This window comes from Taudactylus pleione, unplaced genomic scaffold (genome assembly GCF_031769625.1).
Source record: "Taudactylus pleione unplaced genomic scaffold, aTauple2 ptg000518l, whole genome shotgun sequence".
NCBI classification, from domain to species: Eukaryota; Metazoa; Chordata; class Amphibia; order Anura; family Myobatrachidae; genus Taudactylus; species Taudactylus pleione.
The window spans coordinates 474,190-961,776 of NW_028284920.1; the positions used below are offsets into that span (position 1 = coordinate 474,190).

At 42.6% G+C, this 487,587-nt stretch overlaps 3 protein-coding genes, 1 long non-coding RNA gene and 1 pseudogene across 8 annotated transcripts; 2 read left to right on the forward strand and 3 right to left on the reverse strand.

Annotated features, from left to right (window-relative positions):
• Positions 1-12,485: 12,485 nt before the first annotated feature.
• Positions 12,486-41,491, reverse strand: DNTTIP2 (deoxynucleotidyltransferase terminal interacting protein 2). 2 transcript variants are annotated; one of them, XM_088450447.1, is made up of 7 exons: positions 41,098-41,491; positions 38,267-40,074; positions 29,778-29,916; positions 26,376-26,471; positions 25,239-25,403; positions 24,523-24,632; positions 12,486-13,059 (listed from the first exon to the last, which is right to left on the reverse strand). In XM_088450447.1, exons 1-7 carry the CDS (start codon positions 41,188-41,190, stop codon positions 12,966-12,968), a joined length of 2,505 nt encoding a protein of 834 aa, XP_088306573.1. In that variant the 5' UTR covers positions 41,191-41,491; the 3' UTR covers positions 12,486-12,965. The 2 variants fall into 2 exon arrangements, with proteins under 2 accessions (XP_088306573.1, XP_088306574.1); XM_088450448.1 differs by having other exon boundaries at positions 41,119-41,490.
• Positions 41,416-60,414, forward strand: TFAM (transcription factor A, mitochondrial). The gene is made up of 7 exons (XM_088450449.1): positions 41,416-41,641; positions 51,302-51,486; positions 52,450-52,520; positions 54,276-54,425; positions 55,585-55,680; positions 57,146-57,202; positions 59,611-60,414. The coding sequence occupies exons 1-7, from the start codon at positions 41,565-41,567 to the stop codon at positions 59,860-59,862; spliced, it is 888 nt and encodes a 295-aa protein (XP_088306575.1). The 5' UTR covers positions 41,416-41,564; the 3' UTR covers positions 59,863-60,414.
• Positions 60,415-81,453: 21,039 nt separating this feature from the next.
• LOC148501421 (uncharacterized) lies at positions 81,454-131,508 on the reverse strand. Its single transcript, XR_015870047.1, has 3 exons — positions 131,259-131,508; positions 83,764-83,809; positions 81,454-82,373 (listed from the first exon to the last, which is right to left on the reverse strand). It is a non-coding gene; the product is annotated as an uncharacterized LOC148501421 (long non-coding RNA).
• A 40,654-nt stretch (positions 131,509-172,162) lies between these two features.
• On the reverse strand, positions 172,163-175,475 carry LOC148501422 (SPOC domain-containing protein 1-like; annotated as a pseudogene).
• Positions 175,476-194,484: 19,009 nt separating this feature from the next.
• Positions 194,485-466,702, forward strand: BICC1 (BicC family RNA binding protein 1). Of its 4 annotated transcripts, none has more exons than XM_088450450.1 (21): positions 194,485-194,848; positions 327,390-327,436; positions 367,824-367,893; positions 419,962-420,041; positions 422,392-422,550; positions 426,152-426,205; positions 428,515-428,709; positions 435,932-436,183; positions 437,899-438,030; positions 440,080-440,254; positions 441,846-442,007; positions 443,681-443,877; positions 444,735-444,873; positions 445,282-445,438; positions 445,531-445,690; positions 446,020-446,059; positions 451,127-451,281; positions 452,995-453,148; positions 458,450-458,610; positions 461,442-461,541; positions 464,421-466,702. In XM_088450450.1, exons 1-21 carry the CDS (start codon positions 194,656-194,658, stop codon positions 464,549-464,551), a joined length of 2,913 nt encoding a protein of 970 aa, XP_088306576.1. In that variant the 5' UTR covers positions 194,485-194,655; the 3' UTR covers positions 464,552-466,702. The 4 variants fall into 4 exon arrangements, with proteins under 4 accessions (XP_088306576.1, XP_088306577.1, XP_088306578.1 ...); XM_088450451.1 differs by having other exon boundaries at positions 458,453-458,610; XM_088450452.1 differs by having other exon boundaries at positions 445,534-445,690.
• Positions 466,703-487,587: the final 20,885 nt, after the last annotated feature.

Below are 487,587 nucleotides of genomic sequence, written 5' to 3' on the forward strand. Positions count from 1 at the left end.
GAGGTGGAACTTCAGGTTGGCATACTTGTTCCCTCCAATTTCCCTCCTCCCAAGAGTTGTCAGAAAATTCAAACAAGAAGGCGGCAGGATGATTCTAATAGCTCCTGCCTGGCCCAGGAGGCATTGGTTCCTGGATCTGATACGTCTATCAATATACAGTCTATTTCCACTGCCCCTGCAGCAGGACCTGTTAATACAGGGTCCCTGCCTATACCGGGATTTACCTCAACTGGCTTTGACGGCTTGGCTCTTGAGTCTTCCGTCTTAAAGGCCAAGGGGTTTTCTCCTTCAGTGATACAGAAAATGCTGAAAGCCAGCTTCGGCTCGCATTTATCACAGTATTTGGTGGTCATATTTTCTGTGGTGTTCTAACAAAAAATATGACCCTGAGATATTCAGGGTATCCAGGATACTTGGTTTTCTCCAGGGATTAGACAGGTCTTCTCGTGGCTACCTTGAGAGTCCAAGTTTCGGCTTTGACTGTTTGGTTCCAGCGCAAGATTGCTCCTCTGCCGGATGTTAGAACATTCATGCAGGGGGTACTGCGGCTGCAACCTCCTTTTCTCTCACCGGTGGCACCGTGGGATTTGTATTTGGTTCTCAGGGCTCTGCAGACGTATCCCTTTGAACCCCTAGATAAGGTGAACTTGAGATGTCGTGCTGCTCTGAACATTTGATGTTCCATCCAATAGAGCTGTCCTCCGTAACAAGGCGGGCTACCTTCCAAAGGTTGTTTCTCATTTTCATATTAATGAGGAAATTGTAGTTCCCGCCTTTAAGTCTTCAGACCTATCTTCAGGTGATGTTTCCCTTGGGGGGCCTGGGCTGAACAGCTCTGCAAGGCAGCCACCTTGTCTTCCTTGAGCACGTTCATAAAGTTTTATGCTTTTGATACGTATGCCTCCCAGGATGCTTCCTTTGGGCGGCGGATTTTCCTATCTGCTTAGTAGCTTCCCCACCCTTAGAGGTACTGCTTTAGGGCGTCCCAAGGTGGTTCCTGTGGACCCTATGGAACCTGAAGAAGAAGTATAGAATTATGGTATTACATACCTTTTGATAATTCTTTTTCTTTGAGGCCCATAGGGTCCACTGGACACTCACCTTGATGCACCTGGCCTCAGATGGACTTGTTCTTAAACTTTGTATCACAGATTCCCTCTTGTTGAGTGTTTTCTGGTGAAATTTTTCTTCCTTCTCCACTCTCTGCCTCTTTCCGCAAGGCTTGGTCAGGAACTGAATGCCTGTGGCTGGGTGCGGGGTATATAGTGAGGAGGACCAGCGCACGCTGGGAGCTTCAAAGCCTTGCTGTTTGGTGCATTGGATGCTATCCAATTATATATGCCATTGTGGTTCCTGTGGACCTCGAAGAAAAATAATTATCAAAAGGTATGTTATACCATAATTCTATATATCATTCATAAGGGTATGCAGTCAGGAAGCCGACGGTCGATATGCCGGCCGCCGGCTTCCCGACTGTCATATCCCGGCAAGGTACTAATGATAGGCATGGAAAGGCACCCCCCCCCCCAGGAGGGTTAGGCTAGGGGAAGGGGGAGGTTAGGTTTAGGCACCCCCCTGGGAGGGTTAGGTTTAGGGTGTGGGGAGGTAGGTTTAGGCACCCCTAAGGGAGGGTTGGAGGGGGGGGGGAAGGTTAGGGATAGATTAGATACTTACCCTGTCGGGATCTGGTCATTTCTAGCTTCCGCCGTCGGAATTACATCCGCCAGGCTGACGTCCGGTGGGATATAATACCGATTCAAGCTAGTGTCTTCATCAGTGTTTTCCACTATTAGATTTCCTAGTGAAAATTTGCACTGACAATTCTGTGGCACCCACATAACATGAATGCTAACAAATATAAGTATAGGATAAACAAAAAATAATTAGATTAGGGCAGAGGCTCCCAAAGTGCAGGTATATCCATGGTTGAACACAAGTGACTTAATTAGTTACTCAGTCAGTTTGATGTAACCACCTGTGCTCAACCATGGATATCTCTAAAACCTGTACTGTTGGGGAGCCTTGAGGACCGCGTTTGGGAACCACTGGATTAGGGGCTGATTAACAATGAGGAAGATGGGACTACAGCCACAAGCCTTTACTTAATAACTGGCCCATCATTATACAGCATTGATGAAGACCAGACGCCCACAAAGATAAATGAAGGAGATGTAACAAAGCTTGGAGAGAGATAAAGCAGAAAGAGATAAGTACCAACCAATCAACTCCTGTCATTTTTCAAACACAGCCTGTAAAATGGCAGTTAGAAGCTGATTGGTGCATGCAGGCCGATGGAGCGACCCCGATGAATGACCCGCAGGAGTGCGCATTGTGGGTACATACTAGACAATGTACCAGATATGTCAGGATTGGACAACATATCGTCGAGTGTGTACCCAGTTTAAAAGTATTAAGTGTATTTCTAGTTTCCTCACAAAATGGAGCAATTTTACTTATTATTGGAGGCATTGGGCATACCTCCCAACTGTCCATATTTCAGCTGGACATTTCCGCTTCTTGGGCACTGCCCCGCTGTCCCACCTGCAGGCTGCGGTGTCCCACAGGTGTGGGGATATGTGGGAGATACTCAGAGCAGCTGTGAATGGATGATGTGCACATGTGCAGGTCATGTACACACACACTGTGCCTACTTTTGGAGAGGCTGGGGGCTGTCCAGTAGCTCCCAAAGCGCTGGGCAAGCCCCCAGCATGACAAAAACAAGGGTGTGGCTCAAGGGTATGGCATTTCCTGTGAGGCCACACCCCCTTGTTCATAAACCACACGCCTTCGGCACGCGCATCAATCCCAACTTCCTCCACACAAATGTTGGAAGGTATGCATTGGGGCTGATAGTGTATACGGTAGTGGGTGTACACACACACACAAACAACACTGGAAACACTACTATTGATCATGGTCAAATTTCCTTCTAAAAGGGGAAAATCCTATAAATGAAAATGCTGGTCTTAATAATTTACAGTAAGAAATTGTGTCTATTATAATTAGCAGAGAATATTAGGTATGCAATCGGGAAGCCGGCTGACATTATACCGACAGTCGGCTTCCCAACTGTCATATCCCGGCGAGGGTGAAATGACCGGCGTCTAGATGTAGACGCCTGTCATTTTACCGACGCCGGGAGACCGGCATCCCGATCGAAGTGATGCCGGGTACCGGTGCGAACAGCCGCGGGGGGGGGGGGGGGGAGGGTTAGGGATCCCGGTGGGGACTTAGGGTTAGGCACCCCCCCCGGGAGGTTAGGGTTAGGCTAGGGGAAGGGGGGTTAGGGTTAGGCACCCCCAGGGGGAGGTTAGGGTCAGGCAACCCCCGGGGGACTTAGGTTTAGGCAGCAGGGATGTGGGGATTAGGTTTAGGCACTTAGAGGGGGGATTAGGGTTTAGGCACTGGGGGGGAAGGTTAGGGTTAGGCACCCTAAAGGAGGGTTAGGGTTAGGGGGTTAGAAGTAGGTTAGTAGATACTTACCTTAGACCATCAGGATTTCCTCCTGTGTCGGGATTTGAAACGCCGGCCAGGGGACCGCCGGTAATTCGTATGTATTCCGAATATTATGCAGTTAATGATGCAATAGATTTATCCTATTAATTTTGCTTATTATTTTTACATTATGTCCTAAGATGTAGTTTCTGGTGCAAAATAGGGCTCATTCACACCAATTCCTTTGTAATGCAGTTTTCAGGTATAGATAACACATGCTTGCCGAATTTATGTTTCTCCTCTCTGGGAGAAGCCCGGAGTGAAGATGCAGTTGACAAGTTCGGGGACATGGCTGGACTCCTCAAGTCATTAGGTATTGGCAAATTGCGGGGACATGGTAAGGGGCAGGGCTAAAACAATGAAAAAATATTTTAGTCCCGCCCCTCCATACAGGCCCACGATTCCCGATATATCTCCACATCATGCCCACTTCACTAGGAGTGGGCAGGATGTGGGAGACCCAACCACTCTTCCAGTGAGTGCACAAAAGTTGGGAGTCTCACACCCTCTGGGAGAGTAGGTAAGTATGGGTAACCACATTCAAAGTAAAATACATTATTCCTCAAAAAGTTTGTATAGAACTATAGCTTGCAGTACAGAAGCCTTTTTATCTGTTTATCCACTTATATAATTGCGAGGTCAACTTAATAAACCAGGATGAGTGCATAGTGCATGGGTCTTTAACCTTTGGCCGTCCATCTGCTGTGGAACTACAGATCCCAGGATGCTCTGCCACAGTTTTAGCATGCTGTTATATCAAAACGGTGGCAGGGCATGCTTGGATGAAGACTCCTGGCATAGTGGAACTCATCCTAAGTACAGCAGGGGAATGAAAATTAGGCAGGTCTAAAAGTATCCACCATTATAATTGCTTTTGCCCAGAGTTTGATGACATCAATGAGTCAAGAATCAATGATGTTATTATGACTCACCATTATGAACCCTGAGACGTAATTCTCTGGTGATTATGTGTGATCGCCAGAAAACACCCTTGCACTGCAGACAGCATTATGAAGTAAGTCCAGGGATGACTGCTTCTAGATGAGTAAAAACACACACATTTAATGAAGTCCACAGCTAGTGAAGGACCAGCAAAGAAAATAGTTATGTTTGTCCAAAGAGGAAGAGCCAACACAGTTTGCACCCAAAATCAACATTTATGAAGCACTGTTGCAAGTACGAAACATGTTGGCGCCTACGTTTCCAATACGACTATTTGTGTTAGTAATTTTTTTTTTTTTAAAATACATGTCCAAATATTTGCTTGAGTAGTTGACACTGCACATAACAAGGTGTGTGGCAGTTACTACATCACCTGACTGTATTATGATAGAACTGTCTAGTGGTCTTGATTTGTTGATTATTTTTAAAACCCTTTAACTTCTGTGGGTTTTTTTCACCACTATACTTTGTATTTTCAGAAGATTCTATTAGTCTTTTTCCTCATTCTAACATCAAATAAACTGTAACCAAATTGGCCAAAAATGGGTTTTCTTTTTAATTGAATTTTCAATAAAGTGAAACAAAAGCTTTTTTTTATTTTATTTTTTTATATATAAACATAAAGAAATACTTTGTTTTTGATTTTCAACATTAATCCGGCTTTCTAAAACAGCAAATATCACACATCTAACAAAAAAACAAGAGATATGGTAATAACTTAACCTTTGTTATCTCTGTTTCTACGAAGTCAATAGGGTCCACAGGGTTGAGCTTGGGGTATAGCTGGATCTGGATCCACGGGCACAACACAGTTAAAGCTTTAGCTCTCAGGATGCACTCGATCCATCCTCCTCTATACCCCGCCCCGAGCCACAGGCACCTCAGTTGGCAATTAGCCAAGGCAGGTGGAGGAAAAATAGAGTAAAGGAAGACTGGAACACACAAGAAAATTACTCACAGAAAGGGAGACGGCAAACCGGTGACCAGCCACATAGCCCATATGAAGCCAGGTGCGTCAGGGCGGGCGCCCTGTGGACCCTATGGACTTCGTAAAAACAGAGATAAAGGTAAGTTCTTACCATATCTCTTGTTTTCTACTTCTTGGTCCATAGGGGGTCCACAGGGTTGACCTTGGGGATGTCCCAATGCAGTTCAACCAAGGGCGGGATGCTCCTGTGCTGAAAGGAGAATCCGGCGCCCGAAGGATGTCAAAAGCATAGAACCTCAGAAAGGTCTGGATGTTAGACCACATGGCCGCCTTATACAGCTGAACAGCTGAGGCGCCACGGCTAGCAGCCCACGAGGGACCCACAGACCTAGTAGAATGAGCCTTAACAGAGGCCGGAACAGGCAAACCCTCCTGTGCATAAGCCTCACAAATAACAAAATGAAGCCAACGGGCCAAAGTCTGTTTGGAGGCAGACCAACCTCTCTTGTGAAAACCAAAGAGGACGAACAAGGAATCAGACTTCCGAATGGAACTAGTCCGGTCCACATAAACTTTGAGAGCACGGACCACCTCTAAGGAAGCCTCACCAGCCGATAAATCAGGTGACTGAAATGCCGGTACAACAATTTCCTGATTAATGTGGAACTTAGAAACCACTTTAGGTAGAAAACCCGAGCAAATGCGAAGTACCACCCTGTCCTGGTGAAAAATCAGAAAAGGAGGACAAAAGGAAAGCACCCCTAATTCTGACACCCTTCTGGCCGAAGCAATGGCCAGGAGAAAAACAGTCTTAACCGTTAACCACTTGAGGTCCACCGACTCAAGAGGTTCAAATGGAGGACCCTGTAAGGCCCGAAGCACCACTGCCAAATCCCAAGGAGCCTCTGGGGGAACAAGTATGCCACACTCTGTGGTAAATCCTGGCGGAAGCAGGCTTGCGCACCTGTAGCATTGTGCTGATGAGTAAGCTGGAAAAACCCCGGGACCTTAAGACGGATGTCTCAAGAACCACGCCGTCAAAGACAGACGACCCAGATCCGGGTAAAGGCAGGGCCCCTGAGAAAACTGGTCCCGACGTTGAGGCAGAAGAAACGGAGCGTCGATGGAGAGGCTCCGAAGATCGGAGTACCAAGGACATCTGGGCCAAGCCGGAGCCACCAGCAGAAACGTGCCGTCGTCCTGTTTGAATTTCTGGAGGACCCGAGGCAGCAGAGATATCGGAGGGAATAGATACGCCAGCTGAAATGTCCATTTCACTGACAGCGCGTCGACCAGGCCTGCGCCAGCGTCTCTTGTCCTGGACCCGTACACAGGCAGCTTGTGACGGGAGGTCATGAGGTCCACCTCCGGCAGTCCCCACCTGTCCACGTGTAGTTGAAATACCTCTAGGTAAAGTGACCATGCCCCGCAATGCACGTCGTGACGGCTGAGGAAGTCCGCCTCCCAATTGAGGACTCCTGGAATGAAGACTGCTGAGATCGCTGGAAGGTGGCACTCCACCCAAGACAGGATGCATGACACCTCTGACACCGCAGCTTGACTGCGAGTCCCCCCTTGACAGTTGATGTACGCCACCATGGTGGCGTTGTCGGATTTAACTTGCACAGCTCTTCCTTGAATAGCGTGACCGACAACTGGAAGGCCCTGTGTACGGCCCGAAGTTCCAGAATGTTGATGGGAAGAACCGCTTCTTCCGCCGTCCAACTGCCCTGAAGTGAAAGTGGACCCGTCACTGCACCCCAACCCCAGAGATTGGCATCTGTCGTTAGCAGAATCCAGTCCGGGATCCAAAAGGGGCGACCCTTGTTGAGATGTGACGTCTGAAGTCACTAAGCAAGCGACAGGCGCACCTCTGGAGACAATACCAGCATCTGAGTTCTGATCCGGTGTGGTAACACATTCCATTTGGATAGAATCAGCCCCTGCAGAGGACTGGAATGAAACTGGGCATACTCCACCATGTCAAATGCAGACACCATGGACCCCAGAACCCTCATTGCCGAGTGCACCGACACCTGGGAACACTTCAGACAAATGTTCACTCATAGTTGTAGGGAGGAAATCTTTTCTGGAGTCAGAAAGATCCATTGCTGACGAGAGTCCAAAAGGGCTCTCAAATGAACCATCTTTTGTGACGGAATCAGGGAGGACTTTTTCCAGTTTATCAGCCACCCGTGCGCTTGCAGACAAGCGATCGTCAGGTGCAGATGTTGTAGAAGTACATCCGGAGAGCCTGTCAGCAATAGGTCGTCCAGATTTGGCAGAAGCCATATACCCTGGCTGCGCAGATGGGCAGCTATGACAGCCATAATTTTGATGAACACCCTTGGAGCTGTGGAAAGGCCAAAGGGCAGAGCCTGAAATTGGAAGCGAAGCGGGCATACAGTAAACCTCAGACACCGCTGGTGTGAAGGTGCTAGAGGAACATGGTGGTAGACGTCCTGGATGTCCAGGGAGACCATATAATCCACCGGTTCCATAGCCAGAATGATGGAACGCAAAGTTTCCATCCTGAATTTGGGCACTCTGAGGAACTTGTTCAGCGACTACAGGTTGAGGATAGGCCGATGAGATCCATTGGGTTTCGGAACCACAAACAGAGAAGAGTAGGCCCTTCTTGGAATCCGCATCCACTCTCCAAGAACGGAGCCACAAAAACCGGCGAGCAGAGACTGCTGCCGCCGAAACTCTGGAAGTCAGAAGACTAGCATCCAAAGACGCTTCTCCAATATAGGAAGCGGCATCCCTCATCTGTCCCACTAAAGCTCTCTGAACCTCCGGAGCTTCCTCAGGAAAAGTATCTGCGAGGACATTGGCCCAGCTCTCAATGGCTTTAGCCACCCAAGAGATGGCCATGGACGGACGGGTCAACGCCCGAGAGAGAATAAATTGATTTGAAGTCTCCACCTTCCTGTCTGGAGGATCCTTTAGGGATGAAATGGAAGGTATAGACAAGGTTGCACTCTTCATTAAACGAGTAACATGAGAATCCATTGCAGGCGGGGTTTCCCACTTTTTGCAATGACTTGTAGGAAACGGCTAACTAGATGCTAAACGTTTCTGCAGCTGGAACCTCTTACTAGGTGACTGCCAGGCCTCCGCCATATGATCAGTCAGCTGGTCAGATAGAGAAAAACAGCCGAAGTCACTTTTGCCTGCTTACAATTTGGATACTTGGACTTAGGGGCTGATGCCTCATCCTCTATATCAAGAATGGACCGCACTGCTCTCACCAATGCAGGCACATTAATGGAAGATTTCGTTTCCACTTCCCGGACATGGGAATCCGAGTCAAGAGTCCTCAGGAAATTCTCCCTCATCCGTGGACGTATCTGAGTCTGATAGTTGCGCAGACTGGGATGACATAACAGGGCGTTTAGACGCCTTCTGAGGCTTGTCACTCCGTAACATAGTTTGAAAGGCATAAAATGAGGCCGCCAAACTCTGGACTGAACTGGAGAACACATCCACCCATGGTGGTTGACCCGCCTGCGGGAGACCCTGGAAGGGAATGACGGACTGCTGCATCAACTGAGACTAAAAATACATAGGTAACCCTGTATATGGATTAACAGTCTATGGTCTGGGGGGGGGGGGGGGCTGCAATAATAGCGGTATACCCTGAGAAGGGGGGATGGCTGTCTGGGGTAACCCCCTATGGGGGAGAGCAGTATGGACCGCCAGACGTTCCGCGATGGAAGCCAGCACCTGAGAAAACACTGCCCAAGGAGGATCCTGTCCCGAATTTGGGGGGTTGGAGGGACCAGGTAACTGACGGCACCTCACACACCGCCCATCCTGTGATAAATCCTCCATATTTACCCCTGCAGTGCAGCGACTGCAGGAAAGCAGAGAGGGAGCCACAGAGCGCTCAACTTCCTCATCAAACATGACAAAATATATATACAGATGTATATCAACACAACAGGAAAGCTCAGTGTTACTCTTGGCGTACCACAAGCATGCAGCACAAAAGCCCACAGATATGTCACCATGTAGCACACAACCGTATGTGACCGACCTCACAAATACATGAATTTATATAAGTGAGATTCAAGAAAAGCCCTTCCCACACACACACACACCTGCAAGGACTGTAGGAGACGAAAAGGGATAGGTATAGACTGACAGAAAGTAGAAATAAAGCACAGTCAGCACTAGCAAAAGTCACATACAATGCATTCAACCTGCCCAGATTCAGTGTCTGGGAGGGCTATAGTGCTGTGTACGCTGTCCTAACAGGGGAGAGGTACACAGGGGGACCGGTCCATGCGCTGCCCGAGAGATCTGCGATGTGCCAGGGAAGATGACCGCCGGAGAACTCACTGGAGGTCTGGCCGTAGGAGAGCAACACAGCGTCGCCAGACCCAAGCGGAAAGGCACTGTGAGCTGAGGAGCCGCTAAACAGAGAAGGCTGCCTCCCCTGGCTGGACATTAACCCCTGGGATGCCGGCTCCCGCTTACCACATTTCCCTGGTGGTCTAGTGGATGTGAGCCATGTCTCTTAAGAGGGGGAGCCGCCGCCACTGCCAGCGCCTCCGGTCTGTCCCCAGAGACAGGAGGCTAAGGACTGCAGACAGTACACGCGGGTCACCGGCAGCGGCGACCCACGCATCTTACCTGATCCCCGTCAATCCGGCCACAGTCTAGGGATCCCCCAGAACCCGACTAGTACAGACTCTGGGGTCCCGCTGTGATCCCCAGATCTGTACTGACGTCACGGTGCTGGTGGTGTGTAGGAGCGGCAGCGTGGACGTCCACTGGACAGTCCGACGCTGCCACTCCGATGAGTGTAAAGTAAAAATAAAAACTCAACAAATAATATAAGCTTAGGGGCTGCTAAGCAGCCCCTTGTGCAAAGGGTGACCCGACTCCGGCCGGGCACCAACTCAAACTGAGGTGCCTGTGGCTCAGGGGCGGGGTATAGAGGATGGACCCAGTGCATCCTGGTAGCTAAAGCTTTAACTGTGTGGTGCCCGTGGATCCAGATCCAGCTATACCCCAAGGTCAACCCTGTGGACCCCTATGAACCCTGAAGTAGAAAAATCTGCACTCGAAATATATATTTTTATTTTTCCCACATTGCATAGCACAGGGTAATATTGTTGGGAGACACCAGGCAACAACTGCTAAGGGGCCACATAATAAATCCCCTCTTTCACATGCAAGGGGTTAATTTCTGGTGATCATCAGTCCGCTTTTATGGGGGCACCTAGTTTGAAATAGGGGATTCCCCTCTTTCATCTTTGTAAGTGCTGAGGTGAGGGAGATATAGAGACTTAAAGTACCTTTCCCCACCTTTTTCATAAAATGTTTTATTCATAAAACAAAATGGTGAGGTTGGCTCGTGCATGCAACTCCGAATCTCTTCCTGGCCCAGGAGAGACCTTACAGGAAATATATGTGATGTTTTCTGATAGAACAGTAGCAGCCCGGTACCAATATACACTACTAATTTCTTTATAACAAGAATTATATGATTACGCTTCAGAGTTTATAAACTTTCTCATTGTAGATAATTATCTGGTTATTTTGCATGTGTGCTCCTTTTGCTATTTATACATACACTGGGTGGCCAAGTAATTATAACTAGCAGGCAATTTTATTCAAAGTGCTATTCGGCAGATAATGCTGATGTAGCATGTATATAAGAACAGATAGGTGTAGGAAAGCAGAGACTAATGAAGGGTATCACTCATGATATAGTGGGTAAACAATGCGATCTGCCATACTTTGAACATGGAATGATTGTTGGCTCTCGCAGCAGCAAGGCGGGCATGAGCAAATCGGCTGCACTGGTGAATTGTTTGAGGGCAGCAGTTGTTAAAGTGTACATATAGTAAACCAGCAAGTACAAGACCTGTGGTCATAAAAGGCTATTGGATGATTGAGCAGAACAGAGAATGGGCAGACTTGCTCAGTACCACAGACAGGCAACAGTGCATCTAAGTATGGATAACCTGAATCAGGAACAAAATCAGATGGCATCTCAATGAACAGCTATATGGTCTGGGCTACAGAAGCAGAAGGCCTGTCCGTGTGCCGCTGCCATCTGCTGCTAACAGGGTGAAACACCTACAGTTTGTTCAGGTAACAGGAAGTGGACAGTAAATGATTGGAAACGGGTTATGTGTCTGACGAATCACGTTTTCAATTACACTATGCAGATGGTAGGGTGAGGATATGGAGACAACAGCATAAAAGCATGGGACCCTCTTGCATAGTCATGACTCTCCAAGCTGGTGGAGGCAACATTATGGTAAGGGGTTGCATCTGGGCCCTTTCATCTGGTGTACAGTTAGAAGATTCCATGTCAAGAAGAATTCAGGCCGTATTAAGGACAAAACGTGCCCCCCCCAATTCATGTACATATTGCACCCCTTTTGAGTACTGTTCTGTCCTCTCTATGTTTGCACTATATGGTCCCTACCCCATGTACACACACATGCACACTATTACAAAAAAAACGTGCTGCTCACTTTCGATCAACCCCTCAAGACCATGTCCATTTCAGTAGCAGGTTGCCTTCAGGCTCAGGAGATTATTCCAGGACTGCAATTACAAGGTAATAGTCCATGGTGTAAAGGTAGAAGTGCGCAGCGAATTTGGTACCTGACTGGATGGGCAATGAAGGGTTGTCATAAAGAAGAGCTAATGTTACTCCATGTTCAGTGGCTCTCCAATCTTTATAAACCATAGTCATGCAATATCATTGTATGGGGCAAATTTAATTATCTCGCAGTAATTGCTTGATGTCATTAGATTTAAAGCGCCATTAGTTTAAAGGCAAAACCAAACACTTGCATTGACTCATGCAGCAAGTCCTCCCGATACACTATATATGGCAGAAGACACCATTAAAATAGAAATCTACTTTTACTTTCTTTTAATATAGCTGAGAGTAAAGACTACAAATGGAATATGTTTGCTAGAATGCAGCGAACCAGTCTAATAATACTGTGTTACATGGAAAGAAAATATAAACTGCACAGAACTTGGAGGAAGTGGCATCAGGTAGAATGGTCACAACATTTAGAAAGTGAGTTTGTATGGGCCATTGTATACTAATAAGGTAAATAATTTCCAAAATGCCATGAAAACAGGTCATATATATATTTATTTCCATATGATCAGAGTCCATACCTTGACATTGATGGTAAAAATATAATTTTCTTAGTATCTCTGTTTTGACTGCATTTATCTATGAACAAGGGTCCAAGTATAGTACTTCTATGACCAAGTATGGAATGCAGTGGCTTTCATGTGGTCATTAAAACCAGATGACTTGCCTTATAAGCTAGTCAGAGGCAATCAGGCACATATGTACTCAAACTGTACAATATTTTAAAGTTAGCCTTAAGTGTAATTTTACCTTGCTCTCCTAATTAAAAATATATTTGCTATGTGCATGGTTGTAAAACTCCTAACAGTAATTAGGCTAAATCTTTGTTTCACAATGATTTGGGTCATCGTCACAGACAGCAAGTTATAATACAAAAGCACTGCACACAGTCTGTCACACAGAGCATGGACAAGAGGAAACGGTAATGAAGAGATCAGGAAACTCTGAACGGTATATTTAGGTGTGAAATTTCTTCTTTTTGCGATTCTTTTTGCCTTCTGCACGTGCGGCCTTTTCAGCAATGATTTCCTGGTACTTCTTTTTGTTGAACCTGGGGGAAAATGTAAGGATTGAGGCGTTAGTTGTATATGGTCGATTTATATTTGCAGTAAACAAGCACATATTTCCATTGAGATATGAATAGGGACTGCGGTTTGGTTTGATTTGCCCAGTAGGCTGGAGGCATCATGAACATACACCAATAAAACAGTGTTAACCAAGTGTCCAAATTATCATAAAAATACTTCAAACACTTTCATTACCATAAATACTATGAAATAGATTGGAAATAGTTTTCATAGTAACTGGAACATTGGCGTAAATGTATCAAACTATCGAATGAGTGGAGAAGTTGCTAATAGCAACAATCTTCTAGCTGCCATTTATCAAGTTCATTCTATAAAACACGTAGAAGCTTATTGGTTGCTATGAGAATCTTCTCCACTCTGGAAAGTTTGACAAATCTCCTCCAATGTTATATTGAATCTGAAAATTACATGGTCTTCAAAGTAAAAGCACCAATACAAAGAATGTAAGTTACTATATACAAAGCAATATTGAAATAGTTCACATTACATGCAGCATTTTCAGGGAATACTGAACAGCCCTATCTACAGCAGAGTGGGTTACAGAAAATAAGCACAACTACTTTTAATGCTTCAGGTTTTACAAATCTCTGCAACAAGCGGTTCCTAGATAGACAGCATAAATAATCATTGTGAAATGGCTATTGCAAACCACAAATCGAGGATTACCTAGAACAACTAATATACAAAGTGATTAATGGAAACTATAAACATGTCTAGGTTGGCGTGGCCTGCTAGCTGGTGAGAGCAGACGTGTTTAATCACAGCTCCCCAGGCCAACTTTAAAATAGTCAACTTCGGCCTGACCCCACAGCTTTAGCTGGTCCTCTCAGCCCAGGGAGGTAATCGGCAGCCCCGCTGAACACACGCCCGGACTTTTGGGACGTTTTGCGGCCCCGGAGCAGCTGAGGCCTAGTACACTTCCAGAGGCCCCGGCCTCAATTTTGGAGCGCCGCGGAGCGGGGCTGTAGCGGCGGCCGCTGGACGGAGCCGCGACTCCTTTGCACCCTCCGGACCTGCCCAGACTCAAGGAGGGACCAGACTTACTCTCTGGGGACCCCCAGAGACTCCCGTGAACGGACCCACGAAATCGCGGGAGGCCGCCATATTACATGTCGCTGTGACGCAGCAAGTCGGACCTGCGACCCCTCAGCATCTTCTGGACCCTCACCGTCAGACGGGACCCAAGGTGAGATAAGTACTATCACCAGGGGACCCCCGGTGGTAACCGCAGATGGACCCGCGAATCGTGTGGGGGCCGCCATATTGCCAATTAACACTTACTGCAGCTACACCATCTTTTAGTGCTGACAGGGGACCCAGAGCCATACAGGAGCACATATTTAATCTCTGGCCCTCTGTAAGGCCAACTGACATTGTGAAACCCACCGACCTGGGGCGAGATCTGGAAGCAAGGGGGACCAGACGCACTGCAGGGTGACCCCCAACCTAAGCCCGGATAATTAAATAGCCCCTAACCCTGTCAACTGGCCTGTATTATCGGGCAGACTCTAAGTTATAGAGGCTTGAACCACCCTAACATCTCACCTGGCTGACTGGAATTACCAGACGGAGACACTCTATATTACATAGCCGCTCCATGTGTTGAAAACTCTAACGACACTTTCCTAGACATCATCATCAGCCTCCGTCCTCGCCTGCACTTTGTGAATTAGGGGCTCCCAACAGCTCAGGAACCTTGGCACACTGTCAAAAGCTAATCCATTGCTGCCAGAACTACGTCTATGATAGGCTACCTTCCAAGTAATAAATACCATTGTTACGATATGTTGGCTCACCTCCACTAATTCCAACTTGACCCTCCGTCGCCCACCTATATACTGATTAACAGTACAAGCTTCCGTATCTGATATCTAATACATAACAGCGGGCCTCCAGCTCTTTTATGATGGCACCTAAACGCCCAAAGCCTTCGACTGTTCCACCAGTATCGTTCTTCAAAGCGTCTCCTTCCTCAAAAATCGATAAAGCAGGCCCATCGTCTAATAAAAGCAGTAAACACCCGTCTGCTTTAGGCGCCCCATCGGACGACCCCCCACGAGCTGCCTCCAAACAACTGGAATTTGCAGATGATGCCCACTCACAATGGGCTCCATGAGGATGCTCTTGGCTTCCTTTAAGGACGATATTACTTCCAAATTTAAATCAGCTTTGAAATCTTGTAAGCGCTCGGTGGACGAGTTGGGGTCCCGCACAGACCATTTGGAGAACAAGTTAGAAGAAGTAGTAAAGTCACATAATGAACTGATCAATCTTCATGAAGAGTTACAGTCATAGGTCACATCCCTGAGGATTAAGGCCGCAGACCTGGAAGATAGGTCTAGGCGAAATAATCTCAAGCTTCGAGGGATTCCGGAGACAATTCCAAATTCAGAGTTGACAGCATATGTGACGGATTTATTTACGAAACTTCTACCAACTACACAGATATCGGACTTTCTACTGGGCCGTGTGCATAGACTGCCTAAAGCCCGTAATGCTCCTACTGATGCTCCTAGGGATGTTCTGATGCAGGTACATTTTTTCCACACTAAAGAGGCAATCCTTCGTGCGGCAAGGTCAGCAGATGCTTCCACTATGGGAAAAATCCAAATCTTTGGTGACCTCTCTGCCGCAACGCTAGCATCAAGAAGATCATTTCTCCCAGTCACCAGAGCTCTAGAGAAGGCATCCATCAATTATACATGGGGCTTCCACACTAAATTGATAATCAATAGGAATGGCTCTACCACAGTCATATCAGATCCAGCGGCCGTTATCCAGCTTCTAGTGTCTTGGAATCTAGAAGACATCTCACAGAAGTTACCAAGCAACCTGCATATAAACCAGGAATGGTCTTAACTGCTTTCAGAATGTCTGTATCCTTTCTCACAGCAATGTGCCCACCTAGTGTTGCTATATTTAACGATTTGTTGTTTGATGCTCCTTTTCTGCGACACTTTATAATTAGGGCGACTTGCATAGAGGTAGTAAATTATAGAATAGAGCTGCCTTTTCAGTTTAAGTCACAGAATTGAGCGTCATGTTCATGTACCGTTTATTTTACAGTTTGGAGCACTGGGTGTGTACCTATTGTTTTTTTTTTTTATATATATATATATACATCTGAGACCTTTTTCTCTATTTAAGTGATAGATATAGGTCGTTGTATGTGTTTTCTGTTTCTTTTATATAGAATACTCAAGTTTAATGCAACGTATTCTGACCCCGGGCGACGGGGGTCAAATGTTCTATTGGCCACTCACCCCAATGTACCACCTAAGAAGGTGGTCCCTGATAGTTTCTTTATGGAACTATTCATTTTTTCGTATTACTTTGTTGACTTATTTCGTTTCATATCTCACCAATTTGACTAGTTTTCAGGTACTTTACATAACCAGCAATCCGTTCTCATCTTTGGTACACTTAGGTTCAGAACAATTAATGCTAAGCAATGTTATCATATTTCCAAATGGTTAAGATATTGTCTGTTAACGTTAAGGGACTCAACTCTCACCAATAAAAGACGACTCGCCCTGCGATATTTTGCTAAATGTAAGGCTCATATCATCGCTATTCAAGAGACCTATTTCCAACAATCCGCCCCCCCTCAATTTTCTAATTTGAAATTTCCCATTTGCTATACCTCCAATGGTCCTAGCAAAAAAGCTGGAGTGGCGATTCTATTTTCTAATACAAGTAATTTTATTATAGATAAACAAATAAATGATAAGGAGGGCCGATATCTTATACTTGTAGGTAAATTAGATAATGTTCCAGTGACACTTGCATCAATATATGCTCCAAACATGAAACAAATATCCTTTATTAGGAAATTTGGCACAGCTCTTCAAACATATAAAAAAGGGATTTTACTATTATTGGGAGATTTCAATATAGCTCCGGATCCGCTGTGGGATAAATCCTCATCCAAATCAAAAATTAATCCGCAACCCTTTCAAAATCATTCTCAGAGCTTCAGACGAATCCTTAGTGAATACGAGTTGTATGACGTGTGGAGTGCAGGGCATCCAGGTGAGAGGGACTACACCTATTATTCTCAGGTGCACAAATCCTATTCCCGCATTGATCTGGCCTTGGCAGATAAATGGTCCTTAACGTATATTAAACAATCATCAATCCTACCAGTTGCCTGGTCAGATCATGCGGCAATGTCCATAGATTGGGATATCAATAGATTGAGGCCTCCCCCGGGCCCCTGGCGCTTGGGAGAATATCTTCTGGCCCATACGGAATCTAAACAATTAATATCCGATGCCCTATCCTTGTTTCTGGAAACCAACAAACCAGAGGATACCTCCTCATTTACCTTCTGGTGTTCGCTAAAAGCAGTGCTTAGGGGTTCAGCTATTCAGGCAGCGGCTCGCTTACATAAGGAGTCTATTCACCAACAAGTAAATATCGAATGTCGACTGGCAGATTTAGATGCTAAAAATAAACTTAATCCGAATGACGACGCAATTTATAGGGAACTACTTAATGTTAGAACAGAATGGAACACTTTGGCTCTTAAAAAGTTCATCAGACAATGTTTAAGCTATGCCAAAGGTTCTATACTCAGGGAGACAGGGCAGGCTGAATGCTAGCACGAAAGTTAAGGGGGAAAAGAGCAAAAATTGGATTTTGGTACCTACCGGTAAATCCTTTTCTCTGATTCCTCAGGGGACACTGGAGGTGCTTACGCTGGGGTATAGAGGCGTGGATAGCTGGAGCTGGCACTTTAAAATTTAGAAGTGTGGAGCTCCTCCCCCTCTATGCCCCACTAGCCCTCAGTTTAGAAAATGAAGACCGAGAGGAGGTGGAGAACAAGCGGAGTGAAAGGGAGAGAAGAACACACAATAACTGAATCATACAACATACAGAACAAAACCGAACAGGCAGGCATAGAGAGCAGAGGTGGGCGTGCAGTGTCCCCTGTGGAATCAGAGAAAAGGATTTACCGGTAGGTACCAAAATCCCATTTTCTCTTTCATCCACTAGGGGACACTGGAGGTGCTTACGCTGGGGACTTCCCAAAGTTATCACCACGGGCGGGAGTGCTCTGTGGCGCCTGTAGAACAAGGCGGCCAAAACGGGACGCCGAAGAAGCAAACGTATCAAATTTGTAAAACTTGACAAACGTGTGAACTGAAGACCAAGTGGCCGCCCAGCACAATTGTGACGTAGATGCTCCTCTATCGGCTGCCCATGACACACCCACAGAACGTGTGGAATGAGCCGAAATTTACGAAGGAGGCCGACGGTTAGCACTAACATAAGCTTGATGAATAGTCAGCCGGATCCAACGTGCTAAAGTCTGCTTAGACGCTGGCCAACCCCTCCGGACCGAATCATACAGGACAAAAAGCGACTCAGACTTACGAAGGGAAGCAGTCCTGTCAACATAGATGCGGAGAGCCCTAACTACATCCAAGGTAGAAGAACCAGAGTCCTCCACCAACGATGGTACCACAATAGACTGATTGATATGGAAAGCCGACACGACCTTAGGAAGGAAAGCGGCTATCGTCCGGAGTTCCGCTCTATCCGCATGAAACACTAGGTAAGGAGGTTTATAGGAAAGAGCCCCCAATTCGGAAACCCTACGAGCCGAAGCGAGAGCCAGGAGGATGACAGTCTTCCAAGATAGGTACTTAAGATCAACCTCCTCCAAAGGTTCAAACATGGCCGACTGAAGGAACAGAAGAACTAGATTAAGATCCCAAGGATCAATTGGATGTACAAAAGGAGGTTGCACGCGCAAGACCCCTTGAAGAAACGCCTGCACAGCAGGAATGAGGGCCAATTTCCTTTGAAAGAAAATGGAAAGGGTAGAAACCTGCACCTTTAAGGTTCCCAGACGAAGGCCAGAACCCAGACCAGTCTGAAGGAAAAGCAGAAACCGGGATAAGCGAAAGGTCCTAGATGGAAGATCCCGACTGGAACACCATGAGATATAAGCGCGCCAGATGCGATGATAATGCGCAGCCGAAACTGGCTTCCTGGCGCGTAGCATGGTGGGAATAACCGCGTCTGGGATACACCTACGTCTTAGGATATCGGTTTCAAGAGCCACCCCGTTAAACGTAGCTGCGCTAAGTTGGGGTGTATGAAAGGGCCCTGCTGTAGAAGATCCGGGCGCAGAAGAAGGGGCCACGGATCGTCTGATAATAGGGACCGAAGGTCCGAGAACCAACTTCTCCGAGGCCAGTTCGGGGCCACGAGAATTACCGAGGCTGACTCCTGTTTTATTCTTTTTAGAAGACGAGGAAGAAGTGGAATCAGAGGGAAAAAGTAAACGAAGTCGTAGATCCACGGACTTGTCAGAGCGTCTACTGCTTCCGCCTGCGGATCTCGAGTTCTTGATACGTATACTGGAAGCTGACGATTCAATCGTGACGCCATGAGATCCACCTGAGGACATCCCCATCGACGTATCAGCGTGTTGAACACGTCTGGATGAAGCTTCCATTCCCCGAGATGGACATCCTTTCGATTTAGGTAATCTGCTTCCCAGTTGTCCACACCCGGAATGAATACCGCTGACAGGATTATCAACTGATTCTCGGCCCACCGGAGGATCAGAGTTACCTCTCGCATAGCCATGCGACTCCGAGTCCCTCCTTGGCGGTTGATGTAAGCGACAGCCGTCGCGTTGTCGGACGGAACTCTTACAGGACGAGCCTTTAGCAACTCTGTTGCCTCTAACAGAGCATTGTAAATCGCTCTGAGTTCCAACACATTTATGGGCCACTTCTGTTCTAGAGGGGACCATCGACCCTGAAAGTGATAATCGAGGACTACTGCGCCCCATCCTCGAAGGCTGGCATCCGTGGTTATGATGATCCAGTCCCACATGCCGAACAGTTTTCCCACTAACAGATTCCTGGATTGTGCCCACCAAAGAAGGGCTACTCTGGTAACCGGGCTCAGACGGATCTGTCGATGTAGGAACAGATGAGACCCTGACCCCTGTGCTAACAGGTCCAGCTGAAACACCCTGGAGTGGAACCGGCCGAACTGTAGTGCCTCGAAAGCAGCTACCATTTTCCCCAAGAGACGCAGACAAAGAAGCATTGACAGTCTTTGTTTTGAGGACCAGCTGAACCAACAGTCGGATATCCTTGGCCTTGTCTGTTGGAAGAAAAATCCTCTGAGATTTCGTATCCAATATCATGCCCAGAAATAAAAGTTTCTGGGACGGACTGAGATTCGACTTCTTGAAGTTGATTATCCAACCATGTTGGATTAGAATGTGATATGTCAGTAAGGCATGATCTGATAGAAGAGGCACCGATGGAGCCTTGAGTAACAGATCATCCAAATAAGGTATTATGTTCACTCCTGATGACCGAAGGAGAGCGATCATGACTGACATGAGTTTGATGAAGATCCGGGGAGCCGAGGATAACCCGAACGGCAATGCCCGAAATTGATAATGATCCTTCAAAATGGTGAAACGCAGAAAGGCCTGGTGTGGTTCCCAAATGGGAACATGGAAATATGCGTCTTTGATATCCAGGGATAATAGGAACTCCCCTGGTTCCAAGCTCGCTGTTACTAACTTTAGAGACTCCATCTTGAAACGATACATCTTCAGATACCGGTTCAAAGGACTTTAGGTTTAAGATGGGCCTGACCGAGCCATCCGGCTTGGATACTACAAATAGGTTTGAGTAAAACCCCATACCTCGTTGAAGTTCCGGAACTGGAACTATCACAGAAGATACTACTAGAGACTGGATAGCCTCCTGTAGAACCTTGGCTCTTTCTGTCTGTATTGGCAGACTTGTAGTGAAGAAGCGAGGTGGGGGGGGGGGGGGGGGGTCTCGAAATCTACTCGGTACCCCAGGGTAATTAGTCTTCGGATCCATGGAAGTCTGGTTCCAAACTCGTTGAAATCTTTGCAGGCGGCCTCCCACTGCAGATGCCACTTGTTTCTCAGCTGGTTTAGGCTCTGGTCTATGAGCAACCGTGTGTGGACGACCTCTACCTCTGCCACCTCTTGGTTGCGGGGGCGCACCTCTGGTCTCCTACCACGAAAGGAATGTGTCGCCTGAAAGGAATTAAACGAAGGTCCTGTGTAATTTCTTCTGGGAGCCGGTGCAGCTGACGGGAGGAAAGAAGATTTACCCCCTGTGGCTTGGGATATCCATTTGTCTAATTCCGGCCCGAACAGCATGTCGCCAGTGAATGGTAGACTTTCCACCGCATGCTTGGATTCTGCATCAGCTTGCCAAGCGCGTAGCCAGAGGGCTCTGCGGGACGAAATCGCCGAAGCAGATATGCGAGCACTAATCTGACTGATATCCTTTGAAGCTTCTCCCATGTAAACTGCAGATTCACGGATGTGGTCTGCTAGTAGATGTAACTCTGCTCTGGAATTACCTGAGTCCAATCCTGTAATCAATTGATCGGCCCAGGAAACCACTGCCTTGTTAACCCAAGCGGTAACAAGTGTGGGCCTGAGTTGAGCACCCGCTGCTGTATAAATAGATCTTAACGTTGTCTCCAACTTACGATACGACGGATCTTTTAGAACTGTAGCTCCTGGTACTGGGTGTGCTGTTTTCTTTGAGAGACGGGAGACAGACGCATCTACTGGAGGAGGGGTTTCCCACTTTTCCATCATGGATGAAGGAAAAGGGAAGAAATTTTATATGTTATTAAATCCCTTCCCTTGGATAAGGCTCCGGGACCAGACGGTTATATAAATAAATTCTTTAAATGCTTTCAAGATACTTTGTCTCCCATCTTCTCACACGTTTAATGATGTTTCGTCAGGGGGCTCTTTCCCGAGAGAAATGCTAGAGGCGAGAATAGTAGCATTCCCCAAACCAGGTAAGAATATGACATCTATGGCTAATTACAGGCCAATTGCACTTCTCAATACGGATATTAAAATATTCGCCAAACTCTTAGCAAACAGACTTAATTCATTGCTATCGATTTTAATACATCAAGATCAGGTAGGATTTGTGACAGGGAGGCAGGGACCTGATAATACGAGGAAGGTGATCAATATTATTGAATCATTCTCCAGTCTTGACCAACCTCTCCTACTGCTATCATTAGACGCAGAAAAAACGTTTGATAGACTAAATTGGAAATATTTAAAAGCAGTATTGGTTAAATTTGGAATAAAGGGCAGTTTCCTTACGTCAATACTTGCATTATATTCCTCCCCGTCGGCCAGAGTCTTTGTCAATGGCATACTATCCACCCCATTTCTGATTACAAATGGTACGAGACAAGGGTGTCCCCTATCCCCACTGGTGTTTGCTCTGGCGATCGAACCATTGGCAGAAGCCATCAGACAGGACCATAACATTGCAGGCCCCATCCTCTTTGGCAAAATGTACAAAACAAGCCTGTTTGCTGACGACATCCTGCTGACACTAACAGATCCGATCAACTCCCTAGAAGCTCTACATAGTTTGTTGGGAGAATTCTCTGGGGTCTCTTACTATAAGTTAAACTGCTCCAAAACGGAGGCTCTCCCTATTAACTTCCCACAACACTTATTGGCATCCCTTAAAGCAAATTACACATATGCTTGGTAGGATCATTCTATTAAATATCTAGGAATTCACTTAACGGCCACTACCAATAGTCTAATAGCAGCTAATTATCTACCATTGATACGACAACTGTCATTATTTAAGGATTGGATGATGTCCGATATATCATGGATGGGCAGACTTTCTGCCTTAAAAATGGTTGTATTACCAAAGTTACTATATTTTTTTTCGAACATTGCCCATATTAATCCCTCAATATGTACTCATTAAGATCCAAAAACTCTTTACTTCCTATATTTGGAAGGATAGGAAACCTAGGCAAGCAAGGAAAACACTGTCCTTACCTAAGACGGAGGGAGGCCTGGGATTCCCGGATCTTCACAAGTACCAAATAGCATCCCTATTAGCACAAGTGAATCCTTGGTTTTCAAAGGGGAAATTGGTGCCATGGGTCCAGTTGGAATGGGATATGGCTACTCCATTCCCACTCACAGATTGTCTCTGGTTACCATCTCGTGTTAGGATCCCGTGGATCGAAAAATGTACGATGATTTCCACAACCAGGAAAGCCTGGTTAGAAATGGTTAATGCGTCACCAGAAGTTAGTCTTCCTTCCACGGGTTTCTCGCTGGAGGGACTGGCCGCTTTAATACCAAATTTAAGTTTTGAGACATGGAAATCCCAGGGTATTTTTTCCCTTAAAGGAATAACAACATTCAGCACCCTTCAACCATTTACCCAAATTAATGCACAATTCCACACCTCTTTTAGAGAGTTTTATAAATATTTACAAATCAGACATTGGCTACAAAGTATAACTCCACCCCCATACATCATCAAAGATCTCCCTAAACCTTTAGTCAATCAACTGAATAAAATTAATAACAAAGGAGCCATTACATGGTGGTACTCTCAATTAACGACTCTCACAGAATTTAACAAACCTGTAACAATTTTGAAATGGGAAACAGATCTCTCTTATATCTTCTCTAAAGAGGACTGCAGTCTAATATATAAAACTAGTTCTAAAGTTTCAAAATGTATGTCGCATATGGAACAATATTATCGGTTGCTTCAAGCATATTATCTCACCATCCCACTCCAATTTATGTTGGCGGAACTGTGGCCATGTCGGCTCTTTACTCCACATATTTTGGACTTGCCCTTACATCACTTCGCTATGGAAAGAGGTGTTTATTTTAATATCAAAAATTGTAAAGATCACTCTCCCTTCACATCCGGTTATAGCTATCTTTCATATATACAAAGACGATATGACCTCCAACGACCATTACTTAATGGGACACGTCCTGATAGTCACTAAATTAATGTTAGCCCAACGCTGGAGATCTCCTATAATCCCCATTTTGGAAGATATAGAAAAAAAAAGTCCAAACTCATTTTGAGTTTGAAACAGCTGGAGTAAGTTATTCCCCAACATCATCCAATCCGCTAATTAAGTGGCAGAACTGGTCTGAATACTGGTCCTCAAAACCCAAACCCTGAGACACAAAATATTAAATTTTGGATAAATAACCAAACTTAAGTTGATCAATGGAGGCTACGGGGAGAGTTGCTTTGTCCCTTATATGGCTCTGTCCATTTGGAAGACATTAATTTAGCTAGTAGTCTACATCTCATCAGTTTAGTTGTTTGCAATTACTAAATCAAAATAATGTAATTATATATTAATTGATGAAAACAGTTGCCTGTTCCAGACTGTATTAATATTACCAGGCTATATTTGTTAGTTTCTTTCTATGCAAATATTGTACCTACTTCTTTATTTCTGTTTCCCTGATCCCTTCCCTTTTTTATTTCTGTATCCCAGATCCTACCCTTATAATTTTGAAATAATAAAAATTTAATGTTTAAAAAAAAAAAAAAAAAAAAACATGTCTAGGTTACCTTCTAAATTCGGAATCTGCAAGAAGTTCATCCACAATGGTCCTTTTTCTCTGCTTCTTGGGTATTCGGGAATGGTAGTAGTCTACAGGGTTGTCCACCACTGTACCCACCTAAGGCAATAAGGGATCTTACTACTTGTGAAACAAAAACTATATAAAACACAGCACAATCTAACAATGGTCAACACGTCATACTTCAGCAACTATTGCTTCACTTTCCTGGTAAATGCAGTTCAACAAGTATAGGAGGGTTGATGATTCCTCATCACAGTGTAATATCCACAGCGACAGTCTTCTTTGAAGTGGACTATATAATTATATTTTTGTAGTAGAACTAGACAAATGTCATTAACTATAGGCAAGTTGTAAGGAGAGGTCTCCTTCTCCAATACACTCCTAATAGGACATATGAAAATGGAAACCCAAATCAAATATGCTTACAGCCTCCATAAACGGACAGGGATCACTATAATATGAATCTCTCAGTGACAGTATAAGTATCACTAATCCTGAAGCATACATTAACATTACAATATTTTATGCCTGAGAATTTAAAGTAAGTCCACTTACTGTAGATTACATGTGTACCTGGAATAATGTAGGACTATTTTCATGGGTCAAACATTCTCCAGTCTCCAATCTACATATATATAATATATACACCTAGAGAATTATCTAACAGGATTTATTTCACTTTATCAACTCATATGGCCAAACCTGGAAGTACTTGGGGAAGCCATCTCGGTCATTCTTTTTATAAAAATGTTTTGGATCCATTGCAGATCTCATTTTCAAGGCCTTAAGATCATTCTTCAGTTCTGCTGTCATTTCCGGAGCTTTCATGTCAAACCAACCCCGCCCAGTCGTTTTCTCTCGTTCCTCCTACAAAATATACAAAACACTCAACATAAATACCCATCAGTTTTAAAATGAAATAAAATCCCAGTATAAAAGCAATAGGAACAAAGCCATCACATGTCTCATGGATAAACAAAAGGTAGAAGCAGGACTCATTCCCCCAGCATGTGAATATTATGGGCAGAGTTTACGTACAGCACCCACTGTAAGCAAGTGATTGATACACTTTAATGTAGACACACACACCTCTAGGTGCTACTCAATACCCTTGGAATAGATCTGAAAAGCAGTAAACAATGTTCTGCATAGTATACAACAGCAAGTTTCAGAAGGTAAAATGCTAAAGAGAAACATTTATAATAATATTAATGTCTCATGGGGTCAGACTTCCCTATAATCGGTCATAAACATAGCCCTATTGTAGAGCTCTACCAATTGATTATAACCAGGTGCTCCACTATTTGAGGGTTCTTCAATTTATAGTTATCTGAAGAATCTGAATACAGTAAAAGGTAAATAGTAATAAGGTGGAGGAGTTTAACATTATGAATAATAAAAATATTCTTTAGACAGAGGTCTTCACTTCACACACCCCCTCCTTTTTGAGTCATATGGCGCAAGATGCATTTTGCAACTTAGACATTCTGCCACGAGTAGCGTAGCATGGAGCAGATGATCTATCTGTCCTCGTTCCAACAGCTTTTAACCAAGGTCAGCGTCCACATCGCACACAGCCGTTGCATTAAATGACAGCTCCAGTGTCCAGGTTACTAGTGCATTGTACTTGTGTCAAATTAGGAAGCAAAAAAAAAAAAAAAAGCACATTTGGTACAAAACTGTGTAGCGGACTGCATGGCATGGCTTAGTTGCAGAGTCCGAGGCAATTTGAGGATAAGGGTATGTGTACACATCTGTGGCAATATACAATCCGGGTGACTAAGAACAAGGTAACAAATAGAGAGATAGAAAGTATGATTCCCTGGTGTGAAAACTCACCTTGCGCTGTTTTTTAAGCTTGTTCAGACTCTCCGTGTATGGTGGGACAGTTTCTTTCTTTTCAAAGTCAGGAGTTATAACGCTTTTCTGTAGGAGCTAATGAAATATTACAAAATAGGATTAAATGAGATTAACAAAAAAAACACACACAGATCTAGTTGTTTCCAGCCAAATTGAGACCACACGGGACGATATGAGGTCAAAGATTCCAGAATGCTTAATTTTTATGGATCATAGTGAAATATCTAGTATCGTGTTGATCTGTGAATGGGGGATATCAGGCAGAGTATGCCCGAGAGAACATTTGTAAGAGTACACGGCCTATGCAGTCCATCACAGCAGGAGAGCAGTGGGATAGTAGAGGATGCTGGCCCAGGGAGAACATAATGTACAGATGTGTCCACAAACATTTTTTTTGCTGCAGTCGCACCAAACAGCCAACCTCGGCGTGGCTGGTCCCATGAGACTGTTACCGTCAGGTGTCTTATTGCCAAACATGCGTCTAACTCGCAATGTGATGTAACTAGGAAATACCAGCAAACTGTGATGATTAATTTGTTATGTGACACTTGTATATCTGTGTGCAACTAATGAGGGGGATTCAATTAGCTGTGGTACTTTGTCGGCTAATTGATTCCCCGGGGTAATTCAATTAGCCCTGAAGACTTTGATCTTTTCAGGGGGCATGACCCAATAGCGGGAGGCGTAGCGACACCGGCATAGGAAAAAAAAAAAAAAAAACACAATCCAGATCCAGGAGGGCCGCGATGAGTGTGATCGCACCCCCCCTCCTCCCCATCCCCGCAGAGGAGAGGAGACTGCTGCCTAGCACATAGTAGTGTGTGTTGGGCTGCTGACAGAAAGTCATCACTGTTGGGGATTTCTTTTTTACCTGCCGGAGGAAGAGCAGTTTTCTCGCAGCCTCCATAATACATGGATTAGGAAAGTTATCCCAGATCCTATGTGTTTTCACCGTGCAGTAAAAATGGGAGGGTAATTAAAATGTCATCCCCCCCCCCTGCCCCCCGAAAAAGAAGCATTGCAGCATTGTCCCGTTTTTACCGCACAAAAATTATTGTGGGGAATTTAATTCCCCCCTATGGGGCATATTCAAATTGGAGTGAAAAGTCCGTTGGCGGACTTTTCGCTGTCATCGGAGGTTTTGCCGTCGAAAACTTATCGCGCGCATCCCCGCTTATCCCCGTATTAAATTCCAAATAGTCGAAAATGGGACCCTGCAAAAACTAAATCAGCGAAAAGTCCTGTCATTTTTGGGGAAATCAGCCCGACACCCCCCCAAAAGATGCTCTGACATGGGGATTCACTATGGGTACCCCCGAATAGCCCTGTTAAAGGTATGTGGGGTCTTTAATTTGCGGTTTTTATAAGGTGGTGAAGAATAGCATTTAAGAAGGTTTTTTTGGTAAAAAAAATTGGGGTACATGAAAATGGGTGTAAGCATATTTTAAAGTTGCTAATATGAAGTTAAAAAATAAAATAAAAAAAAACCCGAGAAAAATCCACCTGCCGCAACTACCTGCAATAAAAAAAAACACCTGGGGCATACTTGGGGACCCCCCCAGAATCTATTCAGCTAGTTTAGATGTTTGGCCCCCAACTTTGTTTTTTTTTTTTCGTCCTAAAATAAAAGCACTTTTTTGGGGGTGTCCTAAGGTACTGTTTAAAATGTTTTTTACATAGTTTACCTTTGGCCTGTCCAAGGGGTGCAGGGTGGTTTTTGGAAGCCTGTACCCCAAAACCCCAATTCTGCACTTTTTCTCGCCACCTATTCATTGGTAATACTTTTCCGCCGGGTCTGATGCATTGACTTTTCGCACTGTTGAAAAGTCATACAATTTGAATAATGGGGATAAGTGAAATCGGCGAAAATGACGTCATCGGCGAAAAAGTTTTTCGCTCCAAATTGGATACGGCCCTAAGTCTCTCGATCAGCATGTAAAGTGCTAGTATGCAGCAACCACAGCTTTTTCCACACCAAGTTCCACTTACAGTCTCAGTCGCATACGGATATACAAGTGTCACATATCAATGAATCAGCACAGTCTCCTGGTGCTTCCTAGACACATCGCATTGTGTCTTATGGTGCGTACACACGGGACAATTTTTCTGAGGTAGAACGATGAACGAAAACCACAAATGCGCGCTCCCATTTGTAGTTTTCGATCATCCAAACTTCTTGTCCAACCAGACGATAATGTCAGGTTGAACATGTTCGGGGATGGAGGGAGGGAGCCCGGCACTGAACAAAATAGTTATTGATTTTGTTCAGAGCACACCCCTGCCGGGGACACACAGGACGATTTTCGTTCAGGGAGAAACGGTCCCGTGTGTACGCACCTTAAATCACATTTTCAGCAAAAAAAAAAAAAAAAAGACACCTGACGCTAGCAGATTAGCACGAGACCTGACGGCTCACTCACGCCAGTCATGTCACGCTGCATGGCGTATTGAGGCTAGATGAGCAAGGACACATCGGTACACTGAATGCCCAACTCATATTTCAAGTAATATTATCAGCTTGGGCATGTCCTATAGTACATGCTCTCACTTAGCCATAAAAGATTCCTGATAAATCCCATTTTATCTGAAAATAAGGCTACTCACACAACATCATATTACTGTCATTTCTGTTTGGAGGTGAGAAATACTTTGCACAGTCTGCAGACGTCACAGCCGGTCTGGCCCTCTCTACAGCTCCGCCTCTCAGCTGGCATATAAGGGCATGAGAGGGCTTTTAGGACTGAGGCATAGATAAGTGCATGACTGAGGGGGCTCTGAGGATGAGGCATATAAAGGGGTATGCCTGAGGGGACTCTGACCACTGATGCATACTGTGTGGTATATACTGTATCAGGAATTCGACCCTATAAATATCACAGCAAATGTACCAAAAACACATACATGCAGGGACATGGGATGCGATGTGTAAGAAGTAAAGTGATCGCTAATGCAATCACTCAAATTCCAGGTACAGACCCCGGACAGAATTGTTGCTAAGGGGGCTGTTTTAGCAATCAAAAATGGAGGGATATCTCCTAAAAATGCCTCGATAGATAGATATATATCTATCAATCAGCACCCCACAGATCACAGCGGCAGCCACATGGTAAAGTGACAATTGTATAGATAAAAATGATGCTATTGTACAAACATCTAGGACAAATCATTGTCGCTGCATGCAGGAAGCATGACATCATGTGCTTGTAAAAAGTGTTTTATATATTACGAGCACAGCTGTCAGAAAAGTGCATTTGTGTGTGAATATAATGAGTGAGGAATATAGTCTTGATGGAATAATAAATTGGCCCAGTTGTACATAGCAGTAAAAACCAGCATGCAGAGCACAAGACCAAACTATAAATAAGAACCACAATATATTACCTCATCTTTTTTTTTACTTTCCTTCTTCATTTTATCGAGGAAGCTTGGGCCAGGATTTCGTTTTTCTGCATCAAAGTTGATGTATAATCCTCCCATTTTCTTAATATTAATTCCTGTATCTATACTGGTTGACAGCACACTAAAAAATACATTAAAAATATGTTTTGAAAATACAAGCGGAAAAAAAAAAAAAAAACACTTTTGTAAGTCATTCCTCATGTTAATTTATGGATTCATAATAAAGATATTTTTGGTACTTACCATTAAATCTCTTTTTTTCCCCCCGAGTCCATCTGGGGTACACTGACGATGGAGTGTAGTGGGGGTTGAGGAGCTAGCACTAACTTTTTAGGGTACCTAAGTTTCAACTTAAAATGTCCTAAGGACAACTTGAAGAGTAAAGACAGGATTGCATCCTTCTCACATTAACAACCCAATAAGGGAGGGATCGTAGTGTCCCATCTGGGAGACACTCTGACCATGGGGATGCACAAAAACTGCCCCTAGGGGAGGATAGGTTTTAGCCTAGGCCAGAGGTTCCCAAACGCGGCCCTCCAGGCTTCCCAACAGTTCAGGTTTTAGAGATATCCATGGTTGAGCACAGGTGGTTAAATCAAATTGACTGAGGTACTTATTAAGTCACTTGTGCTCAACCATGGATCTCTCTAAAACCTGAACTGTTGCGGAGCCTTGAGGACCGCGTTTGGGAACCTCTGGCCTAGGCTGAACTCAATATTTTATGTCTCTGGATGCAAAGTCATGAACTATAAAAAATAAATAAAACATCTGATGAATGTATGAGCCGAGGACAATGTAGCTGCTCTACACAACTGTTCTGTGGAAGCTCCATGCCATGATGCCCACAAAGCTCCAACTGAGTGAGTAGAGTGAGCTGAGATCCTAACTGGGATAGGTAGTTCAGCCCTCATATGCCTTCTGAATTGTGGCCCTAATCCATCCAGCGATTGCCAGCATCCAAGCAGACTAACTTATTTCTTAGGGTCACAAAGAAAACGATCAATTTGTTTAGACTGGTTTTTCTCACCAAATACTTAAAATGTCTAATAGAGACAACTGACTCTGATCCATTGTTTTGCTTGATTTGCATAAATTGGTAAAGCCATTTCCTGATTAAGATGAAATGTCAACACTTTAGACAGAAAGAACGTAGTGTACATATTATAGCTCTATCCTTTAACCAGAAGTGAAGGACGACCAAATAAAGCTGCTAATTCAGACACTCTTCTAGCTGATGAAATAGCTATAAAAGGAAAATAAACTTCCATTTCCTGCTTCAGGTCCACCTCTTGCAAAGGTTCAAAGGGTGGTAGCTGACAGCACAAGATTATATCCCAAGGCTCTATGGGATGCCTATACGGTGACTGCATATGTAATATGCCTAATCTTACTTCTGGGATCAGAGCCAATCTCCTAGATAGATAGAACAGATACCTGTACCTTAAAAGGAACCTAATAAAAGGGAGAAAGAGAAAGACCTTCACATAGAAAGAGAGGAATAAGAAACCTCCTCCGTATTACACCATGCAATATAATGCTTCCAAACTATGATAATTGTCTGACTACACTTTCATTCTGGCTATACCCCGTCTGATCTACTGAATCTGACTTCAAGAGCCCTGCCACTAACTTTAACCGAAGGCTCACCAGACAACAAGTGGCCCCTGAGACAACAGGTCCTGTTGAAGTGGAAGTCAACTGAAACTGGACCCACTGTCATGTTTAGTACCTCAGAGTACCAAACTCTCTTTGGCCAGTCTGGTGCTTCCAATATTACTGGATTTATTTATATCTTCCTGAGAACTTGAGGAAGCATCGGTAGAAAAATTAAGCTAGATGAAAATTTCAATAAACCATCTATCAGGAAGGTTACTGGATCCCTGACTCTGCATTTTGGTCAACTTGTTGTAAAACTGAGATGCCACTAGGTCTATCTATGGCTGAACCCAGCTCATAACCTGACAGCAGAAACCCTTCCGCTGGAAGAACGCACTAGCGACTCGGAAGTCCACCTTTCAATTCCCTATTTCTGAGGGGGAAAAAACCCTCTGCCCAAGATATCAGTAAAGATTCACACAACAGCAGGGACCTCTTGTCCCTTTGTGAAGAATTATGTATGCTATTGCTGTAGAGTTGTCTGACTAAATCCTTACAGGCCATCCATAAATAAGATTGAAGAAAGCACAATGTGTTTGTGCAAGAACTAACAACGTTTCTAATCAATGATAGTCTAGTTTCCTATCTACAGCCCCTGGTATTACCAGGTGACTCCCACCTGGTACTAGCCATGCCCAATACCGCATAGCTTCCAAGATCAGACATGAAAGGGCAGGTACAGTGGGTCTTCTGGACCAGAGTGCCAAAAAATGACAATTCAGTCTAACAGCCTCCCATCTCTGAAGACTAATATTTGTTGCAATTGTTGCGCCATGCGGGAGTGAACAGCTGCCAGTGCTGGTATTTCTGCACGCCCCCTTCTGAGGAGGCAAGCAGCAACGTGTGAAAAGTCCATTGTTTGGTCACCCTAACCAGGACTTTAGACAGGTTTAGCAGTTTTACGTGGCAAAACCTAGTCTAATTGGGTGCGACAAGCATGATAATTAATAGGAATCCAAAAACAATAGAATTGCAACATGTGTCGCCCATTAATTAGCGCACCTTAAAAAACAATCTCCTGGACTGTTTCGAACCTGAAATGTATAATTATATATATATATATATATATATATATATATATTATACACACACACACACACACACACACACATACATATCTACACATACACGGCACTCATAGGACTTGAACACAGATGAAACTATAGGTCAAATGAACTCCAACATTTCAATCTCTTTATTGCGAGATTTTGCTCAGGGACCGACATAATACAGTACACACACACACACATATATATATATATATATACATACACATACATATACATACATACATACACCAAAATACAAACACTCACACAGGTGCTGCGAAGCGTGCAGCCAGCCAGAGACGTGGGACACAGTGGATGACGTCATCAAGAGGCGCCAGACATCGTTGCGTCCAGGCCACTCGCTAACAGATACGAAGTGAAACAAGCCATCACCATGGTAATGACACAAGCAAACACACACAATCTAAACATAAGCTGGTCAAGGAAATAGATCAGCTAATTCTGTATCATCGAACACATAGATCCAGAGCCACACAGCATAAACCATGATCAAAGCAGTGAATGAGAACAGTAATTCATTGCCACGTCTACCTAGTGATGTTCCACTTAAATGGGCCAAGGACAGGATTACATACTTAGGTATTGTGCTTCCCAGCAATTTGGCAAATTTACTCAAGGATCTGAGTCTTTTAAATAAGATATTTAGATCCTTTATATGGAATGGTAAACGGCCTAAGATTAGTTTGTTAAAATTGAAACAAACCAAATTGAATGGAGGAATAAGCTTTCCAGACATTAGATTATACAATAAAGCAGCTATGTTCCGTTATTTGTCGGATTGGATAAATGGATCAGAGAATTATGCCAATACTTCACTTGAGCGAGAGTTCTTAGACCAGGGCGATTTGATTACATTTCTTCACTCCCCTGATCAGGAACTACCCACCACAATTAAAAATAACCCATTACTGTGGAATACAAAACGAGTTTGGCATTTAATAAGACAAGAGGCAGGCCTTAACTCGCACAAATCATTATTTCTTCCTCTCGTAAGAAATCCGCATTTTCAGTCTGGGCAGGCGACATATCCATTCACAATATGGCGAGTGGGTGGCATTCAGAGAATAGGATGTTTGGTAGATAAAGAAGCATGTCGGGTTTTATCCTTTAGCAAAGCTGCAGAAAAGTATAATACTCTGTTGGGGTTCCCCATGGCCTTCCTGCAGACACAGCATTATATCAACTCAGTAATCCAGATGTTTGTGGCGAAAGATTGGAATAATCCAGTAGATGACCTTCTTTCCAAACCTCCAATACTCAAGAAAGCTATTTCTAATTATTATCAATATTTTAAAATATCTCTGGATCACGCGTCCAATGGTAGGGGACTTTCGCAGTGGGTTCAAAAATTTCCCTTGTATACAGTTGAAGAGTTATTGACTGCCCTAAATTATTCTTGTAAATCTTTAACATCAACAATATATGTGGAGATGTTTCTAAACATTTTTCACAGAGCCTATTTGTCTCCGCATAGAATTTTTCTAATGGGACGTTCGGCTTCTCATTCCTGTTATAGGTGCGGAGAAGATAATGCGGATTTATATCATTGCTTTTGGTCGTGCCCTATAGTCCGAGGATTTTGGTTACGGATCAAGCGATATGCGGAGTCAGCTTTACTCAATTATGTCCCTTTCACTCCAGAGTGGGCTATTTTTGGCATTATACCTGCAGATATAAGGGCTAGCAAAGGAAGCAGAAGACTGTTATTGGCAATTAGCGTGGCTGCTCGTAAAACGTTATTGCAGGAGTGGATTTCGACTTCCTCCCCCTCTTTTGTGTTATTTAAGACAAAATTATACAATATATTTCGAATGGATTGGGTAGAGGTAGTCTTGGAGAAGGAAAAGAAAGTGGAGAAATTTTTTGATATGTGGGAATCATATATATCTACATTATCCCTCAACATAAGGCGCCAAATATATTATAGTGTGAAGGATACATCTTGGTTTTTACTCCAGACTATTGGGAATAATCCACCAATAGACATCAACTCTACCGCGACATAATGTGTTTACGTCAGATGCAGGTGGCTGTGGTTCCTTTGGGGGGGGGGGGGGGGGGGGGGGGGAGGTTTGGGAGAGAGCTCTCTTTTTTTTTTTTTTTTGTTTATATTTGTTTTTGTTTGTATTTGGCAAATGCTGAAAGTTTCAAAAATTATCTGATATACAATATGATCTGATAACTAGGATATATGCAGTGTTTACATGGTGGAATACTGCTATCATAATCTATATGTACGTATCTATGGTTTTTGATTTGTTTTTAGGTTTTTCTTTCTCCTTAGGTAGACACACTGTTACTATATTACGTCCACAACAATTATGATCTATATGTCTACTGTACTCTATGTATATCTATATTTTTCGTGACTGTTATTTTGATGTATTTGATTGTGTTTATGTGCGGTGTCTCAATAAAAGAAATTGTTTAAAAAAAAAAAAGAAAAATAGTAGAAACAGAAAAAGTACTATATCAGCTGAAAAAAACCTAAGAAGAAATGTCTGGCGCCTCTCTTGATGACGTCATCCATTCCGCCTCAGATACTTTCTGATGCCAAGACGACCCTGGTTAATTGGGTATTGATTCCATGGTCTAATAAGCTCAGGCACTGACTGGCAAACATCTTGTACTTTTGCCACTAGATAACCCAGCCACGGGGCTGTAAAACGTCCACTGCTCTTAGCAGATATGCCAAAGTGCATCCCTTGAGTCTGCTTTGAAAAGGAAATGGTCCAAATAGGGAATAAACCGTATTCTCATAGATCTAAGGTCTGCCACGAACTGTCATGACCTTAAAAATTTTTTTAGGGTCAGCGCTAAACCAAAAAGAAGAGCCCTGACCCAAATGGGTACGTGAAGGTAGGCATCCATAATGTCTATGCATGCCACAAAAAAAAAATGGTTGCCCTCCTTTCCTTTTAGGACTTTATTTAGATTCCTTCCTGAAAATGGGTCTGACTCCCTTCTGATTTTGGAGCAAACCAGTTTGGAATGAAATCCAATTTCTCTTTGACTCTGGTCCTGGGATAACAACTCCCAAATCCAAAAGAGCCAAATGACACAGAACTTAATTGAAAAGTACCCTTTTTGTGGGAAGACCCCATTGAAGACCATCTCTACTGGTCCCTGAAGGACAGAAGACAGGCCCCCACCACAGAACTTCTGGGTGTATGCCCTTCCTGTCAAGCTGTTGACCGTCGTCTTCCTCTGACTAGGCAACCTCAGAACCAGGATCCTGCTCCCTGGCCCGAAAGGAAGATGATTGCCCAGGTTTAAAAGGTGAATCTAGCTTTGAGACAATAACTTTCCTTCAAAAAGTTAAAACATCCTAGAAAATTCTGCCTCTGCATTCCAAGATTTAAAACAAGAATGTATATAGCAGAGTTGGGTACGGGATGCCGGCGGTCAGGATGCAGACAGCGGCATCCCAACACGATTACGTATCCTAAACCACCTTTCCCACAGCCTAATCCTTCCATCTTGTAGCCTATACCCAACCCTCCCCTCCCCGCAGCCTAACCCTTGGGATGTCAGCAGTCGGGATTCTGGGGCCGTAATTCTGCCTGCTGTCGGGATTTTGATGCCGGTATTCTGTCGGGATCCCACATAGCCACCACCACCTTAAATCAGATCTGTTCCTACCCTGAGCTTCTCTGCGTCAGAAAATAACTGCGATACACATCTGCCCGACTGGATACACCTATCAAGAGGTCAGCCCACTCCATTGCCTTGGCTACCAAAGCTATAATTAGGCCTCTTAGCTGCCCTGCCAGATACATAAATAGATTTTACATACTATCGCATTTATGGCCTAAGCCTTCTTTTAGGATGCCCCATCCAAAACAGGTAAAGCCATGGCCTACAGTAGATAGACAAGCTACAAGAATATTCTCCATGGTGAATGTTCTCTTTAGGGTATCTCGCTGTTAAGTTTTGGATACATAGCAGGAATCCTGCTTGAGATCTGAAACTAATTAAGATTTCAGACATGGTTCAGCTACCACTTCTGATAATTGTGAAGAGGAAACACAGATCTCCTCTTTAATCAAGGTTTCTGAATAAATCGTCTGAGGGAATCTCCTGAATTCCCTAAGGTCCAAAACCTGACACACTGATTTAACAAAGTAATTAATTCACTGAACATCTGGTCGGTCTTCTATTAAGGATACTGGTTCCTTAAATCAGAATCCTCCTGATGATATCCTTCTTCCGAGAAACCTCAGACTTAGAAAACCCAGACAGATGCTCCATAAACTGCTGCTTACGTATCTTTGGCTTAGATAAAGACAACAATTTCTCTAGTGCAAAAGACATCCTTTCTAGACTAAGGGGTCTATTTACTAAGCCTTGGATGGATATAAAGACGTAAAGTACCAATCAATCTGCTCCTGCCATTTTTCAAACAGCATGCGACATGGCTGTTAGGAGCCGACTGGCTTGTACTTTATCTCCGGTCACAGGTGCCTGCCTGGTTCATCTTAATCAATCAGTATCAGCTATTTTGAATGGACACAAAAAAGACAGTATCTCTTGAATACAGAAGCTATCAAAAGAGCCCTAGATGGTCCTTTGGCAGGGCTGGTGGCTAGCAGTAGATTGTTGGCTTAAATAAAATATATACATAGCCAGGTCGCGTGAGTCTCTGCTAGCGCTGGGGATCTTTTGCTTCTAAGTCACAGTGTGATGCAACTAGGACGCACCAACAGACTATTCTAATTTGATATGCGACACTTGTATATCTGTGTGTGACCAAGTCTCTGAATTTGTGTACTAATTGCTAAAACGTAGTGGACACAGCTTTAATTTCAAGTTCTTTTGTGCTTCATATACAAACTCAGGGGTACACAAATAAATAAGTGTTGAATATTAATTAGCACAGTCTGCTGGTGCATCCTAGTTGCATCGCATTGTGACAGACTAAATTTAGATGAAAAAAAGACACCTGATTCTAGCCGAGCAGCACGGTACCTGGCGGGTCACTCGCGCCAGACAAGTCGCACTGTGTGGCGCATTGAGGCTAGATAACTGAGGACACATTTGTATCCAAATATACGTACACCAGCTAATCTAGTGCTGACCTACTTTTCAGCAACTGAAGTAAAACTGAGGAAGGGGTTGGAGGGGAGGAGCTTATATACCCTAAAAAGTTACCCTATTAAGTGCTAGCTCCTCAACTCTCTATACACCTCACGATCAGAGTGTCTCCGAGATGGAGGAAGGAGAAATTGTATTTAATAAAAGAACATTGCGCACACATATTGTGCTCAACCCCTGTGTTGTATACACTTGTATCTCAAACAATGTACCCAGAGTATGTCTGGACTATTGCCATGTATTGTGGGTATAACTATGGGCTAAACAGATATAGGTATCATATGCGCTCAGGTTATTATGTGTATCCACTTCAGTAACATCAAAACTGGACATATGTTACATAGAAAATTATTTTTTTTGCATGCAATTGTTTTATCAGGCAACTCCCATAAATTAAGGTCATTTATCTGGTGGTAGGGTCCCCCCTTTATGAACCGTATCATTCATAAAAAACATACAATATCAGCACTTATCCTTCCTGATCTGAGCAGGCAAATAGTGTAAATGCTGGGATAGCAGAGCTAATACCACACCAGCATACAAAGCTCCTCTGTTGCAAGCCTTAAAAGAGATAAATGCAATTTACCTACAGTGGAAAACCATTTTAATGAAAGCCCAAAAAAAAAAAAAAAAAATTTAAAAAAGACTTACAAGCCTCTTTTGGGTCGATTTAATAACTCATCTTCATCCTCATCAATAAAATCATCATCATCATCATCATCTAGTTCCGACAGGTCCCCAGTTTCACTTTTCTCACTCTCTGCTTCTAAGTTACTTTCCTTTGGGTCCACATAATACTTTTTACTAGAGTCCAAGCCCGGTGCTTTGTCAATGACGAAAAGCCCATCTTCCACTACATCTGGTAATTGCTGAGTGGATGCCACTTGGTGTTGTCCTTTTTTTACAAGTTGTGTGTTGTTGTTTTCTTCCTCCTCCTCCTCCACCTCTATGACCTCTTCATCCCCCATATCACTGTCCTCCTCTAACTCTCCTTCATCTCCAGTCTCACTGTTACTATCGAGAATCAAAAATACTTCTTTATTTATTGATACACTAACATTGTCATCATCATCGCATATGCTTTGGATTTGTTCCTCGGGCTGCTCTGCATCCATTGACTCTTCTGTAAGGTCAATCATTTGGTCTACAACATCTTCCTTTTCTGTTGTCTGAGACACGCACAAGTTTGTAGCAGTTAAGTCAACCACCTCTTCTCTCACTGGTATGTCATTCTTTTCTAGTTGTTCTACGGCCGATATCTTGCTTAAGTTTTCTTTACTCTGAGATTCACTGACAGAAACTTCTGTAACAGCATCAATCTGACTTCGCAAACTCCTACGGGGAGAAGATAAAATATTCTGCCTTGCCACAGGAGACAATTTTACTGACACAGTTACCCCATCCAAACTAGGCTTCTGTTTTTTCACCATCTCTCGTCCTTTACTGCTATCTCTGCTGGTGTCATTGACACGCTCAGCCTCGCCCGATACCTTGTCTGAGATTTCTTTACTAGAAGATTCACTGGCAGAAACTGTTTTAACATCTCTCTGGCTTACGGTCTGATTTCTTAAAGTCCTACGTGGAGAGGCTAAAATCTGCTGCGCAACAGCAGACAAATCTCCTGACACAGTTAGACTACGTAAATTAGGTCTTTGTTTCTTCAAGGTATCTTGTTCTTGACGACCATCTCTGCTGGCTTCATTGACACTCCGAGATTCACTGACAGAAACTAATTTATCATTAGCTCTCTGGTTTACTGGCTGATTTCGCAAACTCCTTCGGGGAGAGGATAAAATATTTTGCTGGGCCACAGTAGTCAGATCTCCCAACACTGACAGTTCACGCAAACTAAGCCTCTGTTTCTTCAATGTCTCTTGCTCTCGACTACCATCCCTACTGGCTTCATAGACACACTTATCTTCGTCCGATTGTAATTTTGATGCTTTTCTCAAGCTTAAACGCTTGGCAATAAGTTGTAAAGAATAACCAGAGCTACAGGATTCATTATCGGATATTTCTTTTTGCTGGTATTCCGCGATAGGTGAAGATGGACATTTTACTAAAGTCTTCTTTGCCATAGAAAAACAGTTTGATTCAGCCTCAGAATGATCAGAAATAGATTCCGATATCAAACCAGACTTCTGACTTCTTGTACTAACTGAACGGGAAACGCTCCGAGATGGCCTTCTCCTAGCCCTGGTAGAAACGGATGAGCAATTCGATTCAGCTTCCGATAGTTCCCCTTCTATGGACTCAATGATTGGCTCGGTCATCAAAGTGGATTGCCGATTTCTTAAATTCCTGGGCGAGCTTACTAAATTCCCGAGGCTTTGCCTACTGCGAGTTATTCTTGTGGTCGGATTGGAAGAAGTAGATTCCGCTTCAGAAACATCAGTGTTTGACTGCCCACTACTTCGTCTACTTCGGGTGACAATTTGTTTAACATCTTCCATCGTGGCCTGAAAATCAGCAAAAGGCAAACATGTGTTTATACATTTCTATAAACAAAGAAAAAACAAAAAGACAAAGATGTTACATGTTTTCAAATTACATTGTGTAACAAAATGTTTCAGGTGATATTAAAAATACCAAAACACATTTCTCTCTAAGCATTTTGTACAACTGTGGGAGCTCTTCTAACCCTCAAAAAATTAATAAGAAACTACCTGGAAATAGTAAGACATTTAATACATGGGGGCAATTACATTAGCGGTGATGCCCTTGGTTTAGTGTGCTCGAATACTGTACACTTAAAAGTATTTTACTACACACCCCTAAGGGGCTGCGAGCTAAAATACGTGATTTAGGGAAGAAATATCAAAGCAATTTAGAGTGCTGTTCTCAGTGTTTCAATACCGGAGCAAGGATTCATTGTCCCTAATTGAATGGATCTCATAAATGAGAGTTGGTACACACAATCGATTCAATTAGACCCGCCCCACGAGTTCATATGGCTATGAGCTGCACTAGCGGTAGCTCATGACTCGCTGATTTTTTGTTCGCAAACACCCTTCGTCTGTGTACAAAAATCTGCGAGTCTGGGTGGTAAGATTAGGTGGCGCCCCTGGTATTTCCATGCCATTGAAACTCGCTCCCCTCGTGGCTAAATGAAATGAGCCCCATAGTGTAGTGGTGTCAAACACAGGCCATCCAGCTGCAGTGGAACTTCACATCCCAGCATGCACTACCACAGTTTTGCTATTAGTGCTTGCTGGGATATGTAGTCCTCAACACCAGTTGGGTTCTGCAGCTGCTGTAGAAGTACATATCCCAGCATGTCCTGCCAGACTTAACATGCTGGAATGGGTCTAGGAGAGAACCAGGCTGGCCACCTGCGCTAGCTATTCTATATGTACAGAATGAACACGACTGCACATAAAACACCAAATATAACAAGTAGTGGTTCCACTTAGTGGCAGGCAGACGTGTACTGGTGACAGCCCCGTGCCACGCTGCCGGGTACAGTATTGGGACGTGCTCACCCCCTGTACCAGCGCCAGTACCTGCTCCTCTGCGCCGCTCTCCTCACTCTCCTCCCGGTACTGCACATGCTTTCCCCGTCTGGTCGCCACCATCTTCCTCCCGAGTCCCAGCCAGTGGCAGTTCCCCTGGCAGCCTAGCTCGTCAGTCTCACGCTTTCCGGAAACCCCTCTCGGTGCGCTGAGAACCCCGTCCGACAGGAAACAGCAGTATTGTGCAAGCGTTCCGCTAGCAGCGCTCACACAGGCCCAGCCAAGTGCTGTAGCCGTCACTTTCCTGTATAGTCACCCGGCATCACATCAGCACTCCCCCTGTGTACGTCCGCGCCAGCGATAAGCACATAGCGCAAGGCGGTAGCTGTTATCTTGCAGGAGCTGCACACAGTGTGACAAGCGGAAGTGACGTTAGTGAGTCCCAGGATGCAGCGCGGCTGAGCGGGACTGGTGGAGGGTCGTGCTGTTTGGTAGACATGGTGATCCTGTTTTCCAGAGGTGTCGGGCTCCTTGTAAAGTCCTTGGCCGGGTTCAGCTGCACACAGACTGCAAGGTGTCAGCCATAGGTGGTAGCTGGGGAGTAATGCATCACATCACCGCCAAATACACTGCTAATACATCACTTTACCAGTATACTAGTGCATAACATTATCACTGGTACATCACATTACCTGTATACTAGTACATCACATTACCTGTATACTAGTACATCACTTTACCAGTATACTAGTGCATAACATTATCACTGGTACATCACATTACCTGTATACTAGTACATCACATTACCTGTATACTAGTACATCACTTTACCACTGGTACATAACATTACCAGTATATCCCATCACATTACCGGTGTACTAGAACATCACATTACCAGTATACTAGTACATCACTTTTTCACTGGTCGTCACATTACCAGTATACTAGTACATCACATTACCACTAAATACACTACGAGTAACAACCCATTGCATTACTACCATTGCGTCACCAGTACATCCAATCACATTACCACTGATACATTATATTAGTAGTACATCCTATCAAATTACTACTGATTCATTATCAATACATATCAGGGGCTGTATTGCCTGCTGTTACACTGAATGCAGGGTTACTAATAGCCTGTCTTTATGCCTAATAGAAGCTAACAAAAAGATGTATTTGCCGTTTTAAGCCTCAACAACCGATAAAATCCCAGGATTATATTATATACTGTTATCCCTACCTTACTGTCATCCCTGGGTTATTTTATATACTGTTATTCTTACTATATTGTTATCCCTGGGTTATATATTATCTGTTGCAACCTCTGCTATATTGTTATGCTGTTCACTGCGATCCTCTGCTATTATCATCCCTGGGTTATAGGTGTACATTTGAAGCAATCCAGAAATAGCAAGAAATATAGGCCCTGATTCAGAGCCGGACGCTCTGACCAGAGCGCTCGCTCTGAATCAGGGCCCTCCTCCATTAATATCGAGCGTCCTCCTGGACGCTCGTATAGCTGTGGGTCACCACCCACAGCATATACGAGCGTGCAAAAAGATGGTCGCGATGGTCTTGACCATCGCGACCATCGGACTTGCGAGTGAAACCCTGTGGTCGGGTTTCTCAACCACAAGCCCTGGAGTGATTTTGGCTCTATCGGAGCCAAAATCGCTCCCACTGACATCACTAGTGATGTCAGTGGGGCCGGCTTCAGACGGTAGGCGTTCCCATGGGAACGCCTCCGTCTGGCAGGCACGCCCCCCGGCACGCCCACCAAAGGGGGAGTGCTGTCAATCAACATCGACAGCACGCCCCCTTTGGTGCGAGACCCGGAGCAATGGAAAGTCCTTCGCTCGACGGGTCTCGCGCATGCGCACGACGGAGCTCCCTCCGTCGTGCGCATGCGCAGTGGGGACCATCGACCCACTTGTGAGCGTACTGCCGCTTGCGAGTGGGTCTGAATGACCCCCATAGTGTATAACATACAAATTATTAATAAAGAAAACACTCATCCATGAAGTACTACCAAAGTCCTTCAGTTGAATATAATTCACAGCAAACACATGGGGGCTTATTAATAGGGTGTGCTCTTGTGCTGCTGTGGGAATTCATGCGAGTGTAAAGTGGGCCATACGCGGTGCGATGCAACGGGGGATCCCACATATTGGGCTCTCCCCACACACAGTGAGATTGGGTGGCCGACCGCTCGGTATGCCGGCTTCCCCCTCCCTTACCCGCATAGCGCTGAATGGGATGTCACATCGCATCCCCTGATCGATTGAACCTGCAGTAAGATCAGGGGGTGCGATGTACGACCCCATGGATGTGCGCTCGGTCCGACATCGGGCCCATACACGGTGCGATATAGCAGCCAAAAGCGTACCAATCCGTCGGAACGGCTGCTTTATCGCACTGTGTATGGGCCGCTTAAAGCGGCAATCATTTTAGCTGGATGTGCCTTTAAAATTATTGCCGCTTTAAAAATACGGCAATACTCGCATGAATTCCCGTAGTGGTACAAGGTCGTACCCTATTACATAAGCCCCATCATCTGTTTTTCTTCAGTTTGTGAAATTTTAACAGTTGAGATATCCTATATAATAGTGTGGGAAAATTGCTTGTTTCAGCAAAATGTGTGGATGATATGCAGTGTGCACAAATCCCAACTGTAGGCTGAATTTGTAACCTGTGGGGCTGTGAACTAATTTGCACAATGTAGGGTACTGGTGTTTAAACATCTTCACAATGGCACATCGCCTCTATATTGCTCCTAATTGAATTGTCCCAAGAGTGTGTACTGAAGTACAAAATATAATTATTGGTAATGGCGGGCATCCACTACAATATCTGAAAATGACTGCACGATTACGACATTGTAATCGTGCAGTCGTTTGTCAGTCGTGTGATGTGTCTGCACTGAACGAGCAGACGTTCAGTGCAGGGTCATCCATCATCTGGAAACATGCTGAGCCTGACGATATCGTCAGGTTGACCAGCATGTTTGCACGATGATAGATGTCTAAAAGACCAAATTTTTCAAACGATGTTTGAACGATTATCGAACGATTTTTATCATAATCGTTCAACTTTATCGTCTAGTGGATACCCCCCCTTAAGAGAGAGTACTTTCACTCTCATCTTAAAGAAGCATTTATTTGCAATTTCACCATTATTGATATATTATTGATCAACCAGCATTGAACTTAAAGGTTTACTTTTTATTCTAAATAAAGAACAATAGAATACTTTGGCAATTCTTTTTGTATAAGAAGCTCTGGAAGGGAATCCTTCAATATTCAGGTATCTACCATCAGACTACCCCACACTTTCAGGAAAAGTCTCACAGATTAAAGAGGAACAGTCGATGTGTGTCCTGTGAGTTCTAATCAGTTGAAGGTCTTTCTGGGCACTTTATGGAGGAGTACATTTTCTTTTTCATGTATTTCCATTTGATATATATATATATATTTCAGAAAAAAAAGTGCACTCACCAGGCTCTTTAAAATGATGAGTATATTTTCAAAATTTTTATTGTAACATCCGTGTAGATAGCGATAGCCTTTGGTCGACGTTTTAGTCCATACACAGACTATTCTCAAGACCAGCTCCTGCCATATTAACAGACAACAGATCTATCTACACGGATGTTACAATAAAAATTTTGAAAACATACTCATCATTTTAAAGAGCCTGGTGAGTGCACTTTTTTTTCTGAATATTATGGCTTTTCCCCGTGGACTGGCTTAAGTATTTGCACCCCAGCTGATGCATTTTCTATACAGTGAGTGCTACTCTATTTTATATATATATATATATATAAGAAACTGGCACACGGAGTCGACAAATTCTGTCAAAGGCAGTGTAATTAATTAACGTTTTCGGGGTCACAGCCCCGTCCTCAGGACAATTACATACAGACATTGTCCAGAGGACGGGGCTGTGACCCCGAAAACGTTAGATTTATTACATTGCCTTTGACAGTATTTGTCGACTCCGTGTGCCAGTTCCTTCTTTCTATTGGTTTATTTTTCTGTGCACCGGAGCAGGTTGTTGATTTGAATTGAGTGCCGGCAAATTGGAGGAGAACTGCATATATATATATATATATATATATATATATATATATATATATATATATAATTATAAAAATATTTTATTAAGCACAATTTGGCACTAGTTATCCTTGTTACAATTTACCCATGGTTATAATTCCTTAAACATTTGTTATCCAGAGGTTAAATGATCTGATTTAAATTATTGATACTATACTATATTGATATTCATAATTTATATTATCTTCTCTAACCATTATTATATTATCACTTGGTTATATTTTCTAATGTAACACACACTATTGCTGTCCTGGGAAATACAATTTTTTACTATGTGTACTTTATTGTTATCCATTGGTTATATTTAAAAATGTAAAAAATATTTTTCCAGGTGTTTAATACCTACTTATTATATGCACTTACTGTTAACCCTAACACGTGGTTATCCAGAGAATATATTTGCAGCTATAACCCCTAATACAGAGGTTCCCAAACTTTTTGAATCATGGCGCCCTAGAGTAACATTATTGTTTTCACGGCACCCCTAAGCCAAATGTTTGTTACTGAGAAATTCGGAAGTAAAGTGTACTTTACATGTAGTACATCCTTAGGTTCATCCTTAGGTTCAGTAATGCGGTTATGGACAGTTTTAAGCTTCTGTTTGTCCACATATTTACATTACATTGACCATAAATAATTTGAGTTGGTGCTGGACCACCAACCTGAGACACCCCTGCAAGTGTCCTTGGGCATCCCAGGGTGCCACGGCGCATAGTTTGGGAACCACTGCCCTAATACATAGTTACTGAAGGGATAGTTTCATTTTCCTCTTCCTCCACTAGGGGGCACAGGTACAACACTGGGTATAGCCTGGAGAGGAGAGTCTGGGCACCAAACAGTTAAATGAAAATACCCACAAGCCCAGGCTCCTCTCCTCTATACGTGTAGCAAGAAAAAAGAGGGGTAACTCCGCACTGGGTGGAACACTTCAAATATTCAAAAAGTGTTCATGAAAAACCAACATATATATCAATCAATAGGTTTATAATCCCTAGTGTGAAAGGGTTGGTGGTGCAACCCAGGAGTAATAACTGAAATACACTTGTACTTTAACTATCCTGTATAGCAGGGTAGTGTAGGAGTCTTCTACACTACCCTACTATACAGGATAGTTGAAGTACTAGTTTATTCCTCTCCTCTATACCCTGCCACCGGCCATCAGTTTTGAGTTTGGTGCCGTCAGGAGCCTGGCACTATTTTTAGGAGGGGGCTGCTTTAGGTGGTCCCCCGCCGTTATTTATTTCATTTACTTTTAACCTAGTCTGTCTCATATGACCACTACCTGATCCATTGCAAAAAGCATCATGAAGCATTTTTTTAAAATATATATATATACACATATATTTTTGCCACTATGGGGACGATTCAATTCCGTGCAGTGTCGAATAGCGCTGGGAATTATTTCCCGGAACTATTCAGTTGTCCCCATCATGCCCTGCACTGAAGTCGGAAGATGAAGGTTATGGCGCCTGGGTGTTTAGTCGTGGCAACCTGCATTCTCCAAAGTGCTGGCTGCGATGCTGTTAACGCACCTGTTAAGCCTGAAACCAGCATCCTGGCCCAAGGTTAGTCTGATTTCTGCTCGCACCTCAGGAGAGGAGCAGTGGAAGAATGTTTTTTGTCAGGAAATTCGATCTGACTGCTCTATTCAAAATAGTTTGCAGGGGTAAAAGTCTGGTTAGGGGAAGACCAAAAATGTAATCGCAGTAGTCAGTGTAGGAGTGCGTGAATTAAAGTGTTTGCAGTGTCTTATGTGAGATGTGTGTATTCTGAGAATATATATCAGATGTATATAACAGGATTTGGATACCGGTTGATTGTCCGAGCAAAAGATGGTTCTAATAACACTTATGCTGCCCATCCACTAGGCGATTAAACCTAGTGATGGAGCGATAACGACGGTCGTTATCGCTCCATCGCTTGGTAATCGCTCGCAAATCGGGCAGTAAAAGCTTAAAAACGACCAGCGATGCGCATGCCCGCTGGTCGATTTTAACATCAATCATCGCCTGAACATGACGGTCAACCTGACGACCGCCATCAAGTTGCCATGTTCGGGGATGATTAATCTGCATACACTGAACGTTCACTGTATGCAGTTCACCCCATGGGAGTGATGGCGTCGTAATTGTGCCGTCGTCCCCGCATCGTGTAATGGATGGGCAGCATTAGGCATCTAGCATGTGGGATAGATTTTATTCTCATGTTGTCAACAGAAATAAAGTTCTCAGGTAACTTCTGGTGGTCGGTGGGAATAGTATTAGCTCTGGTTTTGCGTTTGAGGTGTTGACCTCCAAGATGAAATGGCATAGATAGGGAAGAGCAGAGGACCTAGGACTGAGCCTTGTGGTACTTCAACTGATGAAGCAAGCGGAAAGGAAGTGGATCCAGAGAAACAGACATTGAAAGCACAGTTTGATAAGTAGGATAAGAACCAGGATAGGACGGTAGCCTGAAGACGTGAAAAGGTAATAGGACTGATCAGGTGCTACTAAGGGTGGTTAGTGCAAGGCAGCTGTTATTCTCTCAGCACAAAGCGCTGTTTTAACTTGTATTTTAGTATCCTAAAGACTTAGGTATTGTATCATTTGTATATGAAGAGTGTATACAACAGTGTCAGATGCAGCAAGAAGATCCACGAGAACTAAAAGTAATAGCCTTTAGATTTAGCAGCGATCAATGACCACCATAGTTAGTGCAGTCTCTGTGTAGTGTTGGGAACAAAAGTCTGATTGAAGCGGGTTCGCTAAGTTGTATGAGGAAATAAAGCGTGAGGCGAGTGTACACAAGTCTCTAAGGAAGCTTGAAGGGAAATGGGATGTAATTTGAGAGAGGATTTGGGTCAGAATTTAGTTGGGTAATCACTTACTGAGATACTTATTTTAGTTAAGATTGGGATGAGCATAGGAGACTGGGATTACTGATTTGTGACAATATAGTGCATTTCAATGTCCGTAGCAGAGGGCAGAACAGAAACGGGTTAAAGTAGAATATGCTTAACATTTCCCTCATAGATTCTGAATATCCACTGTAGTTGGACCAGCATAAAGGAGAAGAAATATGGTCTAGTGTATTGTTTAGATCCTTTTATACCACACTGTTTATTGGGATCTCATCTAGTAAATGTTTTAATAAAGTCTTCAACAAATATAATTTTCCCCAATATTATTTAAAAGCGATTAAAGAAGTTCTTTGTGGGGTAATTTGATAATTAGTAAATATTTTGCCTCTTAAGGGTTGATGTGGTTCATTGATCCTTTGTTGTCCTTAACAGGAGCCTTACAGAGAAAAGGAAAACGATCCAAAAACCATAGTGTGTGATAACCAGTGAGATTATTTTAGCAAGTGATGCATTAAAATTGCATTTAGAGCAAAATATTTTTGTAGATCTAAGTAGTTGTAAAAACAAAATTAGAATAATAAATAATCTTTATTCTATGATTGCTAATAGTTTATCATCTTAGTGCAATATATTCATCAAGATGATAATATTGAATACATCCTCACAGTTTATACATTTCAAGATCCTTTGTAATGAATACTGAAGTATAGGGGAGGTTTCTCGTTTCCGAGTATAGTTACGATCTTCAGTGAATGTTTTCAGGGCACCACAAGTTAAGACGCGTTTCGCCAGAGTTCGTTCTGCTTCTGCAGTTTTCTTGAGGAAGCAACATGAATACCCGTGAGACACCTCCCAGGTTAACCGCAGCTGTATTTGCTGTCTGTGGGGCAGCACAGACGGTGTAATGGTTATCATTACTGTCTCACAGCACTGAGGTTGTGGGTTCGATTCCCCCTACGGCCCTAACTGTGTGGCGTTTGTATATTCGCACTGTTCTCTGGTTTCCTCCCGCATTCCAAAAAATATACTGGTAGGTTAATTGGCTCCAAACGAAAATTAACCCTAGTGTGTATGTGTGTGTGCATGTGATAGGGAATATAGATTGTAAGCTCTACTGGGGCAGAGACTGATGTGAAGGGCCATATATTCTCTGTAAAGCGCTGCAGAAAATGTGTGCGCTATATAAGTAACTTAATAAATAAAAAAAAATAATTTGCTCTGTTTCATGTGCAATTCGTGCTACAGTATGTATGCTTTGCATAGCACAGCTTTGTAACACCTTACAAATGATGATGAATGCTGCACCCTACTCTAAATAAGTGCTTTAAACTATTACAGACAGGGAGGCACAGAGAGGATGTTGGTATTAAATAACATTTTGGGAATTTTCAGAGCCATTCCTCTACATTTCAGAGTTATGATCATAGTTGTGTCTAAACATATCTCTCCCTAGATAAAAATTGTAAAGATTTCCTGAAGATTAAAATATAGTTTCTATCTCTTTCTTTATATGACTTTGCTATTCATTAAGTTTTATATATGGTCAGTCGGCCACTGCACTTTTGGGTGCAAAGCAATGGAGTTCTGATCACCTTTCAGTTGGTATCCACCAGAAAATCCGGGTGCCTTTTGAATGTGCTGTTGGGGGCTGATCACACTAATTGGACTCTAGGTCATCCAGTTGCTGCTCTATCTGATTTTGCCACTGGTTTTAATGGCCAAGTTGGACAAATAGCCGTTCAATGCTAAGATGCCCATACGCAAGCCGAGTACCTACCAACTATATCAGTCGAATAGTCTCAACCATGTGGTGTGGTTGATGAAATGGGATAATGCTTGGCCTGAGTGACCGATCATATTGGGCTCACTTAGTGCAGTCACCCATGGACACCACACAGCCTTATGCTGCTCAATGGTCTACAGGACTTTAGCCATTAGTCCAAATTGTTTTCTGATTGATCTTGTTTTGAGCCCACACACATGAGTTTTGGGTGAATTTTATCTGATGTGACCAAATTTACTTTTTACAGTCCCGTATTTATGGACAGATTTATAGTGGAATGACTCTCTACCTGAATAGGCGGGGCATTGATGACATCATTGTGGCAACGTCTGATGTCATTAATCGCCACCTTCTTCCAGCTATTAGACACTGAAACTCCTTAACTGGCTAATATATTTTCCAAAAACCGCTCCGAAATTGTCAGGATTTTTTATGATCGAATTAGGTCGAGAACATCGATTTAAAACAACACAATTTTATTTAAAAAAACATATATAATTTGTTAGAAACACATTAATATCGACTCTCTTATTTTTATTTTAAATATCAACTGGCGATCAATCATTGGAACATTGCGACTTAACATTTCCCTGGCGGCTAATCCTGCCTGCAGCCACCAAGTGTACACTGGGAGGCTTTTACATTACCCTGGTGGCTGCTCCTTTCTGTAGCCGCCGGGTGGGTGTTACTGCTGGGCTGCTCTATCAGCACCACGGCAGACAATGGGCATGGATACAGGGATTCAGAGGGGCCAGGAGGTCCCTAGGCCATTGGTGGCTGCTGGAAGATTATCTACCAGCATCTACCCAGTGTGCATTTTTTCACTGGTCGCGTTGTTTTCATGTCAGGTAACACACAGCCTGGCATGACCACAAACAATGCGACCACACCTGGCAAGATAAGAGCCACACATTAAGAGCTAGTGAGTTAGGGGGATGGCATGAAAAGTTGTGTATCTCCTCATCCTTGCAGCTCATTTTAAAAAGTTGAGTCCCCTCTTTCAAACTTTGTGTCCCCTTAGTAGTTATCTGGTGATGAAGTGCCAATTAAACAATGCACATGTAGTTTTCCGAAGTCTACCAAACTGCTTGTCACTGTCTGCAGCCTTTGGCTTCGTACACACCTATAGATCTCTGTCCAATCTGTCTGGTGGGAAGGAAAATCTGGTCCGTTTTCCAGTGTTTGGGAGCAAATTTCTATTTCTATTTGCTCCCATATATTACCAGATTTTCTTTCCCACCCGACAGATATAGCTATAGGTGTGTCTGCAGCCTTATAGTTGGAGAAACCTCTTCATCTTACCAGGGCAGCCTGCTTTAGAGGAGTAACATAGAGCATAGTGTATATAGATAAGTATGAATACTCCACTGATTACATTTTTAATAATCCACTCGGGAATATACAATTTTTTTTATATAGCATTTGAAAATATATTTATTTTCACTTTAATATATTAAAATTAACCACAAGGTGGTTCATTTACAGATGTAGCAGCCTCCCCGGCGCAGCATCAGCCTTGCAACATTCAGCATCAAGATGGTTCTCAAGATTTGCAGACCCAGATGATTTTAAGAAACATCCGCGCCGAGATGATTATCCAAAACGTCCCCTGACCTCCTTTTTTCGTTTTATTGCTCAGCAGCGACAACATGTACTGAAAAAGTATCCTGGTGAGTTATGAAACATACTGGCCTAAGACAAAGTGTGATACACGTTTCTGTGTAATTACTCCATCATTCTTCTTGATGTACTGATTTCAAGGCAATGTATTTATTTGTAACTGCAGTGAGCTAACTACGCTCTCCCCAACCTCCAACTCTTCAAACGCTCTCTGGAACCCTCCCTCTTTTCTTAGAGCTTACCCGTCTTCCACATACACTGCTCACTGATACAAAGGGGCAGATTCTGAGTTTGGGGCAAAGCAAAAAAGAGCTAGTAACTTTACACCTTGGTAACGCCATGTTGCATTGCAGGCAGGGCAGATAAAAAATGTGCAGAGTTTTAGATTTGGGACGGGAGTATCCTAGCTCAATTCTAAATTGCGTTGTAAAAATAAAGCTGTCCAGCATTTGTGGACTACATGACAAAGCTGCCAGTATTTACCCTGCATGCAAAATAGTAGATGTACTTCAGCCTGGTTTGTTCCAGGTGCAAAGTTACTTGCTTATTTGTTTTGCCCCTAAAACATAATTAGCCCCAATATGGGGTCTAAAGTGTTGAGCTGTAGAAATTTGTGCTCTGAGCTTCTCTGGCTCGACCCTTTTTCCCGCTACATTGTAAGCATGTAAGTTCTAATGATTACATGTAAGGTTCCTGGTAATGTGTTAAAGACAATCTACATTAGAACTTCAATGTGTTTGCTACCCTAATTTTAGGATTGTATTATTGATGGGATACTGTGAAGGCTTTGCCATGTGTTAGACAGGACACATTGGAGAGAAGCATCACAGATTTTCCTGCGCACCTCTGTGGTCTGCAAAAAAAAAAAATCTGTGAAGTTGGTGGCTGCAATTTGCCGGGGAAATGATGGTCTGAAATCCGGCAACCCATAGCCATGGCTAACAAATTATTGTAAAAGTCCCCTTCATGTTGACCTGTCTTTTATTTTAAGGATTCAATTTTTTTTCCTCCAGATATAAAGACTCTTGAAGTCACTAAAATACTTGCCCTGGAATGGAAAGAACTTCCGGAATCTGCCAAAAAGGTAATTAGTGAGTTTTCAAATTAGATATTGAACTTTGCAACACATGCATTTTATTAAGTCTTGATTTTTCTTTACCGCTTTCCAGCCATACACGTAAATCCTGCATTGTATGACATTGTTTTAAGCATTATTAGCACTAAGCTTACATGTAAACTGTGATTGCGTGATCATGTTACCTTGCTGGTGACATGTTCACCAATGATTCCTACATGAAAGTGATATTTTAGGTTTAATGTATGCGGGATATTGCAAGTCTAGTGGACCAGTTTTGAAGATCGCCCCCACTTGCTGATTGTGCACTGTGGAGTCTGTGACCGTAGCACCCACCCCCTCTTTGAGGGCCATAGTATTTCCTATTACATATTGAGAACTAAATTTTATTAAAGTTAGTCTGACTTCTATGCCAACCTTCATGTAACATTTTATCAAACTTGGAGATGGTCAGGTGTGGACCCCTGGTCCACTTGACATGACCCATGCATGAAAAAAAACACTAAGAAAATTTTTCCTAGCACACTGCAATAAACATAAAAAGGCTAACACACTATTAAAATGCACAATATTAATTTTATGCTTATCTGCAATTTTATGATAAGACACTTGCCGCGTCAATGCACTACTGCTAAGAGTGGTCCTAACTCTAGACAATAGGAGGCCCTATATATTGAGTCATACATTCATGTGTTTTTAAATTGCAGTACCCCCAAAACTTGCCAGTATGGCAATTCAAGACCAGCACAACCTGCCAGCTAGTGATGCCATATATGCTTCTCATAATATTGATATAAAAAATGCAAAGTGTTGAATCAATGTATAGGCCAGAGATTCCCAAACGTGGTCCTCAAGGCTCCCCAACAGTTCAGGTTTTATAGATATCCATGATTGAGCACAGGTGACTTAATTAGTGCCTCCATCAATTTGATTTAACCACCTGTGCTCAAAATATGGATATCTCTAAAACCTGAACTGTTGGGGAGCCTTGAGGACTGCGTTTGGGAACCTCTGGTGTTAGCTTAAAACATCTGCTTATGAGAGAGGGGTTTATCTAGTAAAAAAAAAAAAAAAAAACACATAGAAAATTTCCCCCAGCTCACTGAGTTTTATATATATATATATATATATATATATATATATATATATACACACACACACACACACACACACTAGCTGAAGTACCTGGCATTGCCCGGGTTTAAGTTATCAAGTTTTATTATGTGATGTTGTCCAAACCGTTCCAGTAGAAGGCCCAGAACAGGCTCCCTGGGTCAAAGTTCTGCCCAGCGCACTCCACCATGAGGTCCGACCGAGACCCCAGCCACTCCATTAGGCAACGCAGGCAAATTGCCGCCCCTCTGTGAAGTTTTCATCCAAATCCATCCAGTGAAAGGCACAGAACAGGCTCCCCAGGTCAAAGTTCTGCCCAGCGTACACCAACAGGAGGTCCAACCAAGACCCTAAATCCTGGCCAGGATCTAACTGAAGCACCTCGCGTTGGTTTCATCCCGATGGGTGCAGGGGTCTCCGAATGCATAACCAGACAAAGATAGAGTTCTATTCTATTTATTGGCATTAATTATCCTTTCTGAAACGGCAAAAAGCCAGATTAACATCATATCGTAACATCATTAATAAGTAGGGGATATGGGTCTGAATATAATGGGTGAGTTCCTCACTTCCTTGTGGTATTAAAGCATACATATAAGTTTTGAGTCCAATACGTCAAATTCCTATTACCTTATTTTTTTATATTTTTAGCCATTCATAGATGCTGCAAATGCTGAGTACTTAAATTACAAAGATGAAATGAGGAGATTCAAAGAGAACCTGAGTCCTGTTGAAATTGAACAAGTGAAACGTCAAAGGAAAGAGAAGCTGGTGAAGAAAGTGCACACCAAACGGAAAAGGGTAAGAAGTGCCAACCTCTAGTTTCCACTTTGTTTTAAGAAAACTGTTCCTTAATAACGAAATGTGGTTGTCTTTTTCCCATACATCAGTGTAATCAACGGGGAAAACCTTCCTCTCCTGCTGTCAGCATTCACTCTCTTACTCCTTGTAGTTGGAGCAGCCATTCCAAATATGTATATTCTGTCATAAATGCTTTTCACAACCCCGTCTCTCTCTCTGGCTGTTTGTCTTACTTTCTGTCCGTCTTTCTTTCTTCTCCAGGCTGTGTGTTTGTTATGTCAGCGGATGTAACCTTATTCAGTAACTGTGGAGCTGATGCAGAGTTGAATGCAAGTCGGCAAACTGCCCCCCGCATTGTGCGCACAGAATTACATGCGCACAATGCCATATACAGAGTTGTATGCATCTCTGCGGTTGGACTGCCCCATCATTCTACTTTATTTGATACCAGTCGTCATTTTCTGTGTGTACTTGTAACAGCCCTATCCCAGATACAAAAGATTTATCTGAGAACCGACATGATTACATCCAACTGTGTAGAGCCGCAATTCCTTTGGTACACACTTTCTCTATGTGCAAACATCACGTTACCACCCAAGTACGTACCTTGACCCACAAGTGCAGATGCAACTGAGTTGTATATTAATCGGCATCGCCTGGAGTTTGGCACTTATCCTTTTAGTTGTCAATACTTCTATGGTGGGTGGGACAGGCTAAGGAGTTACCAAGTCACTCTGAGCAGAACATATTTTACAGAAATACAGCTTTCCCAAATACTGATCCCATATCAGGAATGTAACTCCCAATCTTCTCCTATGCCCAAGAAGCCCTTTTAGTTACACTTTTTGATGTATATTTATAATATAGTTGATGTGGTTTTGGAAGACACTCAAGCTCATTTGTCACCATTATTCTCTGTTGCTGCACTCCCAATTCTTGAGTTTTGGAGAGGAAACCGTAATATGTAGGTTTGCATATGTTCTTATGCAAGTCCATGTAGGCAGCTTGCGGATCATTTTGTCCCTTAGGCCAATTTGGTTTCCTCTCAATATGTAATATCAGCCATATATAGCTCAAGCCTTATGTTTGTTTTAGACGTTGTACTTCACTGAAACGGTTGGGGTTATGTCTAACTCCAGTTTATTATTTCACCTTTTAGGAGCTGTCATTACTAGGAAAACCCAAAGGAAGTCGTAATGCTTTTAACATTTTCATGGCAGAACACTTTCAGGATAACAAAGGCGATACTTTATCGGTATGTGGATGCACTATGTACTGTAACAGACACCTAATTTCCCAGTTAAGAGAAATGTTTGAAACCACGTCGTAGCCAGGCCACATTCAGATATTGTGTTGGTGTCTTTTGAGATTATTCATTGTTGAGATATAGAGCAAATGCCATCATACCTGGTACCAAGGGCATGACTCAGAGGTGAGCGCTAATGATGCTGCCGTTGCAATTGTTGTAGAGTCGCAGTGGCGGTAATATGCAAAAGCTAGTTTCAGCGTTGCTCTTGTGTTTTAGTGTGCACCGCACAGTGTAAGTCCTGAGACGCCCACTTTTAATGTCCGTGGACAGTGCAAATCCGCCGGTGGTTCCAAACACGCCACCATCGACGTACTATCGCATCCACCATTGAAACTTGAACCAGCCTATAACTGGCACAATGTCTCAACTACAGCTAAACATGTCCTCTGTGGATCTGCTTTTGGAAACGCAGCCGATTTCACTGACATGCCTGTGGCACACCTATAACATGCCCATGAGACAGCCTTTTTCTGCGCAACTTTTCATGCATGCGCAGTAGCAAATAATCTCTCGCAATCATTGGCATTGCTTCCACCTCTGAATCGGGCCCCTAGTCTTAATGCTGTTGTATATATTGACCAGGTTGGGTTGCTGGTGAGTGTACATTGCTTCTGATGGGGACAACATACACTGATGGCTGGCATGGGGAAAGGCATAATATACCGTGTATAACAGTATCTTGTATTGGACTGGGGGAGACTGAAGTTCTTGTAATACATCTCATAGGTAGCTCTGCGAAAATGTATGGGGCATATTCAGTTCTCGCTGGTGGGCTGCTGGACATGATGGCTGTGTCCAGCGGTGCACACTACCTGTTAATATAATTTGCAATCTTTGCTCGTTTTCCTGTGTGCCTATATGGCGTCCAAGGATAGTGAACAATTATATTGGTGTCTTCATCCAACCGTTCCAGATGCTCTCCGTGCATAAAGCTAGGAATTGAATGGCCCCCTTTAAGTTAAGAATAAAGGAGACTAGCATTAAAGTCTTAACCATATAGGTTGTATATCCTCAGCTCCTAGGAGACCTGTTAAAGTAACATAAAGGAAATTAAATGCAGTAGCTGGTGACTGGATTGGCTTTCAGTGCCATCAAAATATTTGGGACTTAGGTAGTTTTCATCAACTAGTCCTCACTGACTACTGACACCACTTGGCCACACCAGCCACTCACTCACTCACTGACTGTGAGAGGGCAGGGTGATAACTGCTGCCATCCTCAGCCTGCTTCACCAGCATCAGGTATACACTTATCCTTCTTGGTCATTCATAGCATCTGCTTCTATCTGTGTACTACATGTAAAGCAAAGGTCTGGTTACTATGATGGTTTAAATGCAAATGTGCACCTTGAGCAATATTAGCTGATGCTGTTGTCTGTACTTTATTGTACTTTGCACTTTTATATTTACAGGACAGACTGACCAGTCTGCATGATAAGTGGAGAACAATGAGTGGCACACAAAAACAGGTGAGAGTTACTAACCTACCCTTTTAAATTTTAAGCTCTTGTAAACGGCCTTTGTATTGTCATTTATTTTCTCTATGTAGGTCATTATATTAACTTTTCTGGTGCTTTGTAACTACAAGTGGGATGTAGTGAGGATCCCAACAAGCGGGATGCCGTCTGCCGGAACCCCAGCATCGGAATCCCGAACGCCAAGACAACACTGGCGCCGAAATCCCGACATGACTCGGGATCCCGACAGACGGCATCCCGATCTTAAGGACACTGCGGAAAGGTGAGCGTCAGCCGCGGGGAGGGGTGACGTAGGTTTAGGCGCCCCGGGGGGGAGTTAGTGTTAGGCTCCGGGCAGGGGGGAGGGTTTGGCTCTGGGCAGGGGGGGGGGGTTAAGGTTAGACACTAAGGGGGAAGGGTTAGGTTTAGGCACTTACCGGGAGGGTTAGGGGGTAAATAGGACAGGGAACATTACTTACTGTTCCCCTGTTGGGATTTTAACCATCAGGATGCTGCTGTCAGTGTACTGACAGCCGGCATCCCGTCCATCGGTATTTCATACCGATTCCTTACAAGTATTTGATCTACCTGTAATGCTTGTGATTTTAGTTAAACTTTGTAATACCATGCCCTATTACATTTCCCCTAATACATTCCATACGATGCCCCTGGCATCCCCCTCACTAAATGTTACTCACAATAAAGCCTTTAGGTGTAACATTTGCAGCAAGTCACAAAAAAACAACCATTTAGTTACTATGTTTAATGGGATAGTTTTTATTGCAAAGCGCGTAATGTTCAAGATTATATTTGTATTAAGTATATAGTATATTTTCTAATCATCTAACATTTTGTTATATTTCGACAATATTATTTGCTACACATATCCATTTTTAATAAATACAGATTATTATTTATTTTGTCTTTAATAAACTGTTACCTATCACTAAACCTTTATTTTTTAAGTCTAAAACTTATGATTTATGGAAAATGTTGCACCTAAAGACATTATTAGTGAAAGAGCCCTAGAGTGTACAAGTAGCCACTGAGTGATCGTTGCCTATAGCAACCAATAAGCTTCTAACGATCATTTTATAAAATTAACTTGATTAATTGCCATAGGCAGCTTATCCACTCTTAAGAAGGCTTGATACATCTCCCCCCTTGTCTCAGTGTATGACACCAGGATGGATCTATAATGGGTGTGCTGTGCACACGGGGCCCTGGGTCAAGAGGGGCCCACATTGCGTTTTGGGCATGCGCAGTAGACTCTGGGCACAAACTAGTGCCCAGAGTCTATTGCTGCTGTCAACGCACTGCCGGCCTCCGGGGAGAGAGGAGGGGGCACCTGACGGGGAAGGCACATGGGCCCCCACCTCTCAATACGCCCTGTATGACACTATCCACCAAGCAGCAGTTTTTCACTTTTTGAAGTTGCTAATTTTCTGAAATTTGAAGAGTGCATCCCAATCTTTTTTTTATTTATTTTTTTATTGTATTTATTGAAGACAGCCAAATGACTGTTCTGAAGCTATCCTTCAGTCTTGTGAGATCCCAGATCTTCTTGTAGTACCAATAACCATTACATATATGAACTTGAATTTTTACATACAGGGGCTTGGGGTAGCTGCATGGCCTAGCCCTCTCCATTCAAAGTTTCCTGTACGTACTTGGACACTGGAGCTGAAAATACTTTGTGCTGCAATTACAATACTGCTAGTCTTATTGGTTAGCTTTTTGTTTTACCTTATCCTCTTCACAAACAATTACACACAGATTTGTGGTTGTTGAAGAAGGGTACAGTAGGTGCTTTTGGCCTTTTCAAACACAATTATCTACTGCTTTCTTACTTGCCCCCATCAATTTATGCTCTTTGGTTTCTGTAAATAGCTAAGGAAATAGATAAAACTAACAATTTGAATGGGAATATAAAAGTTAGGTTTGTTTTGGGATTTTTTTATTGTCTTTTAGTATTGCTGGGCATACATTGCCAGATAAAATGCCTGTCAGACTGACAGACATTTTATCTGGCAGCCTGTCATCCTGCAGATATCGCGGGAATACACTGTGAGATATCTGTGTATTGGCCCCAATATCTGCGCTCCGCCCCAGGGGAGGAGCCATTTCCCCATTCTTTCCATACACTGCCTGATGCGGCCCACATTTTAACATGCAGATATCTCATCGGTCGGGCATTCTGAATGATCCGGCATGACCGACCAATCGACGTTTAACCCTCAGTCATCCACACGCACTACAATTATCGGAGCGATCCACGGATATCGGGCAGATCGGCCCGATAATTGTAGCGTGTATGCCCAGCATATGTGTATGAAATAGAACAGTAAAAAAATTTAATATGTTCTGGAAATGTGACTAGTGTAGTAAATATTCTTAGAATTTTCTGCATGGTCTTACAGATGTATATTCAGTTAGCTGAAGATGACAAGATCAGGTATGAAAATGAAATGAAGTCTTGGGAAGAGCAGATGCTGGAGATCGGTAGAGAAGATCTGGTTCGATCAAAGGTACAAAAGCGTCTTGGAATTCATAAGGCTGCGATAATGCACAAAGCGTCTGCCAGGAGGAGGTTGCCTAAAGGGGTCAAGCAGCCATCTGAGAAGACCCCAGAAAAAGTGAGAGCCCGCTCTGAGAGGCGGCCTGAAGAGTAATACCTTGCTGAGACTTTACAATACTTACTTGCCATGTACCTTTGTCAAGTGTAGCTTTCTGTGTGCACAGTGGCTGGTTCACCAAGAGGTGGCGTAATATCACTGTGCAGCCAAAGCAACAGTGAGTGTATGTGTGGACGGTTCTACCAGGATGATCAGTGCTGTTTTAACTGATGAAGAGAAAACTGAAATGTTATATCAAACTCGCTCAGATTATTTTCAGTCCAATGACAATGATTTGTTTGTCAGCACGCGAACGACTCCCTCCATTGCGACAATTTTGTTGGAGATTAAATGATGAATATACACGTTCATTTTTTGTATGTGCATTGTTACGATGATAGGACCAGCCTGACCAGTTTTCATCCTTGGAGCAGAATAAAAGTAGCCTAAATCTTGAAACTGTCCAAATTTTTCGTGGTTTGATACGGAATGTTAAACATTGAAACAGTGTAATATAAATTCTAACTTGTCTTAACAAAAAAAGACATCTGTTGTTAGCAATGTATGTTAAAAAGGATTGTTATTAAACGCACACATTTTTTTTTCATATGCAAGTCTTGGTTTAGTGGTGCCATTACCATTTGTTGGTCTATCAGTGACCCAAAAAGAGCTAAGTGTCCGTGTAGCCAGTATTGCTAGGTATAAATGGGCAGCCAACTCCCGGCCGATGTTGTGCAGTGTGTATAGACGGAATCAGTATGAAAATCCTGAAGCTACAAAAGGTGAGTATTAACTAACCTTTTTTTTACCCCCTAACCCTCCTTTAGTGGAGCCTTACCCTAACCCCCCCTAAGTGCCTGAACCTAACGCCCCTTTCCCCGCAGCCTAAACCTAAGTGTCCCGGGGGGGGGGGTGCCTAACCCTAAACTAACCCCCCCCCCCCCGTGCGGCTGTCCGCGCCCGGCACACCTCCGATCGGCAAGCCGGGTGTCGGGCTCACGGCGTAGGTCAAATGATAGGCGTCAAAATCGCCTGTCGTTAGTACCTTGCCAGGATAAGACAGTCTAGAAGCTGGCGGTCGGGATTTTGTCCCTCGGCTTCCCGACTGCTTTCCCGTACAGACATCATCTGACAAACTACATGTAAACATATCACCTCAGCAATCCTTAGGGAAATGTATTGTTCATATATGAATGATCGTTGACCCAATAAGTGACAAGTGTCTGCATAGCCAGTAAAGATCATATAGGAATGATAACTGTGTAGTACAGTGGTTCCCAAACACAGGGCCTAATTTACAGATGGACGCATTGCCGATGTTTGCGGTGTTGAGCGATATATATATATATTTTTAACCTTGTATGAGTCGCACTGCGCATGAGCTGCGATTGATTACCAATGGCAGACGCAATGAGAATCTAGACACAGTGAGTGACAGTGAGCGTTAATGGGAAGTAACAGGAGGAAGGGAGCTGGATGAACGCAGGAGTTTCCTGACTGTTTTGTGGGCATGTGTTTGCCTGCGACTACATTTGTGTATGCAGTTGCATCGTCTCCGGCGGCTTCTGACGGAAATTCTGAGCAGCCATAGGCTTACTCAGTTGTTTGATGGTACACCCTTACACCCTCGTATGCAAGTGGTGGATCAGAGACACTGCTGGTGGGTGTCTCTGCGCAAGTCCCATTTGCATATTTTGGCAATTCTGCTGCGCATGGATACGCATTGATGACGGGATTAGCATCCACCTCTGAATAAGACCTTCAGCCCTCAAGCCTGAGGTTTTAAGGATATCCATGCCTAAACACAGATGTCTTAATTAGTATCTCAACCAGTTTAATTATACCATCTGTGCACAAGAAAGGATATCCATAAATCTTTGACTTTTAGGCTTCCCTGAGGATGGAGTTTGGGTAACCCTATGTCACACACCGTGGTCTTAACACCAGTTAACAGGTAAGGCAATGTATAGTCACTGCTCTTGTTGCTCTCCCTTGAGGCTTCTGGCATTTCTGAGACCTGAGCTGACATTATTACTGCGTGTCCGGCGTTTACTCACCTGTAAGTTCCCACGGCGGCAGAGCATAGTCTCTGCCATTTTAGATTTGTCCACATGGCTGCTATCTGCCAATTGAATTCTAGCAGCTGCAGTCACATGACCTGCTCAGCCAATAGGAGCTGGAGTGCCCGTTTTAAACCAACTCTTGTGTCCAACTCATTGCCATAATAACTCTCTTCTCCCTGAGAACAGATCTCATGGCTGCAGTAGTTTCCAGCCCTGTTCCAGTATATGCATTTGACTCTGCTTCCAGTGTCCTGCACTTACAAAGCGCATCTGCATCTAACTCAGCATCCCGTCTCCTGCATTCTACAGCCATGGCCAAAAGATTTCACAAAGTCTGCTGCTTCAGTTTTTATGATGGCAATTTGCATATATTCCAGAATGTCATGAAGAGTGATCAGATGAATTGCAATTAATTGCAACGTCCCTCTTTGCCATGACAGTGAACTTAATCCCCAAAACATTTCCACTGCATTTCAGCCCTGCCACAAAAGGACCAGCTGACATCATGTCAGTGATTCTCTCGTTAACACAGGTGAGTGTTGATGAGGACAAGGCTGGAGATCACTCTCATGCTGACTGATACCCCTTTTCCACCAAAATTCCGGGTCTGACACGGAGCTGGAACAGAGTTCCTATCCGGATCAGACTCGGAATTTAGCCGGGGCCGACTCGGGATATTCCCGAGTCGGCGCCGCTCACACCGGAGTCGGGTCTGTATAGACCCGGCTTTCCCGGCGTGAAAGTGGACGCTTGGAGATGACTTCATCTCCAAGTGCCACTGAAGCCGGACCAATCGGCCGGCGCGCAGCGCACTCCAGGTCATCGTGACCCAGAGTGCACTGTTCTCACAGCAGGGTTTCACGGGCTACGCCCGTGTTAAATCCTGCTATATACTTTGGTTGGATTGCTGGGTCACTCGACCCGGCGATCCAACCCTCTCCGCTTTTACACCAGGGAGCTGCCCGGGTTAACCCTGCAATAACCCGGGTTTTAGCTCCGGTGTAAAAGGGGTATGAGTTAGAATAGCAGACTGGAAGCTTTAAAAGGAGGGTGGAGCTTGAAATCATTGTTCTTCCTCTGTTAACCATGGTTACCTGCAAGGAAACACGTGCAGTAATCATTGCTTTGCACAAAAAAAGCTTCACAGGCAAGGATATTATGCGAGTAAGATTGCATCTAAATCAAACATTTATAGGATCATCAAGAACTTCAAGGAGGCATGTTCAATAGTTGTGAAGAAGGCTTCAGGGTGCCCAAGAATGTCCAGCAAGCGCCAGGACCGTCTCCTAAAGTTGATTACTGGCTTCAATGCGTGGCAGTGTTACTAATAATTCAAAGTCTTGGGGTGCTGAAGGTAATGTTTGCTGTCGCCCCTCTTGTTGTTTGGAGGCATGTGAGATCATGCTCACATAGAGGAGTACAAGCCAGTAGCAGGCTGGACGGGGGGTGGGCAGAGTGACAGTGCTGCAAATGAGGATGGAGAGTACTGCAGTGTGCTTGGCCCCAGCAGTCCCCGGCTTTCTGCCTCTAAACCCCGCCTCCTCTCTGCATCTAATACCCAGTGGCACCCAGCCCCTTCTCCTGTCCCTGCTTACTCCTGTGGTCCCTAGCACCCCCTCCACCTCCTCCTGTACATTGACTTCCTCCACATCTAATACCTGCACCCAGCCCCCTCTCCTGTCCCTGCTTACTCCTCCTGTCCCCAGCTCCCCTCTACCTATAATTTCTGACTCCCCACCACCTACGCCGCCCACACATCAAGAAGACGAGGGGCATAAGGACCTGCAGCATGAGTGCAGCCGACCCATCCGGCTAAACAGAAAAAAATACAGAACAGTGCGCTGCTAGAAACATTGTCAATGGGTACTGAAGTCTGACATCTCTGTACAAAAACGTAGGGGTGTGTATGGAAGTGTAGTGGCATGTGGGGAGCTCTAAAGCATAAATTATGATGGGACCCAGAAATGGTCAGGTAGGACCCCATTTTTTTTTTAAGTCGTGGGTTCTGGGAACCACGTAATTTGCCGCTCAGCGTGATCACTTATCCAGTATTGTCCTATAGAAAACAGGAAATTGGATGTTCGCTGTATTGTTTCAGCTGTCAGATAACGTGGATACAAATGTGGCTAGTTCCAATTATCTTTCAGGTGTGCACCTAACTTAAAATCCCCTGCAGGAGGTGACCTTTGCTGGCTGGTAGCTGGCATTAGTACTTTCACTTGATTACTGAAGGATCAGAGCAGGATTTATTTCAGGTCCAAAAGTAAGCTGTGTATAAGGCCGTCTACACAGCACTTAGTTTGCCCAAGAGTAATGCCTAGAAAATAGGTTACATTTATGAGTGTATATGCACTCATGTCAAGCTTGTTATCTACACCATAGAATTATAGGGCAATTGATAATTCACATTCAAGGAATCCCAAAAATTTTTATCTGAGGCTTTCTCCTTCAGTACTGTCATGATATGGAATCTTCTTGCAGTATAACTTTCCACAAGAGGTACTGTTATGTTTTAGATTTGGAATTATTATTAGCAATTTTTTATAAGGCGCATAAATTTCTCTAGCACCATACAGAGTAAAACTACAACTCCTGGTAAAGCGAATAACCGTTTTAATAAAAATAGTAACAGTTGGGAGCAAAAAGAACATATGTAAAGGCAGAAATAGTAAAAACACAACCACAAAATTGCAATTTGTGGGAATAATACTGACACTTAACAAATTTGGGTAAAATGCTAACATATAATAAATAAAAGTAACCCAAATCAAGGGAGGTAGCGGCAGTATTGGGAAGATGCAAGGGTCAGTAAAGTGGGAGGGGAGGCTAAATTAAATAGAGATCTTGTACACAAGGGTGAGGAAGTGGATTTTGAGGGCAAGCGTGAAGCAGTGGATATTAGGGGAGAGCCTAATCAAGCAGGAGTGTGTTCAATAGGTAGAGGGCTACACGGGAGAAGTATTGGAGGCGAGCGTCAGGCGGTAATCCGTGGGTAGAAAAGGCAGCGGTTACCAGCTGATAGGATGAGACGGGGTGTGGAGGGAAATGAGCTACACTGGTCAAACACTTATAAATACATAAAGTCCTAGTGAGCCAAAAAAACCAATATACAGTGCAAAATATAGATTGATTAAACCTACCAGGTTTTTGCCTTTTCAATGATTACTATTTTACAAATATGGCCAGACTTTGCGGGATACCGCCTCGGCCTGCATCTTGCAAGTTATTACATAAACCCCTACAATTAAGAAGATTGCAAATGGGAAGTAGAATGGGATAGGTCTGAAGTCCTAGGAAATGATTGGGCCAGCAGGTTACAAATAGCCAGGATCTCAGGAAAGTCCTAGGCTGAAGGTATGCAGTTTAGATGAATTTAAACACAGGTGTTTAATCTTAGATTGTAATTACCAGCTGATTGATGCAGAACATTCATTGGCTGAACTTCATTTAAATAGACACAACCTCCCTATCTGTATCCATTTTCTGAGGAAACAGTCCTGCCAAATTGACGGAGAAACGTGTCAAGGACTTTACCATGGGGCTCCTATAAATCTACCTGAGTCCCCTGCACTATATGTAACATCTAATTTTGCCTTCCAACATCACTCTGAATTACCATATCACCACCTCAAGTCAGGAGCGCAGAGCCTGCTGGATGGAGCATTCGGAGTCAACAGCGTGTACAGCAGCGAGAGCCAGAGGCCTCGGGAGCTGCATTAACTGATACTGCTGACCTTCACGGGGAGATCTGTTAGTAGTGTGCGGCTTGCTAGCTGCTCGATTGTCACTACTCATCTGTACCCCATACCAGCTATTCCCGCATACTGTACCTGGATATTATCATGTGGACTAAGCCAGTAATCTAACAGAGTTATTTACACTGTTTGGAGGAAACAAACAAAAGGAAATTGCATTCTATTTTCCCCTATACACCTGGATTGAACAGCCTGATTAATTACTAACCCTTAATTAAGGGCTAAAGAACAGTGTATCTATCTAGAGTGCTGGATTACAAATTTACTGTTTTTCTAAAGAGTTTTTGGAGTTCCAGATATTAAATATAACCCAGGGGTTCAGTTGATACATATTGATAATTTCAGTGCTTTAATGTTTGTATAGACAGTAGTCTTTTTTTTTTTTTTTTTTATATGCATGTTGCAATATATTTGTGATTTATTAAATGTTTTAATACACACCTGTGTTTACAAACTATTTTGTGCGCACTCAATATGAAGGATAATTTCCTATATATATATATATATATATATATATATATATATATATATATATATATATATATATATAAAATTTGTCTAGCTGTTAAAGTAACAATCAGAGTTGCTTATTGGGGAGCAGCATTATTGCACAAGGAGGTTTTGACTTGAGTAGTTTTTATTTATTAATGAGCACTTAGCAAAAGATTAATTCCTTATCTTTGTATGTCATTTGATGGCAATGGTTGACCTGACTATCTGGTCAATCAACATCGACAGCACACCCCCTTTGGTGCGAGACCCGGAGCGATGGAGAGCCCGTCGCTCGCCGGGTCTCGCGCATGCGCACGACGGAGCTCCCTTGCGAGCGGGTCTGAATGGCCCCCTTTTGTTCGGTCCTGACCTGGACAAAATTGTTGACACCTTGGCAAAGTCTAAGTCAGCATTTCTGCCATCAGCAGCTGCGCCTTCTAAGACTAGGACCTTTTGGACTCAGGGTGTCCAAGGGTCAGTCCTTCCTGAGGCAGTTGTCAACCAAGGATGCCCCTAAACCAAAGAAGCAGACCTGGAGCACTAGATGCCCTGCTTCCAAGCCAGAAGATAAGCCTTCAGCCTGATAGGACTGGCCTCTCTCTGGGGGATCCCACAGTGGGAGGCCGACTTCTTCAATTCGCCCAGTGCTGGTGCAATACCACCACGGATGCATGGGTACAAGAAGTGGTATCTCAGGGGTACGCCCTGTCCTTCTGTCACAGACCCCCCCCCCCCAAAGTTCTTCTGCACGAGGCTTTCTCAGGACAAGGCCTTGCAGATTCATAGAGTCCTTGCTGAAAGCAGGGGTTTTTGTTCCCGTTACGCTTTCTCAACGCGGGACGGGTTACTGCTCTTCTCTATTTCTGGTTCCGTAACCCAATGGGTCTCATCGGCCTATTCTCAACCTGAAATCATTGAACAAGTTCCTTAGAGTGCCCACTTTCAGGATGGAAACTTTGCGTTCCATCATTCTGGCTATGGAACCGGGGGTTTATATGGTCTCCCTGGACATCCAGGATGCCTACCTCCCATGTTCCTATAGCACCGTCACACCAGCGGTATCTGAGGTTTGCTATACGTCAGCTTCATTTCCAGTTTCAGGCTCTGCCCTTTGGCCTTTCCACAGCTCCAAAGGTGTTCACCAAAATTATGGCTGTGATTGCTGCCCATCTGCGCAGCCAGGGTTTACGGCTTCTGCCGTATCTGGACGACCTCCTATTACTGGCAGGCTCTCCGGAGGTATTTTAGGCACCATCTGCACCTGACGATCGCTTGTCTGCAAGCACACGGGTGGCTGATAAACTGGAAGAAGTCCTCCCTTATTCCGTCACAGAGGATGGTTCATTTGGGAGCCCTTCTGGACTCTCGTCAGCAAAGGATCTTTCTGACTCCAGACAAGTTTTCCTTCCTACAACTATGAGTGAGCAGTTGTCTGATGAGTTCCCAGGTGTCTGTTCACAAGGCAATGAGAGTTCTGGGGTCCATGGTTTCGACATGGTGGAGTATGCCCAGTTTTATTCCCGGCCCCTTCAGAGGCTGATTCTACCCAAATGGAACAGGTTACCACACCGGATCAGGACTCCGATGCTGGTGTTGTCTCAGGAGGAGCGTCTGTCGCTGGCTTGGTGGCTTCAGACATCTCATCTCACCAAGGGTCGCCCCTTTTAGATCTCGGACTGGGTTCTGCTCATGACAGATGCCAGTCTCCGGGGTTGGGGGGCAGTGTTGGATCCACTTTCAATTCAGGGCTATTGGATGGCTGAAGAAGCGGTTCTTTCCATCAATATTCTGGAACTTTGAGCCGTGTACAGGGCCTTCCAGTTGTCCAGTCACGCTCTTCAAGGAAGGGCAGTGCAAGTCAGTCCGACAACACCACCACGGTGGCGTACATCAACCGTCAACGGGGGAAACTCAGTAAAGCAGCAATGACGGAGGTGTCACGCATCCTGTCTTGGGCAGAGTGCCACCTTCCGGCTATCTCGGTAAGTCGTCATTCCAGGAGTTCTCAATTTGGAAGCGGACTTCCTCAGCTGTCACGACGTCCACCCCGGGGAATGGTCCCTTCACCCAGAGGTATTTCAACTACTCATGGACAGGTGGGGACTGCCGGAGGTGAACCTCATGGCCTCCCGTCACAATCGCAAGCTGCCAGTGTACGGGTCCAGGACAAGAGACGTAGGCGCAAGCCTGGTGGACGCGCTGTCAGTGAAATGGAAATTTCAGCCGGTGTATATTTTCCCTCCGATATCCCTGCTGACTTGGGTCCTTCGGAAATTCAAATAGGACGGCGGCACGCTCCTGCTGGTGGCTCTGGCTTGACCCAGATGTCCTTGGTACTCCGATCTTTGGGGCCTATCCATCGATGTTCCGTTTCTTCTGCCTCAACATCGGGACCTGTTGTCTCAGGGGCCCTGCCTTTGATGGCGTGGCTCTTGAGACATCCGTCTTAAAGTCCCGGGGTTTTTCCAGCTCAGTCATCAGCACAATGCTACAGGCGTGCAATCATGCTTCTGCTAGGATTTACCACAGTGTGTGGCATATTTTTTTTTCAATGGTGTGAGTCCAGAAACTACGATCCTCAAGCGTTTCATGTTTCTAGGATTTTGGCGTTCCTTCAGTCTGGGTTAGACCTAGGCTTCTGCCTAACTTCTTTGAAAGTTCATGTGTCTGCACTTTCTGTGTGGTTCCAGCGTAGGATCGCTACTCTGCCTGATATCCGCACCTTTTTCCAAGGTGTTCTCAGGATTCAGTCTCCCTTTGTTCCCCCAGTGGCTCCTTGGGATTTGGCAGTGGTGCTTCGGGCCCTACAGGGTCCTCCATTTGAACCTCTTGAGTCGGTGGACCTCAAGTGGTTAACGGTTAAGACTGTTTTTCTCCTGGCGATTGCTTCGGCCAGAAGAGTGTCAGAATTAGGCCCGCTTTCTTGCCTTTCTCCTTTTTTCACAAGGACAGGAGAGTGCTTCGCATCCGTCCGGGTTTTCTTCCTAAAGTGGTCTCTAAGTTCCACATTAATCAGGAAGTAGTTGTGCCGGCATTTCAGTCACCTGATCTCTCGGCTGGTGAGGCTCCCTTAGATGTTGTCCGTACTCTCAAAGTTTATGTGGACCGGACTAGTTCAATTCGGAAGTCTGATTCTTTGTTCGTCCTCTTTGGTTTTCACAAGAGGGGTTGGTCTGCCAACAAACAAACTTTAGCCCGTTGGCTTCATTTGGTTATTTGTGAGGCTTATTCACAGGAGTGTTTACCTGTTCCGGCCTCTGTTAAGGCTCATTCCACTCGGTCTGTGGGTCCCTAGTGGCCTGCTGGCCGTGGCGCCTCGGCTGTTCATCTTTGTAAGGTGGCCACCTGGTCTTCCATACAGACTTTATCTAAGGTTCTATGCATTTGACACCTTCGTCTCTCAGGATGCATCCTTCTGGCGCCGGATTCTCCTTTCAGCGCAGGAGCGTCCCCGCCCTTAGTTGTACTGCTTTGGGACATCCCCAAGGCCAACCCTGTGAACCTCCTATGGAACCTGAAGTAGAAAACAAGAGATAGGGTAAGAACTTACCTTTATTATCTCTGTTTCTACGAGATCCATAGGGTCCACAAGGCGCCCGCCCTGACGCGCCTGGCTTCATATGGGCTATGTGGCTGGTCACCGGTTTTCAGTCTCCCTTTCTGTGAGTATGGTTCTTGTGAGTTCCAGTCTTCCTTCTCTCTGTTTTTTCCTCCTCCGACCTTGGCTACTTAACAACTGAGGTGCCTGTGGCTGGGGCGGGGTATAGAGGAGGATGGACCCAGTGCATCCTGGGAGCAGCAAAAGCTTTAACTGCGTGATGCCGGAGGATCCAGATACAGCTATACCCCAAGGTCAACCCCATGGACCTCGTAGAAACAGAGATAACAAAGGTAAGTTCTTACCATATCTCTTGTTTTTTCTCAGTGTGCTGCTGCTCTCTGGCCCCTGATATCTCTTCTTAAGGACCACACAGACCATGCCACAGCATGTTGTACCTGAACCATTATAGGAGGGGCAGTCACAGCCCCCAGGGCATGATAGAATGGAGCATTTTGTGACAACCACTTCAGCAGCCTAGATTATAGTGGAAAACCGGAATGCACATTTTCTTTTTAATGCCATGGCAGCTGTAACATATAGGTTAACTCGTTAATAGAGTAGAGATAAGAAAAATAAACACCACTGGAAGGTATACTACACATGGTCAAAATTATGTGAACACTCGACCTAATTAGTGTGTTTGGTATTACAGTCACACACATTGCATGGATGTATGGTTGAACTTGTACACCTGTTATCAAGCTCCATTCTCAAACAGAAATAGAATGGGTCGTTAATGGAGCATACACACGGTCAGATTTGTCAGATGAACGATTTGAACGATTTTACCAAAGTTTTGAACTATTTGAACGATTTTTGACTGCATTAAAATGAATGGAATCGTCCAAGTCTGACTGCAAACACATCAGATGTCAGATATCGTTATCTGACAAACGGGAACGCGCATCGCTCATCGTCCATCGTTCAGGCATGTCAGATATGTCAGGTTTTCCTTCAGATATGAACGACTGAACGATTTTTAAATCGTTATCGTTCAGATCTGAAGGAAAAATCTAACCGTGTGTATGCACCATTAGAGCTCAGTGCCTGTCAGCATGACACTCTTATGTGATAGACGTTGTCCTGGCACTTATCCAACCCCTTGAGATAAGTATATTTGGACGAAAACCTAAAACCTGTCTCATTGCTATTTAGTAGATATGTGCGGTTCAGTTTTGGCTCTGATCTTCCCGCCAAGTTTGGATCTCTGAACGAGGCAAAACGTTTTCTTTCATGGATAAAATGTAATCTTTGACTGTACCTTGTTCTGAGATCTGAACTTGGTGGGAAGATCCAAGCCAAAACCGCTCAACTCTACTATTTAGAGTGGGTCCATCTTTTGGCAAACCTACCGTCCTTTACCACTTAATATAGTAGTTACTAATCTTTAAACTTAAGTCTTAAAACTGAACGGATGTGTCATGAAGCTGACAGGACAAAGAGCAAAAATGGCAAAACATAGCAAAAGAATGAAGAAAATATAAATATGTAAATTAACCCCCAGGCATGTCATCTATTCACCTGTACAGCAGACTAAGCTTGTGTGGACATGCACCAGTCCAGCTTCATCCCTTTGTTACACATTGCTTACTTAACGCCTTATTCGTTGGGAAAAATGTTGAAAGTGTACTGTTAAAAAAAAACAAAACAAAAAAAAACCACAGAGATTATAAGTAGCCAATCTCCAGCGCTTATAAATGTAGGCACAAAGTTGCTCCTTAAAACAACTTGTTTGTTGTATATGTGAATGCCTCCACAGCCAGTCACATTTAAAGATTAAGGATAAGCTGATAACCTTAAAGGTGTAAGGCTTAATGCATGTTGATTCTGCACCCTATCTGCAATTGTGATTTGTTTTAAGTATCCAAAATGATTTCTCCAGGTCTACCCCACAATGTGGCGTTATCCCTGTAGCCTCTATTTTTTTCATGACATTAGTGGCACTGAGTTCCTTTTGAAAGGTTTTTATTATAAAATTGATAAATCTGTTATTAATAATTTAGCAAATGACCTGCAGGTGGTGCCATTGACACAAAAATAGTATTCTTGAAACTGGTTTATTTATACCTGTAATCTTTTTAATACTAGTTCAAATGTAGATGTTACCTGGACAATCCTCATTTGAATATGTTTATAGTGGTATCAGTATTTTTGTAAAAATTTTAAAAATATAGTGAGTGATCTAAAGATTTAAGTTAACGCCAAGCTTGTGTGCGTAGGACTGGGATAGAAAACTAGACCCTGAAATGTACTGTCCTAAAGAATCTTATACTGTATTTTAGCTTTTGAGTTTCCAGGGTTACGCCACCAAGTTTTAGTACCAGCATAAGAATTTTAGACCTGACCACTTTTGTGTAGAGTTACCAGTTGATAACTGCAAGTACCTAGATTGTCACTATTTAAAGTTACTTACGTGCCGTTCAGCCATAACATTAAAACCACTGACAGGTGAAGTGAATAAAACTGATTATCGTTACAATGGCGCCTGTCAAGTGGTGGGATATATTAGACAGCAAGTAAACACTCCGTTATTGAAGTTGGTGTTGGAAGTAGGAAAAATTGGAAAACGTAAGCATCTAAGCGACTTTGACTAGGGCAAATTGTGATGGCTTGGATCATCTCCAAAACGGCAGGTCTTGTGGGGTGTTCGACATATGCAGTGGTCAGTACCTGCCAAAAGTGGTCCAAGGAAGGACAACAGGTGAACCGGCGACAAGGTCATGGTTGCCCAAGGCTCATTGATGCACGTGTGGAGTGAAGGCTAGTCCGTGTGGTCCAATTCCCACAGGGGAGCTACTGTAGCACAAATTGCAGAAAAAGTTAATGGGCTAGGTGAGAGCGGATTTAGAACATAGTGCATCATAGCTTGCTGCGTATAGGGCTGTGTTGTCACAGTCCAAGTGTCAATGCGGACACCTGTCCACTGCTAAAAGTGCCTACAATGGGTACATGAACTTAACAGGTGACCTAGCCTCATGAATCACGTTTTCTTTTACATCATGTGGATGGCCCGGTTCATGTGCGTCTTTTACCTGGGGAAGAGATGACACCAGAATGCTCTATGGGACAAAGTCAATACAGCTATGGTGGTGTGATGCTCTGGGCAATGTTCTGCTGGAAAACCATGGCATGTGGTTGTCACTTTGACACGTTCCACCTACCTAAACATTATTGCAGACCAAGTACAGCCCTTCAAGGTAACGGTATTTCCTAATGGCAGTGGCCTCTTGCAGCAGGATAATGCACCCTGCCACACTGTAAATATTGTTCTGGAATGGTTCAAGAAACATGACACAGTTCAAGTTGTTGACTAGGCCTCCAAATTCCCCAGATCTCATTCCAATCGAGCATTTGTGGGATGTGTTGGATAAACCAGTGCGAACCATGGAGGTCCCTCATTGCAACTTACAGGACAAAGGATCTGCTGCTAATGTCTTGGTGCCAGATACCATAGGACACCTTTAGAGGTCTTGTGGAGTCCATGCATGCCTCAATGGGTCAGCTGTTTTGGTGGCACGAGGGGGACCTGCACAATATTAGGCAGATGGTTTTAGTGTTGTGGCTAATCTGTGTGTGTATATGTGTGTAATATATATTTTTATAGATTATGTATGCTCGGCACTCCACAGTATAGTCCACAGCGTTGCCGGGTGCCTTTCCCAAATAGTAATAAAGACACAAGAAGGAACAGGACGGCATTCTGGCTATCTACATCCATACAAAAAAGCAGACACTTCAGCTGCACAGTAGGTTGTCAACGTTTGAGAGCGTTGCTCTGTTATCAAGACACCCTTGATAAAAGAGCAACGCTCTGAAACATTGACAACCTACTGTGCAGATGAAGTGTCTGCTTTTTTGTATGGATTTAGATAGCCGGAGTGCCGTCCTGTTCCTTCTTGTGTGTGTGTGTGTGTGTGTGTATATATATATATATATATATATACATACATATACACATATATATATACATACATATACACAAAGTATTCACAACGCTTTACTTTTTCCACATTTTGTTATGTTACAGCCTTATTCCAAAATGGAATAAATTCATTTTTGTACTCAAAATTCTACACACAATACCCCATAATTACAACATGTAAAAAGTTTTTTTTTGAGATTTTTGAAAAATTTATAAAAAATAAATCACATGTCCTTAGGTATTCTCAACCTTTGCTCAATACTTTGTTGATGCACCTTTGGCAGCAATTACAGCCTCTAGTCTTTTTGAATATGATGCCACAAGCTTGGCACACCTATCTTTGGGCAGTTTTGCCCAATCCTCTTTGCAGCACCTCTCAAGCTCCATTAGGTTGGATGGGAAGCGTCGGTGTACAGCCATTTTCAGATCTTTCCAGAGATGTTCAATTTGATTCAAGTCTGGGCTCTGGCTGGGCCACTCAAGGACATTCACAGAGTTGTCCTTAAGCCACTCCTTTTGATATCTTGGCTGTGTGCTGTGTCCTGTTGTCCTGCTGAAAGATGAACTGTCGACCCATTCTGAGGTCAAGAGCGCTCTGGAGCAGGTTTTTATTATTATTATTATTATTATCCTTTATTTATATGGCGCCACAAGGGTTCCGCAGCGCCTAACAAGTACAAAAACAAAGTACAGAAACACAGTTGAACAGAACAAGAAAACACTGACATACAGAAAAAGACATTGCAGCACAAGTACATGGTATATAAACATTGCTGCAACAGTAGCAGGATGGCAAAAGTCAAGGGTTAGGTGCTGTTATAAGGAGTATAGAGTAGATAACAATATAAGTAAAGGAAGGAAAAGCACATGAGGGAAGAGGGCCCTGCTCATGAGAGCACATTCTAAAGGAGAAGGGCATACAGACAGGGGTGACACAGATGGGGTAGACAGTGAACATGGAACAGAGGGTTAGAATGACAGATGGGTGGATTCCTGTTTTGCATTATGTGAGCAAGTAAGATGGAGTAAAATTTACACCTATGACATTCTACTTAACGTGACAGTTTTTGTAGGTGTCTGTGGAAAGCCACGGCTGTTACTGTAGGTGTCTGGAAAGCCACGGTTGTTACTGTAGGTGTCTGTGGGAAGCCATGGTTGTTACTGTATGGTTAAGGTGTGAACCAGCAGTCTCGGGTAAATGTAGAAATTGGTGAAAGTAGCTGTTGTAAAGAGATGTTCAGATGTAAAATAATGATAAGTTGTTATAGAGTGTGGATTCTATAAGGCACATTTATTGATTTGGAGGGTGATGGGGGACACGTGGGGTTTGCAGGGTATTTATTCCATATTAAAATCACTGTGTGTTTGTGTGGGGCCTGGATTTGGTGATATGTCACCAGATAATAAAAGCAGAAGGATAGAGAAGTAGATATAGTTGTAGGAGGTGTGTAAAAGTTTTTTATAGTGACACAATGAGGCTGTAATAGTCAATGTATGATGAAAAGAAAGCTCATGAGTTTTAAGAGGAGGGGAGTGAATCAATACAGCTGCAATGAGCACAGAGAGGTGAGATGTAGGAAGAGTTAAGGATGTTATATCCTTAGAGAAAATATAAAGAATAGTTTTGATGAAAAGAAATGTGTAGTACATGGTGAGTATTAGGTTTGTTACTTTAAAATACTGATTTCCTTAAAATGTATCTAAATCTGAAATGACCTTAGATGTTGGTCAATGTTTGTTCAACTGTTTGATTAACTGTTATGCTATAACACTTTGTGCCTTTAACACTTGGTGCTTTTAACCTCAGCTGTCAAACAGCCCCAGCTGCCCCTATACTGAATATAAGGGAGTGGTATCCTTGATTAAGACAGGCTACATCTGACTCAATTGGTCTACTGATCAAAGGAGATAACTTGCTCTGAGTTGGAGCAAAACCAGGCCAGATATATACCATAAACTATGCTTCACCGAACAATATAGACTATACATGTAAAATCAAATCTATGCACGAGAGGAAATATCACATACATTTCAAACTGCACATGATTGCATGAAGGTCTATGCAGAGTATATATGCAGTAGGCAGGGTGAGAGAGGAAATATCACATACCTGAGGGATGAAATGAAATAAACAGATGATTAGTCCATATTCATGCAGGATAACTGTTTGATTAACTGTTATGTTAACACACTTTGTGCCTTTAATACTTGGTGGTTTTAACCCCAGCTGCCCCAAAAAAAGGTTTTCATCCAGGATGTCTTTGTACATTGCTGCATTCATCTTACCCTCTATCCTGACTAGTCTCCCAGTTCCTGCCGCTGAAAAACATCCCTACAACATGATGCTGCCACTGCCATGCTTCACTGTAGGGATGGTATTGGCCTGGTGATGAGCAGTGCCTGATTTCCTCCAAACATAATGCCTGGCATTCACGCTAAAGAGTTCAATCTTTAAGAGTTTGGCCAACTCTAGGAAGAGTCCTGGTGGTTCCGAACTTCTTCCATTTACGGATGATGGAGGCCACTGTGCTCATTGGGACCTTCAAAGCGGCAGATATTTTTCTGTACCCTTCCCCAGATTTGTACCTCGAGACAATCCTGTCTCAGAGGTCTACAGACAATTTCTTGGACTTCATGCTTGGTTAGTGCTCTGACATGCACGGTCAAGTGTGGGACCTTATATAGACAGGTGTATGCCTTTCAAAATCAGTTCCAAACAACTGAATTTACCACAGGTGGACTCCAATTAAGCTGTAGGAACATCTCAAGGATGATCAGTGGAAACAGGATGCATCGGAGCTCAAGTTTTAGCTTCATCGCAAAGGCCGTGAATACTTATGTACATGTGATTTCTTTAGTGTTTTTTTTTTTTTTTTTTTAATTAAATTTGCAAAATCTCAAAAAACTTTTTACACGTTGTTGTTATGGGGTATTGTGTGTAGAATTTTGAGGACAAAAATTAATTTATTCCATTTTGGAATAAGGCTGAAACATAACAAATTGTGGAAATAGTGAAGCGTTGTGAATACTTTCCGGATGCACTGTATGTATGTATGTATGTGTGTGTGTGTGTATATGTATATATGTGTATGTGTGTGTATTATAAAACATATAATATAGCATCCAATAGTTTGGCACTTGACTAACCAGATTCCCGGAAATGCTGCGGGTGCCCTCCTGAGAATGAAATATAAACAGGTAACTCCTATGGAACTGTATAGGTCCCCATGGAAGAAATAGGCGGCACTCCGTTGGTAAAGAATTAATTGAAGTGTATTAAATTAGAGACATCATAACACAAATAATGTCGATGTTTCAAGGTCAATGGACCTTTTCCTCAGGACTGTCGCTACACAAGTCCTAAGGAAAAGGTCCATTGACCATGAAACGTCGACATTATTTGTGTTTTGATGTCTCTAATTTAATACACTTCAATTAATTCTTAACCAACGGAATGCCGTCTATTTCTTCCATGGGGACCTATACAGTTCCATAGGAGATATATATATATATATATATATATATCAGGTCTGTAAGCAACTGACATAGGAAATGTGAATGTGTATATAAAGTGCTACATGAAACATGTATTAATATAAAATAATTTATTATATATGACACCACTGATACAAACAAACATAAATTAGTTAGGTTTTACTAATATGATACCCTTTCTTTAAGAGGGGCTCAATAAGTGTAGCTGGTGAGGTTTTTCAAAGTGCATAGTGCCATTAAAACCTTATCATAAAAATTATCCTTATTTAGTAAAAAATACATATACTGTAAGCATTTAAAAACTCAGAGGAAACCACAGAAAATGTAAACAAGAGTTTCTAAAATCTTTTCTAAAAACTCTAAAAGAATAAATGGAAATGTTCAAGAATTCATGTAGTGCTTATGTGTGGTAGTTCATTCAGGCAAGAGGCAGCTTCTCAACGCATTTCATCCACTGGGGACTTCATCAAGGGGTGTTGTTAGCCTGAGGTTACTGCTTTTTATACCCCATGTCAGACAGGACTCAATTTGCCTCATTTAGGTCGTTAGTGACATCACTTCCGGTCAACATCTTCCGGAACACTGTCCGGAGTTTTCCATTACACTCACTAGTCATTTAGTCTCATATTTCCTAGGTAGTCTCTTTAAAGAGTGTGTTACAATCCTATACGGTAATCCAGTACATCTGGATTGTCTCCAATGATCAAAGTTCCACATGTGTTTGGCGTTCGCCCACTTCCACCCTCTGCAGGTTGGCTCCCGCCTAGGTGTTGTCACATCTGCTTCCTTGCTCCATGTTAAGGCGCTGTGTTCTAGACGTGAATAGTAGGGTGACGTGCATGCGTAGATCATCCCAGAACTAGTCCTCTCTTGTATCGTCTGCGGCTGCAGTTGTCATGGTGACGTGTCCGCCATCTTAGCGTGGTCCATGTGTAGCTAACATGCTGACAGAAAGGAAGGAGAAATTTTTAGAGGACATACATATAAATGTCTTGTTCTCTGCTGTATGGATTCTACTAGTGTCACTGCATCACTATCTATTAGAAATTGATAACATGTGAGATCAATTACAAATATTAATATGATGTGCATGGCTGATAAATTAAGCTCAATTATGCTTATTCATAATGGTGATCGGATAGAGAAAGCTATAATAATATGTACTGAATAGGATGTTATTATAGTGTTTAGGTATAGATACTAGGACCGATCCATGGTTTAAAATCATGGTACATATAATACTAAATAATGAAAAAGAAAGGTCCATTTTTGAAACATCATCCTTGTTCAGAAATGAGGCAGATGGGCAAAGTCCGTTCTTGAGGACGATTCTTGATGGAAGGTGGTGAAGGAGTCCAAAATATGTACATGATAATTTCATAAATACCCTCTGGATTCTTGGTTCCATGTGGCTGATAATCCATTGCATGGACTGAGCGGCTAGTGGCGCTCTACTGCAGATATCAATAGCTACAACACGGGGTATTCCCAGGAGGTCTCCCATCCAGGTACTGACCCAACCCAATTGTGCTTAGCTTCCAAGATCATACGAGATTGGGCGTGAGTGCAATAGTAAGGTTGGAGGTATTAGATGACATCTGCAGTTACCAACTCATCCATCAAAGGAATGGGGCAATCTCATAATTCTCATTAAACCCGTTTGGAGCCAGTGTATTCAACTGGAAAATCCAGAACATTTCACGTCGTAAAAATTTGTTGCCCAGATCTCCTCCTCTTTCTCCCAATGTCACTTGCTCTATCGCCTTGAACGTAAGATCTTCAGGATTAGATCCATGATGGGTGAAGAAGTGCCTGGAAACAGCATGTTCTTCTAATTTATTTTTAATGTTACAAATGTGCTCTTGGATCCTCAATTTAAGGGGTCTCTTGGTTCTTCCTACGTACTTCAGGCCACACTTGCATTCCAATAAGTAAACTGTTGATGTTGAGTTACAATTCAAAAAATTTTTGATTTTAAATTCTTTGGAATCATTAAAATTACGAAAAACTTTCCTTCATGGGTGTAGATATCTGCAAATACTGCATCGACCGCACTTATAACATCCTAAACATGGGGGAAGAATATCCTTTTTAGTCTGATTACCGTCTCTTATCATACTTGGCGCCAGGGTGTCTTTCAAGTTCCTACCTTTTTTAAAAAGTATCGTTGGTCTTGAGGGTAGAATATCCTTGAGTACCGGGTCCATGAGTAAGATGTCCCAGTGTTTCTGGAGGCAACCCTTTATTTTAGTCACGTGTCCATTAAAAGTAGTGATAAAGGGTACGAAATCTTTCTTAGTAGTCTTTTAAAATCAAACATTTTTTGAATTGTAACTCAACATCAGCAGTTTACTTATTGGAATGCAAGTGTGGCCTGAAGTACGTAGAAAGAACCAAGAGACCTTGCAGAGCTTCAAAACAGGCACCTTTCCTTCTAGCAGGCCAATTTAGACTGGGCTGTCAGGCCTTAGAAATTGGTTGCTATGGGCAACTTATTCACTTCCCCACTCTTTAGAAGGCTTGATCACCCGTAAGCACATGCAACAGATGACCTGACCACCCTACCATAAATGGGGTATTTTGGATTTGGGTGTGTTAAACAGCTGGTATACAAAAGAAGGTATGCATTCTGATTGAACTTCTCTGTAACCCTGAACCAGTTATCCGTAATTGATTTGGACATATAGATTGGCTGTATTCTGGACCAATTTGCTGTACACATTTCCCATTAATTCCCTGTATTTATTGTTTTCCTGCCAATAAAGAGTATGTATTATATTGAACAAGCAGCCTGTTTTTAGGAAGTCTAATGAAACTTACAGCTATAAGTAACCGCATTAATAAATGCATGGTTTTATTAAAAAAGTATTATTTATTAACATGGTACAAATAGCAGACACGCTAACAATTTAAACCTATTTTCGACAATACTTTACCGTTATGAAAACTGTAACGCCTCCTTCTTTTGTACCTACAGTATTGGTGCGTACACACTGGGCGATTAAAGTGGACGGCTGAACGATAACGATATCGTTATCGTTCAGTCGTCCACTTTATCGTCCATTTTTAACACAAAAAAGATGAACGATGACGACGACGCGCGTTCCCGCGGGTCGTTCGTCATCAACGTTCATCGCGCTGACATGCAGGCCTACCTGACGACCTCGTCAGGTTGCTGCATGTCAGGGAATGGGTGAGAGAGCCCGGCGCTGAACGATATCGCTAATGATGATGATAATGATAATGTCATGAACGACATTGAGCACAGCCTGCCGGGGACACACTAGACGATATCGCTCAGGGAGCATATCGTCTAGTGTGTATGCACCTTAAGTGATATCCCTGGTTCCTATTGATTTGACAAAATGGCAGCCTCTACTGATCTATTATTATTTGCATTTTTTTTTAGTTGCATTAATTCTAGTTGTTTTTTTTATTTGTCAATTGGGAAAGATAATTTATTCTTACATTTATTTTCGATGGCGTATTTCTTTTGATTGATTTTACTCTCCACAAACAAATCTGGCAATACATGCTCCAATTTACGAATCCTGTAGGATTATATCAGCATTTTTAATAAGCACCATGCACTGCAGCTGCCTGATTACTGTATGCTCTCCTCAAAAAATACTTCCAAATTGTAAAAGGAGCTAATTACATGACTACCAAGTGTTTCCAAATCAGACACTTGACTTTTGGTCCAAGTGTGAATTATATGCTGATTAAACACATGTAACTTTGACAGCGATCTCAAAGATTCCAGCTCTTCTCAACACTAATAGAATTAGTTATGTGAAATAACTGTACAGTACGTTAAATGTCACTTTGGCAGATCGATGCATGTTAGCTTTCCTCTAGGCTACGTAAACTGAAAATAAGCTCTTTTTAATTTACTGCGTTCATCATTCCCTTGGACAAAATAAAGTGGAAGATGTTCCAAATGGGGTCCATCACTAGATCAACCAAACAGCATGATTTATGTTTAAACACATTCAGAATAGTTTTCTGTTTAATATAATTGGCACATTTAAATACATTTTTTGCTTTATAAAATTTTAGATGGGGAATAGAATCTTGGATATGCCAGAGTTTCAATTTAATACCACTAAGCTTTCTGGACCAGTGAGGGTAAACACTGAACAGGAGAGGATCAGCAGTGACAACTCTTAATAAAAGCTCTAGACTGGATAAAGAGTGCATCGATATGTCACATGCACACAGTAGAGGCAGCTATTTTCTAGGGTTAACATATATTCACAGAGAAGCGTTCCATCGTATCACTTCACCAGGAACCAGAGACATCTCTGGTGCACATGAACCTCGGTCATAACAACACTGGCTCCTAATCAATAATTTGCCATCTCAATATTTGTTGACCTTACAATTCCAGTTTTTTTTTTCTTTAATGATCATTTCCAAAATATATGTCGGAATTTTCAATGTGTTTTTATCTTTTTCTTTATTCGAGAATACTCTCTGCAGAGGCCAATTTCGCACATCCATAGACCTGGACAAGTTACACAAGTGGTTCATGAGAACTGAATGGTTGGGTGATGCCAGGAGCAGGAACTTGCTTTATTAACTCTCTTTCCAGTACAATTATGCCATAGGGTTGCTTATGCAATTCAAATTCACAGTTCTCTTTCCTTCGCTACTGGCAGATACAATATACCTTATCAATGTATAATTTGACAAACTGCACTTTTGTCTTTCTTCTTTATGGATCGTGTGGTCTTCAAACAAACAGCCTGGCCCTTAGGGGACAAAATATCTCTTCACTGGCCAGAGTCAGATTTTGTGCCAAATACATACAAAATGCAGATTCATATCTACTAAATGTATTATGGATGTTAAAGAGAAAACAAGGAAACAATATATGAAGTTCCATAGCATGATCACGACCACATATTACCACCACAAACTAGAACACATCTAAATGGTATCAACCTGGAATCGTTTACATGGTATAATGGCTGGACTTCCATTGGCTTAGGAAATGTTTCCCTTGTTTTTTATTTCATTTAGGCAGGATTTAGCTACAGTTCTAAGGTTACGTTTCTAAATGATTTCCCGACTTGCCATAGAAAACCTGTCATGTGTGATAAATATTGTCCATCTGCGTTTTATTACATGGAGTGGCATGTTTTTCTTATCCTCCTCCACTCACCATATTGGCACATTGAGAGAAATATCTCTGGATGACATCAAGTTCCAGTAAGTTCATCTGCAGAAAATAATTTCTAAAAAAAAAAAAATATACATGGTTTTAATATGAATGGTTATGAAAATACATTTATTAATCACCTGTGCATGGAATGTAAACTGCACACACTGCACTGGCCACGTAGCTGTAGATGGTGCCATGGAAATCAACAGCAACTGAAAAGCACAAAGCAGTATTGGAGCCCATAAGGCTGCCAGCTCATTACAGCTTTTGATTCGTCAGCATTATCTGATTGACTGATGCAGTCCAGTCCAGCTGATGAGAACAGTCTTCATGTCACGTTGCCAATATGTTTTCTTTAAGACTGAAGTCTGGAAGCTAGCAAGTCAGGAGCCCGGACATGACTATGTATGACTGTGATGTAGTGTGTGCTTACAGTACACACTGAGGCCAGGGTCTTGCTAATAGGTCAGTCTGTACTGATATTGTATTTACTATGAAAAGACTAAAACATTTCATTGGTTACAACCTTCAAGGTGGAGTCACATGGCAGAGAGGATGCTGCCAAAGGTACCATAGTAATACTCCAGACTGTAAGCTCTCATAAGCACATCTCTCCCGGGATGCAGTCATTTTACCGCCGGACCAGCTGTTGGAATCCCGACGTTTAAATCCTGACGTGGGACTAAACATAGGAGTTGAAATTCTGATGCCAGTTTAGAGACCGAAGCCGGAATCCCGACATTCGACATCCTGAACGCAAGTATAACGTGATGCCGTAGCTGTTATGGGTGGGGGCGGGGGTGTTAGGTTTAGGCACTATGGGGGGGGGAGGGGTTAGGGATAGGCTTTGGGGGGAGGTTAGGGTTAGGCACAACTGGGGGGGCTAGGCACCATGCGGGGAGGATTAGGTTTAGGCACTTACGGGATGGGTGCAGGAAAAGAGGTTTAGGGGGAGGGTTAGCATACTTACCCGACCCTTGTCGGGATACCGGGCATTGCTGTCGGCATTTTGACAGAAGGCATCCCGACTACCGGTATTTCATATCGATTCCTCCCTCTCTACCCTCTCAGTCTTATGTCTGCACTATTTTTGTCATTCTACAGTGATTTGTAATACTATTGGGGTACTGCAGAGTTTTGTGACGGCTTGCACACAGGGGAACCAAGAGAGGGGATGGCGGGTACCAAGTACCTGGCCTGGACTTGTCCAGGGGTACAGACCTGCCAGTGAGCCACAGCCCTGTAAAGAAGTGGCACAACATGTAGAGGGGCTCACCAATGGTGCTTGGACACACACCTGAAAGATCTATTAGGGGCTCTGCTTACAAATAAACAATGATGATGAAGGTGGTTTAGTACAGCTGTAGAAATTAGGCACCTGGCTTTTATGACTACTATGAGGACGGCAGTTTAGTTAACAGAGCTAAACAATAACTTACACGTAACAGATATTTTGTACTTACACAGATACTATTGTCCCTTTCAAATGATTCATATATGGCAGGTTTGCTTTAAAAGAGAAATAGAAGAAACACATCATTGAAAATAAACAATGAAGGTACGACAGATAATAAAATGACAGCATTAACCTAACGCCAAAACTAGTATTTTCAAAGTCTAATTTATAGATCTCAATGTCTGTATCATATCTGTTATGCAAACACCTTTCAATCCAAATAATATTGTTGTAACATAGTATTTCAAAAGTACACTAGTTAAAAATACACCAAAAACTTGGAAGAGATTCAATAAAGTACAATTGCTCTTGTATGTAATTCCAAAGGCTTAGTGTCCTGCGATGAAGATAAGCAGAGGCAGATGCCAAAAATGCCTTATTTCAGTGGACGACAATTTGGAAAGAAAGCAGAAAAAGTTTGCAGAGAATTTTTTTATTTTAGTGACTTGGATGATAATTCATAGAGCTTTGATTTGTTGCTTCTGGTAGCAGTGCATTTATAGTAACAAAAATACAGATCATGCGGATTAAATGTATAAATATGTCAAAAGAAGAAAAATGTAGACATTTTTGTACTACGATGTATATCAATTATATTAATTTGACTTGCAAACCTGTCCTTCAGGACCTAGGGCCTGATTCAGCAAGCAACGCATGGATGCAGACGCACGCGATCGGTCGATGATTTTGCTTTGCGCATGCATAAGCATCGCAGTGCACGTGCGCCAACTGGCCAGTGCAATGTAGTATACGTACACAGGGAGTCCACAGCCCCAGGGACAAGTGATTGATAGGAAGTGCTGTTTGTGGGTGGTGACGGGGGAGTGGTCGGGCAAACACAGGCGTGCCTGTGCATTTGGATAGTGTTTTAGGGGCGTGCATAATTAAGCCCTTGATGCGGCGGACACAGCCTGAGGTCTACTTGCACACAGGAAGTCTCATTATGTCTGAAGGAGGGTCAGGTCAACCACTATTGTGCGTAAGGGTCCGATGGTTCTTTATGTTACCGATGTTTCCGCTGTCTTACCAGGTATAGAGAACGCAAGTAAAGGGAAGTGGGTGGTATTATGTAATGCTGGGCGTCTGCTTATTCTGCTGCGATTGCCGTGCATATGCATTAATTAGCATATTCTCGCAGTGGCAGGGTGCGTGTGTCTGTATCCGTGCGTTCCTTGCTGAAACAGGCCCTAATCAATAAAAGCCAAGTATTGTATGCCTGTAAAATGACTCAGCTCTATGCATTAATAGGCAATGATTTTGGTGTAAAAAACTAAGAAAAAAAACATTTCCCTAATAGAAGAAATGGTTAGCTATAAAAAAATCAAGACTGTTCCAACGCTATATAAACACGGAGGGCCTGTATACTACTTGTAGTGTGTTCGTTTTTTAAGATGACCAGAGACGAGACAGATACTCACATGGCTGCTGACACTGATGCTGCGTGGCTGTAGCTGTGATAGCCTGATTTACTACCTCCTGCTAATGTGAGTATCCGATTAAAGCTGGAGACACTACTATACAATCGTCGGCCCGTTCTTTTGATTTTGAGGCGTTCGTTAGATATCGAGTATGTACGCACGTTTGATCCCGTTTTGTCAGATGAAAACTGGTCGAATCAGGGGATCGCATCTTCTGTGCAGATTAATTTTCATCCAATTCGACAAGGGCTGGTTGTACCGAAAGTGCTGTGTATGCACCTTCCACCGTTCTTACAATTGTACACTCAGTTCAGGAAGCATTCTGTGTGCCGTGCTCCTCTTCAAGTACATATTCACCATTTTTTTACCTTTACCTCTCCACCTATACTGCTAGGCTTGGCTTGCTGGGGTGTGTAGTAATGCAATTGATAGTGGACACAATCATACATCCTGAAATCAGGAAAATGTGTATGCTGGTACAATCATTTTGCAATATTTCGGCAGCGTGGGATCGCACATTGGATTGTATATATGTGTACGCGTGTATTGGCACTGTGATCGGCACTTCAGAACGGGAGCATGGTCGATCGATCCGTCGCATCGAATGTGTGATTGTATAGGTATGTACCAAGCTTAACTAATGCGCAGTTCATATGCGTGCAGGCAAGCAGAAGCCTGTACTGCCCAGCTGCAAACGCAGGATGTGTAGGTGGGGTGGAGGTTCCATATGAGATAAATAGAAGCAGGCAGGGCTGAGACTTTGTGTGAAAGCGCCTAGACAAAGACTCTTTCGATCGAAACGTGTTGGTATGGAGAGTTGTATAGTGTTTTGGAAGCCTGCCTAAACAAGTGTTGGATGTACATGTTCCTGCTGCCCGGGCAATTATCACCATCTGCGGGTGTATAGAGTTCTGCACCAGCCTTGCAATATTTACTATCTGGTTCAATTCTCGTTAATAAATAGAGCCGCATGTGTGGTGTTTAACATTATTTTTACTAAAATAAAGTGAAAAAGGGTGTTTTTACACCCCCTTTTCACATTATTTTAGTTTCACATACATTTACTAAAGGACAATTGGAGTAGAATTCGTAAAATTCTACTCCAAACCCTAATTATCACATATTTTTAGTAATCAGATCACATTTACCATTACAATTGGGAAATGTGATCTGGCCATAGTTACTAAAAATAAAATGTGAAAAAAAACCTGGGGAAGCCCTGTGATAATAACGCCACCTGGAGATGGCATTACCCAAGGTTTCCCTTGGTTCCCTGACTCTAACAGGTAGAGCAGAGCCGGCCCCAGTGATAAGCTGTGTGGTCTAAATAAACATGAGGGGGGGTGTCGCGAGGGGGGGTTGCTGTAGCTGGAGGCAGGCTCATGCGCAGACATAGTTTCCCTGTATTTTTTCCGAAAAATACATGGAGAAGTGAGCGAAGGGGATTCGTAGGGACAGAGCTTTATCGCAAGCTGTGTCCCTGCAAGGGTTTTTTGATAAATCCTTGTGATATTACCTAAATTCGCAATGCAAAATTAGTCGGAAATATCACACTACAACTGCATCTTAAATGCGAATTGTAGTAAATAGAGCCCATGGAGAGATCAGTTGACATATAATACGTGCATTGCATATTTAACTATCGCCATTGACTATTATAATCTGGAGACTGTTGGTCATTAGAAGAAAAATGGATCCAACTGTTTGTGCTGGAATTATAACACTGATTAATGGTGGACTGAGGTTTGTACTGTTACAGATAAGGAGAATCACATCTATCCATTTTTAGTTTTACTGGAAAATAAATTTTTACTTCTTGGTAAAGTCTAAGTAGGAAGTGCCTTGGAAAGGTTACCCTAATTTTTGTGTATTTACTCTCCTGGGCTGGTTGCCTTTGGTCCCACCGCCTCTCAGTCTTACATCTTCATGTGCTCTGATTGGTGGATGGCTGGAGCTATTCACCAATCAGTTTGTCGATACAGCACACCACTGTGATTGGTGGATGGCCCAAGCCACCAACCAATCGGCATCACACAGCAGCAATCCACTCCATTGCAGAGCAGTCACTTGAGTTTGTGACAGGAAACTTGGAGATAAACTAGGGATGTGCACCGGACCATTTTTGCCGGATTTGGAATTGGTTCTAATTCGTCATCCGGATTTGGATTTGGATTTGCCAAACTGCGGTGACTGGCTTTGGATTTGGATTTTTTTTACAAAAATTGACAAAAAAAGCTAAAATCACATAAATTGGCCTTTTTTTTTCTTCCTAGAGTATTATTAACCTCAATAACATTAATTTCCAGTCAATTTAGAACACCTCACAGCTTATAATATTGTTTTCAACATTATTGGCCAAAGGTTGCAGTCAGCTGACTGGTTACTAAGCGACAAAGCAGCGGCACAACGATACAGACACCACAGTATAAAGCACATCTATGACACATTGCCACACAGCAGTGGCAGAAATGAAAGTAGTGCACCCACCCAGTGGGGTACGGCCAGCAGAATCACAGTACTTGTTTACAAAGTGGGCTACGGCCCAAGGAGTCACAGTGCACAATCTTATTCATGGCTCCCTCCGTGCAGCAGCCAATGAGAGTGTGTGACTCTCATTGACTGCTGTAACAAACACACAGCTGCCGCTGGCGGCTGTGTGTTTGTGTCTGTGTAGGGCAGACCGCTATCACAGCGGTCTGCCCTACACTCGAGGAGCCCTGATGTCGGATTCTCTAGCGAGAATCCGACATCAGGCGGTTCGGGTGGACTCGGATCCCCTATGTTCGGAGCGGTTCGGATTCCACAGAATCTGAACCGCTCATCTCTAAGATAAACAGATGATTTGCCCGGCCACTCTCATTGTATCAGGAGCGGCCTGCATGTTTCCAGCCCATCCATGGTTGGCTCTGTGGTCCATCAGGGGGGGATTCCAGGTACTCTGAAACCCCTCCTGCATGTGCCACTGCTGCCCTTTAATTTTACTCCACAACCAACAATATTAGTTTTAGCACTTTCATCAGCCCCATGCTAGAGTTGCAGAAACAAACTCCACCCCCCACTTCATGACTCATGAAGGCATTACCACTGTCCTGTTCATGCCCCTATTTCATGGAAAGATACATCTAGCTAATTTGTATTCAACTCAGAATAGGACAAAATACATACATTTGCACTTTTGCATGCACTGTGTGCAAAAACTTGCAATGTGCATCCAGTGATGGTTCTAGGGGCGGGCTAACAGAAGGAGCGCCATCCCCTAGAGGGCGCCACTGAGTCTCCAGGAGAAAAAACAAAACAAAAACCAGCGCCGGTCCCCCTGCTAGCCGCCGCATGGAGGCTCCATTTGCCGGGCGCCCGCTGATATTTGTCATCAGCGGGCACCCGGCTCCCTCCCTGCAGCGGCAGCCGAAAGCCGGAGTTCACTCCTGAGCTCCGGCTTCCGGCAGGGAGCACTATGGGAGGGATGTCATGACGTCTCTCCTATAGATCCGTGGCAGAGCCGCGGTCAGACCGGACGGCAGCGGACACAGGAGCGGGGCTTAAGGTAAGTATTGTGTTTGTTTTTTAATTGTATTTTTTTCAGAAGCACCAGCACTGGGGGCATGGCTATAGGGGGGGATTACTATAGGGGCATTACTACTGGGGGCATGGCTATAGGTGGCATTACTACTGGGGGCACGATTATAGGGCATTACAACAGTGGACACTACTAATGGGGGCATTACTACTGGAGGCACTACTATAGGGGGCATTACTACAGTGGACACTACTAATGGGGGCATTAATATAGGGGGCATTACTACTTGAGACACTACTATAGGGGGTATTACTACAGTGGACACTACTACTGGGGGCATTAATATACGGGACATTACTACTGGAGGCACTAATATAGGGGGCATTACTGCAGTGGACACTACTAATGGGGGCTTTAGTATAGGGGCATTACTGATAGAGGCACTACTATTGGGGGCATTACTACTGGGGGCACCACTAATGGGGGTATTACTATAGTGGGCATTACTACTGGAGGCACTACTATAGGGGGCACTAATGGGGGCATTACAACTGTGGGCACTACTATTGGGGTCATTACCAATGGGGGCACTACTATAGGGGACATTATCAATGGGGGATCTACTGCTGGAGGCATTAACACTGTGGGCATTACCAATGGGGGAATTACCACTGCGGACACTACTGAGGGCACTGCATGGGGGGGCCATTGTGTAAGGGGCACCACCGCTGTGGGCATTGTATCAGGGGCACTAATTTGGGCATTGTGTAAAAGCGGCACCACTGTTTGTCATAACATGAATAAGGGACTACTGCGTGGCGTAATTTGAATTGGGGATAATATATTATAAAGGGAATTACTGTGTGTGGCACAATGTATTATACAGGGCATTACTGCATGTGGCATAATGTATTATACAGGTTATTACTGCATATGGCATAATGTGTTATAAAGGGCATTACTGAATGTGGCATAATGTGTTTTAAAGGCCATTCCTGCGTGTGGTGTAATGTGTTATAAAGGGCATTACTGCATGTGGCATAATGTGTTATAAAGAGCATTACTGTGTAAGACATACTGTGTAAGGCGCATTACTACACATGGCAATTATTCGCCAGGAGGGGAGAGCTTGGGGGAAGCCCATCACCTTCGTAAGTGCTGGACATGCCCCACAGTGTGATGAATTGGGGGTATTCTGCAAGGACAGGCCCCCTTTCCAGAAGCGCGCGCAAAGAGGAACGCCATCTAAAAAAAGTTATTTCTTTATGTTTTTTCGCTGCGCAACTGGGAACTTTCGCCCTGAACTCCACAATGTCTAGAACCGGCCCTGTGTGCATCCATGACCAGAAATCCATGTGTTTTTCAGAATCAGCCCCATAGATAGCATTGATCCCTAAGCAGAAACAGGCTGACAGTGCATATGAGCTCCATAACAGAATGGATGATGAAACAACTAGACAGATGTGTGCTTTTGATCATTTGTAATTACAGGTGTAATGTTATCCTGATTTTTTTTAATCCTTGGTTTGTTACAATCTCTAGTTTTTTTGAAGACTACATTTATTATTCCTCTTTTATAAACCTCTTTGCATAAATTGTTTCTTTGAACTAAGGGCCCGATTCAGACCCGCTAGCTAAGAAGCGTTCGCACGCAGCCAGCCGATTGTTTGCATTCTGCGCATGCGTACACATCGCAGTGCACGTGCGTGAACCTTTGCGAGCAATCAGGAAGCGTATGCTCACTGGCATAGGCTGCCCGGCTGACTGAGTGACAGGAGAAGCCGTTTGTGGGTGGTGACAGGGGCCGGCCACTAGAAACGGGGGAGTGGAGATGCAAACACAGGCGTGTCTGAGCGTCTTAATGCCGTTACAGAGGCGTGAATAATTAAGAGAGAGCATCATAGTACACGTCACTTGGTTGTAATTCACACTGAAGCACTCGCAGTGCTTGCGGTACGGTATGGTCAGCCACAAGCGCAGCGTTCACTTTCGATGGTGCTCCATGTACCGATGGTTGCATACACTTCCTGGAGATGACGTGTGCAAGTGGGCGTCTTAAGTCTGGTGGGCGTCTGCATACACAATGAGATCGCACGCTAAGACATAGTGGGCATGCTAATGCCTTTCTGTGAGATCGCTTACCTTGCTGAAATTTGCATATGCATCTAGCGTGCGAACGCATCTAGCGAGCGGGTCTGAATCGAGCTCTAAGTGACCAAAATACTGAATATTGCACGATAGAGTGATTGTACCTTAATTTATTACAGCATTTAACGTTTATTGGGTGGCATTGTATTACAATCTCTGTGAATGCGCCAAAGCATGATATTACTTTTCAGTTTAATCACTAACTAATTCAACGTTATGGCTTTTATATACAGTATATATATATTTTTTTAAATTCCACTTATAAGGGGTCTTATATTACAGTGCTACGCCAGACGAATGTCTGGTTTTGTTAAAGTAAGTCTTCAAGTTTATGAAAGTCAAACTTCATTTTCAGCACTACCATTTTGAACTGTACCGTATTTTCAGCTGGAGGATTGGTTCATGTAAACTAAACCTTTTTATAATCAGAGACTACCTACTTCTGCATTTTACTGACAATTTCAGTTAAAACCATTTGAAACTATAATATATGCAATACTAAACTAAAATGGGCAGCTCATTATTGATCCATAAATATAGACCACTGGATTTGTGCAAGTACTGGGATCTTACAATGAGGCCGGGGCAGAACGTCGATGACAGCAGTGGACACACCAATCTCGCGCTGCCGGCATGTAGCCTTCCCCCTATGAGCAGTTATGAATATAGTTGCTTCAAATAGGAAACTGAAGAAACAAACCGAAGGAAAGTCCTGTAGCCAAGTTCATTCCCAGTGCAGAGAGGAGGGCGGTCTTAGCCAGGGAACCACATGGAGACCAGGTAAGTGATCTGTGTTAGTCAGTCAGCCCCCAGGCCCAGAGCCACAGCCCCCATACTAGCTTAGTACGTAAGCCAAGAAGCAAGCCTTAAGCCAACAGGCCAGATAGAGGCCTCATGCCTTAGCTCCCAGACCCCAAGCGTGCCACAGAATAGTGTGTAAAGACCTTTCGGTCATTCATACGCCAATGACGTGGCATATAAATGAAACTCTCCTCTACAACCAGGACGTGTTCACATGATTTAATATGCTCCTTATGAATTATTTTCAGTTAAACGCCCTCCCAGACACCTATTCCTTGGAACTTTCGATAGCCCATAAGACTGTCCTGAGGGGCACCTGATTAGCATGGCCTCCAAAATCAAGAGGGATTTTTTGACCCGTAGTAATGCTCTCTCTATTAAACTCCAACGCTAGAGGCCAAGCATAAGCAATCTCCTGGACGCGCTCTCCTGAAAGAGCTTACTACTGTCTGGCGCTCCCTTGTCCTCCTGTTCTTGCCTTAAATGGCTCCTGCAGACATTTTATGAAAAGGGCTATAAGGCGTACAAGATCCTGGCCTCTAGGCTTCGTTCAGGGCGAACCCATAGGAATATTCTGATGTTCAAAACCTCTAGGAGTCATCTTCTCCATGACCCTGCCGCCATTCGCTGAATTTCAAAACTACTATAGCAGGTTGTACAACTTGCAGTTCACCTGCTTCCCCCTCCTCTGCCCCATCTACTGATACAGCAATTCAAAAGTTCCGTGCTGCTGCTAACCTCCCTCAACTGTCCCGAGAGACATTGGACGGCTTGAGCACGATCTCGGAGGAAGAAATTGAAGAGTTTATTAAAGAACAGAAATCGTACAAATCTGGGCCTGATGGCTCTACTGCCGCATACTATAAGAAATTTTGGAGGTCACCTAGTTCCCCACCTTCACTCCCTTTTTTAATAATGTTCTACATGATGGGTCTTTCCCTGCAGAAATGCTTGAAGCCCGAATTGTCGTGATACCTAAAGAGGGCAGAGACCCAAGTGTTGGCGCTAACTACAGACCTATTTCCCAGTTTAACCTGGATGACAAAATATATGTGAAAATTCTAGCCAATAGGCTCAATCTGGTCCTCCACTCCTTAATCAATGACCAAGTTGGTTTTATACCAGGACGCAAGACATGGGATAATACCAACAGGGTAGTAGATCTGATTCATATTATAAACTCTAGGAGATCCCCAGATATCATTCTCCCTCCTGATGCTGAAAAAACATTTTGATAGGATCTCATGGGGTTTCAAGTCTCATATGCTGCGGTCTTTATCAGGGGACATCCTGACTGGTGTCATTGCCCTCTATTCTGGCCCTTCTGCTAGAATTTCTATCAACTGAATCTCATCTGATTCCTTTTCCATCTCCATTGGCACCAGGCAGGAATGTCCCCTCTCTCCCTTAATCTTTGCCCATATAATTGAGCCTCGTCCGATTAATCTTAGCATCAATGGTGTGCAGGTCGGGAACAGCCCTAAAACTGCCCTTTTTGCTGATGACATTTTGCTAACACTTATTCAACCTAGGATCTCTTTGCCCAATCTGTACAACCTCCTGGATAGTTATGGTTCACTTTCTGGGTACAAAAACAATTACTCTGAGGCCATGCTTCTTCATATCCCCCCTCGAGATGCCAAATCCCTTAATTTCTTCTATAATTTTAAATGGCAACAATAAAAACTTAAATACCTTGGGATTTTCCGGACTTCTTGTGATGCACCAGAAAAACATCCCACACCTTTTTGCAAAACTACCTGCGGACCTGACCTCTTTGTGGCTGGCCAGAATCATTTCTGTCAAAATGAATATTCTTCCCAAATGGCTATATCTATTCCAGACCCTACTCATAGCCGTTCTCCACTTTCTCCTCCATAAAATCCAAGAGAGCATTGCCCGCTTTATTTGGAATGGCAAAACCCCAGATTATCTACTGCCATGCTTAAAAAGACCATTTCCGGGGGCGGTAGGGGTCTTCCAGATTCAAACTACTTCTACTTCTGTAACAACCTCCTATCTTGACATTGAAACCAGTCTTATTAACTTCCCAGACCTGTCCTATCTCTGGGGCTTACAAAAGAGGCACTGTCTCCCCTTTTCCAGCCTCCCTCCTACTCTTAAATTCCTATTACATCTGTAGACTCTATACTCCGTTAAGTTCTCCATCACCTCTCCCATATCTCCCCTTACACCCATATGACTACATCCCTGTTTTCCACTGGGTCTACAAATGACCCGCATGACATGGTGGACACCTCTTGCCCTCAAATTTCCTGTGGATTTTAGCGCAAGTGGGCTCTGTGTTTCCTTTTCAGATCTACAGTTGAAAGTTCCTGCCCAACCCCTCAGCCCCTTTGAATACTGCCAAATACGGCACTTTCTACACTCGATGTCACAAGATTCACTTCTTCGTACTCTCACCCCTTTTGAACGCCATGTCCAAATTTATGGTATCCTCACTGATGCTACTCTTCCCACTCCTAGCCCTCATGAATCTTCTTGGGAGGCAGACCTCAGCCCCCCACTAGACGATGAGGCTTGGGATGACAAGTGACAGGCTATTGCCAAATCCTCCATTTCCACACAGTTTAAGGTAAACCTTGTACAAATTATATTACCGCTAGTACTATACCCCGGGTAAGAATCTTACAAATGTTTCCTTCTTCCTCGCTCCTCTACTGTAGAGACTGTGTACTCCGAAATACTCTTACCAATGTCTGGTGGCCCTGCCCAGTCCTTAATACTTTTTGGACCTTGGTCCTTACCCTTATAAATAACTTATTTGAAGATCCAACCCCACGGGATCCATGTTTTTTTTGTCTGTTTTACCCTCCCTCGATCTGTCCAAGCACTCCCAAAAGTTATTGTCCCATATTCTAGTAGCTGGAAAAAGGAGCGTTATGGTAAAACTTACCTTTGTTAACTCTCTTTCTTCAAAGTCCATAGGGTCCACAGGGAGACAATGGTGTAGGTGGGACCTGGAGGACTGGACACCAACAGCAAACCTTTTCAATCCCAGGATGCTCCGGTCCTTTCCCCTATACCCCACCCACAGCCTGAGGGCAACTCAGTTTTGTTAACAAGCCCAAGGCAGGAGCAGGAGAGGAGAGAAGGAAGACTGGTACATTGAAGAATCACACTCATACACAGAGAAGGAAACAAGTAACCAAAAGAAGAAACCCATAGAAGCCAGGTGCGTCAGGGCGGGTGCCCTGTGGACCCTATGGACTTCGAAGAGAGTTAACAAAAGGTAAGTTTTACCATAGCTCTCCTTTTCTTCTTCAGGGTCCATAGGGCTCCACAAGGAGACAATGAGGATGTCCCAAAGCAGTTGTTAAAGGGCGGGAATGATCCTGAACTGATAGGAGAACCCTACACCTGAAGGAAGCATCCTGAGAGGCAAATGTATCAAAGGCATAAAACCTAAGAAAGGTGTGGACAGAAGACCAGGTGGTCACCATGCATAGCTGTTCAGCTGAGGCGCCATGCCAAGCTGCCCACAAGGGACCTACAGGGTGAGTAGAATGAGCAGATACTGTTGCCGGCAGAGGAAGGCCAGTCTGTGTGTAAGCCTGTGAGACAGTGATGCAAATCCATCTGGCCAGAGTCTGTTTGTTAGCTGGTCATCCCTTCTTGTGGTATCCATATAGGATGAAGAGGGAGTCCGATTTCCTGATGGAAGTAGTACGGTCCAAGTAGATCTTCAAAGCATGGACCACATCCAAAGAGGCCTCTCCTGCTGAAAGGTCTGGTGATTGAAAGGCAGGAACCACAATTTCCTCATTTAGGTGGAAATGAGAAACTGCCTTGGGAAGGAAGCCCAGGCGTGTTTTAAGAAAAGCCCTGTCCCGATGAAATATTAAAAAGGAGGAGCAACATGAAAGCACCCCTAAATCCGATAGCCTACGGGCAGATGCGATAGCAAGAATAAACAGAGTCTGCACAGTGAGCCACTTATCCACTGATTCCAGGGGTTCGAATGGAGGTTCCTGAAGTGCTTGGAGCACCACTGCCAATTCCCATGAAGCCACAGGAAGGACAAAGGGAGGCTATATATGTAGAACACCTTGCAGGAAGGTGTAAACATCCGGTATAGGAGCAAGTCTGCGCTGGAACCAGACGGGCAAAGCAGAGACCTGCACTTTCATAGATGCTAGGCGGAAGCCTAGATCCAATCCAGCCTGAAGAAAGGCAAGAATTCTAGACACCTTAAAAACATGAAAGTCATAGCTTCTCGGAGCACACCACTGGAAATATGTGTGCCATATTCTGTGATAAATCCTGTCTGAGGTCGGTTTACGGGCTCTGAGCATGGTCTGGACCACAGACCTGGAAAATTCCTTAGCTGTTATGAGGGATGTCTCAAGAGCCAAGCTATTAAAGACAGATGAGCTATGTCCAGATGTAGACATGGACCCTGAGACAACAGGGCTACTCATAGAGGAAGTTGAAGAGGAACGTCTATGGAGAGACATTGAAGAACGGAGTACCAATGGCGCCTGGGCCAAGCCGGAGCTATCATCAGGACTGTGCCCCCTTCCTGCTTGAACTTTTGAAGAACTCAAGGAAAGCAGGGATATTGGGGGAAAGAGATATGCCAAATGGAAGGTCCATTTCACTGACAATGCGTCCTACAAAGGCTGCGTCGGGGTCCCTTGTCCTGGTTCCAAATACTGGAAGTTTGTTGTTGTGTCTTGAGGACATGAGATCCACATCCAGCAGACCTCATTTGTCAACCAGGAGCTGAAAGACTTCTGGATGGAGAGACCACTCTCTTGCATGCACAGCTGAGGATATCTGCTTCCCCATTGAGAACTCCCGGGGTGAATCCCGCGAAGATGGCATTCGGTCCATGTGAGAATGTGGGACACTTCTGCCATTGCTGCCAGATTTCGAGTACCTCCTTGGTGATTGAGGTAGGCCACAGCCGTAGCGTTGTCGGACTGTACTTGTACTGGCCTGCCCTAAAGAATATCCTGAGCCAGACTTCTGTAGATGGCTCGAAGTTCCAAGACATTGATTGGTAATCCTGCTTCAACTGGGTTTCAGTGGCCCTGGAAGGAGTGCTGGCCAGTCACTGCACTCCACCCTAGGAGGCTTGCATCTGTGGTGAGGAGAGCCCAGTCCAGGATCCAAAAGGGACGACCCTTGTCTAAATGGCATGCCTGTAGCCACCAGGCTAGGGACAGGTGAACCTCCAGCGGGAGGCCCATTGTCTGGGATCGAAATAGATGGGGTAGCCTGTTCCACCTGGAGATGATCAGGTGTTGTAGGGGCCTGGACTGCAACTGAGCGAACTCCACCATGTCGAAGGTGGACACCATTGATCCCAATGTCTGCATTGCAGGGTGAATTGACACTCGGCGACTGCAGAGTAGTCTGCGCACTCAGTGTTGTATTAATGAGATCTTGTCTGTTGTTAGGAAGATTCTCTGAACCTGAGAGTCTAAGAGGGCTCCTAAATGTACCATTCTTTGAGAAGGTGTCAAGGAAGACTTTCTCCAGTTGATCAGCCAAACGTGCATTTGTAGGAAGGCAATTGTTACCTGCAGATGGTGGTGAAGAATCTCTAGGGAGCTGGCCAACAGCAAGAGGTCGTTTAAGTATGGGAGTAGTCTGATCCCTTGACAATGAAGGTAGGCTGCCATAACTGCCATGATTTTGAAAAGACCCGAGGGGCCATTGAAAGGCCAAACGGTAGAGCCTGAAATTGGTAATGCCGCTGCAGGATAGCAAACCAGAGATATTGTTGATGAGAAGGTGCTATAGGTAATTGTAGGTAAGCGTCCTGAATGTCCAGAGACACCATAAAATCCCCAGGCTCCATAGCTAGGATAATAGAGCGGAGGGTTTCCATACGAAACCTGGGCACCCTGATAAACTTGTTCAGAGATTTGAGGTTGAGGATTGGGCGATGAGACCCATTGGGCTTCTGAACCAGGAAAAGGGTAGAATAGCCCTTGCCTCGTTGTGAGGAGGGGACTGAAATTATTATTGCTGAATTCAGGAAGGGCTGAATGGCTTTTTGGAGCAGCAGGGCCTTTGCTTGGGTCCAATTGCAGTCCTGTGCAAAATAATTGCTGGGGGGGTTGCCTTAGGAAGGATAGGGCATATCCGTGGGAGACCACTTCTCTTACCCAGGTGTCTGATGTGGTCTGACGCTTTAGCTGGGCAAATTGAAGAAGTCTGCCTCCCACCTTGGGAGCCCCCAGGGAGAGACCCATCCTGTCAGGCTGTAGGTTTTTCCTCAGACTTGGCAGGTGGACGTCTAGTAGCCCAGACTTGTTTGGCCCTAGGCTTGGAGGCCTTGGCTGATGCCTGCTGCCGTGGAAAGAACTGACCCTCAGCTTTTCCTTGAGGGCGAAAGGATCGAAAGTATGACATCCAAGCCTTTGTATTATATGCAGAGGGCAGGAATGCCGTCTTACTGGAGGTAAGTGAAATTAAGGGGGGGGGGTCGCGATAGTGGGTGGGTAGCGCCTGCTGGTCGATGCATGCGCGGGCAACTTGTCACTGTATTTTTTCCGAAAAATACAGTGATAAGGCTGCGGAGGGGATTTGCAGGGACAGAGCTTTATCGTAAGCTCTGTCCATGCAAGGGAATTTTAATGAATCCCTGTGATATTGCAATGCGAATTCAGTCAGTAATATCACACTACAATCTGCATTTTAATGCGGTTTGTAGTAAATAGAGCCCATAGAGAGAGAATATCAGCATGCCTATGTACATTCCCTGTTTCTACTGTCCAACCATTTGCTGTATACATTGGACGGTGGATGAGAGCACCTAAAAAAGGCTGCTGATTTGCATATAGTAAGGTTCAGACCCTTCTGCTATCAGGAGAAATCACAGGGCGAGCTCTGGTGTCATAAAAACTGCAGGTTAAGCACTAAGAAACTCTGATGAGAGAGAGTCTGAGAAAAGTATAAGGACACCTGTACTACAGTGTGAAAGGGAGACTGGGTCTGTGTGTGCTGTCAGCGCTGGTTCCACATGGAAGTGAAGTGGATGATGCCTGTTTCACCTTTGTGGCTTATTCACATCTCAGGACCTCATTCAGAGGCAGTCGGAGGATGCAAGCGGTCGCTCAGAAACTGGGCGGCTGCTTGCATCCTGACCACCCGCCTCTGTTTCGGTCGTTAGGCTGTGGGTTTACACCCACAGCTCTAACGACCGCTCGGGTGATGGTCCATCGCGACCATCAGGGCTTACGACGAGACCCTAGGGTAGGGTCTCACTTGTCGTAAGCCCCGGAGAGCTTTTGGCTCTGTCAGAGCCGGAAGCTCTCCATTGACATCACTAGTGATGTCAGTGGGGCCTCCCCCAAACGGTAGGCGTTCCCATGTCAATCAACATCGACAGCTCGCCCCCTTTGGAAAGAGACCCGCTACGACCAGCGCTGTCGGTCGTAGCGGGTCTCACGCATGCGCACGAGGGAGCCGGCTCCCTCGTGCGCATGCGCACTGGCCAAACATCGAGGCGGCCGTGCGGTCATAGTAAAAGTTTGTAAAGGTACCTATGTACCACCCAATGGTGGTAAAGGTATATAACATGTAACTTTGACAAGGAAGATAACATGTAACTTTGACAAGGAAGAGGCGGCCGTGCGGTCATAGCAAAAGTTTGTAAAGGTCCCTATGTACCACCCAATGGTGATAAAGGTATATAACATGTAACTTTGACAAGGAAGATGGGCCCCTCTCAGCTCTGGGCCCCATTGCAACTGCACCCCATACACCTATGGCAGTTGCACCCATGGTCACAAGTATGGGAGGTTTAGACAATTATTGAGAATTAAATTTGTTATCAAACAGATGTGTTAGTTAGCCCAGTTGGTGGAGAGAAAGGAATCAAGAAAAACGCAGACAGAAGTATAGTTTGTTAATCAAGCTGAAGTCAGTACATGGGTAGTCAGGCAGAGAAGTCAGTACATGGGTAGTCAGGCAGAGAAGTCAGTACATGGGAAGTCAGGCAGAGAAGTCAGTACATGGGTAGTCAGGCAGAGAAGTCAGTACACGGGTAGTCAGGCAGAGAAGTCAGTACACGGGTAGTCAGGCAGAGAAGTCAGTACACGGGTAGTCAGGCAGAGAAGTCAGTACACGGGTAGTCAGGCAGAGAAGTCAGTACACGGGTAGTCAGGCAGAGAAGTCAGTACACGGGTAGTCAAGCAGAAAAGTCAGTACAAGGTTAGTCAGGCAGAGAAGTCAGTACATGGGTAGTCAGGCAGAGAAGTCAGTACATGGGTAGTCAAGCAGAGAAGTCAGTACATGGGTAGTCAGGCAGAGAAGTCAGTACATGGGTAGTCAGGCAGAGAAGTCAATACATGGGTAGTCAGGCAGAGAAGTCAGTACATGAGTAGTCAGGCAGAGAAGTCAGTACATGGTTAGTCAGGCAGAGAAGTCAGTACACGGGTAGTCAGGCAGAGAAGTCAGTACACGGGTAGTCAGGCAGAGAAGTCAGTACACGGGTAGTCAGGCAGAGAAGTCAGCAAAAGTTTGTAAAGGTCCCTATGTACCACCCAATGGTGATAAAGGTATATAACATGTAACTTTGACAAGGAAGATGGGCCCCTCTCAGCTCTGGGCCCCATAGCAACTGCACCCCATACACCTATGGCAGTTGCACCCATGGTCACAAGTATGGGAGGTTTAGACAATTATTGAGAATGAAATTTGTTATCAAACAGATGTGTTAGTTAGCCCAGTTGGTGGAGAGAAAGGAATCAAGAAAAACGCAGACAGAAGTATAGTTTGTTAAACAAGCTGAAGTCAGTACATGGGTAGTCAGGCAGAGAAGTCAGTACATGGGTAGTCAGGCAGAGAAGTCAGTACATGGGAAGTCAGGCAGAGAAGTCAGTACATGGGTAGTCAGGCAGAGAAGTCAGTACATGAGTAGTCAGGCAGAGAAGTCAGTACATGGGTAGTCAGGCAGAGAAGTCAGTACATGAGTAGTCAGGCAGAGAAGTCAGTACATGGGTAGTCAGGCAGAAAAGTCAGTACATGGTTAGTCAGGCAGAGAAGTCAGTACATGGGTAGTCAGGCAGAGAAGTCAGTACACGGGTAGTCAGGCAGAGAAGTCAGTACACGGGTTGTCAGGCAGAGAAGTCAGTACACGGGTAGTCAGGCAGAGAAGTCAGTACACGGTTAGTCAGGCAGAGAAGTCAGTACACGGGTAGTCAAGCAGAAAAGTCAGTACAAGGTTAGTCAGGCAGAGAAGTCAGTACATGGGTAGTCAAGCAGAGAAGTCAGTACATGGGTAGTCAGGCAGAGAATTCAATACATGGGTAGTCAGGCATAGAAGTCAGTACATGGGGAGTCAGGCAGAGAAGTCAAGAACTAGGTGGTTTAATACCATGGTAAAAATAGTGGAAGTGGCAAGGTGGAATCACAGGTGTAGCCCACAATGATTGGGCAAGGGATACAGAAAGCACCCGAGCTCAAATGTCTAGTGTTCCTCTGACTGGCCAATGATTAGGAGCAGGTAAAGCTCAATTAGTTAGAAATCCTGGCAACAGGCCAGTAACATTGAATCGGCCAAGTTCAGTTCATGCAATATAGCATAAACCAGTGGTTCCCAATCTGTGCGCCGTGGCACCCTAGGGTGCCTCGGGACACTTGCAGGGGGTGCCTCAGGTTGGTGGTCCAGCACCAAATCAAATATTTATGGTCAATGTAATGTAAATATGTGGACAAGTAGAAGCGCAAACCTGTCCACCACCACATAACTGAGCCTAAAGATGACAGGTGAGCACAATTTACTTCACTTTACGTTTTTTTTCTGAATCTCTCAATAACAAACTTTTGGCCTAGGGGTGCCGTGAAAACAATGCCAACACTCTAGGGCGCCGTGATTCAAAAAGTTTGGGAACTCCTGGCATAAGCAATAAAAGTTAAACAGTGGAGAATAAAAAAGCAGCACACCTACTGCAATTAAATCTAAATACCGAGTGGCACTTTATATACTCTAAGAAATGCAAACCTTGAAAAAGTGTAATTTTCTTTAGCACGGTCATACCTCTTCTGCAAATCGTTACAAATAATTCACGAACATTGTACATGTAAAAAAAAGAAAAACAAGAACTTTTGCAAGTGTGCTACATTGTTATGAACAAATATATTTGTCCATTGATGGTTTCCCCAAACAAAGAAAACTGCAGCACCTCCTTCAGTTCAATAGCTGTACAAATCCCACACCACGAATCAGACATATGCTTACTCCTCCTTACTTTATACAAGCAGTATGCATAAAGTGACATTATACATATTATCTATATGAGATCTTGTTTCCTTAATATGCAGCTCCAAGTTACATATTTATCATTCTCACAAAACCATGTAAGAAGAAATATAGATATCTAGTGCAGCACCGTATGGACTATTGAAAATAATTATTTTTAAATTATTGAAATTGTGAGTGCAATTCATTTTAAGAAAGATTAATTTAAAAACATATTCCACACAGCCACAATGATTCATCAGGCTCAGAGTTTATTGGAACTCTTTTTTTTTAATAATCTATAGGATTTTGGGTGAATTAAGTTTGGAAAGTTAAAATATGACATCATATTAATATTTCTGTTTTGAAGGGTTTGTAATCTTTAACTTTATTGTTCATACTACTCCACTTTACCTCCAAAGTACTTGGCTTTCCAATGTGTGCAATTGTATCTATTGTAAACTAGCTTTAATACCCAGCATTGCCTGACTTTACTTATTTTCTCTGTCTCCACCCCTCTTCCTTTCTCCCCATCCATTTCCTTCTCCCTCTTACTCTTTCCCACTAACACTATCTCCCCACCTTTCGCTCATCCATCCTTTTCTCTCTTTTTCACTCAACACTTCTTCCCCACCTCACCTAATCCCCCCATCTCTATCAACGCCCCCTCACCCTCTGCTTTGTATCTCTGACACAGGTGGGAGTGTTCAAAGTTCAGACCAGCTGTCACTACATTCCAAAGTGATGACATCATTTTTATCAGTAGTGGATTTGATTATGTAGATGAAGCGATAAAAGCATTGTAAATGAATGAATAACACAAGATCATTTTAAACTGTATAATAACAATATGAGAGTGAAATGATCTGTCAAACAACAGTACTTTGGAAAGTTGCTTTGATGTAGGGATGTAACAACATTGCCCTGTGGCATACCATTCCCAGATCTTACAAGTCACATTCTGTCTGTAGAGTCCAAACAAACTGGCTTTCCAATAAGTAGACTTTCTGAAAATGACACACAGCATGTATAATTAGATCAGACTAAACAGGTCAAAAGTAGAAAAGGAAAACATGGCCCAAGCCACTCATTTACTCTAATAGAATATACTTTATGGGCTCAATCCAATTAGCCGCGAGGTGGGCAAGTTGCTGTTGCAACAGCGAAAAACACCGTCATCGGCACGCAATTTACCTCCCTCGTGGGTCAATCCCTCCCCGGATTCACAGATTTTTTGTTTGCAGCCCCATGGGACCGTAAGTGCAGCATGCAGCAGTTAATTGGATTGAACCCCAAGTCTTTCAGATGAAGGGCAAAGCACTCATTATGAAAGCCTATGCTGCCCCATTTTTGTAAAAAAATCTCAATCCCGGGATTGAATTGTACATGATATCCCCCCTCTTATACTTTCTGTCATCAATCTCCCCCCTTCTGTCCATCATGTTATCCTTCCTCCCTTGCCCCCCACCTGCCATCACTCTCCCTCCTCCTCCTCCCCTTTCACTTGCCTTAGTCACACAGCAGTGGTGAGAAGAGACTTCTCTTGTCGGAAGGAGCTTTGTCCAACCTCTCCCAGGCTCAGCTGCAGTAGAAGAGCTGGAGCCCTGTGATGTGGCTGCTCTCAGTCACTGATTGGCTGGGAGTATGCCACACAGTGATGATGTGTGCAACACCCAGCCTATCAGTGACTGAGAGCAACTGCATCATGGTACTCCATCTATTCCAGATAATGCAACCGGAACCGTGACGGTTAGTATTATCCCCAGCCCAATCCACAGTGTGTTTTGAATCATGTAATACCAGAGATTTAGTGATTTATAGACCCGGGTGTTTTTGGAACTCAATGTCTAGGATTCCAGGATTGGCTTCCCTACTCATTTTAGATACTTCCCAACGTACCCAACTGAAAATTAGGGACATTATGGAAGAATACCTTGACCCACCCAGGCCCAAGAGAACCTCCAAACTACGGAAACTGTTTACCGCAAAGCACATGGCATTGCAATCCAAATCTGGCCAACCTAGGGGTCACTTACACACACACATAAGAGACAAGCAGAAACAAAAATAAAATGAGAAGCATACTGTTTATTGGGACAATCTTATAATACTTGACAACATATTGCTGTTATGTTCTTAGCTTAACTGTATCTATGTGAGAAGATTAGGATAAAATGCACCATCAAATCTAATACTAGCTATGAAAATAATGTGCACCCTATATAAAATTCACAATATTTAAACTATAGCAATATAGTAAATATTAAAAGCAGACACAATAAGGGTATATACAACCTAAAAAAAAGGATAGAGGTGCTATCTAGTATATAAAACTTATTGATGATTTTTTCTAAAGCTAAAATGCTGTAGCGAATAAACATAGGGTAATGGTTCCCAAACTGGGTGCTATGGCACTCTAGAGTGCCTCAGGGCACTTGCAAGGGTGCCACGGGTTGGTGGTCCAGGACCACATCAAATTATTTATGGTCAATGTGATAGGCAAAACCAGTGATGGTGGCTGACAATCATAATATTTGTGGACAAAAAGAAGAGCAACCCTGTCCACCACCACATAGCTGAATCTAAGGATGACCGGTAAGCATAATTGACTTAATGTAATTTTTTTGCTGAATTTTTCAACAAGAAACTTTTGGCCTAGGGGTGCCATGAAAAAAATGCTGAAACTCCAGGGCTCCGTGATTCAAGAAAGTTTGGGAACCACTGGCATAGGGTATAAAACATACCATTAACAATGAAATATGTATACACAATAAAGCCCTATATAACAGTTGTAAAAAGTCTTCAAAAGCGTTCTCAGATAAAACTGTGCTCACAGATTAGATTTTAGTATACATGCATGCAATTAAGTAAGTAACAGATTAAATCTGCACAGGGATATAAAAAACAAATTTCTCAAGCTCCTTGGAACGATAAACAAATTTGACCATTGTCAGTAGCTGTATTAATAATATTGTTTATAAGGGACTTCCAAATGGTAAGTAAAAGTTGCCACTGCAACTGTGATAGCCCTGCTGAAAACAGGTTACCACCTAATACTGATGCAGAGGGCACCTGTGTAGCAACTTTGGGGATTCCGATACTTTCAGAGCCCTCCTGTGAAAGCATGGTCTGTTTAATTGTCAGTCAGTCAGACAGTCGAAGATTATTTAGTTGACGATTACATCATTGCCTAGCATCTTATCAGGGAGCGTTTCTCCGCGACTTTCAGGGGGGCGGTTTAATCAGAGGAGTAATACAACCTATAGGGAGAATGCCATACATGTGTTTCTTAAAAAGTTGCACAATACACACCGTAAGCACAAAACATCATCAATTTACTGCATACTAGGATGCTGCAACATACTGAAATACAGCAAAACGCACTCTACCACTTTAGCTGGCAATTCAGGGCTGAAGAGCTGCATCTGATTGTAAAAACTAATCTCACTCCTCAATTAAATAATTCTGATAGCAACAGCAATTAGGGTGGAGAAGCAGCACCTGATTGCAGCCCACATACACTCTTCCGTCACTGCCAAGCTTTGCAGAGTTTGTATTCCAGTATTGTTGCATAAACTGTAGCTACAGGAATGTATTGCCTGGTTATAGGCCTCTTCAATTCTTGTAACTACTGTGTTTTGTCCTTTGACACCAGTTTATGCCCCCAACAATGTTACATCAATGCTTTGTCCATGGAGTTGTCTATGAACCTTCATCCAGTGAGGAATAGGTCAGTGTGGGTTTCTATAAGGTGTCTCTGTTAAATGGTATCTCCCTGAGAGCAGCATGTCTCTTAGGATTCTACAGCTGGACGACCAGCGTAGTTTATGACACAACTCAACGTTGGCTTCCATCCAGATATTGGCTATAATTTCTAATTTTGTATTGTAGTGTCCTTTAATTCTACAATGCTTGACTTCATATAATTATAATCCTGTGTAATTCAAATTTTTAATATGAAATAAAAAATGGTCAAAGACATTCCACAATGATATAACATATATAACATATGCAATAAATATCTGTAGTAAACTTGGCTGAATCAAGTATTTCAGCTTTATATAAACACATTTAAGCTAATTTAATAGCAATTATGTCTTTTCCCAAATACTTTATATACCTAACCTTTTATGTGTTGTATCCCAAAATCTTATCATTATGGGAACGGGGTCATTTTAATAAAGTAACCAGCATTGAATCACACACATCATAAAATGCTTCATTGCATTGGGCTTGCCAGCATTTGAATGATTTTTGACAAGAACATTTGGAGAGAGGGAAAATAAACCATTGAACATTACATATAATAAAGTGCTATACTAGATAACTGTACAAAGTGTTTACATGAACATTTTGTGGGGGGAAAAGGTTGCTGGGTAGTGTTTGGAAATTAGTCAAGAACACACACACAAAACTGGAGTGCCAGAAGATGGGATGCAGTCACTAGGTCGACAGTTATGTTGAAATATATATAAAGTCAGTGCGCAGATTTTGACGAATAACCCAAAGACACCTGTCTGAATTCCACTTGCACAACAGATTAAAGTCTGTTTAGCCATTATATAGCAACAGAATGTCCCGTACACGTATCACAGCACTGGCCACCGTAGTATTGGAGCCCGGCGTCTTCCCCGTAATTACCCGAATCCAGTCAGGAAGTATCTAAAAAACAAAACAGAAGAATGCAGCGTGGGGCCACATCGTGCCTCAACAAGATAAAATGTATTGGCAAGTAAAAGCAAGCAGAGCGTGCGTACCACAACAAGCGGTTAACCACCGCGGAGTTTGACAGCAGAGTAATGGAATGGTGCTGTTGGCGCTCAGGACGCCAGCCGGGAAAACCATTCCATTACTGTGCTGTCAAATTCCACGGTGGTTAACTGCTTGTTGTGGTACACACGCTCTGCTTGTTTTTACTTGCCAATAAATTTTATCTTGTTGAGGCACGATGTGGCACCCCCGCATTCTTCTGTTTTGTTTTTATTTATGTTGAAATGTCAACATTCTACATGGAACAGAGGGTTAAGGTTAGGCTACGTGACAGGATTGTTAGGGTTCGGTACTAGGGGAAGGTTAGGATTAGGGGACACCGACACTTACCGCCGTACCGCTCAATGACAGCCGGAAGTCACGATCAGCTGACCGCTACAAGGTAAATGAGCACTACACCAGGACACTGTTCTGTCAACATTACGACTATATTAATATGATGAATGATCGATATGGGGGATCCCCGGCGTCAGATGATAAGGCCCCGGTGGTGTAGTGAGGACGCTGACAATCCTGGGCCCTGACTGCAGTGGCTTCTGGTGCGTCTCTGACATCAGAAGCAAGGACTGCGGCGCGAGATTCCCCATGAGGAGTCACCTTACCGGACATCTCCGTGTGTCCGGTTGCAGTTCCGGGTCGCAGCATTGCTGCTAGCGAACTCAGCCGCGTCCCGCCGAAATCAGCAGCCCAGTTACTGGTGTTGCGGCCCGGTGGAGGTAGATGGAGTCGCATTATCTGCATCTTAATACAGATGCTGAGTACTGCTGACTCAAACATAAGAAAAAAAATAAAACAAAACAAAAGCTTAGGACTGCCTGAGCAGTCCCCTGTTACAAAGGTGCGTCTTGATCCTGCTGCACCAAACGTACAACGGAAGTCCTATGGCTAGGGGCGGGGTATATATGGAGGAGCACCCAAGGCATCCTGGGAGCTGAAGCTTTAACTGTTTGGTGCCTGGTCTACAACCATATCCCCACAGTATCCCTATGGACCCTGAAGAAGAAATGGGGGAATTCAATTAGGCGTGGGATTTGCAGAGAGGGGAAAAGCTCCAGGTTTAATGCTTGGAGCTATTTAATAATTCGGCATTTACCCCGTGCGGTAAACCATAGGCACAGAGCTGGAATCTATGGGTTTTCCCATGTGTTAAATGCATGAGTCTATTTTAATGCAGATTTTTTTCCTTGCAGCTTGTGAGGCTTAGCTCGCAGGGTTTCTGCAGCTAATTGAATCGGGCAGCACCTTCAATTAGCTTCAGGGCAGTGGCGTAACTTCATCTCAGTTGCCTGGAGGCAAGATAAATGTTGGTGCCCCCCGCCCCTCCAAACGTGACTTAAAACAAATTTAAACTATGCATTCTCCGAGTCCCGGCCCCTCAGGTGGACAGGCACAGGGTCGCAGGCTGTCACATGCTACATGATGTCCGCAACCAGAGACCACAGAGTCCAGACATGGAGGAGGAGTGCCGCTGATGCTGATCGGCACTCAGCTCAATGGCTCCTCTGTTTTAGAAGCCAGTAGGACATGGAACGGCCGGGTGACAATGAAGGATGTGCCCCCTTCAGGGCTGGCGCCGGCGGCAACTGACTCCGGCAGTTCCGCCACTATTTCAGAGTATGATTGTGATACAATATGCATTTAACAATAAATGCATGAACTATATTTCAAAAATATTAAAAACATAATGGCTGGAACGCTTCCTTAGAAAATATGCAAGAATGGTTATCAGTAAAATGTGTTACAGGACTTAAGGTGATAAATGCCATAATTTAAGAAAATGATAATAAAATACTAATGTCATTTTGTAAAACTACAGGGAGCCACCAGTTAATGCTCAGGATGCATTCCTTAGTGATGGAGCACTATGTAAATCAGCATTACATGGGTAATTATACCATTGTGTAAATGGACATGAGTGCCTTAATGAACAATGTATCATTAATAAGTAATTTCTGCACCTGTACATCAGTGGAGCAGCAACACATGGAAGCAGCAGTGGGAAGCATGTGGAGGTTAGACCTTAGAGGGACCAAGCTGTAGGTTGTCTTTGCAGAAGCTTTTATTTTGTCTGAGTTTTTTTAAATTGTTGTTATTGTTGATGAAGGCAAATTCAAAGAGGTGCTGGCACAACCGGAGGCTCACCAGCTTCCACACGCCGTATCACTGGCAGTTTCACATCCATGCTAATGCTTTTCAGAGATTTCTTAAATGCACTACGCTCACTGGAAGTTGCAGATCAATTGTCCAGAATTGGTTCGAGGAACATCCTGGAGAGTTGCGACGAATGATGTGGACACCACGTATGCACGACATTAACCCAATTGAGCATTTATGGGAAGTGGTGGAGAGGTCCTTTTCGCACCCAAGATCCTGCACCTACAAATATCAGGGAGCTGTGGGAAGCTATCCAGGCGGCATGCCTCAACATTGATCCAGAAGTCTTCCAACTACATGTGGAATCATGCCACGTCAAGTTGCTGCATTTCACCGGGCTAGAGGGGGGTCCTATACGATACTAGGCATCTATCTCATGACTGAGCACTTGAGTGTATGTTGCATTATACAGAATAAGGCATCCCCTGCTTTGTAATATAATATTAAAAAAATAAAACCACTTCAGCTTTGTTCTTTTGTTTTGCTACATAGCTCTTCCCTTTAATTATCCTATTTATAAAAGATCATGTTCATGTCATTGAATACCCCAGTGTAGGTTTATGGAAAAAGTCACAAGTGCACATTAATATCTATTTATACAAGCTTTTAAAAGTGCTACTAAAAGCTAATGCACAGTATTTATGCGAGATGCAAGTCTTACTCTCATAAACATTTTAGCAGGAATACAAAGTATTTATTATCCATTTATATTATAGGTCATGCTGCTATTGGAAAATATTTAAAGTGTATGAAAAGTCCACTGGCATATTGCAATATTTATCATGCTTGGGGCTGTGAGAGTCAGCAGCAGCGTTCCGTACCTTGCTGATGAAGGCCACCATGGGAGCATCATATTGTCGGCACATTAACAGTAAAGAAAACACCTTACACATGTCAAACACCAATAATATCCATTTAATTTCTCCTAGGACCATTCGCCATAATGTCAAAATCCAGAATTTCAATCCAACAAGTATTATGTATGTAAAAATAAAACTAAACAACAAAATAATGCTGTTTTACACCTCCAAAGATTGTATCACATTTATTTGGCATTATGAAAGCAGGGACCAGTATTAAAAATAAACAGGACTGGTCCTCTAACTGGATATGGAAAACCAGTGGCAGAGACTATACTACATTCTACTAGAAGTTATACACTAAGTTATTGTCATGTGAACACTTAACGTTTGAAAAATAAATTATACATAGAGTAGATAATATGCACTATATACATATTTTGCATTAGGAGACCATCCTGGTTTTCTTTTAAAATGTATTAAAAACAGCAAGTACTGTATTCACTTCAGCTTACCTTTACCTCCTTCATTATCTGTATGATAGCTGCCTCACAAAAATAAATATTTATTCATTCAACCATTCAAAGTGTTGGAAACAATAAAACATTATCCTTCTGCCCTGCTCTCTGCTCTTTACCAGTAGGTCATTGGCTTATCTTAGCTGCTCCGATCCCAGTTAAACAAAAAAATCAAGCAAAAAGTGTGAAGATAAGCGGAGTAATCTAAACATACTGAACATTCCTCTTGCTAAACTCGCTAAATAACCAGAAAAAAAGTCTTCCCACATAATTACAGTAGGTGACTGCCCTTTCCACTGGCTGTATCACAAGTTCTTATCTTCAGATCAAGGCTTTCAGTCTTTACCCTGGACCCTCTGGGTGTTTGTTTAGTATCAGAGTGAAATACATTGGATAATATTTATTTCATAGAAAGGAGCATTTCACATTGCAGTCTATAAGGTTCACATTCTGTGCTAAAGGTAGCCTGCTCCTGCCAGTTTGTGGCTACATTGTAGCATATCTATAATAGGTGCAAAGTGTGCAGTGCAAATACAGGCCCTTGAGATAGGGGACCCCATGCCACCTACCGAGTACGGAGAGCAGCATCTGACATTGATGCAGATGCCATATATCCTGTGCCCATGTCTTGATCTTTTCTGCGTAGCTACTGGCACCATTCATCCATTGGATGGGGCTTTCACTCAAAACATTCACACAGGCCCCCTAATTTCTTAAAACACCACTTGCTTCACGCATGCCTTTGTTCCCCTCCTCACATCAATACACTTATGCTGGCTATTCACCTGCACGACCAGCATAAGATCCGATTCATCATACGATTTCCCTTCAATTCCCCGGAGCTCCCCACAGTCCTGACCACACGATTTTGTGCATTTTTCACACACGATTTTCATTAGATCAGTCGTACGAACACGCGGCACTATACGACAGATCGTGTAAACGGTTGATCTTGCGCCTCACCAAAAACATGCGATCATGCAATAGATTGACCAAAATTTAAATAGAGGGCTGTGCTTCACTGGGGGTATAAAAAATGCCTGTCTCTTCAGCTCTGTGCACTCCTGTTTGCTCTGTGATTAGTGAGGCTTGATTTTTACCCTGCTGAACATTGCTAGCTACTGTGCATTGCTTTGTATTGCCTGCCTTTACAAAGTGCTTCTTGCTTTATTTGCTGTGGTCTATTTTCTGCTTTTTTGTGGTGATGGATCCCTGCCGTTATAGAGCACTGCTGTCCTATGCTGTGGTCAAGCTGAGTGAGGAGAGGGAGAGGGCCTAGCATAGGAGGAGGATGAGGTCCTGCTGGACCAAGGATTGGCTGCTGGACAGGGAGAGTCAATCCTATATGCCCATGCTGACGGAGATGAGGGAGAACAATCCAGATGACTACCGCAACTTCCTGCGGATGGATGACACCACTTTTCAGGAATTGGGCTCGTGGCTACGCTGAGGTACCTGGCTACGGGATGCTCCTTTGGGGACCTAAAGTTTGGTACCCGCATCTTGGCTCAAGCTTTGGGACGCATTATCCCGGAGACATGCAAGGCTATCGTGAAGGTGCCGCAGTTCCGTTATTGTAAGGTAAAAAACACACACCACACTTTATTTATTGTCAAACCAGAAAAATGTTTTATTTAAAGTTTCTGTAATTTGCTAGTTATGTGAAAAATTAGATACAAAAATAATACTTATGGAAAAATTATATATATTTAGATATAAAGATGGCTAAAATGTTAAAAGTATCACCAAGGTACCCAATCCCTGGTAAGTATGGTGCAGCATGAGCTTTGGTGTTTGCGGCCCAGATTTTAGGGGCGCAAACACATGAAGAAAGTGCAAATTCAGTGGGCCCGGCCCCACTGACATGCATGTGTTCCTAGCCGCCTGAGAGTCTGGAACACAAACACCATGCTGCATTCAGCACCATACTTACCAGGGAGTATGAAACTTCATTAATACCAAACAAGTGTGTAAAATTTTTTGGGAAACATAACAATTAAGATAAATCCTCATTGTCCTCATTTGCTTCGCGCAATAGTGTGAACAAATTGGGTGGTGAGGGTGTAGATGTACAGTTTGGTAGGATGCGGCGGATGGAGTTATATTTTCGTAGGAGGAGGTGGCTGGTGGAGCAGGATGGTAGGTGGAGGAAGAGGTTGGTAGGAGGAGATGGGGGGGCCCAGTTGTTTGGAAGGAGGAGGTGGTTGGGGGAGTATGACGGTAGGTGGAGGTGGGTGGGGGTAGAGGTTGGTAGGAGGAGGTGGTTGGGTGAGTTGTTTAGCTAGACCATGTGGTTGGGGGAGCAGGATGGTAGGAGGAGGTGGGTGGGGGATGAGGTAGGAAGGTGGAGGTGGGTGGGGTATCAGGAGGGTAGTGTGGGTAGTTTGTAGTTGGTGGATGGTATGTTTGGCATGAATAGTAGGTGAGTGTTGCCGTGTTGAGTGTAGGGCGGGTTGGAACTACTGGATGGGTAATAATGGTAGCGTCCGATGTCAGTAGACATTGCCTTGCTTTAAATATGAAGTCAGACTCAGTCTTTCAAATTATATTCTTTGGTCCTGGACCATTCCTCGCACTGCTGCACTGACATAGGCCACAAAGTTGTCATATTCATCCGGTGGTTTCAATAAGGCCTCTCCGGCCTGGCAAAGTATTGGGTCTTCTTCATTTTCTTTATTTTTGTTTTTCCGCCTTTGTTATTTTGAAATTGGTGGGGTGGGGGTTTTGGAGTCGAAACACTCTTCTCCACTGTGTAGGTTCGGATTGCTGGGGATATCTGAAGTCTGTAAATAGATAACATTTTGTAACATTTCATTTTTTTATTTAGTTTTCAAGTTCTTTCACAGTTCCCTACAAGCACAGAAGAGTGGATAGCCATTGGGGATGAGTTTGAGAGCCGTTGACAGTTCCCTAACTGCAGAGGAGCTATCAACGGCAAACATATTAGGATTAACCCACCTGCTAACACTGGGTCCTACTACTATAACTATAAGGGGTACTTCAGTGTTGTTTTGATGGCTCTGGTTAACGCAAACTACGAGTTCCTGTTTGTAGATGTGGGGAAGAACGGCCGTTCTTCCGATGGTGGCTGCTTTCAGAAGACGGCATTCTATGAGCGGCTCACCGCTAACACCCTTCATTTGCTGTCTAGAGAGTCAAAGAAACATGGGCTGAATTTAGTTTTCGTGGCTGACGAGGCTCTCGCTCTTCATGAATATGTCATGAAGCCATTCCCTCAGAGGGCCTTGACTCATGAATAGCGGGTGTTCAATTACCACCTGTCTCGTGCAAGGCGTATTGTGGAGAATGCCTTTGGGATCTTGAGCAACTGAAATCGGATTTTGCATACCCCTATAAATTTAAAGGTCGAGGAGATTGACTGGGTGGTCACGGCTTGCTGTATCCTGCACAACTTCCTGCGCAATAAAGCCACCCAGCAAAGGTTATTGGGAACACTTGCAGTTGAAGACCCCGAAAATCCGGAAGAAGTTGCTCCGTTCCCCTCAGTGGCGCCACCCGTAGTTAGAGAACCCGGGCTTCTCTGGCCAAAAAGGTCAGAAAGGAATATATGGCCTATTTTAATGGGGAGGGTGCAGTGCCGTGGCAAGAGGATTGATCTGAAAAATTTGGAACTTACCGCTGATGTCTCTGCAGATTCCAGGAAATCCTCTTCCAGCAGGTTGCACTCCTCTGACTCAGCCATCACCTGTACAGAAGATCTCATGGGATCCTGCTGCACCCGAAACATAATCAGGTCATAATACCATAGTTTGGGTATGAATATGCTGTCGGCCCCGGTTTCCGAACGTTTTGAATCCTCCACCTTCTTGGTGCCTGTATAGCTTGAGAAAGTCAGTTATGAATTCTGGTTCACGATCCAGAGACATTCCTATGGGGAAAACAAAAAACAATATAAAGTAAAAAGGACATTCATTTGATGGTTTTTAATATGCCTACCCCCAACAGAGGGGGTGGCCATTGAACTGTGTAAATGTGGCCCCCAAGTGGATTTATATTCTGGCCACCCCCAACAGTGGGGGTGGCCATTGAAATGTGTAAGTGGGGACCCCAAAATGGTTTATTGAACACTTTTGTTGGAATTGTTGTTTTGTTCTTAATAAAGTTGGAGTGTAATTTCTTTGAGATGCATATAATTGTCTATGGGGTGGGGGATAAATCCAATTCAGTATCACAATGTGCTTTCCATGATTACATTGCTAAAACATGGTGGGTGGAGGGTGGGGTGGCCGATGGGCATTGGTTCAAAAACATAGGTGGACGGTGGTCAATGGGCATTGCTGGGCAAACAGGGGTGGGCATTGATGGGTAAACAATAGCTAGACGGTGGGAATTGCTGGGGAATAGATGGGCATTGCTGGGCAAATGGGTGGGCATTGCTGGGTAAATAATAGCTAGACGGTGGGCATTGATGGGGAAAATATGGGCATTGCTGGGCAAACAGGGGTGGGCATTGCTGGGTAAACATGTGGTCAGTGTGTGCAGGTCTCAAACCAAAGCCCACTTATGCATATGCTAAACATTGGTGGCCAGTGTGCTTTGTAATGGGAAACAAGTGCACTGCAAATACTATAAAACACCTCTACAATCGTGTCTGCTGCTCACATTGCTGCTCCTCTCCGCTCGGGCGCTGTCTGCAGTGGGCGTAAACAGAAACTTGTCACTCAAGTGACAGGGCTCGGACGTTCGGATGCACGATGCATTGCATGCTGAGAAACACGGCACAATCAGCATACAATTACGACGGACAAGATGTGCTGCACATCTGATCATACGATCCTATTTAGGAGCTGCAGGAGCGTGCATCGGATCGTATCCGGGAAAAAAAATGCACGATTTCTACAGGATTGATCGTACGACGCGTCGAAAATCGTGCAATCAGACAGAAAACGCATAGGTTTATGTCCAGCATAACTACTGTCACTAACAATCATACATATGGACAGAACTCAATTCCTCCTACAGCATTGGTACAACTGTTGTTCTATCACCGCCCACTACACATCTCTGGACACACAGTCACAGCAAAGTAATGAAGGTGACCACTGCGCAGGGGGGGGGGCAGCAATTCGCATCATTTGGCCCAGCATCCGCAACACATAAAGTGATCGAGACTAGGAGATTTGCCCCCCACCCACCTCTCACACACTCACACGCACGCATGCATGCACATATCCCAACCATTTAATTAAGAGGCATGCTGGAAGCGAGAGTGTGCAAGTCCGTGTTACTTCCGAACAATTTGGGAGTCTCCTTGACATTCCAGGACAGTTGGCAAGTATGATTTAAAGAAGGGGTATCTCTGCTTTGCACAAAGTCTGGCCTGCTTGGCGTCAAGGACACGGATATTTGTACATAAAGAGAAAAAAAATGAACTTAATTGGAGAACCCTGCTAAACCTATTGTAGGAATCAACAGAATATAATGGTAGTTGCTAGCAAAAAAAAAAAAAGAGGTACAAAAGACGTACACCTAACATGCTTGTATGAGAGGACTGATTGTCTTATGAAAGTATGAAAGCATTGATTCCTTTTACCAATCAGCATAGCTGCTTGTATTATTTGCATTTTGGCATCTGGTTACTTTAAAGCAATGGGGGGCCTAGGCTTTCAGAAAAGTTATAATCTGCATTCATTAATATTTGAACACATTTAAATTGTATTCGGCCATCTGGAATTGTCTTGTAAACTAATTGTTAAAAATGTCTGATTATCTAAGCCAGTTCACATGATGTAATAGGTCATACAACACAGCATTTTACACAAGCTCAAACCCATTGAGCATTAAAATCTTGGCTTTTCGCAAATATGCTTATATTCATTTCTGGCATGCAGTTCAGAAATGCAATAACATGTTACTATCAGGCAATTGTGTGCGAGTATATATTACACACACATAATATAGAAATCACGGGGGTTCAGCACTCACCACAATAATAATAATAACAATAACAATAATAAACAGTGGGGTTTTGGTTCATGAACTGATCAATGCATTTAAGCTTGCAGCCCCCGACAAGGGACCCCCACTTTACTGCAAGTCCCTACTCTGTTGCTCAGAATTATAACATGGAAATAGCTATCACATTAGTGTTAAACTCAGGGTATGCTATCAAGGTTTAAAGCTAACAGCAACTTTGCTTTTAAAGTGGGGTCCGTTGTCGGGGGCTGCAAGCTTAAATGCATTGATCAATACATGAACCCAAACCCCACTGTTTATTATTATTATTATTATTAGTATTAGTTATTATGGTGAGTGCAGAGCCCCTGTGATTTCTATTTAAACAATATGGACACATACCATGTTGCACCCCAAATCTAGGAATGGTGACTGCCGTGGATCAGTGCTTTTTTTATATACACTGCTCAAAAAAATAAAGGGAAGACTAAAATAACACATCCTAGATCTGAATGAATGAAATATTCTTATTAAATACTTTGTTATTTACATAGTTGAATGTGCTGACACCAGAATCACACAAAAATTATGATTGGAAATCAAATTTATTAACCCATGGAGGTTTGGTTTTGGAGCCACACTCAAAATTAAAGTGGAAAAACACACTACAGGCTGCTTCAACTTTGATGTAATGTCCTTAAAACAAGTCAAACTGAGGCTCAGTAGTGTGTGTGGCCTCCACGTGCCTGTATGACCTCTCTACAATGCCTGGGCATGCTGCTGATGAGGTGGCGGATGGACTCCTGAGGGATCTCCTCCCAGACCTGGACTAAAGCATCTGCCAACTCCTGGACAGTCTGTGGTGCAACTTGGCGTTGGTGGATGGAGCGAGACATGACGTCCCAGATGTGCTCAATTGGATTCAGGTCTGGGGAACAGGCGGGCCAGTCCATAGCATCAATGCCTTCGTCTTGCAGGAACTGCTCAAACACTCGAGCCACATGAGGTCTAGCATTGTCTTGCATTAGGAGGAACCCAGGGCCAACCGCACCAACATATGGTCTCACAAGGGGTCTGAGGATTTCATCTCGGTTCCTAATGGCAGTCAGGCTACCTCTAGCGAGCACATGGAGGCCTGTGCGGCCCCCCAAAGAAATGCCACCCCACACCATTACTGACCCACTGCCAAACCGGTCATGCTGGAGGATGTTGCAGGCAGCAGAACATTTTCCTTGATGTCTCCAGACTCTGTCATGTCTGTCACATGTGCTCAGTGTGAACCTGCTTTCATCTGTGAAGAGCACAGGGCGCCAGTGGCGAATTTGCCAGTCTTGGTGTTCTCTGGCAAATGCCAAACGTCCTGCACGGTGTTGGGCTGTAAGCACAACCCCCACCTGTGGACGTCGGGCCCTCATACCACCCTCATGGAGTCTGTTTCTGATTGTTTGAGCAGACACATGCACATTTGTGGCCTGCTGGAGGTCATTTTGCAGGGCTCTGGCAGTGCTCCTCCTGTTCCTCCTTGCACAAAGGCGGAGGTAGCGGTCCTGCTGCTGAGTTGTTGCCCTCCTACGGCCTCCTCCACGTCTCCTGATGTGCCTGTCTCTTGGTAGCGCCTCCATGCTCTGGACACTACGCTGACAGACAAGAAAACCTTCTTGCCACATCTCCCATTGATGTGCCATCCTGGATGAGTTGCACTACCTGAGCCACTTGTGTGGGTTGTAGACTCCGTCTCATGCTACCACTAAAGTGAAAGCACTGCCAGCATTCAAAAGTGACCAAAACATCAGCCAAAAAGCATAGGAACTAATAAGTGGTCTGTGGTCACCACCTGCAGAACCACTCCTTTATTGGGGGTGTCTTGCTAATTGCCTATAATTTCCACCTGTTGTCTATTCCATTTGCACAACAGCATGTGAAATTGATTGTCAATCAATGTTGCTTCCTAAGTGGACAGTTTGATTTCACAGCAGTGTGAATGACTTGGAGTTACATTGTGTTGTTTAAGTGTTCCCTGTATTTTTTTGAGCAGTGTATTAAGGGTGGGGTTCAGTTTGCCGCGAGTTTCTGTTGGAACCTCTTGGGCTAATGCATTGCAGGATTTCTGACCAGGGAAATATCGCTTATATCAGCTTGCAACACATTGAGATGTAATGAAAAACAAGCAAGATTTCCTTGCTGTAATAGACGAGAAATCTGCATTCAAGAATTTGGTTAAATTTAGAAATGAAGAATATAATCAGAAATTAAAATACAACTTGCTGCAGTGAGTTTGGTAAAAATGGAAATACAATTAGAAACTCAATGTTTTAAAGGAAACTTAGGTAACATGTAATATTCCTCCAACAGTGGACATGACAGTGCCTCCAATTTTTAGTAAGATTTGAGGCATTTCACTTGCTGAAGACAAAACTAAAGGCAGAAAGACATTGGGGTCTATTCATGAACTAGTGAAAAGCCCTTTTTAACTTAAACCAGGGCTTTTCACTGCTTCCGTCTATTCATGTAGCCGGTTGCAATTAAGTTCATGACTTCTCCAGCGGTGCCACGGCTCCATGGATAAATCGCTTCCCCATACACTAGTATGGGGAGAGCGATTCATAGAAGAAAAGAGAGCTCAGCTTTATTTTCCTCTGCAGTGTACAGATAATGCCATCTCAGGATGGCATAATCTGTACAGCGAAATAAAAAAGAGCAGGAAAGTTGAAAACTTTCCTAATCTCTGCCCAGCACCCGGTGCTGGCTGTGCCCTCTTTAGCCCAGTGTCCTTTGCTGCAGGTCTGACATAACCTGCTGCTCTCAAATACCGGCACATGCAGAGTGGGAAGAAAACATCGAGCTCCCGATATGTCTATCTTCCAGGAAATGTGGAGGGGCCTGTTACCGCAGAAAGATGACGGACAGGTAAGTGTGCATGAATGGCTACAAGAACATCACTATGGGGTCTATTTACTAAGCCTTGGATGGAGATAAAATAATTATCGCCATTTTAGCCCCGCCCCTCCATACCGACAGGCGTTTCGGGTATTATCTCCCTATCCTGCCCACTTCACTAGAAAGTGGGCGGGATACTATAATCCACCCTCTCTTCCGGGGGTGCGGGGGACTACCAGAAAAATCGGGAGTCTCCCACACCTTCCGGGAGAGTGGGTAAGTTTGCTTCACAGCATATTTTATTGCAGCCTACTTCCATTGTGCAAAGTTCTCCGTACCAACATCACCTGCAGCTGCTTCCATTGTGCACAACACTCCGTTCCAACATCACCTGCAGCCTGCTTCCATTGTGCACAGCACGCAGTTCCAACATCACCTGCAGCTGCTTCCATTGTGCACAGCATGCAGTTCCAATATTACCTGCAGACTGTTTCCATTGTGCACAGCATGCAGTTCCAATATTACCTGCAGACTGCTTCCATTGTGCACAGCATGCAGCTCCAATATTACCTGCAGACTGCTTCCATTGTGCACAGCATGCAGCTCCAATATTACCTGCAGACTGCTTCCATTGTGCACAGCATGCAGTTCAAACATCACCTGCAGCCTGCTTCCATTGTGCACAGCGCGCAGTTCCAATATTACCTGCAGACTGCTTCCATTGTGCACAGCATGCAGTTCCAACATCACCTGCAGCCTGCTTCTATTGTGCACAGCACGCAGTTCCAACATTGCTTGCAGCCTGCTTCTATTGTGCACAGCATGAAGTTCCAACATCACCTGCAGCCTGCTTCCATTGTGCACAGCATGCAGTTCCAACATCACCTGCAGCCTGCTTCTATTGTGCACAGCATGCAGTTCCAACATTACCTGCAGCCTGCTTCCATTGTGCATAGCACGCAGTTCCAACATCACCTGCAGCCTGCTTCTATTGTGCACAGCATGCAGTTCCAACATCACCTGCAGCCTACTTCTATTGTGCACAGCATGCAGTTCCAACATCACCTGCAGCCTGCTTCAATTGTACATAGCACTCTGGGCCTGATTCAGACCCACTCGCGAGCGCTGAGAGCTCGCAAGTGTGTCGATGTTGGCCTAGTGCACATGCGCACGACGGAGGCGGCTCCGTCGTGCGCATGCGCGAGACCCGGATAGCGATGGGCAAGCCGTCGCTCCGGGTCTCGCTATAAAGGGGGCGTGCTGTCGATGTTCAGTGACAACACGCCCCCTTTGGTGGGCGTGCCAGGGGCGTGGCTGCCCAGACGGAGGCGTTCCCGTGGGAACGCCTACCGTCTAGGGCCGGCCCCACTGACATCACAAGTGATGTCAGTGGGAGTGCTTTTGGCTCTGTCAGAGCCAAAAGCACTCTTGGGCTTGCGGCAACTAGACCCTACTGCAAGGCTCTTGTCGCAAGCCCGATGGTCGCGATGGTCTTGACCATCGCGACCATCTTCCTGGCCGCTCGCTATAGGTGTGGGTGGTCACCCACAGCAAAATGAGCGGCCAGGAGGCCTCTCTAAAAATTAAGAAGGACCGTCCTGATTCAGAGCGAACGCTCTGTCAGAGCGTCCGGCTCTGAATCAGGGCCTCAGTACCAACATTACCTGCAGCCTGTTTCCAATGTGCACAGCATGCAGTTCCAACATCACCTGCAGCCTGCTTCTATTGTGCACAGCACGCAGTTCCAACATTACCTGCAGCCTGCTTCCATTGTGCATAGCACGCAGTTCCAACATCACCTGCAGCCTGCTTCCATTATACAAAGCACTCAGTTCCAACATCACCTGCAGCCTGCTTCTATTGTGCACAGCACGCAGTTCCAGCATCACGTGCAGCCTGCTACTATTGTGCACAGCATGCAGTTCCAGCATCACGTGCAGTCTGCTTCTATTGTGCATAGCACACAGTCCCAATATCAGCCATAGCCTGCCTCCGCTGCGATATAGCATCCAAGCAGTTCTTACAGTCTGCACTCACTTCAGTGTATCCACAGACTGTACCAGTGTACTCTATCACTATCTCAGGGTATCCAGACACTAATATCTGTCCTGTATCCAGTCATCCCAAATACCAACTAGTAGCATTGGTCCATAAGGAGAAGCATTGTTAAGGCTTCAAGTTTTGTTTAGTCTCCAAGTGTAGCTAAGCCCCAGGGTCCCCGAATCTACAAAACCCAGTGATGTTACAGAAATCCGGCATTTGGTGATGCAGACAGTCATTGCCTGCAAAGAATTCTCTACAAAAATGAAATAAAAAATTAGCATTTTATTTATGATTGTGTTAATTTGTCCAATTAAATATACAGTAGTATAAGCACCTGAAAATAGGATACTGTGTATAAATATGGCTGCAATTCCTAAACATTGCACTTCAATTGCATCTCCATTGTATAAATAAAATCCATTGTGGTGGTGTACAGAGCCAAAATTATGACAATTGTGTCAGTGTCCAAATATACAGTCAGGTGCATAAATATTGGGACATTGACAGAATTTTCATATTTGGCCTCTATTCACCACCACAATGGCTTTGAAATGAAACATTTTATATCCAAATCAGGTGACCGGTGTAGGAATTACAACGGTTTCTATATGTGCCTCCCACTTTTTAAGGGGCCAAAAGTAATGGGACTATCAACTCAAAAGCTATATCATGGACAGGTGTGGGCTATTCCCTCGTTATTTCATTATCAATTAAGCAGGTAAAAAATCTGGAGTTGATTCTAGGTGTGACATTTGCATTTGGAATCAGTTGCTGTCGACTCTCAATATGAGATCCAAAGAGCTGTCACTATCAGTGAAGCAAGCCATCATTAGGCTGAAAAATCAAAACAAACCCATCAGAGAGATAGCAAAAACATTAGGTGTGGCCAAATCAACTGTTTGGAACATTCTTAAAAAGAAAGAACGCACCGGAGAGCTCAACAACACCAAAAGAGGTGGAAGACCACGGAAAACAACTGAGGTGGATGACAGAAGAATTATTTCCCTGGTGACGAAAAACCCCTTCACAACAGTTGGCCAAATCAAGAACACTCTCCAGGAGGTAGGTGTATATGTGTCAAAGTCAACAATCAAGAGAAGACTTCACAAGAGTGAATATAGAGGGTTCACCTAAAGATGTAAACCATTGGTGAGCCACAAAAACAGGAAGACCAGATTAGAGTTTGCCAAACAACATCTAAAAAAGCCATTACAGTTCTGGAACAACATCCTATGGACAGATGAGACAAAGATCAACTTGTACCAGAGTGATGGGAAGAGAAGAGTATGGAGAAGGAAAGGAACTGCTCATGATCCAAAACATACCACCTCATCAGTGAAGCATGGTGGTGGTAGTGTCATGGCGTGGGCATGTATGGCTGCCAATGGAACTTGTTCCCTTGTATTTATTGATGATGTGACTGCTGACAAAAGCAGCGAAATGAATTCTGAAGTGTTTCGGGCAATATTATATGCTCATATTCAGTCAAATGCTTCAGAACTCATTGAACAGCGCTTCACAGTTCAGATGGACAATGACCCAAAGCATACTGCAAAAGCAACCAAAGAGTTTTTTAAGGTTAAAAAGTGGAATGTTATGCAATGGCCAAGTCAATCCCCTGACCTGAATCCGATTGAGCATGCATTTCACTTGATGAAGACAAAACTGAAGGCAAAATGCCCCAAGAACAAGCAGGAATTGAAGACATTTGCAGTGGAGGCCTGGCAGAGCATCACCAGGGATGAAACCCAGCGTCTGGTGATGTCTATGCGTTCCTACTTCAGGCTGTAATTGCCTGCAAAGGATTTGCAACAAAGTATTAAAAAGTTAAAGTTAGATTTAGGATTGTTTAGTTTGTCCCATTACTTTTGGCCCCTTAAAAAGTGAGAGGCACATATAGAAACCGTTGTAATTCCTACACCGCTCACCTTATTTGGTGTAATTACCCTCAAATTAAATCTGAAAGTCTGCAGTTAAAGCACATCTTGTTTGTTTCATTTCAAAGCCATTGTGGTGGTGAATAGAGGCCAAAATATGAAAATTCTGTCAATGTCCCAATATTTATGCACCTGACTGTATATGGACCAAACTGTACATTATATTTTCTATTTTATGCACAAACTTTGCTGTAAAATAGTGTTATTAAAACGTAACTGTCTCTTCATGATTGTAACCCATGTTCTATAAATAAAAAGTAAAAAAAAATGTCTGATAAATTCTCTTTTTTTTTTTAAATCTAGTGTACTCACTGCAGTAGCTGCTTCGTGAGAGTTACACTTTTGGTAATTCTCCACTTAAGGATTGATGTATACAGGCTAATGGGCTCAGAAGCTCTAAGTAAACATGAACACTTAATATTTTACATGGGCAACCAAACAGGGTGACAGTGCTATGAAATGGCTACGAAACACAATATTTACTACACTATGTAGGTGGTATTATGTTCTTTTGTTGTTGAATGTGCCTGCTGTCACCATTCGGAACAATGAGCGTATCAGCCTGTTTGTGTCCTTGCACAGTAATGATGTCTGCTAGGCACAGGCATGCCACATAGTGGTCTCTAAGGTGATGCTTCCAAGGAATCGGTCGTGTGGGGCAGTTTTCATCTGGCCTTAAACTTGAGGAATGTACCATAGTGAGGTATAAGAAGATAGTGAGCAGCCCTACACTAGTCTGGGAATCATAGACTACAGAGGGCAGGTGTTTAATTACAGACAATATAACCTTTACTTTGCTGGGGGTTAATTTAGTTTTCTTCTTCATACCAGTGACTGATTAGATAGATAGATAGATAGATAGATAGATAGATAGATAGATAGATAGATAGATAGATAGATAGATAGATAGATAGATAGATAGATAATTGGTTCCGTAGAGTAGCATCAGAAAAAAACATTAGTTATTAGAATTACAGTAAACTAGTAGTTTTGTGACAATAAAAACAATTTATGTAACTCTGAGGTGACTTCTCATGTCACTATATTTCACAGTGGGCGATGGGCATTGATACTTAGGGGTATATTTACTATAGGTCGATTTTAATCGATTTAATATCGATCAAGATCGTTTAACATCGATGTTGTGTTTCTGAAGATAAATCACACATTTACTAATACTTAAAAAACTAAATAAAAAATGAAATCGATTAAAATCAATCTTTAGTAAATATACCCCTTACTGTATATGTATAGTTATTTTTGACAAAAATAAAAACTTTTAAGAAAATATTTACATTCTAATACAATTTTTGTTTTATTTTAATGAGAGAAGTCATGCAGCTGTGTCTTATGAGGGGATTCTGTGACAGGAATATTGTACATGAGGGAAAGGCTGGACTGGTGCTTGAGCTGTGTGCATTGTGACCAGAGTAATCTCTGACTGAGGTCATGTTTTTTGGAAAAAGAGGAATAATGAGAAAAAGATACAAGTATTATTCAGTCAGTGCATAAACAAATGGGAGGCATTTCAGCATGTCACTCTCTGGCGTGGATGAGGTATGTCCTAAAATGACCAATGTGTGTAAGATGTTATCTTTGATGACGAGAGATGTCAAAGTTTGACAAAGAAAACAATATATCTCACAGCTGTGTAAACATGCTAAACATGTATCCTCATCACTGTTGTATTATACCGAGATAGACGACAACATTTTCACATAGTTTCCTGGGACACTTCGCTGCTAAGCTGGTGCATGTAAGCGCATCTGGTGCACTATAGCAGACCTTGCAGCAATATAATCTCTAGCATGTTTACTAAATTTGATTATAACGTGTTTTTGCATTTTAAATGCTTTTTCCATAAATATTAACTTAGAATGCCTAGAAAAGAAGTACAGATGGTAAGATTCACAAGCCACAAAATAGATATTATATTGAACAATTGATTACTATTGAAAAATAGGGACATTTGCAGGGATAAAGAAAGTAAGGACAGTTTACCATTATGTGAAAGATAAACATAAAGATATAGTCAAAAAAAAAAGAAAAATCTTACATTGGCGCTACAGATGGGTCCTAATTCACTCATCAATTTTGCACCTTATGGTGTAAGATGTATAAAGCAACCTAGACGCTCCACCACGGTAGCATTCTCTGACTTGTAACTATGGGGTCTATGTACTAAGCCTTGGAGACAGTGGCGTAACTATAGAGGGTGCAGGGTGTGCGCTTGCTATGGGGCCCAGAGGCTTAGGGGGCCCGCCAGCCCAGCAAGCATCCCCCTGAACCCTCTGTAGCTGGTGCAACTGGGAACGCTGGTCTCTGAAGCGATCAGAGACTAAAGACACCACTGATCAGAGGCCAGCATTCCCAGTAATGCAGTGCGCGGGTGTGCGGGTGATGTGATGATGTCACCCGCATTACCCGACATGTGAGGAGCCTGCGCGATCTAGTTAGATCCAGCCAAACGCAGGCACAGATGCCGGAGCGAAGCTGGAGCGCTGACAAGCGTGAAGTCAAGTAAGTACTGCACAGCGGAGGGGGCACAGCATAAGGGGTATTACCGGGGACACAGCATAAGTGGCATTACCAGGGGCACAGCATAATGGGCACTGTATAAGAGGCACTACTGGGGCACTGCATAAGGGGCTTTAATACAGGGGGCGTTGCATAAGGGACTTTAATACAGGGGGCATTGCATAATGGGCACTACTACAGGGGCATTATATAAGGGGCACGGCATAAGGGGCACTACTACAGGGGAGATTGTATAAGGGGCACTACATAAGGGGCACTACTACAGGGGGGATTGTATAAGGGGCACTGCATAAAGGGCTCTAATTCAGGGGGCATTGCATAATGGGCACAACTACAGGGGGCATTGTTAAGGGGCACTGCATAAGGGGCACTACTACAGGGGGTAATGCATAATGAGCACAACTACAGGGGCACTGTATAGGTAGACCTATGGAGGCCCAAAGGAAATTTTGCTATGGTGCCCTCATACCTCCCCCTGCTTGGAGAGAGATAAAGTGGATGGAGATAAAGTACAAACCATTCAGCTACTTACTGTCATTTTTCAAACACAGACTTTAAAATGACAGGAGCTGATTGGTTGGTACTTTATCTCTCCCCAAGGCTTAGTACATAGACCCCTATCTCTTCATTTAGAATTTGTGTCGCATTGTAGCTGCATCCAAACTCACTTATAGTGTACTGGGAGTTTAGGATTTGTATTTTTGCCACTATGGAGTTGGTATGAGGACGCATATTAAGCACAGAGCTGCGTGCCAGGATGCAATATCAGTCTTTTGCCTTTTCCCCAGGTTAATCTGAGTCTCACAACATTGTTGCATGCAAAGTCAGTGGCAGTGTTCGGTGTATTCGTGCATTGTAGTTTTGTCACAATTGTGGTGCGAATTAGATGCATTTGATACAAATCTGTGCAGCAGGACGCATGCTGCGGTTTAATCTCATAATTTCTAATACCCCAGGCGGGGCGATATGAGAATAGGTTAGTGAGGACAAATCTGTAGTCGTTTCTCTCCTAGCGGTATATTTACTAAAGTATGGGCTTTTTGAAGTGGAGCTGTTGCCTATAGCAACTAATCAGATTCTAGATATTATGTTCTAGAAGGTGCTAGATAAATGATAAGTAGAATCTGATTAGTTGCTACAGGTAACAACTCCACTTCTAAAAATTCGCACTTTAGAACATATACCCCCAAGAGTAGATCTTTTTATTCCAATAGGTCAGTGGTGTCACGTCGATCTTAATTGCGGACACTCGATTGGTAGATCGTGGTCATCTGCAGCCAATAAGAATCAGGCTAATTCATATTGGCTTGCTGTGCTGAAGCTGTGGCTGTTCCTGTCAGCTGTCACGTGTGACAGCTATAGCCAATAAGAATCAGGCTGATTCTTATTGGCTGAGGCTGTCACATGTAACAGCCTATACTGTGCGGGCCCCAGCATTACTAGTGTTCACGCTAGGCATTTTGGCGCATGGGGGGCGTGACAGCATGAACTTGAAAGTTCACAGTGTGTGACCACAAGTCACAGTGATACTTATTGGATACTGCAGCATGCGGCAATCTCCGTATTCAGCTGCGGTTGCGGTTCATTCTCCAGGCAGTCAATGTAACATGTTGATGTAAAATGTGAAAGGGGGCACTAATGTGTTGCATAATGTAAATGAGGGGCACTACTGTGTGACATACTGTGAATTGGCAATATTGTGTGGAATGATGTGAATAAAGGGCTGTACAGTGGCATAATGTGGATAAGGAGAACTACTGTGTGTCATAATGTGAAAAAGAGGTAGATGTATTAAGCAGTCAAAAGAGTGGGTAAATGCAAAAGTTAGCCAATCAGCTTTTACCTAACGTTTTAAAGAGTGCTACCCCAAAGTTGATTGGTTACCATGGTCAGCTTCTCCACTCCTTTCACTGCTTGATATGTCTATAAATTAGGAAACTGCAGTTGGATGATGAGATGACAGTTATTGGCCTGTGGGTGAAGGTCATCATGCAGCCACATTGACAGACTGCAATGAAGCTAGAATCATCCCAGATGATCAGCCTGAGGGATCCCTTCCACTATCGCCACCAATATTTATAGCCACATTGGAAGATAGGTTGAAAAGCAGCATTGACTCAACCTAACTATTTTGACCAGCTTCAGGAAATGGTCTAGTGGCTTGCTTGCCTACTGTCTTGGGAAACTGCCGGAGCCTCCCGAAAATGGGGTGTGCAATGCAAGAGTAGGCAAGCCCCCTGGAATGGTGCCCCCCCGCAATCCCCCTGTGCCGCAATCCCCCCGTTACTCAGCAGCCTGAGCCATACGTATGCAGTGTGTATGTATGCCATATCTCCTACATCCAGCATAGCATAGGTGTAAGTGCCAACTATAGTGGTGAATGCTGTGTTTGCAGGCGGAGCTGCTGGGATGTTGCATACACAACCTTAAGCTGGGCACACAGTCTACGGGTGGGCAATAAGCAGCATCACAGCTGTTGTAGAACTACATATCCCAGCATGTCTTGCCACAATTTTGCTATGTGACAAATCAATGTTAAAACTGTTGCAAGAGTTGCTGGATTGTGTAGTTCAACAACACCTGGAGGGACGCTTATTGTCCACCCCTGTGACTAGACGATGTGTGTACCCAGCGACAGAGATGCAACAGCACAATATATTGGGTGGTCAATGCACAGTGCACGATCTGGTGTTTGACCGCCCAAAATAACATTCCCCCCGTCGCATCCAGAAGCATGATGTCGGCTGCCGGATCTATATGATGAACGACACATGGAAGCGAGCAATAGTGCGTACACACTGGACGAAGATGACAATTTGTCATTCAGATTCGCCTCAGAACGACAAATCGTCCAATATATATCGTCAAGAGTGTACCCAGCTTTAAACTCTTGTGTTTTGACAATTTCTCTTCCTTTAACTTTAAAGCTTTGACTCAGAATAGTAATATGATATAGATAATGTCCATTTGTTTTAACAGAGAGTATTTTCCCAAGAAGGACATGTGACTCAGTCAGGGGAATTTGTTTAGTTTTTTCTTTATAACCCAAAGTTTCAGATTACCGACAAGAAAACTGGCAGAACTGCTCAATTACTTCTTGTAAGTTCTAGTCAAGAACAATTTCAAGACACCGTGGAGAAAACCGCCTGCAATAACAAAACCCTCTGACAAATGAAACTGTAAATAAAGTATGAAGAACATTTACATATTATATCCAGAAAATTTTGTCTAAATGTACGAGATGTACTTGGAGCAGGAAATCAGCTCTCTAGGCAGTCTACCAACACTTATTTCAGCCATTATAAACTAACAGAAATACACTTTCAGTATAATAGCAAAACAAATGCAAAGGCGCGTTTGCAACACTCTCCTGAAAAAAAAAAATCACCCATCCTAACAAGTGCATAGTGATTACAGTAGTTGGGGTACAAACAGTTTATCACCGGTGCCTTATATTTACATTAAGGTTTTGAAATCTGGGCCTGATTCAGACCTGCTCGCTAAGCTGTGTTCGCACGCAGCCGTAAGGTAAGCAAGTATGCAAATGCCGCGATAGCCCCTTATGTCTTAACGTGCGATTGCTGGGTGAAGTTAGATGCCCACTAGCCTGGACATAAGACACCCACTTGCACACATCCTCTCCAGGAAGTGTATGAGAACATTGGTACTTGGTAACAAGCTACAGTCTGCCTCATACATAGTGCAGTGTATACAATAATTCAGACATATACAGAGATCACAGTAAGCTGTTAGCTGCGGCAGTAGGGCCAGCCCATCAGAGCTAATTGTTTTTCTTTTGCGGATGTTTGCACCATTCCTCAATCTAAGTCCCCTGCAGAACATTGGAACAAATCTGGGAGTCTGGGTTAGCAGAAGAACCTAGCACTGGCCTTGGAGATAAATGTAAGCATTGTTCTCCTTTATATACTGAAAAGTGTATGCAATTTACTATTAATAATTAACACTATAGATGGTCTATAGTAGGGGAGAAACAAATGTTCTGTATGAAACATAACATCTCATATAAATAACATAAATGGCCAGGAAAAGGTAAACATCTCATAATAAATATACATAGAATAACCAGTAAGAGACAGAACTGAGCACAATTTCAGCCACTTTATATTATGATGCCGGTCTCTTCTTGCTGGCAGCTGTTCTCTAGTTCAGAAACTGATTGAGTGCTTAGACCCACACACAGCAGACCTAGAGGGGAATTCAATATGAAACGTAAACTTCGCTGTCGAAGTTTACGTTTCATATCGGAGCTTTTACCTGGGATAAAGTATCGGGCGCGCTCCCGCTTATCCCCGTATTCAATATGAAACTAACGAAAACGGGAGCCTGCGAAGTGGGATTTGTGTAAAGTTACGAAATTTTCCTTAAAAAAATTGTAGGACCGCCCTAAAGTTGTAACAACATGGGGGATCACTATGGGTACCCCCGTTTTAGCCTTTAAATGAAAGTCGGGGATTTAAATAGCCGCAGCAGGTGTTTTTTCCCGACATTGAAGAAGTGTTGCAGAAGAGCACTTAGGTTATTTTTTTCGTTTTTTTAAGGGGTCCCATCAAATTTGGGGTACATGAAAATGGGTACTAGCATATTTTTAAGTCCCTAAAGTAAGTTTTTAAAAAATCTGCAATTCTGCACCTGCCGCTATAATTCTATTCTAGAAAACACCTGCCGCATACTTGCAGAATAGCCCTGAACCTATTTTCCTATTGTTAAACAATTTTTTCCCATTTTTTTTTTTACCCCAATTTTTTAATTCATTTTTTGGGGTGTCCCTATTTTTTTTTCAACTTTTTTTGACACAGTTCTTTTTTAAATGTCATTCCCTGAGGTGCAGGCTATTTTTTTTAAGCCTGCACCCCTAAACCCCAATTCTGCACTTTTTTTCGACACCTATTCAATGGTGAAAAGTTATCCCCGTTTTTTATCAAAGACTTTTCGAACTTGCAAAAAGTGTTTGAAATTGAATACGGTGTAAAACTAAAATCTGCGATAATGACGTCATAGGTGCGATATTAACGCAAAAACAGAGTTTTCGCTCCCATATTGAATACCCCTGCTAGTAGGAGAAGCTGCTGCAAGTGGACATGCACAGTAGTTCCGTTCTGTGGCATGTTACGTCCGCAGCTCTAGTAAGATAGTATTATATACATGCTGTGACCATGATTTCTAACTCTAGCCAGTAGGGCAAATGAAAACCCCACCTGCATTTGCCTATAATTATTTATCGAGTTTGAAGGTAATAGAATGTTATAACTACAAATGATAATGTTAAGCAAATACTAAGGGCAGCAAACCAAATTTTCGAGGCCTTTTTCATTCAGGTGTGACAGCTTCATACCTGCTGTCTACAGGAACTGTAAAAAGTTAACATACCCCTCCACTTTCTAAAATCGCAAAGTGGGAGACAGTTTGTGTGGCGCATACCATAGAGCTACAGCCATATATCTCTTAAACACTGCTGTAAAACTACTTTAAAAGGAAGAACTATGAGTAATACAATAATACAATGCAGAAAAATAGTTTCATTTTCAATTTTCATTAAGTTAACGTATCTCTAGAACCTATTTAAGTGCTTTTGGAGGATATACTGCAAAAATCTCCTCCTGGGGCAAACGCAGGATTTTTAAAGGGGGGTTTCTATATATATATATATAACACTGTGTGTATACATAAACATATTTGAATGTGATTAGCTGTTTTTTATTACTATTTGTTTCTAATGGTTCTGTAAGGATATAGCATGGGTGCTTTGAGTGTTTGCCTGTTTCAGCCCCATGATCTCCTGCAATTACACCATTCCCCATGTGCAGGTATAAACAGTTTCTCCCTACCTTGTCCGTCTGTGAAAAGAGCGGGGGAGCTGGGACACAGTCAGTGTGGTGAGGACTGGACGCAGAGGAGGCGCAGCCACAGGCAGTCACAGCCGAGGAGCAGGAAGAGGAGGGCTGATCCATGCAGCCCACTCTGAGCCCAGTGATTGGTAGGCTGGTGACCCCTGAGGAGGGGCCAGTATGTGTGATGCAATTGCAATGCCGTACAGCTACAGGCCGGTCTCAGCCCCCGAATTGTATGATGCCCGGCCAGCCCTTCACTCTAGCTGTCGGTGCGTCATTTGCTTTGGGGCCGGCCGAGGTACACGGCTGTCAGCGCGGCTCCGGCTTGAATGAGCTTCTGCACATTTGCAGAAGCTCATATAGCATCAGCCGCAGTTCTAGGACAGGCATGGGAGGGAGTGTGGCCGCTGAAGGGAAGTACGGAGCGCAGCCTGTACGTGGATGGCCCGTGGCTGATGCAGAGATGGAGACAGGACTGTCTCCGTCTCTGAGAAAAAAAAAATTAGGTTCATCAGGGGGGGTTTCTGACTACTCAGAAACCCCCCCCTGCGTGCGCTAGTGTCCTCCACGCTGTAAACTTTGAATCAGTAATGCTGATTACATTTTCCATACTCCTAATGAGAAATCCGAATTACCAACTCAAAATTGTTAAATTCCCTCCCCTTGTTCCTCCTCCACCCAGCTTCCCTATAGCAATGCCAACAGCATGGAGCTGCAGAAAATCATCATTGAAGCCGCAGATACAGTGCAAATCCAGGTTTGTGACATATATTTAAATGATTATATGGCTATGTATAAGTTTCACACCCCTATATATATATATACATATATATATATATATATATATATATATATATATAAATTATAATTTTCATTAGATGGCGTTATGTTTTGGATAGAATACAATCCTGAGCAAAGTCTCATTTATATAAACTGCCATGACGAATAAGGTGTTGATTTGAGTAGTCACTAGGTAGGGGGACGAGTTGCCGTTGTAACAGTGTCAAAAAGCTAAAAGCAGCACTCTTCGCCTCCCTACCGGCCCTGATCTTGCTCCAGACTTATGGATTTTTTCTACACAGCCCTATGGGTCTGTGAATAAAAATCTGTGAGTCCAGAGGTACCGTAAGTTCGGTAATTGAATTGACCCTTAAGTAAAACATTCAGGGGTCTATTTATCAAGCAGTGAAAAGCGTGGAGAAGTGAACTAGTGGAGAAGCTACCCATAGCAACCAATCAGCTCCTACCTATTATTTTATAGACTGTACTTGATAAATGCTACTCAAAAGCTGCTTGGTTGCTATGGGCAACTTATCCACTGGTTCACGTCTCCACACTTTTCACTGCTTGATAAATAGACCCAGAGCCGGCCCTAGGCATTGGCATTCTAAGCAAAGGCATAGGGCATCTGGAATGCCTAGGGGCATCCCACGGCTCTGAATCTCCCCCTATATGCTGCTGTCACAGTCGGAGCTCAGCTCCGGCAGTACAGCGGTAAGCATGGCCGAGGTGACTGTGGTGACTGAGACAGTCACTGACAGCCAGGCCAGAAGAGCTTTTCCGCCTAAAGCCCCGCCTACCTTGAAGTTCCGCCCCCAAAGCTGTATTCCCCGTGTTGCCTAGAAGTCCATCCGAAGGTCTGCTGAAGGAGGACTGCCCACCCACCCCTCACCGAGCTTTCCCTTGGCAACTGAATTGGCACATCTGCAGCTAGTTGTGAGATAACCCAGAAAAGTAACAAAGTCTGCATAACCAGAGGTGGGTGCAATGCCTGACATCTGCATTTGCATGTATGTGTGTGCGTGTAATATATATACTGTATATCTAGATATCTAGACATATATAGATATATACATAGGGGGAGGAGCCCTAGATTACACACACTAAGGACAATGTGAGGTGCTACCTGCTGAGACTTGTAGTGCTGCAAGCAGAAAGAGAAAAATGCAAGTGCACACTCTAACTATGCTAAACCTAATAATAATACGCTAAAATTAATCAAAGAGGTTCTTAGCATAATAATGGCTATAATTATGGGCCTGCCCACCGCATCCAGGTGACCTCTATCAGGTAGGGCCCTAACACTCCTATGGAACCAATACAGGGCATGGGACCCCCCACGCCAACCCAGCAGAACTGCCCCATGGCATCACATTAGTGCATGATTACAAGTGATAGGGACCTGCCTGATAGAGGTCACCCGGATGCAGTGGGCAGGCCCATAATTATGGCCATTATTATGCTAAGAACGTCTTTGATGCATATATAGATATATGTATGTGTGTACATATATATATATATATATATATATATATAAATATAAAAATTGAATCGGTATCGATTAAATATCGATGCTGGAAGCCCAGCAGGTGGAGATCCCGACCTAGATAAGCATTAACCCTAACCCTCCCCACTCCCCCCTAACCCTCCCTTAGGGGTGCCTAACCCTAACCTCACCCCAGGGGTGCTGAACCTAACCCCCCCTTCCCGCACCCTAACCTTGCCCCTGGGGGTGTCTAACCCTAACACCCCTTCCCATAGCCTAGCCCACCCAGGGGGGTGCCTAACCCTAAGTACCCCCGGGAGCCCCTAAACCTAACCCTCCCCCCCACGGCTATCCGCTCCCAGCGCCCGGCTTACCTTCGTTCGGTATGCCAGGCATCGAGATTTCGGGGTGGGGACAATGATAGGCATCAGGATTTTGATGCCTATCATTAGTCCCATGCCGGGATTTGACAGTCGGGAAGCCGGCGGTCGGCATTTCGACTGCCGGCTTCCTGACCGCATACCTTATTAAATAAATATATATATATATATATATATATATACACAACAACCGCTTGGCACTCTTCCTCTCATGTATAGGTGGGTGCCCTCTGCAGATAATCACAAAACAGGCAGCAGTGGCAGCGGCACTCTTCAGTAAAGAATATGACACTGGTTACAAAGAACCTAATTTACTTCTTCAACGTTTCAATCACAATAATGATTTTCATATACATATACACACACACACACACACACTGGTAAATTGGTAGGGTACAGGAACAGGAGTTTGAAGGGGGCCAATTATTGTCACCGAGGGGACCAGAGCTAGGATTGCAAGGGGTGACAAGTGATATGGAAGGATTCACAAGCCCTCCATGCATTGTATAGAGGGCCTGATTCAGCTTGGATCGCAAGTCTGTGGACGCACGCATGCACCTGGTCAATGTTTGCCTTCTGTGCACGCATCGCGCGTGTGCGTGAATTGGCCGCTGCGATCGCAAAACTAATGAAATGATTGATAGGAAGTGTCGTTTGGAGAGTGAAGAGGGGGAGTTGGTTGGAGGAACGCAGGTGTGTCTGTGCGTTTGAACGTTACAGGGGCGTGCATAATTAAGCCTCTGCTAGGGCACACGCAGCCAGAGGTCTGGATGGTGAGAGGATGTTTCTCAGTTTGTGAGTCAGGTCAAGCTCAACTACAACTGTGCGTATGAGTTCGATGTTGCCGTTGTTTTCGCTGACTTGCGGATGTATGTAATGGGAGGTGGGCAGCTTTATAAGATGGTGAGTGTCTTGGTATAGTGCTGCAATCGCGGTGCAATCACATTTATTTGCATAATTTTGCAGCGACCAGGTGCGTGCATCCGCAGACTTGCGATCCAAGCTGAATCATGCCCAGAATACCACCGAACCTCCTCTGTGCTGTCGCACCTTACCACTTTCAAAGGGACAGTGCTAGCACACACAGGAAGAGCAGCAGGGCCTGGATTAGCCTTCACAAGGGCACCAGTCAATTGGCTTGTGGGGACCCCCTCAGATCCCACCCCTTTTCCCCGTGCTCACCATTCCATCCCCTTTGCTGTCCATTCAGTTTCCACTGTGCTATGTGGTTCTGTGTAACATAGCAGGCATGCTGCTCTCCAAGTTCCAGCTGCACTGCACAATCGCGATGTGTACAGGATCTATATATATATATATATATATATATATATATATATATATGTATTTTTTTTTTCTTGTAGCTGGTCTTAAAAATTATATCTTGCCTAAGGCACCAAATTGGCTAGGGCTGGCTCTGAATAGACCCCTAAAAGTAACTAAGAATCCCACTATAATCAGGTACTTCTCTAGATGAATACTTGCTAAAGTTGCCATTAGGTAAATCATTTACTTCTAACATTTACAGAAAAGGTGATACAAAACATGCAATGTGGACCTGTCTAAATATTAGAGCTGTACAGTATCTATAGAGATCTTTATAAATCACATGCCTTTGTATATGTCAAAGGACATATATCATCCATTTATAAGTAATGAGGGGTCAATGACATCAAAATGTTATTGGCCTCACTGAACAGGATCTTTATCTAATGTGAAAACTGCCTGGATGCTATGTGCCTTACTGGTTCCGAGAAAGAATTAGCGTAGTCATCCGAGCATCATCTCGTTCATCATTGTCACTTGTTACCAAAGCCACAGTCCCAAACCAATACCAAATCAGTCTAGGAAATCAGAGGTGACTCCCTCTGAGTATAATATACTCCCCAAACTCCAGGTGGCAGCTTTAATGTGAAGATCTTATGGTCCAAGAAAAAAGGGATATGAGTGCCTGAAAAAATATTTATATATACTGTGTATATAGCCTGCAAAGCTTTAGTGAATAGCCATAAAGTATATCCTCTTCACAAATGGATAAGGCAGCATCTAGCTTTTCCCAGGCTCCAATGATATCTAGGATGGAAATAACAGCATATGGTGTAATATATTTAAAGCAAATTTATTACACACATTAAAACATACATAAACATGTACTGTGTATCTGGATGTTAGAATAAAATGTACATCTTATCTGGTCGTCAGGAATGGAATTATGGAACATCAAGATGGAAACAGTCGAACCTCAACGTGTTTCATTCAATAAACACATTCAAGACTTCATCAGTAGGATGCCCTCTTAGGGTAAGTTACTGTCCAGTGGCGTAACTATAGAGGGTGCGGTTGCTATGGGGCCCAGTGGCTTAGGGGGCCTGCTGGCCCAGCAAACAACCCCCTGCACCCAGGGCCGTATTAACAATGGAGCGAGTGGACAGCATGCTGGTACCTGCTGCAGTGTTGCCTAAGGGGAGGGGACCTGAGGAATAAGTATCCCCGGGCCCCCCTCTCTAAAAGGTCATCCCCACCACAGATTGGATCTCTATTACCGATCCGGTCTGCAACGTCGCGCACCACAGTGACAGTAGTCAGTCAGTGACAACTGTCAGCACCACGCAGAGCAGTGCGGGGTTGGACTGCTGAGCGACGGCTCAGCTGTCCAATAGGATGGGAAGCTGCAGGCTGTGGCTCAGTGACTGCCTGGCCAGGCTGCAGGGTAGTAGGAGGAGCCGGGAGGAAGGGAAGGCACAGCCACAGTCCGGCCCCACTATGAGGTTGATAGGTTGACTTCTTCTGTGGAGAGAGAGGAATGTGTAAGTGCATCCACATAGTGCTCTCTTCTTGTTCTCTGTCACAACCTGTCTATCTGTATGTGTATATATATATATATATATATATATATATATATATATAAAATATATATATATATATATATATATATATATCATATTTTGGCCTCTATTCACCACCACAATGGCTTTGAAATGAAACAAACAAGATGTGCTTTAACTGCAGACTTTTAGATTTAATTTGAGGGTAATTACATCCAAATCAGGTGAACGGTGTAGGAATTACAACGGTTTCTATATGTGCCTCCCACTTTTTAAGGGGCCAAAAGTAATGGGACTATCAACTCAAAGCTATTTTATGGACAGGTGTGGGCTATTCCCTCATTATTTCATTATCAATTAAGCAGGTAAAAGGTCTGGAGTTGATTCTAGGTGTTACATTTGCATTTGGAATCAGTTGCTGTCGACTCTCAATATGAGATCCAAAGAGCTGTCACTATCAGTAAAGCAAGCCATCATTAGGCTGAAAAATCAAAACAAACCCATCAGAGAGATAGCAAAAACATTAGGGGCCTGATTCAGACCCACTCGCAAGCGGCTGTCCGCTCGCAAGTGGGTCGATGGTGTGCACTGCGCATGCGCACGACGATGGGAGCTCCGTTGCGCGCATGCGCTAGACACGACGAGCGAAGGACTTTCCTTCGCTCGTTGTGTCTGATCAAAGGGGGCGTGCTGTCGATGTTGTTTGACAGCACGCCCCCTTTGGTGGGCGTGCCGGGGGCGTGCCTCCCAGACGGGGGCGTTCCTAAGGGAACGCCTACCGTCAGAAGCCGGCCCACTGACATCACTAGTGATGTCAGTGGGAGTGATTTTGGCTCTGATAGAGCCAAAATCACTCCGGGCCTTGCGGTTGAGAAACTCAACCGCAGGCTCCGGCTCGCAGTGGCGATGGTCGCGATGGTCAAGACCATCGCGGCCATCAACCTGCACGCTCGTATAGGCTGTGGGTGGTGACCCACAGCTATACGAGCGTCCAGGAGGACGCTCCATAATTATGGAGGACGGCCCTCATTCAGAGCGTGCGCTCTGCTCAGAGCGTCCGGCTCTGAATGAGGGCCTAGGTGTGGCCAAATGTTTGGAACATTCTTAAAAAGAAAGAACGCACTGGAGAGCTCAGCAACACCAAAAGACACGGAAGACCACGGAAAACAACTGTGGTGGATGACAGAAGAATTAGGGCCTGATTCAGAGCCGGACGCTATTTGCGAACGGTCGTTCAGAAAAAGGGGACGGATATTTAAATAGAGCGCTCGCTCTTTGCGGTCTGTTGACGCCTCTATGTCTGAACGAGCGAACGAAACATGCGCTCGCTATTTTGTAAAAAACGCCCCCTGGCCGCTCGCATCCTACGTCATCTCCGCTATTTATTTGATTAATCGAGTACATCGAAAGGCATATGAACTGCTCGCAGTGCTTGTGGTTGGATTTTCCTACCGCAATCATGCGAGCAGTTCAGGCTAAAAGACAACCAAGTGACGTGGCAGGTGACGCTGCTTTGTTAATTATGCACACCCTTAAAACGCCCGTTTTGACCTTTTGGCACACCTCCCCGTTTTCAAGCACCTTCCCCTGTTACCACCCACAAATGCCTCATCCTGTCACTCAAATTAGCAGGCATTCGCTATTTTGCGAGCACATGAATTTCGACCGCACTGACTGGTTGGCGCATGCGTATTACGAGCCGTATGCATGCGCAGTTGTGCGAACATCGCTCGGAGCGAACGAGCGGCCACTTACGAGCGGCTCTGAATCAGGCCCTTATTTCCCTGGTGAAGATAAACCCCTTCACAACAGTTGGCCAAATCAAGAACACTCTCCAGGAGGTAGGTGTATATGTGTCAAAGTCAACAATCAAGAGAAGACTTCACAAGAGTGAATATAGAGGGTTCACCACAAGATGTAAACCATTGGTAAGCATATGAAAATTCTGTCAATGTCCCAATATTTATGCACCTGACTGTATGTGTGTATGTATGTACACATATATATGTGCTTATATATACATGTACTGTATGTGTGTGTGTATACAGTATGTGTGCATATATACTGTATGTGTGTGTATATAGCTGCCTTTCATTATTGCTGGGGGTTCCTGAGTGCCATCTAATTTTGCACTATATATATATATATATATATATATATATATATATACATACATATATATATATATATATATATATATATATATACACAATATCATACAAACTCGGCACTCACATGCTTTTCAAACTGCAACTTTCAACATAGGGAATGTTAGTTCCAAAATATTGCAATAATTTGTTAAGCTGACCACCGCTTCACGGTCAATCCTATCTGGCCAGTCCCTACACTGATTCTCAGATAAATGAACTTGATCTGCCACCTTTGGCTCAAGCTGCATACCGTATATACTCGAGTATAAGTCGACCTGAATATAAGCCGAGGTACCTACTTTTACCACAAAAAACTGGGAAAACTTATTGACTCGAGCAGTGGCGTAATTAGAGTATTTGGAGCCCAGGGCAAATTTGAAAAGGGAGCCCCCCCCTCCCCAACATCCCGCTATGTGCGCGCGCCGAAGGGCGTGGTCACTTAAAAATGGGGCGTGTCAACATGACACACCCCTTTATTTTCACGCTAAACATTCCTATCCATATGCACCTTAACCCCAGTAGTACCCCTTATACAGTACCCTCAGTATGCAGTTGTGGTCCCTCTTATGCAGGCCCATAGTAGTGCCCCTTATACAGTATCCCCAGTAGTGGTCCCCCTTATACAGCCCCCAATTAGTTCCCCTTACTCAGTGCCCCCAGTAGTGGTTCCCCCAAATGCAGTGCCCTATGTAGTGTTCCCCCGTTTGCAGTGCCCCCAGTAGCAGTCCCCACAATGCAGTGCACCCAGTAGTGGTATCCCCTTATACAGTGCCCTTTATATATAAAAACATACTTACCTGAATCCACGCTGCTGCTGCTCCTCCAGTCCGCGACGCCGCTCCCGCCGCCGCCCGCCAGTCCTCCCGGGCTGGCGCGCTCAGCATAATGGGACGGAAGTTCGGCTCTTGCAGTGGGTGCTGCAGCAGTCAATGAGAGTCAATCTGACTCTCATTGGCTGCTGTTTAACACACGCATCGCCGCCAGCGCTTGCGGCGATGCGTGTTATGCACAGCCTGAGCCTGCCTCCTGGCACTATTGGGCAAGCGCTCAGGGGGAGGGAACGGGCTCAGGTGTGCAGCACAGGACCGGCGCTGGAAGCCTAGCGCCGGTCCTGTGTAAATGTGTAGCGCTGACCGCACTCATTGCGGTCGGCGCTACACTGGTGGCTAACTAGGGCGGGCCGGACCGCGGCCGGCGGCGCCCCCCCTCGCCACCGGTCCCATGGCGCCCAGATCAAACACCCCGCTCGCCCTGCCTAGTTACACCACTGGACTCGAGTATAAGCCTAGGGTGGGAAATGGCAGCAGCTGGTAGTGCCCCCAGTAGTAATTCCCCCTGGTTGTGCCCCCAGTAGTAATCCCTCCTGGTAGTGCCCCCAGTGGTAATCCCCCCTTTCAGTGCCTCCAGTAGTAATCCCCCCCTGGTAGTGCCCCCAGTGGTAATCCAGAGGCGTCACTAGGGTTGGTGTCACCCGATGCTGTAATGCACGGTGACACCCCACCTCCACAAAAAAATATATATATACACACGGACCAAGATACACACACACACACTATATATATATATATATATATATATATATATATATATATATATCACTTATCTACAAACAAGCAGTGGCACTTGGTGTGATTCAAATGAGAAAAACAGCTATTGATTTACATCAAAAACATGACTTCTGACGTTTTGGGGCTAGGACTCCCCTTTGTCAAGGTGCACAGGTGAAAGAAAAAAGATAAAATGAACAGCTTACCTTAATATAGATGTAGAAGCCCGCCATGAATGTGAAGAAACTGAAGCTAGTGGACGCGCTAGCTTGTCCTGCATGTCTCACTTGGATGACATCACTGAGCCGGCAGCGTCACGTTGCTAGGCAGCCAAGGACGCCATCCGGGTAACAGCGTGTATCCATAGGAAAGTGCACTGTGAATTAAGCCCAAATTACAAAGCAGTATAGTAAGAGAAGTTAGCAAAGAGAGGTTAAAAAAGAGAAGTAATCCCCCGCGCTCGCAAAGGCTGTATTATCCAAAATATAAAGACTGTACTGAGGTTATACAGGACGTGTCTCAGATGAAAACATGGAAAACGTCCTTGTAGGTTATAAAAGTGCAAACCTCTGCTAATAAGCATTGTAATCAGTTAACTCATGCTTATTAGCAGAGGTTTGCACTTTTATAGCATAGATAATGTGGGCAGAGGCACAATGTGGAGAGGCAGCACACTGAGGAAAAAGGGACAGGGGCATTGATAGGTAGGGGGCAGAGGCACAGATGGGGAGAGGGGCAGAGTCACAGATATGGTAAGGGGGGATAGGCACAGATATGGGGATGGGCAGAGGCACAGACATGGGTAAGGAGCAAAAGCACATATACGGGGAAGGGGCAGAGTAAAGAGCAGAGCAACATATAGGATGGGGGCAGAGGCACATATATGGGGAGGGGGCAGAGGCAGGAATGGCAAAGAGGAGGACAGTGGGACAGACTTTACAGGTGAGAAGGGCTGAGGTACCTTAGGCTAAGTGCAATGTGTGCACAACGGCACTGTCACTTTCTCTCACATAAGTTGCACACTATGCCCAGCCAATGGGAGCAGGAGAGGAGAGCTGGGGTCGGGACAGCTGTACAGGGCGGCAGACAAAGTTAACTAGCGGGTTGCTGAGATGGGGGAACTGCATGTGAGAGGGGGCCCGATTCTTCAAACTTCCTTATGGGGCAGGTGCCGATGATCCTGGATCCGGAGGGGGAGGGGTCGCGGCCAGCGTTAACGGGGGGCGGAGCCTGTGACTAGGAGGCGGAGTCTGCGACTAGGGGTCGGAGCCTTGTATGAACACTGGCAAGCTGCTGTAGCAGGAAAAGAAGATTCCTGTCTACAGCAGCACAGCGTTTAGTGGCCTCTTGTGCTGCGGACCCGCCCCATTGGTAATCCGGCGTGCGCCATGCGGGCTGGAGTCTGGCAGAGGGGTGCAGGCAGGAGTGTGTGGCTTTTGGTGTCACCCCCTTGGAGGGTGACACCCAGTGCGGCCCGCACCCCCCGCACCGATGTGACGCCACTGTGGTAATCCCTCCCCTTTAGTGCCCCCAGTAGTAATCCCCCCCTGGTAGTACCCCCAGTGGTAATCCCCCCTTTTAATGCCCCCTGTAGTAATTCCCCCCTGGTAGTACCCCCAGTGGTAATCCCCCCTTTTAGTGCCCCCTGTAGTAATCCCCCCTGGTAGTGCCCCCTGTAGTAATCCCCCCCTGGTAGTTCCCCCAGTGGTAATTCCCCCTTTTAGTGCCCCCTGTAGTAATCGCCCCCTGGTAGTGTCCCCTGTAGTAATCGCCCCCTGGTAGTGCCCCCTGTAGTAATCGCCCCCTGGTAGTGCCCCCAGTAGTCCCCCCCCCCCCCCCCCAGTAGAGAGAGACCTAATAAGAATTTAAAAAAAAAATCACCTGAAACTCCCACTCCTGGTCCCGCTGCTAACAGCTCCTCTGGCGGCTTTGCATGGGAGAGATGTCGATGCTCATGACGTCTCTCACATTACCCACTGTGGGAGCCGGATGATGGCTCCCGCAGTAGGAGCAGCAGCAGCCGCTGAGAGTCTGACAGACTCTCAGCGGCTGCTGATTACAGCAAACACACAGCTGCCGGCTCCGGCGGCTGTGTGTTTGTGCTGTGTAGCGCTGACCGAACTCCGTCCGGTCAGCGCTACACTTCACTCGAGTATAAGCCGAGGGGGTACTTTTTCAGAACAAAAAATGTGCTGAAAAACTCGGCTTATACTCGAGTATATACGGTACATTTTAAACATGAAACTGGGTCCTGCCTTAAAGAGACAGGACCACACCCAGGGCGATCAGTTACTAAGCACCTGGAAAAAGAAAAAAAGTTTGTCTTACATTTGAAAAAACAGGGTCCCCTAGCAAGTGTGACCACAAAATTTAAAAAAACGACAGGCTTAATCCACGGCACTCAACCATCTGGGGTGCCCTTGGCATGTGACCACACCATCTACATAAAAAATATCATACAAACTCGGCACTCACATGCTTTTCAAACTGCAATTCCTTTGAACATAGGGAATGTTGGTTCCAAAATATTGCAATCATTTGTTAAGCTGACCACCGCTTCACGGTCATTCCCATCTGGCCAGTCCCTACACTGCAGCTTGAGCCAAAGGTGGCAGATCAAGTTAATTTATCTGAGAATCAGTGTACTACTTTTCATTTCTGCCACTGCTGTGTGGCAATGTGTCATAGATGTGCTTTATACTGTGGTGTCTGTGTCGTTGTGCCGCTGCTTAGTCGCTTAGTAACCAGTCAGCTCACTGCAACCTTTGGCAAATAATGTTGAAAACAATATTATAAGCTGTGAGGCGTTCTAAATTGACTGGAAATTAATGTTATTGAGGTTAATAATACTCTAGGAAGAAAAAAAAGACCAATTTATGTGATTTTAGCTTTTTTTGTAAATTTTTGTTTCAAAATTCAAATCCAGAGCCAGTCACCGGAGTTTGGCAAATCCAAAGCCGGACAACGAATTAGAACCAAATCCGGCAAAAATGGTCCGGCGCACATCCCTAGTTAGTACATGTAGTAAATCCACAGCATGGTTAGCAACGTTCCAGGATCCTTAGGACCCCGTCCTCAGGCTGCTGTGATGATATAAATGGCAAATGCCATCTAGAATTCATAGATATTGAGCAAGTTGGCCTGCATGTACGGTCGACGTCAGATATCATAATCGTCCATAAGGCCACACGCATCTTTGGTCGTTCAGTGCAAAAAAGTCAATGATATATAAACAATATAATGATAAACAATATCGTTAATATCATCCTGCAAAGTTGGACCGTGTGTACGCACCATTAGACCAACGGTCATGGAGCATACATTACTCTGTCTTGTAGAAGTCAGCATCTTGTACCCTCAAAAACTGATCAACAGCTTCAATCACATCATCGTCCATGGCAAAATGGCGACCACCGAGCTCTTTCTTCAGTTTGGGGAAGAGGTAGTAGTCAGAGGATGCCAAATCAGGGGGTATATTTACTATGGTTCGATTTTGTTTTCTGTTCGATTTTGCGTTAGAGTTTGGTTTGAATTTGTTTTATGAAGGAATTTACTAAAGGACAAATTGAATGTCAAATCGAACAGAAAAAAGAATTTGAAATTAAATTGAATTTCAGAAAAACATCGATGTTTTCACATAGAGGACAATAGCATCCCTTAATTTACTAACATTCGATTTGTAAATCGAATGAAAAATGAACTCAAACTCGAACTGTAAATCCCCAAATGAATAGAAGAACTTCATGCATTCGTTTTCCTGCATGATCAGTTCGATTTCACACAGATACATGTATACATCAGTGATATGCATGCATGTATCTTACTGTAAAAAGCTTGTAAAGAGTTAATGTTTTAAAAAAAAATTATGTTGGGTCACCCTTTAAAACAGAACCAGCCCCTGACTTTTCATAGCCAGTCCTAGTTGTGTAAGTACAGGGAAAAAATTGCGTAGGGTTCCCCTGTAATTTTTACAACCAGCACCGGACACTTTCTAGCGGGGTGGGCAATGTCACAGCCAGGGAAACCCTATCACCGGGTTCCCCAGCCGAAACCTTACTCATGACCGCTAGTCAGCCCAGGCCGGGGATCCCTGGGGAGTTGGGGACCCCCCAATAAAGGGGTCCCCCTTGCTAGGGCACCCTAGGCCTAGACGAGAAAACGCGACCCACCGCGATGGTTGTTACCTCCCGAATGAAGAGCTCAGATGCGGCTTTTCCCTTTGTAGGGCCGTGTCTGAGCGTTCATTGGCTGAGAGAGTTCAGCCCCTGCCTCACTCAGCCAAAGAACGGCTGCCACCATTGAAGTCAATGTTGAGAGATGCAAGGTTACTAAAGGTAATTCTGCTATGAAAAGTCTGGGGCTGGTTCTGTTTTACGGGGGGACCCCACATCATTTTTTAAAAAACATTAACTCTTTACAAGCTTTTTACAGTAAGATACATGCAGGTATCTCACTGATTTATGCATGTAGCTGTGTCAAAACAAACTCCTCATTTGGGGATTTGAAGTTCATTTTGGAGTGGGATTTGCTGTTCGATTTGGACATGACCATGCAAAATCGAACAGCAAATCTCTTCTTAAATTGAAACAAGATTGAATTCGAGTTGAAAGTCGAAAGTAAAATCCATTCTTAGTAAATGTAAGATTTGCTATGGGATTTTGCTGTTCAAGTTCAATTCAATCTCAAGAGATTTCAGAGCTTTATACAAATAAATCTCTAAATGAACTTTAGTAAATTTACCCCCTGGTGAATAAGGCGGGTGTTCAAACAGTTGGAATCTGCATTTCTGGATGGCAGTCCTGGCCACCAGTGACTTGTGTCTTAGTGGAAGAGCACCCCACTTGTCAACTTCCCACATCAATTCTTATTGATTTATTTTGACGTAGTTGCTTCAAAAGATCAGCGTACTATGTCCCGGTGATAGTTTTACCCTTTCCATGGTAGACCAGTAGCAGTACTCCTTCTGCATCCCAAAGCAGACAGCACTGACTTCACCTTCTTTGGAGCAGGAGATCCCTGATGCTTCCACTGTTTTGATTGTTCTTTAGTCCCAGGTTGGAAGTGATGCACCCAAGTCTTATTCATGGTTACAAATTGGTGACCAAACCTCTCAGGATCAAACAGAGCTCGATTAGTCTTTTCCATGGTGAGACGCACACGCTAAGAAGTTTTGGGACCCATCAAGCTGAGACCTTTGTAATTTGGAGTTCATTGTGAAGAACAGCATGAACCCGTTCCTGGTAGATACACAAGTGTTATTCTTCGATCTTCCAATATCATGACATGGATTTTGTCAATGGATTCTTGTGTGGTAACGGTGACGGGACTCCAGAGAAGGGGAGCATCTTCAAGGCTCTCCCTTCATCGTTTGAATTATTTTGTCCATTTCTTAACCATGCTGTAAGAAGGAGCAGCCCCACTAGTGTCATAACCATGTCCTCATAGACCTCTGTGGGTGTTAAACACTTTATGATGAGGTAGCGGATGACTGCGAGATTTCTATTTTTTTTAAATATGTCATCCTGTTTAGGGGCAAAGGCAGAATTTTTAGGGGGTGGGGGTTTCCATTTTTATATATATATATAGCCCCAGTCAGAAACAGCCAGTCCAAGCCAGCCCCTGCACCACTCAGCCTCTGTTCCAAACAGATAGCCACCCCAGCCAACCAACTCCTGCCCCACACAGCCAGCCTCTGTTCCAGACAGCGAGTCTGCCAGCCCCTGCCCCAACCCCACACTTACCTGGTGCCTGTACCTCCTCAGCTCAGTCAAAATCTGCAAAAAAAAGAAGTTTGTTGTCCGCTCGCCATGCTTCGGACACGGTGGCTCGCTACACTCGCCATATGGTTATATTCCACCTCTATGCCCACTTGGATGGCAGGGAATGATGCTGGACACTGGCTGATGATGTCAGGGTCCTTTCCATGAAGGGGATTTAGACATGTCAGAGAGGGGGGCCCGCTCGGCCAGCACTGCTGCCGCCGACCCCTGTGCCTGCTATGCTGCAGTGGAGAGAGAGTGAGACCCAGCGGCTGGCGTGCATGACGTCACGCTGCCCCACTGAGAGCACAGGAGGACTCAGAACTGCGGGTTTTGACTGAGCTGAGGAGCTACAAGCACCAGGTAAGTGTGGGGTTTAGGGTTGGCAGGCTCGCTGTCTGGAACAGAGGCTGGCTGTGTGGGGCAGGAGCTGGTTGGCTGGGGTGGCTATCTGTTTGGAACAGAGGCTGAGTGGTGCAGGGGCTGGCTTGGACTGGTTGTTTGGGGCTGAGGCTGACACATCTGGGGCATATATATATATATATAAACATTGAAACCCCCCCTAAAAATCCTGCATTTGCCCCTGAAACCTAACCCTCCCCCCCACAGCCTAAACCTAGTCTCCTTCCATTGCAGCATAAACCTAACTTCCCTCCTAGTGCCTAACCCTAACCCCACTACTTACCATCGGGATGTTGGCAGTTGGGATGTTGGCACTGGGATTCTAACTGGTGTCGGGATTCCGGCGCTGGCATTCTGAGCCCCAGCATACCGACAGCCAGGATTTAAACTGCAACCCGATGAAAAGCCTACAAGTGCAATAAATCAGTGAATAAAGTGCAAAAGTGCAGATTAAATAATATCTTAAAGTTTCTTTGAGCTTCAGACTTTTCTCAAGTTTATATAATAAAGCAAAAGTAGTATTTCAGACCCAACTGATCTTTGATCCTTGTCAAGTAGTGGGGATAATTTATAAATGAATAACAGAACAAAGCTAATAAACTTTAATGAATTATTACTTTTATTGTGTTATACTAAACACAGCAATAAAACATTTAATATCAATTTAGTTTAGAACAGTAATTCTGAACATTAGTTTTCACATTGTAGAGCTCCATATTCCACCTATATGCGACTTTTTGCACTATAATTATTTCCACTGAATCCTGCTTCCTATGTCTTAATTAGTCTTCCTACCAAATTTGGTGATATTCTGGTTTTTAGATCAAGTTGCAAACGGCTCTGAATAAGGGAAGTTTAATTATGGCCACACTGTAGATTAATTCACCTGTGCATGATCAAAGAAATTATTATTATTATAATCATTTATTTATATGGCATCGCAGCGGCTTACAAAGTACATAACCAAAAAAGTGACTTACAGTACAATACAATACAATGCAGGACAAGGATAGGATAATATACATTGATACATTGGTGGTTATAACAAACAAATAAGCAACAGAGCATAAGCAACCAAGTGTTAGGAGTCCTAGTGGTAAGAAGTAGATGAAAATAAAGTAAGGAGAAGCACAAGAGGGTAGAGGGCCCTGTTCACAAGAGCTTACATTCTCAAGGGTGGGGCAGATAGACAGACATGATACAGATGGGGAAGACAGGGAGGAAGGAGCATGTAGCAGGGATTTAGAATGATAGCTGGAAGGCTTTGATGAAGTAGTGGGTCTTGAGAGCCCGTTTGAAGGATTGTAGAGAGGTGGAGAGTCTGATGGGGAGAGGGAGAGAGTTCCAAAGGTGGGGAGCAGCACAGGCAAAATCTTGGAGGCGGGAGTGGGAGGAAGTAATCAGCTGGCATGAGAGGTGGCGTGCATTTGTTAAGCGAAGAGGGCGGACAGGAGAGTGAAGGGAGATGAGGTCAGAGATGTAAATGGGAGAGGAGTGTGTGAGGGCTTTGTAAGCGAGTGTGAGAAACTTGAATTGGGTTCTGAAGGGGAAGGGAGCCAGTGGAGGGCTTATAAGACAGGAGAGGCAGATGTAGAGCATTTGGAGAGAAAGATGAGTCGAGCGGCAGCATTGAGGACAGAATGGAGAGGAGAGAGATGGGAGTTGGGGAGGCCAGATAGGAGGAGGTTACAGTAATCCAAACTGGAGATGACCAGTGACTGTATTAGGGTCTTAGTAGCATCCTGGATGAGAAAGGGTCTGTTCCTGGAATGTTTTTGAGATGGAAATGACAGGACTGTGAGAGGTTCTGGATATGTGGTTTGAAGGAGAGGGAGGAGTCCACAATAACTCCAAGACAGTGCACTTTGGGGCTAGAGGAGATAGTTGTGCCACCAATTGATAAAGAAATAGTGGAAAGTGAGGTTATGTGGGAGGGGGGAAGATGATCATCTCAGTCTTAGACATATTAAGTTTAAGAAATCGCTGGGACATCCAGGAAGATATAGCAGAGAGACAATTGGAGATACGAGTGAGGTGAGAGGGAGAGAGGTCAGGGGAGGAAAGGTAGATCTGAGTGTCATCGGCATAGAGATGATAATGGATGTCAAAAGAGCTGATGAGTTCACCTAGAGAGGACGTATAGAGGGAGAAAAGGAATGCACCTAATGTGAGAGGATGTGGGGGGAAGATAAGCCATGATAGGAGATAGGGAAGGATTGGTCAGAGAGGTAGGAGGATAGCCAGGAGAAGGCAGTGTCACGTAGACCAAGTGAAGGATTTGCAGCAGGAGAGGGTGATCCACAGTGTCAAAAGCAGCAGAAATGTCAAGGAGAATGAGCAGAGTAGTGGCCTTTGGATTTGGCAGCAAGGAGGTCGATGCTGACTTTAGTGAGGGCAGTTTCAGTGGAGTGGAGAGAACGGAAGCCAGATTGAAAAGGGTCAAGGAGGGAGTGGGAGGAAAGAAAGGTGGTAAGGCGGTTGTAGACAATACGTTCAAGGAGTTTGGATGCAAAAGGGAGGAGAGAGATGGGTCGGTAGTTGGCGAGAGTGTTACGATCAAGGGTAGGTTGAATGGGGGAGACAAGGGCATGTTTGAATGCAGAAGGGACAGTGCCAGATGAGAGGGAGAGATTGAGGAGGTGGGCAAGATGGGAATAGGCACAAGGAGAGAGGTAGCGGAGGAGAGACACAATATGACCTATTGGTGATACCTGAGGATTAGAGTTGAGAACCCCTGGTTTAAAATATTCCTAATATGTTACATTTTTTACATGCTTTTGTGCTTCGTAATCAGCCCGCGTCATTAATTTTATTCTGTTTCTTTTTTACTCTGAATATTATGGAATTAGCTGTGCACTGTACCATAATCTCTTAGTGGTGTGGGTGTTGTGGTTTCTCTATGGGACATTGTGGCATTAAGAAAAATGAATAGCAGCTATAGTCATTACATAGTGCAGCAGTCATCTTGTTAGCAGAAAACATATTTCCTCTATTACTGTGAACAAGCTTCCTCCAAATATAACAATTCTTCCCATACCGATTTTATATATATATAAACACACACATTTATTGGCAAATCACCCCAAATAAAGAAAAGCATAAATAATGAAAGTAAAATTAAAATAATAAAAAAAAGAAAAGAAAAACCTAATTGAAAAACTGTGTTAAATAACATTATTGGTAGACTGATCTCTGCCATTGTAGACTTAGTGGTAAATTGTTACATGATTACTGACACATGTTTGAGCAATAAATTGTCCAAATCCTGTTATTATCCTATCATATTCTACAGTTCTTCTACAACAACCCAAGAAACACAAACTAACCAGCCAGTGTCCCTAGAAGAACTCCTTTCCTTGATCATCTGATCTATCCCACAATTTAATGTGTACTTTTGTCTAGTTCACTGCTTACCCTGCTGGGTGAGTGCAGGGTAAGCACAAGGGGCATCTATACTGTTAAGATGACGTGATTCGCGCTGAATCGTGTAATCGAAGCCCCCCCCCCGCTGTACAGTGCCTGTATTATCTGCTCTGTACAGCAGGGGGCGGGGCCACAATTACGCGATTGAGCCGCCATGCCCCCCGCACCACCGATCTGGCTGCCCCCTCCCGGAGGGGGCAGCTTAAAAGTCGGTAAGTATGGCGAAAATATGCTATTGCCTGCTAACAGACTCCTCACCTAATATAGTGTGTGACTGACTGAGCAAATGTTGCTACATCCACTTTCCCCATCTGCGTTTTGTGTAGATCCTCCGGGGGTTGAGAATACACCACCATTGATGCAAAATTTGGACACACATAGACTCCTGGGCTGCGCAGACTCCGGGTTAAAAAATTACCTCTGAAACTGTGGTTCTGAGATCAGGAACGCAGCCATGATCGCAGACACACCCTTGGAACTCCCATAACATGCCCCCTGGACTGGCCTCATTTTGCAAACACTTTCAGCCACTTCCCGACTCCACCCAGGAACACACATGGATCACAGTGATCTGCTCAGGACTTTGCGATCACGGAGACATTGTGAATGCAGCGTACAGCTGGTGCATGCCCAGTAAGACTTTCCTCTACGTTTTGTGCATATGCAGTAGCAGAAAATCGATTAACTGTATGAACATCGGCCTAGCGTACAACTATGATCTGGCCCTTGGTGCATTGTGAAATGATTTTGGAATCATGTTCTAATTGTGGACAGAAGGGGGCAGACCAGACTTACAGGACCAGTGCAGTCACTGCATCAGGGATCCTAACAGTGATCATTACTGTGAAGCTGTTTTGTTTTTTTGTTTGTTTTTATTCTCACTTTAAATAAATCAAAGGCAAAGAAAAGTAGTAAATAAAGTTTGTGGAGAATCAACAAAAGCTTATTTGCTATATATAATGTGGTTTTAGTAAAATATTCTAAGTCAAACTTAGCTTAATCCTGACCCCATTTTTGGGGTAACCATGGAGTACTAACAGTGTTACCCAAGCTTGCACCTTCAGTAACAGCTGGTCAACTATTAGTGCAGTAACCAACATAATATTTGCCCAGGCGATGTCCATGTGGGACGGTCTGGACAAATATATTTTTCTCCTGTTTCATCAATAGGCAGAGCCAGAGCCATCCATGAAGGCACATTCGTTTTGCTAAACAAGGAGGGTTATATAATTCACGGATTTTACAACAATTAATTATCCAGTTTACTGTTTAGATACAAAATATTAACTAGCAATTCATTTATGTAACATTGTGCCATGCCTCCAATTGTCTATATGAATCTTTTTGGCAACAGCACTATCCCATCAACTGTATTTAACCTTGCGTCAGGAGCAGCTAGCCTGACAGGCGCCACAAAGCTGTTCTCGCTCACCTCTCCGCCGCAAGGGGGTGCAGGGGCCTGCCCCTCCTAGTACCTTCCTATCTCTAGGTGCTGTTTGAAACCCCCCTAGACAGTTTTCCCGCTGCCTGCGTGGAGTGCAGTAGTGACCTTCCTGGCCTCTCAGGCTCATTGCGCCCGAACTCCTCCGACTTTTGAAGGTACGTATTTCTTTTTATTTTCTCACAATTTTGTGTATTTTGCTCATTTTTTGAATGAAAATTACAAAGGTTGTGGGTATTTTGTGGAAATATGTAGTTGTCCAGGGTGGCCTCTTAGGGACAATGCGCCTCTTAAAATGTAGTACTTTTTGTTTTATTTGCTTTAAGGTTAATAAACGTGGTTTTGTAATCAGATTTCCATATATTCTCTCTTTGTACATCCTAATGAAGGTCACTGATCATTTTAAGAGCGTTAGAATTGAGTTAATTATGTGCTAATGACTATTTTATAACAGGTGCCTGTCATGCGCACTGCGCCTGATCCTGGGAGTCCCAGATTTGTGCCTGACGCAGGGTTAATAATAAAAGTTTGTGGCCACTCCTCTGTCAAAAATAAATTCTGTTACTCATTCCTTGCTATCATTTATCTTTTTTTGGTTTACGCCTCTCCCCTTATGTTCTATATAGTGAGCTACTTTAGAAAAATTAAACCACCTGAAGAGCTACAAAAATTGTAGAAAAAAAATCTGGCTAATAACCGAAAAATTGGAAGGTCATTTAATGAAAATGAAAAAAATGTTTCATAGCACGTAATAACAATACATTTAATTATTACAGTGATATTGTTGTAGTTTGTAAATAAATGTAAGCACAGGCACATTTCACTGTTATTACCGGCTCCAAGCAGGTATGTGCAGTAGAGGAGCAAAAGACATAGGCAGGGTTGCTGTGTGATTTTCCGGCAGGGCTGGGCGGGAGCCACTTGCTCCGCCATAGCGTAGACGCCGTGAGTGGAACCATGGGGAAGCACGTCAGGTGATTGCTGTAGAGGTTGCGGCAATCATCTTACGTGCTTCCCTGTGGCTCCACCAATGGCGTCGACACCATGGGGGAGCACATGTCAAAGGTCACTTCCTCCTAGTTGACTCGGCAGTACTTCAGCTAGGTCAGCTACCAAAATTAAGACCGCAAGCTACCGGTAGCTTGTGACAACCACTGTTCTATATTGTCTACATCAGTGGTTCCCAAACTTTTTCAGTTCAAGGCACCCTTAGTGTGTCCATGATTTTTACAAGTACCCCAAGCCGAAATAATTACTAAGTGGTCCCTTTTTTAATGTAGTTGGGTCAAAATAACGTAATTAGTATTTAGGTCAGGACAGAAATACTTATTACCTTGTTTGAAAAAATAATACACATAAATCTAAAGAAAAAAGAATGTATATTATATATATATATATAGAAATCACAGGGGCTCTGCACTCACCATAATAACTAACAATATTGATAATAAACATAATAAACAGTGGGGTTTTGGTTCATGAATTGATCAATGCATTTAAACTTTCAGCCCCCGTCACGGGACCCCACTTTACTGCAAGTCCCTACTCTATTGCTCAGAATTATAACATGGACATAGCCATCACATTAGTGTTAAACTCAGGGTATGCTATCAAGGTTTAAAGCTCACAGCAACTTTGCTTTTAAATGTGAGACAGTCACCAAGCACACCTGTTGCAAAGCACCTAGGAAAACAGCTGACACAAGTTAGATAACTAGTTAAAAGGGGTGCATGAGAAAATGTGATCACAAAAATTCCTAGTAAAAGGGCTCTGCACTCACCATAATAACTAACAATAATGATAATAAACATAATAAACAGTGGGGTTTTGGTTCATGAATTGATCAATGCATTTAAGTTTGCAGCCCCCGTCACGGGACCCCACTTTACTACTAGGAATGGTGAGTGCCGTGGATTAGTGCTTTTTGTTTATTGTGATTCATTTTTATAATTAATCATTTTTGTGATCACATTTTCTCATGCACCCCTACATCCACAGACGATCTATGGTTGGTTCTCCAAGATGTTTGGAACAACCTCCCTGCCGAGTTCCTTCAAAAACTGTGTGCAAGTGTACCTAGAAGAATTGATGCTGTTTTGAAAGCAAAGGGTGGTCACACCAAATATTGATTTGATTTAGATTTCTCTTCTGTTTATTCATTTTGCATTTTGTTAATTGATAAAAATAAACTAATAACAACAAATATTTTTGAAAGTATTCTTACTTTGCAGCATTTTTTCCACACCTGCCTAAAACTTTGCACAGTAGTGTACATTTCTTAAATTCATTAGAAAGGTAATTTAATTAATTAACAATATAAATATGTTAATTTAGTTTCTATATTTAACATGGTTTTAAAAAAAAAGCTATTGTTCTAAAAACAATTTTTTTTTGTTTATCAGATTACCTCGTAAATTGTTACATGATTTTGTTCCAGATTTTCATTTGTCTACATTTAGTAATTCGATAAATAATTCACCAGCTCTGAATCACCGAAATTGATATAATTGTGAACTGTGTGCTATTGTATTTAAATCTAGCAAGCATCCAGGGGCATATCTAGAATGGGTGCTGGATGTGCAGGGCACACGGGTCCCTGGGTCCAGGGGGAACCATACCACACACCCTTCACCCATATTTTTATTACTTACCACTCTGCCTCCTGAGTACATCGGTATCAGCGTTGTCAAAATAGCCTAGAAAATGGCTGCCGTAGCCATTTTCCCCGCGTTTTGCGCATGTGCAGTAGGGTAAACACCGGGAAAATGGCCACGGCACCATTTGCCCGGTGACCTGCTCTGTAGACTCTGCCCAGAGTCTACCAGTGCGGCACTGAGCACTACCGGCAGCCAGAGAGAGAGGAGGGGGGCCGGACAAAGACTGCACACGGGTCCCCTCCTCTCTAGAAATGCCCCTGCAAGATCTCTTATGTTAATACATCATGTTATAATGGTTATACACTAGGTGTGTGCAATTGTTTAATTAATTTCAGAAATAAGGGGATCCATTTGGATATAAAAGAAATTATTTTAAAAGTGGAGTAGAGAAACTCTAGATATGCCTAATTTCTTCTATATCCATTTGGTAAAAATCACCATTATATTTTAAGAAGATAATATGCTATGGGCATCACTATTTCTATTTGCTTTTAAATTGTTATGATTAGTCTCTTGTGCCAGTTGGGACCAAAAAAGGAGGAGCTGCTATCACTATTTATATTACCAAGATCTGTATCTGTCTGGTAGCCAGAAACTGATCAGGAGCCTTGATTGCCATATCACCTGTAAGAGGCTGATAAAGGGTGTGTCAGTCTCTGTAGTCAGTCTCTTACTGCCTGGGGAACAGATCAGAGGCCTGTTGGGAGACACTGTGATTACTGAATGTAAGTGCTTTGCTAAGACTTCATTTTTGTGAGAGGGGCGTTATGTCCTTCCACTCTGAGGGGTATATTTACTAAAGTGAGAGTTTTTAGAAGTGTAGTTGTTGCCCAAACAGATTCTAGCTATTATCTAGCTATTACAAGGTCATAACTAGGGTAATAAAGGACATGAACCCATTTATCAAATAAGCCACACTCCAGGTATTTCTACAAAGTCACAGATTTTGGTTGAATAAAATATAAATACTTGTGTAATATTTTCCTATCCACAATATAAGTCCATTTATTTGATCTGGCATAATTTCTGTTGAAAATTTGTAACCGAAATGACGGGATCTTTTAAACATGTTAACTTTTCCGATGCTTAGGCAGTGAACTTATTCCCACAAATTCAAAAGTGTGACGTTACGGATGAGTTTCTTCCCATGATAAAAAAAACTTGTTTTGCTGATCTTTTACCTTTACTTCTTCCCGCAATTTATAGACTTTGAAAGTGACAAATTGTATTGTTTTTCTACACTACGAATTCATAAAGTGCCAGAAAATATTCCAAGGGTTAAAGTGGAATATTTAAAATACAAGCAGCCTTATGTATACAACTACTGAAAACATTCACAAATGTATATGCGAAAAGTCTGTATGTACTCACAGGATTTTATTAGTTTGACACTGTATTAACATGTGCAAGCTATTGTTTTCTCTTATCAGCCATACAAAACAAAGGTGCCCATAGACTAGCTGATCTCTGTCAGATTTGGCCTTACACTCTCCTTGATAAAGCGGTTTCTCAGACTGACTCCCCTCAGACATCCTGCTTCCCACAATACACACACTGGCCTCACTCTGGGCTCTCTGTCTCAGCTTAGGGATGACCATCGACCATTAATTATTCATAATCATCGATGGTTTATGCGCGATGTTGAATGCTTTTGCCATTGATGGGGGAGAACCATTTGGTTTCTCTCCATTGATGTCTAAGCATATCCAAATTTTTTATTTATTTTTTACAAGGTGCTGGGACTCGAAGCTTAGCTCCGCCCTCGGCACCCACAATGCCCCGCCACCAGGTTCTGATTGACCCACGGGCCAGTCAATCACAAAACAGGGATGACCACTGGGGGATTTAGTTATGATCCTGACGCTGGAAGCCCGACAAGGGACTTAGGATAGGCGTTGAAATAACGACGCCCATCTTAATCCCGATGCCGGAATCCGAGAGGATGACAGCCCAAACGAAGGTAAGCCAGGGTGCCCTTAGTGTTAGCTGTGGGGGGGGGGGGGGTGAGGATTAGGTTTAGGTAGCATAACGGGGTTAGCATTAGTTAGCATTAGGTTTTGGGGGGGTTAGGGATAGGCACCCCTAGGGGGGAGGGTTAGGATCAGGCACCACTGAGGGGGGGTTAGGTTTAGGCACTAATGGGGATGGTTAGGGTTAGGCTACAAAAAGGGAGGGTTAGGGATAGGGGAAGAAGGGAGCAGAGTAAGTATACTTAACCGTCCCCTGTCGGGATACCAACCATCAGGATGTCGCTGTTGGTATATTGACAGGAGGCATCCTGACAGCCGGCATTACATACCGATCCCAACCATTGATTGGTGAAACCATTGATGGCCATCCGTTGAATAGTTTGTAGCCATTGATGGCTACTTGCTATTTTGTCATTGATGGCAACACCACCAATGGCTATGCCTATCTCAGCTTCCTGCTAAGTCTCTGGTAGATACTAATCCTCTAGGACAGACCCCTTTTTTGTCTTCTTACCTACCAACTCCAGATCTGTACTGTGTTGCCCAAAGGTGTGGCCACAACTCTTTTTAATCCTGCAGGGGAATATACTAAAATCCAAGCCTATACTGGTGGTCAAGTAGCATCACTTAGCCTGTTATCACCAAAATGTTGCCGGGTCACATCAGACCACATCTGCTCCACTCTCCCCTTCCACCTCCCCATGCTTTCCTGCTCCTCCACGCTATACTTTTCCCAGTACAGTAGTCCTCTTCTCCAGGTGGCCTGTCCCATCTCCGTGGCGGGAGCCGTTAGCATATGCCAGAGCCAGGACAGACCACCATCAATTATTATATAGATATCAGCTCACAAGCTTTTGGGTAAGCATCTTTGGAATCGAGACCATATAAGCCAAAGTAGCACTTCAGCTACTTTATGAGGGTCTTTCACCACCTTTAAGACCATCTTGTTTTTTCTCTCATCTGGTGGACTCATCTCTCATCTGGTGGACCACCCCCCCCTCCCCTCCCCCCTCCCTCCCTAGTTGCGACCCTGCAGAATGTCACTTTTTCCCACAGGCCCTATAGCTGTCTTCTTGTCCAGGAACCAGCAGATGTGGGAATCGTTATTATCATCATCATCATCTTAGCTCTTTATTGGACAGTCAAAATGACACGGCATACAAAATACAAATCACACATAAAAACGAGTAAGTACATATAAGTTTGACAAAGGAGTGAAACCGAGGATAGTGAAGTTTACCAGACGGTGACCACAAAACCCAACACTGACTCTGGTAAAAAAAAAATTGCAGTGAAGTTTGTGGAAACTTGTATTAAGTGTATTGCAGCGGTTCCCAAACTGGGTACCGTGGGGAACTTGCAGGAGTGCCACGGATTGGTGCTCCAGGACCAAATCAAATTATTTATGGTCAATGCAACAGGCTAAACCAGTGCTAGTCTCTGCCAATCATAACATATGTTGTCAAACAGAAGCGCAACCCTGTCCCAAACCACATAACTGACCCTAAGGATGACAGGTAAGAAAAATGTACTTAATCTAAAAATGTTTACTGAATTTCTCAATAAGAATCTTTTGGCCTAGGGGAGCCATGAATAAATGCTGATACTCTATGGTGTTGTGAGTCAAGGAAGTTTGGGAACCACTGGTGTATTGCATATACAAAAGAATGTCCCGCCAAGAACGGTCTATTAACAAAGCAGAACAAAATACAATAATGGTGAATACAGTAATCAAACAATGAAGCTAAATTCTGAGGTGATATACAGATTTAAAATGGCTCCAGCACACTTTACATAATGAATACGCCTTGACTGAAAACACAGTGCTTATACAACTCTATTTACTAATTACTTTCTAAGGGGGAAAAAGTATTTTAGAGCTTTCTTTAAACTGCTGAAAGGATCTGCTCTAATTTCTGTTATATTGGGGTAAAGTACAATGGCCTCGCATTCCTTCAAGTGCAGTTCTCATAAAGCAGTGTTTGTCCTTTGCTGAGCTCTTAGAACGATACAAAGTAAATTTTTGGAAAATTCGTTGGTGAGCAAAAAATGACTCCGAAGATGTGTATTCTCAGGCTTTTAATGGCTTCACGTTGCTTAGGTATAAGTGTGAGTACACAAGTCTAAAGGGCATAGAGGTCCCCAGTCTCACAAACTGAGTTGTCAGTTTACTAGACCAATGATGTGATATGATTTGGAAAAACCAAGTGGATGGCTAGGTATGTAAATTGAGACAGTACTGAATGAGTAAAACATATAAGCTTGGTTCTATAGGAAAGACAAACACTGGGAACTAATTTTCAGCCATTTATTGTGCATAGTTTAGGTATTTTGTATCTTACAGATGCCGTAAAAGATATGTGTAGAAGTTCATTCCAAACAAATAAATCCCCACAATTACAGTTATTAAAGAGAGAGAAAATGTAAGTAATTTAATTAGTTTCAAGTTTAATTTTTTTTTGTTATTTTATTTGGAAAGTCCTGCAAAGATGATTGTCAGCTCTCCAAAATTCCTTTGGAAAACATATTTCAGTAGAAGAAAGTGTAATTCATATGTATTTTGGTCAAGTTTCATGCCTGACTTAGGAAAGTCTGACTTAATGCTTCGCTTGCAAAACCTTATCTTACATACAGTATCTAGGAATTTCCTTGTCCATTAAGCCAAGCTAAGGGTTTCAATATAATTATTAGAGATGTGCACGACCTCCGTGTTTTGGTTTTGGATCCGGGTTCATCTTTGTGTTTTGGATCTGTATTTAAAAAAAAAAAATAAATAAATAAAAAACCCCAGCTAAAATGACATAATTTTCACTAGAGATGTGCGGGTCCGGTTCTCAGAGATCCAGACCCACCCAAACTTCCAGATCTGAGATGAGAACTGAGCTCGGCTAGGGTTTTCCCGCCTGACTCAGATCTCAAAGTGAGGCAAAACATCATCCTCCCACTGTCGGATTCTCACGGATTTAAAATTCTATAAAGGTCCCAGTGATCAGCGCCATTTTCACTCCAGCTGTGGAGAGTTAAGCTAGCAGACATGTGTAGTCAGTGTCACTAGTGTAGTTAGTTACTTACCACTTGTCAACTTACTGTGTTGTCTAGTCAGGGACTGGGGCTGAAGGCTGCTGCTGTGTTGTCCATAAAGGGGCTGGGGCTGCAGTATATAAAGGGGGGCTTGAGTGGGTGCTGCAGTTGTTGTTTCACTTGTCCTGTCAATTAAGGGGCTGCTGCTGTGTTATACATAAGGGCTGCTGCTGTGTTGTTCTCCTGTCCATCAAGGGGCTAGGGCTGCAGCCAGTGCCAGATTAAGGTTCACATGGGCCTGGAGCTGAAATCTATGAAGGGCCTATTGGGTGATGCGCAGGGGGTGTGACTAGTGATGTGAGGAGATGTAGGTTGAAAGAGCACAAATCTTAAATTCTAAATATATACATTGTTGATTATGGTGAAAAATTAATAAATCCATGTTTTCACCATAATTGACATTGTATATATTTAGAATATATATATTTAGAATTATTTTGTTTACATTGTTGTGAGGGTATTTTGTGTCCTAGCAAATTTACGCTATGTGCGCTCTGCGAACCTTGTTTCACGAAAATAATGAAACTAATAATCATACAACTATTACAACAGTCCAAAATATGGCATAATAATAATAATAATCAAGGGTCTCATTATGTCAACTTTCATACTATGGGCCTGATTCAGATGTGGACGCTATTGCTCAGCTGCAAGGAAGAGCCTGTGCAATATGTCCAACTAGAATGCAAATACAGCAGGAGGTGTCTGTAGGATATAGACACCTCCTGCCTGCATCTGAGATCCCACTGCAGCGTCCATAGACACTGCCTCAGATCACCATTGTGACCATCTGCCCCCAAACAGCAGACTGCGGCTCAGGGAGTACTGCGACTGTGATCAGAGGGCCCATTGTGCACATGCACTCCACCATAGGATATGTACGTATACCATTGGGTTTATCTACATATCTTATTCAGGCCCTGTGGTCATATACTATGTGTTTGTATATAACATACACAAATGTATAGAATACATATATACACAGATTCTGTCATTGCACACAAGCATACCTTGCAGTACAGCGCTACAGCAGGCTTTTGGAACTACTGGGTCAGCAGGACTGGGTCACGAATAGGAGGAGAAGGCAGGGGCCGTCTTTATGGAGCTCAACTGCTCTATCTATTCAGCCACGGTAGTGGGGTGGCATGACATCATACATCTGAGGAGGCTTTGAGATAATAGGTGGGACCTGTGAAGCCTTCCCCTGTGCCGCCTTTTGTATTATGGTGGCCAAGTGTACAGCATGATTCCTTGGGGGAAACACTCTCTGCCCATTGGGGAGGCTGCTGTACACTTAACCCTGAGCACCCACCAGGCAAAATAGGGGGTGGGGGACACATTTGGGGAAATGTTACATTGTCTTAGTAAGTGATGCAGCTGCTGGGGTACTTAGTGGTGCATGAGTGCAAGCTCATTAACCCAGCTAGTGACAGAGAGCTTGCAGTAGAGACTGCTGAGCGACCCTGGGGTCATGGCAATTGTTACCTGGAAGAAAGCATTAGCTCTCCATTAGACGCAACAGGATCTCTAGGTGCCATGCATCTTCCCCTTGTCATGGATCTAGCTCCAGTCCCCGACAGCCACCTACGTGCTGGCTGTATGACTATAGATTCGGGCAGCTGGACATCCCGGCTATCACTGCCATACTCGTCCCCTATACCTCTCCATTCAACTTCAAGCCACACATATTACACACATACTATACATTCAGGTTACTTACATTCGAGGATGTTCTGCGCAGGCATCGTAGCAATGCCCACTGCTGAATCTATTGGAAGTGTAGTTCTCATGGCCATAGACGCCCATTAGTTACTGCACTCATTGCCGTGCAGGGACACTACAGCTCCCATCGGGCATTGCGCGGGTTGGAAGGGACTGATGGAGCTTGAGCTCTAGATGCTGAAAGATAAATGCAGTGGCAGGGACTGTCCGAGACTCGATGCCCTGAACTCAACTCGATCTCCAGATAGGCAGAGCGGCCAGGGAGGTGTGTGGTGTCGGATCTCAGTCAGCCGCTGACAGCTTTTAGGAGGATTTTTTTCCTATTTACAGGGGATCTGCGATGCTGTGGGCCTATTTTCACTGGGGGCCTGGAGCTGTAGCTCCTTCCACCCCATTGTTAATCCGGCCCTGGCTGCAGCCCATAAAGGGGTGCTGTGTTGTCCAGGGGGGGGGTGTGCTCTGTGAATCAGGGATGCTCTTCCTCAGTGTAAAAAAAAAAATCAGCTTTTTTGTTGTTGTGTGTGTGCGTTAGCAACTTAGCTGCGCTATTATTGTTTGGTGATACTGCCAGCCAGACTGCAGTTTATCGTCCATGTATTTGTGACACTGCACTGCAGGTGATCTGTCTGCACTTGGCAGGGGTGCTTTGTTGTCCATAAAGAAGGGGTGCTGTCTGTGTTGTTCATCAAGGGGCTGCTGCCTCATTCAGGGGTCTCTTCCCCAGTGTAAAAAAAAATAAAAGTAAAATAAAATTAATATTATCAATCCACAAAAAATGTAAAAAAATATATAGTTTTTTTGTGTGTGTGCATAATCAACTTAGCTGCGCTATTATTGTTTGGTGACACTGCCGGCCAGACCGCAGTTTATCGTCCACATACAGTGGATCCAGAAAGTATTCACAATGCTTCACTTTTTCCACATTTTGTTATGTTACAGCCTTATTCCAAAATGGAATAAATTAATTTTTGTCCTCAAAATTCTGCACACAATACCCCATAATGACAACGTGTAAAAAGTTTTTTACAATTTTTGCTAATTTAATAAAGGAAAAAAAACTAAGAAATCACATGTGCATAAGTATTCATAGCCTTTGCTCAATACTTTGGTGATGCACCTTTGGCAACAATTACAGCCTCAAGTCTTTTTGGATATGATGCCACAAGCTTGGTACACCTATCTTTGGACAGTTTCGCCCATTCCTCTTTGTAGCACCTCTCAAGCTCCATCAGGTTGGATGGGAAGCGTCAGTGCACAGCCATTTTCAGATCTCTCCAGAGATGTTCAAATGGATTCAAGTCTGGGCTCTGGCAAGGACATTCACAGAGTTGTCCTGAAGCCACTCGTTTGCTATCTTGGCTGTGTGCTTAGGGTCGTCGTCCTGCTGAAAGATGAACCGTCGTCCCAGTCTGTGGTCAAGAGCGCTCTGGAGCAGGTTTTCATCTAGGATGTCTCTGTACATTGCTGCATTCATCTTTCCCTCTATCCTGACTAGTCTCCCAGTTCCTTCCGCTGAAAAACATCCCCACAGCATGATGCTGCCACCACCATGCTTCACTGTAGGGATGGTATTGGCCTGTTGATGAGCGGTGCCTGGTTTCCTCCAAACATAACGCAAGGCATTCATGCCAAATAGTTCTTTTTTTTTGTTTCTCATGGTCAGAGAGTCCTTCAGGTGTATTTTGTCAAAACTCCAGGCGGGCTGCCATGTGCTTTTTACTAAGGAGTGGCTTCCGTCTGGCCACTCTACCATACAGGCCTGATTGGTGGATTGCTGCAGAGATAGTTGTCCTTCTGGAAGGTTCTCCTCTCTCCACAGAGGACTGCTGTAGCTCTGATAGAGTGACTATCGGGTTCTTGGTCACCTCCATGACTAGGGCCCTTCTCCCTCGATCACTCAGTTTAGACGGCCGGCCAACTCTAGGAAGAGTCCTGGTGGTTCTGAACTTCTTCCATTTACGGATGATAGAGGCCACTGTGCTCATTGGGACCTTCAAAGCAGCAGATATTTTTCTGTACCCTTCCCAAGATTTGAGCCTCAAGACAATCCTGTCTCGGAGGTATACAGACAATTCCTTGGACTTCATGCTTGGTTTGTGCTCTGGCATGCACTGTCAAGTGTAGGACCTTATATAGACAGGTGTATGCTTTTCAAAATCATGTCCAATCAACTTAATTTACCACAGGTGGACTCCAATTAAGCTGTAGGAACATCTCAAGGATGATCAGTGGAAACAGGATGCACCTGAGCTCAATTTTGAGCTTCATGGCAAAGGCCGTGAATACTTATGTACATGTGATTTCTTAGTGTTGTTTTTTATTAAATTTGCAAAAATCTCAAAAAAACTTTTTACACATTGTCATTATGGGGTATTGTGTGTAGAGGACAAAAATTAATTTATTCCATTTTGGAATACAGCTGTAACATAACAAAATGTGGAAAAAGTGAAGCGTTGTGAATACTTTCTGGATGCACTGGGAGATCCCCGGCACCCGCTGTCAGCTGTGTTCCTCCTTCCCTGGCTGCTGTGTGCAGGCGGCCGCGGCTTCCTTAGGAGTGCGAGCGCCACTCTGCTAGAGAATTAAGGAGAAAGGCACATAAGTTAGGAAAGTGCGATTGGAGACTGTGTGAACTCTGACCTATATAAGGAAGTTCCTGGGAGCACTCCAGTGCCAGAGTATAGGCTCCATTACCATACTCTAGCATTCCTGTGCATATCCTGACTATTGGTTCTGACCTTGGCTTGTTCGTGACTCTGATTCTGTCTGACCCCTGGTTCTCCGTTGATATCTGGTTCCGACCTCGGTTATTCCCTGTGACCCATTTACGTACTCCCTGGTACCGTCTCGTCTGTTTGGTTCTGACCCGGCTAGCCAACTATGCTAAAGCCTCCTGCATTCCAAACCAAGTTCGCCAGCACCTGTATAGGGAAACCTAAACTGAGGGCCGCGACCTGTGTGTCGGACGCAGCCAAGTCCATACCTTCTTGCGAGGGTCCATGGTGAAAAGCGCCGGCACATTAGACTCCGCGCCTCAGGAATAGGTCTAGCCAATTCCCTGAATACGGGTAGCATCCACAATCCGTCCAAGAGTTTCTGACAGATGCTGCCCCTTAATTATGCATGCCTCTGTAACGGCGTTAAGATGCTCAGGCACGCCTGCGTTGCATCTCCACTCCCCCATTTCTAGTGGCCAGCCCCTGTCACCACCCACAAACGGCTTCTTCTGTCACTCAGTCAGCCGGGCAGTCTATGCGCAACGAGCGTACGCTTCCTGATCGCTCTCACTGGTTCACGCACGGGCATTGCGATGCATGCGCAGATTGCAATCAGCTGGCTGCGTGCGAACGCTTCTTCTTAATTATGCACCCCTCTGAAATGGCGTTGAGTCGCTCAGGCACGCCTGCATTCGCACCACCACTCCCCCGTTTCCAGCGACCAACCCCTGTCACCACCCAAAAACGGCTTCTCCTGTCACTCATTCCAGTGAGGTGACTATGTGCAGCGAGCGAGCAAGCGCTTCGCGATTGCATGGACTGGTTCATGCATAAGCACTGCGATGCGTACACATGCGCATAATGTGAACATCGGCAGGCTGCGTGCGAACACATCCTGGCAAGCGGATCTGAATCGGGCCCTTTGTTTGATATGGTCACCGTTCAGAGAATGTTTGATGATCATTTAGGGATAGCATCCAAATAGGCATGTCAGACAGTCCGTTTCACTACTGGCAGCAAAAAGAGGCAATTTGGAGTCCCTTACACAAACTGGCTTTGCTGAAGTTGCCCACCCTCCAGTGGGTACTCTGAAAGAGCACAGCTGGGAACCTTGTTAGTCATCGGCGTAGGAGGTTACTTCCCCAAAATGTGTAAAAGATAATGTTCATCAAAATGAATTACAAATTCCATGAATAAGTAAAAAAAATACAGAGGCGCCTGTAATGGTGGATTCCAGCGGGGACGAATTAATATTGTGTGAAGAAGAGGATGCACACACTGATGGGGATGATGATGACGATGACAATGATGACATCTGATCTTACATATGTGGTAAAGCCAGTTTGTGTATGGGATCATTGCCACCAATTGCCACTGCGCATTGGCAGCTTGTTTTCTGGGGGCCCAAACAAACCAATCATTTCAGCCACAAGTGGCAGTCCCTGTTGCTGAAGTGATTGGTTTGTTAAACTGTGAATGTCCTGTTTCATATATACAACATAAGAGTGGGTGGGAGGGCCCAAGGACAATTCCATCTTGCTCCTCTTTTCTTTGCATTATGTGCTGTTTGGGGCATTGTTGCCTGAAATTTTTATTTTTATACTTTATGAATGTCCAGAAATTGTAATGGCCACAGACAGCATCTCCTGTATGCCCCTTTAATTTTATTTTTTCAATTCTGAACCACCAAGTTGATGGGGCGGGCAAATATAAGCAGCAGCACACAGCATCTTCCTGCCAGGATGTGTGCAATAAAGTGCAAATATGTTTAATACAAAAATTAGGTGTGTATTTTGGTCACATATATACATATTTACATGGTACATACAGTGCGTAAAGCAGGCTGAGGTAAACTGAAGTACACCACCTGTTGTTGACAAATATCTTCCAGTAGGCCCAGCAAACATCACAGATGCTGGGAGTTCTAGTTCAGCCAGAGAACTACAGGCTGCTTTCCTCTGATGTAAACAGCAAGTCATAAGGGGGGTATCCACCAGACGATTAAGTTGAACGAGTGAACTAGAACGATCGTTCGATCGTTCAATCGTTTGCAAAAGTGTCTAAAACGACCTGTGATGCGCGTGCCCGCTGGTCGTTTAGACATCTATCATCTTTCCAACATGCTGGTCAACCTCACGATATCATCAGGTTCAGCATGTTTCCAGATGATTGATGACCCTGCACTGAACGACTGCTCATGCAGGCTCATCACACGACTGACAAACGACTGAACAATTACAATGTCGTAATCGTGCAGTCGTTTTCAGATCTTGAAGTGGATACACGCCTTTAGTCCCATTATCCCTAACAACCTCCCTGAGTACAAAGTAAACATCTGTTTACAGTATTTTCTAGCAGCACCTCCACAAGCAATGCCACCTAATTTCTATTAGATGTATAAAAATTAAAAAACCTCCTCCAGATCAACTATTACTTTTAGGAACTGAAGAACTTGATCCTATATTGATTTTTCCTCATAAACTTTCTTAAGAGTCAAAACATTAAATAAAAAATAAATTAACAACTAATATTCTTCCATCCTTTCCCTGTCTTCAGCCCATAAACATATTCCAATTCCCTCGGGTCTCTGACCTAGTTTTAGATTAATGAAAACATTCTTGGTTTTTAAACTTCCTAGGAGTCGTATAGTTTACTAAACTGCCATCCTGTCTAACACTGCAGTGCCACTCTGTGTCATGATGGAAGCTGAACTGCAACATGTTAGTGCCGCCCTCTGCTGTCGCTTAGCTTAGTCAGCCAGCTAGTAGGATGCAACCTTTTCGCCTAAACTAGATGAAATCAAAATGGAAATGACTGGAAATAAATGTTATTGAAGTTAATAATACTGTTGGAACAAAAACAGGCCCACATTATGGGATTTTAGCTGTTTTTATGATATTTTTGGAAAAAATACAGATCTAAAACCAATACCATATCACACAAGGGCGGTTTTGGCAAAACCAAATGCAGATCCAAAACACAAGAAGATACAGATCCAAAACCAAAACACAGGGGTCGGCACACATCCCTAATTTTGACCTGCTAGCATGCAATCCAAAACCCGAGTTCAGCTTTCAAATCCGAGGTCTGATCCGCAGGAAGAGCCGAACCAAGGATAGAGCAAACAACAGTAATAGCTATGTAGTTGGCATCCTGGCGGTCAAGATGCTGGTGCTCTGAACGCCAGACACCAGCATCCTGTCGATAATGTTTGGGATAAGGGGGTGGGTTAGGCACTAGGGGGAGGGTTAGGCTGCGGGGGGGGGGGGAAGGTTAGGGTTAGGCTGCGGGGATGAGGGTTAGGCTATGGGGGAAAGGGTTAGGTTCAGGGGTAGGGCTAGGGTACTTACTACCCTGTGTAGGTATTTTAACCCGGTCAGGATACCGGCATTGGGATACTCAGTGCCGGGATACTGAGCACAGGCATCCCGTACTCAACCCATATGACAGAATTGCATCATACAGAAAAGTTGACCCTCCTTCTCTCCATCCCATCTGCATTGGTAGGCAACAGAATTACTGAGCACGATAGACACATGAGGGCTCAATTTGTGACTTGAACAATGTATAAAACTGATGTGCCAAACAATGCACACTTAATAGTGTAGCATGTCAAGATTAGTCCAACTTAAAATATACCTCATTGATGTTATTAAATGCTAAAGTCACATTTTCATGATAAAATGTAAAGAAATACAAACACCCCGATAACAATCATGTACTGCTTTATGAAATTTTGCTGGTAAAGTATGCTAAAACTACAGCAGGGGATGCTAGGATGTGTAGTTCCACAGCAGCTGGAGGGCTGTAGGTTGCCTATCCCTGGGCTAGTTTTTCTGGTGTGATCATCATAATCACATATCTTTACACAAGGCTACAATTGCCTGCAAAAGATATATGGGGATGCATTCTAGGGTGAGATTCAATAGGGTGTTAGTTGCCTCACATGTTGTATTACTGTGGCTAAAGCACCAATACCAATTCAACATTAAATGGTCCCACGATTGGCTTCATGCATATAAAGGGTTTAAAATCCCTAAGTTTGCTCATCCCTCCAGTAATACTAAGTGTGAGGCAACTATTATTTAACTGAAATCTCCTCAAGGGTCTGATTCAGAGATGGGCACAATCCAGTAGCAACTACATCTTCGTACACTGTGACTGTGTGAAAATATGCAAATCTCGCAGTCGGGATGTGTACTCGGACAATTCAATAGCATAGAGAGATGCAGATCAGACTAGATATGGATGTCCAAAATTGACGTACACCTATATTAGGACCATGACGCTGCTATTGGAAGTACAGAATGTATTTAAAAGTGATAAATATGGTAAGCAAGCTGCATACACAAAATAAACATCACAATGACAGGTTAAAGAATAGATACATACACACAGGGGAAGATTTTACCTAAGGGCTGTGGATTGCAGCCCCCCCCCCAGTAAAATCTGCTACTTCAGTGAGTCTGTTGCAGTCCGTGGCTGCACTGGCTACACTGTGACTGGAGGTGGCTTCCCATTGGAACTGCCACCTGCCAGTCATGCAAAGGTCAGGCAGCCTCAGGGGAAGGCGTCTCCTCCTCCTGGGACTGCCAGTTCCGGCTGCAATCAGTGGAAGCCGCTGCTCTGTTTTTGGACAGCCCTACACAGCTTCTCGGGGCTGCAACAGCCGCTCATGCGCGGGTGCCTGCCAGATTCAGGCGCCCGGACATGGCCAGACCAGCAGCAGAGGAAGCCCCCTCAGGTAAGAGTACAGGACCCATACATACATACATACATATATACATAAATAAAGGTTGCTCTTGCCTTTAGTAAAATGAACTGAAAAAAACCTAAAACAACCTAAACTGGAGATATATTATTATAGTTCTAATTCTAGTTTTTGCCAAACTCATTTTAATTAGTTTGACTTCCATTTGTCCTGGTTTCCTTTTGTCCACAATTAAATGTATTGCCCCTAAAAAAAAAAAAAAAAAATCATAGATGTCCAACAACCTGCACCTGTGACGCTCTTTCCTGGTAATCTGTTAAGTGATACCATGCACTGAAACTAGCTAATGAAACGTTTAACATGGTTATTAGCCTGACACACTGTATGTGTTAAGAAATTATCCATGCATGAAGGAAAGCATTAGCACTTGCAAGCACTAGCTATTTGATGTGAAAGCCGGAGCATTGGAAATATCAGGTCAAAGTAAGACAACTGTGCAAACACTACTCGTGTTGAATTCAGTAGTAATCGTGTATGCTTCTATTAAACACAACAGAAAGTGTCCCCTCCTTTCAGAGACAATTCTATAAGCAGAAACTGGTTGTTGCTGGTGACTCTTTTATCAAAGGTCTATTTTGATCAGAGATGAGAGGTTCAGTTTTGCTGAAAATAGAAGACACCTGTACCTTGGGGTTCCAAGTCTAACTGAGTCCTGGCTTGAATCACTATGGGTTTCCGAGTAGAACCAAGTCCCAACTTGGGTCTTCTCGCCAAGTTCAGTACTCGGATCTAAAAACCTGATCTTGCGGATTTTGGATTGCATTTATGTCCTCCCTCTTAATTGCAGGTGCTTTGAGATGGTCACAACTGACTGGAAATTTAAGTGATTGAAGTTGATAATACTATAGGAACAGAAACAGGCCCAAGTTACATGATTTTAGCTGTTTTATCAATTTGTAAAGAAATCCAAAACCGAACCAAAACACCTGAGGGTGGTTTTGCCAAAAAACAAAACACAACAATGATTTTGAACCAAAACTATATACACTGTAAATAGGTGTGCTAGTGAGACGATATACATACACAGAATTTGCAGTATAATTAGCAGAACTTTTATTGCAGGTTGTCAGGATGGTCAAAATACAGCAAATATGCAGAATTACAGCAGACTCTGGGCCTGATTCAGAGCCGGACGCTATTTGCGCTCGCTCGTTCAGAAAAAGGGGCCAGTTATTTAAATTGAGCGCTCGCTCTTTGCGGTCTGTTGACGCCTCTATGTCTGAGCAAGCAAACGAAACATGCGCTCGCTATTTTGTAAAGACGCCCCCTGGCCGCTCGCATCCTACGTCATCTCTGCTATTTATTAGATTAATCGAGTACATCGAAAAGGCGTCTGAACTGCTCGCAGTGCTTGTGGTTGGATATTCCTACCGCAATCATGCAAACAGTTCAGGCTAAGAGACAACCAAGTGACGTGGCCGATGACGCTGCTTTGTTAATTATGCACTCCCTTAAAAAGCCCGTTTGGCACGCCTGCGTTCGGATCTCCACTCCCCGTTTTCAAGCACCTTCCCCTGTTACCACCCACAAACGCCTCATTCTGTCACTCAAATTAGCAGGCACTCGCTATTTTGCGAACACACGATTTCCGACCGCACTGACTGGTTGGCGCATGCGCATTACGATCCATACGCATGCGCAGATGTGTGAACATCGCTCGGAGCGAACGCTTATGAGCACCTCTGAATCAGGCCCTCTGTACAGCATTTCTAATTTCCCCGCAACCCTGTCACTGTCTCTACTTTGGTCACCTACGTAGGAACCGGCCAACTAGTACAGCGTCACTCATCCTCACCCACAACAAACAGAACTCTCTTTCTTCTGTGTAGAAGAGTACAAAATTTTAACCCTTTACTGCAGGGATATAGTTGCGATTTTGACAATCATAATATTGACAATTGTAATAGGACACTGTTGAGCCTAACAGGTTCCAGTCAATACATCTAGAGTAAAAAGGTCGACAATATCTAGATAGGCACCAAATGGTAGACAGTCAATAGGTAGACAGGGACAAAAGGTCGACATACAAAAGGTATTCATGGATGAAGATAAACAGGTACAAATGGTGGAAACTGAAATGGTGGAAACAAAAATGGTCGACACTTGTTTTTTTTGTGAGGCGCTAGGAGGGAAGGTTAGGAATCTTCACTTACCGGAGAGTTAGGGACTAAGAGGGACGATTAGGGTTAGGCACTAAGGGGGACGGTTAGGGTTAGGCACCAAGGGGAGGGTTAGAGTTAGAAAAAAAAAAATCACGTGTCGACCATTTTTGAGTCGACCATTTCAATGTTGACTGTTTGTTTTGACCCTGTCAACATTTTGTACCTGTCTATCTTCATCCATTTTGTGTGTTGACATTTTGTACCTGTCAACTTTTTGTCCCTGTCTGCCTATTGACTGTCTATCATTTGGTGTATTGTAGATCTTTTATACCAAACCCAAGCCTAACTTGGCATGCCAAAATGCTAATAATGGTATTTGCAAATTCTAAAGCAGTGTCTACTTTAGAACTTAAAACATGAAACTTTACCATCTTGTTTGAATTTGTAAAGCAGACACTATAGCATGAAATCGCAATATTAGCATGTCAATATGCTTTTCCGACCAATACTGTGTCTGATCTCATTGTTGACATTATGATTGTCTAAAACACATACAAAACATTCCCTGACCCACCCGAACTTCGGGGATCTGAGGCAGATACGAGTCGGCTCGGGTTTTCCCCTCTGACTCGGATCTGAAAACGAGGCAAAAAGTCATCATCCCGCTGTTGGATTCTCACGGGTTTTGGATTCTATAAAGGTCCCGCGATTAGCCGCCATTTTTCATTCCGGCTGTGGAGAGTGAAGAGAGAGGGAGCTGGGAGCTGTGCTGTGCTGTTGTTATATTGTCAGTACTTAATGCTTGTTACTGGCTGGCTGTTGTCTATAGAGGGGCTGGTTAGCTGGCTGTTGTCGTGTCCATAGGGGCTGGCTGGCTGTCGTTGTCCTGTCCATAGGGGCTGGCTGGCTGTCGTTGTCCTGTCCATAGGGGCTGGCTGTTGTACTTGTCCTGTCCATAGGGGGTGCTCTGTCCTTCAGGGGTGCTCTACTCTTAACTCACCCCCAGTTTGAAAAAAAAAAAAAAGAAATAGTGTTAGCTTAGACACACTTGTCATCAGTGCAGGGGGTGATGTGCTGCTGTCTGTTAAGGGGCTGCTGCCTCTTTTCAGGGGTTCACCCCAGTTTTTAAAATAAATAAAATTAAAAAAAAAATTGTGTGGCGTGTTAGCCACACCTGTCATCGGTGTAGGTGTGCAGGGGTGCTGTGCTGCTGTCTGTCGAGGGGCTGCTGGCCAAACATAAAAAAACATTTTTTGTGTGTGTGCATGTCAGTCACACCTGGCTGTCACTGTCATTGGTGTAGCTACACAGGGGTGCTGTGCCCCTGTCTGCCGAGGGGCTGCTGTCCAAAATAATAAATAAACACATTTTTTGTGTGCTTGTTAGCCACACCTGTCATTGGCGTAGCTGCGCATGGGTGTTGTGCTGTTGTCTGTCAAGGGGCTGCATGAATATTGCAATGAAAACTTTTTTTTGAATTATTGGGTTACATAAAGTTATTTTTTTAATCTTAAACATAGCAGAAATGTTATCCTAACAGCTTTTAAAGTTATATGCTCTAAAAAACTAAATCCTATATTTATTTACAAACCTATAGAGTGGACATCCTAAATTCTAAAACTGTTCTATTAAAAAATGTAAACAAAAGCAAAGATTATAAGTCTAGTGTGTTATAGTGTGTTATTATGATGTTAAAATGTAGAAGGCCAAAAATTGGGTGTCCCACACATGGCTGATTGATCAATCATGGCGACTGGATTAGTGTCATAAGGAAGAGGAGGCTGCAAACTGGGTGTCATGTTATGAGTTGACCATATGGGGTATGTTGCTGTTAAGGGATCAGGCTGATCAGTGGACACATTATTATTATTATAGTTGTTGTTATTTTGGGTTGCCATCTCCTGAAGGGTGTTTACCAACAGACAGAGACTACCTATCAGCTCAGGCATAGACATTTCCTGAGGAACAGAGCTCTGCTCTCTGGAGGGAAGCTAAATAGGTGGGAGCCCCTGTTCCAACATCTGAAGCTCTTCTCTCTCCACATCATCTATCTATTACAGATGAAAAAAAAATGTCATTGGGGACATTTAGCTACTGTTTCTGTACCCTGCTCACCCTTTTTGGACAGGAAGTCCAGGATGGATGGTTTGGAACAAGAAGGTCTAGCAACAAATGGGGATGGTTATTATCAAGACCTGGTCCCCCCAGTGGGTGTAGTCTGGGAGGTATTGGTTGGCATGCAGGCAGCGGAATAACAAAGGCCTCTATGTTGTCTGTGCTCACTATTCCGTATTTCAGTTTGCGATTCAGGTAGGAATAAAGGGCCTGATTCAGAGCCGGACGCTCTGACAGAGCGCTCGCTCTGAATCATGGCTGGCCCTCTGATTTTTCAGAACGGCCTCCTGGCCGCTCGCATAGCTGTGGGTGACCACCCACAGCTATAGCGAGCGGCCATGATGATGGTCATGATGGTCTTGACTATCGGGCTTGGCGAAGAGACCCTTGTGGTAGGGTCTCGTTGCCGAAAGCCCAAGAGTGCTTTCGGCTCTAACAGAGCCGAAAGCACTCCCACTGACATCACTTGTGATGTCAGTGGGGCCGGCCCCAGACGGTAGGCATTCCCATGGGAACGCCTCCGTCTGGGCAGCCACGCCCCGGCCCGCACACCAAAGGGGGCGTGCTGTCACTCAACATCGACAGCACGCCCCCTTTGGTACGAGTCCCGGAGCGACGGTTTGCCTGTCGCTATCCAGGTCTCGTGCATGCGCACAACGGAGCCGGCTCCGTCGTGCGCATGCGCACTGGGCCAACATCGACCCATTTGCGAGCGCATAGCGCTCGCGAGCGGGTCTGAATTAGGCCCAAAGTCGGCAACAGAACACAGAATCATTGGATGTCTTAGTGCATTCAGGCCATATATGATCCATCAATTCCCAGACAGATTCCAGACAGATGAATCCTTTGTTTGTGATAATCTTTGGTAATTCCTTGCAAAGGTGGATGTTATAGCCAGACACTTTGAAGGCTGTAACTTTGAATTGCTTTATAGAAACATGTAAATGAAACCTTTCCACACTGCTGAACATGATGGAGAAATCACTTGAAGTTCAGCACCTAGAGCATCTTTTTTCATGTTCTCTGAGGCCTCTCCTGACTGTGAAGAAAGATTCTCCACACTGTAGTCTTCCATTGTGACTTTTTAATGGCGATTTTAATGCTGTCCACTGGCTGAGATCCTTCTCATCTGAGGGTTGGGTTTTCCCCATGGAAATGAGACAATTCACATCCAGAAGGTGACTCTTATGTTTAGCTGTGGTGTCAGTCTCTCTTTTGGCAGAATTTGCACAATCTTGGGGACACCATGATGAATCAGACAGATCCTCCAGGGTAAACATCTGATCTGGTGTTGTATCTATTTCTATTAAACATTTGTGTGTGAATTTAGTCATCTGCCGCTTGTGGTGGAGCTCTTTTTCTGCTTTCTCAATGATCTCCAGAGTATGCTGTCTCTCTTGGTTTCTCCAATTTCTCAGCTCCAGTCCAGCCATTTCTGTTGTGCTCAACTGAACAAGACATTGTGCGGTGATCTCCCCTAGTACCACACGGTGAAAGAAAATCTTATTTTTTGGGTCTTTCAGATTGAAGAGGAGACTACTGTACTTATTTTTGTACCTCACACCAGTATTATACAAGTTGTTGTAAATTTCCTTCTCTACATTCTTTGCCAATTTTTTTCAATGTTTCCAGATGCACATCAAGACTTTTTGTCTCCTGAACTCTCTTCAGCAGAACTTCATATAGCGTCTGTACTGTGGTGGTCCGAATCTCTTTTGGTGACTTGCCTGAAGCCAGCATCAGGGAGGAGAGAGTCTTCATTCTTTTACACATTTTCTTTTTTGACTTTCCTATGGACTGTGATACGTTTATGGATTCTGGACTCACCAACAGGTCTCTTGTCCTTTTTGTATCGAGCATAGTGGTTAAGTGTGTTTGAGATTGTTCTCCATCCACTTCACGTATTATGTCACCATCATCATCATTGATGAGAAGGTGCTCTCCCTGACCATCTGGTCAGAACAACTCTCCAGCTCATCCAGTATCTGTACTTCTTTGGAATCTGCATTCCAGTACCCTAACAGCTGGCAAGTTTGGTCTTCTTTCTTAGTTTTAACAGGAGAGACTCTGGACCTCATTCAGAATGAGGGCGGCCACATCTAAAAAATGTTCCGGCCTACTGGCCGCTCGCATAGCTCTGGGTTACCACCCACAGCTGTAACGAGTGGCCAGGATGATGGTCGCGATGGTCAAGACCATCGGGGCTTACGACAAGACCCTTGTGGTAGGGTTTCATCTGCCGCAAGCCCCAGAGAGCTTTTGGCTCTAATAGAGCCAGAAGCTCTCCCACTGACATCACTGGTGATGTCAGTGGGGCTGCCCACAAATGGCAGGCGTTCGCTTGGGAACACCTCCGTTTGTGAAGCCACCCCCCCCACCATGTCTACAAAACGGGGCGAGCTGTCGATCAACATCGACAGCCGTCCCTTTTGTAGTGAGCCCCGGAGCGAGAGAATTTCGCTCTCGCTCCAGGGCTAGTGCACGCACAGTGCGGCCGCTGTGCGTGCGCATGGCCAAACATCGACCCACTTGCGAGCGGGTCTGAATGAGACCCTCTATTCATCATCCAGCATATCTTCTCCATCACTGAGGTATTGTTCAAAGTAAGTGCATTCACATTTTTAGAAATTTGGTTATCCAGAGAATGGGCTGTCTGCCATTTCACATGAGAAGATTTCAGCACAGAGATAAACTGTACATCGGGATTAGGATCAGACAAGGTGTTAAATGGAGTTTCTACCACAAACTTTTCAAATAATCCCAATGGGCTGTAACATTCATGGTTATGTAGTGACACAGCAGCGTTAGCGGGATCCACATAAAATGGTTTTCCATTTTCTCACTTTCTTGATAGACCTCCACAACACTTTCTCCGGAGCTGTCACACATAATAAACCAGCTGTGTCAGCACGGCCGCCGCTTCTATAGGCCTCTCTTGAATAATAAAAGTGTTTCCTGATGTGCCATGTTTGAAGTTGAAATGCCATGTGTTAGTGTCACCCACTGCTGCCGCTTAGCTTAGCCAGCCAGCTAGCTTGGTGCAAATTTTGGGCTAAACTGGATGAAAACAATATAGTGAGCTGTAAGGTGGTCAAAATTGGCTGGAAACGAGTGGAAATAAATGTTATTGAATTAATAATACTGTAGGAACAGAAAAGGCCAATTTTATGTGATTTTATCTGTTTTTATGATTTTTTTAAGAAAAAAATACAGATCGAAAAACAAAACACGGAGGTGAGGTGTTGGCTAAACCCATCCAGATCCAAAACCAGGGGAGATCCAGATCCAAAACCAAAACATGGGGGTCAGTGCACATCTCTAACGCATACCGAACCTATCTGCAGCATAATCCTTGTAAAGCTATCAGACTCTCCAACAATGAGTCGGGGCAAATTACCTCTTTGCCACCCCCCACCCCACCCTTCTAGACATTGCCAACTTCGGTGATATGGACTGTGCAGGTATCACATATTTTGGAGAGAGAGTCTGTATGCAGTGTCTACTGGAAGGGATGTAATGCCAAGAACCACAGAGGCACTCTGGCATTAACGCATTAACTTCCTTGTTGGTATGCATCTACTGTACTTCAATGTCACATGGTCCTTTACCAGGGTAAACTCCCTCACCAAGAGATAATATTGAAGAGCTTCAACTGCCCACTTGATGGTAAGGTACCCTTGCTCTACAGTAACAAACCTTTTTCTATCTGGTAAGCAGTTTGCATCTGAAGTATAGGATACATATACAGTATATATTTATCTAAGTACCGTATACTCCATTGTTTCTTTTCCCCATACAATTCTCCCACCCATGCAGTGCTGCATCTAACTGTCGAACTTTTGGCTATCTGCTCTTGTAGGGGACCGCCAGGTCAGCACTGAGGGGGGGCGTGGTGTGACTGAGAGGGGCAGATCTGGGGGGCGTGACAGCGTGATTGCATCATTGTAGCCCCGCACCCGCTACACAATGCTGCTATAACCAGTATTGTGAAGTGGGGCAGAGTCACGGTGACGTGATTTATCACAAATTGCATTATCGGCTGCCTTTACTGCCAACTTTACTCAGGAAGTGGACGACCGTGGCCAGGTGGTTCCTGCCCCCTGAAGAGCTGCCCACCGTTCCGGGCAACTGGGAGCGCCATCCGATTTCTGGGGGCCTTTCGTATGTTCTGGGAGGGTAGGCAAGTATGAGCTATATACCTCCATTCATGTACCTATTCCATCTCTTCCCTAGTGCATTCACCTGACCCATTCTCTTCCCCATCCACATATCTACTCTCTTTCTTGCCCTTATACGGCATGTGATGCAGTGAACCTCGGCTGCTGATAGGCAGACATGCAGCCAGTCTAGACGGAGCTTACTTCAGGATACGGTCACCACCATATACAAATATGGGCAGTTTGTTTTGCGGTCATCTTGTCCCAGTCCCTGGTTGACTAGCGTTGTTATAGAGTACAGTACAATTGGGATCAACAACTGAATATAGTGGATTCATAACAATATTCAAACCTGTGTGTACTATAATAATCAGCGCCAGCTACGCCCACTGAGCGCATTATGTCATGACGAGGAGGCAGGAGCTCCAGCGCCCAGAAGAACAGCAGTACCCAGGGTATCCTTAGGCTGCAGTACCGATAGGTGGCACCGCACCAGCAATTCTTGCTGCAGGGTGCCATTCTAGAACGATTCCTGCTGCAGGGTGCCATTCTAGGCACCCTGCTAGCCAGATGAAGGGGCCACGGGGCAGTGATAATGCCGCACACAGGGCCCTGGGCTCTGTGCGGCGGCACTGCTTGCACACCCCTAGTTATGGCTCTGGTCATAATGATTCTTTCATGAACAGTACATTTATGTACAAAATTTGCACTAAAATCAACAACCAATTAACAATTGACACAATGAAAACAAATGCCTGATTAGATCCAGTGCTTTTTGCACATAAATTGCAATGTCTTTGTTTATTAAAAACAGAAGTTTACAACAATATGACATAAATATAGAATCATATAATACATATATTCAATATATTGTTGCACAATAACACCAATACTTTGCGAAAGATCACACTTCACCTCTTAACCTACCAACATACTATACCCCATAACCACCATGACAAATCCCCCCCCCCCACACACACACTCTTAACCTAACCTAACCCTTAAGTAGCGGAAACCTAAGTACAGCCATCTAGATGTATGTCTGGAATTTGAATCACCAGACTACTCCAGTCCAGTTATGTTATAGACTGCGGAGACGGGGGACACTCACCTGACCACAGGACCTTCAACAAGCCAAAGGAGAGTTTAGGTACATAGGGCCTGATTCAGAGCCGCTCGTAAGCAGCCGCTCGTTCGCTCTGAGCGATGTTCGGGGGTATGGAGATCCGAATGCAGGCGTGCCAACTGGTCAAAAGGGTGTTTAATGGGAGTGCATAATTAGTAAAGGAGCGTCATCGACCACGTCACTTTGTTGTCTTTTAGCCTGAACTGCTCGCAGTGATAGCGGTAAGAAAAACCTACCACAAGCACTGCGAGCAGTTCAGATGCCTTTCGATGTACCCGATTAACCTAATAAATACCGGAGATGACGTGTGATGCGAACGGCAAAGGGGCGTCTTTACAAAATAGCGAACGCATTTTTTGTTCACTCGCTCAGACATAGCGGTGTCAACAAACAGCAAAGAGCGAGCGCTCAATTCAAATAGCCGGACCCTTTTTTGGAACGACAGTCCGCAAATAGCGTCCGGGACTGAATCAGGCCCATATTTTCAAAGACAAAGAGCACTAAGGGATTAATTGAAGTAGGGTCTGGCCAGGAATTCCAGTATCGGCACAACAAATCGCCCTCAATTATACACAAAGTAAGTATTTTTGTTTGCAGCCCCATGAGGGTGAGTATTAAAATAAGTGATTTTGAGGCTACCACAAGTGCGGCATATGTGGTCGTCCCAGACCCTCCCACCAACACACACTGGGTGAATTGCTGTGAACAGGTGCCCAGCGAGTCCTGTTCCTGGAGAGGGGCTGCCGCAGCTTTGTGTTCTGCATGCCCAGTGCATACAGCGCAGAGCTGCTCTCGAGTCTCCTCATCAGCGTCATGTGACATATTGCGTTCATGGCACTGATGAGGGGACACGGGAGCAGCTCTGTGCTGTATGCACTTTGTATGCAGAGCACAGTGCTGGAAGCATTCAAGTGGGGCTGGCCATGCCATGGGAGTACTCTGAGTTACAGGGGCACGGTGCAGCAAACAGGGGGGCAATGTAAGGGGCATAGTGGTGGACACCACTTAAGGCTCCCATACATCAGCAATCTGAAAACCACAATTGAACAATTTGAAGATTTATTGCCTGATTTTAGGGTTTCCCAATCTAGCAATCTGCACCCATACATTAGAGACCTTTTTCAGTAATTTGCAGATCATTTTCAGCAAACACAGATCTGCCAATTTGAAAGGCCCATCATTTTACTGGCAATGATCTGCAAATCTGCTGATCATCTCCATACACTAGCAATCCATCTGTGACATCCAACATGTTGGACAATCTGATTTAACAATTCCAATCACTTTTTGGCTGCAATCTGCGATCTGTGAAACCCATACATTGCAGATTTTCATACACAATCAATTGCAAATTGCAGAATTGCCACAATCGATTGCTGATGTATGGGGGCCTTTAGTCTCCCCGGAGCCCCTAAAAGTCTTAATCTAGCCTGCATATCCACATACTAGATCGCGGACATTGCACCTATCACCCATTATTAAAATTGACCTCCTAAATGTCAATAATACAGCTTTTACACCTAAATTCCGTTCTGACCCGGGAGGTAGGAACAGGGGGCCTGATTCAGACCCGCTCTGAGCGCTGAGTGCTTGCAAGCGGGTCGATGTTGGCCCAGTGCGCATGCGCACGAGGGAGCCGGCTCCGTCGTGTGCATGCGCGAGATCCGGGTAGCGACGGCCAAGCCGTCGCTCCGGGTCTCGCTACAAAGGGGGCGTGCTGTCGATGGTGAGTGACAGCACGCCCCCTTTGGTGGACGTGCCGGGGGCGTGGCTGCCCAGACGGAGGTGTTCCCATGGGAACGCCTACCGTCTGGGGCCGGCCCCACTGACATCACAAGTGATGTCAGTGGGAGTGCTCTCGGCTCTGATAGCCGAAAGCACTCCAGGGTTTGCGGCAACGAGACCCTACCACAAGGGTCTCGTTGCAAGCCCGTCGCGACCATCTTTTTGGCCGCTCGCTATAGCTGTGGGTGGTCACCCACAGCTATGCAAGCGGCCAGGTGGCCGTTCTAAAAAAAGAGAAGGACGGTCCTGATTCAGAGCGAGCGCTCTGTCAGAGCGACCGGCTCTGAATCAGGGCCAGGGTTCCAATCTGGAATTTAGCTGACGCTGACCCAGGATATTTTCGAGCCGGCGCCGTTCACACCGGAGCCGGGTCTGCAGATACCTGGCTTTTCCAGCGTTGGAGTGGGCGCTTGGAGATGACGTCATCTCCAAGCTCAACTGTAGCCAGCCAATCGGCAGACAAGAAGCACGATTCAGGTCACCCTGACCTGGATCGCGCCGTTTACAATGCCGGGTTTCACGGGTTATTCCCGTGTAAACCCTGCAAGTTACCTGGGTTGGATTGCCAGGTAACTCCACCCGGGAATCCAACCCAGTCCCCTTTTACACAAAGGAGCTACCCGGGTTAACCTTGCAACACCCGGCGTTTTGGCTCTGGTGTAAAAGGGGTATCACTAAAGGCCCTCATACATCAGCAATCTGAAAACCACAATTAGACAATTTGAAGATTTGTTGCCAGATTTTAGGATTTCCCAAGCTAGCAATCTGTGCCCATACATTACGGATCTTTTTCAGTGATTTGCAGATCATCTTCAGCAAACACAGATCTGCCAGGGCCGCAACTAGGGGGGGGGCTAAGGGTGCACGTGCACCGGGTGCCGGAGGGGGTGACAGGACGAAAGAGGGGAGTGGCGGAGTCTCTCCAGACCAGGAAGCAGTGCAGTGTGCGCAGGACACAGACAGAGCGGCATGACGGTTGCTGCTGTGATCGGGATGATAAGCGCTCTGAGGGCTGTTGGTGACTCTGGCTCAGTAGCATGAAGGTGGTGAGCGGGTGATGTGGGGCCTCGAACACCCCGGCGGCGTATCTACAGTCCCTGCAGCCCCGCGATGGCTTGGGGGCTGCACCGAATGAGGGCTCCTCCGGCCTCATTGAAGTGAGGGGAGAGCAGCACTAGTGACTGCGCTGCCGCCATCACTGACTGTCAGACGGACTGCGGGCACGTGGTAGCTGGTCAATCACCGGCCGGGGGTGAGACAGGGCTGCATAGCGGCTGCTTCATTTATTCAGCGAGAGCTTAGCTGCCCTGAGGTGAGGACTGTGTGTGGCCTGCGGGGACAGGTAGGCGGTGCTGGGCACAGTAAAAAGTCAGTGGGCTGCAGTGCTGGCCGCTGGGCACTCGCACATAGAAGGGAAAGAGAGGCGGCTGGAAGAGAAAGATACGGGGTGGTAGGGATAAGACAGTAGAAGGGGCGAGATGGCAAGAGGGCAGAAGAGAGGAGAGTGGAAAAAAAAGCCTGACAATGCTGGTCACAAGCTAGTGCCCACCTCCCTGGCAAGTGAAAGGCCATCAAAACTAATATTGTAATATTTGCTAAAGAAGGTGCTTATATGGTAGAAAATAATATGCTGTATATATAACATTAGACTGGTCGGTGTTCCCTATAGTTTTGTCCTACACAATATGATTAGCGTTCACCTTTCTAAATTGCAATAAGTCGTTCCATTATCAATTTCTCATGCAATCAGATGCATATCATACTTCTTTCAACTGTAGCTTCATCAAACTTTAAATTTTTATGATGGTTTCTTTATATCTCTAGTTGATATCATATCATGTTTGAGTGTGCATTAAAACTTTCTCCTTAAGACATTTTAAACATCAGCACCTGAGAGGGACGGGGGGGGGGGGGGACTCCACATTAGTGTCTTGCCCCTGGTGACAAAAATCCTAGTTTCGGCCCTGGATCTGCCAATCTTGAAAAACACTTTTTTTTTTTTACTAGTAATGGTCTGCAAATCTGCTGACCATCTCCTTACACTAGCAATCTACAGCCCCAATTGATCAGTGAACAACCTGATTTACCAATTCCAATCACTTTTTGGTTGACATCTGAGATCTGTAAAGCCCACATATTGCAGATTTTATTTACACAATCATCTGCAAATTGCAGAATTGCCACATTCAAGGGCCTTAAGTCCTAAAGGGTGTCAAATATTTTAATTGCACTCTACTTTTATATTACTGACAGCTGGTAAATTTGTTTTCTAACAGAAACCTAAATTGTCAAATTGTAATATTGTGCCAATCAGAATCACTGTTACCTGTATGCAGAGGTTACACATTTACGTTTTATATAAATATTTTTCTGATTATTTTTTTACTGACTTCACTACAGAGCTGCAAATCATTGACCTGTTACAACCTCCCCCTATCATATTTTAGTTTCTTAAACTTGGTTTATTTTTGAACAATGTATATAATTTCCTTCTTCAAAGCACATTTGTATTCAAATACATAATATACCGTCTCATTAATTATGTACATTTGCAGACAGACATAAATTAGATCTTTTATGTTGCAACTCGGCCTCTGTTTTACCAGTTGCATACCACTGTCATGTGAAATATATTTATCATTTCTATTTTGTTTAAGCTTGTACCAGGCAAAGAAAGGTCTCTTTGCAAGTATCCCAAACTGTATATAAAGAATGAATTATGTATGTTGGGTTATAGTATTTGCACTGAGCACTGAAGTAGTGCACAGAAATGTATACTCATTACAAGTGCAGTGACATCAGCAAAGCCGCTAGCAGAACAGAGTGGGAGCTGTCTAAGCATCTGTAAATGATACACTTTGAATACAACTGGAAAACAGATGCAGGATAGGAGAATTTTTTTTTGCCAGACTGAATTGAATCAAGCTAACTTTATTAAACAAATATCTGCCATTTTGTTGACCAGGTCATCAGGTACAGACAGTGGACACATCCATAATGTAGGCTGAACAGGTCAGAAAAGCAGCTAAGCACCCAAAATGGCTGCATCCCATTCTATCCCAGTAATATCACAAATTTAGGGTGAATTTATGACTCCCGATATGTAAGAAATAAAGGACAGAGTGGTCAAGAAGCAGATGTGCTGACGGTAGCCAGGGGTATGTCACATTCAATTAGGGTGCTTCAGAAGAGCTGGGCCACCCTCAGCCCCCTTCCTCACCAATAAAAAAACACTACTTCAATGCCCTGACGCCCTGATAGTCGGAATGGTAAGAAAGTTCCCTCACATTGGGACTGCCCCATCTAAGTTGGAACAGTAATTAGGTATGTTAGACACATACAGGGCCTGATTTAGCAAGGATCGCAGTAGCAAAGACGCACGCAAACAGTCAATTAATTCGCATAGCGCATGCATATGCATCTCAGTGTGCATGAGCGTACTAGCAATTGCGATGGGAACTGCGTTTGCAGAGGCTACGCAGACCCAGAGCACATTGATTGACAGGAAGCGCCATTTGTGGGTGGTGAATGGGGGTGGTCGGGCGAACGCAGGCGTGCCAGTGCGTTGCAAAGCCGTTGCAGGGGCGTGCATAATTTATCCACTGCAATACCATGCGCAGCCTGCGGCCTCATAGCGTGCGCTGAAGTTAGCAGTGAGGTCTGACCTGCCTTAACTGTGCGTATGGGTCCGATGTTACTCAATGTTACCGATTGTTTCCCTATATTGCCCAAGTATACGGATGTGTGTAAGGGGAAGTGGGCGTCCTTATGTTAGGCTGTGATCGCAATGCGAATGCACACATAATAAAATAAGAAAAAACTATTTAAAAAAAAAAAAGTCAAGAAAACAAAAAATAAATAAAAAAAGTAAAAAAATAGTTGTTGTTTTTTTGTGCTGTAACCCAGTGTATCCATACAAGTACTGTGACGCTGCAGACCGTACCGCAGTGTGTATCCCTAAAACACAAGTACTGTGTCACTGCAGGCCATACCCCAGTGTATCCATATAAGTACTGTGACACTGCAGGCCATACCCCAGTGTCTCCATATAAGTACTGTGACACTGCAGGCCATACCCTAGAGTATATATATAAGTACTGTGACACTGCAGGCCATACCCCAGTGTGTCCATAAAGTACTGTACGCTGGTTGGGGCATTGCTGACTGTCTTTTTGCGTAGATAACAAACATTTTTAAAGTTTATTAGAATGCCATCCTGTCTGCCACTGCAGTGCCACTCTTGTTTCCTAGATATGCCATGTTGGAAGTTGCACTGCCAAAGCCGCTGAAATCTTCTACATGCGGTTGAGGGATCCCAAAAATGTCCAGAAATTATTATGGCTACAGACAGCATCTCCCACATGCCCCTTTCATTTAAACAAAAATATTCTGAACCACCAAGTTGATTGGGTGGGCAAAACATGGTAGATTTTCAAATGTACCCAGTTTTTTATAATAGCTCTCCCTCCCATCTCAACCGGTTGCCCCAGGACCCTGGTGAATTACTAGAATGGTATAAATAACAGTTAAGTTCAATAAACGGAATCAGTATGATTTACCGCCGGACCCATACCCGGCATTTGGAATCCCGACAGCGGCATCCTGGCAGAGGAGGAAATCCCGATCGTCCAGGGTAAGCATTGTCTAACCTAATTCTACCCCCTAACTCTCCCTTAGGGGTGCCTAACCCTAATCCCCCTTCTAAGTGCCTAAACCTAACCCTCCCTTCCCCGCCGCCTAAACCTAAGTCCCCAGGGGGGTGCCTAACCCTAACTCCCCCCAGGAGTGCCCTTCCCTAACCCTCCCTCCCCGTAGCCTAATCACAACCACCCGGGGGGTGCCTAACCCTAAGTCCCCCCCATGGGCCCCTAACCTAACCCTCCCCTCCCCGTGGCTGTCCGCACTCGGCATCACTTCGATTGAGATACCAGGCGCTGGTCTCCCGGCATCTGTAAAATGACACCTGTCATTTAACCCTCGCCGGGATTAAGCAGTCGGGAAGCCGGCTGTCGGGAATAGGTCCGCTGGCTTCCCGACTGCATACACAATAAACGCCTGCCTCTTTTGTATCTAGGTGACTCTAAGCAGAATAACTGGATAATATAGATGGTGGGTGTCATGCGAGAGACCAGAAATATGAGCAGCAGCACAGAGCATCTTCCTGCCAGGATGTGTGCAATAAAGTGTAAATACGTTTAATACAAAAATTAGTTGTGTACATTGGTCCCTTATTGTGCATACATATTTACATGGGACATAACTGGTGTAAAGCAGGCTAAGGTAACCTGAGGCACTCTACCCGTTGCTGACAAACAACCTCCAGCAATCCCGCCAATCAGCATGGATGGTGGGAGTTGTAGTTCAGCCGGAGAGCTAAAGGCTGCTTTCTTCTGATGTAAACAGCAAAACTTGGACCCATTATCTCCAACAACCTCCCTGAGCAAAAAGTATACATCTATTTACAGTGTGTACTATTTAGCACCTCCACAAGCCAGCCCACCGCATTTCTATTAGATGTATACAAAATATACAGTGTATATAGGCTGAATCAATATTTAATCATGATGGGGTGCAAAATGGCTGCCCTCACTGTGTGTTAGCGACAGGTGCTCTGCAAATGTCTCTGAGGTGATCAGGTTTTAGGCATTTGGTTCACATAGGATTGGACACAAGTGGGCTTAAGTGAGCCTGCTCCTAGCATCTCTGTGCAATGGTGCAGACACTGCATAATATCTTCTGACAAACTCTCCACCCTCAATTAGCCAACCTTCTCCAGATCAACAGATGTATTTCAGCAACTGAAGAACTTGATCCTACATTGATCCTTCCTCATAATTTCTTTCGAATCAGTAAATTAAAATAACATTTTCAACCACTGTGAGCAGTTGTTAAGTGTGCCGCAGCGGTCAGCTCAGTGCATTTGTATTGTAGTATGCTTTATTCCTGTGGAGGCCAATGTAGTATGTTTTATTCCTGAGGCGTCCAATGTAGTGTGTTTTATTCCTGAGGCGACCAATGTAGTGTGTTTTATTCCTGTGGAGGCCAATGTAGTGTGTTTTATTACTGTAGAGGCCAATGTGTGTGTATTTTTTATGTGGGAGCCAATGTCTATGCCAACTCTCCCTCATTGTCAAGGAAACTCCCTGAAATAGTAGCAATCTCTTTGTCAAGTCCTGCAATCTCCCTGATTACACCTTACCCACATTATGTAACTGTTATATTAAAGAAACACAGAGCTATATACATTTAAATGGGATCATTAGTATCATTTCCCTGTATTGGATATAAGGCACAATGATCCTCATGGCTACATGCATTTTCTGAAAAGTATTAGTGTGTTTTCATCAACAAATAGATTTTACTAACTGCTTTGCATCTCATTTACATTTGGATGTAAATACATTTGATGATACACCTCTCAGATGTAGCAGTACACGCCCACTTTACCGCCGTGCTCATAGGTGTTGCTTTCACAATCTCCCTGAAATGGTTTTTCAAAGGTAGGCAAGAATGCCTCTCCCTTCCCCCCCAACATCTCAATCTTTAAAACAGTGGCGTAACTTCATCACAGGTGCCTGGAGGCAAGATAAATGTTGGTGCCCCCCCCCCCCAAATTAAAATTAACCACCCCCCCAGCACCTATGCCAGCCCCAGCTGCCGTCACCCCCCTATGCAGTTCTACCAGTAGTGGTCCTTCTGTGCAGTGCCCTTTGTAGAGGTCCCCCTATGCAGTGCCCGCCTATGCAGTGCCCCCCAGTAATGGTCCCCCCTATGCAGTACCTCCAGTAGTTGTCTCCCTATGCAGTGCCCCCGGTAGTAAGGGCCCCTGTAGTGCCCCCAGTTGTAATGCCTTTGTAGTGCCCCCAGTAGTAGTGCTCCCTGCAGTGCCCCAGTAGTAATGCCCCTTGAAGTGCCCCTAGTAGTAAGAGCCCTTGTAGTGCCCCCAGTTGTAGTGCTCCCAATAGTGCCCCCAGTAGTAAGCCCCCTGTAGTGCCCCAGTAGTAAGCCCCTGTAGTGACCCCAGTAGTAAGCCCCCTGTAATGCCCCCAGTAGTAAGCCCCCGTAGTGCCCCCAGCAGTAAGCCCCCTGTAGTCACCCAATAATGCCCCCTGTAGTAAGCCCCCGTAGTGACCCCAGTAATGCCCCCTGTAGGCCCCCAGTAGTAAGCCCCCTGAAGTGACCCCAGTAATGCCCCCTGTAATGACCCCAGTAATGCCCCCTGTAGTAAGCTCCCTGTAGGGACAACCATAATGCCCCCTGTAGGCCCCAAGTAGTGAGCACCCCCCAGTGAGTGTGCACACACAAAAAAAATAAAAGCAAAATACTTACTTTAATCCTGGCTGCAGTGCTGCTGCCGACCGCCCCGGCGCCCGCTCCTCGGAACTATGAGAGTGATGTCATGACATCACTCCCATAGTGCATTGCGGGCCCCGGACGCCGGAGCTCAGGGGTGAGCTTTGGCTGCCGCTGGTGCCGGGGGGAGGGAAGAAGGAGCGGGCGCCCGCTGGTAACACTCTCAGCAGGCACCCGGCAAATGGAGGATGCAGGGGGTGCGACCGCACCCCCTGCACCGCCCATGGTTATGCCACTGGAGGTGGAGCGCCGATCAGTGGCGCTCCTTCTCCATGCAGTGCCCGGGGACAATGGAGCCAGGTGCCCCCTTCAGGGCTGGCGCCTGGCGGCAAATGACTCTATTGTCTCCAGGAGTTCCGCCACTGCTTTAAAACCATCTAATAACAAGAGCCAACCCTGTCTCACTTATACTTCTCACACTGGTACACTCTCTTTTTTTCTTGCTCTTCTCAGCTCTGTGCTTTTTCCACTTGATTGTAAGCAGGAGTGGTTTAAGAGAGGAGGGTGCCCGTGTGCAGTTTCCATATGGCCCCCCTCTCTCGACGGTGTATATGCTGAGCAGACTCTGGCACTATGCGACTATGCCAGAGTCTTCTGCGTATGCACAAATCTGTTGGATTATGGCGCCGGTGACATTTTCCTGGAATTTCTCTATTGTGTATGCACAGGCCTATGAGAAAATGGCACCATTTTCTCAGTAATTTCTGCAACGTTTACATAGAAGTGAGTATATTCTATGGGTGCAGGGTGTGCACACTGCATCCATTATAGGTACGCCTATTATTGTAAACTATCATAATCATAACCCTGCCTACTCTTTGTTTTTATGTCTCATTTATTATGTCTACCTTGTGTGTCCTTGTTTTACATATGTTCTGTGTTCCTAAGGTCAGGCACTGAAGAGCACTTTGACAGGGGTAGCGAGAGCTGTTGTGTAGGTACAAAGTACCAGGGACCGGGCCAGCCCCCTTCAGTGGCTCTGCATTGCATATGTACATGGCTAAACGACTTACAGTGGTGCTGGGGCACAACATCTACGGATGTGTCATGCAATTTCTAACTTGATCAAGCTCCCAAATGCATAGCCATGTTCTTTCTTACCAGGGCCCACGATCTCTCATGGTGGAACTGCACTGTGTCACCAAGCAAATGAACAGTAATAATGCTATCATCTTATGTCTCATTTTACGTTCCTCTCTTGTTTTCATGACAAATAAATGCAGAGGAATATGTTTTAGCTATATAAATAAGGAATTGTACTATAACACCATATTAGTATAAAAACAATATTATACTGATGAAGTCTAAATTGAGACTAAACAAGGACCATCTTTTACATACTGAATTATAAACTATGATACCTTCAAACAAGGCAATAACTATGACAGTGCAGTCGATGCCGTCGCGCAAAGTGTACAATGCCGTGTGGGGAGAACCTGCTGCTGCTATCTTTGCTGGCCAGGCTGCTGACAGCACCAGCAAGCGGGTACTACGCAAGTGACAGCCAATTACAAGCAGCCGCTGCAAGACAATCACAGCTCGCCGCATCATAGCTACACTTGCTCGTAGTGTCTGATGTCAGATGCCGCCTTGCGGAGCCTTTAGTTCAGCAGTGGCATCGATTGGGAGCAGACGTCTGATGAAGAGAGGCGAGAAGACTGCGCTACTGCTCAGGATGGGCCAGCAACAGAAGAAACAGGATGATGACCAGAGAGCACCAATGCTATTTCTAGCGCAGGGCACCAAACGTTCTAGTTACGGCTCTGCCTCCAACCTGTTGTTAGAAAACGTATCTAGATAGATACCAACATCAGATAGATACATTAATTCCAAGGAGTTTGTGGAGCTTTGTTTGTTTAGCAATAAGGATAATATAATAAACTTGTTGAAATAGAACAAATATGTTGAAGCTTTATAACGTTTACCTGAGACAATGTGAGTTTGGTTTAGGGATTATTGTACTTTATGATATTTGTGCTTTCTACGGCAAGGAAATATGAGGCATGCTGAGTATATTAGCTGGCTTGTCTAGATAAGATAAAAATGGCTCAGAATAGATGTTAATAAATGTTAGATGTTTTGGGGGTCATCATTTTATATATACAATTAATTGGTCTGTTTGTTTGTATGCTTTTTGTCTGTCTGACCGTTTATGCATTCGGACACCCCTGTACCAATTGGGATGAAATCAACGCGAGGTGGTCCAGTTGGATCCTGTGCAGGTTTTAGGTGGGTTAGGGTCCCGTTTGGACTTCCTGTTGGTGTACGCTGGGCAGAACTTTGACTCGGGAGCCTGTTCTGAGCCTTCCACTGGATGGATTTAAAAGAAACAATGTAAAGCGCTCAAAACTGACACAGTTGATGATTCCAATATCACTCTTTAATAATTAGATTATTCAAGTATGATTAATACAAACATTAAAACACATTAATACATTACAGATCTCATTCAATAGCCTGTAAAATACAAGCCTAAATTTAAGAAACAAACTACAATGTTGGGGCTCTATGGCTCAGATCTGTAATCAAATGTATCTAAAAACTGACAAAATGTGGCATATAAGTATCCAATAGAGTCTATGGAAAACTAAATGCCTCGAATAGACTGCTGCAGTATTTAAAAGTTCCTAAGTATGGTTAAATGGAAACTGTTATAAAGTCTCTTAACGCTTGTTATGCAGAAATAGTAATGAGTAGCATTGAGCCAAGTAGGTAGTAAGTCCCAAAGGGTGCTGGTTATTACCCGTCGGAGGGATATAATTCCTTGCAGCAAATGACAGGTGTGGTTCCAAAGCTAAGCAATCCACATTGGTAGGCTGGGTCCTCGGCTAAAAGTAATTCAGATTCCAAGTGTCTGTATGTAGTAGGGATGTGCAGGCTCGGATAGGTTCGAGTTTGCACGTGGAGTTCGGATTTTTCTCTCCAAAAAAACGGAACTCAGAAAGAGGCAAAACGTCATCTTACATGGACGAACATCATCATTCCTGGACTTTTGTCCAGGAATGATGATGTTCGTCCATGTAAGATGACGTTTTGCCTCTTTCTGAGTTCCGTTTTTTTGGAGGGAAAAATCCGAACTCCACGTGCAAACTCGAACCTATCCGAGCCTGCACATCCCTAGTATGTAGTCGTGCGGTGCTGGGAGATCTCCCACCGACAGCAATGCTCCCTTATACTCTGTGGTGCTGGCAAGCCCAAGTGAGCAGGAATGGTATGGGAGGTCAGAGAAAATGCCAGGTAATCACTCCTCACTCGTAGTGACAGGCAACTGCAGGCTACAGCTTCACTGGTCGGCAATAGCGGTAAATAGTAACAGCAGTTGTAGAGGATTGAAGTGCTGAAACTGGTATTACCATTGTCGATCTTGACCATTTACAGAAACTGTAACGTTAGTTATTGCCAGAGGGATATATTGTTAATCTCTATAGATGTGCAGTGGATGTGCAGTTTGGTTTTCCTGAAATACGAGTACACCCTAACTGAGTCGAATCAAGTCCTAGTTCGGAATCACTTTGGGGTTCCAAGTCGAACCAACTCCGATTCGGTTCTGCAGTCAGTTCAGAACTCGGGATTTAAAAACCGAACTCAGGTTTTGGATTGCATATGAATAGGTTCAAAATAGCTGCTTTATCGATATTTTTAAATCGATTTTTATCATTTACTCTCATGGGTGCACCTCCACACTAACTAACCCTGGCAATTGTGTAGACCAACTTAATAATATTTTGTGGAGCATTTCTACCATAGAACCAGATACTCTTTTTCTATTTTTGGTACCAGTGCTTAGAGTATCCCCTTCTTCCCCCTTTCCCCCATCTTAAGGGCATTTAACAAGTCCCAGCTCTCCAGCGAGATCCAGCAACATCCTTATCCTTGGTGGCATTCTCTGCCCTGATGCTGGCAGCCTACCCCCGCCTCCGACAGGCTGTTAGGTAATACACATGCACGATGGCTGTACACTTTGTGCTTTCACCTGTCAGGGAGTCTGCATAGTCTGGATGGCTTCGCTGCAGCCAGAAAAGCTTTGCTAGGTCCTCATTGCTAGCAATGGAGACCTACGCTAATGCCATCTATAGGTGTGGTAAGTGGTGCAATTATACACAATGGTAAACCAAGCTGAACGTTGTATGCTAAATACTGAACATAGGGTATAAACCGTTTAGTTACCTGGGGTGATTTCGCTTTCTTAAATATCCCTACTATATGTAGACAATATTGAAATATAAAAATAAAGGCTGTCAGATGATGAATTTGGGATGTTCTCATTTGTCTATGTGCATTAAAATTTTAATTAGTCCTCTGATACATAATATGGAATTACACGCTTGTTGTCATTTATAAATATCTCCTTATGTCACAAGGGCTTAATGTTATTTACAATCTAACAGTAAAAATTGTGCATGATTTAAGCTGGGCACACACCATAAGTTATATCGTACAATGGGCAGGATGCACTATTGTGGTTTTTGCAGTCAAACCCCTGAAAATGCCGTATACGTAGGTTTGGCCGCTTATGCACCAAGCCCCAGAATGCGATACATTTCGGGGTCCCTCCCAGCACCCCCTGTGGCACGTGCATCACTCGACGCATGCGCAGAAAGACTACTGGGTCATAAACCCAGAAGTCCTTCTATCACAAAGGAAAGCTCTTACCGAGAGAGTTCTCCTTTGTGATTTTATTCATGCATACTAATGTTATTTACGCCGGTATGCATGCAATGAGTGGCGGGGTGGATCGCATTTTGCTTGATGCATCCTGCCCAAAATATTGTGTATAGAGTGTAGGTCTGATTGCGCATGCACACCGGTTGTACATTGGATCATCTTAACTGCTGTGCTGCACTAATCTGAATAACAAATTTAAGACACCGAACTATCAAAATGCATAAAGTATGTAAAACCAATATGCTTGAGTATTCTTATAGCAATTTACATACATTACAAACCCTGTACACCTGCTTTTAAAATAGATTCCTCTGTAGGAGGTCAAAGGGCTCATTCTCATTAAAGCATTTGCTGTTTGCAAGGGGAAAAATTTAAAGCGAATGGACAAGTGAGCAGCAATAGATGAGAAATGCTCCAAGTTAGAAGTTGAGATTTTGCCCATAGCAACCAATCAGATTCTACTTAACATGTATCTAGCACCTTCTAGAAGATAATAGCTAGAATCTGATTGGTTGCTATGGGCAACATCACCTCTAAAACCTGTAAATATACTCCTAGAAATCAATGTGCTGATTCTTTTTGTGCGTTCAATGTAGATACATACGTTTTACAAAATCTAATCTCCTTATTCTGCGGCCAATAATTCATGGCTGCTATCGTACATTTGTATATGATGCTGGCCAAACAAATCATTTAGTTGACTAGAGGTTAATTTTGATGTGCAAAATAGTTGAGGAACAGTGCAAAGTACTCTTTGGTGATGTTTGGCACCTCGATTTATGCTGGCAAACCTAGATTTTGCAGCAAGATAGTGGTATCTGCGGATGAGCAGAAATGTGTATAGGCCGATGGGAGGAGATGGATGGAATGAGGGGGTTCATTGCAAAGTACCACGTAGGCACAGATTTAGGTGCACATAAAAGTTCCAGATATGATAAAGGCAACTTCCCAGTCCCCTTAGGGAAAAGGCTTCTTTTTACGTAATGTCAGAGTGTAATGTGCTAAGAAACTACATAGGCAGGGCAGGTCAGTAGACACGCTCCGTGTGTGCGACTGCACAGGGGCGCCGGGGTTCCGGCTGGAGAAGATCACCGCCCTCCACGCACCTGCTGCCATTATTTTATGCTCAGGGGGAGGGCGCAGTGAGGAAAGGAGCGGAGGGGGAGCACGGGGCAGCGTTGGGTGCCAAGACACCTAGCACCGGCCCTGTACATTGGACTATTCAACATAGAAATTAGCAGTATACGATAAAGTTGATTAAAAAACAATAAATTGAAAAGCAGAGGAGTGTGTGAGTTGCCAGGGGGTCTTATTTATCAAGCAGTGAAAAGTGTGGAGAAGTGAACAAGCGGAGAAGTTGCCCATAGCAATACTATGGTAATTAGGCCACACCGCCATTTTCCGCCTCGCGCAGGTAACGGGCGCCTAAGTCTCCTTCTGCACAGAGCACGGCTCCCCCTGCAGCCAGTCCTATGACCCCTAGTGCAAAGAGCAAGTCACTGTTTCCGACCACTTTTGTGGATTTATACATCACCCATGGCACTTGGGTATATGCTGAATTTTTGGAGAGTATTGGTTTGTGGATTAGAAAAATGCTGGTATGTAGCCAAGAGGGCATTTGGACATCTTTGTGCATTATACAATAAACTAAGCTGCACTGGCATGTGTAAATTAACATGGTCATCTCTCATTGGTACTTAATTATGTAATAACTTCTGACTGGTATATAAAATAATGGCCACCTTTTATTGGCATTTAATAAACAGGGTGCATTTGGCCATTAGGTCAGTGATTACCAAACTTTCTAGAATCACGGTGCCCTAGAGTATCAGCATTTTAATCACACCACCCATAAGCCAAGCGTTTGTTATTGAGTAATTCTGCAAAAAAATATAAAAATGGTAAATTGTGCATATATTTTCTGATTGGCTATCACTAGCACATTGACCATAAATAACTTGATTTAGTCCTGGACAATCAACTTTACTTGTGCCATCCCTGAAGGTGCCCTCTAGCATGCCAGTTTGGGAATCACTACAGTTGGTATTTACTTTGGTACATATGGCTGCTATTTAGTTATGTGAGAGATGGGGCCCATCCATCAGTGCTGGATTGCCGCGATCCTGCGATGCGGCAACCCGGCATTGCAGAATCGCAGAAATCCAACATGTTGGATTTTCCCGATTAGACGATCGTGATCAAAAAATAATGGGGATTGTCAAATCGTCGACATTTAACATGGAAAATGTCTGCGATCCGGCGACGGAAACGCTGGCACTTCCCATCGCATCGCCGGATCGCAAAATCCGGTCTCTGATGTATGGCCACCTTAACAGTGTCTTGCATGTAATTATGTAGGAAAGTGCTGCCTACCTGGGCCAGGCCCCATGTGAATCCATTCCTGGTTCCCTGAGCATCTTGCTCTCACAAGCCCATCATCTGTATCAGCTGAAGTGAGAATATGATGAAACACAGGACACATGTGACGTGCACATTACTATGGTCATTAAACTTTCTTGGGCACTCAACACAACAAGCAAAGCATATTTGAAAACTAATATAAAACAGGTACCTCTATTGGCGATATGGGGGGTGTCTAGTTCCCCATATAAGTGCATATAAGAAATTTAAAATATTATATAGACATGACTAATACAAGTTACAAAGAAACCACGAGTGGAGTTATCACGGCTGCACACATGTAGCTCTCATCTATGTCATCTACATGGTTACATTTACAGCGAGCGCAGAAGTATGTGCAGTGACGTCATCCAGTGCTCCCAGTGGAAGCGGTGTACTGGTGTAGGCAGCCAGAGAGGGAGTTCACTTACTAGTGCTGCTGAGTCCTGGATGTGTCAGTCCCACTGAAGTCCCTGCTGCTGCTAGCGGTTCCCGGGCGCCCTCTTCCTCCAGGCTGCTGTGTGTATATGATCAGGCGCTGGAAGCGCTGACCTTGGCGCATTTATTAACCGGCGATAAGACCATGGCAGCCCAGTGCGACTCCATGAGCGGATACATGAACCAGTCTGACCCGGGCTCCAACAGCGAGCGGAGCACAGACTCCCCGCTCCCCGGCTCTGAGGACGACTCTCCCGGCCCAGCCGCCCCCCACGACCCCGAGTGGGGAGAAGAGAGATTCCGAGTGGACAGGAAGAAGCTGGAGACTATGTTGCAAGGTAACTAAAACTTTTACCCAACAACAATGCAGCCGCCCGATCCCCCTCCTCACTCAGCGTTATCCCGGAGCCATCCGTGAGTCATCCTCAGCACACACAGTAGTATGGGATGATGATGGCACTGGTGCCCCGCTCCCAGCATCGCTCCTGCTCACACTTTCCACTATCGCTGCTCTAAACTTTCTCCCTCGTGCAGAAAGTTAGTGAAGTGCTCATAAGCCTGACATGTACACGGGGTACCGCGGGGTCCAGTTAATACTCCTGGAGCTGTAGTCATGTAAAACTACACATGCCGCAAGCCAGCTAAGCAGTGCATAATAGCCTGGAATACAGTTTATCTTATGCAAAATATTAGCATGAATTAGATAAACACTATTCAAGTGTTTAATCTTTGTATACACTTTTGCCTAAATACATTCTTCTACTACGGAGTCTGGACACGAAACTAGGCCTCTTATATATGTATGCACAAGTCAATGTGTGTGTATATATATATATATATATATATATATATATATATATATATATATATATAGTACTTGTCTGCCATCACTAGTTAATTTGATCTAAGCCTGCTATATATTACATTAAAATACTGGGACAGTGCCTGGAACTGCAAAGATATGGGTTTATATCAGTGTGTGTGTGTGTGTGTGTATATGTATATATATATATATATATATATATTATAATAGTGTGTATTTGATCATCTTTGCTAACCATTTCTCTGCAAAATCATGTATGTGAGACTGTGGGCTAGAATTACATAGCTGTTCACATAGGACAGTGAAATCCCTAAAAACAGGCCATTTCTATGCCAGATAATGTCATATTTAGTTGGTACTTTTAGGTTCTGGCCCGCGTGTTAATTGTGGAGTGGAAAACCTGCAGCTGAGGTGGAGAATATACTTGTGGCGTTTCTAGAACAGCATTTTAAAGGCAAAAGGGTTGTGATTTGTGAACTCTGCAAGGAAGTTAGGTCAGTTCTCCCCTAGGATCCTATGGATTCCATTTGGAAAGAAACCTTTGTCCCAGTATAAAAACAGCCCTATGGTATATTTTTGCATTATTGCAGTTTTGTAAGGAATGTTTTAATTGCAAAGTATACCCAGCACCTTGTGATTAAATAAAACACACCTAAAATAAGCTGAATTAGATTTCTTGGCATTTTAAAATGGATGTAAAGTGCATCACAACGGTTACTTCATTTTAAAAAGTACACATAGATCTTGTAAAGGTCAAATGGCTATTTTGACACGATTAAAGTAGATAGAAGCATCTTGTATTAAAACAAACAAAAGTAACAAAAAGCAAGTATAATGCAGAGTAAGTAAGCGAGTTAATGTTTTCTAAACATGTAATTAAAATTTGCCAACATTAACCTGCTCATGACAGGTGCAACTTTGTCAGGCTCTTGGCTCAATGTTTTTAACCTAACGTTTATTTACTGCAGTTAGATCCAACTGTCGGTGATGCTAAAAAATAGGGTGACTGGCCCTTAGATCACCAGCATACTATATTCAAAATGAATACTGTGTGATTAATGTAAAACTGCAAAGCATTTATGCATTCATTGGTAGGGGAATGATGGCTGAACTGATGACATTTTAGTGACATCACCAGGAATCCCTTATGTGAGTGGGGCCGGAAATAGGGAAGGTCAGGATTGAATCTTTGCCACAAAAACCGTAAGATCAAGTGTTACCTGGATCTGATAGCTGCAAATGTATAAACTGCTATTAGACCCAAATAACACAGGATCTACTCTCTGGAGTTAAATTAGATGTAGTTTTGAAAAGTTTATTAGGTGTGTAAACTAATCTGACAGTGGAGATAGTTACCAGTGTCAGCATACTCAGTCCCTTTTGTACTTGCTGGGTAGCGTTGAATTAATCACGTCTTTCTAAATACTCCTTGGTCCGTTTAATTGAGCTCAATCTAGTGACCTATATTGCTCCCACATATAAGTAACAAAGCATGTCATGCAATTTCATTTGTGCCTGAACTTGTGTTCTTGAACCCAAATCAAACACCAGAGCTTCTAATAGTTTACAAAAAGAAAATAAACCCCCTTGTTCCCTAACCCCTCTTCCTGTCATACCTAGACTGGGTCATGCTGTGTGTGTCATCATGAAAATACACATGCCAAACACAATTTATGGTTGTCCCAACAGCCATCAGCCCTCTTCCCAGTTACTCCAGCCGGAGCCCATTGCTATTTGTCCAGCGAGTCCAAGCCGCCTCCTCCCCATTATACCAGCCGAATAGTATTTGTCCTCCCAGTCCAGGCCCCATGCCCCCATATGTATATTTGGTGTGATTGTCTGGCAGAGTTGTAACCGTGAGGAATCATGGAAAATGTATATGAAATGCAGAGGTGCTTTAAGCGAGGAGGGGGCCTGCGTGCAGACTCCGATCAGGCCTCCTCCTCTCCAGCGCCACAGTAGACTCTAGCATTGTTCCATAGCCTACTGTGCATCTCCGGGAACATGGCGCCCGTGACGTGTTCCCGGGACATCTCTACTGTGCATGCGCGAATCCCTGTGGAAATGGCCGCGATGGCCATTTTTCCGGTGATTTCTGCAGCCAGCCCCAAGCAGACGGAGAGGTATATATGATATTAGGTGTGTGGCGTGTGGGTCCCCTGTACCCAGGGGCCCATGTACATTGCACACCTTGCACCCATTATAAATACGCTCCTGATGAAATGTCATAATTTTAACTTTTCTTTTTTTTTTTTTTCTTTTTTTAACTTTTTGTCCCTTGTATACTCCCTATAAAATATATATATTGTAATGTGCTACAAAACAAGAGGGCTATCTGTCTTGGGAGAACAAATATATTTATTTACTTCACATGAAGAAATAAGTTGGGGCCATTTAAATTGTGCATTGCAAAATGTCAAATTGGGTCTGGCCATTAAGGAGTTATAGCCCTGTGCAGAGTCTTGAAGTGGTTAACACTACAGTATATGTACAGTATCTAACCCGATTCCTAATAACAATACTTTATAGTGTGAGTTTTTATACGAAGGTATTTGCTCAGGCCCAGGAAACCTAGCTGCAAAAAAAGCCACAATAACATCATTTGCAAAATACAGAACATCTGCTTTCTAGTTAGGGCCTTGGAGCTCACTTAGGAAAGAATGTGGCCAGTTGTGCTCAGCACTGAGGAGTATGAGAGAGAGTTTTATGACCAGAAGGCCTGCGAAAATGTCGCTTTATCATTTTAGTAAAAGTGTAAGTCACTGGGAGACTTCACAGAGACAGAATGTAAGTAAGTGTTCGACTTGTCAGACAGACTGGGACTTTGAGTGATGTCTAGGGAATCTTATTGACTGCATATCGTGTGAGGCTGGAAAAGGGATGAATAATCTTCCTCTGGGTCTGTAAGGAAAATCTCCTTACTCCAAGCTAAAGAACTTCCTGTATTGCGACCTCCTCAACTTTGTTCCAATCTGCATTTTAGTTCAAGCAACTGTTTTTCTGCGGATGTTGTGGCTGCTGATTTCCACATTACTAGAGCTGTTTCACTTAGCCTGTTGGCTTTAATATTTTGTTTATTAGCGGCAACAGATCTCGGAAAGAAATATCTTTAATGATTCAGTTGGTTGTTGTCCGATAACTTGTGTTCAGAAATATGTTTAAATCGTATTTAAAAAAGAAAAGAAAATTCCTCCCAAATCTGGTGCCTGTTTTTGAATTAATACCCTAACGGTGTGGAGTTTGTATATTCTCCCTGTGCTTGCGTGGGTTTCCTTTGGGTGCTCCGGTTTCCTCCCACACTCCAGAAATATACTGGTAGGTTAATTGGGTCTCAACAAAAAAATTAGAATCTGTGTGTGTGTGTGTGTGTGGTAGGGAATATAGAGTGTAAGCTCCACTGGGGCAGGGACTGTTGTGAATGGACAAATATTCTCTGTAAAGTGCTGCAGAATATGCGTGTGCTATATAAATAACTGGTAATAATTAATAATAATAAATAAGTGTCACTAAAAATGGTATGTATTCTGCCAACACCTAATAGGGCAGTGCAAGTCACTTACCTGTGTTCTAGTTCAGTTGGTAAAAATCTAAAGCACAATGTGGCAGCAGCCAGTCTGTATGCTGGACGTTAGTAATGTCACCTGATTCTAGGGATATGATATCCTGACATCTCTACGACTTTAGCTTAATGGACACAGAGGTATTCTGTGAGCAGCAGGTGAGCTTGAACAATTATATGACCCGAGTAATGGTGGTGATACCCATTACCTGGCAATTTTATTAAAACATGGGCTTCTAAATCTGTGAGCTCATGTCCTCAGTGGAACCTGCTGCACTTGGCATGTAACTCCTGGAAAGTATGATGAATCTCTGCATCAGAGTGACCATTACACAGATGTCCAGCAAAGTGAGTCCATGCAGTGTGATCACAGACCTTAATAAAACCATAGCTTCAGCCTTAAATAATACTAAAAAGATTTGCGCCACATACAATAATGATGTACACAACAATATATCATGCAATAAAAAATAAGTAAATATAAAAATGAATAAAAATCAAGAAGAAATTTACTAAAACATCACTTTCCCACTCTGGAAATAAAGTCCCAGATGAATGAGCAATTGCAGGGAGTCTTTAAATTAGTGACCTTATGGAGAGCTCTCTTTAAAGTGAACTTAGGTCAACATGAACCACTTCCAGTGTAAGTGATAGTGGTCCTTAGACAATGCTAGCAAGATGTAACTATCCAAGGTACCTCAAATCCAAAGATCCTCAAATACACGTTGATAAAGCTGTGGCTTAACACAGCGAAACGCGTTAAGGGACTGGCATGTCCCTTTCCCACCCACCCAGACCAACGGGAGCCATCATTTGTTTTATCCTTCTCCTATCTGTGGAAGATTGGTGCCGCAAGATCACCATACCTCTTACCATTTATGACATCAGCCGACTGGACTTGGGATTTATATTGTGACGATCAAGGAGTTGTCCCCACATCTCGCCAGCTGTAATACCACATGCCCACTGGGCCAGAGATACAGGCTGCGACGGCAGGAGAGGCAATCCCACATGCCATCAGCTGACTGACTCTGATACACGGTATATGGCAACAAGGGACTTCAATATACCCAACGTGTCTATTTGAGGATCTTTGGATTTGAGGTACCTTGGATTGTTACATCTTGCAAGCATTGTCTAAGGACCACTCTCCCTTACACTGGAAGTGGTTCATGTTGACCTAAGTTCACTTTAAAGAGAGCTCTCCATAAGGTCACTAATTTAAAGACTCCCTGCAATTGCTCATTCATCTGGGACTTTATTTCCAGAGTGGGAAAGTGATGTTTTAGTAAATTTCTTCTTGATTTTTATTCATTTTTATATTTACTTATTTTTTATTGCATGATATATTGTTGTGTACATCATTATTGTATGTGGTGCATATATTTATATGTATTAAAGTAATTTTGATTCACCCTGTTCAGCCAAGCGCAGTATACATTCTCTTTTTTCCATTGTTGACAAGGACTGACTATCCTCTTTTCTGTACAGCTGCTTGCTACAGGGCTTAGAATCTCATCCCGTGGTAGCGCCACTTTGGTATTTTTTTACCTTTTGCTATTTGTTCACTGGGGGAATGCAATGATAGAGGCCAATACTTAAGGGTGTGTCCAGCCTTCACAGAGGCTTGGCTATCCATTAGAGAGTACATTGGCTGGGCACCTTTAAAAATATATATAGTAATACTGCTGGTTATCTATATTTCAAGAGCACAGTCTAAAACCTGATCTCTAGAGGAGGGGTGGGCCCTCAGGCAGTGGGACCCACCGGGGTTTCCCCTGTGGGCCAGTCCAACCCTGCTAGGGAGGAGGGTGATGACCGGTGGAATGATGTCAGAGTTCAAAGGTAACAAGTGTCCATCAGTCCCATAGGTAGGTACAACAGCTCAAACTGTCTATAAATGAAGACCTCTTATGTAGACTTGTGAACGCTTGGCTGGTATTTCGGTTGATGAGTAACAAGTGGGTGCAGTAGTTGAAAAATAGCCTGTACGTACACCAAGGTGATATGAGGACCACTTGGGAGGGGCTTGCATGGAGTGTTTGAATATGGCCACATTGGGTTTTTACTAGAAAATATAGATAGATTTTTTTTTTTTTTGTACTCCAGACAGGTTATGCAGAGGAAATAACGAGTAAGTGCACTTAAATAGTTAAGATGCTTAAACTGACTTTATAGAAGTGTCTGTCTGACTTACTAGAGAACCGGTAAGGGAATAATCCAAACCTCAGTTCTGAATGTTGGTCATGTCTGATCATTTTGCTTACCGAGTGCTGAATTGAGATGATGCACCCTCTTGGCAATTAGAGGACAAGCCACCAGGCACCTCTTGGCAGTTAAGAGAACTAGTCACCAGGCACCACAAGAGCATGGTAACTATGTAGTAAAACATAACCTCATGGAAGCTGATTACAAGTCTTCTGTTCAGTAAGAACCCAGATTTAACACTTAAGAACTATATTAATATACATTCCTAATGTATTTTTTGGCCAGAGCTCTCATTATTTGCCTTTTTTTTTTTTTTTTTTTTATTATTATATGGCATCTTCACTATGGTTTATATTTTTTTTTATTGGACTTCGGGGCCCATTTATCAATGAGTTTTATCCTTCAAAACAAGTGATAAAACTCATTGCGTATGATAATTGGTGCTCCAGCCAATCGGCTTCTAACTGTCATTTTTCAAACGGCATGAAAACACGATAACTGCCAGAAACATATATTTAAAAGGTAGAAATCATATTGATTTGACTGATGTGAAAAGAGAAAATATGATATTATGATGTATGTGTTTTGCATTAGTCATTGGCTTATAGATGAATCCAGGATGCAGCTTTCAGATCTAAATTACATTTAGAATTGGCATAAGCTAGTCCAGTTCTAAGCAATGGTAGGGCCAGTGGATTGTGTATTTATGAAGTGGGGGATATTAGCAGATGGGGAGCTACTAATGCTGACATTACAGAGCCAATAATTTTAAAGTCACCAATATTTACAAGGACACTTTTATTTATTTATTTTTTGCTTTTAGTTGAATTAAAGCACATCAAGTTCATTCTGGTGCAGGTACAATTTGTTAGACTATAATGTGCATCATGGAATATTAACTGATCTTATTTATAATGTAATTTATGGCACTTTAAATCAAACTCTTATATTGATATTTTAAACTCCAGTTTATTACAAGAATTGAAGGTAATATGGTGCAAGATTTTATGCTGTTCTGTTAGTTTTAAATCACAGGGGCTTTTTCAGTATTAGATCTTTAAAAACTGACCCTGAAAACTGGAGACAATTGTCCTCTATTTACTTTATTCATAACATCTGAATTTACAAGTACCGAGGCCGCTTTTATAGTTGGGTGTGCTACGCCTGGCACGCTTCAACTGTGTTAGCTGCAATATCACCTAAAGAAAGTATTTCCTAAAGTTACCACTTCCCACTACCCAGCGCCGTGGTGGCTTCTTTGTGCTTTGAAGGGGTGGTTGCAGCTTGGGATTGTACTATACTTTCATTTTGTTGCCCCTTCTACCGCCATTTAAACATGGCGAACATTATTGATTTACCAGTTCAGCATTGCTGCATGTAGCCATATTATCCTGGGTATGTGGAGTGGGCAGTTTAGGAAAATATTTCTGCAAAGTACTGACGTCAATAATATCGCGTTGATCTATTTCCTGTCCGCGTCCAATCACTTTTGTCTATGTAATGTATATATCAGCATCTGCTTGAAAAAGAATTGGGCCGATTGGGATGTAGTCAAATGGATGATAATGACAGCATTCATTATGTTGACACAGCAATGTTGGCAGTTATGAAGTTGACATTGTAAAAATGTGGCCACATTCTCAATGTCTATATGAAGAATGCCGACATGGTTAACGCCGTCATTCTGACCATAAGGGCAAAATGCATGTCGACCTATATCCAAGCCCAGCCTATTGGGATTGTAGGCGTGCGCCATACAAAAGGGTAAGTTGCTGTGAATTGAGTAATATACCTGTTTGTTAGCAACTTTCTTGTGCTAGTGCAAAAACAAACCAGTCACACGTGTCCTCAAAACCTTTTGGTTACATTTTTTTTTTTTTTTTGCTGAAACAGCCTAAATTTTGTTCAGTTAATGTAGAGCAGCAGAAATGTCGGCACCGCATACTACAATAGAAAGAAAACTCATTATGTTCCTAAGTAAAATGGACTAGATCCTTAATCTGTTGGATTTCAATTTTTAGTTTGGTATAAAGAGAAATTGTACATAATGGTTCTGTCTTTAATGGAAAACTGAAATGGGGATATATCTTTGTAATCCTAAAATTTAAGTTACTCCTAAATGTAGAATATTTTCAATCTTTTATATTTCCTTTTACGCATGCGATTGAGATGCAATAAGGGAGAAAACAATTGTTACATTTACAAAACGCCTATTACAAACGCAACTAAATAAACTTCTTTATATAACTACTTCTGTGTATGGTCATATAACACAATACATGAACAGTATTAAACCTATTTAAAAATAAATATGCAAGCAAAATGTATAAAATACCTTAAACCATTTATACCCATGTATCTCAGCGGTGGCTTGTTCAGTATATTGCTCTAGATCTGGTGTGAAGGAACACCATTCAGAAGCAACAATGGCTCTCTTTACCTATGTAATGGTGCATACACACGGTCAGATTTGAACGATAACTATTTTAAAAATCTTTCGTATCTGAAAGAACATCTGACATGTTGGCCTGCAACGATGAACGGTGCGCGTTCCCGTTTGTCGGATAACGATATCTGACATCTGATGCTTTTGCAGTCAGATTTGGACAATCTAATTTTAATACTGTCTGAAATCGTTCAAATCGTTGATAAAATCGTTCATCTGACAGATCTCACTGTGTGTATGCACCATAACACCCTCCTTCTGAGTGACTGGGTGGCCACGCCCACTGGTGACAGAGTAATGAGTCACCAGGGGGCGTGGTCAAGCTGTTACAGCTGGAAATGGTTTGAGAGAGGACAAGTCCGTAAGTGGCAGTTGGGAATAGGAGACATCGCAGTGCTGGGAGAGAGCTCCTAAACTCCCCTGCAATGGGAGAAGCGAAGAGATAAAAGGGAGATATATCAATCCGTGGAGAAGCATTGCAGTCTCTGCTCAGGGGTCATGTTTAATGCCTACTATGGCCCCCATATCGATGTGGACTCTGTTTTCCTCATCCTTTTGTGGGTTCGTTTTTATTTTATTTTTTGAGAACCGGTCTCATTCTGTTGAACCTATCTCACACTCACACTCACCTTCGAAACTCCACTCTACAAAAACCTTTAAACTATATACAGATTTGTCCTGCTACATCTTTGCCAATCACTCTACAAGCGAGTGCACGCATCGCGCCATTCGATTACCCACAGCAGTATACGCTACGGTACACTATGGCGCGCACTGCGATCGCACCATGTATTCCTATGGAGGTGCAAATGCAGTGTGCGTATCCGCTCACGGTGCACGCAGTAATGATGTAGCAGGACACATCTGTATACACTGGAAATTTCTTTTTTTTTTTTTTTTCTTATCAATTGCAAAAACCGTTTTAATGTTGTACCGCATCCCGTTAGAACTCGCTAATGGGTTTGACATCTGATCCTTGCAATATTTAGCAAAGAATGGTAAACTTCGCTTAAGACTGTTTCTGACTGAACCACTTACAGTATAGATGGCGTTAGTGGTATGGTCCACATTTCTGTCAATAGGAACCTAGCAAAAGACCTTTCTGCTTCATTGAAGTCTTCCAGGCATTGCGGAGTCCCTGCCGGATGGCAGTACTTATGCACATGTGCAGATGAACGTCATGCTTGTACATTAGTTAGCAGAATGCTGCTGGCAGTGGTAGGCTGCCAGCAACACAACGGATGATGCCACTAAGGCGGGAGACACAATAGTGAGTGGTGAGTGATGTTAAATATCGGGGGCATTTTCATTAGTATCACTGTGATTTTGCTGCAGGCAAATATGTTTGTTATATAAAGGAACCCTCTGTTTCTCCTATTGTATTAAGGGGTCTATGTACTAAGCCTTGGAGAGAGAGAAAGTGGATGAAGATAAAGTATCAACCAGTCAGCTTAACTGCCATCTTACAGGCTATGGGCCGTATTCAATTTGGAGCGAAAAGCCGTTCTCGGCGAAACTATTTCGCCGCTGACATCATTTTCGCCGATTTCAGTCATCCCCTTATTCAATTGTAGCGTCTTTTCATCGGTGCTAAAACGCAATGCAATGTAATAGGCGAAAAAGTTTCACCCGGCGGAAAAAAGTGCAGAATTGGGGTTTTGGGGTGCAGAGGTGTGGCCTGTACCCTTTGTATACCCCCCTTGACGCAGACTGCGTCAAACGCTTAAAAAACACAAAGGACACCCCAGAATAACATTTTGAAAATGTGGGTGAAAAAAAATCAAACTGGGGGTGCAAATTCAAAAAATAGCGAAATAGCCTTTGGGGGAGTCTGCAAATATGGGGGAGGTGTTTTTTTAATTGCAGGTGCTTGCTGAAGGTGCGTTTTTTGGTGAACTTTAAAGCATGCATGTAGTGATTTGGAAATATGCTTGCACCCATTTTCATGTACCCCAAATTTGATGGGAATACTTATTTTCCCCCAAAAAAGTAGCAAAACACTATTCTTCACAACTTTCCCAAAGACGCTAAATAGCGCCTATTGAGACCATTCAAAGACCCCAAATACCTTTTGCAGGGCTATTTGGGGTACCCATAGTGAACCCCCATGTCAGAGCATCTTTAGGGGGGTGTCAGGCTGATTTCCCCAAAAACTACACAACTTTTCGCCGATTTTCATTTTTGCCAGACCCCGTTATCGCCAATTTGGAATTGAATGCGACCTCCGATGATGGCGAAAAGTCCGGCAACAGATTTTTTGCTCCAAAATGAATACGGCCCTATGTTTGAAAAAAATAAATAAGAAACAACTAGAAGCTGGTTGGCACTTTCTCTCTCCAAGGCTTAGTGTATATAGTCTGACATGAATACCATCATTATGTTTGTGTTTATAATGTGCTTCCTTTGAGATTACTGTACTTTTTTTTTTATTTTCAGCGCATTACGTTTGTTTTATAGTTCTGTACATATGCGGTAAAATATATAAGACATTGCAAAGGCACAAATGACTATTGACAAGTACATTTATATTCTAGGTGTTTGGCGGACACAAAGGGAGAGGAGAGTAGAAAAGGAGATGCTGAGTTTGAAAGGCTAGGCGGAGGGGTGGTAGGATTGAGTGGATAGGTGAGTCTTGTGGGCACATTTAATGGCCGGGAGATTTTGGGAAAAGTCTGATTAGGTACGGGAGAGCATTGAAGACGACGTGGGCAGCACGGGAGAAGTCCTGAAGGTGACAGTGGAAGGAAATCTGGTAGGATAGGTGTTGTCATTGGCAGTAGTGAGTGGGAGGGTGTTTGACTGAAATAAATATGGAGGTGTAGGGTGGAGATGAGATTTTTAGGTCATGTATGTGAGTTTGTATTTGATTTTTTGGAGGCGGGGGACCAGTAAGGTGACCAGTTAAGTGACTGGCAGAGGTAGGACGACTGGCAAAGAAAATGAGGTAGGTGAATGTTGATAGAGTGAAGAATGGTGAGGTGTGAGGTTGGAAGCCTAGATCGCATGAGACTGGGTCTAAGGTCAGAAACTTGAGTAACACTGACTGGAAAGGGAAGGTGGATATTGGTGTACTTGTTTTCCAATGCAAATATACTGTATATAGCCTTGTTTGAAGAACATTTTTTTTGAAGCACTATTTATAGTAGTGTATTTAAGAAGAGATTTCTTAAAACATGGTTATCGTGTCGACTTGCCTTAAATGTAAAGAAGAACGGGATCCACTTTCTGTTAGCTGAATCGGTTTAGCTCCCGCTATTAGGTTACGTTAATTCAATGAACTTATTACCCAATAGCGGAACTCTGAGGCATTAGAAGCATTGGCTAGACGACATCGGGGCACAGTTGTACCAGGTCTCCCTGTTCCAATCTCACAGATAAATCCATCTATAACTGCTGTTCACGCTCTGCTAATCCTTTCAGCGACGCAGGCAGTGGCTATAGATGGACATATCTGTGGGCTCCGGGGAGCTGCTGTCGCTTAATCTCCTAGCACCGTTGGCGACTTGTGCAATAAAGGTTTTTCGTTTATTGTGACGCAGAGTGTATGATGCCACAATGTACCGCACCCCTGAGAGTCAGTGGAGTCGTGACATGTACAGGAGCAGCTAGAAGGTGGTAAGTGTCTGTGGGCTGGAGCCAAAGGGATGCAGGAGCTGGGGAGACACTGTGGAGCAAGTGGCTGGAAATAATCCACAACTTGCCAGTTTATTGGCAGATTACGTCCCCCTTTACCCCTCAGCTGTGCTACTGCACATGCGCAACTGACATCAGAGCATACGCTAACCAAAGCCACCATTGAGGAGGGGGCAATACCAATTTTTTTTTTTTTTTTACCTCCGAGGACCTGGTATGAATTTGCGCCCCTGTTATTACCCAACTGTATTGGATCACTGTAAATGTCTATGAGAACATAATTTGGAATGAGCTTATCCCTTTGTATTGTAGTTTTTTACAAGTACGTGTTGTTTAATTACAAATTTAATAAAGTGTAACATAAAACTAAAAGTTTCACTGTTGTCCTGTTTTACAAATAGAGACATGCTTTTGGCATCTTGTCTTGGCAATGACTTTATAAGATCATATTCACCTCTGCCAATCACGCTTAAGTTGCTTTTTTTTTTATTTTTTTTATTAGATTTGTCAAGAAGCTTTACATCATGCATGCGTTTTGTGTCTTGAGTAACTTTTGTTGTGGGTTCTCCTTTGCTTTTTCTGTAGCAGCACAATCCCTTTTGTTTGTCATTCTGTATAAGATTGGGTGTGTGTTTTGTTCTTTGGCTACACTCGGTATAATAAAAGTGCTAGGTTGCTTTGTGGGGAGTATGCTGGACATGCCATTGTCTAGGCTGTCTGTGTGACATGAAGGAATCTAGAAGTGTGAAACAGTTGTCCTTAAATTGATAGGTGGCATAGCATCTCCGTAACGGTTTATTGGCTGCGACAACATTGCAATGGGAATTGTTCTGGAAACACAAAGATATGAAGCTAATTTTTTTCTATTTATCGAAATGCTGGCACTGTTATACATAAATATTCCCTGTGTATTTGACTGCTCAAGAAGCATATTACATTATAATGTAGTTTTTCTCCATTCCGTGATAACATGCAGGCTGGTTGAAAATAGGTTTGACTAGGCTGGTAATGTTACTGAATGACATCATCAATAGTCTTTGTGATGTCACAGTCTGAGTAGAACAGTCAGTTATCAGCTGCTTCTGATCAAGAGAGGACTGTATGTATTTGCTGAATATCTATTTGCTTCCTGGATTTTGCATTGCATAGTATTAGGTACGATTATTTTTTTTTTTATAAACTGGAAAAATGTCCATTTGTGATCAAGGGGTTTATTTACTTTTATTTGTCATCAAGTAGCTGCAAAAAAAAAAAAAAAGGCAATAAACACCATGTAAATAAACCCAAACCTACTCACATTTAGCAAATTATAGGGAAATGTTGTAAAAATGATAATTCAAAATTAATTTGATATGTTCTATATGAAATTAGTTTGTCTTCATCCTAAAAGTTTCAGTAAATATTGTGAACTTTTTCAGTAATTTTATGTTACTATCAAGGTGACTGAAATTATAATTGAAGAGATGAGTGGATGAAATTTGACGTGATTTGGACATAGCACTTTAATCCACAAAGTATATCAGAAAAAATCCCTTCTCTACCAAAAACCAGGCTCCAACCTGGGACACTGAGCGTGGGTCGGAGCTGGGTTTTTTCCCTTTCACACCAGGGGGTGGACCTGGCTTATTCCCAGGTCCAACTGTTCACACCAGACTTTGGTCTTTTTTCGTGTTACAATGGACTCTTGCTACTGAAACCAGGTAATCTACTCATTTGAGGCATGACCTGGGTTATCATGACCCAGATCATTCCATACACACTGCCCTGTTACCCTTGTCTTTTCCGGGTTTGACCCTGGTAGCTTTTCCAGGTAACTTACACCCTTGTACACCAAACGTCGACCCAGGTTGCCCCGGAAATAACCCGGGTTATTTGTTTGGTGGAGAAGGTATAAATGGACTAGAACACCTTCATCCATTAAAAGTAATTTTTCAGAAAATCGTTCCATAACAGCTTCATTCCTCTCGCCTCTTCAATTGTAATTCTGTGACTAGCTCATCAGTAGAATAACAAAGCATACTACTATTTTCTTTTTAAATTGTACAAGTTAAGTCTAAATCAGTGTAAAAATAAGGCTTGCCAACCTTTGTGAGCTACATTCATAAGGACCACTATTATCCATGCATTGGTAGAAAAGTGCATCTTTCAGGAGTAAATCTACACTCACATGTGGTATCCTTACAGCTGTTGTACGGCATGGTTATCGTTATTTTAGTTGCTTAAGCCATAATTACCATGAACCATTTTGCCCATTCTCTTCAGACTGTATGTGAAAATCCTGGGATATTAGCAGTTTGAGATACTCAATCCACCCTGTCTGCCACCAACAATCATTTTACGGTCAAAATCACATTCTTTCCTATCCTGGTGTTTGGTCTGAACAACAACTGAACCTCTTGACCAGGTCTGCATGTTTGCTTCCATTGAGTAGATGCCTCATTATTGGCTGATTAGAGATTTGCATTGCATGTCTTTTTTTTGTTTAAAATATGCATTTACACAGAAAAGGCTTGTTAGTGGTCATAGTCTGGTACGTTGACATCTTGCACTCGTGCAACCCTGCGCTTAGAGAGGCCAAACAGGGATGGGAAGGCCTGGGCAAGTGTCGACAGAACAGTAAGGATGTGTTCACACAAACGTGTCCAAGGTAGGTATACCTGGACACCGATACATATGTTCCATTCGGGAGGCGTATCCATCTCTGGTGCAAAATATGCACTGGTGATTACTATAGGCTGGCTGTGTCTTGACCTTTCCTCTGATAGATCATTAGTGTGACTGCTGTATTTATATGGTGTCATAAAGCAGGTATCCACTTATAGATATACAAACGAGAGCACGATTACGACATTGCTGTCGTGCTCTCGTTTGTATATCTAGTTATGTGCCTCGACTGAACGTTCAGTCCAGGCTCATCCCTTATCCCCGCACATGCTGAACCTGACGAGATCGCCAGGTTGACCAGCATGTACGGGTGATGTCGGAAGCGACCAGCGGGCATGCGCATCGCTGGTCGCTTCCAACCAAAACATGCTCGATGCTTGCGCGATTTGCAAGCGATTGCACGATAACGACGTCGTTATCGTGCAAGCGCTTGGTTAAATCGCTAAGTGGATACCTCCCTATAGCCATTATCCTGTTCATTAATAACACTTTCCAAATGCTTCATTACACTGGGTAGTGTGACTTTAGAATTTACTGCAGGTACCGTCCAATGCCTGCTTTTGTTACTCCTGGTATACACCCATCAGCCATAACATTAAAACCACCTGCCTAATATTGACCCATTGGGGCATGAACTCCACATTACATCTGAAGGTGTCCTGTGGTATCTGACGTTATAAGCATCTTCTTTAAGTATATTCCTGCAAGTTGGAGGCCTCCTTGGCTCAGACTTGTCTTTCCAGCACAATCCACAGATGCTTAATCTGGTTAAGAGATGTAGGTACTACCCCACAAAATCTGCCATTTTGGAAATGCTCTGACCCAACTATCATAGCATTCACAGCTTGGACCTTGCCAAAGTTGTTTAGATCCTTCCGCTTGCCCGTTTTTCCTGCTTCCAGCACATCAACTATAAGAACTGACTAACAGGTGCCATTGTAACAAGATAATCAATGTTCACTTCAGCTGAACACTTGTATTTGCACCTTTTTATTCTGTTACGTTTTACGCCTTTGTTTTGCATACACAATGGGAATCTCTTGACTGACTGATATATTTGTTGTAGGACTCAGTTTAGTGTATCAAAAAAACAAGTGTTAACTGGACAGCTGTTTACGGGATGTTGCTAAAACTTCCTGTGCTTTTTTTTTTCTAGTTTCCATTGCATAATGGTGACTGCTAACGGTGTGTGACACCTACTACCAATTAACATTGAATTCTCCGTTAGAAGGTCAATTAATCATTGTCTACACTTAGGGCTAATTCATGCACAATTTCCTCTGCCCTGCGTTAGCATGGCTACTTGTGTGAGCGGCACTTGTATTGGCACATGCATTAATGGTCACTGCCACTGTGTTTTATACTGCGCTGTTAGCTCGCATCTTGCCCCTTCAACAGTAGGCATTACAGCCCAGCTGTTGGCTCTATGAGTGACTACATGTGTAGAATTATCACATTAGTAGATCAGACAACCAGCATGAATTGCTAAGTATAGAAATCACAATCCGTGTACTGCACTGTGCACATTCTGACCTCAGCATCTGAAGAACTCTAAGATTTGCATGTTACCTCTATATGGCTGCTAGTTGTGCACCGCTGTAATGTATACTACGTAAGAAGAAAACTTGTGTAAAGGGTTTTTTTTTTTTTTTTTTTTTTTGAATTCTGTTATAAATCCCCACAAATTTTGGTAGCAGATTGAAGATGCTGTTTGAGGGGAAAGCTTTTCTTGATCGTATGGATGCTAACAGGTTTCTGTCATGAACTTGCATATAGCAGTACTTACTTGCCTATTGTTTACCAATTATCATCACTTATTGGGCTAGTATTAATAGTTTTTTATTTATTTAATCTTAACTGGTGCCAATGGCGGAGATACAAATAACACAGTGTTGTAAACCCATTTATTGAAGCATTTGCCTCAGCTTGGCAGTGGGGTAGTCATGTGGATTATTATTTTATCTCCTCACCTGAAGATGATCTGATCGGGACAGAATTATTAGTTAGTGTCCTGTAAGTGTATAGAATGACCTGGGCACTGGTTTATAGGACACCCGAATGTATAATCTGGTAATTGTAGTTTATTCTTGACAATCATTCATCCCTTTAATAAACTATTCATATGTCTCCTAACCGGTTCTGATATTCCCCAGATACGTATAGCATTACTTAGGGATTACAAGCTGTGGAATTTGCCTCAAATGAACAGGCTGCTGGGGGTGAGTTAATCGTTAATAGGTTTGTATTTTTACTTGCTGAGAACCCTACGTCACTGTCTGAGTTTTACTATGCTGCTTATTTGAGCACGGTTCTAGCAGTCAGCTTTGTTTTTTTTGTATGGATCATTTGTTCCTTCTTTTCTTTGTCTTAAGTCTCCCAGTTGCACTTATATACTGGTGAATTACAGTTTATCTAACATTTTCTTGTAGTAATTTTCTGTATCAAATGATTGCATATTTAGTATAGCTGTTCATAAATTTGAATACCTGCAATTATGTTTGTTGTAGTTCTTTTTAGCTGTTTGACAAAAACACCTTCCACAACAAAATGAAGAATGCATGAATAATTGAATAATGCTGCAATAGGTGCTTGTATCCATTGGCGGCTTCAGAGGTGGGGCTGCAGCACTGTCCATAATTCAAATAGGGGAGCCACACCAACTGCCAGTGAGCCCTGGCCATCGATGTTTGGGGTGGCAGTTGGTGTGGCTCCTATTTGAATTTTGGACTGCGATGCTACCCCACCTCTGGAACCACCACTGCTTGTATCTGCCAGTAGGAGTAGGACAGAGAAACCAATCCAAACGTGGGGCTCCATACAACGAGTTTTCTTTGTGTGTGAAATTACCGTTTCCGTTCGCCTTTTTTTTTTCTTAAATTTGTTGCTGGTATTTATTAACTATCTGTTCATCGGGAGTGTTAGTATAAACGGCGCTAGCTGTGGTGTTTGTCAGTGCTAGTCAGCATTGATGAATGAAGCCGGCTAGTGTGTGGTCCTTATCTTGTGCATATGCAGAATGTCTTGTGTTCCGGTGCATGCTCTGTGTATCTGAGGGGAAGCCGGGCTTCAGACCTGATTATAGCCCATTGCCGGGAGATGCAGCTAAAGAGTTGCATTCTGGATAAAGACCCTGGTGCTGAGTTATGTAGTCGGGGCTGCAGTGCTCGTCTGTGCAGGATAACATCAGCACCACGGAGAAAACAAAATAAGCTAACGAGCGGTAAGTTCAAAATACTGCTTGTTGATGAAAACAGTATGCAATACATTATTTAAGGGGGTAAGAAAACAAAATGGCACCATTAGAAGGCGGCAGCAGCAAACCAGTGCTGTAGTGATTGATTAAATACCAGAAACAGGATTAACATATGTCACTATTCTAAAAACTGTTAAAACGTTGATGAATGGAGCTCTTGTTGTTTTAAACTAAACACTTTTTGCAATGCGCCTGGCACAAAAGCTTTGAGCTTTCAATGTACGGAGGGCTATGATTATTATGTCACTATACTGAACTGAACAATAACTTGAAACATACGGTCAAATCAATAACCCCTAAACTAATTTTAGTTTTAAAACCTAAAACCTCTTTTTTATATTATTGAATAAAAATATCATCAACAACATGGCTTTGTTCTTAGGTTATGGGGGATGGTTCTTCCGTCAGCCTAATGTGAAAATTGTAACATGAATGTAGTAGCAGTTTGTTTGCAAACTCTGGGCCTGATTCAGCAAGGATCGCAGTTGCTTATACGCATGCAATTGCCGATTATTTCACGCTGTGTATGCATACGCATCACAGTACGTGAACCAGACGCTGCATTCGGGACTGCGATCGCAGTGACCCAGCAAACCATCAGAGTGATTGACAGAAAGTGCCGTTTGTGGGTGGTTACAAGGGGGTGGTCGGACGCAGGGCCAGATTAACAATGGGGCGGATGGAGCTACAGCTCCAGGCCTCCACATAAAAATAGGCCCATTGTCATGACAACATGACGCTGACTGGCCATCTGCTCTCCACATGGTCAGCCATAAATCATGAGTAGTAAAATTGTATTTCTATTTACCTCACAAAATTAAGGATTTTTTTTCCTTTTTACATATTTAGGGAGACATTGGAGCAGAGAGTATAGGGGGTACACGCCCACATGGCACTGGCCACACCCACACAGCACTGGTCACACCTACTCTGTTTCTCATAATAGGCCCTTTAGTAATTTTCAGCTCCAGGCCCATGTGGCCATCAAGCCGGCCCTGGTCGGACGAACGCAGGCGTGCCAGTGCGTTTCAACAGCGTTGCATGGGCGTGCATAAATTATCCACTGCGATACCAGACGCAGCCTGAGGTCTCATAGCGTGCTCTGAAGTAAGCAATTCCTGAGGGAGGTCTGACCTGCCTTAACGTATGGTTCCGATGTTCCTGATTATTTTGCTATGTTGCCAGAGTATATGGATGTGAGTAAGGGAAAGTGGGTGTTCTTATGTTAGTCTGCGATCGCAATACGAAAGCAAACATTTGCATATCACTGCTGATATTAGCAAATGCGTTGCATGCGTGTAAACAGAATAGCGATCCTTACTGAATCAGGCCCTCTAATCGGAGAATATCCGTTTATAAATTATAGAACGTCTTCCATTTCTAGAACACACTGGACAGAATGCTGATGATCGCGCATATCTTATGATTTGTAGAAGCCAAACATAACAATAGTTTAAAGCTGACCACACACTAGACCAACTTACATCCAACCAGCCAACTTGTTGATTGGTTGGAATGAAAATCTGGTAAGGAATGGGAGTAAATGATGATCAGCAATTTGCTCCTAAATGCCAGAAAACAGATGAAAATGGTCGTTCAGACAAGTTTGTTAAATGTTTGAGCTAAACTATTTGTTCAAACAGTTTTGGTCCATTTCCCAGAGTTTGGGAGCAAATTGCTGATTGTATTCCTTACCAGATTTTCATTCCAACCAATCAACTAGTTGGCTGGTTGGACAGATAATCTTTAGTTGTGTGGCCAGCTTTACAGGTATGTTTGCTAAAGTGCGGGTTTTTAGAAGTAAAGTTTTTGCTGATAGCAACCATTCAGATTCTACTTATTTTATCTAGCACTTCTGGAAGATAATAGCTAGAGTCTGGTTGCTATGGGCAACAACACCACTTCTAACTTGGCAATAGCTGCAAAGAATAGTTATGGGTACACTGTGTGAAACCCCTTGTCAGTTTTTTCTGTTCCGAAGACATCTTTGTTTTTAGAAGTTGCCATTAATTAACATTAACTATTTGTAATACTGGTGTTCGTTTCTTTAGACAGTCTGTTCCTTATTTGCTGCAAGTTAGTCATGCCCTGAACCACTTTGCGCAATACTGGATTCAACTGTGTTTTTTTGCTGGTCATTGAAGTCATCAGTTATTTATTAGAAATTGACTGAACAAGAAACACACGTCTGCCATGTAAAGGAGGATCATATGCCACTGTTTGTAACGGGCTACATCTTGAACCTATGAACATTGTTTCCTGATGCAGTGGCATAAAGGTATGCTGTCCTTGTACAAGAAAGTTTCTGTAAATGGGGGCCGGGGGGGGATATTAAACTCACTCAACTAAATAGTCTTATGTTGGGTCCACATTTAGACAACCGATCCGCCATCAGAGCTGCAGATCGTAAAGCTATACACACTTAACCAATAGGCCACTCTGTGTCCGGGCTGACATCACAACTGGGCGGGTAGCCTCTGATGCAATTGCGATATAGCGCTCATCGATAGAATGAATAATATATCGTCAAGTATGTGTACCCACTCATTCCATGGTAACTCACATTACATAGCCATACATACTTGCCACAGTATTAGACTATCAACAGCGAAAGGAAATTTTATTTAATTTACTGAGTAAATAAGACAGCTCACGCTTTGAAAAACTGTATACAGGAATTGCTAATTGTTTGCTATGGTACTTTGTAAAGTGAGTTACTATGGAATGACCCTTCGATCCTCTAAAATGGGTTCAATTTCAACTCGCCAAAGCATTAGAATCATTGACATCTAGTGGAAAGGACTGCCATACATATGGACAATTTCTTACTTTACAATTCCTTTAAGTCCATGTTCCATACAGCATTCTCTATGAATGTATGTGTGTTAAAATACCAAACTGTTATGGATTCCTGAGTATATATCCACTTTTGTGAAAATGTTCTTAATGTATCCTGGCCAAGTTATATATCAATCTAGTTGAAGTACCTGGCATTGCCCAGGTATTATGTTTTATTAACTACTGTCATCCAAATCTATCCAGTGAAAGGCCCAGAACAGACTCCCTGTGTCAAAGTTCTGCCTGGCGCACTCCGCAGTTAGGTTTGACTGGGACCCCAACCACTCCATTAGGCATCCCCGACCATTTGCCACCCCTCTGAAGTTTTTATCCAAATCCATCCAAGGCCAGAACAGGCTCCCTGGATCAAAGTTCTGGCCAGGATTCAACTGGACCAGTTTGCGTTGGTTTCATCCTAATCTGTGCAGGTGTGTCTGACAGGGCCGGCGACAAAAATAATGGGGCCCTATACAACCAGTTTTGTAGGGGCCCCCATCCCCGGGTATATTGTGCCACCTTACTATTGGGCGTCTCATTGGCAGGTTGCCTAATATGTACCCAGCTTTAAACTTAGTTGCGGATTTGACAGATCCTTGAATTTAGGGCCAGGTTTGGAAAAGAGATATGTAATGTGCTCCTTCTGGAAGGCTGAGTAGCAAATAAACACTTGAGCCCCTCCAACTAGCTCCGGCACTGGTTCAATAGAATTAAAATGTAGCTATTCAGCCTCTTTCCCGTAAAGAATACCCAGCACTACACTGGTAGCCCTGGTACATCAGTATTATTTCCACTGCACGAATACCCCACACATTACAGCAATCAACATTACCCCTAACTCTCCTAACAGCAAATACAGTCATGGCCAAACGTTTTTGTGAATGACACAAGTATTGGTTTTCACAAAGTTTGCTGCTTCAGTGTTTTTAGACCTTTTTGTCAGATGTTACTATGGTATACTGAAGTAACATTACAAGCATTGCATAAACTTAATGTAATTGTCAATAAAAGCCTTTGACTCTTATGAAATGCTTGTAATTTTACTTCAGTATACCATAGTACATTTGACAAAAATGTCTAAAAACACTGAAGCAGCAATCTTTGTGAAAACCAATACTTGTGTCCTTCTCAAAACTTTTGGCCATGGCTGTAAATTATTTGATAAACCTCCCTGTTGATCTGTTTGTGCGATGTACTGTGGAATTGCTAACTTAATAAGGATCACACTTTAGTCTTATAGTAGTAATGCTTAAAGAGTATTTAGATGCCTTCTCTTACCACTTTTGCAGAGAAATTGATCGCCGGTGGAAGAAAGCTTTTATACACTTGATTTAAACTTGATACGGCCCTTTGATCTATTCAGTTTTACTCCACTTGCTAAACTGTAACTTTATAATATTTTTAGAGGAATGAATGACACGACATATACTTTTGTCTTGTTTAACCAACTCATTTCAACCTTTTCCTGCTTGGAGGAGTTTGTTTGTGTGATCTTGATGAAAGTCTAGACTTTTCTGGCAGACGTTGGACTCAAAATAAATTTAAGTGTCCTTTTTTTTTTTTTTTTTATGCACTGTTTTACATTTTCATCTTTTATATCCACTTTTAAGCTCCCATCAGGAAGTCCATTTATTTGACACAAGAAATAACTTCAAAATGTTTTACTGTTCTTGAATAGATTATTATACACAGTATTTATCTTCTACTCCAGCAACCTTAGTAGCAAGGGAAATGTTGGCAAGATATTTTAATAGTTTTATATGAATTCTTTGACAGTTCATTAATGTTTAAATCTGCTTTAAAAAGTTTACTTTTGAAGTGCAGTCTTATGGTTGGTAAACATTCAGCAATTAAACATTCCCAATTTAGTCATGCTAGTTTAAATGGATCCGCTGTCTGTCACACTGCTTCATTCTGTGACTGGGCTCATTACATAACTCACTCGCTCACCAGGCTACAGTTTTGAGATGCTGGGTCCAAAGATTGTCTAGTTTAAAACTGGGTACACATTATACGATGCATCGTTCCGATGTGGATTGGAACAATACATCGTACACACTGTATAGTCTATACACCCGATCCCTCGTTTACCGCATCATTCCATCTGCTGTTCTTGCCTGGCCGATGGGATGATGCAATGACCTATGCGGTGCTAGTCCATGCATCATGTAACATTTGTGGCGTTGCACGCCGGTCGTGCCGCACAATGTTTTGTTGTATCACGTCGCTGGGTCGCACCATCGTATGGTATGTATACCAAGCTTAAGTCTCTGCACAGTGTTGGATCTCGGCATTAAGGTTGCATTTCATATACAGAGCTCCATTTAACCAAATGTAAGTAATGCTGTAACAAATGACAATGTAGGTTTGTTGTACTGATGGACAGAGTGGTAGCAATAGCAGGATACTGGCTACTTTTCCTGGTCAGACACATTGCTGTGCTCCTAAATTTATCAAACCTAAAGTTGACAAATGGAGATATTGCCCATAGGAACCAATATGATTCTAATTCTGATTTATCTAGTGCAATCTATAAAATTATAGCTAGAATGTGGTTGATGTGGTCAACATCCCCTCTTTAGTTTGATTTTACTAAAAGCTTCCCACAATGTGTTATAGTGCTGTAAATGCTACATTATGGCTGTTATAGTGGATATCCTTGTTGTGGCAGGTAAAATTGGAAAGTCTATGGGTAGGTATTTTTTTTGATTGAGTTACTAGTTATAGCTGAGATTTTAAGAAAAAAAAAAAAGGTTGGTGACCTAGCATTTTAGTAGTAATCTCTTTTTTAGTAGTACCTTTTTATTAGTATTTACATTATTCCACTAACCAGCGGCTTGATGACTCCAACTGTGTTTGAACAAAAATACTGCATTAACAACCATTTTGTGAGCAATTAATCATGAATTTGAAGAGTTAATTCTCTGGAACCCTGTGACCTCATCAAGATCATTGTGGGGGAAATCATTTCTTCGCAATGTGCCTCCAGAGTGGTCCATGATGGCACTGTGCAGCGATGAATATTCATTCATTTTCCTTTGCACCTCCTTGGGGTATAATGGAAAATGAACATTAGATTCCTTACTTGTAGTAAGCGATAATGTGCTCAGCCAGACATTGCTGAAAATTGAAGTCTCACCTCAAGTTGCAGACTTGTGAATATTGATTGAACCAATCCGTGGTGTCTAGCTTCTTGTGGATTGATAAAGCTTCATTCTGCTGAATATTGGTTCAACAAAATGGCTACCTCTGCTGTGTACCTGTCACATGTACATTCTAAATTTATGAAAAGCACATTATGTCCTTTGTCTTGTAGGGTTTGTAATTCCGTTCAATGTTTTGTGAATAATATACGCAACTATGTCCAAAACTCTTTGCCCATTTTAAGCCTTGATTGTATTTGCGTAAATTAGCACCTATTTTGTCTAAGTGTTGAAAAGTCAAGCTGTCCGATTAAACTAACTCTTTTGGCCTAATGTACAGCGCATTGCACATTGTTGGCTAACGGCTTGCGCAAGAACGAACCCTTATCTCATGCAATTCTCTTTCCAATATGGCTTCCAACCAAAAAAATGTACGAATTGACAGATAAACTGAAAAATTAGTATCCTCATGGAATTCCTAAATCATTAGCTATGGGAAAAGAAGTATGCTAACAGAAAGCTGCTCTTTACAAATAGACTTTCATTTTACGCCACACTTGTCTCCCACATCTAAAACGCTGATTGGAGTATTGGATAACAAACTTTTGGGACTGATTATCTTCGCAGAAGTGAGTGGGAGCTGGGTCTGGATCCACTAACTGTTTTGTGGAATGTGTTTCAGGAGTAAATGTACAGTGTTAGCATTGGAAACCTTGTGTTTATAGTGCCAAACGATCCAACTGTAATGTAGATTAGGAATTTGATTGCTTAAAAGTGACACTTGTGTACTGAACATTTAGAATTGCCTGAACCAGTAGTATGGATTATTTGGTACATTACATAAATGCATATTTGTATAATTAATCATTTTGGCACAAATGTGATCTAGTGAAGTGGATCCCTATATCTGTATTATAATGTATAAATGGCATTAATCTTGCCATTTGAAACTATTAAAATTGTCAAGTCTCAGTGGCTGTCCTATGGGAACCGCTGATGTCGCCCACTGATGACCATTGCCAGTGTTGCCTTTGGGTGAGTCAAACATGTAATAGTTACCTGCTGGGGGGCTGAAAGGGAAATGTACCAATACTGTGTGACAGTAGTAATGGAAATGTGTTGCAGATCTGGGAGACATAGGAGCTAATTCAGAGATGTGCGAAATAGTACAGCCGCTGAGTCTTTGTATGACATGCCCCCTATTTTCTGGAACGTTCTTTGTTGCTACCCCCAAATGTCAGCAGTATGTCAATCATGCGGCGACTTTGGGGCACTGCGGGCGTCATCAAAGATACAGATTTGCATATGCGCTGTGTGGTCCTTCACATGCGCAGATCTGCAAATGTTGATTTACGTAAATATAAAATTTACGTAAGTCTGAATTAGGCCCATAGCATGCCATCTGATCTCAAGTTAAATATAAATGTGTAAATTGTGACCGCTCTGCAGTTACGACCCCCTTTGACGCTCACAGGAGGCAGGAATCCGATAGCTGTCATCTCGCACTGAGCGACAAATTGATGTACAGCAGTGTCATACTGGCATTTGGATGTCACCACTGCTGTCACAACCACTCTAGATGTCAGGAACAGACGGCCAGCTCAAACATCTTTTTTGGTTTGTGTGACATTTTAGTAGCTATTCAGTGTTTGAATTGTTCTCACAACATACCCAGCTATTGCATCAGAAATATTGATTATTTTGCTTTCACTCTCAAAGCTTAACCAGGCACTGAAGGAAATCCGAAACAACCCTGTGCATGTAAGAAAGAAGCATGTTTTATTACATGTGTAAAATTGTCTGATTCTCAGCATTCTAATTAGAAGCAAACAAAATAGGTGAAGCGCTCGCTGTATGAGCATAGCACAAAATAAGTAACATGCTCCATTTATTAAGGCAATAGCAATGAAGACCGATTGACACTGTAAGACTTGGATTAAAATCTCAATGGACGATAAGGCCAGGTACACATCAGAATGACGTACAAAAGACGCTATGATCATTCCTATTTCCTTTCATCCCAGAACACACAATATAGAGCCGAGGTTCCCAAACGCAGTCCTCAAGACACCCCAAACGTTCAGGTTTTAGAGATATCCATGGTTGAGCACATGTGGTTAAATCAAATTGATTGAGGTACTAATTAAGTCACCTGTGGTCAAGCATGGATATCCTTTAAAACCTGGACTGTTGGGGTGCCGTGAGGATTAAGTTTGGGAACCTTTGATATAGAGTAATACACACTATGCAATCCAACGAACGACGGCACGATATATCATGTTGGAGCATTGTATCTTTTCTCCTGTACACACTATGCAATAATCGTGTAGATCACTGGCAGTTCAGATGATGTCTTCAGAGAGAAGATTGGACCAATATATCTTGTGGTCTTATGGTTGAGCATACACACTACACGATGTGCAACACATAGTTTGACATCTTCCCATCTAACGTGCAGCACATCAGATTTGAAGATGTGATAAATGACGCACATGTGAACGTATGACTGAGTGTACACACCATGTGAACAGTGTCGTTCAAATTTGCCTAAAGCTGGCCATACACTGTGCAATATGCACCGTGCGATGCGGCAGGGGATCCGATGTCCGACATATCGGGCGGTCCCCACACACTGCGATCGGGTGGCCGCTCACCCGATACGCCTGCTTCCCCACCCACATAGCGCTGCATGGGATTGCACATCGCATCCCCTGATCGACTGAACCTGCAGTAAGATCTGGGGGTGCGATGTACGACCACACGGGTGTGCGTTCTGTCCGATATCATGCCCATACACTGTACGATAGAGCAGCAAAATCGTACCAAACCATCGGATTGGCTGCTTTATTGCACCGTGTATTGGCACCTTTAAAACAACATTTTGTCCAATATATCGTACCCAGCCTAAAGCTACCTACACACTATACAATTATTGGGCCGGTTTGAGAATAATCTGGTGATCGGCCTGATTTACGATCGTTTCAGCTTTCACCGATTTTAAAATGGTTAGATGACATCCACAAACTCATTCCTTCAATTATCTGATCTGTCGGTTAAGAATGAAAATCTCGGCCACATTTTTCCGATATGTAGCAGTGTGTGCCCATTTTCCATAATCTGCCCATGTTTCTATGTTCTCCTGTAACTGTCATCATCCTTGTGGGTGGACATATGCAAACTCAGGGCCTGATTCAGAGCCGCTCGTAAGCGGCCGCTCGTTCGCTCAGAGCGATGTTCGCACATCTGCGTATGAGTTGTAATGCGCATGCGCCAACCAGTCAGTGCGGTCAGAAATCGTGTGTTCGCAAAATAGCGAGTGCCTGCTAATTTGAGTGACAGGATGAGGCGTTTGTGGGTGGTAACAGGGGAAGGTGCTTGAAAACGGGGAGTGGAGATCCGAACGCAGGTGTGCCAAACGGTCAAAACTGTTGGCGTGATTGCAGTAGGAAAATCCAACCACAAGCACTGCGAGCAGTTCAGACGCCTTTTCGATGTACTCGATTAATCTAATAAATAGCGGAGATGACATATGATGTGAACGGCCAGGTGGCGTCTTTACAAAATAACGAGCGCATGTTTTGTTCGCCCTCTCAGACATAGAGGCATCAACAGACCGCAACGAGCGAGCGCTCAATTTAAATAGCTGGCCCCTTTTTCTGAACGACCGTTCATAAATAGCGTCCGGCTCTGAATCAGGCCCTCTGTGGTGAAAAATCTGTGGCTTCTATGGAAAATGTGTATAATGTGTAGAACAGATATTGGGGCTTTCAATTTTTCGAAAAATTGTCCCGATCAAAAAAATCTGACTGTGTGTTGCTAGCTTTCAGCATGCAGTCTGTCAATATATTCTCCTCATCCTCTAATGCAACAGTGGTGCATGAAGGATCAAAGAATACCTGACCAGCGAGTAATGACACATCCTCAGTTTTAGGTTTCTGTAGCATCACACTGCCTCCATCAGCATGTCTTCCTCCCATATTGCATCCTGGTGCCATCTCTTCTCCAGGTAAACCACACATCCGGCAGTCCACATGATGCTAAAGCAAGTGTGATTCATCAGACCAGGCGACCTTCTTCCATTGCTCCATTTCTGATGCTCATGTGCCCATTGTAGGCAGTTTGAGTTGGACAGGGGTCAGCATGGGCACTCTGACCGGTCTGCGGCAACGTGGCCCCATACACAGCAAGCTGCAATGCACCGTGAATACTGACACATTACTATTATAGCCAGCATTAACTTTTTCAGTAATTTGTGCTACAGTAGCTCTTCGATGGGATAGGGCCAGATGGGCTAGCAATCGCTCCTTATGCACATCAGTGAGCTTTGGGTGCTTATGTCACTGTTGCTGGTTCATCAGTTGTCCTTCCTTGGGCCACTTTTGGTAGGTACTAATTACTGCATAAGAGGAACACTCCAAAGCACCTGCTGTTTTGGAGATGCTCTGACCCAGCTGTCTAGCATCCCAATTTGGCTTTTGTCAAAGTCTATCAGATCCTTGCACCTGCCATTGATAACACGTCAACTTCAAGAACTGAGTGTTCAGTTGCTGCCTAATATAACCCACCCCGTGATGGGCGCCATTGTAATGAAATCTTTTGTTATACACTTCACCTGTGTGTTTTTAATGTTATGGCTGATTGGTGTTTCTGTGTGCATTATATGGAGTAATAGATGTCATTGTTTGTAAATGCAGGCTTTGTTTTGGGGACAGACGTGAGTCTTTGTCTCCCATGCTCTTCTAAAATATTAATTTTTATAAAAAGTAACTACCCTAAACACTAATCTTTGGAGCTATTTTTCTGTAACTTCAGAAACTTACCTGGGGGATACCTTGTTCTTGTGTGAGATCTGGGTGCTAGCCATTTATTATCAATGAAAGTCAGTTGATCTGTTTCGCTTCCATTTATTAGGTATGACCTACAGTAGCCCACTAGCCATAATGCTCCTATATCCAGCTTTCCAGAAGGAAGCAAAAGTACAGAGTATGACTACCAGCAGTCTGTTCTTTATCATTCTAGGATACATATTATGCACCTACAAGTACTAAAGATGATTTGAAAAAGTTGATCACTGTTGAATGACCAGACTGTACATTTTAGAATTGTAAAATACTATGGTTGGGTGCGTGCCAGCGATTGTTGGATAGTGGAATTTTTTTGTTTATATTTACATATATCCTATGCCTCAGCAGTTTTGCAATGCTTCATGGTATTCACAACAGTAGTCCTATTATAAGTTTTTTTTTTTTGTTTTTTTTTTATGATAAATTTAGATTTATTTTTTTTTTACCTTCTCCAGTTTCCTTTCCTTAGATCAGAACAATTTGCTTTTTCTACAGTACAAGAAATAAGTGATGAGTTTTGCTTTATGTATGTCAACTGTTTTGAGTAGGAAATCTAGTGCCTCATGACATTTTGTTATCATCAACCAGTGACTTATGAGGTGGGAGAGATAACTCCATGTACTGAGAAATTGATTATCTCCAGAAGTATGGCAATGTGAGTAGCATCTGGCAGAAACCATAAAAAACAATGAAGATCTAAAGAATAAACCTTTCTATCTCTGAGGTCAAGTGCACTGGACATTTTATCGCAATATGTAGAATTTCCGAAGACCCACTTTTCATGTCCTACTGTCTGCTTGTTATGGCTTTGGTTAAAGTTGGACAAGTTCTTTTAGATCTGTCACAGTGGGATGTTGTCGGCATCCCAGCATGCGGGATGCCGATGGTCTGAATACTGGCGCTGTAATCTCAACAGGTTGGGATCCTGGCATCAGAATCCCGACCGTCTGCATCCTGAAGGTAAGTATCGGGGTGTTAGGGTGTGGGGTTAGGGTTAGGCACTAGGGGGAGGGTTAGGGTGTGGGGAGGGGAGGGGAGGGGGAGGTTATGTTTAGGCTCCGGGGGGAGGTTAGGTTTAGGCACCCTGGAGCGGGTGTTAGGTTTAGGGTGTGGAGAGGGGGAGGTTAGGGTTAGACACCTGGGAGGTTTAGGGTAGGGGGTTAGAAAAACACTCGCCGGTATTCCCTATGGCTGTCGGGATTCTGGTTGTCGGGATGCCACTGTCGGTATTCTGACCAGTGGCATCCCGACAGCTGGGATTTCATACCCAACCCATCACAATAACAAAAAAAAAGATTTAACTTTTCCCTTATGACAGTTGGGGATTTCCAAACCTGTGTGAAATGTATGGAATGCAAAATACAGTAACTATTTATTTAATAAAGCGGTTTCATGATTTTTTTTTTTCTTCCAGGCGTTTGCTTTAACACACAACTACTTTAAATGTAAACAGAGCAGAGCTAGTGTCAGAACTCTTATTTACTTCTCTGTATCAGATACTGAGGTAGTTTACAAGCCCTTCACTGGCTTACACAATAACTTACAAAGCCCTCACACAATGACCCCATCTCCCTTCACACTCCCGTCTGCCCACTTCGCTCCACACATGAATGCCTCCTCTCCTTTCAGCTGATTAATCCTTCCACTCTCGCCTCCAAGATTTTGCCCATGCTGCTCCCCACCTCTGGAACCCTCTCCCTATCACTCATAATCTCCTACAAAATTTTAAACCTCCTTTCAAGACTCACTTCTTCATCAAAGCCTTCCAGCTCTCATCCTAACCCACTGCCCCACGCTCCTTACTCACTGTCCTTCTACTCTGTCATCTCTGTATGTCTGCCCTCTTTAGACTATAAGCTCTCACGAGCAGGACGCTCTTCCCTCAAATCATTTGGCAGCATGGCCATGGCGAACAATGTCACCCGTCAGACCTGCATGGCAGGTCCAACGGGCGATGTCGCTGACAACGCGCAGGAGTGCGCATTGTCAGTGACATTGAGGGTGCACTGGACACTCTAGCTGGGTAGTGACTAGTACTAGGCTGTCTAAAGTAGCTGATTTTTATGGCCTTTGTCAAAGTTGCTGTAGAATAGAGAAACTTCAAACCTGGATAACTGAAATCTTCGTTAGTGATCCCCCCCAAAAAACTACTTTTTTAAGAAAGTTTGTTTGAGAAAAAAAAACAAGAAATTGTCACCTAATACAAGGTGTTTTTTTTTTTGTTTTGTTTTTTTTACAACTTGGTAAACTGTTGCTTTCTGCATATGCATCAAACACTAAGTGACAGAAACTCTGTGGCTGTCTCTTAGTGTTTAGCCATGTGTTGGTGACCAGATTGGTTGAGATCCAGAACAGTGAACAAGCTAGATCTGGTTTACCTGGACCTTCCTAATGTGGTCAGAAGGATGACTTTACACAATGGTTCCTTTCAGTTATGATGGCATTTACCAGCATACAGATGATGATGATCCTATCCTTTTTACATAAGATGATCATTGGGTTTTGCATCATTTTGGATCCACACATGGCAATATTGCGACAACTGGTCAATGCGGCTCACTACAAGCTGGTGTATAGTATTTCAGCTACAGTCTGTCCCCTTCTTGCGGGTTACAAGGGTTTACTTACTGAAATTGCATTCGTATTACATTTGCACTGAACCACAGCAAGCCAATCAGTAACTTTGGATTTATAATTCTAAAAGTTAGTCATTTTCAGAAAGTTTTTGGTTGCTATGGGTTCTTGCAAATTTTGCACTTAAAGCTGTTTTTGTGAACAAGCCCTGCTAATCTTCATCCTGTGCTCTTCTATGATGTAGTACAACAAATGGCATAGCCTGTAACCCAGGGGTCAGGGAACTTTTTTACCCCAAAATATATTTAGATACGCCGACGTTACCCCCTTGATTTGAAAGGAAGGAAATCCTATAGTAGTGCCCCCATAGTTATGCCCCTGTAGCAGTGCCCCCATAATTATGCCCCTGTAGTAGTGCCCCCATAGTTATACCCCTGTAGTGCCGCTTGTACAAAAAAAAGCAGCTTGCCTTAATCCCCGCTCCTGCATCCGCCGCCGTCCTGTCCGCCCGGCTGCTTGAACTGTCACTTGAAAAATTGACAGGAGCTGATTGGTAGTTTTTCACTCTCTAATATCACTTTCCAGAACTTAGTACATCTGCCCCTTAATGTAGTCCAAATGTGGTTTTCTGCATTCTGTAGTGACGACACTGTTAATGGAAGAAATTTTTTATCCTTTATTCGCAGTTAGAAAATAGCTAACGTGTTCTTAAGCCGCGTATCCACTTGCAGATAGTGGAATGACAGTACAATTACAACACTGTAATCGTACAGTCATTCCTCATCCCCTGTAGTGCCTACACTGAATATGTCGTTCAGTGTAGGCACCCTCCATCATCCACAAACATGGCCAATCTGTCATTATCGGCAGATTGACTGGCATGTTCAGGTGATTGGTGTCGAAAAAGACCAGCGGGAGCGCGCATCGCTTGTAGTTTTCGACATTAAACTGCCCGATTTATGCACAATAATTAATGAGCGATTGAACAATTACAATGTCATAATCGTTCAATCGCTCATTTGTATCTGCAAGTGGATACGCGTCATTAGACGATGGGGTGTTGTATTTTAAAATCAGAAGTTCTTGCGCTGCTGTAAAGCAGTAGAATGTCTGGGCATGGTGCTTCTGTTCATTTTTTACTTTGTTTTCAAGAATTAACATTACACTTCGAAGGAACTTCATGCTATTGTGTGGATGGGAATGATCACCCTATCAAGTGAGAAACTATTAAAGGTTCTCTTTCTGCTAAGAGAATAAAGCATGCTTAAGTGTGTTCTATTTGTGTCTTGTTGATTTCAGCTGATATGTAGAAATTTAGGTTGAAACAGAGGTGAAACCCACTCCCCTTTTTCATAACCCAATTTGGTAGGCAGCCAGACTGTTTCAACAATGTAAAAATAATACACAACAATGTTATTGCACCCTCAAAAATCTGTTACATTATAGTCCTTTTCACAATCTCTTTTTTTTTTTTTTTTCATGTGTTGTACTGGAATTTTATGTTCTATTGGGAGAAGCGATTTTCATTGTGGTCGAAGACGCAGACAGCAGCTAGTATTGTATAAAAACCACCTCACCATTGTCATTGGTTCCTAGTGAATGGAAAGTCTACATCCTCCATAAATATTGATTTATCGCTCAAAATGGCTGCCTAAAATGATACGGGTACGCTTAAATGGCTTGATGTCATACAGTTAAACGGAAAGTTCCAATTCTCTCAGCCTCTTTCCTAGATAATGCAAAGTCCAGTTGCACTCACTAGATCTCAATATGATTGTGGCCAATTGTGTTTTTTAATTACTTACCGTGCTGAACTGATTTTCCCAGTTCTTCCAGTACTTATCCAGTTGGGGTCATGAATGTAGGAAAATGTGGATACTGCGGACACAGGGCCTGATTCACTACGGTACTCAAATGCAATAGCAATTATGCACGCGGTTAACTGTGATAGTATGCTAATCCATTGCGATCGCAGTGCCTCCGCTGCACTACATAAGGATGCCCACTTTACCTTACACACATCCGTAATGTGTAGCAAGACTGCAAAACCATCAGTACACTAGGGTACCATCACAGCCTCACGCACACTTGCACAAGGTCTGACCTTACTCAGAAATTGCTAACCTCCACGCATGCTATCCGGCCTCAGGCTGTGTAGGGCATCGCAGTGGATAATTTATGCACGCCCCTGCAACTGAGTTCAAGCGCACTGGCACGCCTGCGTTCGGAACCCATCCCCCACCACCCCGTTACCACCCACAAACGGCATTTCCTGTCAGTCGCTCTGCGATGGGTCTGTGTAGCTGCTGCAATCACAGAGGCCGGTTTGCGCATTGCGATGCATGTGCAATATGCAACAATCAGCCGTTTGCATATTAGCGACTGCATTCCTTGCTGAATCAGGCCCCTGAGCCTTCTTTCTTGTTGTTGAGCTGCTCCTAAGGAAGTAACCATCTTTATCTGCAAGGCCGTATGACCATAGGTTTAGTTTAGAAAGTGAACTACTTCACATTTAATATTGTAATATGTCTAAGAACTATAATTTTCACTTATAGAAGTTATTGACCTATTTTATGGGAGCCACAGTTTTAGTTTAGTACTTTTTTTACAAGACAATAATGAAAACTGCGACTAGGTCTATACATCTTCTTTAATTGTCTGTTCTTTGTTTCTAATGCTAGCTGTGCCAGCAATCTGGCTTCAGTGGCATTTTAACCATTTGCAGATGTGTCCACATACATATAGCCTCCTTTCACGCTTTAAACAGCCCTTCCAGTCATGTAGCGCGTCTCTGTACTGGTGAGCATCTTTTCATGCAACTTTTTCCCTTTTTAAAAGCAGTTTTATTTGCAAAGTGATACAATAGGACACACAAGAAGCTTCTGCTGATTAAAATGATATGCAGCATTTTTAAAGATCAACAAGTGATGCTAATTGTTTAATTTGTGAGACAGGGGATCTTAAAAACATGCAGCTTTAGTATTATATGCTATTTCTATTGTGGTCATCATGGTGTGGGCTAGGAATGGGGTTTTCCAGGCAACCTGAACCCCTCCCCCCCCTCCCATAGTTTGCCTATGATAGACAGTGAAGGCTCCAAAGTTGGAGCTGCAGTGCAGTCCAAAATTCAATTGGAGAGCCACACCAGATGCCACCCCAAATGCTGTCAAACATACCTGGCCGGGACTCGCAGGCAATTGGTGTGGCTCCCCTATTTGAATTTTGAACTGCACTGCAGCCCGATCTCTGGAGCCACCACTGTCTATCATACACTTAACGCACATTCACTGCGGAGGGATTTTCTGGACTCCCTGTAATTTGCAGGTACTGCAGAAGTAAAATACATTATATGGACAAAAGTGTTTGGCCACACCTGTTAATTATTGAATTGAGGTGTTTCCATCCGTATAAAAAATAAAGCACCAAGCCATGCAGTCTCCATTTGCAAACATTTGTGATGGGTCGTGGTACTGTGATAGGATGCCACCTTTGCAAGAAGACAGTTCGTGAAATTTCATCCCTGCTGGATATTCCACGGTCAACTGTAAGTGATATTAATAGAAACAGCAGCTCAGCCACAAAGCGGAAGAACATGTAAAATCAAAGAGCAGGGTCAATGACTAAGGCGCATGGTACGTAGAAGTCCCCAACGCTCTGCTGATTCCATAGCTGAAGAGTTCCAAACTTCCACTGGAATTAATGTAAGCACGAAAACTATTCGGCGAGATCTTAATGAAATGGGTTTCCATGGCCGAGCAGCTGCATGCAAGCCTCACATCACCAAATTTAATGCCAAGTGTCGGATGGAGTGGTGTAGAGCACACAGACAGTGGACTGGGGAATGACGAATCACGCTTCTCTGTTTGGCATTCAGATGGGCGAGTCTGGGTTTGGTGGATGCCAGGAGAACGGTAACTGCATTGTGCCAACTGTGAAGTTTGGTGGGGGAGGGATAATGGTATGGGGCTGTTTTTCATGGTTCGGGCTAGGCACCTTTATCTCCAGTGAAAGGCAATCTTAATGCTTCAGCTACCAAGACATTTTGGACATTGCTATGCTTCCAACTTTGTGGCAACAGTTTGGGGAAGGCCCTTTTCTATTCCAACATGACTATAGTCCAGAGGTTCCCAAACGAGGTACTCAAGGCTCCCCAACAGTTCTGGTTTTAAAGATATCCATGGTTGAGCATAGGTGGTTAAATCAAATTGACTGATGTACTAATGAAGTCACCTGTGGTCAACCATGGATATCTCTAAAACCAGAACTGTTGGGGAGCCTTGAGGGACTGCGTTTGGCAACCTCTGCTGTAGTCCTTGCTTTTTGGTCTAGGGAACAAAGACATGGTTTGATGAGTTTGGTGTGGAAGAACTTGTCTGGCCCGCACAGATCCCTGACCTCAACCCCATCGAGCACCTTTGGGATGAACAGGAATGGAGATTGCGAGCCAGGCCTTCTCGCCCAACATCAGTGCCTAACCTCATAGATACTCTACAGAATAAATGGGCACAAATTCTCACAGAAACACTCCAAAATCTTGTGGAAAGCCTTCCAAGAGTGGAACTTGTTATAGCTGCAAAAGGGTGACCAACTCCATATTAAAGTAAATGTATCTGAATACAATATCATTGGCGTTCTTGTTGGTGTAATGGTCAGACATCCGAATACTTTTGTCCATATAGCGTATGTCGTATGTTTGGTCACCGCACAGTGTAAACTGTCGGAGGAATGAATGTTAGATGATGCATCTCCTGTAGAAAGTAAAGCTTTATCTCTCCCTTTTTTTTTTTTTTGGCTGGAGAGGAGTGTAGTGTCTACAAGAAGTTTTGTCTTGCCTTGAATTCCTTACATGACTTGCATGGAAACCTCTAAGTGTTGTCAGCCCTACACTGGTTAAACTCCACTTTGAAACACTGCAATGAAAAGATTGGTTGGGAAAACCTGTTTTACTGCATGTATAGTATAAATGTCAAAAGCAAAATCCACTAATTTGTGATCACTTAATTATGAGAGAAATGCTACATTTTGCCAAACCATTTTCAAAGTTATGGTTCCTCTGTAATTGTACAATTATTGCATTAATGTTTAACACTTTGGGCCTGATTTTAGTAAACGGCTTCTTCTTTTTTAGATGCTGCAATTTTTGTCTCTTTCCCTCAGAGATGTTAAAATGGTGTTTGTGTGTTTTTTCTTTTTTTTTTTTTTTTCCTCTTTTCATAAACCTAAAAAGCATCTGTTTTATATAGCTTCCAAAGCAATATTCCTAGTTTGCCTTTAATGACATGGCAAAACACCGGCGAAATTCACAGAAAGTTGGACCGTTTAAAAATTAATAAATAAAATGCAAATCGCCGATTACTATCTCAGGCCCTTTTGTATTTTTATGTATTTGGCTTACTAGTGGAAATTTGTCATGTACAACTACTATACTACTGTATAATATTATCAAGGCCAGTTTGTGGTACAGTGGTACTCCTGGGATACTACTTAGCCCATTGTATGGAGCTGGTCACTTTTTTTTATTTTTATTTTTGCTTATAACGGTTTGTTTTTGTATTTAGATGACGCAAGAAAAGTACACATTGTAACCGGCACTAGATTCTTGTAATCTGTTTACATGACAGGTCGTCCACTACTAAGAAAGCTCTTCTTGGACTTTGTGAACAGTGTGGGAGTTCGAAAAAGCTAACCTTTTATATGCTACTATCATTCTCTTAATAAAACTAATAAAACTCCAACACGAAACCTAAAATTCAAGCAAATTAACATATAGATGCTACGTGTATATGTGTATAAATATATATATAATAGCGTGTATATATATATATATGTATGTATGTGTGTGTATATATATATATATATATATGTGTGTGTATATATATGTATATATATATATATATATATATATATATATATATATATATCATTTTAGTACCAGTCAAAAGTTTGGACACACCTTCTCATTTGATGGTTTTTGTTTATTAATTATTTTCAACATAGTAGATTAACACTTTTTTTTGTTTACAACATAATCCATATGTGTTCATTCATAGTTTTGATGTCTTCAGTATTAAACACATTTAAAATGTTTTTTAAATTTTAGATTCCTCAAAGTAGTCCCCTTTTGCTTTGACAGCTTTGCACTCTCTTGGCATTCTCTCAATCAGCTTCATAAGGTAGTCTCCTGGAATGGTTTTGAATTAACAGGTGTGACTTGTCAAGAGTCAATCTGTGGAATTACTTGCCTTCTTAATGTGTTTGAGACCATCAGTTGTGTGGTGCAGAGGTAGGGTTATTACACAGTGGACATCACTATTTGACTACTGTTGTAATCCATATTATGGCACCAAGCACTCAACTCAGTAAAGAGAAATGACAGTCCATCATTACTTTGACATTTAGGTCAGTCTATACGGAAAATTTGAAGAACTTTGAATGTATCCTCAAGTGCAGTTGCAAAAACCATCAAACGCTATGATGAAACTGGCTCTCATGAGTACCGCCCCAGGAAGGAAGACCAAGAGTTACCTCTGCTGCAGAGGATAAGTTCATTACAGTTACCAGCCTCAGAAACCGCTACTTAACAGCACCTCAGATAAGAGACCCCAAAGTCTTCAGAGTTCAAGTAGCAGACAAATCTCAGCATCAACTGTTCAGAGGAGACTGCGTGAATCAGGCCTTCATGGTGGTATTGCTGTGAAGAAGCCACTACTGAGGATGAACAACAAGAAGAGGAGAATTGTTTGGGCCAAGAAACACGAGGAATAGACATTAGACCAGTGGAAATCTGTACTTTGGTCTGGTGAGTCCAAATGTGAGATTTTTGGTTCCAACCGTCGTGTGTTTGTGAGACGCAGAGAAGGTGAGCGGATGGTTTCTGCATGTGTGGTTCCCACTGTGAAGCATGGAGGAGGAGGTGTGATGGTGTGGGGCTGCTTTGTTGGTGACACTGTTAGTGATTTATTCAAAATTCAAGGCACACTTAACCAGCATGGCTACCACAGCATTCGGCAGCGCCATGCCATCCCATCTGGTTTGCGCTTACTGGGACCATCATTTGTTTTTCAACAAGACAATGACCCCAAACACACCTCCAGGCTATGTAAGGGCTACTTGACCAAGAAGGAAAGTGATGGAGTGCTGCATCAGATGACCTGGCCTCCACAATCACCTGACCTAAACCCAATTAAGCTGGTTTGGGATAAGTTGGACCGCAGAGTGAAGGAAAAGCAGCCAACAAGTGCTCAGCACCTCTGGGAACTTCTTTAAGATTGTTGGATAACCATTCCAGGAGACTACCTCATGAAGCTGATTCAGAGATTGCCAAGAGTGTGCAAAGTTGTTATCCAAGCAAAATGGAGCTACTTTGAGGAATGTAAAATCTAAAACATAATTTGATTTGTTTAACACTTTTTTTTTTTGTTTACAACATAATTCCACATGTGTTCTTTTATAGTTTTGATGTCTTCAGTATTAATCTACTATGTTGAAAATAATTGAAATAAACAAAAACCATTGAATGAGAAGGTGTCCAAACTTTTGACTGGTACTGTGTGTGTATATGTGCATATACAGTCAGGTGCATAAATATTGGGACATTGACAGAATTTTCATTTTTTGGCCTCTATTCACTACCACAATGGCTTTGAAATGAAACAAACAAGATGTGCTTTAACAGCAGACTTTCAGATTTAATTTGAGGGCAATTACATCCAAATCAGGTAAACGGTGTAGGAATTACACCGGTTTCTATATGTGCCTCCCACTTTTTAAAGGGGCCAAAAGTAATGGGACTATCAACTCAAAAGCTATATCATGGACAGGTGTGGGCTATTCCCTCATTATTTCATTATCAATTAAGCAGGTAAAAGGTCTGGAGTTGATTCTAGGGGCCAAATGTAATAGGGTGAGAGTTTAGAAAATGTGAGTTTAGCAGTAAACTCTCACATTGGTTGAGTTTTATCTTCAAAATGGGAAAACATCTGAATAAGATTTTAAGTCGTGAGAGTTTAAGTCTAAAAAACATGCAAGTTCGCTCTGTTACTTTGTTTTTGGACTCTATTACATTGGCAAAGTTTGAAAAGTGTCAAACTCTCACTTTTCTAAACTCTCACCCTATTACATTTGGCCCTAGGTGTGGAATAAGTTGCTGTCGACTCTCAATATGAGATCCAAAGAGCTGTCACTATCAGTGAAGCAAGCCATCATTAGACTGAAAAATCAAAACAAACCCATCAGAGAGATAGCAAAAACATTAGGTGTGGCCAAATCAACTGTTTGAAACATTCTTAAAAAGAAAGAATGCATCGGAGAGCTCAGCAACACCAAAAGACCCGGAAGACCACGGAAAACAACTGTGCTGGATGACAGAAGAATTATTTCTCTGGTGAAGAAAAACCCCTTCACAACAGTTGGCCAAATCAAGAACACTCTCCAGGAGGTAGGTGTATATGTGTCAAAGTCAACAAGCAAGAGAAGACGACTTCACAAGAGTGAATATAGAGGGTTCACAACAAGATGTAAACCATTGGTGAGCCACAAAAACAGGAAGACCAGATTAGAGTTTGCCAAACAACATCTAAAAACGCCATTACAGTTCAGGAACAACATCCTATGGACAGATGAGACAAAGATCAAGTTGTACCAGAGTGATGGAAAGAGAAGAGTATATGGAGAAGGAAAGGATCTCTTGATCCAAAACAGACCACCTAATCAGTGAAGCATGGTGGTGGTAGTGTCATAGTGTGGGCATGTATGGCTGCCAATGGAACTGGTTCCCTTGTATTTATTGATGATGTGACTGCTGACAAAGCAGCAGAATGAATTCTGAAGTGTTTCGGGCAATATTATATGCTCATATTAAGTCAAATGCTTCAGAACTCATTGGACGGCGCTTCACAGTGCAGATGGACAATGACCCGAAGCATACTCCAAAAGCAACCAAATAGTTTTTTAAGGCTAAAAAGTGGAATGTTATGCAATGGCCAAGTCAATCCCCTGACCTGAATCCGATTGAGCATGCATTTCACTTGATGAAGACAAAACTGAAGACATTTGCAGTAGAGGCCTGGCAGAGCATCACGAGGGATGAAACCCAGCATCTGGTGATGTCTATGCGTTCCGGACTTAAGGCTGTAATTGCCTGCAAAGGATTTGCAACAAAGTATTAAAAAGTGAAAGTTAGATTTAGGATTGTTTAGTTTGTCCCATTACTTTTGGCCCCTTAAAAAGTTGGAGACACATATAGAAACCTCTGTAATTCCTACACCGTTCACCTGATTTGGATGTAATTACCCTCAAATTAAATCTGAAAGTCTGCAGTTAAAGCACATATTGTTTGTTTCATTTCAAAGCCTTTGTGGTGGTGAATAGAGGCCAAAATATGAAAACTCTGTCAATGTCCCAATATTTATGCACCTGACTGTAATATATATATATATATATATATATATATATATATCTCACACACACACACACACACACACACACACACACACACACACACACACACACACACGTGTGTCGTTGGTCCAAACTCACTAATACTGAGGCAGCAACCATAATGAGCATGGCAGCTCTGAATGCGGAGATGAATGAGGTGCACTCCACCCCCTTGAACATTAAAAAACAATAAGATAATCTGTCATTACTTGATCAAACGCACAAAATTCATGTTGTGGCATATTGAAGGCGATGTGAGCACCCGGTCAGGGTGCTGGGCCAGGAGTGCGCTTGTACATGACACTTCAAACTACCAGGAAGCCAGTGCATTCCACACTGGTGGAACGCAACCCGGGGAATCTCCAGGATACCAGAGTGAAACAATTAGGCAGATGTTTTTCAACCGATAAACGTGACCGGATTCCTTAATGCCAATTTAATTACGAGGATGGATCATACAGTCCCAATGTGTAGAAAACAAACAAACAACGAGACCCAGTGCCGAGCAAGTGGTAAAACTTGATTCAGTCCAATGAAGTGTGTCTTCTCTCTTAGACTGCTTCTCAACCAACAACAATAATGAAACCTCTTGAATTAATGGGGCCCATACATCTGCAATCAGCGGGGCAATTAAGCGCTTTAAAGATGATTGTGTCAAAAATTGGCAATGTATGGGGTTTGCAGATTCCATCCAAAAAATTATCGGAATCAGTGAATTAGGTTGACCAACATGTTTTTGCTGACCAATTGGGGCTGTAGATTGCTAGTGTATGGTACCAATCGGTCATTTTTGCAGACCGTTACTAGTAAAATAGTGTTTCATGATTGGTAGATCTGTTCTTTGGCAAAAATGATCTGCGAATTGCTGGTGCATATCATGGGCGCATATATTGTTAAATTTGGGGTAAAAAACTCAGAATTGGTTCATCCAATTTTTTTTAGAATTCCTGATGCCCCACAAGTTACCAATAAACTTTAAAGATGGAAATGAGGGCCAAAACATGACTTGCCGTTTACACCTTGTGAGTGCCAAACTGTTGGGAAGATTTATCAAATAGTGGAGAGAGAGAGTACCAACCAATCGGTTTCTCTCATTTTACATACTGTGCTAGGCAAATGACAGAAGTTGATTTGGTTGCGATATAAGCAAATTCTCTACTTTCTCTCTCCAAGATATGATAAATCTGTGTATGATAAAAGTGCAGTTTAAATTTGTTAGAGAAGCAGTACTCTGTATATTCGTGTTCATAGATTGTGGCTTTTACATATCATTTTCCAATTTAACCCATACAGGTCTGTAAACCAAGACAGCGTGTGCGCAATTCTGGCATAACCAAGATGTCCCAAAGATATGTCCACAACTTGATACCCAAATTATTAGTTACCCTATTAATGTCCCTACTACCATTGTGAAACTTTGTGAAGGTTCTTGGTGATGTTGACAGACCAGTGAACTGGAAGTGTTGTCCCAGGATCCAGAACCTCAGAATGTTTCTGCCATTCAGAGCGCTGTTTAGTCAGGCTAATTATCTCTAATGACCCTCAGGAGGGTGCGAGGAGAAATCAGACTAAAGTGCCGGCCGCGAGGCTGATTTCCTGCTTAGCGAAATACCAACTGCCTCGCGGCCATCACTATAGTCGAAGAATGGCGGTTCTTGTGACTAAACACCCAGGTTAAGTCGCAAGAATTAGCATTCTCCAACTTACTGGGACGGAAAGTAGTTATCTTGCTGAATTGAATCGTTCTAGGAGCTCCCTCCCAACGCTATTCAATTCACGCTGAATTGAATCGCCCCCGTGTAGAATGTCCCTTCAAAAGCGAGATTAGTCGAGCTATATTTTGACTGAGCATCAACTGTCCAGGGACTTCAACAAAGGGCTCTTCTAGTCATTACAGAGGATGCCATAGTCCTGCAAGTAGTGGTGTCCACAGAAGTTTTACATAGAAAGTCACTTGTCTTCTGTATAATGCTCATCATAGTTAGTAGGTATTGACTGCTTACCTTACCCTGGGCATCTGTCTGAAGAATTCTTCCCCAAAATCTGGAGAATGTGGATACTGAAGCTATGGCAAATGCTAGAATCCATTGCAGACCACCCACAGCTATAGCGAGCTGCCATGATGATGGTCGCTATGGTCAAGACCATCGCGACCATCGGGCTTGCGACGAGACCCTTGTGGTAGGGTCTCGTTCATCGCAAACGCCCCAGAGAGCTTTCGGCTCTAACAGAGCCGGAGGCTCTCCACTGACATAACTCGTGATCTCAGTGGGGCCGCCCCCCAAACGGCAAGCATTCCCTTGGGAACGCCTCCGTTTGGGCATCCACGCCCCCGGCACGCCCACCAAACGGGGCTAGCTGTCACTTAACATCGACAGCTCGCCCCCTTTGGTGTGAGACCCGGAGCGACAGATTGCCCGTCGCTAGCTGGGTCTTGCGCATGCGCACGACAGAGCCGGCTCTGTCATGCGCTGTGGGCCACCATCGACCCGGTTGCGAGCGTTCAGCTCTTGCGACCGGATCTGAATCAGGCCCTAAATTCATAATTGGTGGATATGCATTGGAATTTCTGTTTCTAACAAAGATATTTACTCAGATATATGTGTTAAATTTGAACCCAAAAGAGAGCTAATATAGAAGAGTGGATGTAAGCTGGCAAGTCTCCCACTATAGTCAGGTGGTATTGCAACCCAGCCTGTAGCTGCACGTCACCTATCCCCCCCCCACCCCCCCCCTCTCTCAACCTCCCTGTCTGGCACAACACCAGACTTAAGCGCATGAGAGATATAACCTCATTTTTTTTTTTTATTTGCTGAGTTGGACCGGACACCCCCACCCTCGCAGTGCTGCATTAGTCGCCCCCTCTCCCCCTTATATATCCCCTTTTCGTCCCACATACCCCATTCTTCACCATTTCTGTAAGCACATGTCAAGTGTCATTGAATTCCAACACTATGTTGTTCTGCCAGAGCTCAGTGATTTCAATCAGTGCACAGCTTAGGTTGTTTAATGTGGAGGAGCAGTGCTGAAAGGCCCAATTGCATATGCAGTTGCTTAAGCACCCAATATAAGCGAAAGTTCTAGGGCCCTAGATCCATTCTCCATGTCCTCAAGTTTTGCATCCAGGACTGCTGTGAAACCTTTTTGGTTCTGGGACCAAGTCGACCGCAGAACTTAAGGCCCCTACACACTACCCGATATTGCTAATGATTTGTCCGATTCCGATGCATCGGAACGGCAAATCGTCAACTTTGTGCACTGTGGGCTTCCATGGAGTCGTCAACCGCATCGCCTGATCTTTTGTACATGCAGGAAGATCAGGCGATGCGGCTGACTATCCCATGCAGCGCTATACGACGGGGGCCAGCATATCGGGCGGTCGGGCACTGGATTGCCCAGTGTGTACGGACCGTCCGATATGTCGGCCCGTGGGATCGTGGGTCACATCGCTGGGTACACAGTCATTTAGTGTGTACCCAGCTTTAGACTTGAGTTCTAAAGAATGGATCTATTATCCCAACTGTACTTGTTAGCCATGGTCGCTGCCAGCTCTGGCTGAAAGTACTGTATGGAGTTACTCATTTGTATCTACTATGGAAATTTGTATTTGTTTGCTAGATGGTGTGTAGATTTTGTGGTGCATCTTATTCCCAAATGTGGGATATATACAGTATATTATATACCAGGAAAGCTAATTTTGTTTCCACTGTGTAAAACTAAATTTGAACTCCTCCTTGTCATTCTTGAGGGTATAGAGTATGATATTATGAAGACACTTTGGTTGCTATGGGCAACATCTGCATTTCTAAAAACTCTCACTTTAGTAAATATACCCCAATCAGATTCTAGCTATTATCTTCTAGAAGGTGCTAGTTAAATGTTAAGTGTAATCTGATTGGTTGCTATGGGCAACATCTCCATTTCTAAAAACTGTCACTTTAGTAAATATACCCCTTTGAGTTTCTTATCGCCCTGTTAACCTAGAAGCAGTGGATCAATCAGAGTTCTCTGGAAACCGCTTTTCCCAACTGCGCATGAAAGCCCAGTATACACTTACTTTTAATTCTTTTAGATCATTAAAGCCCTAAAATGATGAATCAGCATTTACTAAAACTTTTAAGTGGCTTTGTAAGGTTTCATGTTAAGTAATTTCCTTCATTTTATCATTTAACAACAATTGTAAGTAATCACACTTCCTTGAATTTCAGTATAGAAAGAACTACACTGTTATCATGGTTTGGCCCCAACATCCAGGTTAAATATTGCTGCTTAGCACATTCCATTTGGTTACATTGTAATCCTTTTCTTCCAGTGGAAAGTATGGCACTTCTCTGCTAGTCTCTGAGACTGTCTGGTTCAGTCGTCCGTACAAGTTTTAGCATTGAAAAATGTGTTTTGAATTTGAATTATTAGACGGATGTGAGTAATTTTTATTATTCACCAAGGCCATTTGTGTACTCCCAACTCTACGCAGGGTTGTTTTTTTTTTTTTCTTGACAAATTCCATTTTTTCTTTTTTCATTTTAAACCACAAAATTCATGAAATGTGCGCACGTAAGATCAGAAATAAAAAAAAACAAACGAGAAGGCGGGGAGAGGGTCTAGTTTTAGTGTGATAGGTAAAAGAAACCTACTGCCAGAGGCCTCCTGCTACTAATTGGCAGTTCATTTATTTTGGGGGGAAAAAAAGACCTTTGTATTCCTGTTCAGGTTTAGTCTGTACGTTCTTGGTGGTTGTTGAATTTTTTACATGATCATTTAAAAATATATATATATATATATATATATATATATATATATATATATATAATATAATTTTTTTTTTTTACTTCATCTAGATTTAATTTGTTCATATCCACTCATCCCTCATTATAGCACCATGGAGGGAATTCAATTGCTTTGTGCGCCCATAAGTAATGGGCGCCCGACAGAACAATTTGCTCTTTTTGCTCCAATCGCACCCTAAATGTACCAGGTTTAGCTGCGTAATGAGGCTAAACTGATCTAAAGTTTTGGTTAGAGCGCACAAGCAACCATTTGGGATCCCAAAGGCCAGACATTTTGCGGGTCTTCATCACCTCACCAGGGTACTCTCGTCCCATCTGAGCAACAAATGAATTGCTCCGTCACCCGCCCATTACAATCGAGCATGCAAAAAGCAATTGAATCCCCCCCCCCCTTACATGAGGCATTGAAGATGTAGTCACTCAAAGCCAAACCGTTTGCAGAATACAACATCTCATTCTCTGTTCCAACAATTCACCTCAGTTAATTTGAAATAAGTCATTTAGATTCATAATGCACAATAATAGACAGCAGCTGTCTAATTCTGCCAGTTTGTCTGCTGCGCCATTAATCTGTGTTTGGGAAAGGGCCCGAGGACTACAGGTGGCTATGGTTAAACGGTGATCTAAGGGGTCAATGTATTAACATATAATGTAGGAAAGGAGGGTTTCATGGGCGCTGATCAATTTAAAAACTAAAACAATATAAAAGTACGTATATTAATAATGCTGTTAGAGCTGCTTTGGAACCTGCTAAGTGACAATTGATCCGTGGTGGTCCTGATGTCAAGTAGGAGGAGATCAATGTATTAACATGCCCCTTATCACTGCTCTAAGACCTCCTCCATTGCATCTTGTCATGGGTATGGAGGATGTCTTGGCACAGAAATGTATTAAGAGAGTCAACAAAGAGGTGCCATGGTAACTCACCTCTCCGGCAGTCTGTCTTGTCTTTATCGTGTCAGCCTAGTGTTATAGCGCTATGGAATGCTCCTGAGTGAATGCACTGTGCATGTGCAGTAAGGAAAAAAATGCAAGATCTCATTGTGTGCTTATGGTGCATGCAGGGCTGCTAAATAACCTTAGCACCATCCTCAGAAAGAGCTATGTGTTATTGGACAAGCAACAAGAGCTCAACCCATCACACTTTGAGCCAAGTATGGCGGCTGTGTTAAAAGAAGCTGGTGGAGATCTGATTTCTCCAAGTTCTGACTTTTTTGGAGAAGCCGCAATAACCCCTTATAATAAGCTTATTATAGGTACATGTGTTTATCAATATCTATGCCATGTCTATAAGGTCATAATAAATGCATGCATAAGCCCCTTGTAGGTGGTGAGGGGAATTCATGATTAATGTAAGTCTCTAATAGGTAACAGCCAGCAGTAGTGCAATTAATTTTACTCACGTATTTATTTTTATACTCCAGTTTTGTGTTTGTTTTTTTTTTTCAGTTTTTGCTACTTTAGGATAACAATTGAAGAATCATTTAATTATTAATAGTAATAATAATGATAATTTTATTGTAATTAATTTGGTCCAGAGTGCACCACATAAGAGCCTACATGATCTTTGGTGTTTGTGCATAGCAATGTTGATTAGATAAATTGGTTGATACAACTTATAAGTTTAGTGACACACAGACTCTTTGCACCGCCTATTAAACTATATTGGGGAGATGTATCAAGTCTTGGAGTTTGGTTGGCTGGTACTTTATCTCTCAACTTTATCAATCCGTTCCTAACTCATTTTTCAGACATGGTCTGTAAAGTGACAGGAGCTGATTGGTTGATACTTCTCCTCTTTCTCTCTCCATGGCTTAATACAGCTCTCTCTATGCATCACACGCTATATATATATATATATATATATATATATATATATATATATATATATATATATTATGCATATATATATATATATATATAATATGCATATATATACATGCGCCAGAACATAACACAGGGTATGACAGCAGAGTTCCTGGCACATGATCATGGGTGAGTTATATGAAGTCCATGGACCAAAACTCTACATGTATACCATGGGCTATATGTCGCACTCAAACTCTTGGGTGTCACTAACTTTTATGTTTTGCGAATTGTAGCTGCATTTTGTGAAAATTGAATAATTTTTTCCCATAATCAATCATAAAAATGAATGTTGAAAGTTCTAGAAGAAAAATCAATGTGGTTAACAAAGATGAGGGGTGTATTTTAACTCCCAAATCAGTGGGGTAGTAAGTGATTTATCATGTGTGGGACAGTAGCTTTCTAGATTCCATACGAGCGCTGCATGTAATTACTATGTAACTTTGTATTCTGCACATTGGGAATTGGTACTTAGTGAGCTGTTGTCTACATTGCTTATGTGAATAATTTTAGAGCTCAGATGTGTAAATGTTTAACCAATACAGTAATTAGGCTGTTTTAGATTGCAGAGAAAGATGGTAACCTAGAAGTTGAGAACCAGTAGTAATTTTAACCTTGAAACATGCTAGAACAGGTTTGGATAAGGTATTAATGATGTTTGATTGATTGTGTGTGTGTCTAAAGGCGGGTATCCATTACCTGACTAAATAGAGCGATTGAACAATAACGACATCGTTATCGTTCACTCACTCGTAAATCGTGCATGCAAATGTCGGAAATGACCAGCGATGCGCGCTCCCGTTGGTAGTTTCCGACATCAATCATTGCCCGAACATGCTAGTCAATCTGCCGATAACGACAGATTGACCATGTTCGGGGATGATGGAGGGTGCCCACACTGAATTACATATTGTTCAGTGTAGGCACTACAGGGGATGAGGAATGCCTGTACGATTACGATGTTGTAAACTGACTGTCTTCCCTGGGTCGGGTAGTGGATGTGCTGCATTACAGGCATATTTATCAAAATTACTTTTACTAAAATTTTGTGAAAAACTTTTTTACACCCTTTTCACATTATTTTAATATTGCCTAAGGAGTATCCAATTTACAACGCTAAAGTAGTGCTGCTAATAGATTGCGGCTTGGCTATCCTGTTAGCTGCGAAGTGCCGCCTGAGGCTGGCACTTATCGTGAATATTTCTACGATAAGTGCTGTTTTTTTCACCACCTAAATGGCGAAAACACATAGGTCCACGAGCGGGTCCTATGTATTTTCGTGACAATTATCCTATTTCAATAATAGAATAGGGCAGTGGTTCCCAAACTGTGTGCCGTGGCACCCTGGGGTGCCTCTGGGCAGTTGCAGTGGTGCCTCAGGTTGCTGGTCCGGTACCAAATAAAATACTTTTTAGTCAGTGTGATCAGCGAAACCAGTGCTAATAACTGCCAATGAAAAGATATGTGGCCAAAAAGAAGCGCTGCCCTGTCAGCCACCACATAACTGACCCTAAGGGTGACCTATAAGCACAATTTACTTCATTTCATTTTTTGCTGAATTTCTCAATAAGAAAACTTTTGGCCCAGGGGTGCCGTGGAAAAAATGCTGATACTTAGGGGGGCATGATGAAACAACTGCTGATATGTTATTACAGAAAGGTGTCATTAATTGATTTAAATGTATTCCTTTAATTTACTGAATTAACCTTCAAAAGGCTGCATATTACTCTTGGGGTGCGACTTTTAGTGTTTTTAGCGCTGCTTTTTCTTTTGGGTACCCGACGGAGCAAATAAAAAGCATCGGGCGAAGTGTCTAAACCACTAAGGGTGCCATTCCAGGCACCTTGCTTGCCACATGCAGGTTCAATAGGACAGCGATGACATGTCGTCTTTTTGTAGCACATCCCAAAGAAATGCACAGCTGACCATTTACAATCACTAAAGCTGGGCATACACGTCCAGATAAAATGCCTGTCAGACCGATCGACATATTATCTGGCAGCCTGCCAGGCGCAGATATCCGCGGCATACACTGTGAGATTTCTCAGTGTATTAGCCCGACATCAGCGCTCTGCCATCCGCCCCCCCCCCCCCCCCCCCCCGGGGGAGGAGACAGGAACGCAGGAAATGTCTCTGTCGGCCGCGGCTCTCTTAAATATTACATCGGACGGGCATGCTGGACAGTCCGGCCTGCTCGACCGAGCAATATTTAACCCTCGGTCGCCCGCACACACGCTACAATTATCGGGGCGATCTGCGGATATCGGGCGGACCGCCCCGATAATTGTAGCGCATATAGCCAGCTTTAGTAATGATGGTACTCCAACTTTCCAAGTACTTGAAAGTCAAACTCTATCGATGTAATCTATCGGTTGTCTATTTGCAGTCCAGAAGTGTGTTTTTTATGTTTGCTAAATCCTTCACAATGTTAATTGTAACTGAAAAATCCCCACAATGTTTTTGCTCCACTGTCAGTCAAATATTCCATTAGCACAGACTACCACACATGCTAAAACCAGCAAATGACACAATTGGAGCTGCTTTTTGCTGTAGTAATTCCTCAACTGTGGCTGCAACACATGAGAATTGCATTGCGGGTAAGTTCTCTGACCAACTTGTGCTGTGTTTTTAAAGTTTGGGAGAAAGTGTTAAAGGGTCTATTTGAAATTACCGGTGCTTGTAGTCATTGGAGCAGGGCCTTACTACTATTTTTGTTGTCAAAATGAACCAACCAAACACTCCACTGGGCCCAATCTGTTTCTCTTGGTAGAGGCTCCGTACCATCAGGTGCCCCCAGCACAGAAGTTGGGATTGAACGGCTGCGTTTTGTAGGTATTTTTAGCATGATTTCAACGTGCCGCCTTCCCGCTGACATGTTGCTGTCATAGCAGAGCTGATGAATGGCCTCTACTTCATTTATAAAAAGAGTACGTTTTATTAAAGTCTCTGCCAAAACATGAGCTAAAATCTAATAATAAGCTATTAGACAGATGAACCATAATTAAGGAGCATTGACGGAATTTCTGTGCTGCCTATATAGAATGTGCATCCTTCTTGGCACAAAATCTCTGATAAATCTGCTTTAAATTACAGTTCATGGGTTTTATGAGGTTCCTTTTTCTATGGAGGGATCGTGCATTTATCTCCATTTTCAATGATTCCTACTAGGGGTGTGCACCGGACACTTTTCGTGTTTTGTGTTTTGGTTTTGGATCTGGATCTTTCTTCGTGTTTTGGATCTGGATTGGTTTTGCCAAAACCACCCTTCCGTGTTTTGGGTTCTGGGTTTTGTGTTTTGGATCTGGATTTTTTCTTAAAAAATAAAAAAAACCCGCTAAAATCACATAAATGGGCCTTTTTTTGTTCCTACGCTATTAATAACCCCAATAACATTAATTTCCACTCATTTCCACTCTATTCTGAACACCTCACACCTCACAATATTGTTTTTAGGCCAAAAGGTTGTACCGAGGAAGCTGGATGACTATGCTAAGCGACACAAGGGGGCGGCACAAACACGTGGCCCATCTAGGAGTGGCACTGCAGTGGCAGACAGGAAGCCAATCAGCGTTATGGTGCCCATTTGCATGTAGCACGAACCCGGGAGATCCGTGCTACATGCATCTGTGTGATTGGCACAGAGCAATGACAGGTCCGTGAGACCCGTCTGTGCTGCTGTGGTAAAAAAAAAAAAAAAAACCTGTGTAAAAAAAGAAAAAAATGGCGTGCACCCCCCCAAAAAAGAGCAACCAGCCCCGGGCATTAGTAACCCAGTGCTGGGTGTGCTTAAATACAGGGGACAAACGACGTAGGGGTCCCCTGTACTTAAGCACAACCAGCACCGGGCTAGTCAGAACCAGCGCTGGTTGCCAAAATACGGGGGACAAACGACGTAGGGGTCCCCTGTATTCTGCGCAACCAGCTCTGGGCTCTGATCCGGTCCTGGTTCTGGAAATATAGGGGACAAAAAATGAGTAGGGTTCCCCTGTATGTTCCAGAACCAGCACTGGACTTTTTCTAGCGGGGGGCTGATGCCACAGCCAGGGGAGCCCATTCACCGGGCCCCCCAGCCGCAGCATCAACCCTGACCGCTAGTCAGCCCAGGCCGGGGATCCCTGGAGAGCTGGGGACCCCCCCAATAAAGGGGTCACCCTCTCCAGGGCACCCCAGGCCCAGGCTGATAGCCCGGGGCTATCCCCGCCACCCCTGGTGGCGGTGGGTGGCGGGTTGATTGTGTGGTGTGGTGTAAATAAAGAATATCAAACATTGTCTTTACAAGTAGAACTGCAAGTCCCAGCTAGCCTGCCCCGCATGCTGGTACTTGGAGAACCACAAGTACCAGCATGCAGGGCATTAAGGGCCCACTAGTACCTGTAGTTCACCTGTAAAAAAAATGTTTAAAAAAACACAGGACACACACACCGTGACAGTATAAGTTTATTAAACATACATACACACACACACATGTACACATACTCACCTATGTAACCTGTAGCATCGGTCCACTTGTCCGGTAAAGTATCCCTAGGGGACCTGTGAAAAAAAACATACTCACCATCTCCTATGCGAGGTTCTGTCCTCTTCGTTCCAAAGTAGGCATCCCCGGACTTGGCAAAAAAAAAAAACGAAAACGCGATCCACGAACTTAGTACCGTTCTATAGAACGGTACTTCCCGAATGAGAGCTTAGCGGCGGGGTATCACCATGGAAACCCCGCTGCTAAGCGTTCATTGGCTGAGAGAGGTCATCTCCCGTCTCTCAGCCAATGAACGGCTCCCTCCATTGTAGTCAATGGTGGGAACCGCAGGGTAAACTTTAATAACCTTGCGGCTCCCAGCATTGACTACAATGGAGGGAGCCGTTCATTGGCTGAGAGAGACGGGAGATGGCCTCTCTCAGCCAATGAACGCTTAGCAGCGGGGTTTCCATGGTGATACCCCGCCGCTAAGCTCTCATTCGGGAAGTACCGTTCTATAGAACGGTACTAAGTTCGTGGATCGCGTTTTCGTTTTTTTTTTTTGCCAAGTCCGGGGATGCCTACTTTGGAACGAAGAGGACAGAACCTCGCATAGGAGATGGTGAGTATGTTTTTTTTCACAGGTCCCCTATGGATACTTTACCGGACAAGTGGACCGATGCTACAGGTTACATAGGTGAGTATGTGTACATGTGTGTGTGTGTGTGTGTGTGTGTGTGTATGTATGTTTAATAAACTTATACTGTCACGGTGTGTGTGTCCTGTGTTTTTTTTAAACATTTTTTTACAGGTGAACTACAGGTACTAGTGGGCCCTTAATGCCCTGCATGCTGGTACTTGTGGTTCTCCAAGTACCAGCATGCGGGGCAGGCTTGCTGGGACTTGCAGTTCTACTTGTAAAGACAATGTTTGATATTCTTTATTTACACCACACCACACAATCAACCCGCCACCCACCGCCACCAGGGGTGGCGGGGATAGCCCCGGGCTATCAGCCTGGGCCTGGGGTGCCCTGGAGAGGGTGACCCCTTTATTGGGGGGGTCCCCAGCTCTCCAGGGATCCCCGGCCTGGGCTGACTAGCGGTCAGGGCTGATGCTGCGGCTGGGGGGCCCGGTGAAAGGGCTCCCCTGGCTGTGGCATCAGCCCCCCGCTAGAAAAAGTCCAGTGCTGGTTCTGGAACATACAGGGGAACCCTACTCATTTTTTTCCCCTGTATTTCCAGAACCAGGACCGGATCAGAGCCCAGAGCTGGTTGCGCAGAATACGGGGGACCCCTACGTCGTTTGTCCCCCGTATTTTGGCAACCAGCTCTGGTTCTGACTAGCCCGGTGCTGGTTGTGTTTAAGTACAGGGGACCCCTATGTCGTTTGTCCCCTGTATTTAAGCACACCCAGCACTGGGTCACTAATGCCCGGGGCTGGTTGCTCTTTTTTTGGGGGGGAGGACGCCATTTTTTTCTCTTTTTACACAGGTTTTTTTTTTTTATTTACCACAGCAGCACAGACGGGTCTCACGGACCCGTTAGTGCTCTGTGTCAATGACACAGATGCAAGTAGCACGGATCTCCTGGTCCGTGCGTGCATCTGTGTCATTGAAATACACAGCAGCACAGACGGGTCTCACTGACCCATCTGTGCTCTGTGTCACTGTCAATCACACAGATGCATGTAGCACGGATCTCACGAGTCCGTGCTACATGCAAATGAGCACCATAATGCTGATTGGCTGAGAGCCGTGACAGACGGCTCTGTCAGCCAATCAGCACTTTGCCCATTAAAGGCAAAGGCATTTTTTTTTAAATGGCCGCTCGAGGCAAAACCTCGAGATCCGACAGCAGATCTCGAGGTTTTGCCTCGGGAGAGGGATCCGGGGCAGACAGGGAGATCCGAGCTTGGGCTCGGATCGCCCCGGATCCCCGAAGTTCGGGTGGGTTCGGTTCTCAGGGAACCGAACCCGCTCATCCCTAATTCCTACATATGAATGACCACTAGCATTAATCCCATTGGGACATGTCTATACAATAAATACCTTTTATTAATGGAGCTTTAACATTTATTAAACTTGTGCTCATGTTTGGGATTGTATGTAGGATCTCCATGCAATTGCAGTATGACAGTATTGTCATTTCCTCCCATATTGTATACATATTTTACACACACACAGCAATTATACAGTGTATGATTATTTAGGGATTCCAATCCCAGGATCCCGGCCATTTGCTGGTTCCTGTGTGCCAGCTAACACGTCCCAGTCTTTCACTGGTGGGCATTTATTGCTGAAGTATAAAGATTACTAATCATGCTATTTAAAAATGAAAAAAGTGAAGTACAAAAATGCACATGCATCAATCTTGATTTTGCATAACTCTCTCTAGCAGCATTCTATAAAAAGGAGAGCAGGTATACAAAAGACGCTATAATTTAAACAGAATTCTGCTTTCTACAGCTTTGCTGGAAGAAATTAATGAATCAAATATTGAATATTTTAAATTCTGCATTTCAGATGGTAATGTATGTAATGTTTGACTATTAAACTAACTGGCCACGTGGACAAATTGTCCGTTATCTTAGCAGGCATTTCTCACATTTTTCTATAAAGAACAAATTTTACCCTGCACCACTACAACAAAAATGTAAACAAAAAAAGATATAGATATATATATATAATTTTATATTTATTTAGTCCATAAATTAACGCAGGTGCTGCTTGCACATCGTGCATTTTTCTAAAATATCTGCAAACTTTGTATGTGTACATAATTTGAACATTTTTCCATTTAAGACGCTGCTGGACTTTAAAACTGCATACACACGCAACGATTTTGTTACCAACGATTTTATGAACGATTTTCTGTTAATTATCTGTCAGATTTGTTGTAGTGTAATGAACGATTTTATTGAACTACAAACGATTTTTGCGTATTCCCTTAATGAAAATCGTTGGGTTTGTCAGTCTGACTGAACTACAAACATGAAGGCGCATGAACGATAATCGTTCATCGTTTTAACTTAGAAAGTGAACGATTTTTTCAACAATTGAACGATAAACTATATTAACGATTATTAGTTAAGTTGCAATTTCAGTCATTAAGCAGATATTGAAGTTAAAATGTTCTGTGCTTTTTTTGTAAGAAAGCACAGATTTACGTACAATGCATATGTGCGTAATATAATGTAAACCAACAAAAAACAAAATGTAATTTGTATGGGAAATTTAAGTTTTTGTGATTAAGCATTCACAGACTTGCCAGGAATGGAAGTAATGAATGAGTGAAATGTATTTCTCAGTAGTGTATGTATGGGGGAGATGTAGCAAAGCTTGTAGAGCGATAAAATTCTAACCAATCCGCTCCTGTTGTTTTTCAAACACAGCCTGTAAAGTGACAGGAGCTGATTGGTTGGTACTTTTGCTCTCTCCAAGCTTTGCTAAATCTCCTCCTTTGTCTCTGTTACTATGCTGTAAAACACCCTGGAGTGGCACAGTTGGAGTGGTGGTTGGCATCCCTGCTGCTGCTGTCAATTCATTTCTATATAAAGACAAGAGATTTGCCTCTAAATTAATATATTGTATGACCAAGCTAATAAGCATCTGCTCCTCCATATGTTCAGTCTTTTTAAAATATTTGCATTTTAAAATATCAGTTGGATTAATTTCCGACCTGATACGGAGCCCTGCTTTTCCTCCTCCTGGTAAACCTGGACAGGTGGCATTTATCGACTTCACAGAAAAATAATTGACTTTTTCTGTTATAATCAGTACATTTGATTGTGAATATGAAGGCCATTTAAACACAATAAAATGTGCTTCTTATTTATTCTATCCACATTTAGAGAGTGGCTTATCCCAGTAGAGGATTCACAGATGCTGTGCTGTAACAGATGCTTGTCACTCATGACCATGTACTCCTGCTTATGTGCAGGCTGGATTGCATTTACAAGTGTTGCCATATTCAAATGAACATAATTGAAGGCTTTTTGTCACTACTTTAGATTGTTTTCTAATGTGGGGTACACACCTGACCGACCGTCCCAATGACTGAGTAACCTATTTGGTAAGCTATACACACTTGCCAATCGGCCGTTCGATATGTCTTACCAGACATCACAACTGGGCATGCATTTAAATTTGCCCGCCCAGATGAAGTCCTTGATGGCGGTTCCTTCAGCCAGCATAACTGGTCGGTTGCCTGTACACACCAGCTGAGGCGCACAATGTATCTGGAAGTTTTAAATTGTCGGCCGTGTAGCACGGCAGATGCGATTTATATCTGTGAACTACGTCATTCGCAGATATATTGTGCGCACACTGAACCGATGCACTGAATGATATATCATACAGTGTACATCCAGAATAATGCAGGGCATTCCTGGTTTCCCAACCAGCCTGTTTTGTCCCATATTCAATGATTCCTTAAGTAGAATACGAGCATCTTCAACGAATTCTAAAGCTGGGTACACACTAGACGATATGTCTTTAACAATGCCATGCTGCCGACGGGGGATGTCGCTAATGATGCCATGCTGCATAATGACACATACCTAACCTCCCTTCCCCCCCATATGCAAGTGTGTATGCACTTGCCGCATGCCTGGTCCCATCGCAGGCGATGTCTTGCTGGGTACACATCTCATAGTGTGTACCCAGCATAATTCAAATCATGTCTTAGAATGATCTCTTTTTAATATATCAATAGATCCATTTGTGGCCCCTCTCCCAGTATTTGACTGGGATATTGCAGGCCTATCTGAAATTTTATACTTTTTTTTCATTTTACATACTAGATCCGACGTACAGTACAGTTTGTGCAGCCAGTTGTAAAGTTTGAGTGTGTTCCATGTTTTTTTTTTTTTTTTTCTTTTCATTGGGGCCTATTCATCATGTTAATTATCCTAACTCGCCGCGGCTGCTGGCGCAATTCATCATTGCTCTGGCACGGTGACAGCTGATACAAAATTGGCTGCACCCGTAAGCGGCTTCACTGCTCCTTTTCGGAGAAGTGAATCCTTTCACTGCTCCTGTTCGAGCAGTGGCGGGAGTAAGCATACGTGACCTACAGGTCACGCATGCGCACAGGAGCTCCGACACCTGGCGGTGGGATCCGAAAGGATCCTTCTTCGCAACCCGGACCTTCTTCCCATAGGAAAGGAATAGGTTGCGATGCAGGAGCACTCGCCATCTGAAGATGGCGAATGCTCCCACAGTAAGCTCCGAAAACATAATAATATTAGCGGAGCTTGATGGTGTTACCTTATTTTTCTATCATATACACAGCTAACAGGCTAGGGTTACATTGGTGACCCCGGTGTCTATTAATTGCAGTGCTTGGATCTGACTGGATTGTGATCTAGCAGTGCTGTAGAATCCTGTGTGTCCTAGTATTGTTAGATTATCATCCCACAGTTGGATGCAAGTGCAGCACCAATCTGCTTATGTTACTTACCGGTATATGCATGCAGTATGATGAATGTAGCCTGGCCCTTAGGTGCAACACTTTTACAAAAGTGATTCCTAATTAACCATAGATCATCTCCTTTATGTTAGCATAATTTACTTAGGACTACATTCACCTCTGTTTATCTGTACCATGTGCAAAGTGTGGTCCTAGATTTGTGGAAATTCAAAATCTGGGCCTAAAAATGTTCCACCTCTGTAGACCCCAAAGAGTATCAGTAGTGCAAGGATGCACCCTGTTCACTTTGCACATTTGTAATTTTCTATTTGTATATTGACCTTTTTAAAATAGGCTCATCTAGGTGTGAATTATTAAATTTTACAGATTGAATTCAGCTGACGTTTAGGCCCGTATTCAATTTGGAGCGAAAAGTCATTTTCGCGCGTTTTTGGCGAAAACTATTTGCCGGTGATGTCATTTTCACCTGTTTTGATTTTACTCCTTATTCAATTTGGAAGACTTTTCGCCTAGGTAGAAATTCAATGCAATGTAATGGGTGAAAAAGTTTTGCCTATGAATAGCAGGCTGAAAAAAGTGCAGAATTGGGGTTTTGGGGTGCAACTTTGCGGAAACCCCCGTGCAGCCTTCAGACAATCCCCCAAAGGTAAACTGTGTCAAAAAATGTTTAAAAAACACTTAAGGACACCCCAAAAAATCACTTTGAATTTGGGGGTGAAAAAAGAGTTTGGGGACAAAGATAAAAACTAGTGAACTTTACTCTGGGGGGGGGGGGTCCCCAAGTATGACCCAGATGTTTTTTTTCATTGCAGGGGCTTGCAGCAAGTGGATTTCAAATTGAATACGGCGATACGCGAGCACGCATGCGATACTTTTCCGCCTGCAAAACACGCGATGTAGGCAAAGTCCGGGAGGCGAAAAAGTATCGTGGCTTGGCTCAAATTGAATATGGGCCTTAGACTCTGCAGAGCTACAAATGTGTCCTCTTACACCGTGGCTTCAATCACACCAAATAGCCCCTCTCAAAGCACCAGGTCCCTGGCGACTTGGCCACAATGAGTATCTTTCTGGCTTAAAATGTGCATCTTATTCGCATAAATATAACTACTGGGAGCTAGAAAACTGAAAAACTTTGATGCGAGTAGCCACGGCTTTTCCTCACCCCAAGTTCCATTGTGCTTAATCTGTGACCTGTGTGGTTAATGTCGCAGTCTACTGACTCTTGTACACTGAGCGGCTTTTCGCTGATTCCACGATGAATAGAAGACTCAAAACTTAAAGAAAAATATGGTACGCTACTCCTCATAGAGCGTCTCCGTCACGCCGGGCATCTTGACTCTAGGTGTATGTGGTCACATCTGTATACAGTAAATGGTGTGCAGATGTTTACTTTATTCCTATGCTTAGATATCTATAGTATTTGGAGGGGATGTAGTTAATATCCCGACTATCTGGATGGCGGCTGCCGGAATCCCGATCACTGAAAGAACACCGAAGCTGGAATCCCGACATGACTGGGGATGCTGTCACTGAAGTCCCGGCATCCCGATCGTAAGAAGACCGGGGCAAGATAAGTATCAGCCAGTTAGGGCTAGGCACCAAACAGGGGGTTAGGTTCAGGCACCACCGGGGGGAGGGTTAGGGATAGCCACTTACCGTTAGGGTCTGGGGTATGGAGGGTTAGTATAAGGGTACATTTAAAGGACAATTAGAGGGTAAATAGAACAGGGGAATACTTACTGTTCCCCTGTCGGGATTCGAACCATTAGGATGCTGCTGTCAGTGTACTGACAGCCGGCATCTCCTCTGTCGTTATTTCATACCGATTCCTATTTGAAGCATTCATATTATTTATAGACCAACTAAAATACCTATGCTCTACTTTCTAATGCACCATGAACTCTGAAATAATTATTGATACTCGTGTTTAGTGAAGTGTGTGTGTGTTTGTGTGTTTTTATTGCTTGAAGGGATTTGGCAAAAACCTATACATGTGTTTTATGGATCAAGTGTAGGCTGACTCTTCCCTCCGTCCTTTCCCAGTATGAATATTTCAGCATTTTACTTATAACTGTACAAATAAACAATCGGTGAACTGGTGAGAAAAGGAGTCTATTTTCCAGCAATTTGTGGATATGTGGAAGGAATTTTAATATTTAGGTGTTTACTTAATTTGCTTAAAATACACCCTCAAAGGGTTAGAGGTCTGATGTACCTCTGCATTCTTCTATCTGCTTAATGGATTGCATTGTGTAGTGTGTCATGTTGCAAAGATGCATCAACATATCTCAATAAGCAACCACAACTGCAGCTGCTTTTTGCTCCAAGAATAAGAGTTTGCATATGGGCTGCAGACAGGCAAATTATGATTTTATTTACTGTCTTTACATCCAGCTGTATATTTGCAATAGCAGTACTAGTTCTACCATTACTGTGCATTTCCAGTGATAGTCACAAGGTGTCATACTATTTGTCTGAATATTTTATTGCATTTTCAGCCAAGTGAGCCAGAGGGATGTGGGGGGATGCATTGCTTTTGTATCCTGCACTGAATGCCAACTTTTTTTAGATTTGTTTCGAATATTGTTCACTATTTTTTTTTAAACCTAGCAGTGCTTTTACCATAAAGTGCATGATCGAAAGGCTTTTTCATATATAATATTTATATATATATATATATATATATATATATATATATATAAAAAAAACAGAAAACCCAGCACTCACCATGTTTAAGCACCCACAATGATGTATAAATAAGTGAATAAATAATGGGGATTTGGTTCATGGATTGATCAATGCATTTAAGCCCGCAGCCCACATCACGGGACCCCACTTTCTGCAGGTCCTACACTATCCGTCACACTGATGGGAACCTGGTAGCTGCTATCACATAGTTTAAACTAAAAAAAGGTTACCTGGTTTAAAGCTCACCTGCCAGCTAATGGCTTTTAAAGGTAAGGCAGTCACCTGACATAGCTTCTATCACACTACCAAAAAGACAGCTGACACAGGTTAATATAAACGAGTTTGCACATGGGGTGCATGAGAAAGCTATGATCACAAAAGGTTAATAAAAATTAACCGCATAAACAGTGTATATATATATATATTAGTACAATACAGTTTGTAGACTAGAGGATGGTTTAAAATTATGCTGTAACATATACAAGAAGCATTAATACTTTGCATGAATGTAAATATAACTGATAAACTTGATTAATATTCGAGCATATTTGAAAACCATTAGACTGTTTAGTCCGACTATGTCAACTTAAGTTGGAGATTTCTTATTCTTGTGACTTAACCTGGGTGGTTAGTTGCGAGAACCGGCATTCTCAGACTAAATGGCCAGCCGCGAGGCTGTTAGCGCCGTGCTAAGTCGGCAAAAAGCCTTGTGGCCGGCACTTTAGTCTGATTTCTCCACGCACCCACAGGTGCATCACACTTAAGAATCAATTACCTGCAGGGACGTATTTATAATGGGTGCAGGTTGTGCAGGGCCCCACATTGCACACCCCTGCACATATATATATATATTATATATCTCCTATGTCCCACAGAGTAGCGCTACGCGTCTTGTGCAGTAGGAAATCGCTGGGAAAATGGCTGCCGCTCCATTTTTACCCGGTGAACTGCCCATATGCAGTAGACTGCATGCACACACTAGTGCCCGGAGTCTACTGCTGTCAGTTCACTGACTGCAGCGGGGAGAGAGGAGGGGGCCCAGGACGGTGAGTGAACATTAGCCCCCTCCTCTCAATACGCCTCTGAAGCACCTGGTGCTCCGCCACGTTCATTCATCAAAAAAATGTAGCAACTTGAGGATCTGGATACCATCCTGCATCTAGTGCAGCTGAAGATTGCTTTAGGGTACAATGGGCAATGGATGGCTGAAGCTCCACTGAGACATTCTGGAAGACAAAGTTCATGATCTCAGTTTATTCATGTTAAGAGAGTGCTGTGTGATTTTGGACTTCGATGCTGTTTCTATCTAGATTAGAATCCCCCCGCACCCCTCCCCCTGATTTTCTGTAATTTATTGTAGCTAAGTTTTTTAAATTTGATAAAATTTACCAATATTTTTGAGCACGTGATGATAATTAGAGATGGCATATGCCTTAAAGCAGGGGTGGCCAGACTTTTGTACTCTGATCTACTTGTAAAGCTAAAAATATTTTGTGATCTGCTTTAGGCGCGAGTCCGGAAAAGGGGGCAATCAAAAAGGGGGCATGATCTCTTAACAAAGGGCGTGAGTACTATCCTGCCGAAATCACACATTGGCCCTCACAGGAAAATAAAAATTAGACTTTCTAAAATACAGTGCAGGTCACCGACCACAAAATGAATATAGCTGGAGGGGGAGTAAGGGATGAGGCCCTTCTAATATAGGTACTGTATATACAACTTTAACAAGCTGCTAGAGAACTTTGCCACTTCATTCCCTACTAGCACATACTTTATTTTGAATAATAAGTATCAAGTTGGGAACAGAGACTTTGCCTAACATCTATAACTAAACATTATCATTCACCTTGTGTGCTGGCAACGAAAATCCAACTTGTGACTTATAACTGTGCAGGGTCGGACTGGCCCACAGGCTATAAGGAAAATCCCCAGTGGGCTGATGACCCCACCTCCTCCTCTAATGTCAATTTCCAGACGATGCATTCAAGTTATACATTGTTACTCTATTAAAGGGTCGGTTATCTGGTAGAGCATGAACATGGATGCTTGGGTTTTCTTTTATAGAAACTATACCAAGATTTGCCCTTCTGCCAATCAAAATTAGTGAATGGGTTAACAGATAGGGGGAGATGTATCAAGCTTTGGAGAGAGATACAGTGAAGAAGTTGCGCAAAGGAATCATTCCTCTTCTGTCATTTATCTAGCACAGTCCTTTGAAATGACAGTCATTTGCTTTTTTCAACTACTCCTTGTTCTCTCTCCAAGGGCTCTATTTACTACAATCCGCATATTGAATGCAGATTGTAGTGTGATATTAATGACTGAATTTGCATTGCGAATTCAGGCAATATCACAGGGATTTACTTCAAATCCCTTGCAGGGACAGAGCTTGCGATAAATCTCTGTCCCTGCGAATCCGCTTCGGAGCCTTATCACAGTATTTTCGCAAAAAATACCGTGACTAAGTGCCCGCGCATGCACCGACTGGCCGCCGTTGTTACCCCCCAATGCTAAGCCCCGCCCCCCATGATCATGGACCCCCTGCAACCCCCCTCTCCCTTAATTACACTTACCTGCATGCTCCGGGCCACCGGTGATGTTCTCCATTCCTCCGGTCAGGTGATCTCCCATACTGCACTGGGACCCAATCACCTGACGACCGGGCAGCAGTGCACTATAGGAGACCAGCTGACCGGAGGGGAGTCATCACCGGAGGCCCGATCACCGGTCCCTGGAGTCAAATAAGTAAAATTTTTTTATTACTATTTTTTTTTTTTTTCATTACAGTAATCAGCTTGCGGTCTGTTTAGACCACACAGCTGATTACTGGGACTGACTCCTGGCTCTGCTCTCTACGTTAGAGCGGAGCAGGAGTCCAGTAACCGGGGGAGACCCTGGATAACGCCACCTCCAGGTGGCGTTATTATCAGAGGTGTTTTCCCCGAAATTTTTCACATTTTATTTTTAGTAATTCTGGTCTGATCACATTTCCCATTACAATTATGGGAAATGTGATCTGCTTTACTAAAAATAAGTGATACTTAGGGGTTGGAGTAGAATTTTACAAATTCTACTCCAATTGCCCTGTAATAACTATAGGTGATACTAAAATAATGTGAAAAGGGTGTGAAAACACCCTTTTTCACTTTATTTTAGTCAAAATAATGTTAATAAATAGAGCCCCAAGGCTTGATGCATCTCCCCTCTAAAGTTTTCTTGTCTGAACATTAAAAACAGCATATTGGAAAACTAAAAATGTAGTTGTAAAAAAAAATACACTTTAGGTATAACAATAGTATTTATTTTTTACATTGGTGTATAGTTGGCCTTTTGCTAGACCTAATGCAGTTCCCATTAAGGGGGACTATTCATCATCAAATAACTTAAACTCTACAAAAGCAGGTGAAAATGAAAATTTTCACCTACATTTGTAGAGATTAAGTTATTGGGCCATTCATCTAGAAGGTAAAGCAGGAGATATTACAGATATCTCGGTACTTACCTTCCTCTGGTGGAATGGATCGCTGTCCCCCCACACAGTAGTATGGAGACAGAATTCATCAAGCTCCGAAAATACAATATTTTCAGAGCTTGACTGCCGTAACATTCACCACTTTCAGATGGTGATTGCTCGCGCTCGGGGCTCGCAACCCTCCCCTTCCCTATGAAAATGAGTCCCGGGTTGCGAAGAGGGATCCTTTCGGAACTCTCCGCGCTCCTTCCACCAGATGACGGGGCTCTTGTGCACATGCGTGACCTGCAGGTCACGCATGCATACTTGTCTCACTACTCTGAAAGGAGCAGTGAAAAGATAGCTGATTTTTGGAACAGCTGTCTCCGTGCTGGAGCAATGATGATTTGCTCTGGGCCCGCAGCAAGTTTAGTATGTAAATTATCACTGGCTGCTGTGTACAGGGGTGTGTGTGTGTGTATAGACATGGTCACCATCATGTGCTTTATTATCTTGTATATAACATTCATTGGTCTGTCTGTTTGGTTATGCATTCGGAAACCCTTGCACAGATTGGGATGAAGCCAATGCAAGGTTGGATCCTGGCCAGGTTTTAGGGTGTTAGGGTACCGGTCGAATCTCCCGTTGGTGTACGCCGGGCAGAACTTTGACCCTGGAAGTCTGTTCTGGGCCTTCCACTGGATGGATTTGGATGAAAACTTCAGAGGGGTAGTTATTGGTCTGGGGTACCTAACTTAATAACTTGAAGATTTAAAGCTGGGCAACGCTAGTTACTTCAGCTAGTTTAACATATGTTACATTATTATGCATTCCCAGGACTATGGTGTATTCACTACAGTGCATCATTTGTTAGATCATACTGAATGAACTATCAATATTTACCAGGGTCGTAACTAGGGATGTGTGGCCCATGCGGCCACACAGAGCGCAAGTCTGTGTGGTGGGCACAGTAGCCACCCCATGGCCCCTGCTTCTGGCTACAGGATGCCTGAAACTGCTTCCTGCAGCCAGCATCGCTGTGGCAGTGCTGCCTGTAGCATCCATTGGGCGCTACAGGCACGCACCCTGCCATAATTACAGCTGCTCAGAGTGTCTTGAAGACGCTCCGGGCACTTATGCAGCTTCGTGTGCTGGCTGCCCCGCTTCTTTATGCGCGACATCATGCGCAAAGGGAACATGGCCGGCACAGGGTGATCAGAGCCATAGTTATGGCTCTGGTATTTACTATATATATTTATAAAGGATCCCAGATCATGCACTGTAATGTCCATGTTGTCTGCAGGCTATATCCTTTCTAATGGTGGCCAAGTTACTGCGGTGGCTGGCCACACCCCCTTAAGCATGGGCCACTGCCACTGCGTTCCCCTTGTGGGGTCCTTCATGCCCCAGTCCGACACTGTAACTATGTATTGGCATGGGACTCTCTCTGGAGATGTGTGTATTACATGACAGTAGGAAAGTGGGACGGATAATGCTATCAGCACCTGTAGCTATCAGCACCTGTAGCTATCAGCACCCACTGGTTGCTCTGCACATCCCCAAACTACTTCTTCCTGGACATCATGGTCTGTTTACCATTAGCCTACAATACAGCCCCACTGTGCCTGTAGCTTTACCTTCCCACCCCTGCCCTCAGCCAATAAGAATTTAGCTGATTCTTATTGGCTATTGCTGTCATAGTGACAGCAGACAGACAGCCGCAGATTCAGTTTGGCGCAGCAGCCAATAAGGATCACACTGATTCTTATTGGATGCTGCTGGGTGGCCCAACGCGATCGACTGGTTGAGTGTCTTTGGTCGGCCAGTCGATTGAGATTGACGCTTTGGCCACCCTTTAAAGTATATAATGCACTCCCAGTTCTCTTCCAGCCGCATTTAAGCATCCTAGATGCATAATGGTACAAAGTTGTAGGGCATGGAACAGGGAGGATGGAGAGTTTTATGGTATGGAAGGAAAATGCATCCCAGAATTAATTTGTGGAGAATCCTTAAAAAAAAAAAAAAAAAAAAAAAAAGTGTGGCTTGTCGACCCAAAAACGGGTACTGTGAATTATTTTCAGTGTTTTACGCTGTACAGGCTTTTAAACTTCAAACGTTAATCTTTGAATCAATGGCCCGATGGTTGCCGGATTCTGGTGAAAGTGAGCAGAGTTGTGAAGGTTATATGTGATTTATTCGATGTGGGATATATGCCATATCCTGCTACTCAACGAAGCAAGGGCAGGAGGGTTGGGAGTCTTCCACATTACTGTTACTTGATGTAGCAGATTTGAGATCTTGCTTGTATGTTTAGTGATATCAGGTAGTGGTAAGGGAAGCAAGCAGTATTTTAGAGAGTTAGGGATGCCCATACCCAGTATTCTTTATCTTTAGTGAGAGGCTTGATCTTCAACCCCTACGAAGCGTATTTCGAGACTGCACCCACACACGTGTTGGAAGGATCCAACTTGTGCAGAGTTCCTCCAGTGCAAATTAAAGGAGGTGAGAGGCATAGATAGAAGGTGCTCTGTACTGATGTGATTCCCCAGGGCATGTAATAACAAATCTTACAAACCAGGTATTTTGTGTGGAATAGAATTGCCTCTTTTAATTCCAGCAGCCAAAACCGCTACAGACGTGTTGCATAGTAAACCTGAATGGGATTTTTTCTTTTTGTGTGAAAAATTGCCTCGAGAAGCCCATTGAAGTTTTTGAAAACCCTGATGCCCACCAATAGACATATGCACAGATAAGATTTGATTCATTGGTTTTCTGTTACGAATTCACCCATGAGTGTACTTTGATAGTGCCCCAAAGGGGGCAAAAAGTGTAGGTGCATAATGACACCTCTGTCGTAATAAAAAAAAAAAATAAAAAAAAATATATATATATATATATATATATATATATTTTTTTTTTTTATTTATTTTCACCTTGTTTAGTGAAAGGGTTCCAGGGTGCCATGTATTTTTTCCTCTGTCTCATGTTTATGGAAATAAGCACCTATTTTTAGTGTTTCGGAACATTAATACAGAAATTGTCAGGTTGGGAAGCTACAGAATTTTAAGTTTACTGGAAAAATATAAAATTATGGGACTTTTTCAACAGTTACTTTGATTAATCTAGCAATGCTTGCAGAAAGGAAGAGCAATTCAAAGGCCGAGAGTTCCCCTTAGCTTTCAAATGAGATGGCGTGATCATGTCCTGCGTTACACATTTTAATTAGGAGTTATGAGCACAGCAGACATACCGAGGATGCTGTAGTATTATACCCAGAGACGAAAGAGACCAAATGCCAAAAGTTGAAGAAAACAATTATTTGGTCTCTGACTACTCATATCCACCCCGGCTGATATTGTGCCATGGTACAGGAAATGTAAATATCTTCGATTGGAAGATTAAAGAAAAAAGAAAAATGAGCTGAAATTACCAAATTCTTTTAGATGTATAATACTGTTGAAGCGTTCACTCCCTTTACTGTGAGTTGTCAGTTGATAGAAGCTGACAGACACTATGGGATGGTTATTTAAGGTCGATTTGACTGGGATATGGAAGATTTTGCCACTCTTAACTACAGAATTTTTGTTCTTAGCCAAAACGCCCTACAGTAAATTTTAGAAAGGTTAATTACAATGTTTTATGAAACAATCGTCATTTGAAACTGCAGCTTGTGAGTGAGTTAGCCAAACATATTCCCACTGAATCCATTTTACCTTTTGTTAATTTGTATGGATAATATGCCAAATGACTAATTTCATGGAAAACACGTGTATTGAAAGTTACGTGCCTTTGGTGCTCGCTATTTATTAAAGTATCATGCTGTGGCAGTTTTTTGCTGCACTTCAAAGATATCCCAAAAGAATTTAATATGTTCTCTAATCTACAGTATGTAGCCAAAACTTTCCTAATCAAAACCACAACCTCATAATGATGAGTCATGGCTTGGTACAATGTCCTTTATTGAATCCATCTCCGTTTTTTTAACAATGTATGGAATAAGCACACAATGTATGAAATAAGCACACTGCTGCTAGGAGGGGATGTATTAAAAAGATCGGCAGTGACCATGGCACTATAATGTTATAAGTTGTTATGTTAAAATTAGGGATGTGCAGGCTCGGATAGGTTCGAGTTTGCACGTGGAGTTCGGATTTTTCCCTCCAAAAAAAACGGAACTCAGAAAGAGGCAAAACGTCATCTTGCATGGATGAACATCATCATTCCTGGACTTTTGTCCAGGAATGATGATGATCGTCCATGCAAGATGACGTTTTGCCTCTTTCTGAGTTCCGTTTTTTTGGAGGGAAAAATCCGAACTCCACGTGCAAACTCGAACCTATCCGAGCCTGCACATCACTAGTTAAAATGTTGACAGGCAGCATGTTAACATTTCTCAGAATGTTGACAGGTGAAATGTCGACATTGTGGTTAGGCATGGATTTAAATTGTTGACTCATTTTGCTTATGCGAGACTATATACTGTTATCGTGCTTGTCACTTCTAAAATTACTTGCTGTACAATGTGCTTAACCGCAGTGGATACAGCCATTTTGTGGGCAGAAATAGCCTTCAGAATGCCTGTGAGGTCACTGGTTTTAGTAATTTTAAAGTATGTTTGAGTATTGGCCGTTCTGTCTTTTAGGTAATCCGTAAGCTTGAAATGGAAGTGTTTTTTAATTTTATTATTATTTTGACTTGGAAATTGTGTTTTTGTGTGGTGAGTAAAACAAAACATCTGCATGTCTACCAAATTGATAAAAACAGCTATTTCTTGATGATGAGCAACAAGTCTACCACCTTCCCTCAATAAGCAGTAGTTTAGCTATTGTGCCTTCTCAAACCACTCAATGGCTGGTGATGTGTTGTGCCCTCTATCATACTCCTCTTACCAATCCATTTGAAGTAAATTTGACGCTTAACACTGAAATAAGGACAGGAAAAAATTGATAACGGCAAAAAGTATGGTGGCAAAGAAAGGGTAGCCAAAATGTGAGCCAACTGACAGGCATTGCAATGACCGCATGCATTAGGGGAGCGGATGGCAATCCACCCGAGGTGCGCTTTCCTGCAGAGAAAACAGCTGATGCAGGATCAACAATCCAGCAAAATGCCTAAACAACCATATGGAAGGGAGAGTAGTAAGATTCAGCAGTAGAAGCCCAATTCAACACAGATATGGTTAAAATATCCTTTTATCCCAAAAGCCATCCCCCAGATTGACCTAAGTGATTTATTTAGCCTATCATCCACTTATCACTTCTTAACACACCCTTTAGATGCCACCAGACAAGACCCATCCAAGCCCCAGGATTTAACTAAATGTAAATGCTCAAAAGCTTTCGGAGTAAAATAAATCTCCCCGTATAATATGCAACAAGTTTTATCACTCGTGTATGATGAAACCCGTTGATAAATGAGGCCCATAGGGGTCTATTCATGAAGACTTGTAGAGCGATAAAATGGAGAAAGATGAGTCCCAGCCAATCAGCTCCTAACTGTCATTTTTCAAACAAAGCCTGTAAACTGACAGTTAGGAATTGATTGAATGGGATTTATCTTTCTCCATTTTATCTCTCTCCAAGGCTTAGTGAATAGACCCCTTCATCTTTCTAAAACAGAATTAATAATTCCACCGTCCAATAGTAGTGACCTACCAAATCCAGTTAAATACATAAAAAAAAACATATCCAGAATACGCCCATATCTTACACAAGACACTGCAGAAATTCTAATTCATGCCATCATTATAACCAACATTTATTATTGCAATAGGATTCTTACTGGTCTTCCCCAAAGCAGACTTTCATTCCTACAATTTATTTTGAACGCAGCTGCGTGGTTGAACTTCCTTTCAAATTATCATCTTCTACTACTCTGCTCTGTCCATGCATTGGTTACCTGATTGCTGGTTACCTGTTTTTTCATATAATAAAAAATACACATGAGGCTATTAACCAAAGTACACCAACAAACATCTCGTTTATCTCAAAATATCTCCATACTTGACCACTCTGCTCTGCAAAATGTGTGTCTCTCAATCTTCACTCATTACCTGCTCCCATTTATGGTTGCAGGATTTTTTTATTGGGCTGCTCCCACTCTGTGGAATGCTCTCCCATGCACAACAAGACTTTCTTTTAGTCTCCAAACCTTTTGAGCATTCCCTGAAAGCTCACTCTTCATGCATGAAAGGAATAAGGATGAAGTGCGCTCAATAATGGTCAATCTGTAATTGAACTAGTCATAATGTGATTGAAAATAATGAATGCTACAAAGGAATAATGTTAAAATTATAAAAATGATAATGATAAAAGAAATTTATACACTGATTCAGATACGTGGAAACCTATTAGCACTGCAAGTGGAGTGCGGTTTAATATTAGTATCCATCTATTTCTGGTCACCTATATTAACCAATAAGTTAGTTATAATTTTAACATTATTCCTTTGTAGCATTCATTATTTTGAATCGCATTACGACTAGTCCAATTACAGATTGACCACTATTGAGCACACTTCATCTTTATTCCTTTCATGCTTGTTCTATAAGAGGTAGGCCCCTCTTTTATTTTTGGAGTGCAGCCATAGATGGCCTATTGATACAAGCTGAGCGCAGTAGATCCTACTTTAAGCACTCTTCATGCAAGCTTATCAAATTCCATAACCACCCACATAACCTCCATAAGCATTCCTACCCAATTACATTCCCTCTACAGTCCGTCCCATCACTTTCATATCCCGCTGACCCTGCACCAACTTTCCTGTGTGTCTCGATCATACATCCCACCAATAACTGACTGGCTGGTCAGGCACTGGATTGTACTTGGGATCAGGGGTATTTTGGATATCGAATATTCCCTATTTTGGAGTATTTGCATACCGTAAGGAAAGATCTTGGGTATGGGACCCAAATCTAAACACAGAAAGCTTTTGTATTAATGCATATTGTCGTGTAGATTGTAAAGCTGGGTACACACTCAGTGGTGGTTTTAGGGGTGGGCTAACAGGGCCATCGCCCGGGGCGCCGGCCCCTAGAGGGCGCCACTGAGTCCCCAGAAGGTAAAAAAAATTTAAAAAATTCCCATAATAAAAAAACCCAGCGCCGGTCCCCCCCGCGTTGCCGGGCGCCCGCTGATATTTGTTACCAGCGGGCACCCGGCTCCCTCCCTGCAGAGGCAGCCGAAGCTCGCTCCGGCTCCCGCATAGAGCACTATGGGAGGGACGTCATGACATCTCTCCCATAGATCCTTGGAGCCGGAAGCTCACTCCAGAGCTCCGGCTCCCGCATAGAGCACTATGGGAGGGACGTCATGACATCTCTCCCATAGATCCTTGGAGCCGGAGCTCACTCCAGAGCTCCGGCTCCAGCAGAGAGCACTATGGGAGGGACGTCATGACATCTCTCCCATAGATCCTTGGAGCCGGAAGCTCACTCCAGAGCTCCGGCTCCAGCAGAGAGCACTATGGGAGGGACGTCATGACATCTCTCCCATAGATCCTTGGAGCCGGAAGCTCACTCCAGAGCTCCGGCTCCCGCATAGAGCACTATGGGAGGGACGTCATGACATCTCTCCCATAGATCCTTGGAGCCGGAAGCTCACTCCAGAGCTCCGGCTCCCGCATAGAGCACTATGGGAGGGACGTCATGACATCTCTCCCATAGATCCTTGGAGCCGGAGCTCACTCCAGAGCTCCGGCTCCCGCATAGAGCACTATGGGAGGGACGTCATGACATCTCTCCCATAGATCCTTGGAGCCGGAAGCTCACTCCAGAGCTCCGGCTCCCGCATAGAGCACTATGGGAGGGACGTCATGACATCTCTCCCATAGATCCTTGGAGCCGGAGCTCACTCCAGAGCTCCGGCTCCAGCAGTCCCCAGAAGGTAAAAAAAAATTAAAAAATTCCCATAATAAAAAAACCCAGCGCCGGTCCCCCCCGCGTTGCCGGGCGCCCGCTGATATTTGTTACCAGCGGGCACCCGGCTCCCTCCCTGCAGAGGCAGCCGAAGCTCACTCCAGAGCTCCGGCTCCCGCTCCCGCATAGAGCACTATGGGAGGGACGTCATGACATCTCTCCCATAGATCCTTGGAGCCGGAAGCTCACTCCAGAGCTCCGGCTCCCGCATAGAGCACTATGGGAGGGACGTCATGACATCTCTCCCATAGATCCTTGGAGCCGGAGCTCACTCCAGAGCTCCGGCTCCAGCAGAGAGCACTATGGGAGGGACGTCATGACATCTCTCCCATAGATCCTTGGAGCCGGAAGCTCACTCCAGAGCTCCGGCTCCAGCAGAGAGCACTATGGGAGGGACGTCATGACATCTCTCCCATAGATCCTTGGAGCCGGAGCTCACTCCAGAGCTCCGGCTCCCGCATAGAGCACTATGGGAGGGACGTCATGACATCTCTCCCATAGATCCTTGGAGCCGGAAGCTCACTCCAGAGCTCCGGCTCCCGCATAGAGCACTATGGGAGGGACGTCATGACATCTCTCCCATAGATCCTTGGAGCCGGAGCTCACTCCAGAGCTCCGGCTCCAGCAGAGAGCACTATGGAAGGGACGTCATGACATCTCTCCCATAGATCCGTGGTGGAGCTGTGGTCGAGCTGGACGGCAGCGGACGCAGGAGCAGGGCCTAAGGTAAGTATTGTGTTTGTATTTTTTTTTTTTAAGAAGGGAGGCATGGGGGCATTACTACTGGGGGCATGTCTATAAGGGGGCATTTCTACTGGGGCATGTCTATAAGGGACATTACTACTGGGGCATGTCTATAAGGGGGCATTACCACTGGGGGCATGTCTATAAGGGGGCATTTCTACTGGGGACATGTCTATAGGGGGCATTACTACTGGGAGCATGTCTATAAGGGACATTACTACTGGGGCATGTCTATAAGGGGGCATTACCACTGGGGGCATGTCTATAAAGGGGCATTACCACTGGGGGCATGTCTATTTAAGGGGCATTACTACTGGGGGAATGTCTATAGGGGGCATTACTACTGGGAGCATGTCTATAAGGGGACATTACTGCTGGGGGCATGTCTATAAGGGGGTATTCCTACTGGGGGCACTACTATAGGGGGCACTAATGGGGGCATTCCAACTTTGGGCACTACTATAGGGGGCATTCCTACTGTGGGCACTACTATAGGGGGCATTATTACTGGGGCACTAATGTGGGCACTACTATAGGGGGCACTTACTATTGTGGGCATTGTATTAGGGGCACTAATACTCAGTACTGTGGGCCTTGTGTATAAGGGGCACTAATATGGGCATTGTGTAAAAGGGGCACCACTGTGTCATAACATGAATAAGGGACTAATGTGTGGCGTAATTTGAATTGGGGATACTGTATTATAAAGGGAATTACTGCATGTGGCATAATGTGTTTATATAGGGCATTACTGCACATGGCAATTATTCACCACGAGGGGAGAGCTTGGGGGAAGCACAGCACCTTCATAAGTGCTGGGCACGCCCCACAGTGTGATGAATTGGGGGTGTTCCGCAAGGACACGCCCCCTAACCAGAAGCACGTGTGCTTTCAGCACGTGCAGAGGAGCGTCATCTGTTGTTTTTTTCTCTTATTTGGGCGGGGCGGTGCAACTGTGTACTTTCGCCCTGAGCTCCGCAATGTCTAGAACCGGCCCTGTACACACTAGACTATTTTTTGGACGATATTGCAAATTGGACAGACATATCGTCCAGTATGTGTGCACTATGTGCGCTTCTGCACTGCGGCATCGGGGTCGTTCTATCGGCCGTACATGCACGGAAGATGGAGCGAACCAGCCTCCGACGCCAGGAAGGTGAATGATGCAAGTGAACGATGTATTGGGTGGTCGGACATCAGATCGTGCAGTGTTTACCACCGGTCCGATATATCGTGCCATCACATCTGCAGTCACTGGGGTACACACTGTCTAGTGTGTATCCAGCTTTAGCTTGTGAGCAGGGCCCTCTCACTTCTGCCTTATTACCCAGTCTTGTTTTTATTTATGGATTTTGTTCCCAATTTTAAAGCGCAACAGAATATGCTAGCACTATATATTACACGTTGTCTCCCATATCCAAAATGCTTGGGACCAGGAATATCGGAATATTCTGTAGTTTGGAATATGTGCATACCGTAATGAGATCTTGGGAATGAGACCCAAATCTAAACACAGAATGCTTTTGTGTTTTATACACCTTGTATACACAGCCTACAGGTCATTTTATGCCATATTTTTAGTACTTTTGTGCCTAAAACAAAGTCTGTGTACATTGAATCATCAAAAAGCAAAAGTGTCACGATCTCAGTCATGCTAAAAATATTCCGTATTTGGGAGACTCAACTTGTAGTAATTGTTAATAATAAATATACCAAAGTAATGTTACGTGGAGGGCGTCTCATGTATCTCATGTATCAGTATTGCCTTGCATGGTTGGAAACTTGGTGTGTGTGTCCCCAATATGTCAATGTTGCATGCTTTTCCTACTCTCCCTAAATATATAGGCAGGCCCGCCAAGAGCCGCGGCGGGCCTTGGTAATGGGGCGTGGCCTAATCGTGGGAGGTGTTGCCACGCCCCCTTCGAAAAAGAAAAAAAAGGTTTCAGCGGCGTGCAGGCGAGGGGGGCGCTCTGAGCCCCCTCTGCCCAACGCAAATCCAGGGGGGGGGGGCGAAATCAGTGTGATTGCTTCCCCCCACAGGCATATGGGGGCCGCTGTGGCTGCTGTGAGGGAGGGGGGTGCGGCGTCGGAACCAGGCTCCCGCCGGGCCCCTCAGGAAGCCCGGGCTGGGTATTCTGTACCCCCCCCCCCTCTCAGCATCCCTGTATATAGGGGAGACTCCTGAATATTGGGGAGCCCTCCTGGATTCATGGGCTTGATATAATTTGCTTTGATTTTTGGCATTATTATTCAATGGCCGCACACTGTTCCGATTTTTACGCAGTTGAGCAATTATCGGTGAACTGCTCATGCATCGAAATGCTTTTATGCGCCAAGCCCCTCTGGAAACCTGCATGCATACCTTTAGGGGATCACAGATTGATTGACAAGCAGGCAACATTTGTTGGAGGAAACTGGGAGTGATCGGCAAAACGCAGGCATATCTGTGCCATTTTGGGGGTAGACATCTGCTATCCCCTACGTGCATAAGATGGCTCCAGTGTCTGTCTAGGCACCCATGCTGTGTGACCATAGGGTTACTCAAATAGACTATTATCGGAGAACCTGCGTATTGGCTGTGAATGTGTACACCGTTTCAGTACTGTTTGCGATTGTTCCGGTGGGTATCTCAGTGTTGTTAGGGGGAGGGTGCAGTTTTACAAACAATCGTCCTTCCGCAGATTATGAAATTGCAGCTGTGATTTCTACACCGTACGTCTCTGAAGCAGGCCCTGTGTTCATTTGGGTTCTCTCTAGTCTAGGGCCTCTAAGATTTGCCGATAGGTAAAGTCTATTCTAATAAACTCCACTTGCTTGTATGTGTTTGATAACACTGTCCTCCTCAACGGGGAATGGATTTAAGTCATTTATAAAGATTCTCTGATTGTACACCAACGTAAAGGTGTTCCTTCGGAAATTTATACTGGTAATTCCAAGTACGTTACTTTTTAAGTTCACTTTTATTGCATACTAAAGAATAAAATACCTCATTGGGGGTTATCTTAGAAAATGGTTTAATATGGACAAGTATTGCTTTGTAACAAAGCAACCATTTAACATTTTGTCATATTATTTGTAGCGCAATTCAGAAAGTAAAAACAATTTGGTTGCTATCGGTTACAGCACATCTATTCATTTGCAATCGATAATTTGTGTTTTTAGCGAATTTGTTGAAGGATCTGTTCACAAGATTGAACGGACCATGTACCTGGCAAATTTCACATCTGAAACAAAATGCATGAGCCAGGAAAATGGTTATATTGTTTCCCCTCCATATGGCCATTTCTCGTGGGTTTTTTTTCTCATGTTAAACTCTCTTGCTAAGCTGAAACACTGTTGTCTGAAGATTTTTCAAAAGTTGTTGCCAAAAATAGTTTCTTAGAAACTCTAGTCCGGTTTCTTTCTCCCTCCTTGAATTCAGGCTTTTCATTTAGTATAATCTATAGCCCATTGCCCTTGGGGCTTTTATGAAATCTCCATTTTATTTTCCTCACTGATGTGTTGTAGAAAGCCTCTTCATGCATGCATGTGTTTTTAAATAATAGTTACGGTTTGTGGAAGTGTTGGTGTGTGTTTGAGCTTCTTTTGTGCATCTTGTACAATGAACTGGTAAGGCTCCCCTTTTGAGCACTATTAAATTAGTAATGGAGAGTGAAAGTCTGGTTTCAATCAGAGGTTCCGTGTGCAGAAAGTGCTGTCCTGAGCAAGATTTTGAATACTTCAGTCCTTGATAAAACAAAACCTAAAAGTGCACATGTAAAAAAAGAAGAAAAAAAAAAGTTTTTTTCGGAATATAAACGGTAAGAAAAAGAAAAAAGTTAAATCAGAACTATGTATATTTTGGAACTCTGCAATACGGAAAAGCTGCTTTCCTGTGTATTTTCTTTTCTTTCATTTATTTTTCTCTTTAACTCTTTCTTGGCAGTAGACGGATAACGTTATCAGATATTATTACAAATAAACTAAACTACAGGGACAAGGTTGAAAGTAGAATGCTAAAGATTGTAGCAGACTGTAATTATTATGTGGTCTGTGCTGGTGCCACTATATATGCTAGTCCTGGATAAAGTAGTTAAAACAAAACATGTCACAAAGAAAACGCTTGTTTTAAATAGATAAATTATTTCATAGCCTTACATCAGTTGTGCAGTCTCTACTTAGGAGATGCCATTACCTCCGTTACATGGAAGTATTGCTCGAACATATAGGTACAGTAGCTATTTTTGCAGCTAACCAAGCAGCATGTTGGTACATGTTAGTGACTCTCACAGACAGTGTATAATGTAGTGGTTCCCAAACTTTTCTGAATCACTACACCCTAGTGTAGTGCATTGTTTTTACGGCACCCCTAGGTCTAAAGTGTGCTATTGAGAAATTCATAAAAAAAGGATTAAGTAAATTATGCTTACCTGTCATCCTTAGGTTCAGTTATGTAGTGGTGGACAGGGCTGTACTTCTGTTTGTCCATATATTTTGTTTTTGACTTTTAATCATATATAATTTCTTTTGGTGCTGGACCACCAACCTGAGGCACCCCTGCAAGTGTCCTGAGGCACCCCAGGGTGCCACGGCACGCAGTTTGGCGACCACTGGTATAATGAATATCTTTACAATGTGATTGAGTTAATGTATTTGTCCTTCTATTAAAGGTGACAGATCACCTGCCTCTGCAACATATGTAAATATATTTTAAATCATATTTCCCCAATTTTCAAAGTGTTCAATGATCTCATAAGTACACTGTTTGTTAAGGGCTCCATTGAAGAACAAATTATAACCCTTTTAGCACTCGTTTTGATGCGAAGAGAGGTAATGACATACGTTCAATATTTAGCAGACAATGTTGCATTTAGCTTACAGCTGTTTACTCAATCTTTAGATGGCTTAAGCCATGGGTCTTCAATCTTTGGTGGAACTACAGATCCCAGGATGCCCTGCCACAGTTTTAGCATGCTGTTATATCAAAATGGTGGTAGGGCATGCTGGGATGTGTAATTCCACAGCAGCTGGTGGGCAAAAGGTTGAAGACTCCTGGCTTAAGCTGTACTGTTTCCATTGCTGGTAATGGAGACCCAGCAAAGCCTTTCTGGCTTCAGCAAAGCTTTCTAGGCTCTGCGGAGTTCCCACCGGGTTGAAGCACAATGCGATGCATAGACAGCATTTGTGCATGTGTATTAGTAGCTTGTAGGATGCTGCAGAGATTGGAGACAACGCTGGACATCCCCAGACAGGTAAGTGATATTAAATACTAGCAGTTTATTCCTAAGCGTCACAATATTTCAACTGTAATTAGTATTATTAAATGGAGCCCTTTTGTATAAAATATATATTTGGTCGCAGTCATCATACAAGTGTGGTTCAATAAGTAAGGTAACAAGACCTCTCACATGTGTAATGTTCTCCATTTCATTCTAAGTTCCCACCAGGCCAAAGCGGGTAGACCACTGCTTCCCTTCACCGCCATTAGACTGCGTCTTATATCAGTCATACAATCCCAATATCAGTTGTCAGATGGTGGGGATGGCGGAAACATGGTTAAACCTTGAAGTGCGTAGTGTGATCAGATTTCTGCATCTAAAGGGCACATCAGCAGCTGGAATTCATTGCCAACTTGTTGCAGTGTACGGTGATATCATGTAATGGAAGCAGGTTTTGGCTTGGTGCACTATTCAGCTGCTGATGTGCCTTTTTAGATGCAGAAATCTGATCACACTACGCACCTCAATGTTTGACCATATTTCTGCCCACCCCACCATCTTTCAACTGATGTTGGGACAGTATGACTGTGGAAGCAGTGGTCTACCTGCTCTGACCTGGTGGGAAATTGGAATGAAATAGAGAACATTACACACGTGTGAGGTCTTCTTACCTTACTTATTGAACCACCCTCATAGATGCCTAAAAGACTGATACATTTGTTGGTATTAAGTTCACAAAAGATATTAAGTTTTGATGATTGAAAAAGTCTGGTCTCTTACAAGTTGGATAGATGTAGCAGACATAGAGTGTGGCTGAAATCTCATTGGGACCCCCTTTTTTGTCATCTAGGTGGATTTCGATAGTTTCCCGACATATTTAGTAGTGGTTGGAGTTCCTCACACATGGTTTTTTTTTCTTACCAATGTGATAGAAATTGCCAAAGCCTACTTGTCATAAAGTCCTCTTGTGTAGGACAGCTTTTTTCCTAATCTTATCGGAAAGGTCACTTACAGTTACTGCACTTGAAAATAGTATTAAATAGTATTAATACCTTTTTAATCTCTAACTGTGCACCTATTAAAGCAAATTTATTTTTTTTACTTTTTTTTTTAACTTGTATTGGTTGCATCTGGACCTGAATTTTTCAATTTTCTAAGATTTATCCAGTCTTGCTGCTTCATGCACTATCACTGTGTCTCAGTGGTGACACCATCTTCCAATAAAGTAATTGGCTACATTCACGTAAATATTGGTTCAGTCCCACAAAATTGTCCACCTTCTCTAGATGATGGATAAACTATTAGTTTTATTAATTTTTTTTAAACTACTGTTATTGACTAGCTGTAATCCATCTCCACAAATTGTAAGCCGCCATCGCCCTCTTTCACCAATCACAAGAATGAGGTGAGTGACTATTGCAACTAAAAATCAGTCTCTTGTCTTGTGGTTGGCCAACATGGTCATAAAATGGTTAAAGTTGCATCAAAACTTCTATTATCTTCCCATCCTATGTTTTTGCAAACGCTTACATTTTTGTTTTGATGTAAGTTTATGAACCTAAAATCAGAAAGTTGTGCTATGTCTGAAAATGTCAACTATGATAAATGTCAACCGAGAATTGTTAAGTTAGAAAGTGATATTAGTTGATCTCATGAAGCCTTTGCTTTTATTTCAGTTTACTCTAAAATGTTTTCTTTTGGCGTGTGGAATCTTTCCCAGTAACAGTTTTGGCCTGAGATTGTAGCAGTATAAAGCATGTGAAGACTAAAGAGTATACGGTTTGTCATTCTATAGCTTTTGAAGATAAAAATTCCTGAGCTGCTATTGCCAATGTTATTTGAAAGATGGAGTTACACGTCGCTATCTTTTGTTAGAGAGGGAGCGGTTTCCATTGATTGAAGGAAACTATCGCATGCACTGTTCCTATTTGGCCATTTGTGCTCACTGCACCTACTGTATAGTACATTTTTTGCAAGGGTAGTGGTCTAGTTTAATAGTCTACAAAAACTGTGTATTGATGTTACCTGGATGCAAATATGCCATTAATCCCTTATTTGGAACTGATGGCCATAAAACGTATATTGATAAGAAATCTTTAAACCCTCATGTCTAAAAGTTGCACATACAAACCTAAAACCACTACTCAGAGGTTCCCAAACAGTTCAGGTGTTGGATATATCCATGGCTGGGCACAGGGGACCTAATTAAGTACCTCAGTCAATTTTATTTAACCACCTGTTCTAAACCATGGATATCTCCAAAACCTGAACCATTGGGGAGCCTTGAGGACCACGTTTGGGAACCTCTTGGGTTGGTGGTTTTAGGTTTATGGGACCTCTGCACTAAATTAATTAGTTTCCTTTACTTGTCCCATCAGTAGGAGCAGTTAATAATCTTGCTTTACTTCTGGGTAGTACCTGAAGGGTTTTTTATATACCTTCATCATCTCTCCAGTTTTGAAGGATTTTGTTATGGAACAAACTGTAGTGAATCATTAGAAAATTCAGAGCATAAAGCCATATCTGCAGATATGCGTTGATCTTTTTAGTGTTCTGTCCTCTCGGGTGATTGTGTTGGTGAAGGCAAAGTGACTGGTAGTGTCATAAGCAAAAGGATGTGGAGGTGAGAAGGAATCCAGACTTGGAATTAGATAACCGAAGTAACAAGGTCCTCCAACAGCACAGGGTAACAATATGGGGTTCCTGTCAAATTGGTGCGAGAATATTATATTAAGACTCCTCATAGATTCTACATTCAGATTTACAAACATGTTTGATAATGATTCCGTCAAGTTTTGCTGCTGAGGTCGGCATGTATGACCAGCTTAAGCCTTTATTTACTCCTATTCTGTTACAACTTAACATTGTCATTTGAAAACATTCTAATTTATCCCAAAGACTACCACCATCCTTAAATAGAGGTAGCCATGTATGCCTTGGGAGGGATTTCAAAGAAGAGGGATCTTACGATACCGCTCCTGCAGCCTCCGACCTCTAGTGAAGACTCTCTGAAACGTATGCTGCACTCACGTGCAGTGTCAAACTATGCCACCAATATGCCAGGATGCAGTTTGCAGCGACAGTGGTTTATGGAAAGTGCAGTTCCTGTAGAAGTTTGATGTGCCCTCATGCACTATTACTGCAGTCGTGCCAAGCAGCCTTCCTCAGAGTGCCAGTCTGACTTTGCTTGTGCTGAGCATCATCTTTGCCTAAAATTGTCTTAGTACAGTCACGTTTTGTTGCATCTGTTTGCGACCGATTAACTTGAAATTTGACACTTTTATATCTGTGTGCGACTGAAGGTGAATCTGTATATGAAGTGCTATGATGCAGCAGCCACAGCTTTTTTCCACGCCAATGTCGCACACAGATATACAAGCAGGGGCGTAGCTATAATGGGTGCGGGGAACACGGGCCCCTGGGTACAGGGGGGCCCCGCACCGCACACCCTGCACCCATAATATTACCTCTTCAGAGTCCCACGTCGGCGCGGGCACCCGGCGCTGTAAAACGACTGGAAAATGGCCACGGTGGCCATTTTCCCTTTGTATGCGCAGTACAGGGAAAATGGCTACCGAGGCCATTTTCCCAGTGACCTGTGCAGACACTATAGACTCTGGGCACACACTAGTGCCCAGAGTCTATAACCGCTCAGTGCGCTGCCAGGCGGAGAGGAGGGGACACGTGTCGGAGACTGTACACTGGCCCCCTCCTCTCTAGAAACGCCCCTGTATACAAGTGTTGCATATAAAAATAATCTGTAGAGTCTTGTGAAGCATTCGTTGTGCAACTAAAACACATTTTAGGAAAAAAAGCCCTTTGGCGCATGCTGAGAATTTATCTGTCACAACTATGATCATTTTAAATCCGTAATCATTTGTGTAATGACTGGAACACGTGCATAGAACTTACTGAAACAGACTGGAACCGCAATGTATTTGTCTCTCCAGCTGGTTTTAGTTTGTTGTGTATGAGATCTGCAATGTTTGGACAGTCCGTTATCCGGTTATAAAGCCACATTGTGAAATAGTTTGGAACTGAATGGAGGGAAAAAAACTTAAAAATAAATAAATGAGAACCCCCCTCCCCCCTCATAATACTGTACAGAGGAAATGTTCCTTAGTCCATTATTAATTGTAATTGTAGTAAAATGTGTTTTTGGATCTCTGTTAGAGACTGAATGTCTTAGGAGGAGACATTGTCAGGAATTGTTCTGTTACGTAAAGAATTTGTAGCAAGACGTGCTATGATTAAAGTTGATTAATTGGCCTGTATCCTGTAAGGAATATAAAAGTCTAACAAAATATTTGAACAAGGCTTGGTTTCCATTCTTGTTATTCCCAATTTAGCTTGGTAAGAGCAGCGAGATCCAGGTTTTTAGAGGAGTAGCTGGAAGTGGCCAGCGTTTTGACCATGTCTTTCATGTGCACGTTCTCCTCTTTAGTGGTTCCTTGTTTTCACACATGTGAACGTCAACGGTGTATCAATTACCAGTCCGTATGTAAGTGAAATTGTGCAGACTTCATATAATGACGGACTTATTTTGCCTTAACCTACTCTTATTGCGCATTCTGTTTTATCTCTTAATTTCTTTATCTAGCAAATTTTAGGAATTCTCCTAATATTGAATGGAAGTTACTAATCACATTCCAGCCAAACAGAAGGAAGCATACACCTTCAGAGTGACAGACTGGCTGTAGATGACCATAATAAAAACTTGCCATGTTTTCAGAAACGGAGTCTGAGTGATGGGTGGGATTTTTTATTTATGCAGAGATGAGTGACTGTAATAAAATGTGGCCAGGGTAGCTGAGAAATACTCTTCTGCCTCTGCTATACAGGCACATGGCTGTAAGGGTAAAATAGGCAAGTTTAGATCAGTTAATTCTGCAATAAAAACCCTCCCTAATGTGTACAACAACCACCCCCAACCAAGGTTTCCAACTCAATCAGAAGCCGACCAGCCGGTTTGCTACACCGCAGGCAACTACTAATCGTGTCATTTAGCCCCGCCCCCTCCCTACGGACCCGCAAATTTCTCGGAAAATCTCCCCATCCTGCCAACTTCACTGAAATTTATATTTAGTTTTTTAAAAACCATTTTTGAGCCTCATCAGCTCTTTTTATTACAATTAACCTGTTCTAAGTAGTGTATATATGGTATGCAGTCGGGAAGTCGGCGGACCTAATCCCGACAGCCGGCTTCCCGACTGCTTAATCCCGGCGAGGGTTAAATGACAGGCGTCTAAATCTAGACGCCTGTCATTTTACCGACGCCGGCAGACCGGCAACCCGATTGAAGGGATGCCAGGCACAGATAGCCGTGGAGGGGGAGGGTTAGGTTTAGGGCTCCCGGGGGGGACTTGGGGTTAGGCACCCCCCGGGAGGTTAGTTTTAGGGTAGGGGTAGGGGGGGTTAGGGTTAGACACCCCCTCCGGGGGACTTAGGTTTAGGCAGCGGGGAAGGGGGGGTTAGGTTTAGGCACTCCTAAGGGAGGGTTAGGGTTGGGAATTAGGTTAGTCAATACTTACCTTAGGGACGATCAGGATTTTCACCAATGTCGGGCAGCCGCTGTTGGGATTCCAACCCGGTAAATCATACCGATTCCTCGTCTATACATCTTATATGTGAAGATTTGTTTGTATATGTGCGATGCCTGGTATAATCTGTAACATCGTTGTGTCTTTGGTTTTTAGGTTTAATTTATAGCATTAAATCATTCTAATTTTCCATTAGTTTAATGTCCAAAGAAGGGTATTTAAGCGCAATTTCATTGTGTTTTCGATTTACTAGTGAGGTTGGCAAATACTTCCTTATACTGCTGCATTAATACCTGATCCTCTCTCTCAGGTTAGCGCTGGATGTTTCTTTTTCGGGATGCGGTAAATATGCCTACTCTTTTGGGGGTGTGGGGGGTTACCCCAAGAATTGTCAGCCTCCCGCGAGCGTAGGCAAGTATGCGCCACACCAATCGGATTCTCACCTGCCAGGCTGTACATAGCAGAGGGAACAGCATTGTCTTGGATGGAATGTTGTAGGATGATTTATATGTAGTATTTGGGCACGATTCTGTGTCCACCCTGTGCGTCATTAGTCAGCTTAGTCCATTTTACCTGTATACATGTATATACAATTTTCTTAACGATATATAAATATAAAATATGCCTTATGTCATTTTTACTGTTCCTATAAATATATATTTCTTTGCAGAGAACCTACTTTTGCTGTGTATACGCATTGTAAGTCTTATGGTGCATACACATGGTCAGATTTTTCCTCAGATCTGAATGATAATGGTTTAAAAAATCGTTCATAACTGAAGGAAAATCTGACATATCTGAACAATGAACGATGCGCGTTCCCGTTTGTCAGATAACGATATCTGACATCTGATGTGTTTGCAGTCCGTTTTGGACGATTTCCATTCATTTTAATGTAGTCAGAAATCGTTCAATCGTTTGCAAATCTTTGCATTAGGGTGTATTGAAAGTGCTAGACTGCTTACTCAGCCATACTAAAATAAAATGGCTCCAAAATGAGTCCTCCAGTTGCAAAACTGTATCAGAAAAATTGTAGCGCTTGTTTGTGATTTTTGGTGATATTTGCATTATTGCATGCACAAGACAATACATTTTATGTTCTGGGCTCTGCATTCAGTGCATCACTATTTAGAGTAAATGAAAGTATGTATATGTACCAGCAAAATAATACTAAGCGGGTATAACATGCAAAATAGTCGGCACTAAGAAGGACCCCCTTAGCTCAAAACAATAAACCAAAATATTAAAGCAGGTCAGGGACCACAAACCATTTGTACTCCACAATTTAATTCCATTGTGAATTTCTACTAATTATAATAGTAAAACAGACTTGAGTTAGTGAAATCATCTCAGCTGATGAATTAAATAATAAAGGACCATTTACTACATATGTAGCTTTTTCTAATGACCCTGCAGCATGAAAAAAGAAAGCTATATTGATAAATTGAGAATTCAGATGTCATGAATATAGCAATATAAATTTGGATTGTCACCTATGATAGCTCTTGTCTCAAAGTCAAATTGTGAGCCGGTGAGCTCTGTATGGTAAAGCTTCTAGTGCCAAAAGCAAACTGCATTAGAGTGCTCAGCCCGCTCTGGCTATGGTGCAGTGGTACGAGATCTCACCATTATCGTAGATGTATAATGCACATATATCACAGATGTCATTAATACGCCTTTCAGACATACAACCCGGGAAATTTCCTGCTCAGACCCGGGAATTTCTCCTGTGCAAATTCCCGGGTATTTGGTCGAGACCCCCCTTTCACACTAAAGTGTCTACCCAGGAAATTCCCAGGTAGACCCTTTTCAGACAAGAGCAGGGTTTTTCTGCTTACCTGCCTCTTCTCTGCCGTCTGCTCCTCCCAGCCAAAAGCCGGCCAATCGTAATGCCGTTTTTTTTTTTTTATTATAATTTTTTTAACATTTATTTTAATTCCCTGGTGGTCCAGCAGGAGTGCGGGCGGCCCGCTGTGGCACAGCTGGCCGGTGCTGGGGGTGGTGAGCAGCAGCGTTGAGCGTCCTTTAGGATGCTCTGCGCTGTCAGCTCAAACAAAGCAGCAGCGCTGAGTGTCCTACAGGACGCTCTGCGCTGTCAGCTCAAAGCAGCAGCGCTGAGCGTCCTATAGGACGCTCTGCGCTGTCAGCTACATGTCAAAGCTGCTTGGTGCTGCCCGGGAGTAGTAAATTCCCGGGTAGCGCCATTCAGACAGAAGCAGGGTAATTTCCCGGGACTTAAGTCCGGGGAAAAACCCTGGTCGATTGCAGGGGCAATTGCAGGGATTGCAGTCGATTGCAGGGATTGTAGGTACCTTTCACACAGACATGAGACCCGGGTATTTTGGCCGAGGCAGGCCAAAATCCCGGGAATCTCAGTATGTCTGAAAGGGATATAAGTAATTGAAACCTTTTATCCAGTGTCCATTCTTTGAGTAAGTTTCTATAAACCCACAGTGTTAGATGTATTATACATCGTTCCTATAGAGAAACAATGTGCTATTCACAGCTTTAGAAATGTGCCTTGATGCATTTCTTCACTTGAATATGTAATTCCATCAGAAGGTAAGGATATTTTCTGAAGTCTCCATATTAAAATGCAGAATGTAATTTAAAATAAACCATTTAATTATTCCTGCAGCTGCGTTATTACAACCAGCCATTCTCAATCAGAACCAGCAGTTTAAATAAAGTTCTGAAAAAATATACAAATAAAACCAAATACATTCTATGTGGTTTCTGAAATAGACCTATATTAAAAACCTGTTCCGTTTAACTACAAATAATTAAAGTATACTGTATAAAAAATTTTATTTATACATTCGCTAAAAGGAGTTATGATTGGACAGGCTTAGTTATTCAACTGCGGACCACATAGCATGCTTTATTTCATTTGTTTAATCAAATAGGATACTAAAGATATGTCCATATACACGTATCCTCAAATTGCGCTAAATAGTCCTGTTTAGCGAGCAAAGGTCTAGCTGCGCCAAAACACTAATCTTAAGTACCTAGTACACTACAAGCGAACTAAGGGGTCTATTTACTAAGCAGTGTTAGGAGACAGAGTGAAAAGTGATAAGGTGCAAGCCAATCAGCTCCCAACTGTCATCTCACAGGCTGTGTTTGAAAAATGACAGCTGGGAGCGGATTGACTGGCACCTTATCACTTTTCACTCTGTCTCATAACGCTGCTTAGTAAATAGACCCCCAAGACACACAACTAAGTAAAGTCACAAAATGGAGGAAAAAGTACACGTTCTAGAGTAAAAGGGCAAAAAGGTCCAATACAAGTGACCTGCGCCATGCATCCTTATGTTTTACCTGCAACTTTATTTTAATTCCTTTGCTACAAAAATACTAATCCTAAGTACCTAGAATACTATAAGCAAAGTAAGAAAAAGTATGCAGTCTATGTAAAAAGGCATATTACAGATCCAATTCATCGGGGGAGCTGAATCCTCAAGAGGTGGGTGGACAAACAAAAACCCACAAATTCTGACAAACTCCAAGCATTGATTAGGCAAGAATGGGCGGCCATCAGTCAGTATGTGGCCCAGAAGTTGATTGACAGCATGCTAGGGCAAATTGCAGAGGTCTTATAAAAGAAGGGCCAACACTGTAAATATTGACTCTTTGCAGAAACTTAATGTAATTGTCGCTAAAAGCCTTTGACACATGAAATGCTGGTAATTTTACTTCAGTATATCATAGTAACATCTGACAAAAAGTCTAAAAACACTGAAGCAGCAAACTTTGTGAAAACCTATACTTGTGTCATTCTCATAACTTTTGGCCATGGCTGTATTATTTCATATGGCCACGCCCCCTCTCAGTAACAAGGCTGCTCTCTACGGGCTCGGAGGCAGGTATTTTATTGACTGATCTAATATCCTTGTGAATGTAAGACATCAACTCTCCAGGCTGCTTGATTGTACAGTAAGTTTAATTAATATTGGTCAGTACCTATTTAAACTGCATACTAGACCCACTCACAAAATGAATGCCTGCATTGGGACAAATGTAATAACAGAGATTTCTGCATTTTAGCCATGATGTTTAAAATGGCAATTTACTTTAAGAAAAAAATTCTGCTTTAAATCTCATGGCCAAATTGACGAACGCTCGCCACAACTCGCAGGCTATCACATTTGGCCCATTGTGTGTAGATGAGGAGAATGAATGGCCAGTTTTATGGCCTGGGACTCCAAATCATATCTATACAGTTATATAAATAAGTACCCTGATATTATTGAAGCGACAGCTTGTAAATGTTTCATCTGCTTACAATGAATCTCTTCAGTGGAAACTCTTACTAACCACTTGCTGCGTAAAGTAAAGTACGGGAAGTGAATGGGTTTCTCTTATGTATTGGAAATAAAAATATCCAGCTGCTTTTTACACCCACTCCTACGCTATGGAGTTCTTTGGAGATGAAGTTCGGGTTATTTTGAAATATCCCAAGAAATAACACTTTCTGTAGCCGGTTACACAAGCAGACTTTTAGCATTGCAGAATTTGTTGATAGTAGTTTTTTTTTTTTCTCCTTTTCTCACTTCTGTTTTCAATTTAAGGAATGAATGTCTGGACAGTGAGTGGTTTTACATTGTAGCCATGAATATAACAATACAACGTTTGTTCGGGAGTGTTTAGTTTAGGGGGTATCCACTAGACGATAAAGTTGAACGATTGAATGATAATGACAAAATCGTTCGATAATCGTTCAAACATCGTTTGAACATCGTTTGCAAATCGTGCAGTAATTGTTTCTAACGATGCGCGCTCCCGCTGGTCGTTTGATCGTCTTCTCCATCGACTGAACATGCAGGTCAATTTCACTTGATTGCTTACAAATCGTTTACACATCGTTTACACATCGTTCATGCTGAACGATCAAACGATGAACCACTGTCTGCCCACTATAGCTGAAAGCTCTCAATTACAGATTAAAACAACATAGTTTATTGTTAGATCTTTTGCAAATCGTTTGCAAATCTTTTGCAAATCCTTTGCAAATTGTTCAGAGTGGAAGATCATATTTCAAGGGAAACTTCAAGGGAAAATCGTTAAGAGGTTGGACAGGGATAAAATCGTCTAGTGGATGCCCCCCATAACACTTGAGTATTTATTGTATTCATTCGCTTAATAAAACCTTAAACAATATTGCAATAAAATCTGGAATAACAATCCATACAGTTTTAGCTTCTCCTGAAGCTGGCTATCCTGTCCTGCTTGTGTTGCCACATTAATAAAATATATTTTTTTCTTATCACAGCATATACACGGAATTGTATTTATATATCTATTATTCTCTAATCTAGCGCACCCAAGGGATTATACAAAAAAATATACCTTCAGATTTTCTTATGTATATGACATGTTTTAGGAAGATTTATCAAAGCTTGGAGGGGGGTGATTCAATTCGGTGTGAATTTTATAGCGCAGGGAGGGGGCCCCTGGAGCTATTCAATTTAGTGCACTGTTTATATGGACTAATGATTTCTCCTCGCACTATCCTGAGTGCACAGAGACATCCGAGTAAAGTGCAGGCTGCGAGGCAGCTTTCCGACTTAACACGGTGCTAGTAGCCTCGCGACCGGCACTTTAGCTGGAGGAGGCCATTTCTCGTGGCTAGATGCTCAGAATAAGTAGCAAGAACCGGCATTCTCTGACTTTAGTTCCCGTTGGCGTAAACATTGCGGTGAATTGAATAGCTCAAAGAGCTCCCTTCCCGGTGCTGTTCAGCTCCCGTTGAATTAAATCGCCCCTGGAGAGAAAGTACCAACCCATCAGCTCCTAACTGGCATGGCTGTGCTTGAAAAATGACAGGAGCTGATTTGCTTGGTACTTTATCTCTCGCCACTTTTTCTCACTCCAAGGTTTGATGCATTCCCCCCCTAAAGTAGAAATCTGCTTTCTTTGTGAATTTTGCTTTTGTGTGTTGGGGGCACTAAATGGACAGAAATGTCACATCTTATACTACTGCATCTAGCACTGTACGTTCTCTTATGTGGGGGGGGGGGGCTTATTAATTTTTTAATTTTTTTTGTACGTATGTCTGACCCCCATTTTGCTGACATCAGTGGTTTTGGGGTTCCTTACAGTATGTGGTGCTTTTCTTCTCCATTCAGAAATTGTGCCCCTTCCTGGCTAATTCTTACCTCAGAAGGTGGGAGATGGGGAGCGACATCCTCGGCTTCTCAGTGGGAGTATACCGCTTACTTGTGACAACATTGCTGTGCTCCACACTCAAAACCCATAACAGACATGGAGGAACAGCAGCTTCATAGCTAACAAGCTGACAGACGCTTCTCCTACATGTCATATCCGCTGGATTACTGACACACTAACACTCGTTCAGTATTTATGTACCCCTTAACAATTGGTACCATAGGAGACAGCCTAGTTGTGACTAAATGTGATAGCACTGTCACTGGATCATATAGAAAGTGTTAAATGCCTGAACAAGTGAGTTTAGTTGACATTCATGTGTAGACTACTTTGATTCAGCTTTCTTGTCTGTGCTCTGTATTAAAGACCAAATGAATCAACTTTGAGCATAGAATATAATCTATAAAGTGACAAACTTATACTATAGTGTTGTAACATAGGGTGAAATTGACTTCTGCTTACAGACTGACGCACAGAGTGGACCTTGGTTGCTGAAGGCCGCAATCAGAATAAAAGACTAGTCCAGCAGGTGCAAAAGCCACAGTATTCACTTTAAAAACAGAGTTAGATCTTTTTTATTTACGTGTTCTTAAAGGCTTGAACCAATTGCTAAGAGAAAAGGCAATGTTGGTACAGTGACCGTGGAAGTTGAATGTCTCCTCCTTCCAGTGAACCTGCAACATTTTATTCCATCTAACAGAAATATAAGTGTTCCTAAGTAGTTGGTGGATTTGGATATAGGCCTACAGGTACTGGCGATGGGAGGGAATTTTAATGCTGACAAGTTTTAACCACATTAACTTTTGCTTTTTGTATGTTGAGTTGTAGGTTAGGTCTGAATATATGGATGGCATGTTGTATTATATTTCACGCCCCGTTTCTGTCACTGTGCCTGCACAAAAAAAGGACCGCCATCGGTTGGCTAAGATGCCTACAGCCCTTGTGGGCAACGCCCCCTGCGTTTCCCCATAGGGGTTATCGCAGCGAGTGGTGGTCTCATTACATGCAGGGGTCCCTGGGCAGTTGATGGTACCCCAGTGTATCCTGTTTTTCGCCCCCCCCCCCCCCCAGGTCTCGCAGGAGCCTGTGTGAGTGACTTTATTGTCCAAATGGTATAGCACCTGATGGACGTTTTACAGGGGGAGTCACCATTGCGGCCTTCTAAATGGCCTTTCGGGTCTCAGATGGCTAAGGTGGACAGGACGGCTGATGACTGTGACATTACTGACTTTTTCAGACGCGAGCCCCTTAGTGCAAAGGAGGCGTAGTCTGGGTCTAAAGTCTATATACCTGGCCTTATACGGGCAGTCTGTGCGGCTTTGGTTATTACATATCCCCCGTGGCTAAATCCAAATATGCCTTCTTTAAGGATAAGGGTGTTGCCACTGTAATTCCTTTATCTGGTCAGGTGGATCATTTAGAGGAGGTGTGGAAAATCCTGGTAAGCTGTTCCGGCCTCAAAAACGGTTGACCTTTTGCATACCCCTTTGCGGATAATTATTTTTCCAAATGGGAGCTACCTTTACTGGAAGATTCTCATGTTACACGCCTAGTGAGGAGTGCTACATTGCCCATGCCCTCCAGGTCCCCCTTGAAGGAGGTTACAGATTGCAAGGTGCAAATATATCTAAAATCAATTATTCCCTTGCTGGACGGGCTTCCTGGCCGGCTATGGCCGTGTGCTGGGGGGCCAGAACCATGGCGCGCTGGGTAGGTAACTGGATCTCTGCACACTGACTCTCCAGCAGAGCAGGTGAATAGTGGCATAGCCACGTTCATAATGAAGAGTCTTACATATAGCCTACTCCTTTCCAGAATCTCCTCTGCAGCAGTAGCGGCTCGGCAGAAGTAGCGGCTCGCCGCTCCCTGTGGTTGCGCTCTTGGAAAGCGGATGCAAATTCCATTTGGAATGCTTTGCCTTTTAAGGGACAGGTCCTGTTTGGCCCTCATCTGGACACAATTGTGGCCCCGCAGGCAGCAGCTACGTCTGCGTGTCTGCCATCGGCTACAGTCCCATTGGGGTCTGGGGCTTCGTCTTTTCGGCCCTGTGGGCCCAGGGTAAGTCTAAAATACAGCTTTCCAAGACAGTCAGTAGCCAGGAAATCTGCTCAGCCATAAGAACAGGTTTGGAGTACAAGACGTCCTACTCCCAAGTTGGACTATAAGCCTTCAGCCTCACGGGACAGGCCTCCTCTTGGGGGACCCCAGAGTTGGAGGCCGGCTTCTCCAGTTCGCCCAGTGCTGGTGTCTGACCACCACAGACACTGGGGTAAGAGAAGATTTTTCTTGAAGGTATGTCCTCTCCTCCCGGTAAAGGTCTCCCAGCCGGTTTTTCGTTACAGGTCTTCTGTCAATTCAAGACAAGGCCCTGTAATTTTTGAGGGTGTTACAGTCTATGCTCCAGGCAGGAGTTATAGTGCCTATTCCGTTGCCTCAAAGGGGATCGGGGTATTACTCCATATTCTCTCTGGTACCGAAACCCAGTGGGTCTTATCAGGCCATCCTCAACCTCGAATCCTTCAACAAATTCTTAAGGGTTCCTCGGTTCAGGAGGGGGACCCTGCATTCCATCATTCAATGGAGCCTGGGAATTTTGTGGTGTCATTGGATATATTCAGGGTGACTGCCTGAATATCCCTATTTTCTTAGCACACCAGTGTTTTCCTCAGGTTTGCAATGGTCGATAAGCATTTCCTGTTTCTGGGATTGCCCCTTGGTCTGGCCTCCGCGCCTCACTATTTACCAGGGTCATGGCAGCCCAGCTGCGGATGCAGGGTGTCCGCTTGTTACCCTATCCGGACAAATTCCTGTGGTTACCAGGGTCTCCAGAGATACTTCAGTGCCATCTGCAATGGACAATATCTGTGTTGCTACGTTACGGCTGACTGATAAACTGGAAACGGTCCTCTGTGATTCCTCACAGAGGATGCTCCATATCCCAGCATCTGAGGATCTTTGTGATTAAGGAAAAGATCTCTGCATTACAGGCAAGGGTACGCAGTTATTTGCAGAGTCGCCGACTGTCTATTCACCCGGATGGGATGGGTTTCCCCATAGGATAAAATCAATAGTGCTTTCTCTGGAGGTTTGTCTCTCTCTGGCCTGGTGGCTGCGGAAAGCTCCCCTAAACAATGGGCACCCCCTTTGGGATTGCAGACAGGGTCCTTCTGACGACGGACGCCATTATCCATGGCTGGGAAGCAGTGACGGGTCCACACTTGTTCCAGGGCAGGTGGACACCAGCAGATTATGCACTTCCCATATACATCTGAGAACTCTGAGCAGTATTCAAGGTTCTCCAGCATGCAAGACAGGTCCTTCACGGAAATACCGTGCAGGTACAGTCTGACAACGCCATCACGATGGCTTATGTAAACCACCTAGGAGGATCCCGAAGTCAGGAGACACTAACAGTGGTGTCCCGAATTCTGGCTTGAGTGGAAGGCTAAATCCCTGCCATCATCGGCAGTGTTCATTTCAGGAATCCTCAGATGGAAAGCAGGCTTTCTCAGCCATCAAGATGTGCATTCAGGGAAATGTCCTCTTCAGGAGTTGTTCAATCTACTGGTGAACAAGTGGAGCCTTTCAGAGATGAGACTCTTCTGGTAGACATATGTAGATCCGGTGGACCTACCAAGTTGTGTACCTCGTCCCTCTATTATCCCTTCTTCCAACAGTAATAGCAAGAAGGAGGCACGCTCCTGCTGATAGCTCCAGTGTGGGCTAGACGGCACTTTTACTCCGAAGATGTTGCCTCTACGCCCGGACCTGTTGTCTCAGGATCCTGGCTGATACCCAGACCTGGGTTGTCTGTCCTTGATGGTGTGGCGGTGGAGACTGCCCTCTTAAGGTCTAGGAGTTTTTCAAGCTCTATAGTTAACAGGGGCTCTGTCCATGCTGAGAGCTCGGAAGCTTTTCTCTGCAAGAATTTACCATCAGGTATGGCATGCTTTCTTTCAGTTGTGTCGCCCTAGGGGCTATGCTCCTCGGGTATTCCGGATATCCAGAGTGTTTGCTTTCCTACAGGTGGGCTTAGATAACGGTCTTTGCCTTGCTTACCTGAAGTTGCAGGTTTCTGCCCTGTTAGTATGGTTTCATCGTAGGATTGCTACTCTTCCAGATGTCCGCACCTTTGTGCAGGGTGTACTTGATATTCAGCATCCCTTTGTTCCACCTGTGGCTCCTTGGGAATTGACTGTGGTCCTTAGGGCTTTCCAAGGACTGCCATTTGATCCACTGGGCCCAGTGGATTTCAAATGGTTTACGGCTAGGACTGTATTCCTTCTGGCCATTGATTTGGCCAGTAGGATCTCAGAATGGGGGGCTCTGTCATGTAGACCTCCCTTTTTCTCATCTTTCCTAAGAACAGGGCAGTGCTTCACACTTGCCCTGGGTTTTTTTACCTACGGTGTTGTCTAATTTCCTCATTGATGTGGAAACTATAGTACCGGCCTTTACTTCCCCAGTCCTGTCTGCTGGTGAGGGCTCCTTGGATGTGGTATGGGCTCTAAGAATTTAAGTTGACCGTACCAGTCCATTTAGGAACTCATACTCTCTGTTTTGTCCTTTATGGTTCCATAAAAAGGGATGGCCTGCCACTACGCTAACTTTGGCAGGATAGATTCACAGGCCTTCCTGTTTAGGTCTGTGGGTCCTTCGTGGGCAGCTCGACGTGTCGCCTCAGCGGCTCAGCAGTGATTGGCAGCCACGTGGTCATCTATCCATATTTTTGTATGCTTTTGATACCTTCGCCTCTCAGGATGCTTCCTTCGGGCGGTGGATTCTCCTTACAGCACAGGAGCGTCCCCACCCTTAAAAGGATACTGCTTTGGGACATCCCCAAGGTATCCTGTGGATACCCTATGGACCCTGAAGTAGAAAATATGAGATATGGTAAGAACTTACCCTTGTTATCTCTATTTCTACGAAGTCCATAGGGTTCCACAGGACTCCCGCCCTGTCGCACCTGTACTGCAGATGGCCTTTGAGCTGGTCACCGGTTTCTCCGTCTCCTTCTGGTGAGAATGTGATTCTTGTGTTTTCCAGACTTTCTTCTCTCTTTGTTCTCCTCCTCTGGCCTATGGCTTGTTACGAAACTGAATTGCCTTGGCTTGGGGGCGAGGTATAGGAGAGTGACCCAGGTGCATCCTGGGAGGCTGAAAATTTAACTCTGTGGTGTCGGTGCCTGACGTCATCACCTATACCCCAAGGTGTCCTGTGGAACCCTATGGATGTCGTAGAAATAGAGATAACAAGGGTAAGTTCTTAACATATCAAATATTTTATACCCCCAGAAATAAACAACACAATAGAGAAGTTTGTTGCTAATACCATTAGTCCTAAAGGAGAGGGCATATGTTACAAGGCATTTAACAGGTTGGTTCAAATAGACACAGTCCTCTAACAACTGGTGGTCTCTGGTTTCCCGCCTCATGCAAATCCTAACAGTTGTTCATATAATGTACATTTTGTTGCTTGAAGTCTCTGCGGTCCATAAATTGAGAATGTATGTTGCGATCTCTACATCAATATTACCGGAATACTGTTGAGAGAGTACGCATCAGTAGAATACCAAACATGGCTTACTTATCACGTATTAAACCTTAGTTACGAAATAATCTTTATTTCCTAACAATTATAATTAATGTGCATACTTGAATCTTATACCTTAAAGCTTATGGAACCTTGTATGTAAATATGTAATGTGTGAGTATGTGGGGTTTGATGTAAAGACGCTAGTTAACTTGGGGCAGATGCGTGTGCATGAAGCTAATCAGCGTTTTCATACAGGATCTTATGCATTTCGCTAATAAGCGACTAGTTAACAGAGCAATTGTGCTTATTAATGTGTGTATGAGAAATGGTGAAAGATGCAATTGCATGATGCTAATAGTAATATCGCCACATGTACTAAAGTGTGAGTTTATCTAAAATGGCGCTTGGGCGGCCATTCGAAAAATGGCGTCTTGCGATCTAATTGCCAAGATGGCGTCTTGCGGCCAGTCGCAAGATGGCATCGCTGCGATCCAATTTTAAACTGATCTTGTCTTAGCCAATTATCCAGCTTCGACAGTCCACCCTTTGATAGCGAACAACATGCTATCACAATCTGATTTTAAAATATAATTTATGCTTACATTTATATACTATTTAGTGTTATTATGAGATGGCACAAGGTGGTTCTTAATCCATCAATAATGTGTCTTTGAGTGGGGACATAAAACTACTATTATGTGCAAACCGCGGGTCTTGGAAGATCATGTGAAAGGTGTGGGTATACACCAGTCCTATAAAGGCAGTCTTGAAGGGGAAATTGAGACTTTACATTATCTGAGGTGTTTTAAAATAACATTTCAATAATACATTCTATGCAGGTCTAAATATACATTAAATGATGGTATTTCCTAGTTCAGGGTTGTAATGCAGTTCTGTATTTACCTCGATATTCATACTGACCATCATCATGATTTTGTTCTTTTGTTTTTCTCTATTTTTACATTTTCCACACTTCAACACAATAGGAACACACCGGACACATATGCCAATTATTATGATGACAATCAGTATAAGGATTAAGAATTTGCCTATACTGGCGATCACTTCTTGGACCCATTCCCCTAGACCTGAGAACCATTTCACTGGGTTCAGCCATGAAACCCATCCTTCTATCTTCTCCCCTACTTCAGCCACTGAAGCATTATGGTTCTTACGAAATTCCCATTTTAGCTGCAGAATTTCATCCATCTCCTCCTTGGGGTCGCTGGTATCATTGGTGACATAGGCACAACATTTTACTCCAAATTGGGTGGCCAACATTACGCAATACCCTCCAGTAACAGCAGTTAAATAATTCAACACTAGCCTGTGTTGCACCAGTTCTTTCTTGTACGCTTGCAATTCCCTGTATACCTGAATGTGTCATCGAACTTCTCGGTGATATTAACTATCAATTTAGCAAGTTCCTGAATATATCTAAAATTGAATGTACCCCAAGCGATCCTGGTAGGATCCAGTGCGACTAACACTTGAAAGCCAGTTGTCTCACTAATTAACTGAGTGGCTTTGTGCACGTCACCAGGTATCATATTTTGTTTGCCTCTGTGTTCATATTGCGTGTGAAGATATGGTGATGGTGTGTTTTTATGTATACCAAGCATTTCAACATGTGTGAGGGTCATAACTTCTGGGACTACTCTTCCCAGGTAACACAAACCTTTGGAACTCGGGGAGAGCCACTTATACGCTTTTCTTCCACATGTAAAATATACATTATCAGGGAGAACATAAGGAATGGTATGCATCATTATCATTAAGCACATTTCCCTTGCAAACAATCCTATTTCTGGGTCTTCCATCTGGTACATGCAAGTCTATGGCTGTATTATTTTAGCACAATAACCATCTGGCACCTTACCAATAATTTCTGGTGGAACTCAATGCATACCGGTACCTAAAATGTCTCCCACTAGATTTAGTTGAGCATAACAGATCATGGTTTATGGACTCATTATCAGCTCTTTGTGAGAAGGTCATTGTCTGATTATTCCCTGTCACTTCCCAACGCCCGGGTTTATTATGGTTGGTTATGTTTAAACACAAAAGTGATCTATCTACTTGGAATTGATAGAGTTTGAAATGAGGTGGTTTGGATGAGAGGAATTTTCCATCCAATGTCTTCCCTTTCTTTAATACTAAAATTTCCGTGATATTCAGCGGAAATGGCACCAACCCTACATTATGCTGTCCCTGTGGCACATGTGAACACACCCAGCAATCAGTTTGATTTAACACTTTGCCTACCATGCTATGATAATCCTCTAAAGGATACCCACCCCAGTACGGGTTATATTTAGGCTGGCACCGTTGGATACAGTTCTCATCAACTAGGGACCCACAAAGCTCACAAATACAGGAATCTTCAGACTATAATCCTCCACACCATCCCCTGAGTATCCGGAATAATGGCTCTCTTAACAATAACAGTACTAAGATTGGTCAGACACTCCCCTGATTGGCATTGCACTCCTTCTGACTCCACTCCATCAGCACTGCCATCAACTCCCCTCTCCACAATCTGTCCCCCTTCACAGAAACCGGACATTCCCGAACCGACCAGGATGGTGAACACTCTAAAAGAGAATATGAAAACGAACACAGCAGGCTCGTCCATTGCCACAACAAGACCTGCAAATTTCTTTTAGTTCAGGTATCTCACTACGACCTTTTTTAATCCTCCCGGAACAAGCTCGCGACAGGTCCACGCTATCATCCTTGTCTCCAAATCGTTTCTCCACCGGTTGATTGACCTTTTTGCAGTGAGTGGAATGGATCCAGGTATCTCTCTCAGCAACATCTGGTACGGACCTTCCCACCGATCAGTCAAACAACCTGAACGCAAGAAATTTCTGATCATAACATATTCTCCTGGTTCAACATCATGACAGTTAGTTAGTTTCAGGCATATCATTGGACAACAATTTCAGTTTCTGCTGCTGTTGCTTTAACTGCTTACTCATTGATATAAGATACTTTACAGTTACCTCGTTGTTACCCTTCAAGTCTTCCTGTGGACTTATAATCAAATGAGGTTGTCTACTGAACAGTATTTCAAATGGGGACAGATTTAGAGGGGGTCTAGGAGTGGTCCTTATGCTATGTAGGACCAAAGGTAACGCTTCTGGCCATCCTAGTCCAGTCTCTGCCATGATTTTACTTAACTTATTTTTAATAGTCCCGTTCATCCTCTCTACCTTGGCACTGGCTTGCGGTCGGTAGGGGGTGTGAAGTCGACTATTAATACCCATCAGCTTACACATATTTTGGAGAACATCACCTGTGAAATGAGTACCCCTGTCACTCTCAATGATTTTAGGGATACCGTACCTGCATACAAATTCCTGAACTATTTTCTTGGCAGTAAAACGCAGCAGTATTAGTGGCCGCTGGGTAGGCCTCAACCCAATTAGAAAATACGTCAGTGCACACTAATACATACTTGAGATTCCTGCAGGGTGGTAATTGGATGAAATCAATTTGTATCACCTGGAAAGGTCCATAAGTCGGTGGAATGTGGGACGGTTCGGTAGGAATCGCTTTCCCTATGTTCTTCCTCAAGCAGGTCAGAGAGGACATTGCTATCTTTTCTGCTTGTGAAGAAAAACCTGGTGCGCACCAGTATGCTCTCACCAACTTGCACATACCTTGCTTTCCCAGGTGAGTCAGACCGTGTGCTGCCTCAGCCAGGCTGGGGTAATATGCCTTGGGGGCTACTGGCTTACCTTGTCCGTCCCTCCAGAGCCCGGAGGACTCTTGCCCACATCCTTTGGACTTCCAAATGGACTTTTCCTGAATTGAACACATATTTTGCATCTCAATTAATTTCAGAATATCAATTGTTTGGAAAGACATAATTTTTTCAGTTGGAGAAAACATTTTTAACCCTGCTGTCCATTTTGCAGCTTCATCGGCTCTGTTGTTGCCCAGTGACACCGGATCATCCTCACATGTATGGGCTTTACACTTGATTACTGCCACCGCTTTGGGCAGTTGGATTGCTAGTAAAATGTTTTATGTTTCAGGAATGTGCAACTGGTGTGCCTGCTGCTGTCATAAAATTTCTCAGATGCCGTAGAGCCCCGAAATCGTGCACCACCCCAACGTTCAGTGTAAGTGTTAGCAGATTTGCCTGCTGCCAGTTAACACGCTCTAGTTAGTGCTACTAACTCTGCCACCTGGGCTGAGTGAGGAGGACCAAGAGGTTTAGCTTCTATGATGTCTGTGTCATTTACAACAGCATAACCTGTACATAATTCACCTGTGTCTGTTTGTCTATGACAACTCCCATCCGTGCAAAAAGTCACATCTACATTCTCTAAAGGTGTGTCGTGTATGTCAGGTCTAGCAGTAAAGGTCTGATTCAGATATTCCATACAATCGTGTGTATCATTATGTCCGCTGAACTCACCCCCCGCCTGCAACTCGTCTCCTTCCACCCTTTGTACATCATGTTGTACATATGGTAAATACGTTGCTGGATTCAGTGTACTGCAACGTTTAACAGTGATGTTTGCAGTTGCGATCAGAGCTAGTTCCCATTTGGTAAACCTAGCTGAAGAGACGTGTCTGGTGTGAGCAGAGTTCAGCAGAGCAGATACAGCGTGGCGAGTATAGACAATCATATCATGACCCAATACTACATCCTCACTTTTACTCACCAATAGAGCGGTAGCTGCTACACTTCTCAAACAGGTGGGGAGTGATCTTGCCACAGTGTCCAATTGGACACTGTAGTATGCTACGGGCCTACTAGCATCACCATGTTTTTGTGTAAGGACACCTGCAGCACAACCATCGGCTTCCGTACAATACAAATCAAAAGGTTTTTCATAATCGGGAATTCTCAATGCAGGTGCTTTTGTCAGACTATCCTTAAGATTAAGGAAAGCCTGCTGTGATTCCTCTGTGTGTATGACACGATCGGGCTTTGAGGAAGAGACTAATTCCTGTAAAGGCAAGGCCAAAATAGAAAAACCTGGGATCCACATTCTACAGTATCCACATATTCCCAAGAAGGTACGAATTTGCTGTTGATTCTGCGGCAGTGTCATGTTCTGTATGGCCTGGATTCTATCATTTGTGAGATGTCTTAACCCCTGGGTTAGGCAGTGTCCCAAATATTTTACTCTGGATTGGCACGGCTGCAGTTTGTCCGTAGCCACCTTGTGTCCTGTATGCGAGAGATGAAGCAACAAAAGTTTAGTATCATTCAAACATGACACAAACGAATCAGAACACTGCAATAAATCGTCCACATATTGAATTAGAACAGATCCATTGGCAGGTTGAAAAGATTGTAAACAGTCATGCAATGTCTGGAAATAGATACTGGGGCTGTCTATGAAACCTTGGGGCAACCGTGTCCATGTATATTGCACACCTCTGTATGTAAATGCGAATAGATACTGACAGTCAGGGTGGAGAGGCACAGAGAAGAAAGCAGAACAGAGGTCAATGACAGTGAAATGGGTTGCATTTGGTGGGATCTGCATCAGGATGACAGCTGGATTTGGCACTACAGGGAATTGGCTCTCTACGACCTTATGAACACCTCTAAGGTCTTGTACCAGCCTATAACCCCTCCCACCACTCTTTTTCACTGGAATGATGGGACTGTTGGCTACACTAGCTGTACAGACTAAAATTCCCTGTTGCAATAGTCGCTTAATTATTGGAAAAACCCCTAATTCTACCTCCTGTTCTAGTGGGTACTGGGGAATTTTTGGAGCTTGCCTATCGCTTCTTAAATTTACCATTACAGGGCTTACGTTTGCCATTAATCCAGTGTCCTGTTCATCCTTAGTCCAAAGGGAATCTGGAATTTGGGACATTTGCTCTACCTGGGACGGATTTTCATTTAAACTGGTAGAGTGATACATTATCCTTTTGGGGAGTGTCCACCATATCCTGCACCTCGTGCGCAACTCTCTCAGGGATATCTAAAAATACACATCAGGGGTGCAATATAGAACACATCCCATCTTACATAACAAGTCTCTACCAAGCAGGTTAGTAGGAGCCGCAGCAGCCAAAAGAAAAGAATGCCTGGTATGCAACGGCCCGATAGTAACCTCTGTGGACTTTGTTAAAGGATAATGTTCCACTTTACCTGTTACACCCATTGTTGGTACTGTCTCGTTGGTCACCTGTAAATTAACGGGAGATTTTATCACTGACCTGGTCGCCCCTGTGTCTACAAGAAAAGGATATTCAGTACCAGCTACATCAACCATCATGACTGGTTCTTCACTAGTATTTCCCGTTAACCTGACTATCTGTAGACTACAGGTATGACCTGAACCCTAGCGTTGGCTTCCGTTCTCCAATAAAGCATTAACGGCCGCAATTGGAGCTGGTGCCTGCTCGATATTTGCTGTTCTCTGTGCACATCCCTTATGGGGATATCCAGGTACTCTGGTTTGGGGGTCCTACCCTTTTTACTCTACAGTTTTTAATTAAATGTCCTGTCTGGTTACAATTAAAACATATTCGTGGATCGGATGAAGACACGGGTTGTTGTGAGGTTTGAACAAGGCGAAAAGGTGGTGGATATGGGTAGGGATATGGTAATTGTGGGGGATATGAATTTTGTGAGTAGTGTGGGACCTGTGGTTGTGTAGGGTTAGTAGAATAGAGCTGTGTTTGCTGTTGTGTGGGATTAGTGAGGGCATGTAACTGTTCAGGTGTAGGTGTGTGTGTAGATGCAAGTGTGTCTGTTGGCTGTGATGTTACCGTCATTCCTTCCAGAGCTTGAATACTGACAGCCATTAGTTTTTCTCTCTGGGTCTCTCTCTTCTTTGAGATGTTCTTATCATGTTCTATGGCAGATTCTATGAGTGTATCTATTGTGACTCCCCTCCAGCCAGGTTGTGAGGTCTGAACCCGAGTCTTTAAGTTTTCCTTAAGACTGTCCATGAGTACCGTGACTATCATTCCTCTGTGGTGAGTGCTATCTTTAATATCTTCTATCCCAGTGTACTGGGTGATAGCCTGCAGAGCCCGGTCGCAATACTCTTCTGCAGATTCACTCTCCTTTTGCTTTATGGTGAAAATTTTGTTCCAGTTAACTACTACTCGAAAATATATACCCAATTGAGTTACAATGTGGGAAATGTTACCTTGGTTTACTTGGTCTGTTAAGGGAACGTCACCATCCAATACACAATCCGTGATAAATGTCGGTATTGCATGGTAAAAAGGCCCTTAACACCACACGCGAATATTTATTAGTGGGCTCATGAGAACTACCCAAATTCTTCAAAAATCTTTGACATTTGGCTAGTTCCTTTTTAGGATCAGGGAAATCATTTATGATGGAATTTAGTTCTGCTCTTGTCCAAGGACAATGCATTACCATTTCCCTCATGTGCACTACACCGTTCACATCTGCATATCCATTCGGAACAGTTATTGTCCGAATGGGATGCAGACCGGTAGCGCTGCTACCTTTTGACCTTGTTACCTGACTGGGGGTTTAATCTGTTGCTGCTACGTATGGTATTAGCAACTTCCTCTATGGGTACAGAGGGTGTTAGCACTTCCCTTGCTGTTACCAATGGAGATGGCGGCACCACTCGTGATTGTCGTGGCGTAGCATCTATCATTTGTACAGCATGGGAAATGGCAGACATTACAGTAGGCTCATCATCCACATCATGAACATTTTCTTTATAGTTGCTTGAGAGGGTACAAATTGCTTGTTACATTTTTATGGGTATTTTTGATAACTGTACTTGCACCTCCATCCACATAAGGTGGGAGTGGTGCGCGTGAACTGCTGGCAATATCCTCCGCAATGCTACCTTGCTGCATGTGCGCGCCATTTTGCGGCTCGCCCGCATTGCAGTTCAGCGTCGGGATGTATTCTCTGGCAATGTGCTCGCAATGGTAGTTTGCGTCACTTGCACATTTATAAGCCACGCATCCCCTTCATGCTGCCACAACGTTAAACATTCATAATATTTAACCTTTTTCTCTCGGGAGCGCATCAGACTGATGTGATCCCGGACATTATCTAATACATCTTTATCAAAACTACCAATTCTGGGAAACTGTCTAACACTCTTCATCGTCATTTTACTCAGCCGCATGTTCAATACTGTGGCACCCCTCTAAATGTTAGGTTCTATCAACAAAGGAAAACAAACTTTTTCCTCTCTTGTCCCTGGATTCTAGTCAGCGTACCTGGCTCACACGAAAACGGGTAACGATCTCTCAGCACCGAGCGGTTGCAAGTAAACCCTGCATGTGGCCACTCCACCCTTTGGTGAGATATCGATAATCGTATGTGCCGTGTGAGTGGGTAAGTGACTTCACTACGAGCCCCCAACTAACGATACTGCCTCTGAACCTCTATACACCCCTGCCTATACCTTCTGATATCCTGCCTATAAACCTCTAAGGATGACGCTATTTTGCGTACGCAGTTATACAGTAAATAAAGACTCCAGACCTAGAACCTGTGGTTCCAAAGCACAAAGTATTATTCAAGTAAAAGTACAGTCAGTTACACGCTAGTTATAAGTACAATTTAGCGCAAAGGAATTATACAGACCCAAGTACAGTTATACATACGCAGCGCTCTGGACCAGATGTAGGCATCAGCAAGAAACCCCTCGTCAATCAGCTTTCAGCACGAAGACTAGAAACCCAGGGTCAGAGCACACATATTTATACCCCCCGGAAATAAACAACACAATAGAGAAGTTTGTTGCTAATACCATTGGTCCTAAAGGAGAGGGCATATGTTACAAGGCATTTAACAAGTTGGTTCAAATACAGTCCAGCCTCTAACAACTGGTGGTCTCTGGTTTCCCGCCTCATGCAAATCCTAACAGTTGGTCATATAATGTACATTTTGTTGCTTGAAGTCTCTGCGGTCCATAAGTTGAGAATGCATGTTGCGATCTCTCCATTGATATTACCGGAATACTGTTGAAAGAGTGCGCATCAGTAGAATACCAAACATGGCTTACTTATCACGTATAAAACCTTAGTTACGAAATAATCTTTATTTCATAGCAATTATAATAAATGTGTATACTTGAATCTTATACCTTAAAGCTTATGGAACCTTGTTTGTAAATATGTAATGTGTGAGTATGTGGGTTTTGATGTAAAGACGCTAGTTAACTTGGGGCAGATGCATGTGCATGAAGCTAATATTCAGCGTTTTCATACAGGATCTTATGCATTCACTAATATGCGACTAGTTAACAGCGCAATTGTGTGTATGAGAAATGGTGAAAGATGCAATCGCGTGAAGCTAATAGTAATATCGCCACATGTACTAAAGTGTGAGTTTATCTAAAATGGCGCTTGGGCGGCCATTCGCAAAATGGCGTCTTGCGATCTCATTTCCAAGATGGCGTCTTGCGGCCAATCGCAAGATTGCGGCACTGCGATCCAATTTTAAACTGAACTTGTCTCAGCCAATTATCCAGCTTCGACAGTATATACTGTTGGGTCATTCCATGTCAAGTGGACCAATTTGGAAAATCGTCCCCACTTGACCATCTCCGATTTTGATGAAATTTTGCATGAAGGTTGGTATATATGTAGAACTATCTTTGGTAAAGTTTTAGTTCACAGTATGCAGTAGTAGTGGAGGTAGGTGAAACTGTCACCGACTCCGCAGTGCACAATCAGCAATGTTCAAGTAATTGCTGTGGCATATCTTTGAGAGCCAAAGTTATGAAAGTGTACATGCTTATACAACTTTTGATGCTGATTTAAAAAATTGCTGTCTCAAGGCTTACAAAAAAGTACTTTTATTTAATTTTTTTTTGCAATTAACAATTCTTACCATATGTTTCAACTCTCTTGGCCTCATTTTTAAAAAGGATATGTACATTACGAATAAAAAATAATTCTAATTAAAATAATTACGCAGTATCCCTGTTAATTTTTGTAAAATGTGACTATTCTATGCAACGTCTTTGGATCTTTAAAAGAATCCCCTTAATGTCTGTGTGATTCCAATACATTTCAGGTCACAGAAATATTCCTGATCAGTTCTGCACTTTTCACTAGGGCACTACGCAGTACAGAATGGTGGCACTGATACTTCTGCATCCCATGATCACTGAAGTCCCTTGCAGAGGAAAGCGCTACTTGGTCTCCGAGGACCCAGATTAACTCGCAGTGTAAAAAAAATACCTTTGTTCAGCTGTAGCTGGTGTCGATATGCGTGCTTCAGTTAGAACAAACGATTGCAGTGAAAACAACTTGGCCGACTGGTCTCTTTAAAAATATATAATAAAAAAAACAATTGCATCCTCACTTTTAGTTCTTTGAACTTTCCCTGTACTAAAGATACTTGTTCCTAAAATAAATGAATACATAATTACTTTTACTATTTTATGCGCTTGTATACACTAACAAATGCAGTAAAATGTGTCCCCAGCAGTTATAGTAGATTGGGAAAAGTTTTGAGGGGAAGTTTGCATTTCCCTGTGGTGTCCGCTAAATGTCTGTTGGCCCAGCAGCAGCAATGACTCCTTAAATGGACAGTCCAAACCTGGCCTCCCCTGTATTTGCCAATATTAAATTATTATAATTTATTTATGGCGCCACAAGTGTTCCGCAGCACCTTACGAAGTACATAAACAGGCTGATCAGTGACTTGCAGTACAATACAATACAGGATGTGGACAAGGATATACAAGGACATTGCTACATTAGCGACCGTACCATCCAGATAAGCAACAGAGCAAAGCAGCCAGGTGCCCTAGTGGGGAGTAAGAAGTAGGTAAAAGTAAAGTAAGGAGAAGCACAAGAGGGTAGAGGGCCCTGCTCGTAAGAGCTTACATTCTAAAGGGGAGTGGCAGACAAACAGGTGTTACAAAGATGGGGTAGACAGGGAGGAAGGAGCATATAGCAGCAAGTTAAGATGAGAGCTGGAAGGCTTTGATGAAAGTAGTAGGTCTTGAGAACCCGTTTGAAGGATTGTAGAGAGGCGGAGAATCTGACAGGGAGAGAGTTCCAAAGTTCGGGAGCAGCACGGGCAAAATCTTGGAGGTTGAAGGAAGTAATCAATTAGCATGAGAGGCGGCCTGCATTTGTTGAAAGAGAACAGGAGAGAAGGAAGATGAGGTCAGATGTAAATGGGAGAGGAATGGGTGAGGGCTTTGTAAGTTAGTGTGAGAACCTTAAATTGGGTTCTAAAAGGGAAGGGGAGCCAGTGGAGGGCTTGTAGGAGAGGGGAGGCAGATGCAGAGTGTTTGGAGAGAAAGATGAGCTGAGCAGCAGCATTGAGGACAGACTGGAGAGGAGAGAGAAGGGAGTTGGGGAGGCCAGATAGGAGGAGGTTACAGTAGTCCAATCTGGAGATGACCAATGAGTGTATGAAGGTTTTTGGTGGCATCCTGGGTGAGAAAGGTAAGACAAAATGTGTGTCACGGATAAGTGCGCTGTAGCAGCCCAATAGTATCGGATGGTGTAGTGGTGTCACCTATCTAACCCACAAATAATAACAATATGAAAGATATCACCAAATGATTCCGCAGGGCGCTCTAATGGAAAACTTCTCTCCCAAATATCTCTCTGGTTTTTTTTCTTTTCAATAACACTCAAAGAAAAGAGAGAAATATTCCATAGTGTGATACAGTAAACATAAAATAACACAGTCTTATGTGTGTAGAGATGGATCCCCTACCAAATACGATGGTCTACAAACAAGGTAGACAAACAGTCATGAATCAGGATATCCTTTTCTGTCTGGATGTAATCCCCTCTTAACACTCTTCCTTTCAATGTATTCGTTCCATATGCAGTCAATAAAATTTAAAGAGAAAAATCACCATAGTGTAACACTGTTTTTAATAACAATTTAAAACATAAATCACAAATTACATAAAAAATAGAGAAAAGGTGGCCTCTCACCAAATGTCCATGTCTACCAATGTTGTAACAGTAGACAAAAAAGGCAAGTATAAGAAAGTCCACCGGGCATCCCAGGTGTGCTCTCAAATCCTGGTGCAGGTGCCACAGTCCTCTTAAGATAGGTCTCTCTCAGCCAACGCGTTTCGATACTTTAAATATGTATCTTTTTCAAGGCATACTGAGAGACTGTGCTGGAAGGGTTTAAATACCCCTCCCAAAAACATGCATGCAAAACCTAATGCCAGACATAGATCCGCTAACTTCTAAATCCTAACTTTAACCCCTGATTTCTTCCAGTCCATTTAGGGTCAGAACACTGTTTCCGCTCACTCCAATTTCCCGCTGCCCAGAAGCCAGATTGAAAAGGGTCAAGGAGGCAGTGGGAGGAAAAAAAGGTGGTTGTAAACAACATGCTCAAGGGGCTTGGAGGCAAAAGGGAGGAGAGAGTTGGGACGGTAAATGGCGAGAGTGTTAGGGTCAAGGAATGCAGAAAGGACAGTGCCTGATGAGAGGGAGAGATTAAGGAGGTGGGCAAGATGGGAGCAGGCAGAAGTAGAGCGGTAGCGGAGGAGGCCTGAAGGGATAGGGTCAAGGGGGGAGGTGGAAGGGGGGGGGGGGGAGAGGACCGGAAGAGGGACATAACTTCCTCTACAGATTCAGGGGAGAAGAATGTCAGAGTCGGTAAAGTGGATGGAGAGGGGTGATCCGGGAAAAGAGGAGGTGGATAGCTTGGCGGACTGGTGGGATATGATGTCCTGACAAATGGAATCAATTTTAGATGTAAAGTAGGTGGCATAGTCAAGGGAAGAGAACGAGGAGGGTTGGGCAGAGGAGGGAGTTGAAGGTAGTGAAGAGACGCTGGGGATTTGAGGACAGGGAGGAGATGAGGTTCTTGAAGTATGACTGTTTAGTGATGGAAAGGGCAGCACTGTAGGATGAGAGCATACATTTGAATTGGAGAAAATCTGTCTTAACAGCGTGAGCTTCTCCACTGTTGCTTTGCATTTCGTGAACACTTTTGCAGGTATCTGGTGCATATGGAATGCCGGGGTTTGGGTGTATATCCTTGAGGGTGAGTAGTGATCGCCGGGGCAATAGAGTCCAGAGCAGAAGTAAGGGAGGCATTGTATAGGGAAGTGGCTTATTATGGGTAGGAGTAGAGAAGTGAGTCAAGCAGGGGGGGGATGGTAAATGACAGCTACTCTCAGGTGTACTAGTTGGAAGAGGCATATGGCATGAACCTCAAATGTAGAGAAAATAAGGGATGGTTTAGAGAGTATGAGTTGGTAGGAGTAACCTGGGGATAGAAGGACCCACACACCGCCACCATGGCGATCCTCAGGCCGAGGGGTGTGAGAGAAGGTGAGGCCCTCAGAGGAGAGAGCTGCAGGGGAAGTGCTGTCAGAGAGTGAAATCCAGGTTTCAGCAATGGCTAGATGATGCTGGTTTCTGGAGATGAAAAGGTCATGGGTGGGAACAAGTTTTTTACAGACTGATCAGGCATTCCAGAGGGCACAGATAGAGGGATAGTGTTTATGGGGAGAGATGTGAATGAGATTATTAGTGGCATCCTGGGTGAGAAAGGGTCCCTAAGACCCTAATACACTCACTGGTCATCTCCAGATAAACTAACTGTATTGTAAATATATCATTGGTTACGATCCAGGCGCATACAATGAGAACCAATTTAGATTTAATGTTTTGTAGTAATTTATTGAGTAGTTATATACTTCCAGCTTCATTTGTCTATATCACTTGCATTGGTCATGCTTTCGTTTAGCAGTGGCTCAGAGACCAAAGGGATTTGGTTATATCAGTTTGTAAATGGGCTGCATCTCCTGGAGGTTGTGCCCATTGGTTCTACAGTTATAGCCTGCCCTCAGCCCCTTGCTTCGTCTAAAAATATCCTAAAATTGAGATAAGCACCAGAGACACCTGCTTGAGGTGTGCACAGTGCCTGCTCATCTTGATTATGTCCCATTCACCATGATGAACAGGTATATCCCTCACAACTTTTTGTGAGTCTGAACAAATACAGCATCTTGCCGGATGGAGGGGCAGTCCCCACAAATCGTTTTGACCCACAAAAATTGATACTGTTGGTAGGTTTCATTGCCAGCCTGTGTATGGTCCACTAACCTGATCAGAGGTTCAGTTGTCTCATCAGCATGGTTTAGCGCATTTTAATCTGACCGTGTGCATGTGTTTACCCTTAAGAGAATATGGAATGCACCGCTATGCAGATCGCAGCCCCCAGTTTTGTACTGGACGTGACTGGTAGAGACTAGTATTTTGTAGATTTTTATACATTTTTTTTGTAAATCAGAGCAGTTGTTCATGTTTTAGTGGTTGTAAATAGTTTTCATATTCACTGTATGGGCAATTAGAATAATCTTTATCATACTATAATTTATTACATTCTTCCTGTAACAGATAAAAAGATCGTGTAATATTATTTTTAGCTCCAGTATTCTTGAAATGTCAAAATCAGAAAGATTTTTTTAAAGTTCTGGAAACTAAGCAGCTGAGAAAATATACTTGTCTGTCATGACTGCATGATCTGCACTTCTGGTTCTCTTTGTACTTATTACTTAAACAATGATTTAATTTCCTCTCAAGTATCAAATCCTACAAGAGGAACATATCTGAATCATCTAATGCTACTTTGCAAATCATATTAAGACCTCATGCTGGGCTTCCATTTATGAAGTGTGTTACACTACATAGGCAGTTTAAAAAAAAAACCAAAAACATCCTTGTAGCATGACGTTTCTATGCACCTGAGAATTTTGTTTTTGCATATAATATTACATACTGACAAATTGAATCATGTTGGTGTCTTTTAATGGTCAACACTGGGTGGTGGTGTGCTTACTGAAATATCATTTTCTGTGCTATTGGGGTAGGTCCTACTAAAGTGGAGCAGGTTTTCTAGAACAGTATGTCATTAACCCGAAACACAGTTCCCCATATATTTTTAATGTATTTCTTTGTAGCTTAATAATACAACAACCTAATTCAAAACGGGCAGCATCTCTAAATGTTTATTACATAGAACTAGAAATAGATTGACACTTGCCAACAAATCTTCATCTTTCCAAACTTTGGGTTCCACTTTGCCAGGTAGGTCACCTAAATGGTGATGTTTCTATTAATACACCTCACACTGGATCCAAGGGAATATTGGAGGAAATTTCCATCCCTGCATATTCTAGAAATTAAAGTGCAAATCAATCATTGCAATAAGGGGAGGTTTTATGTTTATTTTCTAATCTGTGGACATGAAAGTCATCATCCAGGTCTACATCCGTTATTTTCAGTATCTGCGATTAGTCCCATGAGATTAATCGCCTACGCAAAAATGTTTATACTATTGATGAGATTAATCTTCTGAGATAAACTAACACAAAAGGGTGTTCTCTCTTTTTCAGTGGACATTTCCTGCCTTGAATCACTTGTCCTATTAAGCTATGTAGTAGATTAATCTGCTGATGTTTATGTAAGGCAATTGAATTGCTACATTGTAGTTCCACTACAAAATGATTATTGCAGAGCCCGTAGGAGACAGTTATAAAAAAGATTGTGTAGCCTAGTCCTAAACCAAGTAAGGAGATGTGCGGAAAGGAGAACATGAATTGAAAAATGTCCAAAAACAAGATTTGTCTGAACATGAGGCCACAAAAGTTTAAACTGTCCAAATGTCCCCAGTCAACATATCACCCTAGCAATGAAACTAGTAACATTGTACTTTTTACATGAATTCTATATATTTTCACGAATACACGGCACTGCAACATGGTATGTGACCCCATTGTTTAAATATAATTCACAGGGGCTCTGCACTGACTCTATGTGATTTCTAATATATATATAATACTAGCTGGGATACCCGGCATTCCCCAGGTTGAAGACTGGACCCTGAAGTACACCTGCAGCCTGTATTTGTTCACATTGTCCTCACCATTAACCCCATTCCAGTGATCTTGAAAAGGAGCCCACTGTTTGCTAACATGCATGTAAACAATGGCGTAACTACTTTGGGTGCAAGAGGTACTGCTGCTATGGTGCCCAAGCTTCCTCTGTGGCCCGCTGCTCCCCCTGCACCCAGTCACACCCACAAGGTGGGCCGGTCCAGTCAGGGTTGTTGAGGGTGGACCGGGTGTCAGCCATGCTGATTTGGTGCCGGCCCACCAACTGATTACAGCTTGCGCACTGGCAGGGAGTCTTGGAGAGAGCTCCGCCAATTATTGAGGCAATCAGACTTTGCAGACCAGCAGCCAATCAGCAGTGCTAGCTTCTGATTGACTACCAGCCCGCGAATTGTAATTAGCTCACGACCGGCGCCAGATTCAAATTGTACTGGCTCTGTCTGTCTGCCACTGCCTGCCGGTGCGCCAGCTGTAATTAGCTGGTGGTTCGGCTCTAACTCCACACCTGCTGGCTGCTGATGGAACACAGGAGGAGGCAAGAGGCTGCTGGATGGACATGGGGAGGTGAGTAGGTTGTGTGGAATGTATAATATGGGGCACTACTACTGTGGCATAATCTGTAAAGGCTATAATGTATATGGGGCATTACTATGTGGCATAATGTTAAGGGACACTACTACTGCGTGGCATAATGTGTATAAGAGGTACTACTATGTGGCATAACTTGAATGGGCTCTGTGTGGGGGCAAATGTATGTTGTTGTTTTTTTGTTTAGTTTTTTTTTTAACTTTGGGGCCCCTTTTTTAAGATCTTGCTTTGTGGTCCACAATGTTCTAGTTACGCTCTATAGAGCCTTTGGAATTAATAAGAACTTGCATGAGTCATCAAGTTTGCTCAAACTGAGGTTAAAAGGATACTTTTGTTGCATTCTGACAGGTTTTTGGCAGACTGACAATTTTCACTGGAGCCAGCCCCGAAGCCTTTGTAATTTGAGTGTCCCCATTTTTAGAGATTGTGTGACAGTGTGTGGCCCTGACGAAGTTCAAACCTAGGCAAAAACCTAATCCTGGTCAAACTTTACCACCATGGTAAATTTGGTGATGCTAGGTCCAACACTGTGGCCGTGTAAGGAACCAGACTTGATCTCTCCTCTCCTAGACATGTCTACTCGTTATTCCCTATACCTAATTGGCACCATTAGGTGATGAGAAAGCTTTGTACATCACTGGTGATCTAATGCAGGGCTTTGTTCAGTAGAAAATATTTTTCTATTATGAGCATTGTAATGTGTGTGTGGTACATTTGAGGATGAAAAAAGTAATTAAGCATCAACTAGGAGTATATTTAAAATGTTGAGTGATCAAGCATAGTGTATATTATGTTTAATACGATCGGACATCCCTAGCCATGTTAGGACATACTACTTTCATGCCCTGGTGTGACAAATATATGGATATATTTTGTGTCTTTTTCTTTATTCACACCCCTCCTGTATCATTGTAATGCACAGTATATATTACTTTCCCTATGATCTGTCACTGCTCATCATTGAAAACTTGCATCCAATTCCTTCGGCTGATACCTAAGACTACAAGAATGAAAGGACAACAGAAGTCAGGACTGAAAGAGCGTAAATTGGGGGTGGGCAATGAACGGCCTCCCAGATGTTGTAGAACTACACATCCCAGCATGCCTTGCCACAGTTTTGCTATTTGGCCATGCTAAAACTGTAGTTAAACAGCAGGAGGACCGCTTATTGCTCACCCCTGGCTTCAACCCTGAGGCAGTTTAGTCATGATTGTGAATATATAGCTGCTGTCCATTTAGTTTGGAAGCCTCAGAATTATAAAAAAGTTGGTTCTAGCAGGTTTGAAGACTTTCACCCAAGCTTACTTTCCCTCCCTATTTGTTTGTCATTTGCCCTGAGTTGTATTTTGGTTGTTGGGGGGGGGAGGCAACAGATGGGCTGGGTAGTGGCAGTTGCTGTGTTCTGCTTCTCAGTTGGTCTTGGGTGAATTCCCCTGGCCGGGGCTCAGCATGGGTGGCATGATATGAAAGGGGTAGTTTGAAACCCTCTGAGCTGTGCCCCAATTGGTCGCATGCTTCCCATTGTGTGTCATCAATGAAGCCGCTGCAGTTGCACACGCTGTAGTCTAATGCTGATCTGTCTGCCTCCTCTTTCCTGCCACCATCTTTCTTTCGCTCTCATGCTTGGCGTAAACATTTGAGTTATTAAGTTATTTTGAGAACAATCACTTTTATCAGGTGTTTAATAAAACTACCTCACTTGTAACTTTAAAGTAGAGGACTGACTGAGGTGGCAATACGGCATCTGGTGTAAAGGAGTTTCCGCTCTGAGCAAACCACTGTCTTATTATTTACACGTTACTTACCACAATGAGGGGTGGGACAGTTCAGTGGGAAAAATTATATTGTATACTTAACACATGATTGAGTTGGGTATGATAAACCTAGCATTACGGGAAATGGTGTTCATTTTGGTCAGATGTAGTGAGAGCTGACAACATCACCAGATTTTTTGCAATGTGAAATGTGAAGATGGCTACAGTATGTCTGGAACAGAGAAAAACTCCAGGAGTCTTGGGTTAAGCCATGTGGTTTTAATGAAACCAATAACTTCAGCATGTCCCATATGCCAGCAGGTGCAGAATTATGTCATTGATAGTTAGGCCATATCTCCATGTTGTATAGGGTGGGTACAGTTTTTTTTTTTTTTTTTTTTGTAGAACTATTTATTATAGTAGTATATTATAACTAGACTGATGTCATTATTGAATTATGCTTCGTCTACATGATATATAGGGTGTGTTCTCTTTTGTAGAGCTATTTGTTATAGTATGAAATTATAACTCGACTGATGTCATACATTAAGTTAGTCTACATCTCCATATATTATAGGTTGCTCCCTCTTGCAGAACTAATTGTTTGTTATAGTAATCTATTATACCTCGCGCTTAAAGTGATCAGTAACCATAGTTCTGAGATTAACATCATTTATTTGAAACTGAACACTAATGTCCCTAAACTTAATTTGGCCCCCAGGCTGAGATACAAGGGGCATATTAGTTTGTCAAGAACCTCCATCAAGATCTGCTCTTGGGTCCACCCCTTTGAGATCACGAATGTAATGGGAAATAATTCAAATACTAATTATTTATTTATTGACGGTTTCTTATATAGTGCAACATTCCATTGCACTTCACAATTGAATTATTAATAGAACAGAAATGGGTAATAACAGACAGACATAGAGGTAGGAAGGCCCCAATGAATCACATACTACCACAGGAGACATATGCAACTGTGTGATTGGGATTTGTTCGTGTTTCCAGTACTACTCACTGGAAAAATGGTTAAAATTTGCAGCCAGATGCAAAACAGGGCAAATATTTAAAGTGTTGACCTTCTCCCTACCCTTCAGCATAAAACCAACTCTATATGATACAGGTTGAGTCTCCCATATCCAAAATGCTTGGGAACACGGGTATTCTGGATATCGGAATATTCCAGATTTTGGAATATTTGCATACCATAATGAGATCTTGGGAATGGGACCCAAATCGAAACCCAAAATTAATTTGTTTTGTATACATCTTATACACAAAGCCTGCAGGTAATTTCTACTTCAGGATCCATAGAAGGTCCACAGGGTGATCTTGGGGTATAGGTGATGCAGAGTCATCCTGGCACCTTACGCAGTAAATTCTCCCAGGATGCAACTGGTCTCCCTCTATACCAGGCCGGAGGCTCCTCAGTTTCGTTGGGTGCCTAACTGGAGTTGGGTCACTGAACATGCAGTGGGGCTGTTACTAAAAGCCCCTGAAAATTTTGATTCTTCTAAGTGTGGTCAGCGCGGGAATCTGGTGAACATTCGCACTGCTAAGTCGTCACCCCGCTAGTGCTGAGATGCTGGTACTGATCCGGGCATCTCAGCGTGCCTCTGGGGTCTTGCAGAGACTCCAGAGGATCCCTAGACTGCGGCTGGACGCTACGGGGACGCATGTAAGCGACACGTACTGCGGTGGTGCGTGCCGAGTCAGTCTTTTTCCTCCAGGGCTGGGCCCACGCTAAGCCGATTGGGACTGGAGTTCTGTAACACTCCAGCGTCCTAGGGGTTAAACGCTGGCCAGGGGAGGCAGCCTTCCCTGTCTAACAGCCGGCTCCTCCCGCTGCTCAGCGTGCCTTTCCACTGCGGTCTGGTGTGGCTGTGATTTTGCTTCCTTTTTCTAGCTCCACCCCCCATTCTCCTGGCTGTGTTGCAGATCTTGTGCGGAGTATGTGTCCCCCTACATACCTCTCCTCTGGATGGTGGTCAGTGTATGTAGCGCTTTTGTCCTACTAGACGCTAAGTCTCTGTAGTTGACTTAAGGAAGTGCCATTAAGTGCAGGTATTGTTATACTGGCGAATTACTTGGAGGTAGCTTGGAAAATGCCTGGAAAGCGTTATCAACCGCAGAAGCATCTAGTCTCTGCTTATCCTCTTGATGAGAATTATTTTTCCGGCTGTGGATTCCCATGTCACGCGCTTGGTAAGAAGTGCAATGCTTCCTATGCCTTCCATGTCATCCCTGAAGGATTCTACAGATAGCAAGGTAGAAGTTTACCTTTAAATCTGTTTATTCCCTTTTTGGGGGCTGCGTGCAGACCAGCTATGGCCAATTATTGGGTGGCTCGGGCCATGGAATGCTGGGCTAATAGCCTGGAAACGTCCTTAGCCCCGAATGCTACCAGAGAGCAGCTGAATCTTGTGGGAAACCTCCGAGATTCTGCTACCTATATAAATGAGGCAGCATTGGATATGGGCTTACTAAATGCCAGGATTTCTTCGGTGGCCATTGTGGCTTACCGCTCTCTATGGCTCTGTTCTTGGAGCACCGACGCAGAATCCAAGAAAGGGTTGGAGTGTTTGCCTTATGATGGTAAAGTCTTGTTGGGCCCTGATTTGGACAAAATTGTGAATACCTTAGGAGCAGCTAAGTCTGCTTGTCTACCTTCTGCTCCAGCCTCTTCGGGGACTCTGACTCCGTCCTTTCCCAGGCCATCAACCACCAAAAAATCTGCCAGGCCTAAGAAGCAGCCCTGGAGTACCAGACGTCCGGCTGCCTAGCATGATGACAAACCCTCCACTTGACGGGATGGGCCTCCTCCTGGGGGACCCCAGGGTGGGAGGCTGACTTAATCAATTCGCCCAGTGCTAGTGTCAAACTACCATGGATTCTTGGGTGAGGGAAGTGGTCTCTCTGGGGTATGCCCTCTCCATCCACAGAAGACCTCCCCATCAATTCTTTTGCACAGGACTGCCGAAAGATACGGACAAGGCTTTAGCTATTCAACAGGTGGTACAATCCATGCTGCAGGCAGGAGTCATTGTACCGGTCCCGATGTCCCAAAGGTTAACCGGGGTATTATTCCAGCTTTTTTATAGTCCAGAAACCAAATGGTTCTTACCATCCTATTCTCAATCTCAGGTCCCTGAACAAATTCCTCAGGGTACCCAAGTTCAGGATTGAAACTCTATGCTCCATTACACTGGCTATAGAACCTGGGGATTTTATGGTGTCTCTGGATATTCAGGATGCGTACCTGCATATTCCAATTACTTTAATTCACCATCTGTTTCTCAGATTTGCTGTGTCACAACAACATTTCCAGTTCCAGGCTCTACAGTTTGGCCTTGCCACTGCACCTCAGGTGTTAACAAAGGTCATGGCGGTAATGGCAGTCCATCTGCGGCTGCAGGGGTTCCACCTGTTACCATACCTGGATGACCTCTTACTGTTAGCAGGGTCCCCAGAGGTTCTTCACCACCACCCACCTGCAGCTAATGATATTTGTGCTCCAGGTACACGGGTGGTTGGTCAATTGGAAGAAGTCCTCACTGATTCCGTCTCAAAAGATGCTCCATTTGGGAGCTCTATTGGATTCACAACAGCAAAGGATTTTTCTGACCACAGAAAAGATCTCCACTTTATAGACGCGGATACTCAGATGCCTTCACAGTCGCCTAGTATCAGTCCACTCAGTGATGCTGTTACTGGAATCTATGGTATCTGTGTTCGACATGGTGGAGTATGCCCAGTTTCATTCCCAGCCTCTGCAGAAATCGATCCTCTCCAAGTGGTACGGATTTCCCCATCATATACGGACTCAAATGATGGTGCTCTCTCCGTGGTGCGCCTGTCTCCTGGTGGCTACAGACAATCCACCTCACCAGGGGGCATCCCTTATGGATCTCTGACTGCGTCCCTTTGATGACTGATGCCAGTCTTCGGGGTTGGGGCGCAGTGACAGGTCCACACTCCTTTCAGGGAAGGTGGACCGCTGAGGAATCTGTGCTACCAATCAATATATTGGAACTGCGGGCAGTTTTCAAGGCCCTGCAGCAAGCCAGGCTGTTGGTGCAGTCAGCCAATGCCACAACGGTGGCTTACCTAAACAGTCAAAGGGGGGACTCTAAGTCAGGCGGCTATGACAGAGGAGGTATGCATCTTGACATGGGTGGAAGGGAATCTGCCAGCCATATCAGTGGAATTCATTCCAGGAGTGCTAAATTGGGAAGCAAGCTTCCTCAGCCGTCATGACATGCATCCCGGGGAATGGTCTCTTCACCAAGAAGTGTTTCATCTCCTAGTGGACAAGTGGGGCCTTCCAGACATGGACCTCATGGCCTCTCGGCAAAATCACAAACTGCCACTGTACGGGTCCCGGACAAGGGACGCCAAGGCTTTCCTGGTGGATGCTCTGTCAGTCATGTGATCCTTCCAGTTTGTGTACCTGTTTCCCCCGTTATCCATTTTTCCTCGCGTTCTTCAAAAGGTCAAACAAGAGGGAGGCATGGTCCTGCTTGTGGCTCCAGCGTGGTCCCGGCGCCCCTGGTACTCGGATCTTCAGAGTCTCTCCATCGACACTCCATTGCTGTTGCCTCAACATTCAGATTTGTTGTCTCACGGTCCTGCCTTCATCCGGATCTAGGCCATCTGTCTTTGACGGCGTGGCTCTTGAGCCGTCCCTCCTAAGGTCCAAGGGGTTTTCCAGCTCTGTGGTTAATACCATGCTTGGAGCAAGAAAACCTGCCTCTGCCAGGATTTACCACAGCGTGTGGCATACCTACTTTGAATGGTGTCATCCTAGAAGTTATGACCCCCCCAGGTGTTTAGAATAGCCAGAGTGTTGGCTTTCCTGCAAGCGGGTTTGGACCTTGGTCTCCGCCTTGCTACACTGAAGGTCCATATTTCGTCCCTTTCAGTGTGGTTCCAGCGAAGGATTGCTCCTCTTCCTGACATCTGCACTTTTCTGCAGGGGGTCCTTCATATCCAGCCTACCTTTGTCCCTCCTGTAGCGCCTTGGGATTTGGCTGTTGTCCTTAAGGCTCTCCAGAGCCCTCCCTTTAAATCACTGGGCTCAGTGCATCTCAAATGACTTACTGGCCATTGCTTCCATCAGAAGAGTTTCCGATTTAGGGGCTCTTGTCGTTCCCCATTTCTAGTTTTTCACAGGTACAGGGCAGTGCTTCGAACTCGCCCTGGGTTCCTTCCTAAGGTAGGCTCTAGTTTCCACATTAATGAAGAAATTATTGTGCCGGCCTTTAATTCCCCAGACCTCTCATCAGGGGAGGCCTCATTGGATGTGGTACATGCCCAGAAGATTTATGTGGATTGTACCAGTTCTCTCCAGAAATCAGACTCCTTGTTTGTTCTTTATGGTTTCCACAAGAGGATGGCCAGCCAATAAACAAACTTTGGCTAGACGGCCTCGAGTGACTATCTCTGAGGCTTACATTCATGAGGGCCTTCCAGTCCCACACTCTGTTACTGCTCATTCTACTCGGTCTGTGGGCTCTTCATGGGCAGCTCATTGTGGTGCCTTGTAAGGCAACCACGTGGTCTTCTATTCAGACCTTTTCGAGGTATTACTCTTTAGATACCTTTTGCCACTCTGGATTCTTCCTTCGGGAGGCAGATTCTCCTTTCTGCACAGGAGCGTCCCCGCCCCTGAGGATACTGCTTTGGGAATCCCCAAGGTCACCCTGTGGACCTTCTATGGATCCTGAAGTAGAAAAGTAGAGAGATGGTAAGAACTTACCCTTATCTCTTTTCTACGAGGTCCATAGGGTCCACAGGGCACCCGCCCTGACCCACCTGTGTTTCAGTTGGGCTTCACTCTGGTCACCGGTTTTTCATCTTCTTCTGTGTGAGAATGTGATTCAAGTGTGTTCCAGACTTTCTTCTCTCTCTTTTATCCTCCTCCGGCCTTTGGCTTGCTACGTAACTGAGGAGCCTTCGGCCCTGGGGCGGAGTCTAGAGGGAGACCCGCTGCATCCTGGGAGAATAATTTACTGGGTAAGATGCCTGGGTGACTCTGCATCACCTATACCCCAAGGTCACGCTGTGGACCATATGGACCTCTTAGAAAAAGAGATAACAAGGGTAAGTTCTTACCATATCTACTTTTTATTAAATATTTTCAATCATTTTGTGGCTCAAACAAAGTTTGTGAACATATATGTAATTTATTTGTTTCATATACACCTTATATACAAAGCCTGAAGGTAATTTTATAGAGTACTTTTATTGTGTACTTTAAACAAAGTTTGTGTACATTGAACCATCAAAAAACAAAGGTTTTACTATCTCAGCCATGCTCCAAAAATTCCGTATTTCCGAATATTCCGTATTTTGGAATTTTTGGATATGGGAGACTCTACCTGTAATGACTATTATACTATAGTCTGTAGTAGTATTTTTGTTGTGATGTTTCCAAATTACGTTTGAAAACCTTAAAATTCCATAATCTATTTCATGACCATACTCATCCAGAATGTACAAAACATACATGTTTCCGTCTTCTGAAGCTATTTTGGTCACACAAGAAAAAGAATTATGGAGTTGGACATTTGGCATCATTGGAATTTCTGTGGTAGAATCTATTTAATTTATAATTAATCATGAAGGGAAAATAAAATATTTAGGCATAGGGGCATGCAGGTAAAGCCAGGTTTTCAAACGGATTAACGGGAAATCTTGAATATTTTTAACTGCCCATAAATTGGCTATTATGCTGCAGAATCAAGTCTCTATTTTTAGTTGTTGTTTGTATAAAAGCCAGAAGGAAAGTATGCTTTGGATAACAATACACAGGATTCTTCTGGACATCTGCTAGAAAAGGTGATTACTTAGAGTACAGGGTCTGACTACTTCCAGATGTCCAATTCTGCTCAGAAAAAAAACAAATCTTCACAAAAAGCTTTTTTTTTTTTTTTTTTTCCACAAAGGAAAATTGCTGACCAAGCAGATTTTTTATTTAGCAGTGTTTGAGGTTTGTTGAGACAGCCATATTTGACTATCAAGAATCTCAGTATAAATCACATTTATTTTTAATGTCACAAAAATGAGTGTTTTCTGTGTGTAATGATTCATAAGTGTGCAATTTGAAGAATTCTGAACTTTTGAACTTGGTGATGCAACGATGTAAAATCCCAGAGGACCATAACATTTGTCTATTTAGGCAAAATAGAGAACTGTGAGTATTCTCAAACGTGTTTTAATGTGACTTGTTTTGCACCTCGTCATATATTAAAATGAATTCTGCCAGTATAAAACCGTAACATATGGGCAGACTTTTTATGTAGAAGACCTGTTTCTTCTAAAGCCTTTGGATTTGCCAATATGGGTGCCAGGGAAGAGGAAAATGTGAAAGCTATTTGTTAGGGAAGATCTTGACATCCTTTTCCAATGTTTTATTTAATATAGTTAGGGGACGCAGTTTATAGACCGGCGCACTAAATTCCGCCAGTCTATATCCCGACACGAGAAGCCCGACGGGGAACTTCAGATAGGCGTCAAAATACCGACCCCTATCTGAACGAGGTAAGTCTGGGCGTCCATAGCCGTTAGTCGCGGGGAGGAAGGGGGGGGGTTACATTTAGGGAGTGTAGCGGGGTTAGGTTTTGGGGGTGAAAGTTAGGGATAGGCACCACCCCAGGAGTTTTAGGGTTAGACACCCCCTAAGGGGGAGTGTTAGAGGGGGGGGAGAGGGGAGGGTTAGGGTACTTACCAGCCAGCATCTGGATCTCCTGCTGACCGACTTCTCGTGTCGGGATTTGAACCAGCGGCTAAACAGACGCCGGTATTGCATGCTGATTCCATAGTTGGCTCAGTGGCATTAATTTACCCCTAAATGTAACCGTTTAGTTCTCCATATTTGTTTACACAGTAACTTTAAAATAAAAAAAATCTTCCTTTTTGGCATGTTTATTTTCTTTTCTTACATCATGGAATTAAAATGGATTTATTCAGAAACTCTTCCAACTGATTAATGCAAAATAATGTAAAATAAAAAGACAAAAACAACTCTGTATGAACTTGTGTATTGCATGTGTACTTTACTGTACCAACACAATCTTAGTATGTAACACATGAAAAATAGTGTGCAGCACTTGTACAATGTTAAAGCAGCATCGCAGTTTATAAACACAATGGTGTAAACACCAACATTATTTGCTTATAGGCACAATTAATTTAAATAGTTATTCAACTACAGTAACTTGTTTTTAATACGTTTGTAGAAGCACCTTCTCCTGCAATTACATTATCTAATACCCCTCCACACTCCTGAACCCCACTTTGCCTATGATTGCCGCCTTTCTTCCCAATTGATGACCACCTCCCACTCCTGCCTCCAGGAATTTATCCTTTATCAGACAAGTCATTCTATTAGTTCTCAAACTCTGTCCTCAGGACCCCAAACAGTACATGTTTTCCAGGTCTCCTCACAGAATCACAAGTGAAATAATTAGCTCCACCTGTGGATCTTTTGAAATGTTAGTGAGTAATGTATACACATGTGCACCAGCTGGGTGACCTGCAAAATGTGAACTGTGTGGGGTCCTGAGGACAGAGTTTGAGAACCACTTCTCTACTCTATCATGGTTTCCAATTCCTGATTCAAGAAGCTTCCTCATATTATGCTCCCAATTACATGTTTCATAGTAAGGGAATAGTGATAAGTGGTATTGGGCTTGAGCCACAAAGATCACTTGGTGCTAAGGCTAAAAGATTAATGGCCTGATAAAACTATGGTTTTGTAGACTAGGTTCTATTCAAGTTTTCAGCAGTAATTTCGGTCTCTCTGCTATAAAGTCCCTGGGCCATTTCTCCACGGACCATTTCTCCCATCTGTGCTATGGAATTGTCAGATTTATGTCTTTATGGCCAGTCTCAGTTTTGTAGGATGGTTTTGTATTACAGTACACAAATTCAGAGTTGCTCTCTTTTCATTTACTTATTGATGGACTTGACCATTGTACAGTGGGTATTGTCCCTGTTTGGTTCATTTCAATCATTTATTGAATTTGCTTTTGAATCTTTTTAAGTTTGTGTTGAAGCTCGTTTTGCACCCACGATACTTTTTCGCCTGCTGGACTTTTTGCCTACATCATGTGTTTTGCATGCGGAAAAGTATCGGGCGCGCTCCCGCTATTCGCCGTTTTCAATGAGAGAGTACGCGAAGACTGCACTCGGCAAAACTGAAACAGGTGAAAGTTCTGTCAAAAATTGGGAACTCAGCCTGCCACCCCCCAAAAGATGCACTAACATTGGTGATCACTATAGATGCCCCCGATTAGCCCTAATGAATGTATTTGGGGTACTTAAGTTGTCAATTGGTGCCAATTAGCGCATTAACACAAGGGGTGAAGAATAGCATTAAGCAGTATTTTATTATGAAACTAACTACTCCCAGCAAATTTGGGGTACTTTAAAATGGGGGCTAGCATATTTTTAAGTTGCTAAAGTGAAGTTTTAAAATGCGTTAAAAATCCACCTTCCGCAAGCACCTGCAATCATAAAAACACTTGCCCCATACTTGGAGACCTCCCCCAGAAGTCTATTTCACTAGTTTTTAAGTTTGTCCCCCAACTTTGAACTTTTTCGTCCTCAAAATTAAAGTACTTTTTTGGGGTGTGCTAAAGTTTTTTTTTATATTTTTTTTATTTTTTTTTGACAGTTTATCTTTGGGGGACTGTCCCATGGGTGCAGGGGGGTTTCCCGAAGTTTGCACCCCAAAACCACAATTCTGCACTTTTTTCCGCCTGCTATTCATAGGCAAAACTTTTCCGCCTATTACATTGCATTGACTTTTTTTTTTCGCGTATGCGAAAAGTCTTTGGAATTGAGTGTGGCGGAAACTTTCCGCCTGATGAAATTACATCATCCGCGATACTTTTCCATGGATTCATACTTTTCACATCTAATTGAATAAGGCCCTCAGTTTCATAGATAAATTTGTATTATTTGGCAGATGAATACTTACCTAGGCTATCTCTTGTGCACCTCACTGGCTTATCCTTGATTAGTTCAGTTGTACTGTGGAAATGCCTAGCACTTCTCCATTAGCTGTTCAGAAACTTGGGAGCTATAGACTAAACAGAACACCTCAAAGTCCAGTCACTAGACACACCCTCGGAGAGCCATTGTAATGGATGTTCATAAAACCTTAACTATGTATGTTTTTGTAAATCGGAATCCATGTTCTACAGTACCATCAAAATGTGTTAAAGATAACTTGATATGTTTTTTTATTTTTGTATAAATATAGTTAATTACTTCCAAAAAGACTGACAGCTAATATATTACTTGTTTTATAATACACAATGTTGTTTAATATGCAATACCTACCCAGATTTAAGTAATAGTCCAATTACTTAAAATCTTGTTAGATCTAACAATATAGGATACACACAGGTTGACTAGCAGTAGATCATACAAAAATATACACATACATACAGGGTTCACACAGAATTTTAAACCTAGTCCCTGGGCATGTATTTCTCTTCTATATTTCTTACCACTGTATGCAGGAAACATCACTCACCTGCTGTTCACTGCTTCTCTGCATAACGTTAGGACGCAGCATTGCATTCCCCGTACATATACAGTGATCATTAATCAATCTTACCTTATTGTGTACCTGTTCGCTCACCTTTTCATGTAGAGATACTCTCATTGAGGGGTCTATGCAGCAAGGGTACGATGTTGCCCAGAATATTATCGGGCAACATCGTCACGAGATTTTATCAATTATGATAAAATATGTAAGCTATGCAGCAATATTTTGAGCAGGGACAGCTGTTGCGGTAACACACTGTCCCTGCGATGTCACAGAAGGTATTGTTTTGGGATTTTGAAAACAATTCCTTCTGCTTGTTCCTCTGCGCATGCTCAGTCATATGCTCAGGAACAGTCTCCGTCCTGGCTTCCCGGTGACCGCGGAGGGGTAAGTACAGCTCCAGCTTCCCGAAACTGATCGTTCAACTCTTAGTTGTGAGAAAATGGTACCCTCACACATTATTCATTGCAGGATACTTTAGCGCACAATGTGCACCAACTGACGACCCCATATAGTGCGCTTATTTATCTACCACTACCCACTATTATGTTTATCTGATAGAAACGTTGTTGCTAAGGTGTTATACTTATGGCCATTGCACTATACCTTCTTAATGGCTGCATTTTAAACAATATTTCCTGATGGAGATAATTTCTGTTGATTTGACTAATGCACAAATGTTTGATATTTATATGATTGATGGATTATGTGCAAAATATCTGAAAATAAATATATATATATATATAATTATTTTTTTTGCCTTTTGTATGATCTGTTGTTAGTCAACCTGTGTGCATATTGTTGGATCTAACTAGACTTAAAGTAATTGGTTATTACATTTAACAGACCTCTATTGAGTTAGACTGACTTGGCTAACTCCTCTTTTTGAGATTTACTCATTAGGTTAGTTTTATATTTACCCACTATATATAAATGTTCTTAAATTTCATTAATAAAAGTTAAGTTTTAATGTATACTCGGTCAGAGTGCCCCAGGCTGGTTGGAATGAAAACCTGGTAATGTATGGGAGCAAATGACAATCGTCCATTTGGTCACAAACACTGTCTTAACCAATTTGGAAAATAGCTAAAAGTGGCTGTTCAAACACACAAATTTAACTGATTTAAAAAAAATAATAAATAAAAATGTCCTTTTTTCAGTGTTTAAAACCATATGATCAACTGTCATTTGCTCCCATACATTACCAGGTTTTCATTCCAACCAGCCAGATTGGACAGATATCTGACAGAAAATTGTATGGTGGATGCCCAGCTCAAAACTCTGGGTTAAGCACCAACATTATCTAATATAATAAGATTTGTGTTTGGATTTTGTTTTCATATATGTCAACATTAAAAAAAAAAAAAAAAAAACCAACTAAATATTCAGTAATAAAGACAGGACACGGTAATGAATTTAAAAAAAAAAAAAAAATTCAAATTCTTTCATCGAGAACATTTAAAATCTCACCATAAACTGTGAAAGCTGGCATCTAGGAATGGGTTGCACTCTGCGTAATAAGATTACTTTTAATGTCTGTCTTCAGTATAATAAACACCTTACTCATACTGTTTCTTTTGGAAGGTCTTTGCATTGTATTTGTGGTAAAGCAGGGGATTCCAATGTCATTTTATTTAAATGGATCTGCACCACAGCTGTGTAACTTCCTGCATACTTTCCTAGTAGTATACATTAATTAGAAATTTTACTTTGCGAAAGAGCTATAAGTGAAAAAGCAAGATCCACTGCACTTGGTAGACAATATGCCTGCTTTATTAGACTCTGGTAATAACACTTGTACTCGTGTTGTATTTGTTTAATGTATGACCTATGTCTAAACGTACATTAAAAGAAACACCTGATTTGGGGAAATGAAAATCTAAAGTTTCGAGATATCCAGAACATAATTTTAACTTGAATGATTTTTAAACAAATGTATGTTTATTAATTTTGGCTCTGGCTCAGAACTGTGCCACCCTTCTAAACCTCTTCAGAGGTGGCCCTATGTTTTGTATAAAGTAACACGACCTGGAAGGTTACGCAGTTGATATTAGACTACATTACTGTTCAATTACCGAGCCCTGGAAGCCATTCGGCGCTTGTGGTTTCTGGTTCTGCTGTGGGTTGTACCACCCATCTGTTCTGGTTTTCATGACCTCCCATTTGGAACTGGTGAAGGAGTTTTTACATTTAATTTGTGTAATGATAGAAGCATTGTTATGAATGCTCTTTTGTAGCGTTGGTAATGTATATTATAATATAAGGGTTGCCAACACAAATGTATTACTTTTTAGCACAAGGACTTCTGTTTTATTAAATGTTTGAAAGGTACAGAGTATTTTCACTCTTTTCCCTGAGTTCGTATAGCCATTGCTTGAAATGACAAATATTTGAGACTGGCTAAAAACTATAAAATATTGCGGTGGTACTTGTGCAGAAATTTCTTTTAAAATTAATTTTGCTTCAGGGAATCTGGGAAAGGTTTCTGAGAATGTCTGTCTGCAACTGTGCTTTTGTAATGGAACCTCATTGCACCACCTTTTTCTAAATTATCTCATGGACGTTGGCACTCTGGGTGGTCAGGAAACTGGCCAGTGTATTGTGTGGCATTGTAGCCCATTGTGAGGATGTGGTTCACTTTTGTTCTCTGTCTGTAATGTAATGTACAGAGGTGGAAGAATTAGTGTAATAAGACAAACTGGACCAGTTCCTGCAAAATGAACTCTATTGAGTAAGGTGGTCATTAAAAACATTTACACCTTGCTTTTGCAATCATTTAATTTCTGTACACATCACAAGGATGGGCTCCTTTCAGAGTTCCTGCCCCTGCATGTGATTTTTAGTAAATTCAGGCAAATGTGAATTTCTTATTGTTGCCGATATTCTAGAGCACAGCTTCTCAAACACAGTCCTCAGGACCCCAAACAGTGCATGTTTTCCAGGTCTCCTCACAGAATCACAAGTGAAATAATTCTGTGCACCTGTGGATCTTTTAAAATGTGTGAGAGTAATGAATACACCTGTTCACCTGCTGGGTGACCTGGAAAAATTGACATGTGTGGGGACTGAGGGCCTGATTCAGAGCCAGACGCTATTTGCGGACGGTCGTTTCAAAAAAGAGGCCGGCTATTTAAATTGAGCGATCGCTCTTTGAAGTTTGTTGATGCCTCTGTGTCTGAGCGAGTGAACAAAAAATGCGCTCGCTATTTTGTGAAGACGCCCCTTTTCCGTTCGCATCACACGTCATCTCCAGTATTTATTAGATTAATCGGGTACATCGAAAGGCATCTGAACTGCTCGCAGTGCTTGTGGTAGCTTTTTCCTACCGCTATCACTGCAAGCAGTTCAGGCTAAAAGACAACCAAGTGACGTGGTCGATGACGCTCCTTTACTAATTATGCACTCCCATTATACGCCCTTTCGACCGTTAGGCACGCCTGCGTTCGGATCTCCACTCCCCCGTTTTCAAGCACCTTCCCCTGTTACCACCCACAAATGGTACATTCTGTCAATCAAATTAGCAGCCCCTCGCTGTATTGCGAGCGCATGATTTCCGACCACAATGACTGGTTTGCACATGCGCATTACGACCCATACGCATGCGCAGTTGTGCGAACATCGCTCAGAGCGAACAAGCAGCCGCTTATGAGCGGCTCTGAATCAGGCCCTGAGTTTGAGAACCACTGATCTAGAGGGACCAAAACCTGATGATTAGTAAATCTGAGTTAACGATTCACAATGAATTAATAGGCTGCCCCCAACAAATGACTGCTGCAGGTTATAGGTATATGTTAATAATATGATAATTTAAAGGGTTGAGTGTTGCATTCCCAGCCACAACTTTGTACCCATCTGCCTTTTGTCCTAAAACTCCCCCAAAATTTACTGTGGCATTGGAAACTTTAACTGTAATGTGCAGCTGATGATTTACTCAAAGTTTATATCAAAAAGATTATTTTCTACACAATTACTTTTTTCTTTCATACCACTGATTTTATCTTATTTAAATGATTGATTGAAGGCTCTACATGGAGCTATAGAGGTTCAACTATTTAGAAAATGTTAAATATTTAGTTTTCATTACTCGCAGCAGTTTAAATGAATTGGTGAAATAAACAAGTCGCTCTGGAACTTGAGTTTAGAATAAATGAGTAACTTTGACTGCTAACCATTAACGCACTAATTTATGTGAACAACAAATGTCTTTTATCCAGCAAAAAATTTTGCCCAGTTACTCACCGATGTCTCTGTATGAAAGTATTAGATTAGCATGGTCTTCGTGTATCTCATGAATTTTACTGCTGACAGTTTAAAGTACCTTAATAGTATTGGTACTGTATAAGCCCTTTGTATCTTTTACAATTTTCTTGCACTTTCCTGACAGCCATATATCATTTTATAGTAATTACGGACATTTTTCTGTTCTGTAGAGAAAAAATATTGATTTTGTATTTTTTATTGGCCCTAGCTCAATCGGAGCTTCAGATCTAGTCTTTGGTAGGGGATCTTTTATTCGGTATGCTCAGGACTAGGCAGATTTTAGATGTGGATATGTATATTCTAGGTATGATCCCCCACAGTAGTAATATAAGAAAACACATTTGGAAAACCCCATGAGATTGCCCATACTTTTCTTGACATTTTGTACTACTTAAACTGTGTGGCAGTGTTCCTCACAGTGGCTGATCACGTTGGAGTGACATTGCCACTGAAAGGTGGGTACTCCACCCGTTTTGTTGTGTTTGGGTTTTGTAACACTCCCGGTGAAAGAAACACATGCTTGTATTTGCAAATCAAGGGAATGCGGTTTTCGTGGGTTGGAAACGGGATGCCGACACTGTCTGTAGGTATCCTAACCCTTTTCCTATCGCTAACACTCCCTCCCCGGTGTCTAAACTTAACCTTCCCCCCCTAGTGCCTAGCACCTACTACCCTTCAGGATGCCAATGCAGGATTCTGAGAGGTGTCGTGTTTCCGGTGGCAGTATTATAATCGCTGGCATCCCCTTTGCCGGGAAATTGAACGCATCCCCTTTTCACTGTGTGCTCACTTAAATGCAACTTGTGGTGATAGCTTAAAATGTGGAGATCTTCCGCAGTGTCTCATACAGCAGCAGTGGAGAAAGTATTAAAGGGGAATTCTCCTAGGATGCTGTAAGAGTTGGTCCTCTTAGTGAATGCGCCCATTTAATTCAGGAACTAGTGACATCACTGATATAACTGTTGTTCAGTTACTACGGTGCCATGTACCAGAGAAATTGCTTAGTAAATGTCTCACCTGTAAATAGCTTTGAAGGAACAGGATTTCTTTCCTTATGAATATTTGATGTACATTAACATGAAAGTTGTACAATGCAAGCCATACAAGCAGAGGCAGCAATTGCATAATGACATAATTCCTATTATGCTCATATACAGTAATCGCACCAACTAGTACCGCATGGAATACCGTAACCAGAGTGTAGATGAAGCAGTTTTAAAGATGCATAGGGAAGCTATACCCCACATATCCCAAGTAAAGGAACTAAAGATGTAAGCCATCTCACGTGACTTCTAAAATTATGGCAAGTCATAGTTTGTAATAAGATAAAGCATAATGATTAAAGTGCCTCTCTTTAATAATGATTTTTCTGAGACGGTGTGTATATGTATTGTGGTGAGAGGGGTGGTCTATCACCTGAATCACCCACATTCTGGTGGGATCAGCTCCCTCCAAGGGAGAGGAAAACCAGTCCAGCACATTCTGCACCTACAATAGAAGTTTGGAATTCTGGGTGTTCTGGGCTGCACAGCTCAAACTGGAAATATAGAATTCTGGGTTTTCCAGGTTGCCCAGAGCCAGCAGGAAGTACGCAGCACAGGAAGGGTTTAAAACGCTCACACTCCTGTTGCTCTTTGCTCCTGATGCTGGATAAGCTAGCCAGGCGATAGGCTGGGGGTGGTGCTTAGCATTTGGGTGCCGGGACCTGGAGGGTCCAAGGGCTATGCTGGGAGAGCATGCCCAAATTGTGGCTGCAAGCCACTGCTGACTGATTAGCACAAGGAGTGCTGAGACTTACAGTATGTTTGTTTATTGTATGTTATGTGCCTGTATGTGTGCACGCCTAAACTCACATATGCTAAGGTGCAGTGTTTGCTGCTATTAAAAAGCCACTGCTTTACCAAAAATACCTGCCTGTCTGGAATCCTCATTTCAATACCCCGTGTTATAGTATATACTTTTAAGTAAATTAACCCAGCATCTGCCGGGTCACCCTAGCACTCTGTTCCCTGTCCTCTTCTCTCCAGTCTCTGAGGCATTGCACGATATGTTTGTGTGATAACCTAACTGCGGTTGTGGCATGTGCACATCAAACATGCGTGATCCCTTCATTTAGTTTAGGGCCCAATTTTATAATCTGTATATGTGTGTATGTGTGCAACACCTCCATCTATGTGATGAAGTGCATTGCTACACATGCTTTCCCTGCAGCATATACAGTACTTACAGGAGCGCACTAGGCCTCATTAACTAGTTTTATCACCAAAACGAGTGATAAATGTCACATTGTATGATGGTGCTCCAGCCAATCAGCTCCCAACTGTCAACTGTTAGAAAAATGATAGTTGGGAGCTGATTGGCTGGAGCACCATTTATCATACGCAGTGACATTTATAACTCGTTTTGATGATAAAACTTCTTAGTAAATGGGGGCCTAAGGGTCTCATTTATCAACAGGTGATATTCTTGCTATCACTCTTCACCAATCTTAAATGGTGCTCCAACCAATCAACTCCTAACTGTCATTTTTCAAACACATGACAGGAGCTGATTGGTTGGAGCACCATTTAAAATTAGTAACGAGTGACAGCAAGAATATCACTCGCTGATAAATAAGGCCCTGTGTTGCGAACCCATACTCTCAACATGACCCTCTCCAGGAGGGACACAATGCTCTGGTCCTGGACTTCTCTGGTAAGAGGCGGGGTTGCAGCGCTGTTCAAAATTCAAATAGGGGAGTCACACCAACTGTCATTTCACACACTGCCCAACATCACTGGCTGGGACTCACTGGCAGTTCTTTTGACTCCCCTATGTGAATTTTGGACTGTACTGCAGCCCCACCCCTGGAGCCACCACCAATCATAAATTACCAGGGAAATCCAGGACCAGAGCATTGTGTCCCTCCTGGAGAGGGTCATGTTGGGAGGTATGGCGAACTTTAATGCATTATTGATTAACACCTGCTCCAATCAGGGAATATTTAGTTGAAGCAAACCTCAGTAGGCAGTGCTTGCAGTGAATAGAGATTGCAAAATGTTAGTATGCAGTTTGCTGCTGTCAAAGTCTAATAAAGATTAGGTAGGACTAGCACAGGGGTTTATGGGGCCCATTTATCAAAATGTATTTGAGGTAAAATCCCTGAAAACGCACTTTTTCATGGGGTTTACCTTAAATATTAAGTATCCCCCGGATGTATGAAGGAGGGACCACAGCAGGTATCTCCGATACCTGCTGTGATCCCTCCATTGCCGCTGGCAGCTGCCTCCCCCATAGGTTTCTATGGGCGAAGCGATGCTGCCACATGTACCAATATCTGGAATGCGATGCATTCCAGATTTTGGCCCCGGCAGCTAACGCAATCTGAACATGGTGTTAGTGCGTTGTGTAGCCCATAGGCTACAGCAACTATTAGCTGGCGGAAGGATCCGCCGGAAACCCTCCCCGGCTATGGTGAATGTGCATGTGCAGTCCATGGGACTGCGCACACACACCACCTCCTGCAGTGGCCGGCCGCTCTCTGGAGACATCGCAGGGACGGACTCCTTTCGGAGCCCATATCCCCGATAATGCATCCGGCCGAAGAGATCCCTTTTTGCAATGCGATCAGGGGCGTTACTGGCATGCTCTGATCTCATTGCAAAGCGATCAATGATAAATGGGGCCCCCAAGTCTAATTCACAAATAGTTTTTGTGCTGTGAGTTAGTTCACGGACAATGTGTTTTTGTTTTTATTAAGTTTTTTTTTTTATACTTTTTTTTTTTTTTTTTCTACCCAACCCCCTTAAACCAGAAACAGTGGTTTGTGTTTTTTTGTTTGTTTGTTTTTTGGCAAAATTAGCAAGTCTCCGTTACAAAAAGTATTTTTTCCTCTCTTTTTAAAGTTTTATTGTATTATTCGTTAAACAGTAGAGACATATCTTCTCTCAGGGGGTCGAAATACGTGAGACAGAGCAAACATTCACAAACGTGTTAGATTTTTTGGTAATCTATCTATGTTGGTTTCTAACAATAAGTAACTAGGTGGGATGCGGGTAACGTAATAGACAGGGAACAGGGGGAGACTGCTATGCCGCGCAGTTCAGTACTTTCAGTACAAATTGCACTCCTGTATTATGAAATTCTGAAAACCTCATTAAAATTTTCAGTTTGAACAGTGTCCACATGGCGTCCATATATTTTACTGTTCCCTTGGATCGCAAAACAAAATACACACTTTTCAATTTTAATTACGTCTCTAAAACTACTTCCCTGTAAAAGACCAATCCAAAGGCATTTATTTTAATAATTGGATAAAAATTATCACATTACTATTTTCCTTTTTCTAAAATATTCTAGTTTTATACAGTGGAATCAACATCCCAAATCTTCCAAGCTTTTGTTATGTGACTGCGTGTTGATAACAAAGGAACTCTAAAAGAATTGTGTTGGTTTTTATCTGCAATCCTACTAAGATGTAAATTGAAGTTCATAGAATGGGACTGGAGAAAGCCTGTGTGCAAAGGAAAGTGATGAGGCCAATGAACGCCTTTTACTTGTAAATTGTAACTATTCTAGACAATGTCCATTTGACCTGTAATCGAAAAAGCTAATTTAGTCAATCGTGGCATATCCTGACTTTGTGTGCAGATTTATTATATGCATGTCAGTAAACTGATTTTTTATTTTCTCCTTTCACAGCAGCAGCAGAAGGAAAAGGCAAAAGTGGTGAAGATTTCTTTCAGAAGGTGAGATCCTGTGTCTGCAAACAGTGCATATTGAATTCATCTCTTCATGTTTCTTTCAGTCTTAGGAGTTAACTCAGTTATGGTGCATACACACAGTCAGATTTTTCCTTCAGATCTGAACGATAACGATTTAAAAATCGTTCAGTCGTTCATATCTGAAGGAAAATCTGACATACCTGGACGATGAACGATGCGCATTCCCGTTTGTCCGATAACGATATCTGACATCTGATGTGTTTGCAGTCAGACTTGGACGATTCCATTCATTTTAATGCAGTCAAAAATCGTTCAATCGTTCAAAACTTTGGTAAAATCGTTTATCTGACAAATCTGACCGTGTGTATGCTCCATTAAATGTGATTTAAATTTGCGTGTTCCGGTGCAGTATGCTTACAACAACCCTTACATCCGGTAGCCTAACATTATGTAGTGGTGATGTTCTGGTGTAGTGCACGCACATCCCTTACATCTACTAGCCTAATATTGTGCACTATGTAGTGGTGGTGATCTGGTGCAGAGCACGCACAACAACCCTTACATCCGGTAGCCTAACATTATGTAGTGGTGATGTTCTGGTGCAGTGTACGCACATCCCTTACATCTACTAGCATAATATTGTGCACTATGTAGTGGTAGTGATCCAGTGCAGTACACTCAAATCCATTACTTCTTGTAGCCTAACATTTTGCACTGTGTAGTTGTGATGTTTTGGTGCAGTGCACAGCCCTTACATTGTGCACTACAAATATGTCCTCCCTTGTCTATCCTCCATGCGTTATGAGTCGCGTTACACAGGGCACATGAGAGCCACCGGCTCCCGTGCAGCTCGCCTGGTGCCGGATGTCTTTTTTTTTTTTTTTTTTTTTTTACCGCAAATGCATTTTATTTGCAATGCGAATAAGAAGCACAAACAGACTTTGCGGATTAATATGATATGTGGCATATGCATGTTCTGTATGCGGCCGAGTCTGTAAAATCATCACAACGGAACGTGGTGTGGAAACCGGCCGCTGACCCTGTAATGTAGCTTTTATATACAGATACAGGTGCACACAGAACATGCACATGCTGCATGTCATTTTAATCAGCAAAGTCTGCTTTTGTGTATGATTCACAACTAATTATAAATAAGATGCATTGCATCAATAAAGACGTACAAAAAGACGCTCAGCATGACAACTCGCACGGGACAAGGTGCGACTAGAAGGGCTGCAATTACGGAGGACACATCTTTTTGTAGTGGTGATGTTCCAGTGCAGTACACGCACATCCCTTACTTCAGCTATCCTAACATTGTGCACTATATAGTGGTGGTGATCTGGTACAGTGCACGCACAACATCCCTTACATCCACTATCCTAACATTGTGCACTATATAGTGGTGGTGATCTGGTACAGTGCACGCACAACATCCCTTACATCCTCTATTTTAACATTGTGCACTATATAGTGGTGGTGATCTGGTGCAGTGCACGCACAACATCCCTTACATCCACTATCCTAACATTGTGCTCCATGTAGTGGTGGTGATTATTATCATTTATATATATATTGCGCCACAAGTGTTCCACAGTGCCTAACAAAGTACATAAACAAATTTTAGACAAACGACTTACAGAACAATACAATACAGGACCAGGACATGGATAATATAATGTGCATTGCTACATTAGTACTGTATGTACGGCGCTGCGGACCACTTGTGGTGCCCTATAAATAAAATTTAATAATATAATGGTGACCATTAAAATCAGATAAGCAACAGAGCATAAGCAACCAAGTGTTAGGTGCCCTAATGGTGAGTAAGAAGTAGATGACACTAAAGTAGGGAGCAGCACAAGAGGGTAGAGGTCACTGCTCATAAGAGCTTACATTCTAAAAGGATGGGGAAGACAAACAGGTGTGACACAGATGGGGTAGATGGGGAGGAAGGAGCATGTAGCAGGGAGCTAGAATGATAGCTGGAAGGCTTTGATGAAGTAGTTGGTCTTGAGAGCCCGTTTGAAGGATTGCATAGAGGTGGAGAGTCTGATGGGGAGTGGGAGAGAGTTCCAGAGGTGGGGAGCAGTGCGGGCAAAATCTCGGAGGCGGGAGTGGGAGGAAGTAATCAGCTGGCATGATCTGGAGCAGTACATGTACATCCTTTACATCTGCTATCCTAACATTGTGCACTATGTAGTGGTGGTGATCTGGAGCAGTACACGCACATCCTTTACATCCGCTATCCTAACATTGTGCACTATGTAGTAGTGGTGATCTGGTGCAGTACACGCACATCCCTTACATCCGCTATCCTAACATTGTGCACTATGTAGTAGTGGTGATCTGGAGCAGTACACGCACATCCCTTACATCCGCTATCCTAACATTGTGCACTATGTAGTAGTGGTGATCTGGAGCAGTACACGCACATCCCTTACATCCGCTATCCTAACATTGTGCACTATGTAGTAGTGGTGATCTGGAGCAGTACACGCACATCCCTTACATCCGCTATCCTAACATTGTGCACTATGTAGTAGTGGTGATCTGGAGCAGTACACGCACATCCCTTACATCCGCTATCCTAATATTGTGCACTCTGTAGTGGTGGTGATCTGGAGCAGTACACGCACATTCTGTACATCCGCTTGCCTAACATTGTGCACTATGTAGTGGTGGTGATCTGGAGCAGTACACGCACATCCCTTACATCCGCTATCCTAATATTGTGCACTCTGTAGTGGTGGTGATCTGGAGCAGTACACGCACATTCTGTACATCCGCTTGCCTAACATTGTGCACTATGTAGTGGTGGTGATCTGGAGCAGTACACGCACATCCCTTACATCCGCTATCCTAATATTGTGCACTATGTAGTGGTGGTGATCTGGAGCAGTACACGCACATCCCTTACATCCGCTATCCTAATATTGTGCACTATGTAGTGGTGGTGATCTGGAGCAGTACACGCACATTCTGTACATCCGCTTGCCTAACATTGTGCACTACGTAGTGGCGGTGGTGATCTGGTGCAGTACACGCACATCCCTTACATATGCTAGCCTAACATTGTGCAGTACGTAGTGATGGTGATCTGGAGCAGTACACGCACATTCTGTACATCCGCTTGCCTAACTTTGTGCACTACGTAGTGGCGATGTTGGGTGCCATTGCAGGTGTTCATATGCCGTACCAATGAGGCATTGCCCCTGCATCACATTTAATTGAATTGCCTCTAATGTACCTTTTTGTTTGTTTCTATAATAAACTGCAGTCCTGCATTTTCTAATTTAAACAACATACAAAAATACTAATGGGTGGAAAATAACAAAGCTGATAGAGCATATCTTACATTGTTCACACATGGCAATTCATTAGCGTTTTCAATTCTATTTAAAAAAGAAAAAACTATTTTGATGCACTTATTTTAATACCCAAATGGTTTAGAAGACAGAACTGAGTGTGTATTACATTTTGATGTTTTCTTTGCCTCTGAAACAGTTGCAGTAATGTCCTGTAGTTGAAAATTCATGATCTGTCTGATTTAATGCCAATCTCTTGCTGTGCTTTTCCGAAACCTCTCCTTTATTAACATGGGTGCCAGACATACAATGTATTATTTTCATGTTTGACTCAGATAATATCAACTTACTTAACGGTATCACAGGCTCATACTTAATAAGCCAAATAACAGCGTAGCTTTTTATGGCTGCCTGTTCTGTAAAGAATAATGCCTTGCTGTAAGCATAGATCTCTTTATTTCATTTCTGCTTATTCTTGATGATTCATAAGCTTTATACAAGATACTACATGTGGTTCTAATACAGTTCACATCTTTTCAGTAAGTTATTAGTTGCAATACTACTAGCAAACAGCAGGAGGCTAGGAAGGATGCTTGATTAGGAATAATGTATCAGATGTGGTCAAAACTTAAATGTAAGCTATAATAAAGTATTGATATATGGAAATCCAATAACAAACTCTACCTTTTCATGCTTAAAGTTTACCAAAACAGCAGCACCGTATATCTCAAAACTGTCGCATTGAGAATGTGTACTGCAGCCACAGGCTAGATAAATACATTTTGATTCCAATTTGTATATATTACAGATATATCACCTGTGTTACATGCAAAACTCTTTTAAGGCAAAAACCTTTTCAATGTGACCACAATCTGTACAAATATATACAATTTCGAATATCTTGGAGATCAATAAACATTGAATGCAAGTCTTATTTGTCCATTGAGTGGATATTAAAGTGAGTAGTCCCATGACAAATTTGGAATGTTTGTTGCACCTGCTGCAAGTTAAATTTAGACCTTGCTGAAGTTCTAGCACACAAGACTCTTCTTAAACAAAAAAAAAAAAAAAGGAAAAATCTTTAACTGTGCTGGTGCAAAAAGGTATTTAATTGCCTCCGTGTCCTAAAATTGTCATGGAAGCTTCTCTTTTTCATGTGAAACATTTAATTACACAATTGTTACATGCTAACAGTAAATAAATAAAAAAAAGGAATATTACAATAGTAACATATTATCACAACATCGGGTTTACCAAGATGTTTCAAGCATTAATCACATTAAAGCCTCATTGCATTAGCTAGTAGCTGTTATACCCTTGGTAGTTTTATTGTAGTCCCTACCACATAGGTCTCAATATATATTCGCCTTCGATATCTTAGGAATCTGGTAGTTAGGGGCATTCAAGTCCTCCATATGTAGAACAGTCCTTGAAAGAGGGACCTGTAATCGGGTCTCGGAGTTCTGGTGGTCGTGACCGCCACAGCCACTTTGCAGCACGCTTTTCTCAGCGGTCCGTCCGGCTACGGACTGCTTCACTCAGTGTTCCTTCAAAGTCATTTTAGATATTTGCTGAGGGCGATTACAGCAACTGTGTGTGTGAAGTGAGCTGTTCGACGCGTTTCGTTCTCTATACTAAGAACCTTATCAAGATTATAAAACTCCTTTTGTTCCTTTTATGCTCAGTTCATCTTAGTGAATTGGGTACAGAACAGCTATACCTAAAACCTTTTATAGGTTCAACTCTCCTCTAAATGTCATGGTAACACAACTTTAGTTTTGAGTGGCATATCCCTAAGTATATCTTTAGCACTAAAACATAGCTGTGGTCCTGGTGTTCAAGATGTCTGACATCCTGCGAGCACATTACCGTGTCCCTCACTCCTACATGGTCCACTGGATAGGAGGATAAAACACTGCCTATGTAAGAAATGTGTGCCAGTGTGTATGACAGCAGTTTGGACATTGCTGGGCTCCCTTTGCTGCTGCCCATCTGGTCTTTTTTCTGATGGGCACACTGTCTGCTGGTGAGCAGTGGCACATGCGTCACTGATGTCAGGAAACCATTGGAGATATGAAATGTGTCGTCCTTGGTATGTAATTTGTCTATTGGGAAAATAAGTAATTGAAGCAAAAGACCTTCTGTAGTTTGAGTCCAATGTTTTTATGTAACCTATATTTGTGCCTGTGCTATCTCAATCCTGTGTAGTTGTAGTTTCCGTAGTAACCACCCTACTACAAGAGAAAAAAAACATGTTCATATAAGAGTTTTTGAAGAAAGACAGATATTTTTCTGCATGGTTTTATTATTCTATACTAATCTTTATATATGGTTCCCCCCTTAGTGTTTGTGTCAGATATGGGAGTTGATGAAATACACACAGCTCTGCTATATAAACAGCACAGGGCAGAACAATGATTTATGATTATATATTCAAAATGTAGAACTATGAATAAAATACTAGTGTAGTGGTCACTAAGACAGTCTATGTCCACCAGAGAATAGAGTGAGACAATACTTGAAGGCTCCTATCAGAGTTATATCACACAGTAGGCCTCCCTGTGAACCTGAAATACCTGCTGTCTAGTTGCCCATATGCTTAAAATAAGTAGACCTGTATATAATTACATCTGGCGTATAGTTACGATACCAAGACGTACAGAAGACATCCTGCTATCTGCCTACCCTGACTGCACGTCCCTTAGCCTATCTGCCTCAAGTCTGCAAAAATCAAAACCTTTTTAGTGCACATTATTATCTCAAAACTGTTCCTTATGCAGAAATTGCAAGCACAATTTAACTGTTTTACTTTATATATTCCATGGTTAAGTGTATTGAATATACATTGTTCTTGCTTTTATTAGTATTTAAGATGAGTAAATTGTACTATTTGCATAGTTTCCTTTATTACTTTATGAAAACGGAAAGCTTGCCAAGTAAATGGTTTAAAGTATCATATTCAGTTGGTAGTTTATGCATAAGTAGGTGTGATTGTCATACAGACTCAGGGGTCTATTTACTAAGCAGTGTTAGGAGACAGTGTGAGAAGTGATAAGCTACCAGCCAATCAGCTCCCAACTGTCATTTTTCAAACAGCCTATGAGATGGCAGTTGGGAGCTGATTGGCTGGCACCTTATCACTTTTCAAACTGTCTCCTAACACTGCTTAGTAAATAGACCCCTCAGGCATTTTCTTGCACCATAACCTTACAGCATCCATGCATTTGTCAGCAGAGACCGGCGTATTCAGTTGGCAAGCCTGATTCGAAGATGGACGCAAATGCTGTTGTGACTGTGACTTTGCATGCTGCGACTGTGAGAAAAATATGCAAATATCACACCCGTCTAGATTTGTAGTAAGACCCCAACCGGGGGCTCCGCACATCCAAGTGACTGTGTGCAAAGGCGCAGCATCAGACGCAGATCAGTCAATAATTGTCCTTATGAACCCTATTTTACCGCGTACAGAATCGCAGTTGCAGGCTGGGACATGCCCCAAATGGTCCCTGCCTGTCGATCCCTTTGTGAATAATCCTCTCTGCGAGCAACAGCAAAAATGAAACCACGCTTGTGCGGTGCAACTCTGAGGCATACACAGACCACCGTTATTTGCTCAAATAGGTAAACATAGTCATTGCGTCAATCTCTGAATCTGGCCCTAAAGCTGGGTAAGCATTAGGCGATATATTGGACGATTTGCCAATTTCCGATGGATCGGAATGACAATTCGTCCACATTGTCCAGTGTGTATGCACGATTGCTCGTTATTCGTCACATCTTCAGATTGGCGTGCAGGCGAATGTGAAGATTCGCGGAACGACACCATGCTATTGGATGCGGCAGGGGAATGGCTTATCGGGTGGTGGTACACCAGATTGTGTAGTGTTTGTACGGACCGCTCAATATATCGGCCAGTCGCATTTGCCGTCGCTTGTTACACACATTGTCTAGTCACGCAGGAGTGGGAAGTAAGCAGCTCTCCAGCTTTTGTTGAACTACACATCCCAGCATGCCTTGCAACAGTTTTGGCATGGCCAAATAAAACTGGCAGGGCAATCTAGGATGTGTAGTTCTACAATAGCCTGGGGGGTGAGTGCTTAATGCTCAACCCTAGCTCTAGTGTGTGCCTTGCTTTTAGTGGGGTATCCACTAGACGATAAAGTTGAACGATAATGATAAAATCGTTCGATAATCGTTTGAACATCCTTTGCAAATCGTGCAGTAATTGTCTCTAACGATGTACGATGCGCGCTCCCGCTGGTCGTTTGATCGTCTCCTCCATCGACTGAACATGCAGGTCAATTTCACTTGATTGCTTACAAATCGTTTACACATCGTTCAAGCTGAACGATCAAACGATGAACCACTATCTGCCCACTATAGCTGAAAGCTCTAAATCACAGATTGAAACAACAGTTTATCGTTAGATCTTTTGCAAATCGTTTGCAAATTGTTCAGAGTGGAAGATCAAATTTCAAGGGAAACTTCAAGGGAATATCGTTAAGAGGTAGGACAGGGATAAAATCGTTTAGTGGATGCCCCCCATTAGTCTCTACAGTTGAGTGTGTAGAATGTAGGCATAGCTCACTGCAAAAGCATGTGCATATAAAAGGCAACAGGGATTTTTGTCATGTGTCCGGCTAGTACACCTGTTTCTATTATTATTATTATTATTATTATTATTATTATTATTATTCTTCGCTAGCTGTGAGGCCATGGTAAAAAGTTGGTGAAATATTGTCGTGTTGAAAGTCTGCAATTAATGCTGCACAGATACATAGCAATTTGGAAACGTTAGACTAAATATTGTTAATTTGCATTGTGATAACTGAAAGCTTTTGATGACCAAGAACACTTGTCCAAGAAAAAAATCAACATAGCAATGTGTATATTTATTGCCTGACCACATGAATTAAGCCCTGTGGGATCTGGCTGCTTGGGCCAAGTATTACATGGGAAGCTTTAAAGCTGCAATCCCATACATTTTTTTATTTGTAAGTTATTGTGGTAGGCTATAGGAAATATGTTGCTATTTACTTTATTCTTTTAGCCTGTTTCTTCTGACTGCTATTTATGAATGATCGTGTCATGTGACTACCATGGCAACCACAATCATATTGCACAAGATGTGAATAGAAAGGGTTTGGAATGTTGAACAGAGCTCTACTTTCACTGTATCATTCTCCTTCTCACCTCTGCCATCAGATGATCTGCTGAGAGCTGTCCACTATATTTATGTGCCCTCCACAGATGTATTGAAAAGGAGATAAAAAAAAAAACACATTTATCGTTATCCTACTACAAATCTTTATCGCATTATGCTCCCTCCTTATGTGATCTAGGCAGTCTTAAGTAGGTGGATTCATATTTTTCTTAGACAATACCTATCTGCCTTTTGGAATTGCCAGTTTGAGTTATTTTGCTCAAATTACAAGAGTTGGGACAGTCTTGAAGCATGCTTGTATTATATGGCCAGCTCGTGTGTTGCTTAAATGTGTTGTGTATTTTTGTTTTAATTATCAAAGTTACAATTTAAAAATGCTGTTGCAGGCAAAATAAATATTAATACAGCCTTAGGGAGTGTTGGGCCAAATGATGCTGCTTTAGACCTTATCTCAGTTGTTCCCAAACTGGGTGACTTGGCACCTAGGGCCTCGGGTTGGTGATCCAGTACCAAATAAAATTATATTTAGTCAGTGTGACAGGCAAAACCAGTGCTAATGGCTGCCAATCAAAAAATATGTGGACAAAAATAAGCGCTGCCCTAATTTTTGCAGAATTTCTCATTAAGAATCTTTTGACCCAGGGGTGCCGTGGAAAAAATGCTTATTATCTAGGGTGCCCTGATTCAAAAAAGTTTTGGAACCACTGGCTTAGCTGTTTGGATATTAGTCAGTTGAGTTCGGTCGGTGCCGGCATTTATTTGTTTTCCTATATGAAAAATGTTTAACATTTACTCCTAATGATTTGGAAATGGATGTACAGTAGCTTTGAGGCTCCTATGTGATATCAGTGATGATCTCTATATTGCAAATAGTGCGAGAAGATACTTACTGTACCATAAAAAATATCCAGGATGTTCTTCTTTTGGCCATTGCTTATTATAAAGCAATGTGTGGGCAGTCCACACTCTGGGTCCGGTTACCTGACTCAGTCTGTGCTTTTAGTGCAATGCACATTACAAGTGCTGAGCCGTCCAGTTATTCAAATGTTTCTCCTTTTCTGCTACAGTTTTATATTTCATCAGTCGTTCAGTCTTAAGTGCCATTTTCGTTCTCTGGGTTAAACCATATTATGTTTAAAAGAAGAGCGCAAAGTTTGGAATAGATTAGTATAATTTTCAGAGCAAGAATTGATGATTTTGGAATGTGACAGATTTTCCATGTTCTGTTTATTCATCTTTATAAGAGAAGTAAAGAAAAATGTTCCATTTGCAGATGTTGAGAGGACATAGTAAACTGCCAATAGACTCCCCTGGGCTGCAAGCGCGTTTTCGTGTGTATACGTATACTGTGCTTCCATAGGATTACCCTACACATTTTAGGTTAAAATTTGTATTGCTGACATGAGTGGTATTGATTTACCTACTTGTCAGGTTCAATACATCTTGAAAAAAGTCATTAAAAGTGAATTAAAAATTTACCTCACATAATAAAATTTTAATTGAACCCTGCATGTTGAAAAGCAATTCCTACACTCATATTTTCTCATTTGAACCTTGATTTTATGTATATTGAACCTTTAGAGATATACATACATACATACGGCAAAATAAGTATTGAACACATCCACATTTTTCTCAGTAAATATATTTGTAATGGGGCTATTGTAATGAAATTTTCACCAAATGTCAGCAACAGCCCAGGCAAAATCCACACATGAAAAGAAATCAAACCATAGATGTCCATTAAGTTATGTGAAATGACACAGGGAAAGAGTATTGAACACGCTTACTGAAATTCATTTAATACTTTTTCCAAAAGCCTTTGTTGGTAATAACAGCTTCAAGACGCCTCCTGTATGGAGAAACTAGTCGCATACATCGCTCAGGTGTGATTTTGGCCCATTCTTCCACACAAACAGTCTTCAAATCTTGAAGGCTCCGTGGGCCTCTTCTGTGAACTCTGATCTTTAGTTCTTTCCATAGATTTTCAATTGGATTCAAGTCAGGTGATTGGGCTCTTCTAGCAGCTTTATTTTTTTTCCTGAAACCAATTGAGTGTGTCCTTGTCTGTGTGTTTAGGATCATTGTCTTGCTGAAATGTCCACCCTTGTTTCATGTTCAGCATCCTGGTAGTTGGCAGCAGATTTTTGTCAATAATGTACATTGGTACATTTTTCCATTTGTCTTTCCTTCAATTATATAAAGTATGCAAGTACCGTATGCTGAAAAACAGCCCCACACCATGATGTTCCCACCTCCAAACTTCACTGTTGGTATGGTGTTTTGGGGGTGATGTGCAGTGCCATTTCTCCTCCAAACATGGTGTGTATTATGGCATCCAAAGAGTTACATTTTGGTCTCATCTGACCAGACTCTATTCTCCCAGTATTTCACAGGCTTGTCCAAATGTTGTGCAGCAAACTTTAAACGAGCTTCAGCATGCTTTTTTTTCTTCAGCAATGAAGTCTTGCATGGTGAGCGTGCATACAGGCCACGGCGGTTGAATGCATTTCTTTGAAAGTCTTTCTGAAGCTCTCCACAAGTGGTACTTGGCTCTTGGATACCGCTTTTTCACTCTGTCAGAAATCTTGCGAGGAGCACCTGGTCGTGGCCGGTTTATGGTGAAATGATGTTCTTTCCACTTCCGGATTATGGACCCAACAATGCTCACTTGAACATTTAGAAGTTTAGAAACCAATGCCTATATGGACTGTCAGGTGACGACCGGGCACCAGTGCAGGCTGGGAGACCAGCTGACCGGAGGGAGGACATCACCGGAGGCCCGATCACCGGTCCCTGGACTCAGGTAAGTTTTTTTTTTTTTTTTTTTTTCTTTTTACTATTTTTTTTTGTTTTAACAGTGTATCAGTGTGTGGTCTGTTTAGACCACACAGCTGATCACTGGGGCCGGCTCCAGGCTCTGCTCTCCCCGTTAGAGCAGGGCAGGAGTCCGGTAACCGGGGAAGACTCTGGATAATGCCACCACCCAGGTGGCGTTATTATCACAGGGCTTTCCCCGGTATTTTTTCACAATTTATTTTTAGTAACTTTGGACAAATCACATTTCCCATTACAATTATTGGAAATGTGATCTGCTTACAAGTGATCATTAGGGCTTGGAGTAGAATTTTACGAATTCTACTCCAATTGCCCTGTAGTAACTTTAGGTGATACTAAAATAATGTGAAAAGGGTGTGAAAACACCCTTTTTCACTTTATTAACAATATTTTTACTAAAATGGAGCCCTTAGTGAGTTTCCAGCACTGTAGTACTTATACAATGTAACATACTCTATTTATCACTACTGTATCTTTCCAATGTGGGCCTTTCATTGTTTCATTTCTTGAGCAAGCTCTTCCTCATCTTGGCACAATTTCCACTTTTTGTAGCTTGCTGGTGCGCATTACAAAACCGAAAAAATTACTATTGATTGCTTTGTAACTAGTATGCATGAGACCGTATGTACAGAGCAACGTGTTGTGTACACCTATTTGATTTTAATGTTTTCCTTGCTGTACAAACCTGTCCCTGACACATTACTTCTAACTGTAAAGAAAGACAATCAACACACACACATATTACTGTACTGCGTAAATACAAAACCTAAATACTCATTACAACACTGCATTGAAAAGACATGTTTAGTACAATTTTATGACTGAATCATAAGATATTTGGTGAGCAACCTTTTTTAATTAATAACATAATGCTGTAAATATTTGCAGTATTTAGCCCATGGGAGCCGTGGCAGGTCTGTCTGCTGTGTGACTCTCACTTTATTTCCTGCCTAGACTGCAAAGACTCAGATCTGTGTCATAAAAGGATGAGAACCACTTCACGCCGTTACCACCCAATCTCCAGGAGGTTTCAATCGAATTCTCTTTAGAAGCCGTTTTAGTTACTGTGAGCATTTTTGCCATTGGATGACTCACGCTTGGCACTGTAGAGAACACCATTAGTTTCCTATATCAAAATTCAAAAAACACCAGTTGAAACTTTATAAATCCTGTTTCAAAATGCTCTACTCTATAAATTTGTGAATTCATTTTCTCATTGGCTTGAAATCCATTTTTTTTAACGGTGTCAAATATCTTATTTATAATATGTCCATATAGTACAGGGCTCTTTTTGTTATACATTGTATCAAAATGTAAATTATATGCTAGCACATTAAATTTAAAGTAAATTTGGAGTTTCTAAAAAATTGTGTACAGAAATGCTATGATCGCTTATGAACGGACTCCATGGAATAGTCAGTGTAGAGAGTGCAAATAGAAGTATGATCTCTTGCCTTCATTTCTCCCCGGCCCCTAGAGGTTAGCATAATGGTATTCTTGAGGCAGTATCACAGCAGGGTGGTAGCTGATGTGCCACAAGGAGCTCTGTAAAAGTGTGGCCACCTTTGAAGCTCCTCCCTCCGGTAGGTCACCATTTGAGGTTTAAGCAGGTAAGGACTGACATGGTGGAGAGGAAAGGCACTGAGGAGAAGAGTGGCTATATCAGTGCCAGGTTGCTTGGAAAGAGCACCTGGCTGTTGAGTTGATGCTGGGAGGAATTAGCTAGAAGTCTTTCAGCTGCGCCTTTATGCAGAAGCTGCTCTATAAAGAAGGATGTTACACACACTAGAACAGCGGTTTTTAACCACTGTGTGCCGCGAGCGCTTGTCAAGTGTGCCATGGCAGTCAGCTCAGCGCAGTTGTACTGTAGTTTGTTTTATTCCTGAGGAGGCCAATGAGTTTTACTCCTGTGGAGGCCAATGTCAGGGGCAAACGCAGGATTTTTAAGGGGGGGTTTCAATATTTTAGAGAGAGAGAGATTATTTTATATAGAGAGATTGTTGTGTGTGTGTGTGTGTGACATACACACAGTATACATACACACACAACATACTTACAAACACACACACAGCATACATACATGTTCCCTTGTCATTTATACCAATTAAATATTCACATTGAACAAATAAAAAGGAAAATGGAATAGTTATACAGTTTATTTACAAAGGGAAAAAAAAAGACTCCATAGCTGTTAGCATTTCATGCTACTATATTCCCCTCCTCCTCCCCTCCTGGGACTTTAGATGCACAGCACCCACCTGGTCAATTGGACCACACTATCACCAGCAATGTCTGTGTAGATATAGCTTGGTGGCACCAAGCAGCCCCCCCCCCACCTTCCCTGGGACTCCTATGTCTTACACACACACACACACACACACACACACACACCACAAACACCCTCCCCCCCACCCCCCTTCTTCCCTGGGACATCAATGTCACACACATCACACTCACACACACATCACACACAGAGCAACACATACATATATCACACATACTGTACATCACACACACACCACCTACCCAGCCAACACTAAAAACAAAGAAACTGACCTGACATGATTCTGCAGTTAGCCTCTCAGTGCCGTGCCGCCCTCCCTCGTCGCACTGCGCCGACCAGCTCCTCGATCCCTCCCTTGTATGTGCTGTGGCAGTTGTCACTGGAGAGAAGACATGTCGTCTCTCCATAGAGCCAGCGCACTATGCGGGAGCCGGAGGAGGCGGAGCTCAAAGGCTCAAAGCAGGGTCATGGATAGATCCCCTTCCGTAGATGTATCAACAGAAGGGGATCTATACAAAACCCTCACAGCAGCCAGGACAGCCGGGTGCGCCGCTGATATACATAGCAGCAGGCACCCGGCAAATAGAAATAGCTCCAGAGGCCGTGTCCGCCCAAGAGCATTCTCCGCTTAGTGTGGCCACCCTGGTTACAGCCTCTGAAAAAATAATTTGATTGGTCGGGGGGGGTTTCTGGGTACTCGGAAACCCCCCCTGCGTGCGCGAGTGAATGTAGTGTGTTTTATTCCAGTGGAGGCCAAAGTATGTGTATTTTGTTTATGCGGGAGTCAATGTGTGTGTGTTTTCGTTGGTCACAAACATTGCAACGCCAGATAGTGTGCCTTGGCAATTTTGTGTAGTGTGCCTCGAGTTGAAAAAGGTTGAAAATCAGTGCACTAGAGTGCAGCGAGCTTTCAGTGAAAGTGAACTATAACCCATGTAGTCTTCCCAAACTGGCGCATTTTGCAAATCTGAATATTAAACTGGAGTTCCCACCCCCCATCAGAAATGCCAGTTCTGTGCCCATGACCAGCACAGAATCTGAAACGTACCATCTCACTCCTGCCAGTTACCTCCACACTGTAGCTTAGTTGTTGGAAACTCACATGCCTTCTGCATGGTGTAGGTTACATTTTGCCACTCCTGCATAAAGTGCAGATACAAAGTGTCTGGGTGATTATTGCTGTATGGACAGTTTCTCCCATCTCTGCCGTGGATGATTATTACAGACATCTTTGTGACCGCCCTAGCTAGTGCCATTCTTGCATGGATTCTCAAATGCTGCATTCTGAAAATCAAAGTAAATTCACATCTGTCCAATTCTCTCCATTTCTTAATTATGTACTTGATACAGGAGGATATTGGCTCTTTGGGAACTTCCTATATTCTTCCCGTTTGCTCCTTTTTGAATGTTCTTTAATCTTCACAGTGAAGCTCTTGTTTGAAAATACATTAACCAACTGTGCAACTTGTCACAGACCCGACCAGAGAAGTTGTATACAGGGGCATTTCAATTTGTTAATTGTGACCTCTGAAGACCGTTGCACTATGGTTTATATATACTGTAGCTTTCAGGAGAACAAATGTTCATGCATTTGACATTTTAGAGTATTTTGAGTTAAATTAGGGTAAGAATTCCTGAATTAATCCATTATGAGTACATGAAGAAAGTTAAATGGGAAAAATAACTTGCAAATGTTTTTTTGGTTGTAAATAAAGATAAAATGATCTGATAAGATTCTTCATATCTATTATTTTATTACAACTTTTTGATCCACCGTTTCTGTAATATAAAATGCATTACACATTTTTAAAGCTGTGTGGAGCAACAAGCAGGATATGTGCGGAAGTAAGTAGAGCATAAAGTACATCTATATTTATTAGAATACAATAGGATAGATCAATAAAGCACAGTTTCATGAAATCCTCATTAAAACAACGGTAATCTATTTGGTCACTTCTCCTGTGTATTTTCCCTGTACTTTGGATAAAGGTAGCCGGCTATTGGCAGGTTAGTAAATATTGTAGCCGTGGGTATATGGCTGTTATGATTGACACCTTCTGGTTTGCTAAAGGAATTTGCTAAAGAAGCAGAAATGTGAACTGCTTTCTGTAGACTGCATCCATTAAGTGAACAAGGTAGAGAAGTACCAGAATGTACTGTGTATTCCAGTTTCAGAATAAACACTGGTAATATATACAGGCCTGATCCCAGAGGTCTTTACCGTAATCTTGTGGGGAAGGGTAGAGCTGCAAAATGCCAAATTGTAATTGCAGCTGTTCGCTTAGTGTTATTGTTGAGTAGCACTAGGCAATGCAAGCTAAGCTGGATTTAATGCAACAATGTCAATATGGTAACTGTACAGATGCCTCTCTACATGTTTGCTCACTCCCCATGTCACACATTAATGTCACAAGAATCCTCATTGTTACAGAATAGTGACTGTAACCTGCGCTTCATTTCCAGCCACATAACATCATATAGGCATATCTACCTAGCAGCAACGTGTGGCTTGAAATTCACATGTTAATAAATATTACAAACAGGGCTAATGCAGTCAGTAATTGTGAGCATGGCACCACTATCTAGAGTATCAGTTTTACATTTTATAATGCTGCACACCCGGCTTCTCATGCGTTAACATGCACCAGTACAGTTGTCGCAGATGCATGGAAAGTTTATGGAAAATCGGATATAAAAGACCTTGTTGAAGGCACCCCATTAGATGTGTTTCAGCAGTCTTCCCACCACATATGTATGAACGGGTTGGGTATGCGATCCTGGCGATCAGAATCCCAGCAGCTTAATCTTGATTGTGGAAATTCTGATGCATGCAGGTAAGTTCCCTACCCCTAACCCACCTTTCCGACACCCTAATCCCCCCTCCCCCCTAGTGCCTAACCCTAATACATAACATTGGGATTCTGACTGCTGTTGGGTTTCCGGCTCCGGTATTTTGGCTGCCGGCACGCTGTGCGTCGGGATGGCCGACTACATCCTGTATGAACAAGCTATAAATGTAACAAAATGATTATGCATCAATGCGATAACCTGCACATCATTTGTTCTATGCAATGTCCTGTTAGAAATTCTGTTGTGCAGAGAAGTGACACAGGACTGCAGTTTTTTTGTTTTTATTATAAGTTTGTGGCTACATTTGAAAAGTAATTTGTATGCAGCACAGATAGCAACACATTTATACGAGTTTTGGATGTCTTCGAATACATTGTGTAACAACACAGAATAACGTTTCAAAACCATACACAGGAAAAGTTTTTACATAGGTAATCACTTAAAAGTATTCACAGTGTTTAACCATTACTTCTGAAAATAACACAATGTAGCAATACATTTGTTATATTGGAAAAATAAATACATAAAAAGAAAATAACTATCCAGCATCAATGGTAAACTTCATTCACCACTGGCTTAGTTAGTTATCAGAGTCTCAAATGTTATATATAGAAGTTATAGAGTAATGGTGGGAACCAGGGGTGTATCTATGGGTCCGAACGCCCCTGGCAAAGTAAGAGACTGGCACCCCCCCCATATTTTCAGAATAATTGTACGCTGTTCTTACAGTTAAAAAAATATATATTAAAATAGAGATTAATTTAATAAAAATATCCACCTTCAGTCACTAGTTTCTGCCTAGGGGTGGGCACACTGACCGATGTCAGTAGCTGCCCTGCCCCAGGGTGCCGCTGTCTGCAAGCCACACCCCAGTTGTCACAAGCAGCACACTTGGCTGCCCAGTCTGTCTCACTGTTAGTGTGTGTCACTCAAAGTTGTGATCCTGGTGGATGGTGTCAGAGACTGTAGCAGCTTTTGCCAGGATCACTGCTGTTCGATGTGCGCAACTTTTGAGTAATCCACACTGAGGGCTCTCGATCCCATACTGTGCTCTCCTTCTCCCCTCCACATCCCATACTGTGCTCTCCTTCTCCCCTCCACATCCCATACTGTGCTCTCCTTCTCCCCCTCCACATCCCATACTGTGCTCTCCTTCTCCCCTCCACATTCCATACTGGGCTCTCCTTCTCCCCTCCACATTCCATACTGGGCTCTCCTTCTCCCCTCCACATCCCACATACTGGGCTCTCCTTCTCCCCTCCACATCCCACATACTGGGCTCTCCTTCTCCCCTCCACATCCCACATACTGGGCTCCCCTTCTCCCCTCCACATCGCACTTACTGGGCTCCCCTTCTCCCCTCCACATCCCACATACTGGGCTCCCCTCCACATCCCACATACTGGGCTCCCCTTCTCCCCTCCACATCCCACATACTGGGCTCCCCTTCTCCCCTCCACATCCCACATACTGGGCTCCCCTTCTCCCCTCCACATCCCACATACTGGGCTCCCCTTCTCCCCTCCACATCCCACATACTGGGCTTCCCTTCTCCCCTCCACATCCCACATACTGGGCTCCCCTTCTCCCCTCCACATCCCACATACTGGGCTCCCCTTCTCCCCTCCACATCCCACATACTGGGCTCCCCTTCTCCCCTCCACATCCCACATACTGGGCTCCCCTTCTCCCCTCCACATCCCACATACTGGGCTCCCCTTCTCCCCTCCACATCCCACATACTGGGCTCCCCTTCTCCCCTCCACATCCCACATACTGGGCTCCCCTTCTCCCCTCCACATCCCACATACTGGGCTCCCTTGTTTCCCTTCCCACACTATATTCTGTGTTCCCCTTCCACATTGATCCCACATTTTGTGTTTAATAGGACCAGATGCCCCCCGAGCAGTAGTTACTTTAAGTAACTTACTGATGATGCTGGTAAAGTGCTGTCTTCTGTCTTCTTATAGGAGTGCTGCTTGCTGACTCCCCTGACAGTCAGTGACAGGCCAGCCCACTGCCAGACATCGCGTGGCAGCGGTAGATGCTGCAGTGCAGGGAGCCGGGAATCCAGAAGGTATCGCGATACACAGCAGAGGGCAGCTGCCGGCTGTGTTGAAGCTGCTGCTGTGGCCATTTGGTGGCCGGCGTGGTTAAGTAGGGTCTGGGCTGTCTGACTCCTTAGTCAGGTGGTCTGTCACACACAGCCAGTGTTTGTGGTATGGGGCTCTGTACTGCTATCAGTGTCTCCACCATCACTAAATAAGTCCCTAGCTGCCGGTAAGCGTTAGCGGCTGTTCGGGCCCAGACCACACACCAAAGTCATGACCGGAGGCCCTGATTTCTAGCCCCTGGCCATGTGTGGCACCACCGGGTGGCGCCCCTCCTCGGACAGCGCCCCTGGCGAGTGCCATCCTGGCCAATGGTTAGATGCGCCCCTGGTGGGAACACACTGCACAATATATCTGTTCAATATATCACTCAGTGCCTCTGTCCGTGCAGCACAGCAGATGCGATATATCTGGAAGATATGTCATTCACATCTGCTCATGTCTATATATGACCGACAGACCCATATATTGGACAAGGGAATCGGCGTCAATGACACACAGCTGGTTCCTGTAGCCAAATATATCATGCAGCCGATTGATTAGTGTGTGTGCTTATCAAAATCGGTTGGTCCGTCGCCAAGTATGTAACCCACATAAGTCTGTGCTACATATGCTCCTGGAAAACCTTGCATAAATCCCAAATATTAAAAAAAAACTGCAAAGTAGTACAATAGATCTTTGTAATGCACACCAATAGTGGAATACTGTATATGTAGGTAGAGGTTATTTTAGATTCAGAATACTTCTTCAGAGAGCCTAGGACACTTACTAGTTACAAATCTCCGGTTTCTACAGAGACTGTGGGGAAGATTTATTAAGCCATATGTTTCTTGGGGGTCTATTTACTAAGCTTTGTTAGGAGATAACGTGAACGGTGATAAGGTACCAGCCAATCAGCTCCTAACTGCCATTTTTCAAACACAGCCTGTGACATGGCAGTTAGGAGCTGATTGGCTGATACCTTATCACCGTTCACTTTATCTCCTATCAGCCAATCAGCTCCTAAATGCTAGTTGGGTGCCGAAAGTCATCCCTAAGATTTTGAGTTAGAAAGTGCATAACATTAATGGGTATACAGTCATAATCATGACAGGTGGGATACTGACACCAGTCAGAATCCTGGCGCCAGTATCCCGACTGCCGGCATCCCAACGGTAAGTATTGGGGTTAGGGGGAAGGTGAGTGGGACGTTTAGGCACTAAGGGTGGTGGGTTAGGTTTAGGTTGTGGGGGGTTAGGTTTAGGCAGGAGGGAGGGGTAGGGAGAGGGGGAGGGTTGGGATACTGACCGACAGGATTCGGTATCCTAACGCTGTTGGGTTGCCAGCGTCTGGATTCTGACTGCTGGGATTCCAAACTCCGGCATCACGTACCCAACCCCGTTAATGTGTTCAGTCCTCCTGTAGTGCAATTTAGAAAAGGCCTAGAACCAGCTGTTCTGGTCACCATGTGAGCAGCAGCTGACTGACCTTTGCACAGTTTTCACAAACATGACACTGATTTAACCCAAATTTTATATTATTTAGAAAAGGACTATGACCAGGTGTTACCTTTTTTTTGGACAGATGTAAATGAGACTGTGAATCGCCAACAATTTCCTCATGCACACTTCTAGTCTCATGTGTAGTCTGCTGTTGATTTGTCAGAAAGATTAGTAATAAAATCCAAGATATTGGCTTGTTTGGTCAAAGCAAGGGAAATTACATAGGTGGAGGCTCACCGAGCAACGTTGCTTAATGATGAAGCCTTTCATGTGTTTGTCATTGACTGCTCTACTGTAACGTGATACAGTTGTACTGTATTGTCCTAATGTTTGGCACAGAATAATTTCTCCACTCTGCTACAAATGGAGCATCCGGTTTCCCCAACTGGGATACATAAAAAAATAAAAAGTCGACAGCATTATATCAACGGGAAAATGCCGACATGGTTAGAATGCTTTTAATGTCATTAAAACTGTGACCGATTTATAACTTTAAACATGGCACTTTACTATCATGTTTAAGGTTATAATAGCAACTGTTAAATGCTTTAACAACAATACAACCGCACCGGCATTGTCCTGTTGACTATTTTACTGCCGACTTAATGTTGCTGAATTCTCAAGTTGTTGCATAGACTAAGATGGCTTAAGATAAACCCGTGGAAAATAATGACTAAGGCTGGGTACACATGTAAAGATTTTCTGTCCAACAATCCAACTACTTGATTGGTTGGAATGAAAATCTGGTAAGGTATGAAAGCAAATGTCAAATAGCAATTTGCTCCCAAACGCCGGAAAATGGACAAAAACTCTTGTTTGAACAAATTGTTTAGATCAAACATTTAACAAACTTGTCTGACGACCATTTTCATCTGTTTTCTGGCATTTAGGAGCAAATTGCTGATCATCATTTACTCCCATACGTTACCAGATTTTCATTCCAACCAATCAACTAGTTGGATGGTTGGACAGAAAATCTTTACGTGTGTACCCAGCTTAAGTGGTCATAGTTCCAGTGATAGCTATAGTAACTCATGGAGTGCACACTCTATCCAAATTAAAAACTTAACCATATTAGAGCTAACCCAGGACCCCTAAATACATAAGTGGATGTTCTTTATTATAAAATTTATTTTCAGCGCCGTCTGCTAATATAATAACTTGTTTGAGACATGGTACTGGCAGGAAAAAGCATTAATAACGGAGAACCTCTTTCTTTATACAAACTCAATTACTTGCAGTTAAATAGTGTACTTTTACATTTGCAAAATAAATAAATGAAATTCCACAAGAGATAACTCATTAAGTCTGTTGTGCGTTTATAACATAACAAGGCATGTTCAATCAGAAACACATTGGCATGTTGGCAGGTTTCTGGACATTTCGATCCCCTTCCTGGAATGCCAATTGTTGCTAAGTAAAGATAAGTGCTCCAAACAATTAGTTTGCTGGAAGAGAAATTGGTTTCTTGGCCAAAATCTCATTGGTGGAACATCTGGAGAGCAGCGGTTGTGTGAAGGGCCATTCTGCGCTCTTGTGAATTTGGTAATTGTTTATACACTGATGGGACTTTCCGGTGTGAACCATCCAGACTGTTTCATTCTTAGGCCCGTATTCAATTAGAAAAGCTGCAATCGCTTTCGCCTGTTTCAGAAATATTGCCCTGTTCAATTCCAGGACGTTTTCACCTAGGCGAAAACTCCATAGGCAAAAACAGGCAAAAAGTTTCTCCACCAAAAGGCAGGAGAAAAGAAGTGCAAAATCCATATTTTGGGGTAAAAAGGGGGGGGACGACTTGGTTCAGAACCCTTTGGACACCCCCTCTAATGACTAATTGGGTGAAAAAAATAAATCTTAATTCACCTCAAAAAAGTCATCATTTTTGGGGCGAAAATGTAACAAGTGTTGTAAAATGGGGCTTCAGTATTGGGACAGGCATTTTGGGGTGCTGTACGGATGGGGCAGGTGTTTTTAGGATTCCAGGAGGCTGTCGCAGGTGTATGTTTAACATTTATTTATTCTGCACTTTACAAACCCCAAAATATCATAGTATCCATTTGTATGTACTCCCAATTTAACTACAGCAATTATTTTTCTTCAAAGACATTGCCTAATATAATTTTCCACACTTATGCAAATATGCCTAAAACTACCCTTTGACTCAAAATAAGATCCCAAAGTACTTTTATTTTGGCTAATAATACATTTCTATATTGAATCCTCGGGTAAGTTAGGCTTTATTGGGGGTACAGACTGATTTCCCCCCAAAAAACTGACCTTTTTCGCTGGTTCCACTATATACGGCATTCACCCATATTTTCATTTTCGCCTGTTTTACAATTGAATAGGGCGAAAAGCGGGTACGTGCATTGAGTATGCAGGTGAAAACTTTGCCTCAAAACACACGAATGAGGCGAAAACATTTCACTTTTTCCCGATCTCTGCTTTTAACGGCTAATTGAATCCGTCCCTTAATATCTGTTTCTGATGGACACTGATCAACAAGCAGCACTGCAGATTTTGTCAGTGTTGTATGGGTGGCTGTTTATTAGTATTTAGAACCATGAAAACCTATTTAATTGGTTTCTCAGTTTTAAATGTATTTTATTTGTATCCATAGGCATCAATTGTACATTGTGTACCCAAAGACATTCATTGTCTTTAGTGATATTAGTGATATTTAGTGAATTTTTATCTTGTTTAAAGTGGGATTACAGTTGCTTGGGAACCTCTTAATTCTAGATTGTCCCAAAGATTCTAATAAAGTAAAAAACAATAAAAAAAATATAAATTAAACCCAATAACACGGCAGCTCTAATAATAGAACACATACTGTATAGCAGCGGCCTATTGGATCACATTTAATAAATGTTTGTTTTTTTTACAATTCAAATCTATTGATTTTTAAACATTGGAGATGTCCATTTATAGAAGTAGTTAATTACTCAATATTTATTTGCCGTCTCTTACATCATGGAGTTTTATTCTATTATTATAGCACTGTTAATTATCTGGTTTAAATGTTTAGCTCATTGTTTGGGGGGAGTTCAATTGTTTTATTGTGGCCACAGCTCCCGTATAAAGTGACGGGAGCAATTTAATTGTGCAGCTGGCAGGTTTGCATAAAATTAGATGTTTTAGAAAAAAAATAATCAAAAACTGATTTATTTGATCAGATTTTTTGGGATTTAAATAGGATTTTTTTATTACATTTTTTTTTTAAGTAAACGTTTTAAATTTTTAAACATTTATTTTTTTTTTAAAAATTATTTAAAAAATCCTATTTAAATCAAATCAGTCTTTGATTTTTTTTTAAATCCAATTTTATGCAACCCTGGCAGCTGGGAACGATTGCCGCTGGCACCCATACTATTTCTTCTCTCATCCTCCTGAGGTGGCAAGAAGAAATTCACCTGTAGTCCAAAATTTAGGATGCCCAAATTTGTCTAGTAATTTGCATGGGTTTAGCTGCTTTAGCCGGCTAATCCTGGTGCATTTGGGCGTGACAGGCGCAATACATAATGGGAGTCTGCAGCAATTGCGCCCATCGGTAAAACAACTAAATATTACCCAGCGGGGATCCACTGCGTGCCCAAAAATGATTGAGTTACCCCCTTGGAGATTTCAATGGGACTCCATTATCCCAGCTGCTGATTTTTGTATTTTATTTACTTTACACATCATTAAAGCACTACAGTCATTTGAGTGATAATATTGGATGACTCAGGATAGGCTCTATTGCATTATGTGGATTAACATTCCCTGATTTTTATATAGACTGTAGCTGAAGTTGGTGAGTTCAGTGTTCTAATGATTTGTGTATGTGTGTATACATCTATATACTGTATATAAGCATACATACATATGTGCAGGTTTTCTTTTTGTATGCTGTCCAATGATGTTTAACTTGATAAAAGTAATGTGCAATAGAGCCCATAAAATCCAGTCTGTTCCTTATTTGTTATGCTGTATATTTTAATTTTGACCCGACCATCACCTCATTCTTAGAATTCCTGCACTTTATAATTGACTTATAATAACAGAATTCCTTATGTAAACCACATTTGCACAAGTTATGTAATCAGATTAGAAATAGTCAATAGGGTTATGTATGTGTTAAAGTGTAAAAATGTATGTAGCACATCTAGCTTAAGCATACCTTCCCAACCGTCCGGTGTTTGGGGAGATCTCATGGTATTAGGATGTGCGTACCATTTTGTAGGGGATTGGGAAGTGTTCCACAGCGTACGGTATAGCGCATGGAATGTTTCAGAGTGCTGGGTATTGCCCATGCCCCATTCTGCTTTGAAGACTGCCGATGACCTATGAGAGAAATATGCACACTTGGCTAAACTGGTGCGTAGTTTTGGAATAATGGGCTGCAAGCGGCAGGGAAGATGAGGGGGATGCTTTATTATTATTATTATTATCCTTTATTTATATGGCGCCACAAAGGTTCCGCAGCGCCTTACATAGTACATAAATGAGCACACAAGAAAAACAGTTAATAGTAATACAAAACAATGCAGGACAAGGACAAGGTTATAAACTCAGCTGCAAAACACAAGCAGCAGGACATGAGCAACCAGGTGTTAGGTGCCATTGTGGGGAGTTAGGAATAAATTATACTATAAGTAGGGGGAGGAGAAGCACGTGAGGATGAGGGCCCTGCTCGTGAGAGCTTACATTCTAAAGGGGAAGGGCAGACAGACAGGGGCGACACAGAGGGGTAGATAGTGAAGAAGGAGCATGGAGCAGTGGGTTAGGATATGTGCTGCGGAATGTGTGTGTATAAGACGACCTGATGTTATGTAAAAATTAAGTCCTTCATACATCTATCTCTATGATAGAAAATAGATTGTTTGTGTTATTTACATGAGAGATGTACAAAGTAAAGTAGAAGCACTTTAATTTGTGTGTTACATTTTAGCATCTATATACAGCCTGACAAGAAATGCAGCTATTATGGGACTGTCCCGCCATCCTAATACAGTAGTGACTACTTTAGTTCCAGCTGCTGGGTGCTATGCCATGCTCCTGTGAGCACTTATTAATATGAGTTTTTTCACCTTTCCATTTTGTTGCAAACCACGCACGTTTTCTGGCAAAATGAGCCCATATCCCAGTAAATTCCCCAACAGTAACCATTTTTCTCCTAAAGCGTATCCATGTAAATGGAATGGCTGTACAGATGTGAATTTTGTATAGCTCAGTAACAAAATGTGCTTTTAATGAAACACAAGGGGGAAAAAAACTGATTTACACAATTTTAACAGTGCAAACTTAGATCTACAAGGGATAAAGAAAAAAGCTGAACCTGCAGATAATTAAAAAAAAAATAAAATTTATATATATATATATATATATATATATATATATATATATATTCTGTATTAAAAAAATTTTTAAGACAGTACTGTGCAAAAGTGCTCTGGATTGATGAGTCAGAATTTTAAATATTTGGCTGTGGCAGAAGGATGGTTGTTCGCCAAAGGGCTGGAGAACAGTATAATAATGAGTGTCTGCAGGCAACAGTGAAGCATGATGGAGGTTCCATGAAAGAGGATTTGGTCAAGATTAATGGTGTCCTCAATGCTGAGAAATATAGGCAGGTACTTATCCATCATGAGATATATATAATATAATATATATATATATATATATATATATTCTATTCAACAATTGGGCAGCACAGTTGACAGTAATTTGCAAACTGCCCTGGGGTCATGAGTTTATTTCTGGACCAAGGAGCTCTTTGCGGTCTAAGCCAAAAACAAGTGATCTTTTCCTCCTTAACACAGCCACACATCGAATCATAACCTTGTGGCTAATTGAGTCTGAGAAAATTAAAACCGTTATTTAAAATTAAAATCTACGGTTTGAATAATTAAAATTTTGATTCTGCAGGTAATTACTGAAATTCTAAGTAACAACCATGTATTGCATAAAGGAACATTGAAGATTGTCAGATTAAATTGAGAATCTAATCAAATACTGTACCCAAATACTTAAATAACTTGGTTTGAAATTTGCGATGCAATCATTGTTCAGCTATATCTTATATTAATTTTGTGCTTTGCTTTAACTTATGTTTTAAATTTAAAACAAATGTGAAATGTCAGAAAAAATTCTAGCAGTAAGGATGACTCGTGGTGTTTTACTGTATTCTGACAGACACCACTTGCTGCCGTTCCAGTGACAACTAAGGAATTTAGGGGCTAATTGTGATCCATGCTGAATCAGGCCCTTACTTAAATGAAAAAAGGAAGGACAAAACCACGACTTGAGAAAACAGAATAGCAAAAGTATATCAAGAGCAGGTTTCATTTCCATAAGGAAATGTATAAACACAGTAGAAACTGAAAAGCAATAACTTTGCCAAAACAGGTTACAGGGCAAAGGTAGAGGGGGTGACAGAGGAAAGAAGCAGACAGGCATCATGTCACACAAGTGGTAACGTGGGGTAGGGATATTAAAATCCCTAAATTAGGAAGAGGAGCCATTATGAATGAATAGAGGGAGTATTAATGGTTTTCTTTGAAAAGGGGGTCCACAGTGGCGAGGGTAAGGCCTGTCATGTAGGTAATACGTTATCTTTTGCATGCATGTGACCTCCCGGATGCAGTTCTTGACTGCTGAAATGAGGTGTGGTTCGGTTCCGGTTTTAAAGTCTGTTTGCTTACTATACACTGTCACTCTGTGACATTACTTTTTTTTTTTTTTTTTTGTAAATCAACCAAGTTTTTATTTAGTCTGTTATGTCGCCATAGAGTAAAACTGAGGCAGGTAGCAAAGTTTATACCAATAGAGAGACATTTGATTGTAGGACAACCCATCTAAAATGAAGGTGATGGAAACCTGTTAAACCTAATCTCAATATAGAAATGACTCAAATATTAGACAGAATGAGGAGCCATAGTTATTGGGTAGATGAATGGATTTTGCTGCTATAACAGGTGTGATACCCCTGGCTCTAATAAGAGCCAATGGGAACTGTAGTTGTTGGAGTCTTCCACTAGGTGCAGTCGAAGAGCGCCCGGTTGAGACAATTTGGTAATGAAAAAGGAATTTATTTGTTGGACATAAGCAGTTGGGCTGGAGAGACTCCAAGGAGCGGAGCTGGAAAGCAGGGTGTGGTGCCGTAGGTCTGTGAGATTGGGCAAGCGACGATGTTGAGGTGGGGTTAGGGCCACTGAATACTCCCTGGTAAAGTGATGGGTATTGCAGCAGAAGCACCAGCATTGTGTCTGAGATCCAGAGAGACAGCATGTCAACGCTGTCACCTCAACCCGCTGGGACCTGCAGCTGAGATCCGTGGAGGCTGTGTGAGTTAAATTGATAAAGGGAGATGTCCCTACTGAAAGTGTATAGCATTACTGAGTAATTCTAATACCTGTAAGAGACTGAGCTAGTGATATATACATACTGACAGTGTGATATGTGCTGATTGTGCTACTATTGTACTGTCTATTAGTATAAAGAGAGGAAGACCTTTTGTTTGAGAGATTGATATAAGACCTGATTAAGAGAGTGCTTGGGACTGAGCTACAGCTATCATTGTTGAAAATAACTGGTACGAAAGTGGAACCGTATTCATTGTGCTTTATAATCGGAAAGAGGAAAGACCAGAATTTGAAGTTCATTCTGTTACTTTTCTCTATTTTGGATTACAAGTACATGAATTTAATTGGACAGTGACCATATAGCAAGAGCATATGACAACGAGAGAGCTTTGTGTTCACATTCAGTAAATTACTGATCATTCTCCAGTTTTGCTGTTTCTTCATGTGTTCGAGCGAAGGTTATTGCGTGTTTAGAGTATAGTATATTGAAGTAATCGAGAAACCGTATTTTCCATAGCCAAAGAGGTGCTGCTGTAGTTAAGATAAAGAAGCCTATTTAACTATGAGAGATGTATTGCCTATTTACTACCGTATTGCTAACTACTATATTTTATCTGTCAAATTTAATTTGTGTTAAATTGATTGTCATATTTCTGGTGATAATCATTTTCTCCATATTGACCTCCCTGGATCCCCTTTAATAAATCTACTAGTTAATTCCATTTATCAAGGTTGTAGCAGGGCCGCAACTAGTGGGGGGCTAGAGGTGCACCTGCATCGAGTGCCGGAATGCAGGGGGTGAAAAAGGGCTGACTCACAGTGGCTTGGGGGCTGCAGATTCAGAAAACTGCCATCCAAAAATGGCCACCGCCAAGGAGAAGACAGATGCTAGAGGACCTTACTGGACCTCTAGTGTCTGTCTCCTCCTTGGCGATGGCCATTTTTGGATGGCCGTTTTCAGCAGATTCCAATGCGGACTAGCCGTCCGCATGGACTCTGCTGAAAACGGCCATCCAAAAATCACAAAAAAGATGATCACACTAAGCGCAAAACAAATTCGGTATAATCGTCCTAGTATATCCAACAAACCAGTTCAAAAATAGGTGGAGAATATAACCAATATTAATTTCTTGAATAATGAAATGTCCTTTAAAAATTTCTTTCCTCAATTTTTCTTCAGTGGACAGCTATACCCATGAGGACTTCAGTCTTCTCTCAAATCAAAGCTCCATATGAAATATAAACACAGAAAAAGCTGGCATAGCGTAATCCAATATGATTTAATAAAGATAAAGTCCATAAAAACGATAAAAATCCAGTATTACAATGTCCAGAAGAATAAACCACCAATGGAGGGAAAACACACGTACCAAATGGTGTGGGTGTAAGCAGTATACACCTAAAACAGCATAGAACAAACACTCCCTGGGATCAGGAATCTGAAGTCCTTCATCAGTCGGAGGGTAAACCGCTTCTATTTCCACCTTTAGAAATGGCTGCTGGATTTTTATCGTTTTTATGGACTTTATCTTTATTAAATTATGTTGGATTTCGCTATGCCAGCTTTTTCTGTGTTTATATTTCAAGGGAACTTTGATTTGAGAGAAGACTGAAGTCCTCATGGGTATAGCTATCCACTGAAGAAAAATTGAGGAAAGAAATTTTTAGAGGACATTTCATTATTCAAGAAATTAATATTGGTTATATTCTCCACCTATTTTTGAACTGGTTTGTTGGATATACTAGGACAATTATACCTAATTTGTTTTGCGCTTAGTGTGATCATCTTTGTTTGTGATTTCTATGCTACGGATATTGTTGGAGGGACGACCCATTTACACTACTAGCTGCATTTCCAGTGAAGTGCGGTTCATATATAATTTTTTTACATTTGGCCATCCATAAATGGTCACCGCCAAGGAGGAGACAGACACTAGAGGTCCTATTGGACCTCTAGTGTCTGTTGGACCTCTAGTGTCTGTTAGGCCAGCGCAATGCACACAGCGTTCCCGGAAGTGCCGGGAAAAGATGCAAACCCCCTGGCAACAAGCATGAAACCCCCTGGCAACGAGCAGGTAATTTTAAAGTAATTAGAAGCCTTACCGTGGGGCATAAAATGGTGTCAAGCAAATATGTAAGTGGCACTTTGGTAATAGGCATTACAGTGTGTGGCATAATGTGTAATGGGCATTATGGTGTGTGGAATAATGTAAGTCACTATACCAGGGACGTTTGACTAGTGCACTGCCTTATGGAGGAGCAAGGACAAAATCCAGGTTCGGGAAGGAAGATTGCTGCCTTGCATCGGGTGATAGATATCCTAGTTTCGGCCTTGGTTGTAGCATTAACTTTACTGTGTGTATGCATGTGGCTAGCCTCTCTGCTACAGCCTAAGAAGGATAAGATTATGGAGTAGTTGCCAGAGAACAAGGAAGATCCACTGGAGCTGCCATCTTAACTGTTCGTTACCATCTAAACTTAACTTATCTGTGCTCAGACCCACACCCGGGGTACCACACAGGTTGTCAAACACACTTGATAAAATACCCAATGTCATTAGAACCTACATTTCAATGGTAAAATGTTTTTTGTTTTTTTCATTCTTTCATGCATTTTTTTAGCTACTTTTTATTTTGATGATTGAGAACATGTTCTTCATGTTGCCGTAATTCATGGTTCCACTAAAATTTCTCAGTGTTTGATTTGTTTAACCCTCCTCATTTGCTGCATATCCTACTGTAGAATAAGTTGGGGTTTCTCACTTTGCATAAGGCTTTGCTTCTGATCTTTGGTTTGGCACAGAGCTGTTTCTTGAGTGAAAATGGTTTTGCTGAGACTTTTCTCTATTTACAATTTCTTTTAGCTAATAAAGTTAATAAATGGCAAATATCTCTTACTGGGAGTTACTTTTATATCAGAAATAATAATAATAATAATAAAAAAAAAATATTCTATAGCTGCCCTACCGCCTAGTAAAAGGCACAAGGGCCTGGCCCCTTGGATGGACCCAATAACTGGTGTCTCCAAGGCACTGATCTTTGTAACACCTTTAAAAGACCGCAAAGGACTAGAGGGAGGAGTGATCACAAGCCACAATCTTTTTAGTGTGCCCATTTGGGCTCTTTTAAAAAATAAATAAATAAAAATAAACCAATGGAGCGCAAGAGTGTGATTAGGGCAGGTACTACCTGCCTAAGCTGGCTGAAGGGGGCCTGGGTCAGTAGCACATCGGACAGGCAGAGTAGACTGCTGCTGCTCAGTGGCAGCAGTTTCTTGCCCAGCACACGCTGCGGAGGGTCCAGGGAGGCTGCTGCTGTTGATCAGCATTTCTCTCATTGTAAGTGTAAATGCGAGGTGGCCACCCCCTTGGATCTGCCCCCTTCCCAGCACTGCACATTGGACCCTTATTTTTATTTTTTCAAAATTGGGAGGGCGCGTGGCCCCTTCCTTTATCTGGGCCCGTCAATTCTCTTGACTGCGCTAAGTACTGGTAAACACCTCTGACTTGCTAAGAGCCCTGTAATCAGCCAAGTGTCTCCCTGAAATATAAATAACAGGAACGGAGTCTGGTGGTACTTGTTCTAGACAGGTTAGTTAAAATATACCATAGATGATGGTAGAAGAACTTCCAGTTTCCAGACTCTGTACCTATTGAGTACCATCATGAAAAAAAAGTTACAACTATATGAAAGCATGAGTTGAATGGTCAACCAATTAAACACCGAAGCCTCTAATGGTTGCTCCAACATAAACCCTTGGTAATACATGAATAAACTTTCAGTGATACTTTAGTGCTGGGGAGTTTTATCTCCCATTCAGTTCTTGTAGTATTAATGAAAGAACAAACTTTACAGTGTGAACAGCTGCAACAGTCAAAAATGATTACGTCCCAGGTATGTTGCCAAAAAAAGCTAAAATGATAATCTGTCTGTTGCATGTTAGAGCTGTTCACATTGTCAAGCTTGTTCCTTCACAGATCAAATTATTTTCATTAATTACAACAAAAATCCTGAATGTACAATTGGGCGCTATATAGTATTGTCAAAGGAACATTGACCTTAGTGTTCACTCTAGGATTTATTTGGGCAGGTGCTGATCAGTGAGGTGGGCATCTTTCAACTTGAAGAGTAAAATTTTGGATGCATCGCTAAAGCTGATGTATACAATTATCTTAATACTTGATATGTAATAATCAATGTTGCTGTAATATATTGCCCTTAATTGTTATGCCACATACTAGTGTCCCTAATTAACATATTTAGTAATGCTGTTCAATACATGACATAATGACATAGACTTCTCCTGTGTGATTTTTGCTTAAACTTGTCCAGGGCTCAGGGCAAAAAAAGCAGGTGTACTGGAGATTATCAATGGTTTAATTAATTCACTGTTCCCCAGGCTAGGGTGTAACTGAGTACTATTACTCACTGACCCCAAATTGGAAACAGTGGCCCCAAGGTCTCAGGCAAAAGCTTCAGATAGAGCTTAGAGGCCCCAATTTGCACATAAGGCCCTACTTCAGGTGAGAGCCACTTATTCCAAGACATCAGACAAGATCCCCTTTCATATTAGAGGCAGTGACCCTCAAACTGCACACAGGACAACCCTTCATATTCGTGTCGGTGTCCCCCAGACTCAAAATAACATGAGAACCAGAGACCCTACTCTCAGCCACGCGCCACCATCTGAGCTCCTCTTCTGACACTCCAGGATAGCGGTAACTCTGCAGCTCATAGCCAGTGGTCTTGGTTACCTTGGCTACCCTGTCGGATCTGAACCCCTCAAATGTGCTGGGGTTCTTGGAGGGACCTTCTGACAGCTATCTCGGGGAGGTGGGGGCATGATACTACTGGCACACTCTGAGCAGTGGTACCATGCACATAGGGTAGCCCAGTATGAGCTCATGACCATGCAGATGCAAGACCTCTGTGTCAATACTAATGGTGACATTGAGTGAAAGCCCCAGGGTCCTCCCTCCTCTTGTGTGATTGGTGTGTGTAACTCTCAATGTTCCATGTTGGCTCCCAAAGTGAGAAGTACAGGGTGCAATTTTGCATTAAAAATACAGGAGTAGCACATCTCAGCATTGGTGAGGACACTGCGCTTTGCCAAAACGGCTTAGTGGGAACACTAAATGAGATTTTTCTTTTATGAACATGTGGCAAGAATAAAAATATTAGGGTATGATAATTAAAATATATGAAATTAGTATTCCAAAGAACAAAAAAGAAGTAACTCGCGACCACAGACCGCTGCTGTGTCCTATCTAAGGTATACCCAAAACCTAAATATACAATTTCAAAACAACAAGATAGTGTCACTAGCACAGTCTGTATGGAGAGGTCTACAAGGTATCCATCTTCGTCTCACAGAATGTCTTCACCACTGTTTCATTTCAAGACACGGAATCGTATTCTGGATAGAACTCACCACTGGCACTCGAATACCGTTCACTGAAAGGTTTCTTTAACACCTCCTTTTTATTTCAACACATCACACTTCTTAGGGGTCTATCAACAGACACTCACCATAAATCCACCTTGGTTCATACGTATAAAGGTTTCTTGTTACGACTCCCCTTATATATCCAATTGATGAAAAAAATGTATCTATTTTCTTAAAACGATTCTTTATTCCAAATCGGAACCATAAAAAGTAAAAAATAGTCACATCACAAAAAAAAGCACATATAGCAGTATTGGAACTATAGGTGGCAGTAGGATATTCACAATATGGTTTTAAAACCTTTCTGATGACCCGGGCATAATCAGAGAAGGTAATCCAACTGGATGACACGTGGAAGAAAAAACCATTTAGAGAAATATCCAAAAAAAGATGGTATAATACCGCCTGTTGTCCAATTCCTGCTGCTTACTCCACCATCTACGCGTTTCGGACTGATTGTCCTTCCTCAGGATGTGGAGCTGTAACCCAGGAAGGGCTTAATATACCCCTCCTCTAAATTAAAAGACAATTAACTAATTATACTAAAAATCGCAAAAACCCCTCAATAGACCACATTGTGCAACCTCCTATTACCATCTGAACTCCCTTACAGGATATAACCTTACTTCAAAATTCATAGACATGATAATCTCCCATAGAGTATCCAAAATAACATAAAAAAGGATATAAAAAAAGGATAATATGCATCAATTCAGCGTCAACAAAATCCTGGAATGTAATCCACCACCCACCATAGGAAAAAGACTGTGGCTCCTGCTTATTGCCACACCGCTTCTTCCAGTTTGCACAGCGGAAGACCTTATAAGGTAATACCCCTCCGTAATCCTTCCCCCATAAGTCCTAAAGCCCATATATATGAGCCAATACTTCCGGAGTAGTCGACTACCACACCCGGAAGTGAAAACGATCAGGCGCTCCATCCGCCCCCTCTAACACATAAACCATGTGATTAGAAGCGGTCACGCATACTTCCGGAAATCTCTATACGATGCGTCTCCCGTCCACATCCGGAATCTGACCCGCAAACCCAGAAGTTGGTTTCAAAGGAATTCCTCCCCATGGGCTCGCTTATTTAGTTCCACAATAGTTATATGCACATATGTGAAATACCACGAAGGTCCACTCCATTCCTAGATTGATATATAGAGTTCTGGAGATATGCAGCCAGATCCTTAACATCGCATCACCATGGGGCAGTATATATTCCAAACATTCTGAATTAGTACTTTTCCATAGTACCAAATAAAATATCCTCCGTTGTACATGTAAAAAGGGGAAAGTAAACACCATTAGAGAATAAACATAACCCATAACAACCATATAACAATAAAAAATATATATATATGTGTACACTGCTTCTACGTTCTTACAGAAACCATTTTGTCTCGAAATCTATATTAAGTCCTCTCGGGGCTAGAGTTTTTAACATATAGTTTTTTTCATTTCCATTTGTGCAAGACGTTCTTCCATATTATTTTTCCTCCAATTAGGATGGATAACCTTAATCCCACAGAAGGATCTAAGTTCTGTGATATTGCACTGATGTTTCTGCTGAAAATGTAAGGAAACATTATGTGTACTCAATCCTATTTTAATGTTCCTGGCGTGTTCTGCCAGTCTAATTTTTAACATACGGGTGGTCCTGCCCACATATTGTGAACCACATGTGCATTCCAGCAAATACACATAATATCTGCTATGACAGGTTATAAAATCATCGATCTTATAACTATGATTAGTTTGAGTAGATTTGTATTCCTTTATATGAGATACTTCACTTTTACATAATCTACACATAATGCACTCTCCGCATCTATAAAAACCTTTTGATTTATTCATCGTTAGGTCCCTGGGTTTTGATGTTACACTTTTAACAATAGCATTCTGGATGTTGTTAGCTTTCCGATAAATAAACATCGGTCGTTCTTTAATGTATCCCTTTAATACAGGATCTCTAAGTAAGATATCCCAATGTTTAGCTATGATAGTTTCAACTTGTTTATATTGGCTATGATATTTAGAGATGAATGGTATTCACCTATCCTCCCATTTTTTTTATAGTTCCATCATTGTTAAGAATATGCCCCCTCTCGAGATCACTGGCCTGAGTCATAGCTTTGGTCACTAGCTCCTTTCCATATCCCTTCTGTATGACTTGATGACTCAAATCGATTGCCTGCACATCAAATACCTTTTTGTCTGTACAATTACGGTTAATACGTTGAAACTGGCTGTAGGGTATACTCCTTAGCCAGTTAGCATGGTGGTTGCTGGTGAAGTCGATGAATGAGTTACAATCAGTTAGTTACGCTAATTTATTCATGGCCCTCTGGGAGCATAGATCAGTGTGGAGTGGCCATGAGTTTGGTGCCAGTCTAGTATCCTGGATGCGCTATATTGACGATGTCTGTTTTGTTTGGAAGGGTAACAAGGAGTCTTTGGAACGATTCTGTGCCTATTTGAACGAAAATGTATATAACCTCAATCTCAGTTTTTGTATTAGTGATGTAGAGGTGAATTTCCTAGACCTCACTATATATATAGAAGGGAATACATTGAAAACTAAGAGTTTTAATAAACCGACTGATTGTAACTCATTCATCGACTTCACCAGCAACCACCATGCTAACTGGCTAAGGAGTATACCCTACAGCCAGTTTCAATGTATTAACCGTAATTGTACAGACAAAAAGGTATTTGATGTGCAGGCAATCGATTTGAGTCATCAAGTCATACAGAAGGGATATGGAAAGGAGCTAGTGACCAAAGCTATGACTCAGGCCAGTGATCTCGAGAGGGGGCATATTCTTAACAATGATGGAACTATAAAAAAATGGGAGGATAGGGGAATACCATTCATCTCTAAATATCATAGCCAATATAAACAAGTTGAAACTATCATAGCTAAACATTGGGATATCTTACTTAGAGATCCTGTATTAAAGGGATACATTAAAGAACGACCGATGTTTATTTATCGGAAAGCTAACAACATCCAGAATGCTATTGTTAAAAGTGTAACATCAAAACCCAGGGACCTAACGATGAATAAATCAAAAGGTTTTTATAGATGCGGAGAGTGCATTATGTGTAGATTATGTAAAAGTGAAGTATCTCATATAAAGGAATACAAATCTACTCAAACTAATCATAGTTATAAGATCGATGATTTTATAACCTGTCATAGCAGATATTGTGTGTATTTGCTGGAATGCACATGTGGTTCACAATATGTGGGCAGGACCACCCGTATGTTAAAAATTAGACTGGCAGAACACGCCAGGAACATTAAAAAAGGATTGAGTACACATAATGTTTCCTTACATTTTCAGCAGAAACATCAGTGCAATATCACAGAACTTAGATCCTTCTGTGGGATTAAGGTTGTCCATCCTAATTGGAGGAAAAATAATATGGAAGAACGTCTTGCACAAATGGAAATGAAAAAAATCTATATGTTAAAAACTCTAGCCCCGAGAGGACTTAATATAGATTTCGAGACAAAATGGTTTCTGTAAGAACGTAGAAGCCGTGTACACATATATATATATTTTTTATTGTTATATGGTTGTTATGGGTTATGTTTATTCTCTAATGGTGTTTACTTTCCCCTTTTTACATGTACAACGGAGGATATTTTATTTGGTACTATGGAAAAGTACTAATTCAGAATGTTTGGAATATATACTGCCCCATGGTGATGCGATGTTAAGGATCTGGCTGCATATCTCCAGAACTCTATATATCAATCTAGGAATGGAGTGGACCTTCGTGGTATTTCACATATGTGCATATAACTATTGTGGAACTAAATAAGCGAGCCCATGGGGAGGAATTCCTTTGAAACCAACTTCCGGGTTTGCGGGTCAGATTCCGGATGTGGACGGGAGACGCATCGTATAGAGATTTCCGGAAGTATGCGTGACCGCTTCTAATCACATGGTTTATGTGTTAGAGGGGGCGGATGGAGCGCCTGATCGTTTTCACTTCCGGGTGTGGTAGTCGACTACTCCGGAAGTATTGGCTCATATATATGGGCTTTAGGACTTATGGGGGAAGGATTACGGAGGGGTATTACCTTATAAGGTCTTCCGCTGTGCAAACTGGAAGAAGCGGTGTGGCAATAAGCAGGAGCCACAGTCTTTTTCCTATGGTGGGTGGTGGATTACATTCCAGGATTTTGTTGACGCTGAATTGATGCATATTATCCTTTTTTTTATATCCTTTTTTATGTTATTTTGGATACTCTGTGGGAGATTATCATGTCTATGAATTTTGAAGTAAGGTTATATCCTGTAAGGGAGTTCAGATGGTAATAGGAGGTTGCACAATGTGGTCTATTTAGGGGTTTTTGCGATTTTTAGTATAATTAGTTAATTGTCTTTTAATTTAGAGGAGGGGTATATTAAGCCCTTCCTGGGTTACAGCTCCACATCCTGAGGAAGGACAATCAGTCCGAAACGTGTAGATGGTGGAGTAAGCAGCAGGAATTGGACAACAGGCGGTATTATACCATCTTTTTTTGGATATTTCTCTAAATGGTTTTTTCTTCCACGTGTCATCCAGTTGGATTACCTTCTCTGATTATGCCCGGGTCATCAGAAAGGTTTTAAAACCATATTGTGAATATCCTACTGCCACCTATAGTTCCAATACTGCTATATGTGCTTTTTTTTGTGATGTGACTATTTTTTACTTTTTATGGTTCCGATTTGGAATAAAGAATCGTTTTAAGAAAATAGATACATTTTTTTCATCAATTGGATATATAAGGGGAGTCGTAACAAGAAACCTTTATACGTATGAACCAAGGTGGATTTATGGTGAGTGTCTGTTGATAGACCCCTAAGAAGTGTGATGTGTTGAAATAAAAAGGAGGTGTTAAAGAAACCTTTCAGTGAACGGTATTAGAGTGCCAGTGGTGAGTTCTATCCAGAATACGATTCCGTGTCTTGAAATGAAACAGTGGTGAAGACATTCTGTGAGACGAAGATGGATACCTTGTAGACTTCTCCATACAGACTGCGCTAGTGATACTATCTTGTTGTTTTGAAATTGTATATGAAATTAGTGACTTAGGGCCTGATTCAGCAAGGATCGCAATTGCAAAGCTGCACGCAGGCAGCTTTGCAATTGCATTCCTTGCAATAATGGTTGTGATAATGGACGGCGCCAGATGTTCGGCCATCTGAGTAAGCCTCAGCTTACTCATGCTAGCCGGCTTGCGAGCCCAGAAGACAGCTTATGTCCACGCAGTCTCTGGGCTGGCCTCTCCAACCCCGGCACCTCCCCTTAAATGCCTCTGCCTGTCAACCTAGGCAAAAACCAAATCCTGGTCAAACTACACCACCATGCCAAATTTGATGGAGCTAGGTACTCTAGCCGTGCATAAAAGACAAACAGACAGACGCATACACTTTCTCACCTATTATATAAATTTAAATTATTTACAGAAATTGATTGGTCATAATTTGAAATGTTGGTAAAGTCTTATAATAAAGTGCATAAACTGCAAGTCTCCAAACAAATTCCAAAGCTTTGAACGATTACACAATATGAAATGGTTTCATACGATCAGTTCCTGGGAACTCTGATAGTTCAGCATTCCACTTGCCCAGCACTATGTGACTATCATGCATGGTTTGCCTTGTGCAATATACTTAGATCTAAAAATGTGTGATATGAATTCCTTCCAATGTGAATGTTCTATTTTCTTATCAAACTAGTGTAGTTTTTCTCATTTTATCTGAGATTTAAAATGAATTGGTACATTCACACCAAATTAATAGGTGCAGAAACACATCTCATTCCTTATCACTGGTTCCTCTCAACTGCTGGCTGACAGGTTCTTGGTACCAGCTAGCTACACCCTCTAAATGTCTCACATTTATAACACCCAAGAATCTGGATCTCTTGGCTTTCATTATTAGGCATCACTAAAAATCTTGTGATTTTTAGCGATGTTTTCTAAAAGGGTGCAAAATACTGGTCCATGAGAATTATCAGATCTCCAGGGATATTAAGATGCAACATTCTCATATTAATTTGTTTATTTTTTGGGAGGGGAAGAGGTTGTGAGTGTGTTTGGGGTATTTAGTAAAGTATTGAATAGATATTACTCATTGTTTGCACAAATAAGAATATTTACTTTACTTGAAATATAGCGTGCTGAGGTAAGCACTCTATATTTCAGAGATCCTCATACAGATGTGTCTACATACACCTATTCTCATTGTGCCAAATAGCCCTGTTTGACTCACCATAAAAAGTGAGTAATGCTGCATACCCACGGTACGACTTTCATGAACAATATGAACGATAACTGTCGTTCATATCGTTATCGTTCACTTTTTTGCAGTCACCAACCTGACGACCAACGATGCGTGTTCCTGCATGGACAATACAGATATCGTTCATCGTTCATGCATGCAGGCCAACTTGGACGATATAGTCAACTTTGCCTGTTCAGAGATGTGGCAGGATGACTTCACTGAAAGATATCTTTCAAGTCGTTGGTGGTACAGATCGTGCCGTGTGTATGCACCATAAGCCACACAATCTATCTTTTTTTGCGCAATAATTTACTAATGTTACATCTCTTTCACACTGCACTATGCATCCCCTGTGCACACCACTAGTGTGCTGTAGCAGTGCGAAAAAGCCGCTAAAAGTTTCAGAATGAAGGCAAAAGACCAGGAACCCAATATGACTGAGCTGTGCCATGCATCCCGCTGCGTCCAAGAGATAACCATGATGTTGGCTTCTAACCACTTAAGCCACAATTCCTGATTTTCGAATAAAACATTGTTAGCATATCTAGGGTGCTTAAATACAGCTCTGGAATATGAGGAGTAATCCAGAATAAATAGACAAATATTGGTTGAAGCTTCAATTTTATTTTAAAGGTCTAGGGGCAAATACCTTTTTTTTTTTTTTTTTTTTTTTTTATCATGTTTGGGATTGCCGATATCTGACATGGGAGTTACAGTTATTTTGGTTCTAAGTATCACTGTAGAGTGGTTAGATATTAGTGCATGTATTATAGGGCATGCAAAGGCCTAATACTGTCCATTCATGAGAAAAACTTATTGTAAAGTTTATAATGGCGCTTAATAGCATATTATGGGTTATATAAGCAGATTCTACTAGCTATTGCATTTTGGTGGGTGTGAGAATAAAATTTAAAATGGCACTAATCTTGCGTGCAAAACTTGCTGAGCTTTGCACTTCATATTATTGCCGCTTTAAATTTTAAACTCAACCCTGCAGAGAAACATCGCCACTTGTTAACTTTTGTAAGCAATGTTTCATAGAAGTATAATTGTCTAGCGTCATGGTGATCAGAAATTAATTTCACCTCTAAAGTAATTGTAAAGCAGTAACATATATTTGTGGTTGAGTGTTTGAGGCACAGGATGTTTTTATAAGGAAATAAAGATTGGTGTCTGATAGGAGGTTTTCATTAAGGCTGTTTCTTGCCCGAACTGTAGATGTGACAGTGAGACTTAATGGAAACTAAAGGGGAACTATTAAATTACTAAAGATGCATTTGCTTTCTGTCTGCAGATTATGGAGGAAACCAATACGCAGATTGCATGGCCATCTAAACTGAAGATAGGAGCAAAGTCAAAGAAAGGTAATGTGTGTGAGGGGGTAGTTTTTGATTTTGTTTTATGTTCACATTTTTGCTTTCATTGTTTCACTCACAAAATGTGTAAATAATCTAAACCCACCACTATTAAGTAAAATCACACTGTTTTAATTGGAGGAATGCTCTTTCTACAGATATTATTTTTTTTCTCTTTTTTTGGGGGTCATTACTGTCCAGAAAGTTATATTTGATTAGTTCTATTCATTTATATTTCCTGCTGCACTTTACTTTGCATCTTAACTTTGAGATTGATGGCCCATCTGAGCTCTTAGTGGCAGTAGGGATTGGCTGTATATGGTAATGATAGAACATATTTAAATTTGCCAAATTTTAAGTTCAAAAGTAATCTTCAAAGTAATCTTTAAAAATAATGGTAAAAAGGAAAAAAAAAAATTATTTCCCTTTTTATATTTAAAGCACTATCAATTGGTAATTGTCTTTTTGTTCGGTTTTCTTTTTAAAAACTTTTTTTTATTGAGGCATTACATTGCATACATGACTGAGATATAGGATGATAAGGTATTGCATATTCACTAATGGAATAACAAATAGATATTTGAAATTTCGACAATCAACCATTATGACAGTGGAATTTGAGGTACATACACATATACATCCATAGAAGTACAATTTGAAAAATTTACCATATAATCCGGGTTTGTGTTCTGTTTTCTATTAGTTTCTTGTTTACCTCTTTTGTATCATTTGCATTTGATGTTTTTACAATGACCATAAACAATAGAATTTAATTTCTTATAAAGTTAACTGCCCCACTAATCTAGCACTTGAGTAGTTATGTAACCAATTTCAAATTGAGAATCATCCAAATAGCTGAACTAGATAAGTAATCCAGGAGTATACTGTTCAACCGATGTAGGCAACGCGTGGCACTCCAGCTACAGTACTATGGAACTATACATCCAGATCTGTATCAAGTGATGGCACAGGAGGCACGTATCCTGGCCCCCTCTCACAGTGCAGCACCCGGCTCCTGTCACTGAAGGGGATTCTGCAAATTGGTGTCACCCCCTCAGCGGATGACACACGGGTGCGGCCCACACCCACCTCGTGATGCCACTGGAACTAACCATCCCTGGGCAGACAGACAAAGAGCACAGTTGTTGAAGCTGTGCGTGCAGCACTGCACCTTCACTGTCCCAGCGGCTGTTTGTGGGGGTAAGTGTTACATGCATGACAGGGTATTTTTTACTTTATTTTAAGATTGATATTGGTTATTGACGAGAGTGAGTGCCCCTTTAGCCTCATTTAACATATAGCACCATCCTCCAGCTCAATATGTGCATAAGTGGAGGGTGTGTGTGTGTGTGTGTGTGTGTGTGTGTGTGTGTGTGTGTGTGTATATATATATCTCCCTCCCATTATGCACATATTGAGCTGGAGGCTGGAGCTATATGTAATATTGGCAGCACAGATGGTGTAATGGTTAGCGTTACTGCCTCACAGCACTGAGGCCATGGGTTCGATTCCCACTATGGCCCTAATTGTGTGGCGTTTGTATATTCTCCCTGTGCTTGCGTGGGTTTCCTCCGAGTACTCCAGTTTCCTCCCACACTCCAAAAATATACTGTAGGTTAATTTTCTCCCCACAAACTTGACCATAATGTGTATGTAGGGAATATAGATTGTAAGGTCCACTGGGGCAGGGGCAGATGCGCTGCGAAATATGTGTGTGCTATATAAATAACATAATATATCTATATAGATATTTATAGATGCATATAGATAGATACATATAGACAGAGCCGGCCCTAGGCATTCTAAGCAAATGCCTAGGGCAACTGGAATGCCTAGGGGCATTCCGCGGCGTTGCTGCTGCTTCCGTGATGCTGCCCCCGCCCCCTCCGCGATGCTGCCCCCCAGTGCCAGATCAAGGGAGAAGCGCTGGTGGTAAGTACCCCCAGGCCCCTTGCCACAGATCGGATCTATTACTGTGATCCGGTCTCCAGCGCTGCGCACTCGCAACGCAGTGACGTCACAGCCACCGGCATCGCAGAGAAGTGCTGGGCAGCGACGGCTCAGCTGTCCAATGTATTGTGAAGCAGCAGACTGCGGCTCAGTGACTGGCTGGTGCGCAGGCTGCAGGGAGGAAGGGAGGGCATAGCATGGAGCTTGAAATTACATTTGTTCTCTGAAGAGAAGAATGTGCACAGTTTGTCAGCTAGGAAAAGTAAGACGGCTGTATAGTTTTATTTTTATTAATTGAATTTGAATGGTCCTATGTGTACAGAATATAAATATAGATATATAGATATATATTGGATATGTATACATTAAATATATATGTATATTTATAGTATGTGTATATATGTGTGTGTATATATATGTATATGTGTGTGTATATATATATATATATATATATATATATATATATATATATATATCCAAACTGCCCAGCACTCCTTTGATTCAAATGATGCAGCATGAAACCCGATCACTAAAGATCCCAACGGGGGGATAGATGGAAACCTGATCACTAAAGATCCCAACTGGGGAGGTAAGTACCCTAACCCTCCCTCTCCCCTCCCAACCCTCCCTTAGTGGCGTCTAACCCTAACCTCCCCCCTGGTGGTGCCTAACCCTAAGCCCCTCTCCCCGTAGCCTAACCCTCCCCAGGGGGGTGCCTATCCCTAATCCCCCCTCAGGGGTGCTTAAACCAAACCTCCCCATCCCCGGGGAAACAAACCTACCTACCCGTTTGAACATTCGGGAGTCCGGCATTCAGGATGCCAACGCCAGCATCCTGATCTCCTTCGGGATATTGGTGTCTGCATTATGCCGGATGGCAGGTTTCCAGCCTCGGTATATCGACGACCGGCAATATAACTTTATCCGCATATAAACACTTAGATTGCTGGTGGGAATATCTGCTAGGGGGCACTAGTAAAAATTTTGCCTAGGGCACCAAATTGGCTAGGGCCAGCTCTGCATATAGATGCAGGAGGGATGTCTGGGTTGTGTGGAGGAGGGGTCAAGGGGGGCCCCAAAGATGATATTGTAACTGGCCCCAAGATTTCTGTTGCCGACCCTGCAGCAATCGAAGTTGGGCGTAAGCAGTGATTCCTTAATTTGGCCACCAGGCTCCAGTTGAAAATCAGCCAAAGAAAAGTACCGCATTTTATAAAAATGTTTTTTTTTTGGTATATTTTTTTTAAAGGATTTGTTTTCTAAAGTGGTGGCTGGACATTATATCCATTTAATCATTTACTTTTTTTTAATGCCCTGACTCTATTCATAATGTCTTTAGTATGGCGCTAACCTAATTTCATTTTGCTTACTCTTTCAGTATGGCACACTGGCTTGCATAGTGCTTTTATTCAAATATTTTATATGGATGGTAACAGGATGGCTGTTTTTTATAGTCTGTTCTGGAAGTGAATAATGAAAAGATTTCCTGTGTTCCCTAATACAGAAAACATAATTTGAATGAGGTGATACTTTATTGTAGCAGTGTTAAAAAGCAATCATTGCCTGAAACAATCATTTTGAGGCACATAAGGAATAATGAATTGTTCTGTGGTGCAATCTCTATTAAACACTTGTTTATATTGCTAAATCTAATTACTTGTAGAGAGAACCATTTTCCCCAAGGTGAAATTTATCTTTATTAATTTATTTTAGGTATTTAATTTGCAAAGATAATTAAGTCTCTGTAGGCCATCACAAGTCATGAGCAGGAGAGCAGTTTACATAATATATATTCAGGATAGTATCTCTGTTTGCCAATTCTTCTTAAAGTATAGATTTCATTCTGCAGACACACCTCGTAACTTGCACACAGATTTCCCAATGTGTTACAATACTTTAACGTTAAGATGAAACCCTAAGTACACTCAATGTTTTATCATGGTTTTAAATGGACGCAATTTGTGTCCCCTGATCAGGGTGTGTGAGACCTAGTGGCACGTTAATGTGGGTATGTTTGGACAGGGTCTAGAGAAGCAGGCATGTATTTTTAGGATCGACAGGAAATTAATTTTATAAATAGGTAGGTATGGTTTTATCCATTAGCATAATGCTAGCCAACAAGGCAGTTATGACAACTTGAGACTACAGAATTAATCTCCATCTTCACTTCAAAGCCGGCGGTAAATCATACTGATTCCGTCTAAATATCCTCCCGCGGTGATGTACTGTAACTTGTGTATGATATGACGTAGAATCATGTCCCCGTTAAAAAAAAAAAAAAAAAAAACACATGCCAACTGAAATTCTCTAATTAGACATTTTCTTTTATATGTTTGAATTTATATTTAAACAATACCAAAATATGTTATGCCTCACTAGTTCAAACATGTTTAAGTTCCTAGTTTTCCAGAGTGGTGTCCTCAAGCACTTGCAATGTAAACTGCACTTTTGTAGCACAATCACTGTTGTTGTAACAGGTTGATTGGTAGAATAAACAAGATAAAAGAAACAAAAAATATTTCAGATAGCTGCTTTATTGGGTTTCTTAAGCTTTATTGGAAAGCCGATGGTGGTGGTATCATTTTCTTACATTTTTATTCAAGCTGCTTGTTATGGTTTATAGTTTAGTAAGTGTCCTGTAGCTACCATGGCAACCAGTCACATGACATATCAGTCGTCCACATAGATACTGTATATTGAAAAGGAAAGCGAATTATAGGAGAACTTCCAAACAAGGAAATTAATTAAAATGAGTTAAAAGCATGTTAAACAAAACAATTCTTGCTGTACATTACTTTTGTGTGACAGATAGTCAGACTGGCCATCTTGCACGTCTAGCAAATGCCAGAAAGGCCGATGGGCTGGTCCAGACTGAAAGTCTGACTGCCGACCTCCGCCTCCTGGCATGCAGAAAGATGAGTGCTTGTCGTGAGGCATGACCACACATCCTTGCAGTGTGACCACAACCTTTTCCTGAAGAAGAAAGAAAATGCAACGCAGGCTGCCAGGTTCCATCCCTGCAGAGGGGTACCCCCCTCTCCAAAATTGAAGCTGTCAGTGACCGGTTTTATGAAAGCTTTGAGGTGTAGTAGTTACTACTGCAAGTACTTTATTGCAGGCAAATATACAGTATACATCCCTACAAGGATTCATTTTTCGGCACTCCAAGAGATGTTGGGAGATGACTGAATTAGTGTATTTCACCAGGGAAAATTCACAGTAAGGGGTCGATTTTACGATGTGGTGATGAGCCTAAACTCCAGCGAAAACAGTTGCTGGAGTTGTGACTATATTACATTTGCTCCAGCATTTTAACATGAGACTTCTGAGTTGCTAAACTGACAAAGGTACAGTAGTATAATATGACCTCCTTATTGCCTCTTTTCTGGATGATGAGACATTTCCGCATAAGTTGAAACCAGTCTACTTTGCATGTGTTCTTCACGCATTAGGTTTTGGTTCTAGACTTCTACCTTTCCAAGTAACTATATTTGACAAGTGGAGAAACAGACTTCATGCAAGAGAAATAAAGCTAACTGGATGCTGTCCTGTTCCTTTTGGCTAAAACTTTGACGATCCGTTTGTGCTACTTTTTGTAATTCCAAATGTTTTTCGTAATGTTTAATTAGTTTTCCTTATTTTTTTTTTTTTTTTTATTAACCCTGAGCATTTCTCTAAGAATCTAATATTTGAATAAGACCACCTAATTATTATTACATAGGCACCCGACAGGAGTTGTTTCTTCCAGTTGGTGCGAGTGCTGCAGGCACCAATTATTTCTGCCCGCACCCTCCTGATGTGGCGAGGAGATATAACTGCGCAGGGTCCGGCTTTTGGGTGCCTAAACGCAGCACAGCCAGTACTTTAGATGGATTTAGCCACTTTACATACACGTGTATATGGGTGCGTGATAAGTAATGGTTGTCCATTTACCCTCATCCATCGGCACAAACAATTGGATATTGCTTTGTTACTTTAGATTTAGACAGAAGAACGTGCGCAAAAAAAAATCTATTTAATTCACCCCCTGTGAGTCCTTTAACAAATTTTCATGACAATAAATCCGTTAACTAGTATCTAGTGACATCCCTTATGCAGAACATGACATCCTGGTTAATAGTGAATAGATGGGCTGTGTTCTCACGAATGTTTGTTTAGTGAACAAGAGAGATTTTTATTGCACTGTTATGCATGTCTCCGTAAACTAGCCTAGTGACCTCACAAGTACACATTGAGTGTTCTTGTGCATATTGTATGTTTATGCAAAATAGTGGCCTACATCATGTGCCAGCGGGCACTTAGCTAATTCAATAACCTGATACAAGAGCTGCTTGCTATGGGTTGCATATTTTTATTGCTCTTTGCACCATGTTATCTATACATAATATAAAATAAAGTCAAAAACAAGCATGTAAAAGTCCCTCTTACTATAGTGGGCTTTGCATTGTAACAACTAGGGTGCTACGAGGAGGCGAGAGCAGAATTTGGAGATGAATCATTAGCGTTGGTTTAAGATTTTCTGCTATAGTGGTAAATTGTTTCTGCCATTATGCATGTCCAGCTCTCAGAGCCCAGTTTGAAAAGTACATCTGTATAAAGGTGCTTACACACTAGACTATGTGCTCACGATGCGATATAGTGAGTGAATTATTATTATTATCATTTATATGGCACCACAAGTGTTCCGCAGCACCTTACAAAGTACATAAACAAGTAACCAGCGACTTACAATACAATGCAGGACACAACTTGGATAATAAACATAGCTATATATTAGCGACCTTTACACCCACATAAGCAGCCAGGTGTTAGTTGCCCTAGTGGGGAGTAAGAGATTAATTAAAATACAGTAAAGAGAAGCACAAGAGGGTAGAGGGCCCTGCTCGATAGAGCTTACATTCTAAAAGATTTCCCTTGAACTCTCCCCAGCAGCTCCCTGGCAATCCAGGACACAATGTGCAGCAAAAGCTGCATGATGTGACAGAAGATCTATCGTGCACGATCTGAAGATTTGTCGATCTTTAGATCGTGCACGATAGCAGAGACACGCAGATGCACGGACGGGATCAGTGAGATCAGTCTGTGCTGCTGGGTTTAAAAAGCTACCAATATGACTGCTAAATGTCTTAAAATGGAAAAGTACTAAAGATGAGAAATTGTTGAATCAAGGGCCTGATTCAGATCTGTGCACTAATGCAAACACTTGCGCATTTTGCTGCTTAGCAATTGCTAAATTATGCTAATGTATCAGCCGGCTGAATTTGTATTGAGACGCCCTCTGGAGCCCTCGCAGCTACCTGCCACTGTGTACTCAAATGCAGCGTTGGACGCAGATCCTGAAAACATTGACTCCCTGAGTGAGTCTATGGTCGGTCACAATGGCTCCGGTAACTGAGGGTCTGATTCAGCAAGGAACGCAACTGTGCGCACACATGCACTCGGCCGCTGCAAATATATGCTAATCAATCCATACGCATGGCAACCGCAGTATAAGATGCAGATGCCCAGCACTACACAATGCTACCCACTTCCCTTTACTCAAAGTCTGAGTAATCCGCGAGACAGCGGTAACATCGAGAACCATCGGAACCATATGATCTCTTGCAGGATTTTGGCCACTTCCTGCGTGCATCGAGTCGTCTGTCTGCGTATGCCGCCGCACTGCCTTAATTATGCACGCCCTTATAACGGCGTCCCAATGCACTGGCATATCTGCGTTCGCCCAACCACTCCCCCGTCACCACCCACAAATGGCACTTCCTGTCAATCGATATTGGAAGGGTCTGCTTACACGCTGCTGCTGTGTACCCTTACCCGATTGCATTGGCGAGTTCGCGCATGCGCAGTGCGATAATCTACGTACTTTGCTGAATTAGCACCATAGACACTGGAGCTAGGAGGGGAAGGAGACACACGGAGACCCCCTCACCCAGCGTCTGCAGCTTCGCGATAAGAGCTGTCCTTTGCGATACTAATCGCATATGTTAGTACATATGCAATTAACAATATTGCTGTGACTGGCGGGATGTACACCACAAGGTTAGTACATCGCGGCCTTAGATATAAGTTACTTTGCCATGGGTGGACGATATTGTATAAGAATGTGTTCCAGTTTGGGACGCATGCTGATATTGCAGTTTGTAAGGAAGTATGGTTCCAGTTGAAAATAAATAATGAAGCGCTATACATTAATAGATCGCTAGCAACTTTAGGCTGCTTATGTGTATGTTTATTACTGATGGCAATGTGGTCATATTATATGTTCTATAATACCTAGAAGTACACAACTAATTCATACATTTTAAGATGACACTCATCATTGTTCCTGTTTTATATTTGAATCACAGCTGAATCTTCTCCTCGTGGTGGCCCAAAATGTTAACACTGGAATATGGTAATGGCTTGATTATATTGAAATATATTTGGTGAGTGCCCTCTCGCGCTCTCTTTTTGGGGGAGATGTATCAAACCATCTAAAGAGGGCAGGTGGAGACTTTAGCCATAGCAACCAATCTCTTCTAGCTGTAATTTTCAAGTACTTTCTATAAAATGATAGGTAGAAGCTTATTGGTTGCTACTCAGGGGCGTATCTATAATGGGTGCACCGCACACCCTGCACCCATAATATTACTTGCATCTCCGGAGTCCCATGTTGGCGCGGGGGTCCAGCATTGTAAAACGACTGGAAAATGGCCGCGGCGGCCATTTTCCAGTCATTTGCACATGCGTAGTACAGGGCAAATGGCCGCCGCGGCCATTTTCCCGGTGACCTGTGTATACATTATAGATTCTGGGAACACTTTAGTGCCCAGAGTCTAACGACTGCGCTGGCCGCGGACAGCTCAGTGCGCTGCCGAGCGGAGAGGATGGGGCCCGTGTCGGAGACTGAACACAGACTCCCTCCTCTCTAGAAACTCCCCTGTTGCTACTGTATGGCCAATTTCTCCAAAAGTCCTCTAGGTCTGATACTGTACATATCTCCCTCTTTATGTTTAATATCCACAGGGGAAGAACCTAGAAGATAGATTTATTGATCTGATTACAGGTTGATGAATAAGTACGAGTTTGGTAGATCTTCAAAATAGTAGAACGTTTCACTTTTGAAAAAAATGTCTTAAGCAGGGTATCCACTAAGTGATTTAAACAAGCGATTGCACGATAACGATGTCGTTATTGTGCAATCGCTTGCAAATAGCACATGCACTGGGGATGTTTTGGACAGAAGTGACCCACGATGCACGTGTACGCGGGTTGCTTCCGACATCGCCCGTACATGCAGGTCAACCTGACGATCTCGGGGATGATCTCGGGCATGTGCGGGGATGAGGGATGTGCCGGGACTGAATGAGTGAACGTTCAGTCCTAGCACATCACTAGCTATACAAATGACAGCACGACTGCAATGTCGCAATCATGCTGTCGTTTGTATATCGCTTAGTGGATACCCTGCTTTAGACCAAATGAATTTGTTGCTGGCACTCTGTGATTATGGATTATAATAGTGCGATGCCCATATAATTCCATATACTTGTTCTCTTTATTTTGTGAGTAGCATAGAGCATTCTTCTTCTTTTTTCTTCTTTTTCTTCTTTTTTCTTCTTTTTTCTTCTTTTTTCTTCTTTTTCTTCTTTTTCTTCTTTTTTCTTCTTTTTCTTCTTTTTCTTCTTTTTCTTCTTTTTTCTTCTTTTTTCTTCTTTTTCTTCTTCTTTTTTTTTATTTACATGTCTCTACAGACATGCATTGTGTTTTATTAGTAGCTGAATAATAAATCCAAGTTTGATCTATTCAAAGCAAGATCAGCGCTGTGGGTGGATCAGCAAAGGATTTTTAAATGTAAGAATTGTGTCTGTGATTTAAAAACGCAAATACCTGGCATGGTAATAGTGCAATATGACCAAAAATTTAGACTAAGAAACGTGGAAGACTTTTAATTCTTTGTTTTGCTTTGTCGTGTCTGTGAAATGTCAACAGATGAAATGGGAGAATTGCTTTTGACACACACACAATTCCCCGCAATGCTCATAATGATCTATTTACCGATATTTATGTAAGCATTTAGTGGCAAGAGTTCAACAAAGTCAAGATTTAAGTGATCATGAATCTGCTAATAATTGCAGTCATCTGGATATTATACATTTGGAAGTTCCCTAGATTTCTAAAACCAATAGTTGGGTTAGTGGAAATAAGATCCTGTTGTGGTTTGGTAAGGAACCATTGTTGTAGATTTTTTTTTTTTTAAGCCTAGTATTTGTGTACCTTCCAGAAAGTGGTCTGCTTGATTTATGTTCCATTAGTTTAATTATTTGAACTTTTATTATTTATCTGGTTTATATCCTGAATAGATGAATTGTTGGCAAGCATGGCACACTTGCTGTATCTTTTAATATTCGCATATAAATGCCTTGCTCCAGCCACCCTCTAATACAGGCATGTCAAGCGCAAAATACCAACGGGGCCGAATATTCAATATCTAAGAGTGTGTCGGCCACAAGAAAAGTAAATTTACTTTCTGACTATGGGGGACCTATAGCAAAATTTCCTCGCGGCCCCCATAGGTCTACCTATACAGTGCCCCTGTAGTTGTGCTCATTATGCAGTGCACCCTGTAGTTGTTTCCCTTATGCAATACCCACTGTAGTTGTGCCCATTATGCAGTGTTCCATGTAGTTGTGCCCCTTATGCAATGCCCCCTATATAAGAGCCCCTTATACAAGAATCCCCTATGCAGTGCCCCTAGTAGTGCCCTTATGCAGTGCCCCCTGTATTAGAGCCCCTTATGCAGTGCCCCCAGTAATGCCCCTAGTAGTGCCCCTTATGAGAGGGCACAGCTTAGTTGTGCCCCCTCCCAGTATAGAACAGGCCCCACTCCCCTGTGCAGTACTTACCTTTCTTCACGCTGGCCACTGGGCACCACACCAGTCCACGCCATCAGCACTCCCGCGTAGACACTGCCGCTGACTGGATCTAACTAGATCCAAACCAGCAGGCGCAGGCTCCTCATTGCTGGTGATGTAATGACGTCACCCATGCACCCGATAACTGCATTACTGGGAACGCTAGCCTCTGAAGTGATCAGAGGCTTCTTTAGTCTCTGGCTACAGAGACGAGCGTTTTCAGTTTTAAATACAGTAAACACTGCCCAATCAGAGCTCAGCGAGGGTGTGGGCCGCATCATATATATTTGGGCCCCCACTGTCGGGCCGCCTAAAGTGCTTATGCGAGCCGCGAGTTTGACATGCCTGCTCTAGTACAATATTGGTCGCTAATAATTTCAATGTAATCTGTTTAATCAGTAAATATCACAAATATTTAAAATTCTTCATTGTAGTATAAGAGACAGGGCAATATATACAATGTGACACTTATACACTTGTGCTGGATGATGTATTGATTATTGCATATTTTATTTTATTTACGTTTATTGATGTTGCAGCAATGCACAGGTATTATGCATAATTAAAGAGATTCATTCCAGCACAACAGTTCCCATCCAGGTGGAGCTTTGTTTAATTAACAATTAACTCTCATTCCATCACTGAGGCCAGGTAGTACAAGTATTTGGACTATTGGAAGAAACTCACATGGTTGTGGGGAGAACTACACTCTGAGCCATAAGTCAGAATTGGAGCCATGATCTCAAGCTGTGGGAGTGTGATCAGCTGTCCTGTCATGACGGGATTATCATGAATACATGCTGCCTATGAACTTAAATATAACCTTTTTCCAGTTGTCGTTAGGTGAAATGGTGAATTGAGGTACTAGGTACTTATGTCCTTATGTTTCTTGAAGAAAATGCAGGGGTCTACCAGAGGAAAAAGAGACACACAAGCTAAAAGACCATAGCTCAAGCACCCATATTTTTTAAATGAAAAACCCCAACACTTGAAAACTTGCTGCAACCCACAGAATCCACGCAATACTTCATTGTGCTTGTTACATACATTCAAATGGTTATGACTCCACCCTTATTAGGATGTGTTAATCTATTGCCTGAATTATGGAATATAAGCATTTTGGCTGAAAAAATAAATCTGTAAAATATTATTTAAGGTACCCACCCCCTGCCCAGGTTTTCTTCAGAAAACAATATGGCTGCTGGAATACATGTCAGTCATATATGCCTACTCTCCCAGGACGGCCAGGAATCTCCTGAAAATCGGGTGGCGCTCGCAGCCTCCGGAAAAGTAGACAAATCTCCCAGCCGCTCTCACCCTCCCGCATTGCCCCAGACCCCCCGCATCCCAATACATACACCCCCGCAGAGGGGTGTGTGTAATTTGATTCAGTGTTGAATCGCCTCATCATAGCCCAGCACCCTGCTTCACAATGCCATTTATCTCTGCATTGTGAAGAGGGGGTGGGGCCATAATGCCTTCAATGTAAAGTTCTCTTCTATAGTCTGTCAAAATGACATTCCCTCCTTTTTCAATGGATATATATACATTTTCCTCCATCCATAGAAACATATAGAGAATATATAATAATAAAAAAAGTGTGTGTGTGTATATATAGTGAAATATTCTTTATTCAAATTTAAAAACCTATTTAAGTATTCGTCCAACACCTTGAAAAAGGCTCCTGATTAGCAGAAACGCGTCGGTGGTGTACAGACAGAGGATTATCCAGGTGTTATCTGTGGTGGATGTGATTTGCACACACAGCCATTGGTGTTCCAGTACCCTAAACCCGGGAGGTATTTATACCTACGTGATTTTGGGTGTGTAAAATCGGCACCCCACATTATCTGGTACGCTGCTCTGTTTGTCATATGGTCGAATACTTACAGATGTTTTTAATTTGAATAAACAATATTTATATATATATATATATATATATATATATATACATTAGGGATGTGCAGGCTCGGATAGGTTCGAGTTTGCACGTGGAGTTCGGATTTTTCCCTCCAAAAAAACGGAACTCAGAACGAGGCAAAACGTCATGTTACATGGACGAACATCATCATTCCTGGTCTTTTGTCCAGGAATGATGATGTTCGTCCATGTAAGATGACGTTTTGCCTCGTTCTGAGTTCCGTTTTTTTGGAGGGAAAAATCCGAACTCCACGTGCAAACTCGAACCTATCCGAGCCTGCACATCCCTAATATACATGTATATATACATACACACACACACTTTTTTATTATATATTCTCTACATGTTTCTATGGATGGAGGAAAATGTATATACTGTATATCCATTGAAAATGGTGGGAATGTCATTTTGACAGACGATAGAAGAGAACTTTACATTGAACAATTTAAGTTTCTACAAAGTATCTCAGAGGGCGCATTTCACCACAAGTACTTTATTGTACATATGATTGGCGGAGTGCAAGTCGCCACTTCAGCGGTGTACTGCAGCACTATTGTCTGAAGCGCAGTTTTTCTGTATTTTATTTTACATCCTCAAATCTCACCAAATAGCCCCATTTATCATGCCGCGGACTTAGCTTACAGTGTAATAAGTAGTTAGGATTATTGTTTTGGAGTAGCAAACTTATGCGGGCCACACCAACAGCCCAATTCCCTGTTCTGCCTGGCATCGATTATCTGCGATCCGTTGGGTAATCAGGGAAATTCAACATGTTAACAGCTCCTAATTCCGACCAGTTTCGGGCCGGAATCCAGGAATCGTGATTGTCTTGTTGGATTTCTGTGATCCCCGGTGTAGGTAGAACAGAGAACTGCCTCAATACAGCCTAGATGTATGGCCCAATAAGGTGCAAAATTGTGAAAAAAAAAGTACAGGTTAAACAGGCAATATAGGCTCAATACTAGTGACCTGCGCCACGCATCATTATGCTTAATCTGCAACTTTATACCAATTCCTATATACAGTACCTAGTATACTATTTTCACATGAACATGTAAAATAGAGTAAAAAGTAACAACAGCAAGGGATTTGTGCCAGTTGTCTTGTACCACATGGTGCAAAAGGGACAGGTGTATGAGACGTCTGCAATTAAATTATATGTGCAGTATGGCTTCTATGTTCCATGGGAGTCATTAGTGGAAATTACCTATGTGCTAAATGTGAAGGGGGCCCAGTTTATTTATTTTAGACTGGTCATATCTGTTTCCAGGCTGCAAATGATAAACCTAACCTGAGTTAACTAGCTGCAAAAAACAGGAAGGACTAGAAAGCCTTTAACACTTTAGTACCCATGTGTTATTTGTGTAACTATTTGTATATGTCGTAATGATGGTGGGACTCTGGAAATGTTTTTGAACATTTTGCACCCAAAGAGAAAAACCTTGCCTACCCTTGGTATATAGAAACACATTGGAGAATAACTGTATTTACATGTGACGTATGCTTCCCCCTTCAATAGATACTGAAACGTAAAAATATATGACTGGGATCTGGGCTGGGGTTTTTATTATGAATGTACTGGTTTCTGTAAAACTGCATCATTCGTTATGTATATTTTCTCCAACCTTGCTTCAGGTCTCTTTTGATGATACAAAATGCTTTTCCATGGGAAAAGGTTTAATCACACAAATGGGGTAATTCAATTTAGTGCGATTTTGAATAGCTACGGTTAGTAGTTCTCAGAGCTATTCCATTGACCGGGCTGTAAACTCCCGACTAGAGTATTTCTGCTCGCAGAATCCTGAGGTGTGATCTGAAAACAGACTAAACTAGGGTCGCGATGCTGCTTTCCGGCTTGGTGCATACGCTAACATCATCGCAGCGCGGTCAATTGAATAGCTCTGGGAACTCCTTCCCAGCGCTATTCAAATTGCACTAAATTGAATCTCCTCTATTGACCCTCGAAAAAATATATATATATTTTTTTTATATATATATTATTTGAAATTATGCCTGAATACTTTTTGTATTCATTTCAGTACAATTTTATACTGCAACGATGAGGTTTCATCTTTTAAAGTTCTGTTAACGTGTGTACTTTTTTTCTTCTCAATAAAATCACAGCTACTACTCTATAAAGCACAACATACAGCTAATAGGTTTTCTCTGTACATAATATATATATATTTTTTATTTTATTGTAGAAAACTTTTTGTAATTTAAAAGTGCAAAAAGTTAAATTCAAAATTGAGAATACAATTTTTATACTGTCCTTAAAACAAAGAAATAGCCTGGTTGGTTAGGGACGAGATCTTTCCAACTTCACTTCTAAATAATGTTTATTATACTCCACATTTGGCAGCATTCTGGTTTAAATCTGGCAGCCGTGCCTCTGAAAAGAAATACAGCTATTTTTGGTTACAGCTCCAGAAATGCTTGCCACGTTTCAGAGCAATTTATTATCAAAACCCCAAAAGGTATTGTCGTGAAACACACTCTTGTCCGGTTCTGGTAAATACAAGCTCCAGAAGGCTGACTGCGGGTTGGGGTGTCTAACGGAACATAGACCTAACAAATTGCTATAACTGCAAAATTGCAATTCCTCCGGTGAGTTGAAACCTAGAAGTTGGAAAGCAAAATTATATATAATCCAGTTTAATGTCCAAATAATAGTTTGATAAATTATTTCTGTATCAACAGTTTTTTTTTTTTTATTTATCTACACAGGTATTCTGAAGGGCTAAGGAATTTTTTTGTGAACAGTTTTATTATGCATCCTCCATAATAAAATAGTAGCCGTTTTTATGGGGGTCCTATTCTTAAAGTCCAATTAAACAAATACTGCTGAACTTTCATTCTCCTTTCTATAAACTAAACTTCCATACTGAGGGAAAAACAAAATGTTAATACTTAAAGGAGAGAAGTAACTGGCAGCTTTTCCCAATATTCTTCCCTCTACCACACTAATAGAACATGTGCATACACAGGTACAGGATAGTGTTCCCGCTAGACCGTGGGCAGGGTGCTGGTAGGGGAGTCCATGTGCATGCTGAAAAGGGGGTCTGGCCGACCGGGGAGGGGGCGTGTCTTTGTGACACTTCCTCATTTCGGCACATTCACGGAGGTGCTGGGCGCCCCCTCACAATATGCGCACGGCATCTATGCACACAGCGAAGATCATCACAGCAACTTTTCCAACCTGCAGGACACTGCGGCCCACAGGTGGGGAAGGCACAGGGCAGGCTGTTTTTCGCTGGACGCCGCTTAAAGGGCAGATTGCATTTTGCCGCTTTAGAAACGGGAGCTGTGCACCAGCTAAAACAGCCTAGCAGGAACACTATAGGAGAGATACTCAACTTCTTGACTGCCTGTATCAATCACTACTTAACTGCTAATAAACTGTTAGTAGTGGATTGTTGATGGAGCATATTGCGGAGCCAACACAGCTTGTACAGTCCGTTTACTTACCAACCATCCAATGACATCACTCTACCGCCAAAGTTTTGGCTATACTGTATTACATTACTGTATGATTGCTGTGCAGCCTGTATATGCTGTCATGGCATTGGAACACTCATTGGTTACATCACATGTTAAAGACATGGGTAATGGGTATAATAGAGCTCCTAGGTAGAGCTCTCCATTACATTACATTACATTACTTTATATAAAACCCCAAAAATGCTTCTGAAACCTTAATAGCTGCCCTTTTTTGTTCACACATCTGCACATTAACTGGCTAAGGACCGGTCACCGTAAACGTCACCAGTTCATTGCTCTCCTGAAGGGGCAGGAGCTGATTAATTATGGTTATTGCATCTTGGGTTGCCCGCAAACAGTGGTTAAAATAAACACGCACTGAATGCAAAATAGTGAATTACTTTACTCAGTGGCTGGCTGGTGTTTCCAGGAAGTAGTCAAGAGGATTTCACCTGAGATACTCTAGTGCTGGCCATATACTAGTACCAACATAAGATAAGATTCATCTTCCGTTTTCCCTTGAACTCCCCAGCTGCTGCCTGGCAGTCCTGACCACACGATCGACTCATGCTGACATACGATCACACGATACGATGCATCATGCGTCCGTTGTCTGAGCGGCGTCATTTGTATAAAAAAAAAAAAGACTGATGCACGCACGGGGAGATCCGTGATGCATGCATCTGTCTGTAATAAAATAAGCAAAGATGCAGGGATGGTTCAGTGAGAGCCAAAATGAAAGAAAAACTTAAGTGTTTGCTGGTACTTGTGGTTCTCCAAGTACCAGCATGCGGGGGAGGCTTGCTGGGACCTGAAGTTCTACTTGTAAAGACAATGTTTGCTATTCTTTATTTACACTACACCACATAATCGCCCAGGCGTGCTGTTGATAGCCCCAGGCTATCAGCCTGGGGTGCCCTGAAGGGGGGGGACCCCTTTATTGGGGAGGTCACCAGCTTCCCAGGGATCACCGGCCTTGGCTGACTAGTGGTCAGGGTTAATGGTTCGGCTGGGGGGCCCTGTGAAAGGGTTCCCTTGGCTGTAGCGTTAGCCCCCCACTAGAAAGTCCGTTGCTGGTTCTGGAAAATACAGGGGGAACACTACTAATTTTTTAACCCAGTATTTCCAGAACCAGGACTGGATCAGAGCCCATTGCTGGTTGCGCAGAATACGGGGGACCCCTATGTCATTTGTCCCCCCATATTTTGGCGACCAGGGCTGGTTCTGACTAGCCCAGTGCTGGTTGTGCTTGCATACAGGGGGCCCCTACATCATTTGTCCCCCGTATGTTGCCCAACCAGAACTAGGTCCCTAAAAGCCCGGGTGGTTGCTCTTTGGGGGGGTGTGCACACAGTCTTTTTTCTTTAAACACTTTTAAAAAAAAAAAATTTTTGCAGATGTTCTCACTGAACCATCCCTGCATCTGTGCATATTTTATTACAGACAGATGCATGCATCACAGATCTGCCCGTGCGTGCATCAGTCTTCTTTTTTAATTCTTCTACAAATGACGCCGCTCAGACGCACGATTCATCGCATGCTGAAAAAATAGGGCACGATCAGCATATACGAATATGACGGAACATATGGGCTGCACATCCGATCATACGATCCATTTTAGGAGCTGTGGGAGCACGTATCGCATCGTATCCTACTTGAAAAATGCCCAATTTCTACACGATTGATCGTACGGTGTGTCGAAAATCGACCAATCGGCCAGAAATCATGCAGGTGTATGGCCAGAATTAATCTACGCACTACTCAGGGATGTCCTTTAAGTCCTATATTAGGCCCAAATGCTACTGGATTTAATATATATTACTGTGCTGGGGATATCCATCATGTCCTCTGTATAGTGCTAAAACATACATTTTTATAGGAAATTAAATTAAAACAAAAATGCAATTCTAAGAAGATGACTAATACGTACTCACAAACTGTATGAATGTCTCAGAATTATTTGCCCCTAAAAAATGTTAGTCCCACAATATTTGGCTTCTGATGAAGAAATGCTCATACTGAGGTCCAAAGGCTTCATTAGGTGCCTCTCGGAACCATTGAAATGGTTAGTGCTGCTCTAACCAAGTAACAAAGCAGTTTGATTCAGTATCTTGATCTCTTATGGAGGAGTTCTTGGGTGCCTAGCAGCAGTAATGTGACCTTTCACCAAGAGTCTGGTACAGTCTTATACCTAAGAAGAGCAGTGACCTCTCTGTTCCCACATGCAGGGATTAGCAACTTTGTTTAGTGAGGCCTTTCCATCCTGCAACCCTTCTGTTCTCTATCCATTCCATCAGCCAATGACAGCTGGTTGTCAAATCTTTTGGATACTGCCTGGAAGATATTAAAGGGATAGTATTATAAAATGAGTATTCAGTATCCCGAATGAGTAACAATGTCAATTATACTAATAAACCCATGTACTGGATTTTTTTTTAAGTTAACAAGATGGCGTGTGGGATAACCATTTCAGTGATTGTTAATGCGTTTAGCAATATTGCCAATAATACAGCTGCTGGGGGGTCGGATTAATAAGGATCCTCTCTTTTAAGTAAATGTTCTTTCTCTTTTTTTTCTCACCCTATCAATCTCTCAACAAATATCTATTCATAGTCCAGTACTAAGAAAGTATAAACTAGTTTCTCTTAATCTTCCAAAATGTGACAGTTTGTCCCATCTCATAAATAATGAGCGATCTAATAATTAACCTAAAGTAGAGAAGAATCTGATTAGCATTGTTGCAAGTCTAATGGCTTCTTGATCACTTCCCTGTATCAGTAAGCTCCCCAGCAGTGCACTCCATGAGGAAGTCTTTATGGTCGGCTAAATTGCAGGCATCTGCACTGAAATGAGAATGTCAATAACTAGTATTTAGCGTCCGTGATTATTCTTCCATGTAAATAACTCTACTCTAAGGCCCGTATTCAATTAGCCGCGAAAAGTCGGAATCCGCATTCAATTGCAAACTCTTTTCGCGTATGCGAAAACGCAATGTAATAGGCGTAAAAGATTGGCCTATGGATAGGTGTCGAAAAAAAGTGCAAAATCGCTATTTAGGGGTGCAAAGGTGGAAAAACCACTATGCACCCTTGGGACAGCCCCCAAAGGATAACTGCGTCAAAAAAAATCTAAAATAGGAGAGGAACACCCCAAACAATTACTTAGAAAAAGGGGGTGAAAAAGTGCAAAGTAGGGTACAAACTTAATAACTAGCAAAATAGACTTTTGGGGGCTCTTCAAGTATGGGTCAGGCGTTTTTTGGATTGCAGGTGCATTTTTTTTTTTTTTTTTAAACTTTAGTTTAGTGACTTTAAACCATGCTTGCACCCATTTTCAAGTACCCCAAATTTGACAGGACCACTTATTTTATAAAAAAAAGAGCTGCTTAATGCTATTCTTCACCACTAGTGCAAAGACGCTAATTAGAAGATAAAACACCTTAAGTACCCCATAGCTTTATTAGGGCTGTTCAGGAGCATGTACATTGATCCCCAATGTTAGTGCATCTTTTAGGGGGCGTCAGGCTGATTTCCCCAATGCTGACAGTACTTTGTCTGGTTTACATTCGCCAGGATGCGTTTTCGCGTGTTCTGGAATTGAATACGGCGAATAGCGGGGGCGTGCACGATAAGTTTCCGCAGCTAAAATACAAGATGTAGACAAAGTCCTGCATACAAAAAAGTATTGCGGGTGCGAAACTAATTGAAAACGGCCCTCAGTCGTGAACTTATAGCTGTAAGGGTAACTTACCTTTTATTAATGCAGTGTATTCGCTGATCCTTTGTAATACATTTCACACACACATGTAATACAGATCATTTGATTGACTACTTCCCATACCATCTGCATCCATCATTCGTCTTTTTACTTTTGTGTTATGAGTTGGGATTTATGTCTGTTGTATCTGTTTATTCATCGCTATATCATTTGAACACTTGGATTTGTACATTAATTTATCTTTGGCTATTTGGATTGGTACCAAGTAATGTGTCCTATTATCCCACTTTTACAAGTGTGTGGAATACACATTTTGGTGGTGTTATTATACTGCATCTGCTGTAAAGCTTTAGTGTGTGGGTTAGACCTATTTTATAATCCACCTGAATATTTTTTATCCTCCAATTTATCCCGGTACTATACAAAACGGTGTATTGGGGAGTTGAACAAATATGACAAATGTTCTATACCAGTGGTTCCCAAACTTTTTTGAATCGCGACACCCTAGTCAGTGTACCAGTATTGTTTTCACGGCACCCCTAAGCCAAAAGTTAGTTTGTTGAGAAATTCAGAAAAAAATGTAGTGAAGTAGATTGTGCTACCTGTCATCCTTAGGTTCATTTATGTAGTGGGTGACAGGTTTGTGCTTCTGTTTGTCCACATATTTATATTACATTGGTGCTGGACCACCAACCTGAGGCACCCCTGCAAGTGTCCCGAGGCACCCCAGGGTGCCGCGGTGCACAGTTTGGGAACCACTGTTCTATACTGATGTATCTAATTATTCAAAGAGAATTAATGTATGTATAGATTGTAAGATTGCGAGCAGGGCCCTCTTACCGCTGTCTGTCATTACCCAGTCTTGTTCTATTACTGTTTCTTCCCAATTCTAATATGGGATATGCTGGAGCTATATAAAAAACTGATGATGGTGATTATGATATATAATATCTTGTATATCCAACAAAAGTATATAGCGCCTAAAATAAGTGCATTTTTCTTTTGTAGGTAACTGATACAGACTTGTATGTTGACACATTATTTAGAGTTTGGTTATACTATGGGCATATATTGCAAATAATTTGATCTGCAAATCCTAAAATAATCTTTGTGTTTTTAGTTTCCCATACTTATAAGAAATTTGATATTACATTCTCCATAGCAATACAATAGAATGTACGGTTTTAATGATGATCCTAAAGTGCCCACACATTGGACGACTCTCAAAAGATGCAATGTTGTCAACGTTTTCCCTTGAACTTCCCAGGCAACTCAGTCACTCCTGGACGATATTATGCTAAACTGTGCAATGTGACTGACGTCCTATCATGTTAAGGAGATTGCCAGATCTTACCTGCAGTAGGTGAGATCTGAAGAAACGACAAACGACCCGCAGGACCGCGCATCGGATTGTCATTGTTCCTGGAAGCTGCACGTTATGCATGTTTTTCCGATGCATCATTTTCATGCAAATCGTGCCTAAAGCCGTGCAGTGTGTGGGCACCTTTTTTATATCAGCCACACCTAGCCTGCAATTTACATACAGATGTGACCTCCTACATCTAGCCTCAGTACGCTACACAGCGTGACTTGCCTGGTGTGAGCCGCCAGGTCGCCGTGCTACTCTGCTAGTGTTGGGTGTCTTTTTTTATTTTATTTTTCTTTGCTGTAAATATGTCTAAGTCTCAATGCGACGCAACTAGGACGCACCAGCAGACTGTGCTGATTAATTTGATATGTGACACTTGTATATCTGTGTGTACCTGAGTATGTATATGAATCACAATGGAACCTGGAATGTAGCACTTTGTATACGGATTCAGGGGCTCAGTCGCACACAGATATACAAGTGTTGCATTTCAAATTTTAAAAAGATGCAAAAAAAACCACCTAGCGCTAGCAGTCTCACAGGACCTGGCACGCCCATAGGGGCTTATTGGGGCGACTGCAGCAGGGATGTGTAAGAACACATCGACTCATCATGAAGGCCTTTGGCTCAGCAGTTATTTTCTCAACTGCATAAGCAGGCCCGCCAAGAGCCGTGGCAGGCCCCGGTAATAGGGGGCGTGGCTTAATAGGGGAGGTGTGGCCACGCCCCCTTGCCGAGAGGAAAAAAAAGGTTTGCTGCGAAGCGGTGCTGCGCGCTGGGGAGGGGGGTGCTCTGAGCCCCTTCAGCCCGGCGCAAAGCCAGGGGGGGCACGATCAGTGTGATCGCACCCCCGCACAGGCATAGGAGACTGCTCAGCAGCCACAAGCAGTCTCCAAATGCAGCTCAGCACATGCTGTGTGCTGGGCTGCTGTGAGGGGAGGGGAGGGGGGGGGGGTTTCGGGGGCGGCGCCGGACCCGGGCCCCTCAGGAAGCCCGGGCCCGGGTAATCTGTACCCGCTCCCCACCCCTCTCGGTGCCCCTGTGCATAAGTACTGGGACTGAAGGATATTGGATACAGTAGATTTTTTTTATATTCTTGTTTCAGCGACCACCTGTGACAGGTGTAAGAGCTTGTGAACCAGTAAAAAATAAGAGGCATATATATAGATTTTATTTTTAGTTGGTTAACTGGTAAGGAAGCCGTTCCCTACTTGAAAGGGGGAGTAGTCGGGAAGCCGACGGACAAAATACCGACTGTCGGCTTCCCGACTGTCTAATCCCGGAAAAGTACAAATGACGCGTCGAAATCCCGACTCCTGTCATTAGAACTACGCCGGGAGCCCGACACCCGGCTACCGATCGAAGGTAAGTTGGATGCCGTGCGCGGACAGCTGCTGGGGGGGGAAGGTTAGGTTAGGGGCTCCCGGGGGGGGGGAATTAGGGTTAGGCACCCCCGGGGGGAGGTTAGGCCGGCGGTAAATCATACTGGTTCCCTTGAAAGGTCTCACTGAGGCCTTCAGCAGATTTTTAGATAAGATTTTATTTTTAGCTGCCCCCATTCCCCATGTCATTCCTTTTTGGCAATAGACAGCTTGCTCATGTCAGCCTTTTATAGGCCTTATTCATCAAAACTAACTAGCCTGTAGTCTGTGCCTAACATTGACGCACTAACACTATGGGGGAAACTCCGTTGCTTTCTCACGCCCGCTGCTCTTGTCTAAACTGACAGGTGTTACGGAATCTTGTGCAGCTGGACGCGCCCAAATGCACAAGGATTAGCTGCTTAAAGTGTTTGGGCTCCCAAAAGCCAGACTTTGGATGAATTTTTGCTTGCCACCTCAGGGGGGTGGGACAGAAATAATGGGCGTCCGTGGGGCAACAATTGAATAACGAGACAGGAGCTGCGGCCGCGATAAAGCAATTCAATCCCCCCCCCCCACCCCGTGTGACAGTAAATTTAGCAGCTTCATATTGTTTTTATCCATGTACTAGGCGAGTCAGACCCTGCCTAGAGGATTTAAAAGTTATCGGTTTTACCTTCACCCTTTTCCAATCCATGTTGGCAAATTATGAGAAGTCCTTTTTTAAACTATGGATGTGGGTGGATTTGATTGTAATAACCCTTCCTGATTTGTACTGGATGGCCAGAGTGTCTGCTTAATCTGTTACCAGTGTAGATTGCGATGGTCATTTCTGACCATTACTACTGGATATGAATTAGACCCCTTGTCTGAGTAGTAGAACCCCTTTTGTTATACTTTTAACTCTATCAACTCATGATTGGGGGATATTAGATTTGCATTTTCAGAGCCATCTCCATGTTTCCAGCAATTGGCCTGGGATTCAGTCGCTTGACTTATTTTTGCCCAGGGAGGCTACCTAGCCCGACTATGCCATCTTCAGTACTCAGACTGCTCACATTTGTCTTCAGTGTTGTTGTTATTTGAATCTTTACATATTAGGAGGTATTTCTATAAATGAAGGCATGGCTTCAAAGTGCCTCTCAAAGCAGATGAAAAGAAGTCTGCAGCTGTGAAAACAAATAAAACAAACTGCACCATTACTGCCTTATCTCCCTCCCCCACAATGTGCGTGCTTGGTGCATTTGTTTGCATCGCCATAGTGATCTACTGTCCTGTTGGATACAACCTCACTTGCCGGCCGTAGTGGAATTTGGGACCTGAGGTTTATTGAGGCCTGTGTTTCTTTGTCATCAGGCTCATATAAAACTACTCCGTCTTTAGTTCCCAAGGTATAAATTGCAGGTCTGACTTTGTTACTACGCAGTGAGGACTTTAAGATTTCTGGCATTTAACTTTTTTTTTTTTTTTTTTTATGGGGGTCTCCATGACAACAGAACAAGCAGAATAGATATTCTGTGTCAGAGGATTAACTATGAAGTAAAAATTCCTTTATAGCTTTGCTGGTGTGTCTGCCTGGCCTCCCATACAAACTGAGCAACGGATTACTTAAACGTGATTGTGATCGAGCTTTAAGCATTGTTTTAATTAGAAGTGGCTAATGCATATTAAAGCATACCACATCATATCACTGCTAAATCTTGGCCACTCATTAAAGTCGGGGGGGGGGGGGGGGAGAGAAAAAAGTACACAATTTCACTGCCGTCTGGTAAGACGGAATTAAATTATTTGCAGAAAATCTTATTTCTCTGCATTTACACTGGAATCTCTATTTCGGACGAAAGTAAAAATAAAATGAAGATTCCACTGGAAAATGTCTGTCTTGTTCCTATCATGCTTCCACTGACTAAGCAGTATTTAATAACACAGTCAACCCTGAATGTAATAGCAGTTGGTTGGCTTTGCTGCTGCTACTGATGATTGGAGTTTATCCCAACATAACCCTGCGGTGATCATTTTCACACTGGGTAAAACATCTTATGGTAGATTTTTGGGAAACTTGGTAATTATGTAAAATGCATTGGAAGTGATGCTGCAATTAGTGCTTACATAGTATATCGTCTTGGCTTAAATCTGAAAGAAATCAAGCATGTCCCCACACAATAGAAAGACAATTGATGGTGTAACCTGATGATCACTACTTAGAGAGGGAAAGCTTTGTGCTCTGTGGTCCATTCAGTGGATGCTGCCACATGACCAATAATGGCAACTGGTGAAAGTGATTATAACAAACCCCCTGTCCCCTTCCCCCATACCACTTATAGTATTTTCCTTATAGAAATGCAGTTGACATTTTTTCTGTCACACAACAAAGAGAGCGCTATCCAGGGACGTGCAGGCAGGGGAGTCACTGGCTCCGCCGTCATACTCCTGAGATTTATAAGAAAATTATTACAATAATATAAAGAAAATATTTATAAGTTATAAACAAAAACTTTGTTTATTGGAATAATTTTATAGTTAACACTCACTGGGCGGAATTCAATTGATTTCGCGGCCCGCATCTCCTGTCTAAAGTGACAGGAGATCGCGGGCCGCTATACAATTGTGCCAGCGTTTCACGCTGATCGCACCCAAAGTGGTCGGGTTTAGCCGCATAAAACGGCTAACCTCGACCAAAGTGCTGGGCGCGATCACGAAAAGTGCTGTTTGGGCACCCAAACGGGACACTTTTTGACGATTTCAGCCCGCACCCCTCTGGGGCTGCGAGCTGAAATTGAGTGCTAGCAGCTGATCGCACCCGACAGGAGCAACAATAGAATAGCTCCGTCGGGTGCGAAGGGGGGAATAATCAATTGAATTCCGCCCACTAACTTTGTGGAGCTACCTGGGGGCGGGGCCACATCACAGGCATTAAGCTGCACAGAAAGAGAGCTAATAGAGGCTTGCGTCTGAGTATGGGGGGCGTGCCTTGAGCACTGATGGACACCTTGGATGTGACATGTGACTAGCAAGTGCACTGCAGTATTTAGAGATTAGAGCTCAGTCAACACTGCAGCAGCAATAGAAGACAGTGATGCAGGTAGGAGAATCAATGGACACAGAAGCTTAGTGTAGTGAGGGAGAGTTACAGCGAGTAGCGGGTGAGACAGGCTCCCAGCACTCAGACCCATCTCCATGTGTACCTCCCCAGCCTTTGTCACTGGAGCTATCACTGAGCATTGGTAAACCGGAACCCTCACTGCCGGATCCATGCAATCGTGCCGATGTCAAGGGACACCTTGGACATCACGATTGCCGGTACGCATTACAGAGATGTAATAAAGGACAGAATGATCACTCGTTCTGTCCTTCATTAATATGCACAACGCAGCATGAGATGCTGGCCGTGCAGGCATTTAACACCATAAATACTTGGGCAGGACCATTAATTATTGAACATCCTTGTTGACCAGATATAGATAGAGAATATATATATATATATATATATATATATATATATATATATATATATATATATATATATATATATATATAAAAATTATATGTAATTAGATAATTTTTTTTTTTTTATATATATATATTGTCTGTCTGTGACAGTTTTATCTGTAACAACAACTACCCTAGATTTCCTGGTAGGGAACTGGTAGCAATAGTCCTCTGTGCATGATCTGTATTTTCTTATGTTACAGTTCAGACTGATTCTGTTACATTTCTACAGATTAGAAATTAAACTAGTGTTTAAAAAAATGCAGCTGTGCCTAGAATTGTTCATATTTTATGACTAGTTGCAGTCAAAGATCGTCAGTGTTATTAACTCAGACATTCTTATCCTTTCTATTGAACATTATTACCGCGATGGCTGTGTGGTAAGGCCTCAGTGGATGGTACAGGCTTATTTACCTGCAAGATGAGCTTTGCATACTGGGTTAACTATGGTAGAGACAGCTGATAGTAGTAACAATACCTGGAATTGCTGGGGGGTGGTGATTTTATTTAAATCAAAATAAATTAATATTGTTTAGAATGGGTACCTCATTACCAAAAGTGATGTCTTCATTCCTCTAGAGAAGGCTCATTCAATTCTTGGATCACAGAAATTGGAAATGACTGCCAATAATTAAGTTGAACATTGAAGTTTACAGTAGGTTACACATCTATATGCATTACTTTACTTGGTTCAGTTACACATTTGACAATCAAATGCTCTTAAACTAAAATGCATTGATGAAGTGATCACTTTAAAATATGTAGTTAATGACTACTAATCAGTGCTATAAATCTTTTTTTTTTTTTTTGCAAATGACGCAATGATCGTCATTTGTAATGTTTTATTCTCTAGCCTAGAACCAGTGGGATGTTTTATTGAATTCTTTATTTGCAGATTCATATTCATGAAATAAAAACTATTGGCGCTCTCTAGTGTTTAATATTGGTGCTACAGGTCAAGCTGAGCATGATATACTTTTAAGGGGCACTTCTCATGCGTCGCTAATTTGGCCTTTTGTCTGACATACAGGGGTTTTATGTAAAGGTTTAAATGTTTGGTTTTTTTTTAATATTTTTTCCGCCTGACAAATTAATATACATTTGTTCCATTTCCATTTATCGTCCATGTCCTTTAAATTACTTTATTGGAGTCCAAAGTATATTATGGTTAAAATATAATAGTATTGCAAATAGTCTTTGGGACCCAACATTGGTATGAATCGTCGATTTGCACTCTTCTAAATGGAGAGTATACAAAACGTATAAATGCACAAGGTAGCTTTATCTGCGTTTAATAATTGCTATTGTATGCATGCTATATACTAAAGAACAGAATTTTTTACCTTTGCATTTTATTATCTTCTCTGTCGCAATATTTTTTAAACTTATTTGGGGTAAACCATAACAGCTTATTTGATATCTCCTAGGAACGCCAAATGTTTTTTTTTTTTATTATTTATCCACATTTTGTTTTAAATTTAGTTTATTAACTTTTTAATTCTAAAATAACTGTGTATAGGTATTTAGCAATCATTTGGATTAAATGGGGTAAGATCACAAGTTCAGCACAAACTGTTCACAACTGTAGTAACCTACATCCTGATTCATCACGGATCACAATAGCGTATGCAGATCGATTGTGTGTACTGTGCATGCGTATGCACCGCAGTGAGTGTGCACGAGTTAGCATTGCGCAGAAACACACCATCTCAGAGAGTGACGGGAGGTTAGCGTTTGAGGGTTGTAATGGGGGAGTGGTCGGAGAAACGCAGGCGTGCCTGTCCATTCGAACGGCGTTGCAAAGACGTGCAGAAATTAGGCACTGCAATGGCATACGCAGCTTGTGTACTCACTGTGTGCGACGGGGTTAGCAATTTCTGAGTAAGGTCAGGGCTGCTGTAATTGTGCGGGAGGGGCCGATGTTACTCTATGTTCCCGATCTATATACGCAGGAATGCAAGGTATTATGAATGTGAGATAGCGGTAGTGGCCGTCTCTATGCTGGCTGTGCGGCGGCTTTACGATTGCATTCATTAGCATATATTTCACAACAGACCTCCATGCGTAATCGCAGCTGCGACCGGAATAGCGATCCGTAGGGAATCGGGCCCATAGACCGTATCACATGAAGATACATCACAAGCAACGTTTGATAGACAACTGCAACACGGACGCATCCCTGCACTGAACATACATAGAAAGACGCACACAATAAGTGTACTTGCATATATTTGTTGGACAAGACTCAAGATGCTTCAAGGTCATAAACCGGTTTGTTTGTGAAAACCGTCTGTCAGGTGTACGTGTTAATGTAATGATGGCTCACAATATCGTTAAGACGTGGCCGGACGGTGTTAGTAAATGCTGAAGTTTCATTGCTCTTTGTACACAACATAAATATAATGAAGGGCCACTTACACAAGAGAGTATAGTGTCTTTACCATTATTAATAAATACAAAAGTTACATTTTCCATATGAAATGTAAAATGCTAATATAATGGATATCTTGTATCCTATCATTTCCAAACAGAAATGTAATTTAAGTAATGAAAGTAGATAGCTGCGACTGATCCATTAGAACCATCACACTAATAGTTGGATGGGTTCATAATATGCAGTCAGCCACTCTGCCGCAGCTATATAGTTATATGCTTGCACCAGCCCTCCTGTACCCGGGAAGAGATCATCTGCATCTAATCATAGGGCTGTTATAGGAACACGCCCTTAACTGTACTTGTGCCCTATCTCCATTTCACCCCTTCAGGCATAATGGGACTCAAGTCTTTGATATGAAAAATCTCCATAAGGTCTGCTGCCTGCGTTTGGTATATTATGTCTCCGGTCATAATGTTGACATGATAATGTCGACATGGTCATTATGTCATCATTGAACATGTCAACACTGATGTCAATATTGATAAAATGTTATCACAGGAATCATCAGGGATAGAATCACAGTAAAAACATATGGTCAACATTTCAACAATGTCAACATTACTTTAATGTGTTTTAAATGTAATTCTATCCCTGACTCTGAACCTTTATATGTTGACAGTGTCACTGCTGACTTCGTGACTGCATACCCTTCTGCCCTGTGGGTATGACCAGTACAGAAATGTCTGTCTTCTACAAAGAACGGGTGCATACTTCTAAATTGTATTAACTGCAACATGTCCTTGCTGTAAAGAAATTCTTTATTTTTATATAATTACTGGAAGTCACACCAGGCTGCACATACTAACAGTATGATTAGTGTTAGAGCAGATCCGTTGTCTTCATGCTACATCTTCTGCACATCCATGTGTAACCATTTAGGAAAATATATGCCACAGTTTGCCCTCGTCTAAGGCTAGATTAAGCCGTATCCAGATCATTAGAGTATAAAGTAATCTAGGCAGAATTGGGTTAAGAACCCACAAGGTCCTAGCTAGGCATAATGCTGGATTATTCCTCCCCCCCCTTAAGATCTTCTTTCCAACCATCCAACTAGTTGATTGGTTGGAATGAAAATCTGTTAAGGTATGACAGCAAATGACAATCAGAAATTTGTTCCCAAACGCCTGAAAATGGATAAAAACTGTTGCTTGAACAAATTGTTTATATCAAACATTTAACAAACTTGTCTGACGACCATTTTCATCTGTTTTCTGGCATTTAGGAGCAAATTGCTGATCAAGAGTTACTCCCATACACAGGGGCGTCTTAAGAGAAAAGGGGACCAGTGTGCACTCCCTGTGCGGGGCCCCCTCCTCTCTCCCCGGTGGCCGCCAGCCGACTGACGCGGCTAGCCAGCCACCGGAGCCTTAGTAGACTCCAAGCACTAGTGTGCCCGGAGTCTAAAGCGCATGCGCAGAACACCGTAAAAAATGGCCGCGGCGGCCATTTTTCGGTGTTCTGAGCAGCGCAGACACCCGACGTGGGATCACGGACAGGTAAGTCTAAAATAATATGGGTGCAGTGTGTGCAGTGCGGGGGCCCCCCTGAGCCCGGGGGGCTCGTGTGCCCCGCACACACTGCACCCATTATAGATACGCCACTGCCCATACGTTACCAGATTTTCATTCCAGCCAATCAACTAGTTGGATGGTTGGACAGAAAATCTTTAGGTGTGTATGCAGCTTTACACACCTCCTGCGTTCCTTTGTAGAGAGTGCCAGCAGTTACATGATGATGCACCTTTCTTGATGCTTGGCGCTCTCTTAGAAGATTGCTTTGCTGTCATTGGTAGTTCAGCAGCAACAAGAGTCTGAACTACCGGTCACAACACAGGCTGATGACTATCTTTAGCAACGTGGTGGCCTGGTCTCCTTTCTTAAGCAACCAAAATGTTAGAGGCAGCATTAATATTTGCACTAGCCACATACCCACTGTGTAGTGAAGCAGTACTCACGGCTTTTGAAACCAATAGGCAACTTATGGTTTGGGACGGACACAAACGCTGGGTTGATGGAAAAATGTCATCTGGTCCCATTGGCAAAAAATAGAGCAAGAAAATCTCCACAAATCTGGGCCCTGAAGCAACCTATGCACCAAAGTTACATAGTGATTGATGGAGCTCTGGCTTCCGAGACAAGTATGCTGATTTTGTATGAGAATATGATTGTACACTTGTTGAACAAGAGAGCAGTTCTGCATGTGACGGGTGCAGTGTTAAGATTTAAGGAGGGGAATGGAGCTCTACATGAAACAAGATTCGGACATCTGCCATGCTTACTGTATGCCGTTATTTTAACATCCACCGTACACCGTGATTGACATCCACCATGCTTACTGTAAACGGTGATTTTGACATCCAACATGCTTACTGTACACCGTTATTTTGACATCCACCATGCTTACTGTACGCTGTGATTCGGACACAGCCTTGCTTAGTGTACGCCGTACCGCCATGCTTTTTCTGTACGCTGTGATTCTGACATCCGCCATGCTTTTACTGTGTGCCGTGATTCTGACATCCGACATGCTTACTGTACACCGTTATTTTGAGATCCACCATGCTTACTGTACACCATGATTTTGACATCGCCATTCTTACTGTACGCTGTGATTTTGACATCTGCCATGCCTCTTCTGTACGCTGTGATTCTGACATCCGCCATGCTTCTTCTGTACGCTGTGATTCTGACATCCGCCATGCTTACTGTACGCTCTGGCTGATAGACAATTCTAGGAAAGGATTTGGATCTTTGAGCAGTTGTCTCTTTGGAACCTTACATGTTTCTGTGTGGTTGAGTTGCTTCTCTACAATGATGTATGTATACATGTTGTCATACTAGATTTTCAGAGGGTACTGCTTGCTGACAATGTGGCACCAGTTTACGTAAGTGACCTTCTTCCCACATATCAGGAATTCACAACTCTGTGCAATGTTTAGCCTAACCACTGCTTTTTTTTTATCATTGGGCCATTTACACAAAATGTTTATTAGAGTATTCAAGAAAGGCTGAATTAGATTTTATATGATTCAGTTGTTTGTAATAAATTTCCTACTTCGTATGCTATTTCTAATGGCTGTATAGATGGGGAACTCTGTGCTCACCAGATAACAGCATGCACCTTGCTATTAGTTTGAGGCGAGCATGATTCCATATCCACTGCTGCTTTTATTTGACTGCATCTGTTACTCTGTCTTGTATACTCAGTCGGTGGGTTACATATGCCAACATACACACAGACTGGTTGAATTATAGATTGAAAGAATTACTGCAGTCCTTGTTTTTCAACAGATTGTTCCCTCTTCCGCATCAGGGAACAAGAATGTGTGGTTTACATAACTATATAATTTAATAACCATATTGATTGCACAACAATGCCTGTTATTTATAGGTGGTGGTAAATTTCCTCAGATCAACCCAGAGTGAAGCCTGAAAATTTGCTGGAGTTGTTGTTTTTTTTGTTTGTTTTTTATATGTTTTTTTTGTTTTAGATTTGAACAATTCCTGTTTTATGCCATTTACAAGAGTGTTAAAGATATAATACATCAAATCAACACTAAGTGGCCTTACACACTTGAGTCAAAATGCATGCCTTTTGGTGTCCGTAAGAGCCAGCAATTAAGAATTGTTCTAAACAAGTCTTTAATCATCAGCACATTTTTGAGTGTGTGTATATGTGTACATGTGTGTGTGTGTGTGTGTGTGTGTATATATATATATATATATATATATATATATATATATAATGTGTGTGTGTGTATATATAATGTGTGTGTGTATATATAATGTGTGTGTGTGTGTATATATAATGTGTGTGTGTGTGTATATATATATATATATATATAATGTGTGTGTGTGTGTATATATATATATATATATATAATGTGTGTGTGTGTATATATATATATATATATATATATATATATATATATATATATATATATATATATATATATATATATAATGTGTGTGTGTGTATATATATATATATATATATATATATATATAATGTGTGTGTGTGTATATATATATATATATATATATATATATATATAATGTGTGTGTGTGTATATATATATATATATATAATGTGTGTGTGTGTATATATATATATATATATATATATATATATGTGTATGTGTGTGTATATATATATATATAATTATAAATTAATATAACATTAAAACTATGTTCCTTAATAAGCAGAGAATGGTCTAGCTTTACACCTGTGTTTGAGCAGGGAAGCCTACTTACTGAATTTATGGTGTAGGTTAGTTAAGCAGCTGAACTGTGCAAGTGACTCCTTTCAGCAAGTCCTTAATAAAATTCTGTGCACTGTGGGAAATTGCAAGTAGCAAAAGACAGTCTTCCTCATCTGTGGTGAATCTTGTGATGAATTTCTAGTATTTTAAGAAGTCTCTTATTCGGTGCATCCTTAGACCTGTAAGTCTTGCCATAAGTGACCTGATTTGACAGCATATTGTCTGACAATGCAGAATATCACAAGACTTAAGCTGGGTACACAACTATGCAATTATCGGGCTGCAGTGAGGCATCCTTGCCTACCCTCCCGATCGGGCCGGGAGCCTCCCGAAAATCGGGTAAGGGGTCGTTGTAGCGAGTAAAGGGAAAAGTGAAGAGAAGGGAAACCTGCCGCAGTCATGGATAACCTTATCAAGATGCACACGGGTGATTCCAGATTTGGAAAATAGTGCATGACTGTTTGACAGGGCATATAGGGCACTACTGTATTGGGGGCATATGATGGGGAGGGCATATGTTGCATTTATTTCCATGGGGGATGGCACCAGCTAAAATCTTGCATAGAGCACCAAATTGGTCAGGGCTGGCCCTATGCCCCAAAAAACTATAATTGGCCCTGTCCCCCCATATTTACCTACTCTCCAGTGCCCAGGAGTTTTTGGGAATTGTCCCAGACTCCAGAGAGATTAGACCAGCTTCCAGAATCCAGGAGCTTTGTGTAATACTTTGAATAATACTCTGGGTCCAAGGGGGCCCACACCACACACCCTGCACCCATTTAGTCGAAACTTACCTCTCTGGCGTCCCGAGTCGGTGATGACAGCGCTGTGCAAATCACCGGCAAAATGGTCTGGCGGCCATATTGCATACATTTTGCATTTCCCCAGTAGGGAAATCGCCTGGAGAATGGCTGCCGCGCCGTTTACCCAGTGACTTGTGCATGCACAGTAGACTCTGGCACGGAGTCTACTGCTGCGCTCAGTGCACTGCTGGCCGCTGGGTAGTGAGGAGGGGGGGGGGGGTCCTGGACAGACACTGCACACGGGCCCTTTCCTCTTGTAATATGCCCTGCTATAGGTATGGTTTAAAATAATAGTATAGTGTAAGGACACAGTTGTTGAACATGCTTTCTCACAGCCTGACAGACACACACACACTTGGTACAGTATAATAGTTCTCAGAGGTAGATCCCATTATCTATATGGTACATTATGTAGCAAGGAAGCTTCCACACTTTGAACTCTTGTATGGTAGCACCTGTATGTAGCATAGCTGACACCTTTTTATTAGGGGTGTGCATCGGCCACTTTTCGTGTTTTGGATCTGGATCTTTTTTCGTGTTTTGGATCTGGATTGGTTTTGCCAAAACCACCCTTCCGTGTTTTGGGTTCTGGGTTTTGTGTTTTGGATCTGTATTTTTAGAAAAAAACATAAAAACAGCTAAAATCACAGAATTTGTGGGTTTTTCTGCTCCTGTGCTATTATTCACCTCAATAACCTTAATTTCCACTTATTTCCAGTCTATTCTGATCACCTCACAATAGGGTTTTTATGTCCAAAAGGTTGCACCGAGGTAGCTGGATGACTATGCTAAGCGATACGAGTGGGCGGCACAAATACGTGGCCCATCTAGGCGTGATACTGCAGTGGCAGACAGGATGGCAGTTTGAAAAACTAGGCCTCAAACAGTACATAATGCAAAGAAAAAAAAAGGCGCAAGATGGAATTGTTCTTGGGCCCTCCTACCCACCCTTATGTTGTATAAATAGGACATGCACACTTTAACAAAGCAATCATTTCAGCGCCAGGGTCTGCCACACGACTGTGGCTGAAATGATTGGTTCGTTTGGGCCCCCACAAAACAAGCTGACAATCTGTCCCTGCACAAACTGGCTCTACGGAGGCAAGATGTCGTCCTCATCCACCGATTCCTCACTCTCTTCAGTGTTGTGTACATCCTCATCCTCACAGAGTATTAATTCGTCCCCGCTGGAATCCACCACCACAGGTCCCTCTGTACATTCTGGAGGCTGGTCTCCCTGGAAGAGTTGGTTCATTTTTATGATCATCTTCTCCACATTTTGTGGAAGCAACCTCCTATGCCTTTCGCTGACAAGGTTCCCGGCTGCACTAAACACTCTTTCGGAGTACACACTGGAGGGGGGGTAAACTCAGGTAAAATAGAGCCAGTTTGTAAAGGGGCCTCCAAATTGCCTCTTTTTCCTGCCAGTACAGGTACGGACTGTCTGACATGCCTACTTGGATGCTGTCACCGATGTAATCCTCCACCATTCTGTCAATGGTGACAGTATCATATGCAATGACAGTAGACATGTCAGAAATTGTTGCCAGGTCCTTCAGTCCGGACCAGATGTCCAAACTTGGTCCTGCCTGCCCTGCATCACCGCCAGCGGGTTGCTTAGGATACCTAAGTTTTTCCTGGCAGCCCCAGTTGCAGGAGAAAATGAAGAAGGAGCTGTTGACGTGTCACGTTCCGCTTCAGCTGACAGTGTTTTCACCAGCAGGTCTTTGCACCTCTGCAGGCTTGTGTCGGCCGGAAAGAGAGACACCACATAGGCTTTAAACCTAGGATCGAACACGGTGGCCAAAATGTAGTGGTCTGATTTCAACAGATTGACCACCCTGGAATCCTGGCAAAGCGAATGAAGGGCTTCATCCACAAGTCCCACATGCCGAGCGGAATCGCTCCGTCTTGGCTCCTCCTTCACTTTCTCCAGCTGCTTCTGCAAAAGCCTGATGAGGGGAATGACCTGACTCAAGCTGGCAGTGTCTGAACTGACTTCACGTGTGGAAAGTTCGAAGGGCTGGAGAACCTTGCACAACACAGAAATCATTCTCCACTGCGCTTGAGTCAGGTGCATGCACAACACTGCACTACACTACACAGCCCAGCCAGCCCTAACTCCCACTCTCCCTCTTCACTGTCCACAGCCGGGTGAGAAAATGGCGCCGACGCGGGTACGTTATATAGAATCCAAAACCCGCGAGACCTGGAAGGCGGGATGATGACGTTTTGCCTTGATTTCAGATCCGAGTCAGGTGGGAAAAGTCGAGCCTGACTCTGATCAGCCTCGGATCGGGGGGGGGGGGGGGGGGGTTCGGATTTCAGAAATCCGAACCCGCTCACCCCTACTTTTTATATTAGCGTTTTGTCCCATTTATTCTCATTAGACCTTGACATAGAACTATGAGAGTGGCTATAGCTTATTCAAGGTGGAGAAAATATATATACTGTATATTTTGTTTAACTTAACAGAGCTGCAGTCAAAAGAGTGGACAATGTATTTCCCAGTGAGGATTCATCTATGAGATGTTTAGTGGTCTTAAATCAGACGTTTTACATTTATAGTAATAAATGAATTTATACACTATAATTATGGAAGAAAAGAGACCCAATGTGGCCTTATCACATCTGCACCTAACAACAAATCTTAAAGAAAGTAAATAAATGTTTGGAATGAGACAATCACACCCACGCACAGTACTTGTGGGACTTAATGAAAAGCAGATGTACTGCACATTACAATGGCTGCATGCATACGAGTCCATCTGGCAAATCCAAGCTAAACAAACATGTTATGTCAGCAGGAGAGGAACTTTTAAACCTTGCTCTTCAGGAAGTTGAAACACACCAACAGGAATGTGACATCAGTCCCATGCTCTGCAAGTAAGCAGATCCTAGAACCATGACCTACATGCGAGGAATCCGTCCTGCACTTTTTGCCGACTCCCTAGTGCTGTGTACAGGATACACATTTTTGTTACGTTTAAACACCTGACCTCCCATAATGTACAGTCAGAAGCTTGTAATTATTTGACACCTGGGTGACTATAGGGGAGGAGAGTAACATTGTAAAGTGTCTCTAGAGACATTCAAGTGCCACATGTATTTTTGTAAAACTTGCGTGATCATCTAAATGCCGGTACTCCTATTTTCTGTGTAACGTAGAGGTAAAGCTGTGACTTGTAATGTTGTTTTAGATTCCTTCCATAAATGAAAATCTCACACAATATTAGGGGTAGGGATAATTGTTGTGCGAGTTCTTCTTATGATTGTTCTCTTAGTTGATTCTCCTATACAGCTTGTACTCAAATCTTCATGTATATATTTATACTCATGCAGATGACCACTGTTTAAGAAAGCACTTGTGTCCATTATCCTCTCAAGTGGAAGTCTTTGTACCATTACCTCCTGTGCATTGGTCCAAATGACCTGTAACCTGTGATGTCACTGTGCAACACATTAGCATCCAATCCAATGAAAGCTACTCCATTATAGACATGTATGACTCCACCGGTGGCACATCGTCCTGACGCCCTTATATATACACAGCAGTGTGGAGGTGCTTTGCTTTGTACCTTATTTGCCCAATATTGATGATGGCAGCCTGCAGAGAGAATGCTGCGTTTACCGTAGTGATACAAAAATTATTTATTTATTTTTAATGCTTAGATTTGCTTTATATACCCCCATAAGGACTTTACCACACAAGATTAGACCACTTTGTTTAGAGCAGTGCTTTCAACATGTGATTTTTGTACCCCATGGAGTACTACATACAGATTTAAGGCATTTTCCGCCTGTTAAACTGAACTCAAAATGACAGTTTAAAGTACTGACAAAGTAAGTATATACAGAAAACATTGGGGGTATTGTCAAACCTCAGAGATATATATATATATGGGGTAACTTGATCTACATTTACATACAGTAGATAGTACTTGCTATAACTTTTTTCAGTATAGGCAGTACTTGGCATAAAGGTATTACAACACACTAGCACACTGACACATGTGTGTGGAGCTGAACATTACATGATATTTGGCGTCGCACCACGAGTAATTGGATTGGCCCCTTATAGTGTCCTGGCTTGTTAAAGGTTTGAGAATCATTTGTCCAATACCCATCAAAGGGAATAATGTGATGTGAAAAAATATTATTTGTTATCATTGATATTCTGTTTACCGAGGAATCTAGAGGCCCTTGTGTTTGTGCAACAGGCAGAGCCGTAACTAGACTTTTTGGTGCCCTGTGCCAGAAAGAGCATTGGCGCCCCCCTCATTTTTCAAAGGGACATAATGCACCCAAGAAAGGCCCAGGACTTCATGGGGAAGGGCCAGGGAAGAGATAGGAGAGGCCAGGAGATGCTGGGGATGAAATAAGAGGAAGCTACAAGCAAGAATGATAATAAACAGAAATTTGACAGGCCAAAACAGCGCCCCCATGACCTGTAGTGCCCTGTGCGATGGCACCGGCCGCACTACCCTAGCTACGGCCCTGGCAACAGGACCCAGATAAGTAAAATAAAGGTTGTAGTGATTAAGTAGAAAAGTACAAATATTTCCTTGTTAGAATCCTAATACCATGAGAAATACGCTTTTGAGTACCTTAATTTGCTCTAGTAATAATTGTTTGGAATGAATGACCTAGCACAATCCAGACATAGTTTACACTATTGTGCACAGAACGTTCATATGTTACATTACTGTTGGAAGCAGTGAGCTGTTGGTGGTCTTGTACGATTAGTGATAGAAATAATTTCTGATCAGAGTGAAGTGTACAATTAGGCTTCGTGTTTGGGAAGATTTTGGGCGTATAATGGGTCACTGTCAAAGTTCAGACTGCATTTCAGCAGCTAGACTTGGCTGTGGGTGATTACATCAAGAAGTAGGAGACAAAGATTTGTATTCTGCGTTTGTGTTGATGTAACGTTTACTCTGCTCTTCCTGTAACGTGGACCGTACTAGCTCTTCTCGCTCAGCTTGCTGAAACTAGACGCTGTAACAATCATGACCGGTCCATCACCCCTTTCCCATACCTATGCCTTTCATTTCTGTACATGATCTTCAAGAGAGCTATGTGGGTGGCTGGGATGCCTGTGGTGTGCACACTCTACGTTTAGTTTTATAAACAGTCTTACTGTGGTTAAGCCATGAAGTGGGATTTGGAAACGGCAATCTGATATCTATGGGAGACAGCGCGTCCATATTTTTTTTTCTATAAAAATGTAGCATCCATTGAAAGGACAAATAACATTCCAAACGTAAAGACTAAAAAACAAATGAGTCTAGTTCGGAGTCTCCAAAGAACTGACCCACCAAGCTTTACAAGGTTAAGAGGCTATGAAGAAAGCAAGTTTTTTTTTTTTTTTTTTATTTGTTCTTTTCTTTTTGTATCCATTAGAGGAGATTAGACTCCAGCCAAACCATACAAGAGTATATAAAAAGCTCCTCAGTTGGTCGTGTCATCTTGCGGCAGTGACCACAGTCTCTTGAGTCGATCTTGGAACTTGTGCACAGCTTATGACTTGGCTGCTTCACAACATTTAGATGCTCTTTACATGACATCAATTGGCTGATTCTCACAATACAGTGAGTCAACATTTATTAAATTCTATAGGGCAGTGATGCTTGGCCCCTTTTTTTAATTTTTTTTTTTCTCTTTAAAATGGGGCTCCTAATAGAATATTTTGCATTTCTGACGATCATGGAGCCTCAAAATTGATTTACAATAGAGTGTATTAAACAATCTTGGCCCTTTCTCCACCCATTTCCCTTCTTTATCACATGCAGTTGATAAAGTATATAGAGACAGTAGGTACTGTGACTGTGTTTAAATGTGACTAACATGAGAGTGTGTAGTGGGTAATACTGCCGGCCACGTGGCCGGCGGTTCAATCCCGACAGCTGAAGCCCGGCAGAGGTGAAGATCCCGATCACTAATAAGGTAAGTATAGTAACCCTATTTTCCCCCCTAACCCTCACTTAGGGGTGCCTAACCCTAACATCCCCCCAGGTGCCTAACCTCCCCTCTAAGTGCCTAAACCTAACCCTCCTCTCCCTGCATCCTAAACCTAAGTCTCCTGGGGGCTGCTTAACCCTAACCTCCCCCTTCCCCTAGCCTAAACCTAACCCTCCTGGGAGACTTCGGTTTCGACGCCTGTCATTAGTACTTTGCCGGGATTTGACAGTCAGGAAGCTGGCGGACGGCATTTAGACAGTCGGCTTCCTGACTACATCCTACATGGGAATATAGTTGCTGTTGTGAGTTACTGATGGTGTGGAAGTGCTTACATACTAGTCACACTTGGTTGTTTAGAAAGCTGCGTTTTAAACTGATAAGTATTGTAAAAATCACCAGCATTTTTATTTTTACTAGTGGACAATGTTCCTCAGATGATACTATGCCGGTTTATTAAAGATTAAATACAATTGTCTCTTAATTAATTTTATTGTACTGCTTTTGCCATGGCAGGGGCAGTAGTAGTAGTACTTTTAGATTTTTTGCTGCTTGATGTACTAAGGAAACCAGTGAAATGTCTAAGGGGTCTATTTACTAAGCAGTGTTAGGAGACACAGTGAAAAGAAAGTGATAAGGTGCCAGCCAATCAGCTCCCAACTGTCATTTTTCAAACACAGCCTGTGAGATGCAGTTGGGAGCTGATTGGCTGGCACCTTACCACTTTCTTTTCACTTTTCACTCTGTCTCCTAACACTGCTTAGTAAATAGACCCCCTAATGCTTTTTAGACTTTCTCACAAAAGATATTAGATGTATTATCATTTGGATTATACTGTTTTTTAGTATTTAGCCATACATTTCCCCTGTGTTATCCCAAGTATTTACAAGACTCAGATCAATGATTTATAGTCCTGTGTCTGCAGCCAAAAAAAGGGTATTCATCCCAGTCGTGTCTCTGTATTCATTAATTATTCTGGAATTGGTGTTGTAGGAAACTTTTATTTATCATTTTTTAATTCCCCCCCTTATTATTCGTAGATTTTTTTTTTTTCTCATAGCCAGCTGTACTATGTCTGCTTAGGGATATTTGCCTTAAATTCTACATGTGTAGTTTTGGGAATGGTTTTTTGTTTTGTGTAGCTGTAATTCCTGCTGTTACTGTCTTTTTTGGTTGTAAAGAACTACTATATTCAAAGTACAGGTACTGTTAAAACGAACTTTGGTTGCAAAATAGGAACATTGTTTTAGACCAGAAGTGAGAGCTTTCCCAACAGGAGTTTACTATCCTAATTCAGAAGACGGGAACTTGTACTATTGGCAAAATGGGACAATTAAGCTAGGTACACACTATACAATATATATCGTACAATCTTGGTACTTTTGTCCAATCTGCATGACCATTGTATAGTGACCCAATCCGTTGTTCACACAAGTCATTAATTTAATCGTCCCATTTAATGCGCGACAAGTCAGATGGGATGATGTTTGGATGATGTGGTGCAGATCATGTAGTGTGTACGCAGGGATGCGGTCAGTATCCCAACCGCAGGGATACTGGAGGGGAGGTTAGGTTCAGGCATCAGGGAGGGAGGGTTAAGGTTGGGAGAGGGGGAGTGTTAGGATACCGACCGACAGGTGTCTGTATCCTAACTCTGTCGATATGCCGGCGTCTGGAATCTTACCACCAGGTTACCGAGCGCCGGCATCCTGCACCCAACCCATGTACGCACGACCACAAGTAGTGTACAGGAGAAACAATTACTTGGATACAGCCTCCTGAAGCTATATATCGCGCCATTGTAGATTGCATACTGTTTACACTCGATGTGTGTTCTGGGATTAGTGAAATTGGAACGACCGTCGCATCATTTGTTACATTGTTCAAGTGTGTACCCTGCTTAAGGCTGCTTTCATTTGGGATGTTATATTTTATAGGCATGTGCTGTCCAAGTACTGTATGTACATTAAGATGACTGCAATTATCTTACAAATATGTATCTGATGGTAGTATATAGTTTAAAAAAATAATCTATTACAGAGCCCACTGAGGTTGCCAAAAGCCTTAGAGATCGGTATCCATCCTACAGCCTCCCTGTGATAGGCCTTTGTGCAGAGTCTATAAAAGCTTTTAGAAGGAAGAAAAACCTAAAAAGAAATGATTAATAAATATCTTTTGAGGTCTCAATTCTTCTTTCCTGTTCTGTTTGCTTAGAAATGAACAGTCGTTACTCACATGATGCTCCCATCACACGCCGTAAGTCAGTTCCCAGTTAGGTGCGGTATATTCTTATGTCATATTTTTGTTACCAGTTTATATCATCATTAATATTAGACCACCAGTGCAGGTTATTGCCAGCAGATTGGAATGTTGTTTACTGCTACCTGTACCAACCAGTGCTGCCAATTCTGTGTGAGATAAGACAGAAAATGCGGAACTAATAGAAGTCTGTATATTATGGTCATTACCTTCATGTTTTATTAGGTGCTCCTTGCAATGAGGTTGTGTTTCCTTTTTAGAAAAACTCCATATCCATTTGGGTGTTTCCATTACATGCCTGGTCACTAGCACCCTTCATGTTGACTATGGCACCCCCACCTCCTCTAATACCTTAGCAGGAAGCAGGTGGAGACCAGACATCATTATCAACTCCTCAGGCTGCAAGTGTGGCGCTTGGCTATGATATCATAGAAAAGCACCATGATAACACTTGCACGAAGAAACAGCATCATCCAGCAGCTTTATATGTTGGCTGCTGCTGCTGCATTGGTGCTCTTTGCAGGGACATTAAAAATAATGGGTATGTGACATTATGCCCTCAATGTTTTTAGCTTTGCCTTAGGCAACCACCGAAGTTCACATAATAGTAGCGCTGGCCTTGTGTGTTTTCTATAATAACGTGTAAAGTACTATTGGACAGTAATAGTTATACACAGCAGTTATTTCACAATTACAACACAAAGAATCACATTTTTAGAAAGCTAGTTAAGTTCATTATATGGTCTCGTCTAACTGTAAAACACATTGGCAAGTTTCCAATCCGTATTAATCAGCGTAAGGTCATTAGTCTGTAGGATAGCTGTCTGGACACACCAAAGTAAAACATTCCATCTGTGAATAGGAATCTTTTCTTAGATGTAAACTACTACCTTAATGATGTCTCCAAACATTGTTGATTCGACCAATCATTTTTATTTAAGTTATAATTTTGCATGCTGACCTGACAGAGTATTCACAAATGCAATTGTCTTATGCTTGGGTACACACTGGACGATATATCGTTCATACAGCCGACGCACGATATGTCGTTCAATCCGTCTGCACACACAATATATCTGAACAACGTCTTTCACAGATATATTTAATCGTCCGTGCTGCGCGGCAGCTCCGATATAACTTATAGATGCACTATGTAGACAAGTGATTGGACACCGACAGCAAATAGATTAACAAGATTTTATTGATGGCCTAGAACGCACCCGTCGCTCCAATTCATCCCAGAGGTTCTCAATGGGGTTAAGATCTGGACTCTGATCTGGCCAGTCCATCCGGTTTGCCAAATTTTCTATATACCAGTCCAGCGTTGCCCTGGAAACATGAAAGGTGGCATTATCGTACTGACAAAAACATTAGTTCTTTCCGTAGAACTGTTCATGGGCCTCCCTACGAAGAGTTCTTGTCGAAACTGCCACATTAGTGGCCATTTGGAACTCGAGTGCAATGGTATGCATTTCACTTGCTCGGGGGTGTTCAATCATGTTTGCCTTCATAGTGTATATTGTTCACCTCTTACAGCGTGTGTACACAACCAAACGATTGCACATTATGTTAGCTTCAGGAACCATTCCAAAAAGCCTCAAAAATTGGTGGGCATATTGTAATGGGTTCTTCTGGCCAGACATATCGTGCTGCCGATTGGTAAGCTTACCAAACTCGGTCGGTCGCTGGGTCCGTCATCTAAGTGTGTACCCTACATAACTTTCTTAGTTCAAGATATTTGTCACATAGCTTTCTTTTTTGCAGTTTTTTGTAATTCTAATATGAGAACGCCTAGATTTGTACGGTTATGTACTAACGTATATGTATTGTATTGATTTACATTTAATTTAATTGGACTTTATGAGCAAAATATATGTTTGTGGGAAGGTACACAGGTTAGTGTCAGGTTTCTTCTTTAGGCAGCGGGGAAGGGGGGGGTTAGGTTTAGGCACTTAGAGGGGGGTTAGGGTTAGACACTTGGGGGGGGGGGGAGGTTAGGGTTAGGCACCCCTAAGGGAGGGTTAGGTTAGTTTTATACTTACCTTTAGTGCAGTCGGGATCTTCACCTCTCGGGATCTTCACCTCGGTCGGCGGTAAATCATACCGATCCTCTTCTTCATCCACTAGGGGACACTGGAGTCTCTGAACAGTGGGGTATAGAAGTGTGTTAACTGGGAGCTGGCACTTTAAGAATTTAGAATAGCAGCTAGCTCCTCCCCCTCTATACCCCCCTACAGGTCAGTCTAATTTTGTGTCCAAGGGAGCTGGCACTATGCTTCTAGGGCTCTCTAGGATAAATGCAGATAGTCATTCAGGAAGAGGATAGGACAGGCAGCCTCTGCCCATGCCTGTCTACGTCGATGGAGCTGCTGGGGGGACCCCACTGCAGCTGCGCTGGGGTCCTCTGCTACAGTGACCACTGTTTCTGGGGGTTGCCTAGATGCGCTGCATGCGGCACACGTTCCGGGTCCCCGCTAGCCTCTCCGCCGCCGGCAGCTTTTGGTAGCTACAAGGTTCGTACAGCCTGGCACCCTGAGTAGCAGGGTTGCCAGGGGTTTGTTAGGCGGAGTAGTTTGACAGCAGCCCGCAGCGCAGAACAGTCGCCATAACGGGGGAGGCGGAGCCTAACTTGCTGTTCAGCATCTGCCTCCCAGCTACCCCGGCGTTTCCGCAAAGAGGCTGTCGGCCATTTTCCATAAGCTGCTGCTGAACGCTGATCAGTCAGCATGGAGACTGTGGTGCCTACCCAGGATCTGGGAGTGTACAGTGGAGTCAGGCTGTTGAGGAGCATTTTAGTAACTAGATTATATATTAGTTACTGTAATTGAAGCATTGTGGTCATTGTACCAACACTGTATGGGCAGGATTTGATCTCTCCCACTATGCCCTCATCTCCTTTTGCTATACAGTCTTTTTGACTACACTGTCGCCTTTATCTCTGTGAGTCAGTGTTGTTGGCATTATGACTTCAAAAGGGTCCAAGGCTGCTGAGAAGGCTTTTTCCTGCAAGAATTGTGCAGAAAAGTTTACACCGGGACAGTCTTCTAGTTCTCTGTTATGTGATATGTGTTTCAGAGTCTCTAACTCTCCTCAGGAGCAGCCTACTTGGACAGAGCAATTTACTTTGGTTATGTCACATTTGTCTGCAGATCTGGAAGCTTCTCGCAGAGAAAGAGAGGTTTCCAGATCTCAGACGTCTGCTCTCCCTGAACCAGATTGGTCTCGTTCTCTGGCAAGATCTGTAGATGCAGAAACAAACAAATCTCAGGTGCACAACTCCAAATTATTGATAATCTATAAATGCAATAAAATTTTGCAATCAATAGAGGTTTTTAGCTTAATCTTGACCAAGGTTATGGGCCTACGCACCATATCCAGGTAACCTCTTTAGGGTAGGTCCCTAACATACTAGTTCAAATCCAGAGCGCAGGACACCCTCAAACTAGCCCAGTGAAGCCGCCCCAGGGCACCGCCATAGTAAGAAAAGTGCACTGTAAAAGAGATAGTTAAGAGCAGCCACAGCTGCATATAGAGAATGAAAATAAAAAAAGTGAAGTACATGTGTAATAAACAAACAGTGAAGGGTAAAAATGTGTTATAATGCGGTGCCTTGAGACAGATAAACCAAAGCAATCCAGGGGGACCCACGCCCCAAAAATGAACCAAAGTTGCACTACAGTATATAACTTGTAGAACTTACCTAGAATTGTGCCTAATACTAGTGTGCATATACATTACCAGACTCCATGCTTTAAACCCAATAAGGAAGGGGTGCTAATCCGGGCTGAGGGCGTCTCCTTTCCCTCAGGTGTGCAATAAAGCACATTAAATGGAGTATATAGGAAAGGTTCCTGGACTGCACACCCTAAATATATATAATAGGAGGTGCTACCTGATGAGACTAATTGCAGGCACAGATATATATATATCTGTGCCTGCAATTTAAAGTATTTATCTTGGAAGTTGGTTCTTCTTTAAGCCCTAGCTTCTGCTAGGCGTGTGTCGGAGCTAGGGGCTCTCTCCTGTCGTCCTCTTTACTTAGTTATCCATGAGGACAGGTCTGAGCTTCGTACGCAGATTTCGTTCCTCCCTAAGGTGGTGTCAGCATTTCACATTAACCAACCCATTGTGGTTCCAGTGTTCAAAGAAAATTCCCCGGTCCCCAGATCCTTAGACGTGGTTAGAGCTCTTAAAATCTATGTTGACAGGACAGCATCTCTCCGTAAGGCAGATTCTCTTTTTGTTCGGTATGGCATTGCTCGTCCTGGTTGACCGGCCTCAAAGCAGACTATTGCACGCTGGATTCGTCTGACCATCAGACACGCCTATCTGACCTCCGATAAACAGCCACCTGTTTCCATTACAGCGCATTCCACGCGCTCGGTAGGCCCCTCGTGGGCGGCTGTCTGCGGGGTTTCTATGGCTCAGCTTTGTCGGTTGGCCACTTGGTCGGGCCGACATACATTTGTCAAGTTTTATCGTTTTAACACTTTCTCTGCCTCGCAGTATGGCTGTGCTGTTTTGCAGGGTTCTCAGCGCTCTCCGGCCCGGGATGAGACCTCTGGGACGTCCCCACTGTACTGAGACTCCTGTGTCCCCTAGTGGATGAAGGTGAAAAAAGGATTTTGGTACTTACCGATAAATCCCTTTCTCCGATTCCACAGGGGACACTGGACGCCCATCCTGCGCTGGTCTTCCTGCCAGGGTTGTTGGTCCTTTCAGGTTAGGACTGTTTGTTTTTCTTCATTGCCTTCCAGCTTCTCTTCTCCTCTGCACTTATGTATTTCCAGCTCTCCTCGGGCACAGTTTACTAGGACTGACCTGTAGGGGGGTATAGAGGGGGAGGAGCTAGCTGCTATTCTAAATTCTTAAAGTGCTAACTTGCGGTTAACACACTTCTATACCCCACTGTTCTGAGACTCCAGTGTCACCTGTGGAATCGGAGAAAGGGATTTATCGGTAAGTACCAAAATCCTGTTTTTTTCAAAGTGACGCAATGAACCAGTGATATAATTTATGCTCTGACTTACAGTAGATATTGGATAATTGTTATATAATAGTACTTAAATGTACTTGACGTCCAGATACAAGGTATATTACTGTATATGACTGACATGAGAATTAGCAGTCGGGAGCTTTATTTGTGCAACTTTATTGTTCGTTTGCTGTGCAATTTGAGCAGCTTTTTTAATTCATGACCAATATATTCAGTGCTGGCTAATTGAGAAGATGGGCTCCCTTAGCGGTTAAAATTAGTGCAGCTTCTGTTGCGTTTTCAGTGTTCTTTGCTCGCCATGTGTGTTATGTCTACTCTTACATTTGTGTCGATGATACTACTAGTTGCCAAACTACTTTTTGTTTGTGCAATATATTGCAAGAGCTGGCAACTCCTGGCTTAGCCATGGCCTTACTCTGGTTTTCAGACTCCTTTTAGGCTTGCCGTAGCCTTCATTTGCTAAGGTGTTTTCAGTATGATCTATGTTACCAATGTGTATACTTCCTTTTTGTTTTTTAGTTTTATTTCATGTAAAGTCGGGCTGCTTAATACTTAAAATGTCTGTCTTTTTTTTGCTTTATTGTTATTGGGGTTTTGAGCCAAACTAGAATATGGATGGACACCTTTAGCCTCAGAAGTGTCTGCCTTAATCCTAAACTGAATACCTTTCTGATATCTGATCTGCGTGGCTGATATATGTTAGTGTCCTGAGTTTCATTTATTTGCCTGTAATGTTAGCAATACCCATTTGGCCAGGAAGAGTTATTCTGGCATCCGACACAAACTCAGTTTTATCCATCAGGCTGCCAGATGATTTATCATTCCAAATAACGCCTTACTGCACACCAGAGACCTGGGCCAGATGTACTAAGCCTTGGAGAGTGATAAAATAAATCTAAAGTACCAGCCAATCAGCTCCTAACTGTAATTTTTCAAACAGCCTGTAAAGTGACGGGAGCTGATTGGTTGGTACTTTATCTCCATCCACTTTGTCTATCTCCATGCTTAGTCCTTCTCCCCTATGTTACACCACTCCATCCAATGTTTGCCATTGCACATGGTGATCTGAATGTTGTGGGCGGTTGCTCGGCCATGGGTGTCCAATCCACAAAGCTCCTGATGAGCAGCTCTTGTGCTGATCTGATGTTGCTCCTGTACATTTTCACTTCAAAATAACAACACAGTTGACAGGAGCAGCTCTAGCAGTGCCAAAATGTGTCCAACTGATTTTTTGAAAACTGGCATCCTATGATAGTGCCATGTTGAAAGTCACAGAGCTCTTCAGTACAACCCATTGTACTGCTAAGGAATGTAGTTAAATTGCCGGTGAAAATACTGACGCCGGAACCCCGGCACCCAGCAAAATGCCAACGGCGATATCCCGAAGGAGATAGTGATAGCGTCGTTCGCATCCCGAACACCGAAATCCCGTACGTCCGGACCCTGGTACGTAGCGCACCTTTCTTCGGGGATGGAGGGGTTAGATTTAGGCATCCCCGGGGGGAGAGTAGGGTTAGGCACACCCCCCCACCCGCAAAGGTTTGGTTTAGGGTGTGGTAAGGGAGGGGTCAGGGATAAGCACTGGGAGGGGGAGAGGATAAAGTTAAGGGGGGAGAGAGGGGTAGGGATAGTATACTTACCACCCCTGTCGGGATCTTCAGCGTTCAAACTTCTGGCTTTGGGATTTGGTATTTCAAACCCATTCCTTCTGCTAATGTTTAGTTATGGAGATTGCATGTCTGAATTCTTAGTTATATGCAATGTAACAATGAATTGGCTGAAATGGAAACACACAAATGACAAGGTGTGTCCGTATATTTTTAGTCATGTTGTATATCTGTGAACCTGCCAATTTGAATAGTCCTGCAACTAATATTTCCGAACAGCTCGAAAAATGATTTACAGAATTGCTGGCAACTAACTTTGTGGCTCGGGCTCCAAACATTTAGAGAAAATTCTCCTGACTTGTATATAAATAAAATTAAATATGGATAAATATCTTTATTAATTTTCCCCCAACCATGTTCTTGGTGTTTCCTGTCTAAATACCTGCTTTATGCTTGGTTGTCTTTAGCTATGGGAAATTTCAAAACTGAAACCTACCCATTTTCCAAAGATATACTACTGTTGGTTAAGAATGTACATGATACATGACATTAAGCATGCCAAATAAATTCCTTGAAGTAGAGCCTTCATGAAGTTTCTAAGCATTTATAAATATTTCTTGTGTTTTGACATTTTAAGTGATTTACCTTTAACCAAGCCTTTGAATTTTTGCCGGCATGTGCGAAATGTCTATACATTCTTGTAAGCGTCGCCTGGCAAACACAATCCTAGAGCTTGAAACTCAAGTGGAAATAGCTTGTCCCTTTGTACACGTTCCCAATACATACTAGACTAACTTACTTAAAATCGCCAGATACATAAAGAATACACAAAGGAATTTTAAAACCTGCGTTTTAAGCCGATGTTATGAATAATTCATTTTATAAATTCTTGCCATCTAAAAATCTACTTCTGCTTTTCATTAGCAGAACTGAATGTCTTAAAAAGGGAGGCTTCATCCCGGCCTATAACATTTTATGCCTTTTAATGGCTCCGCACTGTGCCGTTGAAGCTGGTATGCAGAACTAATTTATTTTAATCATTTTAAGTCTTCTCAGAATTCTTTTCACATTGCCAGTACTGATTTTGCCCACCTTCCTCTGTTTTTCGGTTTTCCAATGTAAAACAAGTAGTCGACTTGATAACTGTTTTGGTGTATTCTACTTTGTTTAAATTAAGAAATAATTAGTGGTTGAACATGCAAAACACTGGATTTATTGTTACCTGATAAACTTAAAGAATAGGATTTTAAAACTATATATATATATATATATATATATATATATATATATATATATATATATATATATATATATATATATATATATATATATATATATATATATATAGTTCCAGTCAAAAGTTTGAACATACTTTCTCATTGAATGGTTTTTGTTTATTTAAATTATTTTCAACATAGTAGACTACTACTGTGGCCATCAAAACTATGAAAGAACCCATATGTTAAACAAATAAAAATGTTTTATATTTTGGATTCCGCAAAGTAGCACCCTTTTGCTTTGCTAGCTTTGCACACTCTTGGCATTCTCTCAGACAGCTTCATGAGGTAGTCCTCCTGGAATGGTTTTGAATTGACAGGTGTGCCTTGTCAAGAGTCAATCTGTGGAATTACTTGCCTTCTTAATGTGTTTGAGATCATCAGTTGTGTTGTGCAGAGGTAGGGTTAGCACACAGTGGACACCACTATTTTTGACTACTGTTGTAATCCATATTATGGCACCAACCACTCAACTCAGTAAAGAGAAATGACAGTCCATCATTACTTTAAGACCTGAAGGTCAGTCGATATGGAAAATTTCAAGAACTTTGAATGTATCCTCACATGCAGTTGCAAAAACCATCAAACACTATGATGAAACTGGCTCTCATGAGGACCGCCCCAGGAAGGGAACACCAAGAGTTACCTCTGCTGCAGAGGATAAGTTCATTAGAGTTACCAGCCGCAGAAACCGCTACTTAACAGCACCTCAGATTAGAGACCACATAAAGTCTTCAGAGTTCAAGTAGCAGACAAATCTCAACATCAACTATTCACAGGAGACTGTATGAATCAGGCCCTCATGGTCATATTGCTACGAAGAAGCCACTACTGAGATGAACAAGAAGAAGAAAAGAATTGTTTAGGCCAAGAAACACAAGGAATGGACATTAGACCAGTGGAAATCTGTACTTTGGTCTGATGAGTCCAAATTTGAGATTTTTGGTGCCGTGAGACGCAGAGAAGGTGAGCGGATGGTTTCTGCATGTGTGGTTCCCACTGTGAAGTATGGAGGAGGAGGTGTGATGGTGTGGGGGTGCTTTGCTGGTGACACTGTTGGTGATTTATTCAAAATTCAAGGCACACTTAACCAGCATGGCTACCACAGCATTCTGCAGCACCATGCCATCCCATCTGGTTTGCGCTTACTGGGACCATCATTTGTTTTTCAACAAGACAAATACCTCCAGGCTATGTAAGGGCTACTTGACCAAGAAGGAAAGTGATGGAGTGCTGTGTCAGATGACCTGGCCTCCACAATCACCCGACCTAAACCCAATTGAGCTGGTTTGGGATGAGTTGGACCGCAGAGTGAAGGAAAAGCAGCCAACAAGTGCTCAGCACCTCTGGAAACTCCTTCAAGACTATTGGAAAACCATTCCAGGAGACTACCTCATGAAGCTGATTGAGAGAATGCCAAGAGTGTGCAAAGCTGTCATCCAAGTAAAAAGGGGCTACTTTGAGGAATCTAAAATATAAAACATTTTGATTTGTTTAACACTTTTTCATTTACAATATAATTCCATATGTGTTCTTTCATAGTTGTGATCTACTGTGTTGAAAATAATTTAAATAAACAAAAAACATTGATTGAGAAGGTGTGTCCAAACTTTTGACTGGTACTGTGTGTGTTTGTGTGTGTATGTGTATATATATATATATATATATATATATATATATATATAATATAATGTATATGTCTGGACCAGATTATGGTGACACTTACGGTCTAGCTGCTTCTAGCTAAGTACCGCACATGACCAGTATAATGTACTTTGTTCACTGAACATTAACTCAGTGGTGGATTTTTTCTAAAGTGAGTGCTATTTTTTCTATGGGTGTGTATGTATAAATATAACAGATATTGGGGGGGGTCAATTCAATTGTTTGCGTTAGCAGCTTTCAGTGATGGGCGCTCGACAGAGCAATTTAATTGTTGGAGCGAGAGACGCTGGCATTTCTGCTTGTGCCCTCCTGAGGTGGCGAGCAGCAATCTGCAAAAATTCTGTGGTTAGGTTTGGGTGCCCTATCCAAGACTTTAGACTGGCTTAGCTGCTATACGTGGCTAAATCCTGTCTATTTGGTCGCAACAAGCATGATAATTAATGGGCGCCCAAAACAATTGAATTGCTCCGAAGGATGCCGGTTAATTATCGTGGTGCCCAAAACAATTGAATTCCCCCCCCCCCCCCGTAGTGTCATATGTCTGTTTATGGAGTTCTGTGCAGTCACCGATCCAGCAGTAATAATGATTATTCCTTAATGTGTGTTTTTTTTTTATTGCTCTTCATATTGCAGATCCACACATTAAAGTATCTGGCAAAAAAGATAATGTGAAGGAAGCCAAGGAAAGGATCATGTCTGTTTTGGATACGAAGGTAAATTCATTTAAAGTAATTTATAAATGTAATATAGAACGCATACGTTTAAAAAAAATAGCTTTTTTAATGGTCCACGCAGACATTATTTAACAAAAGAAAAAATGAGTATTATTACTAAACTTGTCATAGGTAACAGCAGTTTGTCTGTAGTGCTGGATATATTCTGCTCCTCTTTTTAAGCAGTGACCCATGTTTTGTTAAGATTTTCTATATACTTGGGTGTCGCTGCATATATACTGTTGCTCTCTGTCAACGGAGATATGGACATGGTGGTGATGTGAGCCTGTGTAAATATGCACTTGAAATATTTTTATTATCATCCTATTTGTGCTGATGAGTAATGACAATGGAGGCACTGCCAGGATCCTTGTCCAGCATTCTCTAATGCAAGGCACCTGCCAACCATTGCATGCTGACTGGGTAACATACATCCGGGGAATTCAGGGAATATTTCGCTTGGAAGTTGGCATGATTGCTTATTTTGTTCTGTGCAGCATTTTGCAATTTCTCTTCCAAGTGTATCTTTGATAAACACGTACGATATTTGCTTGTTTCTCTTTTTTTATTTTTTACCCATTTTTGAGCCAATATTTAGACACTTATAAAGGGAGCAACAGTTATCCAAAATCAGATATGTCTGGAATCATTTGGTCAGATGTACTATAAGCTTTGGATTATACAGATGGTTCTTGATACAATTCTTGTGGGATAATTGGTGCACTTGCCACAAAGGATGATAAATGTACATGATATAACACTTTTCCTTATTTCACATGTTAAAAATTGGAAATTGTCCCTCCCCCTAGCCAGATCCCTGGGGCTGCTCAGATGTGTCCAGGGTATGCAGTCAGGATGCCGACGGTCTAAATGCCGACTGTCGGCATCCCGACTGTGTAATCCCGGCAAGGGTCTAATGGCAGGTGTTGAAATCCCGACGCCTGTCATTTTACCTATGCCGGGAGCCCGGCTTCCCGATCGAAGGTAAGCCGGGCGCGGACAGCCGCAGGGGTGGGAGGGTTAGGTAGGGGCTCCCGGGGGGGGGGGGGGAACTTAGGGTTAGGCACCCTCCCCGGGAGGGTTAGGGTTAGGCTAGGGGAAGTGTGGGTTAGGGTTATGCACCCCTGGGGGGAGGTTAGGTTTAGGCACCCCTAAGGGGAGGGATAGGGGTTCGTTAGGTTAGTTTATACTTACCTTTACTGTGTGACCATTACTCGAAGTTGTCTGTTTATTTGTAAAACATGTATAGCAAATAGAACCTGCTCTACGTATGGTTTCCTGTTTTAGTGTACAAATGTTTCGCCCTACATCTATCCTCAATACACCACGCAGCGCCATGCCTATCGTGAGTGAGCAGTCAGGTCCCTTGCAACTTTTTGCTGAGAATATGCCTGTCACTACTCGATGCATCTAGAACGCACCAGGACACTGCGCTGATTAATGTGATATGCAACAATTGTATATGTCTCTGTGCGCCTGAGTCTGTAAACGGAACTTGGCGTGGAAAAAAGCTGTATTGTAGCACTTCGCATGCTGATTGAGAGACTGTCACACACAGATATACAAGTGTCACAAATCAAATTAATCAGCACAGTCTCCTGGTGCTTCCTAGTCACATTGCATTACAACTTAATGTGCATACACACGTAACGATTTTTTGAACGATTTGTCGTTATCGTTCAAAAAATCGTTCAGTTTCTGAGTTATAACTATGAACTATAATCGTTCAAGCGCGCTCCCGTTTGTAGTTCATCGTCCATTTCATACAGTCCAACGTAACGATTTTCATTAAGGGAAAGAACATTTTTCGTTCATCGTTGTAAATATCGTTCATTACACTTCAAAAAATCGTTCACTCTCTCAAGGGAAAATCTGACAGAAAATCGATGGTTACAAAATCTTTACGTGTGTATGCACCTTTAGACACACATTCAGCAAAAAGATGCCCGGCTCTAGCAGAATTTCACAGGACCTGGCGTGCTGAGAATGGGCTGTTTGGTACGACTGCAGCAAAGACGTGCGAGGACACATTTATACTTTTCATCAGTTTGGGAGAGAGTAAAAACGATCTCTTACAGTTTGCATTTCTGTGATGTTTTAGACATTTGCTACTTTTATTCTTGTCCTCTTTACTGTATACACAATATACTTCAGTGGTTCCCACAATAATCCAATCCAATTGGAGCGTTTCACTTTGGAATATAAATGTAACGCTGCGTGTATATAAATCTTTCCTTTAAATGAATACATAAGTTAGATTATATGAGTGTTTTACTTGGAAATGTCCATAGAGGTTAGTATGTAACATATTTTTCTTCTGGATATTCAGTATGCTGCTTATTTCTTCTAGAGTAACCGGGTCACATTAAAGATGGATGTCTCCCACACAGAGCACTCACATGTTATTGGTAAAGGAGGCAATAACATCAAGAAAGTGATGGAGGAAACCGGCTGCCACATTCATTTCCCAGACTCCAACAGGAATAATCAGACAGAGAAGAGTAACCAGGTACTTATGACAGCCACTGTGGGCTAGGATAATAGTGGCTTCATATAGAGGTGCCAGACCTCTCCAGTCATTCATATTTTAAAGATTGAGGGGTCTATTTACTAAGCAGTGTTAGGAGACAGAGTGAAAAGTTATAAGTTAGTGATAAGGTGCCAGCCAATCAGCTCCCAACTGTCATTTTTCAAACACAGCCTGTGAGATGATAGTTGGGAGCTGATTGGCTGGCACTTATCACTTTCTGATCACTTTTCACTCTGTCTCCTAACACTGCTTAGTAAATAGACCCCAAAATCTAGTACTGGGTAAATTGACTGTTGGCCTATGAAGGTATTGAATGTCCGTAATCATAGGAACCGTTATCAGACAAATACTTTATCAGAAAAAGCACTTTTGTTAATTAGGCCATAGACCTACTGTAATACATGTGTGAAGGTGATGGCTACTCTCCTGACACCCGTGTCTTCATTCCCGGCATCACTAGACCTTAATATGAAATGTACAAATTAGAAGCACCCAAAATGTATGATTGTAGAGCAAAATGTGAAGAATAATGCACCCTCTTTAGTTTTATAAAGACAATGGGCAAAATGTGTTAGGGTAAGAGTTTAGCCGTAAACTCTCTCACTTTTTAAACTCGACCAATGTAATAGAGTCTGAGAACAAAGCAACAGAGCAAACTCGCATGTTTTTAGGCTCAAAAAACTCACGATTCAAACTCTCATCCAAATATTTTCACATTTTGAAGATAAACCTCGACCAATGTGAGAGTTTACTGCTAAATGCTCAGATTTTCTGAACTCACCCCATTACATTTGGCCTGATGTCTCCTGTTAAGAAGGATTTTGAGTTGATTAAACTTTTAGGCAGTTTATTGTTATCTTGCTATATATTAAAGTGAAGCTTTTATTTTCGTGACAAACTTTCATTTATTTGTTATAACCATAGCTTTATAAATGGTATTAGCAATGCTGACATTAATGCCATAACAAAGAAGCATTTTGTTTATCATTGTTCTCCCCGCGCTATATTTCTCGAGCAGTTCACCCAGCAAACTTTCCCTGCCATCCAGGAATGTGACACAGGCGTTTTATATAGAACTGTCAACGCAGCGTGACTTATTGGCCACGTCACAGTGTAGCTCGGAGCAGCCCTGCCCCCCTCCCCACTTGACACCGACCCACCGTGTCAGTCACCCCCGACGTAAGGAGGATCCTGGCCACCCCCTCCATCTGGACACCGGCCCATCCTGCACTAGAGGCAAGCGTTGCAGCCTCACAGCCTCCTCTTTTTGGAGGTGTGAAGAAGCATGGTAGGCTGCTGCTCACCTGCTGTGATAGGGTTCGGTCTGCGTTCCAACACCCCACCCCATCTCTCTTTCCCCGGCTACCTCATATGCTACTCGGCATAAATAAAATTCTGGGGAGAGCACTGCTATTATAAAGTATGGAAAGCGGCTGTAGAACGTACTTTACCAGTTTACCGCTGTTAATATTGCAGGGATTATAATGCCCATTTTACCTAGTATTAGTTTTATGTGATACTATGTTCAAGTAGGTAACCATTAAGTAAACTGTCACGCTTTTATTTACTACAATTGTGGTGAATCATTAGCTTTCATGATTTTGTTCTATAAACTTTACTCATCCTTGCCAGTATTCTTCTGGTCTTACTGTAGTTTAACATGCCTCAAACCCACAGACATTTGTAGCATGAATGCTTAACCACAGATTAATAGTTGTAGCGCACGGCTTGAGACCGTTTTTAGGTTTGTGTGTTATTCGGATAATGGTGGTTTCATTTTTTTCTCCTCTAAGCTGAACATGTTATTACATAAAATAGAAAAGTTCCCACTGATTGTAGACACAATAACTTTTATATAACAATTTAAGAAAATAGGAAGATGAATTTTTCCCATGAGTAAAATAGGGATTTCCCAGACTAAGGTGTGGTCTCTTTACTGTTTGTTCTCATTAGTCAGCTCTCAAAGTAACAGAGGTGGTCTCTCTCTCTCTCTTTCTCTCTCTCCCCAAAAAATGTGATAGGTCTATCAGAGTTCCTGAGACACTAAATAAATTAATTGTTCTATTTGACGTCCGGCACACTGTATGTGCTAATAGTTTCATGTTAAATCTATAATAGAAAAAGAGCAGGATTGGGATTACATGCTGTATGTAAAATTATACATCCCGACAGTCAGAATCCTGACCCAACCAGGTAAGTGTCCTAACCGTATCACCCAGGGCTTGCTCCAGGGGTCGGAGCACCCTGTGCCAGCTCTCTACAGTGCACCTGAACATCGCGCGTGGCGAAGTTGTGCGCAACTGAAAATGGGTGTGTGGCCACGCCCCCTACGTGACGTTATTTGGAGGCGTACCCGCATGTCGCGCCTCCAAATAACGTCAGGCTGGAGGGAGCCTCACCAGCTGGTCTTCCCCCAGCCCTCTCTAGCATCCATTCAGACTCCAGGGTCTGGCACCGCCGCAGGTCATGATTTAACCACCCGCGGTCCACATCGGCCCACGGGTGGAACAGTGGGGAGGGGTGCGCCCTCTATGGATCGAACACCCCTAGAGCCGGCCCTGGTATCCCCTTTCCCCCTCCCCCCACGCAGCCTAACCCTAACACCACCCTCCGCACTACCTAGACTCCCACTAACCTGAATACTTACTGTAGGGATGCCGGCATTCAGGATTCTGGCATCGGGAATCCCTGCTGTTGACATTCCTATGCCAGTATGGTAACTACATCCCACAATAGACAGGAGGTAATGATGGACCTGTCCAGCTTACACTCTAAAAGGTGTTCAGAACAAATTGTACATAAGACAACTGAATAGTAATTGTAGCTGCTAGTGCCAGAAAGTGTTTGTAGCTATTGTAAGACAGCAGTCACCAATAAAAAGCAGCCGTCTGCAGAGAAATAGCAGTCACATCAGTGGTCTGGTCTGGTCGGGACGAGGAGAGGTGATAAGAGACATGAAAGATGAACTAGACATTGTAGAGATCTTAAGGCAGTCAGGTGTTGGCAACATTTACTGTATATTTGACTGTATATTAGAATATGGACTTATGTGTTGATTAAATCTGCAGGAGGTAAAATGCTTAGGGAAAGGTTTGGTGAAAATACGTCAAATTAAATTGTTCATTGTTTGGTTGGCAGATAGTGTTGGTGAAGTATTTATTTTATTATCATGCATTATGTATATAGGGCATACTTGTCTACTCTCCAACAGTGTCCGAGAAACTCCCATATAATAGGGCCTCTCCCAGGAGAGAGTATACCAACAGTCTCAGATCCTGGCCACTTGCCGAATGAAGCTTTGTAGTGAACACTGGCATTGTACAGTGATGGGTGAGGACTCAATACAATGCACCATGCCCAATATGCCTCCCATCTGGACCTTCCACTCTGGCTACTCTAATCAAAGATGATGTCTATAAAAATTAGGTAAGATTGATATAGGTCTAGCATATTACACAGTGCAGAGAATGTTTGTACTCTGCTCAGTCCCTGCCTCAGTGGAGCTTAGTCGAAGTTCTGTGCGACACAAACACACAATTTTGTCTTTAGCCAATAGTAATAGAATGGTCTGTTCTTGCAGGTATCAATTGCAGGACAACCCGCAGGAGTGGAAGCGGCCAGAGTACGAATAAGAGTAAGTATAAATAAGTGTTTTGCCATGAATCCCTGTAGCAGACATTTCCGATTCATTGTTAGGCTTTGGTTATTTGCACTGATAATTTTGTAAATTTTTAGAATAGTTATGTTTTTCTTTGTTTTCCTGTTTACCGTTAAGTTCTTCATCAGTCTGATATTCAGTTGTTGCTTGTTCTAGGAACAGATGCCCTGTAACATCTGATTAGACTTTTTTTTTTTTCTTGGATGAATACCATTGTGCTGTTTTGGAAAAACTCCTATTAAATGGTTTGGATTCTTCAGTGACATATTTCAGGTTTTCTTCATTGCTTTGTGGTTTTCCGCTCATCAGTCTTTTTAAACATTTTATGATTTTTATAGCCCAATCTACCACCTTTCGGCATGCAGCTATTCCATTCATCATTTATTACTGATCGGCTGATGAATACTAAAGTATACACGCAGGCAGAAGTACTGAAAGATTATTTACTTTGGAGCTGGCATTTACAGCATGTCCCATGTAAAATTCCTTGGCCATGTCTTGCGCAGCGCACCACTTTCAGTTACTAGTCAACAAAATCGTTGAGAACAAAAATGTTTTTGAAAGCCTGCTTTATGAGATGGAAATATGTATAAAATATATACTTTTTTCTTTTTGATTTTTGCAAGTTTGTATTACTTCTCTCCATGTGTTTTTTTTTCCACAAAATAACTTTTGTACACACGTCATTGTAAGTAATGATATTTTTGACATCAGGGAAAAATTTTTTTTCCCAAGGTCATAAACTGCTGACCTCATGGTCTAGCCCTATTTGCAATGTCATCATTTTAGTTCCAACAACTTGGTAAACACACTTATATATTTAAAATCTGTTTGTTAATGCTTCAGTCATCAAGAACTCATTTTAAAAATATATGTACTGATGTGTCCTTACATATATTTGCTGTAGTCACGTAAAAGCTCCTCCTCGCGCCCCAGGTCCAGTGGGACTCTGCTAGTGATGGGTGTCTGTTTTGCATCTGTTTTTGCAGAAAATGCATCTAAGTTGCAATGCGATGTGACTAGGACACACCAGCAGACACTGCTGATTAATTTGATCTGTGACACTTTTATATCTGTGTGTGTCTGAGTTTGTAAATCGGTATACAAAGTTCTACAATGTAGCGCCCGCAGTTTTTTTAATTCGAAGTTCCATTGTGCTTCATAAACAGACTCAGGTGCATACAGATATACAAGTGTCGCATATGAAGTTACTCAGCACAGTCTGCTGGTGCGTCCTAGTCGCATTGTGACTTGGGCGCATTTTCGGGAAAAAAATACGCCTGATGAAAGCAGAGTAGCCCGTGACATGGCGGCTCTCTCGCACCAGGCAAGTCGAGCTGCGTGGTGTATTGAGGCTAGATGTATGAAGACACATCTGTAGGGTTTTTGTTACTACCTTTATCATTACACCGTATATATAATAATGAAATATTCTTAAGTTTTACTGTAAAGCATTGTTTCTGCTAAACTGAGTGCAGATCATTTTATTAGCTTAAAACCAGTACATGCCTTGCTGTGGTACCTGGACTTCAAAAGGACTCATTGTTGGGCTAAGTTTGATGGTGTGTTGATGAATGGCCTAATTGGATGCCTTTAAAACCTATTTTCTCACACACTATCATTCCCATATGGTATGTCTTTTTTTCATCCTGTAATATGACAACTGGGTGATTTCATCTCATTTTTCATGACATCATTCCCTCATGATATGATATTAGGAATATTGGTTTAATCTCCAACCTTTTGCACTTTATATTTATTTATATGAAATGATGCACTGTGACACTTTATTTCATGTTAAATTGTGAATTTTAATTAAATAAAATTGTTTACATCTTTCCAGTCATCAGCGCAATTGTATCCATTTTATTTTATTTTCTGTGAATGTAGGAGCATTGATGTTCACTCTTGTATGGTTCTAATTGCTGCAGATTACTGGTTTATTGCGCAATTGTTATTACTATTTATTTTGTATTAAAACCAGTACAGAAAAATTACATAGATGTAGAACGTGACATCGGGACCTGTATTGATAGGGCTGTCTGTAGGTGATGACCATCTTTATTGATGCAATGCATTTATTTAGCAAATTCATCAAGATGGCACCCTCCATTTGCAGTACCCCTTTCTAAGCTCTTTATGGTGAAAAATCTACTGTAGTGTAACATTTTCATGACCTTGAATCTGTGACCGCTCATTTTATAATTTTATTTTATTTAAGATATATAATAATGTAGGAACTTATACTACATTTGCAGTAATAACGGTGTCTGGTTTTCCTGCAGGAGCTGCTGCCTTTGGTTTTGATGTTTGAGTTGCCCATAGCTGGTATTTTGCAACCCGTCCCAGATCCAAACTCTCCCACAATCCAGCACATCTCCCAAACCTACAACATAACTGTCTCCTTCAAACAGCGCTCCAGAGTGTATGGTGCCACTGTTATCGTAAGAGGTTCCCAGAATAACACCAGCGCTGTTAAGGTAATTTTCTGCTACACAATTTCAGAAAACGATACACCAAGGACGTATTACAGATCGGCCCTCTGTCAGCGGCCAGGTTCGTTTTGCAATCACGGTTATGTTTTCCCAGCTGTGAAACAGCTCATCCTGAAAGAAGAATTTCAGAAAGGTATAGAGAGAGTTCATATTTGTCTCTCGTACGGATGTATGGCCCTGTTCCAACCCTAATGCTTAGAAGTTACATAAGGCATCAGCGTTTTAATGAAATCAATCTCCTGGCATTCATAAGATGCTAAATGCTATGTCATGCTGAACTGCTGATGCAGTGGAACTTTTTCCCCCACCCAAATTAAAAATCTAAAATATTTATTTTTAATGGGTTTAATATAGTTTGTCTGGAGATTTAGCAAATAAGGGGATTTAGCATACAGCTGCATGCCTGATTTCAAATGGAGCCTTATAATAGCCGTATCGTGGCTGACTGTTCCAAAACACCAATTTATCTGCAGTGGATATTTAAAATGGAATCCGTATGATTTACCGCCGGCCGCATGGACAGCGCAAGCCCGGCAGTGAAGATTCCGACAGGTGAGTATTTTATCTATTTACTAACCTAATCCTAACCTCCCCCCCAAGTGCCTAAACATAAACCCCCCCACCCTGCTGCCTAACCCAAAGTCTCCCGGAGAGGTGCCTAACTCTAACCCCCTCTTCCCCTAGCCTACTAGCCTAACCCTAACCTACTGGGGGGGTGCCTAACCCTAAGTCCCCCCCGGGAGCCCCCTAACCTAACCCTTTCCCCCACTTCGATCGGTAAGTCGGGTGTCGGGCCCCCGGCGTAAGTCTAATGACAGGCATCAGGATTTCGACGCCGGTCATTAGACACTTGCCGGGAATAGACAGTCGGTATGCCGACGGTCGGCATTTACACCGTCGGCATCCCGACTGCATCCCTTCTAGTCTATAGAGCCACCTAAGCTATTGTACGCAGGACATTTAAAATCCAGCTTAAAAACATGAGTGTACATGCTGCCGAAGCAAGCACCCAAGATTTAAATATATATGAACCTATGCATAGCCTACAGCTCCTGGTAATCCCAGGCGGCTGTCCAGCCAAGTACTAACCAGGCCTGACCCCGCTTAGCTTTCGAGATCAAACAAAACTGGTCTGTTCATGTGTGTCCGTAGACTACCTGGTTGTCACTGGTTGTCAGTGAGTGAGGAAATATATATATATATAATATATTATATTATCCATCTACACATTGTGTTGCAGAAGCGTGTAACATAATCCACCACTTATGGGAGAAGTACTGCCCCTTAAAAGTGAGCTATGATAGTGTGCTCTATGATTAGTCCACTAGGCCATAATAGCTTTAGTCTAAAGCTTGAAGCATGATTAGCTCAGGGGTCACGGGGAGGGGCGCCGAGGCCCACGTCCGGGGTAACGCAGGGCCGGGTCTACACTGGGGCGTAAGTAACAAAACATGCTAACCATACTAAAGCTGGCCACACATCTAAAGATTATCTGTCCAACCAGCCAACTAGTTGATTGGTTGGAATGAAAATCTTTTAAGGTATGAAAGCAAATGACAATCAGCAATTTGCTCCCAAACGCTGTAAAATGGACGAAACATGTTGTTTGAACAAATAGTTTACATCAAACATTTAACTAACTTGTCTGAATGACCATTTTCATCTGTTTTCTTGCATTTAGGAGCAAATTGCTGATCATCATTTACTCCCATCCGTTACCAGATTTTCATTCCAACCAATCAACAAGTTGGCTGGTTGGATGTAAGTTGGTCTAGTGTGTGGCCAGCTTAAGGGAATGTCAGAAAATGGCGGGCTATTGTGAGCGCTCGCCTAGGAACAACAAACGTTCCCAGTCCCCTCAGAAAATATCAGACTCTTAGGGAGCCATGCTACAGTAAAATTACTGTGCATGTGGGGTGCACTGTACAAACTCGCTGATTACATGTAACGCCTCACTAAATTGCGTGCTACTCTTTATTGATAGAGGCAAGCATATTGAGAGGAAGACCTGTCCAGAGGGAAGCTCCGCAGCTCAAGACCCCCTCTGCAAGCAGGGCTATAGGAAAAGCCATGCCACTGCTAAGCCTTCAGTTAGCACAGCGCTAGAGTTCTTGGCGTCCCTGCTTCTTATTTTGGGCAACAGAGATGGTCAGCACGTTCGGAGAGCTCCCGTTCCGGGAGGACTGCGTCGCAATTGATGTATGTGCTGCCGAAGTGAGCACATAAGATATAATTTCTATACAAAAGCATACCTGCTAACGTAAGCACAGATGTAGTATATAGGGGAGGTTCCAATATATAAATATGCTGGGCGGAAACCGGACTCACCACTTAGGTTTAAACCACCAACCTTTATTTAGAATAATGCATATTTATAATTCACCACAAATGGTGTCATTTATAATCTGCCACTTAAAGCATCAACGTTTCTGTTCTGCATGAGAACCTTTCTCAAGGCAGGCGTGATAAGCAATATAAATGCTTGAAAAAGATATAAAACAATGCACCTGGGGATGAAATTGAAAACAATATCATGACAAAGTCTAACAGGCTCCACTAAAAATGAAAAACAAAAAAGACGTGAATGGAGCGGAAAAGATATATACATATAATAATAAACAAAAAAACAAGATGCACATCATGCATGATACATACAGTGAATATGCGCCATAACGACAGTCTAAGTTGCGGCAATTGGTTTATAGTGATGGGACAAAATAGCTTTCAAAGATATCATATTTGAAAACCAAGGTGAAAAAGATTACAACGGATTGGGCAGCCTGAGTCTATGTGGATAGCCGAGTGATAACATTATCAGAAAGGTGCTGCAGCATGAGGTACATGACTGCACAGCCAGAGCAAAAAGAGCTTACCTAGTTAGAGCATAACGGAGCGCTTAATGCGGACTTCGTGCTAGCCACGTCAGGCAGAGGTACACATGAGGCACTGGACGTGTGAGCACAGACACACATCGCCACAACGCTTAACTACCGGCTTGGCGGAAATGACCGCTAAATTGCAACATCTGTGGGCAATGTCATAACACACTCAGGGGCCACCCACACAAACACTGGTCGCCATAGAGACCACAAAGGGCATACTCTCAGTGCAAAACATAAACAAAGAGGCTCCACTCAGAACGGAGGTGTTTTAATGACACCTTCTCACTACAGTGGTGCTCCACTACTGTCTCCACTACATCGGTGCTCCACTACTGTCTTCACTACATCGGTGCTCCGCTACTGTCTCCACTACAGCGGTGCTCCGCTACTGTCTCCACTACAGCGGTGCTCCGCTACTGTCTCCACTAGAGCGGTGCTCCCCTACTGTCTCCACTAGAGCGGTGCTCCCCTACTGTCTCCACTAGAGCGGTGCTCCCCTACTGTCTCCACTACAGCGGTGCTCCGCTACTGTCTCCACTACAGCGGTGCTCCGCTACTGTCTCCACTACAGCGGTGCTCCGCTACTGTCTCCACTACAGCGGTGCTCCGCTACTGTCTCCACTACAGCGGTGCTCCGCTACTGTCTCCACTACAGAGGTGCTCCGCTACTGTCTCCACTACAGCGGTGCTCCGCTACTGTCTCCACTACAGCGGTGCTCCGCTACTGTCTCCACTACAGCGGTGCTCCGCTACTGTCTCCACTACAGCGGTGCTCCGCTACTGTCTCCACTACAGCGGTGCTCCGCTACTGTCTCCACTACAGCGGTGCTCCGCTACTGTCTCCACTACAGCGGTGCTCCGCTACTGTCTCCACTACAGCGGTGCTCCGCTACTGTCTCCACTACAGCGGTGCTCCGCTACTGTCTCCACTACAGCGGTGCTCCGCTACTGTCTCCACTACAGCGGTGCTCCGCTACTGTCTCCACTACAGCGGTGCTCCGCTACTGTCTCCACTACAGCGGTGCTCCGCTACTGTCTCCACTACAGCGGTGCTCCACTAGCACTGCTGGATCAATTTCTCCGCGAGGGTGCAGCAGTAGCTGTATGGCTCTGTAAACTCCCTGCTATGGGAGCGCGGGATGCAGCTGTCTCTCTCTCTGAGTGTAGAGGAGGGAACCAGGTCCACTGTCTGTTGTTATAACAGCTACCGCGGTGAAAGATCCCGCTAACCCCCTTAGCGTGTGCTCACTGCGGGGCTAGTGGGGGGCTTCTTTAACAGCCATATACTGGCTGTAAGTAAGCCTGCTCACCTCCACCTCCTACTAACTGGTGGAAGAAGGGTGAGTGGACATCCCTGTGTGACAGCTGCGTATAGCCACTATCAGAGCCCAGTCTTTGTCCACCGCTCCTGCTACTCAGGAGCGGTGGACAAAGGCAGCAGTAGCTGTGGCGGTCCCTTTCTGGTGGCTCCCATGTAGCAGGCAGGCTGCTGCAGTCTGCCTGTCCTCACTGGAGAAAGGATTATAAAATACTAACAGGCTGAAGAAAGCCCACTATACACCAGATCTCTTGGGCACAATTTCTAAACTGAGGCTGATGGGGCATAGAGGGGGAGGAGCCAGTCACACTTCTAAATTATTTAAAGTGCCAGGCTTTACTCTACCACCGTCTATAACCCACTGTCTTGAGCTCCAGTGTCCCCTAGTGGATGAAGGAGAAATAGATATTTACAGACTGTGATAATTTTGAAGACTTGTTCTGCTTGACAACCTATAAGATCATATCCACTTCCCGTGCTCTATATACGTAAACTAGCTATAATTCCTTGTGTTGTCTAGCTTTTATTTATTATTTTTCTCTGTCCCCACCCCCTTCTTTCTCTCCATCTCTCTCCTCTCACCCATTCTATATCTTTCCTCCAACACTTTCTCCCCACCTCTCCTCCCTCCACAGCCTCTCTATCACCTCCCCCTCACTCTCTACTGTGCATCTCTGACACGGGTGGGAAGGGTCAGAGTTTAGACCATGATACAGTACATTCCAATTTGGTGACATCATTTTATCAGCATTCAATTTTATTATATAGAAGTTACATCAAAGACCACAGTATCTTGATAGCAGAGACTTTTTTTCATCTAGAGATTTTCGGATATTTGTCCATTACATAAAGAGAAATCTTTTAGCTATATGCATTTATTATATACTCTATAATGGGTGCTGACTGTTACATCAGTTATACCTAATTTATGTTTTCTGTACGTGACCATGTTTTTACTGTTTGTATGTGTATAGAAAATGTTTAATGCTCATGAAATGTAGTCCAAGGTTGTTTTCAGTTGTGCTATGCACCTTGTATACATTCCAGATCCTACTTAAAACAAAATTCCTTCTTTCATTTTCCCCCTGCTCAGATTTAGCCTTCACAAGCAATGCTGGGAGGTATCCAGTAACTTTTCACTTTGGATTATAAATATATTTATTTATTTTCACCCAACTAAGTTGATAATACAAACGCTCGAATGCCTTCTCTTCCAATAAATACATACAGCAGTTATGTTCTTTGGAATATGTGAAAAAAAAATCCCAGATACTATGTAAACTGTATAGTTTACTGAGTGCTTCAACCTGGTCTCTTGCTATGTAATTATGTAAAGATGTAACAGATGTTGAGGCTCTCAACACTACGAATGCAATGAAATCCTTCAACTTTTTTTAATGGAATTGTATATTTTATTTATTAGAAAAACACCCCCTGTCTTTATACAAGACATTATTGCTATAAACTTTAAAAAAGTAAACAATTGTAAATACACCTTTAATGTGTAAGTACATGTGTACAAGTAGTATTTTATGGTTAAGTCCACTTTTGTTTTTGTTTGTTTTTTTCAAGGGTTAAATGCAGGAAATAGACCCTAAAGTAGGGATGTGCAATAAGCGGCCCCCCAGCTGGTGTAGAACTACACATCCCAGCATGCCCTAACACAGTTTTTCTATTTGACCATGCTAAAACTGTTGCGAGGCATGCTGGAATGTGTAGTACAACAACGGTTGGAGGGCCGCTTAACTGGATGATTCTGCAAGTATAGCATCCGTGCTGTCTGTATTTTTCCTGTTTTTATGCACTGAGATAGCAGGTTTTATCCTAATAGCTGGCCTTAGTGAGTGCTCTGTATTCAGTCAGCCCATCTGCTGTGTCACTAACACAGCAGCAGACTGAGGACACTGTGTGGCAAGAGTTTGAGGGAAGTTAAGGTCTATATACAGTTCCTTATATACTTCTAGTGAAAACACAGAAGATAAGGGGTTATAGTTGCAAAATAGGCAATTGGAATTTGCCTTAATTTAACGTGCTTTATCGTGTTCTCTTTTCAGTTTAGTGAAAGCAGACCTTTCTCAGGCGGCCCATACACGGGGCGATTTGAAAACGTACGACACCTCGGTACGTTTTAATTCAGCCTGATGCATCGCATGCTGTTGTGAATGGTGAATGATGCAACTTACAAGATGCTTCGGTTACCTATTTAACAGCATGATGGATCGCGGATCTTATGGTTTTTCTATAAGATCTACAATGTCGATGTATGACGGCGGGGACGCGCATCGCTGTCGTACAGCATGCCAACCCACACACGATGTGCACGATTGATCGTTGCGATCGATCTAAAACATGCACATCATGTAAAAAATCTTACCGTGTATGGGCCGTCTTAGGATGCTGGTATTTTTCTGTCTTGCAATTAAATGAAGCAGTGCACATTCTGATGGTTATTTTTTATTGCTATACTTACAGTATCTTGCATTACTATAAGGTGGTTAGGGCCTTTATCACTGCTTAATCACTTACCTGGGCAAAAGAAGTTTTGTTTTGTAAAGAGCAGAGCAGGAACATTACTAATGATGTCACTGCAAGCATAAATGTCATGCAGTGCTTAATTGTATAAGCTATGGTAATAGCAATATCTTTAATCATCAGACAGTATATAAACATTAACATTTTATGGTTGAGTTGTCCTTTGACGCAAACAAAAATAAGTTCTTGTGCAACATACAATGAAAACTGAAAATACAGTATAATACTTTGCCTGCACAAACTTGCCATTGTGTACTGTTATTTACAATTATCTGACCTTCGCACGAAGTGTACTGTATAGTCAAAGAGGACCTGATGGTCTAAATGTTGTGAAGACTCCAGTGTTGTAGATTGCACCAACACTCATGTGAAAGAAGCTGGTCTATTCACAATTCCTAGTATGTGAATTATTTGCACTACTAGCAATCGTCCTGCTTTTATCTGACCCAGTTGTTCCTTTGCTTTGTTTCCATAGGAAGGTACGGCACTGCTGCTGGAGCACCTTGCTGGGAGCCTGGCCAATGCCATTCCCGTCAGCACGCAGCTGGACATTGCTGCTCAGCATCACCTCTTTATGATGGGCCGCAATGGTGGTAACATCAAACATATTATGCAACGAACAGGTGCACAGATCCACTTCCCGGATCCCAACAACCCTCTAAAGAAGTCCACGGTCTACCTCCAAGGCACCATTGAGTCAGTTTGTCTTGCCAGGCAATATCTCATGGTATGTATATTAATATGTAATTGTTTTAATTTAATACAAATGCTTGTACACAATATACCTTCATGTGTAGAAATGTAAGGTGGTAAATGGGCTAGTTCTAAGTGATAGCACTGTGTCAGAAAATGCCGTAGCCTAGTTTACCCTATAAATAAAAAATACAAAATACCGTAATTTATTATTTACTTAAGAATCCATTCAAAGCAGGGACAGTTCAAAAGGGGAGGGGGCTCATGTGCAGTCTCCATGCTGGGCCTCCATTCTCTCACCGGCGCACGTGCTAAGTAGTCTATGGAAATGTGTATGCGCAGATATTTGGGAAAATCGCGCTGCGGCTGGTATAGTCTTTGGGTGAAGGGTCTGCAGTGTGGTCCACCCTAGACCCAGATGCCCATGTGCACCATACACTTTATGCCCATTACAGATACAGCCATAATTCTATTTGTTTTTAAGTATATATGCAGTAGTTTGTGGTCTGAACGATGAGCGCACTGAGCAGTATTACTTCTCATGGTATTGGTCATACTGCAGACACTTTCAGGTGCTGCTCTGAACAGTCACATTTCAACCTTCCCACCACCTCTTGTATTTTTGGATAAAAACGATTAACACTCCATAATCCTACTGTTTCATCCAATCAGTGCATTCTGATAGGGGATGAGATTTCCACACATTGGTAAAGATCTGTAACCTACAATTAAAATGTAATCTTCCTTCTCACAACTGGAGCTCATCACACAGCCAATAGCATACTGAGCAGCGCGCTGTCTCTCCCCTACCCGGCCCTTCCTCTACACCAGTGGTTCTCAACTTCAACTCTCAAGTACTCCCCACACGTCATGTTTTGAGGATCTCTGTCTGTGGAAGCAGGTGGGACAATTACTAATCCAACAAATTAACTCACCTGTGCATGAATAAAGAAATCCGCAAAACATGACCTGTTTGGGCAATAGTCAGTGACGGATACAGAGGGGGGAGATCACCCTGCAACACACACCACCTCCAAATTAGCACTTCGGATGGCCTATCTCTGCTCCCCGGTGCCGAGCTCTCAGCCTGCTCCACCACCTCACTTTATGAGCATCACTGAGATCTTGGCCACCGGGAAGAGAGGGAGGCCATCCAAAGTGTTAATCTGTAGAAGGTGTGTGTGTTATGAAGGGCGATCCCCACTCGCCACTGGTACTAGGGTACTGGAATGGAGAACCACTGCTCTACACCATTACTTTCACTGGAGTAAATAAATAAAAAAAATAATGAAAACGCATATGGGTTTTGTTTTGTTAATACACTGCTTTGTTCTTTCGCAGATGTTATAGAAATTAAACCTTAACATTCTGTGGTGTTTTGAATCGCTGTGTGTGCTGGGACAGTGTATTTTTGACTTCTGCTATGTTCTTCTAAGAGAATTAAGCACATGTTAAATTCACCTACTGAAAACAGAAAATGTACTTACAGTTGTGTACTGTAGACTTCAGGAAACTTGTAGTTGAAGAACACCTGATCACATCTTGCCTTTACCATCTATTCGTATTTTAAGAATAATGTTGATATGAGTCGTGGCTTTGAAAGCAGCATTTCCAGTGATTCTTCTTTTATATTGTGGTTTAGACTGTTCTATTACAAAACCCTCTTTTTTTTTTTTAAATTACTTTTTGATATTTATTTCTGTTTGTTGAACATTGTGCAGACTGGTAATATTTGTTCGTCTTTACCAGGGCTGTCTCCCACTTGTTCTGATGTTTGACATGAAAGAGGAGATTGAGGTGGAACCACAATATATTACTCAACTCATGGAGCAACTAGATGTCTTCATCAGTATTAAACCAAAGCCAAAACAGCCAAGTAAAGTAAGTTTCCTGTATTAAAATCCATGAAAGGCAGTCTGCTACCGATCTCCCGGCTATCATCACTACTACCCACCTGGGAATATATGCCAGTTTCATTCATCTGGGACAACTACTATTACTGAATCACTAAGGGGCCTCTGCTGGACAGCCTCATTAACTATCACTGGATACCGAGGGAGGGAAGGGTGAAAGCTGGATCCTGATTGGAGGAGCACCTCATACACTTTAGATTTTGGCTTTCATTTTGTTCCTAAGTTGGATTCTCTGGTACTCAGAAGTATTTATTAGTGCATTCAACAAACATATGGTCTCCCAGGGAGAGCGTTCTCTCAAAAACATTAGCGGTGTAAGGGAGTGATTCTAATTGTAATTTAGTGTTGAAAATGCACTTTATCTAGAGGCAAACCAAAAACTCTTCTATTTCAGAAGAGGGGACAAATTCTTTTTTGACTCCATACTGGTGTTTGGAGAACTCATTGCGGGTCACTTTGTACTCGCCCCTTTGACTTTAATGTCCCAGAGCTGATGTACACCTATGTACTGTAGCTTGCAAAAATGGTGCTGATTTTTGTGTTAACCAACATTTATATAACTTTTTCTAAAATGATGGTCCAATCCCTGCACACAAATGTGCATATTGACTTCTGTATAGCTTTACTGTGCCATTGATGTGCAATGAAATGATGATATCCAAGCGCTAGTGTAACATCCACACAGCAGAATTGACAGGTTAGCAGGGATTGTGGATTATCTGCAACCACATATGCAAGACTGTAACTAGGATTTGCTGGGGTTCATAGAAAACTATTAACCTACTTAAACTCCTAGTGCTCGCATGGATTTCTTAATCAATAGTTTTGAATCTGTGTCAATGGACTAATTTAAAGCTGGGATCCCATGAAACTTTAGTTTTATATATTTTTTTTTTCCAACCTCACTCATGGATAGTTGTGATGGAAACACTGGTGAAGTTATAAAGGGATTGTATATATGTCCCAGGTTTATCTATGTGAAAATTGTTGTCGGTTTGAAAGATGTCTTTCCAACAAGATCTGGTTCAAGTAAGAACTGGAGTATAGGATACTGGAGTGAATGGAAAAAGAAAGGGGTGGCTTTATTTCATTACTGTAGGTCTGTTTTGGGTCATTTGACTTTCCAGTCAGACAACAGACTGGTTAGCATTACAGAGTAGCGGCTCTCACTACCTGGGAAATGAGGCTGCAAGCCTACAGAAACCACCACATTTTAAAAGTGTGGCAAATGTACATGGTTGCTGTATGCTTGTGAGTTGGATGCTAGGGACTAGGGGGTCTATTAACTAAGCCTTGGATGGAGATGTACGTAGATAAAGTACCAGCCAACCAGCTCCTAACTCATTATTTGAAACGCCGCTTGTGACATGGCAGTTAGGAGCTGATTGGCTTTTCTCTTATCTACGTTCACTTTATCTCCATCCAAGGCTTAGTGCATAGACTCGGTTCTCTCATACTCAGATAGAGAAGATTTATGATAGTTACTGCTGGACAGGCAAGGATTTATTTTGCTATATTTTATTTTTTTTACTATTTAATAAAACAAACTAGTTTTACCAAATAAACTGGAGTTTTGTGTTTTGACTGGCTTAAGAGTGTAACCATCATCCCCAGGCGATGGCATCAGTCACCCGATCACAAGACAGAAGACACATACTATAGAACTTACTATTAATATAAAAGGAACAGTACTATTGATTTAAAGCTTGCCATGTGCTATGAGACTACCATGGCAACCACAGTCACAGTATCCACTCCCACCCACCACTATTCCTCTTTCACCTCTTCACCAGTAAGAAGCTGCCAAAGAGACTGACTCTGGTTCTAGAGATCAGACTACACTCTCCTCATGAATATACTTGAGAGCTGAAACTGATGTACAATTTGCAAAGGAAATAAGTTGTAGGAGGACCCCCATGACAAATGTTTCAGCGTATTAGGTTCAAAAAAAGTTTTCTTTAAAATGATGTATTATATGGTATTACAGCTTTAATTGTGATTTACACTTCTGTTGCAGTCTGTAATTGTAAAGAGTGTGGAACGAAATGCCTTAAATATGTATGAAGCCAGAAAATGCCTTCTTGGACTTGACAGCAGTGGGGTGGCTATTACAAACCAATCTACTTTATCTTGCCCAATGCCCTTCCATGGTCTGGACATCCTGACAGCAGGTTTGGGACTTACTGGATTAGGTAAGTCATGTATAGTGCATTATAAAAAATGTTTTCAAAGGTATTTAATAAAATAAAAGTTAACATGATGTTACATTGGGACTTGCCTATGGATCTCCTCTCCAAGTGCGGGCTCGGCATGTCATGGCGGTGTCGTTACCGACCTGGCAATAAGCCGGGATGGACCCGGGAATTTCTGGTAGGACCCGGGAATGTGGTGTGAATGGGGTATAAGTGACACAGAAGACATGTGAGGAACACAACAGAGAAGGCTTTTTCTCTTTGCAGGGAATCTTCTTTTGCACACTATTCTCATTTTAACTAATACGTTATGAAAAGTTGGTCTTATAACGCCAATGTTGTTTTGAGGCATAAACACATTCGGTGCACTTAGATACCCACTACTGTAATTCAGTGTATTTTTAAATATGTGAATTTTTTTTTTAAACACACAAAATTAAGTTTAAGGAAAATAAGTCACTGATTCCCATTTTTTGTTATGTTAATTGTGTCTGCTTAGTATTAGGGGTATATTTACTAAAGTGCAGGTTTATAGAAGTGGTGGTGTTGCCCATAGCAACCAATCAGATTCTTCTTATTTATCAAACACTTTCTTGAAGATTGGTTTCTATGGGCAACATCTCCACTTCTATAAACCCGCACTTTAGTAAATTTATACCCCATAGAATCTGGAGGAAATGTAGATCGGCAGAATATGTAGTAGAGGCCATTGTCTGCACCAAACTTGTCAGACAAAAGGTTTTGAGCTGTCCCCATCTCTCCTAACAAATAATCCATGTAAAACATGCACCTGAAAAATAAATTACATTTGTTTAGTAATTGAGCAAACGCAAGTTGCAGCCCCCTTGACTACAATAGTTAATTACAATTGTGTTTTCTTGTACTTTTCCTGAAAATGTGCTTTGTGTCCATTTTAATAATTGTCTATAATTATGTCTCCATATTTTTATTATAATAGCAGTAAATAAAGGGTGGATGTTTTTTTCAGGGGGGGGTTGTATGTTAACTATGCAATAAAAACAATTACAGGTAATGATTGGGACCAGAGGTATTTTGGATATCTTGAGTATACCGCAGTTTGGAATATGTGCACACCTTAATGAAATATATTGGGAATAGGACCCAAATCTATACACCGAATCCATTTATGTGTTATATACACCTTATACACACAACCTGCAGGTCATTTTATACAATATTTTTTATAATTTTGTGCATGAAAAAAAGTTTGTGTACATACATGAAATTCATTTATGTTTTATATACACCTTATACACACAGCCTGAAGTTTATTTAATACTATATTTTAATAATTTTGTGTCTTAAACAAAATTTGTGTACATTGAACCATCAGAAAGCAAAGGTTTCACTATCTCAATCATGCTAAAAATATTCTGTATTTCAGCATATTTGAATATGGGAGACTCAACCTGTACCCATAAATTTGCTTATTTAATACATGCATGACTAGTGTTAAATTATTGCATGTTATGTTACAATGTTTTATATGCAGTTTAGATCAAATCTTTACATGCACTATAATATCTTTAACTTAATGAGATACAGTAATGCGGTTTTGTGTTTTCTCCAGGTCTCCTGGGCCACAATGCTCTATCAGTGAATTCATCTACAGCACAAAATACCCTGTTGAATGCCCTTAACAGTACGGTCAGCCCACTGCACAGCCCCGGTCCTGCTGCACCTAGTCCATCATTATGGGCAGCTTCATTAGCGAATACCTCCAATGCCCCAGGTGATTCAAACTTTTACTATTTTAAACAAATTGTTGTCAAAAATAGATATTTAGGTGTGCAACTGCCTTTATTGACCAATTGGCAGCTGTAGCAAAATTACTTTGTAGAACATTAAATATTACATTGCAATTTGTTTGCAGCCTATGATTTGGAATTTATTGCATCTTTCAATAATGTTCTTTTTTAGATAGCCTTTAGTCATAGGCTAAATCTCTTTTCAAATGCCCTAGGTAACTGTGACAATGGCAGGTTATAGTGAAGAATAAATTAAACTAAATATGAAAGAGGATCACAAACCTGGCAAAATAATAATTATAAATTCTGCAAATATATTATTTAATTTAACCTAATTAAAAAATTACATTGTGAGGAAACTGGTCTTTAAATTAGAGAACTGAGAAAGTGTGTGTGTGTGTGTGTATATATATATATGTGTGTGTGTGTGTGTATATATATATATGTGTGTGTATGTGTGTATATATATATATATATATATATATATATATATATATGTATATATATATGTATATATATAATATGTGTGTATGTATATATATATATATATTATATCCTGAATTGCTGAAAAACTTTAAACTAAAAAAACTGTTCTTTATACTTCCCTAATTTCCTAATGTATGAGATCTGTGAATTCTAGAAAATGAACACATCCTTAATCAATGGTTTCCATTCAAACAATGTTTTTTTTGTCTTCATAATATTAGATTGCTTGAAATCTAAAACCTTTAGACTAATGACAATTGGCAACAAGTTTGTAAAAAAAAAATATATATATGTCAAGGCAAAGTTCAAATTTGTTGTTTTTAGTCTTCTCTGTTTAAGCCACAAATGGTCTCCTAAATGAATTGCAGATTGACTTGTGTAGAATGATTGACCTGTGTTTTGTTGTTTCTGACAAATTCCTGAAGTTATGTACTTTCCATTTCGATATGCCTCTGTGGCTTTAGACATAATTATCGGTTGCAGTTCTAATCCGTCTTGGGAAATTTATTATTTTGACCAATATTTTCTTTAGAATGGAAAATAGCATTAAATTGCCAAAAAAGTCTGAGATCCTAGTTTCTCTGAAAAAAAGAAAAAGTTTTGTAGAGTTCAGCCTGTTGATTACCACGCTCTTGATCTAATGGAAGCTACTTTTATGTATTGTTAAGGTTATTTTTCAGAATGGAAAATCTTTTTTTCTACTCCAAAAAAAACTAAAAAAACTTTCTTTTTAAAACAATATTAATGTATACATATCCTAAGTGGTCGAAACGTTCTAGTAGTAAATGCGCTGTCTTCCCTGTTTCTATATAACATGCCCTGAATTCTTCTATATTAAATTTGAGTTTCCAATTCTCAATGTGTTAAATGTTCCCTGCATCCCAAAGCCAGCATTGAGGAATGTTTGTGAAATACTGTATATTCTAGTTAAGGTCTAACCAACATTACACAGCTGTGACATTTCTGTATGTACTACTCCTATGGAGCACCATAAAGTCTTGTGTTGAAAATTGTTGGGCGAGCACTATTGTCTGCAGATAGGTTTATTTGTTTTATTTATACAAGGATAGAATTTGTCTCATCGTGCACATTAAAAGAACATTCAAAATAAATGCATCATTTAACATTTAGACCTCTATTTATTATGTTTTTGTATTTATTTTATCTATAGGGTTTTCTGCTATACCACATATGATGATGCCATCTGCTGCACAAGCCACATTAACTAGCTTTCTTCTATCTGGGGTGCCCAACTATAGCCAAAATACCCCATCTCCACCCCCTGGATTGACTCCAGTTGATGTTCATATGAACAGCATGCACTCTGAATGCAAGAAAGTTGCTTCTGCATTAAACGGTCATGTGAAGGTAAGTGTTTCTGGCACCCAATATTATTGACACAAGCCGCTAGATCAGGGGTGGTCAATAAGCTGCTTTTGAGCAGCTGTGGGACTATACATCCGAGCAAGCCCTCCCACAGTTCAAGTATCAAGGCATGCTAAAACTGCGGCAGGGTACGCTGGTATGTGTAGTTCAACAGCAGCTAGATGGCTGCTTATTGCCCAGCCCTGCTTTAGACCGTAAGATCTCATGAGCGGGGCAGTCTCTACCCTGTCTTGTATCTGCACCTTACACCAACTTTGTATGTTTTCATTCTTTTTCTATGTATGATTTGTTCCTGTACGATTTGCTTTACTGTCTTGTTGACGCTGCAGTGTTTTGTAGTCTCCGATTTCCCCCACCTTGTTTTTCAATAAACATGTTGCAATACTTTTTTATTGGGAAAATATTTTGCTTTAAGTGGAATACATTTTGGATGTTTTTAGTATGCTCAGAATTTAGTTCTTTACTCTTAATTTGTACAAGTGTATGTAGACTGCTGGAAATTTATGCTCTCTACAGAATGTGGGGCAGATGTACTAAGCTCTGGAAAGGGATAAATTGTGGAGTGATAAACTACCAACCAATCACCACCTAACTGTCATTTTTCAAACACAGCCTGTAAAATGGCAGTTAGAAGCTGAGTGGCTGGTAGTTTATCACTTTCCAATGTATCACTTTCCAGAGCTTAGTAAATATCCTCCTTTATATGAAATATTATAGTTACCTTTAGTGTTGAATTTCTGCTCGTTGCTGCATTTAGTTATCGCAGTGAATGCTTCTTACATTGGCATGTATCCTCCTTCGTGTAATTGCATATCCTAATATAATTTTCTATATTGCAGTCTTCAAACATGAAATATGGCACAATATCTGCATCATCTCTGGGAGACAAAGTGATGAGCTCACACCTACCAGAGTCCTCTAGGCAGACAAACAACCGCAGCTCTCCTGACCAAACAGGCCCCAAGTCAGATTCAGAAGGTGCGACAACAGCCCTACAAGTTATCCTCCATCTTACACTCTCACCGGTGTCCTAAGTAACCATATTTGGTCATAAACTCATCCTGCTTCTCAAAATCATGTTTTTCCATGTGTGATTTGTACAACCAACGATGTGAGATTGACTTTAGATTTCCCCATTCTTGCATCTCTTTACCAGTTTTTATCTGTACACGTAAATGAGGTAATTGTGATGTCTCTGATCCTGAAATAACCACTGGTGCTGAAACAGAGAATTATCAGAACTGGTTCTTAGGAAGCCAACACAGATTATACTCGAGAACCACTTCTTTCAAAAAATCTCCAGAACTTTAGTAGCGATGGATGGCTGCCATTTCTGCTTTAACTCATGTTTGTCCTATTGTTGTTTTCATATTCATTGTTTTGCAGGATGTAATGACGCATTTGTGGAAGTAGGGATGCCAAGAAGTCCATCCCATTCAGCAAATACAAATGAACTCAAACAGATGCTTAACTCTGCCAAAGTACCCTGTGCTAAGAGGCAAACAGTGGAATTATTACAAGGCACAAAGAACTCTCACTTACAGTAAGTTCAGACTCTGTATGCTTCTTACATAAACTCTGAGAACACAAACCATATTTGCAGTAGCCTAATACTGATTACTTTTATTTGTACAGTAGTACAGAAAGATTACTATCTGACTCAGAGATGAGTTCTCCTGAAGGTCCAATCACCGACAAGAAGGCTCCAGGAAGCGAGCGAGCAGCTGAACGCGCTGCGCAGCAAAACTCAGAGAGAGTCCGATTTAATTCACAGTCGTCGTTCACAAATATGCAGGTAATCCTCATACGCTGGCGGGAATAGAAAATTAGTGAGCAGAAAGATTTACATTGACGAATTATATATTGAAAGAGAATTATTGCTTCACAATACTGCTGTGCTCACAGTAGTATTGTGAAGCAATACTGTATATTGATCTACCTACCTTCGGTATCCCAGCGGTCAGGATGCTAGCGCCGGGATTGTTACCGGCGTCTGGATTCTGGCGCCGGTAATGTAAGCATCGACATCACGACATACGGTATTCGTATATATTTAATATTGCGTGGTCGACATATCACCTTTGTATATTCTGTGTTTAGAGCATATTTGTGTTCTGTCTTTAGGCCTTTGACTATGAACAGAAGAAGCTGTTGGCAACAAAAGGTATGGAATTTCTTATGTGTGTATCTATGATATTGAGAGAGACCAAGATATAGTTCTTCTTCAGGGTCCATAAGGATCCACAGGTATACCATGGGGGGTAATGTGGTTGGAGAGATCCTGGCACCAAACGGTTAAAGCTTTCTGCTCCCAGGATGCCTCGGGTCCTCTCCCATATATACTCCGCCCCCAGCTAAAGGCCTTCAGTTGTTTGTTTGGTGTGGCAGGATCCAGACGCACCTTCGTAACAGGGGACTGCTCAGGCAGTCCTAAGCTTTTATTTTATGTTCTATTTTATTTTCTATGTTTTTGGGTTGGCAGTACTGAGCGTCAGAATTAAGATGAATGTACTGCGACTTCATCTATCTCCGCCGGGCCACAACACCGGTAACAGGGCAGGTGATTTCGGGGGATCACGGCTGAGCTTGCTAGCAACAAGGCTGGGACCCGGACTACAACCGGACGCACAGAGAGGTCAGGTAAGGTGATTCCTCACTTACTGGGAATCACGTGCGGCAGTACTTGCTTTCGGCAACGGATGCTGCTGCAGTCAGGGCCTGCACCGTCCGCGTCCTCACTAGACCGCCAGGGCCTTATCGTCTGACGCCAGGGATCAGCAGCAGACACTTCTGCTGCCACGAGGCCAGTGTACCCGGACAGTTGATGCAGCTTAGGGGGAGGTAGGCGCTCCCCTGGCAGCTCCTCCCCCGACCCAGACCCATCAAAGGTTTTCGTGTGTCTGGGTCGCAGTGTCTACCCTCCTCGTGTATATGAGACACTCAGTCCACTATCCGTGCGCTGCTGTAGCTGTTGGTCTCAGAAGGGTTTGGGTCAGTCTCCCTGTATACCTCTCCCTAGGATCAGGTATATAGTGCTCTTTATCCTACCACTCCTTGTGTTTGGGTAGTTGATTCTGAGTCTATTGCAACTATATTATATATGCATTTTATGTGACTGTTTGCTAGCTGCTATATTGATACAGGCTTTTATTTCTGGCTGTCAATTATAACTATCACTGTTTTTTCACTCCGTCCCTTTGGTGTGGGGGTGTTTTCTGGTTGTGAAGGCTGTCACATAGTATTGCATTTGTTGCCTTTAATTTTGATTATGTCAATAGGTAAAGGGAAACAGGAGGTGGAGGCCCCTGTGCTGGTTTAAAGTAAATCCTGTCTGGCCAGTTGTCCCCTCAGGATATTATAAAGGATGGTTTGTGTGTTGTCTTTTATAAATAGCCACCTCAGCAGTCAGGTTTACCTGCCTGTGAACAATAGCCATCTTGGGTGTCCTCCTTGTCTCAGGCAATTAAGCAGTTTATGGATCGTATGGCTACTCCCATGCTGCCTCCTTGTATGGAGTGTCCACAGCATGCTATGTTTCCTATACATCCTTCTTGGAGGGATGTTTATGACCATTCTAGTCACAGTATGGCACAGTTGACTGTTGAAAGCAGTTAGTTAGTTACTAAGCCGTCTAAACGAAAGTTATCTGCTCAGCGTATGGATTCAAACGTGACATCAGAGGAATCGGATGATTCGCAGGGTTCTTCTCCAGGGTCCAGCTCGGGAGAGGAGGACCAGCCATCCACGGTGGATGTTCCTCCTTTGGTGAGGGCGGCTAAATCAATCCTATATATTCAGGATGATGAACCAGCCCCTAGTAAAAAGGCTCCAGTGTTTAAACACCGAAAGGTGGCCAAAACTGAGTTTTCTAAAGCCGAGCAGCTCGCTGAGCTTATTGAAGAGGCATGGGTAACCCCAATAAATGGTTTTATGTGAATAAAAGATTAACATCATTGTATCCTTTCCCAGCTTCTGAATGTACTAAGTGGGAGCTACCTCATACTGTGGATGCTCCCGTGATGCACTTGGTCAAAAATGCTACGTTGCCTATTCAGTCAGCATCTTCTCTTAAGGATTCTACAAATAGGAAAATTTAAACCTGTCTTAAGGCAATATTTTCGTCATCAGGAGCTGTTACTCGTCCAGCTATGGCTGGAGCCTGGGTAGCCAAAGTTGTTGAAGAATGAACAGGAGCATTGGAAGAGACTCTACCAGATGCTTCCAGGGAACAGATGATGCATATCTCCCACATATGGGAAGCGGCCTCCTATTCGGAAGGAGCTGCAGTAGATGCTGAAATTTTAGCTTCTAAAGCATCAGCAGCTTCAGTAGCGGTGCGCAGGGTCCTTTGGTTAAGAACCTGGAAAGCTGATAAAGGATCAAAGAAGGCTCTGGAAGTATACTTTTTGGAGCAGTTAGATAAGATAGTAGCTACTCTGTCGGCTTCAATGTCTGCAGGTCTGCCATCTACGGTTACAATAAAATCTAGGCAGTTTTCTCAGGGACAAGGAACAGTCTTCCGCCAAGCCGTCTAGTTTTCGCAGGACATCCAGGCGACAAGCTAAGAGGTCTGGGCCGGCCAGATGTCCAGCGTCTAAGCCGGATGACAAACCCTCGGCCTGATGGGGCGGGCCTCCACCTGGGGGATCCCAGGGTGGGAGACCAACTACTTCAATTTGCGGATTACTGACATCAAGCAACAACAGATACATGGGTCCGAGAAGTGATCTCTCAGGGGTATGGCATCACTTTCCGGAGGCATCCTCCCCAAAAGTTTATTTTTTTTGCACAGATCCTCCGTTCACTCCCTGCTGCAGGCAGGGGTAATAATCCCAGTTCCTGTGTTGCAATAAGGAAGGGGTTGTTACTCCAATCTATTTTTGGTTAAGAAACTGAATGGGTCTCATCGCCCTATTCCAAATCTAAAAACCCTCAACAGGTTTATCCATGTACCCAAGTTCCGTATGGAAACTCTCCGGTCAATTATTTTGGCAATGGAGCCTGGGGTTTTATGGTTTCCCTGGACATTCAGGATGTGTATCTGCATGTTCCTATTACGCCATCCCACCAACAATTTCTAAGGTTTGCTGTCCTACAACAACATTACCAATTTCAGGCACTGCCCCTTGGCCCATCAATGGCCCCCCGGGTTTTTACCAAGATAATGGCAGTCATGGATGCCTATCTCAGGCGTCGGGGAATCCGAATACTACCATATCTGGATGATCTTCTGATATTGCCACAAACTCCAGTTGTTTTACAGCACCATCTTTAACTTACCATAGCCTGCCTACAAAAGCACGGCTGGATCATTAATTGGAAAAAATCCTTTCTCAACACAGCAGATGGTACATCTGGGAGCACTTCTGGATTCTTAGGTACAAAGGGTGTTTCTACCAGAGGACAAGATTGCGGCCCTATCATTGCGAGTACGCAAACTGCTACACAAGTGAAGGGTATCCATTCTATCAGTGATGCAGGTCCTGGGATCAATGGTATCCACCTTCGACATGGTGGGGCATGCTCTGTTTCATTCCAGGCCTCTGGAAAGATTAATTCTCTCCAGGTGGAATGGACAGTATCAACTAATATCCATAGACAGTCCGTATCCGCTTCCTCTATGGCAGGATCTGTTAATGCAGAGTCCCTGCCGGCATCTGGACTTGCCTCGTCTGACTTTGACGTCGTGGCTATTCAATCTTCCATCTTAAGAGCCAAACGTTTCTCCAGCTCTGTGAGTCAAACAATGCTTAGGGCACGAAAGTATGCCTCTGCCCTCTATTACAGGGTTTGGCATTCTTTTGGTCAATGGTGTACCCACAGGAAGTATGATCCTAAGCTGTTTAGGGTTTCCCAGGTACTGGCTTTTCTCCATGATGGTTTAGACATTGGTCTCCTCCTGGCCACTTTGAGAGTGCAGATTTTTGCAGGTTCTACGCCTTTAATACTTTCACATCTCAGGATGCTTCCTTTGGGCAGCAAGTTCTCCCTTCTGCTCAGGAGCGTCCCCCACCCATAGGGGAACTGCTTTAGGACATCCCCATGATATCCCTGTGGACCCTGAAAAAGAAAATAAGAGTTATGGTAGACTTACCATTGATAACTCTTTTTCTTTGAGGTCCATAGGGTCCACAGAGCATCCACTCTGATGCATATGGCTGCAATGAGTATTTTTCGATCAGTCTCGGATTCCCTCATCGTGTGTGAGAGTGCTTCTGGTGTACGATTGTTTTTCCTTCTCCGCTTTCCTTCTGCTGCCTTGAGGCTTGTTGACAAAACTGAAGGCGTGTGGCTGGGGCCGGGGTATATATGGGGAAGGACCCGAGGCATCCTGGGAGCTGAAAGCTTTAACTGTTTGGAGCCTGGATCTCTCCAACCCCATTCTCCCCCCCCCCCCCCCCCCCATATGGTATCCCTGTGGACCGTATGGACCTCGAAGAAAGCGTTATCAATGATAAGTCTACCATAACTACTTATTCTAATCTATGTGTTGTCAAAAGTTCACTTAATTTGGATACATTTTGGAAGTGGCCTTTGAAGAAATGTACTTCCATATAACTTTGTGTCAGAGCTTCAGTTTACCCCTCATTACAATATATAAATGTTTTTTGCTCATTTTTATTCCCACTGCAATACTTTAGCATTTGTAATTTTAAGAATCCTACAGTCTTTATTCTCTACTTATGCAGTGAGGCACATTATACCCTCTGAGAAGCATACTTTGGGGCAAGTTGGTGTAAAATAAAAGGTTATTGTGTTCAGTTATAAAAATGTTTAGTTCAGATTTAATGGTGGTTTATAAAAATAATAATAATAAAAAAAAGCAAATTTGAGTATCCTGAATTACTTTCCAAGCATAAAATAATAAATTAATACATTATTATTTAAATCTGCAAAATAATACATATCTAAATTTAATGTAGTTGATTATATTGGATAATTGTTTTTTTTATAATCTTTTTACTTGTTTAGCACAGTAATTTGCGTGATTCAGGAACTATTACACACCACGTATATAGAGAAAGTTGTGTTTAATTGCTACTGTATTGTTTACGTTACAAATTCTGTTTAACAATTTATCAGCTGTAATGATCTTGAAAAATGTAATTCTACAATAGAGTACACATTAATTTTTCAGTACAAGCCTAAAATATTTTAGTACAGTAGTTTACCAAAAGTATAAGAATTTCTAAATACAAAGTTTTCTTAGTAGACTGTATTTCCTCCTCAGCAATGTTGAAAAAACCAGTTGTAACAGAAGTTCGAACACCCACAAACACTTGGAGCGGACTTGGTTTCTCCAAATCCATGCCGGCAGAAACCATTAAAGAATTGAGACGTGCTAACCATGTCCCGTACAAGCCGACCATGAGTACGACGTATGAGGTATCACGTTAAAATCAGGTTTTAGTACGAAGAATGACTTGCTGACATACTATGTCATGTTTTCGATCCATAGGCGACATCCTGAAAGTTCCTTGAGCAATGTGTTCTCTGATTTGAAAATCTAGAACATGACAAGATCCTAGCTTAGTGGTTTGAGTTCCCTGTGTTGGCGATGTCATGACTCTCGGTCAATGGTAGATTTACTAGAGCAGATCATGTACTTCATAATGTCTGGCACCTGCAGTAAATGAACGAATGCATATGTTTTACAGAGTAGGTAATGTACACGGTAAAGGGAAAGCTGTTTTTTGTTAGGGGCATGGGGTATTGCACATGTTTATGCTATAGGCTGAAATGTAAAAGTTTAAAGCAGGGGTAGGTAACCTCCAGCACTTCAGCTGCTGCAGTACTACACATGCCAGCATGACCTGCATTAGTTGTGCTGTCATGACATGCTAAAACTGTGGCAAGGCATGCTGGGATGTGGAACAGGTTGCTTACCCCTGTTTTAGAGCTCATAACTAAATCCTCTACTACTAAAGGGCACAGATTCAGAGATGTTATGGGTGTTTCCTGTAGACCGTGGGAACATTTTCTCCAGGTGTCCATTTAACACCTAATTGATAATCATCTGGATGGTTAAAGGCCATAGGCTGCATAGTCAAACTCTGGAGGTGAATGGAAGTTGACGTACATTCTTCAGAATTGTGGTCTTAAGTATGGGGTTGGGATATGATCTAAAATAGATGATATTGGCAGTGAATGAAGGGCTAATAGTTGTTAATGTTTTTTTTTTTTTTTTTTTTTTAATGCTGCTGTTACACATATACTTCTAGAGCCTCATTGACTACTTTTGGCATCAACCTTTGCTTAAATTCTGTAGCAAGCCTACAGAAATAGATAGAGGCACTGGAACCAGGTTTTCCGTGTAACACTATCAGCAGGAGTCTCAGAATAAGGAGGCGTTTCTGAGAAGTAAAATGTATTTTGTTATGGCTTGTAAATTATTTTGCACAAATAAAGCATTTAACGGTGAGAGGAACCAACTGCCAGGATGGACTTTTCTACTACAGTATATCTATAATAAGCACTAATTCATTGCTTATTGTATATACTACAGGCGATGGAGGTTTTTGTAGTATGTTCTGTCATTCTAAAAATAATAAGGCCGCTTTCACAGCTGTGAACTGTAGCTTCTAGCTTTCTCTCATAAAACACCATCAGCTGTATGTAATATGAAAAAGTTGCATTTATTTCTCAGAACTATAGTTGGCTAAACTAATCATACATTATTTCCCTAACACGCAATATATATTTTTTCCCAGATCTTCATTTTGTGTAATACATATATTAAATACAGAAATAAACAATATTATTTATTTAGCTTTTGCAGCTGTTACATTTTGAAAATGACTTTTAAGTATGTTAAATTACACAAAATGTATATAAAACATGCCACAATAGTTTAAATACAGCGGATACAAACTAATAAGCAGAGTTTGAATTTCTAGTAATGGAAACTGATTCTAAACAAGTATAGCGGATGTAAGTTTGGTTCATAGCGCAGGCAGTGTGATAGGTGGGTGATTTAAGGTTATGGTCTTGCAAACTTATTCCGATAATATTGTGGTGTTGCTTTTGCTTAGTGGCAATAGGAGTTTGATATTTCCTAGATAAAAATGATGCCATTAGTCTGTGTTTCTTTTTTATTAGACGCCCTCTATGTCCTTATCACGGTCAAATAGTCGGGAACAACTGGGAAATGGCGCGGACTCTGATAACTGGAGGGAAAGGAATTGCATAGACTCATCTCATAGTGACTACTCATCGTCTATTGGCAGTCCCAAGAGGAAACTGAATAAATCTGGTAATTCGTTATAATCTGCAGATATTGTATGCTAACCCGATACGTTCCAATTTATAGATATGTTATCAGTTAAAGCATTGGGTAATTAGTTCCTGCTCCCAACCCCTCTTGGCGCCCCTGGACAGAGCTTTACAGAATGTTTATTCATTCACATCAAATCGAATCCAAGTTCCATTTCACCCACAACAATTATACTCCTGGACCATGGGAGGACCACTGAAGGGAAGCTACTCTACAATGGAGAGCACAAAGATTTGGGGAAGTAAATCTGTTTTATATATTTATATATATATATATATATATATATATATAAATTTTCGACAGGGGGGCCTGGAGATATGTATCAAGCCTTCTAAGAAATAAAGAAGTGGAGAAATTGTGCATAGCAACCAATCAGCTTCTAGGTAACGTTAATCAAGTACATTCTAGAAAATGATAGGTAGAAGCTGATTGGTGAAGTCGACAAGTGTACAACCACTCTTTAGAAGACTTGATGCGTCTCCCTTATGGTTGCCAATCTACTCCAAGAGGTAAATTTACTAAAGGTCGATATTAATCTGTCAACATTGATGTAGTGTTTCAGGGGCTAAATCACACATTTACTAACAGATTCTTTTTTCGTATTGATTTTTTTAAGAGTTTGTATGTGTGTGTGTGATTTAGCCCCTGAAACACAACATCGATGTTGATGGATTTTTTTATTTTTTTTTAACCGATTAAAATAGACCTTTAGTAAATTTACCCCCAGGCATTAGAATTTGATAACGCCAATCTCACAACCCCATAATAGATTTTATAGTGGTAATTTATTCAACCAAAAATTGGCAAAATTAAATAAATGAATGTTAAAAATAATTAATTTACAGTACGAAGATAATAACACAAGTATTTTATGGAAAGCTAGCCAGTCCTATTGCAGAATGGCTGTGTTAGTTAAGTTGCATCTAAATTGAACACAAGACATCTTGAAGCATGTTTTCTGGACAGATGAGTCCAAAGTAGAGCTGTATGAATTTCTTCTGAAGACTGCCCTTCACTTTCATGCTCCTTTTCAACAATTGAACTTTCCTAATATAGTTTTACTGCACCAACATAATAAAAAATATTTATAGATATATACATACATACACATACACACACAGGTTGGGTCTCCCATATCCAAAATGCTTGGGACCAGGGGTATTTTGGATAACGGAATATTCAGTATTTTGGAATAATTGCATATCATAATGAAATATCTTGGGAATGGAACCCAAATATACACACACAATGCATTTATTTATTATATACACTTTATACACACAGCCTGCAGGTAATTTTATACAATATTTTCAATAACTTTGTACCTCAAGCAAAGTTTATGTACAGAAATTAAATTCATGTATGTTTCATATACACCTTATACACACAATATTTTTTATAATTTGTGCCTTAGACAAAGTTTGTGTACATTGAACCATCAAAAATCAAAGGTTTCATTATCTCAGTCATGCCAAAATAATTCCGTATTTTGGAATATTCCGTATCTCAGAATATTTGGATATGGGAGACTCAACCTGTGTGTGTGTGTGTGTGTGTGTGTGTGTGTGTGTGTGTGTGTGTGTGTGTGTGTGTGTGTGTGTGTGTGTATATATATATTATTTACTTATTTGAAGCAGTCTTGATTCCTCAACAACAAAGCAATAGTAAAAGATAATTGTCAACTTTTTGATATTCCTTTTTTTTCCTTGAAGTTAAGGAGCAGTGGAAATTCTTGCCCAGCTCTGTAAAAAAGAAAAAAAAATTTCATTAGAATTTCAAGACTTTTCATATCCTATTCAACAAATCTATGGTTTATTAACAGTTATTTATCTATCGTACACACATTATAAGCAGTAGAATTAATGTTTTTTTCAAATGTTTATCAGAAGCTAATTAACCTACCAGTTAGTTTTTGGAATGTGGGAGAAGACCAGAGCAGCTGGGGAGAAAAAACCCACATTTACACATACAGAGCCTACAAACTCCACATAGATTAAGCCTTGGCTAGCAATTAAACTCATTGCCGCAATGCTGACCACTACACCACTGTGCAGCCCAAATGGATGTCCTTCAGTGTCCTCCTAAATCACTAAATATATTGTGTCAATGGCACACATTGCTGATGTGTTAAAGGGGGATATGTTTTCTTGAATGAGGTGTATGGAGAATGTGCATGTATATGGCTCCTAAATGCAAGTGACCACACATAACGTTTGCATGTTTTATAGTGTACTTGCATTAAAAACCCCAGTCAGTTAAGAACTTTTATACTATTAAAAGTAGAATCTGCTCTCTGTATTTCAGCTACTAAAATGTAAGCCAGTGTTTCCCAAACTTATTCCTCAGGGAGCACGAACAGTGCATGTTATCCAGGTCTCCTCGCAGAATCACAAGTGAAATAATTAGCTCCACCTGTGGATCTTTTATAAGGTGTTAGCAGTAATGAATACACCTATGGACCAACTAGGAAACATGAAAACCATGTACTGTTAGTGCGGGATGCTGTCAATATCCCGACCGCGGGAATTCCGGCGCTCAGAATACAGCTGCCGGAATCCCGACACTTGTCAGAATCACGGCTCCGGCATCCCGACTGCCGGAATCCCAAGGGTAAATAGCGGGGTTAGGGTTAGGTACTAAGAATTAGGTTTAGGGTGTGAGGAGCTTAGATTTAGCCACTGGGGGGGGGGAGGAGGTTAGGGTCAGGCATCAGGGAGGGAGGGTTAGAATACTGCCTGACAAGGGTCAGTATTCTAACCCTGTCGGGATGCCTGTGTCAAGATACTGACCGCCAGGATCTCGAGTGCTGGCATCCTGTACCCATTATGTTAGTTCTCCCTGGGGAATGAGTTTGGGAAACACGGATTGTAACCTGATATAAAAATAAAAAGTCCATTCTCGTCACTTATTAAAGTATCTACAGTCCAATTAAAGTTATATTTCTTCTTCAGGGTCCATAGGGTCCACAGAATCTACCTTGGGGGTATGTAGTGGAACGATCCATTGCACCAAACAGCTCTAGCTTTGTCGCTCCCAGCATGCATCGGTCCTCCTCCCAATAAACCCCGCCCCCAGCCACAGGCATTCAGTTTTTGTTTGCTGCGCGGCAAGTATCCAGACGCACCTAGGCAGTCCCAGGCTTTTTTATTTTATGATTTACTTCGTTTTTTGAACTACCGAGTTTAGCAGTACCAGGCGCCGGCAAAGACGCAGGTACTGCGACTCCTACTACCTCACCCGGGGCCGAAAACACCAGTACCGCTATTTGCCCTGAGGTTCTCGGCGGGCCTCAGCATGGCTTAGCTAGCACCTGTGCTGAGGTCCGGACTGCAGGTCTGGCATGGAGATGACAGGTAAGTGCGCAGCAGTCCTAGCATCAGGTGTAGGAGATGCATCAGTGCAGCTGCAGGTGAAGGCCTTGTGTGACGTATCCTCACTAAGGCGGCCGGGTCCTTATAGTCTGTCACCGGGGATGGGTAGTAGACGCACTAGAGTGCACTAGTAAGCGTCTACTACTATCAGGTCAGCGTACACGTGCCGTCAAAATCACAGCTTAGGGGGTATAAGGCACTCCCCCGGCCGCTCCTAGCCCAAACCAGATGCAACGTCCGGGGCGGAGTTTAGCATTTGGCTTGCTATATTTGACCACCTCGTGGTGAGACGCTCGCAGATCGCGTTTGTGTGTGTGTACTGCTGTAACTGTATGTCTCAGAGGTTGGTCGGTCTCCCTGTATATCTCTCCCTTGGTAGGATATCGAGTGCTATATACCAGGCCCATTACCCCTCCGGGGCTCGCTAGTTGATTCAGAGTACCATTTGCAATAGCAATTGTGCGTATTTATGCATTGTATGTGACTTAAATGCTAGCTGCTGTATGTACTGCCTTTTTGTTCCAAACGGTCAGTTGTACCTGTCACTGTGTTTCTTCTCATCCCTCTAAAAGGTGTGGAGGGTTTCATTGGTATGGAGTGGCATTGCATTTACGCTGTACACCTTATACCATTTATACATTTGGCATGTCTAAAGCAGTAGGTGAGAAGGATAATATGCCAGTACTCAGATCATGTGTGTTTTGTTTGGCAGGCCTATCTGAGCAGGATGTTAATGTGGATTGTTTGTGTAGCCTCTGTTGTTACAGCTACCTATTCAAGCCAGTACATCTAGAGCTCCAGTGCTAGAACCACCCTGGTGGTATCCGTTTTGTCGCACTTAGTGGACAAGGTCGCAGAAGCACGGGCTCCGGCTGCGGTATTTCCCCATGCTATGGGGTATTCACAGCAGTTGCATCCTTCTATGTATATGCCCCCTATGAATTCCTGTTGGGTTAATTCTACTGCTCACTCTGGTCAGAGTACGCCGCCGTCTATAGCTCCTCAGCAGCCAGATAGACAAATGGCGTCAAAGCAGGGGCATAAGAGGTTCCTATCAGTTGCCTCATGATGACCTGGACTCCTCTTCACATTCTGACTCTGAGTTCTGGGACTTACCCAGTAGAAGACCATCAGTCTCTGGTGGATGTCCCCTCTCTGGTGAGAGCAGTTAGATTTGTACTCAGTATAGAGGAAGATGAGGCCCCACCGACAGCCAAAGTGGTCTTTAGGCGTCAAAACGTGGCTAAGGACTATTTTCCTTAGTCTGAATAGCTGACAAATCTTATGTCTGAGGCATGGAGTACTCCTGGGAAGCATTTTCATGCTACAAGGAATATAACCTCTTGGTACCCATTTGCACTTGGTGAGTGTAACAAATGGGATGTTTCCCCAACGATAGACGCTAATGTCACGAGGCTGATTAGGAGCGCTACGTTACCCAATCCTGCAGCATCCTCTTTAAAAGAGGTTATAGATAAGAAACTTGACAATCATTTGAAATCAATGTTTTCATTATCTTGAGCCATTATCAGATTATCACTGATTCCCTCTTCGTATGTGGAGTGTGTCTTGTGTGCGATGTACTTCCATCTACACTTTCAGTCTCTTGCCGTTAGGCTTGTTAACAAACTGTATGTATGCCTGTGGCTGAGGGCGGGGTATATATGTGTTTACATGCTGGGAGCGGCAAAGCTAGAGCTGTTTGGTGCAATGGATCCGTTCCACTACATACCCCCAAGGTAGATTCTGTGGACCTCGAAGAAAAGGAGTTATCTAAGGTATGTTGTAAATTAACTCTGATTTTTTTTTTTTTTATCTTAATATAAAATAATGTAAGATTATAGATTACATCTGGAACAATAGTAGTAACCCTTTTGTTTTATATATATCTGTTTGACATAATTCACAGCAGAACACTATCTTAGCAGCAGTAATTACATGGACTGCATCTCCTCTCTAACTGGAAGCAATGGCTGTAATCTAAATGGTTCATTCAAAGGTTCTGATCTCCCTGAACTATTCAGCAAGCTGGGACTGGGGAAGTACACGGATATTTTCCAGCAGCAAGAGGTCAGTGTGTTTACAAATACATTTGATTGTGCAGACGTTTATTCTCTTAATGACCTCTTGATTAAAGTTCCTTAGCTACTTCCACATATTGCACATTTTTCCGTTATAGCATTCAGTTCACTTAACGTCTCCCCTTCTGGTTACCCAAGCAACTCCGGCCGTGCACTTGATCACTGTAACTCACTGTGAAATGTTTATGTAGATACACTGGGAAGCTTAGCATGTTACTGGCAAATTATTTTCTGACTACAAGTTACATCATTCTAAATATGAAAATATGTACTGCCCTTGTCAAACATTAACAAATGTAAAATGTTGCAGTGGCACAGTTCCATTTCATTTGGTTTCTGATTGTGTTGGAAAGATCTGGTTTCAAAGCAAAGCCTGTTTTGTTGCTAACAAAATTGACCTACTAGCTTGTGCCACTTTTCCTGGTTAGCAGAACAATGGTGGTTCTATAATACGTAACATTGCAGGGGAAAAAAAATCATTATTGATTTAAGGCGTAGGTTCCCAAACTCCACCATTATAGACCACGTGTTAAGGCTATCCATGCTTGAGCACAAGTGACTTAATTAGTACCTCAGTCAATTTGATTTAACCATCTAGACTCAAGCATGGATAGCCTTAAAACGTGGACTGTAATTTGGGATTCTCTAGAGTACCAAGTGCGTCCTTATTTGTACATAACACACCCGTTTGTTATAAGGTCACTTCAATAATATTTGACGTCTATAAATCATGACTCTAGGGGGGGACGTGTGTTTAGGACGCCTAACTGTTGCTAGAATATCATGCTGCTGGTAGTTGTGAGTAAGGGGGGTGTGACCTTGCTAATTTAAGGATGGTTGGAGTTCTTCCTTAAAGACTCAACACATGTTTTTAGCTCATTCTTGCGACTCTTTCGGAATGAACAAGAGACTCCTTAAACATTGGGGCATCTCCTGAGAGAGACCTGCAATCTCCTTGAAGCAGCCTGGGAGAAGCGATGGGTGTAGCCGCTCCTACAGAGACACTGAGTAGAAGTATTACTAATGACTAAATCAGTGCGGTGGAGAGTAATTACCATTTTCTTGTAAAACCCTCTATTCCAGGAGCACATGTGCCACAAAAAAGTGGCTGCTACTATACAGCAACCTGATGTAATTTTTATTCTTCTCGCCAGTGTGTTGGAGAGGGGCTGAAAGATACAGAGGGAGGGTGAGGGGAGAAAAAATGTAAAGGACATAAAGTGGGAGGGAGGGCAGTGAAAGGGTCTGTGGATGAAAGAGCAAAAGTTGGGTAAATGTGGCGAGAAAGGCTGAAGCATATGCCCCCTTCAGCAGCGCTTTGCATGGCACCAAGATGGCACTTTCACAATCTACCTGGTTTTACAAGTGTCTTAGAGTTCCGTGTAGCTCATGATTTGCCCTGGTCCCAGTAAGAGAACGAGGATATAATTACTGTTTTTAATTATTATCAATATTTGATTTTGACCGTATCCCCTTATATCCTAGATTCCTTCTTGCCTTCAGCATTGAGGGCAGCACTTTGCTTTTCTTTTTTCTGCAATACTTACCATACAGCTGACAGACCTATTTTTGTGTCTCAGAGCATCCTGCCTGGCACATATAACCAATGGATCATTTGCTCTAATTATACACTACATACTTTTAGCTTTTCAAATAATTGTTAAAACATAAATTGTAAAGGCAGGAAAAAGCCATTCATGCAGGGCACACCTAGTTCTATGCTATTGTTGGAAATACAGTTCCCAAATGTTAGACAAACCAAGGATATTTATTCTCTAACAAAAGCGTCTTTATTTGGGTTGGAAACCGCAGCTTTCATACCTCTTAAGCTAAACATAATAGACTTGATTTGACCAAATAGGTTTTTCCAAGTAAAAATCTGGTTGCATTTCATATTTGGTACATTCAAGCCATTCTTTGGAAATTAACTTATGAAGTTAACCAGGGGACAACTTATTCTACTGGCTGCCCTACTAGTATAGATTTACACTATCATACAGATACTGTATATACACATGCATGCATACATAGAAAATATTTATAGATAGCCAGACAAATATTTGCTTTTGCTGCCTAAGTAGTTTGTTTTACAAAATCCTTTTTTTTTTTTTTTTAAATCTGTTTTTAAAGCTGGTTTTCAATAGGCGCTTATTTCACCCCACCCCCCTCACCCCGAAATTAACTTTCCTAAACTAATTAAAGGGATGTGGACATTGGCACTTGCAATGCCATGATCCTCTAGGCTCACAGACTGGCAAAGCTCAGTTATAACTGCTTGATGCATGTACGATGGGAGGTAGGGGTTTGGAGATTTGCTAGACAGCAATTATATAATTCTAATAAAAATTAGCAAATAGAGGAAGATGTGCCTCAGGCTCCAGTTATTTATATAGCGCACACATATTCCGCAGCGCTTTATCCATTCACATCAGTCCCTTCCCCAGTGGAGCTTACAATCTATATTCCCTACCACATGTACACACACTAGGGTTATTTTTTTTGTTGGGAGCCAATAAGCCTACCAGTATATTTTTGGAGTGTGGAAGGAAACCGGAGTACCCGGAGTAAATCCACGCAAGAATATAGAAACTCCACACAGTTAGGGCCGTAGTGAGAATCGAACTCACAACCTCAGTGCTGTGAGGCAGTAATGCTAACCATTACACCGTCTGTGCTGCTCAGTATGCAGTATGGTTGGGAAAGGACCATTGAAGTTGTAAAACAGAGTTAATGTTAATACCTAGAGTATAAACAAGATATTAATATCTTAAGGGTGTTGTATGATTCTCAGTAACTAAAACAGCCATTTCTTTGTTATAGATTGATTTACAAACATTCCTCACATTGACGGACCAGGACCTAAAGGAACTTGGCATAACGACATTTGGTGCACGAAGGAAAATGTTGCTGGCTATTTCAGGTAACACTACAGTCCATCACAGCATGCAGGGAATCTACCATACTTTCCCTTAGTGAGTTCCTGCTCATTGACGTCACTGCAGACATAACCCCCACTGTTGTAGCTGGGTCCAGAAACAGAGGGTCCATATAAGCAGATACTGTATTATCATTACAGTCCTGTACCATTTTCTCTCCTTACCTTCATTTCAGCTTGTATTATGGTCTTAAACTGGTGACAGAACTGAAGAAACAGAGAATAGGTCACTTAACCAGTGTTAAACTAGTGGTAAAAAACATTGGTTTCATGCACCAGTTTCACTGGACCTATTAATGGATTTCAGAAAGCAAGCTGCGTACAGACTGATAATGGTCTTCTGATTTGATGACCATTAATTGGTGTTAGGTGTATGCACTACTCGATCAGGCCAATTGCCCCACATAGCTGCCAGTGTCTCACTGTGCATGTTCACCTCTAAGATGGGAGGATGAGAGGAGTAACTAATACAACTGCAAATATCTGAGTCCTTCACCTTTAACTTGCAACAAGTGTTATCTGTTGTACTCAGGGGACAAGTAGCTTACTGCGAGTCTAATGCATACATTATACTATTTAAGTTTGTTAGGTTGCTTTGTTTTTTTGCAAAATAATGTTGGAGCTGTTCCTTGTTGCATTCAAAGTTTTTAACACTTCCTCACATAGTATGCCGGCATTAGCCCATTTCCTTTTCAATACCATGTCATTTTGTGGTCCTTCACGTATATACAAGTAGCCGTGTTGGTTTTATTTCTACACCTCTGTATGTCCCTTTTTGGGTTCTTGATGGCAAATGTATGAGTGCTAGTCTTTATGGCATTTCCCAAAAGTGTCAGTGCAAGTAATGAATGGATTATCAGCAAAAAAATATTATATTGTTATGAAAAACAAAAAATTGCTTGAAAAGTAGAGGCGAGTATGATGACAGAGTTAGATCATCTGGCCGCTCAGTGTTCTGACTGATAACACTAGTTAGCACGAGCACAGCACGCACACAGACCAGCAGAGGTCACAATGATCTTATGGATTAGATCACGTTTTGGTACTTGACTTGTTTTGAAGCCACCTGGAGCACCATCCAGCCAATGTGCAGTTATTGTTGGCGATATTGCCACGGGTGGCCAGCATTATTTTCCTGTGATGAAAAGCGTTTTACAGGAACTGCACTAAGGTTTCAGAGAAAATAAATAATTCTTACTAATTTCCCTATGTCTCTAAACTATTACATTGCATCACGTTTTATTTGCAAAGTGCCAAAGTTCTGAGAGGGAAAGAGAAGACTGGTTGCATAGAATACTGTGGAATTTTTAAGGTTGAAAAATAAACAGTTGAGAGATCAAACGGATGTAATGGATAGGTAAGGGAATACGTTTAAAAAAAAAAATAATAATTTATATTGCTTCATCATACTCCACAGCAGTTTACAGCTGGGTACACTGTATTAACAAATGGATAAAGAGGAACGAGAGCTCTGGTTGCAAATTTACAATCTGGGGGATATTTTTAGGGAATACAATTCGCAGATGATGCACTGCACTGGGAAGGTGTCTTCAAGCTATCAGCGGAGGACTGTCTGCAGTCGTTGGATCAGTAAAGGAGACAGATTGGGTAGTAGTTAGAAATAAGGAAGGAGGTTCCATTTGGGAAACAGGGGTCTATGTACTAAGTCTTGGAGAGCAAGCAACAACCAATCAGCTCCTAACTGTACAATTTTCAAACACAGCCTGTAAAATAAGATAGGAGCTGATTGGCTGGTACTTTATCTCTCTAAAATGCTTAGTACATAGACCTCATACTTAAAGCGCTTTTCTTGAAGATCTAGGAAGACCATATTATTGAAACAGTTTTAATGCCAATGGGACAATTTAGAATACCAAACCTGTGTTAAGTGACTGCTAGTTAGTATTCTTGTAGGAGCTAAACTCTCAGATGTTTGTGGATTTTCACAGTTAAGATGCCCCACAGCCTCAAGCCAAATACCCTCCTATATAATTTAACATATGAACATTTAATGGTGGATAACATAATGATTACCATAGTGTTCTAAGATTATAATAAGCCACTACTGCCCATTAATTCAGACAGAGGGGTAGATTATTATTATTACCAGTTATTTATATAGCGCACACATTCCGCAGTGCTTTACAGAGAGAGTATGTACTAAGCCTTGGAGAGAGAGAGAAAGTCCCAACCAACCAGCTCCTAACTGTCAATTTTCAAACACAGCCTGTAAAGTGACAGGAGCTGATTGGTTGGTACTTTATCTTTCTCTAAAGCCGCATACACAGTAGACTATTTTTATGGATGATAACGATATCGTTCAACGATATATCGTTCAGTGTGTATGCAATGAACGACCAACGATGCGCACTCCCACGGGTCGCTAACGATGTCTTTTGTCATCCATACATGTAAGCCAATATAACGATATTGTCAGGAATTGCCTGTTCAGAGATATGGCAAGATCATTTTTTTAAAGATCTCTTTCAGTGTGTACACACAATATCGTTCATCCTGCACTACAGAAAGTTCATGGAAAATCTTTCACCAGTATCATTCATACAGCACATCGTCTAGTGTGTATGAGCCTTCAGGGGTCTATTTACTAAGTCTTGATTGGAGATGACGTTAAAGGAGATAACGTACCAGCCAATCAGCTCCTTACTGCCATGTCACAGGCTGTGTTTGAAAAATGACAGTTAGGAATTGGTTGGCTGGAACCTTATCTCTGTCTATTTTATCTCATCCAAGGCTTGGTAAATAGAACTCCAAAGGCTTAGTACATCTCCCCCAGAATGAGCTAGAGTTGAAGGTCTTAACAAAAAAAATAAAAAAAAAACGTATTCTTGTATCCCTTACATCAGAGCTGAATAAAAACCGAAGGAAGCTGTTTGAGCCAAGCAGTATACGATCTTCATTCTTGGAGGGAGGAGCCAGCGGTAGACTTCCACGCCAGTATCACGCGGACATTGCCAGTGTCAGCGGTCGCTGGTAGCAGTCGGCAGGATCACTTGACCATAAGTGCAGAGAAGGTCATTGCTGACCGGTGGACAGACATCGCTGCATACTCTTATTTTTACCATCAGCACTTTAACGTCAAGGTACCACGGACCAAAGTAATGTGTTAACACAAGTACTCGTTCCTCCAAACACGTTTGTAGTCATTCAGAACACAAGTTTTGTTCGACTATGTAAACTGGACCGAATTGCAATAACGGAAAAAAAAAAAGTTTATTGATTTTATGTTTTAGTATTTTATGTATAACATTGTATGCACTGAAATTTTATCTTTACTGAATGAAGAATTAATCTCTCAGATATTCGAGGGCATGGTTTTATTGTGAAGGAATTTTCTAGTACTCAATAATAATAATAATAATCAAGTTGTTTTCTGCACTTTACATGCTCCTAATTTTCTCCTGTGGAAATTTCATGTTTTTTTTCTTGCCATGTAAACAGTTTATTATCCCTAATCAATCATAGCCTGATGCATTTACACTACAGTAACTACAAGTTTATCGTCTGTAAGTGTTTGAACTATGCAGTTGATATCCTGGAAACTGAGAACCATTTTACAAGAACTTATTGCCGGTAGATTTTTTTAGTTTTTTTAGTTCTTATTTAATTTTCTCAAAACGCTTACAATGAAGCCGGTTCACTGTAACAGATAAATAGGATCAGTGTGGACTTTAATTTTCCTTTGCACTCATCTCCATAATGTCAAAGCTGATTTATGGAGTAGGAGATGAATTATGCAAGGTAATACGTTTATTTATAGAAGAAGTTACAACCCATCTCCTTAACTATCAGATAGGTATTTTTCTGTAATAGTGAAGATCTGCCATCCAGATCTAAGTAATTCCTTTGGCCTCATTTTCACATAGTCAATACAGACGTCTAAGCGAGTTTATGTAGGCAGTGTATTTTGGGGATAAACTTTTCATATCAATAACCAAAGGTGAAGAGCATTGATTTACATCTAAAATGTATCAACATTGTAATAATCAATTTTATACTGTGAAAACTCAAGGAAGCCTTAAGTGTTTAAGTTACACTGCGCCATTACAAAGCCACTGTCTTAAACCACAAAGGGCATCACACATTGCCTTGTTTTGATATGTACTATTGTCTTTCCAGGAGGAAGTTATCTGATTACATTTTCAGACGACTGTAAATAACTTGTACTGTAAATTTGCTTTGACTGTAAAGAAGAGCGGTTACAAATCCTCTTTACATCTGAAGCCTTAAAGCACATCAAGGGGGGTGCTACACCAGCAGTAAGACATTCCACCTAAACAAGTGCTCTTATTCAGTCTGAAAGCATGGTACAATTAATAAGCGTAATAGAACTTTAATGACAATGATTGCTTTCATGATTAACATGCCACACAACTATTTGCACACAATGGGAATGTTTTTTTTTTTTATAGATCTATATATATATTTTTCTTTTGCTGCACCAAATTACATTTATGGGCATAGGCAATGCAGCAAGTCACTATTAGGCGGTGGATTTGGGGCTTTGCACACTACATTTGGTGAACCACTTCCTTTTACAAATTTTGTGGTGTTAATACGAGTATGAATTTTGTACCACATGGTTGATCTCTTACAGGAGACCTACATTTTAATTAAACACAGATGGGTATTGAAACTTTTATAAACTTTTTATAAAAAGAAACGGTGTTTCCCTTTATATAGTATTGCTTTATTAAAATTATCTGTTTGACTTGTACTTTGGTTATAGTTTTAAATAATAGGGTGTGGCATGGGAATATTTTTTTATCACCCGAAAGGTACTGCAAGGGTAATCAGAAAATACATTGTTTGTGTAATAAATATATATTCTAGAGAATTCTTCTCATTCATTTTTTTTTTTTAATCTCGTTACTAAAACAGGACGATACGAAATGACAGTGTTGGTCAGTGCAATGTGTACGCAGTTAAAGTTGTTGCATCCAAATATTTGTTACTTTTACGTTGCGCCTTGAGAGTGACAAGTTATCTGTAAATGTAGAACAGATACAGATTGTACTTCAGTTGGGGGGGGTTGACAACTTATTTTTTTTTTACTTTTTTTTTTTTTTTTTTATTAAATGTGGATTTGAGACCATTAAAATGGATTTTTAACTAATCATGTGTTATGTTCAAGAAAATAAATTTATAACCCCCACTTTGAGGTGTGTGTTACTTCAATTCACATGTGACTAACTGGACTGATATGTGCTGGTTAATGTGTGTAGGAGTTATATAATTAATGTCTTAATTGAGACGCTAACTTTCAAAAGTTCCTAGTGGACTCTCTAAGGTCAGGTCACACAAAGCATTTTAAAGCAACAGGGGCAACCACAGGATTTCTAGAAAAATTAGTTATTTTTTATGACCTATAAAATATTGGTAACACATTAAAAAAAAAAATTCACTCACGTGCGACGCATTGTGACGTGGCCTTATTCAACACATTGTGTCTGATGTCCCTGCATGTGGCAAATTGGGGCAGATTCATATAGCTACGGTACTAACCGCGCCTGCAGCTCTGCCCTGAGCTATTTGATAACTGTATGCTACCCCGCGTGGTAAGCAATAGATAAAGTATGGCTACGCTGATGAAAAATGGCGAGCAGCTGAAATATAGTAATAATCCTATATAAGCAGCCTAATTGAGCGCTAGAAGTATAAAATGATGTAGGTGGCACCTAAAAATATAAAAAGCATATTAATGGCACAAAAAGCATACAGTACATATGTTTATGGCTCTTTTGAGAATAGGTCATGGGGTTCCACGGTAAGCCCTTAGGGTGCACTTTAAAGCAAAATTTTCCTCACAGCTTTAAATTCTGTGTTAAGTGCACCTTCCAGGGCTTACCAATCGTGGTAATTCCATAGCTTCGGGTACTTAGAGCGATGAGCATATTGCATGTGAAAATTGCCAAATAATTGAATAGCTTCAGGCTTTACATCTGGGAGCTGCAGCCACGCGGTAAGTATACATGGCTAATTGAATCTGTGATAGGACTGTAGTTCACTCTTTGCTAGTATGATAGATTACTGTGTCATTTGCTGATTATAATAGTTCACTGTGTCATTAGGTCTGTAGAACTAGAGCATCATCAGTGCTTCAAATTAAGAATAGTAAATCTATCCTATTTAAGATAATATAAGTGTCATATAGTTAAAGTGCTTGTGAAGAAAGGGATTACCACCTATAGTTATACTTGTCAGTACATCATTGCTCTAAATTGTAACCTAGGCGTCAGGGTATTCACTATCATGTTTACTTTAAAAGTGCATACTTGTGCCAGAAGTATATTTATTTCTAAGTGCTTATTTGTGTTAAAAGTGTATTTATTTCTAAAGAGTATATGCACTCTAACATACATTTCATACAAGTAAAGAGTAAACCTGTTGCACTTATACCAGTTTGTGTTTATGGTGTCTGGGGTTGGAATCCTTGTTTCTCTGTTGTGATGTGGTGGAGGGGACAAACTAGGACATTTCTGAATATTTGTGCCAAAGCAAGAAGCTAAGCCCGTGTGTCCTGTTGTATCCAGGTAATATCAGGCCTACAGTAACCTACTCTATAGTAACATCTTCAAATTATTTGGGGTAGCACATATAAATGTGAAATATCCCATCCTTCAAAATGTTTCTATCCCCTTGGGATAGTACTGATATAATTACATGCTGACCTATACAGAGAGCATGGCAGTGCCTGACCTATACAGAGAGCATGGCAGTGCCTGACCTATACAGAGAGCATGGCAGTGCCTGACCTATACAGAGAGCATGGCAGTGCCTGACCTATACAGAGAGCATGGCAGTGCCTGACCTATACAGAGAGCATGGCAGTGCCTGACCTATACAGGGAGCATGGCAGTGCCTGACCTATACAGGGAGCATGGCAGTGCTTGACCTATACAGGGAGCATGGCAGTGCCTGCCATGCAGTACAGGGAGCATGGCAGTGCCTGCCATGCAGTACAGGGAGCATGGCAGTGCCTGCCATGCAGTACAGGGAGCATGGCAGTGACATATCATGCAGAGAGCATACAGTATTTGTCAGGTTATCATTAATAACACTTGGTAGAATAGAAAAACCTAGGACCAGTTGTGGCATTACCTGACACAGTTGATCTTTAGAGTGGGGGATTGGGTAGAATGTCTAAAATGGAGTTCTCCAAACTCTGCCATTATAGTCCAGGTTTTACCAACTTAACTGACAATTTTTTTTTGATGGTAAAACGGGTCAAATATTATGTTTTTTTGTAATGTAATAGTTTAAAAATAATTTTTAAAAACCAATTAAAATATTTTATTGAAATTTGCGTAGGGGTTGTCTGGCGCCTCCCAATGTTCAAAGGCCTCCATTATAAAATCTGTCTACCTTTCCCGTCTTTTGCTTCTTTCCCTCTCCCTCCTGGAGCAGTTTAATTTTTTTCAATATTTTACTCTTTCCCCCCATAAGCATCCCCAGCTACATTACTTTGTTTTACCCTACCCGTTTCTCCCCCCCCCCCTTTCCCCATAGATATATTATACTGTGTGTCAGGGGAGACTGAGGACCATTCTTCCATGCTGGACAGGTAGCCTTGCTAGAGAGCAGCAGCCGCTGGGTTCAAACAGTGGGGGCGTCACTGGCTTCCCGACCGATGCTGCTCTTTGCGGCCACCGGGTATTGATAATGGAGACCGGCTTCCCAGCGGCTGTTCCTCTCTGCAGCCGTCATGAGGGAGGATGTGCTGTTGGGCTGCCCGATCACTGCTGGCCACAGTGGTCGAGACAGAGAGAGAAGCCAAATGTGCAGAGGGGCCAGGAGGTCCCTCTAAGTTTGGCGGGTGTGTGAAGATCATCTTCCCACAGCCGCCTAGTGGGCATTTCTGACTGGTCGCATCAGATGCGACCATGTCAGGGAAAGCCCAGCTTGTTGTGGTTGCATCTAATGCGACCATGCCAGGCAAGTGGTTAGAGGTATACATGATTGAGCACAATGAGTAAATCAGTCAAAATAATTTAACCATCTAGACTCAAACATGGATATCCTTAAAACCTTGACTGTAATGGCGGCATTTGGGAAACTTTGGTCTAAAGAAGTATAATAAGACGACACACAACCTGTTCCATTCTTTATATAATGTTCAAAAAATTCCACCAATATCAATTCTCTACCTGTGTCGAGATACATTCCACCATAAAAAAAAGTGAGAGAGAAAATATCATAGTATAATAACTGCATATATAAGGAGAATCCACTGTTCACATCAAGTTTAGGAAAGAGTGCTTCCCATTGGAACCAAATCCTTAAAGTAATTTGCAATTAACAGTCTGATATCGCTGAATGCACAGCCTGAATTAAATGCTTACAAGCAGTGGTGGCACTAGAGGTGAGGCTACAGCACAGTCCAAAATTCAGATACACACCAAATGTTACCTCTTTGAAGTTTTCATCCAAATGATGCGATGTCGTCCAAATCCATCCAGTAGAAGGCCCAGGACAGGCTCCCTGGGTCAAAGATCTGTTCTGCGCACTCCACTGTGAGGTCCAACCGGGACCCCAACCACTTCATTAGGCATCACAAACCACCCCTCTGTGAAGTTTTCATCCACATCCATCCAGTGGAAGTCCCAGAACAGGCTCCCCAGGTCAAAGTTCTGCACAGCGTACACCATTGGGAGGTCCGACCAGGAACCTAACCCCCCTAAAACCTGGCTAGGATCCAACTGGACCACCTCGCAAACAACAAACTGATCATTGAGTTGTATATATAAGATGCCACGCAGTAGTAGTGCTCCTTATACATTATGCCACACACAGTAATGCCCCTTACACAGTATATATGTGACGACATATGGATATATAATTACATCAGCCTATCATCTTAGTCAACAGGCAAGTGAACACTAGGTGTTCTACATATTTGCTATAATTATCTGCAGTACCATGTAGCATCTTATTTCTCCATGAGCCGGGTCAGCTCCAATCGCTCAGAGCCCTCCAGTGCCTTTGAGTCATCAGACACCAATTCGCTCTGCCACTGGTGGGGAGCCAGCAGAGAGCAGGTAGGAGGAGACGACTCATGAAGGGAAGGGCTGATCCACAAAGTACAGCCACAGGTGGCTCACGATTATTGTTAGATCACTTATTTAAAAAATATATAAATAAAACAAAAATCTTTCAGTGGCCCCAAAACAGTTTGTCCAACCAGGAACACACATGCTGTGGTCTAGGGCCAATCCACCCCTGAGTGTAAGTGTCCATTTTTCTCTCAATCACAACAGGACTGTAAGTTGCCTATAAAAAATAGATGGTCTAGTCTATCCATGACCCACCTTTTGCATCCTTTTTTTTTCCAATGAAGTCTAAAAAATATTCCACAAACTGTCCAGGTGTGTGCTAGAGCAACAGGTTCCTCCATGCACTTGTCTGATATGAACAGTGCCCTGGTATCGGTGACAAGTAATGACCTGTATAAAGTTTTCAAATGGACATATTAAATCAGCAGGTGCCAGACTTCAAGAACCCAGGTTCTCCACTTGAACAAGGTTTTTGTTTTTTTTAATATTGTAATTGCCACTCATGCTTACTTAGAATTGGGTTTCTGAGATTTGCATCCATTCAGACTTACAGTGCAATTCAGGATTCAAATAATTATAAAGGAACAGTTGCTGGCCTTTGCAAGCCTGAAAGCGTATTTTACTTGTTTGCGAATAGACTAATCTTTTGGTCAACTTACTCCTTTCCAGATTGCTAACTTTGTACCTGCATCACATACGTGCTATGACTTCTTATTGACATATAGTGCCCCCTAAGCCGAAGCTTGATTGACAAGGCATGGCTGTTTGGCGGCGCCACTAGCCAGCATTCCCGAAAACATGAACATGTGACCCGACATTCAGATGGAAAAAAGGTGGTGGCCAATCTGAGTAGCTTTAGGCTTACTGATACCCCTTTCACACTGCCGAAATAACCAGTTATTAACAGGTCGACCTGGGTAATGGCTGTGTGAAAGGGTCCCTGAAAAATAATCCGGGTCAAGTGACCTGGGAATCCAACTCTGGCAGCGACAAGGGTTGGACAGGTGAACTACCCGGGTCACGCTGCATTGTGAATGGTCTGACCCGGTTGATGCCTAAACTGAGCTGATTGGCGGCCGGGAAGCAGTCACCACCCACATTTTATGACCTCACAAGTTTGGCAGAGCAGAAATGGCTTCGGTGTAAATGGGTCCTACCTGTGAATAAGCTGGGTTGAAGTTGTGCAGTGTAAACAGGGTCTGATCTGGGACTCATACGGGACTGACCTGTGTTCAAAATCCTGGGTCAGGCCCAAGATTTTGTTGTGAAAGGGGTATCAGATGCCAATGCTGCAACTGTGACGTAGCACTCTGATCTGCGATGCTGGCAGGAGGTGTTTTTGGTCTTCAGACGACTCCTGCAGCTTTAGCGCATATTTGCATATAGCAGCTGCATCCAAAGACACTGCTGCTGTGTGCATAGTGTATAACTATGAATTAGGCCCATAGCGAAGTAAACATGGAATTTGAACCATCTCTCTCACTGTTGTTGTATCTCAGATTAGCCAAGACATTTAATTAAAGTAATTTTCTGCCAAGATCCTAGTTTTAGTGTTTAGGTGACGGCTCAGATTCAGAAATTTTAGGAGAATAGATGAACTGAAGAACAAAGAAGGAGAAAATCAAATGTATAAGACAAGCATTAAAGCTAGGTACACACTGTGATTTTTTTTTATGAAATCTGGAAGATTTTTCGGCAAAGTCACGGTTCTAATATCTGTGCTACACACTATACAATTTAAATGAAATACCTATTTAATATCACAGTGAATTTACATATGTACGCTCCACAAGGATGATGAGGTAATTAGGAAAAATCAAAGGACATTTGAGAATGCACTGCACTATATTGGGACCTTGTGGCCGATATCTTCTTCCAAGACTGACCGATGGGATAATCGAAAGAATGTTTTACTGGACTTCTTTTTTATTTTTTTTTATTTTTAACCATTTTATCGTTGGAACACATGCCTACATCGTACACACTATACAATAAATTTTCTTCAAACCCCTCTGCTTCCTCCTCCTAGAACCTCTGTACGCCTCTCCCGTAGCTAGCTGCTCCCGGTGGGATTAAGCCTGGGGCATTCTAACCACCCTCCCTAACGCTTTTACCTTCCTGCTTTCCTCCCAGAACCTCACTGGATTTTCCATATTCTTCACATACTTCTAATAATTGTTCTTCTGTTATTGAATACTCGCATATCTTTGTTTCTTGTGCTACTTCATTTCTATCTGACAACTGTATATTCTTCTATCACTGTAACATTAAAACCTCAATAACATTTTATTAATAAGAAAATAAATAATATAAGCTCTGAAAAAAAAAACTGAATTTTACTATCAAACTGAAGATGAAATCTTCCATATTTCAATTTGTGCGGCAAGGAACTTTTTGTATTATTGACATCCTGGTTGGGTTGCACAAACATGTTTGTCACCTTTTTGTTTTTTACAACTTTATATCAAAGTACTGTCTGAGCTGTATGAGTCTGTGTCAGGACATAGATATGAATTCAACAGCCATCGATTGGTTAATTACATTTGCATTAAAAGGAAGAGTCAAGCAATATTAATAGTAGACCAGTTAAGTAATAGTAAATGGTGGAAACAGTCTTTATTATTATTATCGTTTATTTATATGGCGACACAAGTGTTCCGCAGCGCCTTACAAAGTACATAAACAAATAGATTGATTTACAGTGACGTACAGTACAGTACAATACAATACAATACATTACAGGACATGGATAATATACATTGCTACATTCACGACCATAACACCCAGATAAGCAACAATGCAAAGCAATCAAGTGTTAGGTGCCCTGGTAGAGAGTAAGAAGCAGATGAAGGTATAGTAAGGAGATGGACAAGAGGGTAGAGGGCCCTGCTCATAGGAGCTTACATTCTATTATACTTACTGCTTTTGTTATGGTTTTTTGGCAACTCAAAAGCTTAATATTGAAGCATTCTATAACTATCTGCTCGAAGAGAAGTAACTGCTGAAAATTAAACTTTGATATCCCAGACTTGACTGTGTAAGCATGGTAACAACTATTCTAAAGTACTTACATGTTTGTGAATGCTTTCTGGATATTGATTTATTTTTGTGTTCTAGGAGTGGAACCGGATACTTTTGGTAACTTATGAAAAGTAATGTTCAATTGTCACTACTTCCTTCCTTGGTTAGGAACAGTATTACCACACTCAAAAAAAAAAACCAAAACCCAATGCAAATAAAGCCTCTGAAAACACTTAGTTTAGGGGTACATGTTTGGGTTATGTTTTTTAAACCATTAGATTAGGCCACCCAAGACTTTAAAGCAATTATGTTTTCAACATTATTTGAATTGGAATATATTCCCAAACCATATAGTAAACCCCTGAGAAATAAGGCCTTCACTTCACTAGATACCTCTATAATTTCCTTTATTCTGCCTGTACATTAAATATATTCTAGTTATTACAAGACCAATAAATCCAACATGTACACAGCATTAATTCAAAGACTTTTAGTAACGTTTACTAATATTTGTACAAAGACATTACAGACTTCATTAAAATCTATGGTGAGAGACTGCAGCCGGACTTACATAGCCAAAACATTACACATACCAGGACAATAGCTTGCCTATGGACAAGCGGACTTTAAAGTCTGTATAGAATTGTCTTGTGAAGATCGAGATGACTTTTGTTACTGGATCATCTTTTAGTCCCTAAAATTAATATTATGTTAAAGGATATATTCTATTTCATGCAGCAAGGCATGTGTTTCACACCTGTGCAGTACAGATCACGAAGGCCTCGCCCCCTTCTTCCCCTCACAGCTCTCACTGACTGCTTGTAAGATTCAGTTCAGTCTGACTTCTCCTGGAGTAGATGGTCCCCCCTACTCAGTCTGCCATGATCACCTCCCTACACGCACACAAAATCCACCTCCCCCAATGGAGATAGGGGACAGTCAGAGATGAAAGAGAGAGAGAGGTGGGTGTGTTTGACAGAGAAATAAAAGAGAAACAGACACTAGGATGAAGAAAAGGAGGTAAAAATGGGGGCAGATGGTGGAAAGGTTGGGGAGAAACATGTCAGTGTTTGGAGCCTACACCCCCCCCCCCCAAATGCAACACTCCTGTGTCTCTGCCCACAATCCCTTCCCCATTAAATTGGGCAAGGGGGGGTGACAGATCAGAGAGATGGAAAGGAGGGGGACAGTTGAGAGAGACAAGGGAAGCGGAGATGGAAGAAGGAAAGGAGGTACAGAGTTAAGAGATAGTCAGGTGCATAAATATTGGGACATTGACAGAATTTTTATATTTCGGCCTCTATTCACCACCACAGTGGCTTTGAAATGAAACAAACAAGATGTGCTTTAACAGCAGACTTTCAGATTTAATTTGAGGGTAATTATATCCAAATCAGGTGAACGCTGTAGGAATTACAACGGTTTCTATATGTGCCTCCCACTTTTTAAGGGGCCAAAAGTACTGGGACTATCAACTCAAAAGCTATTTCATGGACAGGTGTGGGCTATTCCCTCATTTCATTATCAATTAAGCAGGTAAAAGGTCTGGAGTTGATTCTAGGTGTGACATTTGCATTTGGAATCAGTTGCTGTCAACTCTCAATATGAGATCCAAAGAGCTGTCACTATCAGTGAAGCAAGCCATCATTAGGCTGAAAAATCAAAACAAACCCATTAGAGAGATAGCAAAAACATTAGGTGTGGCCAAATGAACTGTTTGGAACATTCTTAAAAAGAAAGAATGCACCGGAGAGCTCAGCAACACCAAAAGACCACGGAAAACAACTGTGGTGGATGACAAAAGAATTATTTCCCTGGTGAAGAAAAACCCCTTCACAACAGTTTGCCAACTCAAGAACACTCTCCAGGAGGTAGGTGTGTCAAGTCAGCAATCAAGAGAAGACTTAACAAGAGTGAATACAGAGGGTTCACCACAAGATGTAAACCATTGGTGAGCCACAAAAACAGGAAGACCAGATTAGAGTTTGCCAAACAACATCTAAAAAAGCCATTACAGTTCTGGAACAACATCCTATGGACACATGAGATAAAGATCAACTTGTACCAGAGTGATGGGAAGAGAAGAGTATGGAGAAGGAAAGGAACTGCTCATGATCCAAAACATACCACCTCATCAGTGAAGCATGGTGGTGGTAGTGTCATGGCGTGGGCGTGTATGGCTGCCAATGGAACTGGTTCCCTTGTATTTATTGATGATGTGACTGATGACAAAAGCAGTAGAATTAATTCTGAAGTGTTTCGGGCAATATTATATGCTCATATTCAGTCAAATGCTTCAAATCTCATTGGACGACGCTTCACGGTGCAGATGGACAATGACCCGAAGCATACTGCAAAAGCAACCAAATAGTTTTTTAAGGCTAAAAAGTGGAATGTTATGCAATGGCCAAGTCAATCCCCTGACCTGAATCCAATTGAGCATGCATTTCACTCGATGAAGACAAAACTGAAGGGAAAATGCCCCAAGAACAAGCAGGAACTGAAGACATTTGCAGGAGAGGCCTGGCAGAGCATCACCTCACCAGGGATGAATCCCAGCGTCTGGTGACGTCTATGCGTTCCAGACTTCAGGCTGTAATTGCCTGCAAAGGATTTGCAACAAAGTATTAAAAACTGAAAGTTAGATTTAGGATTGTTTAGTTTGTCCTATTACTTTTGGCCCCTTAAAAAGTGGGAGGCACATATAGAAACCATTGTAATTCCTACACCATTCACCTGATTTGGATGTAATTACCTTCAAATTAAATCTGAAAGTCTGCAGTTAAAGCACATCTTGTTTGTTTCATGTCAAAGCCATTGTGGTGGTGAATAGAGGCCAAAATATGAAAATTCTGTCAATGTCCCAATATTTATGCACCTGACTGTAGATATGGGAAGGTCTGGAAAGACACCAGTCAGTGCGTAGAACTCATGTCCCCACCCCCCCCCCCCATATGTTTTTCAATAGCAAAGTGAGCATACTCCTGCCAGTACATAGGCTGGTCATACTTCTTAATACATAACTGCCCAAAACATGGCTGACTTCATGATAGCATGATTAACATTGCATGTAAAAGTTATACAGCTTCAGAAATATAACATATGTCTCATTATATGCTGTCTAGTTAATTGCAGTTCTGTGCAGGTAACAGGTACTATATAAAATTCAGACCAATTTCTGAAACTTAAAATATTGGGCTATATACTCCAGACCCCAAATATTTGGAAAAAAAAAGACATTTTCTCACACCTGCATCTGGCATTGAGACTAATCATGTTTTAATGAAACATTGCTTCCTAGCTTCTTCAATTGTCTGTATAAATGATCTGAGATAAATCTACTTGATCCAGAAGTGTTACTTCCCTAGCGATGACTGTCTTTCCTACAGAACATGATTTGAACTCTGACCATCTATGCGCCAGAATTTATTGTGCAGACAAGTACACTCCCTGGGGCTGGATGATGCCAAGACAATATCCTATATCTTAATCAGAAGTCTGAGTTATTGTGAATGATTCCATTCCTTAATGCTATAAGAAATTAATGTTAACTTAGAAATCATTGGACAGTTACAGCTAGGGAAATTCTATAGCACACAAAAGCAAACTTGTATGTATTGTTCTATATTTAGACAAAAGCCTTGGGGAAATTACAGTTTATAACTTGAAATTCTAAGATGCAGATTTTCAAGCATTGAGATTGTTTATTGCAGTGGTCCCCCATTCACCTTCATTTGTCAAAAAAACAAAGGCCTACAAAATGTCGACATTTTGCAAGTTTAGATTATGAATGTTGACATTTTGTATGTGTCGACATTAAGGTGTAGATTCGTACACCTACTTCTTGAGAAAGCCGTGCGTTACGGAGAAATGCCTTGAACTAACAGGTGCTCCGGACTGCAGGACACCTATCTCCTAAGAGCCGCTCTGCTTAGAGCAATCGGCAACTAAATTCTGTTGGAATGCTTACTAACACAGCTGAATGGACATCCTTTCTGTGGAGGTCCAGCGTGGCCTAGACGCATGTGGGAAACTAGTGGTCACACTTTGAGTGACCATCCAGAATAGACTCCCCTTGTCCGCCACTCACGGCCCGGCATTGTGCATTGTCACCAGCAGTCTAATGGAACTGCAGCTAATTATACAAGACCGGAGCTAAGAAAGGAGGACATGATTTTAGTGAGTATTAAAGGATTTTCTCCAGTAAATCTATCCAGCTGTATACATCCAATCAACATATGGATAAATACTGCAGCTGAACTGTGACACTTTCTACCTCACAAATGTCGTTTACTAATTATTTTTCTCTGCTACTGTACATAAGGAGGACTGAGCATTACTTTACCATTTGAGATTGTAATTTTATACTGTTAATTATGAGTTTTATATTTAAGCAACATTGTGTCAAGCACCTAGAGTGTATTTCAAACTCTGTAAGAATATATTTTATATGCTCTGAAAAATGTACAGTTAGGTGCATAAATATTGGGACATTGACAGAATTTTCATATTTTGGTCTCTATTCACCGCCACAATGGCTTTGAAATGAAACAAACAAGATGTGCTTTAACTGCAGACTTTCAGATTTAATTTGAGGGTAATTACATCCAAATCAGGTGAACGGTGTAGGAATTGCAACGGTTTCTATATGTGCCTCACACTTTTTAAGGGGCCAAAAGTAATGGGACAAACTAAACAATCCTAAATCTAACTTTCACTTTTTAATACTTTGTTGCAAATCCTTTGCAGGCAATTACAGCCTGAAGTCTGGAACGCATAGACATCACCAGATGCTGGGTTTCATCCTGGTGATGCTCTGCCAGGCCTCTACTGCAAATGTCTTCAGTTCCTGCTTGTTCTTGGGGCATTTTCCCTTCAGTTTTGTCTTCATCAAGTGAAAAGCATGCTCAATCTGATTCAGGTCAGGGGATTGATTTGGCCATTGCATAACATTGCACTTTTTAGCCTTAAAAAACTCTTTGGTTGCTTTTTGCAGTATGCTTCGGGTCATTGTCCATCTGCACTGTGAAGCGCTGTCCAATGAGTTCTGAAGCATTTGACTGAATATGAGAATATAATATTGCCCGAAACACTTCAGAATTCATTCTACTGCTTTTGTCATCAGTCACATCATCAATAAATACAAGGGAACCAGTTCCATTGGCAGCCATACATGCCCACGCCATGACACTACCACCACCATGCTTCACTGATGAGGTGGTATGTTTTGGATCATGAGCAGTTCCTTTCCTTCTCCATACTCTTCTCTTGCCATCACTCTGGTACAAGTTGATCTTTGTCTCATCTTTCCATAGGATGTTGTTCCAGAACTGTAATGGCTCTTCCGGGTCTTTTGGTGTTGCTGAGCTCTCCGGTGCATTCTTTCTTTTTAAGAATGTTCCAAACGGTTGATTTGGCCACACCTAATGTTTTTGCTATCTCTCTGATGGGTTTGTTTTGATTTTTCTGCCTAATGATGGCTTGCTTCACTGATAGTGACAGCTCTTTGGATCTGTTTGGCTGGTATAGCCTTGGCTGGGTGCAGCTTTTTTTCTAAGTGCATAACTAGCGTTAGACCTGCGCTATTTTTATTAGTTAATTCTTCTGCTGATCTTGAATGAATTGACACCGCCTCTCTCCCTATCTACAGGTAACTGAAGTTGACTGTGACTGCAAAGTATTTCACCTCCTGTGCCTCCTTTATTAATTATAATCATAGGTAACTGAAGTTGACTGTGACTGCAAAGTATTTCACCTCCTGTGCCTCCTTTATTAATTATAATCATAGGTAACTGAAGTTGACTGTGACTGCAAAGTATTTCACCTCCTGTGCCTCCTTTATTAATTATAATCATAGCTAACTGAAGTTGACTGTGACTGCAAAGTATTTCACCTCATGTGCCTCCTTTATTAATTATAATCATAGCTAACTGAAGTTGACTGTGACTGCAAAGTATTTCACCTCATGTGCCTCCTTTATTAATTATAATCATAGCTAACTGAAGTTGACTGTGACTGCAAAGTATTTCACCTCCTGTGCCTCCTTTATTAATTATAATCATAGGTAACTGAAGTTGACTGTGACTGCAAAGTATTTCACCTCCTGTGCCTCCTTTATTAATTATTATCATAGGTAACTGAAGTTGACTGTGACTGCAAAGTATTTCACCTCCTGTGCCTCCTTTATTAATTATAATCATAGGTAACTAGCTTATTCTTTACTGAATCCTTATGCTATAGTTTCTAATGCCTTATGATTTGAAATAGTTAAATTGTATTAAGGATTCTTTCGGTCTATTGACTAAATTGAATGCTTGATGTATTTGTAGCCTTAGATGTATGGTATGTGGTCATTGTTGACTTAAGCCATTTTTATTGCTAGCTTTCTCTGGCTGGCCATTTGGGGGTTTTCATTAGTGTCCACACTTGCTTGCATCCCTGTTTAAGTGTCAGTAGTTTGGCTGGTATAGCCTTGGCTGGGTGCAGCTTTTTTCTAAGTGCAGTGTTTTTAAGTGCATAACTAGCGTTAGACCTGCGTTAAACCGAGGAAAAACAGAAGGAGAAAAGATCCATCAAGCAACAAACTTCAACAATCTAAAGACTAAGACTATAACTGTACTCCCTGTACATTCAAGGCAAGAACACTTCTATTGCTATTAATAATGCTGGCCTTCTGATTCTCGCTTACAATTCAATGCTTATCGTACTTTTTCCCATGTCAGTTTACATCTATCTACTTTGAAACACTGTCCTTTATCCCAGCTCTCTTGCCTAGCCTCACATCCTCTATCTGCTTACAATCTACATTATTTTTCAAATTCTGCACACATTAGAAACCCACTTTTAATACTCCCTATAACAGTCTTGTTAATCTGCATTCTGCACACATATTGATACTGTTTTTTTTCACTTGCATTCATACAAATCTCTTGCACTCATAGCTCATTTACAATTCCAAATTTCATTCCTCTTGTTTACTTATAAACACCATGACAAGGTTTTCGTCAACTCCCTCCTTCACTCAGTCTTTACCTAATCCTCTATTCTGCCCCCTGCTTCCACCTTTATCCTTTCCCCCTTATCTCTTCCACCTCCTCCTCCCCTTCTCCCCTCTCCTCTGTCTGCCTACTCTTCCCTCCTCTCCCATTACTCCACTTTCTTCCTGTTCTACCCCCCTCTGTCCTACTACCCCACCACCAAACCCTCCTCCTACACTCCTCTCCCTGCCACTTCACCCCACTGCCATCCACATCTCCCTCCCTGCCCACCTCCTATAGGTTTCCTTGCTAGCTCAGGTGCCTGCACCATCACTAAACTCGCTTCATATCGGTCCCCCAAATTAAGCTTACCTCCACGTTACAGCAACCCGGATAATCTTATTCACATCTCCCCCACAAATGCTATCTCTCTATCCTGTGCCCTCTGGAATGCCAGGTCAGTCTGTAATAAACTGGTCCCCACCCATGACCTTTTTATCTCAAACTCTCTGAATCTTCTAGCCATCACTGAAACTTGGATCTCACCCTCTGACACCACTTCTCCTGCTGCTCTATCCTCTGGGGGCCTCACCTTCTCCCACACCCCCGGCCTGGGGGTCGCCATGGTGGTGGTGTTGGGGTCCTTCTATCCACCAGTTACTCCTACCAGCTAATACCCTCTGAACCATCCCTTACATTCCCCACATTTGAGGTTCATGCTATACGCCTCTTCCAACCAGTAAACCTCAGAGTAGCTGTCATTTACCGTCCCCCTGGCTCTCCCTCCAAATTCCTTGACAACTTCGCTTCCTGGCTCCCTCACTTTCTCTCCTCAGATCTTCCCTCCATTATCCTAGGTGATTTTAACATTCCTATTGACATTCCCACAGAATCCTCTGCAGGTAAACTCCTTACCCTCACCTCTTCATTTGGTCTCGCCCAATGGACCTCCTCACCCTCCCATTTGAGTGGGCACTCACTTGACCTGGTCTTTACGCACCGTTGTGATATTTCTGATTACTCCAATTGCCCATTCCCCCTCTCTGACCATCACCTTCTCTCTTTTAACCTATCCCTCTCTCCTTCCCCTCCTCTAACTCCTAAGGCTACCATTACTAAGCGTAATATTGAGGCTATTGACACTGTTGCTTTTTCCTCCCTGCTGGACTCTCTTCTCTCCCCTATCATTTCTCTCTCCTGTCCTGAACAAGCTACTTCCCTGTACAATTCCTCCCCTGCTTCTGCTCTTGATTCTGTTGCTCCAGCAATAACCACTCACCCTCGCAGATCCACACCACAACCCTGGCATTCCAAATGCACCAGATACCTACAAAAGTGTTCAAGAATTGCAGAGCGTTAGTGGAGAAAGTCACGCTCTAAGGCTGACTTCCTCCATTTCAAATTTATTCTCTCTTCCTACAGTGCTGCCCTGTCTCTCTCCAAACAAACATATTTCAAGAACCTCATCTCCTCCCAGTCCTCAAACCCCCGGTGTCTCTTTGCCACTTTCAACTCCCTACTCTGCCCTTCCCCTCCTTGCCTTCCCTCCTCGCTCTCTGCCCTTGACTTTGCCACCTACTTTACATCTAAAATTGACTCCATATGTGAGGACATCATATCCCATCAGACCCTCAGCACTCCTCCCCCTCCTCGCCCTTACCACCCCTCCCCTTCTGTCTCACCAACTCTGACATCCTTCTCACCTGCTTCTGGAGAGGAAGTCATGGCCCTCATCTGGTCCTCCCCTCCTTCCACCTCCCCTTTTGACCCTATCCCTTCCCGTCTCCTCTCCCACCTGTCTCCTTCTGCCTGTTCCCATCTGGCTCACCTCCTTAATCTCTCCCTATCATCTGGCACTGTCCCTTCTGCATTCAAACATGCTCTTGTCTCCCCCATTCTTAAAAAACCTACTCTTGATCCTAACATACTTTCCAACTATCGACCCATCTCTCTTCTCCCTTTTGCTTCCAAACTCCTTGAGCGTATTGTCTACAACCGCCTTACCACCTTTCTTTCCTCCCACTCCCTCCTTGACTCATTTCAATCTGGCTTCCGATCTCTCCACTCTACTGAAACTGCCCTCACGAAAGTCAGCAACGACCTCCTTGCTGCCAAATCCAAGGGCCACTACTCTCTGCTCATTCTCCTTGACCTCTCTGCTGCATTTGACACTGTAGACCACCCTCTCCTCCTGCAAACCCTTTACTCTCTCGGTCTACGTGACACTGCCCTCTCCTGGCTTTCCTCCTACCTCTTTGATCGTTCCTTCGCTGTGTCCTCTCATGACTCCTCTTCCCCTCCACTTCCACTAAAGGTAGGAGTTCCCCAAGGTTCTGTTCTTGGACCTCTCCTTTTCTCCCTATATATATCCTCTTTAGGTGAACTCATTAACTCCTTTGACCTCCAATATCATCTCTATGCAGATGATACTCAAATTTACCTTTCCACCCCTGAGCTCACCCCTGAGCTCCTTACCCGTATCTCCAACTGTCTCTCGGCTGTCTCTTCGTGGATGTCCCAGCGCTTTCTTAAACTTAACATGTCTAAGACTGAGCTGATCATCTTCCCACCCTCTTCCACTACATCACTTTCCACAATTTCATTATCTATTGATGGCACAACTATCTCCTCTAGCCCCAAAGTGCGCTGTCTTGGAGTTATCCTAGACTCCTCCCTCTCCTTTAAACCACACATTCAGCACCTCTCGCAGTCCTGCCATTTTCACCTAAAAAATATCTCCAGGATTAGACCCTTCCTCACCCAGGATGCCACTAAAACCCTCATCCACTCACTGGTCATATCCAGATTGGACTACTGTAACCTTCTCCTAGCTAGTCTCTCACCTCTCTCCACTACAATCTGTTCTTAATGCTGCTGCTCGGCTCATCTTCCTCTCCAGACGTTCTACATCTCCTTCCCCTCTCCTTCAAGCCTTACACTGGCTCCCCTTCCCCTTCAGATGCCAATTCAAGGTTCTTACATTCGCCTACAAAGCCCTCACCAAATCCTCTCCATCATACATTTCTGACCTTCTCTCCCTTCACGCTCCCGCCCGCCCACTTCGCTCAACTAATGCATGCCGCCTCTCTTGCCAACTGATTACTTCCTCCCACTCCCACATCCGAGATTTTGCCCATGCTGCTCCCTACCTTTGGAATGCTCTCCCTCTCCCCATCAGACTCTCCACCTCTCTACAAATCCTCAAACGGGCTCTCAAGACCCACTACTTCATCAAGGCCTTCCAGCACTCGTCCTAACCCACCTCATGCTCTTTCCTTCCTATCTTCCCCTTCTGTGTCACGCCTGTCTGTCTGCCCCTCCCCTTAGAATGTAAGATCTCACGAGCAGGGACCTCTTCCCTCATGTGCTTCTCTTTACATTTTCTTCTACTCTCTACTCCCCATAGGGCACCTAACACGTGACTGCCAACTCCCGGCAGCTTATTGTGAGTGCTTTAATCACTCTTTCAGCAATGTATATAAGTTGTGTCCTTGTCCTGCACTGTAATGTACTGTAAATTACTTGTTTCTTGTTCACCTATTAGTTCTATGTACTATGTAAGGCGCTGCGGAACACTTGTGGCGCCATATAAATAAAGGATAATAATAATAATAATAAATCTCATAATGAGAGTTGACAGCAACTGATTCCAAATGCAAATGTCACACCATCTGGTGATGTCTATGCGTTCCAGACTTCAGGCTGTAATTGCCTGCAAAGGATTTGCAACAAAGTATTAAAAAGTGAAAGTTAGATTTAGGATTGTTTAGTTTGTCCCATTACTTTTGGCCCCTTAAAAAGTGTGAGGCACATATAGAAACCGTTGTAATTCCTACACCATTCACCTGATTTGGATGTAATTACCCTCAAATTAAGTCTGAAAGTCTGCAGTTAAAGCACATCTAGTTTGTTTCATTTCAAAGCCATTGTGGTGGTGAATAGAGGCCAAAATATGAAAATTCTGTCAATGTCCCAATATTTATGCACCTGACTGTAGATTATGTGAATTATATTTGACCTATGCTCGTGGGAGTTTCTAGTCTATTTGTCTAGTATATTACTAAATTTATTTATAACTTATATGTTGTTTATGTGTAAGTTATGATCCTCTAAGCGCCACTGCAAATACTTTTTTGGTTTAGTTGTTTCTTGTGTGGAGACTGGCAATCTACACTTTTTGCTAGGTGGCAGCTGGAGCATCGAAGTGTATATGTAACACAGGTTCTCACTAGGCGACAGGGTAATTTTGTGATTAAGGTGTAAATAGCCTGGTAGCCTTATGGGTAATCCAGCTGTGGACAGGACAGACTATGTATCCTTAATTTAAATAGTTTTTCTTTCCAAGAGACTGAAAAAAGTTAGACAAACTTGACTACACTGTACATCAATCAGGAGTTTGTGTTTTTATGAAATATCATAAGTTACTATTGCTCAAAAGTATTAAAAATTATTGGGCTTACTCTGCAACTCTCTTTTCTCTCATCAGTTTATCTGTTGTTGCTTTGTGTGGGATTCTTACCATTGTGCTAAGGTGCAGATTTGGTATCTGTTATCACTTTTGTTGGAGCAAGAGGTTTAGAAGATCGCCTATCCCCTGGTTACTCCTACCAAATCATACTCTCGGAACCAACCCTTACATTCTCTACATTTTGAGGTTCATGCTATAATACCTCTTCCAACCTGTCCAGCCATGGCCAAAAGTTTTGAGAATGACACAAGTATTGGTTTTCACAAAGTCTCATGCTTCAATTTTTATGATGGCAATTTACATATACTCCTGAATGTCATGAAGACTGATCAGATGAATTGCAATTAAATGCAAAGTCCCTCTTTGCCATGACAATTAACAATTCAAAAACCAACATGTCCACTGCATTTCAGCCCTGCCACAAAAGGACCAGCTGACATCATGTCAGTGATTCTCTCATTAACACAGGTGAGAGTGTTGATGGGGACATGGCTGGTAATCACACTGTCATGCTGATTGAGTTAGAATAACAGACTGGAAGCTTTAAAAGGAGGGTGGTGTTTGAAATCATTGTTCTTCCTCTGTTAACCATGGTTTCCTGCAAGGAAACACATGCAGTCATCATTGCTTTGCACAAAAAGGGCTTCACAGGCAAGGATATTGCTGCTAGTAAGATTGCACCTAAATCAACCATTTATCGGATTATCAAGAACTTCAAGAACAGCGGTTGAAGATTGCTTCAGGGCACCCAAGAACATCCAGCAAGTGCCAGGACTGTCTCTTAAAATTGATTCAGCTGCGGGATTGGGGCACCACCAGTGCAGAGCTTGCTCAGGAATGGCAGCAGGCAGGTGTGAGTGCATCTTCACGCACAGTGAGGTGAAGACTTTTGGAGGATGGCCTGGTGTCAAGAAGGGCAACAAAGAAGCCACTTCTCTCCAGGAAAAACATCAGGGACAGACTGATATTCTGCAAAATGTACAGGGATTGGACTGCTGAGGACTGGACTGGGGTAAAGGTATTTTCTCAGATTGTTTGGGCCATCTGGAAAAACGCTTGTCTGGAGAAGGAAAGGTGAGCGCTACCATCACTCATGTGTCATGCCAACAGTAAAGCATGCTGAGACCATTCATGTGTGGGGTTGCTTCTCAGGCAAAATTGTGAGTGAGCCCACTCCCTTGGCTAAGAACACAGCCATGAATAAAGAATGGTACCAAAACATCCTCCAAGAGCAACTTCTCCCAACCATCCAAGAACAGTTTCGTGATGAACAATGCCTTTTCCAACATGATGGAGCACCTTGCCATAAGGCAAACATGATAACTGTGACTCGGGGAACAAACCATCTAAATTTTGGGTCCATGGCCAGGAAACTCCCCAGACCTTAATCCCATTGAGAACTTGTGGTCAATCCTGAAGACCCGGGTGGACAAACAAAAACCCACAAATTCTGACAAACTCAAAGCATTGATTAGGCAAGAATGAGTGGCCATCAGTCACTATGTGGGCCAGAAGTTGATTGATAGCATGCCAGGGCGAATTGCAGAGGCCTTGAAAAAGAAGGGTCAAAAAGGGTCAACTCTTTACATAAACAATGTAATTGTCAATAAAAGCCTTTGACACTTATGAAATGCTTGTCATTTTATTTCAGTATACCGTAGTAACATCTGACAAAAAGGTCTAAAAACACTGAAGCAGCAAACTTTGTGTAAACCAATACTTGTGTCATTCTCAAAACTTTTGGCCATGGCTGCACACCTTCGAGTAACTGTCATTTACAATCCCCCTGGCCCTCCCTCCAAATTTCTTGACAACTTTGCTTCCTGGCTCCATCACTTTCACTCCTCAGACCTTTCCTCTATTATCCTAGGTGACTTCAATATTCCATTTGATATTCCCACAGAATCCTCTGCCTCTAAACTCCTTACCCTCACAACTTCTTTTGGTCGCTCCCAATGGACCTACTCACCCTCCCATATGAGTGGGCACTCACTTGATCTAGTCTTCACTCACCGTTGTGATATTTCTGATTACTCCAATTCCCCGTTCCCCTCTCTGACCGTCACCTTCTCTCAATTATTATTTATTGATTTTCATAAAACAATATCAAACACAGAGAAAATAAACCAAGAATAAAGTGAAAATAAAAGGATTTACAGTTGATGTCATATTACAATGGACAAACAGGCTAGCATATAGCCACTTTCTCTCAACTTATACCTCTACTTCCCCTCCTCTACCTCTTAAGGCCACCATCACTAAGAATAACATTGAGGCTATCAACACCATTTTTTTTCCTCCCTGCTTAACTCACTTCCTCTCTCTCTCCTGCCCTGAACAAGCCATCTCCCTATACAATGCCTCCCTTACTTCTGCTCTTGACTCTGTTACTCCAGTGATCACTACTCACATAGGCAAAACTAGGGGGTGGTCCGGGGGTGCACAGGACCACCCACCGTCATCCAGGGCAGTGGCCGGCAGCCGCCCTGCACCC

Excerpts from the sequence above, each read along its gene's own strand:
- DNTTIP2 (XM_088450447.1), bottom strand. The coding sequence starts at position 41,190 with ATGGTGGCGACCAGACGGGGAAAGCATGTGCAGTACCGGGAGGAGAGT. Across the intron at positions 29,917-38,266 it reads AATCGACCCAAAAGAGGCTT|TGTGCTGTCAACCAGTATAG; the intron begins GTAAGTCTTTTT and ends TGTATTTTTTAG. Across the intron at positions 24,633-25,238 it reads GCTTCCCCAAGTACTTCCAG|GTGGGTACAGTGGTGGACAA; the intron begins GTTTGGCCATAT and ends TTATTGCCTTAG.
- TFAM (XM_088450449.1), top strand. The coding sequence starts at position 41,565 with ATGGTGATCCTGTTTTCCAGAGGTGTCGGGCTCCTTGTAAAGTCCTTG. Across the intron at positions 54,426-55,584 it reads TGCACACCAAACGGAAAAGG|GAGCTGTCATTACTAGGAAA; the intron begins GTAAGAAGTGCC and ends TTCACCTTTTAG. Across the intron at positions 57,203-59,610 it reads TGAGTGGCACACAAAAACAG|ATGTATATTCAGTTAGCTGA; the intron begins GTGAGAGTTACT and ends ATGGTCTTACAG.
- BICC1 (XM_088450450.1), top strand. The coding sequence starts at position 194,656 with ATGGCAGCCCAGTGCGACTCCATGAGCGGATACATGAACCAGTCTGAC. Across the intron at positions 428,710-435,931 it reads ATAACACCAGCGCTGTTAAG|GAAGGTACGGCACTGCTGCT; the intron begins GTAATTTTCTGC and ends TTGTTTCCATAG. Across the intron at positions 453,149-458,449 it reads GAGGAAACTGAATAAATCTG|CAGAACACTATCTTAGCAGC; the intron begins GTAATTCGTTAT and ends CATAATTCACAG.